The 428,767-nt window shown below is 41.6% G+C and overlaps 19 protein-coding genes, 2 long non-coding RNA genes and 1 pseudogene across 32 annotated transcripts; 7 read left to right on the forward strand and 15 right to left on the reverse strand.

Moving 5' to 3' along the window:
• Positions 1–805: 805 nt before the first annotated feature.
• Positions 806–2,035, reverse strand: LOC311256927 (uncharacterized protein; the record flags this gene model as incomplete). Its single annotated transcript, XM_084352339.1, has 2 exons — positions 806–1,733; positions 2,005–2,035. 2 exons carry the CDS (start codon positions 2,033–2,035, stop codon positions 1,153–1,155), a joined length of 612 nt encoding a protein of 203 aa, XP_084208465.1. The 3' UTR covers positions 806–1,152.
• Positions 2,036–12,752: 10,717 nt separating this feature from the next.
• Positions 12,753–16,177, reverse strand: kctd12b (potassium channel tetramerisation domain containing 12b). The gene has a single exon (XM_084353197.1). The coding sequence runs from the start codon at positions 15,424–15,426 to the stop codon at positions 14,575–14,577; it is 852 nt and encodes a 283-aa protein (XP_084209323.1). The 5' UTR covers positions 15,427–16,177; the 3' UTR covers positions 12,753–14,574.
• A 5,056-nt stretch (positions 16,178–21,233) lies between these two features.
• znf711 (zinc finger protein 711) lies at positions 21,234–27,910 on the reverse strand. 3 transcript variants are annotated; one of them, XM_084352746.1, is made up of 8 exons: positions 27,777–27,910; positions 26,597–26,675; positions 26,377–26,478; positions 25,213–26,073; positions 24,951–25,097; positions 24,646–24,825; positions 24,178–24,312; positions 21,234–24,021 (listed from the first exon to the last, which is right to left on the reverse strand). In XM_084352746.1, exons 3-8 carry the CDS (start codon positions 26,453–26,455, stop codon positions 22,841–22,843), a joined length of 2,583 nt encoding a protein of 860 aa, XP_084208872.1. In that variant the 5' UTR covers positions 26,456–26,478; positions 26,597–26,675; positions 27,777–27,910; the 3' UTR covers positions 21,234–22,840. The 3 variants fall into 3 exon arrangements, with proteins under 3 accessions (XP_084208872.1, XP_084208871.1, XP_084208870.1); XM_084352745.1 differs by having other exon boundaries at positions 26,597–26,678; XM_084352744.1 differs by lacking the exon at positions 27,777–27,910 and having other exon boundaries at positions 26,377–26,457.
• Positions 27,911–28,367: 457 nt separating this feature from the next.
• On the reverse strand, positions 28,368–42,435 carry LOC311257114 (SLAIN motif-containing protein-like). 3 transcript variants are annotated; one of them, XM_084352585.1, is made up of 10 exons: positions 42,114–42,435; positions 41,335–41,592; positions 40,928–41,226; positions 36,542–36,678; positions 34,180–34,302; positions 32,073–32,213; positions 31,650–31,979; positions 31,365–31,508; positions 29,516–29,798; positions 28,368–29,410 (listed from the first exon to the last, which is right to left on the reverse strand). In XM_084352585.1, the coding sequence occupies exons 2-10, from the start codon at positions 41,587–41,589 to the stop codon at positions 29,356–29,358; spliced, it is 1,767 nt and encodes a 588-aa protein (XP_084208711.1). In that variant the 5' UTR covers positions 41,590–41,592; positions 42,114–42,435; the 3' UTR covers positions 28,368–29,355. The 3 variants fall into 3 exon arrangements, with proteins under 3 accessions (XP_084208711.1, XP_084208709.1, XP_084208710.1); XM_084352583.1 differs by having other exon boundaries at positions 40,928–41,592; XM_084352584.1 differs by lacking the exon at positions 42,114–42,435 and adding an exon at positions 41,680–41,785 and having other exon boundaries at positions 40,928–41,592.
• Positions 42,436–45,835: 3,400 nt separating this feature from the next.
• LOC311257053 lies at positions 45,836–48,630 on the reverse strand. Its single transcript, XR_014622568.1, has 3 exons — positions 48,523–48,630; positions 47,289–47,400; positions 45,836–46,280 (listed from the first exon to the last, which is right to left on the reverse strand). It is a non-coding gene; the product is annotated as an uncharacterized lncRNA (long non-coding RNA).
• A 527-nt stretch (positions 48,631–49,157) lies between these two features.
• LOC311256905 (solute carrier family 25 member 53-like) lies at positions 49,158–51,853 on the reverse strand. Its single transcript, XM_084352321.1, has 2 exons — positions 51,579–51,853; positions 49,158–51,396 (listed from the first exon to the last, which is right to left on the reverse strand). Exons 1-2 carry the CDS (start codon positions 51,610–51,612, stop codon positions 50,495–50,497), a joined length of 936 nt encoding a protein of 311 aa, XP_084208447.1. The 5' UTR covers positions 51,613–51,853; the 3' UTR covers positions 49,158–50,494.
• Positions 51,854–52,493: 640 nt separating this feature from the next.
• Positions 52,494–56,554, reverse strand: prps1b (phosphoribosyl pyrophosphate synthetase 1B). Of its 2 annotated transcripts, none has more exons than XM_084353657.1 (7): positions 56,271–56,554; positions 55,637–55,826; positions 54,839–54,937; positions 54,339–54,463; positions 53,970–54,143; positions 53,723–53,882; positions 52,494–53,611 (listed from the first exon to the last, which is right to left on the reverse strand). In XM_084353657.1, the coding sequence occupies exons 1-7, from the start codon at positions 56,390–56,392 to the stop codon at positions 53,519–53,521; spliced, it is 963 nt and encodes a 320-aa protein (XP_084209783.1). In that variant the 5' UTR covers positions 56,393–56,554; the 3' UTR covers positions 52,494–53,518. The 2 variants fall into 2 exon arrangements, with proteins under 2 accessions (XP_084209783.1, XP_084209784.1); XM_084353658.1 differs by having other exon boundaries at positions 55,643–55,826; positions 56,271–56,553.
• Positions 56,555–56,642: 88 nt separating this feature from the next.
• Positions 56,643–232,670, forward strand: LOC311257777 (uncharacterized protein). 3 transcript variants are annotated; one of them, XM_084353655.1, is made up of 11 exons: positions 56,643–56,680; positions 57,140–57,180; positions 68,607–68,775; positions 85,095–85,136; positions 226,372–226,528; positions 229,814–229,964; positions 230,385–230,528; positions 230,722–230,850; positions 230,937–231,179; positions 231,443–231,568; positions 231,933–232,670. In XM_084353655.1, exons 5-11 carry the CDS (start codon positions 226,392–226,394, stop codon positions 232,158–232,160), a joined length of 1,158 nt encoding a protein of 385 aa, XP_084209781.1. In that variant the 5' UTR covers positions 56,643–56,680; positions 57,140–57,180; positions 68,607–68,775; positions 85,095–85,136; positions 226,372–226,391; the 3' UTR covers positions 232,161–232,670. The 3 variants fall into 3 exon arrangements, with proteins under 3 accessions (XP_084209781.1, XP_084209780.1, XP_084209782.1); XM_084353656.1 differs by lacking the exon at positions 56,643–56,680 and adding an exon at positions 56,721–56,738; XM_084353654.1 differs by lacking the exons at positions 56,643–56,680; positions 68,607–68,775 and adding an exon at positions 56,703–56,738.
• Positions 59,251–148,933, reverse strand: frmpd3 (FERM and PDZ domain containing 3). 2 transcript variants are annotated; one of them, XM_084353652.1, is made up of 17 exons: positions 148,440–148,933; positions 109,005–109,105; positions 77,312–77,424; positions 76,076–76,230; positions 75,843–75,945; positions 75,489–75,534; positions 74,684–74,788; positions 70,814–70,921; positions 68,598–68,729; positions 67,864–67,983; positions 67,442–67,578; positions 66,767–66,893; positions 66,254–66,343; positions 65,848–66,027; positions 65,592–65,727; positions 64,023–64,901; positions 59,251–63,365 (listed from the first exon to the last, which is right to left on the reverse strand). In XM_084353652.1, the coding sequence occupies exons 3-17, from the start codon at positions 77,350–77,352 to the stop codon at positions 60,553–60,555; spliced, it is 5,172 nt and encodes a 1,723-aa protein (XP_084209778.1). In that variant the 5' UTR covers positions 77,353–77,424; positions 109,005–109,105; positions 148,440–148,933; the 3' UTR covers positions 59,251–60,552. The 2 variants fall into 2 exon arrangements, with proteins under 2 accessions (XP_084209778.1, XP_084209779.1); XM_084353653.1 differs by lacking the exon at positions 64,023–64,901.
• LOC311257057 (E3 ubiquitin-protein ligase TRIM35-like) lies at positions 148,398–155,016 on the forward strand (annotated as a pseudogene). Its single transcript has 3 exons — positions 148,398–148,495; positions 148,670–148,723; positions 153,941–155,016. The product of its transcript is annotated as an E3 ubiquitin-protein ligase TRIM35-like (transcript).
• A 2,073-nt stretch (positions 232,671–234,743) lies between the features above and the next one.
• LOC311257614 (ectoine dioxygenase) lies at positions 234,744–237,028 on the forward strand. Its single transcript, XM_084353340.1, has 7 exons — positions 234,744–234,793; positions 235,469–235,663; positions 235,933–236,155; positions 236,231–236,322; positions 236,460–236,599; positions 236,701–236,805; positions 236,896–237,028. The coding sequence occupies exons 2-7, from the start codon at positions 235,534–235,536 to the stop codon at positions 236,971–236,973; spliced, it is 768 nt and encodes a 255-aa protein (XP_084209466.1). The 5' UTR covers positions 234,744–234,793; positions 235,469–235,533; the 3' UTR covers positions 236,974–237,028.
• Positions 237,029–238,570: 1,542 nt separating this feature from the next.
• LOC311257404 (glutamine amidotransferase-like class 1 domain-containing protein 3, mitochondrial) lies at positions 238,571–240,171 on the reverse strand. Its single transcript, XM_084353006.1, has 5 exons — positions 240,097–240,171; positions 239,629–239,741; positions 239,323–239,494; positions 239,019–239,220; positions 238,571–238,927 (listed from the first exon to the last, which is right to left on the reverse strand). Exons 2-5 carry the CDS (start codon positions 239,734–239,736, stop codon positions 238,735–238,737), a joined length of 675 nt encoding a protein of 224 aa, XP_084209132.1. The 5' UTR covers positions 239,737–239,741; positions 240,097–240,171; the 3' UTR covers positions 238,571–238,734.
• A 1,168-nt stretch (positions 240,172–241,339) lies between these two features.
• Positions 241,340–246,320, forward strand: LOC311257004 (uncharacterized protein; the record flags this gene model as incomplete). Its single annotated transcript, XM_084352433.1, has 9 exons — positions 241,340–241,394; positions 242,609–242,722; positions 242,842–244,518; positions 244,617–244,716; positions 244,803–244,951; positions 245,046–245,158; positions 245,377–245,466; positions 245,559–245,681; positions 245,785–246,320. The coding sequence occupies 9 exons, from the start codon at positions 241,340–241,342 to the stop codon at positions 245,980–245,982; spliced, it is 2,619 nt and encodes an 872-aa protein (XP_084208559.1). The 3' UTR covers positions 245,983–246,320.
• A 21,499-nt stretch (positions 246,321–267,819) lies between these two features.
• LOC311257132 (uncharacterized protein) lies at positions 267,820–274,393 on the reverse strand. The gene is made up of 12 exons (XM_084352603.1): positions 274,311–274,393; positions 273,210–273,591; positions 271,820–272,005; positions 270,219–271,733; positions 270,043–270,135; positions 269,851–269,955; positions 269,247–269,356; positions 268,947–269,138; positions 268,697–268,859; positions 268,412–268,577; positions 268,177–268,271; positions 267,820–268,091 (listed from the first exon to the last, which is right to left on the reverse strand). The coding sequence occupies exons 3-12, from the start codon at positions 271,974–271,976 to the stop codon at positions 268,006–268,008; spliced, it is 2,682 nt and encodes an 893-aa protein (XP_084208729.1). The 5' UTR covers positions 271,977–272,005; positions 273,210–273,591; positions 274,311–274,393; the 3' UTR covers positions 267,820–268,005.
• On the forward strand, positions 273,638–277,407 carry irg1l (immunoresponsive gene 1, like). The gene is made up of 6 exons (XM_084352604.1): positions 273,638–273,662; positions 274,119–274,173; positions 274,333–274,520; positions 274,892–274,984; positions 275,374–275,579; positions 276,142–277,407. The coding sequence occupies exons 1-6, from the start codon at positions 273,645–273,647 to the stop codon at positions 277,067–277,069; spliced, it is 1,488 nt and encodes a 495-aa protein (XP_084208730.1). The 5' UTR covers positions 273,638–273,644; the 3' UTR covers positions 277,070–277,407.
• Positions 277,408–281,089: 3,682 nt separating this feature from the next.
• On the reverse strand, positions 281,090–283,619 carry glod5 (glyoxalase domain containing 5). Of its 2 annotated transcripts, none has more exons than XM_084352566.1 (5): positions 283,404–283,619; positions 283,181–283,306; positions 282,648–282,803; positions 281,866–282,021; positions 281,090–281,682 (listed from the first exon to the last, which is right to left on the reverse strand). In XM_084352566.1, exons 2-5 carry the CDS (start codon positions 283,235–283,237, stop codon positions 281,542–281,544), a joined length of 510 nt encoding a protein of 169 aa, XP_084208692.1. In that variant the 5' UTR covers positions 283,238–283,306; positions 283,404–283,619; the 3' UTR covers positions 281,090–281,541. The 2 variants fall into 2 exon arrangements, with proteins under 2 accessions (XP_084208692.1, XP_084208693.1); XM_084352567.1 differs by having other exon boundaries at positions 283,525–283,540.
• Positions 283,620–283,864: 245 nt separating this feature from the next.
• rlim (ring finger protein, LIM domain interacting) lies at positions 283,865–291,055 on the reverse strand. Its single transcript, XM_084352565.1, has 4 exons — positions 290,782–291,055; positions 289,407–289,633; positions 288,120–288,224; positions 283,865–288,017 (listed from the first exon to the last, which is right to left on the reverse strand). Exons 2-4 carry the CDS (start codon positions 289,573–289,575, stop codon positions 285,916–285,918), a joined length of 2,376 nt encoding a protein of 791 aa, XP_084208691.1. The 5' UTR covers positions 289,576–289,633; positions 290,782–291,055; the 3' UTR covers positions 283,865–285,915.
• A 2,517-nt stretch (positions 291,056–293,572) lies between these two features.
• Positions 293,573–352,600, reverse strand: nexmifb (neurite extension and migration factor b). The gene is made up of 4 exons (XM_084353195.1): positions 352,493–352,600; positions 307,693–307,823; positions 296,851–301,069; positions 293,573–294,556 (listed from the first exon to the last, which is right to left on the reverse strand). Exons 2-4 carry the CDS (start codon positions 307,772–307,774, stop codon positions 294,490–294,492), a joined length of 4,368 nt encoding a protein of 1,455 aa, XP_084209321.1. The 5' UTR covers positions 307,775–307,823; positions 352,493–352,600; the 3' UTR covers positions 293,573–294,489.
• Positions 352,601–362,369: 9,769 nt separating this feature from the next.
• abcb7 (ATP-binding cassette, sub-family B (MDR/TAP), member 7) lies at positions 362,370–388,411 on the reverse strand (the record flags this gene model as incomplete). The annotated part of the gene is made up of 16 exons (XM_084352230.1): positions 362,370–363,637; positions 365,023–365,130; positions 365,854–365,957; positions 367,648–367,819; positions 368,262–368,391; positions 368,557–368,720; positions 370,921–371,078; positions 371,603–371,777; positions 375,269–375,356; positions 375,558–375,646; positions 376,763–377,031; positions 378,843–378,975; positions 383,220–383,339; positions 385,124–385,201; positions 385,283–385,366; positions 388,262–388,411. The coding sequence occupies 16 exons, from the start codon at positions 388,409–388,411 to the stop codon at positions 363,419–363,421; spliced, it is 2,241 nt and encodes a 746-aa protein (XP_084208356.1). The 3' UTR covers positions 362,370–363,418.
• A 372-nt stretch (positions 388,412–388,783) lies between these two features.
• uprt (uracil phosphoribosyltransferase (FUR1) homolog) lies at positions 388,784–394,325 on the forward strand. The gene is made up of 7 exons (XM_084352233.1): positions 388,784–389,046; positions 390,866–390,908; positions 390,987–391,056; positions 391,289–391,351; positions 391,978–392,139; positions 392,776–392,874; positions 394,000–394,325. Exons 1-7 carry the CDS (start codon positions 388,799–388,801, stop codon positions 394,104–394,106), a joined length of 792 nt encoding a protein of 263 aa, XP_084208359.1. The 5' UTR covers positions 388,784–388,798; the 3' UTR covers positions 394,107–394,325.
• zdhhc15b (zDHHC palmitoyltransferase 15b) lies at positions 394,326–403,186 on the reverse strand. Of its 2 annotated transcripts, none has more exons than XM_084352231.1 (11): positions 403,047–403,186; positions 402,602–402,628; positions 402,393–402,487; positions 402,174–402,294; positions 401,486–401,555; positions 401,137–401,169; positions 400,928–401,048; positions 400,600–400,732; positions 400,297–400,423; positions 399,807–399,925; positions 394,326–397,922 (listed from the first exon to the last, which is right to left on the reverse strand). In XM_084352231.1, the coding sequence occupies exons 1-11, from the start codon at positions 403,168–403,170 to the stop codon at positions 397,879–397,881; spliced, it is 1,014 nt and encodes a 337-aa protein (XP_084208357.1). In that variant the 5' UTR covers positions 403,171–403,186; the 3' UTR covers positions 394,326–397,878. The 2 variants fall into 2 exon arrangements, with proteins under 2 accessions (XP_084208357.1, XP_084208358.1); XM_084352232.1 differs by lacking the exon at positions 403,047–403,186 and adding an exon at positions 402,739–403,038.
• A 20,899-nt stretch (positions 403,187–424,085) lies between these two features.
• LOC311257857 lies at positions 424,086–426,318 on the forward strand. Its single transcript, XR_014622666.1, has 2 exons — positions 424,086–424,237; positions 424,912–426,318. It is a non-coding gene; the product is annotated as an uncharacterized lncRNA (long non-coding RNA).
• The last annotated feature ends 2,449 nt before the right edge of the window (positions 426,319–428,767 follow it).

Here is a 428,767-nt window from a genome sequence, read left to right on the forward strand (position 1 = left end):
CTCTCACCAAACATTATCAAAAATACACCTATCAGCCCCTTTAAAGCTTATCAATTGCCACACACGGAAATGTTAAACCTAGAATAAATAAAACACTGCATATAAACTAAGCTTAGCTAACCCCTACGTGGTATCGCTCTGTACTGAATGCACAGACACGAGCGCGATGGTGAACCCTGAAAGACATATTACATATAAAATAAGCGTATTTCCCAACACATCACACTTTAAGTGGGTGAGTATTGTGATGCTGAGAATTACTTCACAGGGTCCCTGAAAAGATAAATGACGAACAGTTTCTGATTTTATTGTTCATGCAACATACCCCATAATAAGGTCTAGGACTAGGTACACACTCGTACACACACCTGGTAATTCATTAGTGAAGCTGGATGAACATTATGCAGAGCAGATAGAGGAACAAATGGCACTGTGCACTGGTTCATGTAGTCATTATTGGCATTATTATTCCACATTCTGGCCGTCAGTAATTACCCACTTCGCTTCCCAGTACATGGCATTCTCGTTCTGAATTCCTTCCATGGCGAGCTCGAAGATAATGTAATCACAAAATGAACGAAACTGCCGAGCTTTTGAATCACAGGCAGAGAGGAGAAGAAGAAAGGCTTTGAAGTCGCACGGTTAATATTGATGAGGTGAGATATTTTAGATGATTAGCACCAGAGATTTCACTTCTTTCTTTTATTTTTGCATCAGCATGGTCAAATAATTCACACTTAGCTTACATCTTGCAGTTGTTTGATCAGTGGACACGGTACAGAGAGCAGGGCAGAAACCTCTAATTAACAAAATTACATATATTATCCTTTGAGTCAGTTAAAAAAAGAAAGTATTTTGTGGTGTCTCCACATAGTTTGGTGGAAAAAGAAGTGTCACTAACGTTCTCTATGGGGATTTTTTTTTTTCTATGATGGGAAAAGTAACATTTCTTGATCATGTATGTGTGATTCCTAGACAAGTTCAGCCTAAACACTACACTTAATCAAGCAGTTTACTGTTGACATGCAAAAGCTAGGACATGTTTCACACAGAGCAACGTGAATATAACGCTGGAGTCCAGAGCTCACGACATGTCCTCGCCATAGTTATAAAAGCCTTTGTTTGTTCGCCATAGTGCCACAGCAAAGCAGTCTATGCATTGTACTTCTTGAGCAGATCACTCTGCCAGTGCCTCTTGCGATCCGGGAACTTTCTGGGCAAGCGGATCTTTTTAAAGTCGGCAATGCATTTCTTCAGATCCTCCTCCAGCAGCTTCCTCTCCTCCTCATCCTCTTCCTCCCCTGGCGGGGGGCCACCGTTCTCCTTGACGGTGGGCCGTGGCAGCGTCCTCAGGTTGAGTGTGGTCGGACGCTGGGGGCTCTCGGCAGGAGGCGGCGTTGGGAGGGGAGGGGGACTGGAGGTAGAGGGCGGTTTAGAGGGTAGAGGTGGAGGCAGGGCTGGAGGGGAGAGAAGTGGGAGGTCAGGGCTGTTGGTGGCAGGAGGAGGTGGAGGAGGAAGAGGAGGTGTCAGAGGAGGCGGAGAGTCGAAGGGCAGCGGGTTTCGTATGTCCAGTGTTGTGATGCTGTTGGTCTCTGGAAGGCTTTGGGTTCGGGCAGTGCTGCTGGGATGCTCCGTGGCTGATACAGTTAGTGCAGTTGTGGGGTCAGAGGTCAGCACTTCGGTCAAAGCTGGGGTGTCAGAGGTCGTTGCCTTGGAAATCACTGATGAACCACCTGCAGCAGAAAGAAAGAATTACAACATTAGGTGTGTGAAATTCAGAAAAAATATTTTTACTAAGGTACAATTGCTTACATTTTGGCAAGTATGCTCATTCTTGTCTTTAATGTCTGAACTGTAATTATGGAACTAGAGCCAGCAGGTGTTAGCTTAACTTAGCTTAGCATTGGAAGGAGAGGTCTCTAGGGAAACAGCAAGCTAAGTTAAGAGCTATTGCTTCACTAAACAACAGCTGGTCAAGGTAACTTCCTGCAGTTTTGTCATCACCGTGAGGTTGCAAGGCAGCCAGCGGAGACATTGCACCAATGGTTAAATGGTTCATTGAGGAACAGGCCTTGTTCAAGCACATAACTGCCCTTGAAACCACAAGTCGTACATCATTTCTGTGCACAGATTAAGATATACCATGTTAATTTGTTAACTTTAGAGGAGCTGGTAGGCAGGATAGCTGTTTCCCATTTCCAGTCTTTGTGCTACGCTAAGCTAATCACTTCCCAGCTTCAGCAAGGCTACATAGTATTTACTGTGTATGTCTGTATGCTAAATATGAAGCTAGAGCCTGCAGTCTGTTAGCTTAGAACGGAATTTGGAAACAGCTAGCCTGAGGGTAACAAAGTCTGCCGAACAGTAGCCTACATCTTCAGCTCACCAATTAACACGCTATAAATTGTTTGTTCAACCTAAAGAAAAACCAAAAGATAGAGCTTGGCTAGTTTTTTCCTTTGGTTTCCAGCTTGGCTACATAATATTTACTGTACAGACCTCAGCGTGATGCCAATGCTCTTATCTAAACTATAAGCAATAAAGCTAAGAAGTGTTTACCAAAATGTCAAAGTCCAAGGAGGATGAGTGAAAAAAACAATATAGAAATAGGAGGTTGTGAGAGATTTAAAAGAAGTGACTTATGGGAAAATGTTAGATGAAAAAATTAATACCTCTTACTATAGGTCTGTATGCTAAATTAGAAGCTCGAGCCGGCAGTCTGTTAGCTCAGTTTAGCACTAAGAAAGGAAAAGGGGGGACACAGCTACCCTGACTATCTCCAGGGGTAAAGACAAGACAAAATATGTCGAACAGTGGGGAGTAATTCTAAAGCTCAATTAATATGATATATCTTGTTTGTTTATTCTGTACAAAAACCAAAGGACCAAGCTAGGTCAAAAGTAAAAAGTGCATTTCCCAAAATGTGAAACTATTCCTTTTTAAAAAAATAGGATTTGATAAGTGAGAAGATATAATGTTCACACTCAGGCAGGCTCTCTGGTCTGTTTGAAAGAAGGTCTTAATTAACAGTGGAGCCTTGCACAGAAATTTGATTACATTTCACTTTTTTTGTTTGCCTTATCAAAGTGTGTCAGTAGTGTGTGGCTGGCACAGAAACAAGCACCTCAGTGTTGAGCTTTTAAGTTTTTGTCTCCAAGAGTACAAAAGTACACACATGCTGGCACGACAGCCTGTAGGAGCATTATGGAAACAGAAATTAGCTGAGAAAGGAGCTCAGCAGGAGAGGAGAGGAAATGAGAGATAAGGAGAGCGGAGGACGGTCTTTAATTTCCAGAATTCCCTTCTACCTTTGCCTCTACGTACGTTAGCCTAGAAGGAACGCTGTGCCTGAACTGATGGTGTGAACCTGCCTGACTGAAGCCTGACAGGCCATTTTTCACGGTATGTTGATTTTTCATCTCATCTCTGTGTGAGGACAGGGGTGGTTGCTGTGCTGCGACTTCTCAGAGTAGTTGGAGTGGCACATGCACTTTCTGTGCTATTTGAAAGCCCATTAACCATTTTGAATTGCCTCGCCTCTCTGTACAAACATCCTATTTTTTGGAAACCAGTGAGCGGGTAATCAGCCATTCTCTTTCCTTTGATTTCCGCTGTCTACATGATGGTACACAGCCTCAGACTGGGGAGGCGAGTCACAGCAAACATTGCCCATGTCCACAGCAAATCGGATAAAATTCAAAAAGCATCTTTTTTTTGTCTTTTTTGGGCCTTCCATTTCACACTAATCCTGGGTTTCTGACCATAGAGAGCACACTGCACTCACTGCCTCTTTTGTGTTGCAGGGTGGATTGGGAGACCAGAGCCGGAGCCTGGCCGTAACATATGATTGTTATGCATTCTCAGGCTTTCTTGTCATGTGATCCATTTCCAGAGAATTTTGACGTGCTCTGTTAACAACAAACAACAGATCATAGCGCCTCCGGAGGAAAAAGTGAAAGGCTATACGGCTGCACGTGCCCAAAAGAAGAGATTTTAGCCTTTCCTTTTGAATGTTGGACGCTGGACAATCAGAAAATACCCAGAGGACAGAAAAAAAAACTCCAATACGTACATTTTCAGATTCATCCATATAGGTTTGGACATGGTCATGCATGCATAGCGCTTATGGACCGCATCACCCAATAGTCACAGTCACACAGATGCTGTCTCTCACTGTGAAGCAGCCACATACAGTACACACTGCCACACTATATGAAAATACACACAAACAGCTGGTTTTTCCTTACTCAAATCGAGGGTCTAAAGACAGAGGATGTCGTTCACTGTACAGATGCTACAGCCCACTGAGGCAATGTGATTGTGATTTTGGGTTTCTATTAATAAAATTGACTCGCTCATGCAGAAACGAGCAGGTACAAAATGTCACACACACGGCAGCAGTCACACACACATGTGCAGAGACATACAAAGACACGCAAGGCCCTGCACTCTTTCCTTCGATGGGGCTCATCGTCACGGTAACCTGCTTATATAACGGGAAAAGCTGCTTGTGTCAAACGGAGGCGGCGCAGAATATTCTCCCACTTCCTTGGCTTTATGGATACCTGAATACGAGTGTGTAGTGTGTGTGTGTGTGTGTGTGCGTGTGTGTGTGTGCGGACATATGACAGAAAGTGCACAAGCCTGTGTGTAATAGAAAGTGAGTGTTTTCTTGTGTGTTTGTGCATGCATGCGTATTGTGAGCACATGTATGCGTACTATAGGCGTAGGTGTAGATGTTTGCATGTGTCTGTGTGTATCATTGCATTCTGGGCATGTACTGACATTTGAAAGAAGGACAGAGAAAGAAAGAAAGAAAGAAAGAAAGAAAGAAAGAAAGAAAGAAGATGCAGGGTAAGGAGCGATTGACAGGGACATGTTCTGCACTGTTTGTGTGTTCGGTGCATTCAGTGTCTCTCATAATGAATACATGTGTTTGAGGGCCGCGTGGACGTGGGAGTGTGGGGGCTTAGCAGTGTCGGAGGAATAATCCACTGGGGGATGGGCTCCATGCTTTCCTCCACCACTAAGCCTTATGGAGGAGAAGAGCGAAAGAGAGCACTCAACCCGTTTCCCCGGGCCACTTCTCCAGGGATATATGCAAAAGCCAAAGCACTTTCTCACACATCCTCTCCTCTCGCTGCCTCTCTCTCCCTCCCATCTGTTCAGTGTGACACATCCCTCCGTTGCCATCATTACTGCTATTAGCAACTCTAATGTGTCACTGTTGCCAGGGTTTAGCACCTCTCCGTCACAAAATGTCTCCTCTACGGTGTGCCGTGTGGTATTATCATCCCACCTGAAGCATAGCACACTGTGTACTCCTTACAAAGTAGTGAAACACCATTATTCTTAAAAACTCCTGAGGGTATTTTCATCCAAACCCAAAGTCAAAATAAAGCGTACAGGAGTTGTTTTCATATTGAGGATGGATTGAAATGTACAATGGTTTTGTCAAGGTTTGGGTTTACTGGTTTAGTTGTTTCCTGTTTATTTTGTAGATTTATCCTCATGTTTTACTTTCCACTTCCTGTCTTTGTGTGTTTTCTCGCCTTTTCTGGTTGCTCTATTAGTTTCACCAGCCTCTTATTAGTCTTTCCTCCCTTGTGTAGGCTATTTAGGTCTGTGTCTTTCCCTCTCTCATTGTCAGTCAGTCTGTTTTTGTCCTCACGTCTGTTTCCTGGTCCTGTTTTCTCTTGGCATTTTTCCTGCGTTTGCTGACTGTGTCCTCGTGTTATCCCGGCTAGTACCTAGTGTAGCTATTTCTGCTCTTGGATTCCTACTTTTGCTGCCTGTCTTCGATTTCTTTGGGGGAACTTTTAGGTCAACAAACCTTGCTTTTTGTTATGTCTTCCTGCCTGCCTGCTGAAAGAGACAAATATCTCTGAGCAACATTAAAATCAGTATAAAAGAAATTGACGATCATCAGCAGAAGAAAAGAGAAGAGTTTTAAATGGAAGGTTGTTCGAGGTTTAGCAGAACTGGAACTGGGTCACAGAATATCACCTGAACACACTATTAACTAAGAAAATCACATTGTAACAGTTACAATCGATTTTGTGCTTCTGCAGACAGACTTCTAATAGGCACGGAAGAGGTGGACATCATGCTTATGCACAGGATTATACATTAAACTTGCATTTATTCAAGTGCTCTGATGGGATGACTTTGTCTTTTTATAGGTTTGTAAATGGCAATTCCATACATGCAGTTTTTGTGTCCCGCTGACCATTAGTAAAGTTATGGCTCTCTTCCTAGTCATTAGGGCACATTCTTGTTGCCTAAAAGGACTTTGGGACTTAAAGGGGCTCTATGTTACAATTTCTAGCAATTTACATGTATTATTACCTCTTTTATTGGCCATATGTCAGCAGATTGTAACACAGAAGTTCTGCGAAGCCCCTTTAACTTGGTTCATGGACTTGCATTTACATCGCGCTTTCTTGTTTACTGGCGACTCCAGCTTCACACTGAGCATACAGACAAAAAGCTTCTCTTATAAATGTTGAAAAAAAACCCAAATAAGTGTATTACCCTCAAGGACTGAACTGCTTCTTTTTACATCATGACAGGTTCTCTCATTTAAACAACCTCGCTCAAAAACATTTCATCTCAGTTTGTGTTGAATACCCAACAATGTTTGAATGTAGCATGAAGCTGTTTAAAAATGAATGTATCTGCTGCTTCTGAATTACCTCGAGTATGACCAGGTCAATCAGCCTGTGGGTACTTTTTAAAATTCACTGTGGCTGCTGACAGGTGTTGTGACCTGAGGATCGGGAGATTGGCAAACAAGAGGACATCTCCATGGTAACGCCACAGCGATGTGCAGGGGCCAGAGCTACACAAATGCATAGTAATGTCTCTGAGACTGAGAGAAACCTTTTAGCCAGAGTGTGAAGTTGTGCATATGGCTCTACCCTGCTGTTAAAAAGGGAGCTCACGCTACATCGTTTCAGCAATTACAGCATGTTTTATATCTAATTACCTAGCATTCAGCTCCGATATCCAACATCTGCTTTGTGAAATGATCAGTATGGCGCCTAATGACACAGTGGGCCTCACCACCTACAGTCTTTTCAGTCATTGTCTTTCATCTCTGATTGCCGTCAGAGCAAATACATACGGAGGCGTAATCAGACGTGGTAATACTATATTCTGCAGACTAACTTTACATGCTCGGGCATAGGCACAGATGCCCAGATACAAAATCACTGGAGTGTGCTCAGAAGTCTCTGAGCAATTACAAATCTGTCAATCTACATAATGTCGAGGAAATGCGTGACGTTAACAGCTGGAGACCGCGAGCTGCTGCCAAGTAAGAAAAACAGAAATGGGAGCAGAGGTTAGAGGAAAGAATGGGGGAAAGAGATGGAGGAAAGCAACCTGTGAGCCTGTCATCACTAATTAAGCTTTTTTTATTATTCATTTGGCAGTGGAAACGAAGATTATATGATCTTTATTTTTCCCAATTTGAACAAATCTACATCCGATCCAAGTGTGCTGCTGATTCACCTGCTCCACGTGCCTCCTCTTTATCTTCCCCTGCTTTAAACACCCTGAGCTGCTGCCTGGCTACCGCAGCCCGTCACCAGCCTGCCTAAGCATCCTAAAGCCCATCCTGGCACCCCTCAGCTCCCGCAGAGCCTGCAGCCCCCCTGCCACCTGCTTCTCCTCTCCTGCCTGGTTTCAGCCAGGACCAACCCTGCCCGGGACTACTGCAGCACCAAGGACAAGCCTGACTGTTCAGATTACTGATAATTAGAGGGACAGATTAGAGCCCAAGTCTCCAGATGGCCGAGGTGAATCCCATCCTAACAACAGCACCGACAGTTACAACTCCCTGCTTGAAGCAGGATACATTGGATCAGCAGAGACATAGTGACCATCCACGGCCCTTTCACATTGTTTCCACAAAGTTGATAAGTAAGTATATAATAAAACACATGAAGTGTGACGCTTTGTTGCTTTGTTTTAACTAGAAGATGCAAAACTTCTCATTCCCAAACATTTACAAGCGCCTCTGTGTAAAAAACATCACTCTGTCACTGATTGATGGCATGCAATTAAAACTCATGAGATATAATTTGCCATCTTGAGACATGTTTGCAAAGAAAGAACCATTAGAAACGGAAACTATAGAAGAAATTAACTGATGGGCATCAGCTATAAACAGTGAGACAGTGGGGACAGATACGTTAAAGCACCAAGTGAGGTTCAATTTATTTTGCCATAAAAACATACAGTGCTCCCGAGCTAGTGAACTGAGGCTGATTAACAAAACAGAGAAAATATTTCTTGTACCTATAAAAAAAAGAATCAGAAACAAAACAAACATAATATTCCCATAATAACAACTGTTTTAAAAAGTGAGGCAGTAAAAGAGCATGAATAGAAAAGATTTAAATTGAATGATTGACTTATGTTGGCTTGCTGTACCGTGCAACTGCTTTGTCTGGGAAAAAGTAAACAAAATTTACAAGGAATATACATTGCGTGAGACCACTGGTGGGCCGCTCGCCCCTCCTGGTGCCTCTATGTTTGAAAAATTCTGCAAAAGTGCCCTCTAGGGTGTCCCTCCAGTAGACAAAACGTGGTGCCCTCTCTTCACTGTAAATAAATCATGACTTTCTGCGCACTGGTGTCCCCCCCACATACATGTGGTGCCCTTTTTAATTTTTGCCCCGGCCCCTCAAACATCCTGAGTCCGCCACTGAATGAGCACTTCTCGGGAGCAAAAACTTAATCAGTTCATCCCTCCTTCTTAACTGAGCTCTTTGACTTTTAATGAGAAATGTTAAAAAACAGTGACTTCTTATAGAGGCCTGCTGGGCTCCAAGTATCCAGAAGGCCCTTTAATCCACGCATGGCATCAGCACATCATTTTAGTTGTAATGTGTTGCATTTGTAATGACACAATTAACATCTTTCTAACGTTGCAGCTGAGTCTGGCAGAGGAAGTTCAACTGCCTTCTAATGCTTTCTTCAGTTCAGTCAGTTATTGTCACAACTTCCACCTCGCTTTGCCCAATCAGGTATTTCTCCTTTCCTGCCACACCGCCGCTGCACCCCACCTTATGCTCTCCTTCACATATTTTCAGTCTCTGCCACTTCAGCTATCCATTTTGCTTTCCTTTTTAATCCTACAACTGGGCTCCTGACACTCTGACTCACTCCCTTTGTAGCTAATTTCATGCTCCCTCATTCCCATCCTACTTGTACTATATTCTTGTGGTGTCTTGGAGCTTAAAAGGGAGAAGAAAAGGTTGAAAAGTCAAAGAGAATAATAAAGAGACAACACGGAGAAAGAGCGAGAGATGAGTAGATACAGCGCTGTAAATCACTGGTGACCTAATCTGCTCTCTTTCAGCTGCCAGACCTTGTCCGAAGTTAACATCCTGCTCTGTCCCTCCCCCCTTTGGGAACTCCCCCTCCTGACCTTGCATGTCCGAGTCCCTGTGGCGTTCAGGGGGCCAATATGTTTTTTGATAGCTGCTCTCTGTAGGATGTGCATATGAAGAGTAGGAGGAGGAGGGGGGCGCAGCAGAGCATATGTAGCCATGCTGGAGGAGCAGTGGCGGTACACATCTGACTCAATGCCTGGCTCACTATAAATAACCCAACACACAATGAGATAAAGAGGCCCCGAGCCAGCGCTACTGTACTCGGTGCATATGGGCTCACATGGCAGCGCGGGCAAACTGTGCTGCCGTCAAGGACGAACAGTAGTGCTCGAGCTCACGTACATACACATGTGCGAATGGACAAAAGCCTTTAAACATAACATGTACACCCTCCCTTCCACACACATATTGATGGAGAAAGCAGTGGTAGGCCTCAGGCTGCTGCACTCCCTCTCCACTACATCCAATCCGAGGTAATTAGCAGCAATGATACTTTTCTATGTGAGCGTGGACTTCTCCTGTTATTGCTGTCAAGAGAGGACGAGGGAAGCAAATGGCTTGTTTGCCTGCTAATGCATTTTTAACCGTTCGCAACGAAGAGTGAGAAGACGAAGGCAAGCAATTAGATCTAAAACCTCACAGCTCTGAGTCATTAGCCGTGCTCAGGAGGGCTGTTGCACGTCTTCCCTCCCGCTGTGTGGCTGCGTTTGCGTCAGTGAGCGTTCGGAGATGCCAACTGCCTGCTCAGCATATTTGTTAGACAGGGCCCAGCTCGTTGCCCCCTGTGTGGCCCCCCCATACCAACCCAACGCAGACCCACCCGAACACTCATCCGACCTCTCCTCCAAAAACAAAACAGAGCCAAAATGCACTGGCCTCGAGAGTCGACAAGGCAGAAAACAAGCGCCGAGCCACAGATGGTTGCAGCTGAATGAACATAAACAGCAGACAACATCTGATAGTACACGCAGCCGACGACGTTAAGAAAATGACTCATTTCAGGGCTCTGTGTTGTCACTGTAGCGCTATTCATAAAAGGAGATACAGTCTGGGAACCTGGTTGTAGGCGATTCAATGGCACAGATCGTGATTCACATAAAGATGAGTGTTGTTTCTGTTGGAAAACATCAATTTCACCCTATTTCTTTTGGCGTAATCATAATACGAATCAATATTAATCCCAACCATGCTGTGGATCTATATCTGTCTGCTGTAACTGAATCTCTGTGTGTGTTGACAGAGCAGACGGGCCACGGGGGAGCACATTACAGCACGGCCCAGTGAGGGCTTTGTTTGCCGGGGCGATCCGGCACCTCTCCAAATAACAGGACACTTCATCGCTGGAGTTGCTCAGGAAGAGAGATAAGATGTGAAAACCAAATCCTCCCTGCTTAAATACTCTCCCAGTCTCATCTCACTTCCACCAGGTTATCTGTCTCTCTGCTTCCTTGCCCCATTTTTCCAATCCCCCCTTTTTTTTTTTCCCTTTGACGTACATCCGTTCCTGTTCTCCTTCTGCTCTCTTGCCTTCTTCTTTTTTTTTTTTTTTTTCCAAACGGGGAAGCGATGACCCAGCTGGCTACAAGACAAGGGGATCATTCTAAGAGGGGAAAGCAGGCCGAGCCAAGGCATGTTGCCATGTCGAGCCGCCTACGGTAACAATGGCACCACAGGAACGCGACGTGGCTCAAATGGCTGCCTTAAGGTAGAGACAACAGTCTTGTACTCTTGAGGGCACGTTCCCTTTTTGTGCTTTCATGGCGAGAGTTTAATAATGGATTGCACAAGCTCACTGAGAACTTGACTTCAAACGTTGCGGTAGGAGCAGAGGAATATAAATAAGAATGAAATATAGGATTTCATTAAGTTGTGTGTGATGAATGCAATCTGCTATTTTAGATTTCACAAAAGGAAAAAAGAAATCATGGTAAAAAAAAATATCTACGGAAGAGGATTAGGGCCACTGCAACAAAAAATTGAGTTCTGACTTTTTTTTTCCTCAGAGTTCTGACTTTACGCTCAGTATTTAAAAAATAATTCAGAAATTGAAGTCAAAACTCAGAGGAATCAGTCAAAAAAAGTCCTGAACTCAATCGAGGCACACCACTCACTATGTTGCTTCTTGTGTGGCACATGCTACACGATTCAGCCATGAGTTTCACAACAGAGCATTAAAAAAAAAAAAAAAAAAGGAAAGGGAAAAATAAACCCAAGCAGCATTTCATCACAGTGGACCTCCGTGCTGCCGGTGTTCAACATCACAGTGTCAACACTTCTCACACGATCACTGTTGAATGTTGAGTCTCAAGGCAACTCATTGAGGTAAAGAGCGAGAGCAGTTTGGGACACCGACGCCTGAAATTTCACACATGAGGTGCGCCTCTCCACGCCTGTGCTAAATGACTGACCTTGGCGCTCCCGTGTTGCACTAGTGTGCACAGAGGAATGCTGTGTGTGTAACTGTGTGTTTGTTTGGGCTGGACGGACACTGCGGGCGCGGTATTGTCCCGCTCTCTGAGGGAAGATTCGTCATGTGTTCCAGACCGCAACAAAAAAGTCATCTGTTTTCCAGGAAGGGAGCCACATAAATTTTTCAGCAGTTTTTCTGTGAAGCTCATCAGCCATGCTTTTATCTAGGCCAGGCAGAGATCAGGTTGAGAGGTCTTGTACTAAGGTAATTAGCATGGGATAATCTCTGAAAAAACTTATATGAGTCAGAGTTTATAAGACAACATGTGACTGCCTCACTTACATAAACATAACCCTGCGAGTGTTGTTGTTCAAGTGTAATTTATGCCCACTTTTCTGTCTGTGGGTGTGAGCAATGAAACATGTTGTTTTTATTGACAACAGACAAAAAAAAAATCATTTTTAATCTCGTGGGGCCTGTACAGCTGCAGTTTTTCCCCAGTCCTGCTTTTTAGCCCTAATTTGTTTCAAAATGTGTTCTGTAAGTAGTAATTGGGTCATTTATTGATAACAAAATGAGGGTTTTGTACTCTGCTTTAACAAAGCCTGTTATCTATGCATGTCCTAATTTCTATCCTGGCTCTGTTTTCTGGTCAACTGCAGAAAAAAAAAAGAGGAAAAAAAAAATATGGAGAAAAAGCAGATGGTAGAATGAGGGGAGATAGTGCCTGAGGCAGTGCTGAACATGTAATGTGAAGTGGAGTTTATGTCCATGGACATTGGTGAGATGAAAATTTGAATTGGTTCACTTGTGACTGAGTCGCATTGTCAGTGAAAATTAAAAAAATGTGAAGGCCATGCACCAATTCCCTCCTAGCTCCCGCTGGATACCATTCAATGCTGAGAAAACACTGTCATAAATGAAAAATACAACCCGAATAGAAAGAAAAACATCTTTTTATTTGACAAATCAATTTGCTTTTTGCTGAACACTTTTAATTTCAGTGTCGTCTACGCCTGCAGCGACACACTGCAGCAGCGGATCTAACATATTGACTCAGATGTCAACAGCACTTCATCACACTGAAAACACAACATTGCGGTTTCTAGACATTTTTCAGAATACATTTATTGTCACTGTCAAGACGCTCTGCCAAAGCTACAACCTGACACCTTCTAGCTCGGGAGAAAATCCTGCACTATGCTGCCTCGACGGCTGTTTCTCAACTCAAAAGTCACTTTATATTCAACCTCTTATTCATCAGTCTCACTATGGCATAATATTCCTAACTCTGTCTGCATTTTTATGTCGTCACCTGGATCTTTTGTTGGATTTGAGTGCCTTCAGTTTGTGATTTAGTCTGAGGTATATGATGTGCAGACCTGTCCTGAGGCTGTATCTGGCAACGACCCTCCTCTATAACTTTAGTTATCGCCCTCACAGTGCCCTTGCTACAGTGCTGAGAAAACATTAGGCTGGCTACAGCGCAATCCTACCCTTTCATTTGGGTATTCACTTACAGTAAGTGAGAGCTATCATCAAATATGCAACAGCTTCAACTAATACTGAACTGAGTATTATCAATAACATTATCGTTTACAGAACACTCAAAACGTGATCCGACAGGGTGACCACCAGATTTTCTTTTAAACAACATGTCGTCATGGTGTAAGCCCGTCTCACTGTAAAACTGCTCCTCAAATATCTAACTGAGCAAAAGAAAACGTCAAAGAAGCGCGATGGGTCACAGAATAAGAGCAGTGGGCTGGGAGTGATGTAACACCTTCCATCTCCTGTGCCCTCCCAGCGTGGGTGATTAAAACACTGAAGGCTCCCTTGTACAATCAATACACACACTTCATCGTTTCAACCTTTCCTTACGAGATCTCTTTATATTTGAGCTTTCATCGTCTTCTTTTCACTTTTTTCATCAAAGACTGTTGCTCGCTCGTTTGCACAAACGGCGGCGTCTTGAAAGGGAAAAACCCCAACACACCTACCATCTACCTTCCCCTTTCAAAATAAAAACTTCAAAGCATTTTTTCACCCCCTCTGTCCATGTGGCTGTATTATCATCACCCTCATTCATTCATAACAACAGCTGAACAGATATGGCACGTTCCTAACCACATGGTACTGGACACATTTAATAAAAAAGGGAAATTATTCTCTCTTGTGCTGGGGCTGCTCACGTCCCTCATGGCTGATAAGATGTCCAATTATTTGGTAATTTAGTTCAGAGGAGCAGGAGAGAGTCCGATCTGCAGGCAAAGTTTAGCACTGAACATCACGGCCACTCATTGAAGCCCTTTCCCTTATGCCCTCATGACTGGTTCAATAGTCATGTAGACACACAGGGGCGCTTATTCGACAAAATTAGCTCTTGGATACAGTATTGTGCTTCACCAAGGCAGATGCAATACACAGGGTACAAAAGGGAGATAGTACACGGAAGGTTTCAGTCTTTGCAGGAAAGGCTGTGGTTGAGGACTGGGGACTAAAACGGGACGATGGCAGAAGCCGGACCTGAGGATGAGGGGGACTGGGGTTGAAGGGGAGGGCTGCAGGTTGGACCTGCAGAGAGTCGAAAGCAGCTGCTGGGTACTGTTCATGGGGTAAAAGCTGGAGGCTGCAGAAAGAGATGGAAGGGCACAACATCTACGGTACATCTACTGGTGCAGGAGCCATCAGAGAGATGGCTGGAGGCTGGAGGAGGGGGGCACGTGGAGACAGGGTAGGGGACCGAGGGGAACAATAGTCTCACTCACGGTAGAACACATATTCAGTGTAGCTGGTCCAGATCTTGTCGTCCGTCTGCTCGTGGGCAAAGGCGCAGGTTCCTGTGGAATTACAGGCCACCATGTGGAAGCCTGCGTCAGCCAGCTTGTCAAAAGCCTGCTCCAGAAAGGTGAATTTGAGATAGTAGCGGGATGTGTAGCGCTCAGGGGGGCGGTCGGGGTCACGGCTCTCGTTCAGCGTCTCCCCGAACACCTCTTTGGCCAGAGAGGTCTTCCCACACACCATGATCCGTGCCACCCGGCGGAATTTGGCATCGGTGTGGCTGTCGCGGCCCAGGGTGTATGAGCCTCGGTAGCCAATGGTGATGAACCCGGACCGTTTGCTGTCCATGGCACCGGGCACCAGGCTGGCACAGGCGGCGGCGGCAGCACCCAGGGAGCTGAGGTTACGGGCCGAGTCAATCCCAGGTGAGGAGTCCTCTGGGTCGCTCTGACATCCCTCGTCGCCAAGGGAGTTCTGCTTGCTGATTTTGGGCGCCAGTAGCTTGACAAGATCAGGCAGGTTGAAGAACTCAGCCTCCCTCTGCAGACGCCCACGCTCTGGGAAGTGGTCTGGGAGAACCAGCTGCTGGTCCCGCATGTAGTCCAGGATGTAACGGAACAGAAAACCATCACGGTCCACAAAGAAGCGACCCTTGGTGTCCCTGGCCAGTCCTTTGGCTGACTTTCGACTGAACATCTCCCCAAGCAGGGACTCTGGCACACTTGTGAGGGTGGAATAGCGGGTTATGTACACCTGGCCACCGACGTTGAGTTCGATAATCTCTGGGAAGGGTACCTCCTCCCCTGATATGCCACTATCTGGTAGAGCCATGGCTTACTCCTTCCACACAGGTGCTGCTTTAAAATCTCTCTTGGTTTCAGTGAAAGTTCAGTTCACAGGACTTCAAAAAGGATTTTCTGTTGAAACCTTTCACAGCTGTTGAGAGGCCTGTTAAAGAGTGCAGGACCTGCTGCGGTGGAAACGTCCGTGCCTGTGGATCAAACTGCGGCGCACAATTGGTATGCGCGCAATAAAAGCCGTCCGCCACTCTCGCATCAGAGCCGACACAAACAAAACAGCCACGCAAGCACAATCTCTACTCTAACTACAGCTTTCCTCCATTATTACTGAAACATAGCGGAGAGGGTTTCATGCGGCGTGCAACGGCACCGTTATGTCCACGTCCTTTACGCGCGTTACACAGAGGTGGTATCCTGAGTTGGAGGATCTGCTTTTGACACCAGTTCTCTGAGCAGGAAATGCGCGATTTGCACAACTGTCCATAACGACTTCTCTAACTCTAATCTCGGTCGGTTGTCCTGGCGCAAACAGGATCAGGTGGCCCAACTGCAATCATGCAATCCATAGTTGTTAAAATCTGTGGATTCGGCGGTGGCGTGCAGCCACGCGATGAAGAGCCAGGTGAAGGTGTAGTGCGAGGTGAGGAAGGTGCATAAAAAGATCTCGTGTCTCTCCATCCCAACGCCCCCTCTCGCGGTTCAAACTTGCGCGAGGCGGTCAGCTGTCCCGGCTCCTCCGCTCCTCTCTCGTGTCAGACTGGATCTCTGCTGCGACGTAACGGAGGATACAGCGTTATTCACCGCGGCTGACCACGCCCACCCGGCGTGACGCGCCTCTGGTCCAAACATCCTAACCCTCTGAGACCAGGCTGGATGAGCTCCTTCACTCTATCTGCTCAGAGTCTGGCAATTACCCTGAAAGTTTGCTTGAAATAATCGCCCCCAAATAATCACAGAAGACCTCAGGATACATTTTTAAGACTAATTCCCCCCAATAATTTATTTTCTTAAATAAGTCATAAGAAAGGCATCCCATAAATGGAGACAGGCACCAAATCTCTGGTCCCAGAATCCATTCATGCATCCATTTTCTGTCAATACACTCACTTGACTGAATAAACACTGATACAAGAACAATATAACAGCAGCCCACTGCCGAATGCCTATTTAGCTCGACTCTCATTAAAAACCCAACCACTCACTTAGACATGGGGACGCATTTAATTTTGATGCATTTATTTTTGGGGACACTCTCAGTGATCAGTGCAGTCAGAGTCTCTCTCTCTCTCTCTCTCTCTCCCTCTCACTCTCTCTCAGAAGGATGGGCTAACAGTGACATCTAGTGAGTACTCTAGAGGAAATGTTTTCCCCCTCCAGAGCATTCATTAACTGCTGATGACTCTGTGAGAGTTAGTTGGTATTCCACATCAGTCAGTCTCGTAATTAAAGCCTCCCTCCACACCCAGAGTGTGTCTAGCTGATAACTTCACGTGGATGTTTGACCTTTGCACAGTTTGATGCTAAAAGGCTGTTTTTAACATTCATCTGCCGAAGGGAAAGGTTTCTCTGTGCTCAACTTTAAGTCTACATACATGATTTTGTGACATCACAATCAGTTTGGAGGCTTGTTGTGGTGCACCTGCACTGAGAATGAACCTTCAGAGAAGTAGAAGCAGTGATGGAAGGTAACTAAGTACATTTACTTGAGTATTTCTATTTTCTGCTATTTTATACTTTCACTCTACATTTTGGAGGCAAATATTACACATTTTACTCCAGTACATTTATTTTATTACTGTAGTTACAAGTTACTTTGCAGATTGCATGTTACATCAGAGCGTAAATTAATGTATTGTAACGGCAATGTGTTAAGACAAACACTGATACTGTTAATCACAAAAATGCTGAATATCAGATCCAATAATCCGTCGACTCACAGTGTACAGTAGGTATATACATGTAAATATACTGTATGTATAATTTACTTGCACTTTTGATACTTAAGTACATCCAATATCAGTTTTGTAGCAGTGGTGGCACGGGGTAAATTTTGGTATTTGTTCCGCGTCCATCCTCGTTGGTCTTAGTTTTTTGTTCTAGTGCTTGTTATTTGATCGCAATTAAAGGCTAAATTCAGTGCGCTGGACCTTATATTTGTTTGTGTTTTCTATCTTTGTTTTGTTATCGTGACTCTAAAATTCAATTTCACATTTTATCCTGCAGAAGTGGGAATGTTCTTGCAGTGGTGGTCCACCACTCCTGAATGAATGTACAGGAAACACTTTGTTTATTCATGTCTGGAGGGGAGTTCTTTAAGTATTCTAATTATGGTAACACTTGACTTTAATGGTCTATGCTCACACTCATTATATCACACTATATCAACATGTAATAAATAGTTTGTAACACACTTTTAGCTGTGTATACAGATACAAGTGCATGTATTTGACAACAGCTATAATCCCTCTTTTTATGACTGGAGTCTGGTGTACAAACAGATAATGAAATTTTTCTAGAGCTTCCAACCAAATCACACAATCTTCATTTGAGGATGATTTTGGCTCGGTTGTCATGGAGATGGGCCTGTTGACATGCAAATTCAGTAGCTGTTATGAAGCTGTTCAGCCAAACTCATTTTCAGGCCTGCAAGTTGAGCATGAATGATCTTGATATTTTGAAATAGCACGTTGGTAGAACAGTCCAAGCGCAAGATCCACTTACTAGATTTTAGAAATATTTCTTCAGGTTCAGGTGGCATGTCCTATATAGTCACAGTTTAAACACACCGATAGGGAGCATGGCTGAGTCAGAGGGACCTGCACAGTCAATAGGCTGCAGGCTATTTATGCTCCCTGTCTCTCTTTTTCTTCTCATGTGTACTCCAGCGCACAGTCCTTTCTCTGGCCAATCAGCAGGCCAATTTTCGCCCGTCTCCAAGCATTCTGGCACTGATTTCCCTGAGGGCCCCACAGTCTCCAGCTGGCTCACAGCACCGCAGCCTGCCCGTCTACGAATCTGGTTATGTGGGCCACCACAGGATCCGGAGGTAATATGGCAGCGTTGTCTGCCAGTGACATGAGTCGATGACACAGTCCCGGCTCCATTTGCTGCTCCCTTCACTGAAATATGCAGGAGCAATATGCTGTGTAACGACAGACGCTTGTTATGTGGGCCACCACAGGAGCTGGAGGTAATGTGGCAGTGTATATATCCCAAAATAAGATGCTCTGACACAGAGCTGTATTTAAGTATGTGGGATATTTGTGTATAAATCTTCACCTTTTCACTCGCTGCACATCAGCATGTGACTCTGGATTTTTACTGGCAGATTCATCACTCTAATCACATCCAGACCACAGCCCATTGATCCCCAGAAATATGGACAAAACGACTACATCAAATAAATTAGTTTGACCTTCTGCAGCGGCTGGATTATCTGTTAACGTCTGTCAATTCTCATCACAGTGATGGCCTTCAGAGGCTGTCAGGTGTGTGCGTGTGTTTGATGCTCCGCTGATTCAAAATAGGCAGAGAAGAGGCTGTTAACCCATGGGAGAGAGATAGAGGATCAGCACACTCTGACAGGAAATGGAAAAATGTACTTTCTGCTGTTTCTGAATCTACAAACAGACATGCTGCACATAGTGAAATTTTGGATCCCTGCAGTGATAGAGAAGGGTTACTTTGGGAGGGTTTTATGGATATGTCTGCATATTGATCTGAGCGGGTTTCTGCTGACAGCTGCACCAGTAAGTGATTTATGAGATATTCTGTGGGATCAACAAAAATGAAACAGGCCGTTGCATCTATTTTCTCAGGTGTTTTCATCGCCCATGTGAACCCATCTGCACAGCTTCATTTCCCTCAGCACGAGGCGTCATACATCTTTCAAGACAGGTGACACGGAAGAGAAACAAGACACGACCGCAACACATCTTGTCGAAAGAGTCAAACCTCCTGTGAGTGTCAGCGTGGAGGAAAAAGGTTCAGTTGTTTATTTAATAATGAGACTGAGTCAGAGTGGAGAGCAGTCACTCTGACAGATGTACAACACTGTAATGAAATTAAAGCAGACATTTAACCAGGAAGGCCGGCAGCCTCCACACAACCGCTTTATTACTGCAAAGTTTCTAATCCAATCAGTTGATTCCACTTTCCTCCTGACTCAGTCACTTCTCCTCCATCCTTCTAAGGTTACACCCAAATTGTTTAATCAACTTGTTTACTCTGAAGCCACCCTCAAACCGTCCTCATCCTCCTTAGAAAAAGAAATATGTATACGACTTTGACAAATGTGTTTCCACACTCATCCCCAGCTCTCATATTGATCTTCTCCCTCTTGGCTACTATAAATTCTGAATTTCTCGGTCTGAAATTGAAGTAAGTACATTATTAAAGCTGACAGTTTGAATCTAGGAAAGTTGCTTTTTTAAACAAAATACGTTTCCAGCTTCTTTCTTCTCAAAGAACACATTTTGCCACGTCACAGAAGGCAAAGCACAGGTATAAATAATCAAATTTATGATTAATGAATTCCATTTAGCTGCTTCATTTTCAGGCTGCTGGGACAATAATTCAACAGATCAATCGTTGACGTTGTCAACACCTGTGCTTTTCTTACTATTACCCTCCGTCTAACATCTAGGCTCTAAACAGTAACACTCTTGCAGATTTAGTGAAATTGCTCTTCAGTCAATCAGTATTTCTAATTAAATGGACAGAAAGCTTGTATTATCAACCACACATGCTATAGACACCAACAACCTGGCAGATAAGCAGAGCTACAAAGTATGATTTCCTAAAATAGGCCAAAACTCTCTACAACTTAGAGAAACACTACTCAGATCCATTGCCGGCTTAAGAACTGTGCAGCTGTGTCAGCTGGTTCTCTTTGAAGCACTTCAAAGATCAGTTTGTACAGTACGTATTGAACATACTTGCTGAGAGATGCTCTTAATGCTGCGGGAGTGCATCATAGCAGCTGGAAAAAAATATTATTCCAAATAAGCCAGCATGCTTACAATGAGTTAAGCTCAAAGGGAAAAACTTTAAAGGCTTTAGCATGTCCAGATTATGAGTCTTTACGGGGGCTTTAAGATTATTGAATCATGCCAATTTAAGTGGAAGACAACTGGGATAGCATGTGTAAGATTGGTCGGTATGGCTCAGCCTCGTCATACGCTAAATCCTCCATCTATGCACAGGTGTGACGGTGGATTGGCGGGTGATTAAGTGAAATGTTGAATTCCCTTTCTCTAATGGAAAAATGGCTCTTTAGTTGCTGGAACTGCAATTAACAAGACTTACTGGCATATTTCATCACTTCTCAGTGGCTGACTGAAGTTACACAATCACAACAAATGATGATTACATTGTGATCCAAGGATCATTGTGTGGGCTGCACTTCAAAAGCAGACACTCATTAGAGGTTTTACAAAAACTAACATTGTTGCTGAAACAAAGTGTGGTTAAAGCATGATTCAAGTTCCCAAAATGAATGTTTCCTCTCTACCATGAACAGTTTCACTGATCTAGAGGGAAAGGAAAGGAGCACTGAGGGTAGAGTGTGTCAAAACTTTAATCCAGCATGATGTCCTCCTTGAATCCGGCTGGCCCAAAAACCTGCTGTATTAAATAAGGATGGAACAATTAAATATACATTCTGTCTGCTCCTTGAGTGCATTTAAAGGACAGTCTGTATAATCATTAAATCAATAAGAAAATACAGAACACAACCAAACCTGTTTGATTATGTCTGTGCATATACCTGCATTAAATGGTGATAAATTGCTGAGTGAAGCTTTAAGATTTCTTGCAGGACAGAAAAGACAAAAAGCGTAAAAAGATAATTGTTTATTTTGGTTCTTCCCCACCAGTAGTTTATCCACAATCAGACTGAAAGAAAATATAGACTAAGGTACACGAAATGCAGGGATTTTTAATATATACCACAATTAATTTCATGGAGACAGCATATGTGCATACTTGAAAGACTAATGCCAATAATGATGACCACTGACTTCAAGGGAATAATCCCATTGTTTGGGATTGGGTAGGGTTATTTAGGACTGTAGGACGAGGGTCTGGGAAACTTGTTAGTGAGCACAAACAAAACACAAAACCCAATCACTTATCCATAGAACAAAACAATAACCACCCACCACTGTCACTGACAACTCAGTTTTGATGCAGTAATGGATCGTGCCCACTTTGCTAGCAATAACACTCAAAACAATCTTTACCATTACCAACTCACAAAGCTCTGTTGTGTGTATGCACACATGTAATTAAAATACAAAAAAAAGTTATTAAAGTGCTTTCTACTGACTCAAACACACAATCTCTGAGAGAATGGTATTGATACAGCATGTTTGAGAGTTAAAAATCACTTATTTTCTGATTAGCTGTGTTCATCAGTGCTTCAGGGATAAAGTCCAACAGATGTAAGGCATGATTGCAATCAAATGGTTAGCTGAGAGAGCACATCTGTGTCATAGGTAACATCACACATACGTAACTTACAGTGGCAGTCAGATATAACAACTTCAGGGGTTATCAAACGTGAAGCAGACCATCTGTCAAGTTCATAGAATAATACACCTGTTAATTATCGGCCCCATCATAGCAGATATAATAGTAGATCTTTGTGTCAGAAACATGTTGTGTACACTAAAGGGATATTCTACTAATACATCAACTGCACCATTACTCCTTGTTAAGACACCGCTGATCAGACCAGAACTTTTCTGACACACAAATTTAACGGAATATTGCCTATATTATACAGGATTAATTTAATGGAACTCCAAATCCAAAATACTGGAAGTTCAGCTGTTAGATTTATTGAGATATCTTTTTAAGGTGCGTAATGTGTGTCAACATCACTCTAAACCATTCATGAACTCATGAATGGCTCTGCCCCCTAAAGACCAGATGGCATTGAAAACAAATGTCAGGGTAAAAGCTGGTTAATAAGGAAAATAGATACTAGTCGGTACTATGGAGGCCAACGCCTCCTGCACTTGCTCCACATCATCTGAAGAACTGGCATGACGTTCACAAAGCACCGCTTTCTGTTTTACAGGACACAGTCAACTTGCAGCATTTCAGCTGAGTGGGTATAAAAATATAGACATTTGAGACCCTGAATATATGTTCATATGTGATTTTCTGCAACAAAACAAAACACAATTTACAGCTGTCCCACTCAGTGTACACGCTGTCTTTTTCAGACTTCACCCCCATTTAAAATGTGTTCTTGAATTACCTCTGGGGGAGGAGGATTACACCCATTACAACACAAAGCACACAACGGCATTTATAATGTTGTCATCTTCATCAACAGCCTATGTCCGTCATTTCTTTGTTAATACACTAAAATTACCTCTGGGTGTGTGACACAGATTTATTCGGGAAGGAGGAGTGTGTTTGTGTGTGCGATGACATTACATCAACATGTCTTTGTGATGCCTGGCTATGTGCTGGCTCTTCTCCGAAGGCCTCCTAAAGCCCTTGGTGCAGTAGTCGCAGCGGTGGGGGTAGTCCTTAGTGTGAATGGAGATAACGTGACGTTTGAAGCCAGAAGCGTCCGTACTGTTATACTCACAATACTGGCACTGATAAACCTTTCTACCACTGTGTGTCTTCATGTGTTTCTTCAGCTCTGCGGGCTGACGGAAGCCTCGCCGGCAGCGCTTGCACTTAAAGGGGAGGTCCTTTGTATGCAAGGACAGGATATGGCGACTCAGGGTGAAGGTGTCGGGAGCGTTGAAGTTACAATGCCGGCACTGGTGCACCTTGTTGCCCTTGTGTGTCTCCGCGTGCTTCTTCAACTCTGACGGCCTGTGAAAGCCTTTCTCGCACACGTCACACTGATGGGGGAAGTCCTTCGTGTGAACCGAGATAATGTGTCGTTTCAGGTCACTGGAGTTGGTGCTCTTGTGCTCACAGTGTGGGCACTGATGGGTCTTGTGGCCTTGCACCATCTCTATATGACGCTGGAGTTCCCGTGCATCAGCGTAGGCTTGAGGACAGTGGCTGCACTTGAAGGGCAGATCTGCGCCATGCTTGCTCTTGATGTGAGTCTTTAGGTTGGACTGATCTGCACAGCGGAACTCGCAGTGCGGGCAGTGGTAGGGCTTCTCGCCTGTGTGGGTCCGCATGTGTTTCTTCAGCTCTGACGGGTGGCGGAAGCCTTTAGCACACTCAACACACACATGTGCAAAGTTCTTACTGTGCACAGCCAGCAGGTGACGGTTGAGCAGGCCCTGTTCAGCCGTCTCATAGTCGCAGTACTTGCAGTGATGCAGTTTGGGCTCCCGGTCTTTGACGATGAGCTTGTCAGAGCCCAGGGGGCTGGACTCATGGTAGCGCCGTGCGTACTCCGTGTATTCTGGAGAGCGGTCACTGTTGTGGCTCAGCAGCTTGTGGCTCTCCAAGTGGTTGTGGAAACTGATCTTCTTGTTGGTGGTAAAGTCACAGTCTGTACACTGGTACTTCTTCTTAAGGAGGTGGTCAGGATGGTTCTTCATGTGGCATTTGAGGAAGCCTCGTGAGCGAAACTTCTTCCCACATATGTGACAGGGGTAGACAGTCAAAGGCATACCATCTGGTCCAATGATAACAGCTGGAATAGAGGGTTGGAAAAATAGGGTGGAATTTGAAACACAACCTTTTAAAACTGTGAAATGTTTATTATGAAATCGTAAAAATCTGTTTCTTACACAACAAAGCGCCAACGACAACCTAATTATCTTGTCCCAACATTTTATTTTGTTCATACCAGTCTGGCACTGTCGTGTATCCGTTTTCTTCTTTTTCTTAGGTTTGGGTTTCAGAACACGGTTCGCGCCCAGCCCCTCTCTGATTTGCAGAAATTGTGTAGCTGCTCCATTCTTCACCTGATCAATGGTGTTACCTGCACAGACAGTTTAGATTTAATTATCAACAGGATAGAAGACACTTTTCATTGTGAGACATATCATTATAGGGATATAATCTATAGGTTATTTGAAAAATGAAGTCTGCGCTACGGCACTGCCATATAATAAACACATCATATATCTAAGCTGTGATATTTGTTGTTCAAACGGCATAGACAGACAGAAGCAAAAACATCTTGTTACGTCATCTGAAAAGAATGATGACCTACAGCAAGATCTCCTTTCAACAGTTGACACCTTCTACCTATCAACAGCCTTAAAACCTGTCTGACAAAATGAACTAAAAGCTGTTTTGAGAAGAAACATACTGATGTCATCGTCGTCGTCATCATCACTGTCATCGTCATCATCCTCCTCCTCTTTTGGATGGTTCTTGACCGCCATGTAGACCATCTTGTCACGGCCAACCCCTAGTCTCCCTGATGATGCAGCTTCCAGGTCAGGATGGCCATTCTGGTAATCGTCCTCTGTAATTACCTCTGTTCCGCCTGGGAGGGAAAGGAAAAACAATTCAATCAGAGCCATGATCTGCATTCGTTTTAAACAGGAAAGATCTGAAGATAATTTTTGTATTGTTGAAGTGATTGAATTGATTATTCCTCAAGTCACTTGCCTAAATCGTCATCTGCTTCAGCTTTGAAAATGTAGACCTTGATGACTTCCGAGCCGTCTTCCTCTTTAGATTCCTTGTCTTCCATTACCTCAGTGCTGATTTCAAGGGGAGTGTCTCCTATGTCCAGCTTCTCTCCCACCTCATCCACTACAGGAACACAAACAGCCTTAGTAATCAAAAATCAGCAATAACAAAACATGGTGTTGCATAAGAACAGTGTTTATTAATACATATTATGTTATAAAATTGCAAGCTGTCTTACAGGAGATCATGAGGTAATCCTCAGAGCTGCTTCTTGCATCATCATCCTCATCTGTCTGCAGGGGAACGGCCTCAGTTGGCAGCTGCTGGTGGATTATGGTCTCGGAGTTGGCCTCTGTCACCATCAAGCCTTCTGACACAAGCTGATGGTCCAGGGTGTTGTCCTGGTGCTCAGACAGTAGCTCTGCCACAAACACCTGGTCTGGCATGTCATCATGGTGGTGGTTTGAGTCCTGGATGAGGTCTGAGGTTAGGACGTGGTGGTGATGGGGGTCCAGTGCTTCCTCTATTGCAACTTCTGTGCCCAGAATATTCTCGGGCATTATCACACTGTGTTCTGAGGTCACCATGTCTTCACTGGTTATCTCATGGGCCTCTACACCTTGAGATTGCAGACTTTCCACATCTACCTCCAGACCTTCAACAACCTCTGCTTCTAAACCCTCCACTTCCACCTCCTCCTCCAGGCCCTCAACAACGTGAGCTTCCAGGTCCTCAACGTCTACCTCAGTTTCCAGGCCCTCCACCACTTGTGCTTCGAGACCCTCCACTTCCACCTCGCCCTCTAGGCCCTCGACAACTTGAGCCTCTAGCTCTACCACCTGTGTCTGTAGCTCCTCAACCACCTCTGCCTCCAGGCCCTCTACATTTGCATGTAAGCTCTCCACCACTTCTGTCTCCAGGCCTTCAACCACCTCTGTCTCCAGGCCTTGAACCACCTGAGTCTCTAGGCCTTCCACCTCAAGCCCATGCTCCAGGAGGATGCCCTCGTCCGTCATCACGTCAGAAAGAAGCATACCCTCCGGCACAGACACCACTATGTGCTCCCCATCAATGTGAGCCAGACCCCCCATGCCTGCAACTGTGAACACAAGAGACAGAGAGGGGTGCATGACAAAGAGCCTCAAACACAAAATGACAAAAGTGCAACCCAGTTTTATTTCTTTTTGCACATTCCAGCTATCGTAAACACAAGATGTCCCAGCATCTTATATGTTTGTGAAGTTGTATCTCCTCTTTGTTTACAGTGAAAATATGATTTTGAGAAATTACAGATGTCATCTTAACGCTTCACTTTTATTTTCACTTGTGGAGGAAATGAGCATGCTGAAATTAAGCACTTTACAATATAACGGTTGTGATCTTATACTACTTGACCACCTACCAAAGTCTTGCATGATCATAGCGTGGGGCATCTTCAGCTCCTGAGTGTGCAGCTCCAACACCCCTCCTCCTTGATCCATGTCTTCACTCAGAAAAAAAAAGACTGAAAATTACAGGACACTGCGTTAACGTGTTTCTTTCACTTTGTTAGTGTGCACTTTCAAAAATGAAAGTGAATGCAAAAACTGAGGTTGCCACACCGGCTGGTATTCAATACATACCTTCACATTTGATGACAAAACCCTTAAAATAAAACCAACAAGATGTCTGATTTGCTTCCTTCCATCCAGGTAACCAATCCTTCTGTCAATGAAAAAAACAACCAATTTGTACTCTGATTTCACGTATAATAGAAGGCAACCGAAGAGAGTTAATGAGGTAGATAATTGTAGCCTAGGTGTCATAAAAACATAATTTCTACATGTTCAGGTTTCTGATAAGGGAACTGGTACAACCACAAATGAGTCCCTCTGCATTAGTAAAATACATAAGACATAAAAACTCTGTTGCCACAGGGGAGGAGGGTAGTTTGTTGTTGCCCACTGGCTCCATCCTTTGCCTATCAAGAGTACTGCAGGCGGCTTCAACCTGAGGCTATACTATAAAGCTATACACCTGGAGCTGGTTGAGCCTGATGGCTGCAGCCCGGCTGAGACAAAGGGCTGTTCCGCTCAGTGTGCAGGAGGACGGGCTCACAGGCAACGGCTCTGATAGCTCTTTGAAAATGATTCCTGCTTGTTTTTGTGGGAGGAAATGCATTGCCGTCACATGACGGTTCAAAATGAACCAAATATGTCATGTCTGCAGTGGTCTGTTGTGACGTTGTAGCGCCCTGTTTTCCACGGATATAACATTTTTGGATAAAACTAACACTATGCTACCACAGTTATCGTCTCTGAAAAGTATTGTATTCTGGACTCTTTGCACGAAACTACACATGCTCAGAGTTTATGGCCGCCAATGAAAGTACCGCAGACGTTATGCAATGCATACTAGGGCGGCTACCGCCCTCCACCCACTGGAGCTAACTAGCAAGCAAGCTAGGGCTGTTCCTCCGAGCGCCATTTTGTTTTAGCATAAAGGCTAATTCAAAGGAATGCAACAACCGATCTTTTATGGCCATTTAGGGATCACATTCACACGACGTTACAGTGTAAACAAAGTTGTCAGCACAAGCAACAGAGCCATTTGCCTCACGAGACGATGTTTTTGAATTTCACCATAATTTTCGCGACGACGGGCGTCCGTCCGGCTAGCTAGCCTGCTAAGCTAAGTGAAGCAGCTTGTGCCGCATTATCTTCCATGTTGTTTTTCCAAAAGGCTGAAAGAGGCCCGCTACGGCCGACTGGGCCCTTGCGTCTTATTCCACATGCCTTTCTGACCGATTCAAAATAATTTTACCTGATAACGTCGTCTTCAGACTCAATCGGTGTTTGTTCCCCTTCTCAGTTTTGTCTGTTATTGTTATGGTTTATTTTTGACGGTAAGCTAAGTGCGGCCTGCAGTTTTGGATCCCCGGGCACCCTTTGCTAGGCCTCGGCCAATCAGCTTGCTTCCTGACAAGCAGAGGGAGGGCGGGGGGCAGACAATGCGTGGCCTCGTTTACCGCTGATCCCTTACTATTTGCGTCATGCATAAGAGAGCAGAGCTACATTAACACAGACATTATCTTAACGAGAACACATTTACGACCGGCTATGACACACAAAATTCAAACATTATCACACTAGGAAATAATAATTTTATTGTGATTGCAGACTGTGCGCTCAGACTTTGTATGCGCAGATGAGGCCTGTAGGCCATTTTGTCACAAGGGGTGGGAAGCGTCGGCGAGCGCTCATTTGTGAAGCGTTTGGTCATGCACCCAGGAAATATCCGGGAGATGATGAGGGGACTGCTGCTGCCCTGCGTTGCATAGTATGACTAATTAGCCTCTGATGCAAAAACCTCGACTTGGCATGCATATGTTAAAAATAAACAGAAATGCTATAATTATAGTTTCAGGGTAGACTTTATTATTCATTTTCATTACAGCTCCAAATTTTCAGAGGCACTCTGCATGAGGGTGCATAGCTGTCTAAGGCACATAGCCTTCGTGCATAAACATTTTCTTTATTTCAGTGGTATCCAAAAGCAAACACTCAAAACCACCTCTAGATATGCAGTAGAAATGCCTGGAAAACACAGTACAGTAACAGTACCTTAACGAATCAGTATTACTTCATGTAATAGAAAGAGGGTTGCAGCTGAAATGCACCTTGGCACAAACCATATTTTTCCTTTTTTGTATTTGTAAGGGCAGTGTGGTTTACAGGAGTTGCATTTGCTGTGTGATCAAAGAGTAGAACACAAATACAACACATATCTAATGATGATTTCACAATGGACCAATCAGAAAAATCATAACTTCACACATATCATTGTGGGACACGTGGAAGATTTGTCATGTTGCATTTACATAATGATGAAAAGGCTGAAGGGAAAAGGAAAAAAACAACGAAACCAAGCATGCAACACTCAGCACCTTCATCTAGTAGGAATTCACACACACACAAAAATGAACAAACCAGCATCGTCTTCATTTAAATTGTCTTCATATCAATTACATCACAGTAATACAACCCTTAATATTCCAGCAGTTTCTCACAATTACCATAGAAAAATAAGTAAAATTGACACAAACAAATCTTCTGGAAGCTCTGAGTTGGTCCACATCACAAGTGGATAGTGTGCATGAGTGCCTTCTTGTCTGCCTACACATCCACTCTGTGTGGGTTGACAATGTTTCATGCGAGGGAAAAGAGATGAGTCTTAACTCCGAATCCAGTGCAGCCCAGCGCTCCAGTCTGAAATGAGGGGACCGAGAGGTTGTACGAAACATTTGTGGACAAAGTGGCTGTGTTGTCTGTACTAAGAGAGGTAACAGGGAGAAGGTCAGGTGAGGGTTGCAGCAGTGAACCTCCTTCATCACCGGCCAGACTCAGTAACAGCCGTCTTTCCAGGATTCATCTGAGATTTTAGCCATGCCCAAAGACCTATCAATAAAACAGGAAGTTAGTCATTATTCACACAAGATCTCAACGAATTTCCCCTTAATAAAAAGGACACATTCATCAATATCTTTCCATTTAAGCACTCACCTCCTGGTGGGCTGTGACAGTTTACTCCTTGTGGATGGCCCAGCCTGTCCTCTGCCCATGGCAGCCCTCCCTGCCCCAGCGGAGGCTCTCCCAGGTATGTAGCCTCCGCCGTTAGCAGAGCCTGGAGACTGGACCCTACGGCCTCCTCCTGCAGTCGCTGCTTGAATAACAGGGAGACCTCTGGAAGGCTGACGACCAGGTCCCATGGGCGCAACAGCTTTAACTGGAGTCCGCATGGAGAGAGGTGACTGGCCGCTGCTACGCAGCCGACTACAAGCCATACCTTAAGAGTAAGAAAGTGACAGTGGTATAATAGAATCTCAGCGAGCTACTTCTTTCATACAAGTTGGGGAATCAAATTAATATAAACAAAAAAAAAAATGCAGCAGTTGAATCCAAACCCCACTTGATGCATGTAGAAGTTGGAGGCAGCACAGGATTATCAAGGATAAGTTTGGAGCAAAGTGGTGGAATAATTATGTAGCAGGTGAGTGAAAGGAGGGTCACCTGTACAATACCTGGAATATGTTAGGGAAGGTGAAGGGAAAAATTTATGATGGTTTGTGGAACTCCTGTAAGTAGCTGTGACTGATGTATAGTAGGTGTTTGTAATAGATAATGACTTATGGTTAGACTGTCAATGTTAGATCGATAAATCCGCCTCAATATATCAGACGGACATCAGTGTCTTAATGTCCTTCAATGAAATACAAGTTGGATTTTTAAAAATCCATTAATGTTTATGAATTTATTTACACATGAAAAAACATTGTTGGTGTGCATATACGTATGCTTGTATTAGCAGTATAACACTTTCATCGGTTCAGATGGATATATAGATTTAATGATTTAGGATTCAATATCATCTATGCAAAGTGAAAACATCGACCCAATCATCATCCATAGCAAATTCTCATGGAAGGTTTCTATCACCTCTTCTGCCCAAGTGCACTTCCGTCAAACATTCAAACAGAGAGGAAAAGTCTTCTAGCTGCTAAGCTAATGTATGCATGGTAAAATGCCAAAAGCTTAAAAGGAATAATGGTGAATGCCTCCTGGACAGTTAATATCAAGTGAAATTTTATACTTTAATTAAGCCATGTTTTATGTGTCAGTGGAGTCATTTTAAAGTAAACCTTTCTGCACTTAACCAGCCATAAAGTTATTTACAATTGATTTATGTGTTGCTTTTATAGCCAAAAGCAGAAAAGAAAAGGGTTGTAGCTTCTTCTGTAACTGATTGTGTTAAATGGACAGAAGATATCATCTCATACTGATCACTGTCCCCTAAAAAATAGTACCTATTGGCAGCTCAGTTGGAAAATGTAAAAGGTACCCCTGTGGAATTTTGTTGACATTCAGTCTTACTCGCCAGAACTCACTACATGTATCCTTGAGATGTCATGCATGGTAAATACAATTCCTTCGTCATAAAAGGTTTTTCAGAATCAAATTTCTGAACATTTTGTGACCTAAATTCTATACATGTTTGTTCAGCAGCAGTCACCTTCTTCTCTACCTTTGTTTACGCATTGCTGCCATCTGAAGATCAGTCCAATAGTGTAAAACCATTGCCAAGTAGGTGTATTGTGTCATCTACATGCACGTGCATGTATGTCCCTACGTGCATGAAAAAAACCTCCACCACTAGCTCCATAGCACTAGTGGTTTCCAGGGCTTTAAGAAGAACCTTCTTCTTAAATAGAAGATATCAATAACTTATAGATATCGACCAAATCTTACCTGTGGCCATGCAGAGGTTAAGAGTGGGTCCAGTGGTAGGATAATGGTGAGACAACAAAAGGGCTATACAGAAGTGGTGCGGAGCAGGTGAAGAGGGGAGGGTTACCTGTGGAGGGGGAGTGAGTCAGGTGGGACATGCGGTTGCCAGAGCTCTGGAGGTTAGCCTCCATGCTGCGGCTGTTTCTGACTGCTTCCAGGGAACGTAGGCTGGTGCGGGGGGCCAGATTAGGCATGCTGTGCCTCAACTCCTCTGGAACCACATACAAAACACATTTAGGAACAGCATGATGTGCATCAGTACAGCTTTGTCACGACAGGAACCTCTGTGACGGTGACTCTGATCTTCTTGACCAAGGCTGTAAATGCTGTATTGTTACTGGTTATAACCTACCCTCACTCTTCGCAAATTTAAGCAGCTCTGCACTGGGCCCCTGAAGAGATCGTCTGGGTGTTCTTGTGCGTGGGGCCCCGAGTCGGCTGCTGTATTCCTGACCGTGGTTGGAAGTGGAGGGAGACAGGCACCGGGGTGAACCTAAGGGCGAGGGGGTGAAGCGATGTCGTCGCTGGGGCATGGGGCCGAACTCATCCTCTTCGTCCTCCAGGCTGTAAGTGTCAAACTCCTGATCGCTGTAGGTGCCACCCCGGCGCAGGGACTGCAGAGAGGCTGTGGAGCTGCGGCGTGATGCAGACGCTGAGCTGGAAGCATAATCCTGTCTCAGACCTGACACCAAAAAATTTAAAGTTAAAAAGTAGTCCTTGGAACAATCACATGTGATGTCCAGCACATGTACATGCACACAACCCCTCTACTCACTCTCTTCCTGCAGGCGAGCCATGATCTGGACATCAGTGAGATCCTGCAGCTTATAGCCCATAGAGATGGAGTCATCCGATGTGCTGAGCTCACTGTCTATAGAGGACTGCGAGCTTAGGGCTGATTGCATGTTTGTGACACCTGTAAACACAGTGAGATACCTGGTACAACACGGTGCATCTCATACAAGAATGGTTACACTGTCAAGTACAGTTTCTGCAAGTTACTTCCACTTGTGTTGGAGAGCATGACCTTAAATTCTCAAATAGTGGCGCTGCAACTTCTTAATCATTCAGACTTCAGACTATATTATGCTTGGTTATCCTTGCACATCCGCAGAAAAAAATCCTATCACAGGATGATAACAAGCTTTCAAACCAAGATCGCCAAACAGAATAAAGGTGTCAGCTTCTGCCTCCAAAAAAGACAAATTTGAACTTATATGAAGCCCAGGTAAAATACTATCTTGATTAATGGGCCCCTTCACACCATGAAATGACTATGACAAATGTGAGACTATCACCTAAGTGGTAACTGAATTGATCAGTGAATATTAGATGCCAAAAGGATCTGTCAGACTCTGCTTAGTGGACGACAGTGACTGATTGATCAGGTTCATACAACTGTATTATCGCTTCAAGGTAATTAAGCAGAGCAACACTTCAGTGTTGATGGAAAAAGTTTTTTTTTAAAGTTGGGAAATAAATGTGAAAAGCAGCTCTATCAGTCACAATCAGCTGGAGGAAGTGTATGAATTATCACCATACCGCAGCTAACGCAAACACAGGCAGCGCTGCATGTATCAGGACAGATTTAGATTTAACTTTAATCTTCAACAGGTGGATATGCATTTTACTTAAATCATCAGACTGACACAACCAATATTTGACAATTTAGGGTGTGAACGCAGGCAAATCTTTGACAATCACATTGGTCCGTTTAAATCAACACATCTCAGTCCACCCCGCCTACACTACTGCCTTGCTGAGCAGTATCAGTCTAGAAAGGACTGTCTGCTGCTGATACCCAGGAAAGCTGTATGCAAAGTTCCCCCGGCAGATGTGTCTGTCTAATACAAGCCTAACATTAAAACTGAGACAAACAGGAAATGACAATATCATCCGGGGGCATTTGGTTATGTAAAACGTCTGGATTAGATGGGGTCACCGCCCACAAGCCAAGCATTTTCAAGTTCATGCAAAGATATGTTATTTACAGGGTCTCTGCACAGTGAAGTGCAGATATTGTGAGACAATGTGAGGAATAACAAACGTGAAACTGTAACAATCATCACAAAGAACACCAGCAATGTACATTTCACACAGGTTAGCACTGTCTTACACCTGCCATATACTTTGTTTCTATCCTGTGAGGTACTTAAACCACATATACTGACCGTCTTCCAAGTATACAAGTGTTACAGATGTGTTTTCTCTATCAGGCATAAAATAGACAATTCATCACCGAGAATATTATGTCTGTTTTTATTATAGAATAATCCTTGTGACTGCTGTGCAGTTATGTAATTGAAAGCTTGTATGGATTGGAAAGATCTGCGTTTGTGATGAGTTCATGTGCTGGGCTGTATTTCAACATCTGCCATGCAACTGGTGGTGAAAACAAACAGCAACCTTTGTCATGCAAGAAGCAAATAAATACATATTTGCCCGTTCGTGACTTTTTAAATATTTTTTCTAGTCCTGAATCCTTTCCACAAAAAAACCTTACATAATATTCACTGGGAATTTTATTTATTACATTTATTTAAATTTGTTGTTGTTGTTGTTTGTTGATTTTAATACAGTGAATTCCCCTGCCTGGTAGAAGTTAAAAATCAATCTAGTGAACCTACGATATGTTTTGAAAAAATGGTTAATAGTAATGTGCAGTATATGCGACATACAGTAAACTGGGTAAAACATGCAACAATGCCAGAATAGACTTTAAAAATAACCATTCAGATTCCCCAGAGGACACACTGTTGATGCATTAGTGCACACACATATCAACTGACCTACATTCTTACAATAACTGATGCCAAACCCCACTGTTGATTAGGGATTGTTGAGCAGAAATTGAGGAGCAGTGTGTTAATGTCATGCCATACCTGAAGTGCCACAGGTTAGTAGGGATTTGTTAGTTGATTTGTGGTACCCAGGAGAGATCAGGCCTGAGCCTGCCGAGGCTGCCTCTGCCGACGGGCTGCTGTACATGTTCCTCCATCGAGACGCTGCAAGGAACAGGACAGCAGAGATTAGCTACAATATACACGCTAAAGAGATGACACACATGAAGAATAGTTAAGTGTAGCTGGATGAATGTAAAGGATATTAAAGGCCCCATTTTAATTGTGCAAAAGCAACAACATGTGCAGTATTATGTTTTGGGCACATGGACTGTGAGCGAGTCTCTAAGTGCACCAGCAGCTGTTTTAGTTCATGGAGGTGCAGCAGTGGAAAGTGCCAAAGCGCTGGGTGAAGGTGAATCTATATCGGAGGGTGTGGTGATTAATAAATAACTGTTCTCATCTCTCTGAAACAGTTGGGCCCATCCCAGCTCAACAAATACAGACTCCAGGAAATCCTGTAGTTGTCTGGATGGTGCAGAGCATCTTGTTGTGTACACACAGCACCACAGGCCCGTAGCCAGAAGCAGGTGGTGTGGGTCTTTATTCACTTCTTAACAGTTCATTAGATAGGAACAGATATTTAGAAAAAATGTTTGGTGAATCACAGTCAACAGTAATGAATAGCGATGGGACTAATTCACGATACAATACCATTCACGATACATTGCCTGCAATTAGATAGTTATATGATACAGCACTGTTGCTATAATTGACACACTGCAAGATAATCATCTGACACCGCATCACAATATCTGTCCACCTGAGGAATATAGAATCCCCACAAAAAGGAAAAGTGTAGGACTTATAATCATTCACTGCATTATGGCGTCAGTTTTACAACATTTGAAATGAAGTGAGATAACTATGTACTAAAAAGTGCATAGAGCTCAGCTTAGTGCCTCTTTATCACACACACTGACTACAACTTGTCCATGTCCATGTGTGTCATCATTCAAATGTAATGTCAAGTAAGGCGGTCTTGGCCATTTTATAATACGCTTTGCAACATAGTAAAGGGGTTTACAGCTGGTGGCCAGGCTCAAAATAAGGTTTTCCTCATCTGTTGCAGGCCACATTTTGGGGGTTGTCATGGCTCAAAAACTGACAACCATCCATAGATAGGCATGGTCTCATTTTGAAGTGGACAGTCTGCAGATTAACTCTACCCATTGTATTATGATCCACTAAAGGAAGACATGTTGTAAACTGAGATGATTTAAGCCCTTTGTATTTGTCTAGCAGGAGCCAGGAGGATAATCAAGTGATACTCAAGTTGGTCACAAAGGTTTGACTGATCAGTAAAATCCTCAATGTTTGCCTTATCTTAAAAATGACATATGTAACTTCCTAAATTTAAACCGGCACCAGCACAAGGAGCTGCTGACTATGGAAATACACACACTTAAAGGCGAAATAGAGCTGATAAATTCATCAGGTTAAAATGTCTATTTTTTCATTTTGCAAAATATACTGAAATGTCAGTATTTTCGAATACCGTGAAGACCTACAATACAGACTGAGGTTTTAACTAATATGGAGACAGTCTGCTGTGCGTGTGCAATAGTGAGTGCAGGAGTAACTAATTTCACACAATCGTAGGAGAACAAACTGTTGCAAAATTTGCATTCATACTGTCGTAAACAGAAAATACAGTTCATTTAGACGTCTTTTAAAACCTTTTCTGCAAACCCTGTAGTTTTTGCAGTTTGGCTAAAACCTGCTGTATGCCAACAGGCAGTTTCATGGCCCGGTGCTGCCATTTAAAAAAAGGAAAGCTGTCCCAGGAGGGGGAGGTAATCCAACCCAGCCCATGACTTCATGTAGTCATTCAGCCCTGGTGTGAATAGCTTTGTTGTTCAGGTTCTGCAGTGTGCAGGAAGTAGAAGCCGCAAGCAGGATAAATAATACATGGGATCTGTTGGATCAGACACAAACTTCTGTCCACACGTACAGACGTACACAGCATGTACACAACACTCGGGCTTTGTCATACGATTAAAAGACACACACAGACATGTGCACAAGCACAGTGGGGGTGAGCAGTAAATAAGACTGCAGCACCAGAAGGAGGTAAGACTGTCTCCCTTCGGCTGAATTAGGTGCTTGATTTAGGCCAACCACCTCCAAGGCAGCGGCATGTGACTCAAAGACCTTCAGATACAAACGTGTTTCTCTCTTATTAAGAAAGCTGTTGTTGGTTAGGATTTGGGATGAAATGAAAGATTGTTAAGGCTAGGGTTTACATAGAAAATATATAAAAATGCAAATTAAAACATATTCTGGTTCAGGCATTTCAGATATATGACGCTAAGATGCACGTATGTGTTTGTTAATTGCTTACTCTGGTCCAAACGGCTGATCAGCGTCCGACAAGCTATTTCTGTCTCTGGGCTGCGGTGGTCAAGAGCCTGCCGACACCACTTCAACGGAGACTCGGGGCCTGGTTCTGCAACTTGCTTTTTTGGCGACACATACAACCTGTGAAGAGGAGGTAGATGAGAAGAAAACTAATTATTACCAAAAGAAATGAGAGCAATAACAAGGAGTAAAGGGGATTGGGTGAGGAATACAGAAAGGGGAATACTGAGGTAGGGAAAAGGCAGTTCATGGCTAGAAACACTAAGCCTAATCTACTTTTTACTCAACATGCTTGTCAGAAGTGCCAGTAACTGCAGAGTAGAGGCTTTGCATAAAAACAAGCTGCAGATTAGTTGGAACTACTGGCCTGTAAGGTATGCACTTAATAGTATGAGCATGCCATATACAGTAAGAATGTTCCATGACTGAACACAGGCAGAATTAACGCTTAACCACCAACTTTAACTGCAGAAGGACACTAAAGCAGCAAATATCCCACATCGCAAACAACCATGCCGTTTAGTTTACACTGAATCAGACCAAACAGTGAGGGAGCAAATAGTTTAAGTAAACTCATCAAATCTGAAAATACACTGACTTCTTAACACAGCCAAAACACAGAGAAATGTAGTGTTATATTTGGAAACAGCTGTACATTATACTTCCAATCTAGGGTCGACCATGGTGGATTTTTGCAGCCACACAATGTCACCATCTGAAACTTGACTTGGTGCCTCCAGTGCCTCCTTTGAGATGTGTCTGCTGTTGCCCCAGTGAGGGCAAACTGCCATCAGTTTAACACAAGCTTTGAACCGGTGGTCACATGGGCCGATCCTTTGAGACAGACACACAAAAGGCCTGGACTGACTGGTTCTGGACCAATCAACTACAAATCATCTTCCCATTGGGCAAACACAAAAGGAGCCATTTCCCACTGGAATGAGCAACAATTCAGAGAGCAATATTCAGGTCACACATCCTGCCAGAGCACAGCTTGCGTGTGTGTGTGGGGGGGGAGTGGTGCCACTTCTTTCATATATGAACACTGTGTTTGATGTGGATTTATGATGTGCGTTCTGCTTGTGTTTGATCCATTGATAATTGAGTTTTGGTCACATGTGATCACCTGGTTCACTCACGTAAGACACTGATCTGCAACTGTAGTTCCATTAACACATTATGCATATTTACCAGACCTATATGATATACGGGGTTACTGAGTTTAACTATGTTTACAAGTACGATTTTTCATTTTTTCTTATTTTTCTTATTCCAAAAAAGACAATATTCCTACTAAGCTGTCTATGTGGCAAATGACAACAAATATTCCACTAATATTCCTGTTTACAAGTGCCTATGTTTACTCTGATTACTAACACACCGCTTTCATTCATTCAACCACCTGTTTCAGTTCAAAAGTTTGCTTTGTGATATTCGTGCATATTCAAAAACCTGTCTATATCCAAGTATTTCAAAATTTCTAAAATAATTTGTGTTTCTCCTTCTGACCAGAAATGTGGGCTATTCTTTTGTGCATGCCTCTGTACGCCAGCACTACAAACTGTTGGCTAGGAAACGCAAGGAGCTGACCGTAAACAGCCAAGAGGCCGTTTGTTGCACAAATTCTGATTGTATACGTGGCCAAATAATGCTCCAAGAACCTAAATAATATTGGCATGTTCCTTGTCTTAATCTGCCTAATTCAAAAAATCCAAACAAATCTGCTGTTTAATGGACCATATTCAATTGTGAATATTGTCATATTTAGCATAATAACCAACTATTAGCGTGCATGTAAACATGGTACATTCAAGTATATGTGAGATAAAGAGAGTTGTATTTATGAATGAGAATTTGAAGTCAGTCCTCTCAATATTAATATACATGTATGCTTCTATAGTAATTCTATAATAATTAATGAACCCTATAGTAATCTTATAAGTATAACAAAAACAGGTGTTCTTTCTTTTCAATATAAAACTGAGCAAATTCAGGTTTCTTCTGCTCAACTGTGTCATTGTGTGAAGCGCAAGTTAGGAGGTTTATAGTTTAGGCCTGTGTGTTGAAATCAAACAGGCACCATTTTCCTGAATTGAAGAGTTTTTTAAGTAATTGTCAATCAGTAGGTTTGAAAGTTAATTCGACGATTAACAGGTTTGTTGTTTGGTCTGTTAAAAATGTCGCTTAGTGTTCCCAAAGCCCAAGATAAAGTCCTCAAATGTCTTATTTTGCCCACCGACCACTGAACTTGAGCTTAATGTCATAGAGGAGTAAAGAAACCAGAAAATATTCATATTTAAGACACTGAAATCAGAAGATCTCAATGTTTTTTCCTCAAAAAATTACTCAAACTGATAAATCAATTCTAAAAAAGAGTTGGCAACTCATTTAATAATTGATTAATGATTAATTAATAATAGATGTAGCAGCTCTATCCAAAAGTAAACAAACATACTTGAGGAAAAATACAAGTTTAAGAACTAGATGAGACTACATTCACATGGCATTCCTGAAATGCCTGGGTAGGGTTAAAGCATTTCCCGTCTAGCCTATAAGTCTATACTTCAGAGTGCAGTTTTTTTTTTTTTTTTTAGGAACTATTACAATTCATTTTTTTTAATATCATGAATTGTGTGCTTGCAATCTAATTTGTGTCCTGTGCATGTTTTATTCTATGAACCAAAACCCCACAAGAAGAGCTCCTGCAGGTGCTCTGAGTTCCAGTGTTTCTGTCCTTGTTGCAGTCTGGTCACACGGGGGGCCTCTCGTATCACATGCTGTCCAATCCCACCCAAAGCAGTTTAGCCATGTGGCAGCATCGAGCCCAAAGCAGATGAGATTATGTCGCTGTTAGGATTACTGGATGTTTTGGCTATGATAACCTCATGCAGCACATATGGTATGGCTAATGATCTGAAACTGAAAATAAGTCATGAATGGTCTGGCTGTTAAGCCCCGAGGCTCAGCTGCTAAACTAGCCATCAGGAAGACAATATGGTACCTGTTTCAGGCCATGCAATGTACCCAGTGTAAACAAACATGTCTAGCCTGGTAACTGGCATAAGATTAACATGGATTATGAGTAATTAACCCTCCATTACTGTTCTTTTTGGGGTAATTATATCCTGCCAATTAAACTGGAGGAAATGAGCAAAGTTCATCTTGTTTCAAAACAAACTGCTCCTTATTAGCTTCACCCTGACCTGCATTCAGGAATGAACTAATGCAGACATAGCTTTGTTGATCTTTAGTACATTATGTAACGAGGCTTAATGAATACAGATCTATGTCGGGTCTATCCAGCAATAACGATAATCATTATTTTAATAATTTTCCAACACAGCTTTCCACACTGAAACCACTTGAAAGAACGCTTCTGGGAGTTGCAGCATATTCATTCATGCTTTGTTTAGAACGGATGGCTTTGTGCTCATCATAACCTGTCAAACAGGTAGCAGACAGGTCATGCCTGTTGTTCAGCGAGGACGCAGTTCGGAGTCAAGTTAAAGACAGCCAACAGCCTCTAGCTAATGCATTTACATGTCAGCTGCCTCTGAAATGATTCTTTCTGGCTGGCTGCCCTTTCTTTTTCTGCCTCCTCCTCACTCCAGCGTCGTTCATCTCTCCCTTTTCTCCATCACCTTAGCGTTTCCACCGAATTACAGTAAATATTCAGAGTTAGTGATACAATTTTTTAAATATTTACAATTAAGAAGCTGGAGTTGGAGAATTTGCTTTTGTTTTCTTTTTTTAATTGATTTAATCATATCGATTAATAAATAAAGGTATATATTTCTAATATCGTTACTGTAACTAAACATAAACATTTTCTTTGATATCATTATATCATGATATGAGATAAATGTTATCTTAGCCTGGTTTTAAAGACTGCATTACAGCAAAGTGATGTAACTACTTTACCCACTTAGTCAAAGATAAAACGTAAAAATACTGATATATTAGCTTTAGATCATGTCGTCCAGCCCTAATACAGAGGATAAAAAAGCAGTTTGTGTCTTTGCCAAGAACTAACGCTTATTTTAAACTCAAATTACCTACAGTTCAGGGTATAGTCATTGTCCCGTGGGGAACAGCACTCTTTAAAATCAACGGAAAACGCACATGTGACTCATCTGGCTGAGGGGCTCCTCTACCTATACACAGGCAACACACATACTCTGGGGGGACATCCCTGCAGACTATGTTGCCAGAGACCAACTTCCTCTGAAGATGACTAATATGCACTGCTACATATTATGGATATTACTTTGTGATCACTCTCACATTTAAAGATGTTTAGGCTGAAAATGAGAGGCTATCGAAGTTAAACTAGAGAACAGAGACAAGCAGTGCAGACAGTAAAACGTACCAACTGTCCTCGTCCTCTACTTCTGCACACTCATCCTCCAAATCTAGGACATCCACTTCATCCAGTGCACTTTGGTCCACCCCTGAGTCGCTCTCTGCAAGTGTCTCTGACTCGTAACTTCCCTGAGAGGGGCTCTCTGGCGTCTGGATCTGCCCCCCGGACTGTCCCCCTCCGTTGCTGTAGGTCAAGGTGAGAAAGCCCCCACACGGTCCCCGTTCCTCGTCTTCCTCCTCTTCATCCCCTTCCTCCAGCCTGTTGGCCACCGGCAGAGGGGACATCTCTTCACCGCTGCTGCTGTCCTGTGGGGGAGACAGCTCAAAGTCTGTGCTGCCCAGATTGCCACTGTGCTCCAATGTGAGATGGGAGTTGGACACCCCTTCACAAGTCAGCCTCTCATTGATGTTTACCGTGAGGTTGCTGTTGCTGCTGGCTCCCCTGTGGATGATGGCCTTCTTGCTCCCCCTGTTGCGCAGGGTCTCATTCTGGACCTCCAACCTATGAACGAGCTCCTGCAGCTTTCGGACCTCCTCCAGCTCCACCCCTGCCAGGTCTGGACTCCCCTCCACTTCCTCCTCGCACCCGGGGTTGGAGCCCTCCATGAGGCCGGTGGGACTGCCACTGCGTGGCTGGGGTACCACGCTGGCACTGTCCGGGACCACCATACTCTGTGAGGAGAAACAGGAACATTTACGTGATTATAACACACAGCGGGTCTATACATTAACACATGAGCCCAGGCTTGATACACCTACATGCAAGCTTTACGTTACGTTGCTGTGTAACCAGTGAATGGGCACTAATACTGCCAGCAATACAGCCTCAACTCCAACAAAATACACGTGTTTGCAGTAAAAACAAACAATAAGCAGCAAACGATACTTTAAAAACATACAAAAACACTGCTATGGACGCTCAACTGGTTCGGTAACTAGCCTCTTTCAGCTTACAATCACCACTATTTACATGTCGCCGATCACTTCTCTCTTGTCGCAACGTTGCTAACTCTGCAACTGCAATTAACGCTACCGATGCGAGAAGCTAGCTACAACACAGAGGATGCTGCACACAATCAAAACCAGTGAGCCTACAGCAGATATTTCACAGTACACAACACTCATACGTGTACATTTGGCCACTCTTGGTTTTGTTAGCTCGGCTAGCACGCTATCGGCAAAAACAATCGTACCGGTGAGTGCGCCGTGTTGTCCCAGTTGTCCCAGCGAGCCTGATGACTGAGCCTGCCCGCCACTCGCCGCTCAAACTCCTCCGTGCATCAGCGACCGCATGAATGGAGCAGCTAATTACAACCACCTGAACCCGGTCCTCGGCTCGGATACTGATTGTCGAGGCGCCGCGACGACTCTCGGTCGGCTAGTCCATGTTCTCTTGTCGCTTGGGCATCACCGACAGCGTCCACCATGTCGCTCAGCGCTAACTAGCTTGTTGATGGACTTTAGTTAGCCCAGTGAGTAGACCTGCAGCAGAGCCCCAGTGAGCCCGCAGCTCGCCCCTCCCCCTACCGCCGTTCCCGGTCATCTGGCGCCCCCCAAGGGAGGGAGGCGGTAGTGCAATAACTTCATTCTGTCATCTGTGGTGCAGCCATTGGGTGTCGCTGTTTGCATACTAGTGTAACACACCACTGCGTTAAAAGAAAGAAACCTATTGAATATTTTATCTGCAGTGACTAATGTCAATGAAGAGTAGCAGCCATTCTTCAATAGATAGAATAATAGATGTACATATAATAGATTATTTAAAATATACAAAGTGTTTTTTGCATTTAACTCGTAAGCACTTTATGTTTTGTATATTTCACTAATACATAAAGGTGCATTATGTGGTTTTGGAGAAATGCATTTTAATTAGAGAGAAACATCTTCATTGACTGATCTTTAATGCCTTAACAAATTAAACAAACAAGCTCTTTTTTTAATGACTGAATAAACTGAATAACAAACTGACTTTAAAGGAAAACACAATTTCGTACTGTTTTACTGTATTCACTGTATTCTTGCTTCAAACAATGTTCTGGGGACCTTGTTTTCCTTTGTTTAGTTTGTTTTTTCTGTTGTGGAAAAAATAATGATGTCTGAGTTTGTATTATGACCTCATTAACATTGTACATGTTAACATATTGAGTTTGATGTCTTCTCCAAAACTACACAGTGCCCCTTTAATCCTCTTTATTGTCTTAAACTGGGCCCAGCGTGTGACCCTGACCTGGTGAACCCACTGGTTGTTACTGGTTTTTGTCTTGTACTGTAAATTTTTGTAGCAATCTCTGGCACAACAATTTCCTTCAGGATGAAAAAAGTTCTTCCTTATCTTATCATATCTTATCTTATCTTAGAATAAATCATTTGGATTTCATAGAGTATTTTTCAAATGTAATTTTCCAAGCTTCTTGCTCCACAAATGATATGAATTCAACAGTCTATCAGCTGTTGGAGGGTGGTCATGGGAGTTCACAGCTGGATAGGACCTATAGGTGGGCCCAGAAATCCCAACTGCTGGGCTGAATACAAGCCAGTCATTTATGCTTGACGGCAATTTGTCTGTACAGACTACAAAACAGTGAGACTGTTCATGGAAGTAAATTACTAAGTTGTGGTATGAATCCATGTAGCAAAACTGTTACTGGTGCTAAAAAGTGACACATTTTATGTTCAGTTATTGCACACTGTGGTTGAGGTAGTGGTTGTCTTGTGTTGTACAGTAGGGGCTGCATGAAGTTTAATTCTGTCTATTATTTGTGTTGGTGAACTTAGGGAAGTAACAGTGCTCCTAAAATAACCTGTATAACTTGTTTTGCAGGAGACAATAATCATGTGCGCTTATCACAATGTTTATGCAGGCTCATATAACACATGGATTGAACACAGAGTCCAATAAAAACCCAGCTGGAACAGTTAATAAGCTTATGTGCCTGTCATAATGCAATACCACAACGTAAATCACATTTATAAGTTTCGGTAATGGGATTGACTTTAAGAAGACTGAAGTTGGATCCTTGTGCGTGACTACATCCTTTCTTTTACTTGTGACCTCATGTGTTCTTTCTTTTCTGGCGCTACATTCTCCAGTCTGTTGTCATAGCGCACAGACAAGCCTGGTCACCGGATCAGAAAACATGCATACCATCACTTCTTGCAGATTCACAAGAGCTATCATGCCCTTGAGAAGCAGTTCATGTTTCATGATCTCCTGACAGGCAACAGGAGGGAGATTGTTAATCTGCATAACTTTATAATTTTGGCAAATAACTTCCAACCAAAAGCCAAGCTCTCAGGTAGATGCATGTTGCTGTGTGGCGTGTTTCAACGGGCTTGTCGTGGAAAAAAACAGCCTGCGCTATCTGAAGCAATCAACACATAGTCTGTGCCAAGCTCAGCCACTCATCCATGTCATGCATTTCTATTTCCTCAGTGTGTTTCCAAAAAGCACATTCATACGGCAAAGATGCAAGATTCACATCAGCATTTAATAATATGTATGCATTTAGTGTAAATGTGACAACCCTGCATATGGAAACTACATGAAAACTTTATATACCATGAGCCATATTTCATGTTGGCAATGTGGTATGTGCAACACCTGCAGCTAATCCACTCCCTTTTCTTCGGCAGGCTTGGACCTGTTGTAACTCTAGATGGAGGAGGTTTATCAGGGTGTGGAGGATTCACTCAACCATTAAAAACTCAAGGCCTATATACACCGATCAACCAGAAAATCAAAACCACTGACAAGTGAAGTGAAAAACATTGATCATCTCATTACAATGCAACATTCTGCTGGGAAACCTTGGGTCCTGGCATTCACATGGATGTCACTTGACGCATACACCCCCCGATAGCAGTTGTGCTCCCTCCCTCAATCCACGATTGGGCCCCTATTGATCAGACTCGTTCAAGGAAGACTCAGGAATGCTCAATTGGATTGGGAACAGAGAATTTAAAGACCAGGTCGACACTTTGAGCTCTTTGTCACATTCCCCGGGCCATTCCTGAGTAGTTTTTCTGATGTGGCAATGTGCATAGTCCTGCTGGGGGTGGGGGCACGGCCATCGGGGAGTGCTGGTGCCATGAGGGTGGGGTATTTGGTCTTCAATGGTGTTTGGGTGTGTGGTGTACGTTAAGTTACATCCATGTGAACTCCAGTACCCAAAGCTTCTCCAGAAGAACATTTGATTATAACGAGATCGTCACTGTTTACAAATCACATTTTTATTACTGAAAAATAAAACTTGGATATCACAGCAGGCTTTGATTTGAGACGTTTTTCTACTCAGCCATACATTAAAAGTCATAGAAGAGTGAGATGGTCCATACTATAGATATTTTGACACTATTTTTGACAAAAAGCCAACCTTTTCTTATGACAGTTAACACATAAAAAATGGTCACTCAAGCAGCACATTTTGTTCCTCGGTACACTGAGTAGTGTATATAAAGTGAGTGACAAAGTCTACCTTGAACCCTGTGACCTCAATATCTGTATTCTACTTTAAAATTGAATCTGTCTTTTGTCACAGTTTATGTTGACATGCAGTTTTATATTTCGGGCACAAGACTGAAAATAATTAAAATAATACATTCTTGTCGCTCTAGAGCTTCACAAACCACTCCAGCTTAAATCTTAGACACTCAAGTGTACACAAACCGCTCCAACTTTCCTTTTTGAGCACTTAAGCAGCAGTGTTACATCTGGCCTGAGGTCAGTGGAGGGAAAATGGGAAACATGCTGTAATAACTGAACTTCAAAGTGTACCTGAGTTTTTGTTCGCCACTCATGGTTGACAATTACTTTTGACCATGTCCCGCTTACATTAGAAACAATCTCGTCCCAATAAAATCTGTTCAAATTTCCTCTGAATTAATGAGATGGTTTAGCAAGACAAAATACACACAATCATTTTCGACACATCCATTTTTATTAAAGCAAAAATATCATCTCATGTGTTATTTTTCAGACATGTCCTGAATGGCACCATTTACAGGCATATTTATGGTGTTGTTGACAATGCAGTATCTTTGATAGATACCCATTAATACAATTATTCATGATTTTTGAAACCTACACCCGGTCAAATTGTTATCTTGCCCCGAAAAGCAGCACGATAAATACATCAGTTGCATTAATTATCTTGGGATTACTGACAGATCTTTCTCCATAGCATCAGCATTCCTTATCAAACATGGCGGCCGCAGAAAACAGAGGCAGAGGAGGAGATGATGGACAGGATTCCTAATTGGAGGAAGAGCAGGCGACAGGGCAGGACTGAAGGAGAGGAATCTCGGCAAGGGGCAATTTCATTTACTTTCCTCTTTCATGGCTTGCTTCTCTTGATCAATTACTGTGGGAACACAAGAGAGACAGATGGAAACAGAGATGAGTTGTTTCTATGAAACTATGATTTCTGCAGTAATGTACAACATTAAATTAAATGTAGAATGTGTTGAGGCAAGGAAGTAAAGATTAACTTTGAAATGAATTAAGATATGATTGCAATAAAATAAACACAATTTAGCACAAACATTCTTCAGTTAAAACTAGCATTTTGCCTTTTGCTGAACAAGACAGCATAGTAGCACGGGGGAGATGAGTCGTAAAGTCAGTGAACTGAACTCTCAATCACAACGCAAATCTGTTAAATTATACAATATTGAATCATCGACCATTTTAAAAGCAGCATAAATGGACAACAACTATTATTTTGTTGTACAATCCTGTTTATATATGTATATTAGCATCTGTATGCTACTGGTCACACCAGACTAAGAAAGACTAAGTGCAGTGAATTGATCATATTTGTTTGCCACTGCTGATGAATTTAACTTTAACAGCACAGTACGCAAAGCCTGAGAAAATTCACAGTCAAGGACTCATAAAAGTCCGACATGCACCAACAGTACCACCTGCTTATGCGCCAATGTCGAGGGTACCTCCCCATTAACGCACCAGCCAGGCCACACTGCTGCTGCATGTCACACCAGACCTGAAGCAAGTCTTTTTTTTTTTTTTTTAACTTTCAGTGGGTCAACTTTGGCTGCAGGCCCCACTTTGGGAAGCTCTGAAGAGAGAGAGATCTTATGACAAACAGATGGGGGTGGGGTTATCCGTCTCCTCTGAACAGGTTTAAGCAGAATGAGGAGGAGTTCAGAGGCAGTTGGTTGTGTACCTGCAGTTACTCAGTACTACTTATGTTTGCAGTTTTCTTTCATAATGACAGACTGGGAGGAGTTGAACTATGCACAACAAGGAGCTGAGGAAAAAAATGAAACCTGGTGCAATGACAGATGAGATTATTTGTTGTTGTCATTGTTGGTGTTGAGAGCCCACTTCTTTTCTCTTAAATACTTACTCTCTTGGGTTGGGACTGGGTTGTTTTCTTTTGTTACTGTCTTCCTAAGCTTGTTCTTGTCATAAGTTTCCACCTCCGACATGACCGGTTTGTCACTCATTTTGGAAGGTTGCTGATGGAGAAGAGCAGAGAAGTGGAGAGCAGAAAAGTGTCACTCAAATTGAAATGCAGATTTTGACTATAAACAGAGCCTGGGAAAATGTCAAAACAATGCATGAGAAAGCACGAACACATGATCCCATTATCTGTTTCATCAGTCAGGATGTTGTCTCCAGGACGTGCCCATACAGGTAGACAAATCAAGCCCCACCTCAGTTAAAGAAGACAGTTCGGGGCTGAACTCTGGAGTTATGCAAGGCAGGCGCAAGAATCAACATGTACCTATTTACAACATACCTGCTCACAATGAACAAACAGTGCTTGTGTGGTGTACGTTGCGCTGTACCGTTTTTCTTTTTTTTTTTGTGCAGATTTAGTTTAACAATACACAATATAAGCAGCTAACAAATATAACTGATGATGTTATATTAAAGAGGAAGATACAACTTAATTAAACCCTGAGAGCTACGCAGCAGATACAATATATAAAGAAGTTCAGCCACTTTCACGAGTTTCAACATTAAAGTGATGGACACATTCAGGCATCAATACTTAGAAAACAATAATGTACTTATTGTGAAGTCATCCATTCTGCATCATGAATACTTTTAACTTTGGTACTTCAAGTACACTGCGATGGTCATATTTTTTGTACTTAATTTTGTACGTGTAATCTATTCTATGTAAAGATCTAAATGCATGGCTATTACCTGAAACTGACTATTTCTACATGCTGCACTACAGTGTTGGAGATACTGGGTGTGGAGCTTGCTTGTAGGGCAGAACCTGGTCCACACCTACAGATCAGACAGCCTGCGTTTAAAAAAAAAAAAAGGGCTGCACAGTGACACACACGTTCAACATCACAGCGAGGATGTGACAGGTGAACATATCGCCACAGGCCTGTTTAGGACAGGGCTGCCAGGCATCTCCACACACACCAGTTAGACAGTGATGTTGGACTGGCTGTATGGCCTACAGAAGAAATGTTGCATAACGCCTATAAACCTTCGATAGCCTAAATAGAGACAATTCTTCAACATTAATTAAGTTTGCATTACATTGCATGACACTGATGAAATGGGATTTTTGAATGCACGAGTAAATAAAAAGAGACGCTTGAGGATAATGTTACCTGGTGCCTCGGTGCGTAGTGCGAAAGTCCTCTGCAGGTAAAATGCGTCTGTGTAATCTGTGCAAAGCCAGCGGTTTAAATAGAGCCAACGCGCCCTTCTGCACGCCAACATGCACACAGATGCTCCGGCTCTCATTGGCTCCCGCAGCTCAGAGGGAGACTTTTAATTGGACGCCCTGGATGTCTGCCTTCCCCTCGAAATCTTACAGGCTGCTTCTTGGCCACAGCTGCCCGTTCTTGCCATGCAGTGTTGCAATCATAACTAGTCCCTCCCTGTACCTGTGTGGAGGAATGTGCGGCCACTGTGCCCGGACAGATCCCCTTATACATGATGTGGATGATTTCATGTTGTTACCTTTCACACAGCGCCATCCAGTGGAGTGGTCGTGGCATGACATGGTTTGGATTTAAATACATCAGGGGAGCAGGAGATCAGCAAAGAAGCGATGGAAAGCACTCAAATGCACGACTGATGAGATGAATTTATTAATGCACTTTGAGGGGAAAAAAGTGTATTATGCAATTTAATCATCATGCTGTTATTATGTGTTAATCTCATAGGTATATGTTGAGGTTACAGACAGGCAGTTGATATTTTTCTTTCACAGTCAGATACAGTTATTTAATGGGCTACATTGTGAACAACAAGGTTATTTATTCCATAAATATATTTATATAATACATATTCTTTTGGTTAACTCTGGTCCTGTCCCACACACCCTGAGAGGAAGGCTACACCCTGGATGAGGTTCACTGTGCACTAGAGTGCTATGTAGGCTAACAATTTAGTTTCCATAACCTGCATGTCTATAAACAGAGAGCATGCAAACTCCAGGACTTTCCTGCTGTGAGGCACTATGTCCTTTCTCAGTTGTTCCATACCAGATATGCATATGTCATATTTAATATTTAAAATAAATAATATATTGACAATATGTCTTGAACATGCATCAACCTCCTTTGTGCACTTAAAGGGGAACTCCAATGACTCACTATTGCAGAGACAGATGATGAAAATCAAGGTAGTAGAGAGATCCTGACCTTATTGGGTCCAGCCCAAAAAAACATGGATGAAACCATCATTGTTAGGTCCTCTATGCCTGGTAAAGAATCATCTTTTACAAAATCCATACTCCAACTTTCAATATAGTCTTTATGTTAAAAGTTGTACAGCGCCCCAGTGGCTTGGTTGGTGGAGTGTGTGCCCCATGAGCCCAGCAGCAAAAAAACCAATCAGACAAACCCAGAGTTTCAAGTTCCCTGATTTGAGTCATTCCCCAATTCCTCCTCCACCACATCCTGTAATAGCTTCTTTACACCACGTTTATAAAATGCAAAAAATGGCCAAGAATACTTGAAAAAAAAGCAAAGCTCCTTTAAAGCCACAGATGACATAGCTGTTTCACAGGCTGAGTAGACTTCCCTTGATGAGTAAACTGACTTTGAGGAGTAAAATTGGCAAAGTTCCCCTTTAAGACAATAAAATACAAGGCACCATTGATTCCCTTGCACCTTATTTATATTTCTAATGCATAAACTACTTTTTGTACTTAATAAATACTTGGTTTATGTCCCTGAAGTGGTGCCTTCCACTTGTATCTTCACACAGAAAATTGGCAGTGTTGGTGGATTTGAACCAGCTGATGGATCATGTTTTTCTTTATCCCCATAATAAGGCTAAGCCAGAGTTATTGTAATTAGTAACACCTTTGCTTTTCCTATTATTACAATGTGTCTGCTGTGAGTAAGGCCTTTTGGTTATGGCACCTGCACTAAGTGGTGATGAATGTGTATCGAAAAAGAAACATGTTCATGTATAGCTGTTCACTGAGAGTTAGCGGTGATGATGAACACAAGACAAGAGGGAAAAATACAAAATAACAAAAGAAAAAGAAAAATCTATGCTAAATAAATTGGCCGCATTCACCGTTTCCTGGAATAATGTAAATAATAAACCTGTAACAGTGTCTCTTTACCCCGACTGTTTCTGCTGCCTGTCATAGATAGCTGTGGTGATTCCCCATGTGATGCATGATCTCAAGATAACCAGAGAACCTCCTCGGTACAGCAGAGACACACTGCTCTGCCGAGACCTCCACAGCAGCCTCCAGCAAGCTGTGACCCCTTTCACATCCCCTCCCACCTGTGCCTGCATGTTTGCCACCAGCACAGACACTGGGTAAAGAGCCAGGCTGATTGCCATGGAGGTCAGCGTCCCCGAGATGAAGGAGGAGACCATTGGAGAGAGCCCCTGTCCCGCCACCACAGCACACATGGGCCCCTTCAGGCCAAAGTAGAGGGCGCTGCCCACAGCGTTGCGGGCCGTGATGGGCAGGAAGGCTCTGTAGTACCCTGAGGCCAGCCTCTGTGCATTCAGCCTGACCAGAACACTCTTCAGGGTGGGGAGGTGACGGTCGTTTTGGCCGTTTTGCAACACATTCTGGACACGCTCAAAGGGGGTGAACAACACAGCTTCAACTAAACCTGCACCAAACCCAGCCAGAGCCGGCAGGGCAGAGGTGGAGGGGACATTCTGCGATGACAGGGGGAGCTGGTGGAGGAGGGTGTCCTGGAGGCCAAAGAGCAGCGTGCCATTCAGGGTCCTCATCACCAACGGTGGGGCCACGCCCCTGTACAGCTTCACAGGACCCTCTTTGTAGAGCTGTCCCACCACCTGGAGAACCGGGGTGTTGTGGATCTGTTGACGGAAAACAGTTTTGTAGACGGGGAAGACGATGAGGGTGGGGAGGGTGGACAGCAGGCTGGAGGTCCCTCCGTGCAGGTAGCTATGGAAACGAGCCATGGGGTCCCTGTGGCCTTCTTCATCTTGTTTATGGTGAGGGCTTCCTGTCATCCTCGAGCTGAGTTTAAAAACTGAAACACAAATCATTTCAGTGTCATGACGGTTATACTGAAAGTGAAACGAGATGAAACTAAAATCACCGGAAGACGCCTGCAGAAAAAGATATTGCACTTCAATAATTTGAATTATTGCCTGTAAACAGACACAATCTAAGACAAATACAACAAAATAAAATAAAATAAAATGTACTTACCAAGTGAGCTGTCGCCAGGCAGAAGAAATAACATGCAAAGCGTTTATAGTTTGAATTTCCTCCGCTCACTGTGGGAAGTTGAAGTCACCACGTGCGTCCATTTGTTGCCCACCACCGCACGCGGAGAGGGTTAGTTACTGTTTATTGGTCGAGTAACGATGACAACACGTTTTTCTACCAGAATACAAGACAAACAAACTGTCAAACCTCGTCCGCTGTTATGTACCAGCATCAAGATAACAGATGCACTGTGCGCTAATCTGCCGGTCGTTATTGTCCCGCCTCTTGGAGAATAACCATTGGTCAAGACGGTCGACGTCATGCGGTCTGTGATTAGTTATTTCGCCCATCAATCATCAAGAAGTCTTTTCTTTGGAGGAAGGGTGTGTTTGATGAGAACCACAGGCCTACCTGTTATTTTACAGTGAGTATGCTACTATCGTTATTATCGTGATGTCAAGCAGGATTTTTTTATTACTTTACACGTTAAAATACAGGCCATGAGTCTAATAACATACATATATTTGGCTTTTTAAGATTTTATTTTCTTAAATGTAATTCGATCATATTGTCTAAATGCTGTTTCAGAGCCAGGGATCAAATTCTGTTAGGAACTACTGAATCTTTTATTTACTGGCAAAAATACTGCAGTGAGCCAATAATATAATACGGAGCAGATCATTCTAACTGTAGAGCGTAAAGTACACCCTCATTGCAGAAATACATATGACATCACCTCATTGGTGGCCTCTAGCTTGTAGCTTTATCTAGGGCAACAATGTATTATGCGTTGTTCCTGTGAAATAAACAAAGTAATAATGATAAAAACCTTTATCTGATCTGTTCCTGGTTGTATGTAACTTCTAAGCCTGTAGGTGCGGTGTATTAATGCCAGAAATAACAAAAAGTACCAGGTTTAAGATTTTGAGGATATTTATTTTTATTAAGAATGCATCCTCTGATAACTGCCGCATTCACCTATCTGAAAAAGTAAAACACAACGGTTTGGAGTATGCACATAAATGACAAATCCTTCCTCCAGACATACAAAAAGACAAAAATGAAATGAAATAAAATAGCAGGTGAACATTTCTGGCGGAAGCTCCAGCCTGCAGAGACCCCAAACTAAAAACCCTTCTCTATAGAAAGACCTTCAAACGAATGCAGAACCTTGAAGGGTAACCCCTGGACACTGGGCAAACCCCACTCAATGAGGGCACCTCAAGAGTTGAAAGAAACATCCTGAAACATCTTCTACAACCTGGTAGGACGCGTAATAGAGGTTCATTCGGTGAAAAAATTAAAAACAGCTAAGCAGGAGGAAGGGGATGGAGAAGACTAGAGGAAAAAGTAATTTAGATTAGATAAGATAGACTTTACTGACTTTAATAGACTATTCAACATTTCAGACTGTTGAGGCACTCTTGGTTGAGTGGAGCTTCAGTGGCACTGTAAACTAGTTCAACACATTCACTTCATTAATTATATTGTCAAATAGCAGGATACACGAGCAACACAAAAAAACTGCACTCATCCATTGTAACAGATTTAACTTCTTTAAACTTCTCCTGACCAGTGATAAGTTCTAGGGTAGTCGTTGACAGACTGAAATGACTCCTGGAAAGCTTAAATAGTCAAAAGAAACTCTGTAACTATAGGTTATGAAAGGGAGGGACAACGTTCACAGTGGATAAACACCTATTAACCCAAGTACAATAAATACGCTGGCCTAACTTGGTAGCTTGTGATTGCTTTGGTGCCCAGGACATGAAGGGACACTGCTCAAGAGGGAAGGGACATTAGTAACAGACATGACAGTTCATTCTTTTGTTTCATGGATAGTTAGCAAGATATCTTTGCTAATGGTGTTTGGGTTGGGGGAATTCCCTCTTCTCTTATTTGGTGTAACAGCACACAGTGGATGTAGCAGACGCTATTCGTTACAATGGGACATGGCTGAACAGGTACGACACAGACTCGCCGTTGTGAGTTCTACGGATGGCCTCTGCGAGGATCATGGAGATGTCAATAACCTGGAGGGAGAAAGGGGGGAATGTAACAAGACATGATGATTTGTTTACTGACAGAAAAATGAAGGCCTGTCGCAACCTTACGTATAACTGAGGTGAAAGATGCATCCTGACCTGTATTTTGGGACAATGCTTCATCTTCTCCTCCTGAGGGATTGTATTGGTGACCACAACAGCTTCAAAGCAGGCATTGTTGATGCGTGAGATTGCTGGGCCAGAGAAGATGCCATGAGTCAATATGGCATACACCTTGGTGGCACCAGCAGAAATTAGTCTAAAAGGGAGAGAAACAGTATAATTACATCACATATGACTATACAGATCCTGGAACAGAGGTCTTTAAATGGAATTCGGGGCTTACTTGTCAGCAGCATGGCAGATTGTGCCACATGTGTCAGCCATGTCATCAACTAGAATGGCAACCCGATCCGTCACATCTCCGACTAGAACCATGCGGTCCACCTCATTCGCCTTTTTCCTCTCCTTGTGAATGAGAGCAAAGTCCACATTCAACCTGTCTGCTATTGAGGTGACCCTGTGAAGGAAAAGTAAATAAGTTAGAGCCAGTGTGTATGCCGAAGTGGATAAACCTGTACATGCATCCGCCAAAACTGAGTCTCGTCAGAGATAAGCAAAGGAAACAATATGTTAATCTAAAGTAAATTCTGGAGGATATTTGGTGAAGGTATGCTCAAGGGTAGAAGACCTATGGCAAGCAGTACTAGCATACCTCTTGGCTCCTCCTGCGTCAGGTGAGACGATGGTGCAGTTCTTCCATTCGGGAATGTTCTCTTTTATCCATTTTAGCACTGCTGGTTCTGCATACAAGTTATCAACGGGGATATCAAAGAATCCCTGGAAAAAGATAATAAAAATAATTTCAGCTGGGGCACAGGAGATAAACATATACTACCAACTGGAAAGACTACTATTGGAAGACTAGTATCTTTTGTCCTTTGTTGACATCTATATTTATCTATTTATTTATTTATTTCGGCATGTTATTAGACAGTCATCATCACACATCATCTTAGTTAAAAATATATATTATATATATATATATTATATATAAATGTAAGGCAATGACAGCCAGGTTTCTAATGGAGCTTCTCCAAAATCAAGCACTTATGGATTTAGAGTGTAGAACAGAAAGATAATGCAAGGGACAGACTAATGGCAGGATACTGAATAAGATGCACTTCTGTTTATGTCTGCTTTTGAGCTGCTCACCTGTATCTGTGATGCATGCAGGTCCATAGTGATAATATGGTCTGCACCTGACACCGACAGCATGTTGGCCACCAGCTTGGCAGAGATAGGAGCGCGGCTCTGCAATGAAAATAGATCTCTTCAGTCACATGGAATAAGTGAACTGGCAAGCATGGCTTGTTTCTAAAAATAACACTAAACTGAGAGCATAGCCATTTAGTCAAATTATACCAGTCAAATATCACAATCTTTTAGACTCTATAATAGTAAAATAAAAACATTTTCAGTTTGACAATTGATCCTTTCAATATTTACTGTATATTAAGATGGGTGATGTGCAAAAATCACCAGTATGTAGCATGGTAACTAAGCCAATTTTCATTTCACTCAGCAAGAACAGTCAAATAAGTTCAAAATGAATATGTTTGGCCCAACTGCTTATGGCTAAATGGTAATATGGCTTTAAATATATAAAAAAATACAATGCTTATTGCATGTAACAAACTATCTAATGTTGCATCACAGGAATTGAAGTTTATATCAGGTATTTAAACGTGCAAAAACATTCCACTCATGCAATATGATTAAAATGTTGGAACGAAAGTAAATAACAGGCAAACAGCTACTCAAAATGTAAAGGGATGTAACTTGCAGCTGACTCAGCAGAGCCTACAGTGCCAGGGACAGGAAAACAAACGGAGAAAGGAAGTAAAAAATGCTTAGTCGAGCGGTCGTTGATGGACATGGGCTGCAGGCTTCTTGTCATGATGCTGGGATGGCAAATGGCATGACAGAAGTAATTAGACAGATATCCCTCACCCCCACCTTGTCCTTCTTGTCTTGCCGGGCGTAGGGGAAGCAGGGGATGACAGCCGTGACCCTGGAGGCAGAGGCGATCTTGCAGGCGTTGATCATGATCAGCAGCTCCATCAAATTGTCATTGATCTCCCCACAGCCACTCTGCACGATGTAGACATCTTCCCCACGCACGCTCTCCCCTATCTCCACGCTGCCAGGGAGGAGAGAGGTGACAAGACAAACATCACTTAGTACCTCTGAGTTAACACACCATGGAAGCTAGATGAGATAGATGAGACAGGGTAAACAATGGCTTGTGTCTACGTGTGAAGGGTTACATCAGGTGGGGAAAGAGCAGCAGGCGGAGTCAGAACATCTCTCAATATCGTATGTGATATATAACATTATCATTTCAGTGTACTGACGCAGATGATGTTGCTTTGTTTCTCAGGAATTACGAGCCAGGCTTCATAGTTAGCATGGATCTTCAACCATGCGTGGGACTACAAGTTCCCAAAAACCCCGCGCGGCAATTCCATCGTGACACCACGTTTCTTATTAAATACATGTCGATAGGCTACGACATTTGCGTGCAAGGCAGCTATGCGTCATATAATACGGGTCTTTCAGGTAACCACGACAGCAAACAACTCACCATGTTTCTTGGTTGCTAAATTTCTTCGTAACAACCTTCCCCAGCTCGAGACCCAGGCGGTCTGCTATTTTCTGCGACAGGTCCGGATGTGAGCTACCGCTGAATATTTTGATGTTCGGCATTTTCTTGCGATCCAGGGCGTCGTTCAGTTGACGGGGGCAGCGGCAGCGAGCTGCTGTCGAGTCCAGGGAGCGAGGAGACCGAGACAACAACTGGAAATTAATCAACAGTTGATGAGCTACGCTTAGCGAGCTAAAGTGTGTTCCCTACCTATCCACCATTATGTCCCACACATGACGCGTGCGGCTCTTCCTCCCGGGGCCGCGCGCACGCTTTCACTTACGTTCCGCCGCGATTACGTCATTCCGGCCAGGGGGGGAGACAAGAGCAGGGGCACGTAAGCGAGCTAGGTAAATACTCGTTATGACTGAGCTTTTACTTAAAACAATGAGAATTTAGAAGCCCAAAGTGAGTTAATACATCGTTTAGCAGATACACCGAGCTTTAACAGCCTCTTGTCCTGGAGTTTTACATTGTTATTTCCTCAAATGAACAAGCTATTTTATAAATTGGTACATGATAATATGGAAAAAGGCTTATAAACCGCTAAAGCTAATGCAAAGTTCACATTACAAGATGTTAGCCCTGCCTCCTCTAAAGCACTTTAGTGATTATGTGTCCTCTTGAAATGTGTCAAGTGTAGGCACTGCAGTGCATATGGTCTTGACACTGTCCATTTTAACTTCATGTAAGATATTTGGTGTTGGGTATATGATACTTAGCCTGCCCATACTCAGAGTAATTCAGAGGTAACAATACTGCACGTTTCCCTTGTGTTGCCATTAAAGCTTAATCTCTCCTTTTGGCAGAGGTCCCTGAATGCACCACCAAAATGCAGTCGTTAAAAGAGGTAAGTGTAGGCCTTTTTTTTCACAGCAGGCAATCTGACTTGTCATAGTAGGGAAAACACAGGTGTCAAACACATTAACGATGGCTCAGTCTGACACTGAAACAGCTTAATTGAATTCAGCCATGATTAATTTTATTGTTTACACCTGTGCTTTTCATTTCCTTTGTGTCATGTTAAAGTGTCTAATGTGAACACAGCCGATTACTATCTATGACAGTGGCCTGTGTTAAACTACGAGTGTTACACATCTCTAACAACCACAGACAGTTGTATTTTTACAGGATCACCTTTCTTGTTGCCAGTATAACCTTATCACAGTGTTTTTGGCAAAGAGGCTACCCTGGCTGGTGGTTAGCTTAGCTTTGATCTGCTCTTTAAATGCTTAGCTACAGTACAAATAACACAGAAAATCTTAAGTCGATCTATCTCAAATGTCAACAACACAAAGACATTTTACTGTCAATGGTTGGTGTTGTGTCGACTCAGTGAGGCTTGCACTGTTGAGTCAACAGAGGCAAATGAATTAAGCAAACACAGAAGTAAGCAGCAAGAGAGACGTTTCCAGATAATTCCATATGACGTAATTTGTTTAAAGGCATACTAATGGACACCCTGTCCCTGTGGCAAGTTTACTGCATGCAATGTCATTTCCAAATTCTCTGAAAGAGTTTATATAATATACTTTATTGCTCTTAAAACATGAGTTAACTTTGTACACAGACAGAAGACCACAGTGACGACAAGATCATTGACAGTAAATAAAGACAGGAATGAAAAGGTGCACATAAAGAAACAATGGATTAAGCCATGGCGGGCTCATCGTGTGAATGAAACACAGACATATCCACACAGTTTAACAAAGCAACTGAACAATGACAACCACAGAAAATGTTCATCATAATGTTAAAATGTTCAAGTGCTGATGAGAGAACATTGATATTTTTGGTTTATAAAAATAAACATGTCCCATGCTTTATACTCCTCATATACTCATAAAATATATGTTTTGCTATTAGTCTCTATGTTACACTACTATAAATAATTACCTTACAGACATGTTTTATCTTTTCCCTTTTTACAAAATAGTGAAGCGTTTGGATAAATCTTAATGTTACAAGTAATGTTTTAAAAGTGTTTCTTATCCTCTCAAATATTTGATCTTACTATTTACATTTACAGTGTAGAATAATACATTTCCATACTGTATATAATTTGCAAAACATTAACATATTGCCACCATGGCCTTTCATTTTGCCTGGTTTTCCACTTGGGACTGGAAAATTTTCTGTACAAACAGTATCATCACCTTCAATGATCAAAGTATCTGCCCCTGAAATTCTAGTACGTTAGGCAAAACATGCAGTACAGTGAAAGAGAAAACACTGCATATGGTTATGGAAAATGCCACATCAACAGCAAAGGACAGACCGTTAAAAGAGAGTGCTTGTAAACACTGTAAATGTATCCTGAAATCAAGAAAATAAGTGCAATAACACTGATCATCTCCCCTTTAGGTGAAACTCCCAGTGTAAAATTGGCTATATTGCTAAATTGATGAACAGTCACATTGTCCCACAAAGACATAATAATAACTAATAATAAAAGCTCAAAACATAAATAAAGTTAACAAAATGCTCAAATTTACAGCATTACTAAGATATATATAGTATTTGTTACATCCCCCCATTGATTTATTATGTATGTCAAATGTGGAACATTTGCCAGTTTGTACACTGTATGGCTTTCAGTATCCTAAAATTAGTTTATTACCACCAAATAATTCTATATCTCGACTCAGGTTGGATGTTAACATCATATACAGTATTTCACAAACCTTCGAGTAACATTGGAGTACCATGTTGTATTCCAAAAAATGGACCAATACATTTTACGCAAGAAAAAGCAATATAACATTTCTTGTCTTTAGTAGTGTGGCAGCCCAGTTGTCATTTTAAATGCAGTTTCACAGCACTTTCTTTTAACAGTATGTCCGGTATACATGTTAGGCCAGCACAACTATCAAGCCTCCGTGATTAATTTCCAAGAATAACAAGAGGATGAGACACAAAGGAGATTTCAGACAGGAAACAGATGTGTTAGTTTTATTAAAATACATAGAAAACTACTTTGTGTGTTTCTTATATATTTGCTAGATTGCACAATGTATAACAGCACATAGAAAGCAAATTTGTTTATACTGTATCTGAAAACCTGAATTAAAAACAAAGGATCCTTTGAAACGGGTAAGCTTTAGCTTTGAGGAGATGAATCATGTAAAATTGGTGGTGTGGACTCAAGTGAGCGTTTCAGCAGCAGAGTGAATAAAAAACACTTAATCAAACATTAAAAGATACATTTCAACTTCAGAGCTAATTTCAGAGGTTGTGCAAAATTCTAGTTATAAGCTTACTCACTTGCAAGTGGATGGCTGTATTTAAAACTATTATTCACGACAGGTGAGATGCAAGTGAGCCATGGATCAGTGATGGTGTAAAATACACTCTGTGCGTTATTAAGTACAGTGTGGGTATTCCTTCTCTACAGCTGAGTGAGGTAAAGACACTCATTTCTGTGTAGTGGTTAAGACGATGACTTGGGTCTCTGCTACATTGTCTGCCCTGAGCAGGTATTTTTCATACCTGCTCTGTTATAGTGAGAGAACGGGCCTCTGTCAATCAGTATGGTTTAAAATGTCATCTTTCAGTGGTTTTGGTTTTCCAACACTGTCACTTACATTTTCACTCTTGTTTCAGTACCCCAGACACTATCAACATAGCCAAGAGAGATCTCCATTTTGCTTTACAATAGTTAGAAAATTCAACAAACACACACATCACCATCTAACCAACCAACGCTTTGGACTACGCAATTAACAAAGTCGCTACTTGACGAGATCTCTGAAATATTTTTGTCCAGAGCATACATTTATTTCTGATGATGTATTATAATCTTTATAGTTCTCTTAACTCAATACATTTCAAATATATTCTTCACTTTTTATTCACAAAACTTTATATTATTTGCTAAGTAGACACAACTCAAATATACATTACATATAAAATATTATACTATAATAACTTATGTATATTGTGAATATTGATATGAGGTGATTAGCCCTGTATCACCCAGTCTGTTATAGGGTTCTTATTCCATTGTGCATTAGTTTGGTGTATCTTTATATTTCAAAACAAGATCCACGAGGCTACCTCAGGGCCTGTAAACAATGGATGGAACAGCTGCATTGCAATTTTTACTGAAGATGATTCATTGCATGACTTGTAAAAAATGTAAACAATAAACAAATAATGAATTTGGATTGAGTAGTCACCCACATTCTGGACTGTTTTGATTACATCCCTGCCAGATTTATTCTTACTGGGCAGGCAGAGTTTTAATGGGTCGAGTGAGCGAGCTCATGTTATTGGTGTTGGAGGAAACTTGAGGGCTCACTGTCTTTGTTGGCAAGCTGCTTGAGTGTCCCATTGACTCTTCTGCTGCCCGCAGAAGCAAAGTGTAGTTAATTGCTACTTCCTCAACTTTTCTCAACAGCTGCAGCCTTTGGGATTCTGATCGAACCCCTCTGACCAATTTGATGAAAGTCTGAGTTAGTTCACACAACACTTGAAAGCTGGCGGTGACAACAGCAAGCATACGTGTTGGGCTTTTTTCAACACTTGCCACTCGCCGACAAGATGCTCTGAATTCTTTGAAGCGTACCGCCAGCTCCTGTTTGTACTCTGCAATCTGTGAGGGTTGAAGACGAGCCTCACCCTCAGCTTGTGGGCTGTTAGCGCACTGACGCAGGATAGCTAGCAACTCATTAGCATCCAACTGGGCATTTAGGAAACCATCAGGCAAGCTGAAACTTTTCCCCTGTAGGGCTTGTACCCGTGCCAGGCTCCCCTCCAGTGTACTACAGGATCTCAGGTCAATCTCCTGTGTCTGTGGCTCCTCTTCTTCCTCCTCCTCTTCCTCCCCACTGCAGTCCTCTGCATTAAGAACCTGGAGTGTTTTGCTTACTACAGGGAAGGTACGTGAGTCCAGCTCCATGCCTGGAAGGACCTGAAGGGGTATAGAGTATGAGAGCTCATCCTTTTCACTGCTTTCATCTGCGGCCTCACACTTCCTGTAGCAGAAACAGAATGAGCAGCATTTATCTTTGTCATCGCTGTCTTCACTGGGGAGGGTCAGCAGCACCTCGCTAGTCCCATCTTTACTTTCACGCAGTAGCTCTTCGCCCTGAATGAAAAACACACCCTTTTTCCCCTTTCCCTCTGCCTGGTGAGACTGAGTATGGATTGGCTCAATCGGGGTAGGGAGCCTCAGCCCTGTGGCCCGCACTCTCTCCATCTCCTTCTCCAGACTCTTGGCTTTGGGCTTTACTTCAGCATAGACAGGTGTGCTAGTGCTGTTATCCAGCTCTCCAATGCTGTAACGCCTCTGGAGCTTCTTATATTGTGGACCTCCCATGCAATCTGTTTGGGAAGTACAGGTGGGCAAGCAGGAACCATGCTCTCCCCTTGGCTCTCTTGACTCAAGACTGGTAGAGCGTATTCGTGTGGTCTTTATCTCTAAGGTTTGAGGTCTCCTTGTAGCACCTTGAGTGTGAGGGGCTTTGGAGACTGCTGGGGGGGTCTTCGAGATAGTTCTCTCTCTGCCTCTGTGTTGGGTCTCTGTTGTGGAGCCAACTGGTGTGTCAGGTAGTCGCATGCCTCTGCACATTCGCTTACAGTCACAGCTGCGTCGCTGCTCCCTGGAGATACCTGGTGCCTTTAGGACAGGGCTGGTGCGGAGCTGGCAGGCACATGGAGTGCCAGAGGGCACAGGTGAGGATCCCTGGGGCAAAAATTCTCCTTGGGATGACTTGGGTTTCAGCAGCTCCTCTAAGAACTCTAGCTCATACTGACGGACTTTCTGCAACTGAGCCCTTCGCTCATCCGTTTCTCTTCGCATTCTTGCTGGGAACGTAGCTGAAAGAAGGTTTCTAAAGCTCAAGAAAGGGGCACTGCGCTGGGACTTCCCCTTACCAATGCCCTGCTTCTTTAAATCTCTGGCTGGGAGAGTGGAGACCTTATCTACTGAGAGGCTAGGTGTTGTTGGATCATCTAAAATAGGTAAGGATTTCATGGGGCCTTTCTGTGACTCAAGATGCGTTTTTCCCTGGACACCCTCAGCCTTGCTTTCAGTTGCTTCTTTTCTTTCTGCTTTTACAGGCAAACGAGGAGAGTACTTGGTTTGTATTTGAGGACTGGGCTTTGCCAAACTGGTATCTGCTCCTACTCTCACTGCATTTTCTTTGCTGTTAGCCAGTTGGAGGCCTTTGGCTCGAAGACGCTCGTCATCAGTGGGGGAGGAGGATTGAAACACCACTACCTTCTGAACCTGTGGGTCTTTAAGTCTTAGTTGAGGCCCAGGCTCCTGTTGTACTGGGCATGTGCAGAAAAGGTCGTCAAGTTGTAGAAGTTCTGTAGAGCTTGAAGGCTTCATGGTCTCACTAGAGGCAGTCTTGGCATCTTGGCACATATTAGTGGGAGAAATCTTGGCGGAGGCAGTTCTGTCCACAGGCAGGAGGATAGGTAAGGCTTTGTTGCTAGGGTCTTTGTTAAGAGGTGCTGTTGTCTTCCCCTTTACACCGTCAGAGAGATTTTGGCTCAATGTCTCCCCAGAAGAGTTTGATAACTTCTGATCCTTACTGACTTGAACTGTCAGTGAAGCATCAGACACTTTAAGTTCTTCGGGTGATTTAGAAGGGGTATCAGAGGTGTTTGCTTTGGTGGACTCAGAGTTTGATTTCATTTCCGCTTTCTGTTCAGTCTGAATAGTGTCTTGATTGCCCCCCCGCTCTGTCACAACACTGAGCACGGCAGAGTCTTGACTGGGACTGACTTTAAAGGGAACAGTCTTGCTGAGGATTACTTGCTTGGGTGGACAGCCAGCACGAATCTGACCCACGGAGAAGGCCCCAGTTCCTATGGTCTTTGCTGTGCAACCAGGGATAGCCAGCGGAAAGTCACGGCGGCAGAGGATACGCTCCTTGTTGATATGGTGAGCCAGCAGGTAGGCCTGGTTCTGGTTCTGCTTCATAGCCGACACCATCTCAGATACATCTGTCAATTCAGAGGAGTTGGTCTCATGGCCTGAGTCCAATGATGACTCAGGTGTAATGGCAGCTAAGACAATCAGCCCTGAAGAGGAGAACACAGCACACAGTTAAGATAATCAAGTAACAACAAATATGAACAAGATAGAAATACAAAAACTTTATATTTTGTCTTACTGCAGCTATCAAATCAGACATTTGCAACTGAGTGGATTAATCCTGATCACAAAACGAATAAAATAATTTTGGAATAACTAATTTGTCCCCAAAATCTGTTCTTCAGGATCAGATTTACAACACCTTTCCAGACTGCAAATTATGCACCAGTGGACTCGCCTCATCCAAAAATGTTTTTAAGAAACACTGCGTTGTCTAATAATAAGCTGTTATTGTTGTTCATTTATGCAAAACCACAGTCCATAGTGTTATCAACCTGATTTTAATTTTAGCATCAGCATCATAGGTAGCCTGTATTTTTTAAACCTCTATGTTAATCATACGTTGTTTTTGCAGTGATTATATGTGCGTGCATTTCTACCATCAAATTAAGAAATTACAGGATTTTCTTGCAATTTCACAAGGAGATTTTAGTTAGACCTCCTTTTAGTAATAATAAAAAAGATTATGCACTCCAAATGTACTGTGTGATATTGATTGATAGGAAAATAATATTTTATTGGATCAGTATTATTGTTAATTTTGTGTGTGAGATGTGGGCTGTTGCATGACTGAGGCTGTTGACCTGCAGTCTGTGTTGGCTGTTGAGGATGATGGGGGTAGTCCTCAGAGGCTGCCAAAGCCTCCAGTGCCTGTAAGGTGGACACCAGAGCATCATCAAGCTCCTGGGCATGATCTCGGACTGTTCTCGTGGAAACATTATCAATCAATGTCACGGGCACATCTTCCTTGGCTTGGGCCAGCTTCCCAGAGGCCACCCCTGGGCTGGCACTGGTTCGAGCCTTCCTCCCTCTCTTTGTGTCATCCTCGTCTGAACTGTTATCCCTGAAGCCAGGTGGCGGGGCAGCAATAGCAGGTGGTGGCGGTTGCAGTTTCTCTCCTCCACCATCTGTCTCGTCCTCCTCTTCATTCCCTGGTGGCGGTAGGGCCATGAGGTCAACAGCACCTCCATCTCGGGAAGCACAAGCACTGGAGCAATGTTTCCCCGAGCTCCCACTACTGTTCACTGCTGTAAAACCCTCTGCCCTGTGCCTGGCTTTGCAGGAGTCACAGAAGTATCGTGAGTTTTTCTGGGATTGATTCATTGTTTGGGCACGGATTCTGAATCCTGCATTCTCTACTTCTGGGCAATCTAAAACCCCAGCTATTTCCTCTGTACTCTGCTGGGTGGGATCTGACTTGGTGCGGGGCCGCCCAGGCGGTTCCTGGGAAATTAAGTTCTCATTGATGTCGAGTTCAGCCTCGGCACGTGTTTGAAGCTCTTGGAATTGTTGCTCTCGAAGGTGGACATGACACAGGCCTAGATGCTGAGACTCTGCTGGAACAAGGGCCCTTGCAGACCCTGAGTCTCTGTGTGAGCTTTCCCTCTCGTCCCCTCGTCGCCCTCCACTTGGCAAGCTGGTTGCCCCAGAACGTGGGTGAGCATGGTGGGAACTTCTGTAATCTGGGGATAGAATTGTCAGAGCAGTGGAGAGTTTGAGGTGTTAAGAACTAGTGGGGATAGAGAAGATCCTGATGGGAAAGCAGAGACGACAGCTGGTGGTCACATGGAGATTATTTGTTATTTCAGAGATGGATGTTGAAAGTTGAAGTTTGTTTGAGGTAGGAGGGTTAGACTCTGGTGGAATGTGATGGTATGATGGTCCTTCTTTTATGTGGACTACAGGTTGAGACAGCAGATGGCAGAGGATCTGTTCATGTTTGAACAGTAAATGTTTATGATTACAGCAAAAAGTATATTTCACTGCAAAATTCCATACTGATATATTAAGGAGAATGGAGTATCTCATTCCAATGAGTCAAGTTTGAGATGAGAGGAAGGACAGCAGAGGGCGCCATGGGATGGTAGTTCCAGGATAACCTGGTTTTACAGGTAATGGTTTCAGCCAATGAAGAAGCAAATCAATGTCTATGTACACGGAACATATAATGATTTCCAAATATTGCCTGACATGCAGTGTATATGATGCTGATAGAAAGATACTATCACTTACATACTATAACTTTCAATGTGCGATTTGAATGTTTCATCTTAAGCTTTTAAGTAAACAATGTTATTTTACATATGATTCACTGTATGTTGCCTAATGTGTTCAAAATTAACCTTTACTAGTAAAGAAGACCTCCAACATACCTGCCTTGGTCAGCTGAGACTGACCAGGTGTCCGGAAGTAGATGGTCCGTTTAGGGTCAACAAACAGCTTGTAGTAGCCAGAGATGAGGCATGCAAAGTTACTGGCATCAGGCCACTCCATGAGTAGGACCAGGGGCTGCAGAGGGTGGGAGGGAGGGGAATTAGGAGACTATTTAGGGGGCAGGCAATGAGCATTGCCTGCTCATTTTGTAATGAGCTGATAAAGTAAAATGTATGAAACTTTGTGTTGTAATACCTTGGCCTCGTGGATTGACACCTCCACACGAGCCACTCCTTGGCTCTCTCTGTAGAGCTGGATCTTGGAAACCCTACTGAACTCGGCCAGAACTGTGGTGAGATTATTTTTCAGGTCAATCACATGACTAATGCCATGTCGAGGACCCACCAGTAGTGTTGTAGCTGATTGTTTCTCATCCTGTAGGAGAACAGAGGAGGGTTACAACTATTTCCCTTAACTTACTTCATTGGAACATCACATTATACCTCTGAAAAAACACTGTTTAGTCAATATCTTTAAAATGTTAAACCGATGCATTAAAAAGTGTAAGCATGCTCCCTTTGTGAGTACATGCGCAGCTTTAAAGACAGGAAAGGAAATGGAAAAGTAAAATAGGTATTCCTTTACTCAAAAAATGTATTACCAGTCCAACAGTGTGGAACAGTATTCCACCAAAAGGTGGGAGGTCGTTGAGTACACGCATGTACTGCAGCTTTCCTTGGAGAGGAGGGACCTGTAGGCAGAATCATAAACAAGAATGGCTCATCTTTAATAGTGCAATCCACGTCAAGCACTTCCTATGTCCTCCTGGGGGCACTGTTGAGCCACAGATGTTGATCATAAAGTCTTATGCAACAGTTACATCTATAGAGATGAAGGACTTGTCCTAAGATAAAGGACTAGTTATCAAGCAGACATAACCACCAAATACAATGAATTAAAATCTCCTTTTATAAAGCAGCAAAATGAGATTTTGATGTTAATAGTAATCAAGGGTATTGCACTTTGGCAAGGTGTCTCTATGCATTTACAAAGTGTAGAAGTGTGTTGTAATAGCAATATAACCAAATGCAGTAAACTCATCCATAAGAAACTGCTGATATTTTTAATCATGGAAATGGTGACAATTAACAATTAAATGTTTTATGGGGAGAACCTTGTTGCCTGATGGTGGTGGATGCTGGTAGGTCTTCAGCAACTGAGACAGGCTCTTACACACATTCTTCTCCTTGACTGTTGGGAGCAGAGTGAGGGGGAGGAAAGGCTCTAGTCCCCACTCTTTTCTGTGATCGAGAGCAAAGGGAAAGATAGCAGAAATGTACACACAAGGGGAAAAAAACAACAGTGGAGTACTTAATCAGAGTCCATGATATGTGTCCCAACTGAGAGGACAAAGCAGTGTTTTTTAATCCCACGGGAAGACAAGGTGAACGTACATCCTCTATATGACTCCTGGCTTGACATGGCCACCCTATTACAAGCACAGTAGGTCTGTTCTGCTTCTGTGGTCATGATGGCAGAAACTCATTACTTGTTAGGTTGAGATTTTGAAGAATAAATGAGCAAATTGAGGGAGAGATGTAATTTCACAAAGCAATGGATTTCCCTGTCTCACAACGACCCAGGGAAAATGATCCTTGAGTAATTTGAGTTTTTAATACATTTGGGATTAATTATTAATCATTTAGACATTATTGAATGAACAAACTTCACCGTGGGACTCGCTGGTATGCTACATGGAATTGTTAATGAGGTAAAAATGCAATACATCAATTTTTGTCTGTAATTTCTCATAAATTCATTTGAAAGCTAATTCAGTTGGTGCACTTACTCAACATGCTTCAGAGAGATCTTCTGATTTGGCCGCGCGGAGGACACAGTGATGTAGATATGGAGAGCAGCCAGTCGTAACGTAATGTCAGATTTCCAGTCCATGCCAAAGCGTTCCTTAATGACGTCATTGCGGCTCTGTTAGGACGTGATAAATGCAGTCAATGTGACAGAGTATTCAACAGGGCCACTGTGTTTAAAACCTGACTCTGATTTATGCAACCTTTCTAACTCTAATATCAGTCAGAGGAGACAAAGATAAACATAATCTAATAGAAACAGTAAATAAAATTAGATACCTATAAGAACCTTTAATCATTGGCCCTCCTCTCGGCACCCCCTGTTCTTTGAAGAGGTAGCTCTCCAACAGTGTCATAAGATTGAATGACATCCTTGTAAACCCCCTTTAATCCAGCACTTTACCTGTATATAGAGATACTCAAATGCGGCGGGGTCCCTTCTCAGCAGGTCGGCAGGGTCCTTGGGGAAGAAGCAGATGCGGAACAGACACTTCATCCCTTGGAAATACGTTCTGTGGACCACCTGAAGGGAACACGACAGTATCAGCTGTAGCCAGCTACGTCTTTGGCATAAATCACAAGTATCACAGTATCAGTTTCTGTACATGAACATGGCAGTCTGCAGCACTGTTTATGTTCACAATTTTATGGAAAGTAGGTACAGACTTAGTGTTGTCCAACTGATGAAATGCAAAGAAACAGCGCTGAAAATGATGAAACTACAAAAACTGTGATTTGCATCCAAAATCGAAGCAATCGGACTCATCTGACTTCTTGTGTAAATTATTTTAATTTTAACTTTTATCGGTTTTGATTGCGTGCCCATAGTATGAGAGTTCTCGGCTTGCTGTCCAGTTTTCCTGACAGTATGGCTGCCAGTTTATCTCAGAGCGAACAGAGCCATGCGCACCACACAGATTCCCCATCCCTAGAACATTTGTCCTAACCAAACTCAACCCAAACCAAACAAATGACCAACAAACGCTGAAACTGTGAATACTCATTTTAGTACTTTGTCATACTTTACATTCATAAAAGTCGCTTTCTTATTGCTTTTCATGTGAACACATGTGATCCATAAGTTGAAACAGTTTTTCACACATGTCTTAAACTCATTCATCCGTCTGTGTTTCTTACATGTGTCAGTGGTTGGTTGTCCTGCAGCGGATGCAACCTCTGATTCTGGTCCAGACCACCTGCCTCCAGCACCAATGCAAAGTGCTCAATGTAGCGCAGTGAGAGGCGGTCCTGCAGGGAGGAGATCACATCCTGGAAGAAGAGAGATGGAAACAGATTAGAGAATTACATTTCCACAGTAAGAATACCTTCTATCTCAACAATGTATGATGTATGGGGGCTATTTTCCCCCTGAATTCACTCTGTGTTTGTAGAGGGTAATAAGTCAAATTGATATCCTTGAGATCTGTTTATGCTCTTTTTTTTTTATACTTGTCATTTTGCTCTATGGAGAGCTTCCAATGACATTATTTATTCTGCACAGTGAGTGCATCCTATTTAAGAAAATAACGTTTGCATATCGGAGTGTGCAGGGCAAACTTTTGCTCTTGTGCAGATCAGTATCTATGATTGATGTAGAGCTTTTCTCATACCCTGTTGTCGAGAGAACACTGTCTGAGGGGAAAGCTGCGGTTTTTACCCTGGGCTATGCCTGAGGATAAGGCTTCAGTATTCCTTTGCCCTCTTATTTATATATTAAAGGCATGAAAAATTAAAAGGGATTCTATTGTAGTGATACAGTATACAGTATACAGTAGCAGTACAGAGGCTCATTAAGAGCTGTGAAGTATTAACACTAATTATTTGCTCTCCGTAAACAATTGAATTGACACTCGTTGACGTAACCTTAGCAGCAGCTGTCTCTGAAAAACACGGATAAGCAGTTTTAACAGTATTGACCTGTGCGGTTTGCATTAAATGACGCCTGGGGAAGCTAAACGATCAACTGAAGGACCTACAGGAAACTATAGACTGCAGCCAAAAATACTGCAGCAAAGCTTCTTTAGTTGACAGTCTAATGGGCACACAAGTGGGCATCTTTGTGTGTCACTGATTTAATCTGTGGTATTGTTTTATTGATCCAGGCCTTCTTATTATGCTGAAATTCCATTTAATTAGGCTGACGGGCTTAGCTTCCTCCTACTCTCCTTTAAAGTGCTGCTGTATTCCTCCTTTTTTTCTCCTGCACTCTCCCTCCATGAGCAGCCGAGAGATTTGTGAAATCTAATAGAGTTCGTTTAATGAGTCTGCTCGGAGATGTCAGACTCATCTTGGAGGCTGACATAGAGACAGAAATGACCTCTGTCTGACTGAATTCATCTGTTGCTTTAAGGTTTTAATCACATTACTGAGATTTTAAAACTTCAAAACCTGATAGGGCGAAGACAGAAAATGAAAGCAGTTCTTTTTCTATTTATTTTCTTAAAACAATAACTCATTAGATACAGACTTGACTTGAGCAATTTAAGGTTTAAGTATTGTATTTATCTGTGACACACCTTGATGTTGTGGAGGAAATCAGATGAAATAGTGTGCCTGGGTTGTATAGAGGCCACCCCATGAAGCACCAAAATTAGATTATACAATTAAAAATCAATAGAAATTCAATATGTCATGGAGAGGCACCAAGAATTAACAATAGCATGCTTGTATTGTGTATTTTTAACAATAGGCTTAATGTTTAACCTATAGTAATTTATTTTTCTGACTAGTTGGGAGCAGCATGTGAAGCCACATGCAATAATTAAAAATAGCTTAAATGAACATCCTGCAGACACAGATCAACACTATCTTTCATTTTGAGTCATGTTCCCAGTCACCTAATGAACATTAATTAAAATATTTACTCTCTTATTAGGTCTGTTTTGGTCATAACCAGCTCCTGAGAAATATTTTTGGCTCTTTAGCTGCTGAATGCTCTACTTTGTTCACAAGCTAGTCAATTTTTTTTTTTAATTCTTACATATTGCACCTGAAATTAGAGGAACTGCAGAGTTGGGTGTATAGTCATTTGATCATTGTTAATTCTAAAAATGGAGTAAAGCTTCTTTAAAGGTGCAATATGTAGGAATTTTGGCTTAGTTTAAATTTTTGTGATACTTCTTTGAGTTCCCACTCTGGACCGCTAGGTGCACGTCTAACTAATAATAATAAGCTAACAGCAGCTACAGTTAGCAGCATGTAGCTGTTAGGCTGGTGATATGCTGCCACCTTTTTGTTTGGAGTATGAATTCAAGAGGTTGCCAAGTCTTACATACTGCACCTTTGTGTAAAAAACCCAATTATGTTGAAATTCAATCACTTTTCCCACAAGCACAGCTGTAGTGAATACATACCCTTACAGTGGTACGGCTATCAAACGTAAAGGACTTAATCTGTCCATTCTCCAAGAACACCTTCAACACATTTGGTATGAGTAGCAAGGAGTCGTCCTTGAGCATTGTCTGAAAGAGATTGAGGGAGAAAACAGTTTAGTGAAAAAAAATCGATGGTATGTGAGAATGTGCCAAAAAAAGGTATCAAGAATTATCTGTACACAACAAACACAACCAGCTGTAATTGTTTGTTTATGCTTTGTTATTGAGACAAAAAAGAAAAGTATTGAAAAAGGAGGAGGTCCTTTAGTGTTAAGAAACAAAAGATGCCTTATGTGAGATACTTTAACTGAGCTGAGAAGGAGTTAAGCTCAGCCAAAGGATGCCCACACCTTGCATTGTATCAGGATCAAAGAGTGGCTTATTCATTTTATCCAGTTTCCATTCAAGTATGTAAGTCATGTAAAGAAAATTGGGTGGTAGGATTGAAAGAATTCACAGAGTTTCGTGAGTGGAGGTATAGAGAGGAGAGGTCTGATCCAAGGTTACTGCTTTTACTCAAAGCACTTGTTAGAAGAAAAGTTATGATATGCTAGGAAGGGATGTGACAGGCAACCTCCCCTCTCTGTTGCTGTCTCCTTTTTTTTATCTGGCTGATGGCTTTTGGAAAAAATGAGTCAGTTCTCATTATGTCGTTTCAAAGAACCACAGTTGTGATCAGAGGGATAGAAGATATCAAATGTAATGAGATAGATCCAGGGGTTTTAATGTGGGGTGGATGCAGAGGGAAAACAGCCTTGCACTCCAAATTAAATCCTCCATAATTTTGGGCCAAAACTAAATCAAGCCACATCTGTTTCCTGTGTTTCTTCCTTTTTTTAATCTAATGATGAGATTTTTGCAAGAACAGTAGGCAGGCATTACCCATGACAGTAAAAGGATGTGAATTTATTGCAACAATATATCTCAGAAAATGCATTTAGTTGAAATGGAGAGCTGTGTCCACAGCAGATGCCCGGCAGTCTGTTTTTTGGAGAAGTTGAGTATTCAGAAGGCTCAACAAGCTGTTCCTGTGTGCAGATTGGATGTGACTAAAGTCTGAGTTATGAGTGAACAGATATTTCTCCATACTGCATCATTAAAGTGAGGGTGAACTGGTGAAGAGACGCCACAAACAGGTTTGTAACTTCCCATACAAGCCACTATCTTTGCTACATGCAGTGTTAGAGAGGCAAATCACAGCTCAACGACATGGCCTCATCTTTTTCTCTCAAAAAACATCAGGCTAGGTGGTCAACACTGATAGCCTTTTTTCGATGATCAATAGCAGCCTGTAGCTCCTGATCACCGGAGACAGATTTAGAAATCTCCTGGCACTGGTTGTGGGGGTTGGTGACTGAAACATCCAATCATTTCCAATCATATCATCTTCCTCCTATCTCTGCATCGACAGTGCCTTGAGTTCTGTTTCTTGAGCTCTAATCAATTGGATTCACAATTCTGAGAGAGAAACATGGAGGAAGATTAGATCAATCAGAGAGGAGACATTAATGGACCTGAGGGCCTTTTGCTGGTTTGTGGGATATATCTCACTTTAAATGAAGTCTTGAATTACAGCTCTAATTAAGGAAATCTCTGGGTTCACATCATGTTGACTGTTGGTACTGTCAGGCTAGAGGGGATGTTAAAATCAGCTGTGATGAGAAGCGAGCTTGAGCTGTCTGCGTAATGCTCTTCGTTGGCTTCATCCAAAGGTTATCAGACCTGGTGGTCCATGTCATGAGCAATCCTGTTCTCTACCCTCTTCCATTAAGTTCAGGTAAATAGAAAAAAGAATGATGAAATACCCATTTCTCCATCTTCTGATTCTTTATTGATTGTCCGTTGCTTGTCATCTTCGTGTTCTAACTTTGTTTACAGTAAAACCTCCTTTTCTTCCCATAAATCCTTGATTGACTGCCGTGCATTAAGGACCATACTAAGATTATTATTGCGGTTGGGAAGGATGCTTGATTTTTTTTTTTTTTTTTTTTACAAAAGTAAGGCCTAGTGTAATTAATGTTCTCTTTGGAGAAAAGACTGCAATACACTCTACCCACTATATCTCAGAATAATGCTGAAATACAGCCACTTCGTATTGTTGAAAAAAGAGCTTCTAAATTAACAGTTATTATAGTCACCAAATGAGTAGTCTTGCATAGCCAGACCTTTCTCCACTGTGCTGGGAGGGGTTAGGTCTGCCTGTACCTATTATCATTGTGCAAACATTGAAATAAACACTGGCTGGTTTGTATTACTTTAAACCAAAATACCATGGTTAAGGGTGGCAGTAAGCCCAGGATGCAGCAACAATGACCCTGCAAAATAGTGTTGGAGGAAATTGTTTTGCATGCTGGGAGGCGAGCCCTGCCATTAAAGGCTAACTTCACCACTGTTACACATTAAAGTGTGTTCACAGGTCTTGGGGAGTGCTACTGCTTGTGTGAAAAAAGTAGCATATAGCACCAGAAGAAGCTGCATGTAATCTGATAAATTTCCACCTGTGATGTCACTCAGTGGCTAAGTTGCATTGTGGGTATTGTAGGTGCCAGGTTTTGAAAAGCAGTCCACTGTTATGCATTGCACTCCAATAACACTGTTGAAAAAAAAACCCCATCAAAATTGATAAGCAGAACCTGTCTTGTCTTTTTTATTCCATTCATTCTTCTTCTGTTTCAAAACGTGATGCCTACATTACCCACAACGCAACTTAGCCACTGAGTGACATCACTGGAGGAAATTTACCAGATTACATGCAGCTTCCTTTGGAGCCACAAAAGGCTTTATGCTACTTTTTGTCATATTCAGTAGTACCCCCAAAGACCTGTTAACATACTGTAATGTGTAAAATTGGTGGAGTTACCCTTTAAAATGGCTAAACAGCTGTAAGATTGTTTGGGTTTGTACTTTTAGCGACCAGATTAGGGTTATATTAGGGTATCTTCAGCATGTAGGTTGGTAGGTTGGAGGTTGCTGTTGTTATTGTTTCCCTTAGCGACCAGGATTTTGAAAAGCTTACACACAGATAGTGGAAGGGAGGATAATTAGGACTGAAATAGTCGGCTAATGGCGGGCTTTATACCCACAGTGCACACCTAGTAAATCAGACTATCCAATGAGTGAACTAGGCAGAGGCAACTGCACTACTTTCACTCCACTCCACCTTTGCATGTGGCAAAACTCACATTCATAGTGCGCAAGAAAACCATGTTTTTGATGTAGCTCTTTGATCTCTTTTTTGAATAATTAATCACATATACCACTTGAAATGAAAATAGAAATATAAAAGTAAGACATCCTTCCCTTTAGCAAAAATTATAATTACAATACTTTCTCCTTTTTCTTACCTCCCTCATCCCCTATTTAATTTGTGTATAGTCTCTTACCTCACACATATGCCACAACATGTCTTCATTTCACAATAGTGTAACAGAAGCCACATAAGTGTTATTTGTAACTTGTAGATGTTGAATAGTCAGGTCAGAAACTTGATAGCTCTGCCATGAGAGGTAAGATTGGACACAAACACCCACAAATATTCCAACATTTCTACGTGATATTGTGGCTGTTTTTCAAAAAGTTTGAAAAGAGGTTCAGGTTGCTCCTGTGAGAATTCAGATCAGTCAGAAAAGCATTTTTATTCAAGGCCAAACCACTGGACCAAAGACGCACAAACACACACACACACACACACACACTGTAGGATGAAATATGAGGACAGAGAGAGGATACTCGAAGCTTTTTGCAATTGCTGATCAAACAAGACAAATGCGCTGCGGGAGAGCGAGGGACAGGGTAAGAGCATGTGTTTGCCTGCACATTTCACAGAAAGACACGGCTAGTCGAACTTACTGAGTCTGGGTCGCTGATGGACACTTGCTCTGAAAAGCGCACTTTGGGCGGGTTGGTTCGCAGGCGGGCCTTTTTGGCTGCACTTATGAAGGCAGACTTAGGTGACTGAGGAGGAGATGAGAGAGAGAGAGAGAGAGAGAGAGAGAGAGAAGAACTCTTGAATCAGCTTGAAAGAAGAGACGTAAATGAGAGAAAAGCCCCTGTGACTGCCAGCGCTAAAGAGAAGTGTGTTGGAGAGCTGGCTAATGCTGCTGCAATGCGACAACTACAATCCTGCTTTCCATGAAAGTCGTCTGATAAGAGTTTAAATATTCGGAAATTGTTGTGCTTGTTGGTCTGAGAACAATAAATAATGTGAGCTGCTTAGAGTCAAGAGGCCAATCCCTGCAGGACTGCTGCATAACTAATGTAGACCTTTAGGTTCGAAGTTATGAAATATTCAAATATTTGCATTTTCATATCCGTATTTAATCTTCTAAATATATCCAGACGGCTAAATGAATGCTATTCCCTCTATATGGATATATGCAAACCAGATTTATTTAATAAGCTCTCTATGTAGGTGTGTGTCGCCTGCAAGGAGCTGTTCCAAAACCAGAAAAAGAAATTACTCTAATGTGTAGGCATGGCCATGAATACTAATGGTTGTCTGCATTACTGTTGGAACAGAAACTTGTGCGTGCGTTTCTGTATGATTCAGAGTGGCAGGAAAAGTGTTAAGACTATGTGGAAATCCTGAGGGAAAGAGTGTGTGAAATCCTGAGGGAGAGGAAGATGAAAGAGAGTGAGTGTCCCATTATACTACCTGATGGGGCTGCAGCACAGTGAGAACTATAGTGTCTTTGCAGCGTCTATGGAGAGAGAATAGAGAGTGGAGTGGGTTAGATAATGCAGCGGACAGCATGGTGTTTGGAGAGCTTCTCCGGATTTATATCTGCCATTTCCTCGCTGTCCTTCAGCTGCAAAAGGACTGACTCATCCACAGGTTTGTGTTGCTGTTACGTATCAGCGGCAATAAGAAACAATTTGTTCCTTTTGATCCACCCTCTTTACCCGTGGCCTCTTTACTTCCACTTGCCCATGTTTGCTGGTCCCCCTGGCCCTTCTCCTCCACCTCCCCCTCCCCCTCCCTCCCTCCTGGGACAGTAAAGGATGTTACCTTACAAGGTCTATGACTCTCTCTCGGGGCGCGTCGCTCACCGTCTCCTCGTTTATGGCCAAGATCTGGTCTCCAGGGAGAAGCTTGCCAAAGGAGGGGCCGTCTGCATTGAGATGGGACACACAGCCAATCATATACATACAGTATGAAGGAGTTGGAGTCATCATAGGATCTACTTAAAGTGCCCTCACTCTCCCTGTGTGCTCTCTCTCTTCACATGCATGCACACTAACCAGCAGAGACGGAGCGTACAATGACAGGCCTCTGGCTGCCTGCAATAAAGCCGAAGCCTTGAGTTGGGTGGCGCTGGATGGTGACCTGTCGAGCTGTGGCAGGACTTAGGGTACCACTGTCCATACCATCCTGGCTCTCCTCTAACATTGCAGAGCTGCAGAACACACACACACACACACACACACACATTTCTTAATTTTTCATACTTTATATCCATATTACCCACAACTAATTATCAGAAATCTCATTGTGTTTATCAGTAGGCTGTTAATATTTTATTGGGTGGGGACATTCCCTAAACGCTTGTGTGAAGAATGAACTTGTTAAGAGTCCATTCTTGATTTAAATCTCTTGTCATGGTTTTCGATTTTTGGTTTTGTCATTTCCTGTTTTATCTTGTAGATTATATCCTCATGTGTCATGTTTTTCTTTCCACTTCCTGTCTTTGTCTTTTTTCCCGCCCTTAATTTGCTCACCTGTGTTCCATTAGTTAATCATTACTGTGTATTTTCCCTCACTCTTCTTTGGTTCGTCTGTGCTCCTCGTTTATCTCCCTGGTCCTGTCTTTCAGTCGTGTTTTACCTGAGTTTGCTGCCTGTGCCCCCGTGTTAAACTGTTTCGTATTTAGTTTTGTTTTTAGCCTTTCGATTTCTCCTGTTTTGCTGCCAACCTTTTGCCTGCCTTGCTTGGAATTTGTTTTTTTTGGACTTTGGACATCAGCTATCATTAAAGCTCGCTTTTAGTTTTTACCTGCCTGCCTCTGTGTTCTGCATTTGGGTTCTCCTTTGATAACCTCAACGCCTCTGTTTTAGCTAACTATAGTTGTGTCTCCTGAGTGATTTATAAGCATGCAGTTAGTCTGTTAGTTTCCTGGGTCGCTCGTGCTATAAAGGCTAGAATAGTTGCGTCAGCTAAAATAGAAATGTAATATTCTCAATCATTTATCAGATATGGGTCCAGGTCTGGGCCTGGATAGGATGGCATCTGGGTCCGGACCCGGACAGTGGTCTGTCTATTAGTAATCTTGGGGGGAATTTTTTTGTTCATATTTTGTGAAATAACCAATTTGAAAATGACCAATAGTCATTAATATTTGGTCAAAAATATTCTGATATTTGATTTTGGTATCTAACATTTATGAAATGTTTTTGAGTATACTTTAAAATAGTATATATGGCCATATTGCCCAACTTAATGGGGTATTGTCGTCTCGAGGCCAGCAGACCACTGTGTACCTGTCACATGCGTTCGTGTGTCCATCCTGGACCTTGGCCATCCCCTGAGAGGAGGGAGCAGCATGGGACAGGGTCGCACTGCAAAGGCCGCTCTCTGTTTCGCAATCATTCACCTGCAGAAGAGAAAGGAGGAGACAAAGGAATGCAAGCAAAGAAATTAGATACCCTGCCTTCTCAATAGCAACAATACCATTGGTATCTCAAAATGCTGCTAAATGTGAAGCTAAAACAAAAGTGTCTGCATGTATTGAAAAAATGCACAGGACTGAAGTGAAAATGTGGACATTTTAGTTTGATAGAAGCATCTGATATTTGAGGCTGGCCTTCAGAGAAAGTACAATTATCAAAGACCTATAACGTTATGCACACAGAGTATGTAACACATTAAGGTCTCTGAATCTGCCAGGCTCTTCTAGTGTGGACCAAGCTACTGCTGTGAACCACACTTGCTCTTTTACAGATGCCTGTGTGGGAGGCAGTGAAAGCAAGATTACTGAAAGACTGTGTGTGTGTGTGTACGTGACACGTGGGTTTCTGTGTTTGTGGCAGACTGAAAGACTGAAAGGAAAATGGATGGTAATGATTGTGTGAGGAGGAAAAAAGAACCCGATATTTATGCTCATATCTGTGATCTAGGACTCGGATGATTGCTGACAAAAGATGAGACACTGATTGTGATGTTAATGGCGCAGATGGGCTAAAACAGAGAGAGACGGATAAAGAGAACGACAGTACTGCTCGGGATTATTATGCAGGGGTGCACTGTTGAGAGCAAATACCTTTCTGAGTGCCACAGGCAGAGAACAAACTGTCAGTAGCAGGAGGCTGAGTCACATCAGTCAATAGTTCAGATTCATATTCTTGTCACTTGTTGTTTCTGATAACAGTGGCTTATGTGGGAGCACGGCTCATTTACAACAGCAGCGATGCGTTACTGATCTCTACCCTGCGTCATGCTATCAGATAAGGGTTGATGTCTTGTAGATAGGCTTCATATTGAGCTCAGTCCATGACTAAAAATCCATTACGCTACGTGTGCTTTGAATTTCAATTATACTAATCATTTAAAAAGATTAGATTTGAATAAAAATTTCTGTATTCGGTATTCAGCTGACTTACAAAGGATCATCTGTCTGTATCAAAGGTGCACAGCAGTGACAAATGATGCCGCACCAGCTGCTTCTGCCTCTAATAAGGATTACAGATTTTTGATTGAGAATAATTATTTTCTCCTTTGATTCTCCCCCAAGGATTCTGACAGTGCACTTCTTCCCCCATTTTATTCTCCTTCTTCTTCTTCTGGCCCTCTAATGTCTTCCTCTTTCCACCATCTGTCTCCCTCTGTGGTTACTGGGAGGACACCCATTCTGCTGCATCTGTAAGGAGGTGCCAGTGAGTAGTCATTCATCAGGTGTGTGTGTGTGATTGGTGTGTGTCGTCATGAATGTCAGCAACTCCTGAGAGCCTCTTCTCCAAGATTTGTGACCTCAGCAAGGTGACAATATAAATATCCTTGTGGTGAATAGCCTGCACTTGCACCTTGTCCATTAGTCACAGAGTCATTGTTGGAGTCTATTAGCCTCTGAGTCTTAATTTAGAGAAAGAGTTAATGGGAAAAGTGAAATACAGCTGAAAATCTGCAGTGTCATCTACATCATTGTTGAATCTGAAAACAGGACTGCATCCTCCTCTGTCTGTTTTTACAGCTTTACATTCTTCACTTAATTTCGAGATGAGTTTTGGCATTCACAATAAGTGGAGAGGAAGAACTGAACAGAGGGGAGAGCGGTGAAAGTAGCCGGGGGACACCGAAGCTTACACGTCTGCAAAGATAAACAGCCATTCAGCAGAGGGGCCGACCTTTTACTGAGAGAGGACGCCGAGGAATTCTGTCAAGAAACGATCCCCAAGGGCATCGGCAGGCCTGCCCGTTGCTATGACGACGGCTCTTGGAGGCTCGTTGAAGCTCCGGCGGACGGAGAGATAGTGGGTGGATGAGAATAGTGATGTGGCCAGACGCTCTGCGATCACCCCGCAGCCACTGTGGCCAGATGCCAACATTTCCTCGGGCAGCAGAGGTCAGGGCGTCACATACCTGCTCCGCTCCAGCATCCCAGTCTGTCGAGGCTCGGCAGGCCTCAGGCTCTGGGAAGAATGACCTTTTACTTATTATCCTCCCAGGCCTGCATTCTCACAGGTTTATCAAATGCTTGGAGGGACGCTGCATTTCACACTGCTGAATAGTTACAGTTACAGTGTGATCAGGTGTTCAGAAGTGACAGCCTCCAGTCGATCAGTTGTCGGATCACTACACCACCCAACCGGGCAGTCAGTTAAGCAATCAATCAATCAATACCTTTCTAACCAATTAATTGGGTACACCTAGCTACATCAGACACAATCCAATAAAGTCTTAATATTAGTTATAACAATTTTCCAGCAGTGTGTTGTTACTGTTTAGGACACTATTTCTTTTCTTTTCTTTTCTTTTCTTTTCTTTTCTTTTCTTTTCTTTTCTTTCTGTCTTCTTTCCTTTTTTCTTTAAACTTAATTTTCACAATTTATGGCTGGCTTTTCCAGAAGCCTGGTCCATAATGACTGCGTCAGGCAGGAAACAGCTGCCAGATCAGACTGATCATATCTGACATGCACTTGTGGGCTGATGCATTTTGCTTTTTATAAACCAATAAAATATTTCAAAATCAATTCTGATACAGAGACAGGCAAAGAGAGACTAAAATGCCCCTTTTTCTCGCTCTTGTTAGATCACCTGCTGCTGACTTTAATGTGTAGTAGCTGATCTAAGGCTCTTTCTTGGTTCGAACGGAGAGGAGGGCATTACAATAGAAACCGACAAGTTATCAGATTTAATTGAGAATAAAGTCTGAGATGAAACCCACATTTTCTATGACTGAATAAGATTATTACTAATGGTCAGCTGTTCTTTGTAATACATAATTACTTAAGTGCAACCCATTCACAAATGTTTTATGTGTGAGAAGAGAGTAACAGTCCATAGCTGCTGTAACTACTGTGGAAACTATATGGGCTCTGCAGGGAATTTGCCATTGTAAATACAAACAGTAAAGGCTGAGAGCTGCAGTCATGTTCAGTAGAGTTAGACGTACCACTGAGAACCCTTGAAGAGAGGGTAAATATGCTGCCTCTCCTGCAGCTGTTCTGCGTTTCCTGTGCAGACGGGATTCACTTGAACCCCTGCTGTCAGCCAACACGTTTCTTTAGTTTACTCAGCTGTTTTTGTACTTTTAGTTTTGCTAATTTGAGCTAACATTGTTCTGTGGCAGTTATGTCTCCTTGTTTAAACAATTAGCATGATCCTCGGCTAACACAGGATGATGCTAAAGAGAGCCTTTAGTTGTTGTGCATCTGTCTCGGAGCAGGAAAGATTATCCATCCCAAAAATCTTGCTGAGTCCTTGGAGATACATGCTTAAATGCCATTGCATGTATAAATCTGATTAAATGCTTTAATAAGTTGTAATGAAGGAAAATATTAAACTGACGATGGCCTATTTAATGATATAGCTAACTTGTCAACAGGCATACTGAGGACACCGAGCCTGACAACATTGATTTATGCATTTAGGGTAAATTAATGCAACATTATTTCTGCTTGTGCAACATTATTCAGACATAATTAGTTTAGCCTATTCCCAAATGTGGGGGTGCAGCTTAGCCTTTAGGATGCTGCGCCTCAAATGTAGATTCTTAATTATGGTTTAATCGGAATTAAAGAGTCCATTCCAGTGACAATTAGCATGGCACTTCCACATGGTACTCTGAATTATCTGGCTACTTACCCTGTTGATGCTTGAGGAATTTTCACTTATTTTACTGTTGCACTAATTGTTAATCTCTCTGATTAACTGCGTCTGGTAAATGCCTGAATTATAAATTATAATTTGAAACAGAGATGGAATCAACTGCAGAAACTTGGGAGTTGTGCAGCACTAATTGGAAATTGAGGAGAGTCATAAGTGACTGTATGTTATTGGATCATTGCCTTGAGAAGCCAGACAATAGGTGAGAACTGTGTGATTATTTATGACTCACAGATGAAGAGGCCCAGATTATATCATCAAACTGGCTAAATAATTCATGAATGTAAGAACGCATCAGCATCAGCGCAGGCATGTGGTGAATTCAGTCCCTTATCGTATTTTCCTTTTGATGTCTTTGCGACACTTTAGTTGTATACTGCTCTGATGCTCAGTTTGTGGTGGTACCATATTAGAGAACTGCTCTGAGTGGACTTTTATTACTTTTGATTATGTTAGTTGAAGCTATGTATGGCAGCAGTGATGGCCGTTAATAGTCAAACGTACTCATAAAGCCTGAAAGGTTTATCTATGGTAGCGACGTGGCTCTATCGATGGCAATGTGAGCTGGTCTGTCCTTCCACCACTGAAGCAACAACTGGATGAAATTATGTACATTCATGTTCAAGTTCAACATTTTCCAATAGTTTGACTTATGACCAAATACTTAAGTTAATGACAATCCCACGTTATGGTACTTTCAAGTTTATTGCTAATTTGCAAATGTTAGCAGGCTTACACATTAAAGGTTACATATATGAGATTTTGAACATTAATATGTCAGCAAAAAACTATTTGCTGTACAGATATGGTGGAGAAATGGTGTCCTGAGCAGAGAAAGAAGACAGAAGACTCCCTCTGTGTGTAGTAATCTGAACGTCTTTGCTCTTTGATGTGGTAGCTGAGCGTACATGTTAGTCTTTGTGAGTCCACCCCAGTCCTTCCACTGTCCATTTTCAACATGGTGGCCTGGTAAGAAAGTCTCATATTACAGCTAAACAGTACACTACAATATATTTCTGAAACGTGTATACCTATGAAATAGGCTATTTAATAACAGAATCCGAATTAATATTTGATAGTTCAGATGCTTTCTTCCTTTTTTTTAACCTCTGCCAAGGAGGTTATGTTTTCACCTGTGTCTGTTTGTTTGTTTGTTTGATTGGTTAGTTGGTTTGTCAGCAGGATTACACAAAAACTACTGAACGATGGATGGATCCAGGAATTTTTTCTCACTCTCTTTAACACTGCAAGATTTTCTTTCTTTGTGAATGTCTCAGGGAAGAATCTTGATGAAAAGAAAATCGAAGCTATTGAAGCTAAAGGGGTCTAAAGGGCCTTGTCAGAAGTATGCGCCCTTCTGAGAGCCATTGTAGTTTCTAACTTCATTCAGTGTGAAAAAATAGTAGCCCACACGCCAAAGCTTAAAAATATATGGTGGGTGCACGGAAGTGGCAGGAATCAACAGTGAACAAAATCCGGCACTCTCAGAGAACAAATCTATTATTATTAGTATTATTGTGGGCAAAAAACACACACACACACACACCCACACGCACACACACACACACACACACACACACACACACACACCCACCCACCCACACACGCACGCACGCACGCACGCACACACACACACACACACACACACACACACACACACACACACACACAAATAGTCAAACACAGTAACAAATAGTCTACAGTCATGGTAGCATGCATAATAAGGTGATTTGTGTGCATTAATTCGTATCTAAAGAAGTGCCGTCAAATTAACGTATTAAAAGTGTAATTAGAAAGTGCAATCAATCAGAGCAACAGTATTTCATTTTCTTGGATGCTTGAGCAGGGTCAAGGGCTCCAGGATGAATTACTTATGGAATATAGCCAGACAGTAAAAGAGGGCGGTATCTGCGGTGACTTGCATGGTCACAAACACACGTTGCACTCTCACACATGAACAATTCATCGTAGGAAAATGGCTTTAAGAAGTGTTTTTCAATCCTGGTCCTCGAGGCCCCCTGCCTTGCATCAATCCACCTGATTCGAATGATACGCTCGTCATCAAGCTCTGCCGGGTGCTGAAACATCCAAGGACCAGCATCATATTGAATGTATTTAGCTGTTGGTTCAGACACACCAAAGAAATACACATAGGAAGTCTGTGCTTGCGTTGTTGAATAGCTGATGTGTATCAGTCAGTGTTTGCATGTGTCCAAGACAGATTTACTTTCTTCTCTTGGGAAACTCTGAATAGAAAAAAAAAACCTGCAGCGTAAGCAGCTTTGCTCTGCTTCGTGACAAGATACATCTTAACCACAGCTGAAAATATGTTGGCCCACAAACACTAGGAAAGATAATGCAGTATAAAGGTAGTACTGTAGATCGGTTTCAATCACTGCTATGTCTAATTTACATACATATGCATGTAAAGTCATGTTGCACACTCATACTCTTCATTCAACCGCCTGTCCGCCTGGAGCGCCGGCTGACTACATTTCGTATCAAATGTAGCAAATCCTTGAATCTGCAGAAATCCTGTTAGTATTATGAAAGAGGCGACACAATAATCTCCCCAGCGTACTGTGAAATGAGCCTTCCTGGACAAAGATACTCTGCCTGTCACATGTCTGGCCTCTAGGAAGCTGCAAACATGAAAGTCATTCTGCCAGCTTGGTCGCCACTGTCTTCGGTCTGTTTTCATTTGCTGGCTGTGATAAAACCTCTGCTAAATATTTATACTGTTTTTTGAAAGGATTTGTGGTTTGTGACTTGTGGTGATAGACAGGCCTTTGCACCGAGAGAGCCAATCAAATGAAGCCATCGGCGCTGGGCCTAATCCTTTCTGTCAGTTCAGGCCACCCCGGCCAGTCTCGCAGAAATCCCGCAGGACAACACAGTCCATTCTGTGGGGAAGCGAAGGCTGATATATGAAAGTCAGTCCTGGACTTCCTCACTGATACACTTTTCATTGTGTATTTTATCTACAGGATTGGATCATTTAAGACCGGAGGCTTTTCTTTGAATAAAATTCGAAGTCATTGCCTTTCCATTTCCTTTTTAAAATCCTTCCTCTTCTGTCTTTTACCATATAGTGTTTTATCCAGTCTCTCAATCATATACCTGTGCATACCCATGCATGCATACATACATGTTCTTTTTTAATGTGCATTACCCAGTGATGGAGTAGCTACTTTGACAGCATCGCCTCGCAAGCAATTACTTCACCCTGGAAGAAGTTGAACTACAGCAAAGCTACACTAGAGAGGAACCTGGTTGTGTGAACTAAAGCTACTTAGAAACAGTAGTTCAGACTTCTATGTATAAAAGGATGAAATTGACAATGTACATGTGACATGAAATTTCAACAAAATATAATACAAAAAAAGTGAGATACCAGCAAAAAACATCCCGCTATGATATTTGGTTTTGTCTTCAAGGTCCACCTATCAGACTCCTGCCTTCCAGAAACTAGAGTCCAGGTGGGGGTTTTGCACCATGCCGGATTAATCAGTTATTAACTTCTCAAATAGCATGCGACAACTTCTCTAAGCATTTGTTGATGAATGGCAATAACCCTGAGTCATTGACACAGTCATTGACATTCAGGTGACAAATGCATAGCCTGGGCAAACCTTCGCAGTGGCCAGGGTAAAAGAAAAAGGGAGGTGGTGCTGGTAAAAGGGGGTTCATTCACAGCAGGGATACAATGGTCAAATAAAAGTAAAAAAACATTCCTTTTATGTCCCCGTATTGTCATATGTTTTTAAGTTTCACTAGTTAACTACATAATAATGGGAAAAAAGTAATTTACTTTAATCACAATGCAAATTCAGGTCACTGAACTTAGTTCAAGACTTCCCAACCCTGACGTTTACAAGGACTTAAGTCTTTTCTTGCTGTATTTTACATCTAAATTACTTTCCCTGATTTTTCTCACTCTAGCAGGAAGATTCTCCAGCCAGCCCCCCTTATCCCTGCTGCCAGGTAAGCAATGCAAACTTCATCTCTTTAAGCCTCTCTTGACATGCTGTCTGCCTGCATTTCTGTCACATGAAATGAAGATGCAGGCGCACAGATTTGTTGAGCTGCAGGACTCGTCCCTTTGTCTGTCTCTGGCTGTGTTCACCTGCTGTCTTGCTTGCCAGCATGACTGCATCCTTTCCCCTCTTTACACAGATTACCTCCGCAGTAGGGCCAGATGGCTTCCATTTAGAGAGCGCTGCTGACTCGTTTCTCACTTTCACTTTCTGAACTTATTGCCCACATATACGCTTTCTCTGTTAATCATTCTTTCCCTCCCTCTCTCTGCCACTGTCTATCTATCCGTCTGGTTAATTGGGCCATGACTGAGTGGAGAAAGTTGTTATGTTAGATGTGCATCTGTTGTGGTTTTAAAAATGTGCATTGCGCTGTTGCAATATCTGCTTTATGTGTGTCTCTGAGCTGACGAATGAGTATTTTGTAGCAATGATGCTATGTGGAAATATTGTAGTACAACTTAAATTAAAACAACGAAAGTCGGATTTGGTCAATAAGAATCACACATACAGTATTTGTACGTATATGTTTGTGTGTGGGAGGAGTATGAGACATACTGGCGAAGGGCTTGTGTTGACTAAAAAAACTGCCAGCTACAATCAGCTGTCTGCGCCTCCCACTAATCAGTTGGTTGTAACACCTTTAATGCCTCGTTCTGTGATCAAGTGTGCATGAATGCTAGTTAACAGGACTGCATAGAAGTAAGTGGTAGTAGTAAATTTAAAGAAACAAAAGAGTCAATTCCAGATCACTGTGTCTTGTATGTATAGAAAAAAAAAAAAAAAAACTTAAAACAATGTTAAAGGTGTTATTGGTACGATTCAGCCTTTAAAATGTGAACCTCGAATACAATAGCTGACTTTGCTAATGCTAGTTGGCAAACATTAACATAGCTAATGCTAGCTAATATTAATTATGCACACTAGCTAACGTTAATGTTGCTAACGCTAGCTAACAGTAGTACGGTATGCTGGGCGCAAAAACGCTAGTAGCTAAACAACATAGCAGCTTCTCCTTTCGGCAAAGTTCCCAACATGTCACACATACGGTCCATTAAGTGACACTCCAACACCGCAGCACAGCCCTGCGGCGTTTTTCTGCACCGCCTAAATTTGGCCTGAATACAATCTAAATTGGTATTCGAGGCCAGCTGGCAGTGGGGCTAAATCAGAATAACCAGTGTGGAAACTGCTGTTCTACAGAATCTGAGAAATGAGAATATTACACGTAGCAACAAGGTGCTGTTGTATCAGCAAAATTAGCTTGGTTGGGTTCCTCAGAACTCCCACTCAACTGCTGATCACCTAGTGTTGAAATGACAGCAACAGACTATACGCAGCCGTGTGGGCTGAAAACCCAATTAAGACCCTCTGAGAGCAAGAGAGCAAGAGATGAAGAACATCTTGGGAAAAGTTTTGGATGAGAGTAAACTCAGAAAGAGAGAATACTGTCACATGAAGAGTTTTATCTGCGTCTCCTGCATGTGTCTTGTTTGTTATCGTCTTGGAGATGGGGATGGGAGAAGGTTAAGAAGGATCTGAAATAGTGAACAGGGTTCGGAGTGGAGGAGACATATTCACAAGTTTACAACCTTGGGGAGGATATAGGATGTCATTTTGTTTTCCTCTTGAAAGTCCATTAAGCATGAAGTGCAGATATGGAAAACAAACCCTCTTCAAGAAATGGATTTCAAGTGGATGCTCACTTCCTTATTATTCTGACCAGGACTGACTTGCTCTGTCTTACTCTCTCTCCTGGCTCACTCTGTTTTCGTTATTACCTTGACCAAGACAAATGAAGATGAATGATATTGGACAGGCTTTTATCATTCTATGTCCTACAGTGTTATCTGAACAGTACAAAGAGACACATCTGTGAATGTCAGTGACTAATTCATATGCACCAGTATGTGCTAAAATCTTTCTTTTCCTTTATTGTGTCATTATTTTTATTTTCAATAATTAAGATCTGCAAGCACTGAATGAGACCAAAAACATGATCAGACCATCCAGGGATTGGACTGAGTAGTTTGCACCCTTTTATTCTCCCTGTGGCTGCCATGAAGGGAAAATAATCTCCATCAGGCACATCCTGATATGAAAATATGATAAAAACATTTTCTCAGCCACATGTTTAAGGGCTTCCTTGATTCCACTTGACCAGATTTGTCTGACCTGTTGGTCTTGAGCTGAACTGCTCCTCTGACTCACTCCTGCATTATTAATGTGATCATGGCACCACTAGACCTTCACCACAACATGGAAATTAATATTCCACCTTCCAGGGTGCAAAGTCTTAGTCTTAACCCTGCAACCTCTCTGCTAAAGTGTTACCATATGCTGGCGCCAGCCAAAGGGTTCACTCCGATAGGAACAAAGATTAATTTGTATTTCCATATCCCTGCTGGTGTCTGTGGAAGGCTGTAGATGATATGGCTGAATTCAGTATTGATAAATCTTGACTAAGCAGCGAACATCACTGTGCAGCATGGGGGGCTCTGGCTTCAATCCCTCTCACATGATCTCATGGGGAAGCAGACATAAACAAAATGCAGATTAGCGTGGTGCAACAACTTGCTGTAGTCATACATTGCAGTGAAAAAGAGACAAAAGCAGAAGGTTAAACATAAGCAGTGGGGAGACGTGATCAACAACTTTTTATTCTTCAGTGACAAATGGAGGTGAGATTTTAAGTTTTATGTCAACAGTAGTATGCTAGCTAGCATTAGCCTCGAGGGCTAGAATGTTGTACATTGCTGCTCTTATAGGTTGTTGTGATCTGTCTCGGAAAGTAATCATTCACATTTTAAATCATAAATATCAGACATGTTTGATATTATCAGTCTGTTAGCAATTCAGGAAGTTAAAGTATGGATCTGTTTATTATCAAATTATTATTATTATTGTAATGATTAACAGCATGTTTTGAACGGCAATGGACTATTGTGGGTAAACTGAATATCTTTGGATTTTGAAGGGATCTTTGGCTAAAATGAGTAATTAGAAGATGTTACTTGGGCTGTTGGAAATTTAATTTTTGCAGCGTAAGCAGCAAATTGACATTTAAAACAGCAAGTCCGAATACGTAACAATAAAATATGCTGCATTCTTATTTATCTATATTCATCAGTTGTCATCAAAGTTGCAACAGTTGGGTGATTAATTGGTTAGTTAATTAGTTCACAGAAAATTAACTTGCAGTCATTTTTATTATCCTTTAGTAGTTTGAATTGTTTTGGAAGCAAAACACCTAGACTTAATTTGCACTAGCATTGTAAATGTGGATATTTGCTGCTATATTCCGTTTTATATCAAACTGAATAAATAAGACATTTAAATAGGGCAACTTGAGCTCTAGGAAACTGTGATATTTTCAATATATTCCTGCCTTTTATAGATCAAATAATTAATCAGTAATCACAAGAAAAGTAATGAGCAGATAAATTAATGATGAATAGTCATTAATTGTTAGTTGCAGCCTGTAAACCAATCTTACTGTTGACTCCTGCAGGCACTCAGGGACACTATCAGTCCTTATATTAATAATGCATAGTCAGGCTTGTGCTTAATTTGGTCACCACAGGCTACTGTAAAGCAGCTGCTACAGGCACAGTCCCTGACCAGAGTTTGTAGCAGTGAAACAGCTAGCCCTGCGTCAAGTCTAGTACATTTCTTCTTTGTGATGCCTCGGGTTTGCATTCAGAACAAAACTTCCAAGCTGTACCATTAACATTGACAGTCAGCCCCCATAGCTCAGCACAGACCTCATCGCTCTGTGACAAAACTTTGTCTGACAGTGGGTTTCTCCTTCAGCAAGAGTCAGTTAAAACGTAGATTTGCTGTAAAGACCTTGAGCCTGCTTCATTGAGTCAGGATCAATAGCCCGGCCTTCTCTCTGGCGTATAGACAGACTGACAGACAGACAGATGTGAAGGAGACACAGCGAGCTGTGATGGATCGACAAGGTAGTTAAGAGCCGGTCTGTCATGGAGGAGAGAAGGGTGGAGGAGGTTAGCCAAACAGATGTTCAGCTCTGACGGTCTCTGCGGGTCACTGAGCAGGATCTTCGTTGATAAAAGGCGGATGAGGTTAAGAAATGCAGCTCATCCATGTAATGGCTTGTTACGACTTTCCTTCACTTCCATGGCCATAAAGAATATATTTATAGAGGGCATAGAGCAGACTTTAATATCCTCCTGAGACTGCGGTCCAACCGTAGAGGTCATAAATATGAGTGCAAACATGACATTGCTGTCTGATAAAAGCCAGAAAGGCATTCTTCTTGCACATTTATTAATACTTATTTTATTAATTTCCCCTGTCATAATTGTATACACTGCAATTCTATCATTAAGAGTAAATCAATTCACCCATCGACCAAAAAACGACCATATAGGTCAACTTATTTATGACCCATGTCTACGTTTGCTGTCAGAGAGTGAGAAAATCTGCATAGCGAGGAGGGCGGGGTAGACAGCTGGTTGAAACAAGCAGAGGACTCTCACCTGAGAGACTGCTGTTTGTGTCCAGCGTGAAACCAAAAGTTGACAGTGAGTTATTTTAACTTACTAACGTAGTTAAATTACATCACATATATTATGTAACTTAAGTCATGTACGTAACATATGTACGTTTGTAACTGAAGGTATATAAGTAAAGCAGTTATGTTTTCTTAAACCTAAACAAGCAGATTTGTTGCCTAAATCTAACAAAACCGTTTACCTATGACGAAGGCCCTGTATGCCTGTCACTGAGGCGCTGCAACAGTCATGAAGTTTTGGGAAGGGTGATATATGTTGTTTTGGGAGCGACCTATTCAGTTGTTCAGGTGCAGAATCACATGTACCATTAAATACGTGGTCTGCTTGTTAAAATGCCCATGTAATTTATATAATGTTGGAGAAAACAAGGGTTAAAAACAAGGATCTGTAAACGACAAAACACACACTTACACCACTAACATCTGGCTTTTGTCTTCAGTTGGAAACGGTGCAATGAACATTCATTCCTGGATCGAACAATGCTGCAATCGGCTCAAGCTCCAGTGACGGAAATATGACACTTTGGTGGATGCGCATATTATTATTTAATTGGATCTACGTTACAGTGGTAGAAGTGGTATTAGGGACAGAATCCTTCTCCAAAGGGTTGCATATTGGATACTCTTCCTGTTGGGTTAAACGTGTTGTTCTGGATGCAACTACTTGTAATAAACCCCACCTGTGTGTATTAATACATATCAATACATGCTGAAAAATGGCGTCTGGCCTGTGTGTCAATAATGAAAAGTCAAACTGGAGTACTATCGGAATCTTATTTTTCATTACTCCAATTTCATTTCCAACGTCATTTAGCCATATAATATGAAATTGATAATGTTTTACATGCCTGCGACAGATTACATAATGCAGTAATACATGTCCGGTAAGAGCTGTATCTAAATGCCAGTAGCAAGAACAGGTTTTTTAACCGAAGGAGGAGGAAGAAGTCAAGTGTAGAGCTGCATCTCCGTCACACTGGGGTTTGGGAGAATACGACGAAGGCAATCTTCTTAACCTTCCATTTGGGTCCACTTTACCCATCAATAAAACTGCACATTCCTTATTCTGCTGAAGGTAAAAGAAATACATCATATATGAGAGGCCGACACTTAAAACCACTGGGATGCACTGAGTCAGACGTTTGCTTGTTTGTCCAATAAGCATGAATTAAAGTCAAATGAAAAGGAGTTAAAAATAATACTGCATTATTGGAAAAAAACACCCCCTGATTAAATAATGTGCTGGGCAGTATTAACACCCGATCTTTTATGAATCTGTACACCAACACTTCTGTGTGTGTGTGTGAATATACTTGAATGTGTTTGCCTACTTTTATATTATATTGTGGTGGTGAAAAAAGGGCAGCAATAGAGAATGAGTTTAAAGACTAAATAAAGCCAAAGGGCAGTAAAACAGAAATATGTCAAATTAAATATGAAGCAGAGGAAGAAGCAATAAGGAATATTTCCTAAGTGAAATAGCAGCTCAGGGAAAAAAAAAAAAAGAAATAGCGGCTGTCATAGTTCAGCAAGCTTCCTCTAGATAGCGAGGAGATGCAGCTTCCCCGGCTGGTTATTTTGAATCTATGTTTCTCGGGCTGGGGAGGTTCCACTTGACTACATTTGATTCATCAGTCAGGAGCTGAAAGAGAAAGTCAGACCTGCGTAGCATTTTTCTGTCCCCAAAGTCTACCAACCAGCCTGTGCTCAGAAGGGACTCTGCTGTACAGACTTTCACTCCTGATCCTGGCTACACACCAGCCCTCACCTTTAAACATGTATAAACACTGTAAATAAGACAGTAGATTTAAGTGTTGGCAGTGTGGCCAAGCTACCGCCAAAGGCTAATACAGCTGACCTTTATAAAATTAATCCCAGCCTTCTCCATGACTAGCTCTGTAAGTGAAACCAGTAGCTAACAGTTGACTTTGACTGTAGCTTTCACATACATTGTGAAAATGACATGATTAACCACTCGGGTCCGGCAGCCTGCAGCCAGTTACACCAGCCGGTTGCCCGCAGCCAAGAGCTGAGAGGCAGAGTGACCGTGACAGCAGCAGTGCGGCTCTGTCTCTCTGCTGTCACCCTTCAGTGAAGCACACAGCTCTCAGCAGCTCGCCTGACAGCGGAGCGACACAGAGTGACATTCATTCTCTGCGAAATACAGCATGGCTGCTTCCCCCTCGTCCTCCCCCTCCTCCTATCGCTGCTGCCACCCATGAGATATCACCCACATGGCCCTCCCAGCTCCGCCCTTTTGTGATAACCAATAGAGTGGTCTTCTTCCGCAGTGTGCAGCTCAGTTCCCACACCCTCCCCATTTTCTATATTTGTGCTTCAGACTAATGTTCGATTATGCATTTCACACTGTTTTTTTGACTCAGACACATCCCCACAAACTCTCTTTGTGCAATATTAATTCATGCATTGTGCTTAACTGAACAGAAAAATGGTCTACCCAGCTCTATTTTCCACCTTTGTACATTCAGCAACACGAGAAGCTGTGGAGAGAATATCAAAAAGCTTTGCTGTAAAAACAGTTCTCACCCGTATCTTTCATTTGTATTGACAAGGTGTGGACACACAGTACAACACCTCATTAACCACGACATCCAGTCTCTTTGCTCTGACCCACTGTCACATTAAGAATACTTAAGGGTGCCCTTTCAGTGGAGAAAACGCAATGCAGCGCCATATTAGCCACCCGACATGCTAGAAAAGTACTTGTGTCTCTTAATGGTTGAATAGTTTTCAGTTCTCTGTATGTTTTTGTTACAGAGAAGTAGTATATATACTTTAAATTAAGTCAGTGTGATATGAGAATACATAAAGTGTGATGATTGACAAACATCTATCATTATCATATTATATCATGTTTATGCTGTGACGCAAATCGCACTCTTTACGGCAGTATTTTTCATCAACGACACAATGAGGTCATTTCACTCATTATGAAGATGATACATCATTGTGTGAAATTTAAGATTTGTTCATTGAGCATAGACTTTTGTCTGTCAGGCGGCTCGGGTTCAGACAACGACAAGGGGTTGATTTGTAACCCAGCCTGCCTGCCGTCTGAGTCTGGCTGGTCTGGGAGCTTCTGTAGCAGCTCTCCCTCCCTTTCTTTCCCTCTGTCTCACTCTCTTACCACCGTCTTATCTAGTGCTGGTATGTTTTAGTGGGTGTGCAGAGAATACCAAGTGGCTGCTCCGTCAGGGTTTGTAATTATGTGGCCTGCCGGGCCGGCGTGCTCCTGCTGCTTGCCTGCTTGTGTTCATCCAGGCCTCGCTCATCCCCTGCCTCAGCTTGGACCAAAGTCCACCACTGTGCAGCAACTGTGTAGCTTTTGTCGTCTTTGAGGTTTTCTAATGTGTTGCTACAGTCATTTTCAAAACCACATAATTCAATCTGTCGGTCTATCTTAAAAAAAGCCTCAAAAAATAAATGTATCTATAATTATTTCAGTAGCTGCGTGGATGTTTAGTCTTGGATCCACTGTAGTTACACTGCAGGGAAAAGTAGTGCTGCATCATCTCTTCTGTAATCTCATTATTCCACTTGATGTTTATGTTTATGTTAAATACATGTTTTAATGCAGTATTGGGCATACAGTGCACAAAATATGTTGGGTTGTGAAACCTCACCTAAAGCATGCAGTGTTTCCCACACGTTACTTGGACGGTCCGCCCAGGTACATTAGTGGCTTCCCGAAACACTGGAAACACTGCCATGTGTGCCGCAAGGTTTACCTCACAGGCAGTTGCGTAAGTGATATTAGCTCGCGTTGCGCTTATTTTCTGACATGTTTCTGCTAAAACCAGATCAAACACCAACTCCAACTCGGATTTTGACATCAGCAGGAATTTGAATATACAGCAGTTATAATTTTGCTACAGTGAAGTTAATTTTGTGGATCTTTGAAACCTTGGAGTTATGTGAAAAATCTCAAGCAAGAAAGAATAAGTCATATTGTGTATTTTTACATTCTGATGTCGTCTGTAGCATCCTAATTAGCTGCTTCGTATGCTGCTCTTCATTTGTCTTCTAGCTAATGGAAACTATTCATGCACTAGCAATAACCAAACATCGGGTGGGACATAAACCCACAGCTGTCAGACTTGGAAACTATATTAAGGGGACAGTAAATGAACATTTTACACCTGTATTCTCACAAACAAGAAACAATGTGAGAATTGCCTCACAGCACAGAGCAAGAAGGTCCTGGGTTCAAGATCCGGCTAAGACAGTGTCTCTTTGCCGAGTTTGCACTCTGGCTTCCTACCACAGTCCAAGACATCCTCATAAGGTTGCTCTAAAAATAGCCTGTAGGACTGAATTTGAGTGAGTACGGTTGTCTCTATATATCACCTTTGTGATGCACTGGCGACCTGTCCAGGGTCTACCCTGCCGCTCGGCCAGTGTCAGCTGGGATTGGCTGCAGCCCTCCGCAATGCTCTAAAGACTATGAGGTTATAATGAAGGATTCCTCAATCATTTTTGTTCTTAAAATAAGACATGTGTACATCAGTCCAGTATTTGAGTATCTTTCTGTTGTTATGAAGTTCCTATTCAGGCATTTCACTGAATATTTACACAAATATCCTCATCTTTGCAAATTTAGTATGCGAAAAGCCAGTTAGACGACACACAGTACACACAAGATGACGTGTTTCTGACTTCCTACCGTGCACCCTAGAGAAATATATTTTGTTTCTTTGAATGCAGTTTCTTGGCAATTATATTCTAATACATTGTTATTCACATCTTTTCTCCCACATGAGTATGGTAACTTGGGCAGAAAGCAAACAAACAGCACTGTGTTTAAGCTGCTTAATGAAGAGGATTGTATCTACTCTAGAGATTTTAATCTTGAGTCTTTGATTTGGCGAGATGGTCCAGGGACTTTGTGACACTCGATAATATGCTGTCTGATGCTCTCACCCTCAGTATGGAGGAAATGAATATATGCTTGGCTGCTCTTAGTGCTTTAATCCATTTAATGCACCTTGGGCAGAGGAGAGCAGAGAGGAATATGTCGCTTGCTGTGGTGCACATATAAAAGAGCTCGGCTATTGCATTGAAGCAGAACCGCTGACTGCTTGCAATTCTTGTTGCGGTTGTCACTGTCATGTGTAATTCCTTTGCTAGCATTAGTCAGGGTGTTCAATATTGGAAAAAAAAAGTTTCCTTGACATTTTACAAAGAGTAAATAAGTATGCTCAATGAATCTCTCTTAAAGCCACAGCTTTAATCAATGACACCGTCCCTCTGCAACCATGATATATTGACTGTATCACCAACAAAGGTTTTGTTTTTTTGTTCTAGCTGCCGATGCAAATGGCACTATACCAAGCCCTGTAAAATCTACACTTTTATTATTAATTCTATCTGTGTTTAACTAGTATAAAGATAGCTCATATAATTCCCTCTTCTCTGTAAACACCCTGCCGCACTTCAGCTCTGTCTGGGGAGGGTCGAGCAGCATCTCTGCTCTTTAATGCTCTCATAAACTCTCAGAATTCATTTTCCAGAAGGTACCCAGTGTAAAGTGTACCTGTGGATGGATGTTTATTCCAGTTGCAAGTGTAGGTGGCCCACTGAGTGATGGTTCTGCCATGAGTCGAGATGAATCAGGCAGCAACTGTGCACTTTTATCCCTGTTAATGGGCTGCGATCAATAATGCAGGTCCGTATCAGCAACCACAGAGTGATAACTGAGCATGAGGGGGGAGGGAGGCGCATGATAATCGATGTGAATGTGGAGATAATCAACAAGATTGCAGGTAATGCTCTTGGTAGTCTGTCCTATCGAATCTTTTGCAGGACCATTTGAGAAGATCGATCAGTAAAATTGGCTCTACTGCGTAAAGAGCTGTGCACAGCACCCATAGTGCTCCGGGGAACATTTGTGTCATGGCGATGAAGACGAGAGTAGGAGAAGTACGAGTCTATTTGAATCACAGATGAGCGTAGGTGTCTTTTGTGTAATCTTTTCACTTTGTAGTAAATTCATTGTTCAATGTTTTGATTTGGAAATATAATATTACCTTTTCTACCTCCTTAAAAGAACGGGAAAATGCAACCATTTAATCATAATTAGGCGTAAAGGCTGTCATGAAATGTGGGAGACGCAAGTCAAAGCAAGTAAGGCATGCATCAACAAATGGCAGACTATGTTCCAGGCACGGACCAAGTGATGGATTGATCCGGACCCGTGACCAATTTCTGATGACTCAATGTGCAAATGCAATAGTCTTCAAAGAACATTGTTTTTTTTCCTCCCGGTGGTCACAACTACAAACTGCAGGCGCAGCGAATCCAGTTAATACAGCGATCGTTTACCGATAGGGTCACTCAAATGAGCCAATCAAATCGATTGTGTAGCGGAAGAGACATGGGAATATAGATGGAGGAAAACATGCAACAACAGCAAATAGAACTTTTAAAAATGAATGGGCGGACCAATATATGTTCATTCTTCCGGCAGACAGTACTAAACCTTCTCATGTGTTGTGAAACTGTGGCGTTGATGAAAAGCTGGAATGTCAAGCGTCACAACGAGACCAAACAAAGGTCCTTTGAGGAAATATACCCACAGAAGTCTGATGTGAGAGCGCACAAAATAACCGACTTGAGAGCACAGTATGCTCAAAGCTCTGTTTGCACTTTTTATCTGTTTCATTGAGAAGAAATTTGGTCCTGTTTTCTTTTATTTGCAGTGTAGACTCCACTTCGTTGTGCTTGCTATAGGTCAGGACTCATTTTAATTATTGTATTTATTCATTCAGCTATTTGGGTTTCCATACGAGTGCCATAATTTGTCGTATGTTAAAAATATCCTACTTTGAAAAGAAGGGAGGAGATTTGAGTAACTGGACCTCTTCTGAATTCTAATTGACCCTGCTCGTCTCCTCTGCTCGTAGCCGCTGTGTGATAGTGTGCGCTCAGCCATGTGTGTGAAGTTCGAGAAAGCAAAGCTGATTGCAAAGTGGTGGTGTTGTGACAGGAGCAGTGAGAGGTTAGCTCAATACAGGGTTTGTTTACATGTATTTGGATGTGGGATCAGAAGGAAAGGACAACAGGGAAGTCACAGATCGTGGGGGGTAAATTAGATGACCTTTGGTTATAGAGTGCTGCAAGGATGACGTTTTTTGTAGGCTAACCTGGAAGTAAGCTTGCCTTGGTCCCCTTGTCAAAAAGCCTATGGGATACTTCAACTGGATGTAGGATTATTGCAGAAAATAAGCTCTGTGGCAAACTGTCAAATGAACTACTGTCGCTGTCAAACGACTTTAACATCTCCTACGCTAAGCTTCTAACTACACTACACTACACACATTTTGCTATAAATTGATCAATCTACAAGTTACACAGTTAAAATAGTTTGCAACCAAGGTCTGCTTGTAAAGACGGACTCTGTGTTCACGGTGATGACGCTCCCAAAGGTCACAAAAACCAAATGGAGCACCACGAGTGGTCGCAGTTGAGCACCAGCATGTTAGACCAAAACAATCCAGTGTGTCGGCCACAAGAGACCTATTTTGCTTTTTTTGTTTGTTTTTTTTCCTTTTCTTGAAGTGTTTGTATAGGTTCTTCTGCATGTAAAAAATCGAAAAGTCGAAAACAAGTCAACAGGAGCTCCTCTCTCCCACAGAAAATGCTGCTCCTGAAACGCCTCGTCAGTAGTCTCGCCTTTAATTCTGTGACTGTGAAAACTGATGTGTTTTTTGAGCACTAAAGCATGTAAGCATGGTTTTTATGTCGTAGAACAAAATGTGAAAAATCTCCTAAGCTTGTGTAAACCACAAGACCTTATTTTGGCCATTTAACCAAAACCCATTAAAAAAAACAACATGGGAGACGTGAGAACTGGAAGTGCTAAAATTCTAATATATTTCCAGGTTCGAGGACTCATTTCTGCAGCACACTATGATGTGTGCTGAGAGAACTCGAGGAGCGTGTGCGCTGATTATTGTTTAAACTGATATCAGACACAGTGGGTTGGTGTGATCATTCGCTTAAGCCTTTTACTCTAAAACTAGGACAAACAAATGTCTGATTGCATTGATATCATTAACAGCTGAACACTGTGATACTGTGAACTAAATGACATTTATACCCTCCCCTCTGCTGCTCCACTGAGCTGTGGATGCAAACCAAACCAAACAGAGTGAGAACAACGGCTAGATCTACAAATGATGTGCTTATGAACCATTCAAGGTGATAAAGTCAGGTGCCGCAGAAAAGACACAAAATATTTAGTGTCCCCATAAAAGGCGCTGTATGAATTGGGAACACACGATCAGAGTTGGCAGGGCCATTACAGCGCAGGTGAACGAAGCTCCGAGGCGTGTAACTGTACTGACAGAAGCTAACCTGTCAGGAAAAATACTGCAGCTTCTTTACACTCTGACAAATGCACTGAGGCTCACATGGTTCAGACAAAATTGTTTGTTTCTGAGGCTGTTTCGTCTTCAAAGCCACAATTTTACCGCTCTCATCCCTTCTCAGGCTCGATCACATGTTGAAGTCAGAACAGCAAATAATGAAAATTCTTGTTCAGATAGAACAATTTGTTTGATGCGGTTACATTTCACATCAGGAGGACACACAATGAGTGGAAAAAAATGAACAAACCTTGAAAAGTCTGCACGCTCACACACTTTATTTCCTCATTATACTTTGGGGATTTTTGCTGCGACAATGAGAGGGACTCCACCTGCAATCGGCTTGTGTAGTCAGTCAGTCAGGAGGCAGGCAGGCAGGCAGGTGCTGAGCACCGATATGTTTCTTATCGTGGAGGTGCCTCCTCTCGGCTCATCACAGTCCAGAGCACATCACACACATGCACGCACACACACACACACACACATACACACACAACAACGTCACACATCCTTGGTTGTGATATGGAGGCAGAGGAGGTAGAGGGAGGGGAGAAGGAGGAGGAGGAATGAACTCTCGGGGAAATATTCATTTATTTTGATGGTCGGAGTATTTTTTTTCACTGTGACATTACAAACAATTCAGTTTATCTTTGGGATTAAACAATAGTGAATGACCTGCTGTTGTAGCTACAGTCTTTCACTCAGTGCGTCTTATTAAGAGAATGGCCAAGTGCTGCATTACCTCAGCATTTGCCTTTACAGCCATAATGAAGAGGACGAACTGGAACGATAGCCAGAAGCTCTGAGGTGACATTTTCGATTTTTAAGATGAAACTTGCGTGTACTTAATTAAGAAATAGCACGGGGACATCAGCCGCTATCTTCTTCACTGTTCCCTCAGAAAGCTTATTTCATGCTCCAGAAAGCCTTCACATCACACACACGTGCACAAGCATGTGTGAGCGTGTGTCTCTGCGTCTGTGTGTGAGAAGTACAAAGAATAACTGAATCCCAGATGAAAAGTCTCAAAGCGTGTAGATGCGTGCGAGCACAAAATGGGTTTATGTGCAATAGGTGAACAGTGCTGTGTGCAGATACATTACGCACCATGATGCTTTGGGCAGGCCCAGGATACTGCACTGAATCATTACTTTACTTTTATTATTTTTGTTCTTGTAGAAACACATACAGTATATATATCTCTGTGTGTAACGTTTTTCCTTTTTTCCTGCATGTCTCGACACAGCCAATAACCAGCGCTATAAGATCTTGGCACATCAAGCATGCTTATTGGCTCACTGACGCTGATGAGATTAACTGCTTAGCCATTGAAATTTGGTATGGAGTGACAGGACATTTTTTGAAATACACAATAGCATTGAGGCTAGTCGGTTGTTGGAAGTTGGATTCTGTTTTTCATTATCAATAAATCTGCTGTTTTTCTATCTAATTGGTTAAAGTTTGCAAGTGTGCATCTTCAAATTGCTTATTTGAGCCAACCAACTGCCCAAAACCCAATTAAGTCCAGTTTAAGTCCAGATTTTTTACAGAAATAGAAAATATTCACATTTGGGAAGCTGCAGCCAGTGATTTTTCAAGCTTAATAATGACAATAATCACTTATCAAAAGGATAAATGTACTGTTAATTGATTAATTGACAAATCTGCCAATAAAAAACCTTCCATTCAACACCTTTACCAGCAAAATTCCCCACACACACAGTGGATAATGATCACATTTCTTATTTCTAAACCACCTGTCGACTCGGCAGGTTGAGATTTACATATTCCTGAGGTCAGTGATCACCATGGCAACCTGTGGAGCAGGGAACAACGTGTTGTGTCTACAGTGCAGCAGCTGTAAGCCTGCGGGCTGAGGAGCGAGGAGAGGTTATGAGTAAGACGATACACCATACGAACCCCCGAGACTACATCTACATGGAGATCCACATCGACATCATCTTCTTACTCTTGCCGGTCTTTAACAAAGACTCTTTCTCTCTCTATGTCTGTCTTCTGCTCGTCCTTTATGTTTTGCAAAAATGTTCAGTGTCAAGACATCCCTCTGGCTACACACACCTGGAGGCGTACATCAGTCAGTTCATTGTATGTCACTGAATTCAACGTCCAAACATAGAAATGCTGATGCCATTTGTTGTAATGATTTGTACAGAGCCTTGTTTATTTACTCATCTGTTCTCAACATGCTAATGTTGAGAACAGATTAGTCTGTATGGTACAGATAGCACATTGTTAAAGGCTGTTACTGCTGTCTCTACATGTCCCATGGTATCACTCAAATGATATCCCGATTGATTTGGAAGAAAGGAGCTATCAATATGTGTTTCTGTGTAAGTCGGTGTATCTCAGCATGTGTGCAGCTCTATCACTAATCTTCAGCTTCTTTGTATTCTGCTACAAACTGTCTGTCTGGGATTCAGTTTTTTGTTTGTTTCTCCACCTCACTCGTCTCTCTCTCTCTCTCTGTTACTGTGTACGCACATGCATATGAATGTGTTTATGTTCCTGTGGGTGTCCCTGGCTTCTGTCAAGCTGTCGATTTCAGAGGAGTTAAATAAAAATGTAGCCACAAATAGAGGCTGGCAGGTCCGTGCAGCATGGGAACTGCGGATCAACTCAGTGGTGTGGTGTTTTAGTTAATTGGCCGAGTCTGGCTGAATTCTGATTTTATAGAGCGGCCTAAGATATTGAATGAAGAGAGGTATGTAAGAGAGTTGATTATTTGATTAGCAAAGTGGCATTTATGTTGTAAAATTCCAGATATTTGGTGTCCTGATTATAGGATTACTAAATGAGTCGTGTCAAGGCCAGTTCAGACTCGTTTTTTTGGCCAACGGCAGCTGAACAATTAGGAGTGCCAACAGTCTTCTAGCAACTTTAAGTCTTCAGTTTCCAAAGATGCCTCATGCCAAATTCAGAGATTACTGGATCAACAATCTTTGCACAAACAGACTTCATTCTTTAGTGTTTGTGCATTCAGCCTGTACTTTGCATCAGATCCTCTTCATTTAATTTAAAAAAAGATTTAAATGGGCCAAGTTAAAAAGTACCTGCACTGGGAATACAATATGTTTTTCTTTATCTCAGAAATTAAAACAAACAAACAAATAAAAAACCCTCTAGACTATTATCGCACCATAGAGATCACTTATAGAGATCAGATATAACTGTGTCTCAATTACTGGTCTTCAGGTGGGAATAATGCATATTTTTGGAGCAAGTTAGTTTCTACATTTCTTTCTGCCCTGATAAATGTGACGAACCCATATTGTAATTAATGATCTTTCCGTACTTCTCATCTCAATATTATTATATAGCATGTATTCAGTTTCTCATATAATATATCATTAAATTATATGTAATCCCTCCTTACGGATCAGTTCAGCCCAGTTCAGTCTCTAACTACATCAATGATTAAATGTGAATTCTGCCGATTTTTTACACATCAAAGTCAGTTTGCAGATCTTAGGGAGTGCTGCTGCGTATGTGGAAAAAGTTGAATAAAGCCACTTTTGGCTCCAGAGGGAGCTGTGTGAAGTCTGATAGATTGCCTCAAGTGATGTCACTTGGATCAGCATCATTTGGGGCTGAAGACTACAAGATTGAAAATAAAAACAGTCTGTTGGTGCGTGGTTAGAAACAAGCAACCGCTGCAGCCTGTCAGTGGTTGCATTGCATTGTGGGTTACGTCAGCAAAAGTTTTTACAAGGAAGAAGAACGCATTAAATAATTGAGTGTCAGTAATTTGGGTGTTTTAGTTCCATCCATTGCTGTTTTATTTTGTAGTTCACTCCTCATGTGTCATATTATGCTTTACACTCCCTGTCTTTGTCTTTTTTGCCTGTGTTTAACCAGTTAATTAGTCCTTGTGTACCAAAGTCAGTGTTTTCCCTCAATCGTGTCTGTTTCTTCACGTCTGTTCCCCAGTCCTGTTCTGCTCTTTGCTTCTCACCTGTGGTTGCTGCTTCTGTTCTTCGTGTCTTCCTTGATTAGTACTTTGTTTAGTTCTTCTCTTGATTTCTTGCTTTAGTCACCTGCCTTTGTTTTTTGGACTTCAGCTTTATTTCATTTAAGTTTGGGTCCTTTTTGCTGAAATCATCACAGAGGGGTGATATCTTTGGCTGTGATAATTGATTTTGACCCTTTTTTGTCTGGCAGTGTCATGGGGGTGCAATGCTGAATCTAAATATAGAACGTTAATGTATTAAAGAAATAATCCAATAACAACGTGGAGTAACCCAATTATGAAAACTTAAGAAATACCCAAATTGAATAGGGGATCATGACATGAGATGACACCTGCAGACTGGAGCCAAATTGTAGGATTTTTTAAACCTCCTGAGAGATTTGTGCTTTTGAAGCTATTGTGTGACTCAGGCAGAGCTAGGTTTCCTTTTTTAAACATTAAAACTGGCAGACAAAAGGAAAGAGAGAGAGAGAGAGCTCATAGAAGTTGACATTATACAGTTTGGCTGACCCAGAATTGATGGGAAACTCATTTGATTCTGCGTACGATTCTTCAATTACTATGTACCTAAATGTGAAACGAGTTGAGGGAGCGCTTCCCTTGAGGTTCAGTCTAACAAAATGTTAAATACTGGTACTTGTAGATCAGTACATGCTGTACATCCACACATATACTGTTAGTCTCCTGTGTATGGATATGCGGTAGGCAATTAGAGAGAGAATGAGCGATGAAGCCATCCCCTTGCTAAGAGTGCAGGGGCAGAGGGGTGGTTAGGCTGAGTATTTTGGTGTAGTCTGCCCGACTCATTGATCCTTTATCACGAGCATCACTGTGCAGCGTATTGATAAATCCATGGCCTTTTCTCTCTTTCTTTCTCTTATCTCCCTACTGTCAGTTTTGTCTTGAATCTATGATATTCTCTAAACTATATATTATAACTTATTATATTGTAGCCTATATGATCTATAGAGTAGTTTCACCTCTATGATCTAAGTGAGAGGGAGCAACGTGTTCTCATGGAAGAGCAAGAGGATCAAAGAGACACACTGCTGCCTTTAGTATTCCTATTATATGTCTTTGATCATTCAGTAGTGTTTGTGCTGCTAAAAATACACCAAACTCGGAAGGTGTAAATGGGTGTGTGTGTGTGGGTGGTGGTGTGGGGGCAAGGGTGACTCCCATTGGGCCATCTCCAATGTTAAAAATACACAATTCACCAACTGTATACGCGAACAGACAAATATTACAATACGACACAATCTAATGTAACAATCCAATGCAACACATTTCGAGAGAATTTTGTCTACGTGAGAGCGTTAAGTAGTTGCTGAAAATTAAATGACTCTTGGCTGCCACTTCATTATGTTTTCCCATTTCACATATTTCACATATTTGTTTAATTCTAGTGAAAAACATCTCATTACACTTACAAACACCTACGGTAGAAAGTTGCATTTCAGTGAGATAAATGGGCCTGGTATCATCTTGTGTTTTTACTACAAGCCAGAGACAACTCAAATATTAATATCTGAGAGTGTAGAGTTTCATGAGTTGCATTATTTTTACTGTTGGACTGCTGGACTGTGCTGACTGTCTGATGAGGATGTTGCGTCACGCTTCTGAGAAACAGAAATGTGAATAAACAACTATAGTACATACTGGTGTGAGGCAGCGCAGAGTACAGAGAATTTGTTATTTTGGCCTATTTGAGGACGTACATGTCCTACTTTACAACCAGAAAACAAGTCTGAAATAAGTTTTTGCCACACATGACACTCATAGTACTGAGAACCTGACCAGTAGAACTGCAACTATGATTTATATTTTCTACATAGTCAGTTAATCTTTTGGTCTGTGAAAAAGTGGTGAGTTTCTCAAAGTCCAAGGTGATATCTTTAAAAGACTTGTTTTGTCAGTCCAATACCCAAAGATAGTCAGTTTAATATTATATAAAAGAGAGAAAAGCAGGAAATCTCAATTATTTAGGGGCTGAAAGCAACATTTTCTGCAATTCATCTTCATTGATTGATTTTTTTCATGTCGAAGCAAACTAAATAAACAAACTCCTCGTTTTCATGACTGAATAAACAAACTGACCTTAAAGGACAACATCCTTTCATACTGTTTTACTTTGTTTATATTTGTTTGCCACCTTTCTAGCTTCAAACCCAGTTATTGGGACCTTATTTTCCTCTGAGAACAGCTTGTTTATTCAGTTATGGAAAAATTTAATATTTCTCAGTTTGTATTTTTACCTCATTATAACTGTCAATATTAAAATGTTTATTTTTGAATTTCTTCTCTAAAACTACATAGTGCCCCTTTAACGATTAGTTGATTGTCAAAACAGTTTTTCTGTCGATCGTCTAATCAATAGCCATCTAATCGTTGCAGCTCTACCGACCAGCGGATACAGATCCACTCTATGACGTAATTTGCTCAAGGGGAAAGTTGGACTGCAGCTCTTTATTCTTGCATCCATTAAGATTAAAGGCAAGAAAAAAAGGAGAGACAAAGTTCATAGCTGGTAGCAAAAGGGGGAGAATTGCATAAACGCTAGCAGAGATGGACTAATACTTTGCATCAGCCGAGTCCTGTTCAGAGCTATATTTCACTTGTCAAACTCCATTTTTGCTAATCTGTTGCCACTATGCCTTCAAGCCTTTTACGTGTATTTCTGTATCAGTCATTTCTGTAAGAGTGGATGTCAAGATGAAACTCTCAGAAGACATAATGACTTCATTAGTGGTCTGTCTCTGTGATTAATTGGAGTGCTGTGTCACCCAGTGTGACAGAGACACTCATTGCCAGACAGTGTTGTGACAAGAGACTAGCACCATGTTGATGAGTCCGGAGATACACTCATGTACACTTGTAAGACACACACACACACATGAGTAAGCAGCATCTTCACACACACCCTGCCTTAATTAGCATGAAGAGCCAAGAAAGTTGTGGCCTAGATACAGCCAGCTTCTCCAAAAAGTATGATCTACCTGCGATCGAGTCACTGATTGCAATTTCACCGTTTTGCCAGCGGTGATTAGCAACAGCAATCTCTGCTTCAATATTTACCACGGTTGTTGGTATCAACATAATGGTACAAACTCAGCTGCGTTAGCTGGGAGAAGAAAGCTGGCATCGCTTTATCTGAACAGGAGAAGAAAGACTTCTGAGGGGCCTCAGAGCCCTTCAGCTCAAGGGGCCAGAGATAAGAAAATCCACTGCGTTTGATGGCTGCTGTAAGCTCACCATCTCAGAACATTCATCTACAAGGAGCAGGAGGAAGAAAAAACAAGTTGTTTCCACAGAAAACTGAAGGAGAGATGGAGCAGTTGAAGTAAGCATGAGTAAATGTTGAGTGCAGGAGAGGTCAGCGAGATAAGGGTCACTTTGTCTAGATAAGAGGAATCTACAAGGCTAAGGATCAGTCTGCTGGTTTTGAACTGGTAAATGCTCCTGACTAGGATATCCAGCCTGGCCTTTGATGGGTTTATCCGATTGATGTTCCCTCTACGACTTTGGACAGGGTGTCTGGAGCTGGCACATCAGGGGAATGCATCGCGGTCCTGCAGCAGAGCTCAGCTCGTCGGAAAAAGAGATCTCCACATTATCAAGTCTTGTTTAATCAGTTTGATCAATACGACCATTAAATCGGGTCAGCTCCTGTATCAGTGCCAGAGTAAAAGAGACCTCTTGACTACAGGGGATTGCTGTTTGTGACTGTCACTGGATGTTGAACAGCTTCACTTTATTAAAATGCATCTATCTTTGATGAAAGCCTGATACATCCTCAGCGAAGGTCTTTAACCTGCCTGTGGGGGCAGTTCAAATGGTTCAATGGTTCTGTGGAGTCCTTTTAGTGCCTGTTAACTTTTTTTGCAGGTTAATCCCACATTTATCCCAGAATCAGTATTAGCGACAGAGTAAAAGAAGACACCAATAATTCCATCTCGGCTACATTTGCATATCATCATGTATCTGTGAAGTGTTTCTGATGAGATAACAGTGGCTTATCTGTACCTCAGTGTGGGTTCACATGCATTCAGAGATCATTTAAGGCCCGGGTAGCAAGTCACAGTCACAGGAATCTTCCAGCAGAAAACATCACTATGCACACCACACACACACACACATAGACACGGGTGATAAACAAACTCCCCATCGCTGCCTGTGATAGCAGCACCTTCCATATGCTTGAGTAGCTGTTTATGTTCCCCCTGGCGGAGGAGGTCCTTTTGCTGCAGCTATGTTGTCTATCCCCGGCTCGCTAGGTCCTCTGTGGCCTTCTCCACTCAGCACAGTTTGCTCAAATCTCTGTGAAGTGGTGAAGGACGCTGCCATAGCTCCTCCAGCGGTTCACTGAGATATTTAGGATTGAAGCTTCCTGTGTGGGATGCAACAACGTGTGTTTGCTTATCATTTAAATGGATCTTTTCAGTCCCCGCCCTGATATCTCAACTGTTGGATGGATTGCCATGCTATTTTATACAGACGTTGGTGGTTCCCAGTCGATAAACCTTATTGATTTTGATGTTTTCCTGATTTTTCCTCTGGCACCACCACGAGGTTTATGTATGTTTTGAGTGATGACGATTATTTGATGGATTGTCATGATATTCACACATACATCAACATCCACCTCAGGATGATTTCTAATGACTTTGATGACTCCCTTACAAGTGCCATCATCATTTCAAGATTTTAAGTGTTCCCAATTAGGGATGCGCATTTCAAGCTAAAATTATATTCAATAGACACTGGGAACTACTAACCCTAACCAACGATTATTTGAAGCTCGAATGACTGTGCATAGTTGGTGATTTGTGATATGCTAGCTTTATCTGGCAAAGTTTGCACTGCACCTCAGTTTTGTTTCTTTTTTTGAAGGAGTTACAACTTTTTGATGGCTGAAATCGCAATTCTACCGAGGCCTGTAATGATGCGATACCTGGTGGCAAATTAAGCAGTTATGACTTTTTTAAATGTAAATACTGCTGAAAATTCTGCACTCCTGCAATTGCACTACTTTTTTCTTGTGCATATTAGTCTATCCCCTGAACATTGAGAGCAATGGAGGAGTCAAATTCCTTGTTTGAGTACACATACTTGGCCAATAAAGCTGATTCTGATTCTGATGAATATGATGGACAAACTGACACATAAGGACGGACGATGCGTCCCCACCTGAATCAATTGCGATGTCAAATCGGCTTTTTATAGCATCAAGTAATTGATTAAAACTAAACTTATCACAAAAAACGAACTTTTAAAATACATAAGCATGATAACAATGACTTGAAATGAAGTGTACTCTAAGTTTTTATTTTGGCCCATGTCCTGTCTGCAGACATGGAGGGGGAGGGCTATATGACCTATACTGCAGCCTACCACCAGGGGGACATTAGGAAGTTTAGGCTTCACGTTTGGGAAGCTGTCATGTCACCCATCTTTATATAAAGTCAATGGGTATACATCAGCATTTTAGCATTGTCACGACAACATTTTAGCATGGTGTTTTAAGAATATAGCTCAAAGCATCGCCATCCCTGATTGCAGCCTCACAGAGCAGCTTACAACGGTAGACTCTTTGTTTTGCTGTGAGATAATAAAAAAGTCAGCTACTTGGGCAGTCTGTGGGAAGTATAATTAATTCTGCAGCATAGATTAACATTTTACTCATACATCCAGCCATCCATCACTGGGAATATGAATTTGACAGGTCCTGATATTAAATTTACAATCCTAACATCTCCCTGTAGATGTTGTAAATATCAGCTCAGTATGCTTCCCTCTCTCAGCTGAAAAGGACGGCACACAACAGGCTTTTCTCATTTCAGTTTCCCCCTGTACTGACCCGCATTAATTCTTTGAAAAGCAAGGTGATAAAATCCGTGGCAGCGATTCAGCGTAGAGGAGGTCCTAACGCGCACAAGTGGCCTCCTCTCAGAGACAATAAGTGGGCCCATGAGTTGATTATAATCCTGAAGCGCTGTGGGGATAAACAGCATGTTTTTGATGTTTGTGAACCTTGTGTTTCATATGCTAATCGGGGAAAGCTTCCAATTGTATTTCCTTTTTGCAAAATACAGTGTTTGGTACACGGTGATGCATTAATAGAGTGAGACAGAATGCTTGATGATATCTAATTTATAAAACAGAAATAATTATAATAGTATATTAATTGCGGTACATTTCCACATACTAGCTTGTGACTGCAGCAAATTTGGTGACTGTACAGACTGCAGTCATTTACTCTGCAGCATTATTAACTCCCTCACACACATCCCGTTATGGCAATAGCTACGGGCTGATGTACCTGGCTACAACAGAGGACCCACCACTCTGCATCAGCTTCCTGCTCACTGGCATGGAATCAATGCAGAATTGCAGATGTGAGCAAAAGCTGCAGAGGACAGACGCACACACACCCACACGCACACAACCGCTGCTGCGTGTGTGATTACACCTTCACTCAGAGATCATGACAACACAGGATTCCCACCAAGTCAGAGTTCACGACCTCTAGCGGGATATAGCTGGTGTTTCTTCAAAAAACGGAGACACTGACAAGGTCTCTTTTAAATAGCCTATTAAAGCAGAATGATCAGTCAGCATGAGAGGGGTTACGCATTTAAGCAAAATTTAACTATAGCTTTTGCCTATGGCTCACGTTGATAAAGGATTTAGCATTTAATCCATGTAAGATTAAGTTTTATATCCTTTTGTTGGATCAGACTAAAAGGGAAGTAGTTTGAAATCTTTATTCGCATGATTCATGTGGTGCCTGACAGTCCTTTTTACCTTTGAAATGGGTTTAGTTGTTCTACTATATAAATGATCTCACAGTCTGATATTGCCACAGATTTGGGTAGAGAAGAAAGCAGAAAGTGTACTTACGATCTCTGAATGCTGACTGGTGCACAGGAGGTTGTTTTTTTTAAGCAGGGATCTCCCACAAACACACACACACACAAGCGTCTGGTCGGTGGTGTGTGTTCCTGTTGAGAGAACCAAAAGCACAATGGACTTTAATGATCACACAGTAATAGATGCTGCGCCCCACTGTTGGTACATAAAATGAGCCCTGTGTGACAAACTAAAAAGAACAGAAATGATTACAGTGAGACATGTAAATAATATTTACAATAGTAGTGTGTGGGTGAGTGGAATGGGCACACAGGGGTTGTTGGGCTTTTTTGGGCTATAATGTCCACACTGTTTTCCAAGTTGAATGTTTAATGGAAGGATCCAGTGGTTTCGGTTCTCATTACAATAATAGAGCTGAACATTTTCACATATTTTTTCATCATAAAGTATAAGTCAAGTAAGGCTGAGGTGTTATATAAGTACTGTAACGAGCCACCAGCACTTCTGTAAGTTTGTGATGTCACAACTATACAGTCACCGCCTTTACCCACGCCCCGTCAGTCCACGGTTACAAAAACACCAGAAGAGCTGATGCCTGCTCAGGCCTGTGTAAGTTGACCAATCAGAGCAAACTGAGCTTTAAAGAGACAGGCACGAACGGAGCGTTCAGACAGAGGGTGAATAGAGGTGCTGCAGCAGTGGACAGTATGAATGTTTTCTGAACATTAAAGCTTAAAACATTTTCTAGTAGACACCCAGACTAAAACAATGAATATTGAAATGAGCATTATACAGGACCTCACATCTACATAAACTAGCTATTTTGCTGAAATTCAGATTCACAGGTTGATGTGTGTGCTGCTTCTGTACTGATAAGGTAATATCAGCATTTTTAAAAACCACCTTGTTTCACACTCTTTTAATTTGATTGCTAATAACACGAATACCCAGTGCTGTGGTTTATAGTTTATTTAAACTATAAAGTGTTAATGGTGTTTGACTAGAAATCTAGACTAGAAGTCTGTTCTGCATGCAGCAATATTAAGCAATAAATTATAAATGAGGATAAATGCTGAATTTTCTATTTGGCGCTGTAGTCTGTAATGGTGAGTCTTACTTGTCTGCAGACAACTTTATGTTTTTCAACATATATAATTGCTCTAATTAGAAAATGAGATCACAGGCACATTTTCTAACAAGGGCACTGACCATCACTTGGATAACCCACTTGCTGTGTATCAGGCTGTTTGCATACTTTCATGGTTCAAAGTAATTTATTCACACGCTCTTCTGTGTTAATACAGGACACGAAAAACCAAAACCTGTGTGCTTGACCCCTAAAAGATTTTTATGATTTGAGTGCAGATTGGTGTCAGGACATCAATGCATAACATTATTACACAGGTGACTTTGACTGAAACAGAATAAACCCAGTAGACTGAATTAACAACTTCAATTACCAGACTTAAAAGTCCACTTATTAAAAGCCAAACTGACGTCCCTGCTCCTCATTAACCAAGAAATCTGAGATGTTATCTGACACGTGTATCCTGCTGTCAAACAATCTGCATTCACTCCAACAATCCAATGTTAATTAATGTTTGTTGCATTAAGAATTCATTACTATATTGTACCTGAGGCTAGCGCTATAAATACTTCATCTGTTTACACACTTTCCCATGCACAGGTAAAGCATTATGGTTGGTGGTGGAAAACACTGACATTAAAGGTGCTCTGATGAGTTTTCTTTTAAGCCATAACAGCTTGTGTGTGTCATTGAAGTCCATCAAATATGTTGAATAAGTTTACTTCCTCATAAAAAAACATTTGCATAGCGGAATCGTGAATATTTTGAAATTGCATTGTCTACATTCATACAGTCGTATTTATAATCTTGCAGTCTACTTATTCTTCCCCGCCTTTGTTGGTGCATTGCTGTATTTCTAGACACATTACTGCCACCTGTAGAAGAGTGGAACAGTGTAAAACCATTGGCAGGAATTTGTACCATGCATTAGAGCAACAAAACCCATTCATGGAAACACTGCTCCAAAAAAACTAAAAAGAAACTCCACAGGGTACATTTAAGCTTTGCTCAGTTACCGGACGGGACTCATTCTCTACATATAATAATGTTTAACTGCTTTATTTCACAGCCATTGCAGTTTTATTTTGGGTATGCTGTTTTCCTAGTCTGTGATCCTGTTCATTCATGTTGCTGCATGTTTGTTTGTGTGAGTAGGAGTACGCTAATAAGTTAGTCTATAGTGTGTGGGTCTTCTTCCTATCTCTGTTCAGATTGTTGCTGCAGCTGGGCACTGGCAGTATACTAACCAGTGCGGTTAAAGCGTGTTGTTTCTTAAAGGAGACCTATTATGATTTTTAGTTTTTTCCTTTCCTTCAGTGTTTTGTATAGATTTTTGTGCATGTAAAAGATCTTGAAAGTTAAAGAGGTCCACACCAAGAGTCCTAATATTAACCTTTATCAGGTTAATAAAACGTATTTCGTTTTTTTTTAAATCCTTTTGTTTTTAATAAATGACAATACATTGACCTTGTAATTGACCTTGTTTGGGTTGATGGCCAGCAGACCAAAGTGTTGATATGTAATGAGTTGGGAATGAGACTCAACAGTCAACTGTCCTAAGCCTAAGATGAGAGCTGGTGTCTATAGTGACAGAAGCATTATTTCCCTGCACTGGTGGTTATTTTCTGCTGTGACAGTTAAGATGAACACTTGATTTGAGGTCTTAACATCCTGTTTGCATGTATTTTGATTACACTGTCTTGTCTGGATTTTACATTTAGTTTTACCAACCTCAGCACTTATTGACTGTTTGAGGAATCCCTCTCTTTGATGCCTTTTCTTTACTTATTTTATATTTTTTTTTTATCCTCGTTGTAGTTCTTTATGTGCTGTTGTTGGCATACAAGTAAACTCAATCTTAACAAATTTCAAGTACAGGTTTCAGGTACAGGTTTGAACAGACTCCAATCACTGAAACATGCTCAGATGTAACATTTTATCACACATTTCTGAAGACAGGCAGATTGAAATACTCGAGCACAGTGTTCCAGATTTAATAAGCTCGAAAAAGTCCACATTCATTTCCTAATTGCCCAAATGATACGTTCCAAAAACAGGCTGCCTGCAGCTCTGATTGCATGAGGCAGAAAGAGACGGAAAATTGCTGTAACCTGAAGAACTCATACATAATGGTCTCCCACTGCTTCTTACAACCGACCCAGGAGGCTTTTTTTTACATGTAGAATGTAGAATCCAAGATAAGAATCAGATCTGACATAAAAGTAGGAGGATATTAATTAGCACCAGCAGGGCCCAGTGGTGGTTCTTGAAATAGTAAGTTAACGTTTAATTCGCTTGCATGTAGCAGGGACTGGCTGCTCATGCCATAGTACCATATTAGGCTCTCTAACCGCTATGGACGCTAAAACCGATCTGTTTGTCCAGAGGCACTGAGGCTTTTTTTAGCTGCAAGTGTCAAAAGAGCACTTACACAACACAGAGCTGGACAAAACAGTGGAAAGAATATGTGGACATGCTTTACACAAAGGGAGGGTAACAATTCACAGATTTGTGGGAATGTGAATACATTGTTGACCTCTCGCTATTCACGTGTCTAAGCCGAGTCACATCCACTAATCCACAGATTCAAGCAGACAGAGTGAGACAGTGATACAATAACAAAAATTAAAGTTGCATGAACCGATTTTGACCTCCGCTAAGGGGGTTATGTTTTCACCTGTGTCAGCTTGTTGGCTGGTTGGTTGGTTTGTCAGCAGGATTACCCAAAAACTACAGAATGGATTTACAGAAAACTTGGATTGAGCATGGGTCTCGGCCCAGAATGGACCCCATTAACTTGTTCAACATATTTGTTGATTTCTCAGGGGATCATTCATGGATCTTGATGAAAAACTCAGGTGTATATGTGGCTGGTATATATGAATGGTCACCAAAGGGGACTGTTGGGCCTTGGCGAAGGTATGCAGGAGAGGAATTTATATTAATCACACACAATCATAGAATGTACAATGTAGTGAAACTGGTTCTCTGTATATAACCCATCCCGAGGGAGCAGTGGGAAGCCAGTGTACAGCGCCTGGAGACCAACTCTAGTTTCTAAACAAGTGCCTTGGTCAGGGCACTGACTGGAGAATTGACCCAGTATACATGTTTTTGATGGTGGGGGCAACCAGAGCACCCGCAAGCATGGGGAGAGCATGCAAACTTCACACAGAAAAGCCCTGCCCCAGCTGGGATTCAAGGCCACAACCGACACAATCATTTAAAAAATAAGTCTTAAAAAGAATGGAAAAGGTAAAGAAGAAATCTTTATTAATTCATTTTTATGGCACCATGTGTCGAGATTGGAAAGTAAAAAGTCAGAAAGTCTGATCCGCAGAGCACATCTGACTACTGAACAGCAACTTTCAACACTGAGCTGGATGGCTTGAAACTTGATTGCATCATCCAGAAAATGTGACATATTTCGGTTTCCTCATTTATACGCTGACTCATATTTTCTTTCTCTTTTTTTATTTGTTTGTCAATCCTCATTATAATGTCACGTCAGGATTTTCTCCTCCTGTTTCACATTCATGAGTTATTCCAGCTGCATCATGAATAACATCACCTGTGTCTAGTAGTGTGGAACAAACTATAAAATTGCGTTTGCCAGAAGAACACGTGTTCAGAAAACCAGTTGTGTGTTTAGACTTTCAGTCATAATTACACTGAAAATAGGCGAATCGGTGACCATTTTGTATTTACAGATGTGCACTCCAGCTATCAAGCATACACATTTTTATTGACAAGAAATTACTAAGAGAATCTATTTTGCTGTTAAATACACATGTGAACAAGTTCAGGCATAACAAGAGAGATGGTGTGTGGTCTTCTTTGGTTAGCCAGACATCTAAGTTAAAGAAGCAGACTGGAGTGACGTCAGAGCATATATTCAATAACAATAGAAAATGAAGAGTAATTAAAGGATTTCGTATTCATGCAATAGAGTCTTTATTATACTATGATGGCGCACTCCGCACAATCTCCAAAGCCGCAGATGTTTTAATTTCATTGTTTGGTGCTATTTCTCAGTAGCCCTGACAGATCTCTTTGTTGGTGTGACGTGTTTGTCTCCTGAGAGGACACTTGCAGTGAACGGTAGTTTGTTTCAGGTTGAGCCAACTAATCAAATATCCTGGCAGGTAAGCTGGTGCCTTGCCCAGCTAGTTAGTCCCCCTTCACCTGCTGGTGCCATGAATGAATCAATATCATAATGTTTAGAAGGCAGGTTACTTTTCTGTCCGTTCGCCTCATCAATTTTTTACCCAAATTTTTTTCTCTCCTTTTTTCTATACACCATCACTTTAAATCTCACCTTTTCTGTCCTCTATCCATCATCTGCCTGGTATATTCAGTAAACAGAGCCTGGCCCTTTGTCCATATTTTTTTTATCCAGACTTTTATCTCGCAGAAGCCTCACTGCGTTCTTCACCCTCTCGGCTCCGCTTCCTCTCCAGAGACAGACTTTGTAACGCTTCCTATTTGTCCTGTGCAAACAGTGTCAGTCTGCACGTCTCTTCTCTGCCTCCTTCTCCTTCACACCTCTCCACTGAGGTTATTTCTGTGTCCAAGGCAAACACAGCCTGGACTCTGCTGGTTCTCTCTGCAAAGTCTGATCATTTCATACACACTGGATGCTGGATAAAAAAAACACTCTGCTGTCCAGTTTAACCTTTACAGTCGAGCAAGGTCAGCTCAGGTGCTGGCAGTGTTACAAAATAAAAACAGAAAAAGAGCACACCGTTGTCTATTAAAATGTGTGTCTTCATCTTTTATAATTAATGGAAACCATATTGTACACAACATCCATATATATTAGCACTACACCCACAAAGCTGGCACCTGCTGTGTTACTATGGCAACATCACAAGGTATCTCATGGCAGGTACAATAAGCCATCATCAGTAATAAGAGCTCATCAGCCTATGGGTCTGCAACTGAATTTTTTCAAAGATGTTTCAAATAGGAAAATAAAGAAAACTTTTGGGACCAGACCAGGATGTTTATTGGTTGGGTGAGATTAAACAGACACAGTCGAAGCACACGATCACAGCCGCACCAAAGACAGTGAGACGCTGGACATTGTACTCAACAGTCTCCGGTTTATAATTTCAGCACACTGGCTCCTGCCGAGGTTTCAGCACCACGGACAGCGACTCTCTGGTGGAGACGTTTGTGTGACCTATATTTGTGTCAAGATGCAAAAGTTTATCAAATCTCACTGTGGCACAATTTTAATGAGGACATCCTGTCACTCACGGCACGACAACCACTGTCCATGTCACAAATCGAGCTCAGGTGATTTGTTGGAACAAATATGTAACAGTATGTAACTACATCCAGGAGCTGAGAGGAATAAAATCAAGTTATCTCAAAGCACGTGACTGCGCTTAGGGGCGGGCATCGATAAGATTTCAATGTTACTAATGTCATTATTGATTCTTCTTATCGGTCCGATTCTTTAACATTCCCTTATTGATTGATGGTCAATCTTTGTCGAGCTGGCTCTAGCCTGAGAGCCAACTGTAGCAACAGCCAGTGTGTTATAACCTGAAATGGATTAAATGAGAAAATATTTTATACGGTATTTGTTTCCTTTTGGGTTTTCTTAATCAAAGAATAATATGCTAAGCCTGCCTGCATGGTGCTAATGTTATTATAACAAAAGGATATTTACCCTCAGTAACGGATGTGCTGCTTGTTGGGGAAGCAGTAGCACTTACACATACCAAGTACATTCATCTGTGCAGAAAAATGTTCCAGCATATTGCTGCTGTTTCCACCATTACATAATTAAAAAAAAGACAATGATACAAATCCAATGGATCATGGAAATAGGTTTCAACAGTCTGGTTCTTGTTTCCCGTCCCTAGTTCATAAAACAGACATTGCATATTACTGTGAATGGTTTTGATGATGAATATATTTCTCAAAATCTATGATTCAATTAATTTGAGTTCTAAATGTAGTTTTAAATCCATGTTCAGGGTGTCAGATATTTTTCTTACCAGTCCCACCGAGAAGAGCAGATTGTTAAAATTACCTGTCATCCCTCATGTCAGCTGACATACCAAATTGTGGGATCCACTTAGCTCTGAATGTCACTTTCCGAACGATTTTAGGAGCATTTGCTTGTGTCAGACATGAGACATTCATTCTAGTATACTACCTGGTGGTGCGTGAGGCTGCATTTGAGTGCTCAAGACAGCAGAAATAAGGAAAGAGCCAAAAACACCACGGACAGCAACTCTCTGGTGGCCATGTTTAGCACCAGGGACAGCAACTGTAAAATGAAGGTATTTCCAGTACATGTACATTTTCAAAGGAAGCCGTCCACAAAGTTATACTGCACTTTTATCTCAGTGACTTCCCAGATGGGCACCTAATACATGTGAGCTTCAAAATATGGAAACATTGCTGAATCGTTCTTTATTTCAGCGTGGACTAGTCCTTAAGCTGCACTTACCTTAAGGCAGACGATGTGAGAGCAGCTTGAGGATGCACATAAAGAACAAAAGTGTTTTTCTTTTGAACCCAAACACTTACAGCCAAATAAATAAATATATATATATACCAGTTGAATGTTTCTTTAACAAAGACATTGAGGTCATTAGGGGGTGAAACTCGTCCCTCTGGAATTTGTTATGATGTACTCTGCATGCGCAAGACGTTTTCCTGCCATAAAGGGATAAATAAATAAATCGACTAATAACAAACGCTGTAATCTTCATCACTGATTTCTTTTAATGCAGTAAGACTGGAAAGAGAGCCCGCTTTCTTCCCACTAATTGTCAGAATTTCAAACCTCCACGTACCCTGTTTTTCCCTCAGACGTTGGTGCATTAGCTATTCTTTCTCCTCTGCATCTCCTGCCGTCCTTTCTTCAATTGTCATTCACTGCATCCACTCACTAATGGAAGCTTTAAAAGGACTATTAAGGAGGAAAATTATGGTTAAACAATTCAGATATATTTAACAAACCTCTTAGCCATTTCATTTTACTGCATTAGCAGTGATGATTCAATGGTGAAGGCTGTGGTAAGGTGTCAGCTAAAAGCCCATAATGAAGCAGGAAGATAAGTCCTGTAATTGCTCGGGGTCCTGTATTGTCAATATGCATCCTAATGCCTTCAAAGGCTCCGTGCTTATAAGAGCAGGTGCCCTGGCTTTATTCTTGTGCCAGATAACACATAGCTGCGGCCGATGGAACTGCTGGATGCATGTGAGCAGAAAGCTATTTGAGTTTGGATGTCCATAATAAACCTGCTGAAGTGTCCAGACTGAGTCATATCTCAGTGCTCCAGCTGTTTTTCAAGTATAAATGGTTTCAGTTCAGCGCAAGCCTGTGAGTTTGTACTGGATGTCTGCACACCTGCACACTCACTCATACAGTGTGTGTGTGTGCTCACACATGTACAGTACACATTGATTTGTGTGTTCTGTCTTTGATCGCCCCGCTGTTAGATGTGCTCGCCAGCTCGTAACCCGGTTAAGCCTTTAATGGAAAGCTGCAGGTTGGCCTTTTCTCACTGTGCCCTCTGCTGCGGTGTGCTTCAATTTGGAAAAAGGAATACTGGCTAATTAAGATAGTTGGTCCCCAGGGGTTATTCTCTGCAGCCAGTATTTGCTCACTGTGGGAGTGAGAGGTTGACAGGTCTGCAGGCACCACAAGTGTCTATGGAAACTGAAGGATGAGAGAGAGAGCGGACTTCATTTGTGAATATGCATGCATGAGCAGCACTGTGAGGAGCCAGTGGATACAACTGTGTCAGGAGTATGAAACATACTGTAAAATAACAGTGATAGAGAACATAAAGCAGCTCAATATCACTGACATTTAATTTGTTATTTTAGCGTGACAGTGAAGTAACCGCTCCTGACACAATGCAGCATGGTCACGTCACAACTTCCTGAATATGACATTTTTAATATTAGAAATGACGCATTTGTAGATTTAATGGAAAGGAACATTTCATCAGTAACTTGCAAAAACACATTTGATAATTATCGTCAAGTATATTTTGGTAGATGGTAGATATAAGACCTCATTTTTGGACCTTCTTTAAAAAAAATGGTATTGTTTGTGTTAACACTGGGTCAAATGATTGTGTGTAATGTGAAAGGTGTTGCTCACATTTATGCAGCATCACGTAACTCTGCAGTTCCTTTCAACTTTACGGAGCATTTTAGCGTCTTTAAGCTTATCATTTTAGTTTTGTGTCTTATCTTAACTGTTTGAGTTTACTCGTAAAGCTGTCATCAAATTAATTTTCACTTAACAAGCCATAGACCAGGCCTATTCAACTACCTTTTCAGAAGGGCCAGATTTGGAAAAAAGGCGCTGGACTTTTACATTCTCTATGTTTGACCTGTAAAGCATTTAGACGTCTTAAAACTTTGTGCTTTATTTTGATTCTTTTCCTTCTTCTTTGTTTTCACAATTGAAAAAAGAAACATTTTATATATACAAAAGGAAAACAAATGCACCCTTTTAGTCTCAGAAGGAGGTTGTCAGTTTGACTCTCGTAAATCCCCTCAGCCTAAAGAGCCTGGGTTTAAAGTCTGTAATGAAATAAGAGTATTTTTGTGCTTAGCAAAATGACTAATGAATGGGCTAACAAAATGACCAAAGGGCCAGAATAAGGTTGTTAAAGGGCCTTATTTGGCCCACGGGCCGCCAGTTGAATAGCTCTGCCATACAGTAGATGAACAACATATAGCGCCTAGTGAAGTATCTGACTGAGCTTGCTAACAGTTGCACCATGTCAACTTTATAAGGTGACAGTATCAGTGTCATGTTTACAGCTTGTTTAAATGTAAGTGGCAGAAAGAAAAAAAAAAAATGCTGCAGTAATGAGACTGACGGATGATCTGAGTGGTCATGGCAGTTCATCTTCTTAATGTAACAGCACCTAAAGGAAGAAGGCCATCAAACTGTCCAGGACTGCCCACAGTTGATATGTTGGTTAATGTCAAACAGGCCGCACTCACAAGCATTTGACAACCGGTGTGGTGGTTTTAAAAAATACATGCATTTTTTTTTTTTTTTAAATCCCATCTAAATTATTAATCCAATTTAATTAAAATGGAAAAAATGGAAAAAAAAATGTTATATAGGTGTTGATGGATTAGTCTTAGAGCAAGGAATCACACAGATCAGGTGTTAGGAGCCAAAACATAAAGCGGTTTATAAATGGAAAAATGGTGGCGTTATTGCTTTAGGTATGCACTTGTTCCTTAGCTGATGACCTAGTTTTTTTTTACTAAATTTCAATAAAATTTAGATACGCTGCTAACAACAGTCCAAATAAAGTCAAAAACATGATGTCCCTCGCATCCTCCGCTCTCCTGCTGCTACTTGCGTTGCTAATGTTACTCCTTGAGAATCACCAGTGCTTCACACAAGCTTCCAACAATATCAAAACATTGTCAAAAACTCTACAAGCGACACCCCCTATTTCTCTCGATGTAAATCCCATTTACTGGTGGAAAAGAAATGTCAAAAAATCCCTCAACTGGCAAAGTTGGAATGGCAGAAATGTATATACTTTACTCTCCACCAGCTCAAATCAGATGATGCCCACAGCAACTTCTTTCATAAGCCATTCTGACAATTGCAAACCACTCGAGTATTATCTCCTCGCACCATGTGCACCATTAGCCTTTTAAATACCTCGTACTTAGGAATAATCGTGCTCACCAGTAAGTGTACAGAAACTTTAGTGATTATTTTACCCTGAGGCCAGTTGCATAGATCTTACCGGGCTCATTATGATGATTTACTTGCAACTTGATGTTTACACCCTAGGACAATCATACATGATTACCTAATGAATACAGGAGGAATAAAGGCCCTAAAGGGGGACAGTGAATAGGAAGGTGGGCAACTAATTATGTAGTTTTCTGCAGAATAATGAGCCAATCTTGTGTGTGGAGACAGAGTCCGTGGTAGTGCTGATGGGGGATGTCGGATGATTACCAGTTTCTAATTCCTTGCACATCTCAGAGATGGGGTGAAATGGGCTGCTGTCTTGGGACACCTGAGACCCGCTTGTCTTTGGAATTATCCAAATTACCAAGATAATTTTTGCCCGAGCTGGATCACCAGTGCACCTCACTTCCTAATAACATTAGGTGATTATTCTGTGTGAGCAACCTTTTAATTTTTTTGCTCAGTCAGGGGTGGTTTTGCAGGTGCACAGAGAATCAAATAAGCACATCATTGTTATATGCACCAAAATAAACAATTTTACAGAGGAAAGCACATGTCGTGTTGTTTTACTATCTAATCAGCAGGATGTTCTTTGCTAACATAAAATTGAACAGTCAGTTGCAGCATGTTGGATTTGTAACCTACCAAAAAAATTAAGATTTAAAGATGTAAATGTAAGGCACAGTCGGAGTCGGATGAATTAATAATTTATCAGACCCTGGGGTTCAGTTTGTTGTGTTTTTTGTGTCAAAACAGCAACAGCTGATGGTTTAAGATCTGGATATTCGAATTGTAGATGTGGAAGACGAAATCCCACATTCACTTTCATCTTTCTGAGAGAAATTTTAAAGAAAATGATGTTGTGAGAAAAAGAAATGCAGTCTTAAACTGTTTCATACTCCCTGCGTTTAAATTCAAAACAAATAACCAGTGGGGTAACATTTTTGGCATGGCAATGTGTAATGCTGCATGAAATATCTTCTGAAGCAAGAAAAATCAGTACATTTACTTATTTTGATGTTATTCTACCCTTTAAGTCTGCTGCAAATCAGAGGGAAACTTTGCAAATTGAGCTTTTACAGTAAAAATCATGATACATCGCGATAGATTAAAGTACCCAGTGGTATTTAAAGTAATTAAACTGGCTCCATCTTGAGCAGCTACAACAGTAAAATGTTGCTTAAAAGAGACATATTATGCTCATTTTCAGGTTAATAATTTGGGTTTTTTTGGGTTACTACTCTGCCCAAACGCCAGGATATAGTTAGTTAGTAATTTCTGCAAACCACAGATATGTCCAAGGTTGACATTTGTACCAAATGTGGCATATCACGTTCATATCAGGAGGTGGAGGGAATGGCAGACCTCAGTTAAAGTCACACCACTGGATATCAAGGACACCTTTTTAACTTTCAAGACCTTTTACATGCACAATCACCTATTTAAACACAGAAGGAAAGGGAAAAAGCATAATAAGTCTCCTTTAAACACAGCATATATAGTAGTATAACACTCCCAGAGGCACGCACAGTATTTTTACAGTGTTGTATTGACACTTTTACTTCAGTAGAGGATCTGAATACTCCCTCCAGCACAATCCAATTCTGATGTATGTGAAATCATTTATACCACACAATATAACTTCTATAGATAAGACACAGGACTAATGGAGGCATTTTTCTTTCTACCACTGTGATCAAAACCACAACCCTGATTCCAGAAGAGTTTTACCTCATCAACTTCATTAAGTTTTGTAAATACATGCTTTTTTTGAATCTGATGCCAGCAACGTTTGGACAGCTGCGACAAAGGACGGTGGAAGTAGTGGAATGATCAAGAAACACCTGTTCATTGGTAACAGGTTATGGTATCATGATTGGGTATGAAAGGAGTATCACGCCTATGACATAATGCTCAGGTGAGAGGGCCAGAATTATGCATCATGAGGAGTACAACTCAGCGTGTAGTTGTGTAATGTCTTGTGGCTCTGGAGGAGTTTTTTGGCTGATACAAATAGCCCTGATGATGTGTTTAGGGTTATCTCTGCTTGGACTTCAGATTTTTAACTGAAAGCCTACATTGCAAACTGGAGGTGTGGGGTTTGAACGAAGTGTGTATTTAGGAGGCAAAGAGGGTCTAATTAAAGATACTATTGAGTTGTGAAATCTAGGATCAAGTGCAGGGTTTATTTCAAAAAGGTATTTAGAGGAAATATCCTCAAGTGAAGGTCCGGGACATCGTTGCATTATGATTCAGTGCCTTATCGAGTACATTGAGGTGGCTTTGTAGTTGTATCAGTGTCTGTACTGTATGTAGTCAACAACTGACAAATTTAATAAAGTGCAATTCTATGATATTTCAACAATATCGTCATTTTTCACATTGAACTAGAGGGATTGTAAATAGATACAAAATAAATGCAGGAAAAGTCTTCTTTTCTCATTTCAAATAAAGCAAGGGCTGCATTTAAAGTAAAACACATAACAGAGCTTTTGAAAAATGTGCTTCTTAAAAGAAGTTCCTGATTTTAGAAAAATTGAATTCAAAGAGAGCCTTGAGTCTCCTTTTTTCTCTTTTAAAAGAATAAAAACAAACAAAAAAACCTCTTATTTCTTATAAAGTCTCAAGCAACTTTATAATAAATAATCTCAACGCGTCTTGAAACAGTCTTCTTTCCCACTCATATCTCACTCCACCACTTGCTCACTGGTGAGCCTGGTAGGACATTTTGTTTTCATACTTTTCATCGTGGAGAAATCTGCCTTTATTGTGTTTGAACTTAATTTGGGTTTGAGAAGGTATGTTCGCTCAGACGACTGGTGCTTTGTCTCATAAAGGCAAAAAAGGCTGTGCCGGTAAAAATACAGACACAGTGACCTCTGATCTAGGTCAGGATATCTCGGCCTCTGCTGCTTTTAAATTTTGAGAAAGAAAGCATGCAAGTCAGGTAAGGCCATGCATTTATTTGATAAAAACAACCTACAACAAAGGTAAAAAAAAAATGTAACATTGCTCTTCTAAGAGAGTATTGTTATTTTACGGCCTAATCCAACAAATAACCCATCAACCCAATAAAGCAAGCAAACAATCCAGCTACCCTAGAAACCTCCCACTCCCAAAGCTGTTTACCAATGATTCCCTTTCTAAAATCTATCACAACTACGATTTGGTGGTACCATGTGCTTTTTCCTTATTACTTGCTAGAGAAAGTTAGCTAATTGTTTAGAGCACTTAGAAAAGCCAACATTATAAAATAGATTTTTTTTGGAATGGCGACTAATCAATCATACTTCCATAAAAGACAATTGTAAGGGTATTGCTTTTATTGATTTTTTTTAGAGACAAGAGAGTCGGTCTTTGCTTTGCTCTTAAAAGTAGTTTTTGTCCAGCTGGCAGAGTTCTGTTAAATTCATCTGTAATGATGTTTTCGCTGTGAGCACACACTCCTGTAGTTAAACACAGAGAAGAGAGAGATCGTTCTCCATGTTTATCGAACACCCATGAAAGTCCAGAGGCACTCTCTGTGAAACATTTCATCCAAACCTAACTACTAATGTGTTTTACCTGTAGTTATTTAAATCCACTATTACCTAAGTGCATACATCATAGTATATTTTACTGCCCACTCATCTCCAGCTCTGGAATCTGTCCCTTATTACGTGAACGCACCCTGTGACCAGCATGAGGAGTTTACGTCAGCAGCCAGAACACCTGTGACTAATCATGTCTTTCACTGCACTCTCCCCTTTTCTCTTATAATGTCAAACAGTGCCCAAAATACACCCACGCACCACCACCACTTAGATACTCTGTGTTGAGAAAACGACTATTATTCATGCTCTGCTTTGCCGTGTGCCGCCGACAAAGCTCCGTGGTATGGAAGGCAGAGACATACGGCTGCCGGTGATTTGCAAGTATAATTTGGAGCGATCAAAAACCACTTTTGATTGTGAATAATTGGCTTAACCTTTGCCTGATTTTCAAAATACAGACTCATTTGCTTACATTGAGCGTCGTCAATAATAAAGTTTAGTATAGTTTGACTGATACTGAGCTGCTGTCTGTTTGTACTGTCAGCATATCGTTTATCTCTTAGTTCAAAACATTTCAGTAACTGCTACACTTTAATAATGATATGTCAGCTTGGCGTGGACTGGAATTACAAATGATGGCTTTTACCTGAATTTACCTTTCAGGGGTGCCCAAACCTTTTCTCTTGGAGGGCCAAAACTTAAATGTAATGACGGGACACGAGCCAAAAGCAAGCACCTATCTCGTTGTATTGTTGAGAAATGGTGCTATATGGAATGAAATATGGAGGCAAGAGAATTCTGATGATCCATTTACTAAGTCCGACCCAAACTGATTTCTCTCCTGTGTTTATGACTTAAGAACAGGTGAAAAAAGTTTTTTTGCTAGGAAGTTACTTAATTTTTAAATCACCTTCCTTCAGGGCTTCTGTAGTACTAGGATCCCCAAGTTCCCTTAATTGACTGCCTTCCTGCACAAAAAGTCACTCCTCCCGCTGTGCACGGATTATAAAAAAAATAATGGTCCTCCATAGGCCTATTTAAAGAGCATTCTACCTAAAAAATAGATCCGCAAAACAGCATTTTACATTCTAATTATTATTTCTCCTAGAAACATCTGCTGGGGCCAAAGCAAACCTTATGGAGACACTTTGGGCAGCCCTGGTATAACTCATTTAAAGTACTTTTAATATTTTGTACGTTTGTACATGTACATTTCCCAAACTATAGCTTTTGTTTATATGGTTTCACAGTCTCTACAATACCCAGATATCAGCTGCAGTTGTTTGGACATGGTGCAACAGTACATGGAATAAAATGATGTCACTCAGTGGCTAGCTTGCATTGTGGATAATGTAGATGCCAGGTTTTGAACAGTCCACTGGTCTGCATTGCACTCCTGATCAAACACTTCCTCTGGAGCCACAAAAGACTTCATACTACTTTTTCACACATGCAGTAGTACTCCCCAAGACCTGTAAACACACTTTAATGTCTGAAATTGGTGGAGTTACCCTTTAATGTAACCACAACAATTAAGCTCCCCTAAGCTCATCCAGTTAGTAATTTTAATCCAAACCACAATGTTTCCTTAACCTTAAGTGCTTATTTGAACCCGAGTGAGATTTCAGTTAAACCTAACCCAACCTTAACTGTAGAGCTGTCACATCATGAAACAGATTTAAATCATAAATAGTTTGTGTAACGGTTTTGGAGAGCACAGACAAATCAAGTCTCTTGATCAGATCAGAAACCACTTCCATCAGGTGGCATTATTAAGGGTCCTAGAATAGGTTTATGTACTCAAATAAAAAAAAAAAAACACATTATTTTTCTCATATGGTGCATTGCTGCAGCATCCCCTTTCCCGCTGCGTCTTGAAAGCTGAGTGAGATATCCCGCCTCTGTTCAATCTTTGGTGAGACTTAACGGGCAGGATGTAGCCAATCAGAGGCAGTGATCCAAAATAAAGCCGCTACAGCAGTAGCAACTGTATGTCTGCTGACTGACTGGAGCATTTATATTTTATAATAAACATACAAAAATATATATTTAGGTAACGCCTGTTACATAGTGACGCACAGAAGTTACGGAAGTAAAGGCTCGACTCCAAACCAGGCGTTTCAGGCAGTGCAGGAGCAGACTTTTCTATGGGAGAGAGTAACTCCCTTTGGTGTGTTTCAGACCTTTAACATGCACACAAATGCAAAATAACAACATAAAGGAAAGGCAGAAACCCAAAAGGCATAATATGGCCTCTTTAAGTGAAATCCAAGTATGAATGCTAAAGTTCTGGCAGAGAGAGATGTGTGCAGGAAGCAATAAACAGAGATGTTTCATGGTTTGGTGCTACAGAGGTGCCAGTAAGTCATTGGCAGTTGTGAAGTTTATAGTAATAAGCCGACCACGTACAAACACCAAAGTGTGAGAGGCTGAGTAGGAAGAGATGAACTTCAAAACGTTGTGCAAATGTAGGAGTGAGAGTTCACAAAGGTGTCTTATTTTTTGCATCTGATCGTGGTTCTTCCCTGTCATAGATCAGCTACAGCCTGTTCATTGTCTCTCTGAATAGAGTAGCTAGGATTTTCTTTAAAAACAATGTATACACTCAAACAAAAATAATCCCTTATGTTGCACCAGAAGTTTGTGGCGGTGTCTGTATCTGCAGACGCCCTGCCCTCTGCCTGTAGTTTCTCATTTTGCCGTGTTTGAGACGTTTCTGGGCATCAGCCTTCGGGCAGTGGGTGTGTTGCCCCCAGCCAATAACAGCCCGCAGGATGTGAGGGCAGAATCAGGTCATACGCGCTGGTCTTCTGGTGTCGTGGAGCCAGGGAGGATGGACCAGCTTTAAATGTTTTGTTTACAAATCAACCGACAAATCCTCCTCATCCTGCCTTTAATGATTGATGGCTATTCGACCCATGTAAGTCTAGCCATCTACTGTACCTGAATGCACTGCCATATATTTATAAATTATGCATTTGAAATCTAGAAACCTTTCGGTGGCCCACAGCACACTGGGAACATGAATCCACCGACTTACTCTTCAGTGTAATCTTGAGAAGCCAATTATAACCATGTAACATAAACTAGAACTTAATACTTTATACTTCAAAGGCCACTGCTTTGAACTCTTTAAAAGTCAAGTCTCAAGGGAAAGTGGTAAAAGCATTGCATCATAACAGCTTTGGCCCACTGAAGAGCTTGAGGCCATCTCGTCTACTAGTCATCCACAGAAAGCTATTACACAGAGAGGGTCACAGAAACACAGTCTGAGGACCTTTATAAATGTGGCGCACAAATGTAGAGGAAGGAAGGAATTCAGCTCGAGTGGATGTTATGTTTTCCACCAAGGGACCAATGTCGTTACAACATGTAGACCCGGTTCTGAAGTGGAATCTGTGCTGTACGTGTGTTCTCCTGTCCACACGCGCTGTTTACATTTGAGCAAATAGTTGGTGTGACTATGATGACTATGATCTTTCCTCTGGGGGAAGAGGAGGGTCAGAAGATTGGGAGAGGTTTGAATTTTTTTCTTTGTGCTAAATGGAGGTTAGTCATTTTTCAGAGACCATGAGACGGTCTTCTATTTTTTTTTTCTCTCACCACACACTATGTATTTTATATTTTATTTCAGACTTCCCTCAGAGATGAATTGTTTCGATGGCTGTAATGCAACACATCCTCATGCCTAAACAACTGAACATGACATACCGTATATAACTGTTTCACATGTGCCAGACCATCATCATATGGTCAAGTTTGTTTGTTAAGTTTTAGGCCAAGAAAATTACTTCTTACTTGTTCTGTCCCAAACGTATTAATGTTATAACTTTGTAACTCAGGTTATGTTATGTACGTGTTAAAAGAGTTAAAAGATTTTAATAGAGAGATGCAAGTCATGTGTTTTAACCTGACCTTCTGTCCCCGACCTCCTCCCTATGCAGACATGTCACTCTTCATACCTCTTCTCCTCACTGGCTCCTTCAATGGCTTTTATTCACCTTTCCCCTGCCAATAACTTCTGTACAGTCAATACTGACCCCACAATCAGCTAATTGTAACATGTCCAACTCCAGTAACATACTTCCAATGCAACGAATGCAGGGAGTTTATAGCTATTGCACATTTTCAACTCTTTTCCCTTGTTGAGTTTTTAGTCAAAGCAAAAGTAAAATTGCAAACTTCTTTCTTTTTTCTTCTTTTAACCAAAAGTAATCATAAAAAATATCATTGATGAAAAATGATCTCTTTATGGTATCCTAAATCTGATCTAATTGTTTCCATATTTCTGTGCAGATAATAAAAAACACAAAAGCCGAGTCAGATTAAAAATAAAGAAACATCTAAAACATACCCAACAAGAAGGTACGACGGCAGGGTCAGTCTGTCTATTACTTTGACAAATCCCTGCTCATCTTGATATTTAGGCAAATAAAATACAAATACAAAGACTTCAGTATGTAGATATGGAGTGATTTATGTAAACAAGCTAAGATATAAGCTCTGTCACAACACTGTAATGAGCCTGAGAAGCCCTTGCTTTCCATTTCAGGAAATTGTTCTCAATTCAACAAGATGATGTATCCTCACTGATAACTCTGAAGAGATCTTCATATGCTGACGCACTGAGAGGACTTAATGACTCAAAGAGTGCTGCTCTCCATTTAAAATGAAACGGTTCGTACTGAGGGAGCTGAACCATTAGGATAAGTGAAGACAGAAGCCCGTCTTTAAAGCCACAGTGTGAGGATAAGTTGTAATCCTCGCCTTGCAGTGGCTGTCTTTGTGTGCGGAGCAGGTTAAGAGTCGGGGAGTGTAACAATGTGGTTTAATTAGAAGATGGGCTCTGTTTGTTTGCATCCCCACCTCATGAAACAGCCGCTCATTAAACACAGTGTCTCTATGTCCTTGACAACTGAAAACATTTTGCTTTGAGAGCTAAATTAAAGTGAAAACAGCAGATCATGTTAATGCTAAACAGGAGCACTTATACTGTCAGATTTTGCTCAGGTTGTGTGATATCAAGGAACCCAAAATCAGCTGTGAAGTTTCGATTTGAAAATCATTCACTTTACTTTATTACTTTCCAGATTCACAGTGATTTATAGCAGGTTTAGAGTAGAAGACAGTCCCGCCTCTACAATCGTTCGGGTGGAGAAAGAATCTACTCTGTCTTCTCTCGTTTTTACCTGTATAGTTCATCCAGTTACAATCCACTGAACAAATCTATGATCTATAGTGCTGTCCCTCGGGGGTGATGGGTAATATGCAAATCAGCTCAGCTTGCATTCGGCATGAACCATAAATTTGCAGTGAGGAGCTGGGAGGAGCTCATGAGGGTTGTGAATAGGGGAGGAGGAGGAGGAGGTGGCGTTGAGCTTTGCACCACATCCTTTTGCCTCCTCAGCATTCTTGTCACGCGTCTTTAACGTCATGCTTTACGTAGCACCATAAAACCAAGACCATTAAAAGCACCTGCATTGGACCACTAAAGCTCACCTCTCGTTTAAATAGAAGAAAAGTAGAGTCACAAATTTCAGCGCTCCTGACAGAGAGAGAGAGAGAGAGAGAGTGGAAAAGCAGTCAGCTCCCATCGGTACACAAGGGATTACTTTCTGCAGGAAATGCTGAAGGTTGAGGTGAACATTGATTTGTGACAGCAGAACAGGTCATGCCCCCACTCTGCATCAATACGTCAACGTTGCCCTTTACCTCTGTACAGTCCCAGTTGTGACTGCAAATCTCCGGCTGTGAAATCTGTGTGCTTTCTGCTTGCTGAAATATCTGACTTTAAGGTAGAAGGCCGCTAGCTGAAATACACACATCATGTAGTTGTCTGAAGTACATTGGGTGATGTGTCACATGATTATGTACATGTGAGGTATTGTTATGTACTGCACTTGAAGATTGATGAAACATATTAAAGTGACTTTAAATGGCTTCAGGACGATTTCCCTAATGTTGCACTTATAATTAATGGTTACATTGTCATCTTCTGGCATTTACCATTTCGCAATAACACCAAAACCCAATTTAAAAACATTACAGGCATTCACTTCTGTCCCTTAATACTGTAAACAGTCAAAACAACGAAGATCTTCACAACGTTATGAGAACTAATACGTGGTCACATTTGAGCGTGTCAGCGATGTTTCTGTGGTCAATTTTGTGTTTGAAATGCATTTGAAATTGATTTTAGTTAACGAGAACTTCCAAAGAATCGGAAGAAACAACTTTTATTTGGTCTGAACAAATGACAATCGTGAAACAAAAACAGTTTCAGAAGAATTCGCATCTGTTACATTCAAGCCTTTGCCAAACAAGTTCACTCAATTCTGATTAAGCCCTTCACCGCCAGATAAACCTCTATTTTGCAGTATACTTGAGTTTTCAAATCTGGATTCTGTGGTGACTTTCCTACGCTGGTACACCGGTAGGGATGCTTTTTACGTCAACGAGCAAAGATTAGTGCGCCAGAGCTGAAGGCCGGAGCAACTGTAGCAACGTAGTAAGCTATAGCAACGAAGCCTATATTGTTTGTATATTTTTGGAGTTGTGTACTTCCATTTTTCCAATTTTTTCCCAGTGATAGCTGTAATCATATTCCAATCATATTCGCCGTTTCATTCGGTTGCCTTTCGTGAGAGATTGGGGAAGGAAGTCAGCAAACATGAATAAATATAGCGTGAGTAAAACTTTAAAACATTACCTCATCTTTGAACATTTCTCCCACAGTCATGTCGATGTATTTTCATCAGCAATGGTGGTTCTTTAACAGTGAAGACAAACTCAAATGTATCATGAAGTATCATAAGCAAAATGTCGAGTAATGTTGCATAGATTCAGCCGCCATGACTCATTCTATGTTACATTATTAATACTGATGCATCAGTGTGTACAGTACGCAGCATGTTACTGCTTTTATCTACTTCAAATACAGTTAGCTAGTTGAGTCCATAGAGAGTTTTGAAAAATAAGAAAAACTAAACGAAACAAGGTAGACAGATATACACAAAAATCACTCATTTGGAGTGAATCAGTGTGCTGCTAAAGATAGATCTCCTCCTGTTCAGTTCTACCCCTTACAAAGTGCACTAATGCAAAAAACAAAAGAATTTCTTGGCTGTTGTTTTGCCACGAATATAAAGTCTTGACATGCAATCGAGCAAAATCCTCCAAAATGTATTCTAGGATACAATCTTACATTTGTTAGTTGGCATGAATGCAGCATGAGCGACCTATTTTGAATTTTAAACACTTCCAAAAAGTTTCCATGTGCCTTGAACTCACTACTTACCATTTAAAAACATTGTCTGACATGATATATCACTTGCACCCTGCCGTTATGTATGTATATATATGTATTAGCTTATAAACTCATATCTAGTTTCAATTTTATAGATATATAGCTATGAATATTAACAGTATTACTATTTAAAAGAATCTTGACCAGTATATCTGTATGACATCAACCACTGCTTGTAGTTTCAAACAACATTGTGAGCAGTGTATTTTCTTGGGGAGAGTGGCGTAGTTTTGGGGTGTACAGTACATTCTTGGATAAATAGGTTTTCTCTCCACGATGAGATTTTCTGTTCTCACTGCATTTCCATCACAGCTCAGCCTTGCAGCCTCCTGCGAGAGTAAAAACCTTTAGGGGCTTGGTCACATTAAGGCTACCTCCTCCATGCATCACTGTGTGCATGACAGGCGGCTCGTCTGCTGGAGCCTGAAGAGATGTAGAAGCCCTCACCTTTCCCCCTGAAGTTATCAGAAAAGCAGCTCTCACTGACAGAAACCCTGACGCTGTCAGTCAGTGAGAGATGAATGCTGAGCACTCTGCCTTTATGTGTGTGTGTGTGAATGTGTTCGCTTCAGTTAGATTTTGGGACAACTGGGCCCTGTCTCTTTTGTGTTTGGCCCCTGCCTTTGGTAATCACCCGCTCAGGTCCTCCTCTCCCAGCTGCTGGGGATGATTTAGGTACGAAGGTGGAGATTAAATGTGGCTCTGAAGTTTCTCCTTTTCAAAAACAACCTCCACTCTGCCAGCTGCCATATCCCCCACTCTCTTATCTCAGCGTGCTTTGAAACTCACAGAACACAAGGCAAATAAGTTGGTTAGCCTGCTCGGATTTTTTTTTCATCATCTTCAAACAGCCACTATGGTCGATATAAAAATAGAAACTGTCATAAATGCATTAATCATTTAACTCCACGTGACTCCAATCAGCTGGGTCTCGACTGTACCTTGCACAAAGTATTCCCCATGTTCAGGCTGTAGAGGGAGCATAATCACAGGAGACAGCTTTGTTCTCACAGCCATGTTCTGTGCTGAGATCGCTATCTGAAGAGGAACATCTGTCTGTCTGAAGTCGTAAGCTTTTGTCATACCCCGCTCCCGCATCCGGCTCAGAAAGCAATCCACTTAAAACACACACTCACACACACACACACACACACACACACACACACACACACACACACACACACACACACACAAGCATTGGCACAAACTGATAACAAATACACATCCGAATCCAGCACCAACAGAAACACAAGAAATATGTGTCAGTTTCTCCCTGATGCTCTGACAAAAGACTACCAGAGGAGCTGCATTCAAAGCAATCACGCAGCCTTTTCAGAGAAGCTGAAAGCGCTCCCTATGGATGGAAGGTATGCGTGTTGTCTGTGCCCGCATCTTAAATGATCAAAATGACGTTTTGGACTTTTTTTTTTTTGCAAGCTGCGGCAAAACAAAACATAAAAAAGGAGTGTTTTTAAGAATATACCCAACTGTCTTCATCCGCATACTTCAGCTCACAAAGCGAGCAGATCTGCGACACAGAGGGGCGAGCCTGCAGGAAGGTTATTAGGTATAAAGTGCAGTCTGTGACGTGCAGCTCTGCTCCTGGGCTCCTGCAGGGGCCCGGGCTGATTTACTGTCTGCCAGACTGATGAGCCTGAGAGGCAGGCCGTTATTGGCCTCGGCCACACTAGCCAGGTGCGAGACAGATTACAGCCTTTAGCTTGGAGCAACACCTTTGCCCAGTGAGACGTTTGGCAAAAGAGAGACTGGCCACATGTTCTGTTGAAGCCAGAAAGATATATGAAGTCATCAAAGGGCATGAGATAGAGAGGCATGTTTATACAACTCAGTATTGCAGAGAATGATGGAAATACAACATAAATTGGTAGCATTCGGTAGTTTGTACACACAAACTGCAAACACTATGCAATTAAGTTCCCCGTTTTGGACCAGAAATGAATAATAGTCTTTTAGCTCTATCATCAGCTTGTTTCACATGTTCACTTGTTTCAAGACTGCTTCTCAGCTGAGACTTGAAATAGGGCTGTTTAAATGTATCCATTTTAAATAACTGTTGCAAATATCACAACACCAGATGGACGGTCAGAGCTATATTTGGGTAGTGGCCATTAATAGAGCTGCTCTCTCACCATTACGACAAGTTTCGAAGAAATTGCCAGGGTGGAATTATCTTCTAGTTCCCAGCCTCTCTCGACACCACTGGCCAGTGCTTCATCTTCGACTTGATGCGGCTTACACACATACAGAAGATGCTGAGCGCAGATTTGAACGATTTCTGCAGTTCTCATCAGTGATTTTTTTTTATCTTGACGAAACAATCTCATCATAAGATGTACCGTGGAGATTTTGATTAATCTGCTGATTATTTCCACGATTAAGCGATTAATCTCATAGTCCACAAAATGTCCCCCAAAAAATGTGAAAAATACTCAATCACAGTTTTCCAGAGCCCAAAATGACTTCTTGAAATTGCTTCTTTTGTCCAGCCAATAATCCAAAACCCAAAGACTCATTCACATCAGTGTCTACACAAGTGTCTGTTTGTTTGTTGGTTTGTTAGCAGGATTACACAAAAAGTACCAGACGGATTTTGATGAAACTTGAACGGAGGCTGGGTCTCTGCCTAAAATAGACCTCATTAACTTTTGGTGCAGATTCCCATAAAAGGGCGGATCCAAGAAGTTTTTCACACTTTTTTAAAATTTGTGAGGTATGGTTAGAGTTACGAAAGGGGACTGTTATATATTGTGAAATTGTCAACTTTTGGCCATTTTCATATAGTTTCTCAGGGATGGTGCGTGGAAAATAAGGCGTACTTAGGTGGCTGTTATGAGTGAGTACAATTTGATAGGGATCTTAGATCTGGTGGGATTAAATTATAGTAAATCAGGTCTGGGTGATTTAAAATTTAGACGGGATTTCAAAAAAGTCAGCAGTTAATTGTATTTTGATCAACTAATCAATTAATCAGCTAAGCGTTGCAGCTTTAAACTGAACTGACATTAATCCAGAACCCGACTAAGAGAAATTAATTAACAAAATATTAATATATATATTAGCTGATCTTTTCCTGTTAAAGTAATTTCAGTCAGGTTTTTAACACTCACAGAGAAACTGGGCTAAAGTTGACATATTCTCCTTCCAAGTTAGCTGGTCGAGGCGATAAACACAAGAAAATCACATGTTGACTGAAGCACAGACGAACTGGTGACAAACTAAGGCTGACACAGCGCTGTAAAGGTCCAAAAGCTAATACGTCATGTTCAACGTGGAGAAGCTTACAAACACTGAGGAAAGGCATTTTTCACCTTCAGATGAATGTTAGTCTGAACTGAAGGCGTATTCGTGACTAATTTCCGTTTTGTAATCCCTTAAAAAAAAAAAAAACTGGCTCTATAGCAATAGACAATATGGTATGCTACTGACACTCAGATAGACTCTTTTTGGCTTCATTCCCTGGCAAAATTCATAATTAATCCCGTTGTGTTTCCGGGAAAAAAGACAAAAACCTGCAGCTCAGCAGCTGTGGCTGTACACCACTGCTGGATGAGACGACTTTAGACGGAGCATCCTTCTGTGTGATGCTGCCGCAAACTCTGAAAACTGATTACAGTTTACTCATTCAAATGGAAGCTTGATATGCACATATCCCAACAGGCTTTTGCATGAATATTGTTATTTTGACTTTTCCCTTTCATTAGTAAGTGCATTATTCATGTTCTATATTTGTTTGCAGTGTGTTGTCAGCATATTTGTGAGGAAGACGTGCACCCTGAAATATAATTTTCAGAGCCAATGTTTACCGTGTTCCCAAGAGGAATGACAGGCCATTAGCAGAGGATTTGTCTGAATCCAGACTTTTCACCTTAGAGAGTCGCTGGATGAAAATGTGCTGGGCAAAGCACAATTTAGCACTGTTGCACTCCTCACACAAAGATACTTCATCATCAACACTGAGATCATAAGCAAACATGGCTTTAATTGTGTTTTTATTTGGTTTGAGTACACATGCAGACCTGTAGGTTTATAGCAGCACAATGTTTCAGTAACACCTCTGTGATGTTTCAGTCAGAGGAAATAATCTTGGTCACTTTTAATCATGGCTGTGGTCTCCAGGCAGGTGGTCTAAGAGCCCTTCATTACAGGCCGATCCTTCTCCAGAGAATGTACTCCACTGCTGCAGGAGACCGGGTCGCCCACATTACCTTCAGACCATTAATTAACCAGACAAGAGCTTCTTCTCTGCAGTGGCCCTCAGCTGCGCAAACCGCTATCAGTTAGATCGCTGTGAAATCAGACAAGATCAATGGAGATTCTGTTTTTATATATCAACCTTAAAGACATCCAGCTGGGCCGTGGCCACCAGGTAATGTAAGGAGGGAGAGGATATCAAAGAAGAATGAGCCTAATTTCTGGATGACTCACATTGTGTGTCAGTGTGTGTGTGTGTGTGTGTGTATTCTTGGTGGATTGGGAACAATTGTAAGATGTGGAAAGAAACTACAAAGTGGGGATATTTTTTGTTGAATTTCTGGCTCATGCCTGGGCTTGTGGTTAGATTTAGGATTAAAGACGAGGTTAAAACTACACATTGCTAAAAAGCACTCTTGCAATAACACTGAATTAAAGGTCTTTTACTACTAGTAGTGCTACGGAGAAATGCACCATCAAAGGCAGGCAAAAAGACTGCTAAGGGATATGAACATCTCTTAACAGGAATGATTAAAGCAAACCTAAATTGTTTCAGTATACGCATACACTCGATTACTGTGAACCTACAGTATCTTTTAACAAGGTTGGTGTCAAAACATTCAATAAAGTTCATTTATCTATATTCCATCCATCCATTATCTATAACCGCTTATCACTTGGAGGGTCGCACGGTGGCTGGGGTCGATCCCAGCTGACAAGATACCCAGAAACAGTGAATGTAAATATAACGTTATTTGTGTAAAAGAAAACTACACAGGATATCTTTACTTAGAAGAACAAGTGTGTGTGTGTGTGTGTGTGTGTGTGTGTGTGTGTGTGTGTGTTCAAGTAAGACACTCAGAAAACCTTGAGCCCATTGTAAGTGAAATTTGATTTTGGGGACTTTCTTTAACACCTCTAAAGTGCCTCAGCAAAAATAATTTAAAATTTCCATTTCAATTTGACCACAAAGATCTTCATTGTTAATGAATCACTGCCACTTCAAAAATAAGTAGAATAAACAATTAGTACAAGATGTTTCTCGCTTGTAATAAGTAACAGAAATACGTCAGTGGAACAAGTGCAGCCCAGTCAACAGGATAAAATGTCACCAGTTAACTTTTTTCCGCAAACCACGGATACATTCAAATTTGAAGTCGACGTTACATGTTTATTACTGTACATGACTTTCATGTCTGGAGGTGGAGGTGGAGTTACATTCGACAAGACTGCCAAGACAGCGACCGCGATCCGAGTCTGCATTTCAACCTTTGTAAACGCGATCACACTGGGTATTTTTTTAAGCAGCAGGACAATTTCCAGATGTTTTTGTGGCGACAAACCAGGTGTTTTAAATGAGACCTCGGAGCATCTCCAACCATGTTCGTGGCCACCAAAACAGGTATTTAAAGCCAAAGCATGTTTTTATAACCCTACTCAAGTGTTTTTATGTCCAACGTAACCAGAGCATACGCACGGCATTGTGACATGAGAGAAATAGTTACGACAGAAGGAATGTAAAGTTTTAACTTATCTGGTTTTGCAGAAACGCACTTATCTGACATTAATTTTGGTGATTTGGCCGACCAGTAAAAATGATCTAGACAGAAGTCCCTGTATCTCACTGAAATGTTACCGTGTAGGTGATTGTGTCTTTAAGTGTACTGTGAGAGAGTGAGACATTTTGATGAGAGGTAGATAAATATACTTTGTAAGATTTTGAGTTTTTGCGTTGAGGTGCATATACACAGTAAATCCCTGTGAATCTATGTAGATAATATCCTTGACATTAAGCTTATCACTCTGCATTGATGTTGCATTGCACAGAGTATACTTGTTATTCCCTCTTCTGTTGGTTATGATTCATATCGATTTGTCTGCAGCTTTCCACTCCGCTTAATAGTCACTATTATCAAACAAAAAGTGCAGCACTTAATCGGTTTATAGAAATGTAATTGTATCACGTTGTTTATTTCGTATAAAGTACCTCAGGGAACCTACAGTGATCAATAATGTATCCTGTTACAATAAGTCGCCATTTTGCGATACATAAATAGGATTTTGGATTATCACAACGTCAATGACAATCAAATGTCTGTTCTGCACACGTCAAATGAGCATTATTATTAAATACAGCAGAGAGATGTACAGTTGCCACGACATCCTGGCTCGCACTATAAATAATACTGTGCACAAAGTTTTGAGAGAAGAAATGAAGAAACACTGAGGTTTCAAACTAAATCAGTCAGTCATGCATAGCAGAGTGCTATTTACGTGAGGACATGTTCTGCATAATACCACATTTACTGTGTCCAATTACATTAAATGTTCATATTGGGCTGCATCCTTCCCTCAGGGTTGTAGAAATTTCAAGGTGGGAGGGGTGGAGGGTTATAAGCATTCACTAAAGCCACTTCTCCATTTTCCTCAAAGAGTCAGAATCCATTAAAATTTTAAATTAGGCTTTTCTGAACAGAATGAACGTGCCCCCAACACAATCACGGTGTCAGTGCTGCAGCTTTGTGTGGAAGTCTACGCATGTGTGTGTGCGTGAGTGTGTGTGTATGCATGAGGGGGGTTGGGTAGAATCTCTCTTACAGTAATAACTCCTCGTGGGCTCTAGCTCTGCGTACTCATGCACGAGTGCACACACATTCACATGCACACGTACACACAGCATGTAGCGTGCATGCTAACAGACCTGTGGGCTGAGAGCTGCAGCCCCCTCGAAACAGCGTGTGGATGAATATAAACCCTCTCTGTGTGGTTTTCAAAACAATTCAGTTGTACGAGCAATCAGATTGATTCAAACTGAATGTGACATAGTCGCGTTCGGCTGCTCATCGGAGCTTTTTGTCAGAGTCGAAGCTCGTGTTTGAACATAGATATGTTTTGTTGACAGCGGAGTCTAGGAGGGCTTTATGCAAGAAGGCATCTTCATCTTCCGGGGAATTACACGGTCTGTCTTAACTATGTTAGCAGTATATTGAATCCACATTCTCGTCTGCTCTGCACCTGAATTCACTTAATCTATTCAAATGTACAGTAGATACATGTGGCAAAGTGGTCAGATTTTATTTGGAGGCTTATTGCATTTTGTTTTCATTCAACAGCCGACAGAGACAAATGGAAAAATATGGAAACAGAGCGGGAATCATGTGATAAAGTAACCTGACAGAAACAAATAGGGAGATTTTGCAATTACATCATATACAGTAAGTTTAAGACTGCTGGGCTCACATGATACACTACTCTACTATGTTGTTGTGTGTGTATTTACAGCGTGATTATGATTCATGCCACAACTCGCGCATACATCTACATTTTTTCCTCATAAATATATGATTCTGTGTCAGTGTGATAGAAACTAACTGTGCTCGAGCACACACTGTACATGCACTCAAGGACATTCATGACTGTAAGCATCATGATTTTTACAACCAAACACAGATGAACACACGTGAGGCTGAATGTTTGAGCTCATACGCAGAAGGAAGGGTAATGTTATAAAACTGCACTCTTTAAAAATGTTAAAGGTGCAGTATGTAAGAATTGGCCACCTGCCAAATTCATACTCAAAGTAGAAAATGGGGCATATGACCAGAGTAACCACTAACTGCTGCTAACGGTAGCTGCTCTTAGCTAGTTAGTTCAATTAGCAGCTAGTTCAGACAGGGAGCTCAGGGACCAGGGGAGTGTTGGCGTTTACACCGCTAGAACAGGAGCTTTGGACTAGGATGGGGCGGGGCTAGCTGTTTAGCATGCTAACATCAGTTAGGCATGTTTGTAGGCATCATAATGACAAAATTGCTATTTATTCACGTTATGTTGATAATTGTAGCTAATTTTTGAATTTATTTATTTTTTTAAATCAGTGTAAAACCTTTATAGGAAATTGCCAATACTCTGAAGCTTTGGTTAAGATCGAGCCTCAAACCTGACAGGTTCACACACACACACACACACACACACACACACACACACTATCTTAAAAACTCCCGAAACATGTCAGAGTGTTTCACTCTTCTTACACCTTTGATGTGAAGCCCCGTATTATAAGGAAAGGTTTTATCTTTGGTTTGCACCGCTTCAGGGAGGGAGCAGCATGCACATCAAAGAGCATCACATCCCTCCCAAATCCTCCACAGAAAGACAATCACAGAAGATTGAGATGAATCCTCAGACTTATTTACTGCAACAAATGACTTGTACCAGGAGAGATCTGCCTCTCATTAGCTGCATGAGAGACAACAGTATTCTCTGTCAGCAGTAGAATAGAGCTCAGTTCACAGCGATCTTGTTTTGGTTTTACTTTTCACTTATTGAAGTTTAGAATTAATATTTGGCCAGTAATGCACTGAAAGGCTGAAGGAATACATTTAAATGATTCTGACACTTTTAAGCACTTTTAAGATTGTTTTATCAGTTAGCAGAGACATACGCAGAATGTAGAGAGCCAGGTTTTGAATGAATCCTATGACTTCAATCTGAAATCTATATCACTATGAACCAAGATGTTGTTTGTTTTCCCCCTCTATCACCCACGTGTTATTACTATTTGTTATATCTGTTAATGCACCCCATACTGCTGCTTGTCACCTCCTTTCTGTACAAAGACAGACAGAGAACGCAACTCTGGTTTCTGTATAATATAATTACGCACACGTTATGTTGTTTAGGTCAAACATAAAAAAAATGATTTTCATTATAAATCAGTATAAAACAATTACTGTAAAAAAAAAAAAATATGCACAAATGAAAACAGTTCATGCACAGAATGTGAGGCCAGGCTGCAGTGCTGTTGAATAATACCCTTGGTGCAGTAATACAGTATGCTTCAGCTCCCATTAATCAAATGCAGTTTTGCAATATAATGCAAAATTATGTGCTAACTTCCTTTAAGCTGTTTAGAAAATTGATTTTCTTTTGTTTCCTTTTTTTCCCGTTGTGGCCGCCCACCTGAATACTGAACACATGAGTGGTATGTTTCTTTTTTTTCTCTTTCTCTTTCCTTTCTTTCTGCCTCTTGAATTGATTGCCACAGATCTGTATGGCAATCAATATGGAAAATGTGCCACTGTGTAAAAATGCGCTTCGCTGTGTAGAATTTATGACTCTCATCATTTCTGCACGGTAAAAGGAAATGTAAGCAGTCTCGGTCCTGTCTTTCCTAGTCTGCATAGTTAGTGTACCCTCCATTTTGTGACACTACAGTCATATTAAAGGGGAACTCCACCACTTTTACACACATTAAAGTGCTTTTACATGTCTTAAACACAGTTTATGTGTAAAATTGGTGGAGCTGACGTTTAAGTTTGTGATCAGTGTAGAGGGATGTATAAGAATAGACACCATTCTCAATTATTCTGCACCAAAATCAATAAAATGCCATCAAGTGATAAACAAATAAGATTGAGCTATTGCACTTTGATTTTCTGCAAAAAACGGTTCAACAACGGTCCCGCAACAATGGGTTTGTATTTTTATATTCAGAGCACAATCTGCCGTAAAACTCCTCTGCTCATCTCTCTGCTCGTTGCTGTTTATATAACAGATACTGTATCTGTTTGATCTCCTCAACACAGATCTCTATCTCATGAGCCGCTCAAAGAGTTAAGTAACACAACCAGACAGAAAACCATGTGTTTTCCTCCAGACTTCTGAAATTTTACTAAAAGTGATGCCTTGTGAGTCAAGCAGCAGGGCCAGCGAAGGCTGTGATTCAGAGAGATGTGAAAGAGTTGCACTCTCTGCTGCTAAATGTGGTTTAACAGTGAAACTGAAAGTGCAAAGAATCCACACCAAGTGTTGCTTTCTGGTATAGAGAGGTGAATAACATTAAAGATTACAGGTGGTCTTCACCTGAAAAAATCGGTATAAAATGGTCTCAATCACCTATCCCAGTGTAGCCCAAAGTAAATTCAAAGCTGTTGTGGAACCATTTGGAGTACATGCATGGTTTTGGGCTCTTTTGAGAGATTATAAGCTGACCTGTTCCCCAACCTTTCAACTTTATTTTTCTCACCTAAATGTTTTAATGCAAAAATAATAAAGCCTGCAGATGACCTGTAACTGCCCGTATTAGCTGGAAAACACAATGAGTCCACATCATATAGACTTACATAGTCCTAGATCAAATTACATACAGTAACAATAACACTGAAATTGAACACTTGATACTTGTTTTCTGTGTTTTGTGCATTATGGCTGTCTGGAGTGGGGGGTACTGTATGTTGTACTGCGCCTGTACTGGTAAAAAAAGAAAAAAAGAGAGATTGAAATATTTTTCAGCTTGATGATCATTATTGTGTCCTTTGAACTGTCACCTGTCAGACAGTTGCATTTTCTTCAGCAGGGTCTTCTTTAAATCTTGAGCCATGCCCGAACTGAAGAAAGATTTTCTTTTGTGTGTGTTTTCCATGACAGTGAGAAGCTATGCGTGCATTCGCACTATTTTTTAAACCTCCTCTCAAAATACTTGAAATGCACTGTCAAAATCTACTTTCTAACACTTCCAGCAGATTGTTTTCTCTTCTGCAGGGCACAAAAAAATAAAGATCATCAATCATCTTCAACTCCACATCCTCATATGCATCTCTTTTCTTGTCTGTGCCTGTTTCTCTGTATTACGTCACACTCGGGGAAGATATTGCTTATTTCTTAACTCCATCAGACACTTTTTCTTTTTCTGCATACTACTTAAAGACAGATGGCTCGCTTCTCAGTCCAAATTACTCTGGATATGTAATGGACATTGGGTAATCAGCGCAGTTGCCAGAATAACATGTTGGCATTTTGACATTCCTGTAAACAAATCTTCTTCTCTGAACCCTAACCAAGTGTTGTTTGTGCCTAAACTTAATCAGAACATAAGTACAGTGTAGCTACAACATAAAACTGAAAACTGAACCTAAAGACATGCAAAGTTGCAACATATGAGTGGTTTGCAGAAAAGTACATTGCCAACATTTATCCTGGCAACTGGATTGGGATGTCATCAATGACAGAAGAGGGACAAAAAAATATCTTAGTCAGCCAAGATCTTGGCTTGGCTGTTGCTTTTGGGTACAAAACATGTGTCTCTGGAAGGTGAACTTCAGATGAACTAAGGGGAATTTATAAATGTATTCAATGGATTTCATGGGATGAAGAGTGTGGACGTTATTCTCAATCAAAGTCTTAAAAATCACCAACATTTCTAACATGACGAGAGTGATGTGAACTAAAAGAAAACATTTTTACACTGCTTGACTTGTGTAGCCCTCAAATGGAAAAACCGTTGAACCATTCTCTTCATGTCATGTGAACCAGATTTGAAGAGGAAGAGGAAGAAACAACACAACAGGACCCGACTAGGAGAGAGGTGGAGGTTCGGGGGTTATGGAGAGTGAAAGAGAGAGAGAGAGAAATCCATTAAATTCTTTTGAAATATTAAGTAAATGTATCTATCTGTTTTCAAATACGTTCCCCATTCCTTTGGTGAAAGACCTACTGTACTGAAAGATTTAGTTCATTCTCGATTTCCACACATGTGGACATGGACTGTGGACATAGGACAGAGAGAGAGTCCTGATGGCCCCTCAGTTTCGTCTACATCACTGATCTCCTCGTTCCTCCTGCAGTAGCACCGTCTCTGCCCACCACTTCTGCCTCTGTGTGCAGCTTCCCCCCCCTGGCTGTTTTTCTAAAACTGTCCTCACCCGCAAAATGGAGTTTTTGTTAGGCCGGACAAATCTATAGCACATTTAAAAATCATTTGGTGTTTTTGCTGTTGACAAATGAAAAGTGTGAGTTGGGGTGCTGGCTGAACCTGCAGAAAACACTGCAGTCATCTGTTCTCAATATGGCTGCAGAAAGACAAACACACACACACACACACACACTCAGGTGTACTAGACGGGAGTTTCGTGAAGCCCAACCATGAAATGCAAAAGATATTTTGAAGCAGCCTTTGGAGCGCCGCTGTGACAGAGAAGGGAACATGAAACCACAGTTAATATTGTAATTAGCTTCTTGGCCCTTGGCTATGTTTGTACTCCGTGACACAAAAAAAGTCATCAACATGATTTTAGCAGTAATGATTGTGCTTTTATTTGTGCGTGTGTGTAAAGCATACATATTAATGTGCAAATGTGGAAGATTATAATTGTGTGTGAGCAAGCGAGAATGAAAATATTCTCCCCAAAGGCTGTCCCGAATGATGCACGACCCCAAGAATTCTCAGTAACGTCTGTTGAGCGACTGTGGACACGAAGCCTCCACATTTGGCCTGAGAGCTTTTAAAATTGGAAAGACCCTGGGTGTTTATGTCAATTAATTCAACCATTACCCTGTTTACCCTTGAAGTTGAATAGATCTGAAGATGAACAAAATGTCAGGAAATGGTACATGGATAGGAACAAGATTTAGGCCTATTGTTGAGATCAACTAGCGTTCTACGTTGTAGATTATTTTCTATCTCACCAGTACCTGAAGCAACAGTCCTTTACGAAGATTCCCTTTGTGTTGTTTTAAAGGTTAGGTTCACCCAAAAAGCTTATATATACCTTTAACTTGTTTTTAAAAAAAAAAAAAAAAAAAACAAGGCTTAAAATTACATCTTTCCAAATCAATTTGACTTGAAGACCTGGATTACCAGGGGCCATTTTATGTTTTTCTTCCATTGTCTTTTTTACTTTACGTTTAAAACAAGTTCCCATCTACTTCAGTTGTTTAGGCGAATGCTGCAACACTGTTTTGCTGTGAAGCTCCGGAAATGTTTTGTGGACCGTGCAATTACACTAAACTTTCCATCAGCTGTTTTTGGTCTAAATGTTGACTTAGGAACAGCATTGCTTGGAGCTAAATGCTAATGTCACCAAGCTAACATGCAAGGGTAATACTTTATTTTAAAGTCCTTGTATTAAGCATTAGTTAACTGTATTAACTGCCAGTACAGTAAATGCATAATGATGTTTGTATTTATCTTGATAAAACAGTCTAAAAGCCTAGTAAATGTTTAGTAATGACATAATAGGTAAATTAGTTAACCTCAATAAATGTGTTTGTAATGCCATGATGCATTATGAGGAGCTCATTAGGCGTTTATTAACACCCTTAAGCACTCTATAAACTGTTAACAAGTTCCTTATAAGTGTATTATAATCTAACAAGAAAGCACATATAGTCTCATTCACACATAATAACTATAAAAGGCATCTTATAAGTAAGTTGTAGGAGCCATATTACCTATTAACGAATGCTTATTACAATTAATATAACAGGTTACCAGACTGTTGAACCACCATGATTACAATCTTAATCTGGGATGCTGGCAATGCTAACATTAGCTAATTAGCACTAAACACAAAGTACATCATATTTTGCAGATATTTGGTCACAAACCAAATGAGCAAAATACAAAATGTAACCTCATGGTGGTGAAAAGCTAGGGGAACAACTTTTTATAATTCATCCTTAGGAGATGAGATGTGACAGGAATGTATACGTTTTCATGGCAATCTGTCCATTAGTTGTTGCACTGACTGACTGACTGATGGAACGACATTGCCATCCCACTAGTGTACACTCATGGATACAACCTCTCTTTGTCATTGAGGCTGAAAGCTGGTCATAGCACACGCTTATCTTACAATCCAGTGTTCAGAGTGTGGTTTTGGATTTTTTTGCATTTTGCAAGTGTTTTTGTCTTCCTTCTCCCTGCTGATGGTTTGGGATCCTGGCCAAGTTAAGAAATGACTTCACACTGCACTGCTCTGCTGCGGAGCACTAGCGTGATTCTCAGAAAATGTGCTGGCACAAAAGACCAATTAATATGCATGTTGTTACTCAGATATTTATCGCCCCAGTAACACTGCCAGTTTATTACTGTGGTTGTTGTTTTCTTTTCCTTTTTTTCCCCTCATGTGCGTCTGAGAACTGGCCTACAGCTCGGCCAGATTGCCCCTCAGATACAGCAGCAGAAACAGCTGGTTGGCAGGAGAGAAGACAAGAGCGAGACAGCAACCACACGAGAGAGAAAGAACGATCTATCTATCTATCTATCTATCTATCTATCTATCTATCTATCTATCTAATCTTTTCTTTGTATTCTTTAGAAATACAAAGGGTTTTCATGGAAACTAAACAGAGCTGTTGGAGATCAGTCATAGTATTTTGCCTTTGGTTGTCAGAAATGGCTCCTATCTGTAACCAGCAGACTTCAACAACATGGTGCCCATCATAAAACAAGTTTGTCATGTTGGACTCCTGTAGTCCTGGATTTCAAAAATGATTCCCATTAGAAAATTCAACCTCAGATCTCAGTCAGTTCTGTTTGAAACATGCAAGGATATCACCCTACCGGGGAGATAAAGGATTTACTAGAGGTAGGCACAGAGATATTAAAATGATGACTACAATAGTACAGACAGAAGTGTACAAAAGCGTAGATAGTGTAATATTTACCATCCCTAGGTGTAGGAATAACATTTTAAGAGATAGCTTTGTTGTTATTTAGTATTTTCAGTAACATCAACAAATTCCCTGAAGAGACCAAAGCCAATAATGAATTTGCAAAAGAGTAACTTCTACTGTAGCCACAGCCTGCAGCCGCATGTCACTGCACTCCATCAAGAACACATGCATTGATTGAAACAGCGTACTTTATCCTGACATGACTCCATGGCTATACTTCCAGCAGATATTATTTAGGATGCACAAGGATGTAGTTCAATTTTACACTGCTGAAGGGAATAAACCACACTACCTATGCTCAATGTAATTACAGTAAACATGTGCCAATTGAGTTTAATGGCAAAAAGGCATTAGCTACGTGCGACTGTGGTGGCACAGACAGCACTAACATTGGTGGTTTTGTTTGTTTTTTACATGTCTCGGGGAGTACTACTGCATAAATGAAAAAAGTAGTGTAAAGCCTTTTGTGGCTCCAGTGGAAGCTGGATGTAAATCTGATACATTTGCGAGGTTGCATCATGGGTAATGTAGGCCCCAGGTTTTAAAAAGCAGTACACTGGTCCAGCATTGCACTCTTATAACACTATTGGCCTCATAATAGACAATTTAAACACAAACAATCAAAATCGATACAGCAGAACCATTATAAAACTTGAGCCTACATGGCCCACAATGCAACCTAGCCACTGAGTGACATCATTGGGGGCAATTTATCACATTACATGCAGCTTCTTCTGGAGCCGCAAAAGGCTTTATGCTACTTTTTAATATATGCAGTAGTACTCCTCAAGACCTGTGGACACATTAATGTGGAGAATAGGTGGAGTTACCCTTTAACAAAGCCTCATAATTTAACTAAACCCCATATATTGTGTACTACCTCCTGCAGAGCTTTAAAAGCTGGACAAAAATAATTTAGCCTAACAAGACAGAAGATGGAGATCAGTGCTTTCGATTTAAAATCATCTCCAGCAGGGGAAAGCAGTTGGTGTGTGTGTGTGCGTTCATGCGCATCTCTGAGTGTGTTCACGTGTCTTGCAACAGAGCTATCCACTCGTGCTTAACTACCAGCGTAAAGTGTTTGCGAGACTGAAATAATGCGTGTTGTTTCCCCTCATTTAAATGCCCTCCACTGTAATTGGTGTAATCTGTAGGTTTTATCGAGTGCCAAGTCTGTTTTTATAATGTGCTTTTATGTGCCTCTGCAGAGCCGCCAGCCTGGCCGACTGCCTCGCCTTACATGTGCATCAGACCTCGCTACTTTGATGCTGATTGGATTTTCAAAGCATGTCCGGACTTGGTGTATCTCACGGTAGTCCTCGTATTCAGGACATCTCAATGAGCCACATCATGAGAGGTTGGTGTCTGTTAGTGCACTTGGGCGAAGGCTGCACCACAAGTTGCATTAATTTGTTCCAGCCTACAACCCCGGGGCTGTTCTGCTCTCTCTAATGACTAAGCAGAAGTTGACAGAGATGATAAAATAGCAGCTGCCTGTGAAAGTACAATGTACAGCAGGATCACAGAAATGATTTCGGGGCTCTATTGTGCTTTTGATCAGAAAACTCAGATTATCAATAATTAAATGTTACTTCTGAAGCGAAAGTTTGCGATAACTTTTCTTTTAGTCCACTGATGCCTGTGTTTATATTTACTGCCATAAAAACTCCCACAATCGACCCACACATGCATTTTTCTGCAATCAACCTCAGACGTCCACTCCATCACAAGCCAGCCTAACCAGTGTCGGGCTGAGTGGCATCTAGATAGATGTTTGCAGAACGGCTTTTAAAATCAACCTCTAAATCAGCCGCCATCCACTCTGAAACACGCTGTATAATGGAAAATATTGATATTTTTTTTTGGCATATGCTGAATGTACCGCCTCTGGCATTAATCATGGCATTGAAGAGAGTGCGCCCTCCTCGTCTGACTGACGGCCTTCCTCGCTGCTTTACCTGTCTCTTTCCCTCCATTTGTCCACTGTCTCTATGGCTCACACAGCCTCATGATCAGATCAGAGAAGCCTGGTCATCTAAGTAATGGCTTTCCATCTGTTGATTCCTCCTGGGTCCATGGCCCTGCGTTCAGTGATGTATGCTCCATGCAACGGCACTGGACAGCTCATCTCTCTCCCCCACAGGCACCTCTGAATAAGCACATCTACCCAGGGCCAATCTCTGAAATGCACTTTGGGGCTGCTGCTGCTGCTGCTGCCCCCGCCATTGACATCCACAGAAGGAGAAAAGCACTGTAACCATTTTAGAGTCATGTAATGAGGCTTACAGGAGGGTTCGGGGGAGAAATTTTCTGTTTGCAGAGGTTGTAAACTGACCTTTTCCCTTTTTCTGCAGGGAAAAGTCTCAACTGCAACATAACATCCTTAGTAACATGATTGTCAGTGCAACTGTTCAGTCTTATTATGCAGCAAATCAGTTTCCCTCTCTCTCCCCGGGCTTCTACCCCAACTTCCACCCTGCTTGGCTTGGTGTAACACTCACACCCATGGGCTCCCTCTCTTCCTGCTCTCCTGCTACAGTTTGCACCCTTTCTTCAAACTCCTCTCTGGCATTTTCAGCTACTCTGACACACTGTGAAATTCAGCCTTTAGACTTTAATTGAAAAACTGGCCAAATGTGGCGTGTGGCACGAATATATGAATTACAAATGAAGCTCTGAGGAAAAGCAAAGCCAAATGGTCACCCCTCAAAAAACAGCGAAAGCCCGGATATGGCACTCACATAAATTATATGAAATGCCACAGACTTTCACTCTATCTCTCGTCTGCCTCTTTTCTTTTTTCTCTCTCTCCTGCTACCTCCCTGTTGTACCTACTTCATTCCCCCTGACATTCCCCAGACGTCTGATGGATATCGGACCATGTCCTCCAGGAGACATATTCCATTATCATGCTGCCACAGCGCTCATCCACAGACCCATCTCCCTTCTAATCAATGACCATGCAGCAGAGCAGCACAGCAGCCGAGCACAAGACACACACACAGCAAAAGCTTCAGTAAATAATCAAACCAACAGATGAGAACCACAGAAGGAAGTCATTTATATCTGAGACGACACATAGCTGATCCCTCCACATCTGCGCAGATCAATCTAGATGGGAATCCAGCAGAGCAGCCCCAGCTGTGGTGCCTCTTACCTGCACGTCTCTGTGGTGGTCCTCCTCTCTGTGGCCAAGCTTGATGAAGACCCTCGGTCTACACAGACATGCCCTCCTATATGGGCATGCATCTGTGGGGCAGATCAGAGGTCTGCCTTGTATTTGCCAGCCTGGAGAAGAGGAGGGATCAAGGATCAGAGAGTCCTCCCTGCAAGCAGCCCCCGTCTAGCGCATCTCCTTGTGTCTCCCGCTCTCCCGGGTCATTCCAGCCAACCCCTCAGCAACCGCAGAGCCAGGGAGCGAGTGTTCGGGGGGGATGGGAGGTGCTTAGAGGGCTGAAGCGGACATGGAACGGCGAGCAGAGCACCTCCTCCTCCTACATGTCTGACTGCAGCCAGTGGACATGCTACAGCTGAAGCCTCAGTCCACCTCCGTTTTCTCCCCGTGCATGTGTGTGAATGAGTATGTGTGTGTTTTTTCCCACTCTGTGCTGTGTGAGAAAACAGAGTCTCTTCCCCTCACTGTTAGTGCTGCCGGTGGCTCCAGGATGCTGAGGCAGTGTGAGAGAGGGAGGGAGAGGGAGAGAGAGAGAGAGAGAGAGAGAGAGAGAGAGAGAGTGAGAGAGATGGGTGTGTGTGGGAGCGGAGGAGGGAGTATGGCGAGGGAGAGCATAGGAAAGGTTGTTTTCCCTCCTGCTCCATCTATCGGTATCAATTTAATCAGGGATGCATGGCAATGGCAGAGTTAATGAGTCATCCATACCCGTACACGTGTGTGTGTGTGTGTGTGTGTGACACTCAGAAAGAGAGAGGAAGAGGTACATTAGCAGAGGATGTGCTTTGCATATGTTGCATGTTTAGTGTGTTCTTTTAAGTCTTTTATATGCTAATGAGCACATTTTCAATGGCTCTCTGGGAACTTTACAGCCTGTTACTTGCACTCACACACAGCCAAACATACACATAAGAGAGAAACAGGTAAATAGCAGCAGAGAATCTCTTCAGGCTATCGGTATATCAACAGCCCAGAGAACCTACAGCCTTAACAGGCTACCTGCCTCCCTGAATGCCCAGGGGAATGATATATCACACCTCAACACTGCAGAGGATCCTCTGGAGAGGAGAGGAGAGGAGAGGAGAGGAGAGGTGGATAAATATGAAAACCGCTACAGTGAGATAACCCTCCAAAAGCAACCCAAAAGGCAGGTGGACCATTTGATTAGAAAAAGAGAGAGACAGGAAGCGAAAGGAGAGAAAATGAGAAAGACAGGATGTGCAATGCTGAGGCTCAGTTTCACTGACAGCGCGTTCTGTTTTGTTCTCCGAGCATGACGTCTGCTCTGCTTTGACTGCCTGAAGAATTAAAAAGAGAGACCGAAAGGGATAAAATGGAGAAGAATGAAGATCTGGAGATAGGAAGAAAGGCTTTTGAAATTGACAGAGAAAGAAATAGAGTGAGGGAAAGAGAGATAGAGAGAAATGCAGGCACTAATACATTTTGCATCTGATAAAAAAAATAAAAAAAGGCAGGGACATTTACAAAGCACACGAGGAGAATACTAAACCTCCGCTTCATCGTTTCTTGTTTTCGTCCCTCCTTAGATAAGTCTTTCCTTATCTTTGCATGCTCTTTAGTTCTGTCTTTGTCTTCAGAGGAATCCGTCTCCCATCTACTGCTCTCTGTGTGTTTCTGGCTTTGAATTAGGCGAGTCCTCTGTTCGGCTTGAATTCAGGATTCGTGTAGAAAGGGCAGAGAAAAGAAGCGGTTACCCCTGTCAACCTGACAGCGAGGGCTATCGACAATCTCCCAGCGTCTCTGCAAACTAAAATGTCTAGACAGACAAGACATTCTCTGTAAGCAGTGAAAGATTCTCTCCTTGTAGGACTCAGGCCTGCGGACAGCCATGCTGGCAGTATGATATGACAGGACAGTCAAAAGAGCTCAACACTAATTTCTGTCTATGATTTCTTGATAATAAACAGCTTTGTGTCTTAAAGACGCACTGATTCTGCCAGATATGACTGCATGACTACTCACAACCAAAAACAGTGGATTTTATACCTGCTATAGCAAATTTAAATTATGGAAACCACTTAAAACATGAAAAGGAGGTCAAGCGTGTGAAGGAACTGATTAACAACAGTTTAAAATTAATTCACAATGTGCCCATTGTCATTCATCCCACAGCAGAGCTTAACATAGCCTTACTGAATCCAGAACTGATCCTTCAGGGGAAACAGTCCTCCACTGACCTGGGGTCTGCTTTTGAAGGCAATTCCTGACTCCCGGCGGAGTTAATCCAACTCTGTAATCTGCTGCTAAATCAGGCTTTAAGAGTGAGCCGAGGCAGCGTCTGAGGCAATCTCATGAAGAAGAATCAGCCTCATGGAATGAGTGTGAGGGTAATTATGCATGAGGAAGACGGTTAGTACTGCGTTGGATGTTGGCAGAGGACGAACAGATGGTAATTCCCTCTCGCTCCTGCACTTCTGGCAGACCTCTGGATTACAAATGCACTGGTACCTTCATCCACACACACATCACCTGGTCTCGGACGCACAGATGTGTTACAGAAGTCCAGCGTTAACTTGCAATTTACACTCAGGCCACAGTATGCTGCTGTTCCAGGTGGAGGAGAAACTGCAGCATAGGAACAATCAGGCTAGAAAGAGGTTAGGAGCAGCTTCTTTAAGGGGTTTTAGGGGCTTTATTAATGGTTAACCAACCATTTACTGAATCCTTAAAGATCAGTAATTAGGTAATGAAACCACTTTTGGGATGCCAGGTTGGGGAAAAAAATGCAATTGGCTTTTTTTTATTTTGTAATGAGCTAAAAGGTTTGCAGAAATGTCAGTAAGTCATTTATAAAGTGTTAATCGGTCCAGCTTTCTTAGAAGCCATCAGTTCCACAGTTACAGGTCCCAACAGTCCCCTTTATCTTAAATACGCCTGATTTTTTTCATCACGATCCATGCATTATTCCCTTAGAAATTAGAGAAAATGTTGAAAAACACAATGATAAAGAATGTGAGGAAGAATTTTAGGATCCATCTTTTCCCGTCCGGATCCGCACCAAGAGTTAATGGAGTTTATTCTGGGCCAAGACTCATCCTCCATCCAAGTTTCATGAAAATCTGTCCAGTAATTTTTCTGTAATCATGCCGACTAACCAACCAAACAACAAACAAATGGACAGGGGTGAAGACAAAACCTTCATGGCGGAGGTAATAAAGTCGTCATAAAAGATGAGAAGTTGGATAGAAGAAGTTAGAAGTTTCTCACTTTCTATTCATCAGCACAGTTGGAATGAAATCTGCAATTATAATTGTTATAAATTCAGTTCTGCCAAATCACCTGTGAATGTCGCACACATAATTCCTTACAAAAACCTAAGACAGGTGGAGGCAAATACAAAACATCACATTGTGCCTCCACCTGGGAGAACATGAGCTACATAAATAAAGTTTTGTTTGCATGTTTGAACAGAAACATTCAGTCTGCTTGTGATTGCACAGTGGCGTTACACAGTGGAGGATCTTCCCTCCCAAATAATCTTTGAAGTAAAGACACCAGCTGCAGAGCGCACAGACAAGTTGAATTAATTACTCACGGATTTAACATTAATTAGAAGCCGCTGATGTGACCTGCCACAGGTCATCAAACGGGGAATAGAAAACAAAGGAGGAAGCGGTGCTGACACAAAGCAGGTGCTCCTGAAGCAGCGGCAGGCATAATTTTGCTCATAAGTAAGCGGACAAGCAGTAGATGAGAAATAACTTTGTTATGTCACAGTTTCTGCCTCTTGTGAGCCCAAGCAGAGTTTAGCTTGGCAGCGCTGAAGGCTGAATTCAAAAGCTCCATCATGGACCAAACCAGAGGTCTGTGGCTCCAAAATACAGGAAGGCAGAAACGCCATCACCTTGTCAACAGCTTTCTGTTGGCCAGTAGTCTGACTCAGACCAGACAGATGGCTTTCTGTGTCTCTGTGTCTCTCTGAAACAGTCAAGCCTGGAAGCACCAAAACTTGCAGCTTCCCTGTTGTCCAGGAACGCATCCTTGATGAACTGGCTCCTGTCGGAGGCAAACATCCCCAAGCTTGCACACAAGCAGAAAGGCTGGCACTGAGGTGATCCAAGACCTGCCCCGATCCAAACAGCACTGTAAGTGTCTCTCTAACAGCAGCATAGTCTGTTGCTTTAATGGCAGCCTCCAACTGGCTCCGTCTGTCTCCAGTGAGGGGAGCGGGTAAATCAGCCTCGACGTCCATGCTGGGTGTCTGTCAAACTTTGCCATTTAAAAGGGTCTTTGTCTGCGCAGCACGTCTGTAACTAAGTTGTGTCTCTGTTGAAGTTTCCCAACTCTAGTCTGAAAAACAACCCAACCCATCAAACAAACCACAGCTGACATCAATTTAAACCGAGAATCTTATGTTAGCCGTAATGAACAGATGTAAGAAAAATATACAAATGGGACATAAAGGTGCGGAGCGTGTCGGCCAGCAAAGGCTTTGTTATTATTTTTCTTTGCACATGCCAAAGTGGAAGTCCCTCAGGCAGAAAACCTGCCTCAGAAAGGTTCCGCGCAAATGTCTAATTTGCTTATAGAAATGTTAACTGAAGCATTATAATGAAAATTGTCCATGTAATAAAAAATAAACAAAAACAAACCTTCAAACATCATTCTCTCTGGAGAACACAGACCTGGCACAAATCTTAGTGTCTTTTGCCAAAGGCAAAAATAATATGACAATTCAACATTATTAATCCCCTCACTGAGCCAAAGACTGTCAGGGCAGGACGAAAGAAAGAAGGTCCAGATATTTCAAAGGGGGAATACTTAGTTTGAAATATGTGCTCCATATGAATATGCGTCTGTTAGAACAAGCAAATGATATAGAGGCCAAGCCTTGTTTCTCTACACACAATCAATCCACAATCCTCTCTGAGCAATGACAGATAAACACTTTGGAGTGAAACACACTGCTGTGTGTAAAGCTTCAGTATTACACAGAGCAGGTCCGACAAAGCTCCGCCCCTCAGCTGACTCACCTGAGACGCACCAGGAAAAATAGTCACTCAAGAGAGACAAAAAGAAGATTCATCTTCACCACAAACCAACAATTTCCTCCAGGTGAGTACAGCTGCAGGAGAAGAACGACAACACTGTCGCTTCAACCTGCTGACATACCACACACTGAATGTGAGTAAAAAGAAAATAATGTAAGTCAGTAAAATTACATTCCAGTGAAACCACCAGAGGAGAGAGTGGAGCCATGACTGACTCTTCATCTGCTGCTTTTTCAGCTTCACTCAGAGAAAATGGCTTCCCTGTCAGAAATGAATCTCAGCTGCCCTGTCTGCTGTGAAAGCTTTGAGAACCCTGTCCTGCTGTCATGTAGCCACAGCTTCTGTGAAGGCTGTCTGAAGAGCTGGTGGAGGGAGGACCAAACATGCCAGTGTCCACTTTGTAAGAGAAGATTTTCAAAGGAGGAGTCGCCTTTAGACTTTGCCTTAAATAATCTGTGTGAGGCCTTCGTACAGGGGCGAGATTCAGAGGCTCGCTGCAGAGTTCACTCTGAGAAACTTAAACTCTTCTGTCTGGACCATCAGCAGCCAGTTTTCACATGATTCAAAAATACACACAGACCATAGATTCAGACGTGTCGAAGAGGCCGCACCGGACCACAGAGAAGAGCTCCGGAGATCTCTGAAGCTCTTACAGGACACAGTGGAGCTTTTTGAGAAAGTTAAACTGAAGTTTGATCAAACAGCGGAACCCATTAAGGTCCAGTCACGACACGCAGAGAGGCAGGTTAAAGCACAGTTTAAGAGGCTTCATCAGTTTCTAGAGGAAGAGGAGGCCAGGATGGCTGCCCTGTGGGAGGAAGAGGAGCAGAAGAGTCAGACGATGAGGGAGAAGATAAAGGCTCTGAGCAGAGAGATAGCGGCTCTTTCAGACACAGTCACAGCCACAGAGATGGAGCTGAGAGCTGAAGACGTCTCATTCCTGCACAACTATAAGGCTGCAGTGGAAAGAGTCCAGCAGAGCTCCCTGCAGGATGACCCAGAGTCACCATCAGGAGCCCTGATAGACGTGCCCAAACACCTGGGCAACCTGACCTTTAACATCTGGGACAAGATGAAGGAGATGGCCCCCTACACTCCTGTGATTCTGGATCCAAACACAGCCGGTCTGCACCTTGTCATGTCTGAACATCTTACCGCCGTGAGATGTGCGGAGAGACAGCAGCTTCCTGCGAACCCAAAGAGGATTAAAGATTACTTCTGTGTTTCTGGCTCCAAAGGGCGTTCACTCAGGGACTCACAGCTGGGACGTTGAGGTTGGAGACAGTACAGGCTGGGCGCTGGGTGTGTTAGCAGAGTCTGTCAACAGAAAGGGGCTCATACAGTCTGGATTATGGAGGATACGGTTCTATAAAAGTGAATACTCAGCGTGGTCGCTACCTGCTCGACCCGCTGTTCTCCCAGTGAAGGGGAGGCTCGAGAGAGTCCGAGTTAATCTGGACTGGAACAAAGGAAAGCTGTCACTCTCTGATCCTGATACTAACACACACATACACACCTTCACACCCCACTGCCAGAGAAGGTCGCTGTAACAATGGGATAGAGTTGATAGATGTGGTTCGTTAGAGCAGGGGTTCTCAATCTTTTGGGCGGAGACCAGCAACAACTCTAGTGCGTCTAACCTGCCAACATTTAGGAGCTGTTTAAAGTGATTTCATCATTTACACTAAATTTCTGAAAGAAAACATTTTATTGACGGTAAACATGTCAAATTTTACACCCGCCCGTGAAGAAAGACTGAAAAATCACTACATTTTGTAAATTGCGGAGAAACTGTCACAACAACACAACACACTCTAAACTATTTGAGGCTTCTTGTTATTTCGACAAATGTTTTATACGAAGATATTCCTGTCTTTGTGTAAAAAACATTGTATTTGTTTGTTCCAGTGATGTATGTTTATATTTGCTTATAGAGCAGGGATGTGAGATCCACTGAACTGCTGGGCTTAAAGCTGTCCACTTGTGACAGATGGTAATACCAGGTGTGAAGTCCCTTAAAGGCCACCTTCTTCTAAATGTTGGGTGGAAAAACAGATCATTTGAGCTCGAAGTCATGTACTGTATACCGTATGTACTGGAGGTCCAATATGGTATAAAACTCTGTACATTTGGTAAATTTGATGGGGCCCTCCGACTTGTTTAATTCAGAAATTAAAAGTCAATTCATGTAAAATTATATATTGTCAGGAGTATTTTGGCTGCTCCACAAGTCAGCAGTTGTAAGGAACATTTTCACATTTCCACATTGTCTACAGGTGTTACATCACCTGTAATGACACGTATGCTGTCGTCCATCTGTGTGACATCGGGTCAATTTGACCAGCTCCCATTTTAGCCACTCTGCTCCAAGTTATTCTTTGGTCACCTTTGTTTTGACTTCCTGTCAGACCCTGTCCTTTATTCCTGTCTCAGTGCAGCTCTGTGATGATGCAGGGTTGACAGCTGTAGTAATTTATTTTTGTTACATTAAATGCCACAAGTGACAGTGCAATTTGTTTTGTTTTCATCTGCTCATTAACAACAGCAGGACAAGGACCTCACTGTGCATATCATCTTCACACTCTTCAGTTTTCCTCATTTTTCTAATTGAAACTATGTCACAAAATGGAGAACAACAGCCTTGCACAGCAGTTCGGTGGCGTTCATTGTGCCAATCAGGTCTCACGAACGCACATGTGCACTTTTACAGGTGTTATTCGTCAAGTTGAATGAAGTTTGTGCAGCTAAGAGTGTTAATGAACCTGATGGATAAAATTAAGAAAGCTTTAGTAGAAGAATACAGAAATGTTTTGCAACACTTTAGATAACAGCCTGCCAATATCAGCACGATTGTAAATATGCATGAAAACAAAAAATACGCAGTTGGACAAATATGCAGGTACAGAGGAAGAAGACGTCAGGGAGATAGAGGTATAACAACTTCGTGTTTAAGAGGCACATTAAACTAAATGACACTGTTGGCTTTTTAATATTCTAAGGGTACTGTAATATTTTTACTACAGGCAGTAAAACAGGAGAATGTGTTAACAGTATTGATATTTCAGTGAAATTACTGTTGAATATAATTTATTTTAAAATATGTGAGGTATATATTTTGTACATTATTGAATTTGCACTGCCATTTTCCGTTTGGTAAGAGCTGTGAAGTGGTAGAAGTCACATTTCCTGTTAAAGCTAATATAAGTACAATTGTTCATAATTGTTGCACTTGTATTGGTACTCTTGATGGTATTTTATTGTTATTGTGATAAGTATGAAGTGGTACGTGCATTTCGTGTGATAGATGAGAAGCATGTTTCTTTGTATGTTTTTTGTACTTGTATTGTTGCTCTTTGTGAAATATTGATGCTATTGCAAATGAAATTAGAATTAACATGATAAATGATAAAATACTACAGACATGTTGTTATGTGGTCCAATGTAAGATCCATCTGATGATCAACGTTAATGTTGTAGAGGAACCAGAAGAGCTCTCATGTCCTGCTTTGTTACCAGACCAAAAGCAGTTAAAGAGGCCACAACATATAGCTACTCATCACTAACCAATGGCATTCTCATCTTATCCATGTTTTAATTACCCACTTTTTTAGGAAGGCGTGCATGTGTAATTATGTCAGCTGAGGTAATGGATATTACTTTTCAGTAACAGTATGAGGTATGGGATGGCGCTCCTATAACAGTGTAAGGCTGTAAAATAAAAGTACTCTCTTGATCTTTAATGGTACACATCACCAGCACTTTCACATTTTAGTCTTTTACGTACAGTGGCAGTCCTCTTTGCTAGACTCTCCATATCAGGTTCTCTGGGAGATTCATGAATTAATGGCACTATGTGACGCTTACCTGTCCCATTCTTGCCTGCCTGCCCTTATCTCTTTTTTACACTGGTCAATAAACCTATAAAACCCCAGGTCATATTACTCTGCAGCAGTCACAGGTGTTTATCGGCTTGGCTCCGGTCAGCGGTGATGAAAACACAACCCGCAGGCGTACGCCCTAATTTTCAGCCCTTTTCAGACACAATGCACAATGAGTGTTGAAGTTAATGCCACTGGTTTGTTATTTTTTTTTCCATCTGTCTCTGTTCAAGCAGCACTTGAACATTGTACAGTCTGCTCCAAGTTTGAAAGAAACTGAAGTAAAAGAATTGTGCCAGCTTACGGGCAACTCTCAGCAGAGATGTGAGAGAAGCAAGATGTCCCAGTCCTCAGTAACTTTGAAACGTCCTCTGGATGAAGCCTGATCTGGCATATGAACTAAATTTTGGTGTACAAGTGGTATAAAAGAAGAAACCCAGGGACACACACATACCAACATAGTAGGACTGGTGATCTGGAGCAACTGGTGGGTTGGACGCTCTATGGGCCACTATGCCCCCACGAGGCACGCCATCTAAAGGGGAGTACAGTGCATTATTTTTTTTTTAAATGGCTTTCTTTCTTTCTTTCTTTCTTTCTTTCTCTTGTTCCCTCACTTTTCACTGAATTTACCAAATATAATGACGTATTCCAGTACAACTAGCCAGTGTAGTCTGCACAGCAACCACTATTATGCAGAAAACAAATTATGTCTATATCACTTTTACATAAGATGACTAAGAGTACACAGTGAGTAGATCTGTTCACTTTAAGCTCTGTGGTTCTGAAGCTTCTAAATAAAATCTTTATAACTCTCCCTGACATACATATTGCATAATGGTATTTTGGATAATATTGGAATGATTGAGGAACAGTAAAATATTTCTGTAGCTAATATGGTTTTGCTCCTTCCAGGTAAATGCATTATGAAGGTCAATTTTTCATATTTTATGTTAGAATTATATTTTTTTCATTGCCGCACTTAGTTTGTACCTCATAATTATTTCATACGGATCATTTAAAAGTACTTACAGTACAGTGTAATTGTAGTTTCTTCATAAATTCCTTTCCCAAGTTTTTCATTCATACTTGCAATATTTACACTAATTACAGCCTGTAATTTGCAAGCTATAATCTTAAGCATCATCCCAAAGTAGTACTTTTAGTTCTTACAAATGATGAACACAAACATTTTGGATGTTTAATATCAAAGCAACATCTCCACAAGGCCTCACCATGACAACAGAGGATTAAAATAAAAGTATTGTCTCCATTATGACAGAGTCTGTCGAGTTTCGCACACACTAACGCCAACTCTGATCTGAGACATGCAGGTCGACACAGAAACGCAAGAAACCCAAGAAACCCCAACAAATCCAAAGTTCTATCAGCGGTGACCTTGCCAGGGAGGATCTAGCAGCTTTGCATGAAGAAGATGCTGATTGTGATCGTAAGACTTGAAAGTGTTTGATCTCTACAGCATGGAGGCTTAACAGTCAATTAACCCTTTGATCACTTCTGATCCCTGCGGTTTGCAGAGCTGTATAGCCCATACATACAGTACATACTGCACACACCCACACACACACACACACACACACACACACAGATGCTGCACTGCAAGATAATGGCGCCATCGTCTCCTTCAGCGTTCAAATGTGCACTGAAGATTTACATACAGACGTCGGTCTTCCTCATCCTCCTCCTCATTTTCAGGAGTCAGGTGTTACACAGCCTGGCGTCGGCAGTTTCGTGCATCGTTTGAATTTCATGAGTGGCTGAGCAATGAAAACAGAATGAGAAATGAGACGGTTAATATCCGCGTTGACCCTAGGCTGAACTGACATGACATCCAGCTGTGTTGCCTAATGACATGTTGACTGTTGTGATTACGGTAAGAGAGAGCCCGAAGTGAGAACAAGCAAACAAAATGAAAGAAAGAGAAAGAAAAACAGCACAGTCATCCACTTTTTCCACTCTAGATGTAAAGAAGGGCATCTGTGAGAAAAATACCAAGCATGAGGGACTGATTTTCATCTCCTTTCACATAATATAATCCTGAGCTTCAAAAAGCCCATTTATTTTCCTCTCGTTTCGGACGGAAATTTTGCACTTATATTATTAAATGGCAAATCGAAGCTCTCATACTGCAGGACTTTATGTGGCTAAATGTGTGATGGGAGCAGCCATCAGAAGTTGTTACCGAGCAGTTCATTATCAATTATTTTGAAGCTGACATCTTCGCTACTGCTATAAATGTAGCATAGTAATATGATCTTGATAAATCCACCAATTTATTTCACTTATATATGCATATAAATTTGGTCCACGTTCTTAATGCTAAAAAGACACCAACTTAAAAACGAGGTTTAAAATATCCAGGTTTTAAGAGTGTTATACTGTATATGGCTGTCTGAGTGGCATGAACGCACATTATTCCTTTCTATTGTAGGTATTCCCCGCACTTTGATCATGATCATCTTTAATTTTCTGACAATAGTGCTGCTTCATTTGTTTTCATCTTTTTTCCAGTGCAGCTGTGTCAAATCAAGTCAGAATTTAATTAAGTCAATTAAATTCAGCTCAGGTAAGTTGGGTTCAAATAACTTGTATTCAGTTTAATTCAAATCAGCTCATTATTCTGTAATTTAGCAAATAAAATTTGGCTTGCAGACAGATTTCAGAACAACAACAACACATATTAGAAGCAAAACAAAACGTGACATTTGACCACGACATGAAAGAACAGCCATGCTTAAAATATTTTTTAAATGCCATCATCTCAAGATCAGGAGTTAATTATTTTGTTATCTTGATATAACAAAGCTTGTGTGCTTAGTCTAAAAACAAACAAAACTTGAATTTGAATGAACTTGAATAAAACAAAAGGACGATTTGTCGGGATAACAAGCTGATTTATTAACGCTTAAGCTTCATAAGAGTGGACCGTGACAAATGCACATATTCTGCTCTATGTAGTGGATTTGTGAGTTTCAAAGCAAACCATATGAACTTTTTATAGACTTCTGCCATTTGTTATAAAAATGTTTTCAACAGTTATTTGATATGAGTACAGTGAGCTTACATACAGTGGTCAACTTAAAGCAGATGAGTTACTGTCCAGTAGACTACAATCAGTATGTATAAATGAGTTTAAATCAGTTACTACAGTTGTCAAGATGCCATTGAGATCAGTGTTGGGTAACTTTACTTTTGAAAATAACTCATGTTATAAGATTACTGCCATTAAAAAGTAACTTGTTACGTTACTGCATTGGGAAAAGTAACAAATTAGTACATGAGTACTTTAGAGTTACAGTTAAACCCCTTTGCGACTCATTGCGCATGTTGGTTATATTTTCCAGATGGCGTGGAGCCAACTATTTAGTACCTTTGAATGTATTGACTCTACCATCGTTTTGTAGCCTTCTTTATGGCCCGCAATTAGCAACTCAGCAGCCTAATAATAAGAATAAGAGAGGCAATATGACATTTATAGCTCTTTATTCTGCTGACGATCTGACAGTGAACTGGAGCATTGCTATAAAGCTTGTATCTTGATGTCAGCTAGCCACTTAGCTACTCGCAATATTGGACACAATCTTTGCTTTACTGCGAACATGAACTAACGACTGGCTTCCAACACAACACAGCAGCTCCACAGAGCCCTTTTAAGGTGAGGATACAAAAGGAGTCGAAAAAAAGTTAATTTGTGGTGTTTCTGACTGGGTTGTTTCCACGCCTTCACAGTCATCCACCAAATCCCACAACTCAGAAAGAACAATCATGCAGCGGTTGTGTGTATGTGTGTGTGTGTGTGTGTTTTAGGTTAAACCAATTGTGCTGCAGTAGTGCGATAAAAGCATATGGCTCGGGGCATTGTCCTTTGAACGAAAAAGTCAATCCATTCTGTCCACATTAACAGACAGTGAAAGATATCTCCTCCTATAGGCCTTTGCGCAGGCATATCAAGGACTTGGCTGTTGTGGGAATAAGTCTAAAAATAGCCTTTGGGACTCCAACCAGTCAAAGAGCAGCACATAAGACAGACCGACACAAAAGCAGGCATGTTAGTACAGAACCTTGGGCTCAAGGGATCCTGGGTCCCAGATCAATTTGTGGGTCTTTTTGAACCCACACAAAACAATCTTACACCCCCTCCCTTTTGTGAGAACAACAGGAGGTCTGGTTATTACTGATTACAATTGGCACTCTTGCAGAGCCGAATTCACACTCTGCACACTGTAGACGTACAAACGCTGGCTAAACTTCCTGTAAGAAGATGAATCACCCTCAGCAGCCTGAATTATACCAAAAGAAATCTGCGTAACCGCACAGTTGGAGAGGCTAGATGTGGTTTGGCTCCCTTTAAAATTACTGAGCCAATCAGATAATGCGATAAGAAAAACAGATTGGTGATGTGCATTAACCTCCCAAGCAGCAATAATTTTTTTATGTTTTTGATGTTGTTCATTGTTATTTTTAACTCTGTGATTGCTCCATTAGGATTTGATCTTTTTATTCAAAATACATTGTGAAACTTTGTTTTCTCGTGAGCTGCAATTAAGGCAGCTCATTACGAGGAGATAATAAATTAGTTTTCTCATGACTTAAATCGGGTAAATGATCCTCGGTGAGATCACAGACTGGAATAGGAAAAGTTGGTCGTTAAACACTCAGTTAGCAGACAGTCAAGTCTCGTTTCAGCCAAATATCTGTGACCTCAGCAGTCCTGAGCACCGCCATTGTTCCACAGGCTTTTTAACTCCTCTAATCTCGAGATCCTGCCTTAATTATCGTGTTATCTCGAGATAAAAAATTAATGGTTTTTCAAGGTCACAACTTCAGTTTAATTGCTGTTACCTTCGTGAAAGGCAATTGCGGTAGACCTGATAGTGGAGTCACGCTGGAGGCAGATTAAAGCGGAAATGTGAGTCAGTCGAGATCACGACTGATAATCACATTAGATTTTACATTAATCAACGCTTGACGCTGAGATTGCACCGACAGTTATTCGCCATTTAAATCACAATGACAAGAAAAACATTTGTTACATTAACATAACAAGATATTTTAATTATGATAACAAGAATACGCAATTTGAATATCTTAAAAATAATCGAGGGTCACTCGTTTAGTTTTTGACCCCTACAAGCTAAATGTGTTTATGTACTTGGTGTGCTGTGAAGCAGTTTTCTGTCAGCTGCAGAGGGTAGCAATGCATGAATACTTTTGGTGATGGTGATGTGCCATCATTGTGCTAATAAAAGAGGAGAATAAGAAAACTACAAGCTGAGGAAAACAGTGCACATTTTTCAAATAAAGCCAGACATAAGAAAAACATTCAGGACCTTTGTTTGGTCTCAAGGATTCATCAAATGTAATTTTGAGTTTTCTGTTGTGAGCACACTGTGTACTTTATCTCAAAAGACAGCAATTTTCAAAAATTAACATTAGTTTGCTGCGTGCTATTGTAGCAAAATGATCTAATCAATGTTCATCTATTCTGTAAACAGAGGGCCAAACTATTAAATAATCCGTACACAGAATAAAGCGTGGGAGTGGTAGTGGAAGATTTATTAGTCAAATAACGGTAGTTAGTTTTTTAAAAGTTATTCTTTTAATATCTTTTTCGCCTCCTTTATCATCCCTAGCACTGTGATCGTGTTGTTGCTGTCATGGTCCTAGGTTTTAGTTCAGTTGATTTCCTGTTTGGTGTTCCCAGTGTTCTGTGTCCCTCCTGTGCTCCTGTGCTCCTCCCCAGCCTGACTCCCCCACACCAGTTACACATCAGCCTTGTTAGCACTGCCCTGTTCCCAGTCTATCACCGCCTGCACCTCATCTCCTCGTTAGTTTAGTTTGTATTTAAGCCTGTGCTGTTCCCTCCCTTTTTGTCGGTTCATCAGTTTTCAGTGTCTCCTGTGCCGCCTGTGTTCTTGTGTCTGTTCCCTATCTCATGTTTCGTCTTTGTTCCTACTTGGGCTTTGGGTTTGTCCTCCGTTTTCTAGTTCTCTTTAGTTTTTCTTTGACTTTCTATTGGCTGCCTTTTGTTGCTTGCTTTTTGGATTTTTGGACTTTGGATTTGAGCTAATCATTAAAGCTTGCTTTTTGTTCTTTTACATGCTTGCCTCGCTGTGTCTGCATTTGGGCCCTCACCATTTTTACAAGCAGCTGCTGCTGCAGAATAGTTCGAACTTGTCACTTAATTCAGTTTGTTCATGTTCGTCAGTGGTATTCAACTTAGAATAACCACCTAAATTGCGGTACACAGCCAAAAAGGCAGAGTCACTGCCCTGTCACCGTCCGTCAGCCTCCAACACTCTCAGTCGGTCTACAGTACACTTGTCTGACTCGAGCCATCTGTCTGGGCCAGCTACTGGGACCATCACTGTTTACCTCAGGGCTCTGATCTTTGTTCCTCTCACATCAAGACAGTGATGTCACATGACATCCTTCCTCAAATTAGTTGATACTCTTGTGGGATTTCCCCTCAGGCCAATGTTGCTCTAACTATGAAAACATAAATCCGAGGTCACTGAACCGAAGTACGAATGTAGTCATTGATGACTAAATGAGTGTGACACGACAGAGGGCAGCCTGTCATAACAATACTTAGAAATAAATGAAGAAGTTAAATGACTGAGACTAAGAATGAATGCTCCGTAATGTCAAACACTTGAAATGAGCATTTTGCAAGTAGTAGTTGTTTGGTGAGAACAGTGTTTTGGAAACTAGGACTTATCTCCTCTAAAAAAAAATGTTCTACTACCCCCAAAAAATCACCAATTCATATAATTCAATTCCCAATCAAAATGGCACTCAATATTCATATTATTTACATAGAGGACAACGTTGTGTGCTCAATTAAGAACTGGTACCTTACACTGGGCAGCTGAGGTGAGCTCATATTCTGTGTAGATATTCCTAAATAGCAGTGAAGGCTTGCTGTTGAGGATGAATGTAATTTTATATCTCATTTCCCCTGTGCGACTAAGGTGTCTGCTGTTTGAAAAATATGTTTTTGTTTCTTAATTTGTTTTGGTTGTCTGAAGTTATAATGCTGAATTATGCTGATGGCCCCAGAGCGTTGGTCCTGTTTATTAAGTGTGTGTGTTTGTGCCTCGTGCAGGTTCTTGGCTGGGTGGAGCTGAGGTACCATCACCTGGACAGTGTTTTAAGTTAGCCTGCCTGCCCAGATGCTAGTGGTAGTCCCTTCACCCTTCTATAATATGTTATCAACCTCACATTAGCCACTGCATTCATGCACTTTCATACACCACTGAGCCTGACTACCACACGTCATTGCAATTATTTTTGTGATATACTTTGATTAAATCTAATTTTGTTATTGTTCAACATCCTTCTTTGTTGTGGCCTGTGAGGTGGTCGTAACAATGAGAAGACTACATGTGTTACCCAATTTCTATTGACTGTCCCTTAATACTTAATACTACAACACTGCCTCAGTGTGCTACAATAGACACTAGACACATTAGCCACGGGACATGCTAACGGCTAAATTCAACAGGTTAAACTGCAAAATAAACACTAGCCTACAGCAAAGGCAAAACTCAGCTTCGAAAATTGAACCACCCTTGAGCTTGAGTTTTAAAGCACATCCTGCTCTTTATGTTGCTGGCCCTCATTGAGAAAGCAGTGCATAGTGAAATGGTTAGTGGAGGACATTTCAAATTAAGGTTAATCCACTGGGTCTTCACTTCCTCGGATGGTGGGAGTGCATAAAGACGTTTGGGTTGGTTCTTTGGTCATCTGTGAAAATGACAGCAGAGAAATTGGCTTTGTTAACCTTTCATGTTCGTGTTACTGAAGTTGGCATTAGTGAGGAAAACAGTAGTTACTGGATGTAACTCCAGGTCTATGAGTAAAGCACATGTTTTTAATATACTAAAACATTTATGGCGGTATAGCAAAATTTGTGTCACAGCCTAACGTGACATCGATGACAGTGACAACAGTGAGATTAAAAAAAAAGGCACAACAAAATCTCAAATGTATGACATCACATTATACTGTATGTCATCATATAGCCCACTGCTACAACACATGAATAGAAGAACAGAAACGAAATGTCAAATATCACCAGCACAACTGATGGACAGACAGTTAATGCCTAAAATGAGTTTTGAAGCAATACAGAAAAGTTTGTCGGGGAGGAGCTCAACTGCTAAATGACCGCTGCTTAAACTCTGTCCAAAAGTTTGGTTTTCCACCGTGGGACCAGCTTAAAGGGATTGTTGAGACCGTGGAGGTCTTGGCTTATAAAGTAATGTTATTTGCAATGGATCACTTTGCCCTTGAATGTGAGTTTGGGTGCATATTTCAGTGCATGTTTGGGGGCGTGTTTTTTTATTTGTGTGCTTCCCTGTGATTGTCCTTGGTTTTTGAACAGTCTCATTCTCCCATCATCATCCTCATCATCATCATCAGCAGCAGCAGCCGCAGCAGCAGCAGCCGCTCTCAGCAGAGTGATGTAAGTCAGTCTCAGGGGAGGGTGAGACGAATGTGTGGCATCACAGAGTCATGTAGTCTGCTGTGCAATCGCGTTGTGATATTTTCCGGGAGGAAGTGTGTTATCTGTTCCAACCCAGCAGCCATTACCTTCCTGTTACTTTCTCAAAGTATTTTCACTCCACTCGCACAATTATCCTCTTGTCTCCTCGCATCCTGTTCCCTCTTCTCCTCTCATTAGCTGAGGAGTCAGCCTTAGTTTAGGGTAACGAGTTGACCGTTATGTGTGTGCGTGCTCGTGTGTGCGTGGGTGTTTGTGCCTGTTTACATGTGCGTGTTATTCCCTCGAGCCTCAGCCTGTTGGCCAGTTGCAGGGCTGTGTCTTTAAAAGCAGCTCATTAGTGTATCCACTTGGACTCCAGACAGCTCTTTCTTCTTCTACAGCTGGTTCTGGGCACATTAGGCCAATGATGCTCTCTCCCTCTAATGGAGCAGAACGAGAGGGCCAGCACTGAGCTGCTCCTGTTTGCTCTCCTATTAATTATCCTTCCCCAACCAACTTTAACTCCTGCTCTCCCATATGCAAGTCTTTGTAAGGCTTTCTTTAACATTCACACCAGTGGCAACGCACTCCTCTGATCATCAGAATACGCTGACTGCTGGACTTTTTAAGATGAACTCTTTTAAACTAGAGCTCTGTGTTGGAAAAATGTGGAGATTTCTCCCTCAGTCTGTCTTGTGAGGGCCCACAAGATGTACAAAATGGTCGTTGATTGTTGGCAGGTTTGGGACTCATGGTTGGTCCGGTAGTTTGATGCTTTGATGATTGCAGGACCAGTTGTTTGCAAAGGTTTTCCTAATTTGATGTGCTCCACAGAGCTTTTGTATGGAAGTGTGGTAACCATCAGTGAGTTTACATCAAACATGCAACCACAACACCAACATGGCGTGATGTATCTATTTGTGGCTATGAAGGCCAAAAAAACATGGTCCGTGCAATACACGACGCAGATGCGTCACAAGACTGATTTCACGTGATGTTGCATTTTTGAATGTGTCACTTGAAAAATTGAGATGTAACGCAAGCACGAGCTGCGCTCTGTACGCCGTGGCCTGCAGGCGCTATAGCATGAAACAGCAAGAGAAAGCTGACCTTTTCTGTTTGAGTTCACTTCCGCTCAAATCTTCCTCGGCTGACCAGTTTGACGAAGCTCCAGCTGATCATGTCCACATGCATCAGCATATTTAGGAAACTTATAGTCCCCTTTTCTCTTCCCCTGTCATCTATTTCTTCTTCTCTTCCTTTTGTGCAGTGGACAGAGCAGTACGCATCCACCATAGAGGCAATGTTAGTTTACTACTGCAGTCACGGTTGCTGTATGTTCTGATTAGCTCTATACCTTACATCTGTGCTCACTGGGCTAGACATTGCCATTTGCGTTCACATACTTGTGTGGACCATGTTTCTGGCCTAAGTGACGGTGAGACAAAGTACATTTTGTTTTCGTGCCACATCATACCACCAGACTACAGCTTATTTCCTGAGGCAGTGAGACCCCTCTTCATTCTCAGCACTCCACCACTAAAAATAGTTTTAATTTCATGCCTTATCCAACCTGGATATGGTGGAATCCAACCCAGTGACAGCTATTCAGAATGACTATAGCAACAAAGAAACAGTCAATCTTCTCGCTGATGGTCTTGTCTGGTTATGTAGATCATATCAAGGCATCAGCATTAAACTGAGACTGTTTCATAACCAGTAAAAAACTTCTTGTAGTGCGTTTAATAACAGTCTTGAATCTTGAGCCCCTTTCTGACCATTCAGCTCCCACACTGGCTCCAAGTTCCTGCCAGATGTGACCTAAAGGTGCTTCTCCCTAATGAAGCGTTACATGAACGTCCCTATTCACTTCACTCTGATTGCCAGAGTCTGACTATTTACATGGCCCTGCAATTAAAAATGAAACTGCTGGAAGCTCAAGTTTTTCCTCTAACATTCATTTCCTTTGACTCCCTGTTGTGATCAGAGGGGAACAGGTTGTTTGAGATGGGGATGTTGTTTGTCGAGTTCTCCCAGTTTATGTATTTTTCATAATTGTGCTTGTCTGCTTTGAGTGAAAGCAACTGCTCTGTGTAAGGGTGCGTCTCCAACTTCTTTATATTTCAGATAGCTTGTGCAGTAGCATCATCATCCTTTGTATCTTGCCAGTGTTGATACAGAAACTGTTTATGGTGTTTTTACTGTTTCCATGATGACCTTGACGATGAAAATGACGTTGGCTGTGTTCATGCTCTCCATCACTTCCTTCTATGGTTATTCTGTCGTCTTTGTTTATGTGTTAATTTGTCGTCAGATGTACAGTAATCTTTTGCGCACCCTTCTTGCCTTGAATTGCATGTCTGGCCCTCTGGCTCCGTGGCTTCTCCCATTTTTCTGTGGGTCAACAAAGTGCAGCAGCAGCTATAATTGGAATCAGAGGAAGAAAATATAAAACATACGCACAGGTTACATTCAGGCAAGTGTCTTCCCTCGCATACATAACTGTTGAACCAAGCTGCAGATCTAGCTGAGACTATAAACAACTGAATGCTTTAACAGAAAGCTGGTTGCTTTATTGGAAAAAAAAAACAAAACAACAGGGAATGTGTTTTCCATCATTTTTAATAGAGCTGTTGTCACAGATCTTCTTGTTTTTACTGATGAATCATCATGAGCAACTACGATTTAGCCCTGAAAAACATGACAAACGTGACAGAAGTGCTTTTCCCTAGGTTAACCGTATGATGTGCCTGTTTTTGTTATATAAATCACTGAAGTGGAAAGCATGATATTATAAACAATGCCTGTTTATGAAAGGTGCAGCAGGTCTTAGTTGATTGTGGGAACATCGCATGAGCTACAGCGTGCTTTAGAAAAAGAAAGCGACTATGATTGATGTACATGTTGCCTTGTTAGAGTACATTGTTGTTTCAATGAAATACATTTAAAGGTAGCTGAAAACAAATTTTGATGGCTCTCTGAAAGAGAAAATGAAAAAGATGCCTCTTTTGAAAGCTGTGTGTAACGTGTATGTTCTCCAATCAGACAACAGACTTGCACTCAGTGTTATTCTTGGAGAGATTCATATTTTATGGAGCTATTATATTTGCACATTTGGCTTTCAAGGATTCTCAGTGGCATGTGAAAAACCTAGAGTGTAGTGCAGCGGCTGAAAGCTCAGCATGAATAAGTCAACAGTGTCAAAATGTTTATTTATTCATTTATGAATCTCTCCTCATTGATGCTCCACAGCAACGTCCCTCTGTGACACCGCAAGTGCATCCAAATTCTGCATTGTTTTATAAATGTGTGTATTTGATTCCAACTTTGCTTATATTTGTTTGTGAGGCATCTCTTTTACTTTATTCCAGCTCTCATTTTCTTACGTTAGGCTAACATTTCCAAAAAAAATCCATCCCTTTATGTTCATTGTTGGGCAAGTAACTTTCAAAATGAATTACTAGTTACTATCATTTGAAAGTAAGAAGTTACTTTACGATATTACTGTCTGTGTAGAGTGATTTTTTATTAATTACACCACTTTTGTGTTACTTTCACCAAATATAACCGCAGATGTATGACTAGACATTATGAAATGGAAGAGGGTAAAATTGTTTTGCGACTGTAGCCTTGGATTAACGAGGCCTCTCTCGACTATAAAATCTTTTTACTATCTGAGAAAAGACACCTCCGCAAAAACTGGGCTCTGTCTGGCCAGGCCCTAAAGCTGTCTGTGAGGCAGGACTTTTTACCATAATGCATTGAAATAGCTTGGCTCCCATGCAACTCAATTATCCACCCATTGTGATTGCCATTAACAGCTCGTTCTACCATGGATGCAAAGATTATATGGAAGAGCCGATTGGCCTTCAAAAACTGGGAGTGCTTGCAATACTCCTGTGGTGAAAACTAATCAGAAAAAGGTGGAGACACTTTCATGTTGTTGGGAGCAACACAATGAAAAACAAACATACCCAGTTGTCATAGTTTGGGTTTTTTGGTTTGTTGATTTCCTGTTTTATTTTGTAGTTATATCCTCTTGTGTCTCGTTGTCACTTTCTTCTTCCCGCTCACCTGTGTTCCCGGTGTTCTGTTTTCCCTCCTGTGTTCCCTCACTCTTTGTTGGTTTGTCTGTTCTCGGCCTTTGCGTCAGTCCCGTTGTCATCCTGTTTTCGTCCATAAGTCGCTTGTGCTCTTGCGCCTGTTCCCTGTGTTCTTGATTTATTCCTGGTGGTTTGTCTCTTTAGTTTTTTCCTGGGAATTTCCTTTGCCTATCTTTTGTTGTATGCTTTTCAGATTTTGGATCTTGGACATTGGATTTTGGATTTCATGCTTTGGACTTCATCTCATCAAAGCTCGCTTTTTGTTATACTACCTGCCTGCATGTGTGTGTTGCGTTTTGGTCCCTTTTGGTTTAAACATGACACCAACAACATTGGGCAGGAAGAATACATCATATGTCTCCTGTCGAATTAACTTCTGTTTTTGTTTGACGAATGAAGTTGGCAGACAGAAGACAATGTTCACAGCTTGGATTCATTTTTATTAAAAAACCCTTGTTGATTCTTTTGCTCAGTGGACCCATACAGACTTACGAAATATAAACCATTGAGGGGTGGACACAAATAAGGACTTTATGACCGCTTCCAAGGCAGCCAGTCGCCACTTTTCCCAGTCTCTTTTGCTAACCATACCAGCAAATCTGATTGAGATTTAATGTTGGTTGATATCGCATTACTGGACATAGTATCTGTAATAATATCACAAATCTTATTAGAAATGTGTTATACAACTCCACACCTATAATTAAAGCTATATATTACTCTGACTTGTTACTATGTAATGCATTACTCCCAACACTGATTACGCACTGCTATAGCATGAGATGAATGAAACCACAACCCTATCGCCAAAATGGATGGTGGCGATGTTTCTGCAAATCACCGATAAGTTGAAATCTTACATTTTCTTATGCTTCAAGTTTACATTTGGTCAGGTTCAGTTTTCAATTTTATGTTGTAACAACACTGTGATTTTGGTCTGGTTAGGTTTAGACACAAAACTCATTTGTTTGAGGTCAGGAAAAGACCATGTTTCGTCTTACCCTTACCTGGTTCTGTCACCACAAACATGGCTGGAAAATGTCCCGACATCGCGTTAAAAATATCTTGTTCTGTCAAATAATGAAACTCTCCAGTGGTTTCACATTTACAAACACTGAAACACTGCCTTGAACAGTGGTCCCTCGCTTCAAAGCCATGTTGCCCAGCAATGACACCCCCAGCATGACCTCCACCTCCTGACATGAAAGTCAGCTTATATACATGTAATGTGAACATGATATGATGTGTATTGTATCCTTGGTTAACAGAAACATAAACTGCCAGCATTTTCTTGTCAGCGACAGGGTTCATTAAACGATCCAGATAGAGTTTCAGTGTGCTGGGTAACTCAAAATTGGTTGACGTTGCTTTTTTGGCCTGTGTTTCACTCTGTAATATTTCACTGGCTGCTGTTAGTCTGATTCTTCTTCTGGTGTGATTCATTGTCTCACCACCACCCAGGCAGTTTGGCTCTCAGGAGGTAAAAAATGCTTATAATAGGAAATAACTGGTGTGTTGAATGGGGGATAAAGGGTACTAGATTATGCCAGGCATGTGTGGTGGCAATATGCTTTAGTTTGCAAAGTCAGCAGTGCTGCAAAGCAATATACTTGATCCAGGCAAAGAATTATAATCCAGCAAATACCAGTGTCGTATATACTCATCTCTGGCAGCCGGTAGAAGTGCCAGCTGACAGCTCATTTATGTGAATGGAGCAGAGGAAAAACAAAATGACAGTTAAGTCAGTGGCTCATCTGTGAAATAGTCATCTGCCTATCCTTTTATATGGCTTCTGTCAACTTAGAGAAACATTTTCTGGCTGCCAAGAAGGATTTTTGTGCCAACAATTCAAATGGGGTCCATTTCAGTTCATCAGTTTTTGAAGAAACAAGGAAAGCTACTGTATCCATTCCCTGCCCACGACCAGCTGTTAAGCCATCTACATCTTTCTTCAGAGATGATTTTAGTGCCCATTGTCCAAAGAGCCTCTCTGGTGGTTGTGGTTCCTTTCAGATACCTTGGACTTTCCATGGTTGTGCTTGAAAATTATTGACATAAATGATACTACAGTGAGAATGAAGAGAATGGGTCTGTGATGTCAAAGCGCCTCAGCCAACACTTGAGAAATAGGAGAAATTGTACTCACGGCACTTGTGCATTACAAAAGACGAACAATCCAGCCATTTTAACTGATTCATATTGGTTCCTGAACATCTATACTCTCTGCTTAAAAACCTGAAACACTATCATGTGGAATCCATTTTGTCCATTTCTTTTTTAATATGTGTTTATGTGGTATCATTGCTTCAAACCAGAAGCAATGATGCCTGTATGCTTCACTGTTTTTTCGTATGTCACGTTGCCATTTTTCAGAGATGATCCTTTATAATCATAAAACCAATTCTGACAACTTAATTGGAAATGGCGAACACATACAAATCTAATTCTACTTATAGATGCTGCAGTGTGCACAGACAGTGATAGACAGCACAGCTGCTAATTTGGTACACAATAAACAAACAGCAGGTATAAAAGTCAAGCTTCTGTCTGTGCTGTAAAGAGTCGGCCTGTGTGTATTGTGTGTGTGTGTCTGCCTCAGTGTGTGTGCTCGTGTTATACACAGAGAGGCTTTGTGAGTGCTGTTTTCTTCCTGCCAACATAGTTGTTTACGTTGCTGCGGCGATAATTGGATCAGCCTTTGCTTATTAGCAGTGTATTGCAAATAGGTGACATATTTCCAACAAAACTCTGCCAGATAAATAAAAATACGAGCCTATGTTTTGTTTACCATTACAAGCAGCGGCTGGGATCCAAAAAGCTGCCACATTGTAATGAGGGGTAAGTACTTATGTGAATTTCTGAGACACGGAATTGGCAAAAAGGAAAAAACAACATTGAGAAGCATGAACACCTCAGAGACCAAGACCTATCGCTGTAGCTGTGTTTTGTTTTCCCTGCAGGCAGTACCCAAAAGCTTTGCTTTCAGCGCCTTGGCAGCTTAATCAAAGACAGAAAGTCCATAGCGAGTAAGAAATGTGCAGGCGTGAACAGACTATACAGCCTTCTCCTTACCTGTTGTCTCTGAGTTGAAGGAACAAAAATAACCCAGACTTCTGTGACTGAAAGAAAAACATCTATTTTAATATTTACTCAACAATTGAGACTGTCGATATCAGACAAATAACACCATAGGTCATTTAAAAAAAAACAACTAAAAACAACATCTACTGTATTTTTACCTGACGATGGTGGCTGTGTGAGTAATGTCTACAGTTGGAATAATGTAACATTTTAGAGGATAATTTAGTGTTTGATTGGATAAACAAAGCTTGAAGGTTTAACACTTCAACACAGGAGATTGTTGACTGTTGGCCGTCCTGCTTGTCCAACTGGTCAATATGAATTTTTGCCTGACTTAAAATAACTTCCACTCAATGCAACTTCGATTGCCTGGAGTTCGACCTGCAACTGAGATTGTTCTCACACATTGACACTTGATTGTGACTTATTTGCCTTTTGTCTTTCCCAACAATGCAACATGCCACTCTGATTAATTGCTGTGAAGCAAATGTATGATGTGATCGATCCGGCAGATCCTCCATGCAACTCATCTCATTAACAGTGTAGTAGATGATGGTTTAACATCTACTTCACTCATTATGAGGCCTACTGCATGTGATGTAGCACCACTGTACAGAGCCCCTTAAGGGTCATGGCGAGATTTTTTTTAGGACTAGTTTTGTGTTGCTGGCATTCCGCAGTGCTCAGAAGTTCAAACGATTGTGATGTAGGTTCTCTTTGGTGGGGAACACAGAAGTTCATGAAAAAAAAAGATCCAAGCTACTCTTCTGGCAAAAAGTTTAAAGGCCGTTATTCAGATGGCGATTTCGTGGTGAAATTCTTTTAAATCAAAAAAGATATTTGCACACAAGATCCCACGCACGACTGCTCTGAGGGAATTAATCTGAGGGGTCCAGCAGGACCAAAACATCAGAAGTACGGATGAATCGTGATGCCGTGCAAGTAAAAAAGATTTGTTTGGGATCTTCTCCTCTTAATGATGAAATTCTTAAAAACATAGACAATGTATGTTAAAAAAAGAATCTGAGTAACAACCCTCACATAGCGACACAGCCAGTCTTCTTCAGTGTTTGGTAATTTGTAACCTATAATCCCTGTTTACCTTGAGAATATTGTTGTTTATCAGTTCTTGGTGCTCTGTGTTATGTTTATTGCCATTGTGCTTCTTAGTCTTGTTTGAATGTATTTTGCCTCTAGTGTCAGGGCTCCACAGCCTATTGCACGCTTTTAAAAATTTGCATTCTCTTTTTGCATTTACCATTTACAGCGTTTAGGTGTTACAGGATAGATGGAAAGATACAGGATAACAGTCATTAAAGGCTGAGTCCTTCGTTTTAAGAGAAGCCAGATGCCTCCGTTGCGATGATTGCAAGTGTTTGTCTCAATTAACCCACAGCTCCGCTTCAGGAAACATGGGAATACTGCGCAACACCATTCAAATTAAATCTAATGCGCTTGCTAATTACAGAATTTATTTCCATTCTTCCACACTCACCTTCAACTTAATCACAGGATTCTCTTTTATTCTCCACTTGAGGTAGAGAGTCTAGGAAATTCAATTACCTAAGAAGAAGATACCTTTCTTTAACTACACATGTGCCTGACCCTGATGCGATTTTCCTTCTCCTCGCTGCACTGAGGTATTTCTCTATTCCCCCACTTTCCAGTCTGTCTTCGGCAGTTAAATCCCGATATTATACTAAATAAATAACATATTACTATTTCATTATGTTATATTTCTCATAGTGTTTGTCTTGTAAATGGGATTTAAAAAAGACGCGGTCTTTGGGGATGGAGCAGAATCTCGAGTTCGGCTGGTTGAAAGAGGCTTTTGTCCATGCTCATGTTGGACGAGCGAGAGAGGAAGCTCTAGAGAAAACAGTAGAGAGCCAAACAGACAGAGACAGAGATTAAAAGAGTCTTCGCTGCCACAGGCCTTTAATCATGAAACTCATAAAGAGCACAGGAAACAGCAAAATCCCCTGGTTCCCTACCATTCTGTTAGGATCCAAAGCACACAGCCACCCACACACAAACACACAGTCGCACACACACACACACACACACACACACACTCAAACAGATGTATAAACACAGACGCACAGCCATACATACACACACACAAACAGATATATAAACACACACACGCACGAACACACACACACACTGAGGCATGCACGTGCACGGTGAAACCTGGAAACCAAACCTGACATCGCCTGTCATGGAGAATCCCTGAGGTTTTTCACTTTTTCATTACAAGAGCCTGTTTGTCTTTGCTGAGGTTGTAAAAGGTAAAATCACGCGGGAACAGTCTGGAGAGAAAGAAAAACAGTCCATATAGGGCTACTGCGTCATATACTGCTACTGGTAAACTGCACTGACATTGTGTTTCTTTTCTATTGTTGTCTTTACAGTTTTTTTTTCAAATTGCTAACATGCTAAAATGACATGCATAGCACAAATATTTAAACTGACACACAGAGAGCAAAACCTCTTCTCAAGTGTCCAAAACTTCAAACACATTTTCTGCTTTACACACATTTTGCAATTCAAAATGGCACTTCTTAAATGCACTGAAAATGGTTCTCTGCGTAAGACACAACAATCTGACATAAAGTCACATGTTGGCCATTCAAAATGACACCACATGAGCTAATTGGCCAATATATGTGCCACCTAGCCAAACAATTGTAGCGATGGATAAGGCACTCAAGGCGCTTCTTCCCTCGATGTCTGGCAAGGGAAGATATTGCCTGTGATGTGGACGAGGCATTGTGGCCAGACCCAGCTGTCCGGCAAGATGCCGCCTAATTATTTTTCCTGCCTCTTTTTTTTCTATATTTTTTCTGCACATTTTTTCTGCTATTTTCTTTTTCAGTGTTCTGTTTTGTGAGCATATTTGTGTTCACTCCAATGTAAATATATCTGCTGTGCATATGTTGCACTGACTTGTTTGGTGAAAAATTAAAAAAATAAATGTTTCAACAGCATCCGTGTGTATCTGCAAATATTTCTGTGCATGTGAACAATCTGAAGAATTCTCTACAATTTGAACTATTTTAGTATTATGGCAAAGCATGCTAAAGATGAGAGTGCTTTTCATTGTGCCCAACAGTGTGTAGTTGGTTAGACAAAAATCTGGTAATATGAATGAAGTGTGTGCCATTTGGTGCAAAAGTTTGATTTTGATAATGCTATATGAAGTTTTGGCTGCAGTGCTTCATTTTGCAGGAGATATGAGGTATTTTGCAGTTTGGGTGTGTGGTTTCGTGAATTGTGTTAAGTATTTTGATAAAACCAGCCTAGTTTGCAAAACTGTGTTTTAGCAATTGGAAAAAACTGTATTATAACTATCAATAAAAGGCTGTTGTAACTGATGTTAATAATACTTTGATAATTATTCATAAATACTGTGTAGTTCATCTATAAACGTTTTTTGAATGGCCATTATGGAGTTGCAGCTGATGTTTATACTGTAAACCTTTACAATTACTCAAAGCTGTAAGCGTTTTTATTGCTTACTTTGCCTCCTTCTTTTCTTCAAGTCTTTTTTTTTCTTGCCGTGTTTGGTAGTACAATCTGTCACCGGGAGCGCTGGAATTGGTAGCTTTCCCTGTTCTGTAATTGCCAGTAAATAGGAGGATCCTTTTGCAGGAGGAGGAGAGACATGGGTTACTGACCAAACATTCTATAACAGAGATTACAGTTGGAATACAGACATATTTAACACGTATTTTAATATAAAGGTCGCTTTAGGTCAATTCACATAAGTTACGGAAGTAAAGGCTCGACTCCAAACCAGGCGTTTCAGACAGTGCAGGAGCAGTGTTTTCTGTGGGAGAACAACCCCCTAACATCCTTTGGTGTGGACTTCGGGCTTTTATACTTTGAAGACCATGAAGATTTCCCACTACCAATTAGAAAGTGCTTCACATTACTGCAGAGAAACAAAGGTAAAGCAGATTAAATAAAGGTCCTTTTCTTTTATCGCCCAAAACTGTAAGTAGTTTCCGAAGTTAAACACACAAAAAATGACAAAAAAGTAATTTAACTTCTTGAATCACAATGCTAATATGAACGTAGTGGAGCGACCACCGAGCTACTGTAGTTAAAATGCTATTTAAATTAGATGCAGCTCACTAGTGTTTAGCATAAGTGAAGAAAGTTGAGGTAGTTTAGTTTAAGGAGTACAGTATATGAGATACTTGGTATGCAAGCGATGCCTTCAGGTCTTAAGCCATCCTTCTTCCTCCCTGAGTGAGATACGTATTTGTGACAACAGAGGCTTCATCACTGACAAATAAGAGCTGCCAAGCAGCTTAATGACATAATAAAGTTTCCTCCCAACACATCCACCAGCAGCTTTGACCTTTGATGTTTTTGACCTTCCTCACAACTCAGATAATGGCTTTTGACTGAATAGCTCAGGGGGATGTGTGTGGAGGTTGTTTGTGTATGTGTGTGTGCATTGGGGAGTGGGATTTAAAAACTAAGTTACAGAGTCTGACACCCACTCCATCAGCTCCGTGAATTGTGGAAACGCATCGATCGTTGCGACAACGTCATAGTGTCTCGCCGGGCACAGCTGGGGAGGAAGATAACAGAGATAACATAGCTCGTTTCTCATGAGAGCATGCTTCTGTCTGTTTTCCTGCCGCTGCCTTAGGCTGTGCGTCTGAACAGCTGTGTGTGTATGGACGAGCTCTGTTTATGTTGGTTGGATGTACGGTAATGGGCAGTGTCTCAGAGGCGACGCCAAAGATAACACAGTTGCAGCTGGTGTGTGCGTACGAGATTCCTTCTGTTAAAGATGTTTTCAGCTCCAAACAAGCTGATAGCAGAGTGAAGCATGTATGAAGGGTCCGTGCACTGTGAGGAGTTAATGGTGCAACGTGTTAACTAAGGACAGCTTCAAGGTTAAACGTTTTCAGTCCTGTGTACTCTGCCCCATCACAGTCATGCTGATGAAAAGAGATTTCCAACACTATTAGCCTTCTTCCTCTGATGATGAAGTATCGCTGAACATGTGCAAGCTGCACAGGAGTAAGAGATTAGAGCAGGTCCTATGTGAACTAATAAGACTGCGGAGCACCTGAAGGTGAACCCGACAATATGCTTCGAGCGCTGTGGAGCGATGGCACAAAAGAGGCTCTGTAAACCTTCACAAAGAGAAACGAGTGTCTTCGCAGACACAGAAAAGTAGAAAAAATGAATGAGCACAGGCACATATTTATCCCCTTACGCCACGAGGAACACCTGTTTAATTCTACTTCGAATTTCTCAACATACTGCTTGCTTCTATTTTCCTCACATTTCTTTTCAAAGCAAAAACCCTAATCTTTCAGTCCTCTGTCTTCTGCTTAGCCCCGTTGCCCTTTCTCCTTTTATCCGACGTGCTCCTCTGCCCCTCTGCTTGTCTCCCCCACTACTCTTCATCTTCACCCTTCCCTCCTGAGCGCTGGAATGAGTCTCATTTCATTGTCAAAGAGAAAAATGAGAACATGAGACACTGAGGAACACAAAGCAGGCTTTTGACAGTAATGGGATTATGAGGTGGGGACTGAATATTAAAATAACGGATGGGAAATGTGAAATGTCAAATGGACATCTGAACCGAAGTCTAGCGACACTTTGTCACTGCTGGCAGTCTCGCTCGCAACACGTGCTGACTGGTAGCTGATGCATGCGAGGTGACAGAGAAAACAATAAAGGCTCTCACAGTCTGTTAAGTATTCCATTATGTGCCATCTTGTGCTGCCTGAATGAGGAGTGAAAGAGAATGGGAAGGTGGTTAGGCAGAACACTGGAGAAAGACGTCCCACGGAGGCTGTGGCTCTCTCGATCATCCAAGGACAGCTTGCTAATAGAGTTGTTTACATGCAAGCAGTAACTCGCTGTCTCTTTCCTTCTCTATATCTCTCATGCACATACGGCTCCAGAGCGTACGTGAATACCATTTGCATGCTTCTGTGGCTTGACTCGATGCAGATTGTCACCGGTACAACCCTGGAGTTCATCACCATCAAGCTTTTTGCATGAACATGTACGTAAACAGTATGCTATACTGCAGTGTCAGCCGTTTGTGCCTCTTTGAGTGTGTGTTGGTGTGTTTAGTCAGCAAGGCTTGATCTGGGACAAGCAGGGCTGTTAGTTTAACCTTGTGCCCTGCATGCACGCCCAGCAGATAATGGGCACTGTTGGCAGGAGCCAGTTAGTATCCTCTGACTTCGCATCTGCCATGTGGTCTGGCCAAGCGTGATGCCAATTTCTGGAGAGGCAGGCCGATGCGCCTTCAGACTGATTTAATTCACACTTCCACATCTCTATTTTAACACAATGCTAGTCGACACGCATGTGTTAGTTGATGTTGTCTCGGTTTTGGTTGCTTTACCCCTGTTGCAGTTTCTACAGGATCACACTGTACCTTTCAAAGCAGCAGCAGGGTGGCAGCAGGAGCAGCAAGAGACTGCGATTTAATCAAAGGGCCCGGCCTCAAGCTGCTGTCGGGTCCTCGAGTTAGACACTGAATCCCTAATCCCTGAGGAGACTGTCTCTGGCAGACTTTTTGGTTTCACTGGCTGACTGGTTTGAAAATGAGATCCCTAGTGTCACTGTCGACAAAATCTCCCTTCGACATTGACAATTTCTGTTCTTGTTGTGTGCTGTGGGTTACTTAAAAGGCAGGAACATCTGGCTTCAGAGTAAAATGCCTTGTGCAGTGAGGGCTGGTTGAGGCAGGCACAGTAAAAGCATGGAGGGGAATTATACAACATAACATAATAAGGCTGGCAAATAATAAAAGGATTCGTCAACTTTCAGTGACATTGTTAAGTGATTGTAGAGATGCAATGTAGGAAAAGAGCTGTTGGAAATAAAGTCACTTTTTTTCCCCCCCAAGACATTGTTACATGATTCACAGTTGGAGGAGTAGTCAGTGCGAAAGGTGAACAAGCATGTCACATCTTCTTTGACAAAATGTTCAAGTCTGTGTATGAAAACCCTTCAAGGGAGAAGTTAACTACAACTCCCACTGTGCGTTCCAACATCCAATCAACAAGCTCAAAATGATGTGATTTGCCCCAAATGGCAGGTGTTAAGTAAGATAGGATTGTGTGGCACGTAAATTGTTGTCAAATTCAACAAATTCTTCTCCATACAATAGCAATCGCAGCCGATGCTCATGGGTATTGCAATAGTTAGACATGCCAGCCACTCCAAAATGACAGACTAGAGCGGCACTCAGTAGAATGTCAAAACACTTTATCTCACCATGTGAAAGAAAGTGGTAAATAAATGTCCAGATGCGTCCCTTTATCTAGATCCACACCAAAGGTTAATGGGGCTTTTTTGGACCCATCCTCTATCCAAGTTTTGTGAAGATCCATTCTGTAGTTTTTGTGTAATTTTTGCTGACAAACCAACCAACCAACAAACAGGCACGGGCAAAAGGGCAACACAAACTCAGAAGTTAGGTAGAAAGAAAACTGTCAGTCAGTATAAATGTGACATGTAACACTGAACACCCACCGCAGCCACAGTCTGTTCACCCTGCTGCCATCTGGCAAAAGATACAGAAGTATCTGCTGCCGTACCACCACACTACAGAGCAGCTTCAGTCCACAGGCCGTGAGACTCAAGTCATCATCACACTCCACTGTCTAAAAAAGATGTAACAGGACTCCTAAACAGCTCCTCTCACTTCACAACTCCATTATTTTACAAAATTCGGCTGTCCAAATTAATACTTTCAGGCTAAACTTAAAAACTAACAAAATGAGTTATTGAATGCAAGAGTGGAACAGCGATTTTCTTTTTAATTGAACATTGATTTGTTTATGTTATGCATGATTTTGCTTACCTTTGCCATAGTGTGAGGGTGACAGATTAGACGACAAAACAATTTATAGTGTCTTAATGAGGTGTTTGCCACCACAGGCCTCCACAAAAGCGTCAGTGAACCTCGGCATATATTCCTGGAACTCAACTGGATAGATGAACCCAATTTGTTGATGGTGATGGTGATGCAAAGCTCCTTCTCAACATACTGTTGGTGTTCAGCTGGGTTCATATCTGTTTTCTTCATTTGTTACGTTCCTTTACTCGTCCAGGACTCAGGTTCACCCTGTAATTTGTCACTCGTCCGTACTGTATATTGATATTGGAGAAATATTCCTCCTGATGTGGTGATATTGATTTCAATCAAACTGACCTTTCATATAATACAGTAACTCCATGGATTCAGAAGGCAATCACCTTTCAGTCCGTGATTACGACAAAGTGTTGGCCTGAGAAAAGGTCCACGGTAAGCTTGAACCAGCGTTTGAACACAAGACTGATATCAAATCGTTCATATATAATATTGATCTCTCATACAAAACTGTTTGGATTGAAGTGCAGTTTCAGTCGCACAAATAAAAATGTGCATTTAACGTGACAATATCTTTAATGTAATTGATGAGGCTTATGACATGACATGACTCGTAAACAAACGCATAAAAACACACAAACACACACTTCGTTCAGCCTGTGCCAGAGGCCCACTACTGGGCTCTATGGTGCAAAATAATAAAACGACATTTTCAGTGATTAATACCCTTCTCTTCCAGCCTGCGGAAAAGTGACGCCTACACTCAATCATGTCCTGAATCTATTAGAAATTATTGATTTTGTAGGAAAGACAGAGAGAGAGAGCGGCAGAGTGAGACAGAGTGAAAGGTAGAGAGATACAGAAAGGAAGATATGGAGATGGAGACAGAGAGACAGATGAAGACAAACAGGGAAGGGGAGGAAGAAACAGACAGCACCAATAAAGTTGTCGTCTCTCATCTGTAATTGGAAAATTTGATGTGAACAAACGTGCCTACGTTTTTTCGTAACATTTCTTAAACACTCTGACAAGTTTGGCAGAAGTTTGAGGAATGCAGTGAAGTTTGAGCAGTGTGTCTGGCCTCGGGAGCGCAACTTCTCTGATGTGACCCTTTGTCTTTGATGTCAACCGTGTCCTGTCTACTGTGGCAGTGACGGATATGAGCGGACAAGAGTGGAGTGGAGAGATTCGCTTTCAAGGCAAAGCCGCTCAGTGAACTTAACAACAGAAGAATGGGTCAGAATTCAGAGTGCTCGCAGACTGACAGGTCGCCTCTTGAATCAAAGGAATCAAAGTCAGACCATGTCTGAAATCCACTTTGCTGGATGAAGGCACTTTAAAGTCCAATATGTAAAACTTCGCTACCTGTCGGACTCTGCACAAACAAGGGCAGCAGGTCACCTGATTAACTGCTTATTGAGCTACCTTAAGCTAGTTAGCCATGCAGCTAGTGGTCTGATGCATCAGGGAAGTGTTGATGTTATTAACAATGCTTGCAGGAGAGCTTTGGACCACAGGAGGAGGAGGTTTCCAGGCCTGGGATGCGGGTGACCCAGCAGGTAATGCAAGGGGAGAGCGGAGCCAGAAGGGGGCACCTGAACTGGGCTCAGCAACCTCTCAGTGAACACTGCCAGAGCAGGAATGAGCACATCCTCTGAGACCGACAGAGGCCAGAGGATGACAGGGATCACAGTACATGTGTCATGGTTTTGATCTTCAGTTTAGATGTTTCCTGTTTTATTTTGGTCGATTTATTCACATGTGTCGTGTTTTACTTTCCCCTTCATGTTTATGTGTTCCCTCCTGCCTTTTATGATTGCCCTATTAGTTTCACCTGTCTCTTATAAGTCTTTCCTCCCTTGTGCATTTAAATGTGTGTCTTTCCCTCTCTCTTAGTCAGTCTGTCCGTTTCCCCCGTCAGTCCTGCGTCTCCTGCCTTTTCTGTTCCCTGGTTCTGTTTTGTTCCTGGTGTCACTGTGTCAGCTACGTTTTTTTGCAGTCCTGCCTTTGTGGCCTGGGTTTTATCCTCGTTTGTCCTTTAACTAGTTTTATTTTTCTCTTTCTTCTTTTGGATTTACCCCAGCCTGTTTTTGTCAGTGTTGTTGCCTGCCCTTTTTGTCGCCTGCATTTTTTGGATTTTGGATTCACGGACCGCCGCTCAGCTGTAACAACAGAGGGGATTTACAGCAGCTCTGACCAGGACTATGACTCCCAGGATGACAAAGATATGGTGGATTCAGGAGGCGACAGGAGATGTGTGAACGTTTATGAGCGAGAGGTCGGTCAGTGCCCACCTTTTGGAGGCCTGAGCTGTTGTATCGGACCACTCTGTTCAAAACAAAAAGCACCTGGGGTTCCCGAGATATTTCATCTTTTATAAATGATGCACTTTGTAGTCATATACCACTGTCCAGATCTCAGATGGTAAACCTCAAATTCTTACATAGTGTACCTTTACCCTAAATAAAGGTGGCAGGTAATAGTGTGTGTGTGTAGGTTTGCTTGGTGGGTCAACTCTTGATTTTAATTCCGACAGACAGGTTTGGCATTTCATGGTGAGCTGATGCAGTTATCTGATGTCTGCGTTGCACTGAAGTACTCCTGTCTTCTGTTTTGGCCTCTGACTGTTCTTACCTCACCAGATAACAGATCTCTGCAGAAAGGCCTACATTAGTCAGCACACAAGCTACTGTAAAGGCGGTATGGAGGTCTTGCCCGAGAGTGGGATTTGCAAGTCACAGTGAAGAACACGTGACAGTGAAATCCAAACAAAGACAACACAAGCTCTGTTTGTTGTGAAATTCTAGAGACACACCGCACACCAGTGCTAAACCCCACAGTCTGTCTGTGGTATCCGATAATTCACAACACTCCCACTGTTCCTCACCTCGTCATTAACTCTCTTCTCATCCCACAGCCTGTCCCTCCCACCTGCCCCGCAGTAACCCCATTCTTCCCGCCATCTCCCACATCACCTGACTCCTTCATCTGATCCCCGTCCTCTCATTAACCCTACAGAATATATACCAGCCCACTTCTGCTCATTCCCTACCGGTTATTTTATGTCTCAGCTTTTTACCCTGCCTGTTCTGTTTGCCTATATTCCAAACCCGTGCTGCTCCCTCGGCTTTCTTTCTCTGTTTCCTCGCCTCTGCTTTTTTTGTGTTGTTTGCCGGCTTGTTAAAGACCCCAGCCTGCTTCTCTGCTCCCCTGCCAGCCTGGCATTCTGTATGTGTTTTGCATGCTGTCAGTGAACTTTCCTGATTTAACACTGAGCTGTCTTTTTCATTTGAGTCATTACTTATTTACAGAGCCTGACAATGTGTCAAAATACAGATCTTTACTTCCACCGTCGAGTTTAGGTCCAAAATAATAAATAAGTACAAGAAAAAAGAAAGAAGTATGGAGATATCTATTTGTTTCAATATTTGTCCATCCTGTTAAAAAAGCAGTCTGTTATATTGAAAAAAGACATGAGATATTGACCAGATGCTTTCTGATGTTGTTCTTCTATAAGTGTTCATATCTGTGATGATTTTCTGCAGTTTAGCAGGTACAGACAAAATGCAGTTTTCACATCCATCGCCATACATTTCTTGGGGAAGTGTGAATGTAACTGAAGCTGTACGATGTAAACAACAACACACAGATTGTTGTGCACTCAGAGGAAACATTTCTTTACGAGTTTTTGAATTGATCTTTGTGTCACAGCAGGTCCATCAAGCCAAGGTGGAAACAGGTAAACTGGAAACAATGCGCCTCGAGCCCACATGTGACTGATGACATGGCATTGTAAATATATTGCAGGGCTGACTGGAGTCATAGGTGGTATGAGGAAGCTGAACCAGCCTTTCTCAACTGTTTTATCATGTTAAAATTCCCTCTCAGAGATTAACGTTCATTTATCCTGAGGTCCTGAGGTTTAATTGCCTTTAGAGGTCTTTGTTTTGTTATTGTCTAAGAAGATCACAGTCATCTTCCTCTTTATAGCCTCACTACAATTAACCAGAGAAGAGGACACAACTCAATTCAATTTAACACAAATGACCAACAATGAATAAAAAGAGCTCTAAACACATATATTAGGTTATAGATGAAAAACTGCCACTTTGACATCATCAGGTGGACCACTGCACAGCGGCTGCAGCCACAAACATATATGAAAACAAGGACAGCTGCACAGTTTTCACTTCACCGCGTAGTGCACACACACAATGCTACGTTGCTAGGAACGTAGCAGCCGTTGTTCGTTGTCTCTGGTTGCTTTCCTTACCAGTCTGAACGTCATTCTGTCCTCAACAATCTGCTCATGGTTCAACTTCTTTGCTTGACCATTCTCAGTGCATATTATAACCAGTCCACTCCGCCTCTCTGTCCCATTATTACCAGATTAGTCTGTTTACCAGATGTAGTTTTTAGGTTTCGCCGGCAAGAACAGTTGGGCAGGATCGCAGCTGGTGTCAGCATCCTTATCTGCTTGAGTGCTTACCTGCGCAGGAGGCTCAACCTTAGTGGGCTGGCCATCGTCTGAAGCAGTCAATTTTCCTGTCCACTCAATGGGTTCATTGCCCTGTGCCTTCAGTGGCACAGTGAGATGGCACGATCAGTAACTGCAGTGGGTCAAGGCTTTTACAGCTTGCTTAAGCTTTTGTGCACAATGTAAAGGGAAAATGACGCTTTTAATTTTTTTTTCAGTCATTACTCTTAATAGCCCCGTCTATGAGTGGAATTGCAATTTCCATGAAATTAGAGAAGGAGGAAGTTTAATTTGAAAATGACCATTTCTCAACAGCTTTAAATTACTGGAGTAGATAATGTAATGCACAGTTGACTAAATTCTGTTGTAAATTAGTTATTTGTACCAACAGGTTGTCGGGTTTTGCTTGGTAAATTTCATTTTGTAAGAGTGGATTGATGCTTTGTTCACGATGTATCAGACCATGCTGTTCTTCAGTCATCGGGTTGTAAAAAATGAATTTTCAAAAATCTCCAGTGGTTATAATTTCATAAACTCCGCCACAGAGCTTATGTTTTTAGCCCTATTCAATTATAAAAGGATTGTTTATATGAACTATTGTAGACATAGACCTCAGGCCAAGGGAACAATTGATTCATTTTTGTTGGTAAACTGGAACTCAAATTTCCTCCAGTGCAAAACATGACATATTGATTTTTAAGCCATAACAATGAACTACATTGTTTATTCCATTTATTCCATTTCCTGGGGATATTTTGCAAGGAAAGGAAATTACTTTAACCTCCAATTATTGTGACAGGAATGACCCAGTATGGAGACTGAAGTCTGACTGAAGTTGCAATGTCCAACATAGTCAAGCATGGCAATGAGATAAGGGCTGTATTCACAGCTTGTGTGACCTGACATCACCTACATCAACACCATTCAGATTGTCTTGATACAGAGGTTTTCAAAAGATGAAGCCCGCCTCTACAGGTGAACGCAGAGAGAGATAATCAGCGAGTCAAAAGGGACAGGTGACATGTCAGTGTTCTGAAAACAACAGGAAGTTGAGTGACACAATGCTCTTGGGGGCAAATAAGATACTTCAATTAGTGCCTGATTGCCTCAGAAATGAGCCTTCTTGAAGTTATATCTTAATCGCACTTTCCAAGGACAGCATGCTGATCTCCCTCTGAACATCCATACATCCACTTAAATCACAGTAGAAATATGCTCCTTATAAATCCAGAGCTTGTCTGAGAATGATCATGTTTTTAAGTTTTCTTCAGTATCAAAGTAATCCAGTGATAGTTGTCTGTACATCCACCAATGGTGCATTATGGCAGAGAGTACTGGCTTGGGCGCGAGTGTCTTGATTTTGAATGATGGAGAAATAATGGTGAATGTTGAGCTCCATCTATTTTCTATATTGGTTTCATCTTATCCTCAGCGGACCTATTGTGATTTCCCAACTCGTGGCATTGACACATTTGAACTTTGATTTAGAGAAGATATTCATCAGCACAGCTGCCATTACCCATTCCCCTCTATTGTTGGTTGAATGTCACCTCCTTTAATTAGCCTCAGGTCGGAAATCCGTTATCTATTTTCCCTCTGACCTGCTGTCCAGGAGGGAGACCAGATGTTTCTCACTGTATGATTAACTCATGAATCTTCACTGGTTTGTGAGACTACAGATAGAGTGCCCTCTAAGTTTTCATTATTAAATTCCTTCTACCAGGACTGGCTGCATCTGCCTTTGTCAAGATGATTTCTGGTGTGTTGTACTATAACTGAACAGAGGCAGGTGCGAAAAAACAAACAAACAAAACAAAACAGTTGGATTACTGTTAACATTTAATGTAGTCAAACTGTTAATCCATGTGGTCAGAGAAACAACAGCACACCCGCCACATGATGTTTTCACCTTCAAGTTGGCAGAAGCGAGCACGATGAAGTCATTTCATTATAAAAAGAGTGTAATTGGTCATCAGCCAGTCACACTGGATGACCGATTATCAGCCATTCACACTGATTACTAATTTTAATGGCTATCATTCTGGATACAAAGACACTAACAATCTGACTCTTTTTATTTTTTATTCCCCTGGAAAATACTTTGAATTGCCCCAGTGTATGAAATGTGCTATATAAACAATGTCATCGCCTAATCCATTGATCAATGTTTGGTGCTGATAACAAAGTAAGAAACGTTGCTGTGTGTCCTAACAAAGGCAGCGAAGAAGAAGATTGCTAGCAAACATTGAATGCAAAATGTAAAAAAAAAAAAAGACTTTTATGTTTTGAATGTAAACATAACTTCAGTTTTCTTTCACAGGTTTTAGACAGTTTGTACTTGGCAGTTGGCAGATTGAATGTAAACGCTAGATTATCTGAAGCCACAGATTAAGTTGTTTTTTTCTGAACCCTCCCATCTCACCCTGCAAACATCTGCTCCCTCGGGGAAAAAACAAACATACAGTCTTAAGGATTGTGTGAATGCATGTGCTGTGTCTTGTGCAAAGACAAACAAAGACATATGCCTTTATTATTCTCCAGCTTTCATCTCGGCAGGCCTAGGTCGCACGAACACACACTCAGACAGACAGGCACTGACATTTATTCATTGACATTTAAATAAATCTGGCCCCGGGGTCTCTGGGAATATTTGGATCCATAAAGAACCCCAAATGGCAACTGTCATTTACTTACAAAAGTAAAATTGTCAAACAGCTCTGACAACATGAAGGAGATCCACGTAGCTTATATTTTTGCCACGCTCTACAAAGTATAATAAACCACAACAGATGTCCAGCAATTGACGTCCCATCTGCGTCAAAGGAAACTGTATTTATTGTGAGATGGGCTTGAGTGTGAAGTGACAACTTCATGAGGGGTGTGAGGAGCCGTGCGGTTCATGTTGGTGCTCCGTTTGGAGCAGATAGCAAGACTCTTCGATCTATATTTCCCTGTGGTCTGTAACTGGGATTTCACAAGTGTCAGAGCCAGATGGTATGTGTGTGTGTGTGTTTGTGTATGGTTGTATGTTTGAAGCAGAACAGAACAGGTGTGCCCCTCCATAGCATGCAATATTAAATAATTACGCATTAAAATTCATCAGCATACACATGAAAGCCACATTCAGCAGCACAGTCGTACTCTGAAATGCTCTTGTTAACTAACGATCCCTCCTCCCAACGTCTCCTCCTCTCTTTTTGTTCGAAGCTCTCCTGGTGTGTAAATACCAGCCTGGTGATTAATGGTAGGATGTAGGTCCTGTTGTGTCTCTGTCACGCCATCCATCATACAGTCCACGATGACCAATACCAATGACAAGATGAATGGGTCTGATAAACCGGGTCTGCTGGCTAGAACCTTTCACCTTTTTGTTATTAGTTATGCCTCTCCAGCTGGACGCTGATTACTACACAACTTCAGCTAGAAATCAACATGTGACACATGAAACAAAGAATGGGTTCAGTTTGTCAACCCCGACTCTAGTTCCTTTCACTTTAGATGACAAAATACATTTGCTGTGTTATTCATAATGTTTTATGACATGTCCCAGATGAAAAAAACAGAGGTTAACTTCTATCCCTCGAGTCCGGTTCAGATTGGGTTCCACTCCTTTGCTCAGACGCCATATTTCAGGCAGGTGGTTATTTGTTCTGTGCCCAAGTCCAGATGCCATTGGTCTCACCTGTCAAACTGGACTAAACGAGCGAAACAAATGCTCCACAGTGTGATTGAACTGCTGCAGACACGACTGGTGTGAATGTGCCCTCAGGGCGCTACAAGGAAGCACAGTGTAATCAGAGAGCCAACACATTACATCTGGAGCTGAATCCACATACCTCAAGGGCATGCCCTGCCCTTTCTGAAAGGCTGTGCTTTGCTTTTTGCCACAACGGCAGCACTTGGCTCCCCAGTTCAGAGGCGCAGCCTGGTCATCACCCGGACTCTTCTTCCTACTGGTCTCCAGTGGTGAGCTGACCTTCTCACCAGTCGAAAGAGCAGAGTCACACCATTTCTTTGATTGTGGGCTGAAAAGTCAGAAGTATTACACCGTAATGTTCAGCTCTTCTACGTAACTGATCGCTCTCACAGTTGTATACAGTTCCTCGAGCTGCAATGGTTAAGATGCATCATAGGAAATTATTGATATTTTTTATTTTATCAGTGCATACCACGCATGGCAGAGGTTCAGTAAGCTTTGTACATAAATGGCCAGTAGAAATGTCCTTCAGAGGGAGACTTTTTACTTGAGGACATTTCAGAGCCTGTACCTTCTTTTACTTGAATAAAGAAGATGAATCAGTACTACCAGTATTTTTTACACAAGTATCTGTACTTCTACTTGAGTCAAGAATGCGTATTGTGTATAGTATCGTTTACACTCAGATTACCTTATTTTGTTTCCTACTCTCCCTAACCCTCCAGAAGGTCATTCTTTCATTCAGAGCCATAGAAAAGATAAGACTCATGATCAATGTAGCATAAATACCATTAACCTTACCTTTATGTCTCATGGATCACACGCTGACAAATAGAAGAGGCCTGTATGTTATATAAGCTGTGGAAAAATTTGCTGTTTAGAGGACATGGAACGTTTTCACTCTGCCTAGAGAAATGTCTTAAAGCTGATTTCCAATGGATTAGTATGACCTGGAGTCTATGCATCATTTGTAATCATCGGTGGTCTTAACCCCTGTCTGAAGCTGCGGAGTTTAGAAACTGCAAGTAAAAAATCCATTGCAAACATCCAATTTATTTCAGCAAACACAGAGGTCGTCAGAAATATGAAGGCTGCTGTGGAAATCATTAATAGCAGCTTTGAAAGAATTTTAGGCTTGAAAATCGGGATACACACGAGGTCCCTGGATAATTCTGGTCAAGTGGTAAACAAGGCCAAAGTCCAGTGATTCAGAGCACCTCTGCTCGGAGTTTGAGGTTCAGCTAAGTCCACTGACGTTCCCGGGGGTCATCTCCACGGAGCCGACTGAGCCGACGGATCCTGGCCGCTCTGCTTGACCTCCCGGCAGTCTGAAGTAATTGGCAGTTGGAAATCTCACCTCTCATCTACGATGGGATGGGTATGTGCTCAGCATAAAAATAACATCTCTTCCATTTACACTTCAGAACAACAGCTCGTGATGTCATTGAGCTTCATCAAAGGAGAGAGAGGAGAGAGTGAAGGTTAGAGGTGAGTTCACTGTCCTGTATTTTTTTCCACGTAAGAAGATCGATTGTGTGTTAAAAAGACAACCATAGTGAGCTCTTCATCTGCACCTGTGGAGATTCATGTCCAGGTGACTAGCCGAGGGAGTTGTGAGTTATTCCAGTTTAATACTGAAGTAATTATCAGACGACAATATTTGTTTAGCACGTTTGCATGATTACCTTAGCATGTTGGCATACAGAAGCCGTTCTTCTATCCAAATCGGTTACATTTGGCCAAATCTGGAAAAAATCGGAAAAAGAAAATGCAAATGAAGCTTTTGAACGCCGAAATAAGCAATAGGTGGGGCCAGTAGTCATAGGTCAGCAGTCTGTGATATGTTACTTATAGCAGTGACGGAGTAATATAAGGTGTTTCTAATAAGATTTTTCATCATTCAAGTGTCTCCGACTGCATTGTCTGGGGTCCACGATATCATAAACTATATCAAAATATGTCATATATCTATGTATGTTATAGTGATGTACTTTTAATTTTGCCCAGAAGGATACCATCAGGCTAACAAAGGCTCTGGTGCACAGCCTTGTAATGCAGACGTGAACGCATTGTCCTTTTGAGACTTTGTAAAATAAATCTGTGATGATAAATCCAACCTTGAATGTGTGAAAATGCTGTTGTGGCAATCATGATTGTAAGTCAACTGGCAACTCCACGATGCCTTGGGATGAGTCTGTCAACCAATAGGAGGCTCTGTTCAATACTTGTTGACCAATCAGAGGCAGAGTAAAGAAAAGTAGTGGGATGCGTCATATCACAGTTATGTATGAAACATAACCCTCTTACATTTACGACAGGGTCCCTTTAAACGTCGATAACTCAGAACAAGTTCAGATCTGTTAGTTGCAAACAATTTAGTTCAATGTTCACTAAAATACGAGCATGTTCAAGTAACGCGCATTCAAGCACACCGCTGTGGGGCAGACCTCACCCATCTTCAAACTGGGGCTGATGTGACCCATGAGTACTGAGTCATGTAATAATGTAGCGGTGACTACTTGGGTTGGAACAAGATCATGTTGATCCCATCGCTAAATGGTCTCTCTTTTTTCTCTTTTCTGTAACATGTCTTTGAAATCTTTTACTTAAAGTAAGAAGGTTGATCTTTAAGTCTCATTCCCAACTTGTCAAATACTGGCGCTATGGGATGGCGGCCAGCCCGACCTACAATCCCAAAGCATCTGCATATGACAAGTTTGAAACCAGACACAAAAAACAACTTTCTTTCTTTAACACTAGTGTGTGTAATAGTTCCTGTGACTCCTACCACTCTGTACAGAGTATTATATATTAACTAGTTCACCATATTAATAAATCTTATTGAAGATTTTAATAAGCTTTGTTTTACAGCCCATAATTAGCATTATGTAACACCTTAAAGGAAAACTTCAGCATTTTTAAATGATTAGACTGAAACTGCTCTCATGATTGTGCATTGTGTGGAATGCTTGCATTGAATCATTTATGGTTCATGAGCCTCATGTGCGTGTGCACACCTACAGTACATATATTAAAGACATGCAGCCTGTCTACACACACCTTTATATGTGAGTGAACAGCTCTCTTTGCTGCTCATTTATTCAGTTAAGTCGTGTCCCTCTCAGAGAGTGACCTTGTCGCTTTCACACCAGTCTCATTTTATGATGATCTCTGCCATCACACCTTTCATATGGCACACTGAAGGACCACATTTTTCCAACCCCCAACACACACACACACACACATGCACACACACTGAGAGAGAGACAGGGAGATGAACCCCATTTCTATTGACACATCAGAGCTTGCAGTATGCATGACCAACCTTGCCATTATCCCAACGCAGAAATAATTTGAGTGTCAGATGTTTCGTCAGCGAGCAGAAATTATTCACCCTGTCACAGAGCGAGGAGCTCAGACGGGTGTCGCGGTGAGTGTGTTAAATTTAGTCCCTGTATGAAAATTACAGTGGTGATGGGGGAGATCTGACCAGGAAAATGAGGCTTGTGACTTATGGTCGTACAGATCAGCTTTTTAAAATGTGATATGTTATCCCAGATTCAGGATCGTTACAGCAAAGTCCTATTATCTCTGCTAATGACCTCATCGTTCAAAGTGAGCAAGCTTTATTCACTCTCCTCCAGATTCACAGAACAAAAGGCCAGACTTTGTTGTGTGGGGGGAGGGGGCTGAGTGTTTTTTATTTCTATTTTTTGCAGGAAGCTCACAGGAAATCATCATCGACCAGTCACTGCTACTTCTCGAGTGCTATTGAGTGGGAGGTTGAAGAAGTTCACCATACAGCCATGCAATCTGTTTCTGTACAGCTGGAGTAGAAAAGATGTTTTAGTCAATTGAAAGTCAAGAAAATTACCACTTTGGGACAAACTCCCCCTAGACAAAAATGTCTTGATGAGAGCCATCAAACTGGGAAATAAGAACTTATATATGGCAACTATTGTACAAGCTTCCATTTCTGGTGGTCCCTCTCGACTGAATAGGGTTGCCAGATATAGGAAGCACTTTTTGGGCAGTTTGTTTCCTTGAACCGGTGTTTGGATCGATCACAGGAAACAGTGAATTCTAACCTCAGTTTTGATACTCGGGGAACTGTGCAGGGCTTGGATATATGAAAAACATCTTTCCAGACACAGGTTAAAGGCTGGCGAAATTCAACAAAATAAACTAGACAGCTTGACTTTCACTTGTGCACACCTACAGGTTTTGTGATTGACTGGTGCATTAAACCCTCAGCAATCAAACAGCAGGCTCCGTCAGCTGTTGGCTCAGCGTGATGGAGAACAAAAAGGCTGCGGTATCTGATTAGACTAACTGACATGGCTACACAGGTTAGTCGACACACCGGGGATAGCCTGTTTACAAAGCTGCGGCTGCGGCGGTGTAACCTGACTATATAGCAACATTACAGTCAACCAAAACAATGGTCTGAGACAGCTCTGAGGGCATCAATATTTAACCGAGCAGGCAGGCAGACAGAAAGCACTTGTCCTGGTTTATCTCTCACAGGGGAGATCAGGCACTCCAGCAGGCTAACTGCATTACATTAGTATGCAGGGGTGTAATTTACACCTTATTCCTTTGATAGCTTCCATGGAGGAAGGAGTGCATGTGCTCAGACGTGCCTTTTGAACCACCAGGGGCAACAAAGTGAACTCTCTACTTAGCTCAGGCAAAACTCCCAGGTCGGAACAATATTGTAATAAAATCCCTTTCATATTGTCAAGCACTGTGGATTAATACTGTATGAATTCACAGCTGGTGCTAGTTATAACAGAACTGAAACGCTGTTTTACTGCTTTATGACATCGTGCTGCAGAATGTTAAAAGACCTTGAAATCAGGACACAGACATGCTGTAGCTAATACGCACCAATTGCCTCTGTAATATTTTATGGTCAATAGCCTCAAGGCGCCTTGTCTAAATGGGATGTTTACTTTTCAAATGGAATTTGAAATGCAAAGTAATTCATAATGCAAACGTGCTGACTGTTGGTGTTTTGCACGCGTAGATAAACTCTCGTGTAAATGTCAGCGAGTAAGCTTTGCAGAATACGAGCGCGGTGAGTGTTTTCCGTTTGCAGCGTCGAGGCTCTGATCACGGTGCGCTGAACATGCGAAAGCTGTACATTTTTGTGCACGTACTGTAGCTGCATATGTGTCTCCTTTAGGTTACTCATTTAATATCCTTCGTTGCTTAAATGGAACAATTATGTGTGAATGTATGTGAGGCTCATTCAGCGAAGCACCCTGGCAGATTCAAGTGTGCTGATGGATTTAAAGTCCTGCTTAATTGGATGGAGAGAATTGATGGTCTCCTCTCCCAGTCAGTGAGTGGGTAGTGCTAAACAACCTGAGCTGCTCTCTCTCTCTCTTGCTCTCTCTCTCGCTCTCTCTCTCTCTCTGACATTTTAATGTGGTTCGTTTTCATTCAAAATGTTGTACATTTCCTCCAAAAGAGCTGCTTTAATTGTGCACTTCAACCTGCCCTCTGTCTTTCAGAGTCAGGAAGAAAATGCCACAGACCGCTTGCTGCATGTCAGGTTACCATGAAAGAAGCTGCGTAGGTGGATTAACATTTTGTATGTTTAGTTCTCTGCAACAAATGGCTGTCACCTCTGTCTATGTGAAAGAAGACTGTACCCATCAGGAATGTTTGCTTTGTTCTGTAGTTAAATGTTTGTATGCAAGATGGCAGCGCTTATTCAAGCTAAGTTTCCTCCAGTGATAGAGGATGTGGAGGAAAAAGAGCGGACTGAAACCGAAGAACAGAAAATCATATAAAACACAATCTTTTATTACTGTTGGCAGAGAATGAGGCAGAGGTTCAGATAGGGGAGAAGCAATCAGACAGGTGACACAGACGCACGGGGAAAGAGACGATTAATCAATAAGACAAACTGTGACTGAAAACCTAAATAACCATACTCCCTGTGTTCCACCTCATTCTGAATGCAGACATGGATTTTAAGCCATCTGTGTGTATACGTGCAGATGCGCTTGGCATGGAATGGCAGGGAGGGCACAGATCCAGACAGTGCGGAACCAATCCTAGATAGATGTAAAGAGGGCGAGTGGGACCACGGAGATGTACCTGCTTGAGCTGATTGAGTCGGGAACTCTCCGAGGCATGTGTGCCTCACACATAACCAGGACTTTAAGAGTCTGGCCATGCCTTACGTAATGGAGCACCATGATTGACATGCCTGCAGCCGTGACATCAGAGCCACAGTATTTGATTAAATACCAGCTGAATATACGAGGTCCACAGATGAACGGGGCCCCAGAGGAATTAGCCTTATTATTGGTCATGAAGGACGGAAGGGTAGGAAAATGGCTAATAGACTTGATTGATTGAAGTGGAAACCAGATGCTGTCCAAGTCAGAGTTATGCCATAGACTAGTGATGCACCATTCACCATTGGCTCCAGGGATCGGGTCATGATTTTTTATGATCAAATTAATAATGTATAGCTGATGCTGAGGACGGGCGGGTCAGGTTGTCAAGACACACAGAAGCATTAAAAACATGGAGCACACTACACTACCAATATTAACGGTAGTATAGTGTGCTCCAGAGTCCTCAGTTCATCTTCCTTTGGGCTGTGAGCACGCCGAAATAGCATTGTGTTTAAAACATGCAAGTGGGCTGCACTGCTGTTGGCATGTTGCTGCAGGTACCAGTGAGAAGATGAAACATGATCAGCGAGGTCCAGTTTGAATAATTCATCCATGACTTTACAGGCTTATCAGATGCCAAAACACTGCACAGCAAAGATGTTGCAACTCTGCAAAGTAGGAAAGTAGATCAGATAATTGCCTGACACGAAGATTGAATTGCAGTGTTGTTTCACTTCATTTATTCATGTTCTTCTTAGCAGATAGCTTGTTTGGAAAGGGTATTACTTTGTTTTGCCCTGACCAATCAATAGCAATACATAACATGTATTTTTGGCCTCTTAAAGGGTAATTTCCTCTGGAGCCACAAAAGGCTTCATACTACCTCTTCCGCACATGCAGTAGTGCTCCCCAAGACCTGTGGACACACTTTAATGTGTAAGATTGGTCTGTTGGCGTATGTGACATTCATGCTCTTTTAGCTCTGGTTTAAGTCTCCACCTGAGGGAAATATCTGGCTCTTTAGTTGTCAAATGCTCCACTGTGTTCACTTGACGGTCTGTGTGCTGTTTGTTGCTAAGTAGAGATTCTTCACCAAACTGCTGTGGCCAAAATATGGCACTTTAAGAGCTGTGAGGGTGAAACTAAATAGTTGTGGGCTGGACAGAGTGAGCCAATAATGAGCTGCAACTTTTTGTAAAGCTCCATCAGGTCGATGGAAGCTGCAGATTTTGGTAATTGTAGTTTCACTGTAGTTTCATCACTGCGAGTGACTCCTTTCACATTCTGTCTCATTATTACTTCTGCCAGGGAGGTTATGTTTTCACCTTTGTCTGCCATGAAACTTGGATTGAGGATGCATCTAGTCCCAGAAGAGCCCCATTAACTATTGGTGCAGATCCTGATGAAGGGATGGATCCAGTATTTATTTATTTATTTATTTTACTTTCTTTAACATTTTGAGATAGGATGTTTATTGACATTTTTCTAACATTTTTAGGGAATAATCTATGGATCCTATCACTCAGGTCTGGCACTAGTCAGATCACATATATAATTTACCAAGTTTTGGGGTGCTTGTGGTTCATTTTGATTACATTTTTAGTAATTTGCAAATACAGTGCTTTCAGATGATGTTGCATTGTGGCAAGAGTTGAACTTGGCTCAACGTTTGCTGTCCATCCCTTGTTCAGCTCAGCTCTGCCAGTGCAGCGGCCCCACTGAAATGAATGACTGTGTTTTAGACACAGTGCTGTTGTCAGTCTGAACACGACTTTGAGCTGAACCAGCCAGCTAACGAGTGAAAGTCAAACTGCATTGCCATGTGAGGGGAGTAGCACCTGAATATCCGCACAGGAGAGCTGCTCTTCTGCCTGCACTTCTGTCACACTTCTGTCTGGTGTCTTTGGTTGTGCAGTTTTTTTTTTTCAGATGCCTACAGCACAGGGACCAAGTCTCCCACGTGGAGGGTGAGTCAGTGACGTTAAATTTAAAAAAAAAAAAAGACATTGAAACTCTTATTTCAACATTGGAGACACCCAGAGACAGTTTGTCTTCACACCCGCACTCTCAGCATCTGTCATCTTTTTTTTTTCCAAGAACAGACATAATGTATTCACACACACACACACACACACACACACACACACACACACACACACACACACACACACGTTCATCCCAACTGCACTTTTAAACTTAAACTACACTCAGCCATAAGAAGAAACTGACAATTCAGGTGAGGAAAGAAAACACAGAACTATAAAGCAGCATAACCAGAATGTCATTTTTTATCAGTACATGCAACGATGCAGATATTCAACCTTGTCAAGCCATATTGGTATTTTGTTCTTTCTCCTGTCACACAGCTGCTTAGTGGCTGTTCAGTTTCAACATTCGGACAATTTGTGAAATTGTAAAGCAATGAGTAATTTTGCATTGATTTTGGCAAAAAATCGTCAGCAAGATCATTTTTAATCTTTGTGCTCTGTCTTACACACAATAGCAGGAACACTTTACAGTATAAACCGATGCAACAACAATAACAAGTCTTCAAAATGATTATATTGTAAATGTTTAACAGCTGTCTGACACAGTCTTAGCCAAAAGTAAATACTAAACGCCTTATGAAGGGATATTGTTTTTTGCAGGGCTACTGGATTGCTTTAAATTGGATTGCATTATATTGTACAGTGTTCCTTGTATGTGTAATTATCTAAAACACATAACATACACAGTGAAATGTATTGCAAGAACTAATTGGATAAGGTACTACTACTACTACTACCAATAAAAATAATAATAGTAATACTAATAGTCATCTTCAAAACCAGATTTAGAAGGTGTTTCCCAAAATACAATACCATACATTATACGTGCAAAGATAGTGAATCACACAGATATAGAATAAAATATAAAAGAACAACATCAAAACATTTGAATAGACATTAGATTACTATTAAAGCAGACAGATGTTTTTCAGTCAATAAATTCCCAATCAGCAGCCATAAAATCACTTAGTGATCACTTAGTGATTTTATAGTGCATGTTATCATCATCAGATCAATGGTAGATAAATGTCAAATGCAGATCAAATAAAGTCTGTGTTGTCATGCACACTGGATGAGTGATTTTTGTTGTTGTAATTCCTTATACACATCCACATAAAGCATGCAAAGTTACAGTATGAGTGGGTCTATCACTTGTAGCGCAAGCCTGTCTCATTACACGGCCTCTATCACAGAAGCTGGGACATGCAATATACCAACTCAGTGATTAGTTATTTACTTCCCCCCTGGCATATGTGACCAAAATTAAAAAAATAATTTAACCCATTATCATCAGTTTATCTGCCCATGGTCCTTCTCTTTCATTTAGCATGCAGCAATAACTGATTCCACACAGGACTGGCTTGCTGCTTGTATTATTATTATTACATAATGGAGAAACAAAGCACTTTGCATAGGTCTGTCCAACACATCCTCATACATAAACAACTAAATAGGTCAATTTTCAACTCAATTTTCAACTCACCCAAAACCAAAGTTTGGGCAAGAAAACATCATGATTTAGGTTAAAATTACGACTGTACTTCTGTACTTCTGCTATACTTTTGTTATTTCTGTAACTTTCTATACAAACATACCTACCTTACCTGATCAACTTATGTTACGTTGTGTACATGACGTTGCTTCACTATGTAGTTAAAGTAAAAAGAACTCAGCGTTGACTTCTGGTTTCACGCTGGACACAAACAACCTTCTCTCTGTTTTCACGCTTTCTACAACGTCTCCTCTCCAGATGTAATCATTACTACAGCCGCTAAAGGTCGGCAACTAACATCAAGCGTAAATATGGGTTGTAATAACCTGCTTGCATTTTCAACCTATATGGTCTTTTTCTTGTTGATGACAGGCTATTTTGTCACAGAACAGCAACAAGATGAAGATGAAGTGAACTCATGTTCAACCAGATTTCTCAACAATACTTGCTCCTGCACTATTTTCCCCAGGGCCTCTAATTCACTCCTACAGACTACTAGCAACACTTTGCCATCACTGTGGAGGACATGACGTACAGTGTTAATACAGCAGTTTAAGAGAAAGGTCACAAAGGAGAGGAACTTTCCATCACTTGTTGAAGCACTCGACACTTGCCCCAATTAGGTAGCTCCCACGATGAATGGTCACCTATGGACCTCATCACCCCTCCTGTGACAAGCTGTGCTGCGGAAAAACTCTTCTCAGCTGTCAGTCATTTAAAAATTGGCATCAGGGTATCAACACAGAGATACAGACCCTGAACTCTGTCCATATGCAGTTGAACGAAAACCTGACTAATCCATTGGACTGTGAAGAAATAATTCTATAATCATTAAAAGAAAGCTATTTTCATTCTTTACCAACTGTGGTGTCCATTATTGTTTATCGGGCAAATTTTTTCTAATGCAACGTTAATGGGTGAAATTACAGTTTTATGACTATTTCTGCGACCCTGAAAGGATAAACAGGTATTAAAAAGGAAGGATAAATGTTTTTACGTCTGCCAGGTGTGTGTGTGTGTGTGTGTGTGTGTGTGTGTGTGTGTGTGTGTGTGTGTGTGTGTGTGTGTGTGTGTGTGTGTGTGTGGTGACTTTGCTGCTGTGCTGGGCTGTTATGTCTGGTGGGCTCATTGATTTAGTTTTTACTGCTTGTCCTTTGGTTCTTGTGTATCTTAACATATGATTTAATGCCTCTGCTGTTGGGTCTTCTAGCTCTGTGTGTGTGCCAATGTGTGCGATTATTTGGATATGTCTGCAGACTAAACAGTAAATCCTTTTTTGCCTTAAAATAATACAATATTTTTAGGCTTTATCTCGATACACATATATCTTAATATTTTGAAGACTCCTCCGACAACTTCATAAATGTTTGGACTGGGTAACAAAACCCAATTTATGATATTTTTGTCCAAATTCCTTGATACCGATATTGCAATAAAATTGGAGGGATAACTATTGGTGAAATATTGTGTTAAACATTGTGTTAATATCTATATTAACACAATGGGATTTTTGATTAAAAAAAATCACATCACTAATGTTGACATAATGACTAAATAGGTAAAGGTTAGTATTAGAACAAGTAGAACAGTCTGGTAAGTTCAGAAAATGACATCTCTTTACTCTATTGTCACTCATATTTGTCATAAGCTATGGTTGGTGTTTTTTTTATAACAATAATGTATAAATCTTGATGAAAGAAATCAGGCGTATCTAGTTTTGCTGGACGATATTAGATTAGGCTTGACTTAATTAAAGGGGACTGTTGGGCCTTGGCGGAGGTACACTATGCACTTGACTGAATGATGACTGAAAAATTTGAAATTTCACATATAAACTATTCGGATATGGTTGAAACCAACCATCAAAATCATCAAACTCTTCCCACAGCCCAGAGTGACAATTTCAAAGGTCTTGTTTTGTCCAACCAACAGCCTCAATATTCAATTAACATTAATATGAAACAAGGCAAAACAGAAAAAACTTTCAATTGAGAAGCAGGAAGTAGTCAAACAAAAAAGTTTAGTAAAGGTTTGATAATGACATAATAGGTAAGTTAGTGCAAGTCAATAAATATAATTGCAAAGATATGACTTTCATTAGGCTTTTATGGCTTTTATTAACGTTCTTTAGCAATCTATGAACTGGTAACAAGATTCTTGTAAGTGCTTATAAATGTCTGATAATCTAACAACATTTTCATGATGCTAAACACTGATATAGTCTTATTAACACATAACAATGTTAATAAGTAGCTTATAAGGACTTATCAAGACATTTTTACCTACTTCCTAACACTTGTTACAAGGAATCAAATATCAAGTGAAGCTGAACTACCAAAACAACAACACAACTTTCAACAAACAGCAGCCTTTCCACAGGCTATTTTATGTGAACCCACCCAACATATGACTTTTGGCTGCACTAATGGCACTCACAACAACATTATAAGCTGTTGTGATAATCAACTTACAGGCCTGAGGCACAAGTGTGCACTAAACTGTGTGATCATCTTGATTTGTGTAATTTCATTCTCCATTTATCTGGTTCAGATGTAGCAGAACGTATGCTTAAAGCCAGCAGCATATATTGTTATTCAGAACATTACTTTCTGATGGCAGCCTAAAAAGTTGCGTCTCCCTCTAACAGCTCCCATAAATCAGCGAAAAGCTTTTATGTTTCATTATGGGATGGAGGCATTATTCATTTCTTCACCGAGGTTCAGGTTTGTTGTCTGGTCTCTGCATAAAAAAGAAACACTTAGAAGTTTAGATGGTGTTTTCTCTAAACTAGTAATAATTAAAGTGCTTTCTCTATTTAAAGAGGTTAAGTCAGGTTAATGAAAATATTGAACTTTTAAATCATTCATCCAGGTCTGATCAATACATATCCTCTGGTCCAAACATTTCCTGCATTTTTTCATGTGGTTAATTTCCCTGTCTGGACACCAAGGTGCTACAGTCACAAAAGACTCAAAGAAGAGCAGTAATTCCCTCTCTGGACATGGTAATGTAATATGGTGGTATGATGATGGTGGTCAGATCTCATCTTAATTAGGTCTTTAGGGCTTAGCTTTTGGCTGCATTTACACCAAATCCCGTGGTACGGCAAAATGCTGCAGGTTGGTGCGGCTGTGTGGGAGTGTCACTCCATAGTCCGTATGTGTGATGTGTTGGGAACCCCCGCTGATCAGTTTGCCGAAAGACGAAGCTGCCATGTTGTTATGCTCCTGGCATGCTGGTCTTACTCAGGATTGTTTGTCCTCGTCGATGAAATTATTTTTTTTTTGCGGAACCCCCTGCATCCTGCACTGCTGCAACCAAAACAGACTACCCTCATTATAATGAATGGCATAACCTGCTTTTTGGCCACACCGCTGGATCCAATGTCTGTCTTGCCTTACTCACTAATTGCTTCCTTTAGCCCAAATATAAAATCAAGCCTGTAAAACAGTCCAAAGTAAATGTTTAGTTCGTTATAAGAGCTTGAACTTTGCTGGAGGTTTTAATGGTACCCTCTGACTCTCTGCTAAGCTTTTCATCTCGCTTTGATCTTTATCTCCCAAGGTATGAAGCAGTGTGCTCAGAATCCCATTCTTACATGGAGAGAGTTTCCTGTAAAAGTGCCTCTTTTCTAATATAAATGCTAGAACATGGAACATGCCATCAATCATTTGTTTAAACCCTTAATCATACAAGCCCACAAGTTCATTAAGACTAAATTACTCCTCAATGTCACTCATATTGTAGATCTAAGAAGCTCTTGCAGCACTGGTGGACGCAGGGGGGGAAGATGTGGTGATCGCTGCAAACACGCTGCAAAGTGGGAGATAAAACATGATAAAATGCCCTCTAGGCTGCCCTTCCTGTGGAGAAAACACGATGAAGTGCCCTCTAGGCTGCCCTTCCAGTGGAACAACGTAATAAAATGCCCTCTAAGGTACCCTTCCAGTTCACTATAAATGTATCATAATTTTCTGTGCCCTGGTGCCCCACCACATACAGCCGGTGCCCCACCACATACAGCTGGTGCCCCACTATATAAAGCCTGTGCCCTTTTTTTCCTCAAACATCCTGAGTCCGTCATTGCCCTACAGCATGCTTTAGTTCTGTGATACAGTTTAATCAAATGAAGCAAACAATCACTCCAGGGCTTAATTTTTACACAAACACTATCAGATTTCGGGGAGAAGCCATTACGAAACTTATTACCACTATTGTTAAAGCTTTGGTTTTTCTTTTTTTGCTGTTTTGTAATTAGCTCAAATTAAACTACTCTTGTGGAAACCTTCAGTCAATTAACTCTGATTGCAAGAATGAGAGCAATGACCTTAAGTATTACACTATGTGCTGTAACTATTTAAAGGTCCTGGGGTTATGATTGTTAAACTGATAGAGTCTGTTTTCATGTAAAATCTTGCTGCATTTGTTGGATGTTTCCCTGTCATTTTATCAGCGTGGGTTAATTAATTATTGCTGTAAAAGGCACATTTGAGATGCTGGAGCATTAACAGTCAAATCAGGTACCCCATGCACCGGCGTGGCTTGAGCATAACCTGAAAACATTAATTTTCCATGATTTTAGCACATGGCTGAAAGTCTCTTTGGTTTTTCTGTTGTGCTCTGATAACACACCCTCCTATAAATCAGCCAACGTTGGTTTGATATTTTACGAGCTGAAAACAAATGTCATCCAGACTTTGTACAATTGCTTTATTGACCCCAAATTCATCATATGTATGTTAATCTCAATTTCATATTTTGCGATATTTCAACCATACATTAACTGACTGCTGACAACTGTACACTCACAGAGTGATAACTAAAAGCAACACTTGCTGTCCTCTGGCCGGTATGAATGAGTAATAATGCTCCTTTAAATGGAGGTGAAAGAGTCGGACACTGAGCACTATTATCAGAGACACCAGTTTCTTTCAGAGGCCAACTAAAACGAGCACAAAAGAGTGACAGGGTGCTGAGAGAAGATAAGGTGCATTCTCGCCATCTCTCCAATTTACAGGCCTTGAGAATCAAAGGGAGGCTTCTGCTCTTATATTAAAGGTTTAAAAATGGAGTGGCGTTTTTATTTCTTTTCCCCAGACCTTTTTATCTGCTCTGATCCCAATGGTGCAATTGGTTTCAAGTACAAAAGTGTCTCTGCTCTCACTTCACTGCTTTGCTTTTGTCAGATTGTGTGTGTGTGTGTGTGTGTGTGTGTGTGTGTGTGTGTGTGTGCCTCTATGCATCTCCCCTCTTTGGTGTGTGTGCTTGCATAATGAAGAGCATACATACAGTATGTGTTTCTCAAATGTCTGTATGCTGTTTATCAGACAGACTGATTTGATTGGACAGTCATTACAGTGAGAATACAGGGTCGACTGGGAGACTTTCCTCAGTAAAGGCACTGGAGTGTAAAAAGTGAAGGAAGGATGAGACCATTGCTTCGAAAACCACAAATACCTTCAGGGGAAAGAAAGTTAAAGAGTGTGAGAGAGAACGGGTGTGGTGAATACGCCTGGTGAGTGAGCTCAAGACATGCTGTCTTCAGGTTTAAAATGAGAAACCATGCTCCTGGTGATAGGTGACATTTTATTGATCTGCCAAGTCGGAGCTAAGCAGGACATGAGTGAGGTACGTTACGTGATTGGACACTTAAGTAGTGATAAGGATGGACTTTGGGTCCCATTGGGTCTTCATCTTCTCTGTGTGTATGACTTTCTTTTTCTTTCTTTTCCTGTCTTGCTCTCTCACTGTGATTGAAACGTCTCAATATCTCAAAAAAAAAAAGAAATGCAGGGGACAAAAGCGAGCAGGCGTACCATTGTGCACTTTAATGGAGGCCTTGGATCCTTTGCATCCATCCTTTTCCCAAGGGTCAGCCATGATTGTTACAGTCAGTACATACACTTCTTGTCACCCTTGCAAACACAGGTTCACACAAACACAGATGCAAACAGAAAGGAGGAAAAAAAGAGAAAGGTGTCCTCTTCTCCCTTCGAGGCAGGGACCTTGAGAGAGCTGCTGTGAATGGCAGAAAAACAATGAAGCACTTTTCGTCCTCCAGTGAAGAGGCGTTGCCAGGCAGCAGGAGCATGACGTTGGTACCCATCAGTAGTAGCAGGGAGGGGCGGGATGCAGGGGAGGAGGTGTGTGGGTCTATGATGGAAAATGTACAGTAGGTCTTTGGCTATGGCGTTCAGGGGACACTCTCTGTCAGAAGACCTCAAAACACATGCATATTAGCCTTTACGCCTCTGTTCTGTATGTGTGTGACTTTTTTCCAAAATGTTGAGGCCAAGATGGAGGATCTCTCAGCAAATCTGCTCCAGAGTCTGGCTTCATTGCTTTTAATGAGCACTCAATCCCCCGTGCATTCCATTTCTAGAAATGGATATCGATTCCAGGGTGGAGAGAGAAAGTGAGGGAGTAATAAAGAGACACAGCCAGTAATGTACTACTCTTATTCAAAGGGTAATTCAGGTATTTTTTTAAACCTGGGCCCTATCTTTTAAATGTTTTGGGGTCTAAATGATTAATAGGTGCAAAAAGCTTTGGAATTGGTTCAGTAGATCTCATCAGCTGAGAGCAACTGTGCCCGTCAAAAATACGTCTCGGTATGGAACATTAATGAAAAATGTCTGCGTCCAGGGAGATGGCTCCTACGCTGACAGTTGATTTACTCAGTGGTTTAGGTATGAGGATGTGTTGTCTCAACAGTAATCCGGTCTTTTTTCAGGTATTCAGTGGTCATCAGTCCAGTTTATAAGTGTACGTGGAGTGTCAGTTAACAGGTGCCTGTGACTCAGCTCAGAGCAGCGCAACAGCCTTAGTCATTGTTCTATAATCCTCCAACTCCTCATTGGCCTCTCCTCTCTTCAAGCCGTTTTGTGTATATATATCACCTACCCTAAAGTTTTTTTATCTCTCAAATCACTTATAGCTGTTATTGGCCGGTGCGGCAAAACCAATTGGGCGGATTTGGAGTTGTTGCCTTTTATTGTAGCTATAGGTCACTGTGGAAGCAAAGTTTCACAATGACATTGGATTGGAGTTATAAAGAGACTAAATAAGAAACGAAAGAGAGCAACCCAGACAGACAGACATCATAAAAAATTGAAGAAAGGAAAGGATTATGATAATATGTGCTAATTTTGTGCTAATTCTCGTTCTGGAGACTGTAGTTCTCCAGTGTTACAGCATCAACTCAGAGCTGATTTGTGCGGCTATATCTCCATGGGTCTTATCTCCTCACCACTCTCCAAACTTGTCTGACTCCTTCCAAAAAAATACCCCTCCTCCTCGCTCCTTCTCTTTCTCTTTCTCTTTCTCTCTGCTTTCCTGTCTTTCACTTCCTCTGTCACTGCAGAGCCTCACGATAGCGCAAACTCAACGAGGTAGAAGGATGGTGCTGACGTCATTGTGTTTTTATACTGTAGAATAAACGTTACAATGTTAGGCTGATCAACCTTCACACTCAGAGTCTATATGTTTTCTTGAAATGTGGTTATGATGCAATTAAGGTAAAACTGAAGTCAAGCAGGGTAAACACAGCAGTCTGATTATATCAGTCTGATTATACTCGCAATCAAAGTCTGCACAGTGGAGGTAACATATGTGGAATACTAATTTTATTGACATTAATGCAACACATATTTCTCTGCTAATGGTTATTCAGTTTCATCAAAAGTTGTTTTGGGTTTTGTTGGCGCCGCATGCATCTATAAAGGAACACCATAAACGCATCAATATTCATGATCCCCAATTGGCCAATGCATACAGTGTGATTAGTTGTCAGCGTTGCTGGCCCTGCCCCCCGTCACTTGATAGAAACAATTGCTGCTCCGCTGGAGACAAAACCATATCTGGCAGTATGCAAATGAATAACATATTGAATATAATTTGTTTCCAACGTTGCATTCAAGGGCTGCTCTGAATAGCTATAAAAATGCTGCATTTAATTTTCACCGCAACAAGCCACTGGTGTGAATAGAAGATTTTACCAGTGTTTTAAGATGTGTATGTTTTCAATTAATTGCATTCTATTAATAGATATTATTTTGATGCAAGCATGGCCAAAAGTGATGGTTGGAAAATGGTCAAATATCCCACGAGGGAAATTTCCCTTTCAGCTGAGAGTATAGAATTATCAAGGTGCATATATCTTAAGAAATCTGCCATGTCATTAGTTCTTTCAAACTGGCGTAATAACCATCCATAAACACTTCATGTTTACGGCCGTTTTAATGAGAAGTGCAACGCTTTGTCATGCTTTATGATCAGTGCTTTACTGATCAATACAGAGCTAATTGTTTGTTCGGTTATTAAGAGTCTCAGTGTGCATTCTTTTGTGATGGCTGTTTGCTAGTTGTATGTCAGGTTCGGTGAAGGTTTTGGATGGAAATCTTCACTTTGTTATGATTTTTTTAATGAAAATAATCACGAACAGCAATTTTTGTGTTCCCCTGCAGCTGATTAATAATTTAACATATTAAATCCTGTACTGACACAGTTTCGTGAAACAATCATTGCAGGCATCTAATATGAGCTTTTGAATTATGATTTATTTTTCAATGCATTTATCACATTTAATATGGCATCATACATGTTTGCTGTCATATCTGGTACTTTGCTGGAAAATTGTACGAATTTCATATGTGCCACTGGTATCCATCCAATTGAAAATGTAGCCAATGTCTTCTATACCTTGCAGTCATATGTGGCCTTGACTGTTTGAAACTAGAATCTCATCTATCAGTTGGTGAAAGCCATTGGGAATAAAGCAAATTAAAGCCTTTTTACACCAAGCACAGATCTTCGTCTGAAACATTTGCACACTAAATTTATAAAAAATGATTTTAAGGGTTCTCATTAACATATGCACACTGCTGCAGCAAAAAATATCTGGATGGATATGGCTGTCAAGCAGGGTTTTCCACTGTCGTTTTGGGCCGCGCAGGGTCAATCCACGGGGTGCCGATTTGCATTTCCATTACCAGTTTTACCGTGCCGAGTTGAGCCAAGCCGCACCTGGGATGGACCATCTCCAGAGTAGGTCCAAAGTGCATCCCGCCCAGCCTCTAAGTGGGCTGTGGTGATATCTCGCATCTGTGGCCACCCTGTGACGACCCCTTTCTCTCCTTCAAACGAACCTGTGCTGTGAGACTCAACTCATGTCTGTGCAGGAAACCTGAGAGAAAGGAGCAGGGAAACAATGGCACATGGCACCGCGTACAATTCTGACTGGACCCGGTGTGTATAGTCGTCATGCAGAAAAATTGCACTCGTGGGAAATGGCTTTAAATGTCTGATCCACTGAGCTAAAAACAGCCAGTGAGTTTGGCAGAACTATTAACTATTTCACTTTGGGGGGTTTTATTTGATTTAGTATTAACAGCAAAACTATTGATCACTGTTGATATTGATGACTGCAACACTGACACCAGGCCTTAATGAAGGTTTTAACGAATGCCTGTTAGGACACGTTCACCTCACTTTTCTTGAGCTGCGACATCATGTGTTAATCCTGTTATGTGTTAACTGAACTGGGGGTAATAAGCATGTCTATACAGAGAGAGTAAATGTATGTATACTTTTTCCTTGATCCCACAGCAATTTGCAATTATTTCATCCTTAAAAATTCTTTATTCAGAAGATTAAACACAGCTTTCCTGTTTTCGGATGGATCAGTGCAGAATGTGTTCAGATCAGACCAATGACGATTTACAACATTTAATCTGTTTTCAAAGACAAAAGTGAATCAAAACGGAGGGCAAGATTTTCTCTGTAAGGTAATTGAAGCTTTAAAGCGTTTGCTCATCCCTTTAGAGACTACAGGAATAGAAGTTGGAGCCACATCTGACATTATTTTGGAAAACATTTATTCACCAGATGAAAGAAATAGATTAAAGCTGCACAGACGTCTTCAGAAATATGTTATGAACCGTTTTCAACTGAAGTTAGTCATAATGTGCACAAATATTTAACCTCCATTTCAAAGTAGAGAGAGGCACAATGTGTTTGTCTCCTCATAAAGTGGTGTACAGCAGGGAGCTGTTTTTGGTGTATAATGTGTCCTGCCCTTATACACCTTCAGACTTTTGGATCATTTCCAGTATATGGTGTGATTACAAGCAGGGGTCATCGAGGTGTGACAAACTGAGCTGAGTTCTGCTGCATGATTGGATTTCTGGGAGAAATTTCAGGTTAATAGAACACACAAACACAAACACACGCACACACACAAACACACACACACACACACACGCACACGCACACAAACACACACACACACACGCACACACACACACACACACACACACACACACACACACACACACAAACACACACAAACACACACACACACACAAACACACACGCAATTACATACACAAACTTACACAAAATACTGATTCTACACTCCCCAAAAACGTTCACCCAGCGCAGTAATAGCAGCTCGTCAAAAGGTGTAACTGGCTCACCACCAACAGGACGAGGTGTCACTCAACGTGTGATAAGTACAGTTTGTACAGACTGCTCCTGCCACTTTCTGTTAAAGACACTTTATTCATTTTGTTTAATTTCAAGGATTTTCAGGTTGGAGCTGGTGATGAATGCAACAAAGACTGTGGCAGGTCTCTCTCATTATTAAAAGAAATGGCACTGTTCCTCAGTGTGTGCACACTGTTTGATAAACTGATATATCTCTTATGTTTGTCCCGTCTACAACCTTGTGCAGGCCGGGGATGTAAAATAGTTTTCTGGCTTTCTGTTTTCAATTGAATTAATTTTCCGCTGAAAGTCAGGAACTATTTCAGTTTGTGCTTTGTGATAAAATAAGGCCAAATTCAGTTTTCCACATCGAGTTTGGAAGATGACTCATATAATATTGAGATGTTGAGATTTAAAAGTCTTGAGGGGCCTTGCAGGAACCTTCCTAACCAAAGAGGCCCATTTATAAATAATCTCTGTCTGGATGATAGCAGTTATCAAATAAAATCACTTCTTGAACATTTCTCTAAGATCTTTGCAGGTGCTGAGGACCATCTCGCTATATCCAGCTCGGCAGAGACTCCAAAACTATGTAAAAGAGGTACAGAAAATTGTCCTATGACTTCTAATGTGTGCTGATATGATATATTAGAAGTATTAGGGGAGCTCTCAACAAGCTTGAGGGAAGTTGCTCCAAAGGCTTTGAATTTTTCTGCTTCGGTGAGTGGTGGGCTATTACCCGCTCATGATTAGAGGCAAATTCATCTCAGATTTCAAGGGGAATGATTTTTTCAAGCTGCCCTCATTTGTTATCTCTGGGATGCTGAAACAATTTCAGAGCACCTAGAAACAATTACTTTTGTTTTGTTAAAACCACCTTGCGAGGGAAAGCCCCAGATGGAGACGGAAATACTGGCAATGAATCCAGTAAATGCCATCGAGACAGGATAAGGTAGTGGCGGGATCTGCAGAAAATAAATTGCCGGGATGACAAGGCAAAATGCTTTTTTGAGACACTGTAGATGATAAGTCTTCTTTGCTTTCAGTGTCTTAGGCTTGGAAAACTACTACGTATTGCTGTCGCTGCTGGAGAAACAAAATCATACGTCTCACCATTGTGGAAGGTGATATCAAATGAATTAGTCTGTTTTGTGCCGTAAACTTGACCACTGGTACAAAATGTCTTTCCATGTCAGCCATCGTAAACTTAAGATAAATGTATCAATTGGTTTTTCATATCAGTGAATGTACCCGCTCCACAGAAGCAACCAAAATTTTATCTAGAATCAATTTCCAGTGCCCGAACATTCACCACTCGAATGTTCTGATTGTAGCGCTCCACCCAAAAAGGTCTCAGTCACCTTTTGAATCAGAGAAACCTTTCAGAAACCCCAATGTTTTGTTCCTCCCCCTGTGACTCCGAGAAACCTTGACTCAAAGCTGTTCCTCTCGGCTGCACATCATCGACTCCCTCTGGACACTCCCAACACTCCGCTGTCACCACATGCTCTATTTCCCCTCCAAATGTGAATACTCTCAATCCCTCTGTCTTCTGTACCGCTTAGTGACAAGGGTTTGTGTGTCCATGTGTGTGTGTACAGTATTTGTGTACTGTGTGTGTGTGTGTGTGTGTGTGTGTGTGTGTGTTCTGCTCCTGTCTGCATGAATGAATGGATCTGTGTGTGTGCAGTCAGTTTTTTTTTTCTCTGTATCCTCTGCAATTAAATAGACTCCCACAGAATGCCATTAGTATCCATTTCAGTGGTTTGGAGGATTTCTGACATCTTTCCAAGTACTCTTTCCAAGTGTGTGTGTGTGTATGTGTTTGTGTGTGTGTGTGTGTTTGTGTACACAGTGAGACTTGGGCTCTCTCATGAGGAGCAGAAGGAACAGCGCGACTGAATGTCGGACATTTTGGACCGTTTCCAGTCGAATACAGTGCAGTACCTTTCTTCCTCCTCAGGCATGGTTGACATTTAATTTTTCAATCCCGGTGACCAATGCATAAAAGAAAAGGTCCTGCTGCAATTACAGCCAAGGTCAGTGCAGTGGGGTGTAGTCTGCTGTGATGTTAAGACGTTGAATGGAAGCCTCATGGCATTACTATTATGCTACACATAGTCACACTGCTACGCACACACAGACAAAAGAGAGGCAATCTTCATTTTACTCAAACAAAGGCATTATTTTTATCCAGGAGAAATATGTTGCAGAGGCCAAAACCTTCTGTGAAATTGCAAATGTATTGCAGCATTTCTTCTACGTCAGTCAGGATGTTTGCATACTTAATTTAATCCATTTACAGCTATTTCAGTCAACTGGCATGGAAGCCATGCGTGTCATGAATTCAGCCTCCCGCTAATGGTTTTAACATAATGGTTTGGCTTCTCTCAGCCAGCGTGATAAATATGTCGGATTCCATGTTCATTAATGACCTGTCAGTCAGCGCTGAGGCGACCGCGTGCCTGTACACAGGCAAACAAACATGAGCTAAACATACACATACAGGCAAGCGCCTGCACAGAAACACTCATACATGCAGTTACAAAGACAAACAAGGGCATCTGTGCAGTCATTTCACCATCCATCTCTAGCATGGTCATTAGCCTCTCGGTGTGCAGATGCTCTCTCTAATCCTGCTACAAACTGGCCTAGCTTAACTTAGCCAACTGAAGCAACAGAGCATCACCTTGTTATAACTTTTTTTTTTTTACCCTCAATTACTGCAGCTCTCCGTCCTGCCAACTTTATTTCTCCCTCTTTCTCTTTCAACCTTTTCAGCTTTCCTTATCCCCCACCCCTCTCTTCTCTTATTTTGCTCCCAAGATTCTCATTAAGAGCGCACCCTGGACTCACGCCTGGCCACAGAGGCTGCCAGTCAAACTGGGGAATAATCATACCTGTGAGGTGTAGTGGCAGTGGGCTACCACCAGGGGTCGGTAGTGTGCCACAAAGTATTTGCTCCTCTAAGCTCGAAGTACTCCACAAAATAGTTAAACTCTCATGTTTCAGCAGGAGACGGGCCGGCTAAATTAATAAGTAAAGATCGCCTCTTTCTGAAAAGAATTGTCTTTTCAGTGCCTCCCTGCAAGTCCTGACAGTAAAATGCCAGTACCAAGCAGCCCGAATGCTGGTGATAGAGGAAGTGAAGCTGCTGTGGGAGAAGGGTGAAATCAGACTGCACGCGAGGTAACATGGGAGCGAGGAAGTTAGAAGGATGGAGCAGATGGCAGACAGATGGAAGCGGGAGGGCAGAGAGGAGAGCCGTTGAAACAGCGGAGAAAGGGCAGGATCGAGGGTGAATCCATCAGCATCTTCCTGTGAGGCGCGACAGAGTGGCGGACAGCTAGATGGATGCCTGTAGGTGTGCTCGGTGAGGGGCATGAGCAGCTGGTTGTTCACTCCTCCATCTTTTGTTGGATTCACCTGGACGCCTCATTGACACTTACGCTGACACAGCGTCAGCACCACACACGCGCACACTCAGGCATCCACTCACAGCTATTCACAAACATGTTTAAAATTCATAGTAAGCCCTGCAAAGCACAGCGGACCAGACAGCCAGAGCATTGTTTACAATAGGATTAATATCAGCGCAATGCCAGGCAATTTCAGGGCTTCACTTGATCAGCTATCTTAAATGGAAGGTCGCGCATCTGTAGTTTTTTCAGAGCAGCAATCGGTCTGGAGCAGGGCCCAATGGGTGAAAGCCGGGTGAATACACAATGCTTATTATGCCGCGGTCTCTCAGAGGAGGGAATGCAGAGTCAGAAGGAGACAGAGGGAGATAAGTTGGTGAAGAAGTCGAATGCTGAGCAGGTCCTGCCTGAGGGCTGTGAGCCAATATCCGTCACCATGGCATTAATTATATTCTCTATTCATTAGAGCACACCCTGGGGATGGCAGTTATTAGACACAACCCAATTAGGCCTGCGGTGAGCTAACGATGCCGGGCCAGGGCGAGGGGCAGTGGGACGATACAGGAAACCTAGAGGGTTTGCAGCAGTGCCTCCATCAGCCCCTTTTTGGGGAGTGGGAGGACTTAGAGCAGATGGAAAAGGGTGATGTAAGAGAAAATGTAATCTTACAAGCCATATCCTCAAAGAAATCTATTTTGGCTGTTATTCCGAGTGTATGAGAGGAAGAAATGAGTACGGTTTATCTTCATATGAATGAAGGCGCACGTCAGGGGATGAGGAGAAGAATAAATTAAAGGAAAAAAAAATGTCTCCCACGCTGGCATTGAAATTTGCACCAGAAATAAGCCTCTTCTGAGACAACAGCTCAGTGGCATGTTGTGAAAGCATGGTGTTGATATGATGGACATGTGAATGTCTGCGTGGGACCGCGTCTTTGTGTCGATGGCTTCATCTCGTCTTGTAAACCCTCATTTATCCTTGTACTTCAGAGATTTCAATACTTTTAGTGCTCGAAGAAAGCTGCTTGGGAAAAGTAACTGTCCCATGAAAGACAATGACGTCTTCTATTGCTCATTTTAAAGGTCCCTCAAGGATGCAGTGAAAGTGAGGATGGAGCCGTTGTATTGAGGAGATAATATCTCATCTTTATGATTTGGCGAAGAGATTCCAAGTCTAGATGGGTATTAGCAGATGAGGGGATGCTTGCAGTCAGCACCGCAGCCTGGCCGTGAAACTTTTTACCGTCACATTTTATATTAATGTATATTTCATGATGACTGCAGTTTCAGGACAAAATTGGTCTCTGAAATTTGGAGCCCTCCAATGAAACAGGAGGTCCAGATCAATTCTATCCTGTTCTGATGTCAGAACACAGCAAAGCTTGAGCAGCGTATCGATCTTCCAGCAACGCGCATCCTCCTTTTCCTGCTCAATATCTTCCCTTTGAGGTTATCTCTTTCTCTCGAGGGTCTAAGGACAGAGGATGTCGTTCACTGTACAGATTTGTAAAGCCCACTGAGGCAATGTGATTGTTATTTCGGGCTATGTAAATAAAATTGATTTGATTTGATTTCTCTGGCATGACAACTGTACTTGTATGTGTGCTGCCCTGGACCAGGCAAAGTAGATAGGCTGTTATGGCTGGAGGTGAGGTGAATCAATGTATCAGCACTTCTTTGATGCAGAGCCTGTTTCCCTATAGCGTGTCTTTGGTTGATTAAACACATCGACTGGCCTGTCAGCGAGGCTGGAGGGATGGCCCACTGCAGCACTCCGTGGCACCACTTCTCCACCTTCTCCGAGCCCTGGTTTGAGGCTAAAAGGTAAAGGCAACACTGAATGAAAGGTGATGTCAGCGCTATAAATTTGACAACAAAGGAGAGCATGTCTTCCTCTCCTCTGTCTTCCCTCTCCTTCATTGCCTTAGTATAATTCTACTGACAGGAAACTTTCATCTTTTTTCCTGCTCTCTATATCCTGCAGCCCTCTCCAAGCTCAGAGACTAAACAACCTCACTATCCAGGGCAATAGCAGCCCCATTTGAATGCTAAATAGACGGTCATATTCTGTAATTGCCTTGGCCTGCTCTCTGTCCATTACTGAATTAATCGTTTTAGACTTCTCTCCCTTATTACCCATGCCTCTAACTGTCTCTCCCTCTGTGTCTCTAACTATGTCTGTCTCTCTGAGGTTGAACTGACTCGATGATATCGATGACTCCCCTACCACAGTGCGTCCATGGGCTGATTATGCACTTTTCCCTCCAATCTAATCCAGCTAATGATCCAGGGATTTCATATTTATTAGGCAGCACGCTATCATCTATCATTTCCCAGCACCCTCACATAAATAGTCATATTGGCTTTGAGTAAAAGAGAAGCAGGCAAAGGCAGAAGCTAACTGTCTGGAACCTGGGAGAGATAATGCCCCCCGTATACTACAACAGCCCAGAGCAGGTGTTTGTCTCACAGAATCATTATCTGATCCTCTGCAAGAAAAAGAGGTGAGTTTTGCCAAAATATGCCGATGCAATAGGATCCACAGTGAATATACACTGCACGCATTACTGGCTGGAAGGTATGTTGTCTCATCAATATATCTGGTCTCTGTGGATAGGTTAAAGGTCCCATATTATACTTATTCTCATGTTCATACTTTTACTTTGGGTCTCTATTAAAATTGTTGTACATGCTATAATGTAAAAAAAAAAAAAAACACTACTCCACTATTTTCCATCACAACAGCAACTTTATCCAACCTCTGTCTGAATCTTTTTCAGTGCCTGTCTCTTTAAGGCCCCCCTCCCAAAAAGCCCAGTCTGCTCTGATTGGTCAGCTCTCATAGGCCTCACCGTGTTGCACCAGCTCTGCCTGTGTTTGGGGGCGTGGCTGAGGGCTCTCAATTAATGCAATATTGGACCTTTTAAGCAGACCATGAGGTTTCATGTAAACAGGCACTCCGATTTTACAATGGCAAAGTTAAGTTGATCATTGCAGGAAGCGTCTGAGAAAATATCCACTAATGATTACATCCTTGGTTGTCATGGATTTGACATTTGTAATAATGAAGGGTTACAACCTGGGCTTTGAAGGATGAGGGCTAAAAGGTCCTAAAGAAAGATGCTATTAAGTTGCATTAAAGGGAGGGTAGGATTCAATGTTTTTCCACACTAGGGACTAAAGAGAAGCTTACACACATACAGTAGCTCTGCCATAGCTTTGCAATAGCTAACATACATCCTCACAAACAGAAGAAACCTGATGCTAAATGCAAATGTGATTGCTCTGTTTTGGGTGCCTGTGTTTTCTGATATTATTTGATAGCACAGACAGCATTAAGCAAGTTGAATAATTGCTCAATATTCTTTTCCTTTTCAGTAACAAACATCCAGCAAAGAAATTTCTGCTCTCCTTCACTGAAAACCAAAGATCGTAAACACAGTTATTGCCCTTCATGTTTAATAGCAAGGCAACCTATCAAACAAAGTAAATAAAAAAATTTAAACAGCTTTTGTGAGGAATACAATTAACAGTGGAAATGATGATGTTCAAAACATACGCCCAAAAATAGGATATTTTTGTCTCTTTGTTATCAGTTCTTTTTAAATCAGGCAATCTTAATTGTCCTTTTACAGCAACCCAGGGAAAATTTATGTCCTCATTGCCCTCTGAAACATTAATCACAGGAAGTCTTATTGGAAGTGTGATTGTTGGCTTGTTTGATTTTTTCCTCTGCCAACTTGATGGATGTCATAAAATCTGTACGATCTGAACAAACAATGCTTAATTTAATTATCTCAACTCTGGTATTGCGAATTTGCCATTAAGTTCTTTCTTTCTTGCTTTCTTTCTGTTCCTCTATCACGTTTTACCCACTTAGACTGGGAAATTACAATCCGCATGCTGTATACTGATCTGAAGTATTCATGTGTGCCTGTATAAACACACACACACACACTGGGGAAACCCATAGTGGATTACAGATGGATTTGATATAGTGTTTGCTTTCAGTCGGGCCCTATGTTAATTGATCCCATTGATTCTGTCCAGAGCCTGCAGGCTGGGACCCGCCCCGTCCCCGTCCCCTTCACCTCAAACCCCCACGGACCTCAGTTTATACTCCTTTAGCCAACACACACAAACACAAGCAATACACAGCATACAGATAAATATTTCACAGGTCATGGAACTCCTATTTACTTTACTCCTGCCCCATAATGGTCACACACTGTTCTGTAATGGAAATCTCTGTTCTTTCATCAAGTGTGTGCTGCTCTGTGTGTTCATTCATATGCCCGACCAAATGCAATGCAATAAGGGGCTGGCCAGGAAATATGACATGTCACATGGAGCAAGCTCACACCACTGCTGGGGAGATTAGCTCTGTAGAAGCAGCACAATAGAGTTATGCTTATTATCACAGGCAGTGTGAAGTCTGGAGGTGAAGATCAATACTTCATAAGGTCAGGTCTTGGTCCAATGATCATCACATGAATGGTACTGACTGACTGGCCGATTATCAGTGGGTGTATGAACTGTCAGTGTCAGAAAGAGAACAAACTTCACAGGAAGTAAAAAAAGCTAAAAATAGCTTCCTCGCTCTGACATATTTCTGAGCTTTGCATTCATACAACCATTATGACCGAGGTCATTTTCAACATTTATTGACAGCGGCACTGATATTTTATGTAATGTCTCAAAATTCCATTCTTTGATGCGTCCCGACATTCTCGAACACAGCGCGATATTCCTTGACATGAATGTGTGAACGTGTCAGAGACATGTCGCAGAATGGATTATGGTGACGTGTCAGCAATTTGTGTAATGTGTCATCGATTACTGCAATATAATTGTACGATGTGGCAGAAAATGATGTGTCTTATAGAGAAGTGCAAGCTCCTGCGGCCCTCACAACTACACGCACCCTTTTACCTGTAAAACAATCATTAAATGCACATGCACACACATACACATATACAGTATGTTGATGGATCTTCATGTGGCTGGGGCGTCCCCTTCCTCTCCTTCCTCAAGTGAGTTTGTGAAAGGCAGAGTTATTCCAGCTCCATTTCCAATTAACTGAAAAAGATCCAGGCAGCATTTCACAGTAACTCTCCCTTTTCACTATGCAGAAGAACACAACGCTGCTCTATCTTTTTGACACCTGTTTTGATTTCTGCAGCTGATAAATAGGGGCCATAACTACCCGGAGAAGGTCCATGCCAGATATTCAAAGTGTTTGGCTCACGTCTGTCTGCCGAAGAAATAGAGGAGAAAAGAAATAACTTAGGACAGAGGGAGATACGAAAGACAAGGACAAATGGACAAAAAGACTGAGGGAAAAAAGAACAAGGAAAAAGACAGGAAGGACATGTGTGGCACTTACAGTGGAGATCCAGATTACACAAGGAGATAATGATGGACCTGGCTGAGCTGCAGATTTAAGGGGACCAGGATAGATTTACTCCCCAACAATATAATCTAGACAGTGAACCAGGGTTTTGATGTATTGAGCTGTGGCTGGGCGGAGAGGAGCCATGTTCAGAGATTGTCTCTAATGAGCTCACCCATGTTGAAGTGCAAAGAAGGGTGACATTAATTTTTAATGGGAGCATTAAAAGCTTAGTTAATGGAGAATAGTGAGCATTTGTGATTAAGTGGCCAAATTAATGGCGTCACATTAAAACTTTGCTGAACTCAATCTGCCGTCCTGTCTGCGACACAGGGCTCTCCAGATGCAGTCAGACAGGGATCTGAATGTAGAGTAAGAAATTCCTCCTTGGAAAACAACAGCACAACTCTAAGGTCATAGAGGATAAGGCTCAGGTTATTGTATCTGTTGTTGTTGTCAAGAAATTGCACGAAAAGACCAAACAATGAATCCAGCTCTCATTACTTTCTAACTACTCCACCCACTCGAGGCTCATTGCCCCAGTCCCACTGGTATCTGCACAAAGGACAAGGTCAAGTCATTTTCTGTGAGCTGTAACAATACTCAAACAAGCGTAAACAGTGCTTTTGTCTGGGACTATTATTAGCTGAGCTGAGCTTAATTCACATTTTGTGCAGCAGGATGGTGTACTGTATGTGTAGGTGACTCAACATAAACTAAATTCCCTGGGTCAACAGTAAGGAAAGAACATGTCGCTCAGTGCAATGGTGTGTTTTTAACAGTTTTTGGACAACAGCTGAGCTCTGTGTCACATCAGAAGGCTGCACAGATAAAACTTGTTGGCAGGATCAATTTATCAGCCTTTTCTTTTCCAAAGGATGCAGACAGTTGCATCATTATGGATCCCACTGCTTTACTTGTTAAGACCAGCCTTACTCTGCCTCTTTTTGGCAAGAACTCCTTGTCTTTGCCCTACTATGCATCTGATTGGCTGATATGCTTACCCTAACCCTAACCCACTCTCACTTCTCGTGCCTAAACCAAACCGACCAAACCAACCCAACCAATGCAGGCAACCAATCAGAGGCAGAGTAAGGCGGGTATTCTGCATATGCCTGAATGAGCTAGTTGGTGTAACTTTGTGATGCCCTTTGAGCTAGCTCATGACAGTTACCAGTACCGACTGCGCCCACTTACGAAACAGGATGCGTATACCACCTCATACCACTGGTGCAGTTCGTAATGCATCATCTTCTGTTTTTGAGCACCTTTGATTTTGCGTAGCTGCCTTTGAAGCCTCAAAAAGCTTTATGCAACTTTTTCACATATGCCATAGTACAGTACTCATCCCGACCAGTACACAGACTTTGATCTGTGAAATAGAGTTTCCCTTTTAAGTTCTTATGCTCTTAATGTCTCCTGTCTTTTTTGTCATAAAACTAGAGGGGGTTGATCAGTTACAGAGCTCTGAAGTTATCAGATTTATAAATTCAACCTTTATTGTTCTGAATAGTACAAGACACAACAGCAGATCCCTCTCTGTCAGCCCTTGTACCTGCCAGCTTTCCTGTCGGCTCATCAGGCTTTATCTGTAACAAGATATTTTACGGTCTCTTTTGTCTCTGACTTTGCAGCTATCTTTTTCATGTCTGTAAATCAACAAAGGTCTGTGTGAATGTGTTGTTGTGGAGTACTACATTTAGAAATGTTACACAGAAGAATATCATTGCAGGTAGTCAATATCAATTTAGAAGTGGTGTTTTCTTTCTTTCTTTCTGTCTGCACAAATACCCTCTGTTTTCCAAAGACACTGCCCACCTAATAGATTGTCTGTTTGTTTTCGTATTGTTTATGCCACCCAGTGCAGAACATTTCTGATGAAATGCTGCACGCAGCTGAGACACCCTGACCTTAGTAAAGAGAATTTCAAAGCTGGAAACTGCACGAGTGCACTCTGCCTTTAAAACAGCTTCTTTTCATGCTAATATTACAAACAGGGGAAGGCTGAGCATGCCATCGGATGCTTAATTAAAGAGCCTTTTATATCATTGATAGCTTCTGCATTTGAAATGGCCTGAAGTTGCTTCGGTCTGCATGCGAACATATTCTTCTCCTTTGGAGGAAGCAAATGTTTTATGCCTCATCTCTCTCTCATTGCTTCTTGCATTCTAATGTGACGCACTCACATTTTTTATATTTCTAAGTATAATCAGTGTGACAATGTGCTGTGGCATAGAAAATCATTTCTCTTTGTGGATCTATATGGAATTCAGTCTTTTCCTGATTTCAAAAAGCAGTGAAATAGAGCTGTTCTGCTGCAGCGGTCCTGTAGGAGTAGACGTGCATTAGCACCGTGTGTTTGCGTGTATCCAAGTGGTTGTGAGCGAATGCAACCTTTCGTGTATGCAAGTTTGCATTCGCTCACAACCACTTGCGTGTATGCTGCCCCTGTGTTTTACTTCCTTATGCGGTAGACCAGGAGATGACAAGTTAATGCATTGTTAAGTTTTAACCAGAGCCTACACTAGTACGCACACACTCACCCACAGGCATGCAACTGAGGCACCCAGGTTGAGTTGGTGAGCTGGATACTAAACAGGTGAATCAACTGTTCTAAAGGCACTGCAGAGAGCAAGTGTTTTGGGGAACAACTGGTCCAATCCAGAGCAAAACCCAGATTTCCTCCTGATGAAGAATTCACATCAGGCACATACAAGAGAGGCAGTAACCTGGGGAGAACTATCCACCTCTCAGTCGTCTCCACTCCATGGGATGCTCTCTATTCCTCTCCGTGGTCTCCCGTTAGACTAAAAATCAATCCCCTCGTGGAGCAGCAGCCCATTTGTCCTTGGCTTTGACAGAGGCTTGGGTCAATAAAGGCACTGCATCGCTACTCCCTCGTTGGGCCTCCCAGCAAAGCCTCTGCTTGGCACAGCAATACTCTGACTGGCATCCATGATAGATGGCACAGGCATGAGAATGGAATCACTGGACCAAGTCGGAGCTACTGGGCAGCAGTGACACATTTTGTTGCCTCTCCTGCTTTTATCTCATGGTGTTGCACCATCTGATGCAACTAAAATGACAGCAACTTTGACTCAGCCCTCTGGATACCACAGCAGATAACAACACTCTAAATCTTTTTCACCAGTGGAGAAGCTGTTTGCAGTAATTTACTGCTGTTGTCTGAAGTGAGAACCAGGGACAGTAATTTAATAGAAACAATGTCTTTGTGACTACTATCCTATCTTTTCCATTATGAATCAAATAACAACATAGTTAGTGAGTCGGTTAGTTAGTTGAAATGTCTCCATATGGCAGCATTGGCCTGTTCATCCACCTGAATTGGTCCAGCCTCAATTATTGGATGAATTGCAATGAAATTTGGTCCAGATGGTGCTCAGAGGATGAATACAAATGGCTTTGGTGTTCGCCTAACTTTTCCTCCAGCACCAACGTAATGTTCACAGTTGTGGTTTTAAGTGAAACTATTGGATGGCTGGCCATAAACTTTGGTATGGACACTTTGTTATCGCTCAAGATGAATTTTAGTCACTTTGGTGATCATCGAACACCAATATCAGCCCAAAATTCTGCTTTGGTTAATGAAACTAAAGACATTCACCTCAGCTGTATGGCTTTGTATGGCGTGCTATTTAGCAAATATTGATATGCTTAAAACCTTAACTAGATGGTAAACATGGTAAACATTATACCTGCTAAACAGCAGGATGTTAGCACTGTCACTCAGAGTCTGTTAACATGCTGACGTTACCTTTCAGCTCACCGCACAGTTTTTCCTTAGTGCAACCTTACAGAGCTGCTAGTGTGGCAATTTAAAAAACATCATGTGTACGTCTATGTACTTTCAACTAAATACAGGCCTAACATTTAATCAGATAAATGGCTTTTTCTCATTTCCTACGCTTTCCTCAAGTCAATGGCTAATTTAATTGATTTGAGTGAAAAAATTAATCTTTCATGCTTGTGCATCAACATTTAAAAAACCTATTCCTGTTAATATCTTATTAAATCTGTATGCTGTCGAGCCACCCTGAGGCAAAACTGTATGTGTGATATTGAGCAAGATAAATAAAATTGACTTGACTAAACAGAATATCGCCTGCAGGTAACACTCTGTGTAGTGAGTGTTGTAGTGCTGAAAACTGTCACTGATAAAGGTTTTATTTTATTTTACCTTTCAGCCCTCAACATAAACTATGAGAGAGAGGAGGATATTTACATCTGAACTGCAGCTCATCTCTTTGTCAAACCTGTTCTCAGGCAATTCTTTATTACAAATGGCCACCGTCGGCGGAGGAGAACGTGTACCAAACGAGGTCGGCAATTTCGTTTTGTTAGCGATAATAAAAGACAGCTTAGCCTGAATAAAGAAACATAATTAACAAAAATCCTTTAATTTACTTGATGGTCCCTTGGATGAACATGTGATTTCCTAATTAACCTGCTGCAGCTCACTTACCTCAATCCCAGTAATGAGCAGACTTGTGAATGCAATCCGCCTGACCCTATCATTATTTGTCATGAATAAATGTATGCCTTACCATTATTATCAATTACGTGTCCTGCAATGTATAATCAAGCAGAAATTATGCATATCTATTCAGATCTCCCGCTGCTAACTAATTCATGAATTGCTCCTTTAAGGGAAGAAACCGCAGGTGAGAACATTTTTCGCTCAATTATGAGATTTTGGGCTATTTTGCTGAAAAACATGCGCTCTTCCAGAGGAATATTGGAAAGGAAAACAAAACACTTACTGTCGGCGTTTATTTTGCTTCAGTCTATTTTACTGGAGTGTAATGCAAATGAATGTATATTAATTAGAAAGCATATTTGAACCTAATCGCTTCTGACAAAGGACTTGTCTCTGTCCTGGTCTTACTAGATCTTAGTGCTGCATTTGATACCATTGATCATCACATTCTACTACAGAGACTGGAACACTTAATTGGCATTAAAGGACCCGCATTAAACTGGTTTAAGTCCTATTTATCGGATCGATTTCAGTTTGTACATGTTAATGATGAGTCATCCCTGTATACCAAGGTTAGTCATGGTGTTCCTCAAGGCTCCGTGCTTGGACCCATACTATTCACCTTATATATGCTCCCTCTAGGAAATATAATTCGGAAACACTCCATAAACTTTCATTGTTATGCAGATGATACACAGTTATACCTATCAATAAAGCCAAATGAAACTAATCAGCTTACTAAACTCCATGCATGTCTCAAGGACATTAAGACCTGGATGACCTGCAATTTTCTGCTGTTAAACTCAGATAAAACCGAAGTTATAGTACTTGGTCCTGAACACCTTAGAGATGCATTATCTAATGATATAGCGAGTTTGGATGGCATTAACTTGGCCTCCAGCACCACCGTCAGGAATCTGGGGGTTATCTTTGATCAAGATATGTCCTTCAACTCCCACATAAAACAAATTTCAAGGTCTGCATTTTTTCATCTACGTAACATTGCAAAAATCAGGCCCATCCTGTCTCAAAAAGACGCAGAAAAGCTAGTCCATGCATTTGTTACTTCCAGACTGGACTATTGTAATTCTCTATTATCAGGCTGCCCTAACAAGTCTCTAAAGAGTCTCCAGCTGGTCCAGAATGCTGCAGCACGTGTACTGACAGGAACTAAGAAAAGAGATCATATTACTCCTGTACTGGCCTCTCTGCACTGGCTCCCTGTAAAATCAAGAATAGAGTTTAAAATCCTTCTCCTCACTTACAAAGCTGTCAATGGTCAGGCACCATCATATCTCCAGGAGCTCATATTACCCTATCACCCAACTAGAGCATTACGCTCCCAGAACGCAGGATTACTTGTAGTTCCTAAAGTCTCCAAAAGTAGAATGGGAGCCAGAGCCTTCAGTTATCAAGCTCCTCTTCTGTGGAACCATCTTCCTGTTTTGGTCCGGGAGGCGGACACCCTCTCTACCTTTAAGAGTAGACTTAAGACCTTCCTCTTCGATAGAGCTTATAGTTAGGGCTGGTCCAGGACAGGCCCAGGCCTGTCCTGGACGAGCTCTTAGTTATGCTGCTATAGGCCTAGTCCGGGGGACAATGACACACTGAGCTTCTCTCTCCTCCCCTCTCCTCTCCTCTCCATCTGTATACATTATGCCTGTATACATGCCCCATCTCTGCATGTCACTGACTTACTTCTTCCCCGGAGTCCTTGTGCTTTCTAGTCCTACAGGCTCCCTTGGATCCTGGCCGCGCCCGGGTCGTGGATCGTGGATGCGCCCACTGCTATGGCCCTGCCTGATCGTGGATGCGCCCACTGCTATGGCCCTGCCTGATCGTGGATGCGCCTACTGCTATGGCCCTGCCTGATCGTGGATGCACCTACTGCCATGACCCTGCCTGACACACACCACTACTGTCGCTAATATTAGTCACATCTCTGTTACATACGTTCCACTACTATTATCGTACTGCATTGCTACATACCATCCTTACCATTGATCACTACTACTGTTATCACTAGTAATCACATTTCCATGTGCATTTCATCATTATTGCTGTAATACATCTTTGTGTACTTTCACTCCTGTCAACCATCGCTTATAATTGAATACATTGTGATCTCGTTGATCTGCTCTGTACATGCGACATCTATTGCACGTCTGTCCGTCCTGGGAGAGGGATCCCTCCTCTGTGGCTCTCCCTGAGGTTTCTTCCACATTTTTTTCCCTGTTAAAAGGGCCTTTTTTGGGGGCAAGTTTTTCCTCACTCGAATCGAGGGTCGAAGGACAGAGGGTGTCGTCTCTGTACAGATTGTAAAGCCCTCTGAGGCAAACTGTGATTTGTGAATTTGGGCTATACAAATAAAATTTGATTTGATTTGATTTGATTTGAACATAATCAGAAAACTTGTGATACAAAAATTAACATAAATAACTTAATGTAGTGTTTCGTGGTGATATATGAGTTAAAACGTTTACCATTTCATTATACGATGTCCAAAAAATAGATTACATTTAAGGATACATATCTCTCAAGGCCGTTTTCTCAAGATTAGTTATCATGTGTTTGTGACAATTCTCAAGTCATCCAGTTCAGGGTAGATCTACTGTGCTTTAGGAAGGCAACCAGTAGTTTCCCAGTAGTAATTTCTGAATTATTGACTGATAAAAAGGGATATCCAAACTCCCCTCTGTTTAAACCTTTGACTCTCACATGTCAACAAAATGAACCATACATTTTGACCTTGGCTTTATCCAGTGTTCAGATGTCTGTTCTGAAGTTAGTGAATTTTTAACCAGATAACACCATTTGCATATTTACACATAAAACTTTGTGATACAAAATATAATAATAAATGTAACTAAACAACTGGAGAACGTTTATAGTGATATCTTTTAGTTAAAACATCTTACAATATTTACTATTTTATGTCTAAAACGTTATGGAGTTTAAGGATACTTAATTCTAAAGGCCGTTTTCTCAAAATTAGCGTTTATTGTACACTGTGCCAGAAATCTCCACTTCATTAGCACTAAAGTACATCAACTTTCCAGTTTTATTCCTGCCTTTATTCTCACAGAGGGGCAGCTCATATTAAATATCATTCATAGCCAAATTTATATAACATTTAATTTCTTAAAAACATGATGAAAATGGATTTTTCTATGTCTCTTGACGGTATTTTCTGATTTATGGATTGATGAAAAGGGATATCCAAACTCCCCGCGGTAAAAACCTTCAGCTCTGATGTTTCAACATTAAGTAACAAGAATGTTGAACCTGGCTTTACCCAGTGTTCAGATAACATCATTTGCATATTTCAACATAAAACTTAAAAAAATGTGTGATACAAAAAATAATAATTAATGTAAGTAATCAGCTAGAGAAGTTTCACAGTGTTATCTGTTAGTTTAAAATGTAACCCTGTTCACCCAGTCTCCTAACACGCTGATATAAGCATAAACACACACTGAGTGGAGTTTCCAGATTTTCCCAATGATGTAAAAACTAGACAACGAGTCAACTGCGTAAACATTTTGAGTACTGTACAATCAGACCGTGTAAAGTACAAGACATTTACACAAATCACCACAGAGGGACTGACCCTCTTTAACATAAAGCAGTTGTCAGTGTCACTTCCTATTCTCACAACTTTGCATCATGTGGCTCCTGGTCTCGGCTACTTCCTCTTTTGCTATGTATCAATACTAACGACACTATTTACTTTCCACCACATGCTGGCGGAGACTTATGAGGGAGAAACTGGGCCCCTTGTGTGTAGCAGCTTTTTAATTTCCTTCCACACTTTATGAAGATTTGAAGATTGGATCTATCATGGATGGAGATGTGCTGTCTTTGTCATCTTCCTCATCGCTGTCATCGGCAGCAGGAACGCAGAAAGACGCCCTACCGAAGTGTGACAGCAGCCTCCCTCAGAACCAACAGGAACACAAATCAACTCAAGAAATATGGTACGTACATGAACTGTATGTTCCACATTTCTACATACAATGGTGGACACAAAACGGGAACACTTAATGGCTTCATTTGAAAATCCACCAACTACAGCCTTAAAAAATGCTATAAAGATAAACCAACACCCCTCTGATTTAGTGTCAACAACGTTTAAACATAATACAGTAAATAATAAGGTAGTATTTATTAGATTTTAAGGTTTCATTTATACTATTGTAATACTATTATAGTATTAGAACAGATACTTTCTATTTCTTATCGACATTTATGTTCAGATTTAAATAAAGAATTTCAGTTCAGAGGAAGAATAAGGGGGGACTGCGGAGTTTCCCATGAGGTCATAAATATGTACATGGGCCTCAGTTCATTTTTGAAATAACACTCATACTCCAACATGCTATAAAAAGATATTGTAAAGTTACACAATGTCAAGCCACCAACCTAAAATCAACTTTTTATGTTATGGTCAGCTCTTTTAAACACAAGTGACTAACAGTCATGGTGCTTCATGTGGGCACACTTGGTAAATGCCGTGACAACACTACCTACAGATGTGATTAGTCTGCCTTAAAAATAACCGTGCTGAAAGTCCACACTTCTCCTCTGTAAGGGGATTAGACTGCGGCCATCGACCGGTTGCACACAGACAAATCTAGAGTGATATTTGTCAGGGTTGCCACCAGCAAGAAGGAAAGATATTATCTCCCTCTTTATCATACACTATGACAGTGAATTACCATACTGCTGCGGGAAGCAGTGGCATTTTGGTGTCCTTCCAAGGCGGCTTACGATTGAAAACTTTGTGAAACTGGGTCAGACAGTGTGTATCGGCTGTCAGAGAAGTTGAAAGAGAAAAGGGCTCTGGATCAGTGAGAGATGGAGCGTGGTGTGGTCCCAACAGGATGGCTGGATACACAGTGCTGACTTGCCAAGCCAGGGTATTGGACATGGGCTTGTTAGCATTTTGTGCTCATACTGGCCACTACAATTCGGCTTCTGCCTTCATCCTACACTTTCCAAACTGCAGATCTGTTAGTTCTGCGTGGATGATTCACTCATTAGTGGCCTCAAACAGCCTTCACTAACACTCTCTCCTGCCCTGCGGAGCCCAGAGGACTGACAGATGGTACAGAGTGTATATTTAGACAAATATTTTGACTCTGGGTAAAGTTTCCTTTCATGTAATTACCCGTTTTTTTATATTATCCGATGAGGCCATGTGAGGCTCACACAAATTGCAGTGTATCATTTGGAAATAGATTAATATTATGGAGAACATCCCCTTTTATAATATCCTTTCTGAAAATGTCAAAATCAGAAAAATGCCTTTGGTCTAAGCTAAAAAAAAAAAAAACCCACAGTATTCCAGCGGATTTGAGACGTTTTCATAAAGGAAAAAAACACTGAAAACACTGTACATACAAAATGTGATGCTACAGCCAGCAGCCGGTAAGCTTATCTTAGTTTAAAGACTGGAAACCAATTAGCCTAGCTCTGGCCAAAGGTAGCAAAATTCACCTACAGTACCAGCACTTGTGACTAATTGACACATCATATTACTTATTTGTTTAAAAAAACCCAGTAAATCACTGCTCCCCGCCGGGAAATAGTCCCACACATAATCCCCTGTAAATCCACGACTTGTTGGGGGATTTCTGTTTGAGCCAGTTTAACTGCTGCTGTTTCTATACAGACAGGAGGGGTGAGTCAATCTTCACATTCAACTCTTGGCAAAACAAATCACGTAAGCATAGTTCCCCCAAAACTTCTTTAAGCTTGAGAGAGCAAAATCTCATATTCCTTATTTTCATATTTAATGCTCTCACAAGTGACTTTAGGTAGTTGAAACTGCTCTACTTAACGGTACAGATATCATTCTCATAAGTGTACATAGATAATATGACGCTACAGCTGACAGCCGGTTAGCTTAGCTTAGCATAAAGACTGGAAACAAGGAGAAACAACTAGCCTGGCTCTGGCCAAAGGTACATCATTATATAGCTTGTTTGTTAAAACCAAAGATAGCAAAATTCACCTACCAGCACCTCTGACTAATTGGCACATCACATAACTTATTTGTTAAAACTTGTAAAAAAAAAACAACATAACAATCAGCCAGCAAAAACCCCAGTAAATCATTGCTCCCGGCAGGAAATTGTCCTACACATAATCCCCTGTAAAGCCACAACTTGTTGGGGGATTTTTTATTTTTTGTATTTTTTTTTTTAGCCAGTTTAGCTGCTGGCAGCTAAACAGGGGAGTGGAGTCAATCTTCACATTCAACTCTTAGCAAAACAAATCACATAAGCATATTTCCCCCAAAACTTCTTTAAGCTTGAGAGAGCAAAGTCTCGTATTCCTTATTTTCAAATTCACATGATCTCACAAGCGGCTATGTGTTGTGAAAACTGCTAAAACCAGATGGTACAAAGTTTTCATTCACACATCTGTGTCCTTTCAGCCAATTGTATGTCATTTGGGCAGTGCATCTTCCCATTTGCAATGCCTTGACCTGACAGCACAACTCTATAAAAGTGTGCAACACTGGCTTTCACATAGCAGGACACCGTGCGTAAGTGGATGAAAGCTGTATCTTTCTGGGGGAGTTAAGCCTTAAGGGGGATGAGAGGTGACGACTTTGTAATATTTAGCTCTCTGAGGTTACATCGGTTCTACACCGTGTTTGTGTGGAGAAGCCCTGGGGGCTACACGCGGCGCTGTGTGTTCTTCTCTGAGCAGATCCCCCCTGGGCTTTAGATCTCGGCAGCCTCCCTGTCACATATTCCTTTTAGACAAGACCTCACAACAGAGCTGCTGGAAAGGAAGCTAGTCTGACTAATTAATCTTTGCAAATATTTTTCTCCAAGTGCTCCAACAGAAATCAACATTTTACAGGGATCATCACCCTCATTGTTTCCAGAGGCTATCGATATGCAAACACATCTGATAGTAAACAGAGATTTTGATTGGCTAGGACTGCAGAAAAATGCACCGCTGTGTGTGTGTGTGTGTGTGTGTCTGAGTGTCTTGAGTGCATAATGTGACTGTGCATGCATGTGTGTGCGTGGGTGTGCATAATAGCTCCGATTCGATTCTCTGTAAGTGCACTCTGTGCGAGTGGGTGTTCAGAAGTACTCTGACGCTCTTTTGTGCGCATATGTGTTTGCTTATTAATGGAAATCCTCTGCTAATGTTCTTCATCGTGACTTTATTTATGGCACATATTCTCTGACTATCTGTGCATGTGTGAGCTGTATCTGTGTGTCGGTGTTTGTGTGCAGGACGGAGGATGTGGGTCCCGTGGGTGACAGGCTGCTGTCCACGGAGGAGCAGGTTACCCTGATCACCGAGAGTATGACTGTCACCTCCACTGACCAGGAGAAACTGCTGCTGCTCAACAAGAACACTGAGCTTCGCAGAGTGAACAAAGAGGTACAGTACCACCTTTAACTGGTGCAGATCCTCCACAGGTCCACATTTGTATTGCTGATGTTGGCAATTACATTCGGTTCTCTCTGAAAACCAGAGGAGGAGTGTGGGCGTTGTGTGAAAACTGCTGCTAAGCTGTGAAGGACGATCATTAAAGTTACATTTTTCACAATTACACAACCTCTGCTTCTTGATTTTTAATTAGGGGCTGCTTAATAAAAAGAGATAGACAAAATGATTCTCTCAACTGCTGTAAACTGGGATAAATTTAGAGTCTCACCTGACTGACCTAAATTCACTTCCTGATGCCCACGTTGTTTTGGAGACAGGGTTACACTGACGCCTGCAATGGTGACATGAATTGATGGCCGCAGTAGAAGCCATGGTTACGATAATGATGATGATGATGATGGTGTTTTACAGCTGATGAAGCTGAATGAGGACTGGGACCAGGTGTACCGCAGTGCCACGATGAGTCTACAGCACAGACTGGAGGCTTTGGAGCTGGAGAACACCGCCATCAAACAGCTCAACAGCAGGCTGCTGCTCAAAGTCGAGCACCAGCAGGTAAACACACAGGCACATTTGAAGCCTGCATATGGCACACAGTTCACTGCACTGAGGGCCTAAAAAGTGGGTGCAGATACAGCGTTTGGGGGGGATTCCTAAACTGTGGGTTGTGGTGAGGCAGGTGTGGATGGTGGTATATATTACGTGTGGTTTGCATGTTTGAGGTTTACTGCTATATTTGGGGTTGCAGAGTGCAAAGGAGTACTATGAGCAGGCGTTGATGCAGGAGCTGAAGAAGAACCAGGAGCTGCAGGAATACATCAGACTGCTGGAGAGCAGGATGCACCACCCAGACAAAGACTGGACGCCTGCCAAACAGGTATCACACCTCTCAGTTTTCCATTTCAGTCAATATTCTTTGATCTGCAGTATCATTCATCAGTTTGTCTTCTGTCTTTTCTAAAGGGCAGCTTCAGCGCTGTGATACGTGGTCCTGTGTCGTTCCCCTCCAGTAATCCCCCTGGAGCTCCCAACCTGTCGCCCAGTCACGGATACAACCCCTCATCTTCCTTTTTCCCAGCTCCTTCCAGCCCAGAGGCAGGGCGGCGGGGAAAGAGCCAGAGCAGCGGTGCCCCACCTGGAGCTCTGGGAGACTCCCGACAAGAGGTGCACGATCTAAAAGAGCAGCTGGAGGCGCTGAGATGTCAGGTGGGCTGCTCCTTTCAGCACAGCATCAAAAACCTGTTCCCATTTCTGTTCTGATGAGAGCAGAACTGATGTCAACTCACTGTTGCCAGGGAAAGATTTGCTTGCTGCTTAAACTTGTGTTAGACGGTGAACTGCACCACCAAGTGGTGGCTCTGTGCTGCTCTGAATCGTGTTCACAGTGTTTTATTAAGGAGTATCTGCAGATCACACAAGATATGGCTCTGATGTTGGCTCACTGCCATATTGATGTCTTGTGTCAGCAGACTCAGATTTATGAAGCAGAATATGAGACGGAGCATAACGACCACAAGCACACACTGCAGGAGAACCGGAGGCTGAGGAAGAAGAGGGAGGAGACGCGCCAACAGGTGGCACTACTGCAGGAGCAGGTAGTGTTTTAGTTGTCTGTGCACGTGCATGCAGTCACACATGCACACTTAAACACAATAATGATGTGCTTGAGCCACTGACGGCAGTTATTTTGTTGACTCAATGCTTTGTTGGATTGGTGGAGAGTAAGTTAAATATGAAATGTATATAGGTTAAATATACTGTAACAACTATATGATCTAAAAAGATGATTGATGAGACATTTCACAGCGCCACATCTCCCCTTAATGGTTTAAAACAACTAGTTTTGACTAAATGTGGGGATGAATCCACTTGGAGCTGCTCCCTGAATGTCCCATAGATGTGTCTGTCACCAGAATCTAATGTTTTTGTTTGTTTGTTCTGATTTTACCGTCTGTACAGCTCAAGGTTTACGAGGACGATTTCCGACGGGAGCGATCAGACAAACAAATGCTGCAGCGGCTGTTGTTGAAGAAAACGCCTCAGAACAAGGACCCCGTGCTCGTCCACCGCTGCAATAACGAGCAGCAGCCACTCGGGGGAGACAAGAGGACACAAAGTGGAGAGAAAAGGAAACAGCACCACCCACTCTGCCCCAAGCATCCAAACAGGGACAAAGAGTCAGACTGAGAGCTGGAGAAAAACAAGAAAAACATCATTATACACGCTGTAAATTAGTTTTTAAATGTTTCCACCTGTTCATGCAACAATTTTTACTCTCATCACCATTACAGAGACGCTCCAGTGAATCTAAGCCACAAGTAAAATTTACTCTACATGCAATTTTAGCACTCCGTCACTCTCACTAAGAGCACTTTTACCCACATAATAGACAAAAATAGTATGTAGGTGGAAATATCATGTGGACAAGTCTGGAGTCAAACATCTTGTTTGCTCTGTTATGGTTCTGCTCGTTCTTAATAGAGAACAGTTACAGTTATATTGTAGATTATAGTCTGTAGTGTGTTTACTGTATGTAGCGTTACAGGAGCCGTTTCATACCTTTATATATTTAATATATCTGATATATCTCCTTCTTATATAATCTTTTTAATATATCTCTTTTTTCTAAAGTTTTTCTGTTTACTTTGTAAGACAACTATAAATAGTCAAAATAATAAAATACATAATTATAACTGAGCTTATTGTGCTGGTGCTTTGTTGAGACTATCCACAGTTGTCTGCTTATGAACTCTGATTTTTAAAATTATTTCTTTTTTATGTGTTGTATTACTTTGAAGTCTGTAAAAGAATTTCTTATCATTAAGCCTTGGCTTATTAAACAGCTGACCAGACAATAAAAGACAATAAAATGTGTTTGCAATGATGTCAGACAATCAGACAAGGAAGTTGTATTCGGGTGGGTGTCCCTCCCTTAATGTGTCTCTGTTTTTCCGGGTCACTACATCTGAATTGAACCTACTGACACATATCAGACAACAAGATGTGACCAGTGGGCGAGCAGGGGTTTTCCTCTGTTATTTTTATTATAATCCTTGGACAGTTCCTCTAAGAGGCTGTAAATGATTAGCCTGCCAGAGAGTCTGCAGCAGGTGATCTATTATTTGTTGTCATTTGCGTCCTTGGTCACACGGTTTCAAGTGAGAATGATGTCACGTTTCAGCAGCTAGGTGACTAAAATCAATACCATAACATCACATGTTTCTGGTCACTGTGAAGGAAGTGAAAACGTGGACCCGGCTTTTTCTTTTGCAACCTCAAACTCGGTTCTCTCACTTGGTTTCAGGGAAGGAAGTTTTTGTATTTATAAAAACAAAATAAAAGCACACAGTAATGAGTAACCAGAAACTATAATGGACAGTATTAAATGATTAGCTGTGAAAAGGGGTCAGAAAGGGAAAGGGTTATACAGTATGTTTTAATAGTTGTAATAATATATATTGTTTTATATTTAATATATATTTGTTATATTTCCCAAAAAACATATTGTATTGAGATTTTGTGTTGAGGCAACTGCGATGTTTTTCTAAGCTAGGGAGAGGATCCAAAGATATTTATTTACTTATTTATTTATTTGTTTGTTTGTTTGTTTGTTTTATTATTTTATTTATTTAACTTTTTATTTGATTTGACATATGCAGAAACAAATATGTTGGATCCCTTCAGTATTTAGTATAATTAAATTTACAGTCTCGGTTCATCTTAAAAATAACCTGTTAAATTTGTATGACAATTATAAAACATTGAATTCTTTATTCAGTCCCTCTCTTCACTAGAGCACATTTCCGTAGTGCTACTCTGTAAAGGTTGGTAGCAACTATTCTTTACAAAAGAAACTGACTTGAATATTTAAAAAAAACAAAAACAAAACTTAAACTCAAATGAAGTATTTTGCCAATATAAATATTGATGGGCCTTTTTTTTTTTCAATAAAATGCAAGATTCAGTTCCTCGTTTTTGGTGACTAACTTTGCATTCGCTTTTGTTTTTACACCATTCACACAGAATGACACAAACAAATCTTTTATACATTTAAATGGAAAATAAGATGAAGAAAAGTACTTTCAATGATGTTATAAAGTCCACAACAATGATGAATGTTGTCGCTAATATAAAAGGAGACTGAGGATTTTCCCCTCTGTTAACGATCCTCTCAATGGCCCTGTTAACACACTCAGGCATCAATCATCGCTTCACTCCCTGAGTTCCTGACAAGGAACAGAGAAGTTGAATATGAGGTCGTGATGATTGGGAATGTTGAGTTACTGAATAACAAGCTGCTGTGAACTCATTTTGAAATTGAAAGATGGCACCAAAAATAGCCCTCAAGTATAAATAAGACTGACTCACTGTGTGTTTCCTGGTGGGAAAACATGACGTGAGATAAGCTGAGTACGTAGCTCCTGAGAAGGTTTCAGGTTGCTTTACATAGTAAATGACAGTAAATTCCTGGCCACACCTGAGCAAGACAATAATGCTACTCACGCCCATCAATTACCTATGGAGAGGCAGGAGGAAACCATGCGAGGGGAGAGGAAACAAAGAAAGACATTTCCAGAGAAATGAGAAGTGTCCAATGTACATGCAGTTTGCATCACTGAGTCATGGGTTATCTTTTAGTCAAGTGCCTTCCAGGACGTGAAATCCTGTAATTTTAGAACAGTTTAATTGAAAGACACAGACAAAGGGAGTGGGCTGAGAAGGCGCTCTGTGCAGTATATAATCTCTACCTGAGAACAGCTTGAGCAGTATCCAGAGCTGAGACTCACAGAGAGAGGAGAGGAAGATTTAACAGCAGACAGGTATGGAGACATTATAATACTTACTGCAATAGTTGCTTTACATGGAGGCTTTTACGGGAAACAATACAAAAAAGTAATACCAACACTTTATACTATTTGTAAAGTGTCATTAGATGTAACACTATCTGGACTAGATCAAAGTCTAAACACTGCTGTTTGTTTTAAAGCAAAAACAAATCTACACATTTTACTGTGTTATGTATATTTCTTTTAATCGAGTAGATTATGAATGGGAGAATGTAACTGTTACTTCACTGTGGTTTTGAGGGTTTTATGTTATAAATATACAAAAAAATCTCTTAATTACTGCAAGTTAAATGTTGATATTTCACTTCTTCATGAAGGCTAAAGGACAGTTTCCCATCTTTGCTTTTCCTTTTCCTGACCTGTTTTAGTCAACAGATCTTATACCTTAACGAAGAGACTCTTAACGTGGACAATAGACTGCTTCACACAGGCAGTGAGGGTTATATTGGTCTTATGGAGCAGGTGGAACAAGGTGGTGCTCAGTGGGACCCACCTAAATGTGGTTAGATGTTTTCCCCATCGGGTCAGGGCATGCTCTCTCTCTCTCTTTTTATGTCTGTATAAACAACTAAAACTCAGCTAGATGGAAAACACAATCTTAGACAGAATATATTTCTACCCCCTAACCTCCACCTCCATCACAAACAGACTCTACCGTGTAAATTCTTGAAGCAGAAGGCCCGAGGAATCAGCAGCGAAACAGTCCAATAGAGATGTCTTCATCCACGGCTAAACTGCAGGACATCTACAACCAGCAGGGCTTCCTCACAGCGCTGCCTGTACTGAGTGACATTGAGCTGAGGGAGGCCAAGCATGCCTTTTCTGAGCTGGAGAGGGAATTTGGTGAGTGCCACTGGAAGTGTAAGGAGGATAAGGAGGGAAAGGGTGAACAGAGACACAATTAGACAGGCTAATGAGCATTAGTTAATAGATAATAAGGCCCTTTTAAGATGCTTTTAATAAGTGAATAACCAAGGATGTGGTATTAATAATGATACCTTTTGGATGCTATTTCTTGTTTGAAGTGTGACCATCTTTCCATTACATTGGATCATATATGACGTTGCACTTTTTGTTAATGAACAAGTTTATTATGTATTTGGATGTTTCAGGTGAAGAGTACACCCAGTACAGCCTCCATAATGTTCACCTTCAGTATCCGTGGGTGAGGGATCTCACCAAACACCCTCAAATCTTAGAAGTGGTCAAAGCCATCCTGGGCCCTGACGTCATCCTGCTGGACTCCCGCTTCATCTGTAAATACCCAACACTCAAGCCTGATGGGAGCAGTGGAGAGAATGGACTTCCATATGTGGCCTGGCATCAGGATATGAGGTAGATTTACACACTAAAGGAATAAATGTTTCGTTTTGTTTTGTTTGTGTCTAACTGTAATTGTTTTGTTCTCAGGTATTGGGGTATTGATGGTGGTCCCGTTCTCTCCGTGTGGCTCGCTTTCGATGACTCACTGAAGGAGAACGGCGCCCTTCTGGTCATACCAGGTACCTCAGCTGCTCAGGCCTTCAGCCACTGTCCTGGTTGGACCTTAGCTGAATACAAGCAGATACTTTTAGTGTGAGTGTTTTTACATATATTGTATCAAATGTATGTAGGTCTTTGACTTTTCGTTGTCCTGCAGGTAGCCACTGTGCTGGCATGTTGCCCCACCACCAAGCCATCCGCCCGGGAAACATGCTGACGGTCAACCAGGAGATCCCAGAGGAGCTTGTGCAGGCTGATGAAGCTGTGCTTTGCCCTCTCTTAGCCGGGCAGATGTCTGTGAGTTTATTTTTTTATTTTGTGAAACATCACGTTTTTTTAGAATAGGTGTGAGAGCAAGAATGGGTGAGTTAATTAGTATTTTCTATTTGTTTTAATAGATTCACGACGGGCTACTTGTCCATGCCAGTGACGCCAACACATCCCAGAAGAGGCGCTGTGGCTTTGTGATCCGTTATGTTTCCACCTGTGCCTATCCCATACAGGTGAGACAAACATGAACAAAGATGTATCGCTTTATTTAATGCAGGTTATAATTTCACTTTATTAATCCTGAGTCTTTCTGTTGCTGATAGGATCCTGATCGTCCTAGGAAATTCCATGCAGCAGAGTTGGCCAGTGGAACGGATCAGTTCAATAATTTCTCCAATTAAACCACCTGAATACGTCCTTGATACTTCCCAGTTACTTGCACCCTTTATAGGGATATATTATACTCAGACCAAATATCCACTATTTTCTTTATTCATTATAAGTTATGAAGATATAGGTTTATATTGTCTTGCTGTTACTGTACTGTCTCATCTTTGAATTGATGATTGATTAATAAAATGTCTTTTTAATGTCCAGAATGTTTTGAGATGTTATTGTGTCATTTAGAGATCTAACTGGATTGTGTTTAAACTGTCTTTAAATTGTCAAAATAACCTGACACTGGTCACTGGTTTACTCAAAACATGTAACATATTCAGGGCTTTTAGAGCTTCAGTAATGGTACATTAAAGAAAAATAGAAATATTATCTAACGGTTGGTACAAAAAATACTCAAAATCCAACTCCTCAGTAATTTAGGCACAAAAACAAACTACCCTGCTGGCACCGGGTGTCAGTTAAATGTCTGAAAGACGTAAGTAAATTGTAGTTGGAAAAGAAAACTGGGTTTTTTTAAACTCAATGACGGCTTGACATCAACTTCCAACTTTGGCTGGATGTTGAATTTTGGTTAATGAGCACCATGACTTAAAATCAACAAAATATCAATATCTGATGATGTCAGAATTTCAGGTTGTGAGGATGTAAAGATTATGATGTTGGGTTTAGGTCACCACACCTCATGACTAAATGTCACATCAATTCGACGTCGGCATGAGACATTTTGGAAGACGCTGGATTTTGGTTACTTAACACCACAACTCAAACCAATAAAATTGAATTTGACACTGAATTTTTGTCATCCAGTGACCTACATTCACCCAAATATTAAATAATACTATAATAATAATAATAATACAAATAATACTAACACAAGGGTGGCCACCTGGGTGTTGAAAGAGTAGACTCAAGACTTTAACTATTAGTTTCATGATTCACTCATTTGTTATTTAGACTGAACTTGTTAAAAGTGTTATTTCTTACCCAAAGCATTGTCCCACCTGAAGTTTGTAACAAAATGTACTGTATTCAGATATTAAATGTTTTTAATCATTTACAAGACTCCGTTTCTGTGTTCTGAGCTACAGTAAGGTCTCTCAGGGAAATCTTGCTTTGCTTCATACAAGAGGATTTCAGAAATAAGGAGTATCTATTTTAACAATACCATGGGTTTTTTGGTATGACTGAAAGTGTTAATCGCCCCATGGATTTTGAATTTGGCCTGTAGACCTCTCAGGGGACTCAAAAATCATCTGCCCTGTGTGATAAACCATTTAGTCTCCCCCATTTTAGATTATTATGCAACAGTAATTATGTTGTGTGTTTGTTTTTTTGATGATTTTCATTGTTTTATTTTCGGAAACACTGGAACAAATGTGAATTCAAAATGACAAGGTGTTTTTTGCTTGAAATAAGTGAAAAAGAAATCTGCCAATAAAACAAGTGATAAAAAAACTCTGATTCATCTCACTGAAATGCTGCTTTCTACATGATTGTGTCTTTTATTAAATGAAATCAAATATTTTTGACCAGACATTATACAAATATACTTACGGTAAGATGTGTTTTTGCGGTGAAGAAAAAAAAATAGCAAAAGTATCATTTGTAGGGAAACTTTTATTTAAATCTTGAAACAACACATTGAGGATAGCTGATGAATGCTGAGAGATAACTGTCATAATTTGAAATAAACACCAAACTGAATTGAAATCACAGACATTTTGTGAATAAATACAAACACCCAGCCTGCAATGAGAGACTTCTTAAGCCAGTTTCAGTGTCTCCTTGACCATGACTCCTACTCCATCAAAGACCTTATGAATGGGAGCATTGCACATGAATGCAGAGGTGGTGACCAGCTTATTTTTGACATCAACGTGTGCTTTGTCCACATCTGTGTTGACATGTTTGCAGCCCATCGCCTTCATGGCACCTGCAGTCTGAGCGTACGGCCACCTAAAGACGAGGAGAGAGCGGAAGTTAGAGCTGCAGATTGAGATTTTCTCACAGTGATAAACATCTGATGATTAGAAACTGCCTCACACACTTTTCACACTCTTTGTCCTGTCCCACAGTGACCTCGCAGCCGGGCAGGATTTTGGCAGCGAGGACGGGGGAGATGCAGCACATGCCCATCGGCTTTCCGGCTTTGTGGAAATCCTTGATGATCTTCTCCAGCTGTGGCTGGATGGTGCAGTCCTTATTCTTCACTGCCCAGTCACTCAGGTTCTTCGCCACACCGAAGCCCCCTGAATGAGAACACAAAGGATTTGTTCAGCCTATCACAAAAGTGGAGGTGTAAAAACAGAAAGATGTGGAATATTTTACTCTTATGGCTGGGGAATCCTAACCTGGGATGATGACGGCGTCAAATGCTGTAACGTCTAACTTGGCCAGATCAGTCACGTCACCCCTGGCGATGCGGGCGCTCTCCTGCAGGATGTTTCTTTTCTCCTCTGTAGGTTTCCCCTCGCAGTGGTTAACAACATGCATCTGGTCTGCATTCGGAGCAAACATCTGCACCTGAAATGTAAAACCTTTTTATCAGATCAACCTCTGTAGCTATTACGACTGCTTTTTAGGTCAGCTGTATTGCAACAGAACTGGGGGCGTATAAAGTCCCTCTGTGTTCTCTGTAATAAGTTTACTTCTCTTACTTTTGCTTCCGCCCGACTCAGGTGGACGAGGACAGCGGAGGCCTCGTGGATCTCTGTGCCGTCATAGACTCCACAGCCGGAGAGAATAACTGCAACACGCTTCACCATGGTTCCTACAAAACACACATAAAACACATCTGTTTATCTACAGTTTTCTCAGTTACAGAACTTTTCTTTAATTTGACATCAGGGTGTGTTTATCCCCTATTCATTTCCCTATCAGATATGTGAATCGCTGCTCCTGTTGCACATGTTTACATAAAATATTTACAGTGCCAGGTGACGGAGGAGTGCGAGGACTGCTGCTGCTGCCAGGTAACACCTTCGACACCAGTGAAGAGAAATTACAGGAAGTGTTTGGAGTCTGCTGCTCAATCTTAGACCTTGTGTCTGAAATCAACATGTGTTCCTAAACCATCAGGAAAAAAGCATTAGTTCAGTTTAGAGAACAGAACAGACAGATCTCACCTTGTATGTGTGGATCACCGGGCTTGACTCGTTGTGTGATGGAGCTGCTCAGCAGAGGTGGAGGTGTGCCTGCTGAGCTTTGAGACGTCTCTTTATAGTCCTGCCCGCCTCTCTGTCTCCACCCACAACCTGGTGTCCAAAACGCTGACATCATCCACGTTCAACGGTCACCAGGAACTCTGTTGAGGTGAAATGCTGAGTCACTCCACACAATGACTTACTTATCAGTTAACAATAGAAGTGAAATAATGAGGAAATATTCAAATATGGCCTCAGCGATGACTTGTTTATTTTATGTTACACATTTACAGGAACATGTTCTCATTTTGAATCGTTTGCTAGATAAGGACACATGCATTCATATAGAAAAAGGATCATATAAATGTCTTTTTTATTTATTGCATTTAATGGAGCACTGTAGAAGGAAAAAGACATAGAAGATATAAGCTACATAAACCACTATATCCAGTTATTTAAATTGAGTTGAAATATACAATGGAAGTGTAACCCTCTTTCCTTGTATAGTAGCGTGCTCCAGTCTCTTCTGGCTGTGGATAAATAGCGGGCTACACTTCTCTTTCTCAGTCTTCTTTTAATAATCACCAAAACGGCAGAACAGTACAAAGATCTCTGACCTCAATGTCGGGGTTCACAACATAACAACTTCTACCTTCATCAACAAGGGGAGCAACACCGTCACCCACATACCTGTGCCCACCAAAACAAAAGCATGAAGGAACCAATTAATCCAAACACTGTACATTAAAACACCCAAATCAAAGTGCTGCAAATGACAATGAAATAATGTAACAATAATATAATAATAATATATAAAAATAATACTAATGTCTTTATCAGTAACTTAAGTAATACAAATAATATAAAGTGTACAGTAATTACGGTTACAGAAGTAGCCTATAATCTAGTTAGCATTTCACGAGAACAATTAGCGTTGATATCTAGACTAGATTGCGATTATTGTACGTCTTATCATGGGTATTTTATCAATATAGCTGCCTGTAGGCTATAATGTCGGCTGTAGAAGTGGGGTGGAGATCACATTTCAGACACACTGCCTACGTGCAGGATCATTTTTACAACTCGTTTTCTTTCCTGCTCCTCCCCAGTGACGGTGCAGCAGCAGCAGCTCAGCCTCTCGCGCTCAGGTTTCACCTGCGTGCTGACGTCACACGCAGCCGTATAAAGCCAGCGCAGCCTCCTGTCCTCAGAAACCTCCGCCGCTATGGCTCAGCCCCAGTCTCTGCATGTGTCCGTCGGTATTCTGAGCATCTCCGGAGGTAAGATTTTTTTGAGAAATATATTTGTGTCTGCTTCTCTCTGCTGTTGTTTTATGTTTTGGTTTGATTATTTCAGCATGAATATGCTTTAAAAAAAAAGTGAAATCCTCCTGTGTTTTGTTGTGAAAATCTTAAAAGTTGGTGGTATAATTAAAAAAACTTGCACCTTCATTCGTGAAGTGTTTTCTTCTACGTGTATTTTTTTCTTTTTCCTTGTATTAATGTTTTTTGTGTATTTCTATAATTGGTTCATAATCTATTGATTGTTTTTTTTCTGTTTATTGTGTGTGTTGTTTGTTGTTATTTGACATTCGTTGTAATTTCCCCAAATGATGTTATATTCATTTTTAATCATCTGATTTTATCTAATTTGTTTGGGAAAAACATACAAAAAGTGGCCGATCACTAATATTAGAACCCAAATCTTTTCTTCTTAATAATTAAATGTCATGGTAATATATATGAGAAATAAAGTGATATATTATAATAATATTGGTATCAAATTTTAAGTAGCATGTTTAAACTGTAAAAACTCTAAAACAGTAATACATGTCTGCAGCTAATATCAGAAAACAGGTCTTTTCTGTATATATTGTTTTTAATTGAATTAATGATAAGCTAAATAAAACATGTAATCATGTAACTTAACAATGATAATGACAATTAATTATTAATACATAATAAATAAAACAACTGCATGTCCTGTTTTTGTACCCTGTTCTGTTTTGTGCCCAGTTTTGTTCTGCTTGTTTCTGTTTTTTTTCTCCGTGCTTTGTCGTATTAAGTGGTCTTTTTTACACTTTTGGCCAGGGGACTGCAGATAAATCATTATCATGTTGTATTAATTTGCACTGTCCCTTCTTAAATAAACTAAAGAGACAATACTGAGTGAATGCAAGTTGAAGTCAAACTGATCAACTTAGAAAGTGGTAGCACATGGGCTTACTTCGGCCAAAGCCTTTATTTGTTTGGACATATCAGTGTAAAAATTCACAAAAGGAAAAAATGTCGACTAGTTATGACCCACATGGGCGTCACGTCCTGAGGAAGACCCAGTGCCTGAAGTAAGCCTCATGCTTCCTTTTTCTGATGAAAACTTCTAAGTCCCTCATACTTGAGGCCGACACCTGTTCTTGCTATCAGATGTCATCTTTTTAAATGTTCATAAAGAAACTGTTCTAGCGTGGTCATTTTTGTTTGTTTTGTCTGACTAGGTTCTCTCCTGTTATTGGTGAACGACTATGCCAGCTCACCTGAACAAAACTTCATCCCCTACACTGCACTGGGGATTCTGCTCATCATCATTGCAGCCATCTTAGCTTACGCAGGTTGGTTTTGATAAATGTGTGTCACAAGTTTTGTTTAATTTGTTACTATTTGTGTGTAAAAAAACAAAAACATAATCCTCCCCCTGATCCCTCTCCTCTGTTTACTCTTTGTCTCGCAGGTATCCGTCGCAGTCTGTCCCACGCCCAGCTCTTCTCCACTCTGTGTCTGACCGTCTCCGCCCTGTGGTGTGGTTCAGGTCTGGTGTACATCCTGGCGGGTCAGGGGGTGCTGCAGCCCACACAGCTGAGATCCGCTCTGGTCCCGGGCCTGGCAGCATTCACCTTAGCCCTGCTCATCATAGGCAGCGTAGCGGTCCTGGTTAAAAAAGCAGTTCTGTCTCTCATAGCTGTTGGCATTAGCTTAGCATGTGCCCATCAAATCGCAGGTTTGTCCGCTGCAGGTTTTGGTCAGTCTGCCACAGCTGCTAACTACCTTCTTGTCTGTGTGGTGGGTGTTTACTTTGGTTTTGGACGCCTGCTGTCCGTCATCACTGGAGGTAAAGTGGAGCCTGCAGGAACAGTCCTGAAGACCAAAGCTGAGGTGAGAGCAGAGCAGAATCAGGGCTGCACTGATGCACTGTCGGTAGGTCTGGTGATGAACTTGCTGTCCGCCTCTGTCCTAGCCTGTCCTCTGTTAGGTGTGGTCCCCGAGCTCTTCGTCGGTCACGTCCCCTGGCTGTGGACAGCTGGAGTCTTCCAGCTCGGCATGTGTGTCCTCTTCTACCGAGCCATGGACACACTAGCCGCCACTTTTTACGGCTTCACTGCTCTGCTGAAGTTTGCAGAAGGCTACAGCGCTCTCCTGTCGTTCTACTCCATTCAGCCTTACTCCCCTGTTCCCTTCCCTGTTGTCTTCTCGGTGCTTTTCTTCATCCTGGCTCTGTTCAGTTGTCAGAAGAGCTTGCTGGAGGGGCTCTACCAGCTTTTCTTTGTAGCTTATTGTATCGCCATTGCAGCCCAGCCTCAAGGCTTCTTCCAAGGGGGCACACAGGGTGTACAGGCAGCCATATTTGTAGTCTCTGCTGGCATGCTTTTAATAACCACATTCAATATGGTCTCTACGACAATGATTCCCACAGGGCAGGGTTACTTTAAGGCTTTGGTAACCAGGATGCAGGGTCTTACTCTCAGAGCCCATGATAAAGAGCTCCATTCACCTCACCTGGGCTACTCCAAGTACGCAGATGCAGAGGTGTTGGGCCACGCCTGCAGTGTGCTGGCTGCCTTTGCCATCACAGCCACAGTGGGTAGCAGAGATCCTCTGTCTGTGCTGGTTCTGCCCTGGGTGGTGGTGGCTGGAGGGGCACTCCAGCTGCTCTGCGGCTCAGTAGCCTTTGCCCGAGGTAAAACCTTTGAGAGCACAGTTTTTATTCTCTACGGGGTGATGTGGACGGTGTGGGGGCTGACACGCTACGGCGGCCTTTATGGTCAAACCAGAAGCTTCGATGTGGCTGTCGGGATCATCAGTTTCATGCTGTTTAATGGTTTAGTGACAGTTGCGGCACTGTTTTTAAATGTCGCCTGGTTTGCTTACGCCCTCACCTTCCAGCTCATTCTTATCAGCTTCCTGCTGGATGCAGTAGGTGCCCTGCCTTTTGGTTATGATATAGGAGTCACCATCATCTTTGGTCTCGTTAGTTTTTACTGCTTCCTGGCACACATTTTCAACAGCACCTTCCAGTCCCCGCAGATCCCCTTAGGAAAACCTTTGATTAAGCTGAGTGGGGTCGGGGGAGGTGCAGATGTTTGTCCACACCTACCTGCGCGCAAGGCCACGTCCGTCCAGCAGATTGCAGGTAAGAATCTGTTAAAGAAATCAATGTTGATTTTAGAAAATACCCAGATGTTTACATACTCAAGGTGAGTTTCATTTTTCTTCTTCTTGCACCTGCAGAAATCATGAAAAATGGTGGCATATGTGGAATGCCCACCGACACCGTCTATGTGCTGGTGGCAGCTTGCAACAGGCCTGAAGCAGTTATCAAAGCTTACAAGTGAGTTTCCATTTCAAGAGCGCGCCAGCCTTATCAACATCCATTTATTGATTCAGTCTCATCACTCTCTAATTGATGTCTTTAAGGGTGAAGAAGCAGGCGCAGGACAGACCCATGTCCCTGTGGATCTCCTCCATCAAGCAGCTGGAGCCGGTGCGACACCTGCTGAGCCCTCTGCTCCTGGACTTCATGGAGGCTGCGTGGCCCTCCTCCATTAGCATGGTGATACCCAGAGGTAGGTGTGCATTTGTGGATGTATATTTAATGGTGTCTGCTGTTGCTTGCATGGGGTTTCATTAGCATTATGTTGATTTCTTGTCTTCCCACAGGTCCATGGATGGACACCTTTGGTTTAGGAGATGCTGCCACACACATAGGGACTCCACAGAGCATTGCCATCAGAAACCCAGACTGTTCTGTGGCTACACACCTCATTAATCTGGTAAGGGCTTTGGGAATGAATCAGTTCAAGCCCTAAGGGAGACAAATGTTCATTTTCTTCTTGGTGCGGCCTTTGACCTTTGACCTTTGAACTTTTACATGCACAAGAAAACACCGAAGGGAAGGAAAAAAATGAAGACTTCTAAGAGGTCTCCTTTAAAGTGAGTGAAACTACACAGCAGGCTTCTTTAATAAATACAACAACCTTTTTTCTTGCAGGTGGGGCCCATCGCTGTAACCTCAGCCAACCCTACAGGCGAGGCAGACACGACCCACCACAACCAAGTTTATGCCAAACTCGGCAACAAGGTGAGCACAATTTTTCAGTTTTATTAAACACAAGAGGCACTGGTGTTCTCATTTTTTTTGCTGTAAACTACATGTGCATTTTATTTGGTTAGGTGGACGGGGTGTTATGTGATGGAGCCTCTCCTGAGAACATTGCATCTACTGTGGTCGACTGCACTAAGATCGAAACAGGGCATATTGGTTTCTTCAGAGTGGGTCTCATTCCTAAATCTAAGGTAATATAAATATCTCTTCTTGTTCTGTTCGCTCTTTATAGAGAGTTTCAGTTCAGTGTATGCTTACACTTCAACCTGCTGCTTTTGTTTGTTTGCCTTGAAGGTTCTTCAAATCTTTGAGGAGGTTCAGAAGAGGCACAGACAGGGGCAGACGAATCCTGCTTTTGAGCATGATCATTTTCTGCCAGACACCCAAAGGGAAAGAAATTCAGAAGACTCAGAGTCAGGAAGAGGAAGCGGAGACACAACACCATCCGCAGTTACACCTGAACAGAGTCCAGTCCTCAGAAATGAGTCATAGAATGAATTTACCATTTAAAACTGCTGCAGAATGTTACATAAATCCAGATACACAATAATAATAGATAATATCTATTTGGTCCACCATGTATAAGGACGACCCCACAAGCACTTCATGTCTTGATGTTTTTAGCATGTTTGTCTGTTTATGTGAATGAGCAAACCTTATATTGGTATGGAATTGTCTAGGACTATAAGACTATAATGCACTGAAATCACTTGTAATATAACTAACTGAATAACATTAATTTATATTATATGCTGTGTGCAATATATTGTAAATTATAAATTGTAAAATATTGTAAATTAAGTTTTTTTTTACATTGTCTGCCCTCTTTGTCTGGAAATTGCACTATTTTAAATATATTTCTGTTTTGTATATACTTTCCATGATAAAATATGCATTAAAATTTAAATGATACAAGGATACAAGGCTGTTTTAATATATCATTGAATATGTGATTTCCACTGTTTTTTAATAACTGCCCGATATGAAAGTTGCCTGATTGCACTGTAGCCGCATATTATGGGGGAAAAAAGTCAGTTGGAAGGCGCAGATGCACAACCACATAAAATATATATTACTCTTGAAGAGTTTTGTTACAAAATGAGAAGAACATAAAAAAAGGTTAATTAAAACAAGTTTCCATTCCCCAGACCACATGATAAAATGTCCATCATTTGTGACACCTTGTCGTTTTTAAAAATTTGTGCCCTTTTATTTGCAATTTGAACTGACTATCACTTCTAGAGCATGAACAATATATCAGTTGTTTTGAGGTAGTATCGTATGCCCGTTATCAGTGTCAAAATATCATTCTTTGGCCGGCCTGTGAACTGATAATGATGATAATAATAATGTAAAAATAAATAAAATTAAAACTGCAAGCAGTGATGAACGGGCCCTCGCCCCCCACGTACGTCGGGCTATGGCGCCGTTGGAGGCTGTGCACCCAGATGTGTGCGCGCCCGCTGGCTGTGGAAATTTCCTACCTGAATGGGATACGTGTCACACAAAACACAACAGTGACATCTTCAGTGACTTCCTGTGTCCAGTGGGTGGCGCTATAGATATGACACAGTATTGATGCAGAGACGTATTCAGGGTGAGCCCCTCTACATGTGTGAGCAATTTGATGCAGATGGGCAATTGTATGTTGAAGTTATAAGGACTTCCTGCGTGATGGCAAAGGATCGAAAATGACCGCACCGCCATGCCCACCAGGTACAACACAGGCTGTTGAAGGTCTGAGGATGCTACTGAGTGAATGTGAAGTCTGTGGTGTTAAATCTGTAGGCAAAGTTAAACAATGTACAAGGCTTAGAAATGGGTTCCTAGAGAATGGAAAAAGCCATAAGGGGGGTCGCGAAGTTGAACAGGCTGCCACGCCCACCAGGTATAACGTAGGCGAAAGCTTTTCGCAAGGTGTCATCATCAAGTTCTGAAGATGATATTTAGTGAGTGTGAAGTCTGTGGTGTTAAATCTGTAGGATGAGTCAGTTAAAGTACGAGGCACAGACATTGGGTCCGTACAGAATGGGAAAAGCCATAAGAGCGGCGTTAGGGGGCGCTACTGAGCTTTCGTGCTGCGCATGAGAGCGGTTGTGGTATCTAAATAACGTACTCATGGGTAAGAAGCTACATGCCAAATGTGGTGAGTCTGCGAATATCCTAAAGTCCCAAAAACAGCGTGGGAAAATTGAAAATCGCCGCACGCCATTCAAGATGGCTGACTTCCTGTTGCGGCAAAAATTCCAACAAAAATAATTCCGGGCTAAGTCCTTGAGACCCATAAGTCCTGTAAATTTCATGACGATCCGAGAAAGTTTTTGGTCACATGACCCGACGTTAGGTGGCGCTATAGAGTCCCCTGGCCACACCCAACCCCAATCATGTTGAATTATCAAATTTTTCACCACATGTGACGTATGTTCCAAGTTTCGTGAGTTTTGGGGTATGTTCAGGCTGCCAAAAATGCGATCTTGGGGATGGAGTAAAAATAATAACAATCCCTACAGATACAATAGGTCCTCGCACGAGATTCGTGCTTGAGCCCTTATATAAGATCAGATCGTGATGGCAGATCATTTAACCCTCCTGTTGTTTTCAGGTCAAAAATGACCCTAAACTGTGTTTAACAGCAGAGAAAACCCCTTAAATGTTGTTTTTTCAACTTGAAATTTTATGACTTTTCCTAAAGTGACCCCAACATTAGAAAAATGGAAATATTGCCTTTATTCGTATTTCCATGGAAGCTGTACACCACTTGGGTTCAAAGATTGTCTTCGGGGCAGTTAAAATCACAGTCTCAGAGTCAGTTACAGACTAAAACACACACACAGACACACACACACACACACACACACACACACACACACACACAAATACAACCCAGAGCATGATGCATCATCTTCAGATAAAGAAACACCTCAAGCTGAACGAGAAACTTTTTTGTCTAAAAATAGCAAGATAACATGGTTCTCATCACCACATGACAACCAGGGCAGGATGGCAGCACAAAATGTCATAAAGATGACTCCAGGTCATAGATATGCTGTTTCCCACGTTTACAGTTTGATAACCGTGAGTCAAGACCTGCAGGACGTGTGAAAGCGCACTAGCTGCTATTACCGGAAGTGCCTTCAGTAAATTGCATCCAAAACTACTTTCTGCGCATTTGTGATTCTTTCCTGGGCTAGTACTATCTCTTGATTAAAAAAAAAAATACTGTTTACCAGCTTTGCAGTACCTAAAGAAATAATAATAATAATAATAATCAAAATCAACTTTAGTAAAGAAAACATATATGACAGCTATGCTGAAATAAAAGCGAGTGGTGTCCACTGAATGAATGCAGTCTTTCTGGAATGTAAAAAGGGAAAACTCTGATATTCACACAGTTTCTTCATGCAAAATAGATTTGGCATTTAAAATGAAACGAAATTGCTTTATTTTAGATCTTTAGTGAGGGTGGGTCATTTTTGACCCGGAGGACAAGGGGCGTATACAGAATGTGAAGACAACAGGAACGTTTGGTGAAATCAAGTCGTAAAAAAAATCAGCAGTAAGACTCACGGCTATGTTCGATAGTGAAAGTAAGAGCATTTCCATGAGCACAATGTGAAGAGAACTCCAGGGATTGAGACCAAACAGCTGTGTAGCCTTAAGAAAACCATTTATCAGTGAGGCTAATTGGAAAAAAAAGGGAGCATAAAGGTTGGACTAATGAGTCTAGATTTGCCCTGTTACAGAGTGATGGGCACATCAGGGTAAGAAGTGATGCACCCATCATGCCTAGGCCTACTGTACAAGGCTGTGGGGGCAGTGTCATGATCTGGGGTTGCTTCCGTTGGTCAGGTCTATGTTCAGCAACGCTACGTGCCCAAAAAATGATGTCAGCTGACTACCTGAACATACTGAATGACTAGGTTTTTCCATCAATGTCTTTTTTCTTCCCTGATGGCACGGACATATTTCAAGATGACAATGCCACGATTCATCAGGCTCAAATTGTGAAAGAGTGGTTCAGGGAGCATGAGTCATCATTTTCACACGTGGATTGGCCGCCACAGAGTCCAGACCGTAACCCCATTGAGAATCTTTTGGATGTGCTGGAGAAGACTCTCCCATCATCAATACAAGATTTTGACGAAGAATGTATGGGACTCTGGACAGAAATGAATGTTGCAACATTGCATAAGCTTATCAAAATGAAACCACGGCGAATGCGTGCCATGATCAAAGCTAAAGGCGGTCCAGCGAAATATTAGCGTGTGTGACCTTTTGTTCGGCCAGGCATATCAATCATATAGATTAGGATGGAGGTTGTTGATTGGCAGAACAGGCAAATCAAACACTGACTCTAGAGACGGCCTTTATCTTTGTATTTTGTGTTGCAACCACACAGCTAGATCCCACCAAATCCTCCACACTGGAACTGTCAGCAACAGTCAGGTGTCCACATGAACAATGGATCATGCAATGTTTGCTATACTCATTAACTAATATTACAGCTGTTGGTTGAGCCCTTTCTGTAATGTTCATAAACTGGCTTTAAGGTGGTGAGAAGGGTGTTGATTATTTGCAATTAAGGTGGAAACTCAGTCGCGTCATTAGTACATATGAAAACACGATTACGCAAAACAGGTGTCTATTATCAAATGATAGGTGATTATCACGTATCATATCATCTGACTGAAAGTCAATAGGTGTTCCCAGAAGAAACACCTACAATACAATAATAATAATGCAACCTAATCACTCCTTCTTGTTTCCTTCGGTAGAAACCCTGAGCAAACAATATATTTTCCTTCTTCTATGACAAGAAACCATCCTCTAAATATTTCCTGACTCTTTCTGACCATGTTCTGGACAAGGATGTGTCTATGAGGAAGTTATTATTTCCTCAAAGACAGGCTGTTTGAGCAGAAGGCTACAGTGTGTCCTTTGCACACTGTTAACCGCGGCGGAGCAGGGTGAGAAGACATCAGCACTCAGAGCCTCAGACTGTACCCTGTCACAACAGTGACTTTCTCAGACAGGGTTAGGGTGTTTATGCAGACATGTGTCAGCACTTGTTATGCATGTGTAAATATTTGTGTGTGTGTGTGTTGACTGTCCCACCAGCTCTTACATTTTCAGACTATGTGCAGGTTTGTTGCACTTCCATCAGAACATGACTGAGCATTTTCAAGTCCCCATGAGTTACGTATGTGCCTGCAGCATGCCTCCTTCAGAAGGTGCACGAAAAAAACAACACTCAACATGATATCATATCTATTATTTGAAGCCTTATGAGCCTGTGGAAAGGATTAATAGTCGCCCTATCAACAACAAACTAATCTGAAATGTATTGTTCAACACTTTATCTACCAGAGTAAACATTTCCTGGTAATGAGTTACTCTTTAAGAGCGCTCTTTTATGTTTCATCACGTACCTACATTGATTATTCATCAGGGAATATCCCAAGGTTTCACTTACTTTATTTATTTTACCTACTTTAATGGTAATATAGATAAAAACCAACAAGGGAAATCCAGGGATCGTTCCTCATTGCTGGAGGTATGTCAGTATCAGGAAAATGATTGACTTCAATAAAAGGTTTCTGTGTTCTGGTTAGTTAAACTTCAAGGCTATGTCTTTTCATTAGATATATTCCCAGATAACATTACTTTCTCGGGCTATATTCTCTGTGCTAAGAGTGACACTACAACATAAAATCACAAGTTTGCTTGTTTTCCTGATTTCAAGAAAGCCTTTGATTGGATCAATTGAGATCTTTTTCATTAGAAGTTAATTTGCTCAGGTATTGATGGTATATTTTGTAACGCCATCAGAGCCTTGTACAAAGCCCTGTTTCCCTGTTTACAGTTTTCAGGACTCGTTGATTTCCTCGTCCATTTGGGGTGAAGCAGGGAGACGTGCTCTCCCGCACTTTATTTCGGCATATCAAATGACACTATGAACTTTAGTGTTTTGTTATACGGAGTAACAAACGATCCGGTCATCGTATTATAAGGATATGGAAAGAGGAGTTTTGAATATGCCAAAGCTTCGGAAATATGATCAAATCAAAGAGATTACAGCACAGAACCTTCCGCAACATTTTAATTGAAAGTGGTCTCTTTGTATCCAGTTAAGAACTGGGCACATTGGGATTCATGGAATAGAGTGATACTGCACACAACCTCCATGGACCGTGACTTACCGAGTCTCGATCTCAAATCTCTGATTGGTAGCTTCATAACACATCGTGTAAAGAGTAGCCTATGACTAAAGTTACTCAGCTTTCATAATGAAACAGCCACGATCGAAGTTTACACGGATCAGCAATCAAAAGAGATTTCATTGTATCATGACCACATCATTACCTAGAAACTCAGATTTCCCAGAAGAAGCCTGGAAACTGAGCCTCCTGGCCATTGTTTTGTGACACCATGACGTTTACAGATGCGCAGATGCGCGAACAGATGGGTAATTGAATCCGTCACACCTTTACCAAGAAACTCAAATCTTCCTCAAAGCTTGAAAACTGAGCTTCCTATGCAAAAATAACTACAATTAATAATAAGCCACATGTTAAGGAAGTTCACACAGATCAGCTATTAAAACAAATGTGTAATTTAATCCACTGCACCATCACCAGAAAATGCAAATTTCCCTGAAGAAGCCTGAAAATTGAGCTTCCTAAATTCCTCAAGAATTACAATGTCAGGTTGTCCGCCATTTACAAAATCTCACCTTTGAAAAATAAAACACAAATTAAACACACCGTCAAGGAAGTTCATACAGATCGGCTATAAAAACAGATGCGTCATTGAATCTGCCGCACCTTTACCGAGGAACTTAAATCTTCTTCAAGAAGCTTGGCAACTGAGCTTCCTTTCCAAAAAGAATTACAATTATTAATAATAAACCACGTTAAGGAGGTTCACACAGCTCAGCTATAAAAACAGATGCGTCATTGAATCTGCCGCACCTTTACCGAGGAACTTAAATCTTCCTCAAGAAGCTTGCCAACTGAGCTTCCTTTCCAAAAAGAATTACAATTAATAATAATAAACCACGTTAAGGAAGTTCACACAGCTCAGCTATAAAAACGGATGTGTAATGTGTCAATCCACCGCACCATCACCCAGGAATCTCCTGGAAGAAACCTGAAACTGAGCTTCCTCAAGAATGACTAAAAAAAAACAAAACAGATTGAGTTCGGTGGCCCGGCCTGCTGCTTTTAACTCCTCTATTGCCAGCTGACCTGAATCCAGTGATGGTCCTCATTCCTCATGTAAGGAAACGCCTGTTGCTATAGTCACTCAACTAAATAAAAAAAACATACAGTACCATTAAAGTTTACTCAGATCAGCTATAAAAACAGCTGTGTAATTCAATCCACCGCACCATCACCCAGAAACTCCTGGAAGAAACCTAAAAAACTGAGCTTCCTCAAGAATTACTATGTCAGGATATCTGCCATTTACGCAATCTCACCATTGAAAAATAAAACACAGAGATTTGCTTTCAGACATAGGCCGAGCCGACCTACAATCCCAAAGCGTCAGTATTTGATAAGTTTGGAAACCCAAAGCGACAGTATCACTGTCTTACCAACAGGAGCTTTAATACACAGTCAGCACTAGCAAGATTTCATTGGTGGGAACCATTTTTGTGCTAGGTGAAAAATACAACTGGTTGTGTGAATACAACCACTCACAGTCTTGACTGTGTATTTTTATTTTGGACAATGATTTTAGACGTAAAGAACTCTTCATAGTAAATTCAATGCAAACACCCGGTAGTCTGTGTACTGATTAACAAATCCACAGTTCGATTCTATCTGGGAACGTTTGTTGTTTCTTTCTCTTTTTCTCTGCTGTCTCCTCTTGTTTCCTTTTTTCACACAGCTCAGCTATAAAAACAGATGCGTCATTGAATCTGCCACACCTTTACCGAGGAACTTAAATCTTCCTCAAGAAGCTTGGCAACTGAGCTTCCTTTCCAAAAAGAATTACAGTTAATAAAAAAACACATTAAAGAAGTTCACACAGATCAGCTATAAAAACAGATGTGTAATTCAATTCACCGCAAAATGACCATGAAACTCAAATCTCCTGGAAGGAACCTAAAAAATTTAGCTTCCTCAAGAATGACTATGTCAGGATGTCTGCCATTTACAAAATCTAGCCATTGAAAAATAAAACTCAGTGATTTGCTTTCAGACAGAGGCCGAGCCGACCTACAATCCCAAAGCGTCAGTATTTGATAAGTTTGGAAACCCAAAGCGACAGTATCACTGTCTTACCAACAGGAGCTTTAATACACAGTCAGCACTAGCAAAATTTCATTGGTGGGACCCATTTTTGTGCTAGGTGAAAAATACAACTGGTTGTGTGAATACAACCACTCACAGTCTTGACTGTGTATTTTTATTTTGGACGATGATTTTAGACGAAAAGAACTCTTCATAGTAAATTCAATGCAAACACCCTGGTAGTCTGTGTACTGATTAACAAATCCACAGTTCCATTTTATCTGGGAACATTTGTTGTTTCTTTCTCTTTCTCTCTGCTGTCTCCTCTTGTTTCCTTTTTGTCGTGGCTTAACCGTTCGGACCGGTTAACGTCCTTTGAAGAACTACTGGCAGCCAGAGACAGCAGCTACAGGGTTGGCACAGGTGTGACAACCAGCAAAAGAAGCAACTGTTCTTATGAAACAATAGTGGTGGCTCCTCACGAGGGTAGCGTAGCTTCTATAGCATCGGTTGTATCAAAACTGGAGAGTACATTTAATTGAAAGAAGAGCAAAGAACAGCACGGTTAATTTTTCTTACATAACATATTAAGTTAGGAATCACCTGTGGCTGTACTGTCTAAGTTTTAATAATAAACCACACCGTCAAGGAGGTTCACGCAGCTCAGCTATAAAAACGGATGCGTCATTGAATCTGCCGCACCTTTACCGAGGAACTTAAATCTTCCTCAAGAAGCTTGGCAACTGAGCTTCCTTTCCAAAAAGAATTACAATTAATAATAATAAACCACGTTAAGGAGGTTCACACAGCTCAGCTATAAAAACAGATGCGTCATTGAATCTGCCGCACCTTTACCGAGGAACTTAAATCTTCCTCAAGAAGCTTGCCAACTGAGCTTCCTTTCCAAAAAGAATTACAATTAATAACAATAAACCACGTTAAGGAAGTTCACACAGCTCAGCTATAAAAACGGATGTGTAATGTGTCAATCCACCGCACCATCACCCAGGAATCTCCTGGAAGAAACCTGAAACTGAGCTTCCTCAAGAATGACTAAAAAAAAAAAAAACAGATTGAGTTCGGTGGCCCGGCCTGCTGCTTTTAACTCCTCTATTGCCAGCTGACCTGAATCCAGTGATGGTCCTCATTCCTCATGTAAGGAAACGCCTGTTGCTATAGTCACTCAACTAAATAAAAAAAACATACAGTACCATTAAAGTTTACTCAGATCAGCTATAAAAACAGCTGTGTAATTCAATCCACCGCACCATCACCCAGAAACTCCTGGAAGAAACCTAACTGAGCTTCCTCAAGAATGACTATGTCAGGATGTCTGCCATTTACAAAATCTAGCCATTGAAAAATAAAACTCAGTGATTTGCTTTCAGACAGAGGCCTAGCCGACCTACAATCCCAAAGCGTCAGTATTTGATAAGTTTGGAAACCCAAAGCGACAGTATCACTGTCTTACCAACAGCAGCTTTAATACACAGTCAGCACTAGCAAGATTTCATTGGTGGGAACCATTTTTGTGCTAGGTGAAAAATACAACTGGTTGTGTGAATACAACCACTCACAGTCTTGACTGTGTATTTTTATTTTGGACGATGATTTTAGACGAAAAGAACTCTTCATAGTAAATTCAATGCAAACACCCTGGTAGTCTGTGTACTGATTAACAAATCCACAGTTCGATTCTATCTGGGAACGTTTGTTGTTTCTTTCTCTTTCTCTCTGCTGTCTCCTCTTGTTTCCTTTTTGTCGTGGATTAACCGTTCGGACCGGTTAACGTCCTTTGAAGAACTACTGGCAGCCAGAGACAGCAGCTACAGGGTTGGCACAGGTGTGACAACCAGCAAAAGAAGCAACTGTTCTTATGAAACAATAGTGGTGGCTCCTCACGAGGGTAGCGTAGCTTCTAGCATCGGTTGTATCAAAACTGGAGAGTACATTTAATTGAAAGAAGAGCAAAGAACAGCACGGTTAATTTTTCTTACATAACATATTAAGTTAGGAATCACCTGTGGCTGTACTGTCTAAGTTTTAATAATAAACCACACCGTCAAGGAGGTTCACGCAGCTCAGCTATAAAAACGGATGCGTCATTGAATCTGCCGCACCTTTACCGAGGAACTTAAATCTTCCTCAAGAAGCTTGGCAACTGAGCTTCCTTTCCAAAAAGAATTACAATTAATAATAATAAACCACGTTAAGGAGGTTCACACAGCTCAGCTATAAAAACAGATGCGTCATTGAATCTGCCGCACCTTTACCGAGGAACTTAAATCTTCCTCAAGAAGCTTGCCAACTGAGCTTCCTTTCCAAAAAGAATTACAATTAATAACAATAAACCACGTTAAGGAAGTTCACACAGCTCAGCTATAAAAACGGATGTGTAATGTGTCAATCCACCGCACCATCACCCAGGAATCTCCTGGAAGAAACCTGAAACTGAGCTTCCTCAAGAATGACTAAAAAAAAAAAAAACAGATTGAGTTCGGTGGCCCGGCCTGCTGCTTTTAACTCCTCTATTGCCAGCTGACCTGAATCCAGTGATGGTCCTCATTCCTCATGTAAGGAAACGCCTGTTGCTATAGTCACTCAACTAAATAAAAAAAACATACAGTACCATTAAAGTTTACTCAGATCAGCTATAAAAACAGCTGTGTAATTCAATCCACCGCACCATCACCCAGAAACTCCTGGAAGAAACCTAAAAAACTGAGCTTCCTCAAGAATTACTATGTCAGGATATCTGCCATTTACGCAATCTCACCATTGAAAAATAAAACACAGAGATTTGCTTTCAGACATAGGCCGAGCCGACCTACAATCCCAAAGCGTCAGTATTTGATAAGTTTGGAAACCCAAAGCGACAGTATCACTGTCTTACCAACAGGAGCTTTAATACACAGTCAGCACTAGCAAGATTTCATTGGTGGGAACCATTTTTGTGCTAGGTGAAAAATACAACTGGTTGTGTGAATACAACCACTCACAGTCTTGACTGTGTATTTTTATTTTGGACAATGATTTTAGACGTAAAGAACTCTTCATAGTAAATTCAATGCAAACACCCGGTAGTCTGTGTACTGATTAACAAATCCACAGTTCGATTCTATCTGGGAACGTTTGTTGTTTCTTTCTCTTTTTCTCTGCTGTCTCCTCTTGTTTCCTTTTTTCACACAGCTCAGCTATAAAAACAGATGCGTCATTGAATCTGCCACACCTTTACCGAGGAACTTAAATCTTCCTCAAGAAGCTTGGCAACTGAGCTTCCTTTCCAAAAAGAATTACAGTTAATAAAAAAACACATTAAAGAAGTTCACACAGATCAGCTATAAAAACAGATGTGTAATTCAATTCACCGCAAAATGACCATGAAACTCAAATCTCCTGGAAGGAACCTAAAAAATTTAGCTTCCTCAAGAATGACTATGTCAGGATGTCTGCCATTTACAAAATCTAGCCATTGAAAAATAAAACTCAGTGATTTGCTTTCAGACAGAGGCCGAGCCGACCTACAATCCCAAAGCGTCAGTATTTGATAAGTTTGGAAACCCAAAGCGACAGTATCACTGTCTTACCAACAGGAGCTTTAATACACAGTCAGCACTAGCAAAATTTCATTGGTGGGACCCATTTTTGTGCTAGGTGAAAAATACAACTGGTTGTGTGAATACAACCACTCACAGTCTTGACTGTGTATTTTTATTTTGGACGATGATTTTAGACGAAAAGAACTCTTCATAGTAAATTCAATGCAAACACCCTGGTAGTCTGTGTACTGATTAACAAATCCACAGTTCCATTTTATCTGGGAACATTTGTTGTTTCTTTCTCTTTCTCTCTGCTGTCTCCTCTTGTTTCCTTTTTGTCGTGGCTTAACCGTTCGGACCGGTTAACGTCCTTTGAAGAACTACTGGCAGCCAGAGACAGCAGCTACAGGGTTGGCACAGGTGTGACAACCAGCAAAAGAAGCAACTGTTCTTATGAAACAATAGTGGTGGCTCCTCACGAGGGTAGCGTAGCTTCTATAGCATCGGTTGTATCAAAACTGGAGAGTACATTTAATTGAAAGAAGAGCAAAGAACAGCACGGTTAATTTTTCTTACATAACATATTAAGTTAGGAATCACCTGTGGCTGTACTGTCTAAGTTTTAATAATAAACCACACCGTCAAGGAGGTTCACGCAGCTCAGCTATAAAAACGGATGCGTCATTGAATCTGCCGCACCTTTACCGAGGAACTTAAATCTTCCTCAAGAAGCTTGGCAACTGAGCTTCCTTTCCAAAAAGAATTACAATTAATAATAATAAACCACGTTAAGGAGGTTCACACAGCTCAGCTATAAAAACAGATGCGTCATTGAATCTGCCGCACCTTTACCGAGGAACTTAAATCTTCCTCAAGAAGCTTGCCAACTGAGCTTCCTTTCCAAAAAGAATTACAATTAATAACAATAAACCACGTTAAGGAAGTTCACACAGCTCAGCTATAAAAACGGATGTGTAATGTGTCAATCCACCGCACCATCACCCAGGAATCTCCTGGAAGAAACCTGAAACTGAGCTTCCTCAAGAATGACTAAAAAAAAAAAAAACAGATTGAGTTCGGTGGCCCGGCCTGCTGCTTTTAACTCCTCTATTGCCAGCTGACCTGAATCCAGTGATGGTCCTCATTCCTCATGTAAGGAAACGCCTGTTGCTATAGTCACTCAACTAAATAAAAAAAACATACAGTACCATTAAAGTTTACTCAGATCAGCTATAAAAACAGCTGTGTAATTCAATCCACCGCACCATCACCCAGAAACTCCTGGAAGAAACCTAACTGAGCTTCCTCAAGAATGACTATGTCAGGATGTCTGCCATTTACAAAATCTAGCCATTGAAAAATAAAACTCAGTGATTTGCTTTCAGACAGAGGCCTAGCCGACCTACAATCCCAAAGCGTCAGTATTTGATAAGTTTGGAAACCCAAAGCGACAGTATCACTGTCTTACCAACAGCAGCTTTAATACACAGTCAGCACTAGCAAGATTTCATTGGTGGGAACCATTTTTGTGCTAGGTGAAAAATACAACTGGTTGTGTGAATACAACCACTCACAGTCTTGACTGTGTATTTTTATTTTGGACGATGATTTTAGACGAAAAGAACTCTTCATAGTAAATTCAATGCAAACACCCTGGTAGTCTGTGTACTGATTAACAAATCCACAGTTCGATTCTATCTGGGAACGTTTGTTGTTTCTTTCTCTTTCTCTCTGCTGTCTCCTCTTGTTTCCTTTTTGTCGTGGATTAACCGTTCGGACCGGTTAACGTCCTTTGAAGAACTACTGGCAGCCAGAGACAGCAGCTACAGGGTTGGCACAGGTGTGACAACCAGCAAAAGAAGCAACTGTTCTTATGAAACAATAGTGGTGGCTCCTCACGAGGGTAGCGTAGCTTCTAGCATCGGTTGTATCAAAACTGGAGAGTACATTTAATTGAAAGAAGAGCAAAGAACAGCACGGTTCATTTTTCTTACATAACATATTAAGTTAGGAATCACCTGTGGCTGTACTTTCTAAGTTTTAATAATAAACCACACCGTCAAGGAAGTTCATACAGATCGGCTATAAAAACGGATGCGTCATTGAATCTACCACACCTTTACCGAGGAACTTAAATCTTCCTCAAGAAGTTTGGCAACTGAGCTTCCTTTCCAAAAAGAATTACAATTAATAATAATAAACCACGTTAAGGAGGTTCACACAGCTCAGCTATAAAAACAGATGCGTCATTGAATCTGCCGCACCTTTACCGAGGAACTTAAATCTTCCTCAAGAAGCTTGAAAACCGACTTTCCTTTGCAAGAAGAGTTACAATTAACAATAAACCACATGTTAAGGAAGTTCACACAGATCAGCTACAAAAACGGATGTGTAATTTAATCCACTGCACCATCAACCAGAAACTCAAATCTCCCGGAAGAAACCTGAAAACTGAGCTTCCTCAATTCCTCAAGAATTACAATGTCAGGATGTCCGGCACATATTCTCACCTTAAATATAATAAACCAAAATAAAACACAAATAAAACAGATAGTGGATTTTTCAGTCTCATTCATGAGATTGGAAACCCAAAGCGACAGTATCACTGTCTTACCAACAGCAGCTTTAATACACAGTCAGCACTAGTAAGATTTCATTGGTGGGACCCATTTTTGTGTTAGGTGAAAAATACAACTGGTTGTTTGAATACAGCCACTCACTGTCTTGACTGTGTATTTTTTTTTTTTGAACAATGATTTTAGACAAAAACAACTCTTCATAGTAAATTCAATGCAAACACCCGGTAGTCTGTGTACTGATTAACAAATCCACAGTTCGATTCTATCTGGGAACGTTTGTTGTTTCTTTCTCTCTGCTGTGCTCGGATATTTTATTTAAACACTACCTTCATACAATACTTTGAATGTATGTTTCATCATCTGTAATGCTTTCTTGGTGCGTTTATCAAGTGTCTTGTCTGATCACTTCGATTGTGTTTCCGGTGTAACCTTTCCATATCTGTGCTGTGCTGCTCTTAGAAGAGAATCTGCTGCATCATGACCCAAAAACCCATATCTTCCAGAACAAGTCTGACAAGTTTACGCCCTTAATTCCTCAATGATTACTATGATGAATGAACGAATGAATGAATTGTATTATAACCTCTTGCAGTTCCTTATCTGCACCCTGACCCACAATGCAAGGCATGAAGCACCGTCCAGGAAGTCCACACAGATCATCTACAAAAACGGATGTGTAATTTAATCCGCCGCACCCAGAAACTCAAATCTTCCTCAAGAAGCTTGAAAACTGAGCCTCCTTTGCAAAAAGAATTACAGTTAATAAAAAAACACATTAAAGAAGTTCACACAGATCAGCTATAAAAACAGATGTGTAATTCAATTCACCGCAAAATGGCCATGAAACTCAAATCTCCTGGAAGAAACCTAAAAAATTTAGCTTCCTCAAGAATGACTATGTCAGGATGTCTGCCATTTACAAAATCTAGCCATTGAAAAATAAAACTCAGTGATTTGCTTTCAGACAGAGGCCGAGCCGACCTACAATCCCAAAGCGTCAGTATTTGATAAGTTTGGAAACCCAAAGCGACAGTATCACTGTCTTACCAACAGGAGCTTTAATACACAGTCAGCACTAGCAAGATTTCATTGGTGGGAACCATTTTTGTGCTTGGTGAAAAATACAACTGGTTGTTTGAATACAACCACTCACAGTCTTGACTGTGTATTTTTATTTTGGACGATGATTTTAGACGAAAAGAACTCTTCATAGTAAATTCAATGCAAACACCCTGGTAGTCTGTGTACTGATTAACAAATCCACAGTTCGATTCTATCTGGGAACGTTTGTTGTTTCTTTCTCTTTCTCTCTGCTGTCTCCTCTTGTTTCCTTTTTGTCGTGGATTAACCGTTCGGACCGGTTAACGTCCTTTGAAGAACTACTGGCAGCCAGAGACAGCAGCTACAGGGTTGGCACAGGTGTGACAACCAGCAAAAGAAGCAACTGTTCTTATGAAACAATAGTGGTGGCTCCTCACGAGGGTAGCGTAGCTTCTATAGCATCGGTTGTATCAAAACTGGAGAGTACATTTAATTGAAAGAAGAGCAAAGAACAGCACGGTTCATTTTTCTTACATAACATATTAAGTTAGGAATCACCTGTGGCTGTACTGTCTAAGTTTTAATAATAAACCACACCGTCAAGGAAGTTCGTACAGATCTTCTATAAAAACCGATGCTTCATTGAATCTGCCGCACCTTTACCGAGGAACTTAAATCTTCCTCAAGAAGCTTGGCAACTGAGCTTCCTTTCCAAAAAGAATTACAATTAATAATAATAAACCACGTTAAGGAGGTTCACACAGATCGGCTATAAAAACAGATGCGTCATTGAATCTGCCACACCTTTACCCAGAAACTCAAATCTTCCTCAAGAAGCTTGAAAACTGAGCCTCCTTTGCAAAAAGAATTACAGTTAATAAAAAAACACATTAAAGAAGTTCACACAGATCAGCTATAAAAACAGATGTGTAATTCAATTCACCGCAAAATGACCATGAAACTCAAATCTCCTGGAAGAAACCTAAAAAATGTAGCTTCCTCAAGAATGACTATGTCAGGATGTCTGCCATTTACAAAATCTAGCCATTGAAAAATAAAACTCAGTGATTTGCTTTCAGACAGAGGCCGAGCCAACCTACAATCCCAAAGCGTCAGTATTTGATAAGTTTGGAAACCCAAAGCGACAGTATCACTGTCTTACCAACAGCAGCTTTAATACACAGTCAGCACTAGCAAGATTTCATTGGTGGGACCCATTTTTGTGCTAGGTGAAAAATACAACTGGTTGTGTGAATACAACCACTCACAGTCTTGACTGTGTATTTTTATTTTGGACGATGATTTTAGACGAAAAGAACTCTTCATAGTAAATTCAATGCAAACACCCGGTAGTCTGTGTACTGATTAACAAATCCACAGTTCGATTCTATCTGGGAACGTTTGTTGTTTCTTTCTCTCTGCTGTGCTCGGATGTTTTATTTAAACACTACCTTCATACAATGCTTTGAATGTATGTTTCATCATCTGTAATGCTTTCTTGGTGCGTTTATCAAGTGTCTTGTCTGATCACTTCGATTGTGTTTCCGGTGTAACCTTTCCATATCTGTGCTCTGCTGCTCTTAGAAGAGAATCTGCTGCATCATGACCCAAAAACCCATATCTTCCAGAACAAGTCTGACAAGTTTACTTCCTTAATTCCACAATGATTACTATGATGAATGAACGAATGAATGAATTGTATTATAACCTCTTGCAGTTCCTTATCTGCACCCTGACCCACAATGCAAGGCATGAAGCACCGTCCAGGAAGTCCACACGGATCATCTACAAAAACGGATGTGTAATTTAATCCGCCGCACCCAGAAACTCAAATCTTCCTCAAGAAGCTTGAAAACTGAGCCTCCTTTGCAAAAAGAATTACAGTTAATAAAAAAACACATTAAAGAAGTTCACACAGATCAGCTATAAAAACAGATGTGTAATTCAATTCACCGCAAAATGACCATGAAACTCAAATCTCCTGGAAGAAACCAAAAAAATTTTGCTTCCTCAAGAATGACTATGTCAGGATGTCTGCCATTTACAAAATCTAGCCATTGAAAAATAAAACACAGTGATTTGCTTTCAGACAGAGGCCGAGCCGACCTACAATCCCAAAGCGTCAGTATTTGATGTTGGGACCCACAGATGAAGTCATTCATTGTGGATTTCAAAATGGACTCTGAACTGAACTCAATGTCCCAGAATTCCCCTTTCTTCACACCTAGGTGCAAAATTCAGCTTTGAGCTACTATTGGTCAGGGTGACAGACCCCCCTCTGATCAGAGAGTCAAAACTCCAGCGCCTTCCTTTGTTCTCTCTCTTCTCCACAAGCTCTCTTCTCCTCGTGCCTCTCTTCTCCTCCAACTTCTTATCCTCAAGGGCTCCTCTCCATCTCCCCCCCCACGGGGCTGCCTGCCCTCAAGATCTCTTCTGGGCCTAACAGCTGCGGAGAGCTGCAAGCTTCATTTGCAGCAGGCCCAAAGAACTTCTCCTCACTGCAGCGACACGAGGTCCTGCCAGTATTCCTGATCAGTTAGCACCAGCAGCTGCGACGCAAAGCTTGCCAGCTAACTTCACAATCTGAGGAACATCAAGCAAGTTAGCACTGAGCTGCTATCCCTGCAAAGGAAAGGAGCGAACCGTTTCCTCCTCTGCCGACTTTCATCAGACCTTGCACAGCAAGAACAGCATTCAACATTGGAATCCCAACGTTCTCCTGCAACCACCAGCACCTTTTCTTCAAAGACTGGTAACGTTGAACTGGGCTTAGATAGCATAGCATAGCACGGCTAAGCACAGGACTTTAAACTCTGGTTGATGTAATGCATATGTGTTCAATTTATGTGTGTCCACTGTTTGAGTGTTATTGTGATCTCAGGTCAGGTTATTGGTAGTTTGCTTTCCTAGACGGCTAATTTGACATTAGTCGAATGATGCTTCACACAGACTCAGGGTCTTTGCATGCAACTAACCATCTTCTATAACCTGGCATCACGTCACACATCACGTCACACACACACATACACACACACACACATTCCTTAAGCCTGGAGCATATCACACCCACATGTGATATCAGTGACCACCATTGTTTCTTTGTTCTGCCAGACACACACTCACACACACACACACACACACACACACACACACCTGTATATAGTACATGTTAGTTAGTGTGTTTTCATCTTTGTGTTGAATAAAATACTTTTTAACCCACATGTTGTCTATTTAATATTGTACAAGAGTGAATGTTGCCAACCTCTACTCTGTCAAGAGCTCCAAAATCCTTCAACCATTACTAGCTGTTATGGTAATATTGGTTGTAGTTATTAAATTAATTATTAATCAGAGTCACAAACAGTTTAGTACCTTTTTGAGACTGATTTGGTGAATTGGCTATCTTTTCCCTTCTTCAAGGGTGGTGCCCCAAGGTGATCTAATGTAAATTGGATCTTATTAGTAATCAGAATTAATAATTATCCCTGATAATCATTAATTATTATTGATAGCCAAATTTAACCCAAAACTCTTGCATGAAGCACTACATTATGGTGCCTCGTGTGATGTGAGCACAACATTGATAAGTTTGGAAACCCAAAGCGACAGTATCACTGTCTTACCAACAGGAGCTTTAATACACAGTCAGCACTAGCAAGATTTCATTGGTGGGAACCATTTTTGTGCTAGGTGAAAAATACAACTGGTTGTTTGAATACAACCACTCACAGTCTTGACTGTGTATTTTTATTTTGGACAATGATTTTAGACGAAAAGAACTCTTCATAGTAAATTCAATGCAAACACCCTGGTAGTCTGTGTACTGATTAACAAATCCACAGTTCGATTCTATCTGGGAACGTTTGTTGTTTCTTTCTCTTTCTCTCTGCTGTCTCCTCTTGTTTCCTTTTTGTCGTGGATTAACCGTTTGGACCGGTTAACGTCCTTTGAAGAACTACTGGCAGCCAGAGACAGCAGCTACAGGGTTGGCACAGGTGTGACAACCAGCAAAAGAAGCAACTGTTCTTATGAAACAATAGTGGTGGCTCCTCACGAGGGTAGCGTAGCTTCTATAGCATCGGTTGTATCAAAACTGGAGAGTACATTTAATTGAAAGAAGAGCAAAGAACAGCACGGTTCATTTTTCTTACATAACATATTAAGTTAGGAATCACCTGTGGCTGTACTGTCTAAGTTTTAATAATAAACCACACCGTCAAGGAAGTTCGTACAGATCGGCTATAAAAACGGATGCGTCATTGAATCTACCACACCTTTACCGAGGAACTTAAATCTTCCTCAAGAAGCTTGAAAACCGACTTTCCTTTGCAAGAAGAGTTACAATTAACAATAAACCACATGTTAAGGAAGTTCACACAGATCAGCTACAAAAACGGATGTGTAATTTAATCCACTGCACCATCAACCAGAAACTCAAATCTCCCGGAAGAAACCTGAAAACTGAGCTTCCTCAATTCCTCAAGAATTACAATGTCAGGATGTCCGGCACATATTCTCACCTTAAATATAATAAACCAAAATAAAACACAAATAAAACAGATAGTGGATTTTTCAGTCTCATTCATGAGATTGGAAACCCAAAGCGACAGTATCACTGTCTTACCAACAGCAGCTTTAATACACAGTCAGCACTAGTAAGATTTCATTGGTGGGACCAGTTTTTGTGCTAGGTGAAAAATACAACTGGTTGTTTGAATACAACCACTCACAGTCTTGACTGTGTATTTTTTTTTTTTGAACAATGATTTTAGACAAAAACAACTCTTCATAGTAAATTCAATGCAAACACCCGGTAGTCTGTTTACTGATTAACAAATCCACAGTTCGATTCTATCTGGGAACGTTTGTTGTTTCTTTCTCTCTGCTGTGCTCGGATATTTTATTTAAACACTACCTTCATACAATACTTTGAATGTATGTTTCATCATCTGTAATGCTTTCATGGTACGTTTATCAAGTGTCTTGTCTGATCACTTCGATTGTGTTTCCGGTGTAACCTTTCCATATCTGTGCTGTGCTGCTCTCAGAAGAGAATCTGCTGCATCACGACCCAAAAACCCATATCTCCCAGAAGAAGTCTGACAAGTTTACGTCCTCAATTCCTCAACAATTACTATGATGAATGAATGAATGAATGAATTGTATTATAACCTCTTACAGTTCTTTATCTGCACCCTGTCAGTCCATCGCTGTAGATTTCGACACACACCTGCAAAACTACATGACATTCCCATTAGTCTTAGAGATGATCGTAGTGCTGATTAGCAAATGTTAGCATGTTTACGTGCGAAATTCAGACTGATGAAAATGGTTGGCATTATAGCAAAAACCATTCAATCAAATAAAAACGATTACTACCATGGACGGTACCAGGATTTTTTCTCTGCCGGTGCTGAGGTGGGTTTGACCAATACATGGGGGGCTCAGAAAATAGTCAATTTTAATGACTTCAGAATTACTTTATTTGGAAATATCATTTTTTTTGTTGTTGTTGTTATTTTAAAAGCAGATATGGTACGCAGCACATTAAATATAAATGTAGCTTTTAATTTAATTTTAGTAAAGAATATACAACAGAATATCTGTGAGCCTCATAAAAGTGACTCAGCACCGACAGCGCTCGTGCTGTGACTATAACAACAAAGCACATTCAAAATGTAGCAATTAAAAGTGCATTTGTTCCATATGCATAATCACACAACTGCGCATTTGTAATAATGTTCGGATGTCGGATATGACAATGCCAGGAATTAAATTAGTAATATCTGTAGTGCAGCCACAACAAGAAGTGGGTGCAATACTACATCTTTAATGAGGAAAACATGAATTAGCCTCCATTGGCTGCAGTGATCCTCTAGCAGCAGATACTGTGAGTTCATCCTCTGTGCGATTTTATGCAGAGAGTTTTGGCTTATCCTATTTTGGATGCATTTAAAAGAAACTGATTTTAAAAAAGAGAGAACAAAGAATGCTGTCAGTTCACTCAGTGACGCCTGAAGCAAGTGAGTTTTGTGCACGTAATATGAGCTATGCTGGTATGTTGTTGAATACCTACTGGTGTCTGATGACAGCTGAGTTGTGAACAAATTAACATTGTCCTCTGTGATCGTTAAAAAAAGTGGATCAGATTTGAAACAGAATGACTTTTAACTCTTAGATAGTTTTTATATATAATGATACAAAACAATGTCTGTTAGTCAATCTAGTGACATTCCCATCAGCCTCAGCAATGTGTTTAGTGTTTCTTAGCAAGTGTTAGCATGCTAACCTACAAAACTAAGATCAGTGAAAATGGTAAACATTAAACATCCCTGTATTAACATTGTCACTGTGAGCATGTGAGCATGTTCATGTTAGCATTTAGCTCAAAGCACTGCTGGGCCTAAGTGCAGCCTCACAGAGCCACTAGTGTCGCTGCGAACTATTAAATAAAAGTTAAAATTACAGTACAGGTTAGGTCACGAAAGCTGCTCAGTTGTTTTGTTTTTCCTTCTTTTCTGTCTCCCTTTGTTTCCTGAACCTATCAATTGTCAACTTTTGAATGCAGGCTCTAACTCTAACATATCTTCAAATGGATCTATTAAAACTCACATTACTGGTGACATCATTAATTTGCTTTTATACACAACATCAGTCAAATTCATTGTTTACTTTCACAGATTTATTCAGCATAAGATAGTTTAAATACATACAGTAAAAGGAGACATGTTTTCTGTTCCACCTTAAAATGAGCATAAATGCGAGAAATCATTGTTAACACACAGTATAATTTAAATGTATAGATACATATTGATACAATTATTCACTATTTACAAGTCATTTCTTGATATATATTATATATAGATATTTGGATATTCTTTAAACTAACATACATCAACATTATTTTGTTTTTGTTATTATATTGTAACATTTGCCAAAACATCCACAGTTATACATACAACCACCAATTCAATAGCTTTCACTCCGTTTTTCTCATATTGTTCATAAAGTGTCCCTGAGCTCATTGAATGGTACTGAGGGAGCCGAGGAGGCCGATCTTTCAGGGAACCAGGCATGAGGAGGCTCTCTGAAGGAGAGAAACGAGGTACGAGACAATCACACCATGGTGCTCTTCACTCTGTCAAAGATCTGTCGGACTTTTACCGCAGGGACACAGCCTTCCCTCAGAATGGTGATGGTTCCTGTGAAAAGAGGATGACAGGCTTGAGTTAGATTCTGTTAAAACATAAAAAGAGAGAATGTAATGGGGATTTCTTTGCATTTTACCTTCATCAATCTTCAGGCAGTTGACCACGGTGGAAGCAACAACTTCATTTGAGTTCCCATCACACAGAACACCTTGGATCTTGTGTCCCAGTCGACTGTGGCAAACAAGATGGTAGGAGAGGGTGTGTGAGTGAATGTGCATGTAGTTGACACCAATTAGCAACATATATTGTGATAGATGATGCTGTCCACATGAGGATGTGAGCACAGTAGAGCTCTGTGAAGAGACACTTACTTGATGACCATGCTGTGGTGGGTGCTGTCTGGCTCTCCGCTGGGATTGGCAGAGGTAATAGCGAGGGGTCCAGTGATGTCACACAGGTGGCCGGTCACTGTGTGGTCAGGGACGCGGATCATGATGCTGTCCTTGGTACCAACACGGTCATAAGCTGGACCCACTCCTACAAAAGATTAATTAAAAGGTAAGGTGAATATGTCAGTGATGTTTATGTAAGATAAGCTGAACCAGTTGTAAATTGACTCCAGTAACACAGATTTGAAGCTGCTATGAACAGTTTACCTAGTTTGAGGAGCCAGTCTCCTTTGCTGACAATGCAGCTGATGCCTCCTGGATACACATTCCTCATAAACTCCCAGAGCAGAGGACTAAAGGGAGGCTTTGCTGCCACCAGCTGCTCCACACTGGAGATGCAAATACAGACAGGCTTCTCTGCTGGTCTGTCCTGGATGAGGTCACAGATAGCAGGTTGATGAGTTTCACATCAAAGACAATATTTTAAATTAGCATTTAATGATCTTTTTTTTCATACTTTAATATTGTAGATTTTCTCTATAGCTTGAGGATTCTTGCAGGATGCAGCCAGGGCATACACAGTGTCTGTGGGAATACCACACACTTCTCCTGCATCCAGAAGGCCAGCGATCTTCAGGAGACTACTGGTGAGTCGTGAATCAACTGCAGGACAGGGTAGCTGTGAAGCAGACTCCTGTTTCACTTTCTCCTGAGACGGGCCACAGGGGGAGGGAAAACTCATTACACAATACACGACACAATAGCGTGTTTTGTAGAACTGAAAGAGGAATGCCAAAGGCATTTCTTGATTGGTTACCTTTATTATGGGAGGGCCCATTGGCAGGAGTCTCTGTGAGAAGATGCAGTTCACCAGTGACGCAAGAGCTCCATATGTGCAAATTATTGACAGTAGTGCAAGCATGGCCACTGAAAAGACAATTATGACAAAATCTTTCAATAATTGCATAGATTTTTCAAACAGATTTTATTTTAATTTAAAGGTGCAATATATTAGATATATTATTAAAAAATAACCAAAATTATTAACAGAATGTGAAGAAATAATAGTTTTTATGTTATGTTAAAGACATCAGTGTACTGTGTTGCAGAGACATCCAATGAAGTTAGCATGCTAATCAGCTAGCCCTGGTGGCCACAGTGTCAACACCAACACTCCGCCAGTAGTACAGCTAACTGCACAGCTAACTGAGCTAACAAGCTAACAGTAGCTACAGTCATGGATGTATAAACAGAATACAGTTAGCAGCAGTTAGCAGTTACTCTGGTGACATGCTGCCCCTATTTGTTTGGAGTATGAATTCAACAGGCGTCCAATTCTTACATGTTGCACCTTTAAGTTTTTTTCTGGATTTAAAAACAAAAAAAAAATGTGTTACCAAAGACACTTTTTGTACACTTACTCTCGAGTTTATACGGCAGTCGCTGCAGAGTGGAAAGCAGGAAACAGACCAGAACAACCTCCATGACCACTGTTAGAAACAGCAGAACCAGGTTCCTGTAGGCAGCTGACATAAGCAATGGAAGAATGAAAACAAGCTCAAACCCGAACAAATGAAAGTATGCTAATTTAAAAGTAATCTTGTCAATCTTACCAATCAACATGAGGAAAGCATTAATGACCAGGAGAGCAATGGCCCCTGCTGTAAAAGCGTAGGCTGCCTCCGTGGAAATCTGAAGCAGGTTCCCTGAAGAGAAAAACTTTGGATCAGACTTTTGTGTAATTCAATCAGAACAAGTCTCCATTTTAAACATGTTTGTGCTGACATACCTGCAAACCTAAACCAAGTCCAGGTTGCCCATATTACTGCATAGATGGATGAGATGACTGACCCAAAACGTCCACCTCCTGTGACTTGCAGCCGGCTGACATAGGCCTGGATGATGGCTCCAGAGATGAGGACCCAAGGGACAGTCAGATGCAGGAAGGCAGTATTCATACTGAAAAATCTTGCATGAAGAGCTGAGAGAGCTGCAACCCCATTTGTAAGGTAGAACAGGGCGTCTGAAGCTTGGTCAGTTTGGGGCAGAGCATTCTGGTCTCCTTGCTTGGCCCTGCTGCAGCTCAAAACCTTCTTCAACTGCTCTGCAGAGACAGGCTGTGGTCCTACAGGGATTAGAGACTTCTCTGCTATGGTGTTGATAAGACGTGAGAAGGTACCATACAGAGAGACTGCGGTGAACAGGGAGCAAGCTATACCAAAGAAGATATAGTATCCCTGGAGAGGGATCTGGGGGATTGTTGAGACTGTTAGCAGGACAAACATTATGTTGTGGATCAGTTCCAGGGCATCTGTGTTCAGGCTTCCAACACAGAGTACTAAGCCTGCAATCACAAAGAACCAATCTCCCACCATTGCTTCCCTGCCTGAGATCAATTCACTGTCCTCCACGAGCAGAACAGATAGCACAAACTCATCCCAAGCCTTGATCAGCCAATATGTGGCATGAAGGCCAAACTTTGTGGTGTGGTAGCAATCTTGGCGCAGATGGGCATAGTAGCTGGAGAACAGCTGGGAAACTGCGGTGATTGAGACCCATGCAGCTCCTAACCCAAAGGACTTCATGTACCCAAAGCTGTAGAACGCAAAGATGAAGGGGGCAATTGCGTCAGAGAAGAAACCCAAGGCCATGGGCTCTGCATACTTTGTGTTTTTCTTCTTCTCTTGGCCAATGCTCTGGGCACTTCCTGAGTTGGGGGTCCCTAGCAGGAGCACATTAAAGAGTGGGGTACCGAAGCCTTTGAGGACTAGACGTTGAGTCAGACCTTTGGCGAGCAATGCAGCTGAACCGTAGATGGCAAAAATCAGAATGAGCAACTCAAGAACTCCAGAGACCACGAGAGCCCAGGAGCTAGCTACCAGACCTACTGCTTCAAAAATTAAGGTGGCTGTGATGGCCCCAAAGACAAAAGGCATGATGTAGTTGACTGTCGCAGAGCAGAAGGCGAGCAGAAAGGACAGGAGGATATAAGGGACCAGACCAGCGATCCCGGACTCTTTCAAGGACAGGCATAAAGAGCAAATTGGGATCTCTGTGGTGGCATTCGAAGATATGTTGCCCGTCATGTTAGTGGACAGGGACAAATTGTTCACCATCTGATGTGGCATAAATACAGTGATAGGAGTTTCCGGTAAAGCACCAAAGTAGATTCGGGTGGCACCAAAACTGCTCCACAGAGCTGCATAGCCAATAAAGGCAGTGCCACTCAGATGATCGTATTTTCTAAAGGAAAGCAGTCCAGCCACCAGTTGGCATATGCCACCAATCAGGATGAGATGAACACCTATAAAAACATAGAATTTAAATTACTATGACAATTCTATATTACATTTTATCACATTATTTTAGCAGACACCTTAAAAGTTTTACCTGCGAGTATGTTCTCCACGCCCACTGGTGCATTGCCAGTGCGTGCAGTATTGAAGTTCTGTAGCAGTACGAGGAATGCACTGATCCCATTGGATAGGATGCCTAAAACTCCTGGTTCACCATAGAAACTGGCTGGAAACCCATCTGAAGTTGCCATAGTGTCTTTGTTGTCAGTCTGTAGTTTCACTGAGACATTGAAACAAATGACACAGAAAACATAAGAATGAATGCATACATACATGTACAACCAACCCAGATGCTGTGTAAAGCATAAATAAGAACAGAATGTAATCATTTTCTATACCTTTTTGAAATATAATCAATTGAAAACAGTAGAAAGACAATATGTTTAATGTTTTATCTCATCAACTTTATTGATTTTTGTAAATATATGCTAATTTGGAATTAGATACCAGCACATTTAAAAATAAGCTGGGACAGGGGAAAGTTGTGGAAATGTTTAAAAAACACCTGTTTGGAACATTCCACGTGTAAACAGGTTAATTTGTAACAAATGATAGTATCATGATTTTGTATGAAAGGGGCATCCTTGAAAGGCTCAGCCATTCCCGAGTCATAAACACAGTTCATTTTATTGCATTCTGTTTTATTAACAGATTACGGCTGGTGGTTCGAAAAATACGCAGTAAAAGTGCCCTCTCGGATGCCCACATGGTAGATAAATGTGACAAAGTGCTGTCAACCTTTAATTATAGATAATGAACAATACCAAATGCAAAAATTACCCCAAAGTTTTACCCCCAAAAATCAGAATACAGTCGTATATTGATAGTTGCTTTATTGTAAAAAAAAAAAAAAAAAGAAAGAAATGTATAACAATTACAGTGTTGCTAAAATATAAATGCAACACATCATCCAAGTGTTATGCAGACAGAGAGGTCACTGATTGTGGATGGAGAGCACAACTCGACTGTCTTAGAAGTGTCAGGAAAGCTGACCACACACAGCAAAATTGCCGTAGTGCGATTTATTTGTACAAAAGACAAAAAGTTAACTAATAATAATACCTGTTTGGTAAATATACCATAAAGCACAGACGGCAACTGTTATGCGGTCAGGCTCTTTTCTGTCTTATCTCTTTAAACATTCACAGCTGAGAGGATTCAGCCCTGCCCAGTCAAAGGTTCACACAGGAGCAGGAGACACAGCAGAGTAGCTGTATTCAACTCTCCTGCTCTGTGATAACAGAATTCATAAATACGTTTACAATGTATTATACAGTGCTTACTGTGATACAGAGTATCTAGAAATTAGCCCCTGTTAAAAAACATGTTGTCTCCATCAATTAATTGTGTAGCATTTCAAAGGCTTCATGTCAAAAAGTCTTTTTTGCCAGTTAGTAATAAAGAAAATGAAAATAGAGTCTTACCTGGTGAAGACGCTCAGACAGATGAACTGTTGTTCTGACGCATGGATGAAAGTTTGTCATAAATAAGGCCTGAGTGGTGGGTGTAGGAGGAGTTGAAATTTCCCCCCACATTATCCTACACTGGCAACCTGAGAGGTGACATCACTGCTCCCTCACTGAGATAACCAGCAACCACTCCTTCCTCCTCCCTTTGTGCCGGACGTGATGCTGGTACTGGCAATGATGATGTTGACCACTGTGGAATTTCCTCCCTAATCTGATATTTGCTTCCCTGTTCCTCCCAGGTCAGTATCAGCAGCCATTGTGACCCCTTGACTATATAAAGGCAGGTACTCGGAATCAAAGCATCAGCATCCTTCACAACTTGTTGACTGCAAACCTCCTGCGTCAAACAGAAAGAAAAAGGAAGAACAAGAGAAACAACTGACTGCGACCATGATCTCCACATTACAGGTAATGACTTATTTATTATAGATTTCTGTACCTTAGACTCTAATTAAGGGCATAAATCTTGTTTATGCCTGAGTATGTCAATTGCTTCCTCCAGCCTAGTGTAGAATTTAAAACAAAACTCTAAAATCATATGACAGGTTGCTGTGGATTATTTTTTATTTATTTATTGTTATAAATTATCTGAGAATGTGGTATGGAAGAATTTATAACAGAGCTCTTGTTAAAAGTTACAGCCCCACCTCAGCAGCATAATAGCTCTTTGAAAGGGGACAGGCAGGCTGAGTAACATTCATTTCAGGTATCGCAATCGCCAGCAAAGGGTGGTTTAATTAGATGTGAGTCTGACAAAGAAAAGGCAGAAAGTCACTGCATGTGTTCACTAACTGTAATAGATTTAAGATTTAATAATTTAAAAAAAAGATAAATAAAGATATTCTGTATTTTTTTGCCCTGCAGAAAACCATTAGACCAGTATGGGCTGTCAGAGGGCTTCATAAATCTGCAGTGGAAGGTAAAGTTAACTTTTTGGTACACTCAACTTTATTCCACCCTCCTGTCCAAACATAAGTAGACGTATTTCTTTCAGTTTCAGCTGTTGCAACATTTCTCCTCTACTCACTCCTGAGCTCTTGCCTTCTCTCCACTCACCTTTTGCTCTTTCCACCTGCAGTCTTGAAGCACCCGGCCCCTGAGGAAACAGTCACAGCCAGCTATGGGAAGTTCATCAGCGAAGTAAAGCCTCAGCACTTGTCCTCCGTGGTACTCCAGCGCAGCAAGAGGATGGTGCTCGACAGCATCGGAGTTGGTCTGATTGGCAGCACGACAGATGTGTTTGAACTGGCACTGCAGCACTGCCAGGTGAGTGAGACGGGGAAGAAAAAAAAAAGGTTTCTTATTTGGTATGAGGCAATAAGACAGATGAAAGTAATTGCGTGACCTTATACAAACAGTAGTCATAAGTCTGCGCAACAGCTGTGTGTGGACAGATGAGATGAGGGTGAAAAAGATCACAGGTTATTATTATACTGAATGTCTGGTGACCTTTTTTCGCAAAATTTCTGTGTTCGGCATGTGACTTACAAAGGAACCTATTCAACTTTCAACTGAAGAGAGACGTGTCAGAGCTTAAAGTTCATTTTTTGAACGTGATGACACACTCTGACTTGTGTATCAAAACCACCGCTGTGGCGACACCCTGCGTTTACCTGTCTCCGTCTCTTCCCCTGCAGCACATGTATGCTGCTGACGACATCAGCTCTGTGTATGGACGCAGGGGCACAAGGCTCTCCCCAACACTGGCAGCTTTCGTCAATGGAGTGGCGGTGAGTTTAATTAGGTGGAACAAATGGGTCACCATTGCCCCCAGTACACCACACAGTTTTAGACACACCAAACCCTTTACCACAACCAAACTACATCTATTTTATATTCTGCTATGGCACTGTCTGGGCTTCAAAACACTTGACTCCACTTTACCCTTCTGTGGAAATTTCCAAAATTATGTCCGCAAACATTGCTTGGCTTCCATTCCTAAAGAGGCCATCAGGATGTCAATAAAAGGATGTCGAGTAAGGAGATGGGTGTAGAGAGCTGAGAACTGCAGCTAATTATAAAAATGTTCTCAACTAGCCCCTGTGTTATTGCATGAAGCATAGAAACATCATGTTCTCGCGTGCAGCCGGTACTATTAATGTGTCTTTTTTGTATGCAGACTCACTCCATGGACTTTGATGATACATGGCACCCTGCCACTCATCCCTCAGGAGCAGTCCTTCCTGCTGTGTTAGCACTCAGTGACATGATGCCTGCTAACAGCAAACCTAGTGGCCCCGACTTCCTGCTGGCATTCAATGTGGGCATTGAAATCCAAGGCCGACTGATGAGGTTCTCTAATGAGGCCCGCAACATCCCCAAGAGGTGAGTGCTACAGAGCACAAGTCAATTTGGATGTATGTACTGCCATTTATTGGCTAATAGGAGCATTGCAGCAGGTTTTGCACTTCACTGGATCTCCCCAGGTGATCACTTAACAGGTATAAAGCTAGTGGAAGAGGTTTTATTTACATTCTATGTGAAGGACAAGTATCGACACGAGTCTACAGAGATCCGTGTTTGACTCTGCTGATCTCTGCAGTGTGGTTTACAAGAAGGCTGGTGCAGCGTAATGTGCAGCCTCTCAGCGGTGTCAATGAGCTGTGAAAGGCGTGTTATTATGTTAATCTAAGGGACAGCAGAGGCTCTGTGGGTATTGTTTGCACAATTAGCTATGTGGAGGTAAATATCACACAGGACTCTATTTGGCAAGTGTTTACACCAAGTCAAATGACCCACTGCATTACTTACTTGTTTATCAAATATTGAAATGAAAAGGTTTCCTTGAACGCCCTTGAAAATAAGCTGTCTCAGCATGTGGAGAGTCACGTAAAAGAGTAGTTGTTTGTACAAAACACCTGACCAAAGTCTCTCTTTCCATCCCCAGGTTTCACCCGCCCAGTGTGGTGGGGACCATGGGGAGTGCAGCTGCCTGCGCTCGCCTCTTGTCTTTGGATCCCTCCCAGTGCAGTCATGCCTTGGCGATAGCTGCTTCTCTGTCTGGAGCCCCGATGGCTAACGCAGCCACTCAATCTAAACCCCTACACATCGGTAATGCCTCACGTCTGGGGCTGGAGGCTGCTTTGCTGGCCTCCCGAGGCCTAGAGGCGAGTCCTCTGGTCCTGGATGCCGTAGCTGGCGTGGCTGGCTTCAGTGCTTTTTATGAAGATTATGTGCCACAGCCTTTAGAATCACCCCGTGATGATGGCCATATGTTCCTGCTAGAGGAGCAGGACATGGGCTTCAAGCGCTTCCCCGCCCATCTGGGGATGCACTGGGTGGCAGATGCTGCAGCCTCAGTCCATAAGATTATTGTGGGGTTTGGCCCTGGCACTGTCTCACCAGCTCAAGTCCAAGACATCTTGCTCAGAGTCCCCAAATCGAAGTACATCAACAGGCCTTTCCCTGACTCTGAGCATGAGGCACGCCACTCTTTCCAGTTCAATGCTTGCAGCGCTCTCCTGGATGGCGAGGTGACTGTGCAGTCCTTCACGCCTGCTGCCATTATGCGCCCTGACCTCCACGCTCTGCTGAGCCGTGTTCGCGTGGAACATCCCCAGGACAACCCGGCTAATTTCGACCGCATGTATGGCGAAGTCCAGGTGACACTTGTTGATGGAGACATTCTGAGGGGACGCTGCGACACCTTCTACGGTCACTGGCGCAACCCGCTGACCAATGACAGCCTGAGGAAGAAGTTCAGACACAACGCGGGGTCGGTGCTTGCCTCAGAGAAGGTTGAGAGGCTGATTGGTGTAGTGGAGGAGCTGGACAGACTCGGGGACTGTAGGGCCCTTCTGTCACAGCTGCAGTGAACACAAACAGAACCTATTGTACATAAATACATTATCAGATCTTTTACTTAAATGATTACAGTAAAATGTTTTGAAAATTACACATTTGTTTACAAATCAGTTCAGGAAAACATTACGAAAAAACAGTTTGCTAATTAAACTAGATGTTACACTCCACTGTACACCACGATTATGTCTCTCATTCCCCTCTCTTACTGGTGCTGACAGAGCTGTGTCAGCAGATATTTATCTGATGTACATTGTGCTAAATTATTTTGTTGCATTATTCCATGATATTTTATTTTATCAGGAAATTAATGAGTTGTAAAATGTGATCTTGTAACATTGCAAAGGGAAGATGAAGGATTTATATATTTAAATATCAAAATTATACATTGAAGTAGCGTAAGGCACTGTACTGTTTTTGTGCCAAACAATGGATTGTTGAAATGTAAAAAAAATGTAAATGCCTGATGCTTGTAATGCAACAGAATTTCCTCTTTGACATTTTAACCTTTCATTGTACAAATGTAGCATTTTTGTTTGTGTCTTTTGTTTTAATAAAACTACTAAAAAAGAAAGTCTGAGAAATAAGAAGGTGTTCTTCCTCCTCTCATCTTCACATCTCTTTTACAACCCTGTTTCCAAAAAAGCTTGGACGCTGTAAGACGAAAGCAGAACGCAATGATTTGCAAATGCTTTTTGACCAGTATTTAATCGAATACAGTACAAATACAAGACATTTATTACACTGATGAACTTAATTTTGTTCTGCAAATATTCAGAATAAACACTCACTCATTCACATTCTGAATTTGATTTTAGCAAACACACTTAAAAGTTGGGACAGATGCAACAAAAGACTGGGGAAGTTGTGGAACGTTCTAAAAACACCTGTTTGGAACATTTCACAGGTTTACAGGTTGATTGGTAACAGGTGATAGTAACATGATTGAGTATGAAAGGGGCATCCTCGAAAGGCTCAGTTGTTCACAAGCAAGGGGAGGTTCACCACTTCTAAAAAAACTGCGTTGGCAAATAGTCCAACAGTTAAAGAACAATGTCTCTCAATGCACTTTTTTTAAATTACCTTTATCAAACTCAAGGTTCATTTAGGGCAGGCTGTCATTTACAATAATGTCGAGTAAAAAGATACAAAATATTGAGAAATGCAAAAATAAGACCAGAAATTAAAAATAAGTATATAATAGCAAGTCATTCAGGAATTTCACCATCTATGATCCATAATGTCATCAAAACAGATGCACAGAGTGAAATCTCTGCACGTAAGGGGGAAGGTTGAAAACCGACATTGAATGCCTGTGACCTTTGATCCCTCATGTGGCAATGCATTAATAACCACCATGATTGTATAAAGGATATAACTACATGGGCTCAGAAACACTTCAGAAAACAACTCTCTATAAACACAGCTCGTTGTTGCATCTACAAATCTACCATGCAAAGACCGTATATCAACAGCATGACATTCTGCATGTGTTACAACAGTGTGGCTTCATAGTAATAGAGTGTGGGGACTACACTGGCCTGCCTGCAGTCCAGACATGATTGAAAATGTGTGGTGCATCATGCAGCACAAAATACATCAACATAAATCAAGAAAGATAAAGATTTAACAACACGACAATAATTGTCCTCGGTTCCCTAATGCGTACTGTGTGTTGTTAAAAGTAAAGGTGATACGACACAGTGGAAAACATGCTCCAAGTGTTGTGGAACGTGTCGCAGACATCAAATTGTGATTGAGTTTTTTTAAAAACAAAAACAATAAAGTTTATCAGTTTGTGCATGATCTTAATTACATTTTTCACAGTGTCCCAACATTTATTTAAACACATAAAAAAATTAAAGCAACGCGAAATGTAGGAGAAAACACAACATGCTGTATTTCCTTAGAAGAAAAGATTCTGTCGAGCAAGTTTGTGCCTAACGAGGTCACACACTGCGGCACATCATTCTGTCATAAGCTTAATCACTGCCAGTAAATCATTCAAAGCCAAGAGAATGTCTGCAGTCCTGTTTCCACGATAAAATACATACATCACTGTTTCCCTCAGCTGAAACAAGCAGGAAGTTTGCAGAGTAATAAATGTATCTTCTATGCACACATCAATACCCCCATGAAGTGTCAACAAAAACTTTTAATGTGGAGCAACGCTGGGAAAACACCGTCGTTTTCCTCATTCCAGTGTGTGGTCCTGAAGTTAATGTGTGGCAAGAAGTCAGGAGGAAATGGACACTTGTCCTTGAGACACAAGGCCCACACGAGGAAACCAACACTGGTCTTATCTTACAGAGAGAGGGCCACCAGACTTTATACACTCTTCTCTGTAATTGAACTTTATCTATTCACTTTTCTTTGGAAACGCTTTGGATGAAAAGACATACCTATCATTGGGATCAGAAGGGTACGAGAGGTTCATCGTTGTTGGAGATGCATATCGGATGAAGCTGGAAACTTTTAACTGAACTTTAACAACAATGCTTGGTTAAAAGCAGGAATCGATCGGCTGTATCCACAGCTTTAAGATAAAAAGAAAAGGTCAGAACCATGTTTTCAGTGTCAACAGCGAACATTACATTGCTTAAATGAGCAAAGTGGCAGAGATTGTGCTGTGGTTAGTGCTCTCTGCTCAGTGTTTCTGCTCTGAAGCCAGATTGATTACATCTAACACAGATGAGTGAGCCACAAAGACCAGAGTTGTCTAAAAGTCAATTAGACTAAACTATTTCAGTCACACTAGATTTCTTCATGGGTCCACAGGTTGGGTTACAACTGCTGAATGCCCATGTGAAACAACGTGTAAGGTTATTTACTGGGCAAAACATTTTGGCCAAAGCTTTGTTTCTTATACAGCTAATAGTTCAGGTCAACCAACTGTACATCAGGTGATCACCAATGGAGAAAATGACATGAGAAATGTTAGTGTTGTGTTTTATCATATAAAAAGATCATCGTTTTACTGGAAGGCACTTCAATTGAAGCTATTACTGTGGGTTAGTGTTACATTTCCCTATGTGGTTAATAAAGCAACAAAGTCTTTCAGAATGCTGTCACCGACTGATAATATATTGACTAATAAGGAAATAAAGGCATAGATGATAAAGACATGTTTGAACTTTAGGAGAAGGGACATTTGTAACTGTGCATGAACATTAAAACATTCCTCAAGAATGCAGCAATAAGGAAAGACTAGAAGTATGTCACAGTACAATGACATGCAGACAAGCAATAACGAGAGCAATAAATGCAGGGACTCAAATTACACAGTAGCCAGGGAATGGAGATATCTATCTTTATCCAATAAATCTTTATAAGTCTATGGGTGTGGTGCTCTAATTTTGAAGACTGTTAATATGATCTCACACAGCAATGGTATTTTACGATACCAGGAAAGTTATCCGGTGGAAACTACCTGTATCACTGTGTTTTATCAGAAGAAAAAACTTGCACAGGAATTAAGACAGAAGACCAAGGGCAGCTAAAAATATCCCCTCAGATGAGTACCATTTCCTGTAAACTTTCGCACTAGGACACACCCGACAACAAAGGAGGGGCTACAACCACAATAAGGATGTATATGTTTCCGAGACGACACAATGGTCGTGCAACCTCATCTGAAGGATCGAGCTTCTCTACAGCTCTAAAGCTGTGACATAAATGGAGTTTCCATACAACAATGGTTGAACAGGTTGTTTTGGACAGGTGGCAGAAAGGCTCTGCTGCTGTTTAAAGTCAGAAACAGGAGAAATGATGGTCCCTTTCTTCTCTTGATAACCCACCTTACTCTCATACAGGTTTTCTCAAAGGCAGGTTTAAGAGAGGGTCAGAAGTGGTGTGATTCTGTCGCTGATGTAACAGATCACAAACAATGAGAATCTATAGCTCTTAGAACAATGAATGTGGGAAATTGTGAACTGAAGATGGGAATATTTAGTACTGAGAAAACGCATGGTTAGGGAAAAGACTGTACCTACTGACTCCATATTTAGGCTACATATGAAAAGTAAACTGAAATACTGCAACAACAAATGGCTGAAGCAACCACATTATGAAGACAGGCTATAGTTATAATCTAAACAGTTGTTTCTTGTGTTAAAGATCAGAAATAAGAGAGCCTTTAGTACATGCAGGAATCTTTTATTTTCCGCTGAAGCAGCAATTATTCTCATTTCTCTACACAAAGTTAAAAAAAAAAAAAACTTCGTAAGTACCCATTTGGTCATAAAGCTCTACAGCCTTTCTACGCATCATTAAAATAGCAACCACTGGTCAGCAGAACGTCACAGACACACTTTCTGCACAGCCAACTGATGTTATCCACCCTGGTTTGAAAATAGTGCATGTGTGTTTGAATTACAGTAATTTGGGGCCTAAAACTTCTTAGCTAAAACTGTAATTGTGTAAAGTGGGTCCAACAGAACTGGAGTGACTGGATGCATTTAAGTGCTCAAACCAGGCCAAAGAAGTCTCAAGAAGATCCCTCTGGTGACTGGTTATAGTTTGACACTTCGATGAGGTTGTGGTCTGGATCTCTGAAGTAAAGAGAGGTGATAGCCCCCACAGCTCCACTCCTCTCCACTGGACCCTCCTCTATCTCAACCCCACAGACCTGCAGAGGACAAGAGACAACAGAAACTGACACTGAGCATTAAAGCTGCACCTTAATCACAAAATGGTAACGAAATGTGACAAAGTCAACTAGAGGTCAAGTGGTTTTAAAAGAGCAACCATCTTACAGGATGAACACTGACATTAGTAATTCAAGACAATCTGGAGGAAATGGGTGAAAGACCTTGAGATGTGCAGCTACTGTTGCCAGAGGCGTTTTGGTGATGAGGCACAGGTCTGCAGAGCCTGAGGTTGGACGCTTGGCTTTGGGCTCAAACTCCTGACCCAGCTGGTGAAGGTTAAACTTCTGCTGTCCGAATCCCAGAGCCTTACGGTTTCCCTTGAAAATGCAGAGATGATAGGTGTGAGTGATGCATTGAGAGCGGTGCTCTCAGCTGACACATAATCAAAGCCTGCCATCTAGTGGATGGTCTCCCAAACCAAAAGCACAAGAGCATTTCACTTTTCATTGTCTCTGTGTAAATAATGCACATATAAGGATAATATTACTGCCATTCTTAAATAACTAATACGCAATACTTAAAAGACCCCCATCAGTCAAAAATGCATTTTCAGAGTCCCTAATGTTGAATGTTTGAGATTCACTGCAGAGCAATGTATGAGCAAATTTGGCTTTTTCCACATTCATTGTGTAAAATTAATAATTTCTGCAACATATCTGAGTTTTAAATTTTGTTTTTTGTGATTATTTTTGGTCCCCAAAAATAATGCAACACATTTCATTTGACATTTATTGCAAATCCATGCACACGCATATATACACCTATATCCCAATAATCCCTTAAACTTGTGAAATGAAAAATATTTTCATATATTCTGGATTTTTTTATGGAGTAGGAGCCATGTTAAGGATTTTAATCTGGTTAATTTTAGGGAGTTTTATTGACCTTATGCATGTGTGTGGAGGGGAATTACAACACACTAAATGTAAAACACCTCTCATACCTTGAAAGTGATGACCTCCATGCCAAGGACTGAGGTATAAAAGCTGACGGTGTCTGGCACGCTTTTCACTGTCAGAACCAAATGATCCAAATGGCTCAGCTCAACCGGACAGGTTCTTTTGAATCTGACAACACCAAGTTTTTGGAAGGAGACGGTCTAGAAGAGACAAGACAATTCACTTCAGCATATTTAGCGTCAACAGCGCCGCTGCGTGGTCAAAGCGCACCGCATGCTGTGAAGGTGGAATTCTCGTGTAGCTTCTTGTTGTTATGACAATTAGCGAAGACGTTGTTAGCCTAGCAACGACATAGACAGTTCTAGAACGTAAACAGAGCAGCGTTCTATTTGAGCTCATTGTTAAAGCCGGTAGTTTATCTGTCGTGGTCGCGATTTCTCTAATAACATAAAGTGTAAACTGCTGTCACATTGTGCAATTTCAGTCTTTACAAAGTACCACACGAGTGTTAACGTGCATATAACGTATAGCTTAACCTTAGCGCTTGGCTTAATTAGCATTGAGATAGCTAGTTTACCTTCAGACAGTCCCTCTGAAAGTGCCACAATCGATTCCCAGCTGTCCGGAGCGCCATTCTCTTCGTGGTCTGACTCCGGTACTTCCTTGTTTTTCCGCCTCTGTGGACTGTGAACTACATGCAGCACTAGCCAGGTACACATAACGTTAAAAGAGACAAAATGGAATACATCTGTCAAAACTAGCTAAAACGTGCGACTACTAGATGTCACCAGTGTTTGTACCTGGTGCCCCAACGTCGAGGACAATATTAACCACAGTGAACGTCGCTTGTTGTATTCAAAGCTTCACTCCTTCACGGTTTATCAACTGTAAAATTAGTTCGTGGATATTCTTGTTCAATACCATGTCAATGTCTGCTGTGCATTTGCTGCTAGCTGAGAGAATATCCATGAAGATAATTGTTTTTTATCTGGCAGCTGTACGTGAAAGGGAGTTTTAAGAAATCCTACCAGTAGGGGTGCTACTAATAACACATGACTTCCCCAAATGCAGGTGTCAGTGGCCACATGCAACATTAATGATCGTTTTCTATATAGTCTGATACAGAGCACAATGGACTGATCTTTAAAGCCAGTAACACTGATGGGAAGGGAAACACCAACTCCCTCTACTTGCACTCACACTAGGGTTTAGAGGACCATGTAATGCAAAAGTCAGATCAAAGCAAACATAGAAATAAAAGTATATTTGTACGGTTTAATATATAAGGTATAAGTAATAGTAACTAATAATGTGTGCACCTAGATGCAGAATAAATGCATCCAAGAGCATAGTACTGTACAGACTGCATACCTGCAATACATTTTGAAGCATAACTTGTTTAATTCAGCGGTTAGTTTCATCTAACACCCAGTTAACATACTCCACTGGGTGGTCACAGAACGAGGCCAAAACTAAAGCATGGCCTAAGAGGGAACATACATTTCATTTACATGTTTCATGGTATTTAACAATGACAAGGTCTGCATTCAAACGTTCATGTCCCGCAAAGGGAAGTAATAATTGTGACAAAGTCATCAAACAGTGAAACAAGAAACATGACAGGGTGGCATTGATAGTGATGCCCTTCTAATCCTTTAGCCAGTGTTCCTGTTCATCAACAGTGCTATTAAAACCTACAGAACTTCTAAATAAAATAAAATGAACTTCAACACATTTTAATAGGTAATAAGTCTTCATTTAAGATTTTAGCCATTAACAACATATTTAATAACAACAGCATATATTTATATCATGGTTTGTGTTTCCCTACTTTCACTTTCGCATGTATTGCACTCTGATATGGAGCATCTGCTCATGAGGCAGGAGGGTACAGTGGGCAAGCATGTTTAATTTCTACTGGAGCCTTTCTAAGACAGAAGGTACAATGATGAATTTTTTTCAGCCTTTGTTAAAAGTCTGACAGCCAAACCTTTGGATTAATAACTTAAGTTGTCATTTGTACACTGAGGTGCATGTACAGGTATAGAGATCTTGAGAAGGCAAGTCTACATTTCATTTAAGATCAATTTCCAGTCCTTTCACTATATGCGATACTTGCTTAGAGAGAGTAATACATCAGTCAATAATAAAAGACAAGCCAAGATGTTCATGGAAAAATAAAGAATCAGGCCAGTATCTCATGGATGACAGGACAAAGTAATTGTGAATTCATCGTTGTACATTAAAAAGTAAATGACATTTTACATGTGGGGAAAAAGCAACAGCAATCATATTCAAATTTTGACATGTCATGCCTGTTAGTATAGTATTTTTGAGGTGGGAAAATTCACATGCCAAGTACTTGGTATCAGCCCAATCTCTTCTACCAATATTGAGACATCCCTAATTTCTGGTATTAACACTAAGCAATACATTTTCATGATCATCACAATAAAGATGCAATATGACCCCAAAATAAACTTGCACTTTAAAAATGTAACATGGTTGGATTAATCTTTCCCTTGTACCTGAACATTTTGTTTTTAAGACAACTAAGCACACAGAATATTCATGGTACGTATGCCCCTCCAAAAGTTTGTTTGTTTCTTTCAGGTGAACAAAAAAGGAAGTGACTACAAGTCACACTGTAAATGGCAAACCCATTAATGTCCGATATTCTTTGGACATCACAAACTTGAAATAATTCCGTTGTGTACACCCATAAAACCTATTGAGGGATGCTCTGATAGAGAGTGATTGCGGCCAACACCACCCTGATCTTCATATGAGATAATATACAATCCAAAACCGATTCACTGATACAAAGTATGATTCAAAATTATTTTTACAAGCTTATTTACAGCTAATACTTTGAACTGGTGTAACTAAGAACTGTCTTGTGTGTCCAATACCCAACTTCTGGTACATAAAGGGCCATTTAGAGGCTAATACAAAGAGCACATGTGCCTGAACTACCTGCAGGTGTGCAGCATTTATAACCAGGGGATTCTTTAATGGACACTGGTCTGCCAGTGAGCTTGGCACAATGCAAAGAACTGCTTGGTCACTACAGGTTGATTCAAACAGCATGCATTGCTTGTGCCCAACTTTGGACTGCAAAAATAAATGTCTTATTAGAAATTGAATGTCCCAATGTCACTGTATGGAGCACCCCAAAATCAAACCTGTGACTGCATTATGATCAAACTCACAAATGGTATGAAGAGTGAACACATTTCCTCAAAGCCTTTTTATGGGCTTGGGATATTGGATTACTTAGGTTGAGACAAAAGGCCTGTAGTCTTTTATGAGCTACACCACACTCTCTCGGTTGGCCGATACCAAGACAGCCCTGCGGCAGATGGGGCAAGTCGAGTTTTCAGACAGCCAGCGATCAATGCAGTGCACATGGTACTCGTGAGAACAGGGCAGCTTACGTAGCTTGTTACCTTCTGCATACTCTGTTATGCAGACACTGCAAGTCTTCAAGGCATCACTCTCACCAAAGTTACGCATGGAGAGGTTGTCAATCTGCTCTTTGGTCAGTCCTTGGGGCTGGTCCTCGTCATCATCATTTAGGAGGAAGAAGTGGGCGAGCCGCAGGAAGGGCAGTGAGCTGGGCTCCTCTAGGCTAATAGGTGGTCTAGGTCGGGCCCTGCCACCAGAGGCAGGCTGACCAGTGGCAAGGCTCTCATCCACATCGGTCTCAGCTGTCCTTGCTCTGACTCCAGCAGCTACAGGTGGTTCATCAACATCAGCAGTAGGAGCAGCAGGAGGAGTAGTATCTGGGTTGTTGAGGGCTTCAGCCAGATCTGCAGGTGTGTTGGCTCCACGGTTTGAATCTGAAGAATCAGAGTCTGAATCCATGAGGTAGCCGAGTTCACCAAAACCAGTCATTATCTGCCGAATCATAGATTGGAGAGCCATTGAGGTAGCCTCTCCAAGACCTGCATCAGAGATTCTACGGATAGGGATGCGAATTGTGCTGACGTAGGTCCTCACACCAGCACGCTCAGAGCGCGAGAAAGTCCTACGAAATCCACCACGTTCACTCTCATAAAGAAATGTGTTATTTGAGTTCTGGGAGCGCGAGCGGGTACGACTAGCAATGCTGTCTCTTTGGCGATATTCGCCTGGACGCACACGACGCACCTGGAGATCAAGCATAATAGTAGGGGGGCGGCGCCCGGCTGCACCCCCTTCCCCCCCAGCAGCTTCTCCTTCTTGAGATCCAACATTTGGGACCTCGGGGACTGATTCTGCACCAGCCTGAGATGGCTGAACATCACTGTCAGCAGTGCTTTGCCTGGAAAGAATGTGTTGTCGAGTCCGTGAACTGCCCTCCACTTGAGGCACAGGGGGGGCATTGGTTAGAGGGTTGGACACTGGAAGGCTCTGAACATATCGTGGATTAGGGAGACCATCCAGTTGATCCAAGCTGAGAGGGGACCGGCTCCTGGCTGTACGGGCCCTTGTCCTGCGTGGTTCTGGACTGCGGCTGCGGGGTCTCCGTTGACCCCTGCGTGGAGAAGGAGAAGGCGGGGGTTGTACCGGCAGGATAGCAGGTGAGCTGGGAGGTTCCCCTAAAATCTCTTGTGAAACGACCTCTTCTAGTTCAGGTTCTGGTTCAACAATGACTGCCAACTCCTCTACAAATGGTTCTTCCACCACTTCTGTCTCCATGGGGACCTGTGGTTCAGCATTTGGCGCCAATTCTTGACCCTCTGAAGATACTTCTGAGGACACCTCTGGAACCACCTCTGAGGACACTGCCGCAGCCACCTCTGAGGACACCGCCGCAGCCACCTCTGAGGACATCGCCGCAGCCACCTCTGAGGACACCGCCGCAGCCACCTCTGAGGACACCGCCGCAGCCACATCTGGAGACACCGCTGCAGCCACATCTGGAGACACCGCTGCAATCACATCTGAGGTCACCGCTGCAGTCACCTCTGAGGACACCGCTGCAGTCACCTCTGAGGACACCGCTGCAGCCACCTCGGAGGACACCGCTGCAGCCACCTCGGAGGACACCGCTGCAGCCACCTCTGAGGACACCTCTGCAGCCACCTCTGAGGACACCACTGCAGCCACCTCTGAGGACACCTCTGCAGCTTCACCTGGGACTTCCCCTGGAGCTTCACCTGACGCTTCACCTGAAGCTTCCCCTGGAGCTTCCCCTGAAGCCTCCTGCTCCCCTTCAGCAGCGGCTTGCTGTTCAGCCAGATTGCGGTTCACACTGATTTCCAGGCTGAAGCGAAAATCGCCACTGTTTGGGTTGGTCTGGCTTACTGCCCGCCATGACTGGTTTCCACGATGACCAGTTCTGGTTGTATTGCCAGTGCGCCTCACTGTGTTCAGCCAGTCCAATAGACTGTCACCACTGGCAGGATCCTCAGAGCTTTCTGGTGGTTCTGAAAATCAGCAGAGTTAACAAGAGACACATTATATTGGAATTTGATGGTAAACCACAATCCAAGAAAAAAAAAAAAAAAAGAAAGAAATGGCAAACTTACCAACTGGATCTTCTCCACTTTCAGTACTGGGGGTGTTATTCTGCGGCTCTGGGCCATCTTTGATTTGCTGAAGTCTACTAAACAGCTCATCCTCTGTTACCTCACCTGAAAGAGACATTACAAGAAAAATGGTCTGTTATTAAAAAGAAATATACATTTTTGGTAACCCATGTATTCCTTTCTTGAAGGTTATTACAGGTTTAGTTCACTTCCTCTTCTGTACCCTGACCACTAATGTTGGATTGGAGGATGACATTGCAAGTACTGTATGTGCGAGGAGTTGAACCAATTTTCTGATTTATTTCATAGGAAGAGGAGAGGTTACACTATGGACAAACTGTAACAGCTACCTATCTGGCAGGTAGAGAACGAAAGTGAAAAAGCAAAAAAATCTTGTTGTATATTGCAGAAATGATATAGACGTGTCAAAAAAGAAAAGCGCTTGTGTAATTTTTGTTCTGTATTAGCCCATAGAGCTGTTTGGTTGTCTTTGAACACAGCAATAGGACAATACTGAAAACCTCCAGACTTACCAGGGCATGCCATTGTCCATTCAATGCCCTCTCCTTGCAGGGTCCTCCGCTAAAGGGTGCTCCAAACTTACATTCCCCCTCCCACTGTCCTGGGACAGAAACGGATTGGGCGTCTTAAGTAGTCCGTAGGATGTTGCATTTTGAGCATAGTGACATAGTTTTATTTTATCTTTTAATTCTACTGGACAAGTACAAGACAGACAAAGATGGAGGAGGGCAAAGAATTTACCAATAGATAATAAAAAAAATTAGATGTTGATATTGTCAACTAAATTATGATTGAAAGTTTTGCTGTTTTGCATCTTGACGCATTTTTTGCAGGGCTGGGTACAGGTAAATACTTATATCTGAAAGCTCTCCACATCAAAAATATTTCAAAATCTAACAACCTAAATAAGAAACATGTATCAACTTGAAACACTGGAGCAAATTTTGAGGAATCTAATAGGTGTTAATCTAATAATGTTTTGCCTCAAAGTATATTAGCACTTTGTTTTTTTAGGTTTTTTTGTCAGCCAAACAGTTTGAAACTTTGAAAGCGAGGAATACAATTCAATAAAGCTCAAATCCTATGTTACACACACCAAGTGCAATTAGTTGCTTGAACTTTTTGGCAGGCATCTGTGTGATGTAACCTACCTTTTTAAAAAACTAAAACCTATTACCGTTTTAGTTGCTGGAAATGATAGAAATAGTGTCTCCACAGTCAAAGATTACTGTTGCAATCTAATGTAATTAGATATCGGATTATTACCTGGGGTGCCCAGAAGATTGTTATCTCTCATGAGACGATAGTCCTCATCACTGAGATTGTTGACAAACTGATAGAAGGCCTCCTCCCTGCCCAGACGATCCTGCTGCCTTCTGCGCTGTGACTCCGGCTGCTCACCGCCACCTTGCTCTAAACTGTCAGACCCTTCCATTGATTCAGAAGGGAGGGAGGTCGAGGGATGTTCTCCAATCTTCAACAAGATCCAGCCGCTGGAGAGAATAAAAACATAAGATGTAAATCACACACACAGATGGATATGCCCTATTTGATCACTCTTCGTCTAATTACAGGACTTAAGATAGTAATACTCAGATGTAGAATAGCATAATACAACATGGACTGGCACATTTAAATGTCCTATTTGACACCTTTTGAGTATTTCCACCGTTTTAACAAAGAGTGTAATGGTCGAATCGGTGTACTATCAACCAGGGAAAATGTCATCAAGGGAAAACATGGGTCAAAATACAGCATCACAATGCGACACAGTCAATATTTGGGAACATCGATCTAGTAACTACTGTTAGCATTGTTTACGACCACTTATTAGTAACATACAGCTTGCCTTTTCCTGAACACATTGTAAAAGGTGGCCGTTAAATAGCCTTAGCTGATGTGTATATTTTGATGGTTTGTGCGTTTCAAAGTCCTATGGGAAAGCAGTCTGTTGGTCAAAGTCGAGATACAAACAAAATGGCATCATCGGGCTAAGCTTACGTTAGCAAACTAGCTATTAGCATTGTATGTGATTGCTAACACTGAACAACTTCAACCACTACTAACATAGCTGTAAAGGACGACTCAGTGTGTATGTAGAAATATACAGGGTAAATGATTGACTGGTGATATGGCGAGTGCGATACCATCTGTGTCGTCGGCTCAAAACAAACCGTTTTAAATGACCACACAACCCCGGTGATGTTGAGCTTCCACTACGCTAGTGCTACTTAGCTTCCATGTTAACTAGCCGAGTGGCTAACTACATACGCTACCAACGGGACTTCTAACATAAGCTAACGCTAACTAAGCTAGTAACTTCATGATAGATGTCTTCGATCACATTAACTTGTCGTATATTCTTAACTATGTAGCAAAATTTCGGTTATGTTAGGGAACGTGGCGTGAACTGGATATCCGTGTGGTTTATAGTTGCTGAACATTCATTTAAAAACTCGTGAGTTTCCGTAGAAATACATTGAGGATACTGTTAGCATTACCGCAAGCTAACACAGCGAACGACGTCAACCAGTGACGTTCACAACCTAACCAGAGCAAACAAGCTAAAATTAGCTAGCTCACGAAATCAAAGGCAATCAGGAGGAATATAAAGCCTGTCGCCAAATATATGTTACATTACCTGCTCAATGATGTTAGTAGCAATGTAATCGTACAACCCAGTTGTTCTTCTTATTCTCTACAAAACGCCGGACTGTTTAGCTAAGTACGATTTCAGGATTCCATTTTCTTTCTTTTAGGATAGCTACAATGATCTTCCGGAAACTGAGAAAAATGTTGTCGCTTTTCCCTCAGTAAAACCTCCAAGGCGCACACAGGCACTGCAATAACAACAGTCTAAATGGTTTGAGTTGGTGTCTGCCAATCACAGCGAGCGAGGCGGGGAGAGCTGTAGCGACCTCTTCACTGTGGCCGCCTGACAGGCCTCGCTCAGGGAAACAAACCCCCTCGCTTGCCTGGGAACAGCCATAGAAAAAAGGTGTTTGTTTGGACAGTGTGGCGCTGCTCAGCTGTAGCGTCACGATGCGGTTGTAAATGCAAATACTCTTACCTTCTGCAGGATTCAGGTTGTAGGACAAAGATCTGCAGGCCAAAATAGCCACATATACATATATATATATGTATATGACATTGTTCAAATAACATAGATCTTTATTAAATATGTATGTATATGCTGTATGTAACATTATTTAAAGGATTTTTAATAAAAATCATTATGTCTCATGCATGACATATAGGAATAGCATCCAGTGGCTTATGTCACATCATAAATCGAACCAACCAATGTGTTACTTAAGCGTTACATCCTCATTGTAATACTATTTGCATTCTCTAGTATAACAAAAACAGTAGCCGATGAATGATCCCTGTTAGAGACAGAATGCCTGACGGTATTAATCAAATGGCAATGAAAAAGTATCAATCCTTTTTGACATTTTTTGTAATCATATAGGCTCCAGTGTTGTACAACCAGGGGGTTTGTGTATGGTATACAAATGCACACATTATAACAGATAGTATGTACCGTATATTGTGCCAACTGTTCAATACAGTACACACAGTACAGAATGTATTGCTCAAGGAAGTGCTGTATGGAGCCTACATGTTTTTGTGTCATATAAAGCCGCTCTGTACCTTCGCTGAATTCCTTTTCAGCCAGCAGTGACAGCTGACATTGTGGAGTTCCTCTGCTGAATATGGTATTCAGCTATGTCTTTGTGATCACGTATACATCTGCAGATAACAATGTTCACAACACATTATCCGAGAATGTGCCATCAAAAAGGATAAAAGAAAGATTACAAATCACAGTATGTGTAAGGCAGGCTACATTAACCATAACCCCCATGTTTTCTAGGGGAAAGTCTGGGATTATTTTCTGTTCTTGATCTGTTACACAATCAATCAGATAATTTAAATTCCCTTTAAATAACAATTTAGTGCATAATACAGCTTCTTTCTAAAATATTTTGCCATGAAGGTTTAATTTCCCTTTCCAGTTTAAATAATACAAATGTTGCCAAGTGAGTTAGTTACTATGTTACTAGCTTGATGTCATACCTTCTTTCTGTTGTTGCTTTTTGTGTCAGCAAACTGAATCAATTGAATCAACTGACCACAGGCTTATATCTGGCCAATACAATTTTGTGTGGGTGGAGGTTAGACAGTGTACTGCAGCAGGCCCGAAGAGACCCGGTGGTGACCCTTTGATAGTGGGTGGCACCTACTTACAGGCCATTTGTTGTTGGGCAGTTGTTGAAACGGCTAAACGCTATTTTTCTAGCAAAAAAAAAAAAGGGATTTACCTAACTGTAACATTATGGCATCCTACTGAATTGAACACATCAGATCTGTCTATAAAGGTTTGTATTTAAAGAGGTTTTTTTTTCTTTAGCCAGCCAAACAAACAAACAAACAAAAAACTGTGTGGATGTGCTGTTGAGTAATTGTGTTTGTGGGTTCTTGTGACTCAATAAGTACACGCCTGCATTTAGAAAAAAAATACAGAAATAGACATGCTGTAATATTTTAAAAATATTACTCTATAGTCTTCTCAGTAAAAAACAAACACAAACATTTGCCCTAATGACAAACAATTGTCCTAATGAGAGAGTCTCTGACTGTCCATGCTGTGTGAGCACGCACTGACAAAACAACTAGGATCTGATTTAATAACCACAGGTGTACCTGATCCGTTGCATTAGACATTCCATCGTATAATTTGCTCGCTCCCTTATCTGCTATGGGTGACTAAAGAACAAAAACAATGCTAATACCACCTGACAATTTTGGAGGCATACATCACAGGATCTGTTTATGGTCTCAGACAGTATCTCCAGCTCCAATTAAGCATGCCAGAATGAGTTGCAGTGTGGCCCACAGCAGCCCAGCTCAGAGTTATGGATGAGCAGTCACTCTAGCAATGCCTGACCCTGTGTGCTAATTAGATATGACATTAAAATAACATGAGCCAGAGCCAGACTTGTGCTGAAATTAAAATGCCTTTCGTCCAAGAATCATCCGATATAACAAATAAGGACAGGCTAATTGGAAATATTAAGGTAGTATTTACACATACACACATTTTGTGGCAAGAACAAACATTAAATATAACAGGGTATATTCTTCACCGTTACTGTTTTTGTAGTAGTACAACAAAGACAGGTGTAGGGATTTGTTTAACAGATACATTACCTACTCACTTCGGACATCTCAACAGCTTGCTGTAAAATTAAGTGGTTTTCACTGAACTGCATGCCATAACCTTTTGGGATTATTATTTTTGAATGGATTGGATTTGTTTACAGAGAAGTTAGTAGAGTGGAGGTTTTATGTTTCCTGTTTATAGTGTAGTTAACTGGCTACAGCAACGGGTGGGCGGTAAAAAACACAACCCAACTCTCTTCAGAAAGCAGCATTCAAAATCTTATTTTAATTTGTATATTTACTCCATAAACATTATTACAAAACTCAGCAAGTTACCAATATTACATTATCACCATACAGGCTTGATCACAAATATTTAAAACCTTTGCAACAGTTACAACAAAACAAAAAAAACAAAATAATACTCAAATAATTTACATGAAAATCTATAAAACAGCAAATTGTTCACAAATTATATTTTTTTTTCCAAGTTTTCGTATTTTTTCTTTGCTTATTTGTGTTTTGCACAGTAACACAACACTCTCACAACAAGATCATGGTCTTATTACAAAACTCCCAACAAAATGTAAATATTTCTAGTTTTCTGTTGATACTTTCATATTTTGGTTTTTAAAACCAGAAACTTGTCATTGTATATCCTTTCCACTGCCCATAGAGGCGCATAAAAGGTTACTCACACACACAAATACTTCACAGCACTTTCTAAGAAAAATATACACTTACAAAATATGTTACAAATTGGCACACAAAAAATATACAAGATTTTGTAGTGTCAAGAGTTCATTAAGATTCCTTCTGGTAACAACTCTAGACAGTTTATATAAAGCTCGGTAATCTTTTAATGAAAAGAGCAAAAGTAATCCCAATCAATGTCAAAGAATCATGAAGTGAATACATCAAACATAACATTATAATATACATTCATAAAGAGGGTTAGGTACCTAATCTATTTTGCATTTCTTTTTTTGTTAACTCTGGGAAAACAAAAACAAAGAAAAGAAAAGAAAGAAAGAAAAAAAAACAATTGTCAGCTTTCTTAGCACCATTAACATGAGGCAGCTCAACAGTGGCACATTTTCAAAACAAAAAAAAGAAAAAAGAAAACTATGAACTCAGAGAAGTACATTCAATTTGACAATAGGCAGAAATGAGAGAAGGCAGACTAAATGGGCCTGCAGCCCATGTGGAGCTTCCCATCAGCAGCTTGTCTTGGTCCTAACCCTGATACACTGGAGAAAAGAAACAAAGGATCATGGCAGAGAGGAGAGAAAAAAAAAGACAGAGAAAGATTGATTATGATTCTTGCCATATGCAAGCAATCAATTACTATCACCTGTGCGTCAGAATTACCATATCCAGTGTGACAAGGCCTGTTTTTTACATCAAGCTTCAATTTACCCGCACATCTCCATGCAGTCTCATGTAATTACTGCTACGTTTAAAACCTAACATTCAAAAGGGAGAGATGTTTGAGTATATACTTGTAAAAAGACACTCTTGTAAGCGATTGAAGGGGCTCTGCTTTTCTCCTGAAATTCATTTAGTACATAAGCTCAAAGATTGTATAACCTATTAAAGATGAATGTATGGTTTGTTTTAAGGTGGATTTATTTCAGGGGTAGCGAGGCAGTGAATGAGCCCAAAGTAATTAATATAAATAGCTGGGGAATACACTGGATCAGATAGCACCAATACTTTTTTGTTTTCAATTTGTGCCTTTATTTGGCCTTTACTTTATGGCGGTGATATTTTCTGCCGATATGTTGACCTATTTCAACTAAGATGACAACATTTGAAAGAAAGTGACTTCAAAATAAAGAAGTTACATTAAGACATTATGTGAAAAATGAACCAAAATAATCACAGACTGAAAACACCTGTGGTGCAACCTAAGCTATGGCAGTGTTAAGAAATAAATTACATGAGAATGTCAAGAGAATTACTGTTTACATTACCATCTCAGGTAAGATAGAAGTAAGATTCCCACGTGGAGCCAATGCAAAGACATGCTTTTCTTCATTTACAAGATTACAGATGTCATTTGTACTGAAAACTGTTTTCACATTCACATTAAAATCGAACTGCAAAAATGTCATGTCCATTCACAACTGATGCGTGCATCAGAATCTCTATGAGTAATAAACTGCCATGAATTTCCAGTACAAAAACAGCTTTTCAGTGAGGCACAGCCCCAACTGACAAATTATTTCCTTGCTTACCCTCGAACATCAGCACCAAACTCTCCTTGGTCCAGAGAAAGCTCATTTGAACATCTCTTTTTTCATCTTCTTCCTCTACAGTAGCCTTCAGAGCAAACCTCCCCTTTGCCTCTCTTTTGTTGCTTCTCAGTGCCAGGCGATGTTGAGGTAAATTGAATTTGGCAAACAAAGTGGGGGAAACGAGGAGAATTCAGAGTCTTTCTGATTTGGTTTAGTGAGTGGCGGTGTACCACTGCCAGCTGTTGGTGCCTTTCATCAGAGAAGAGAGAAAAGTCCCAAATAAAGAATTCCTGTAGTGGCAAGTGTCTGTAAGGAGTCTCCAACCCGAGCAGCCAATACTCCAATGGATAGAAAAGAGGAACAGCCAATATTCACACATATATAAGAGGTCATTTACACAGCATTGTTACTTTTGGCACATTGATTTTAAGATTATAATCATCTTTTTTTGCAAATATTGCATGTCCCTGTACAACAACATTGACAAAAATACTCTGAGGGTGGAGCTTTTATGAATTTGCAAGGCGTAAAAATGTAAATTTAGACAACCAGTTCCTCTAAACTCCAGAAGAAAAAAGAAATGCTTGATAAAAGGAAATGGGGAGTCATTCCAACTTTGAGGGGGGGAAAAAAAGACAACGTCTGATATGTCATCAATACAAAATGGTCCCATCTTGTCTTTTCAAGATGTCTTGGGCTTAAATAGGGCTCATTTATCGTAGGTTTCCCTCTTGAAATGAGCCAGGCAGTGTATGAAGGACAGCAACAACAGGACATCCATATTCTGCATACAAAAACAGATGAGGAGGAGAGGTGCGTAGATGTCACTCAATGCATTTGTGTATATAGCTACATCTTTAGGGAAAAAGGGGAATAAATACATAATTCAGGGGGAGCTAGTTCTGCTGAGAAAATACGAAAACAAAGTTCCTCATAAAGGCGACAGAATTGTTTTCAAGGCTTATTCTTTTTTTCAGACAAAAGTAAAACAAAAACGACTATAAGAAGAACAAACAAAGCAGAAACAACAAAAGCAAGAAAAAAATGCAGCCATGGTCGTTTCAAATCTCAATCAAGCTTGACACAATCACTCAATAGGTAGTTTGCAAAGTACAAGAAGTTTTTCATGCAGATATTAATTTCCTCTTCGGGTGGGGATTAAAAGGAAGTGGGAGTAGTCAGGGGGAACGTAGTAGTCATGCAGCTCTGGCATAGCGTCAGTGTAGGTATGCTTGGGAGGGAGGGCTGAGCAGGTAGTGGGGGAAAGTGAGAAGGGGGTGCAACAGCAGCTGACAAAATATTACCTCAGTTTCTCAAAAGAGGTCATCAGTGCTATGTCCTTATTTGGGTCTCTCTCAGCTCGCTTCCCCTTCAGTGTCTCAATCCGAGGAAACTTTGCACTGGTCTTGTGACGGTACAGCTTTTTGTGCGCAGGCCCGGGGTTAATAAAGTTGGGTTTATCAAACATGTTACAACCCAGAGCTAGTTGAGGGAATAAGGGATGAGAGGGGTTGAATTTGGCCTGGTTTTTTCCTCCCTTGCCCCCTGCCTTTCTGCCTCTCCCAGCCCCCGTTAGCACGGCTCCTTTTTTCTTCAGGTCTGCCTCTGTGCCTGCCAAGATTTTGAGGGTCTTTAGGTTGAGGCTATTGGCCTCAGAGGGCATGCAGGCCTCAGACATGGGATTCCACAGTGGCTCAATGGAGGCCATCATGAACCTTTGGACCTCAGCCATGCCAGATACAATGTTGGACAGAATATTGGAGGGCTCCTCGAATTCTCTCTGGTCATCTCCAACCAGGCTGTTGCTCTCTGACCAGCCAGTGCCAGACCAGTCCCCAGTGCTACTACTGTCAGTCAGGCCTGTGCCACAACCACCTGCCTGGTTCTTTGCTGCCTTACCCTCCAACATGGCCTTGATCTTTTTGGTGGAGCGTGAGTTCTGTTTGGGCGCCTTGGCCTTTTCTGACTTGGGAGCTCTGGGAGCCCTGACTTTCTTTGGGCTCTGTCCTGCAGCTGTCTGTTTGCAATTGCCTTTCCTCTTTGACTTAATGCTTTTCGAACCAGCCATCATCTCATCAGTCTGTTCATCAAATTCTGTAACTCCCAGCTCCTTTTTATCTAAACACAACACATCCTGACTGTTAAAGTTGTGTAGCGGAAATTGGCCTTCTTCCACTGGGTATGCATTTGCCGTGTGCTCTTGTTGCTGCATGACGTCACAGTTCCACTTCACCTCCCTATTGCAGTCCATACTCATATCATTCACATCCTGGTATTCTCCAACATTCCCCGCCATCTTCATCTCACGCCCCACCACTTGGGGGGACAGGTTAGGGGTCTCAGGAGGGGAAAGCTCTGACAGTGATGAGTGTCTAAACTTGTCAGGGGTGAAGTTGGAGATGTCCAGGAGGTCTGAGGACTCCCTGAGTGGGGTAAGGGAGTCCACACTCTGCTGAATCACCACTTTAGGACTGCAATGAGCTAAGAAGCTGTCTCGGCCCTCCTCCTCACCCTCTCGCTCACAAGACTTGAGGCTGAGGGAGCTGTAATTGCTGGAAGAGGCTGACAGAGAGCCCACTGAGTCATAGCTGATGAGCCTGCCATTGTCTGTGCATAGGGACCCTCTCTGGTATTGCACCTGGCCCTCCACACAAGCAGACTGACACACTTGCAGATCTGCCCCAGGCTGCAGCCCGGCCTCAGTCAGGTAGCTCTTCTCATAAAGTAGCCTGTCAGCCTCAGGGCTCAGCTGGCTGTAGTTAGACACTGGCAGGCTGTCATTCAGGGGTACAGCAGCTGGGAAGTTGTTGGGCAAGATGGGAGTCTCGGGGGTCTCAGGTCCAAAGCTCTGGCTGTGACTTGCACAGAGCTGTGGGTGCCACATCTGGGGGAAGCTGGGGCAGTTCTGGGGAGACTGCTGGAGCTCTGACTCCGAGGGAGGAGAGAGGACGCAGCTCTGAGCGAGCTGCAGAGAAGAAAACTGTTTCTCCTCTAGGGATAGCCCCAGAGGATACTGCTGCCTAGAGGGCTGCTGGGGGAAATAAGAGATAGCTGCCCCACCAGAGGAGTCTGTAGCATCTAGCAGGGTCTGCAGGTAGCCCCCCGGGATGACAGGGACACCCGCCTCCACCTCCTCTGAGGAGGGAGCTTTGTCAGGAGAGCAGGTGGACGAAACAAAGGGGAATTTCTCCTCAGATGTGTGAGCGGTGGTGGCATTGTCAGAAAAATGGGGTTTGACTGTAGTCGAGCTAATGCCTGCCTCTTCTAACCCAGCAGTAGGGTCCTCAATCTGTGCCGCAGCGACACAGGCATCCGTTTCATTTGTCACGCTCCTCCCCTCCTCTCCTTCTGCCCCTTTCATTTTCTTGCTCCTCAGCCTGGCTTCGCTTTTGAATTTCCTTATCCTGACTGTTTTATTTCCTCCCAATCTCCTCCCCTCCCTCTCCTCCCTCTCCTGGGAGCGGCTCTTGGCTGTAACTGTGTGCGTGATGGAGTTTGTGTCTAATGTCACTGGGAGGCCGGGGGCTGCTATTATTCCCCCAACCGTGGGGGTGGCCTCTTCTTTAGTGACACCTCCCTGGCCCCGATCAGAGAGAGGGGAGCCTTGTGCTGTTGCTGATTGCTCCACAGTGTGAATCCTCTGAACCTTAAGCCTGTTTGCAATCTTGTATTTCCTTTTGGGATGACTAGAATTAAAAGGGCGATGATGGCGTCCGTTTAGATGAAAACCACGTTGTTGTTTATCTCTGGCAGCCAGCTTAAGCTGTTCCTGTCTCTCTCTTTGCCTCTCCTGCCAGAAATCCTTCAGAGGAGCCAGTGTCTCATATTTGCTTACTGTGTCTGTGTTTAAGCTCACAGTAGCATCCACAGGGTCCAACTTGCCCAATTTCACTGACATGAGCCTCTCTCCTTTAAACCTGTTGATGATGATGTACTTGATGACCACTGGCGGCTCTTTGCGACAGGATTTCCGACGTTTTTTGGGGCACCAGTCAACATCTTCCTCTTCTTTTTGACCTGCGGGAGCTTTCTCTTTTTTCTCTGCATTCTTCTCACTCTCAAGCGAATCAACATCATATAAGTAATCATCACTGTATCGAACCTTTCTCTTGGAGCGCAAACCATAGTTGAGAGGGTTAGAGGGGCTGAGCAATCTCTTTGAGTGGCCCTTATTAAACTTGCCCTCCTGCAGGGTGTCTGAGGAGGAGCCAGTGCAGGAGCTGTCGTCACTGAATTCGCCAGACTCCTCTGTGGAATTGAAGTCCATCAGGTAGCTGACTTTGGGAGTTGACATGGGCGAGCCTTGGGACCCATCGAGGGGGCTCCTACCACTGCAGTCCCCAGCCTTTCCTTCCTGCCCTGTTTCAAGGATGAGCTCATCAGTTTTGGGCGGAAGCTCCTCAGCGCTCCTCCTCAAGACTCCTGCTCCTTCCTCTTTCTTGGCACAGTTGGCCAGAACACTAGGGAAGAAGTTGAACTGTGTCTCCTCCTGGAGCACGTTTGTTTTTTCCCTCATGTTGTCCTGGAAAGACTCATAACGAATCTTAAGCGAACAGACATCACTGCTTAAAGTCGAGTCATCGTCTTCGTCATCGAATAGATTGTCAACGTCTTCCTCAGAGAAGAGGTTGACAGACAGTTCATTCTTAGAACAAAGGTCCAGCAGTTCCATCTTACTCTCACTGATGAAGGATTCAAAGTAGCCCCAGTCCTGGCTGGCATTAGCAAGCAGAACCTCCTCTCCGCTCACTTTGTCCAGTAACAGTCCATCATACAAGTTCTTAGCGGTTGCATCATCCTCTGGGTCTTCACAGTCCTCTGTTGTTTTGTTTTCATCCACTCTCTTGCCCTCACCTGAGGCTTTCGGCAGAGGAAAGCTAAGTAGCTGGTCAGAGAGGAGTTGTTCTCCATAGTGACTCACTGCCTCCCCCGCATGGCTCAGGCACTGGATGCTGATGTTGTTGATGTCAGAGAAGTCCTCTCGGCTCACATCCCCTATCCTCACACTTAGTCCAGTCTCTGTGTCAGGGTTGGTGTTAGGGTCATGGGGTGTGTTGGGGATGGAATTAGGATCAGTAGCATCACGGGTCTCAATGAAGCAGCCGAGGCAGGTGCGTGTAGGCTGAAGAAGACACTCCTCTGTCAGGGCAGACACTGTGCTGGGCTCCATCATTGAAGCTGACAGAGGGAGGGCAACAGGCAGCAGGAGGGAACTCTTCTGGGTGTCTCCTGTTGGGACCCAGGAGCTTACAGGTGGGGTGGGAAGCGATGTGGGAGTGGTAGTATGGTGAAGGTGGGGGACTACTGTTGGAGCGTCATCGGAGGGAGTGCAGGGGGCCGCTGTCAGGCTCAGAGTGGAGTCAGTGCCAAGGGGCAGGGGGAGGGTTGGTGATGTAGGCGTGGTCCTCGGGTGTGTCGGGCAGGCCTGTTGCGAAGTCTCTGCGGCAGGAGGAGGTGAGGATGGAGGGAGAGCAGCATCAACGAGCCCACACAGACTCAGATCGCCACTCTGCTCACATACCCCTGCAGAGGAAAAAAAGGAAAAGATTTCAGCTCCTTCAGCTCTGTAAGTCTGGAGTTAAATTACATTGTTTTTGCTCTGTAGTTACACTGACATTTCTTCTGGGCTGCTGAAATGCAATTAGTGTCAATTAACCCCCTAGAGCTCAAAATGTCATTTTGTGATGCCAGCCTTAAACATTAATGATTCAGTTGTGGTACTAGGTTGAATAAGAGGTATTAGCGTTGTCAAGTTAGGCAAGGACAACTTCTTACCCATTACTGCTTGATGTTCAAATGTAAAAGCGGAGACAAGGCAGGGAGTAACACAGCCTTAAAAAAAAAATCCTGCCAAATTCTCAGAATGCATTAAACACAAGGAAGGTGACTCACAAATGGAGTCCCCTGCTTCCTGTTAAGTTAACGTGGTGGCATAAGTGAAACTGATAAAGAGCAAGCTGCTGTTGTATTTAGTCGAACTAAATGAGCAGTTTTATCAAAGGCTTACAGAAAACAGTGACTCCTGGATTGTCCTGAAAGTGGGTGTTAGTGATCAATGGAATGACTTCTGCAATTACGAAACCTTGATTTCATTGTTACTAAATGCTTTGAATGTTATGCTAAATAAAGATTTTATCCAAAGACAGAGAGTAGTAGAAAATTCAATCTGAAATGTTTCTAAATTGTGTAACTGAAAATAATGTCTCAGACATTCTCTTCTTCATAATAATATATAACAATGGTATTATATGTTTTCCTTTACCAACCCAAGAGCAATATATGAGACCAATTTAATGCAGCCGTCTTGCATTACCTCCCCGTCTCTTTAGCATTTCATTTGTTTAGATCCAACTTAGCACTCAGGTAACAAGATACCACAAAATTACACAGATTGGCAGCAACAATAGCAGTAATGACTAAATTGAAAGTAGGTTTCAGTGATTTTCTTCAGGTCGATTGTGACAATGTCTTAATCAGTTGAAGACATCCATCTGATGAGTAACAATCAAAACCCACAGAAGCGGGCTTGTAGCAGCAGGCAGATAGCTTTGTTTGCTCTGCATAATTAGATGACAGCAGCCGAGGCAGGTACGTACACATGGGACACGACAGGCCCATATGCTGGAGACTGTATAACCAATATCATCTACACCTGCCTCCCTCTACAATCCCAAGCTGCTACCTCACACATATTCTGTAAAATCACGCCAGGATAAAAGAATTAAAACGGAAAAACAAACCACAGCGATTAATGTGTTCACAGAGGTTAACTAGCAACGTCGCCCATTTGAGAATGGATGCGCCTAATCATTACTGAGGAACTGATAAACACTTGAGGGGAAGACTGCTTGACAAACAGAATTCAGCATGGCTGTATTGATGATGAGTAAATCTTTGAATATGGATATGATTGGGGAGTGATTCAACGAGGTAATGAAATTTGTGAGAGCAGGTCTCTCTGGGTCTGTGGCCTGGGGACACATCGGAGCAACCATAACGCCTACTAAAAGCATACGAGTGCGCTACTGTCATCCTTAATGAAGAAATCCTCAGGAGAAATAATGCATCTTCTCCCTTCCCCTCAGAGTCAGAAAACTGTTAAAGCAGCAACTTGTCTGGGGCTGCAGAAGCATCACAGCGAGGCGTTTGCCATCGGTTCCCTCCAATCTGTGAGCCGAATGACCTCAGAGGAAAAGCATGTTACCGACACATGTTCTCTGTGGAGAGCAGAGACTGCATAAGAGACATACCACCATCACCTATTGGTTCAGTTTTTCCACACTAGCTTGCCTCGCCTCTCTGTTTCTCTCTCTGCCAGCAAAGTTATCAGCTTCCTTCATCAGCAGTAAGTTAATTATTAAGTTTTGGGGTTTTTTTTTCACCCGCGCTTTCGTTTTCATAACAGCATGTATATCGCGTGTGGAGGAAGCTTGTTGTTAATCATGTAGCGGATCGAAATCAACATCACTCGCGGATGGCGTCGTTCTCACAGATGTATAAAAAAAAATAACAGGATTAAAATGCTAAAATGGGCCGCTAAATATATTTGGGCAGCTGTTAATATACCAAGGTGGGCCACCCAAGTAAAGCATATGTGTGGGAAACACTGTGTGGACTACCGTTTTGAAGCATCAGACGACAACAGTGATTTATTTTCCACATGTGGACACAATTCCTTTGGTTTTTTTCCTGAATTATATGTAAACAGTGCCTGTGTTTGAAATCTACAAAGTAATTTTCCAGCATGCATAGATAAGGCAAATATAAAGAAATGATTACTTATCTCTTTCATTAGCCCTACAAAGCAGCAAAGCCACAGAAGGAGGGAAATTACAAAAAAGGGGAGAAATTAACTTCCTTTATCCCCCCCTGCTCGCATGAAACCTAAGCTGCCACCTAATATTGCCAAAAGATTGTTCAAAATTGCTGTGAAACATTAAACTCATATTGAAAAATGTGTTTCCTCAGGGTTTATAATGGATTAACAATCTATCCTATCCAATGTGTGCGTGCATGTGATTTTATTGTGTGTGAGTGCGTATGTGAGAGTGAGTGTGTGTGTGTTCATGCATGTGTATGTGTGTGTGTTCATGCATGTGCATGTGTGTCTGAGAGTGAGAGTGATAGAGTGTGAGTATTGGCTTGGGGGTATAGTGTTATCGAGAGGCCATCTGTCTCCAGCTGGACCATTAGCTCTTCAGCTGTTCAGAATGTGCCACAGATCAGTCAGTCAGACAGGTACACAAACACACACACACTCTCACACACACACAGGGTCTCACAGCGATGACTGTAGATGACAAATCGAGTTTGACATTAGAGGTCAAAGGGGGATCAGCAGCCTCATATTCACTGATATGGTACAGCATAATGTTTCTACTGCATCTGAGCTGGCAAATGTAAACAAGATAAACATCCAAAATGCTCACTGCTGCCAGAATTCAATATCTAGCTCACAGGAAGAGCAGCTCATATACGAATAAAAAAAACAAGATTCATGCACTCTGAGATCATCCTAGCACAGTTGCAGTTTTGTAATTGTGTTACCATTCGATGTCCTCGAATAGAAAGCGAGGCTGGTTTTAACACCGCTCGTGCAAGCTGGCATGGACATTCACCACCGAGCATATGGAAGGACCCCGGCTGCTGGCAGGAGGTGGTGATCTTCTGATCCCCAGCCCTGCCAAGCCCAGCCATGCTAGACAGCCCGACCACCGCCAAACTAGACCAGACCAGACCAGACCAGTTAGCACTCTGAGCTCTCAGAGTCTATCTTTCTAGCCGTGACATTCAGGGCTCCGTCCACCTGAGGTAAACCCGCGCTGCTCGGTGCCAGGCAGCTCTGCGGGGAGACGAGCCCATGCCGAGGGACACGGTCATGGACATGAGGAGAGAGACAAGTTGGCGACTGTGGCCTCATCTATTAGTGTGTCACATGCCACACACGTGCACATGCATGCTTTTTCTCACTTACAGTCCACTTTCAGTCAGTTTACAAACAAAACAAGTAATAATAAGAATATTTCTAAATGTCGACCTTCTTTCCCTGATATTAACATGAATCAAGCTCTACTCCGCGTGGCCGAGGAAATACAATAGCTCAAATATCACAATGTGATGTACAATGCAAATGAAAACAGCTGACATGGCCTTTTCTTCCTTTTAATGGCTTTTTGAAATAATTCCTCACACCCAGCCCCCATTTCCCATCCCCTTCTTCCTTCCTTTTCTGCTCACTATCTCCTTCCCTTCAAACTTCTCCGCTCCTTATCCCTGTTATATGGAGGCTTTTACATTCGTAAAATGCCGAGCTAGCCATTCTGCAGCTCAGCCACCCGGGGCGTTCACTCATCCAGCTGGTAGGCCAGCCACAGAAGTCACTTGCTACCTATTGCTCCATCTTCACTATATGACATTTTGTGAATGGTGGGGGGAAATCAATCCAGCCAGTACAGGATGTTCATAATAAGTGGTGAGTAACTGCAGCAATGATTCATGGCCATCCTCCTCAGAGAGATGCCCTATTGCTGCTCAATGGAGCCACTTTCACCCTTTCCTCTTACGCTCCTTTTCCTACTCTCATCCTCCGTCCTCTCTCTCTTCCTCTTTTCCTCTCGGGGCCTCTGAAGGAACAGGCTAGAGCGAGGATAATCTGTGTGATTCTCACAGTGGGGGCCGGTCAGTCCCCGCTGAGCCTGACCAGAGCTGAAACACTAAGATAAACCTCATCTAAGGATCAGTGGTGCTTGGTAGAGGTAAACTTTAGGGGGCAGCAGGTAGTGGCTGAATGAGTTTGGAAAAAAGTAACACATCAGTGGGGCTTACAGTGCAGGAAAATGAAGTGACTACACTGCAGACACAGCTGGACTAACTTTAATTAAGAGGAGACACTACAGGTAAAAACAACATGTTTTTCATGCTCTGTTCAATTTTGAGATTTTGCTGTTTTGCTTCCACAACATATCTTCTTTCAGATGATTGGAGAGAAAATGTCCACAATCCACATTTAGGTGTTTGTTAATTTCAGTTCAGATTTCTGATTTATGCAAATTCATGCAAATTTAATTAGATACCCTCCTTTGTCTAAGATATCAGAAAACTTGTAATACACAAAGAATGTCCTAGTGTGAGAGGAGATTTATTTTTGTGAAAATGTATTGTATTTTGTAGATTACCTTATTTTATTCTATAATGTCCATATATATACACATATATATTGTATTCTCTTCATTAAGTTATAGCAGGAACCACATAATGTGGTTCACCTTGCCTGTCACGTTAGGGTTGGTTGAGATCGGCGGAGTGATATTAAAGATGGGTAAGTGTTCAGTCGTCCTGCTGAAGACGCAAACATTAAAGTGACAAAAGTAGAAGAGAAGTTGTCCCCATGCTTTCCTCACCCCGAGCCCGGATGTAGTTCAACTCAATATGACTAATGTTCAGTGTTAATGTAAAGAATAACCGGTGTGACATTAGTTTAATGGTGACATCTATTTGTTAAACTCGTTACCCTGTTTGCCATTTTTTTCTAAAAATGTATGGTACTTTTTAAAGACCTAAATTTAATTTTAGTTTTCCTTGCAGTCAGAAATCTCAACTTCAGTTGCACCTACATAAACCAAACGCTCCAGTTTAATTCCTATTTATATTCTGAAGGTTTTTAAAGAGGGATTTGTTCATATATCATTCATAGCCTGATTGATAAAACATGTCATTCCTAAAAACATGGCGAATAATGTAGTATCTAATTTGTGGAACGATAAAAAGAGATATCCAAAATCCCCTCAGTAAAAACCTTTCACTCTAATATGTCAATAAAGTGAAACAAGAAGTTTAAACGTGGCTACATCCAATGTCCAGATTTACTTTCTGGAACTTAATGCAAATTAGAGCATTTTGAATTAAATCTGCGTCATTTTTATACATTTAAACATATATTTTCAGAAAACTTGCATATAGAAAATAATTATCTTAATGTAAGTAATCAAGTGGGGAAGTGTCATAGTGATATCTATTAGTTAAACATTTTACTCTCTTCACCTGCAGTGTCTCCCCTTAAGTTAAATATCAAGCAGAGCTCGATCAATGTTTTGGTTGGTCAATATTATTGGCCCATATTGGCTTATTACAGAAATATCGGTATCGGTGTACGTGTTACCTGATATGAAAACTGTGTTTAAGAGATGATATTGCAGAAAAAGATGCTTGGGTTCATTTATAATCATTACTTATGTAATTTTAGTCAATTAAGTTTTTATTGTTAAACTGTGAAATATCCTGTCACAACATACATTTGTCACAATTGTTTGACGACTACATTTGAGGGATCTTTGCAAAAAATGTGTGAACATTTATTGATATTCGAATTGTTTTACTCCATAATATCAGTCAGGTTCTAATATCAAGAGCTTATATCATAGAAATATCATTAAGACACATTGTTTATGTCATTGAAAATTGACAGAGAGGCAGCAGGTGCAATATAAAATAAAAATGAATTAAATAAACAAATACATCAGATTAAATAGTATTTTTACACACACACACACACACTCTCTCTCACACACACACACACACACACACACAGTATTTTGGTTATGCTAATGATGGGGAATGAGTGTGAGAGAATCAACGTTCGCACCCTCTTTCACATTTGCACCTTCGTATGAGACAAGGTAGATGTCATACTTCTGAGTCGTGGAAGCATCAGCAGAGAGGATTAACAATAGCTTAAAAAGCTTCATTTAATGTTTCTCTTCCACTTTTCATTTAAAAAGGACAGGATGTGTTTCACGTTCCCTCATATCTTGACAAAGAGCTTAAAATGGCAAAGTGAAAAGCTAATTCGAGAAAGCCACTTCCACGGTATGTCGTAATACTAATTGTCTTTTCAAAGTTTTTAAGATGTTGTGAGAGAAACTGTTCTAGTCATTATTCATTTATTCTAACAAATGCTTGATTATTCTTGGGAAAATTTAAATTTATGCTCTTGGGTCAACAACGAAGCATCTCTAAACGGTTGCAGTAGAGTTGCAGGGTCAAATATTAACATTTTCATGTGCATTTCTCATTTAAAAAGAAGTTACATCTAATAAGTATTATGTTTACCATCTATAAACCTGAGGAGTTAGTTGAATAGTTTTCACCTGTGTTCTCCACTGCATTTGCATTCTCCGGTTCTGGAGTCTTCACGATCAATGTGAGACTGCTGTCTGTTAACACATCCATCAATACGGCTCAACGCTTCACCTCCTACGTATCATTTTGACTGTCCCACCTGTTGAAAGAGAGAGCAAGAGAGAAACAGAGAGGACGGAGAAAGAAATAAAAAGAGATGTGAGTATGGAAGGGGTGACTGCCATGTGTCTAATTCAGAATAACATCAACAGCAGCATATTGGATGGAAACACAAAGTTGCAGTAATTATAGAAAAAGCTCCAAATGTGACAAAGACATCAAAGAAGCCCTTGGGGCACCAAACAATCACTCATTTCTTCTCTGTATCACAGATTAGTTTCTAAGATTAATTTAAACTTTACCCACCAACAAAGTACACAAAGAATCACAGCTGAGATCACTATGGCAACTGTATGTCATACTATCCTATTTTAAGCTTCATTTAACATTTATAGCAGAGTTGTTAACCTATGGGAACCTTACATAGGCGTCTCAGAGCATATTTGTTTATTGTAATTAGCTGACACCCTCCTTTCTGCGTGCGTGAAAAAACAACCCGGCTCAAAGAGGACAGATTAAAGAGATGTGACTGAGGCGGTGACAGCAAACTGTGAACACTGACAATACTTTTTGCCGTAGCGAGTGATGGTGAAAGTGGGGGTGGGGGATGATTGAGTGTGTGTGTAGCAGAATGCAGTCGCGCCGGGTACAATGTAATACAGAGCAATACGTTAAGGTGAAGAGGAGAGGAGAGGAGAGGAGACGCTGAAGTTTTTCAGCCTCTTGAAAAAGGTGGCGGCGACAAGAAAAAGAAAAAAGCGGATTAACCTGGTGTGATTCCTGAAAGAATAATGATGATACAAGAGACTGTGGGCCAGTAAATGATGAACATTTGATGTCGTGGCCTCCTGCCTGTTTATATTGTTCGCTTTTTTTGTAGCTCCCGCAGTCCCTCTCTGGAGGAGCGGTGCTGCAGGATGACAAATGAGCCGAGGGAGGGGATCTAATAACACGATCTCCTTGTGGTGTGAAAACGGTGGCTGGGAGATTAAGACAGACGGAAGACAATAAGACAAAGGTAGAGTGCGGCCGACTACAAACAACTGCCATCTCTTTCATCCTATTGCTTCTAAATGTCATTAGCTGATCGCTGACCTGAGGAGGAGAGCTACCTGAAGGGAACCCCTGCTTCAGGTTACAGTTGCATACACGCCGGCTCAGTGGGTAATTATCTCGTGAGCCATCACATCTGCTCATGTGTGCAGCACGTACAAGGACCCTGTAGGTAGGCCCAGCCAGACCCCGTTCATCTCTTCATAGAGGAGTGCTATCGCTCCCAAAGCCGGGGCTTAAGCACACGTGGCATTTACCGAGCTAAGAGATGTTTTTGAGGTCGTCTTGTTTTCAATTCTACACACTGAGAAATTGAAATTCTACATCTGCGAATGAAAAGCATCCACCACGACAAAGCACGAATTCGAATTGGAAACCTCCTCCTGAACTGGCGGACCCAGATGGGCTAAGCCAAGACTTATCAAATGCAACAATATCAAGGACTCAGAAAAAGGGACGTCACTGCAGCGGCCTATTAGACATAGGCTACAGCCACCGAGCAGCGTGTCTCAAGAGTGGCAGCGACAAAACACACAGCTGGGATGCTGGTGAGGCTACAGAGGTCCTGCCAGAGCTCAGCGCCTAGAGCTGCTTGTGGGTGTGTAGCGGGGGAGAAGCATGTGTGTGTGTGTGTCTGTGTGTGTTTATGCCCAATTGCATGTGTGTTAGACAAAGCCCCAAGGCTGAGGATCCACAGCATCAGCATCCACTGGCAGGAGCTGCACATACAATCACATGAAGGGAGAGGAAAGAGAGAAAGAGGGGAGGAGAGAGAAAGCCGTGCATTTCACAACACTCCCAACACCCCTCCTGCCAGCCGGCTCCAATGCCTCCAAATGTGTTTATTTTCCACATTATTCATGATTCTCCTGTACCGCTCCCCCTCTCCCTCCCTTAACCATCTCCACCACTCTGTCAAGACCTGACGAGAGGCCATTTCAATAATGAAGATGGACTAACTGCAATAGAGAGTGCACATAAATTGGAGCTACAGCCAACAAGCATGTCCAATTTGCCAAGCGGTTAAGCCTGATGTCTGGGTGCAGCTTTAAGAGAGCGCCACGGCTGCCGTCAACAGGTTTGCGCCGACCTGATTCATCCATCCACATCATTAATACTTCACAGAGGGCACCATCATTTAACTCTGCTGCAGGAAACCGCTCTTTAAATACCACACATTAGGGCACGTAATCACTGTGCACTCATTTCTGGAGCATTCGGCAGGTGCAATGAAAATGGCTGGTACTCCTGACCCTTCCATTGTTCTTGCGTGTGCGCCGGGGTCCCTTTGCGCGATGAGAAAACAGAAATAGAGACAAAGAGCAGAGAGTGGGAAAAGCCAAACAGAATGATTAGGATTTGATTTATCCTTTTAAGCCCTCCTCCACCTCCTCCACACACCATGTGTTAATGTGCAAGCTGGATAACAAGATAAGAACATGTTTGCTCGCTCTATATAAAACTTATCAACACCACAATCTAATTCCTGCAAGCCTCTTCCCGCATCCCCGTTTTGCTGCATTTCCCCTCGATTCGATTGCATTTCTCTCCAATGAAGCAGCAACAAGAGGCATGGCTGGAGCGAGATCACGTATAATTGCCGAAAATACGAAGCAAGGTCCCACAGCAGCAGTATATGTAGGTACAAAGGGCCCATTGTGAGCAAAAACGTCAGGGGCCAGGGAATAGATCCCCAACAGAGGGCATAGCGCCACAGGGAACACTGATCCAAACAGACAGCGCTGAAATGGCGACTCCTCTTTTCAGCACAGGTATACAGTTTCAGAGTAGGTTCACTGGCTGGCTGCAGACAGACTGAGTAACCTGCCTCACACGCAACTCGCGGTAATACTCCTGAGCTTGTAAGCTCGCAGCAATACGTGGTAGGAGTACAGAGAAACACAAATCCAATACAGACAAATACACAGTGTGTTCACAGACACATATTAGAAGGCAAGAACTTGTCTTAAAAGACAAAATTTCTACAACTGGGAAGAAATCCTGCACTCAGAACTACACACTATGAGTGGCAGTGAGAGTCCAGGCACCCTTGAAGACTCTCTCATGTCGAGTGCATGAATTTAACCTGGCCTACTATTGTTAAGAGGCTGGATATTCCAGAGACGGCTGTAACAAAGACCGCGGGTCGAACATGCAAACTTCATACAGACAGGCCTCTGCTGTCTTGATATCACGAGCTATCTCGTCATCACCATTTGTCTCTCTGTCCCCGCTATTAAATAATTGTTGACATTCTGTAGTTAAGTGATAGGTGGACTGTAGAGCTCTCGTCATAGTCCTGCTATTGTCTGTGCTCAAGGGCGTAGGTTCTGTTTCAACACTGGAGAGGGCATATATGCATTTCCACAGAAAATTTGAGTATCAAACACGCCATTCTGGTGAATCCTGGTGCCTTTTTCTGCATCAATTTATGCTGGGAATGTCTTAATTTATGTGAAGGAAAACACAAATTCAGGCACCAGATGACAATTCACAATACAATGGAATAAAATGCAGTAAGGCTCTCAGTGTCCCCTGCGTCCCCCATGAAATCTATGCCTATGTCTGTGCTGTCTCTGTTCCCTCTATGTTGCAGGAGAAGCAGAAACTCTCCGTCCCCCCCCCCCTCCTCAGTGCCTTTCTGTTTCTCTCGCACAAACATGAGCATTGTTCTGTCGAAGGTCAACTGGCCTCCTCACAACTGGTATGTCAGAGCTCTCCTCTTCTGAGGGCACCGATGGACCGAGCCAACCTCAAAGATGCAGCACTGACAGATCAAACGCTTTACATCACCTTGCATCTATTAAATGTTTCACTTGAAGGCATCACGCAGACCGCAGACGACAGCCAGAGAACCGCCGACACGCTCCTGTGCTCTGTGTCTGCATGAGTGCAAGTAGCACGTGAGTTGTCAGTGTTTGTAATTAAAGCTGGTGAAATCAGTGGCACAATATCATTAAGAGGTTTTTCTGTATTGGTATGTGTATGTCTGTGTATGACCCTTTATTATTTTATTTGGCCACTTGGCGACAGTACAACAAAAACCTTGAACCCTAAAATCGATATGGTGAATGCATTAGCAATCAGCCTCCATGTTTGTCTGCTTTTTGGTGCTGTCTAGGTAGTGTGCAGTGCATTGTTGTATAATAGTAAACCAAATCCATTAAGTTGTGGGATATGAAACCAAAACAATGAGTTAGAGGCGCTATATACTGAATTCATGGCGTTTTGTTAACAACAACAGCCACTAGCGATTGCTTTGCATTATGGAGCTACATGAACTCTCACCTCTTCTGTTGTAATATTCAGCCATAACAGTAATGTTTAAAGCTAAACAGTGGCCTGACCTAGCTGAGGCTTCTGCTCTGCTCATCCTATATACTGCATGTTTTGCTGGCTTGTTTGACAAACCAAATCTACCCAACAGCTACACATCACCACCGGCCAGCCAAACCGCTAGGCTACTGCTAGTTTTGGGTAAACCCAAGCTGTCATTTAGTGGCCCAACAGGTTGACTGAGTACTACATTAGTTGTATGTAAGTAATGTTTTCTACCCCAGAACTGTTAACAAACATTGCAGAGCTCTTTAGCTTACAGGCTAAACAACAACACTACCCTGGCGTTCCAAGCCCCCAGTTCTGACCGCTTGCTGCACAGCTAACTGAGCTAACTAGCTAACAGTAGCTTCAGTTAGCAGCAGTTAGCGGTTATTCTGGTGATATGCCGCTCCCTATTTATTTTATGTATAAATTCGACAAAACACCAATTCTTACATGTTGCACCTTTAATAATCAAAATCATTTTCAGAATTTTTTTAAATAATAATAGTGATTTATCAGTCACATTGAATTTCGTTATTTGTATTCCTGTTTGTTCTAATTGAATTAGTTAACTTATTTCCAGAGAAATAAATTACTTTTGAAAACACAACAACAACAGTAGCACCTGGCTCAAGTGGTGGCTGCAGTGTGTCAGGACTAAAACAGATCTACAGTCCTGTAGGTGTTTCCTGAATCGTATGTTCTGTTTCAACCACTTCTCCACACAAAGCTCTGATTGGTTGACTCTGCCATGGAGACTGCTTGTCAGGGAATATTTGTTTGGCCTTATCTGTATATCTTAATTCAATGGTGCTGTCTACATGTGCTTCTGCTACTGTGCGTCTCCTATGTCAGCTGTTTGGTGCTGTATTTGATCACACACCCTCACCTAAAATCCCTGACATGGCCACGGTGATGGCAGAGATACGGTATCCGCTTAAGATAATCATCGTCAATCACAGGCTGCTGAAGAGCTCACGAAGCATCTGATAGGTAGAGATTCACTACAAATCGGGATTATAGAGCTGGATCTTTATCGGCACGGCACAACCTGCAGAGCCAGGTCTGGACAACTGTAACCACCGTTACCTCTGAGGCCTCGGTCTGCTTCAGGAACGAAGGTGCAGGCTTCTTAATAGATCTCAAAATCCAGCTTTTTCCCAGGAGATTGTACAGTCAATTAGTATTTTGTTCTTAACGAGATCATAGTTCTGCTGAGATACAGTAGAAGACTGACATTTCTGGCAGGATTTTATCTCAGTATGTGTCTTCAGGGATGAGTGGATTTTAAATATCATTTATCTTTTCGCTAACATTTGCTGAAAGTTTCTCAATTTAATGTTGCCTTAAAGGATCATTTCACTACCCTTTAATGGGAGTCAAGTCAATGTTTTTGATCACTTGTTGACAGCAACAGCAAATATTTGCACTATAAATCATGCACAATGCACATATTAAATACAGCATGTACTGCAATTTGGGTATACTGAACCCGCAAACAGGACAAATCAGTTGTTTGTTTACAATAACTTCCAGATAGAAAGCCCGTGCACCACACTCTCAATTACATTCAATTTAACTGACTTTTTTCACGATTATATTTCAAAGTGTACGCATCTGATTCATCTAAAATGCAATAACACTTTGACAAACATTAGGTTGTAGAATGTTGGGCCACTAAAAAATGACAGTTTGAGTGTACCCCACACTAGTTAGCCCAAGATGTCGCTGTGAAGTCGATATCAAAGACGCTGGCAACGGAATGTAGAACATGAAATAAGCAGAGCAGAAACGTAAGATAGGTCCAACGATTCACAATAACAACATAAATAAACAAGTCTGCAATTACGGATAGCGACTAAACCATCTCCATGACAACGAAGGAAATGCATCCATTAAGGACAATGTGAAAAACAACAGGAAAGTTGGACCCTGTGGTTCATATGTCAGTAACAGCTCCAAGTACCAGCTTTAATTGCTGAACTGTATTGAATTTTATTGCATTACATTGCAAGATGTTTGCTGCGTTGTCTTCGTAACAGTGCTTATGACATACAGTAGCTATATTGCATTAGATTGCATTACATTTTCTGTACTTTAGAGGTGTTTGTGCAATGGTGTCAATCATTGTAAATTAATGGAGGAAAGCCATTTCAGGTTACTCCTCCATTTCAGGGTTGTGTATGTTAACTATTAAATATCTAAAGCAACATTATGTAACTTTTTAACTTTAAAATAACAGCTTCAAAATCATGTTGGTGGTTCAGTGTCTTGTAACAGGGTGAATGGTGTCCCTGCCACTTGTTTCTGCACTATGTAACTTCAGTGAGAGGATCACAGTGTTACATACATGGTTGCTTCAGCATACAAGTTTTCAACACCTAACATTGTTTTGACGTAATGAGTTTTGATTGCAGTTAACCACTACATTACATCTGACAAACTGTTACAGAGCTGGGATTTATATTTACCACAGTGGTGTTGCACTCAGAAACTGTGGGGGGCGCCAAATCTCACAAAATGCCAATTTTTACATAATGTTGCTTAAACAGACAAACATGTGATTTCCTTAATATTATCTTTTTGTCTTTTTTAAATAATATGCTCAATTTGATCATTGCATGGTGATATTTTCTATAAAGTAGTTATTTTCAGGAAAGAAAATACACTTTCTAACAGAAGTCCATGGTGGTTTAATGTGTTGTTAGATTAGTTAAGTTTTACTTTACATACATCCAAACACAATAACCTTTTTAATTAACCCTTTCACATGTGTGTGTAGAGTTAAACACACAGTGTGTATTGTCTGCCACTAGGGGGTCACTCAGTCAAAACAAACAACAAAAAAGGGAGTTGTTGTCTTCATTGTTGAACGACCAGCGTTGCTGATGAAAATCTATAGAGGTAATGTGTTAAAGTCTTGAATCTTGAATAAAATACAGATTTCTCTGAGTTTGAATATTGTTGAAAACATTTAGGAGAATGTAAGAACAAAGGTCTGGTCATTTTTAGACATTTTAATGAAGACATGTTACATATTATATCTTTAAGAGATTGTATATAGACATGATATGAGACATGATATATAACTCTAAAATTGTTATATATTAATTGATGACTGTGTCTGTTTCTCTGTTTATCTTTTGTGCAGCCTGAGCTCTTCAACAGTGAGGAGAAGAGGACAGCGAGCGATAAGGAGGGGAGAGAAACAAGCAGAGGGAAGGTCAAGGGTGTGGAGAGAGACAGCCGATTACAATACATCACCACATGCCTCCAGAGAGTGCTGCTGCATGTGTTTACAATGCTGCTTCATTCATACATGTGCAGATGATCAGTAAAAACAAGGATCCTGCCTCAAACAAACAAAGAAAAGTAATAAATGATGGAGCCTAAATGGCGATGGGGCCCTGCCGATGAATGGCAGAGAGAAGAATGGCAATAAGGCAGGCAGTAGGCGAGGTGTTAAAAGTTGATTAGGTTGTTAAAGGTCACATAGTCAGGCCTCATCAGCTGTCCCAATGGAGCACAAGAAGCAGCTCAGGGCCTCAGCACTGCTGCTAATGAGACAGAGGCGATGGCATCCTCACTAACATATGGATATATCCTGCTCCCATGTACAGCCATCTACTTATGGTTCATGAGAGTGCACGCCAGAAAACAGTTAATGTGGTGACGATAACAAAAACACACTTCGACTAGCCAGAGGTTGCTGTAACGTGAACACACAGCACAGAAGAAAACATGGTGAGGCATGTAAAGCTAAATTATTCCATCACAGAAATTGCAAATTTAGGTTTTAACATGCGACTATACTCCATTTCACACACACACACACACGACACACGGGCTAACGCACCATAAACTTTCACATTACAGATTCATTTGCAAATCTATGTTTGGTCCACCCACTGCTCTTGAAGGGTCAGTCTTATGAAACGATTGCGTATTTAATGAGGCTCTGCATACAAGCTCACACACGTTCACACACACGCACAGTCCCATACACACTCATTACATACACAGTGCTCCCACTCAGTACAGTTAAAAAGATGCTGATGTATGAGTAACTGCTGATAAAAACAGAAGATGCATCCACCGCCCAGAAACAGAGCCAAAAACTACCAATCATGACCAACCCTCCGAACTCGTGAATGATACACACAAAGCCACGCACGCACACACAAACACATTTGCATGGCATGCATCGAATAATCTTTACTGCAACAGTGAAAAAAAAGGTCAGCCATCAGAGATGCAATTATCATATTTCTAACAGGTGCATTTATTAGAGCTACGCTTCGTTTGCTTTGCTGAATCTAAATCAGGGTGGGAGGGGACCGGGGGCCATTACACCGCAGTGATCAGTGCTAATACAGTGACATAATGTCCTGCAGGTTTACATGGCTGCAAAGGCACTCTGTCAATGCCTGTTTCTGCCACAACAATGCCTGTCGGACACATTATGGGTTGAAGTGATCAATATTTTTTATTACCACCACTTTGTTCTACCTCGCGCAGAATAAGCTGCAGAATAATTGACATTTATGCAATTTTCAGGGCCACTGCCTTTCTTTTCTTTACAAGTGAGCATATGTGCGTGCCTGTGTGTTCCCTACGATAAACGAACATGTGGTAGCATTTGGCTCCGGTCATGTATTGGACAGATAAGCTTCTGAGTGTGCAGGTTTGTGTACTGATCCGTGTGTGCTTGCCTTTGTGTGCGTACATGTGAACACCGTGCTCATGTAAGAACTTAAAGTTAGAGTCCTTTATAATGAGAAGCCCTTAAAGGTGAAGCTGGATCACGGAGAAAGGGCATCAGAAAAAGAAAGTGATGATGGTCGTTATGGTTGCTGGCTTCCATGGCAGCCAATCGAAGCGGAGAGAAAAAAAGGCACAGCACATGTAGCAACACATTTATACTTCACCCATATTTTCAACCTCTGCAAGAACAGACCTGCCTAACGCTGGGGGAAAAAAGGCAAAATCACACTCAATATCAGTGTTGGCTACAACTACCATCAATGGCTAATCAATAGAGCAGTGTACCTATGGGAGACATGTTCCATTAAGTCTGTGGGTCAATGTGTTTGCCAGCAGATAGCACTGGTTTATTTTCCCTGACGCTTGTCCGCAGCCCTGTACCCCACATGCTTTATTAGCTGCCCTGCTTGGCTCCATTGATGTGTATCAGTGGTCACCCCCGGAGTCCTATCAGTCAGTGACTCTCAGAAGGCCAAGGGGGGAAACGCATGCGACCTCTGACCTCCGCCCTCTGACCTGGGATGACCCCCAGTTAATTAGGTGTGTGTGTGTTTACCAAGCATCTGCTCTACTTGCACCATTACACTCCCGTGTGGAAAAAATAGAAACACATTTACAGCACAGACACAAATACTATAAATGAGTTATGACGCAGAGGTGGGCTAAATATTGAGCGAGATAACTAACAGACAAAAAACTGCAGCCAAATTTCAACCGCCCAATATGTTATTGGCTGCTTTAATGAAACAGTGAAAATGTGGGTTTAATTTTTACATCAGGTCGTTTTGGTTGATACTTCTTGTTTTTTTTTTTAGTCAGCAGTGAGCTCTTTTGTCAGCACGTACATGTCATCACTACACAGACTGACAAACCGAATGTGAGAACACGCACGCAACACAAGAGCTAGTAATTAATGAAATGACCTCTGAATGCTGCACCTACAGCAGCCCCCTCTCATCACAGCTACACACACACACACATACCAGAATAGAAGGCCTGTGTCTGGTGGAACCTGCCAATTATTCTGTACTTTACTAGACCCTCGCTGCATCGGAGGTGTGATTGGAATAACAACCATCCTCCGAACCACGCAATTCTCCATTCCCAGTAGGGCAGCGCTGAACCAGCAGGGGAAGGAGGAAGGCAGCGTGACGAGATGGTAGCGACGATGAGGAAGAGAGCGAGACAGAGGGAGGAAGAGGGGAGGGAGGGAAGAGCAAAAAGCTAAGGATTACATGATGAAGGACAAGAAGGGGTGGAGAGGGGGAGAAGAAGAAGTTGAAGCCGGGGCTCCCTGGCAACATGCAGCGGCAGAGGCAGTGTGAGAGTGAGTGCTGTCTGAGTGACACTCACTCTCATATCCCCCCCCCCTCTGGGGAAATAACCCCCTTAATCCAGCATGCTCTTTCAGATAGACAAGATCACCCTTCTTCTCCCAGCAAGGATATGAAACGCTCCCCCTTGTGATTCAAATACCAGGGATGAGGGCTGGAAATCGAATAGACAACAATGTGACGTGGCGCCGCTAGAGAGAGACATCAATGTCCCCGTCTCCTCCTCCCTGGCTGCTGACTCGCTGCCACGGAAAGGGGCAGAAAGTCATTGGTTAACACTGGAGGAAGTGGCCTGCCATTGGCTGCTTTGTTGGGAGGTGGCATAACATTGGTAATAAGAGGCACAATTTTAATAACGAGGTGCCTTTATTTTCCTGTAAACTACTGGTTTAATAGGATAAAGAAATTTGATATTATGTGAGAACATTTGTGCGTTTGTGGTACAATATGCCGCACAGGTTTTTTTTCTTTTTCTTCGATGTATCGCGGCTAAATACGCCTTTGCCTCGGATTCGGAAAATCACTTACAATATCCTTCCTGCTGTTTTTAATGCCCAGTCCCTCTTAGTAATATCCTTTTTAATAAGCACACACAATGTGACAAACACTCGCAGACAGAGTTAATTAACAGTCCACAGCACTGGACGGACCGCGGAATCAATAAAGTAAAGGCGGACCCGGTCGCAGCAGGCCGAGCGGCAGGACCTGCCAACCACGCAGCCTTTCAGTGTAAACCGAGGGAGGTCTTTTTCTCTCCATACTGGTAAATCACTCCACAGCCAGGCTGCTTGGCACACAGAGCGAACTGCAGTGCTAGGCCGACACAGTGTGATATTATATTAGCATTACAAAGGCTTTCCCACCATCTGTGACACGCAGTGGAAAAAAAAAAAAAATCACTTTTCTGTTTCCAAGCCCCAAGTGCTGATGTTTCCATAGGTTCTGTGAGGAGGGCTGATGGGAGGGTGGCTGGGGATGACAAAAGAAACATGCGTTTATTACAGCCTCTCAGGCACGTGTGAGTCACCTCCTGTACAGTACATACAGTCAGCGTAACACACTCAAAGCCTCGCGGTCATTCGGAGCCTTTTAACTTCAGCTCAGGGTTAACAAATATGGTTATTCACAGCCATTATAAACCTATTAATGTTACAACACGGCACTCAGTTGCATTTATACTCTAATTCAAAAAAGGTAGGCCGAGTTTATGATCGTCTCTCAGATAGCGTATGATAAAAAAAAATAAAAAATCCATAAAGTGCTGTGGTCTCCTCAGTGAGAGCAGATAGAGTTCTGTGCTTCACTCAGCGGCCTAGGGGAATGAATAGACTTGGCTCGTCCACACAGCTCTCCTTGCTTTCCACTGTAGCCTGTTGTCACTAGCCCCTGGTCGTACGCCAGTCGCCTACTTGGCAGGGAGAGGTGCTGTACAAAGCAACTGGCAGGTCTGGTAAATAATGCTGATGGAGTGTGATAGAGAGAGAAGCATCTCCTTTATTCCACACAGCTACTCTATCTGTTTCAGCGAGGAGAGAGGAGAGACAAACGCCGCCTGATTTTTTTCTCCCAATCTATTCGACTGGAAAAGCAGGAATAAAAAAAAACCCAACCTACCTACCTAGCTCCTCTTTGTGTTATCTTTCATGATGTTTGCCAGCTTAAGAAAAACCAATAGCCCTCAGCCAATGGCTTACCAGCGCACAGAGCACTGCAGGAGCAGACAACCTGCCAGCAGCTGGGATTTACAGTCGAAACTTCATGCATACAATTACGCAGATGAAGGAGGGACAAGTGGACAATAGCAATGCAGCGTTGAGGGGAAACACTCATCCAGGCAATCATGCAAAGCCCTCTACTTAGTTAGTGAAACAGGAAAGAGGGAGAGTGAAAGAGAGAGACTGACTTCAGAGTTCGAGCTTCGGCGTCAAAACAGAAACACCTTCCCGTGTGAATGCTGGGACATAAAAGATTGAGCAACATGAAGGGAAGGGTAAGTTCAGCCAAAAAATGAAAACTCAGTCATGCAGATGTAGTCCACAAAACATTTCTGGACATTAACAGCAAAACAGAGTTGTAACATTCTCCTAAACAACTGAAGTAGATGGGAACTTACAGCTAGTTTCCCAAGATCCCAAACTGATTTTAAAAGATGTTATTTACACTCTCAACATGTGGTCGAGCTCGTGCACCCATGTCACAGACATGGTGTGCGCTAACTCTTTTAGCTTAGCAGCTACAGTGTAGATTTCTGCCTAAAAAGGGGTGTAAATAAAGTATTTTCAAATCAATTAGGGATCTGGGGGCTTCTGGAGATTTATATTATGCCAGACAAGCTGTATGGAGGCATCTTGTTTAGGAGAATGCTGCAACACTATTTTGCCTCGAAGCCACAGAAATGTTTTGTGGACTACAAAACTTCAGCTGACTTTTCATCGGCATGAAGTTGAGAAGTTGCTGACTGAATTTTCACTTTTGGGTGAACTTATCTTTTAAGTTCGGTCATTGTAGCAAAGAGCTCTACAGTACAGTTGCAGTCTGCAGTTTATTCATGTGGCATTGTGTGATCTGAGGCTTTGGCAGAGCTGAACCAGGACCAGAAATACCCCATTGAAATTGCTTAGATGATGGCCGAACATGAGTGCCTGCTGTTTGGAAACAGACAGGTAGGCGACCAACAACAAGATGAATCATGGCCATAATTCAAAGCAAAAAAATAAATGGGGAAAAAAGGGCAAAGGTACAAGACTGTGCACATAATTACTTGAAGAGCGACGGACTACTCATTCCATAAACCATTAGAGATGATTTCTCTTAAAAGATCCCCAACTCACAAACACTAGTACACGGCCCAACTTTTCACTAGAGCCCACCGATACTGGATTTTTTGGGCCTATGCTGATACTGACATTAGGCCGATATTCTTTCTTTACTGACAAAATACACACCAAGACCCCTTTGGACACTTTTCCTCATCTCTGGTAAAAAGGGAAATCATGTTTGCGCTGTGATAAATGTTACATAAACGATCTGATCGTGGTAGTAGTAGCAGCTGACATGACATTTTTCGCAGGTGCAGTAAACATTTCCATGGTAACAGCGAGCTTCACCAATCAGAGACATCGCTGTTACACTTTTGGACAGTGAACAGAGTAGTACTTATCTATGAATTCACGAATAACAACATGTTGTCTTCTACAGGAATATACATAGTATTGTTTTATAACTCTTGGTAATTACTTCTGCCAAGCAGTTGGTTTGTTGGTTGGTTTGTAAACAGGATTACACATAATCTACTTAACGTATTTCCTCAAAACTTGGTTGGAGGACGGGTCTTAGCCCAGAATAGACCCCATTAACTTTTGGTGCAGGTCCAGATGGAGGGACGGCTCCAGGAATTTTTTTCTCACTTCCTTTCACATTGCAAGACAGGGCATTTTCCAACATTTTTTAAATTTCTCATGGAATTTGTATGAATCTTAGGCATACTTAGGTGGCTGGTAACTATGAGTAAATACAATACGATGTGGATCCGAATAAAAACTATTATTCTTCCGCAACACAATGGAGATTATGATTCGAAGTTATGGTTTAGCAGTTGTGGGTGGTTTAAAATTGAACGTGTTGTCGTTTCACATTTTATTTATTGTTTTGGTTGTATTGCTCTAATTTATTTATCTTTTATTTATTCAGGATTTTTATTTTTTTCACAATCCAATTCAAGTGTGTGATTATTAAGAAGTTCATTGCTCCTGCACTATTACATTAATCATCATTATAGCATTAGCATAAAACTGTTTTAAAAGGACAATAACATCATTTATCGCATGTATTCTGAGGACCATATAACATCCAACAAAAAGACAGGCCAACATGAAGGAGCTGAGCAGCTTACCAGAGGCTATAATTGATAGGAGCAAGCCCTTTATAGTGTATGTGCGCACATTCATTGGACGTCAGTAGGTGAAGGAAGCGGGAACACTTATAAGTGGAAGGAGGGATAAAAAATCCCGTGGCTGACAGCACATGATCTCATATGGAGGCTCTGTGCCAACCTGTAATCCATATATTCAGATGAATACACTACACATGTGGACCCCTGTCATCTGAGGTGGATATTAACAGAGAGTATTACTGCATATAAAGAGCATATATGGCTCAGTGGCACTATATAAAGACACTTTCATCTCTGTGGGGATGAGAAGGGTCAATGAGGTTCCCAGCCTGGTGTAATATTCCTGTCACTGAGTCTAATTCCCGAAAACACCTGTAGATGCATCCGGCGTTTTCCCTTTCACTAAGCGTAATTCGCATTAGCATATGGCCCAGAATACCCAGCCTGGTGAAGCAGTCAGGAAGACAGCCTGGTGAGAGCGAAGGTAGCGGGGTTAGCTCTCCTGTCAAAACCAATATGCACCTCTTGAAGACTAGACTAGGGGAGAGGCAGCCAAAATCATCTGCATAAAGGAGAGGCACTAAAATCACCTCTCATAAAATACGACAGGGGAGCCAGCTCACACTGGTTAAAGCATGATGAAAGGAATGGAATCCAGCACAGCTCCCTGTCTGTGGATAATCAAACAACCCTGGCGCTAAAAGCATGGCATTCAAATTCAATTGTGAAAGCTGCTGCCGTCTGAGAAAAGGAAAAAGACGCGAGAGAAAAATACATCCCTGTTGTTTTGAACTCTGTGGGAGCTTAAAAGGTGTGTTTTATAATGCCTCCCATTAGAAATAAACACACAAACCCTAAAACCAGAGAATAAGTTAACGGTACACTCGGTATACATTGAAATAAAGAAATAAATAATGCAGAGGTAAATGCGTCAAATGATGATTGGTTGGTAATACAATGAAAACAATAAGGATTTATTAAAGTGTAGGCAGCAGCGTGATCTCATGATGTCTGCAACAGCCACTTCTGATCCCCAAGGAAACAGCCGTACATATTAACCAGCGGATGATGACAATACATCACACGAATTATCACATGTCAATGCACAACACGTCACCTCGCACGGCTGCAGCGGAGGACTGAAAGAAAAAATGCTTTAAAAGGACGCCTTTAATCCGTAAATGTAACTGGCTAACATGTATATCTATGGGGTGAAATAACATCAATGCACATCAAAGAGCCAAAAGCGTTCACTGACACAACAGCAGGCTTTTACACTTGGACTGCAATGTAGTGGTGCGGCAAAACAGCCGAGGCACCAGAGAGACAGTATGAATGCCTTATTACAGTGTGTGAAGTGGAGCTGGGAGGCAGGGAGGGAGGCAGGGAGGGAGAGGGGGACGTCTCAGTGACAGAGGCAGAGGCTGATGAAAGCCCCGCGCGGAGCAGTCGAAAGCGTCGACACATGACACAGCTCATAACTGCTCACCATCCAGGACGGGATCGCATTCATGTAGCCCCCTCTTCCTTCATGTATATTTAAACACTCGCAGCTCCAGTTCAATTTCATCTTAAAAAAACAACACACACATATACGTGTGAAACATACACAGCGGTGTGCTGCAGAAGACGAAAGCCGCGGTTGACCCCCCAAAATGGAAAGATTTACGCCATTGTTTCATTTTTAATTAATAGAAGAAAGAGAGAAAAAAAAAACGGCGCAGGCTGTAGTGGCCCTGACACATTAAGACTGCACGATCTTCACACATGGGTGTATCTTCAAGGCCCTCGGTGTGTTTGTGCATGGGTGTCAATGTGAGAAAGTGCGTGGGCGTATTTGCTTGACTGTATCTTTGTGTAAGAGAAAAAAGGCAATGACGCGATGATGAGAGCGACTGAGCGAGAGGCAGAGAAAGAGTATGGACACGAGGGCTCGGAGCGAACGAGAGAACATGGTGGTGATGGTGGAGAGAGAGAGAGAGAGAGAGAGAGAGAGAGAGGGTGGGGGGGTTTCTCTGTGAGCCCAGGGGGTAGGTAAGATTACAGATGTACACACAATGTTCTGGAGCACAGGCCAAGGGCTGAATAACAGAGTGTTGCTGTTGCTCCAGAGCTGCTTGCTTCAGCTCACTCTGTGCCTTGTTCTGCTCAATGCCCAGGGCAGCCATTCAGAGACGCTCCCCCAGTAGCAGCACAGATACACTCTTATATCCCAAATAGTTCCTCCCCCCAAAAAAAAGCCAACAAAACACCCGGGGTAGAGACATTCAACGAGAGGCTCACATTTTTCTCCACTGCGACATTATTTGTCACGAGCCCTCCTGAGTACACCTCCAGCTTCTGTTTTAACATATACGTTTCACTACTATTGCTATTATCACGTTCAAATGTAGGGCAGTAGGTAATTGCTCCTCCTTAGCCTCCTTCCATTATCATTATCATTATAAACAGATTACGGTGACACTACAATTATCTCAACTGTGTTGTAAACACCCCGGCTCATGTTAGTCAAGTTAAGGTAGAAATAACCTGATTAACCCGGATTACATGTCAATCTTGAATCCTGAATCACAATGAGCTTATTCTAACTTCTGATTCTGCCCAACTGTAGAAAAGTGTTTCTCCACACATGAGCGTTGGCAGGAATACTGGACGTTTTTGAGTGACAGCCAACAATCAACAACACCAAAACAAACAAAACGACGACCCTCCTTTTTCCTTCTCTTAATTTGTGGTACTATTAAGATTATTTCTGCAGCCGACAATTAATCATTCCAAAACCCAACTTGGCAGAATAAACGGTTGGCATTTTACTTTTCTGCAAACCACAGGTACATTCAAATTTGTATGTGTCGTCTGAAAATGTCTACAATAATTCTCCTGTTGTGGTCATATTATATGTATAGAGAGCCAAAGTCCCACCCAGTGTGCCCCATGGGACCTTATTTCGGAAAAAAATCTGTACAGTAGTCGAAAGAAAGAGAGAAATAGATGTTTGATCCCGTTTGCAATGTGCCATGAATCACATTTATGATTTTTGTCTTTTTGAAAGCTAATTTTGCAGGTCAAGAAAGTTGCAGTTTGTCGTTAAGATAGTGAAGTATCTTTTAGTTTTGTGTTCAGCTGCTCAGGAAACTACACGCGAAACAGTTTGAACACAAACACACACCCTTGCTCGATCTCTTGAGCTAATGTACTCTTTAAGTATTGTTTTGGTTTGGGGCGAATAAATCTGAGGTCAAACTGCGAGTAACGTGAGACAAAATTCACTTCACTTTATGTGTGAACGCTGAGAGTTTGTTAGCCTTAGATAGCTTGGTAGCTTACAGCTAGGTGAGCTTGTTTAACTAACTAACCCACCCACAATCCACCTCTTTGCTCATTTCTGATTAGCAGGAAGTTACGTCACGGTGGCTCTGCCCACTATTCTATTCAGTCAATGGTGTCAAACATCTGTAAACATGAAACAACTGGATTTTTGTCGAGACATCAGGACAATCTCCAGCTGTGTTTGTGACCAGAAAACATTATCGTTTCCTAACCCTAACCAAGTTTTTGTGCCTAAACCTAACCAGACACTAAGCACAGTAGTGTCACATTAAACATTAAACTGAAAACTGAAGTGAAAAAAATATAAAGTTACAACATGAAGCAATGTGAAGTGTCATGATATCCATGGTTTCCAGAAATGTAATTGCCAACATTTATTCTGGTGACTGTGGTGAACCTGATCGTCAGAAAATTAAATCATGTAGACGCTGTTATTGCACGAACATTATTGAAAGTCATGTGAAGCCATTAAATGGGTTATAATGTGCATGTAAATACAGGCTGTCTACTATTATTGGCATTTCAAATATATTCAGTAAGTACTGGAGTTGGTAGTATCAGAAAGCAAGGTACAAAAACTGGTACTGTCAGATGACAGTAATGTTCTGAGCAGTGACAAAAGGTACAGTGATTTTAAAGAGGAGGTATGGATATCAAAATACGGCTCATGCATACTGCACTTGTCGAATCACTGCTGTTGCCGGCTTCCTTTGCAAATGAAATATGTCAAGCAGTTTCAACTCCGTTAATTTCCGTTTTGTATCGTATTCATTCTTCCTCAGAGCTGCATTTTGTTTACAATTTTTCAGATAAAAAAAACTGAGAGAAAATCTCCACCTATTGTTGTGAGGCACTCGCAGGCAGACATCCAAAAAAAAAAAAAAAAAAAAGAGTGAATGGAAAACTCATTTCCCCCGATGCAATTACTTACTTGAACTTTAAGAGATCTATGCTCCGACAGTAACCTGACTGGAATTTATACTGAAAAACAGGTATGCCAAATCAGGGACTAGTGAGGCTGAGAGACGGTAAATGTCCACACACTGTATGAAGAAGCCAACTAACAAACGCTAGAATAGAAAACATCTCATGTTCAAATTAGGCAGGGGATCAACATTTATTTTATTTTTTGATTCATTTGACCATAATTATTGAATTAAAGCATTATATGTGCATTTTGTGGATCTCTTCCCTAATTTTAATCCAACATGTCATCTAATCTGTTGTCCTAGTTTGTGTTCGTTGGATTCTTTACAATGTAGACATGTTTTTGTTTAAAGGTCGTCCTTAGGTTGTCCTCTCAAGGTGATTTGATACACCCGTCCTAGATATGCAGGTGACTGAGGTGTAAACTGGGCCTGAGACTGTTAACAATGTGGATGAAGTTGTGTTTAGAAGGGGTGTGTCTGGCTTCAGCAGGCTTGCGTAGTGAATGAGTAATTGCCACAGAAAAAAAACACAGAGTGTATCCAGAAGCATCTGAGCAGCTGCTCCAATCAGCCGCACTACTTACTGACTGATAACATCACAGGTCAGCACCAAGCAGAAAACAGCAAGTCCGTTCAGAAGAGCTTCAAGGTACAAAGCTCTGACCAGTTGGCTGTAATGTCATTTCAGAGTGTATCTAACTGTGCAGCGAGAAAGTCGAGCATTATTGGTCCATTTCCGTTTCCACTTGTTTTTCTGACTACTCTGTTATTTTACTATTTTTAACTCAAGTCTAAAGAGCCATTTTTATGGCATTTGTCGGTAGAGGCGCATTGGCAAACCTCTCCAGAATCACAGAAACTCCTTTCATGCACCCTAAGCCTTCACAGAAAATCTTTAAACGCACATACTGCCGCTAGGGACCTCTCAATCAAGAAAAATTCAAACAAAAGACTTAACTTGATGATGTCATGAAGAAGAGCAGGATCATGGGACTTACTGCCTCATTGTTAAACAACCGCTGCTGATGAAAATCTATCTGACGTGACTCAGACAGGCAGAAACATTCATGGACGAGATAATGTTTTGAAGTTTTATTGCCGACTTCCTTCCTTACTCTCTCACTCTCAATAAAATTATAGATTTCACTGGGTTTGATCACTGTTGTAAACATTTGGAACTCAAAATATATAATAAAGCACAAAGTCGTTTTGGAGGATGAATTCAAATTCAGAATTTTTATATTTACAACTCAGAAATATATATTTTTTTCCCATAACTAAATAAACAAGCTGCTCTCAGAGGAAAATAAGGTCCACAGAAGACTGTTTGAAGCTAGAAAGGTGGCAGGGTCCGCCAAATATAAACAAAGCAAAACAGTATGTTGTCCTTTAAGGCCAGTTTGTTTATTCAGTCATGAAAACAGAGTTTGTGCATTTAGTTTGTTTAGGCATAAAAAAAAACTACATAGTGCACCTTTAATTTAGTACATGCTATCCATGGCATGGAGTCTGGTGAGGTCAGGTCACTTAACTGCTGCTGGGATGCACAGAGGTCTGTGAGGTGTCAGCAGGACTGGTGCAAGCATTACATCATCTCAAATTTAAGGGACGGGCTCCATGTTTTGACAGCACCGAGTAAGTATACACATCCCATCCCGGAAAATGAAACACAAATGTACGCACTTTTCTGCACAACACAGCTATCGGTAGAAATTACAAGCAGTGCTGTGGAGTCACAAAAATGTCAGCCCGAACTGCAAAAATAATTTCCTAAAGATAAGTGAAATAATATTTTGCGACATGTAAATAGACTCGATGAGTAGCAGAGACACAATCATGTAAGCTGGCAAACTAAAACCAGGCAATTGCTCTCACACAGGATATGGGTGTAGCTGTTGTATTGTCATCGTCATTATGTAATTGTGCGTAAGTGCTGTTGATTTGTTTTGTCACTATGTATATTTCATATAAACCCCACAAACAATAGCTGGTGTGATACAGAATCTAATGGGAATCCAAACACAAACAAACAGAAATACTATGAGTAACTGAATGCTGACTGCTTATTAATCATTTTGCAATCAAAAAACCACAACAGACGACTGTGAAGGCTTCCCTCTCTTTTATAATAGCTTCATCGTTTCACATCATCCGTTCTCTGAAGCTTATTCAGGATGTTGTATATTCTCATAAGAGAAGCCAACCTGGACTGTGCTCAGGAAACTATTCCCTGCTTTTGAATGGGATGAGAGGAGCTGATTTGATTTGGTGAAGCTTCCCTGCTGCTACTGCATTCCTCACCAACAATCATCCTGTTGTAGTCCTCTCTAATCGCCCATATTGATGATATATTTGGGCCACACCCATACCTGCAGTCTGTACCTTTGTGTTCTCTCTGAGTTCATTGTTGTTTGGAGGAGAAACAAAAACAGCTCCCGTGCTTTCATTCTTGCTCGGGCATCCTGAACAGCCTCTCAAAACTGCATTTCTGTGCCTACAATTAACCCATGAATGGAAACCGTTCAAGAAACAACCCGTTTGCACTTTAGAGGTGTGTGACTGCGTGTCACAGTCCTTGGCATGTAAAATGATAAACACGGATGAATATTTACAGTTTCCTCCATCTGCTTCATGGATTTTCTCTGGAAGTGATCTGACAGAGGAACCTCACAGCCCACACTGACCTGTAGGCCCGCCCCCTGATCATGAATATTTATGAGAAGACGAAGAGAGAAAAGACATCCATAATAAAATCACACAGACCTTGAATATGTCTCAATTTAGTGTTGCAAAGTCATAAACCGTGACCCTAATCATCTCAGGTCAAAGCATCAATGTTAATGTTGGTCTATCAATTTGGATTCAGCTCCAAACAAGCTTAATAAAACAGCGGTAATGATTCATCACTACAGTAGTATGTTGTTTTTACAAGGTATTCATAAAAGAAAAAATCGACTTTGCACTGGTTACTGTTCAGTGCAACTCGTGCAGACAAACTGATGCATCGATCTGGTATAAACTCGCAGTTGTCATCAGTGCAAACAGGGTCAACACAGCGTGACGTTGGTGTGAAAAGATCAACATGGGTTCAAACACATAACGATAATAATGCAGGGGTCATGGTTTTCAGTTTAGATGTTTCCTGTTTTATCTTGTAATATTCATCCTCATGTGTCTTATTGTGAATTTCCGCTTCCTATCTGTCTCTTTCCCGCCCTTTTTCCGTGTACACCTGTGTTTTATTTGTTAACTAGTCCCTCTGTATTTAAGCTTGTGTTTTGTGTATTTGCTGAATTGTTATGTATTATTTAAATAATAAATAAATGTGCACCAGCAACTTGGTAAACAATCTTCAAATTTAACACGAGGCACAACTCAAGTGTAAATCTTTTAAATCTAGCAACAAAATGGTCATGAATTAAAATTCCTGTATAAAACAATAAAACTGCAAGAGGACAAAATGTAATGTTACAACAAGAAGACAGGAATCAAATTCTTTTACGTATACATAAACATAAAGATGACTTGCATAGATCAACCTGATTGTCAACTAAGGTTGGAAAACGTATTGGTAAAGTATCCTTTATAATTTTTTTTCATGACTCCTGCATTGACTTTATAGTGCTAGCTCTTAGTCCATTAGCTCAATGCAAACACATCAATCAGAATTCCCTTTAACATGCTAATGTAACCCTAACCCTGAAAAAACTGTCCTTGCAAACAAAACATCCATTTCACTTCACATACTTCACATTAAACGACACGTGTGCTCATATTTGCAGTCAATACAGTATTTCCTGGAAAAGAACTAAAAACTGCTGATTTCAAATTGTTAATTCAGCCTTTTACTCTGCAGCTTCCAGATGTGATAGTATCAAATCAGGAGATAAGCATATCGTACCGGCCCCATTGACATCCTGACTCAGTCCAGCCATATGAGTCGGTATCGGACCGATATCCTCCAATCCTCAATCCAAATCAACACAATTGAAGATTGTTGTATTTGTTGGATTGTTTGTTATAATAACTTGTCATAGGCTGAATACAATAAAGAAATTCTTCTCCTCACAGTGTTGAATATGTGGTGTAAACTTTGCAGCAATAACTTTTAATGAAGTAAAAGTTGTCAATTCCAATTAGCTGAAACAAAAGGGTGATACACTTATTCGGTTTACTGGTGGTATTTATGGAAGTACAGCTGCTGACCTGTGAACAGTGACAACCAGGGATATCAGCAGGCTAAAGGGGTCAAACGCAGGTGGAGCGTGTGTTCATTATCTTGTGAAAAACACAGAGTTTCTGTGTGAAACTGCTGCGAGGGAGGAGAGTCTGACACAAAGCAGTTTCCCCAACCGTGCTTTTAGACCAGCAGCTCTGCATGTCTGTTGGCAGCTCCGGTCGAAAGCTTGCTTCTCAGACCTCCAGGCTACTGCAGCAAATTATTCTGAATAAGATCAACATTTCTACAGAAACACCTCCTTGCTTCTGGTTTCAAAACAAACTTGTGGATGAGGATTACATCGCTAAAACATATAGTGTACAAGTCAGATTGAGTTTGTGACTAGAAACAATAATAAAAAAATCACTTGCACATTATCTTGGGCATTCACTTGAAATGTGACACAATGACACCTCTTCAGACTAAACTGCTCGTGAGTGCTGGAACACCTGATTGAGTCACTCAGTTGTGTTGACGCTGATGCAATTAAAATTAATTGTTGTGTGACGCAGTAATATACAGATATTAATGCTATTGCCCAATACACAGAAAAAAACAAACAAAAGGCATTTGTACGGCTCCAACTAACAATTATCCCCATTACTGATTCATCAGATGATTATTCTCTCGATTAATTTGTTTTACAAATTGTCAAAAAAAAGTGAATCTTGCCAATTTAAGTTCCCTAAAGCTCAACAGCCCAAAATCAAAAGGTATTCAGTTCATTCTCATAGAAGACTACAACATTAATGTGCCACGCTGGAACGGGTTTAAGCTACAGGTAGACCGATTGTCCGCCTGGCCGATTATCGGGGCCGATATTCAGCTTTTTTTCGATTATCTGCGTTTTTTTGTGTCCAGTTGCCATAATATTAAAAACATTTCAAAATCCACTACTTTGGCTCTGTTGCAGCCTTCTTTCTCTCTTTCTCTCTTTTATCAAATTAGTGTTGTGAAGTAAATGGGAGCAGAAAATGAAAATACTCAAGTAAAGTAACACTAGTATCATTAGTTCTTCTTAATTTTGACACTAACGTTTTTACTCAGTTTCCTTGATAACTAATAATCGGTATTGGCCCTGGACAAAACACATTCCAAGCTTTCCCTCATTTCCTTTCGTAATATAAAATAAAATGTCATAATCATCAATGTAATAAACAGTATGCTCTGTATTGTCATGTGCTTCAATAACTCATTTTTTATTCTTTGATCAAATATTTTTTAATCAAGTTGAACAACTGCAACAAATCTGACTATCAATTAATTTTCATGTTTTAAGCAAAAATGCAGAAATGTCCCCGGGTTTCAGATTTTCAGTTGTGAATGGTTTTTGGTTTTCATAGTTTTTTTTTTGTTTTAGTTCATATTATGAAAAAAATAGGGAAAATGTGAATTTAGAGGTTCATGGTCAGAGCTTAAACAATTTCTTTCAGGGCACTCTGATGTTGTTTTTTTCTATCAAAATGAACTGAATGGTTTTTGACGGTTGGGCTTCAGGGAGTTGTAAAACATTATGCGTGTGTATTGTAACTATGACAAAGCTCTGCTAACAATAAATTAGATTTATAAACCATGAAGTGTTGGAGCAAAAAATATAATGTGAGGTATTGAAGTACTTGACAATACAGAGCACGAGTAAATCATAAAGCAGGAATGAGTTTGGTATTCTACATGTCAGTTTTATTGTTCAAATCACTCACTTATTTGAGGATATGCAGGACATACATGGACATATACTCTATTCATATCTCAAGGTACATCTGAGATGAGTCCTTACATTATCAACCAACCAAGGTGAGAGCTGTGAGAGTATTATCAGCATTCTCTTTGAAAGTGCATTTGCTGATACAAATCAAGGCTACAGTGCATTTTTGTCATTGGAACAGTTCATCAACTTCAGCACAGCATCTCTCTGACCTTGTTAGATGCCCCTTTTTTTCCTGACAATTACAGCCCAGTATTAGGCTTTTGTCCTGTGCCACGCTGCGGTGGCCTTGCAGCCTGTATCCAGCTTCTCCGGTGTGAATGACAGCTGATAAAAGCCCTGAGCTTTTGCTGGCGTCACCACCACTATGTAATTCCACTGCAGGGGAGTGTGCTTTTAGCTATGAAGCCCACTGCTACAAGAGCACTAAAGACACAGGCACAAGCCCGCGCCAAATTGCCCTTAAGCTCCAGCAACATTTCATCTGACATTTTATTGACAGAGACAATTGTCACTATTCTAACCGTGTGTTATTTCTTGTATTGCATCAGTAGCCCCGCGTATACCGCCGCCAACACTGAGGCACAACAGCAAGAGATAAGGCTGGTAGCTGCATCAAATACAGCCACCCTAATTACGAGGGGCCGCATTAAAATTTCATAACAAAAAACAAGATGACAATAAAGCCTCTCAAGTCAATAATGCACCAAGGCGGCACAATACAAAATTATTTTCAACAACCCAGAAACCTCAAGTAAAACACTGAACCCAGCTTCTTTATGCTCGCAAAAGTGTGTGTGCGCACATGAGCGCGTGTGTGTAAGGGAGAGAAAAGAGAAAGAGACCTTGAGTGCAATGGGAGGAGTAGATGCTGCAGCATTCAGGGAGGGAAAGCAAAGCTAACTGTGAGTCAGACTCCCTCTCTTTCTCTCTCTCCGGCCCTTACCTCCCTCCTTCCACTTCCACTCTCCCCTTCTCCTCCCTCTCTCAGCACTTAAGCAGCTGCCTCCACTTATGCAGGGCACATTTCAGATGACAGGAGGGAGGGGTGGAGCGAGGGAGAGAAAGGGGAGGAAGGGACGGGAATGATGGTGGGGGGGGAGGAAAGGACGGGAATGATGGTGGGGGGGGACAAAAGGTTGCACGATGATTGCACAACAATTCAAAAGCTGCTGAAGGGGGACATTCCAGCCTAGGTGAGGATGTTTCCCCCTCCTCCTCCTCCCTCCTCTCTCCTCCTCCCCCACCTCCTCCCGCTCTAAAAACCCACGCTGCTATACATCAAAGAGGAGAAGGTTAACCGCTAGACACAGTAACCTCTGTAATAGAACTGTTTTCTAATGACCATCAAAGAGTGTTTACTACCTCTGGGCCTGTGATTAATGGCTGTATGCACGGGAAGCCTCCTACTTCACATCCCTCGCTCCTCGTGCTGATGGTGAAAGAGATATGGAGAAAATGACAGCTGGGATGGAAGACGTGTGTGAATGCTCCTGTAGGAATGCTTTAGGACATGGCCAGCTTGATCTCTGACCTCTTCTGTGGCAAATTAGTGTCTAATATCCCAAAAAAAGAGTGTATCACCATTATGGTGCTGGTTCAACGAATGGATGATGATGCAAAAATGGGACTCATCCAAAAAAACACTTCAGTCTGGTTTGATTATACTGCAGCTACGACTTTATCCAACAACAAACTCTATGGTTACTTTTTCACTTCTAGTTAATTTAAAAATTTAAAGTTTAAAATTTAGAAAATTCTTCTTCCTTTGTTTTGCCTTTATGAAAATATCATTACATTCATGCCAAGCGTCTCGGTCACATCAAGCTGTTCTGGGTATTAATACACATTTTGACCAGTAAAGCGCTTCTCTCATGTGAAACCCATGTATCCCCACGTCAGATTTTCACAATTTCAGAAAAACAACCCCATTTTCAAATCATCCATCTGCTTTTGAAATGGTTTAAGAAACCTAAGGGTCACAACAATTGTCTCATCCCATAAAGGATATTCTAATATGAATACTCAAAATTACCAAATTTCTAGAGACATGATTTTGACAGGGCAGCAGCTAAAAGCAGACTGTTGGATATTCCTAGTCTTCCACTGCTAAACTAAACTGCTTTCATCATCATCATCATCATCATCATCATCATGAAGAAATATATGAAATTAAAGTTAGAGTTTTCAAAATGCAACGTGACAGCCCGGTCACCCTGTAAAACCACAGATACGTCCATGTCACAGGCTATGTACCATATTGACATTAGTACAAAACATGTCATATCACGTTCACATTACAAGTTTATTACCTGACTTTCATACGGGGAGATGGATGGGACAGCGGTGGAGTTACAGACGACAAGGCCACCGAGCTAGTGACCGCAGTTCAAGTCTGCATTTTGGCATTTGTAAGTGTGAGGCTATTGGATTTTTCTGATGAGGGACCACAGCATTTCAACATTTGTAAATGTGAGACCACTGGTCTGGGTATTTCTGACGGGAAGTTGGACCATCTCCAGTGGTGACTGTGGCGATAAAACTTTGTTTTTAACAAGACCTCATGTCACTTCCAGGCATGTCTGAGGCGACCAAGGCAGGTATTTTAAGCCAAATTATGTTATTTTCCTAACTATGACCAAGTTGGCTTTGTTCCTAAATTTAACCAGAGCATAAGCACAATGTTGTGACAAGATAGAAATAGAAAACTGAACCTAATGAAACAAAGTTTGAACTTATCTGTGGTTTTGCAGAACATTTATTCTGGCGATTGGGTTGCAAAAACAACTTGATTAGGTGCAGGGAAACATCCTAGTTTGGGATAAAATACTAGTTTGCTACAGTTAGGGGAGCTTTGTCGTCATGGTGACAATACACGTGGATACTGTTAAGAAATAATCATGATCACACTGTAAAACAAACAACGCTGACTGCTGATGTTGACGAACAGCAGAGTGTTAAAGTCAGATGTTTTTTTGACCCCATTCACCAGTAGCTATGTCACATGACTTCCTCCTTTGCTCCCGTAATAACACCTGCAGCCTCTAGAGGGCTTTGTCATGAGAATGTAGACATATTGTTTTGAAACTGATGCCGCCCTTCTCCCTCCGTCTCTTTCACCAAATGACTACAACCAATTCAACGACAGACCAGGCATGTTTTCCAGAGAGATTTATGTGGAGCACAAGACGACCATGAAGAAAAACTAAACAGCCGAAATCTACATTTAATTCCTTTGCTATTGCAGTTTGGTGAGCAAGTGTCTGCATCAAGTGCTGGACACTAACGCAACTATTGCTCATCATTGATTGCACTAAAATGGTTAAGAAAAAGAAACGGCTAACTTTACAGTGCAGATTTAAACCAAACTGCAGCTGTCTCACTCATGTATTCAATATCACGTATTATTTATCCTAAAGATATTGTGAGGCTTAATCTGTTTAAACCATGACTGGCTGTATATCATTGATAAATGCAAGAACAACAACCTCGTATTTTAAAGCCGTGCAGCTTTTGTTGAGTTGTAAACAATGCAGTGAAACATATCACTGCAGAAGCAGTGACAAAAGAACAGTACAGCTGTTATAATGTAAGGTCTGGTTCCCCTGACAACCGTGTTGATGGATGAGAATTAAAGATGACAAACACTGCGACTCCAGCAGCTACGAGAGGGGAAGCTGAGGTCATCCCCCCCAAACGCCTCTATCAACTTTGTGAAAGCCAGAGTCAGAGGGGAGAGGGAGGCTGCAGGAGAGATGCAGGACAGGCTGCTGCTGCTGCTGCTGCACTGATTACAGCTGCACAAAGCATCCCAAGTCTCTGTTAGCATTTAGTTTAGAGGTTACATACGTGAGATTTTTACTGTTTAGTGACATAAATAACTCACACTAATACATAGTATCTGTCAGGGTGCTGCAGAGATGCCCTATAAATCTTGTTCTCTAGATGTAAAAAAAAGAAAGAAAAAGGTTTGTTTGCTGCAGGCCATCATGATTTTAATAGTAATTGCAAATCATATTGCAATCATGTTATAAGTCAACATTATCACTAACACAGTAACTTGCAGTAAAGTAAAATAATAAATCCACGATTCGATTTCGATTTTAAGGCCACAAAAAAATTTTGAGCACTGACAGCTTTGCTATTGTTGCCCCAACAACTGTCATCTACATTTTTCAAATTTTACAAATTCTTCTTTAAAAAAACAGCAGTATCTTACAACAACCACTTGACTTTATCCTGGTGTGATTTGCTGGTTAGGGTTAGACAAGCTCAAATAATGTTCACCAAAAGTAAAGATTCCAGAGTTTAACAAGAAACATCAGCCTTCAGTGATTCACAAGATAGAAACCAGTTTGTCTGTCCAGAGTAAACCAACTTCTCAAGTAAATTAATCAAAGATCTTTGGCAATATTATCGGTTTAGTTCAGTCCAGGTTTTTCTCTATGAGTGGACCCTCTTCTAATCAATAAAGGATCTCTGAACATCAATACTTGGTTGTTGAATCATGACACCTCTACTAACTTACACACTAAACTGTAAACGGTGCAGAAGAAGTTATGAAGAAGTTATGTCATGGTTATCTTACATTAAATGTTTTTAGTTGCCCCAATATTTATTGAAATCATAATCTATGTATGGAATTGAAAAATACTTCAAAAGAACAGTTGGGGATTTATTTATTTGCTTTCTTTCTGTGAGTATTTATGAGGGAGCATGGAGGCAGTTAGCTTAGCTTAGCATAAACACTGGAAGCAGGGTGAAACAGCTAGCCTGACTCTTCAAAGTTCAGATATGAGCCACTCAACAGGAAGATGTATTTAAAATTTAGATACAGGAATTCAAGAGTAGAGATCAGAGTGTCGTTGGTGCTACGACATCAATCATGGTGAAACACTCGCGCACTTGTTAATTTTCGAGCTGAAATAGTTTGTTTTTGAAAAAAAATATCTTCAAACTTGCATTAATCATCATTTTTTATATTAGATTACACCGAGTGGAACCAGTCTGTGTTCACTTATGGTGCTTTAATCACCAAACTGCAGCTCTACTAACCTTTTCAGCCTCTATAAACATTATTTTGGTTTTACTACTCGCACAGTAACTTGATGGTTTAGCTAAAATTGCTCCCACCGACCCCCGTAGGCAGATTATTCAAGCTAAAAAGCTCTGATAAAACCATTGTATGTTTCAGTGCCTGCCCTGCACTAGACACTAGACAAAGGTGAATGTGGTGAATGTCAAGCCTTGAGTGGAGCTAAGGTCATTTTTCTCAGGAGCTGATGGAGACGAAACCACGACATGACTGCAAATGAAGACTCCGATGTCTGCAGGAGGTGAAAATAGATTTGTTTACTATCATGTTGGCAATAATAACTTTTAAAGCCGGCGATAGCTCATTTTTTAGCCCATTTTTTGGATTTATTTATTTATTTTAATTGTTCATTAAATGGCCGGGGCATTTACTGAATGTTGGAGAGAAAAAATGGCCAGGTGTTGTCACTGTACAGCCTAAATGAAGCATGAACACTACACCATTGAAAAGACAGCATCAGACATTAGTCGACAAGTCACGACATCAATAATGTCTCATAAATCATTTCAGCTCTTCATCTGTGTCCTCTAAAACCACTCTCACTTTCACCAGTCAGCGTGTCCAGTTGTGTAATAAAGTGCAAAAACACACTTCTTTTCTGTCTCTTCAATGAGGAACATCTCAGCCATTATCAAAAGAAAGTCCAGCAGATCCAACAAGCAATAATCTGAAAAGGGTCATTAAATCCTGCTTGAGTGCGCTTCTTCAATTTCTTTAGAAATAATTGCAAATATTATTTTTCAAATATTTTTTGATGACTTAATGACATACTTTGAGGTTACTCTCAGAAACTGGAATACAGAAGGGTCACCTACTGATGTGTCCATTCAAGTATAATGGAGGCTTATTAAAAAAAAATAAATAAATAAAAATTGAGACATTTCAGTAAGATTTCTTTCTTTTTCGTCAAGAGATGCAGCTTGTCTGGTTTCAGTTTCAGTGCACCAGGTAGATAGCCACTGATGACAAAGTAAAATCTAAACATCAAGCGATAAAAACATATTTATTGAGGATGTGCGAGTGCTCTGTGGAAAGATCAGCTGCGTCCTCGGCTTACTGATGCCTTCTTTTCTTGCACAATAAATGTCCTGCTAATGTGTCCAGAGTCTCTGGAGCCGAGACAAAAGCAGCTCATTGATAACAGCTCAATAAGTGAGCGTGGAGGTCTGTCGAGGTCTTTGAGGAATTTTCAGCTAATACGTGACCATAATGGATTGCACATGGCACCTTCTAAAACCGTATTTTAGCCGCGTAACTGACATAGCTGCAATTTGCCAACTTCTGCAACCCCGCCAAAATACGATAACAGTGACGAAGAGTTAAAAATAATTAGCGCATGCAGGATTTTTTGCAAAATATATTTCCTTATAAGTTGCTCCTTTAAATCTAAAAGTAGGATCCTGAGAAATTGATGTATTTTATCCATCACACATCACTCCCCTATTATTTTTCTCTTTAAATCCCGATCTTTCATCAGCACTTTGTTTTTCAAAATGAGAGCCTGAAACGAAGACCGTTTTCATCCACATCACAAAAATCCATTCCATTACTCTCGCAGTAAAGATTTCCCTTTGTTCTCTGAGCCACAAATTATTTCCCCGTCGCTTCAGAAGGCGACTCCTTTACTTGGCTTCAAAACCAAAGGACAGGGGCAGGTGGGGCGGAGGGAGTGGGGGGGTGGGGGGGGTGCAGCGAGAGGACAGAAGGAGAAGAAAGGCGATACAGAGGGAGAGAGAGAGAGGCGATGGGAGAGGGAGGGCAGAGGGGAGAAAGGGCCAGAGAGACAAGACAGAAAAAAATGCAGAGAGGGGCTGTGAGAACGAGCGTGTGCACAATGTGTCTGTATGCGTCGGAGGGTAATTATGAGGAGGGCACAGGACAAAACAACAGCCCCGCTCTGCCCTTCAGACCGTCTACGAACTCAAATCTCAATATTCACCCGCCATCTCTGGGTGCTAATACGCTGCCTCCCTTTGATATTTGTTTTCCCTTTTAAAGTCATTGATGTTATTAGTTTTTGAAACCCCGGCTTAGAGGCTTATTGATAGGCTGCTCAGATGGAAATATAAATGGCCTCAGAATCTCTGATGAGAGAGAACAATAATTCTTGTCTGTTGCTCGTGCGCGGCACATCTACGCCACGCGAGCCACGCCGCGAGGGAGTTTCCGTGCTTTCTGTCCTGCATCGAGGCACACTTGAACGGCGCAGCTTGGTTAAAGGCCACTGAAAACACATACTAAATAGATAAATAAACAAGCGTTCCTGTGAAACACTTGATCAGGCTGTATGGAATCAGTGAGAGCAGCAAAAGGAGCACACTGTCACGGCTTTAATGTGTTCACTAGAGGGAGGGGGTGCCTCTCTGATGTGCCACAGCTGAAATTGGCAGGCTATCAGTCACAACCCTGTAACACAATGTACAGCATTTCTAAACAGTATAAAGAGATATGACAGCCAAGAAGGCAGAGAGACAGATTGAGGGAGAGGAGAGAGAGGGAGAGTGCACGGCAGAGAGTGAGAGTGAGAGAAATGCCATTTTTAGAGGGCTGATGTGTAAGTCTAAATGTTTTCTTTACAACTGGGTCACAACGGCACATTATTCCCGACTCAGAGGAACAAGCGTTTAGTCTTTTGACAGCGTCGGATCCAGCTCCAGGTGCAGCAGGTCAGGAAACACAGAAGCGTCTCGGTTGCCGTCTTTAAATGACGCCATGTCGGGGCTGAACGAAGGGGAAGTTGGCAAGATGTTTGGAAGGTGGTGACAAACGAGAACAAAGCCTACTCTGCCTCCCTGTTGGTAATCAGGCCTATTGATTAGCGGCCGTGTGGGTCTGTGAGGGGCCGCAGAAGCCTGGGAGCCAGTGGCTGCGTGCATATGCACAGGGGTATTAGCAGCGCTTATTCTCCGGGCCTGTGGGACAATGCAGCCTCTGAGCGAGGTGATTAAAAGGCCCGAGCTATTGAACTCCTCCAATCAATGCCCTCCTGTGCTGCTGGACAGAGCCGGAGGCCGCTTCCTTAACAACACACTCGCACACATGCTAACATACTATCACTTCCTCAACCCTCCCCCTCCAAATCTTAAACCAGCTTTGTTAAGTGTCGGGGGGCCAAAGGGGGCCAAATCCCCACTGCCCTGCTGTATGGCTTGCCTTGACCAGACCACATTGCAAAGGGACTTGCCATTTTCATCATGCGCAATGGCCAATTAAACAAATCTAATAGTGTAGAGAGGAAGTGGGTGTGGGGTAAAAGTGGAGCTTTTCATTTAAATGGATAAGGTTAATGAGTTATTTGTATGGTTGACGTATTCCGATGGTTTAAAAGGTTAGGCGCATCTACACAGCTGCCCTTTGGAGTGATCTCCTTGGTTTCACGCTCCCTCAAGCGGTGGTAATGAGAGGTCACCATGCACCATGAGCGCCCTGGTAGCCAGCAGGCCCACGGCCACCATCATATTACTATTTCCTCCAAAGTAAACAGGCCTTGACGAGAGGAACGGGTCATTTCAGCCCTTTCTCTTAACCTGCCTCTCTCTCTCTCCTTCTCTTTCAATATCCCGACAAGTGGTCTGCTCTCAGCTCGCCGTGACCGGAGAACACTCCTCCCTCTTGTTTTTTGGAACATCCACTTTCATATTTTCAATAACTGCAGAATCCTATTTTTGTTTCCTAATGGAGCCGCTCTCATTCTCTCTATTTTATATTTTTTATTTTATTTATTTTTTTTGCCCTCTCTCTCTCTCAGCTCTCAATTCTATTCCAGAGAACTGGCCTGTCTTCTTTACATCCGCCGCCGTAATCAGAACTGCTATTTTTTGTCACCGCGTGTCTCATCAACACCTCGGTTAATCCGATCGAAAATATCACATATTGCTGACATATAATTAGTCATGGAGAATATAACTCAATCACAGCGTGGTTATGGAATAACATACAGGCGCGCCAATGCCAATTTCCATACATACTGCGGCCCGTTCTAGGCATGAACTTGGACGAGTGTTTGGGAGAGAATCGTGAGAAAGGACCTCGCTTCGCTTAATTCACAGCTATTGATTTGGTAATTATTTCATAAGCCGGTATGTCCAAATACTCACAGGCACAGAAAAGCCCATATCACAGGCGGCCAGGCAGCCTGGGGTGTGTTGCTGTCAGGTTTGCCAGTGCGAGCGGACAGAGGCGGTGGGCTCTGCTTAAGGCAGAGTATTGGACAAACACAAACAAACGAGGCAGCGGCCACTGTGACTCAGTGCTCTAATGAACCAGCGTATTGACTTGCTGGCTTTCTCTTTCTCTCTGCCTCCATGTCTCCCTCTCTCTCTCTCTCACACACACACACACACACACTCTGCCTCGCTCGCTCTCTCCCCCTGTCTGCTGTGTTTGTATGGATCCCAGCTGCCACTCGGAATACCAATTACTGTAGGCCCAGGAGTGGGGGAAGGAGAGAGGAGAGAGAGGGAGAGGAAAAGGGAGAATGAGAGAGAGAGAAAGAGGGATGGTAGGGAGGGGAAGGAAGGAGAGAGGGAAAAAGGGAAAGAAAGGCGAGAGGAGGGAGGGGAGGGTCGCTGGCACGCGATACAGGAGGCTTGTCCTCACTAGGTGGCCAGGGGAAGAAGCTCAGAGTCGTGGGCGATGCCGAGGAGGGGGGGGGGGGGTCTTCATCCCTGGTGCTGTGGTACCTCACAAGGAGGGAAAATCAAAAAGTGTCTCCAAGTGAGACACTTACATCCCTGATGCTGTGACACTCTTACAGCTGACGCACGAGGAGGGAAAATCAAAGGGGACCTTTTTGTGGTCTGCCGCAAATAGGTGCACCCCTGCACAGGAAGGGAGGGAGGAGGGCGGCGCAGAGTGTTTCACAGGCAGAAGTAACATTTCCTGGGACCAAGCTGGGCGCTACATCTCCCATTACAAGATGCTCGTGTTTGATAAAGGGATTTGGACCGGAGAGAGCTTTTGGTTCCAATGACACTCTTTCTCTCCCTCTCCCTTTCTCTTCTCTTCTCCAACCACCGCAACAATTCTCATGACAACCATAATGAGCATGCTCACATTCTGCACGATACCACTAATTTGAGAAATTTCCAGCACAAAGACATAATTAGACAAACTAATTAGACGAAGACTTCGCTGCACAGAGATCCTCCGCAGTTCAACTCATCCGCCTACCTGCCGATGACTAAAATAGGAAGCAGCCGTCAAGCCCATCCATGCTTATTCCCCTCAGTTAGTGCGGTGAGATGTTTGTGAGATGGCGCACAAGGGAGAATAACATGATCTCTCCCAGAGGGCTGCAGCCGCTCCTCAGCAGCAGTACAGCAGAGTCTTTGTTGTGGCTTTAGTGTCACATAGGGCTAACAGGTCTTACCCGGCCACAGATTGCCTACCTATTTATATCTGAGGCAGCGACATTGTCTAGATACTGTGAAAAAAAAAAAAAAAAGGGACGACTGAGTACAATCTGTGCCCGCCCATAGCTCTGTCTTAGACATGTTAATAAATCAAAGAGAGCACTCAAATGTGCCACGAACACTTAAATATACACAGAGTTCCGGTTGAGGTGTTCATAGCGAGCTATAGGTGAAGTGGTGGGTTTTCTAATGAAGAATATGAGGAGAGTACTTAGAGGGAGTTGGAGAGGCGAGGGAGGTAGAAAAGGTAATTGATTTTAAAAGTGATGGGAAAACCCACAGGTCTCAGGAGGAAGCAGCATGCCGTCTCGACGGATCCAGGAGCCCCGGCTGCCTCCAAGAATAATGGAATTAATTCTTAGTCTGATTTAAATACATTTCATAATGGGAACTTAAATTAACATTTCCTAAAGCCCCCAGAGATGGAGTCAAAGTGTAAATTGTTACAAATTTTTTTTACTTTTCTCCCGACAATGAAGCCTTTGTCCTCCGAATGTGTGTTCCTCGTAGGCACTCCGTGTTATCCAAATAACAGCGTTCGCTCGTTATCATTTTTGCACAGCGCAAGTAGAAAAAAAAAAAAACATAAATAATTTCATTATTTTACACCGACTGACTCGTGCATACACAAAAACAAACTTCCGTGCCCACGTAAAATCTCAGGGGGCCAAATAAGCATGTGCACATGCGTACGTACACATTCATGTTTTCCTTTGCTTGGCAGGCTGTCACTGCGCTCACTGTGGAGTCTCAGGAGTTGTAGGCAGAGTATAAAAGAGAGACAGACGGGTGTTTGTTATTGCTAATATTCTGTCATGTTACTAAGTCCAGGTGGACTCGAATGCATCTCGGGATTAACAGTCAGCACGGAGGGCTTCGAGAAGCAGTGGTCGCCTCCAAAACACATAATTCACACACACACACACACACAGAGTAACACATAGATACCTTACCCCAGCTCTCCAGAGGCCTCATCACTGGAGCCAAAACACTGCAGCAGCATACATCTTTGATACTGAGTTTTAAACCTATTAGATCATATGGCTATAAAGTATGCATGCAGCCTGTACACTCGCTCTCCCCCGACAAAGAGTTTCTCTCAATGGAATTACCTGCATAAATAAACCATAAGCAAATCCCCCAAATAGTGCACACAAAAGGCAAAAAAAAAAAAAGAAGCGCTCATACACGAGCACATATACACACCTCAGAGACGGATCTCAAAGGAGCAGGTTATACACAACGTCATTTGAATATAAAAGGAGAATACCTGGTGTCGTGAGGCTCGCAAAGTATTTAGCCCATGGTGACAGAAACGCCGCTACAACACGGCAAAAAAGAGACGCTCCCACTGGCAGCGAGATTACCGGACACTGTGGATGAGGAGCGGGCATGTGCTTTCTTTTATATTCATAGGTATCATGTTAAGCTGTGTTTTGACCAGAAGGTTTGGTGCCAATGCCAAAGCTTATTATGCTTTTTTTCTTCCCCTGATACCTCACTTTGAGGAATAGAAAAAGTTTTTTTCGACAAAAAACACTTTTATCTATTTCAAAACAGGTCAAACTTCAACTCGAACTCATATTCAGAAGTGTTCATGTTTGTCTGAACAAGGGCTAATATCAATGGTTATTTTCTCAGTCATCTAATCATAAGGTCTATAAAAACAGGCATCTTCATTGTCCTTCATTGTGCTCTATAACATGGGATGATGTTATGATGTGTGCCACAAACAAGAAAAAGCAGCATATCCTCACAATTGAGGTGCTGAAACCTGAAAAGAAGATTATTTTTTCTTCTACTCACTAATGAATTTACTGATTGTCATCTTGATGCAAAGTAACCAAGCAAGAACTTTTCGCCATTGAAATACAGACAAAAATGAGCTCAAGAACGATCCAACATGATTTTAACACCTCTGAGGATCTGACCGAGCATACACTGCCAGCATCCAATACTTGACAGCTGAGTCAGCGCTCAAAAAGCCCTAACCATAAGAGTTGGGACTTTAATGTAATGATGACTATAATCATCATTAGAGAACAGCGCTTTCCTTTTTCCTCTTCTCCTCCCTCCTCCTTCTTCCTCCCATCTATCTATCACTTCCTTGTTTTTCACCAATAGGCTTGCACATGGACTGAGAACCACCCTTCATCTCAATTCACCAGTGTAACACAATAACACAATAAATGTGTGTAAGCTACTGCTGACAAAGACTCTGATGAAGACCTATGTCACACGCAACATGCTGATCAAATGAAATAAAGATATTTAAATGTTTTTGCAAACAAAACATTATGCCTTTGCATCATTTTTGATCATCTTACATTTCAACAGATATTGCAATATGAGTCATGATTTTAGTAATATCACGGTTTAATGTATATGGTATTTCAGTTATTATTATAATTATTATTATTATTATTATTATTATTATTATTAATATCAGTTGCAATGACGCTTAAAAGAAGTAAACTAAGAGAGTTTTTTAAGGCTGAACAAACGTTTCAATATAGTTTGATAAAATAATCTGTCCTGACACTTGATATAAAGTTGACATACAGTATATATATTTTTAACAACACAGATATTCTTGAATTCAATACCTTCGATATTGTGATAACACTCAATTTCCATACCACGGTTTACTTTGGAAGCCTGGGCAATAATAAATGATAGCAACATGTATCAGTGGTCATCGATAGCATCAAGAAGATAGTTTGATAGTTTCAGGAGTTGCATTAAAGCAAACCAACATGAAAGCACATAACAAACACGCCCCGGCTCATAAACAGCATGTCACATCTCTTGATAACGGAGCGTGCTATGACTGACATGCGAACAGCCAATCATCTTACAGTTGTGTAGTTTGGTTGCACCATCGCCATGAGACAACAACAACAGAAGAACGTGGCGTGAAGAAAGGAAACTGAATAAAAAATGGGTGGCCAGCTCGCAGGTACAGCTTTTTTTATTTATTTGTGTAGTTTTCATTGTCAACATAAAATGTATTACCTGTGTGCCTTGATAAAGTGGTTAGTTCAAAATAAAGAGGTTAAAGTCAACCTTTTTCCACCTGTTCTTTAAAAATGAGAAAGATAGGCCTGGTCAGTGAAATTGATCAATAATTGATGATAGACTTATTAACCATGTCACCCAGGCTTACCTTAAACCCGGTATATTGCTGCAACCCTTGCTGGGGCACCTCTGGAGCACCATAATGCTTCATTAATAATGCCACGGCATGTTGTGACACTTTTTACTGTCAAAAAACTGGAGCTCCTGTGATTTGGATCTTGCACTTGACCCTATTGCAATTCTGATAATATTTCAATTAACTGTGCAGCCCTTACTGAGGCTATATTCCACTCATGCAGTGAGCCCTTCACAGTCCACCTGAAGTATCCACAGAGCACCTGTATGTGATCACCAGCATCCCCCCTCCTCCATTATCATCACTATCCTGTCTCTATTCCTTTTGCCTCACAAAACATGCAAAATATAAAAATATTTCATAAATAATATTACATACGTAAATTGAAAAATAAACGCTGTACTTTATTCAAAAACAAAGCCAAACACTGTCACAGAAAGCCTGGAAATTATTCAGTAAACCCAGATCTCCTGAAGTCGAACAGTATACAAGATATCACAAAGAATCTCTGAGGCTTTGTGTGACTAAATGATGAATTAGCTCTTCTATCAGCGGCGGCTACGCCGAGGTGCATATTTGACTCCTTCTGGAGAGCATTTTACTGGCTCAACTGTGATGTATGTGGGCTGTATTCCTGACAGTGTCGCTGAATGATGACTTGGGGAAATGGGTTAGAAGAGCACCGAGAGATAGTGAGCTGAAAAAATGTCTATTTGCGCATGACGGAGCTTCGGTACGTCACTGTCAGGGGCGAGACCAGAATAAAGGCGGAGCAGGCGTCCTGGCCCTTCATGTGTCTTTATGCTACAACTAGCTGCTTCTACACGACAGGAAAGACTGGGTCACTGTCATCATGCAAAACATATTTGTCTTGTGTGTGTGAAATAACAGGAGTCACAAAGCTGAGGAAAACCCAGAGCCAGCAGAAATTCTTACTGGGGCGTGCTGGAGCCAACACACACAGGGAAACAGGCGAGGATACACACAGCTGTACGTCCTAGATGTCAAAGAGCTGCACCACACACTTCATGCACTCTTCTGCAATGCATCAGAAATGAGAAGTCCTAATTATTATTTCCATTGTGCCCCACTCCTGTGACAAGGACCACTAGCTGTGAATGATTATAATTATTACTCGTAGTAGAATGGCAGTCATGCTGTTGTATCATCATCAGCATCATCCAACAGATCAGGGTCAAATCCAACTTGAAATTCATGTATGCAATTCAATTCACATCCCCTGCGTTAAGATATTCAAAAACATTTCTCATTTGACTTCTGCTTAGATGTGTCGCGCATGGATTATGTTTTGCCTCTGGCGTGCCATAGTGAATGGAAAGTAAAGCGCCATCCGTCAGCTGACTGTATCTGACGGGAAGACTATTGCATCTGCTCAACAGGCTTTATATATCCTGCTCTCCCTGCATCAGCCGCAACGTATGATAAAACAGCTATTCGATTCAATTATGGCTAATGTTTGATTAGGGCACAAATGGCGCAGTCTCCGCAAACAGCAGCGCAATTAAAGTGAAATGAATTACGGCGGAAACTTCGGGCCCAACGCCGGCGATTGCCATAAATTCCAAACCCTCATCTTGTACGCTGTGAAAAGATTTACAGCAAAATATAGCCTGTCTCTTATTTGTACATAAATTCACAACATCGTTTAGAGTAGCAAACAAGCCCGTCTTGAATGGCTGGTAATTATGTACAGCAGCAAATAAAGCGTGGTTCCTTTCTGAGGCACTGGTGCCTTGTTAAGTGGTGAACAGACAAAACAGCATTTAGAAAATGAAAGGTGCAGGGAAACATCCAAGGCACAGCGAGCTTCTCTCCCCATTAGAAACAACGCTGTCTGTCTCACGCCCGTTTGTTTGTTCCAACTGGCTGTGCTGGGAGGATGCACCCTGAACCCCCACCACACACAGTAACTACGTCTCTCCCTTTTTTCTGTCCCCTCTCTCCCTCTGTCCATCCAGCCCTTCCTCTAATCTTCCCACCATGTGCATCCCCCCTCTCCTCTGCAGCTCCTGTTTCCTCCTCTCTCTCTCTCTCTCTCTCTCTCTCACACACAGCACCTCCTACCCTATGTTTTGCTCCTTTTCTCATCATCAACCCCCTTTTTTTCTCTCTCTCCTCCCCCTCATTCCTTCCCCCTTTTCCATCCACCAAATCAAAGATAAGGCTAATGAAGGTGGCTTATTATTCCAGTGTTCAGAGCCCTGACAGTATATACAAGTCCAGTGCAACATGGATATGGGGCTCCTCCGGCTCCAACATGAGGAATAAAAAAAAAAAAATTAGACAGGGGACGATGAATCTATTAGTGTTATTATATAACAAAAAACAGAGCTGTTATTGCCACCGTGTGTGCCATTACAAAGGGAACAATACATGGGAGCACGCTGTGTGAAACCAATTAAAATCCAGCCCCGTCATATAGCTTCCTCCCTCCCGAGTCATGTTCAATATGTCGCCTTCACACCATTCACGTCAGTGCACCTGTGTCCACTGCATTAGAGTCCCCACCTCTTTGGGCTCCTTCTCAGATTTCCCAGCATCGCGTCTCACTATCTGTTTCAAGAATCCCACGAGTTGTAATGCAAGGGGGCCCCGGAGAGTGTGAGCAGAGACGGGGGAAATTTCACATTATCTATCCATCTGCAATATAAGGGTCTGATGTGGAAGCAGGAAATGAGCTATGAACGTCAAGCCCGCGTGCTTGTGGTCCCAGTGGCCACCAGCCTACATATTGAGATCAAGTAGGCAATGCGGAAAGTGGTTTAATAGACCCCAGCTTAATTGGACTTTTATTTGTTAATGGCAGAAATCCTGATGCATTACTTTAATTATCCTGGCAGAACTAATTCATGAACACAGTGCAAAAACGTGGCTGGACTTGGCATTCAAACAGCATCCGACTGCTTTCCTCTCTTTTTTTTCTTTTTTTTTTAAATCCTCCTATCCTCAAAGTGCTCCTGCCTTTCACAGGAATCTCTCTGATAGGACTTGTAAGGCATGTGGTGGTTTAAACCCTTAGTGTACTTTAACCAGCCAGCTGTCATGAATGAATTCAGAGAAAGACGAGAGGAGAGCACTGAGGCCATTTTTCCCCTAAAAGCGCTGGGGCCCACCCAGATCCTATATGTGAGCATGTCCGTGTTTGCCAGGCCCTCGGAGTGCAGAGCAGCCCTCGTCAGTTTGGCTGCTGCTACGGAGGGAGGGAGGGAGGGGAGGGAAGGGGGAGGCACAGCTCCCCCTGCAGAGCGCTGGTCCAAGACAACCACAGGCAGCCTCTGCTCACATCTACACTCAGCCCAATCACACTGTCAACTGCTCTGTCAATGCCGAGCGGCAGCCAATCGAGGGAGCGATCCTTAATGTCTGTCTGATCGCGCTGTTTTTAATTCATTACATGACTGCGCTGTTACAGTTTTGCCTCAGCGCCTCCTCACGCCTCGTACTGACACATATTTTCTAAAACGGGGCATTCTTTAAAGTAGATTAGCACAGTTTGCCTGTCAGCTACAGATGTAATTTTTGCCTCGCTCAGCCACTCTGTGTGTTTGGGTGTGTGTGTATGGGTATGCCAGTCTGTGCGACTACAAATGTGTGTGTCTTCCTGGAACAGCTCCCGTCTTGGGGGGGCAGAGCAGAGCAGAGCAGAGCAGGCAGCAAAGAGCTCAGCAGCGCCTCAGTCCCTCAGGACACGCTGCAGCTCTCTCCTCGCGGCCATGAAAAGCAATCAGAGCCCAGCCTTCTCCCCTGGACTTACCTCTGCCTTTAATTACAGAACTCAGCAGTGGCGGCAGCACAGAGAAAGACTGCCTCTGCTGGGCCACAGCCCAAACGCAGGGCTGGGGGTCGACGCAGCGGGCCTCTGCATACAGTGGCCTGACATAAAACACAGTGTGCTTAAACATACAGCTGGTCCTGATGGGCTCAGCGTGCTGCTACATCGGCTGGGGCAGAGCCAAGGTGCTTCCATACTGTAGCAGAGACATAAAACCCAGCAGGGCACCGTATAGGCAGGAGAAGTCCTTTTTGCGTTCTCGCATGTATCCTACAGACTTACAGTACGAGCTTCAAGGCAATGAAGCATCTGGGATTTTGTTATATCCTCATGATAGCTGCTTTTCTTTGATAAGAGGGTGTAAAGGTGTAAAATATGAATCAAAAACATGACCCTCATGCATGAATAAAATGTCCACCGCTGAGACAAATGATGATTGATGAGGATCAGTTCATTCTCTATGACTGGTGGTAGAGGCCCGACACATGTGCCTCAGGCTGAAGCAGAGGAGAAGCCACAGAGCACACATGGGCCGGGGAAGATAAGAGACTATGTACACAAGCCGCTGGTTTTATTGCTGCAACATAACGCTCAGATAGCATTTTAAACACATTGTCGGAAAAACCTTCCAGCGCAGTCTTTGCTACTGTGGAACAGAGCCACGGCGTTGAAATGTGTCACTGGGCTCAACTGCTCACCCAATTACAAGTGAACGGAGGACACCGCTTGACCAGGAGGGGATGTGGATGGCAAACGGTGATCAGACAAACCTATCTGTGCTCCTCAAACAAGGCCGAGCGAGGAAGCCCTCTCCTCCTCGACGCGTCACCTCGATGGTGTGACGGCACACACACGACAACACGTGATAATGACACCCACATCAACATGTCAACTCAATTTGGCCCCCCTCATAGGCTGTGTTTGACTCAATCGATGCATGGCCCTCCATCTGGTTTCCACTGCTGTCTTCGCATTAGAGGAGGAGAGGGCAGTGACAGGCAGCTCACTACAACTGCCCCCGTCAGTTTAACGTTACATTTCATTATTTTAAAGCCCCCTCCAAGTGTTTTTCTTCTTGTTCGCACGGTTGAGTGTTTTGAGCTTCACTGTGACACCAGAAGGCTGTTTTCGCATTCATCTGCTGACAGCGTACATTTTCTCTGCGCTCGTTGAACGTCTGATTTTAAGAGGCGGGGCTACGAGCATGATTTGTGACATCACAAGCAGTCAGAGGATCACAAGTGTGATGTGGGAACCTGAAGCCTCCAGGTCACATACACTGAACTTTACAGTGAAGTTGGAGACATCTTGTGTCCAACAGTTAAACTTGTAAAAGGAAAAACATTTGTATATTCACATATTAGGGGAGGGAGAAGGAGTAGGTGCCATTTTAAGGATACTAATGTGGCAATTATACCTTTGTTTCTGTCAGACGCACCGAAAGGAAAAGAAAATACATGTATGGAGGGGGTCTTTAAGCGTGTCTTCTAACTAGTATCCCAGTGCATCTTAAAAAGTACAAAAACAACCTGTCAAAAAAAAACAGCTAATAAAAGCTCCAAAGCACAAATCAAACCAAGTCAAGCCAGGTCAATAGCTGATCATTAAAAGAAGCGATAAACTCACCAGGTTCTTATTTTGAAAATCCCATCTCACCAGGCATCCCAATAAACATCAGCCAGGCAAATGTGTAGCTCCTTAAAATTTGTAATCCAATTAAAATCCTATTTGAAACAAAGTTAACAACTGGTTCTAACACCTCCACACAAAAAGCACAGCACAGAGGCTGTTATTATTATGGGCTGCAGCTCATTATTCCCCTGCATGGCTTGTCTGGCTCGCAGTGTGGCTGACTGGGACATCCAGTAAACATCTGTCATGAGGCATCCTTAAAGGGGAGCACAGACACAGTAAGCTACTGATCTAGTGACCCGACAGTGCTGGCATTCACACATGCCTTGGTGCACCTGTGTGTGTGTGTGCATGTGTGTGTGCTGCCATCATAATGTTTAGGCCATTTTTTTTTTTTTTTCGTCAAGAATTTTGTGCTTATAAACCGTTTATGAATCATTTATCCGCCTCATCACAGTGGAGGGGCCTAGCTGTAAGATGATGTGTTATCCCATTGGGTTTCAATAGCCCATTCATGAATCATTCATCAGTTTGGACTATAGATTATTCCCCTTTATTCATGTCTTATTCATTTTTTGGGGGGCAGCACGGCTCGGGATGCATAACGTTGATTCAAAATGACGTCCACACAGGCCACTGTTTGTCTCCAAAACATACAAACAACAAGGCAACTGGCTTCAATATGAACAACCACACGTGGCATCTGTATATGTGGCGATCGCCCGAGCCTAAAGCGAAAGGGCTCCGTGCCCGTGCTTTAGAGAAGTGGGGGTATTTTTTTTCGCAGGGAGCGGGTAATCGATGGAGCAGAGACGGATGAATGTAGGCTACGACAGCTGTCCCAAGGAGGCAGGGCAGCCACTACACCGCATGCTTGGTGTGTTCTCGCTCCCTTTGAATAAAATGTCCGATCGCATGAAATCATGGATATAAATCAGCGTGTGTGTAAATCAAGCTGTCATGTGCATACTTAGAGAGAGAGAGAGAGAGGGAGAGGGAGAGAGAGGCAGAGAGAGAGCGAGCTCCCTATTCACACACGCTGAATAGCAGCATAATAACGATTTGACTGCCTACCTCCAGAGCGTGTGCGCCCGAACTGCGTTTTTCCCCCGCCGCAATGGGATCCTTCTCAGCCGCTGTGGACAGTACCAGAGATGCGTCTTTCCCCCGAAATGCAAACACTTCCCCTTGCATGTCTTCCCCCCCCCTCCCCACCCTCCCCGACACCACCACCACTACCACTACCACCACCAGCACCAGCAGCAGCAGCAGCGGCAGCGGCAGCAGCAGCCCGGGCCTCCAGTAATAGCAGGTGGACGCGCCTCTCAATGATGGAGACAGCGCGACTCTCCTCTCCCCCGCCGCTCCATTTTCAATTACGGAAGAATTCGTATTCCAGGAAACGCGCTATCGGGCAGCCAGCATGTCCTAACGTCGCCTCTTTTCTCGGGACAAACAGGGGCCGTCGCCTCTCAAACTCCCGATCCGCGGCGCCCCCTCGCCTCTCCTCTACCTTTCACGAGATGCTTGATGTTGCCATTGTCACGGCGTATATTTTTCTCTTCCTTCTTTTTTTTTTTTTTTTTTTTTTTTTTCTCTTTTTTTTGCAGCTGGACCTCTCCCCCTCCTTGCGGCGCGCAGTCTCGTAGGCGCGCACTTTGCCTGCTCCCCCCCTCCGATTCTTCTCCGTCCGACCTATGAGCGCGCAGCCAGCCGACGCAGGGCCACGCACTGCTTTGACGGACGCGCTGAGCAAATCAGGTAGCCCACTCCAAATAGGACTGTATCATAACAGGGCAACTGCAATGACATGAATAATGAATACGCTACTCGTGTACGTCTATGCTGGATGATAGGCCCACTCATAACACTTAGCTACCGGACTGGAGGCAGTATTTGGATAGTCTCTCTCCCTCTCTCTCTCTCTCTCCCCCCCCCCCCCCCTCTCTCTCTCTCAGTATGAATTGGGATCTGCAGAAGAAGAGAGAAATCAATGAGGGATCAATGAATAATTGATTAAACCCGTTAAAACAATTTGAATGGAAAATAATGGGATAGTCAATGGATCCTGTCACATTTCCTTAAGTTGCAGCGTTATGTCACTGGAGAGCTTCATGATGTAAACACGTCAGTCTGCACACAAACACCAGTGCCTCATATTCTGCCCTTTATAATCAATACTAGACAACAAAACTCTGAATAAATGATCAGTTGATTAATCAGTTAATCAATAGACATAAAAACTGACTGATAATATTAAATATTGATTCATTATTTAATCATTTCATTTGCTGAGCCCTCAGTGTGACGGCTCTGCTTGTTTATACACTGGTGGAAGAAGAATTCAGATCTTTTATTTAAAGCAACATTGTGTAGAAATTGGCAACCCTAACCCTTCCGGGAGATTTGGCGCCCCCTGCAGTTTTTGAGTGCAACACCACTGTCACGAATACAAATCCCAGGTCTGTCAGACGTAATGTAGGTGCTGACTACAAACAAGACTCATTACGTCATAACAATGTGTTGAAACTTTGTATGTTGAAGTAAACGTGTGTGACGCTGTGATCCTCTCACTGAAGTTACACAGTGCAGACAAGACACTGAACCACCAACATGATTTTGAAGCTGTTATGTTTAAGTGAAACTGTTACATATTGTTGATTTAAGTCAAATACAACAACATGAAATTCACATCCCAGTGAAAGACTTTGCTTTGGTAAAATTATGTAAATATCATCAGCGAAATGTACTTCAAGTATCAAAAGTAAAAGTACTCATTGTACAGCAAAATGTTCCCTGTCTGTGTTTTAACAGTATCTGTGATGTTTCTGGATTAATATTACTGCTGCATGTTGCATTTTACTGCTGTAGATATTAAAGGTGTTCATTTCAGTGATGGCATGTAACCAAGTACATCTACTCAAGTACTGTTCTTCAGTACAATTATGAGGTACTTGTACTTTACTTAAGTAGAGTTTGACACTTCGAGGAAAATGTTACACTTTTTACTCCACTGTATATTTCATTACTACAGTTACTAGTTACTTTGCAGATTACATGCTGCATCAGAACCAAACATTTTAAAATTAATCTATTTTATCGCATTAGAAGAAAAAAAAATCCAATAATAAGAAAAATGCTGAATATACAGCATGTCGACCAACATACAGTATACATGTAAATATATGTATAATATACTTTCACTTGTTCTTTTCATAGTTACATGCATTTATTGATAGAAATTTACTTTTGATACTTAAAAAGCTTTAATATCAGAAACTTTGATGATGCATTTTCCAGCCAATCCAAAAATATTTTGAAATTGTTTATTTATCTTTAGAAGTAGGAGATTTTTCTCAACACATAAAGAAATAGTTCATCTAGTTCATTTAAATTCAATCTGATGTTGACGATTTTTAATAAGTGCAATATTTGCCTCTGTAGTGGAGTAAAAGTAAAAAAGGTGCATAAAATGGACATATACTCAGGTAAAGCTCAAGTCCCTTGAATTTCTACTTAAGTACAGTACTTAAAATGTACTTAGTTAAATTCCACCACTGGTTTTATATCATTGAAGAGTGAATATGTTTGAGTTTGGGCTGTCGGTCGGACAAAATAAGACACTTGAAGACATTACCTTGGGCTCAGGAAATTGTGACATCATTTTTATTTTTTGTGCTGATATTTTACAGACAAAACTCTTCACCCATAAAGTATTAGTTGGAGCTGCAACCAAATATTATATTCATTATTGATAAATCTGACCAGTATCTCTCCATGTATCGATTATTACCTGTTAAAAATGGAGTCAGTAACCCAATCCAAGTATCACAACATTAAAGCAACTTAATTAATTTCCGTTACTTATGGATTACCTCAATATGCATATGCATATAAAGAAAAGAGGAAAGAATTGTGAATGATATTACTTTTAACACACACTTTAACACACTTGTGTATTCGGTTTCATTGGAAACGATGTTGTGTGAGACTTGTGAAGTCGTGTCACATGTGCACAGACTATTTACTTTTCAGTAAATATGGAATGCAGTTTTTTTTGTCTTCATAATATGTTACACCTTTACATGTGGTCCGTCAATCCACAAGTCTGCTAAAAATGTCAGAAAGCAGCGAAAACCTTCCCATCACATTTTCCAAAAGCGCAAGCTGACATATTTAAAGGTGCAATATGTAAGACTTCTACTTAAAAACATTTAGAAAATGTATTAAAGTTATCAGTAAAGAAATAACAGCTTTGACATTATGACGTCGATGTGTTGTGTTGCAGAGAAATGTGAGGTTAGCATGCTAACCAGCTAGCCCAGGCCCATGCTTGTGGTGTGAACACCTACACTCAGCTAACTGAGCTAACAAGCAGTTAGAAGTTTCTCCGGTGATCTGCTGCCCGCTATTTGATTTGAGTATGAATTTTAAAGGTGGCCAATTCTTACTGATTTCACCTTTAAATAGCTTGTTTGGTCTGACCTGCAGTCAGTAATCCAAAGACATTCAGTTTACTATCATTGAAGCCAAGAAACAGAAAGTATTCACAATTAAGAAACTCAAATTTAGGTTAAAAATGGCTCGAATGATTGATCAATTATCTGAATTCTTATCTAATATTCTTTGTTGATCGACTTATTGTTTAATAAAGGTCTTTTTTCAGCTCTGGTATTGTTGCAGTTAGTCTATTAGCCCTTTCTTTTTACTTAAACATTCAGACATCTTGAGGCTCTTCAGGTCTCGTCTTTACCGGTGTGAAAGTCTGTGTGTAATAAAAATGTGTTGTAATGCCTCTAATTGTTGCCTCTAATAAAAAAGTGACCAAAACTGTTCTTCCACTGCACCATGGTTTCATATGTTATAAAACAGATTTGTCTTCCTTGTTACTGAACTCAATCTGTCTGTTGATGGATACAAACAGGCACAATGACATGTACTCGTGGTCTTGATCTACAGTATCTATAACTCTGCACACACACAGCAAATTACCTTCAGAAATAGATGGTTAGCATTCATTTTATTAATCGTGTTTTCGCTTTCCACGTACACGACTCAATCACGACTCCATAGTAACAGAAATCACATCTACGTTTCCTAAAATACCTCTCCAGCCGCAGTCATCGTTACAGATGTTTTAAGGAAGAGATAAATTGGCTCACAGCTTCTCTGAATTACAACAAGTTGAAAACAAAACTGAAGGCTGACAGGAGCAGAACATTTTCATGCTGCTTTAATTACAGAGTTTCTTCATGTCTTTACAGTAAACAGAGGTAATCACTGCTGCAGTGCCGTGAGTGTGATATGAAATGATAGGCTCAACTATACAAATTATCACTGAAGATGGTAGCCATCCATCATCTGAGTAATATGAAGCATTGATCACCAGAGATAATGTAATTATCATAAAGGCTGTCATAACATGTGTTGCAGCAAACGTATACCAAATTTCAGATGGCTAAAAATATCATCTGTAAACAAAAGGAAATTAACATATTTTCCTCCGGTGATCATGTGGTAGAAAATGGAAAGTTTCAACATATCCAACATTTTTTCTTGCGACTGGGCTGCTGTAATAAGTAGATAAAAGACATTAACATCATCCTCATGAATGAATGTCACTCTGAAGCAAATACTGTATTTAAAATTAAACTGAAATAAAAATAATTAACTGTGAAAATGAAGTACTTAAGGGTAATTTACTATATTTAACTACACTGCTGTACACAAAAGAGTTTTAATACAGCACTTTTCATTTGCAAAATGATCATTTTCATCTGATTCCAACACATTTGTTAAGTTAAATCAACAAACCTTGTACAAGCTTCCAGGAACATAACATACAAACTCAAAGTTGCAGCAGTTTATTTCGAAATTAGAAAAAGTAGTAATAAAGATTGACAAACTGTTTGCGTCTCTGGATTTCAGAGAGACAGCATCACTAACAAGCCCAAACACCTGTCCGTGACAGCTGAGAGCTTTCCAAATTATCTTTACACAGATGTGAATTCACCGTACTGTCCGTGTTTCTGTTTCTCGTTTTGAAGGATTTCTGTTGTGTACGACTCATATACACATTGTTCTTCCTTTATTGTTGCACAGTCAAACAAGCTACAATGATATACAGCTGAAGAAGGAAACAAACACATTGCCTGTACTTATTTTACAGCGTTGATAATATGTCTTAAAAAGGGCTGTATAGGATGTATAGGATGTATTTCTCGTCTCTCTCGGTTGTCTATACAAGCCTGTTTAAGTGGTTTAATGCTGCTGGACTGACAAGACAGAAGAGCCACTTTAACTTTTGTATAATATTTCATGATTTTAGGTCTGGTTGACTCATTGCAGCACAGATAACTGGGTCAGTGTGTGCACAACTTAACCAAATACGTTTGATTATGTGAAATGATAAAATGCATTTAACATCTTTTAACATAAAAGCTTGTTTTGGCCACTTGAGTGTAAAGAAGAAAAACAAGCTTTCCAGAATTATGAACATTGCAGAGAGGGTGATTGGCAAGTCACAAGAACAACTTTGCATTGACGGTGCTGTCCGCATGAAGGCTGAACATATAACTGCAGATGCCTCACACTACTACAACACTACTTTCAGAGTCTGAGATGCTCCCATCTGGTCATCAATCAGCGCCCCGAGGGCCGGCCCAAACCATAAACATGAAGACTTTTATCCCCTCTGTCATACAGGCATTGAACACAGAATGACTGCATTAGGAACACTTGTTATTTTAGATCTGCTCTCTGGTAATATGATACAACCTCCTGTATATGCTGCTCCGCTGTATGTTGTATGTTTTGTATGTTTTGAATAGTTTGTCTGTGGTATGTGTCATGTATGTAATTTTCACTTAAGTGGACAATAAAGTCACTTAATCAATCAAATCTACCTTCATTATTTTGTTAATCTGATTTGTTACTTTGATAACAATCAGTTTGATCATATTAGATGCAGTAAGACAACTGAGAAGTAGTCTGTCTGTGAAGATTTGAAGCTGACTTGTGACCAATTGTGACAACAGTGAGTCGAAGCTGAACTTGAAATTCACAAAAATGGTGAATACAGTTAATGTCGGGGTAAGGATACGCACTGAAAACCATTACAAGCCTGCACAGAGTGGCAGGAGCGTATACTGACAGACTTTACATGGCGATAAAATGTTTTACATTATAATAATGAAGTGAGGTGTCCCAGGCTGAGCAGCTGAAACGTTAATCTGAATCAAATGGGCAGATTCTCTGTATAACACCATTTAAAGTTTAAAGAAATCGACAGGGGGTGGACTCAGGCATTCAGGCCCATCTAAAATTAAAGGCTGAGCTGAGAGCAGAATGTAAATGCTGAAATTTTCAGGCTTTGATGCTCACCAGGTCCGACAGTCGGTGTGAAATCTCCAATAAGATTATGACAGTTGTAACCTGCGTGCATCCATCTTTGTATTAGCCTGACCAAACAGTCTGAGAGAAGGGGTCATTCAATTCAAAAAGCGGTCCTGAAATGTACACACAGGTTCAAACTGATTCATGAGGATCCATCTTAAAGTCTTAAAGATGACTGAGTGACAGGGCACGACCAGAACAAACAGATATCCTCCTCACCTCGCCTTGTCCTCGAGGCTTTTGATCCAGTTTTATAGTTTGCTTCTCACCAAATCCAGACGTAGAGTTATGGGACTTTCAGGCACATCTGACACACAGAGCTTTGAGGTTTATAATTGGATTTTAAAAGTGTTTAATAGATGTATGACTTATCATGTCATGGCTTTTATTTTGGAGATTTTAAAAGGGCACTTTGTAGTTTTTGGAGAAGAAATTCAAACTCAGAATTTTAATATTCACAATATTGATGAAATAATAATACAAACTCTGAAATATTTATTTTTTCCATAACTGTAAAACAAGCTGTTCTCAGAGGAAATGAAGGTCCTCAGAACACAGTTCGACATAGATCAGTTTGTTTAGGCATAAAAAAATCCGTCAATGAAATATTTCCCTCTGATTACATTTTCCCCAGAACTACTTTAAATCAAACCCTTGAATAGAAAATCTCTCCTAAACTGAAAGTGATTTCTGTAATACTTAAATCTGTGACTTTGTTTGATTCTCACAGAGGCAGACAGCCGTGATGATGATGTCATCCAGGAACAGACCCCAGAGCTGCTCCGTAGACGGTGAATAATGGAACAACTCCTGCGGGACTCCTCGACAGCAGCCACAGTCATTTTACTGGGACACGGGGACGTTTTCTGATTCACAGCTGGCAGAGTTACATTTAAAGATGCCCACAGATTCAGTCTCCAGTTCAGTGTCAGGTCACCTGTGATATCTGATGACATCACCAGCTCAGGTCTTAGACAAGGGTTCAAGATTGTGACTTTGCTGTACAAAAAACTTTTTTTTTTTTTTTTAGCTTTTATTATCCCTAAGGTTAAGATGGTGCAGTGGTTAGCCATTCAAAAATCTTACATCTGCAGCAAGCGCGCATATTACAAATATGTGTCTGTGCTCTGAGGCTGCATCATCTGCAGCTCCCTGTATGTGCAGAGATGGTAATACCACTATTTCTGTGTTTATTGACTTTAGAAGGATGAGCTGTGTGTGCGTGCGTGCATGTGTGAATATTCATTCTCATTTTGACCAGGAGCATTGATATAGTACACAGGGATTACGCACATAAATTTGCACTCCCACACAAAACGGTGGAAATAACTACCTCTTCTCTGAGGCAGGGATGCATATTTATCAAGGCGTAGACGCCCATGGCCACATACGAGTTCCATTGTAGTAGGTTGGGAGTGAGCTGACTGTCTGGTGCAGAGGGATGGCCCTGAGTCTCAGCCTGCTCTGCCTGTTATCATTATGAAAAAGAGCTTGGCGAACTTCAGCAACGGGCCATGGAAGGGTCGGCGGGGATTTGACGTGTGTGGCTGAACCCCACTCATCACCTGTGCAGCTTTCATGGGAGCAGGGATGCAGCGTGTTTAAAGCATCTACATATTAAATCCATCACAAGGCAATAATACAGTATGATACAGCCATGTGTAGGAAGAAAGAGTGGGTTCAATAAGGAGATATCATCCAATCTGCACATCAGCAGCGAGTTCTTTGAAAATCTCTCCTTCAGCAGAAGGTTGTGGTTTGCATTAGGGGCTGATTCTCCTGCTGGGGTCCATATTAAGGACGTTATTAAAGGCCTTGTGTGTGTGTGTGCCTTGCTCGGCGCCTGCAGAATCCTGCATGGTAAACAGGGAGATGGCTTCCTCATTACCTCCCGGAGACACGCACAACACACAGCTCACAACACCACTAATCACATGCACGCCACACAGAACAATTAAGTGTCACTGAATGATAGATTCTGTGATTTTTACACACAAATAGCCAGAAAGCAAACACCCTCCCTGTGTAAGTCCATCTCAGACTGCTCTGTAGCTCCAATACTTGAGAGCGATATGTCCTTGACCATATCAAACACACAAAAAGCTTCGCCTCAGCAAAAGGAGATGAAAACAAAATATTCTGCTGTGTGTTAATATCTAAGGCTCTCACTCACAGAATTGATCATAGTGAATTATGTTCACTGAATAATTAGTGAATAACCTGTCAGGGGCAGCAGCTGAACGTTGTTGGGAGTCACTAATGAATAGTCTCATAATTTCTTCCTAGGTTAGATTAGAAGGACGCCATTAACATCAACTCATCTGCCTGGACATCTGACGCATGAAAGGAGAGCCATCCAGCCAGTAATCATCCAGTTGCTGTCCTTTTAAGCAGGGCTCTATCAAAGTCTACTTTCATCTATAATGTGTGACCTCCTCAGGAGGTGGTGGAGGCTTCACTATGCAGCGCAGCAGGGCTCGGCCCGTCACACTGTGTGAATGTGTTTGTTATTGTCTGTTTCTATCATAATCCAGCCAAAAGGCTTCGCAGAAAATGTCGTCTAATGTATCTGGTCCCAGAGGAGGATCCAGGGAGCTGCAGGGGTTCTTGAGGAGGATCCACTGTCATTCTGTCCACTGGAAAATGAACACAATGAGACAGTGTTGGGATTCAGCAGAAACAGATCAATAGCTTGATCTGGATCAGATCTAAATCAGTTTCTTTGACTGCTCTCATGGGGGAATTTATGGCCTATGTTACTTTAGATACACTTTCCTACCAGTTTTTATGTTTTAAAATATGAATATTGTCTGAATTTGATGGCAAGATCATCACTAAATGTAAAATATAATATTAACGTTCAGATAAACGGACGTGTGATTGTACTATGGTAAATGTAATGTTATATTGCTGTGTCATTATATATAGATAAAAGATCAAATAACCAGAGAGCATCTGTCTCTGGTTAATCAATTTAATTAAGTAAATTAAAATGGAGATATTAGATTTTTTATTTCTTTTTTTTTAAATATTTTTTGTAACTGTAACTGTTTAATGCTATTGTCTGTATCTGTGTCCATTTTGTCTATATGTTCTCTTTTTCAATTAGCTTGTTTTGTCATTAAAAAAAATCCTCAAAATTCAGTATTGCCAAATTTCTCACAATTGTGTGTCAATTTCCACTTTGTTTCAACAATTGTGTGTAAACTTTGACCACTTGTCTGGAAACCAGTGATCTAATACAACCACACACTTCCTTAATATAAATCATATAATAAATATGGTTTATACTGCGATATTACTCAGACCTAATCAGAACAACATAACGGCAACATTATTTAGACAAAAGCCAAAATTTATTAATCTGTCTGCAGTGTACTCACACAGTCAACATAGTCTAGAATGCAAAGAAACAGGCTTTACATTGTGTGTATAGTACAAGACACCCAACTTACCATTATTTTAATAATATAACACTTTAACAAGGTTCCTCACAAATGTGCATATCACAGCCCAAACAGCCCTCAGAAATGAGGACATGCATGTACTGTTACTCTTTAAATATTAACATGTAACTTTCAGGAGGAAGTCTCTGTACTCCAATCATACAATCCAAAAAGCTGTCTTAGCACTGTTAAAACTTTTCATGAGAAGAGGCCCGACAACCAAGGCTAAATGATATGACAGTGAAACGTTCCCACAGGAGGCCTTTAAAGCTGTTGCCTCGTGATGTGGCTCCAGTTGTGGTGAAAACCATTCATGATTTATTAGTCGCTTCTTGTCACTCTTAGAGCGCTATATTTACATGAATGTGACTGAGACATACTGCTAATTCACCGGAGAGCTGTTCTGTGCGTTCACGAGTCCAAACATCCACCATTATGTTGTGATTCGTCTAGAAGACTTGATTATCTGCCAAATTTGATATTTTTAGAACATGCATTGAAAACTGTGTGTTGTGACTGAATCCCGTGTGCTTTATGAAATCATGTCCTTCAAACTGCAAAACAATATTTTAACTGTGATCACCTAATAGAAGAATAAATTGTAACGTGTGCACATCCTTAATATAAAACAATCAAACTATAGGTTCAGTTTATTCTCAAAATAATTTAAAAAATTAAATCAGTACAAATTGTTTCAACATCAAGGCATATGTAAGTCATTACGTGTACTCTCATCTGTTTCCAGTGCGATGGAAGATGTCAATAAACCTGATGTCAAAAATGAGGAGGAGAGAGGAGGGGGGGGGGCAACCATGTTGACTAACAGATGTCTTACACACACGTATGTGATATACAAGGTCTCTTATGCTTGGCTTCAGCTGAGGCAACTGGCATAGAAGCTCCATCTCTGGACACCAGCCAGTGCTGAACACACTTGCTCCCTGTTCTGCTCCTCCTCCTTCACTTTGGCGAGCAGTGGCCTTTATTCACATGAGTAGGAGGAGGAGATAGTCACATGGGTGGGGGGCTTGGCTGAAGTGGGCGTGGGTAATGGGTATGTACCCCTTTCCCCACTCTCTCCCCCCATACTGCAGACTCCAGCGGATTCCAGCGTAGGCCATCTGTGAGGGATGAAGAGCCGTGGAGATGGCAGCTTCCCTCAACAGGAGCAGTTCCCACAGCCCTTTACACTATTGAGGATCTCCTCCTGCAGCTTTTTCCTCTCCTCCTCCTTCTGGGACAGGCGCTCAGCTTGCGGCTTGGAAGACTTCTTGCCGTTGTTGAGGATTTTGCTGTTCTGAGTGTTCCACAGGTCTGCGTAAAGGCTGCCTGGGTTGCTGAGGAGGGTGTGGTGGCTGCCTCGCTCTGCCACTTTACCCTGGCAGAGAGAAAAGAGAAAAAGAGCAGGAAAAAAGAAACATGAAATCTAAACTTGCCAAAAAAATGGCTACAGCAGTCATGAAGTTAAAATGAAGAGGCCACGAACGCAGAGTCCTATAGTTAGCATCTCCTCATGACCACACAACACTGACCACACTCTCAGCGGAGAGTCGGCTCCCCCCCTAGAATCCCTGCCGCCTCCCCAACAACTGTTGCAATTTCTCTCGCAAAAACACGGCCTCGCAGACACACGCGTGCATCCGCACGCAACAAACACACATCCCTCCCACACAGTCGAACACAAACGAAGGCCCCCTTCCCCCACCTCCCATGAGCATGCAGAGGTGTTGGCATCGTCTTTTAGTGCACCCAAGATGAGCATGTGACTGCTTCCGCTCGTTATTTTAATGAGCACCCCAGGCAGTCCTCTGCTGGTGACACCAGCAAACGCCATGGCGACATCACACGCAAACATGCCTCCTCGCCACGACCCTCTGATCCCTGCCATCTGACTCTGGGAACATGGAACGACACATGCTCTCTCTAGCCGCAGTTCAAAGAAAGCTCTTCTCATTTCATCCTATCTGACTCGAGCACCGGTGGAAAATGTCACTTCATCTGTGAGACGTTTCATATTAAGCGACTTCATTCGGTGTCTTTTTGTACTTTAGTGTCTTAAGCCCAACCCATTACATACTGCAGCATTTTTCTCTGCACTTCACCACCTCCCTGATGCGCAAAACAATTAAAATGCACCACAAACATTCACTGTCTGTTTAAAAAAATGTTCTATGTCTACATGGCACCTTTAGCTTGACCTAAAACTGTATAGATAAACCATTTGAATGGCGATCTCCATAGAAAGACATGTCTAGTCCTGGATGAGGCCTCATCAGTGTCTGGGAAGCCGGCCCATACATTATTAGTCACCGAGACAAACAAGACACGCCATCTGACCAAAACAGCCAGTCGAGTCTGACTGCTTTAATGAGCCCTTATGGAGAAAATAATACATTCAATTCTACCAACAGTGTCCGGTTGTTGTTGAAGTTAATGAGAAAAGCTAAACAAAGCATGTTTTCATCACGTACGATGTAGAAAGGTAACTCAAAATAAATGAGTGGCAAAAGCACAGGCTACTTGCTAAATTCTCGTCGCTGGCAGACAACAGTACACCACAGGTCACGCAGAGTGCAGGTCATCATCCTTCCCTTCAATGCAAAAATCCTCTAATTGGACTGGCAATTAACACTGCGCATGTTTATACTCAGAATACTCTGAACCGTCATATTATTTGCTTTTTATGAGAGTGACACTGTAACTGCAAATGTTAATCAGGGAAGGTATGAGATCAAGTAAAAATATAAGTGGACAAGTTTTTACCTCATTGAGCACGATAATCTCATCTGCGTCTACGATTGTGGAAAGCCTGTGGGCGATGAACACTGATGTCCTGTCCTTCACCATCTCCTTCATTGAACTCAGGATGTTCTGGAAGCACACAAAGACAAATAGTCTGATCACACTGTTAAGCTTTACAAGAGTATCCCCCTAATCCAAAAGAAAATAGTTCTGCAGGTTTGCAATAATGATGGTCTGCGAAAACAATAAGACCGAAAGTGCATGAATGACAGGATATATATGAAATTTACTCCCAAACTTTGATTTGAAAGCGAAGCTAAGTCAACAGAATGTTGCTCAGCAACATCCAACTTCATATGCTTTTCTTTCCAATGTGTACATATGATAATTTTAAAAACACAGTCGTGATGAGAAGCAACAGAGAATCTCAATTAACAGCCACATCTAGTGCCCCACTCTTTCTCCTGAAGTTCAGAGAGGGTGTGCTGAACTTTCTCATTAAATGTAACATTTACAAAGACTGTGGGGTTTAAGCTGAGCTGGAGATTAAGTGGGAGAAAACAGTGGCAGGTGGCAAGGGAGAACATGGGGGTGGTATGGGGGTGGTGAGCGTGTGTGTGTGAGTGTGTGTGTGTTGAGAGGTGGAGGGGGGGATGTCACAGCAGGTATGTTACGCAGGAGTGAGCTGAATTATTGTGTACCTCCAGCAGGTGACGGAGTGGGTGTTTGTTCTGCTAAATGTGTATGCAGGCGTAGTGAGGTGACAACCTGGACGTCGTGCATTTGTGGGTACGTTTCGTATGCATGCTTGTGTCTGTCAGTAGGTGTGTTTTCATGCACTGTCAGGCCCACCTCTTCTGTAATGGAGTCGAGAGACGATGTTGCCTCGTCATACAGCAGGATGGGTGGATTCTTTAGTATAGCGCGGGCGATGGCGACACGTTGCTTCTCCCCTCCTGAAACAAAAAAAAAAACCAGATGTCATAAATAAGAGCAAACCAGGCACACAACGAAATGTTTGAAATATGCGAGGGTGCAGCAGGTCTCTCTCTGGTCCTTCTCATCAGATAATTACCACAAACGGAGGACCAGCACTCAGACAATACCAATGCCACTGGCTTCAGACTGTTAAAACAGACTTTCATTTAATTGAGAAGAAAAAGCAGCAGGACCAAAAGATTTCTCCCACTGTGTCTGACTCGGCCTTTATTACATATGAGCGGTGTGTGGCCTCTTGAAAGCAAGCGGCGTTCTGCACATATGAATATTGCTGGCAGCGGGAACAGCAATGAAGGAAGTTAGGAGCCCAAACTATCCCTGAACCCCCCCCCCCAAAACCAAAAAAAAAAACTCACTGGCAGCTGTCACGTACAGCAGCAGTTAAATTAATGAGAAGTTAGTCATGTCTTTATTTTGTCCGTTCTCTCACTTACTCAGTCACTCCACATAGACAAATCTGTGCTGCCAGTAATTGCATCTTCAATGTTGAGTGAAAAGTGCTCATACACTGTGTGTTTACGTGGGCTAAATGAGTTGCAGAGTGATGCTAGGAGCCAAATACTACACAGTCGTGTGCTATCACTGCAGATCAAATAAGGCAACATGCCATTAAACAAGTTCACACACTACAAAGACGACGACAACAAAATAACAGCGGCGCAGCCACAGATTAAGTCTCGTAATGAATCTCGTAAAATAAGGTCAAATTTAATAATTAACCTAAGTTTTATGATTACCTTCCTTAACAAGACAACAGCTCATAATCAAAGTCTTTTCAAAGTAATTCTCAACTGCGAAAGTTATGCAGACATTTTAATATAGTCTGGAGCTGTCACACTGAAATGTTCCTCACTTTGCAGTCTCACAGTCTTCTCTCAAAGCATCCAACATGGCCAACTACCATCCTAATATATATTCTTGGCAGCAGATGAGGAATAATTCAAATATTTAGGCCCTTTTACTTCATTTCCTCGAGGAACTGTATAGAAATAATCACGTTGGCAAAGTGTACCAAATCTTAGGCTACCAAATCTTGGGATCTATACAAGTGACAATCAAATATCAAACCATTTCAGACTAATACTTAAGGATCACTGATGAGACATTGTTTTGGATAGGACTATTTCTGCTTTCATAAAATACGTGGCTGGTAATCACATGTGTAATGGTTACACATGTTAATTATCAAACAAACTACAGCATATTCTCTGATCACAGCTTCTCTAACGTGGGGATTTGTTGCTTTTCTCTTTTTAACATAATATTGCAAATGAAACATGTTTTGGTTTTGGATTATTGGCCGGATAAAATAAGCTATTTGAAGGTCACCTTGGGTGTTGGCAGTTTGTAACATAATTTTCTCTTTTGTTTTACAAAGTAAATGATTCATTTAAAAACAGAATCGACAGATGAATTGATAATTAAAATAATCGCTAGTTGCGCTTATACTAGAACAATAAACAATATGTCTCCGCTGTGTTTGGACACATTGGGATTAAATTATTAGCAGCCAGTCACTGAAAGAGTTTCTGGGTTTTAAATCTTTAAGCTTAGTAGAGCACCTAGGGAAATACACAAAACACACAGCTCTGCTACTTGCCTCTGCAGCAGAGACCATATTTAAACAGCCGTAATAGTGCAGCAAACCTGACAGCTTGAGGCCCCGCTCCCCAACCTGGGTGTCATAGCCATGGGGCATCCTGAGGATAGCATCATGGATGCCTGCTAGACGCGCCACTCCGTGCACCTCCTCCTGTGTGGCGTTGATGTTGCCGTACTGCAGGTTGTAGAAGATGGTGTTGTGGAACAGAACGGCATCCTGACGACAACAACAACAGCACAGTAAGAGGAAAAAAATGAGGCTTCAGAGAATATTTTTTATTGCAGCAGAGACAGAAACAGAGGACTGCAGATACAAAGACAAGGGTAGGAGGGAGAAAGAACGCAAATGACAAAAATACTGTTCATGTACCATCTGTTCAGATCAGCCTCTGAGCTCACTGCAGTGAAAACCTCACTGAATCCTGCTTATTTCTAATGCTGTTGTTAACTGCTAATGTTACATTGTTCTATGCTGCCCCCTTGTTGTATATAATTATCACAAATAACTCACAATATTTCACATTTACTACTGGAGAGTCATATCTACACCATGTGCATTTTATTTGTGGTGAGAAGGATACAAATAGTAAAAAACAACATATGTCTAGCTTTATAAACACTTTTCTTTGTTTATTTTACTGTGTCGGTGTGCTTCAGACCTGAGGTACGACCCCCAAAGCCTTCCTCAGGCTGTCAAGGCTGACGTCTCGGATATTCTGCCCCGCTATGTAGATGTTCCCCTGCTGGGGCTCATAGAAGCGGAACAACAGCCGCACAATGGTGCTCTTCCTGCAACCAGACGTGGAACCAATCGTCAACATCATTCTGTCTGTGAGATGTACCCCCCACAGTCTACTGATGATATCTGATGATAAGACTCCACTGCACATACAAATGAGATGACACACACCTGGCTAAAGCGTTGACAGTATATTTGAATGAAAGGTGACCTACCCTGACCCGCTGCCGCCAACTATAGCCACCTTCTTCCCAGCAGGCACCTCGAAGGACACACCGCTTAAGACTTTCTGGCCCTCCAGGTACTCAAAATAAACGTCCTCAAAGCGGATAGTGGCCTCCTGTGGTGCGATGGTTAATGGTGGGGCAAGATCCCTCTCCTGGAGAGAACCATCAGAGGGTTGAGAAACAGGCAGAGAGAGGAGACGGATATAGAACAGCCACTGGCAGACAAGGCCTGACATGATGCAACATTACTCCAACACCTTGTAAAGAGGGATAATGCTGGAGCACAGAGGCAACACGGCCAGCATAAAGCACAGACATTCACAGCAAATTCGAGAGGTCGTTTCAAAAGACTGCCTGAATCTTCACACGCTGCCCTTCATGGTGACTGAAGGATCAATAGGCGTGAAAACTTTCAGTACATACTGAGCCGAGCCTCAGCGTTGAGATACAGCCAAGGTCAGCAATGAATAAAGCGTTGTCCTCACTCTGAGAGTAAAAGCCTGATCTGCTCTGTTTCTATACTACCTAATAGCAACATAATCACCCTCAATCCACCTCAGCCAATTAATACAAATAACTCACAGTCCATTAGTATAAATAGATGATAATTTCACACACCCCCCAACATGGAAAAAAGCCAAAATCATTTATTTTTTATTTTGTGGAGCAGTTTCAAGTGAGGGGGAGTTTTAAATTATTTTACATCTGCATAATAGGCCAATGTGTTGCACAAAAAAAAGCATTCAGACAGTAATGGCCTGCTGGGCAGTGCCATTCCACAGGGAATCACAATGGAGAGCAGTATTACTGATGAGTGAAAAATAACTGGACAGATTCATTTCTCCTACTGTAATTACAGGCTGGAGATGGGAATGGCATTCATATTGTTAGGCAGCAGGCGCACATTTGCACTTAAATGTGCTCTTCTGACGCAAGGTGGGCTGACACGTTGTGTAAAAAAAAGAGATAAATGCAATGAAATGTCTGAATGGTTCATAAAAACAGGTGACAAAAGAAAGGACGTGAACGTGTAAAATCTGAACTATTTTGACCATTTTTGATGATCAAGTTAAAGGACAGGATACAAGTTAGTATAAGTGTGCGTCTAAGGTGAATTCACAATTAGACAATATAGCATTAACGTAGTATCACTGAAAGTCATAAAAACGGCAGTAGCTGGAATTTAAATAATTGATTGATCGATAAGTTCAAAGTATTTTGATTTTGATTCATCATTTGTTGTTCATCAAGCAAAAATTTCCAAACATTTTGTTGGTTTCAGCCTGTCAAATGTAAGAATATTTAGTTTTTCTTTATCATATATGATAGCAAGCGAAAATTTGGGGTTTCAGACTGTCGGCCGTATAAAAACATTATATGTTATTTTAATTATTTTCACTATTTTCCTAACTTTTTATAGATAAAACAAATTAATTTAATAATGATGCAGAAGAAAGGAAAAGAAGGACAGTAGCTTTTTTTGGACACAATGACATCAGTCAAAATTAAGGGTGCATTATTAAAATATTTACTGATTTACTCATCCTGACAGATCACACTAGTGCAGAAAGTAACTTCACTTTCTACATGTGGCAATGAATTAGGAAACACCTGAGTCATATCAAGCATGTAATTACTATGTTTGACTACAACCTATCATTTTTTTACAGCACATGTAGAAAAGGTTAACTACGTCATGCGCATAAGCATAACTCGACCCTGTGATACATTCTTTAACCACTTGTACAATTACACATTATGTGCTGCTGTTGGAGGAAAACATCTTGTAAAATGTATTATCGAGTCTTACTTTTACTCAAAAACATCTTAGTTCGGATCTGATAAAACACAGAATTAAGATGAAGAACATAAAAACAAAAACTTTTTTCCCTGGTGGATTTGAAGAGAACACAGACGGGTATATCGGCCTGAGTTTCCCGTCAGAAAGGCCAGACTGATGGCGATGTAAAGCAGAGAAAACATTCTAAATATAGCGAACACTTTAACTCATGTCGATTTTTTTTTAGGTGGCTTAAATGCATTTTGCTGCTGCCCTCATGTAAAGCAGCTCATCACTTAGCTTCTGTGCCGCTACTCCTGTCTGCTTCTACAAACTGGGGGTGAGCCAATTGCCATCTACTGTGTGGAATACATTGATGATGGAAAAATACCTCATATAATCCCTCTGCAAAAATCTAAGCTAAGATTTTATATTGAACTCTGTACTCATTTTCTATTTCTCTTTTCTTGCTTGGTGTTGGAAGAGAAAACGTAAAAAAAGAGAACACAAAACATTTTTGCAATTCACTGCTACAATGCTGAGAAGAAGTGCATGTCAGGGCGACAAGTTACCTTGATCTTGGTGTCAATGTTGAGCAGGGTGAAGAGAGTGTTCATGTCTATTAAGGCCTGCCTGGTCTCTCTGTACACTGTACCCAGGAAGTTGAGGGGGAGGGAGAGCTGGAAGAGCAGGCCATTCACCATCACCAGGTCTCCCACGGTCATCGTACCTACACGACAGCAACACAACAACTTACAGAGAGGCACGTAATCCAGCTCTATTGTATCATATGTGTATCTTTGGATACAAGATCTGGGGAAAAAAACATTTCTTCTTTCAAGTTGTGAAGGCAGACAAAGCATGTTACAGTCTGAATCCATCTCCACCCACTGTGATTTCATTTTCTGCATCAAGGCTATTTTATTTCCTATTCATGCCACTTTTTCATGCTTGCTGTGCTTTGTTCTCATTTAGTTTCTATTATCCAGTTCAGTCTGCGTTTTCTTCTCATTTTCATCTGTCCATTTGATTTTGTTTTGAGGTTTTTTTTTTAAGCTTTCTTATTTCCAAATGCAAGATTTTTTTTCCATTCTGCCGTGGACAGAGATCCTGAGCATGAAGAGGTAATTTCAGGACAGGTTATAGCTATTTTACACCAATTTTCTCACGGTTTATAGATCTTAAGAGGATGATTTTCCAAACTTTGGAAAGAAACACACACCACCACCCAGAATTCTTCACTCCCTCACTCACCTGCAGCGATGCCCTTGCTTGCCAACAACATGATGCCAGTGAGGCCGGCGCTGAAGATGGCGCTCTGTCCAAAGTTGAGCATAGCGAGTGTGGACGTGGTTTTTAAAGAGGCCGATTCATAGGTCTTCAGGTATCCGTCATACCTTTCAGCTTCATACTTCTCATTGTTGAAGTACTGCAGAGGAGACGAGAAACATGAAGAGAGGGAGGAGAGGAGGGAGCACAGGGCACAGAGACAGCAAAGGGATTCACAAAAGGAGAGAAAGTGTAAGAGGAGAGGAGAGAGAGAGCGAGAGAGAGGGACGGACGCAAAATATGGTTAAGGTTAAAGGTTAAGGAAGCATGGAGAGCAGTATCAGGCAGATAGACACTTTAGCGCAGCCTGCCTCAAGGCTGCATTTGTTCTCAGTGACCGCTCTGGGCATAGTCTGGGTCTCAGTTGGCCTCTAAAGCACTTTTTCATGTCTCTGTATCTTCATCTCCTCCCCACTGATCTTAAAGGGCGATGGAGGGTATAGTACAAAAAGCAGAGCATTAGCAGAGGATGATCAGGCAAAAGAACATTTAAAAAAAATATATTTGGCACTTATAATTGCAAGGAAAGCGGAAACATCACTGGGAAGTTAAACAAGAATTGCTGCAGAGTATTCAGTATTCATCATTGGCACTGTCGTCAGCCTCTGTATTTACATCTGCAACAGCTTACACAGACACCTACCAACAGAGCACAGATAGCTCTTAAGTGTTACACCACACAAGCAGCTCTAATTTTGATTAAGACATACAGCTATCACTTAAGAGAAAAAAATAGCCTCATGAATCAGCCACATCTCTTAAATTCAGCAAATAAAACTACGGCACAATCACAACAACGACCCTCCTCAACTCCGCTGCCAATTACCTAATATTGCTGTTTGTTTAGCTTGCACTATTGTTCCTCTGCTCTGGTTAAGTGGGCGATTTGCTTCTCTAGCTAACGGCAGTGGTGCTGTGCTGCTACTGACTTGCCACTGATTTGCATATAGGGAAATGCAGGAAATCAGAGAGAGAGAGAGAGAGAGAGACAGAGAGACAGCGAGAGAGACAGCGAGAGAGAAAGAGAGAAGAAAGTAGCACATGGAGGACAAAACAGAAGCAGTGCAAGGCACCATGTTCAGGTTCTCATCCAGCCCTTTGTGAAAGTGGAACGGATTTCTGAGTGGGCGGAGATCTAATTACATATGCACACTCACAGCTCAGAGTGATGCTAAATCCGGCCGCATTGGCACAGATGACACAAAATAACACAGAACAAAACATTAAGGAAAACAGGACGCAAGATAATACAGCAAAGAAAATAACATGGCTACCAAAATATATCTGGAGCAGCCAACAAAGCACCCGAAACTGGATGGTGATTATATCTATATGTGCTCTGTTTACAAAGAGGTTACCTAGAAGGCAGCTTAAAGCAGCAAAAGATGAAGATTCAGGACAACCATGCCACTGAGAAAAATATTAAGAAATGTTTTCATCCGCACCACATCACATCAGTCAGGCGTCCGTAAGAGCAAACTCACCCATAAACCACCCTCGCCCTCAGCAGACAAGTCTATTCAAAATAAAGCTTCTACTAGGAGATACTTCCACCCTTAAACTATAACTGAGACGCAATTTGGGTCATCGACGAAACCAGAAATATGGTCCAGGTGTCTGTTGTTTGTAGCAACGGGAATGACATTTACAGAAAGGGGGTGAACAGTTTTACCTTGAAAGAGAAGAAGACCAGGACAGAGAATGAGAGCAAGAGAAGGTAAAAACTCAGGAAATTATTTGTTTGTAAATCATCTGTGTGATTGGGTCAATATAGACCTGAAAAGAGTAATTGATTAGTTGATTGACAGAAAACAAATGACTGTTTTGACAATCAGTCTTTAAAGTAATTTTCAAGCTAACATGCCAACCAGTCCCTAGTTCAATCTTCTGAATTGTGAGGATTTGGTGTTTTTCTCTGAATGTTTTTATTGTAAATTGAATATCTTATCGTTGTAGGCTGTTGTTGGGACAGAATGACTGAATTATTTTTTGCATGTAGGCCATTGATAGACCAAAAAGTACAAGCAATGTGTACAAAAGTACTACCATGATAAATATTACTGCATTATCTCGATGTTAAAGCAATATTGTGTAACTTTTTTTTTTTAAACCTTAAAATAACAGCTTCAATCATTTTGATGGTACAGTGTCTTGTAATAGGATGAATGGTGTCTCTGTCTCAGCCACTAAAGCCGTAATGTTTGTAGTTAGCACCTACATTACATGTGACAAATTGTTACAGAGCTGGGATTTGTATTTACCACGGTGGTGTTGCACTCAGAAACTGTTGGTGGCGCCACATCGCACACAATGCCAATTTCTACATAATGTTGCTTTAAACACCCAAATAATATGTAAACAGAAAACATTTAAATGTACCTTAATGTCTATTGACCATGAAAAGAATTAGAAATTGACTGCTTCATGGTTGCTACCGATATAGATTATCACTAATCAAGGAGAGCGATAACAGATATTTGGAATTGATATACATTTGCAATAAAAATAAAAATCTTAGTGTCAAATCCAAGAGGAACCCATGATGGAATGTAACTAAGTAAAATTTACTAAATTACTCTCCTTAAGCATAATTTTGAGGTATTTGCACTTTACCTTACCTTACTCCACTACATTTTGGAGGCAAACATTGTACTTTTTACTGCGTCACTTTAATTTGATAACTTGGTTACACTGGTTACTTTACTTTATTATTATTATCTTTATCTGGCTAAAAATCGACTGACCCCTAACAAAAATCATATTACACCACACATCAATCACTATCTTGTTGCTACTATTTATAGTCCCCCTGATGCAAATTCCAAAAATGCACTACAGTGTTTACTTGTTTATGTATATATGTATATAAAATATAAACTGTATAAATGTTTTATGTCTGTGTAGCATGAAGGAACTACTTTCATTTCATGCAGCCCCGTGTTATATAATGACAAATAATTTACCTCGATACCTTTAACAATTGAAATCTAAATCACTGCAAAACAGAAAGGTTCCATTACCGCACTCCCTACCTGGATCTGTGGGCTTAGAGTTTGTTTGTGTGACACTGCTTTATAATAACTAGGGGGAATATGATGACCTTCAAGTAAACCTATAGTGGAGACTGGCAGTGACTTCAATCCTTTCAGCCATACATTCTGCTCCTCTCACTCAGAAAGATAAACCTGACTTTAAAGTTTAACTTGCACTTGTTTTGACAGGGAGGTCTGTGTGAGAGTGGTAAGAGGCAGAAAAATAGAGGCAGAGAGATGGAGAAAGAGAGAGAGAGAGAGAGAGAGAGAGAGAGAGAGAAAGAGAAAGAGAAAGAGAAAGAGAGAGAGAAAGTAGCACATGAAGGGCAAACAGAAGCAGAGAGAGCTTTTCTTTGATAAAAAAGGCAAATTCTGACAGTGGCAATCATGCCAGTGAAACACTATCACCACAGCCGAGTAAATATTTGTTCACATCAACGTGCCTGGCCTAAGTGAAGAGAAGAAAAAGACTAGAAAGGAGGCAATAAAAGGGAGGGATTGACAAAGGGGGGAAGGGTGGAGATGAGGAGTGAGGTTGTGCAGGGGGGTTGGATCTCACCTTAACAGTCTCATAGTTGAGGAGGGAGTCAATAGCTGCATTACCGGCTTCATTGTCTGCTTTGTTCATTTCTATTCGGAAGCGAGTCCTGTGCACAGAGACACAATTACAATCACGTAAGCACTTTCTTAAGTACATACTGTATTTCCCACATATGAGTGAACCAATAAATGAGACAGCCACGGCATATTTACTCAATGATTTTCAAGTGAAAACAAGAATAAATAAATAAAACAACCATTTGAGCTACAGACAGTCACAGGACTAGCAAGAATATCCTTGTTCTTACCTCCACTGAGTGAAGAGAATAGTGAAGAGGGTGTACGCTGATAGGGTACCCACGGTCACTGCTGCAAACTCTCCACCACACTTATAATACTGCGGAAGAGAAACGCACAATCAAAACGAAGGGTTTCACACGCTGTGACTCAACAGCTTTGTGAAGAAAAGTCAAGCGACCACATCAGACCACCAGACCCCAACGTTGGTGTCACAAGGCACTTTGAGAATGTACTGTTTTTGACCATTCCACTATGAAATTGAGTGTTACAAATGGATGGGAAACTACAAGAACTAATCGTGCTAATGCTTTAGCTATTTGTGCAATGGAGTCTGCCCTCATTACAGGCAAGCTGACATTATGGTCCAGAGTGGGATAATAGTGCGAAGCTATAGACAAGCCGTTCTTTCGGTGGTGGCCAAGGAGGGGGGCATCTGTTCAGGGCATACTCTGCAGGAGGACATTAAGCTGCTACAAAGCTTTGGGATTCATCACTGACACTAATGGGCTCTGTGTTGCCACCAAAAGTTCATGGGGATTCATATTCCATTTAGAATGTAAATGAGACAATATCCCCGAAATTAATTTCCGGACAATCTGCTGTGAAGAGTGTCAAGGTGATGGAAGGTCCTGAGCAAACATTAAGGGCTGAAACAGTAACAGCAACAAGAGATAAAAGCCAGAAAACTGAGCAGTGTTTCTGGTAATATCCAACAGTAATGTAGAGGCCTACAGTATGATTACCATCATGAGTGTCTGCGTCAATGTTTGTCAATGAGTGATGCTAAAACATCTTGATTGCCCCCTGGTTGCTGGCTGCAGTACATGTCATAAATCCCGCCCACTCCATGTTAGCAGATGGGACATGGGCCAAAATAAACTAAACCAAAGATGCTTTCCATCATGTGAGGGAGTTAATATCAGGCCGATGTGTGGTCAAGTGTTCATTTTTCTGATAAGTTTGGTTTGAAGTAGTTATTGGCTATAAAAAGGGGGTGTGAAATCGTGAGTGACAGGTGAGCCCGTCCCGCAATTGAGTGGGCAGGTGTTATGCAGGGACTACTGCGCAGACTCCAACTGATGTCACCGAAGCAATATAGCAGTGCTCGTGTTTGGGATTTTGTGGATTCAATTTTGTACAAGAAATTGAGACGCGTCGTCCATCTTAATATATGTCAATGGTCTGTGTGCGTGGGTTTCACCATGAGACTCACCAAAATGGCACTGACGAGGCCCATCTCAAAGACTGTAGGTCCTAGATTGAAGACGAGTGCACTGAGGACAAACGAGATGCCCCGCGTGCCACGGTCGATGGCCTTGGATAGCGCTCCTGTCTGCCGACTGAGATGAAAACCCAGATCCAGACTGTGCAAGTGCAGGAAGACGTTCTTGGCGATGCGTCGGATGGAGCTCTGGGCCACCTTGCCGAACACAGTGTTCCTCAGCTCGTTGAAGAAGGCTGCACAAGCCCGTGATGCGCCATCTGGGATAAGCGGAGGAAACAGAGAGTTAAGCACACCTGCTGTGAGAAGCAGGGGGGTTCAGGCAGTGGGGATGGGCACTACCGAGTGAGAATATATCCTCATCCTAAACGCCAAGGACTGCTATGTAGCTCTGAAGTGATATGAGGTAGCAAAACAAGAATCTGACCCCTACCTTTCCTATCTTGTAAGATGTAATACAGTGCTGAGACAGTTGAGACTAGACAGGGTGGAGGGCTTGTCACCTGCTCTAAAGTGGCGGGGCAGGTTTTTCACATCATGTCTGTCTGCACTGCAGTGCTACAGCAGCAGCCTCCACAAGCCTCTGTAATTACAAAGCAGGATGCTGTCTGAAGCCTCACTACTATGACAGGCCAGCACACTGCAGACTGAGGGAAGGGAGGGTATCGGAGTGTACACAAGTGTGTTTGGTGTGTGTGTGTGGCGGGAAGGGGGCTACACGTGTGAGCAGAATACTAGAAGAGGGGGAGGTGGTTTTAATAAGTGTGTCATGGAAAGATGGGACTCGATGAACAGGCTTAAGTTCAGCACTATCTGAGTCCAAAATTCCTCTGGCTGATCTGCATGATGACTTAAGCACCATGGTGTTTCTTTAAGGTATTTTTAAGGCTGTTTATTTTGGGATTTTTTTGGAAGAAAGCTGCCTGATATGCTGATTTATAATAGTTTTAGTTCAACGTAATGGGCAATCTAATTTTAAGACAGTCAATGATTTGATCCCTCACACTTCTCAAAAACTGTTATCGCAGCAGATGGCTAGCATGACTGTCACAAATTAATATTAGTCTGTGTTTGAATGACACATGGCCTTCCTGTGGCGATTTCACCGGGTTGTGTGAATACATGACTTGTCTGCTGAGACCAAAGTCGGGGTAATAATCGCTCTGTCTGCCGGTCTTCAGGGGGCTGTAATGTGGCGTTAAATAGGAATGCTCATCTAATGAACAATGTGTCCACATCTGACAAGGTAGGATGAGCACTGTGCAACCCTTTCAGCCAAATTACACTCATCACTGCAGGCTCCGAGCACCGGGGCCCCGTGTATCGTGGAGAGGGAACAAAAAATATGATTCTTTTCTTTAAGAGCATCCCCTTCATTCTTCCTCATCATCTTAATCCGTCCTGTCTGGAGCAGTGTTCATGTGCTCCAATTATTCAACAGGCAGTATTAGTGTGCAAGATCTAAGTGGGCTCATTAAAATAAGTGGCTACAGGGCGAAGTGTACATTGCATCCAAGCTGATCTCACTCAAGGCCAGAGTGACTTGCGGTGGGTGTCAGGTTCACAATATTTATTTTTCTACTTGCTTTTCATCAGAAGCTCAGCGGAAAAAAACCTCTAATCAGGAAGGAACTTCACATTCACACTACTCGTCACCCTGACCCCTCTTGTTTTCACAGGGCCCATTTGGACAAAAGGGAGAAAAAAAGGGAGATGCTCTCAAGGGATGAGGTGCAAGAAACATCCCTGGCCTTTGCATAACACAAAAAAATATCCAACTACATTCAAAAGCACATTAGCAATTTCTTCCCTGCTGCTTTAGAAATGTATCCAGCTCTGTTTGCCTTGGGAGCGCACAGGTATCATATGAAAAGACGTCGCGGGTTGATAGAAGTGAAGTTGGGTGCAGAGCGGAGCACATAATGTAAATAATGTCAGGGAGAGGCAGAGGTTGCGGAGCGGCATTGATATGAATGTGCTGGGAAAGGTCAGCCTGTAGATAATAGGCAGTCCCACAGTCCCCTCTGATGAGCATGGGCACCTGCCAGTGCAACACAAGTCTGGGACTCACAGCCAATCAGCACGGCCGTTGCCATGGTAGCCACAGTGCTTGGCGCGTCATTCAGGTTCAGCATGTGTCCCGACATCTGGTTAAGCTCGTCCACTGCATACTTAAACATGAAGGGCACCGTCACATTGGTGAGCTGGGGAGGCAGAGAGGGAGGGAGGAAACATTCAGAGGAGAGGAGGAAAAAAAGAGAGGAAACAGTTTCAAATAGCCTATTAAACAGGCATATGTTCAATATAGTATAGTGCCATTTTTCTAGTCCTCTGGAGTGCCTCTGCATGCTGTATGAGCACCCCACATGCTTAGAAAGATGGATTCCCATTATTGTTATGCAGTAAATCCAACATTACCCATGCAGGTTCAAGGATACGCATGTATAAATCTATGTATGTTTGAATTCTGTACATATTCACGTGTGTGCGTGCGTGTGTGTGAGTGCGTGTGTGTGTATTCTTTCCAACTGGCTGTGCTGATGCTGGTGAGGTGGCTGGTGCTTCCTGCTAATGGAATTGAAATGGTTATTAGGGCTAATTAAAAGCACAGGGACAGCTGTGTGACTCAGGCTAGGCGGTCCGCTGCGCATTAGGACAGCCAGAGAACACAGCAGCGTACCGCAGAACATTTTTATTTGAAACCCATTTCATTTGAACCTCTCAACCCCTTACATACGGGAGGGATTTTTTTTTTCAACTTTTCTTATTGTTCCTTTACTCCTGTCAAATTCTGCATTATATAAGTGTGATGAAATAATGGCTACAACAATTATATAGAAACAGAGTAAAGAAAAAAATAAAGCCACAGTGACCTTGCTCATGTCAAAGGATGCCTAATAATGCACCATTTATACTGCAAAAGCTAAATCTCCAGGGTTCTCGCTTTACACACTTGGGTATTATACTCAGATAATAGACGTCCTCTGGGTCTCTGAAGGAAAAACAATATCTTTACTACCAAGACAACAGGACATGACACAAAAGTAGCCTGAGCTATTATCACAAGGCCAAAACATGTCCTAAATTTTAGCTCTAATACATGACAAGGTTGGATGTGTTCTTTCAATCTACTGACAGCCAAATAGAGATTAAATCAACACCATGTCAATCTGTACCAGGCAATATGTCATCTCATAATAGATATATTGTGTCAAGTAGTGCAGAAGAGGCTTCAGGCTATTAAGAATTAGCTTAAGCTTAGAGTATGACACACACGCATACAGACAGAGAGGGCTTCATTCAAGGGCGAAGGAAAACAAGAGCTTCTATATAATCAGTTATTTGAAATGAAAATGTCACTGATATTGCAGAGTGCAGAGGTGTGATTCGCTGTAACCACATAATTATTCAGTTGATTTAAAAATTGCCTCCACACTGCTGGTGGTTTCAGTTCAAACAGACAAACTGGAGAAATCGAGGCTAACTCCAGCCAAGCTGGAAAATAGGAGAAGATTGGATGGCGTGTGTGTGTTCCCCTCATTCTCAGTGCACACGCACACACAGCCATGCTGAGCGGCAACGGTACGTGCTTATTTAGTAGCTGTGAGTTTGTGATTGTTTTCCAGGGTGTAAATTAGAGACCATCAACAAAGGAAGAGGAAATACATCATTCACTGATTGAGACTTGCAATTAATTATTTAAAAATTGGTGTCTGTTTTAGATGCAAACTGTTTTCAGAGTTACACAGGTTCTTTACACGGTGGAATAAACTACGGTGAGAGCTTTTGCGGTCAGAGCAGGTTATTTGATTTAGCAAGGAGGAATTTCTGATTACGATCATTTTAATTAATTAGACAACAGTCCACTGTACTGTGACAGATTCTTACGCATCTTACACAACTCACACAGACAACAACATCTCTGTGAGTCATTTCCAAAATTATAAACCTTCTTAAGATCAACAAGCTGACGTTAGCAGTTTGTAAAGTCATGATGAGAGGTGATGGTTGATCCTGAAAGAGTCAACAGGACAGCAATTCAGAAACCATCCATGTGCCACCAGTGACAACAAACTAATGAAATGTTTAAACCTGGCAGCTTCTCTTTTGCTGGAAACATTGGCTACTCTTCTCTTTTGCTTCTGAAGAAGTAGGCCTTTTATGAGCAGTGATATATTTTGGAGAACATCATATCATGATATGGCATCAGTGTTGTCTTTTCCTGGTTTTAAAGGCTGCATTACAGTAAAGTCATTTTCTGAATTTACCAGACTGATCTACTACTTCTTATTCTTGTCTTTACCCACTTCGTCATTATATCCACATGACTGATGATTATTTCTCAAAAAAATCTCATTGTGTTAATATTTTGTGATAGTACAAATACCACATTGCCGCAATATCAATATATAGGTTTTTGGTCAAAAATGATCAAAAATGTTGTGATGTTTGATTTTGTTGCCCAGTTCTAGCCCTTATGAATAACTTTTGATGAGATTTCAAACTAGAAGGAAACATAACTGTCGATTGTTAATGTCTCTGTTAATTGATTGGTTTCCCAATAAACATATTTGAAAGAGATTTTAAACTAGAGACAAATATTGTGTACGGTATAGCCTTCTTGCCATATCGCACAGCCCAACTTAGAAATGTGATAATGGTTAATAGGTGCAAACCTTTATGCAATTGTTGGAAGACCAGGTGCCTGATTTATGCCCTTGTGTGTCAACCTCAAAAATGCACTATCCAATTTTCTTAATGCAAATCAAAGTAGTGGGTCCTGTGGGTCATGAATGAAATGCTGTGAGAGCAGCCAACTCTCAGCTGTTGAACTAGTATCTTAATGGAGCACAAACACATCTCATGAGCAGGACTTTTATATCAATCCTGTCTTTCAACAGCAGTGCCAAACAACATTGACGTGTTGCTGACAAATAATAAAACCAGACAGGATGTCCGCCAAAACTTCGGCTTCAGACTTCTTTTAAACAGGCTAGAATTTAAGAAACTGTCTGCCTACTTTTTGGTTTGGAGACAGTGTCAGATTAAAAAATGTACCTCTGTCATTTAATAATATTTAACTGACGTCAGCAGCAGCCTTGGATTGTCACTTTTCTCTTTCAGTGGATTTCATTGTGAAAAGGCAGGGCTTTTCAGAGTGAGGTCCAGCAGAAAGAGCCAAATGAAGCCAAATGAATGATTTGTTATTATTCCAATTTTTTGTTAATTTGTTATGATTTGTTATTATAAATAACCAATACCCACAATCGATTGTGGGTATTGGTTATTTATCATCCTGATTTCATCCTATCATAAAACATCACTATGTCTGTTTTACCAGAGGAAAAAATAATCAGCGTTTCTCATTTTCAATTCTCTATGTTGCACTACCTTTAGAGGTGTGGAAATCTCTCGAATATAAGATGCATCACGATGCAAATGTGGAAGATTTTGCATCGATGCAGAGACAGAGCATAATCAAGAGCAACTTATGTTGATTGTCCGGCCTCAGGTGGACAATAAAGTTACGCGCAATGTTGAGGGGAGGAGGGAGGCACAGATCATCTGCGAGTGATAATAAAAACTCACTGAGTAGTTTTTTAAACGGACATCTACGGAGCACTAGTCAGATTTTATGACCTTGCTGGGAAGCACGAACTGGACGAGACCCACATTGAGCGTGACTTCTGCCTCACAACAATTACTAATCATGTTAGCCATATTCACCTGAGGCTAAGGTCTGCATAAATAATAACTGTTACAAGAAGCCCAGCTAATCAGCCAAGATCTGAGGAGGCGCTGTCAACTTTGCCGTCCAACTCTGAGAGAGATGTGTGCAGCAGATTCAAAAATTTGCTATGTGAAAACAATATTATCGTAGATTACAACCAACGTGTTAGGCACTGCAGATGTATAAATGTCTTGTTTTTGTAATGTTTATGTGTTGAAAAGATGCAGCTTTTATTTTGTAGACTGCAGTAATCTGATTATTGGAAGGACTTCCTGAATAAAAGAAGAATTTAAATGATGAAACAGTAGCCATGTGCAGTAATATAGATCATTGAAGATGCCATAGACTGAGATCCATCGAGATGCATCAAGAATCGTTTTGCATTCGAATCGTTGATAGCTGAATCGTAATCGAATCGTGAGGCCAGTGAAGATTCACACCTACCTCATACACATTCTTGCAAAACAGGGGCAAATTAAAATGAGCAGCACACGAGAAGGACTGTGGGAATGGATGTTGAGTGAACACTGGAGTAGGTGCTATTTCAGTTACCACAAAGCTGCCTCCTGACTTCAAGCCTCAGTTGTGGGATATGGATAAATAATCCTGCTTAGCACCAATTAAAAAGATCAAATTTGACTTTCATGACAAAAAAGAACATACTAGTACCCACAAAGAAACCCACTTCAAAAACCATGACATTGTCTGTAAACTTACCTTGGCTCCAGCGAGCAGGCCCAGAGAGATGGCAACACGGGCCCGCAGGTCTGGCCTATTCTTTGGCCACACGTAAGACAGCATTGCAGACAGTATTGTGGATGAATTCACTTCCTTCAGCTATGGAGAAAAAAACACAAGCAAAGCATCTTCTTAGATCAAAGTACATTAAGCCAGTCTGTCCTGTAAGGAACAGGTCAAATGGGTAAAACTGTACCTACTATACTACTAATATTAACTTTCTAACAGGCCTTATGTTTGCCAACACTGGCAACTAACTTGCATTTGGATTTCAGAGTGACAATCACAATAACCTAAAGATGGCTCTCTTGGCACACACACAGGACATCAAATGTCAGCAGGAGTCCCTTGGGAGGATCTGGGAGAAGCAATGACAGCAGACTCTCCAGGTGGACCGGGGGATCCAGTCTGACACTACAAGTCCCAGGAGACACCTGGGCTGTCATCCCAGCTGAGTTTGAGAGCACATTGGTGCCAACAAGGCTGTTTACCCACGCTCCACCACACACCTGCCACAGGGACTCTCTGCAGGCCAAAGAATATGCAGTAATTCCTCTAATCCACTCAATATGGTGGCAGCGTCATACAGCAGCACTGTATGGCAGCACCTCCAAGCAAATTATAGCGAAATGGAGCCCAACACCTGCCTTTAATCAAATGCAATCAAGCAATATGTGACACTGCAAAGAGTGGATTAACATTAATAGTTGAATGACTACTGAGTTCCCTGTAACATATGTTGAGGAAACCATTTAAAGTAGAAGATAAATCTATTAGTCTAACATCTTTACAGTTTTTTTTATATCTATAAATAGGACTGCTCAGTTTATATGCTCAACATATATACTGTAGAACGTTTTATTTTGTTACTGAACAGTTTTAAAAAAATATAAGAAGGGCTGAACGATATACAAAAATAAATTATATTGAGATATGAGTGACGATTTCAGTAGGAATGGGCAACTTTTGCCTTGAATTTTCATTTCACTTCACTCGTATTTTAAGAGAATATGATTTATAGGCTGGGACATCTCTGTGGCACCACAATGCTTCATTTATATTGGTATAATCGGACACATTTTACCTTGATCAAAACATTGCTGCCGCTGCAATTTGGATATTACGGAAGTTATATATAAGTTATATATAAATTATCCCATTATCTCAGGAAAACGGCAGTTGTTATTTCGAGATAATAACACGAGATCTCGAGAAAACAAATGAAATAAACTCGTTATCACCGGAAAACGGAGGAAATAAAATGTATGAATGCATGGCCCTTTAGGGCTTCCATAGGATATTGCACTTATTGACTTTGTCTTTTTGATATTATTGTAATTCATTGTTCCACCCCAACGTGAAGACAGAGATTCAAAGTATAGTGCTTAAATGTTTCTGGCCCATTACCCAATTTTTGGATCAGTAACAGTAATGAGACAATCATGTGGGTAAGGAATACTTTTGAACAGAATTTTAACAAGTATAAAGGGATAAATGATGAGATGATGTGTCAAAACCTGTGTCACATATTAAAATAAGTCAATAGATATATCAATATATCAGCCTTAATATCATATATGAATCTGCCAGCACTAAGAGCAACCCCCTGTGGACCAGGGGACACAAAGACACCATTTTTAGCTTTGGTAACTTGGGAAAGATATTTGTCAATATTTTTATAAATCGTAGGCCAAAGGATAAGTTAATGAAAAAAGTACATGAAGCAATACAGTAGATAATCATTAATTGCAGGAGTCCACCGGCATCATTTCAATTTACACCTCGTTTTAAGCACGTATATGCAGAATTTGTTCTTCAGAATAGCAGCACAAAGTTTCAAAGAGTTTCAATGACCTAAAACTAAAAGAAGGTACATTACTTACCACATTTTTTGGATCTGCATTTAGCCGTCCTCCTGCATTTCCGTGCCAACATGTTCTTTTGTCGGTGATCTGTAAATGCTGTGGAAACATCATACATTGGTTTTCCATGTTTATTTCTGTTAACAGATGCTGATTCAAAAAATTCTAAAACATACTTACTTTCGCTGCCTCCAAAATCCGTCGGCTGTTTTCGCCTCTGCTTGTACTCCATGTTGATGTTCGTAGGTGCGGAGGAGAGCTCAGCTGAAACACATGGCATGTCTTGTTTAACTGACGTTTCAAATTTCTGCTGATTCACTTTGATGGATGTGTGAATATTTAGAAACACTGAACCCCGATAATGAACAACAGAACAAATGAAACACCCATAAAAAAAAAAGATGAAATAAACTGTCATCACATTTAAGTCCAATGCAAACAATCAACCAATGTTTCCGTGTGTTTTCACAAAAATGCTCAGTTTAAAGTCAAAGTTTAAAGGTTGAAGGGTTGGGGACACACTGAACAAATATACGGTTAGAACAGAGGTTTCAGGATAAGCTTGACTGGTTTGAGAAGCTTCCACAAAATGTTTGGATAGCTGTTGTTTATTTCTATAATGAATCTTTGTCACTAAAAGAATGTATTTAAACCAACATCAAATTAATGGAAATACCATGTTCATAATGTCTCTGAGCTTGTCACACAATGTTCAGAAATAGTTTAATTTACATCACTTTTTGTGAGCCTGTGAAAATGGACCCAGTTTAAGCACAGTCATTGTTTATGTTGGATAAAAACTACTAATAACCTACTGAGGCTGAGTGCTTGATAATGCAAGATATACTGTGGGTGGTTTAAGATAAGCATACTGAGCTCCAAGTTGCCATGTGTTGCACCTACATTTATATTAAGACACTTATCAAAATACAACTCTTTATTAGTGATATGAGTGGGACAATATTGCATTGCTTTACCTCCTTCATGACGTAGCACATTGTGTAAACAAATACTGTATAAACACATTGGAGAAAGTGTAATTTGTTAAGAGACAGTCATTTTACATACTTATTTGTGTATTTATATCAATGTCATGCAAATTGCTTCACACATTACTTGTAAATGTGTGATTTGTTTGCAAGCTGAGCTCAGTGATGTACAAAGTACCCAAAAATCACACTCGAGTAAAAGTAAAGATATCATGTCAAAATATTACTTTAGTATAATGAAAATCAACCATATAAATAGTACTTGACTAAAGGTCTTAAGTATTGGATATTAAATGTACATAAGTATTCAAGGTAGTGAAGTGAAAGTAAATTATACATATATTTGCATGCATGTATACTTTATACTAGGCCTGGCCAGTAATCTGATCCAATTTTTAATAGGTGCATAAAGGTTTGCACCTATTAACCATTATCACATTTCTAAGTTGGGCTGTGCGATATGGCAAGAAGGCTATACCGTACACAATATTTGTCTCTAGTTTAAAATCTCTTTCAAATATGTTTATTGGGAAACCAATCAATTAACAGAGAAATTAACAATCGACAGTTATGTTTCCTTCTAGTTTGAAATCTCATCAAAAGTTATTCATAAGGGCTAGAACTGGGCAACAAAATCAAACATCACAACATTTTTGATCATTTTTGACCAAAAACCTATATATTGATATTGCGGCAATGTGGTATTTGTACTATCACAAATTTTTTGATAATCATAATCAGTTGTCAGATTGCCAATTCATAAAATAATCTAAATATTAGGGGTCGACCAATATGGATCTTTCAGGGCCAATACCGATACCGATTATTAGAAATCACAGAGACTGACAAGCAAACATGTGGGATCAATATTAATTTACAATTTAAGTACAATTTTGAGGCACTTGACTTCAGTAGTTCCATTTTCTACTACTTTATACTTCCTCTCCACTATGTGCATTTGATACATTTAGCTACTAGTTACTTTGCAGAGTCACATTATTTTAGTGTTTATAGGCTATTAATTGTGATGTGCTACCAATCAGATATTGTTGTGGGCAGTTGTTGATTTTTCCTGCAATCTGACAGAAAAATCACCAATACAGATTATCTGAATATACAGAAAAATGCTGAATTTCAGCCCGCTAATCGGCCAGGGCTGATAATCATTCAACCCTTACTAAAATGCCCATAATTTGGTTCTGATGCGGCATGTAATCTGCAAGGTAATTGGTAACTTAAGTTATCAAATGAATGTAGTGAGTAAAAAATACAATATTTGCCTCCACAATGTAATGGAGTGGAAGTATAGAGTAGCAAAAAATGGCAATACTCAAGTAAAGTACAAGTATCTCAGTTCTTTATAAGTACAGTACTTGAGTAAATATTCTTAGTTACATTCCATCACTGGCTGAGGTAAGATATCAGAAAGTTTGGGTAACTTTATTGTCTAGATAAAATACACGCAGATAACAGTTCACTAGGTACTAAAACTAATGCAGTGAGCTCATTGGTATAAAAGGGGAGGACAACATATTAGAAAACACCTATTAAAACATTTATGACAGGGTGTTGCATGAGACTTTGTCAGTTTTATTAGGATAATAAACTGGCAGCTGAGGGGTTGTTGAAAAGTAAAACTGTCAGATAATTAATACCAGCCTGTTAACATGTGATGACAGTTACATCAGTAACGTTGGGTCCTCTGGGTGGGACAAACACAGTCTTATCTAACGTGGACTGAGTATTGCCAGTCGGCACGTGACTGAAACCACTGACATGCTAACGTAACTGCGTAAGCGTCGTAAATAGTGACTGTCGGTGTTAAAAGACAGCGGAAACTGTGATATAATCTGTTCACTTGTCATTCAGTCAAGTTTGAGGGATGCTGTAGCCATCTACAATCATGTTCACTGACGCCACCGCAACTAGTTAATATTAAGTTAGCACGCTAGCTAGCTGTTACCCAACGCTCAGTTAGACGCCTAGCTAGTTGACTAACATTATACTTACGTGACATTGTCGACACGCGTAAACAAACGAGCGACACCGACCACTTCATACAATAACTTCCCTGAAAGTTAGTTAAAGCACTTTCCATCTCTGTCCTTGCGCGGTGACTGTCACACCAACAACACTGTGCCCTCTCCTACCAGCCGACCCCCTCACTCACCAGATATGTACTTTGGCGTTTAAGGTCCGTCCCGTTCTCACTGTGACTTTTATTCCAAATGTGATACGAGCTCGTCTGTCGAAGGAGAAACGCTAATTTTCGTCTTTGGAAGTGAAAGCCGCATTTCAGCGGTACCAACATCGGCGCCATGTTGACGAAGGAGGAAGGCGGTTAGTCAACACGCCGGGTAACGTCACTTCCGGCCTTCATCAACGCTGTCAGTGTCAAAGCTAGCAGCAAGCAGCTTTACTTCACTACGTTTCTGTGGATATTTCAGCCGCTAGTTTGATTTCAACACGACGGAATTGAGCGTTTAAAGGTGTGTGAATGTACTCCTAATGGGCAGCCTCTAACTTTAGCGGTAGCCGCGTGAATCGGTACATTTCCCTTCACAACAACGGTCGAAGCTAAAGGAAGAACACGTTGTCGTCTTTGTCAGACAGCGGGCACACCGTCAGTAAGTGGGTCGCTCGGTCAAGAAACGTCATCTGGCTTTAATATAGTTTTAAGGGACGACCCTTAATCTCGTAACTCAGGATGCCATGCCACAATCAGCAACTGAACAATGTCAACAGTGGCCAGGAGCACCCGATGAAGCAAGTACGATTCGCAAACAGCAGCAACAGCAGCAGCAGTAGCAGCAGCAGTGTGCCTGCAGTGCTCTCCAACTCTGAACCAAGTGATGCCTCCATACAGCCTGTGAGCCAAGATAACCTGGGACCCCAGCTCAAACTTCTCCCTCTGAATGACCAGATCCGTGAATTACAGACTATAATCAGAGACAAGTGAGTCTCTGCTCTTCTGTCTACACACACAGACCCCTACAAATCTGTGTTAACAAAGTGTTGGGATATTAATGACACAGTTACTCTAGTTCAGTGTCAACAGGAACCATTAGGTGATCCATCTAGGCTGTGAGTGTGTGTGGTAGAAATACAGTTTATCATCACTAATATCAATATGATTGCCAAGCAGAAGAAGCATAGATCATTTCACTTGACTGTAATAATCAAGGAAGTTGAGATAATTTATTTGATTCCAGGAAGAGGCAACATCCTGTCTGTATCACACCTAAAATCCCACACAGTCTAGTTTCATAGAGCTTTCATATATACAATATTTTTTAATCTTCTGGCCCTAATTTTAGATTTGTCTATATGTCTGCTGGTTTGTGTAAAGTAACGATGCACCAGTCTCATATCTGATGGATATCAGCACTGATGATGCTGACTTAATGAGACATTTGTATTGATCATACAGATTATGTAACTGATCCACTTCCTTCTTTAACCCCAATGTTTTCCCAGCTGTACAGTCAATGCAAACATCCTTCAAACCCACAGATCATTATTTCAATTTCCAGTAGATATAACCAGAGTCTACATGTCTGGGTGATTTGGGGGAAATTTAAGTTTGATAATATAATGTATCCATTTGATGTAAAGATGCCATTTGTTTTCATTTTCTCTAAATAAATTAAATCAGGATGATTTGATTGGGTCTGTATCAAACAACATGATTTCCTACATGTGGAGAACAAGATTTTTAGGCCAGGGCGTCTCTGCAGCACTTTAGTACGTTATTATGACCCTGTTCTGTCACACTTTTGTCAAAAAATTACAGCTTCTTGCGATTTGGATATTGCACTTGGCCATATTTCGATAATACTTTGATTAATTGTGCAGCCCTACTGATAAAGGATACACAGTATATTATGCAATACTTTCAAGACAGTGTGGATTAAAATGATTTTCCAACCTTGAAACTACTTGGAGGGGAAATTAAAGGAAACTGGGTTAAATTATTGTGCTTAGTCACTGTCATAATAAATAATAATTTCAACTACACAGTTATATAGCCCCTCTAGATTGATGTAAGAGACATATTGTATACAGTTTTGTAACAGTTTTTGCACTGAATTGTCTTTCTAAAAGTAAATTGTGTAATTCCATTCTATATATTTATTAGAAAATGAAGGTAATTGTCCATGATAATGTAAGCTGTGCCTTGAAGTGTGTTTTATTGCATCATACTTTGATTGATGATTGATCACATTTTGTTTTGCCCTATTAACACTTAAGTACTTATGTTAAGTACACCTATTAAGTACTTCACTAGTCTGTCATGTTACTGGGTAATTTGGTTCCTTTAAGCGCAGTGACTATTTGTTTTTGTTGTATGAAAGTCACTTTCAGCATAAGGTCAGTTGAGGTCATCCATCAGACATACAGATACATTTTTGGTCATTTTAATTTTGGACATGTCCACGGAATAAACGGTTTATTATTCACTGCCCCACGCTTCCTCATAGCCAATTGATAGGAGTTATCAGCCTCCAGAAGTGCTTGCTGAAAGTGGATTTGTAGACTACGAGTCAGAATCCTTAACATCCTGCAAGAAGTGGTGAGGAAGTTTTTGTGTAGTTAAAGCCAAATTATACCCAAACTTCCACAGAGGAATAATCCCAATCAGTTCAACACAATGATTGTAATTGAAAGGGATCACTTAGAGCCCTGTGTAGGTCAATTCCTTAAATCAATGTATCATAACAGGAGAGAAAAAGTGGGTTTTGAACTAATCAAATGTTTATATACATATTTTCAGGACAACCAGCAGAGGAGACTTTGTGTTCTGTGCTGATCGACTGGTAAGATCATGACTTAATGCTACATATTGTTGGTGTGTGTGCATGTGCGTTTATAATCTTCATCTTCCCCAACAACAGATCAGACTAGTAGTTGAAGAGGGCTTGAATCAGCTTCCCTACTCAGAGTGCACTGTGACCACGCCAACAGGTGAGGATCTCTTTTTTCATTAACAAAATTAAGGTTAAAACTTTAAACTCTAAGCTCCAACATTTAAGTCCCCCAAGACTATGTCCGACAGAGCAGACCAATTATGATAACATAAATGTAAAAATGAGTGCAGGGCTCCCATCCAGTGTTTCACCTCCAGCGTGTTTGACTGAGTGGGCTTGTTCAGAGCAGCTACATTTATGAATGTTCCGGCTTCATATTTTCCCCTCAGGGTACAAGTATGAAGGTGTCAAGTTTGAAAGAGGCAACTGTGGAGTCAGCATAATGAGGAGTGGTGAGTTAAACCTTTCGTGCCTCACTTACCAAATTAGAGTCTTTTCCTTTGTAAGTGCATGTATTATGTCGTCCGTGCATATGTGATTTGTGCCGACTGCACTCGTGCTGCACATTCTGTTCTGCACATATTCATCAGGTCAGGCTATTGTGTGCTCTGGATTGCTTTTTATCAGTAGGCATGTCCTCTCGCTCTCTGTGAAATTGATTGATCATATGAATACTAAATGATATAAAAGAATAATGTTACATGGGACCTTGAGACGGATACAATGCCGTACTTTTCAGAGCATGTTCTCTGAAGGCATTGCAGTCAGCAGCAGTTACTCTCACTTCTTTCTCCCTCAGATTTAACAAGAGTGTCATCAAAGTCAAATGCAAAACCTAATGCGGTTATTGCAAAATTATAGCTTTTTTTTTTTTTTTTTTTCGGTAATAGGACATAAAATGTCAAATGTTGGCCTGTTGGAGACAAAGTGCACGGTCAGAACACCTGTGTTTTGTAAATGGCATAGTCACAAATCACATGTAGGTGCAAGGCATTGCGAAATCACTGGCTCCAAACAACACATTTTTCCAAACGGACAACATTTTGACCCCAGCTGTGTACCGTGTGTCTCCCAACAGGCGAGGCTATGGAGCAGGGTCTCCGGGACTGCTGCCGCTCCATCCGAATTGGCAAGATCCTCATCCAGAGCGACGAGGAGACACAGAAAGCCAAAGTCTACTATGCCAAGTTCCCTCCAGATGTGTACAGAAGAAAAGTGCTGCTCATGTACCCCATCCTTAGTAAGTAACAGAGGGCTGCTGAGCACGGTTTATCTTCAGATGACTCCAGTTTACCACCCTCAGTAGCACAGAAATGTCAAGAGATGTCTATTTTTGTGTAAAAACAGTTTCATGTATTTATTCATTTTGAGAAATCTCCCTTGAGTTGACCTTCACCAACACGTCTGCATTTCCACATCATACCGGCCCATTCACACTGTTCTGATAATTATAGCTCTCATGGGGGAAATTATACACTGCCTGGGAGATAGCCACCAAGCTGCTGAATAGCATAATGAGGGCCAACAAAAATAGTATCTTAATAGCCCTGGTTTCCCAATGTCACAAAGCAGCATTTTCCTGCTTTCAGTTTTTGAAAAATATGATGGCGAGTGAGCCAGGTTGAAGGTATGTTTTATATTGTCAGAATGATGGAAGAAAGTGATGCATGCTAACAGGGTCGGACATTAATGTCTGCCAAGTGCCCAGACTCATGGGCAGATCAATCTGCACACAGCTCAGTACCTTTTTTTAGATCCTAAAATACTGTAATGCATCAGTTATAAGCAAACAATTCAATTCAAATGTTTTTAATACTAAGGAAGTTTTAAATGCGGCATTGTCAAACTTCAAACCTTCAATGTTCTTTGTCTGCAGGTACAGGGAACACTGTGATCGAGGCGGTGAGAGTGCTGATAGAGCACGGAGTCCAGCCCAGACATATTATCCTCCTCAGCCTCTTCTCCACGCCTCACGGTATACCATCACATCCACTTCGCTGCAACCACAGCCCGTCACTGATTTACTTTTGTTTACCCACCAGGTCACACAGTTAGTCACCAATCTCCTCTCCAGTCTTGATCCTGCTGTATCATTGTCTTCATACAATATGCTGCTGGTAAACACAGTGCTGATCAGTTCAACAGTTTAAACAAGTGAGCAAAGCAGCTAATTATTTTTGAATTGGACCGGATATAAGGTTGTCCTGGACATTTTTATTTTTTTGTTTTTACTTTTAACAGTAGTTTTCTACTAACCCAGATTGCCATGACCTTAAATGTGGATTTCCAGAGAAGGTTTTCTAATGTTTTTTAACCCCCTGACTTTTCTCCTAGTGATGTTATTGAACCAACATTTGCACTTTAACACCAGAAATATTGAAATCTGAAGGGCATGTTACCATGAAATTTTCTCAGCCCTTTAATGCTGCTAAGAGGATGAAATCTGTTCATTTTAATAACCCCACACAGACCTCGCTTTCACAACATCCCCAAGACAGGCTAAAAAGCATCAAGCATGTGAGAAAACCAAAGGAATGAGCACATCGTCCATCATGAATTCATGTTTAGTCAATTATGATGAACACTCTAACTGCAAAACTGTCTTTGGAACGGTCTTGGCTTTCTGTATTTTTGCATCTGCTAAAAGGCTTATATTTGGCAAAGTCGTTATTTATGCTGACATTTTAGCTTCTGGAAAGACACATTAAGTCTCTCTCTCTGTACATTATATTGCCAGCTGTGGTTTAGGATCAGCTGGTTTTCTGTAGTAAGTTTGGTTCTTTGTTTCTAGCATTATAGAAATGTATTGAACAAGTTAAATTAGACTTAGACTCAAATGTCCCTGGTCTGTTTTCCCTTTGTCACCCTCAGCAGTAGGTAGGCTCAGCTATATGTACAGTACAGCTGTGGCTGACAGAAGTCTGGTAACTAGTTTTTGAGGTAGCCTCAAGAACTTATGATGGGCAAAGTCAACAGGCTTCACCCTCTGGGTAAAAAGTAACATCTAGAATACATTTCATGGTGACAAATTACAGAAAATAAGCTTTATTTTTCCTTTTGGTCTTCAGCCAAAGTGTAATACCTTTTACTTTTCTCATAGGAGCCAAATCTATAATCCAAGAGTTCCCAGATATCACCATCTTGACCACGGAGGTTCACCCAGTGGCTCCGACGCATTTCGGTCAGAGGTACTTTGGCACCGACTGAACTGAGGGCAACCTGAGGAACATGATCTGCGAATTGCTTCAAGTATATTTTGTCGTGTTTATTTAAATGTATCTCATGTTCTCCTCGTTGTGCCAAATACTGCTCCTTCATCTCCAAAGTTCCTAAACTGACAATAATTAATCTGAACAAATGTATTTATTATCATGTTTTTTTGCTGTGTATACTCATGCTAAAGAAAGAAAACAACACTGAAGCATATTAAGAGTTCAACTTGGATCATTTTATTTTGCATGTTACAACAACCGATGGAAAATAAAGACTTTATATTTGTTAACAGACAAAGATGGCAGATGTAATGGTATCAGTACTTTGGTGGTTCAGAGGTGTTGAAAAAGGGGAGCGCCACAATCACATACTCCAAAGACAATTCAAAAGGGACCATACTGTATGTGCTTGAGCATTATTGAACTTCTGTCTGCAAACAAGATATAATTTGTTATCTTCTCATGTTATAAATATCCTACTATTTGATAAAAGCGCATTGCTTCAATAGTTGTAAGTGTCACTTCATGGAGCAAAATATACAGACACTGCCTGCAGCAGTTATGAATCAGTAAACTCAATACACAGGAAAATAGCTGAACATTATAACAATAAATAGACACAAGACTACATGGAAACACTCAACATCCACATCTTTCCTAATGTTTTATACATGCTTTCAAACACAGAATCATACCTCAGATAAAAACGACACAGCTTTTGAATCAATAAATGAGTTATGTATGTAATGTTATGTATTTCTCAGACATGAGCAGCATTTGATTTGGCTTACCCAGCATAGTAGAAAAAGAGATCATGATGAAGCGAGTTAAAGTGTCGAGATCAAACAGCATCAAGGTTTGATAAAGGCCCAGCTTTTGACTCATACTGAAGAAATGGATGTACTCAGTCACAGAAATGGTTTTCAACTAAGTACGCAGGCTAAATACACAAGTCCATAAACCAAACGGTCTCCACGAGAAGAATCCGTTTCATTGGTATTAAAAATTTCAAAATACATCAACACAGGTAGAAAAAATCTAGAACATCATATTGCAGAGGAACCGCTGACCTCTACCAACCAGTGGACGAGGATCAGTCCTTATATACACGTACAGTTATCTGCATGTTTAAAAAGATCAAAAGTGAAAACAGGCATAGAAGAACTAATGTCCTCTCTCCATGTATGATTTTGTGAACGCTGATTTTACTTCAATTTCCTGTCACTCTGCATCCACACAGAAGTGTAGTTGTACTCAGGATGGCTGATATGGTTGAAAACAAGATTGTGATAATCATTTTTTTATAACGTCTTTCACAGTATGTCTCGTAAGCTCATCCCAGACTGAAAAAATTTAACTGATCACTGCATTAAATTAGCAATTAAGCTAACATCACTGTCATGATATACAGTTTATTCAAGATATGACTCCACTGAAAAAATGATAAACACTACATTAAAAAGTGCAATATGTAAGAATCCTGTCAAATTCATACTCAAAACAAATTGAGGGCAGCGTATCATCAGAATAACCACTAACTGCTGCTAACTGTAGCTACCATTAGCTGGCTAGCTCAGTTAGCTATTACTGTGGATGTGTGTTGGTGTTTACATTGCGAGCACAGGAGCTTTGGACCAGTATGGACCAGAGTTAGCTGGTTGGCATCCTAACTTCAGGAGACATCTCATTATGTCGAAACTGTTGTTTTCTTCACAGTCTGTTAATAAGTTGTTATTTTTTTGTGACGTTTTCAACTACAATTCTTACATATTGCACCTTTAAAACTGACAAAATACTGTGAGATTTCAACAAATTTTTAGGGATGCACCGATTGTGAGATTATGGGTTGATATTGATGTTTTAAATAGCAATTTGGTTGCTAGGCAAGGCAATACCGATTTTTTTTGTTACTGTGTATTTTCTTTTTGTTGTTATTTATCCTCCCTTTTGTGCAAAGGAAACAGGAATATTCAGGCTAAAAAATAACTGTTCTGAAGTGATTCAGTCCGTCATCACACCAGCTTTGAGTACAAATTTGAATCTGGATCTGTGGAATTTATGAAAAAACCTTTATAATAACTGTCTTTCACGTGAAAAAAGGGTTTGTTTTATATAAAATGATTGATCAAAAGCCTTTTCAGCCCACTATCCAACTACCTACTCATTGATTAAAAAAAATGATAGTACTCAAAAAGCCTTACACACTGATGGCAGGGATGTTTTGAGCCAGGAGCTCATGAATGAGCCAGCGCAAAACTGATGTTAGAAAACAGATAAACATCAGCCACTGCCATTGGTGGATGTGAGCTTATTTGCCAATAGTCCAATAGCAGCCAACAAAGCCATAATTGGCTGATATATCGGTGCATCCCTATTCATTTACAAACATATAGAGCTGTAGCTGTGAAGCAAAGCCACAAATTTAGACTGGTATTAATTTTATTCCTGTCACCAGTCTCATCAGACATTAGTAATGGCATTTCAACTCAAAATTAATGATGAAATGCTTGACTAAAAGCCTATAAGAGGTTCTTTCATAAATAGGTGCCTAAAATGTTGGCACAGTCTATTCACAAGCAGGGTGGATACATTCTTTGGAGAAATGCTCTCCCGAAACACAAGAATAAATATATTAATAAGGCAATGGTCAAGTCAGGTACTCTAATATGTTTATATTCATTGAAAAAAGTAAAATCTTAATGCTGTTATATTACTGCTATTATGCTGCACGACCCAAACTGTTAAGAGACCAGAAAGCTAGATCTCTACAAGACACCTCTGGAGCATTATGGGGGTGAGGTCTAAGTTGCAACACTGTGAACTCACGGCCAAACACTAACACTATAAAACAGTACAGTGCCGGACAGAAGCTTCCAAAGTTACAGCAATTAATAATCCCGCAGATGCCAGTGCCTTGAGATGAACAACCAGAGGGAGATACATCACCCATGGTACAGGAAATAGCGGTTGTCTTTTTGTGTGTGAGGCAGTGGTGGAGGAAGATCTTTTTCTTAAGTATACTATCAGTACTATAGTGTAAAAATACCCTTTTACAAGTCTCGCACTCAAAATGTTACTTAAGTACAAGTACAAAAGTATTAGCATCAAAATATACTTGAAGTACCAAAATTAAAAGTGCAGAACGGCCCATTTCAGAATAATAAATATTATGTAACTGGATTACTTGTAATTATTGATGCGTTAATGTATACATCACTCCAATGTTGCAGCTGGTAAAGATGGAGCTCATTTTAATTACATCATATACTGCTGGGCAGCTTCATCTATAATAGTACGACATAATTAATCGCTTGATTTATCATTTGTCTTAATAATAAATATCTGCAAAGTAACTAAATTTATCAACTAAATGCAGTAGAGTAAAAAGTATTAAGTGGCAGAAAATGTAATTACTCAAGTATAGCAAGAGCACAGTGCTTGAGTAAATGTACTTAGTTACATTCCACCACTGGTGTGAGGTATTATTATCCGAATCAAACTCATACTGTTTTCCATGAGAGGTGAGGAGAGGTGATGCTACTGGTTGTCCATTGAGTTCCTCTATACATCATTATGTAAAACACCCGGCTTAAAGTGGCAATGACAATCCAAATGTAGCTTCTAATCCACACGTTTGGCCCCCTTCAGATTTTTTTCAGTGTCTGAACATCCGCATGATCTGGAATGCATTTGCCTCGTGGTACACAGTGTGTGCGATATTATTATACATCCTCTGTACCAGTGTAACTCGTCCTTTGATTAAAGGACTACTCCTCCATCTCTATGGTAACAGAGGGGTCTTGGTCCTCAACTGGAATGAAAAAGGGAAAAAAAAAAAAAAAAGATCAGTCTGTATTATTTATTCAGAGTGTTTGTTGTGACTGATTCAGCTCATACAGTAGTTAACATTGTGTTGCATGCGACCACCAGGTGGTAGCATAATATAATGGTTAAAATCCAAACACAGCAAACTGTTGTGCAGGGGAAGATCGGTGCCTCCAGCTTACTGAACGTGAACACAAACACGAGCAGTTGTTTGGTGCACATTTGTTTGTCTCCGAGCTTTCTTTCTCAGAGGTAACATAGTGTGTCCTCCTAACTGCTTATAGTAGCTGCTGGAAGGTGACTTTCAGAAGACACTTGTACTAGTTTTTATCTGTGTGCCCAGTACTGGGACCATGGAAAACTGATTTATGAAAAAATTATTGGGTCTAAGATGGATCCAGATAAACCACATTTGTATTCTGAATTTGAAGAAATGAAGTTGACTCATTATTTCATCATCATATTTAAATGTGCTATTAAGGTTTCTAAAAAATATCTTACTAACAACTAAGGCATTAATTGTGCATTTCAGAGTGTGATGCAGTTTACAGTGTCTGTACTTGTTTTTATGTTTGAAAGAAATAGGATCTAGAAAAAATCTGGGAAGAAAATCCATGTCATGTTTGAGATTAAAGTAAAAGTAAGGAGGTAACCGCATTTGCCACTTTTATTTTACAGCCTCGCCAAGTGCAAAGTAATCTGAGAGGTGAAAATTGTCCAAAACAAACTGGCTGCATGATGAGGTCATATCTGGAAAACAGCTCTACACGTTCTCTTGTATATTTCGGTGAGCTGTGCCAACAATGGATCTGATGCGCGGTCTGGGTCATTAGTAGTATTTTCTAAATGTGGCAGATACATCAGTGGGTTTGCAGTGACAATAATGCTTGCCACATTTCATGTCAAGCGAAGTGTATTGAAACAATACCCATTTTGGATTTGTAATGCATTATTTGCTATAGCTTATTAACCTCATTAGCAGGACTGTGTATGTTAATAAGATTATGATGATCTTAGTGGGACATGAGGCATGACAAGAGACTCGTTAAGATTCAAACCTTTACTTAATTGTTTGAAATTTAGTGTACTAAAATTTTGTTTTAATATCTATATTAATTTAGTATTTTTAAGAAAGCTTTCAAATTATGTAAACATTGTGGCACTTGGCAAAGGCTTTTGCTTGAAAATACAGCCACAATGTTGATAGAAGTGCTGAGAGGCAAGAAGCACATATTCAAATTGCGTTTTTCTGGTTGTTGTTGTTGTTGTGCAGTTTAAAACATAAAACAAAACACAGTGCAATCATTTGCAAATTAACTGTTTTTGGCGACAATGGTTTTACAAAGTGGTTTGTGGTTTTTCTGAGCCTGTGTAGTAATATCCTGTATACATTCACATATTTCACAACGTGGTGAACCCCACCCCACCCTTGTTTGTGAACAGCTGAGCCTTTTGAGGATGTCTTTTTCATACCCAATCATGATACTGTCACCTGTTTACCTGTGAAATGTTCCAAAGGTGTTTTTTTTTAAACATTTCCACAACTTTCCCAGTCTTTGTTGTCCCTGTCCCAACTTGTTTCAAACATGTTGCAGGCATCAAATTCAGACTATTTTTTTTATTATTATTAATGATGATGAGGTAAAACATACACATTGTCTTGTATTTTTTTGAGTTTTTGTCGTGAGTATATGCCAAAAAGGAAGAGCAAATTATCACATTCTGTTTTATTTATGTTTTACACAGCATCCCAACTTTTTTGTTATTTATTGTTTGAAACACAAAATAGCACATTTACTGAGGTTATACAAACTCCTCAGTGTGGGTTATAATAATGCAATATTCATATGACCAAATTAAAGTGACTCACCCAGGCCTCCTTCGTCAGAGCCGTCATCTGACTCCTCCCACATGTCCTCATTAGCTAATAAGGGGTTCCGGGATTCAGAACTCCGATTCTTCAAGGGGAAGTAGTGGCCGTTCCCCTGGCTGACACGTTCATTGCACAAGGAAGATACAAGCTTATTAAGAAACCATGACCATTACCTAATCCCATACACTGACCCCATCCCTCATTTGACAATTTTACCAATACTTCGACATTTAAAAACAACTCAACTTTATATTGTCTATCCTATCAACTATTTACATCCCCTGTATTTTATTATATGATTGATTATTTCTATAACTATGGTTATTATTGTTCTCTGCATCTGTATTTTAATTGTGTCTACTATAAACCACTCTGTCAACACTTATAGAGCTCATTCTAAAATTTAAGAGTTGCATTACAAATGCAGAAGCGCAGCATCACTGAAAATGAGCAAGACAAGAATCAGATAATTATGCATCTTCCTCACCTTGTGAAGACAGGGATGAACCACAGTCTCCGATCCTCTCCAAATACCTGCTGCAGGTTTCTGCGTATACCGACATTGAAGCCATTTCTGTCTGGTCCAGCGACAAAAACAGGAGCTGAGAAGGCCTCTAGAAAAGGAAAACAGGTGTGCGTCATGCTTCAATTCTCCACAACTCCTTTAACAAAGGACATTCATAACACAAGAGTCCCTCAAAGCAAATAATTCATAAGTCATTTAGGTAGTGAGAGAGCAGCTTAATGAGCAGAACGAAGAGGGTTTTCTGATAAATATGTAAACCCTCACCTAGAGTTGATCTGTTTTTGGCCACCAACCAACAGTGGTAGCCAAAGAGGAACATGAGACTGACGAAGAACATGAGCGCCACAAACATGAGGAAGAGGACATGGAACTTTGCGGGCCCGTTTGGCAACTCCCCCTGAGAGAAAGAAACAGGAGAAGTAGAAACTTGAGAAAAATGGTGGGCTTTAAAAAGGTATAACTCATGACAGACGCTTGAGTTCTCGAATGTTGTAGAATTGCAACAGTGCTGACTTTGTGCAAATCAAACTGGTCATATGACTCCATTATCAGACGTTGAGCACGAGTGATAATTCAGACCGATGACACTCACCACCCAGAATTTCATGAAATACTGACAGACTGTCGCTGCAATGAATACACAGTACAGCATGGAGTAGGAGAGGAAAAGCAGGAAAAACTTGTAGTTTGAAAAGCCCACACAGTTGTTCACCCTAAAAGACAAAGAATATTCTGGTGTCAGAACAAAATTCAGGTATAAATTCCACTTAAGAGGGAAATAGAGGGGAAATGACTACTTACCAGGGACAGTGATGGTCCATCTTCAAGACACATCTTTAAAAGAAAAATATATTTTTGTTTCTACATATCATTTCACAGTATAAAATGCCTATAAAATACCATTCTCGCATCATAAAAGTATGTTTTTATTTGTCTTCCACTCCACAACTTTTACCTCCTCTGACAGTGGTCTGCTGATTCCTTCTGATGAGCCTCAGCTCTGATTGATCATTAGGATATTATTTCTGAGAGATAGTGTGCCAACAAAGCAACACCTTCTAATTATCACAACAGTCTCCGGCCAACAAATATCCCCTTGCCTCGGGTAATCTCTCTAGATGAATGGATTGAGGAGGAAAGAGTGACTTACGTTTCACAAACCGAGCAGTGGTGACAGCGGTCAGGCTTCAGTACCTGGCAGCGGTCGCAGAACCTGATAGCTGGAGACAAGAGGATGGCCAGTTGAATGAGCGACATCTGAGCTGAGCTTACCCTTCCCTTACTTCCTGCAGCCTAGAACTTAGTCTGAGCAATCAGCACTAATGAAAGAGATACATTGGCTGATTACTCTGGATGAGGATGCTCTGGAGCACACGCGGAGCTAATTGCCCTAGCCTTCTTGCTTTCAATGCACACAGATTATGTGTGAGATGACAGACTGTGCCTACTATATCTGGTTTTGAGGTAATAATCAGAGCTGCAATGATTAGTCAATTAATTGGTCAACTATTTTGATTACCAATTAATCGTTTTAAATTTTTCACGCAAAAAAGGCCAATATTTGTTGGTTCCAGCTTTTAAAATGTGAGGATTTGCACCTTTTCTTTGTCATTTATGATACTTAATAAAGAGTCTTTAGGTTTTGGACTGTTAGTTGGACAAAAGAGGTAATTTGAAGACATCACATGGAGCTCTGGGAAGTATTTTTCACATTTTTAAAATATTTTATAGACTAATCGATTAGAAAACTTATCGTTAGTCGTAGTTAGTCCTAATAATAAAATATTGATGACGTCCTTGCAGGAGAAAAATAACAATGACTTGACAGGACCGCTTACCTCCAGACTGAGCTCGAGTAAAGATGGGCAGTTTCCTTGCGATCTCAACCAGGACTTGTTTCTGAGCATCTGGCCTCTCCTCCATCTCGTATCTCTGCTTGTCTGAGTATGACAGCTGAAACTAGAATAACAAGCATTGTGCTCAACACCACATTTGTTTTATATTGCAGACTTACTCAATGGCAGAACAATAAATCAGTAACATTATGTTCAGGATACCTTTTTGCATGGTGATGCAGGGGGGGTAAATATGGACTTCCAGTAGGTCCAGGAGAACATCACAAAACAAACATGAAATACCAGTAGATAGGCCACTGAAAGCACAAAACAACAGCCACAGTTACTTACAAAACAACTGTAACATGTACTTAATGTGTTGTTTAGCAGCGAGCACTGCTTGTAGCACAAAACATGAATGGGTAACTCGCCTTTTTCCAATGTGTTGGTGAGTGTAACTGTAAAAACAAGAACATGACATGATGAAACCACAAGCCGGATGTCACAGCGCAGCAGATTGTTTCCACCTACATTACTTTGATTATAAAAAAAGAGGAACGACACTTGCCGGCTAACACGACTAGCCAGATTGACAGGTTGTAGCTAGGAGGCACAACAATAGCCAGTACACGTCTGAATACAGAGTTAACACTAAACCTCTTAACGTTAGTGGCAATGACAAATTGTCACTTTTTTTAACAGCTAAATGTCACGTTAACCAAATTAAAACACACATCCCGAACCACTTCCGCCTAGTTTGCTAGCTGCTGCTCGCTCTTTAACGTTATTTTTGTCAACACTGCTGTGCGGCAAACTGCGATGTCTCCACTCAAACGGTCCGAATCACAACAAACGAGCACAGTTTCTCGTACTTACACAGACATAGCTCAAATACGTAGGCGTAATACGACCACAACACCACGGAGGTTATAATAAGCACAGGTATCCAAGAGAAAACCCTTTGACAGCACCTCAAACCTCTGGAGAGAGCCATTTCCATCTAACCTCTGTGCTTATCTGCGCTCGACTACCAGCCCTGGGATTTATCCATCAGTGACATCGGCGAGCGATTCACCGCCCTGCAGGAGCTGGAGCCGCGTCCTGGGAGTCGATCATGTTAAATGATCGTTTTATTTGTGTTATGCTGCAGAAGGGATAAACAATCAAATTGATGATGGCTGAGTTACATTTAGCTGCTTCAGATTAAGGTAACTAGTTTTCAAATGTAGATTCAATGCACTAAAATCTGCATTAAGTTTAGGAACTGTGTTTCTTTGTCTTATTCGTGAAAGGAATTGACTTTAGTTGGATGTGGCAGTTTATTTTACTCCATTTCACTGCCACATATCACACACACATCATATTACTTCCTCTGAAATAGCCATACAAGATCTTTGGGGCTGTAACTAACAATTATTTTCTTCATTGATTAGTCTGTTGAGTATATTCTCTATTAATCGATTAGTTTTTTGGTCTGTAAACTGTTAGAAAATGGCAAAATGTGTCAGTGTCTCCCAAAGCCAAAGATGAGGTCCTCAGATGTCTTGTTTTTTGTTTTCTACAAGCCCAAAGATATTCAGTTAACCATCACAGAGGAGTAAATAAGAGTCAGAGAATTTTGACTTTTTTCTTAAGAACATATTCAAATCGATTAATGGAAGATTAAAATAGTTGGCAATTAATTTAATGATCGACAACTAATTAATTGTTGCAGCTGTACAGATCTTCCATGTAAAATCCTATGAAGCATTTTTCAAATGTGTGCATAACCTTCCAACAGTCGAGTTATGAATACAGATGCGCTACATGACACTTATTTCACCAGTGATGGGATGTGAAAAACTTTTGACTAATCACATTTATTGTATTTATTATCAGATACTTTAAGACTTTTACTCAAGTACCAGGAATATACTGTAGGTGACCTTCACTTTTACTTTTAAAGTATGATTTTTGGGCACTTTTTACAACACTGCATTTGGCAGACTTTTTTTCTACTAAGCAACTTACAGTAGGCAGCTATTAGGGGCTCTGTGTCATGCTGATAATGCCTTGCCATGCAGCCAGAAGGATCTGGGAAGTGAACCCCCAACCCCTCAATTCATGTGCAGCTCCACCACCACAGCTTCAGCCTACAGCGTGCATTAATTAGATAGTGGACAGTAGAGAGCTGATGGGAGAGATATAAATAGGTCCCAAGCTGAACCAGGAACTGAATTGAGTTAAACAGCACTTTTTCAATTACTTCCTTTTGTTTACTCTTGCGTGTTTCACTCGTAAGTTACACAACCAGCTGGATTTCTGTCCAAATCTCTGCAGGCCACACACGCACAGAAAGAAATCGTCTAATTGGATCAGCATTCTTTGTGCTGCTGCAGTTAATTTACTTTTAACATAAAGAATAATGTTCCCCTTCTCCTTTGAAATGCTCAGTGAATTACATCATCATTACAAGAGTTGTTTCTTATTTTAATTTAATGTGATAATACTGCCTGATCCCTGCCCTTACCCAATTTACACACGGCTCAACCTTTAGATATGACTGAAATAAATTAAACTTTAATGATGCTGTGAGGTAACTTGGTGCATTGTAGCAACAAACAGTAACACGATAGAGGCCGCAGTATTTGTGGAGATATCTACATGTGTAGAGCTTTCACATTAATGGGTTACAAGATATCATATACTTTACATTAACTGTGCAAGGAAGCAGTATCACTGATGGGGTGCAATATGTGTGGGTGGCTGCTTCATCTCTCCATAGTGGCCTTGGTGTGTGAGCTTCTTCAGTCAGAAAGTGTTGGAAGTTGTGATTGATATTTGCACAGTGGCTTCGTGTCACACCTTCGAGGTATGAGGTGGATGCTGTAGGTGCTTAGAGCACGTCACAGAGGAGGTAAAAAGGATTGTGTGTTACTGTCTCCAGGGTGTCAGGTTCAGCCCTATGACAGCCAGCCTGTTCACTTTGTTTATCCTGTCTGCCTCCCCTGTCGTGATGCTGCCTCCCCCAAACACCAAAGCTAATAAAGCTGAAGGAACGATTGATGAGATGCACGACGTATACTGAGCAGACTCATCAAAGAAGAACATTTTGCTGTGTTCACGTCTGCTCAGATCTTAAGACGCATATTTTTTACATTACTTTCTCCTCGTGTTTTAAGTGACGGCAGTTTTCTCTTGTCTTATCCTGCTGTCTTAGTTTAAGGTTATTCTACTTTTACTTGTCTTTATTGTTTCTTCAGAAGTGTTACCATTATTATTACTATTATCTATAGTTACAGGCAGCTGCTGACTCCTTGTTGTTCAATCAGGAGAAACAAATGAATGAAGTAAAGAAAATGTTTATGACAGCAGATGAGATGTGATGAGATTGAGTCTTCTAATAAAGTCTATTTTGCTAAAACTCTACAGGGGGATGGGCCCTGACTAGCAAGATAAATCCCCCCCATGGAGTCCAGACACCATGGTGGTGTAATAGGCTGATGAAATGATGGCGCTGGTGATGGGGAGGTGGAGGGGGCGTGCAAAACAGCAGCATGACTGAAGTAAAGGCAGAGAATCAACTTTAACAAAAAACAGCAGCAAGATGATAGGCCCTAACAATGTAGGCATGTCACTGTGCTATTGAAATGATACATTAATTTTCAAGAAGCATATAAAGAAATAACTTTCCAATTAGTAGGATAAACACACACCACTGAATGCGTTATGTTACTTCAATATTCTCAATTTCTTGGGGTTTTCTGTCCAATAAAATGTGTCTGCTTTAGTTTCATCCATATGTACAGTGCTGCACATATATAAGGTTTTCCCTACATAATAGTACTACCTGTACTCTGCTATCACTTTATCCTTAATTTCTCTTGTTGTGTGTCTGCATAGATTGTTCAATTGTGTACTTTCTTATTGCATGTCTGTATTGTATTTATGTTCGGGTCGGCAGGAAGACTACAGCCACATCCAGGTGCTTCGAATAGTTATCTTTCAATAAATATTCACATAAATATATCAATGACAGCCCCAGATAATGAAAACAGGAGTTATAAGTGAGCATGCGCGAGAGGAGTGAATGAAAGGATGGTATGAGGAATAAACTAAAGGCCCAAACATGCACTCACTGAACAGTTTTTTTTTTTATCTTACTGAGGCTGAGCTGCAGATAATTCTCCTTTCCCAAGATCAAATTCTCTGACAGGCTCCTGCAATCGCCTCATCGACGAGAGGTCGCATGACGCAACCTCTCGTCGTCCCGTCTCACTGTGGGATCAGAGAAACTGGTTTTATGTTCCCAAACTGTCATCTGGCTCCATGACATCTGTCCGTCCTGAGAGAGGGATTCATCCTCTGTTGCTCTTCCTGAGGTTTCGTCCATTTTTCCCTCATTAAATGACATCCTCTGTCCTGGTAAGCTGTACAGATTGCAAAGCCCCTTGAGGCAAATTTGTTATATAAGGATATAAAACTGACCTGACTCCACTTCACAGCTCTTTCACACTACTTTTACAGACACGAAAGATGTGAAAATTAATGCTTAAGATAGTAAAATAAACAATTTACAGTTTCTTTCCATTTTAACATTAACTCTGTTGTTAAAGGATACCGATGAAGGAATTCCCTATGAGGATTGTATGATGGAGGACAGAAAATCAGTTTTCACTTTTTTTCAAACACTTCACGCTCACTAATGGACAAAATTATTTTCTTTAATTGTTCACTTGAAATTAATTTCAATACATTATGGGGTGAAACACCAACAGCACATGCACTTTGCAGCAGTCACCAATGGGAGGCACTGTGAGACTGTTTTAAAAGCCAACAACCTGCAGCCTTGCAGCCACACATCCTCTGAGCAGCTTGCAACACACCTTTCATCGTTGCTCTTCAGAGAATCCCAAATGTGAACATGAATGTGGTTGTAGTCAAATGTTGGTTTAATGTGAACTCATTAGCGGTGTTCAATCCCACTGTGTGAGTATTTAAATATGCATCAAAGGGTTTTCGGGTTATTGAGGCTAAATGACAGTTTGTGCTCACATCAAGGTGTCCAATTAGCCCGGTAATTAGACTTGTTTGAACACAGACTTTAGTTTTTATAGCTCACAGTTATCTTTGTAAGCCAAGCAGAAACAAACTGATCTCATGCCAGGACGACCAACACTGCTGATGTCACCACGAGCGCTGATCTCTGTTTATGAGTGTGCGACTCTCATCTTTAATATACCCCATTAATTCCTCCTCCATCCCTTCAGAGAGATGCTGCTTCACCCGTTTACTCCTTTTGTTCTCAAGATTTATGACATACCGTCATCCTCTGACGTGGCCGTCCAGAACAATGCGTAACAGCCAGTGAAATAGTCTCCCCCATTACTGAGTGCTGTGAAACTTTTCATCATGTCATGGGACCCCAGAGTCACTGGAGCATTTAACCGTGGACTCTAACAGCCCAGCAGGACTGTTGATCACAGGCTGCGTAGGGAGGCTTTGTGTGTTTCACAGTCCCACCTGCTCTCCCCCTTTTACGTAATGCAGACTCCCTCTCTGCGCTGCCTTCTGGGATTGGGGTGTGAGGTGTGCTGCACCCAATTCTGACCTCCTCTCCTCCATCACACATGTTCTCTCCCCTCTTTTCTCCAGGCCTGCTCCTTTCCCTAACATCTCCCACTTCAACACGTCGTCTGCGGCTGGCTCTCCATCCAGTTCCTGCTCTTTTCGCCTCCCTCCTCCTCCTCTGTCTTTCTCTCTCTTCAGGCAACAGTGTCGGCAGCTGGGTGATGACAGCTCCTCTCTCATTCAACCGCTCACTGGAGGCAGGGAGCGGCCGTCCATCCATCAGCACGGCAGCAAACCCCCCTCCACTACAAAGCCATTGTGACTAGCAAAATAGTAACGGCCTTTCAATCATAACATTTACCCCCGTGTGAGAGTAAAACACAAACAGCTCATATCAGCAGGTTGAGGCAGACTCCTCGTCTCAGAGATGTGTGCGAGCGGAGCCTGTTGGAGGCGCATACCATGCCGCCCTGGTAGTGGCGGTGGTGGTAGTCTACATAAACATACAGTAGGGGCTGGAAGAGAGCCCGTTTGGGGAGAAGTCATGCGTGGCTGCAGAAAAGTGCGAAAGGACCCCGGTTTACAATGCAGCACAAAGCAGGCTTAGAGGAGCACAATGGCCGACAAGGTCTAGTGTTATTTGAGTTCGCTCTCGAGCTGCTGCTCACTGTTATGCCTTGAAGATGAAGTGGCACTTAGAGTGTGCATTTCATTTGACCCCTGAGACTCTCATGTCATGCAGTTGTGCTCTGCAGTCACGGCTGGTGCAGGGAATGCTGATGATGCTGAGCACTTGGGAGGGTGATTCATTTGGGAGGTTTCCATGTATGTGTGTGTGTGTGTGTGTGTGTGTGAGGAAGAGGAATGTTTGTCTTGTATGTTTTTTTGCAAGATGATGCAGTCTTGAGTTTGATAGGATTTCATTCCCTGCATGCTTCAGTGTCTGGACAGGGGGAATCCATCATGTGAGCATCCGTTTGAAGTCGATATGGGAGCACATATTGGAAAAAGTCTGCATTCATCCTAAAGTATTGTCATTGGTGTGCGTCCAGGTTGCCCACATTCAGACAAAAGGTACACTGTCAATAATTCTGGGCTGTTTCAACTCAAAAGTCTAAGTTTAATTGCTGCCTTAAATATTTGAGTTTAATTTAGGTTGAATAGTTTGTTTAAAATCCTCTTTTAAGTTTTCTCCGAACTTGAAAATACATCTTCAGATAACCTAACTGACAGTCATTACAAATAAATTTGATATCTTTTTACATTTGATGATTTCTCTGACGAGTCAGTTCTTAATTTCACAGAGTATACTGTAGCTCCTTCTGTAGTAGACTGTCACAGGATCAGCATAGAGACATTACGTGAAGCAACACTTAGTGACTAGATAAGACTGTGATGGGCTAAAGACTGAAATCAATACTAACCTCTATCTATTTTCGTTTTTGTCTGACTGACTGACTGACTTATCTTAAAATGTATTAAAGACACGCAAGTTTTCTTCAAACTATAAAAAGAAGGGTCTCAAACGATGCATGCTGGGATGTCAACCAATATGCTGATCATTTATCTTATTTCACTTATTTGTATAAGTTGATCGAAGTTTAATTGACTTGAAACAACCAAAACTTGTATATTTAAGTTGAGTTCATTAGAAAAGATATGTTGATTCCACTAAATTCCATAATGACTTTTTACAGTGTATGTGTGTGCAAAAATCAGACATGAGCACAGGAGTAATTAGAGAGACAGACCAGCGCACGAAAACACAGCTATGACTTCACAGAACATGGTCGCATGGACGTCATTTGCAATTTAGCTGAACACAAGACAGAAAAAGACATAATGCAGTCTACCTTTAACCTATTAACACCAATGCACCGCCTCGAGAACTGTCTGGAAAACATTGTTTTGCTGCATTATGCATGTATGAATAAGTCGTGTTGGATGCCTTTTTTTATTTTTGCGTCACACAGCCAAATGTTCTGACTCCGAGCACGACCGCAGAGGCTCAAGGTGATGGACACTGCGGACTACAGACGTCTGGAAAGCCGTCGGGTTGAGTGTGACATCAGCAGACGGCACTCGGCAGAGCAGGAGAAGCCCTTAAACATGTTTCTGCCTTGGCCTCTGCTCAAATTCACACTTAAACAGCAGAACAAACAATGACAGGGTGGGGAGGAATTGCAGACACCTCACCCAGCATGTGTGAAAATAAATCTGCTCGAGGGTGGAGACCTGTGTGTCTTCAACAATCATGGAAATTGCAATGGCCACGTCACAATGGAGGAGCTATGTACGTTTTAATAAAGGCTTTTCATTACACCGTGTGCGTGTCATGCACTCGTGGGCCATTTTCTGTAAAAACCTGCCAGGACACAAACAGGATCTAAACTGAAAACGTGCTCCGTCGGTTTCATTGTTCTTGATCACTGCACTTGTCATCAGACAGATTAATTGCATTTTGCCAAGTGATAGAGTAATTTAACATTGTGTCTAACCACATGATAATATGTGGAGTGGGACATCAAAGGGCAATTGTTGCTTTCAGGGGCTCTTTTGAGAGCTGAGCCGCTGCCTCTGCTCCGTCTAAACTTAACCACATCTTTGACACTGATTATGGAAAGTCTGATCAGGAGATAAACCTTTTCTCCTCAGAGAGAGAGTGAGAACAAAAGGCGAAATCCTCTATCACTCAGACTCACTTTCATCGCGTCAGGTTTCCATAAATACCATTGGTTGCATCAATAAGTGTTATTGGAGGTGGTTGTTAAGATACAAACAGAGACATGGGGAGAAGAAAGAGAGCAGCACTGGCCACAGAGGGCAGCTGGAAAGTCTATCATCTCACAGGTTTAGATGCTGTTTGCCTTGTATTGTACGCCAGCCTCCGCTGTCCCCCAAGGACGCTTGCACTCTTTCCACAGACACAGTCACAACATGCACAATGCCACACACGAGGAAACATTCACTCCCGAGTATAGCCCCCATTTGAATGTGTTGCTGCAGGATATGAATTTAAGTAGGTGAAGGAAAATGAGACTTTTTTCTCTCCTGCTTGTGTCAGACAGAGAGAACTCATAACAGCAAGAACATGAATGTGTGAACATCCCTTTTTCCCATACAGCCTCAGAAAACAGATTACTCAATGATGGTGATGGTGCAGCAGGGAATAGACAGTGGAAGGCCTCATTGGGTTCTGATGATCCAGCCCTATACTGACGCAACCATGTCGGGTTCACGTGGGACCAAATCAGTCTTCTTCCGCTATGCGTGTCTGCCACTCTTCCTCGTGAATACACACCTCTGAGCCTCAAATTGACCCCCGTATATCAGTCAGTCGCTCTCAGGATTAATGACATGGAACTATTGAAGCACACATAAACCTTAAAGACTTATTGCCTACTGTATGAAATGAAATGATGAGAAATCCAGGTGGCACAGCAACGATCAACAAACTTTATTTTCTACCTGCCGCAGAGTTCACACTCACCTGAGGACAGAGGTAAACTCAAGTGTCAGCAACTCGCACCGAGCCGGATCACGCGAAAGAACCAGGCTTGTAATGTGGCATAAAGAAAATCTGGGTGACAACAGCTCATCTGTCTCCCCTCGTGGAAGCATACAGTGATTCACGAGCACCCCATTTGAACCATACACAGATGAGAGCTTTCCAAGATCACATACACATAAATATTCTGTCGAATGCCTCGAGCACAGAGGTGACCTCATCTGTGACAATAATTTACATTTCAAAGCTCGCAAAAACATCTTTAACGGCTTGTTTTCCCTTTCCTCTCTGAAAAATGTGACTTTGGTTTTGACTGTTTTCCCAGTTCTGCATGGAAAGGGTCTGGAGTTATCATCGCAGAGGAGATTCCAGAGCAGGTTCTTCAGGGAATCTGTTTCCAGGCTCCGAGTGAACACACAGGGGCAGAGAGGCCGACAGCAAAGAGGAGTGGAATAAATAGAAGAGAGATAGAGAGAGAGGTGGATGTGGGAGGGAGAAAGATGGAGGAAAGATGGCTGAGGAGCAGACAGGAGGGTAAACAAAGCATAGGTAAAAGAGATTAAGGAGATATGTGAATGTGGGGGGTGCTGCTGACAAAGAAACATCCAGGTATACGGAGCCAAGAAAATGTGTATGGGGGTGGAAAGGAGCTTATTGAGTTAGCAATGCAGTCAGAGCTCGCAAGCACTTTGAGGGAAAGCAGCCAAAGGTGGCACGGTCGCTGAGTTGTAAACGAACCACTGCTTCTAAAGTCCCCTGATATAAGCATAATATGTTTTCATGCTCCGGGTTACCAAGACAGACGCAGTGACCGTGTTTTGTTCTGTTTTATTTTTTTGCGAGGAATGTAACAGATGCAGTCTCGAGCCGCAGGGGGCTGGTTGGTAGTCAAAGCACATGTTGTTGACCTCGTCTGCACCCCCAAGAAACCTGGACCGGTCGCTGTATCTGATGCCTTTGAAGTGCAGACAGACAGACAGACAGACAGACAGACAGACAGACAGGGCACACATTTTAAATCATCGCCCATGCCAGCGGGAACACTTCATTAGCTGGCATTGCTTACAAAAATAGAAAATAATACATAAAACATGTGTCTCGCAAGTTGTTACTCATACTGTACAGAAAATTCCTCCCAATTTGTAGCACTCTGCGTCACGCCTCAGGGTTCACACTGTGTAATCAGTTGTGATGACAGAAATGAACACCAACAAACGCATGTCTGTTGCCATCATAAACAGCCACTTAATATTTCATTTACTGCAGGTTATGAATCTTAACAAAGACAACATTCAGGGGAATGGTAGCTTTTGTCCACAAAAAGAAAGAGGTGATGAAATAAAAAACAAGACTAAGAGTGTATGGCACATGCTAACATGCTCACAGTGACATTCTTACATTTAGCAGGTATAATGTTTACCATGTTCACTATCTTAAGTGTGTGTATAAACAAAGTCGACCAATATATCAGTTGGCTGGTATTATTGGCTGATATTGGTCTATCACAGATATATCAGTATATGTTGCCTTTTTTTTGGAGGAGATTATAATGCTTGAAAAGGTGCCAGAGATAGTTTATAAATATGAAATTCCCCATATATTTACTTTTTTAGTGCACTGGTGTCATTTTAGACAATAAAAGTTTTTGATAAAATATCCTGTCCCAGTCACATACTGTATCTTTCTATATCTGTTTGATATTTGAGAGATCACTGCAAAGGTTTGTCTATATTGGCCAATATATCGATATAAGAATATTTTACTTCCTAATATCAGTATTGGCATCAGCTCTTAAAATCAAGTATCAGTCGTTTTAGCATGCTGACATTTGCTGATTCACATTTGATATGAATATATATACACATTATTATATATTTTCATTTTAAGGTAATTAAATATAATCATTTACATAATAATGCAAGTACAATCTCTCAAAGAGCAATTAATTTTTCAAGCAACAATATGCAGAAATTGGCATTTTGTCATTTCATACAGCACGCCGGCACTGCGAAACCAAAAGAGGCGTGACGGTACGCATCATGACGATGTGATTGAGATCCTTACGCACCATGCATCATGGAAAGCGACAAAGATACGTTTTTTGCTCTAAATTACATAATAACATAATCGATGATTGTTGAGACAGTGTTTCAACATTTGTAAGTGTGACACCACTGAATATTTTGACGCGACATAATGACATTTTCCAGCCTTGTTTGTAGCAACGAAACCACGTAAGTCAAAACATCATCTTCTTCTAAAGCTAACGAAGTGGAGAAGAAGGCACAACATAAGACTGAAAACGTAAAGAAACGTAAAACAACATCCATTGTTAAGTTTCAACATGTTGCTATATATCTGCTGGTGATTGGGTTGAAAGGAAAAGTCAGGAGATTACCAAAGTTAGTCCTGTGGGGGACCATGTCTGTTCCAGATTTACAGGCAATCCATCCAATAATCGGTGAGATATTTCAGTCTGGACCAAAATGGTAATTTAGTTGGCTAAAAATGTGTTTATTAACACATTTTTGTCAACAGCTTCTTTTATCAGTAGGGGAAAGCTGTTTTTATTGAAGGTCTTTCCACTGATGTATTTTAAATGCTCCCTCTTTCCACTGGCAGTGTCATGTAAACCCTGGCAGCTGACTTCGTCTCCCCTGCGTTGGATCCAGTGTTACCGCCCGACTGCTGTCAGGAGCCACCGGCCAGACCGACAGCTGCCTGGAAAGTGATTCTCATGGGTCCAAACAGAACCTTAGCTGGGGTCCTTTGGGTCACTGTGACTGTAAATCCTCATCAAGTCTATGATATCCCAAATGTTCCTGATACATTCACTGCCACAGACTGCAGACTACACCTACAGTGACCCCAACGCCTACTACAGCACGCCATTCCAGAGGCTATTATAAATTTGACAACATAAGTAATCACTGTCGAAAGAGTGCAAACACGAATACTTATTAATGTGTGTGTGATTCATTGATGGGAAACAGCAACTGAGCGGGTAGAAACATGTTTCTCTTGGATAGTCATGTAAGGTTAATATTATGAGCAACTGTTGTGTGTCTGGCTTGGGTTGAATTCAGGCTAATAAGAATGGTATTACTGTTGTTTCGCTTCATCTTAGTAATCGTGTTAGAGATACGTTACCTGATGTAGAATATGTGCATTTGTGCAAAATCCACGCCGCAGCTGTGGTACTAACGTAAAACCAGTGCGCGTTGTTCCTCCACAGACACAGATATGCGTTGTATATACAGCAGTGTTTCCGTCTCCATGACAGCAAATTCAACTTGCCCGCATGTCATCAGGTGGCTGATAATGAACACATCTTGTAGTGATGATGTCACTACGTCCATACAAAGGCGAGCTCCTGCATTAAAGAGCGTGGAAGAGACATTTCATTCGCAGAAGAGCTCTGTGTTGAGTTAGGGATTAGGGGGGAATTAGAGTGCCAGTGTCACCTCCGAATAGTTCCTCCATCTTTTAAAGTCACATAAAAAGTTAAATATATGCACTCGGGCAGCAACGAGGACTTTGTTACATTGTTTTTTCCATTCGGATTCGATAGCCAAGAAAAATATGGCATAACCAGCAGTGCTACATCAAAGTCAGGGAAAGAGAAAGCGACTGAGAGGGAGGAGGGGTACGGCTCATACTGCTCCTGTGTACCCCACTCCCTCATCCCGCCCTCTGGCAAGTAACATGCACGCACTGCCTCAGTGCACCAGCGCTGAAGCTGTGAGCTGGGACGGCAGCCTAACTATTTAGCCTCGGCAGCCATACACCCTTCACGCTTGACACTTCTCCCTGCAGTCCCTCAACACATTAGCATAACAAACTTTCCACTTGAGGTAGTTCTCTCATAGTTCTCATGGTTAAGCAGGGTCTTTGAGGAGTGTCTGTTTTCTGGTGGACGGACAGCCACTGGTGGGACAGCTGCTACGGTCTGTATGTGTCACTGGAGGCAAGGCGGCCTTTCTGGTCTGGAGGGCTCTCATAAAGTGTGAAAGGGCCTTTCATGTTACCTGGCTCAGAGCAGAGCTCAGGAGATCTTTCATGGTCAAAAGTCTTGCTTTTCTCAAACCCTGCTCTTATGTAAGACCTGGTTCTTATTCATTTACAATATCTATCCTGTATTTCTAATCATGTATAAAGATGTGAGTGAGTGAGTGAATGAGTGAGTGAGTGAGTGAGTGAATGAGTGAGTGAGTGAGTGAGTAAGTGAGTGATCAGATCAGGCAGTGGTGGTTGTTTAATGGTTTACTAACTAGCTATTAACCACAGGATCATTTGTGTTTCTTCACCTTACTCATGCAGCGTTTATACCACCACAAACAGCCAGATTACTTTACCACATTAGCCGCGAGCTAACGTTAGTCAGCATGGCACACGAAGAGAGTGTGTGTGTGTCTGTGTTTTTATAAATTTCCGATCTGGCTCCGGTCAGCAGTTTTACCAGCTAAATCAAGCAGCTGATCAGGAATTTCCCTCAGGAGTTGGTGGAGACCAAAACAGAGCTAAAAGGAGAGCGACTCACATTTAGCAAGTGGCTAGAAACACATCTCCAAATGAATCCTAATCTTGCTCAAAATAACCGTTTGTCAAAATGGTGCAGGTGCAACTTAGTGCAAGAGTGATCACTATGACGTTAAGTATAATGATAAAGATGTGAGCATCCACACTGATGAATAATAATCTGCACACAGTGGCGCCAAGCACACGCTGCAAGCTCTAACTGTGTTGAAAGCTCAGGAAAATGGCACCGCAGACAGTTTGGCAGTATGTCTCAGGTGCAATGATGTTTTCTTTATGTGTAATTTTACATGAGCATTATGTAAGAGACAGACAGTTAGAAACCATGATTAAAAGCACTCCGACAACATTATTTTTCAGAAAAATGTCCCAAAATCAAGTTAATTGATGGCATTTGATGGATTTTGATCTCAACCGTATCATTTACCACTGTCGTTGTCACAATATTTAAAGAGCGCACATCCAGATGAGTTAGAATAATCTTTAAAACAATATATTTATAGTTATCGTTATTGTTATTGCTCCTGGCGTGGATGGCCATAGATGTCACTACTTATTATGACCTGGTTGAGGAAGGAAGGAAGGAAGGAAAGAAGGAAGATGTCCAGACAGCCTTGCTCAGAGTTTTTTTTGTTTGTTTTGAATCTAATAGACACTCATATCGTCTGCCCTTCAAATACAGCACTTGTGCTGTGTCTAACGAACAGAAAAACCCAGACATCCCCCTCCTGATACATATAATATCAGTGAATAAATTGCATCTCATATCCCTATGTTATGCAAGTTCTCTTTCTGGTACCCTCAGTTATGCTGTTGCACCTGCAGGCTTGTGTTGTACCATCCACTGTAACCTTGACAGATAGAGATGAGGCTGTGTTTTCATTTGTTTTCCAGGGTTGAAAACTGTGAATTCTGCTGCACACTGTGCTGTGAACTTGTGTGACTGGTCGTGCCGAGGACAGCTGGGGTCAAAGCACCGGCTAGATAATCCCCATCCTTGCGCACGGCTAACGTCTGTGTTCGACCCTTAATAGAAAACAGACACCCATTAATAGCAGATTCCTGCCTGTGATTAATGATATTGATTCAGTTTCCCAAGCCTGTGTTTTTCTCCTTCTGAAATGTTTCATCAGTGTTGCCATGGCCAATTAGTCTGATTGCTCTGCGCTGGCATCAAAGAGCGACTGGGAGAACGGGCCTGATGGATCCTGGGCTGAGTGTTCGACATGCACAAGAAGGAGTGGAAAACAAGCCTGATGTCTCTCATTAGAACCTTTCTCACGTAATCAAACAAGACTGAGGGAAAATGTCAGCTATTTCAGCTATGCTTTTACGTCTGTTCGCATAAATGGCTACAAAGACTGAAATCCGCCTTAAATGGCCACCAGGGGGGTGAGATAGGAGAGATCTCCCTGATGCTGAGGCACAGAGGCGCAGAGGTGCAGAGGTGGGGGGGGTGACAGGACTGTTAATGCAGGTGTCACAAATCACCTTTTATTATGCAAATTCAACTGTACTGTGGTTGATTGGGAGACAGTATCACATGTCTGGAGAGATTAAAATGGAAATGTTTTCATAATAAATCACTCATGAGGAAATGTCACTCAAAAATCAAATGTCGTTACTCAGGGGATTAACAGACGCTGCACCGAAAGGACAAGTGGAAACAATCAGCGTCTGAACCAGGAAAGAGACTGACCAACGAACCACAAACACCTACGGCCTTCTTCTTCTCTCAGCACTCACATTGTGCTGAGCCACTGGACCGACCGCACCCGACACAGGTACACCCTCTCATCCATGCATCATTTTCCTATTTCATTCAGTTCACGGACATGAATATTACAAAAACAATACTCCATAATCCAGGAAGACACAACGTGATTGACTGATTTTAACTCTAATTTGTCTATCAAAATCCAACCTTTGTTTCTACCAATACCTCATCTCACTCACGGAAAAGCAAATACAAGTCCAATACCGGTGCTCTCTTCTTCCTATATTAAAAATCCACGCACAATGCATGACTGTGGGTGGCCGAACATGAGTTAACAAATGTAACAACAGTAAGCATTAAAGCTGCTGTAATCATTTTAAAGAGGTGTCAAGATTCTCCAAATCCACAATTTTATTCAGTATCCAATATAAAACATTTTCTTTCCGGCACTGACAGCAAAGCAATTGTAAGATGGCATCCAGACTTCTTAAGATCAACAGATCGTTGGTTTTATCCCCTTACAACTGTCAGTTACATTTTCAAATTCCTCCTTAAAAGACAGCTTGACTTTATCCTGGTGTTTTTTTTGCAGGTTTGGGTCAGGCAAGTTCAAATAATATTCACCAAAAAAGTGAAGATTACAGAGTTCAACAAAAAACAATGTAACCATTCAACAGGGATTTAACAATAAACTCAACAAAAAAGATAGGAATTCAGTTTGTTTTCTCAAATCTGCTGCTGTGTCATCTCTGAAGTGTTGTTTTGTTTCCTAGGAAATGCGTCAGGCAGGGTGGAGTAAAAAAAATAATACTGGTAGAAACACAGATCCTGATTTTGATGTCGATGATCACGATTAAAGCCCATTTCGATCAGCTTTCGATTTAAAGTCAAATTTTTCTCACATCAACAATGGATCAGATGACTTCACTTGACGATAAGAGGTCGCACACGGTGATGAACCCGCAGAGAATTACCACCTGATGCTGCAGTTCCCCTCAACTCAACAGATCACTTCAGCATCTTTCAGGTGAATGTAAGCAGCAGAAAGCAGCTGTTTACAACAGACAGGTAATCCGTTATCATAACCAGTAAGTCAACTGACTGTTAGTTTACATTTCAGCAGATTTTTGACTAATTATGTTTTTAAAAAGTGGTGGGGACACGTCACCACGGTTCCCAGTGTAATGACATCTATAGAGGGACAAAAACACTGGCCTGCTGGGTGAAAGTGTTTGTTTGACCCATCTGTCAACCCCAACCTACTTGGACTTTGGCTCTTCATACTACGTCACCTCACATCCTTTTATCCGTGGTATTTGGACGCATCTGTTTTATAAACAAGTTAATGGCAGGGATTGGCGTATCACCTGCATACAAAATTGGGCTTTGGCGTATGCACCGCACGCAATCTGAACGTCCAGAGTTGTGTCATTAGTATGCAGATTGAAGCAACTGGGCCGGACATCCAGCGAAATATTAAGCAAATAAAATGCCGCGTGTCATTTCCCACACACTCTGACATGATTGTATTTGTCACAAGTTATGGAAAAGTGCATTTCGATCCCTTGTTTACTGATCCCTGTTGCTTCCCATTACTTGATACAATTTCACAGAGACTCTCATCAGAGATTTGCTTCTGTAATGTGCAACCAATTAAAGTGAATTACCTTAGCACACAAGCTGCAGCACATGGCTCAGGAACTGTTTCTATTGGCTTTGCTGAATGAGACCGAGGAGCATGTTTGCTGTGTGAACAGAGACTGAGGGGAGGTGGGGACTGGATGAAGGGAAGTAACTGTGGATGTTCAATAATAATTCAGGCGTAAGAAAATGAGGTTTTTAGATGTTTAGTAAAGATATGAAATGAGTGGTTAGTTAATAGTTTTGAAAGAAAAATGAAATCAGTCATATATACATGAGTAATTTTGTCTCTTTCATCCTGCATCCAGTTAATCAAACTAATAGCCCCCAAAATACTGAAAAAGACCAAATCTGCCGCTTCCTGCCAGAATGATCTGTGCTTTACAGCCTGAGTGGCAACAGAGAGCATTTTAATGGTGCTGAAATTTGTGCAACATGTGGTTCACAAGTAACATACCAGAAACAGGAGCGGGGGCGGGGTAGAGGAGGGGGAAACAGGCACTTCCTATAAGCAAAATGGTGCACCGTCATGGTACAGCGGCTCCCTCTGAACACGCGGGACTGCATCCGACTGAGCAAATCCAGTGTTTGTTGCACACCGTGAGCCCAAACTGCTAACAGGGCTTTATCGATTCAGTAATGACATTCCCGTCCACTCTATCTCCACAGGGTGCCCCACCCTAACTCAATCCAGATGAGCTCCATCATGTCATACTTGGAGGGGAACCAATCTTACATGACAGAAGTGGGTGGGTATTTCTATACTTCTGATAAAAATGGGGAGAGTAGGAAAAACATTTCTAAGGGGACACTCTATTAAAGAAAAGGCATGAGGCCTTTTCCACAGCTGTTTTGCACATTGGCCTGAGTCAAGCGGCGCGGCTGGTAATGGAGTGATAGGCAGTGTGGAGGCTCGCTCCACTGAGGGCCATTTTACGCTTTTCAGGGTGTTGAAGAAGTGCACTCGCAGGACCGCACACACTCACAGCCCTTTCTGTTTGTTTCTCACACAAACGTAGACACCGTCCGCAGGAGAAAACAATCAAAGGCAGACAAGAACAGCTACATAAACATATGCGAGACACGTAGCGTTTTAAAATCCGTTCATAAAGAACAATTTTAAACCCCCTGAAAGTCTTGTTTGTGCTGACCTCCAGTGGCTTAACTTCTGACTTTGACTGTAGTGATGTTCAGGTGCACGTCAGAACCCCATGTCACTGATGTCCAACCACACCCAGAAGTGATGAGCATGAAACAGGCTGGAAACTCGCTACTTTCAAAAGAATGGTAAAAATGTGTCTTTTCAGCCAGTATAAAGTTTTTAACCTGAAAAATCAGCATGCTAGTTGTACACATGGGGTCAACATGAACAAGCTATCACACCTTTTAAGTTGATCTGGCTAACCTATTAGCAAACATTGTGTATTTATCCATCAAACAGAGACGTAGCTACATTAGCATGTTTAATGTCATGTCTAACTCTTCTTTGCTCTCCACCAGCTGCTAAATGCTCAACTATGTTCCTCAGCTAGTTGCTAACTAGTGGCTAGCTAGCTAGTCTGTTTGCCATTTGGTCCTGAGCAGGTCAGGCAGGCCTAGTGCACAGATATGTTTGAGTCCTTTTTTTGATTGTGGGGGATATGCAGACACATAGCTGCGACATACATCAGCCAAAGAGGTATCTGCGTAACTATATCTAAGTCAGAAAGGTGAACACAGAGTCTTTAATGACTTTACAACAAGCATCACATTATTTATCCATTTTCAGCTGACAATGAGGGACGAGGTTGTTCAGGGAACCAACTGTTTTGACTGTCATCTCTCTGTTCGGAGAGCAGTGACTAACTTTTCTTTTCCATGACTCCAGTCCATCCAGTCCATTCAGCAACCGCTCAGCCTGCAAACACCTCAGACAGCTCGATAGGCCTTGTGGACTCACTCTGTCCACCGTACCCCACAATTTAACTGCCTGGCGTGTAAGAAAACTCGTTACACAAATGCGTACTTCAAAGTTCATTAGGATTCCTGAGCTTCACCCGCACTGATTGCCTCACTGCTACATTAGAGTCAGGAGCCATACTGAAGCAGGCTGTAAAATTACAGTGTGACTGTAATGTTTAATGCAGTTTCTGGTGTTTGCTGTGCAGAACAGGACTTAATGTTTCCTTTCCCCACAGCCAAGCCTTATTTCAGTGCACGCTCCGGTGACTTTGCATTTTCACTCAGCGCCACTTTGTTCCAATACAGACACACATCTAGTATCATCTGTGTCATATGTGATTATAAGAGCAGCTGGACAGAGAGACTATGGTAGTTCACTGCAAAGATAGAGACGGAAAAGACAAAACAACAACAACATCAAACAAAAGGCGACCAGGTTAAAGCTGCAGAGAGTTGCTGACTGGCGCCCCGGGGCCCAGCACACCTCCGCTTGTACTTCATCATATTTGGCAGCTTTCACTGCTTTCTGAATGAATTAAAAGCTTTGAGTGTCAAAACTCTCACTTGTTTATTGTTACAGCCTGTGCAGTTTATACTAATCTGCACTTTATACCTGCTTGATTTGTTTCATGCATTTCTTGGATGCACAGGCAAGGATTAACTTCTAAACCTGTTTAAATCATGGTTCACGTTTAAAGTCTGTTGCACCAAACATTAAAACTAGTTGCAGATTAAGAAAGATCACATTTAAACCTCTCTTTGAACCTCAGTTTAGCAAAAATAATTAAGGGACAGACTCAATCAAAATGAGTTTTATGATGCTGCTGAAATTTTATGAAGATCCCAGTTCAGTAAATCCTGGAGCTCAAGAGACGACTGGACTGACCGTCAGATGCGGCAGTGACAGGTTAACTAACGGGGCGTTTCCACATGTTTTAGCTTGGCTTGACTCGGTTTGAATCGGCACGTCAGGCCAGTGCAGCTTGTATTTATATCTCCATTACAACAACCTGCTTCAAGGTGTCTGTAACTAAAGAGCACTTGAGTTGAATAAAAGACATTTAAAAGCAGCAGGCTGGTCCATGGTAACCTATACATAGTGGGTATACTCTGTTACTAAGAGCTTAATTGATGGTTAATAAAGGTCTAAGATTCAAGGTAGTTTATTTGTCATTATACAACACTGGACTGCATAACAAAGTTTTTAAAATCCTTCATGCTACAAAAACACAGAACATATATAGCTATTTATAAAAAGTGAATTTTATAAATTTGCATCTGGGTGTCTGTAAACAGAGGTGGTGATAATAATATGGTTGGCATCTTGATATTAAAAAGTTAAACATCTGAGACGCGCCGTCCTTCAACAAACACCAAGCATCAATGACGTAAACACGAGTCCAGCTCTCCTCATCCTGCCGGAGTCCAGCCCGCTGTCGGCTCAGAACACGGTCCACCCGTTGAGTGCAACAGCTCAATCCAGGTTTTTGTGGTGGAGACAGGTCTCTGTTTGGCCAGCCTGAGTCCCATTTGTCCATTTCATTTTCCTGTGACTAGACATTAGCCAGGAGCAGCCTTAAACCAAGCTGGATTAGCATGACTCCCATTCTGGATCTCTCTTCCTCTCCTCCCTGAGGCGGTCCAGCTGGTCGGGTTGGATGGGCGAAAGATACCGTGGGCAGTGTGTTTATGCCATAATTAATACTTGTTTCAGCGAAAAGCCCCCCAAAAATAACAGTTAAAAAAACAAAACGCAGTGATGCATACAAAATCATTTAAAATGTTTGAAAATTGATTCGATCCCCTCGAGAAACATGAAATCTGTTACATACATACACAGCGCTCACACAAAGTTTAAAAAAAAAAGAAAACAGCGAGAATCTGCATTTTTTTGTTGTCTTTGTATTCATCTTGTGATGGAGGATTTATACAACTGTGGCTATTTCATTTGACTTCACGGTGCCCGTGGGAGCACTTAAAGTCAATTAATATACTGAACAATAAACAGCTTCACACAGCCATTTAAAAGAAGACTACTCCGCCAATGGCCTTCATCAGTCCAGCACATAAAACACCTAAACGGTAGGTTTCACAAACCACTCTGACCTCTCCTGACTAAAAAAGCCAAATAACAGACAATTATCTGCTGAGGTTAGTTGAGGTCCAAGGGTTCACTTCCAGTTTCCTCTGCTGCCAAACACTAAGACTCTATTAGTTCACACCTTGTAGCGCAATGAAACATGCTTGTGCTAGTTTTACGGGTTTTGGCCAATGGTGCTCTGTATCCACGCTGACCAGTAAAACTCTCAGAGTGCACAGTGGAAAGTCAAGGTAGTTGGCCCATGTGTGCAATCAGACAAAGACCGTCAGGATGGGAGAGATGCAGGCTCCCACAGCTCACCAAGCACACAATAATGTCACAGAGTGGAGAAATGAATCCATGGAAAAGACACATAATCCTCATTACAAAGGGTTTGGCGTCTGTTTTTATGACACATGTGACTGGCGAACAATTATGTATTCTCTAATCCCATCAACCAGTCAGCAGCCAGTCTTCGTGCGGCTTAACCTTTGCAGCAATAATGGAATCTCCCGATCAAAACAGGAACATGTCAGGTTCCTCCTCTCGCACTCCTTTCACACTTGATGTCCTTATTATGTTACATCAAGCACGAGTCCAACGAATTAGCACATGCATAGACCAGCACGTGGAGAACAATTCATGTATCTGTGTGAATGCACTTGAACGGAAATAATAGTTGGGGGGGGCCTCATTACAGGAAGATTTCCCAACCACTGGTACTTTCTGAAGTTTCAAAGACGGGAAAATCTTCCTCTTGCTAAAGCACCGTGTCTCGTCTCAGACCTCATATCTTGTCCTAAATAAAGAAATCCAAGTAAAATCGTCGACTTGAGTCTTTGATCGACACTTGTCCCGTCACGTCTGTATCCGTGTTTGGAATGTACACAAGGTCGTCTGTATCCATGGCAACGGCTACATCACTGTAGTGGACAAGAAAAGACAGGCTATTCATTTAGCTTTGGTGAGTCAGTAGAGGAGAGGATATACCCATCAAAGTACATGGTCAAGGAAATTCAAAGATACCAGGCTAATGTGTTAGCTCAGTGTTTGCCTCACCAGCAGGCTAACATCAATGTTAGCTTCTCCAACAGGTAAATATCAGTATTAGCTTCTCCAACAGGCTAACATCAATGTTAGCTTCTCAAGCATGCTAACATCAGTTAGCTTCTCCAACTGGCTAAAATCAGTGTTAGCTTCTACAAAATGGTTTATATCAGTGTTAGCTTCTCCAACAGGTTAATTTCAGTGTTAGCTTCTCCAACTGGCTAAAATCAGTGTTAGCTTCTACAAAATGGTTTATATCAATGTTAGCTTCTCCAACAGGCTAAAATCAGTGCTAGCTTCTCTAATAGACTTAACATCAATGTTAACTTCTCCAACAAGCTAGCAACAGTGTTGCCATCGCCAATATGTGCATCCAGTAGCCAAGTCACTTCTAATATTTCAGTGGCCATCCTAACTTCAGTTAAGACGGTTCAGCAATAGCTAAGCTAATTTCTTCTGTTTTATGCAGCCAGGAAACATGTTTCGGCAGTAGCCTAACAAAAATCCGAAATGTCGTCCCGAACTGAGATAAGAAAGGATTTCAGACTTAAGACCTTTCCCAGTTTCTTATTTGACGTCGTCTTCCAGGATTGAATTTTATTCACTGCTCTGCTTTTATTATTATTTTTCTGGTTTCTATGACTACAGATTATTTGAGACATTTCTTGTCAGAGTAATAAGGCCATTAGTGAGTGTCTTGCTTTGTTTTAATGTTGAGGAGGAGTGAAGAGGACAGCAAGAGGTGGAGAGGCTGGCAGCAATGGTGGAAAGAAGACACAGCAAACAATGACACAGTGATGAGCCTCTGCGCAAGAAGAGGATCATGTACTGTAAGCATGCGCCATCCTATGCGTGCATCTGCACCAAAATGCATGCACGAGTGTATAAGGTGCATGTGAGTATTGTCTCCCAGAGTCGTTAAGGATGGGGTTCGCTCAGTGACCCCGCGCAGGGCTCCTCCAGCAGCTTGTCAGGGTTGGCGGCTCCTTCCCTGGGACCTCTGGCTCTCTTATCCAAATTGCAGTCAAGCTTCAAAAATAAAGAGCCCCTGAGACCCATTCGCCTGAGCAGGCAAACCCCGCACCGACAATGCGTCACAAACTCCACATTGACACTTTCATGGCCGATTCTTTTTTCTCTTTCTTCATTTTTCTCTCTTTTTTCATAGATTTTTTTTTTACCAGTGCTTTGACCTTTGGAGGATTTTCACAATTGTTTCCTGCCTTGTTCCCTGTTTTCTTCTTCTACATTTTCCCCCCCGATTATAGTTGTTTTGTTTTTCTGTTTCTTGCTCTCGATTTCTATGGTGACAGTGCGCTTCCCAGGAATAATGGAGGCTGGGGGATTAAGAGGCGTGAAGGCGGATGGATGGCTTTCTCATAAATAGGTAGGAAACTCCTGGAGCTGGGCGGATGGGATCAGCAGATGTGTGACATGAGCTCAGGCTCTAATTGGAGACTTTTCTATCACTCAGAGGTACAAGGCAGGAAACATTCACACAGTAAAACACCGGCACCCTCTTCTACAGACCTTCGTATCATCTCATCTGAACTGAGGGGCCACGCTGACACACCACTTAATCCCTCTTATATCCAAAAATAAGAAATACCGCACACGTCTGACATCATCCGATGCCACTTGCAGGCTTCATCACAGCGAAGCTCCGTGCTGACAGGATCCCATCCAGCGCGGCTCCAAATGGCATGGGAACCACACACGCCGCAAAAGCCTCAAGTCAAAACACATCAAAACACTGGGCACACACACAGGCAGTGTTTACAGTCCCATTTGACTTGTTTGGAAGATAAGTTTGGGCCATCGGTGGGTTCACAGCGATGTTTCGCCGCAGCGTACAGCGATTCTAACACGGCGTAATGAGGGAGTTGGATTTCGACAAGTGGTTTCGTCAAAGGAAATGCCAGCCTCTGTGGTACAGCACTCTTGGCCTTTAGCGAGTGAGAGTCGGAGAGAGTGTAGTTGCTGAGTGTGTGTGTTTCTTAGAGAGCGCTGGTGTGCTCGAGAGCCTAAAACATCCAGTAGCTGCTGCGCTCCATACTTGCCTGACCGCGGTAACCACAGGCGAGCCACAGCTAAGCCTCCAAAGCCAATTAAAATGTTATGAAGTGGAGTTCCCTTTATTTATTTATTTATTCTTCCTGGCTGGGAATAGCCAGACAGTTACTGTAACTACACGAAACTGGCTGCGAGCGTCAGGCCTCCTCCTCCTCCTACTGCTGCCTGTGGGAAACGTGTGAGTGGAGGTCCCTCTGAGGCCTGGTGGGCCGGACCAAAACCTCCAGATTTCTGAGCAAGCCTTCTGACGGACTGACAGCAGAGAGGAGAAGGCGTACGAGGCTGGCTGCCACGAAGCAGACATCAGACAGAGGTTACAGGAAAGGCCCCGCCGCTGCACTGAGACCGACCTACGCTCTGCATACCGAACACATTGCGCAGTGACGCATGGTGCACTGACCACGTAACCCTTCGCCGTCAGAGCAAAAGCCTGTAAGCACCTGTGTGTGTGTGTGTGTGTGTGTGTGTGTGCATTGTGCAGGAGGGGATCGCCTCCCTTATAAAAACATCCTGCAGGTCCAGCTGAACACACACCGGAGTCCCCAGCAGCCCCGAGCTCCACACACCGAGCTGCATGGCAAACACCCCAGGAACACACACTTCTTCAGGGCTCCCACCCTCATCCTCCTCCCCTAGCTTCCCCAAGGGGACCACAACCATGCTTTTCCCAGGCTTTGCTCATATCGTGTGTCACAGGTGTTTAAGTAGAGAAACAGCGGCGAGGCTTCGGAAATACTCCCGCTGCCAGTCACAGGCGTGAGGGAACATGCTTGATATTGCCTTGACAACATGTTTATTTCTTGCTGTTTTGCCTTCGCCTCGACAAAATGCCTCTCCCCAGAGTCAGTGTACAACTCCAACACCCTGCAGATGACAAGGCATCACCTGGAGTAATACCCAACTCCTGATGTAATCCACCTGGCCTCGCTCCGCAGCGCAAGTGGGTCTCTGGTGCCTTAGTGTGTCAGAACAAGAGGGAGCTTTTCTTATTTCTGATGTTGACGACAGTGTGTGTGTGTGCATGTGGGACAGCGTCTCCTGCGCTACAACAGGATGGATTACAGCTGATTGTGTCCACTGTCTTGTCGGGTATAAAAACTGCTGTGAAATGACTCCTTTGTCTTTCTCTCCTCTCTCACACACAATCCTTCAGGGCACCTCCACCTCTTGACTGAGGAATGTTTTTCTCGCTCAGCCATCATCACAGGGGGAAATTGTTTGTGCACGCACGTGTCTGTGTGTGAGTGTGTGTGTGTGTGTGTGCAGGCTCAGGAGAGACAGCTCGTAGAATACCTGCGAGTTGGAAGACAATATCTCATGTCTTAGCAGGTTGGGGAGACAAAGTAAACAGCGAGTTAGCACAGCGGGAACATGACAACCTGTTCCTAGATCAGGCGGAAAGTTCCACCTCTCACACATTTCGCTTTCCATCAGTTAATCTAGATTTTGCTGTCAGATAAGAGCAGATTTTTAAGTCATTACCACTCCCCCTAATACAGAAGACGCATCGCACGGAAGAACCAGCTGCGAACCAAAGTGCAATGCAGTGGAAAACTTTTTGTTCCACGTGTAATCAGTAGAAAGACATGCAATTTGTTTGATCATTTCAGTCACATCAGATTGTGTTTTGTGGCAGCCAGAAGAGGCCGTCGTTTGCTCTGAAGTACAATTTGTCAGAATGAAAAAACACACGCCCGAGGACGAACGAATGTCTGAATGAAGAATGAAGGAATTCACATCGCATATTCGGAGGGACAAATCCAGCTTGAGCGAGAAGCTCCGTCCTCCGCTAGGTGAAGAAGTCAACGGTGCTCCAGTGAGATGATGGATGTGTGAGGAGTTGTGTGTCTCCAGAGCCCAGGAGGTGTGTGTCCTCACTCTCCAAATCTTCCCCAGTCCTTTGATTCCTTCCCTGCAGCATGTTTCGCCCTGGCAAGAGCACCAACACATCCTCCCCTCTGGAAGGAGTGGGAATACTTGTATTTGTCAAAATGGTGCAAACGTGGATGCCAGAGAGAGAATGATTCCCACAGATCCGAGATGCAACCTTGAAGGGAGCACTCTTGCAGCAGCTGAAACCAGAACTGGAAGAGCATGTGTGTATTTGTGTGTCAATAAAGATACCGCTGATGAAAAACAGTGGAGGAAAAGTCAGATGAAATCCTGAAGGATTGTAAATTGTCTGAAGGAGGAGGGAGTTCTTTGGGCTTTGGGAAGAATTAAAAGAGACTCATGTCCTCCAAAAACAGCTAACAGTATGATCCAGGAAATACCGCTAAGACATAAAGCTGTGTGAGGAGCTGAGAGGCTTCATGTGTAATTTGTTTCATGTCAATTTTCCACTTTTGATTTAAAGTTCTTGGATATGAGGAGAATCTCAGACAGCAATAGTTTTTTGGAGCTAAACCTCACGTCTGAACTTTGACTCATTTCCTATGAATAAAAACAGATACCTGAGCAGCGGCAGAGCAGATATCACAGCTCATACGTTATTCACAATTATC

This window comes from Pagrus pagrus (genome assembly GCF_965226575.1).
Source record: "Pagrus pagrus genome assembly, chromosome: 5".
NCBI lineage: Eukaryota > Metazoa > Chordata > Actinopteri > Spariformes > Sparidae > Pagrus > Pagrus pagrus.

Coding starts and splice junctions, on each gene's coding strand:
- frmpd3 (XM_084353652.1), bottom strand. CDS start 77,352: ATGGCCAAGGTCCAGGATGGACACACGAACGCATGTGACAG. Junction 76,231..77,311: donor CACACGAACGCATGTGACAG/GTACACAGTGGT, acceptor TGTGTTCTGCAG/CTCTGCAATGTTAGAGGAGA. Junction 66,028..66,253: donor TGTTCCACACTGTTGGACTG/GTAATACATTTT, acceptor GTTCTCCTACAG/GATGAGAAACAATCAGCTAC.
- rlim (XM_084352565.1), bottom strand. CDS start 289,575: ATGGAAGGGTCTGACAGTTTAGAGCAAGGTGGCGGTGAGCAGCCGGAG. Junction 288,225..289,406: donor CAATCTTCTGGGCACCCCAG/GTAATAATCCGA, acceptor TGTCTCTTTCAG/GTGAGGTAACAGAGGATGAG. Junction 288,018..288,119: donor AAGTGGAGAAGATCCAGTTG/GTAAGTTTGCCA, acceptor GCTGATTTTCAG/AACCACCAGAAAGCTCTGAG.
- zdhhc15b (XM_084352231.1), bottom strand. CDS start 403,170: ATGGAAATGGCTCTCTCCAGAGGTTTGAGGTGCTGTCAAAGGGTTTTC. Junction 402,629..403,046: donor CGTATTTGAGCTATGTCTGT/GTAAGTACGAGA, acceptor TTGTTTTTACAG/TTACACTCACCAACACATTG. Junction 402,295..402,392: donor CTGCATCACCATGCAAAAAG/GTATCCTGAACA, acceptor TTGTTATTCTAG/TTTCAGCTGTCATACTCAGA.
- LOC311256905 (XM_084352321.1), bottom strand. CDS start 51,612: ATGTTATTTCTTCTGCCTGGCGACAGCTCACTTG. Junction 51,397..51,578: donor GCCTGGCGACAGCTCACTTG/GTAAGTACATTT, acceptor TTTGTGTTTCAG/TTTTTAAACTCAGCTCGAGG.
- LOC311257132 (XM_084352603.1), bottom strand. CDS start 271,976: ATGGCAACTTCAGATGGGTTTCCAGCCAGTTTCTATGGTGAACCAGGA. Junction 271,734..271,819: donor CGTGGAGAACATACTCGCAG/GTAAAACTTTTA, acceptor ATGTTTTTATAG/GTGTTCATCTCATCCTGATT. Junction 269,357..269,850: donor ACTGCCGTATAAACTCGAGA/GTAAGTGTACAA, acceptor TTGTCTTTTCAG/TGGCCATGCTTGCACTACTG.
- nexmifb (XM_084353195.1), bottom strand. CDS start 307,774: ATGGATGTGTTAACAGACAGCAGTCTCACATTGATCGTGAAGACTCCA. Junction 301,070..307,692: donor AAATGCAGTGGAGAACACAG/GTGAAAACTATT, acceptor TTTCCTCTGCAG/GGGTATGTGAGCAGAGTGGC. Junction 294,557..296,850: donor ACCTCTTTTGAGAAACTGAG/GTAATATTTTGT, acceptor TCTTTTCTCCAG/TGTATCAGGGTTAGGACCAA.
- LOC311257614 (XM_084353340.1), top strand. CDS start 235,534: ATGTCTTCATCCACGGCTAAACTGCAGGACATCTACAACCAGCAGGGC. Junction 235,664..235,932: donor TGAGCTGGAGAGGGAATTTG/GTGAGTGCCACT, acceptor TGGATGTTTCAG/GTGAAGAGTACACCCAGTAC. Junction 236,323..236,459: donor CGCCCTTCTGGTCATACCAG/GTACCTCAGCTG, acceptor GTTGTCCTGCAG/GTAGCCACTGTGCTGGCATG.
- prps1b (XM_084353657.1), bottom strand. CDS start 56,392: ATGCCGAACATCAAAATATTCAGCGGTAGCTCACATCCGGACCTGTCG. Junction 55,827..56,270: donor TTTAGCAACCAAGAAACATG/GTGAGTTGTTTG, acceptor CCTCCCTGGCAG/CGTGGAGATAGGGGAGAGCG. Junction 54,144..54,338: donor GACGCAGGAGGAGCCAAGAG/GTATGCTAGTAC, acceptor TTTCCTTCACAG/GGTCACCTCAATAGCAGACA.
- LOC311257114 (XM_084352583.1), bottom strand. CDS start 41,589: ATGGTGGTCCCGGACAGTGCCAGCGTGGTACCCCAGCCACGCAGTGGC. Junction 36,679..40,927: donor GTAGAGGACGAGGACAGTTG/GTACGTTTTACT, acceptor TCCTCTTCACAG/GTTGTATGTGTCGCCAAAAA. Junction 29,411..29,515: donor CTGTCACAGCCCACCAGGAG/GTGAGTGCTTAA, acceptor TTTTATTGATAG/GTCTTTGGGCATGGCTAAAA.
- irg1l (XM_084352604.1), top strand. Junction 274,174..274,332: donor TCATAAATCTGCAGTGGAAG/GTAAAGTTAACT, acceptor TTCCACCTGCAG/TCTTGAAGCACCCGGCCCCT. Junction 274,985..275,373: donor CTTTCGTCAATGGAGTGGCG/GTGAGTTTAATT, acceptor TTTTGTATGCAG/ACTCACTCCATGGACTTTGA.
- uprt (XM_084352233.1), top strand. CDS start 388,799: ATGCCATGCCACAATCAGCAACTGAACAATGTCAACAGTGGCCAGGAG. Junction 390,909..390,986: donor TGTTCTGTGCTGATCGACTG/GTAAGATCATGA, acceptor CCCCAACAACAG/ATCAGACTAGTAGTTGAAGA. Junction 391,352..391,977: donor AGTCAGCATAATGAGGAGTG/GTGAGTTAAACC, acceptor GTCTCCCAACAG/GCGAGGCTATGGAGCAGGGT.
- kctd12b (XM_084353197.1), bottom strand. CDS start 15,426: ATGGCTCTACCAGATAGTGGCATATCAGGGGAGGAGGTACCCTTCCCA.
- glod5 (XM_084352566.1), bottom strand. CDS start 283,237: ATGGCGCTCCGGACAGCTGGGAATCGATTGTGGCACTTTCAGAGGGAC. Junction 282,804..283,180: donor TTCAGAGGGACTGTCTGAAG/GTAAACTAGCTA, acceptor TGTCTCTTCTAG/ACCGTCTCCTTCCAAAAACT. Junction 281,683..281,865: donor CAGTAGCTGCACATCTCAAG/GTCTTTCACCCA, acceptor TGTCCTCTGCAG/GTCTGTGGGGTTGAGATAGA.
- LOC311257777 (XM_084353654.1), top strand. CDS start 57,150: ATGCACCACCAAAATGCAGTCGTTAAAAGAG. Junction 85,137..226,371: donor CCCCTTATCCCTGCTGCCAG/GTAAGCAATGCA, acceptor CACTTTATGAAG/ATTTGAAGATTGGATCTATC. Junction 226,529..229,813: donor AAATCAACTCAAGAAATATG/GTACGTACATGA, acceptor GTTTGTGTGCAG/GACGGAGGATGTGGGTCCCG.
- LOC311257404 (XM_084353006.1), bottom strand. CDS start 239,736: ATGGTGAAGCGTGTTGCAGTTATTCTCTCCGGCTGTGGAGTCTATGAC. Junction 239,495..239,628: donor TGAGTCGGGCGGAAGCAAAA/GTAAGAGAAGTA, acceptor TTTACATTTCAG/GTGCAGATGTTTGCTCCGAA. Junction 238,928..239,018: donor CAGGACAAAGAGTGTGAAAA/GTGTGTGAGGCA, acceptor CCTCGTCTTTAG/GTGGCCGTACGCTCAGACTG.
- znf711 (XM_084352746.1), bottom strand. CDS start 26,455: ATGGATCAAGGAGGAGGGGTGTTGGAGCTGCACACTCAGGAGCTGAAG. Junction 25,098..25,212: donor GGATTACCTCATGATCTCCT/GTAAGACAGCTT, acceptor GTGTTCCTGTAG/TGGATGAGGTGGGAGAGAAG. Junction 24,022..24,177: donor TACACGACAGTGCCAGACTG/GTATGAACAAAA, acceptor CCTCTATTCCAG/CTGTTATCATTGGACCAGAT.